We start from the raw sequence: 567,866 nt of genomic DNA on the forward strand, positions 1-567,866 counted from the left end.
TGGAAACAGAATACTGTATGGAGATCAAATGTTTAATCGATGAGAAAATTAGCAGAATGTCAGCCAAAATCCATCTCGATCCATCTTCTCCCACTGCCGGCCACTGGGCTTCATCTCATCACCATATTTGGTAGTGAGTGGAAACGCCAACCGGACGCTTCACATTTATACATCTGGTGAAATATCTGTCTCATTGTTCTATCTGTGCTATGGTCTTGCTCAAGCCTTATGTGGCCATGGAACTCCTTGGCAGAGAGATGAGAGAGAGAGAGCGCACTTGCGGCTGCCCTGATGAGTGTACCCACCTAAACAGACAAGGGAATATCCGCTGATGTTTGAGGGTGATCCCTCCATCCCTCTATCTCTCCATCGCGGAGGAGAAGAGAAGGATAGTCTGAGTCACTTCCGACTGGTCATTGCATCGTAGGAGGGTTTAGAAACATTAGTGTGGAAACAGGGAGAATCTCAATTGCTTACTCCTCGCGTCCTCTCTCCTCGCTTCCTTCTCAAAACCCATTGGATGAGAAACCCAGAGATCCCTCCCCTCTGTCCTTCTCCTCCAATGGGTTTTGAGAAAGAGGCAAGGAGAGAGGATGCGAGGAGTAAGCAATTGAGATTCTCCCTGTTTCCACACTAATGTTTCTACACCCTCCTACGATGTAATGACCGGTCGGAAGTGACTCACACTATTCTTCTCTCCTCCGTCTTTCTCTTTCTCTCTCTTTCAGGTTGGGGACACTCAGACTAAGTGGTGCAGTGTGGAAGTAATTTCTATAATGGAAAAGTAGAGGAAGCAAAGGTCCACTGTACTATTGAGCCATGTTTGAAATGGAAGAGCGTGTTAGTTGTTTTCACCTTAATTATTCCATGTCCAACGTACAGTACCACCTCTTAGCATTTCTACAAGACGCAGGTTTTTTTCCTTACTTTATTACCATAAAGCAACAGAGGAACAATTCCTAGGAAACATTGAACATTCACAGGAAAATTTTACATTCACAGAATAGAACATTGATTTCGACAGTGTGTTTGTACTTTGCACTGTATATATAATACCATTATGGTAAGAATATATTTTCACATGATATTGAAATAGCAAACTTCCATAGGGAAACAAAGTTCTTCTATTCTATGCTGTTAATTAATTCACTCTTAGTTATCAAACCATTGATCCTCTATACAACAACCCTTAACCAGTTAGAAGGAGAAAGGTAATATCAAATCAAATATGGAGAATTCATAGAATGGCAGTATATTTGTAGGCCTACTCTGTTTGAATGGTATATTATACCATTAATAGATACTTTACATAAAGAGATACTGAAGCTCCATTGTGAATAATAAAGTTGTTCTATACTGTGCTGTTACTATATTCACCATCAAACCAGTTATCACACCATCTATTCTTGGTTATCAAACCAGTTATCACACCATCTATTCTTGGTTATCAAACCCGTTATCAAATCATCTATTTATGGTTATCAAACCCGTTATCACACCATCTATTCTTGGTTATCAAACCAGTTATCACACCATCTATTCTTGGTTATCAAACCAGTTATCACACCATCTATTCTTGGTTATCAAACCAGTTATCAAATCATCTATTTATGGTTATCAAACCCGTTATCACACCATCTATTTATGGTTATCAAACCAGTTATCAAATCATCTATTTATGATTATCAAACCCATTATCACACCATCTATTCTTGGCTATCAAACCATCTATTGTCCCTGTGCTCTGTCATGTAAGACAGAGCTCAGGGACACCACAACATTAGGGAGTCCAGCAGTGAAAGGAAAGGAAAGGGGGATACCTAGTCAGTTGTTCAACTGAATGCATTCCACTGAAATGTGTCTTCCTCATTTAACCCAACTGATGGAGTGACAGTGAGTCCATTTATAGCCAGGAGGAAGGTGGAGGGATGGCTGGGTAGCACAGCAGGGTGATGGAGAAGGGACAGAGCATGATGCTTGATCACAGAGGAAGAAGCCAAGTGGGCGGGTCAGTGGGTGGACAGGTATCTGGATCTGGGGCTGGTTGGGTGGTATCTGGATCTGAAGCTGGTTGGGTGGTATCTGGATCTGGGGCTGGTTGGGTGGTATCTGGATCTGGGGCTGGTTGGGTGGTATCTGGATCTGGGGCTGGTTGGGTGGTATCTGGATCTGGGGCTGGTTGGGTGGGTGGTATCTGGATCTGGGGCTGGTTGGGTGGTATCTGGAGCTGGTTGGGTGGTATCTGGAGCTGGTTGGGTGGTATCTGGATCTGGGGCTGGTTGGGTGGTATCTGGATCTGGGGCTGGTTGGGTGGTATCTGGATCTGGGGCTGGTTGGGTGGTATCTGGATCTGGGGCTGGTATCTGGAGCTGGTTGGGTGGTATCTGGATCTGGAGCTGGTTGGGTGGTATCTGGATCTGGGGCTGGTTGGGTGGTATCTGGATCTGGGGCTGGTATCTGGAGCTGGTTGGGTGGTATCTGGATCTGGGGCTGGTTGGGTGGTATCTGGAGCTGGTTGGGTGCTATCTGGATGTGGGGCTGATTGGGTGGGTGGTATCTGGATCTGGGGCTGGTTGGGGGGTATCTGGATCTGGGGCTGGTTGGGTGGTATCTGGATCTGGGGCTGGTATCTGGAGCTGGTTGGGTGGTATCTGGATCTGGGGCTGGTTGGGTGGTATCTGGAGCTGGTTGGGTGCTATCTGGATGTGGGGCTGATTGGGTGGGTGGTATCTGGATCTGGGGCTAGTTGGGGGGTATCTGGATCTGGGGCTGGTTGGGTGGGCCCACACCACACTCTGTTTCTCTTATCTGCACACACACACACACACACACACACACACACACACACACACACACACACACACACACACAACAATTCCCATGAATCACAGATGTGTTTCTAGACATTTCTTTCTGTCTCGATTCCATCCATAACTCTACACCTCTCCTCCCTGATACGGTCTGTCTCAACCGTTCTAGCTCCATGACTTGCAGTGCTCTAGAAGGTCCATAGATGGCAACATACTCCAAGCGGCTCCCAATTTACAGTAACACTCTTGGTCAGCCACCAGTCGTGGAGAACTACAGGTTATGAGTGAGTATAAGGGCTGACTGTCACTGATAGAAAGATTAGATGACAGCCTAAGATTTCTATTTCAAACTAAACAGGAGTTTCAAACAGTTCTTGATGGGGTGTCTATGTTGCATCTACGGTAGGTTTGATATGACTTATTTGTCAGAGGTTCCCAAGCACAGCTTTGGTCTCCAACAAGAACTGGAGTAATCATCTTACTATTGAGAATATGATGTGTGGATTTTAATGTTTAGTGTAGCTCTGTCTGGCTGTTGACTGTCATCCGCAGTCATGCTCATAATTTTTAACACCTGCAATTAGAATGGTATTGAAGAGTTGATATTTGATATCAGTAATTTACCCAAACAAGAGAATAAGTATCCACACACAAATACGCACCTACACGCACTTACACTAAAAGAGAATGAAGGGACTAAACGTCTTGGACAAAGTTGTGGAAGGAGGAGATAGAGGGCTGTGAGACAGAGGTTTAATCCCTGATACATGAAAAGTGGGATGTATACGGAGGGTGCGGGGCAACAGAAGATGAACAGCAGAAGGACTAAGAATCTTAGCGATGGGGAAAAAGGGCCGATAAAATGGGGGGAAAGTTTGCGGGACTCCACCCGGAGGGGCAGATCCCGAGTGAACAGCCACACCCTCTGCCCGAGACGATACCGGGGAGCCGGGGTCTGGTGGAGGTCCGCCTGTCGTCAATACCTGGAGGTGGTCTTGAGAAGAGCAGACCAGGCTCTCTTCCAGGTACGACAACAGCGGCAGATGAACATCTGGGCCGAGGGTATGCTGCCCTCTTCCTCTTGCTCAGGGAAGAGTGGGGGCTGTTAACCCATTGAACACTCAAAAGGCGACAGACCAGTGGCTGAGCAGCGGAGGGTGTTGCGGGCGTATTCCACCCACACAAGTTGCTGGCTCCAGGTAGTGGGTTTGGCAGAGACGAGGCAGCGAAGGGTCGTCTCCAGGTCCTGATTAGCTCGCTCCAGCTGGCCGTTGGCCGGCTTTGGAAAACCAGCTGATTAGCCGGCTTTGGAAAACCTGTCCACCACCGTAAGGATAGTGGTGTTGCCATCAGACAGAGGGAGACCAATGACGATGGCCAGAGATATATGTGACCAGGGACGGTGAGGGACAGGAAGTGGTTGAAGGAGGCCAGCCGGAGCTTGTTGAGGAGTCTTATTCTGAGCACAGACAGTGCAGGCGGCGACGAACGCGGAGACGTCAGGGACCATGGTGGGCCACCAAAAGCGTTGTCGAACAAAGGCCAGGGTCCGATGGGAGCGAGGGTGACAGGCAAGCCTGGAGGAATGAGCACATTCCAGGACCGGGGAACGGGCAGCGTCTGGGACAAACATCCGGTTAGCCCCCCCCCCCCCACACACACACACACACATCGTAATTCCTCTCCGTGGCGTTAAGATGATGGGAGAAGAAGGTGCAGGGATGAAGCTTAAGGTCCAGGGCAGAATGCTGGGAAAGGACAGCCTCGACTCCGACATTCGAAGCGCCGACCTCCACCACAAACTGACGGGACGTGTCCGGATGGATTAGTATGGAAGCTGTGGTGAAGCATGGCTTAAGGTCCAGTAATGCCCGGTCAGAATCTGGGGACCACGCGAATGGGACCTTGGGAGAGATGAGTGCAGAAATGGGGGAAGCCAGGGTAGTGTAACCCAGGATAAAACTGCGATAGAAATTGGCAAATCCCAGGAAGCGTTGCAGCTGCACTCTGGACGTGAGTTGGGGCCAATCCACCACTGCTCTAACCTTTCTGTGATCCATCTGCACATTAGCAGCAGCGATGATGTTTCCAAGGAAGGAGATTGTGGAGCGATGGAATTCACATTTTCCTGCCTTCACAAAAAGCTGGTTCTCCAGGAGACGCTGGAGGACTTGTCAAACATAGAGAACGTGTTCTTGAGCAGAGCGGGAAAAGACGAGGATGTCGTCGAGGTAGCCGAACACAAATCGGTTCAACATGTCACGGAGAACATCGTTAACCAGGGCCTGGAACACAGCAGGAGCAGTGGTGGAAAAAGTAGTCAAAAGTCATACTGTAGTAAAAGTAAAGTAAACTTAATAGAAAATGACTCAAGTTCAAGTGAAAGTCACCCAGTAAAATATTACTTGAGTAAAAGTCTAAACATATTTGGTTTTAAATACACATAAGTATCAAAAGTAATTGGAATTGCTCAAATGTACGTAAACTAATCTTCCTGGGGTCCAACACCAATTAACAAGACATTACAAACAACCACAAATCTAGACTTCACAAACATTCAACAAGTAGACAATACAGGCAATTCAAATACCTGACAGGAAACACTTAACATTCAGTTGATGCTTTCTGTCCAGTCATATGGTCTTTCGCATTAGATGTTCTTTTATTTTTTTCTTGAAGGTGGATTTACTTTTTGCCTGAGAAATATGGATTGGTAAAGAGTTCCATTCAGCTATGCCTCTATATAAAACTGTAGATTTAAGGTGATTTGTCCTTGGCTTGGGTTGTTTTAGCTGCCCTGAATTTGCCTGTCTGGTTTGGTGGTTATGCATGTGGCTAGTATGTACTAACTGGCCTGAAAAAATACAGTGTTTTTTTAAAATATAACATTCCTCAAGAAATTCAGAAGACTGGATAGTAATTCGTTTTTAACGTGAAGCCATGAGAGATTCTGATGCATTTGGATAATATTCATTCAGTTAGAGCAATGAAGATATAATCTACCAGCCCTGTTTTGAGCCATTTTGAGCTTTTTTTAATCTTTCTTTGCTGCAGATGACCATATAATTGGACAGTACTCTAAGTGTGATAGGACCAGTTATTGAATCACCTGATTCAGTGTGCTAGATGTTACATACTCTGGACATGTTCTTGTAACAGTAATTCCCTCACCCATCTTAATAACAATATGATCTATGTGTTCTGACCATGATAAAGCTGCGTTCCACATGATGCCTAGTAGTTTGTTTTTTCACTTCCTCTACATATATTCTATTCATAAACACATTCAATTGGGGATCATCAGCAAGCATATATCTTCAACCAAATACAATACATTTAGTTTTAGAAATGTTCAACACCAATCTGTTCATGTCAACCCACTCAGACACCATTCTTAGTTCACAACTCATTACATTTGTCACGCCCTGACCTGAGAGAGTTGTTTTTTCTCTGTTTGGTTAGGTCAGGGTGTGACATGGGGTGGGAATTCTATGTGTTGTATGTCTATGTTGTTTTTTCTTTATTGGCCGAGTATGGTTTCCAATCAGAGGCAGCTGTTATTCGTTGTCACTGATTGGGAATCATACTTAGGCAGCCCTTTTTCCCACAGTCAGTTGTGGGATCTTGTCTTTGTGTTGCATGTGTTTGTACGCATAGCTTTTCGTTCGTTGTATTGTTTTTGCTGGTTCACATTTAAAATAAAGTAGGGGGGGGGGGCTGGAATTACTTGTGTCTGTCGCTCCTCCTAGGGTGAACAATCAGTTTGTCATACCTCAGATATACCTTACCTCGTTCTCTTGCAGTGTTCATAGCTGGTATTAGTTCCTTTCTTCATTGACGGACTGCATCTGAGAAATTCTCATTGATGAAGATGAAGGACCCTTTAAGGCGTTTGGCTTTTTCAAGGACTGCAAGCTTATCCTTGAACCTGAGGAATTTCACCACAATTGGCCTGGGTCTGGCTCCATTGGCACCACCAGTGGCACCACTAGTGCCCCCTGGTTTCCCAGACCGGTGAGCACGTTCCAGCTCAACCTGTTGATCCAATTGTAGCTCCTCAGAAAACAGCTTTCGAACGTTATCCTCTGATTCAGCCCATGTCTCACTTTGGCTCTCCTGGATACCATCTATTACAAGATTATTTCTCCTTGATTGTCCCTCCAGGTAATCAGCCTTCCCAGACATGTTCTGGAGGCCCTCCCTGACTGTGGTGATTTCATTCCACATAGAGGAACAGTTTATGGAAAGTGTATCCTGTGTGGTCTTCAATACATCCACATCCTTCTGTGTAAACTGAAGGCTTGTTTTAATGTCTTGTACATCTTTAGTCAGGTCGTCCAGCCGTTTGTTGGTAGACTCCAGTTATTTTCCTGCTGAAGTATAATGTCCTTATAGAAAACTTTCTGCTTCTCCAAGAGTTCACATACCTGCCCAGCAGAGATGTGATCCTCGTCTTTTTTCGGAGGCATGATAGTACTAATAGTAGGATGAGCCCGCTATTCACTCTGTGAAATGAGAGACGCCGACAGTAGAAAACTCTGGAAATCGGTAGTCCTAAAACCGAAACAGATAGAAGTGCAGCCCTAGCCACAAGGGCTAACCACTTAGCGTGCTTGGTATCCGGCAATAGTAGACCAGGTGGCCTAGCTTGATAGCTAGCAGCTAAGCTAGCTGCTTTGCCAGTGTAGTACCACTTTGTTTGAGCAAGAATCCCGGGACATATATCAGCGGTCCCAGCGTTAACACTAACTGCAACCCAGGATCCATATATGAATAGCAAAACTATTGTAAACTTTTATTAGCTAACTAGGTAGCTTGTTGTTAAAGTAAAACAAACTGAGTCTCTAGTCTTGTACTGCGTGTGTTGATGACTTATCAATGTCTTATCAATGTCTTCATGATGTCATTGAGGCCCTGTTGTCGATGCACGGGCACAGGTTTTTGCCCCTTTTCTCCACAAAGAGGAACCCTGTGCCGGCAGGGGAGGCAGAAGAACGGACACACCCTGCAGCCAGGGAGTCCTCGATGTATGTTTCCATAGCCTGGGTCTCCGGACCCGACAATGAATACAGCCATCCCCGTGGTGGTGTAGAGCCCAGGAGAAGGTCGAACACGCAGTCATAGGGTCGATGCGGAGGAAGCGGCCCGGGCCTTGCTGAAAACCTCCCGGAGGTACTGGTACTCCATGGGAACGACGGAGAGGTCCAAGGCTTATTCTGAGCCCACAGGAAGAAATCCCGGGGCAGGTTGCGCCGACTTCAGGCAATGAGCATGGCAAAATGGGCTCCAGCCCATGGTAGCACCAGCAGTCCAGTCGATGAGGGGATTGTGACGCTGGAGCCATGAAAACCCCAATACCACGGGTACCTGAGGAGACGTAATGAGCATGAACAGCATAGTCTCACTGTGGTTCCCTGACACTTGTAGTTTGATAGGAGTGGTATTGTGGGTGACTCTGCCTATAGAGCGCCCATCCAGCCCTCTAACGTCCATGGGAATGGAGAGGAGGAGATGAGTGGGGATGCCCAGCTCTGACACCAGGGTAGTGTCCATGAAACTCTCATCGGCCCCAGAGTCAATGAGTACCAGGAGAGATTTTGACTGGTAGCCCCACAGCAGGATGGCATGGAGAGGGGCACGAGTACGGGGAGAAGGAAAATTCTCTGTATGGCCCACCAGAGTAGTCGTACCTACTGATGAGCCTGGTCTTTTAATGGACAGGTAGACACGTAATGACCAGGAGTCCTGCAATACAGATAACTCTTGGTGTTAAGTCTGTTTATAGAGATCCTGGTTCGAGTTCAGGCTCTGTCGCAGGAAGGCCGCGACCGGGAGAACCATGGGGTGGCGCACAATTGGCCCAGCATTGTCTGGGTTAGGTGAGGGTTTGGCTGGCAGAGATGTCCTTGTCCCATCGCGCTCTATTAACTCCTGTGGTTGTCCGGGCGCATGCACACTGACACGGTTGCCAGGTGAACGGTGTTTCCTCTGACACACTAGTGTGGCTGGTTTCCGGGTTAAGTGGGCATTGTATCAAGAAGCAGTGCGGCTTGGTTGGGTCTTGTTTCGGAGGATGCACGGCTCTCGACCTTCGCCTCTCCCGAGTCTATATGGGAGTTGCAGCGATGAGACAAGACTGTAACTACCAATAGGATGCTACAAAATTGGGGAGAAAAAGGGGTAAAAATGTTTTAATAAAGTCAGCGTAAACGTTCGGCTGGAGACAACCTATCTTGCATCGGCTCTGGAAGAGGCGAGTCGGCAGACCTCGGAGACTCTCGGGGGAACTCAGGTAACCTCGGATTCTTTCAAAAACGTAGACGCCGGGGACTTCTGGGATTCCTTGGAGGCGAGGTAGGATCCTTGGGCGAGTGAGTGGAACCAGAATCAGACCTCCTTTCCCTGCTACGTTCCCGTAGCCGCCCATCGATCCAGATGCTCAAGGCGATGAGCGAGTCGAGATCCGTAGGCAGCTCCCAGGCTGCGAGCTCGTCTTTAACCTACTCCAATAATCCGTGGAGGAACGTGTCGAACAGGGATTACGGGTTCCAGGTACTCTAGGCAGCCAACATGCGGGAAATCAACAGCATAGTCTGCCACACAGCGGGAGACTTGACGAAGTTGGAGTAACTTCCGGGCAGCCTCTCCCAGACAACAGAGAATCGAAAAACGTTTTCACCTCAGCCACAAACTCATCCAGACTAAAGCACACAGCATATTGTTGTTCCCACACCACCATAGCCTAGGTGAGGGCACTCCCGGACATCAGCATTATAATGTATGCTATCTTCGAGCGGTCCGAGGGAAAGGACGAGAGCTGCAGCTCGAAGATGAGTGAACACTGGGAGAAAAACACCCGACAGGTTCCTGACTCTCCAGCGAAGTGTTCAGGAGGAGGTAAGCGGGGTTCTCGGGAAGCCGGCGTGGCCTGGAGAGACGCAATGCTGACAGCGGGGTTACTGAGGAGTTGGGAGGTTACTGTCGTGGCTGGCTGCCTAACAGACAATCTGCGGAATTGCTCCAGTAATGTATTCAAGGCACGGTCATGGCGTTCCACCAAGGTCTGGAATCCTTCCATAAGACCTTGAAGTAACTCCTCGTGTCTCCCAATGGTGGCTCTTTGGAAGGAGACAGCGTTGTGGAGCTGGTCTGAGTCTGCTGGGTCAGTCATGGCCAGTTCATACTATCAGACCTCAGGATAAGACGCAGATGCAGACAGTTCGAAATCACCGAAGTTTATTTATAGAACAGGGGGCAGGCAAACGACAGGTCAAGGGCAGGCAGAGGTCAGTAATCCAGGGCAGAGTCCGTAAGGTACAGAACGGCAGGCAGGACTAAAGAGAACAGGAGAACGGAAAAACACGCTGGTAGCCTTGACGAGACAAGGCGAACTGGCAACAGACAAACAGAAAACACAGGTATAAATGCACAGGGGATAATGGGGGGGGAAACACCTGGAGGGGGGTGGATACAAGCACGGGACAGGTGAAAAAGATCAGGGTATGACACATAGACAAGGTTGAAAATTGGGTGTTTTTGGTGGAGTCTGTCTAACTAACAATATCACATAGTTCAGACATAAAATAAATAGTTAGGTTCAGTTATGACAGTTCAGGGAGACTGTCTATTTCCATCTTAAAACAAACCAACCAGAACCATCCACCATTACCCAAACATTAGCTTTCTTCTTATCACATAAAGGCAGGAGAGGAGGAGGTGGTAGAGGGAGGGAACTTTAGAAGTCTCCCAGCAGACAGAAAACATTCTGTAGGATTGGCTCATGTCTGTCTGTGGCTGCAAAACGTACTGCGTGTGACACAACAATGGAAGTAGTCTATGGAGCTTGAACGGTGACGTCTGAGCTTGGACATTTGAGTCAGACTTTGCTAATGTTTTCATGCTCTTAAATGCATCAACTGTTCCTTCATTCCACATTGAAGTAGTTTAATTTAAAGAGTATAATCATTTTAGGAAATGCCAGTCTGCCTAGATTGAGGCACATGTGTGTTTGGCAGGATAGACAGCCACTTCCTGTCTGGGTCCACTCCTAACTATAGTCCATAGTGCTGCATCAGATGACCTGGGCTCCACAATCACCCGACCTCAACCCAATTGAGATGGTTTGGGATGAGTTGGACCACAGAGTGAAGGAAAAGCAGCCAACAAGTGTTCAGGATATGTGGGAACTCCTTCAAGACTGTTGGAAAAGCATTCCAGATGAAATTGGTTGAGAGAATGCCAAGAGTGTGCAAAGCTGTCACCAAGGCAAAGGGTGGCTACTTTGAAGAATCTAAAATATGAAATATATTTTGATTTGTTTAACACTTTTTTGGTTACTACATGATTCCATACATGTTATTTCATAGTTTTGGACACACCTACTCATTCCAGAAAAACCCTTGAATGAGCAGGTGTGTCCAACTGGTACTGTATATACTAGGCGGTGTCATAGGATGGCCCAAAGAATTGTCAAGGAATCCAGTCACCTAAGTCATAGACTGTTCTCTCTGCTACCGCACAGCAAGCGGTACCGGAGCTCCAAGTGTAGGTCTAAAAGGCTCTTTAACTGCTTCTACCCCCAAGCCGTAAGTCTGCTGAACAATTAAAGGCTCCTTAATAACAGTCCATCCACAATAACATGCTGACCCCTCTTGACTCCCAATGCTTTCAGCACTGTTGAAGCATTACTATCACCTCTGGTCATGGTTTTGGGCCGTGTGCAACACACACACACACACACACACACACACACACACACACACACACACACACACACACACACACACACACACACAGACACACTTCTGAGTGTCTTCTGCAGCAAAGTGATGGGTCATTAGAAAGCCTCCAAGCCAGAACCGGGGGCCGATGTGCGTCATTCTCACACTGCCACAGACAAACATAGACACAGGGAGACAATAATAAACACTTCATCCTCATATTGCCCTACATACAGAGATAGAGACACCGTCAGCCGAGCACCAAAACGTGTGTTTGGGAAGACTGGTGCACTTTGGTTTGGTGAGTCCCTAGGACTTCTACGTCATTGAATGTGCCGATTCAAAGCAGCTTCCGCTAAGCCGTGAGGATGGGGGCTCTTTCCCAAAACTCCCATGTTACAAACAATTCCAGAATATTCTATTTAAAAAGAGGTTAGCTAGTAGTTTTAATCGTCCATTAGTGACTTTGTCAACCGGTTTCGAATTAGATCAAACTTAATAGTAAACCTTTCAAGGAAAAGAGCGAGACCCATTTTGGAAGCCAATCATGGGTTTATTTTAGAAGGGTCAGGAACTTATTTTCTTACTGATTTAAATGTTTCTCATTCTAAATAGCATTTTCATGTTGGTACTAAAGGCCAAAGACAGGACATCAGGTCCTGTGGCTCTATACTAGAACATTAGCAGAGTCAGGTGTATTAGTACGTGTGCGTGCAGATGCATGCTCTTTGCATCAGACAGGACTCCTTTCTCACATTGTCTGCACGGATGGGACGGATGCATAGCAACGGCCAGTGATAGCAGTTAAGAACGGCTATTCTTGACTACCATCTGCTGCTATTCTGTTGATTTGGTGAAAGAGTGTGTGTGTGTGTGTGTGTGTGTGTGTGTGTGTGTGTGTGTGTGTGTGTGTGTGTGTGTGTGTGTGTGTGTGTGTGTGTATTTTTTTACCATTATTTAACTAGGCAAGTCAGTTAAGAACAAATTCTTACTTTACAATGACGGCCTACCCCGGCCAAACCCTCCCCTAACCCGGATGACGCTGTATCAATTGTGCGCCGCCCTATGGGACTCCTGATCACTGCCGGTTGTGATACAGCCCGGGATCGAACCAGGGTCTGTAGTGATGCCTCTAGTACTGAGATGCAGTGCCTTAGACCACTCGGGAGCCCTAAGGATGAGATTTAAGGATGAGATTTAAACACACTGCATTATATAAACAACACCCGCTCCTTAATCAGTGCCAAGTCTACCGTGTTTTCCCCTAAGCTTGTGCTGACAAATGCACACAGGTAAATATAGATTTATGATGTATAATGGTGAATACTGTACTTCTTATTCAGGGTCTTTTCAGTTCGCTGCAGCTAGCAACTGGAACGAGCTGCAACAAACACTCAAACTGGACAGTTTTATCTCCATCTCTTCATTCAAAGACTCAATCATGGACACTCTTACTGGCACTTGCTACCATGTTGTTGTTATGTTGTGTTGCTACCATGCTGTGTTGTCATGTGTTGCTGCCTTGCTATGTTGTTGTCTTAGGTCTCTCTTTATGTAGTGTTGTGTTGTCTCTCTTGTCTTGGTGTGTGTTTTGTCCTATATTTATATGTTATATATATATATATATATATATATATATAACTTTTGCCTTTTGGTAGGCCTTCATTGTAAATAATAATTTGTTCTTAACTGACTTGCTAGTTAAATAAAGGTTAAATAATTTTTTTAAATACATATGAGGACATCGAGGTCCGGACCTCTGTAGGTTTTTCGAATAAAAAATACATAAAAATAATAATAATACTTTTTTTGATGAACACAGTCGAGGTCTCAACTTGCTGTTGGGAGTTAGAATAATAAAATACACAAGGTGCAATTTCGAAACTTGGTTATGCATCAGCAGTTTTCCTTTGCTATTACCATGCATGGATTTGGTTAAACAATTCACCCTCATTGACAATACACACACTTGTATAACCGTTAGATAACAGCCAGTCGTTTGAGCCTCTATGGGCGATCCATTCACCCACAGTCTCTCGTAGTGCTTCGACCTCACTCCCTGCACGCTGGTTGTGGCCATGGGATTCCACGTGAAATCGTTACATAAAGAGACTGGCATCGTTTTTCACCAATGGTCGTACGTCTCGGGCTGTTTCCATATACTTGCCATGGAAACACAATTACCTGAGCCAATGAACGCAGGGTAGAGGGAGGAGGTAGGTCGTGCTAAGGGCGGAGCTCAAAATGAGGTCACTCTAAAGCGCTAGGGATACTATGACGAAACTAGGAACGCTAGGTGTAGAGTAGTGTGTCAAACCAACGCCAGAATTACCGGTAAGCAAAATAAAACGATTAGTTTTGCAAACCAACAGAAGTCGTTGAAATAACAGAAAAGAGACGAGAATCTACTTTAACTGGCAGGTTGGTGAATCTGTGATATATTTGTTGGCTATGGTTTGGTGTTTGTGGGTGATTTTCAACTGTGTCGCGAAAGCATACGTCTTCGAAACTCTGGGAGTGGTCGGAGCATATATACATCTTTATTATAACACGGTTTGGTGGGTTTTACAGACATTTGAAATTATTTAAAAGGAGTTTGAAAGTTGCGTTGCATGACTGTCAGTGTGCTGGTCATAGCGGGACAGTAAGCCCTGCCCACTGTGTTAGTAACGCTCCTTATATGTCTAAGGCTGGACAATACACAGCCTATACACAGCCTGTGCCATAGTCATAGAAACAAGACATAGAAACAATTATGCAAAACAACAAATGTTTGCCCTCTGTATGATCAAGCTTGAGTGAGGACGAGTGATCAGTCATCATTGCATGTGTCAGAGATCTTTCAAAAACATGCTTAGTGCATTGGAAGGGCAGTCTATTGCGGTGTTTTCTGGCAGTGAAACATTGGTACAGAACATTGTGAACTGATCAGGCGGCAGGTTTACTTGTTTCAAGCCAGACAGTGGCTGGGTGCCTTGCGGTGCTGTTTTATAACACATTCATTAGGCCTAAATGAAAAATCGCCACCGCATGGAGCCGGTGTTGTATCCGGTTTTTAGTCATCTTTAGCCGACTAAACAATAATCGCTCTGTGTGATTTTCCAATTTTATTCGATTTTTCTTTGCTAGAGAGACACAATCATAAGGTCAATGGTATGGAGAAGGATGATTTTTTGTTTTTTTTTCATCCGAAATTAGGCTTCAGTAATAATAGCCTACTTACTAAGATGTCTAACATTTACAAACAAGTTCGATTATTTGTACATTTTGAAATTAAAATGAAGTGTTTAAACGACATATGTAAATGCTGCAGTGTCCTCACCTCACCTACTTATTTATATTATTTATAATATTATGTATACACAATTTATAAAATGAAACTCCTTCTGATCCGAAATGCTTGTGAAAGGCATACAGTAAACCCTCATAGACCACAATAGGCCACACATGCTTAACGATACCCACTACTACATGAGTCGTCTCCATTACGTTTAAAAAATATATTTACAGTGGGAACACTTTACACCTATAATTTCTGTGTTACTACTACATGGTTATAGTACTTACCAGTGTTCTATTTTGTTTTACATGAATATACAAATGATGGGGTGCACCAGTGGAAAGTACTGCATAAGTAAATGTCTTAATTACTACAGTATAACAGGGTTATTACTTAATATAAAAGGTTATTGCTTCCTATAACGTGGTTATTGCTTTGACCTGTCCCCAAATTAATTTAGTTGATTCACAGTTGGTTTTGGTATTTCAACCTGCGTGTCCTGATCACGTCTGGTGGGGAGAGACGGTGTAGCCCTGGGGTTAGTAATTCAAGTAAAATAGATTGAGTTTAAGTTAAAATACAATATTCTTGGAAGCAGCATCACAAGACCAAGGTAGAGGTGATGTCACATCCGCAGGCTAATGCAGGCTACATACATTAATAGCAAGCCCTGTCAACTTTATTGATCCTCTAAAACACTCTCCAAACTTTCTTAAACTTCTTTTCATTGTTTTGGAGGGTTGCAGTTTTGTTAGGTGTTTTTAGAACTTGGAGAGTATGGCTCCATGCATGCTGCTGGTCTGGGCTTGGATGGGAGGGAGCAGAGAAGGTGGATGACGCACGAGAGGGAGAGAGACAATTTAAGTGCCTTTGAGGGGAAATCACTATGGAGATGTGAGGCCATTTTAAACAACAGAGAGAAGGGTTGTAGGCCACGCTCGGAACACACCTCTCCCTCTTATCTCCCTCCCTTCCTCTTTCCATTCAAGTTCAAGTTTTATTGTCACATGCACAAGTACAGGGAAATGCTTAAATTGCAAGCTCTAGCCAACAGTGCAGTAATCAATATAAAAATTGTACAACTAATAAATAAATAAAATATATAATAAAGAAAACATGAGAAATAAGAGAGGAAGCTATATACAGGGTCAGTGCCAATTCCACATGTACAATGTGCAGGTATACTGGAGTAATTTAGTTAGATATGTACATGTAGACAGGGATTAGGAGAAAGTGACTGGTAGCAGGATACATAATAGTAATAGTAAACAGTATGGCAGCAGCGTAAGTGGTGTGTGTGTGTATAGAACGTGTTAGTGTGTGGGTCTTAGTGTGTGGGTCTTAGTGTGTGTATGGAAAGTGTAAGTGTGTGGGTGTTACTGTGCAAGAGTGACAGTGTAGACGTGATAGGTAGATATACACTGAGTGTACAAAACATTAGGAACACCCCCAAGGTTTTGCACATTTTACATTTTTAGTCATTTAGCAGACGCTCTTATCCAGAGCGACTTACAGTAGTGAATGCATACATTTCATACATTCTTTTTTTGTATTGGCCCCGCGTGGGAATCGAACCCACAACCCTGGCGTTGCAAACACCATGCTCTACCAACTGAGCCACAGGGAAGACCAAGTACACTCAGTGCATATGTAAACAGGGCTTGAAAGTGACTGACTCGTAGCAGGAATATATAAATACCTATGGTAATATACAAGTGGTAATATATACATTAAACAAGAGTAACAGTGACCAGTAGCAAGATAAAATAGATGGGTACTAATGGTAATGGCAATTAATAATCAATGAACAGCAGCATAGTGGTAGTAATGAATCTAATCAATAATCAATGAGCAGCAGTGTAGTGGTAGTAATGAATCTAATCAATAAGCAGCAGCGTAGTGGTAGTAATCAATCAGCTGATGTCACAAAGTGCTGTACAGAAACCCAGCCTAAAACCCCAAACAGCAAGCAATGCAGGTGTAGAAGCACGGTGGCTAGAAAAAACTCCCTAGAAAGGCCGTAACCTAGGAAGAAACCTAGAGAGGAACCAGGCTATGAGGGGTGGCCAGTCCTCTTCTGGCTGTGCCGGGTGGAGATAACAGAACATGGCCAAGATGTTCAAATGTTCATAGATGACCAGCAGGGTCAAATAATAATTATCACAGTGGTTGTCGAGGGTGCAACAGGTCAGCACCTCAGGAGTAAATGTCAGTTGGCTTTTCATAGCCAATCATTCAGAGTATCTCTACCGCACCTGCTGTCTCTACAGAGTTGAAAACAGCTGTAACGACTGTCGTAGAGAGGGGACCAAAGCGCAGCGTGTTGAGTGCTCATGATTACTTTTTATTTTAACACAGAACACTAAAGAAAATAACAAAAGCGAAAAACGATCAGCTCACAGTTCTGTCAGGTACATGGACTAAACAGAATACAACTACCCACAAACACAGGTGGAAAAAAACCCTACTTAAGTATGATCTCCAATTAGAGACAACGAGGACCAGCTGCCTCTAATTGGAGATCATCCCCCCCAAAAAACATAGAAATACAAAACTAGAACTAAACATAGATATAGAAAAACACAAAAACACCCCCTGTCACGTCCTGACCTACTCTACCATAGAAAATAACATCTTACTATGGTCAGGACGTGACAACAGCAGGTCTGGGACAAGGTAGCACGTCCGGTGGACAGGTCAGGGTTCCATAGCTGCAGGCAGAATAGTTGAAACTGGAGCAGCAGCACGACCAGGTGGACTGGGGACAGCAAGGAGTCATCAGGCCAGGTTGTCCTGAGGCATGGTCCTAGGGCTCAGGTCCTCCGAGAGAAAGAGAGAGAAAAAGAGAGAGAGAGAATTAGAGAGAGCATACTTAAATTCACACAGGACACCGGATAAGACAGGAGAAATACTCCAGATATAACAAACTGACCCTAGCCCCCCGACACAAACTATTGCATCATAAATACTGCCGGCTGAGACAGGAGGGGTCGGGAGACACCGTGGCCCCATCCGACGATACCCCGTGACAGGGCCAAACAGGCAGGATATAACCCTACCCACTTTGCCAAACTACAGCCCCCACACCACTAGAGGGATGTCTTCAACCACCAACTTACTATCCTGAGACAAGGCCGAGTATAGCCCACGAAGATCTCCCCCACGGCACGAACAGGAGGGGGGGTGCCAACCCAGACAGGAAGATCATGTCAGTGACTCAACCCACTCAAGTGACGCACCCCTCCTAGGGACGGCATGGAAGAGCATCAGTAAGCCAGTGACTCAGCCCCTGTAATAGGGTTTGAGGCAGAGAATCCCAGTGGAGAGAGGGGAACCGGCCAGGCAGAGACAGCAAGGGCGGTTCGTCGCTCCAGTGCCTTTCCGTTCACCTTCACACTCCTGGGCCAGACTAGTCTTCAATAAAGACTTAAAGGTCGAGACCGAGTCTGCGTCTCTCACATGGATAGGCAGACCGTTCCATAAAAATGGAGCTCTATAGGAGAAAGCCCTGCCTCCAGCTGTTTGCTTAGAATTTCTAGGGACAATAAGGAGGCCTGCGTCTTGTGACCGTAGCGTACGTGTAGGTATGTACGGCAGGACCAAATCGGAAGGGTAGGAGCAAGCCCGTGTAATGCTTTGTAGGTTTGCAGTAAAACCTTGAAATCAGCCCTGGCCTTAACAGGAAGCCAGTGTAGAGAGGCTAGCACTGGAGTAATGTGATCAAATGTTTTGGTTCTAGTCAATATTCTAGCAGCCGTGTTTAGCACTAACTGAAGTTTATTTAGTGGTTTATCTGGGTGGCCGGAAAGTAGGGCATTGCAGTAGTCTAACCTAGAAGTGACGAAAGTATGGATTCATTTTTCCGCATCATTTTTGGACAGAAAGTTTCAGATTTTTACAATGTTACGTAGATGGAAAAAAGCTGTCCTTGAAACAGTCTTGGTATGTTCGTCAAAAGAGAGATCATGGTCCAGAGTAACGCCAAGGTCCTTCACAGTTTTATTTGAGACGATTGTACAACCCTCAAGATTAATTGTCAGCTCCAACAGAAGATCTCTTTGTTTCTTGGTGCCTAGAACTAGCATCTCTGTTATGTTTGAGTTTAAAAGTAGAACATTTGCCGCCATCCACTTCCTTATGTCTGAAACACAAGCTTCCAGTGAGGGCGATTTTGGGGCTTCACCATGTTTCATCAAAATGTACAGCTGTGTATCGTAGCAGTGAAAGTTAACATTATGTTTCCGAATAACATCACCAAGAGGTAAAATATATAGTGAAAACAATAGTGATCCTTAAACGGAGCCTTGAGGAACACCAAAATGTACAGTTGATTTGTCAGAGGACAAACCATCTACAGAGACTAACTGATAGTAATGAATCTAATCAATAATCAATGAGCAGCAGTGTAGTGGTAGTAAGGAATCTAATCAATAATCATTTTAGCAGCAGTGTAGTGGTAGTAATGAATCTAATCAATAATCATTTTAGCAGCAGTGTAGTGTTAGAAATGAATCTAATCAATAATCTATGAGCAGCAGCGTTAGTGTGAAAGTAGGTGGTGTAAGAACAAGTGTGTCAGGAAGTAATGTAATAAAGATATTGTGGAGGAAATGCATCAGTTGTCTGAGTGTTGCGTAGCTCAGTAAACGTACAACCTCGTTCAGTTACAATAGTCCCATGATGACATCACGTCTCCTTTTCAATCCAATAATGCTTTATGCTTTAAGTTACTTTATTGACTACTAATGCAACACCATAAAGTTATGCTGATTATGTTTATGACCTTATATTAACAGTGGTAGATTCAGCCAGAGGACAACAGTGGTAGGTTCAGCCAGAGGACCATGGCAGGCAGCCCAATGCGTTACATGACTGATTGGGGGCATTGTGTCGTTCATGACAGATTGGGGGCATTGTGTCGTTCATGACAGATTGGGGGCATTGTGTCGTTCATGACAGATTGGGGGCATTGTGTCGTTCATGACAGATTGGGGGCATTGTGTCGTTCATGACAGATTGGGGGCATTGTGTCGTTCATGACAGATTGGGGGCATTGTGTCGTTCATGACTGATTGGGGGCATTGTGTCGTTCATGACAGATTGGGGGCATTGTGTCGTTCATGACAGATTGGGGGCATTGTGTCGTTCATGACAGATTGGGGGCATTGTGTCGTTCATGACAGATTGGGGGCATTGTGTCGTTCATGACTGATTGGGGGCATTGTGTCGTTCATGACAGATTGGGGGCATTGTGTCGTTCATGACAGATTGGGGGCATTGTGTCGTTCATGACAGATTGGGGGCATTGTGTCGTTCATGACAGATTGGGGGCATTGTGTCGTTCATGGCTGATTGGGGGCATTGTGTCGTTCATGACTGATTGGGGGCATTGTGTCGTTCATATGATGCTTCTCAGGGCAAAGCGAGGAGAGTTATACATCACTAACGGGGGGGGTTGGCTTTAAGGGCCAGTTTCCTGGACACAGGTCAAGTCTAGTCTTGGACACTGTTGTATCCTGTGCATGTGGTGAATAAACATTGAAACTTAAAACTTGAAATATTACTAATAGCCGGCCAGTTATCTGCCACCTCTTCACACCTGTCAACGTGCCCATTACTCCACGGAGCAAAAAAAATACAAAAACAGGAGTTGCCACCTTGCCTGTTAGAACCAGTCTCTGTAATAACTGACAGACGGTCCATAGTGCATTTTACTTCTGCCTCATGCCAGTTTCTCTCTGGGTCACCAAGTTACTCTGGGAACACACACACACACACACACACACACACACACACACACACACACACACACACACACACACACACACACACACACACACACACAAAGCCGCAATTCAATTGGTCAATTACAGAGAGGACAGTGTGTTGCGTGAAGGCATGTGGACTTAGTGCAGAGGAGAGTTACTTTTCCACCGCAGCCTTGCCAACTGCTGTTTACAGGACACAATGGCTTGGTTTGGCACGTTTCATGTCTGTCAGGGACTGGGAGACCCTTTGAAAGGATAGTGGAGTAGACTCATACACTGAGCTGGCCTGACTCTAGCCATGCATAGACAAGTTACAGGTTCAACTGAGCTCCCCAGAGAGGGGAGAAAGGGCAGGGGGCTACCCCAATAAGGAGTACTGTCGGGTGGTTCCGCTTTGATGGACCATCCCCTGGCCTGGTCCTCACTTGGGTGGATCCCAGAGGTCTAGATAGAACTGATATAGGTATTGGGATAGCCAATGTCTAGCTAGCTCTGTTGTGTTACAGGGCAGAAGACAGGGGCAGCTGACACCTTTGGGGTCTTGTCTAGGTGTTTCTTGTCTGATAGCTTCAGAGGAATTCTACTGTATCAAATTATAGATTTGTTCCTGGGATTTATTTAATTGTGCATGGTGTGCTTAAATGGTTTTAACATTGTAAGAAATAGTCACAACTCTAGTGTAGCTAACTGACCCTCCTCTTTCTCTCTTCCAGAAAACTCTCTGCAGCTCATCCGTCCATTCTCTATGGCGTCTTGTGGACAATGGGGTGATTAAGTGTTGCCTCCTCCATCCTCTACTCAGCACTTCTCTGGTTTAAACCCTCAACACACCACACCTCCCTTCCTCTAATGTCGGATGATTCAGACCCAGGCTGCAGCTCCATGGCTAGGGGGGCCTCAGGGTGCAGCTCCATGGCTAGGGGGGCCTCAGGGTGCAGGTCCATGCCCAGGGGGGCCTCAGGGTGCAGCTCCATAGCCCAGCTTCGTTGTAGGAGCAGCTATAGCCAGGTTGGTCCAGGCCTGGGTCTAGCCTCAGAAAGCAGCAGCAGTTGCCAGGACCCCTGGGCCTCACCCCACAGTGGCCGTAGGAGCGCCTGCTCACGTTCCTTCCACGACGACGTGGACATGAAGAGCAGTGGATCCAGCTGGACCGAGTCACACGGCAACGAGAGCCACAGAAGCCATGGAAACGAGAGTCACGGCAACGAGTCGACGGGTAGCTCCAATGGCAACAGCAGAGACTCGGCTCTCCTGGAGTCGTCTGGGAGCAACAAGCGGTCAGTGTGCTTTAGTTGGTTTTTGGGAGGGGTTAGAATAGACCACATTTCTAGATGGGTACCTTTTTACCAGTCTTATTTTGCCGGCAGACCATCAGACTAGGAAGAGTTGACAGTATTAGTTGATCCAACACCACACATCATCAACATCCCATCTAAATCCAAGGCTTCATGATGATGCATGTCCTTTTTATCATCCTCTGTTGTTGTGTCTGTGTCCCCCTTTGACGTAGGTTGACATCAATATGACTCACTGGCAGCACATTCTGAAGCCGTTCGAGATGGTGGCTGTTTTTCATGTTGTATCAGGGTCCCTCCATCCCTCTATCTTCCTCTGTTGGCACATGCTGGTCCACATCTGACATGCCCTAGATACTGACAGCGGCACCCTGTCTCTCACTTCTCTCCCCATGGTGCCCATGCAGGCAGCTCCATAGACAGGAAATGATGGACCACATATTGGAAGTGGGACCCTCACAGAGAGAAGTGAAAACCCCATAGAAAGTAATGATGGACCCCATTGAGAACCTATGGAAGCTGACAATGGAGTGGTTGTAATTGGATGGCGGTGCCCACTTCACCACCCTAATGACACACTCTGCCCCCTCCTTATTCCTCAGCAGCTGGGCTGAAAACACCTCAAAACACTCTTTGAAGAGAAAGGCACTGGAGCACATCTTGATTGTGTGGAACTTCTCGTTAAAAGCAAAGAGTGATCGAGGTATTTTTGGGCTGAGAGGTCGCAGTACTTGTTGCGTCATATGGTGAAGTTGTCTTTCGCTTCCTGTCTCCACTCTGTGACAATACATTATGTGCCTGTCGGCTCCACTGCAACAGTGGGGAGACCTACAGCTGCTCTTACTATCATTATCTAATTAGCTTATTCTATTTACCTACCTCTATAATTAGTTGCAACCGTTTGCCAGACCACTCTGTTAATGCCAAAAGCAGATGCCGCTGATCCTTTAGGTGGCTCTCGTTTATATAATTACATCTCTAAATGCTTAGAGCGGCTATTTCTAAATGTGATTTCTATTCGGAGCTACTATTTAAATACACCTGAGTTATATTTCATGAGTTGGCTGTCTTCAGCAGCTGTTTATAGCTTTTGGATGTGTTAGCGCTCTTGCTAAGCCTTTAGGCTAATGCCTGTGACACAAAAACACACATTGGCTCATACTTACTACAGATTCTCTCACACACACACACACACACACACACACACACACACACACACACACACACACACACACACACACACACACAAAATTCAGTTTACTGGGCCAAAACCTGTGCCATGGTCCAGTCTTTGCTTCAAATAGACACAATAGAGTACCACAGAGTCATAATACCCATAAAACCTAGTGGTCAAACTGGAAAATGGTTCTAATCGTTTTTCCACCATTCATTTTTCCCATACTTTGATGCTAATTAGCATTTTTTCGAATCTGCGAGTAGATATATTGATATAAGTCACCTTGTCCGAGAGAGATTTACATGGTTATCAAAATGTCACGCCAGGGTAAGCCTACACGAAACACAAAAATGAATGGTGGAAAAACGATTGGAACCATTTCCCTGTTTGACCACTAGGTGATGTAATTATGCTCTTTCAAAGACAGAGGAAAGTCAGACTGACCTGAGATTAGACAGCATAGAATTCCCCAGGCATCCTCTGTGGAGTTAGCCTGGTTGCCAGTCTCTGTTCAGCTATTACATTCCACTCAAGGTACTCTGTGTCATTTGCCAAAGATGGCACATTTTACGGAGTACAAGGAGTGGAACGTTACAGAGGCAGGAACCCAGACTACTGCGGAGTAGATGGGGAAAACAAAAAGACAAATGTAATTTTTAAGAGCTGCTCCGGTATCCGTGTACCATTGTAGCATTGTACTCTCCTGAACACACTAAAAGTAGAGCAAACTCCAAGCCATTGTACCAGATGGGCAAAGAAATGAACCTACTCATTTCATGCAAAACTTAAGGACTTTGTTTTGCTATTTCATTTAAAATAATTTCTGTGAGATATTGTGGAAAATACCCTCTTCGTCATGAACATGAAATCCACTTATTGTCCACGATTGAGGAATTGAGTAATTCATTCATGGGTGCATACGTGTATATGGTAGTAGCTTTGGAGTCTATTTTTAGTGTAGCACTTTTACTTATAACAATTTAATTCTAGTGGTTTGAAACAATTCTCAATGAAAACATGTTACTTTGTCATTAATAATCTCTGTCTGTCTGTCTCCCCAGCTCTAACTCCAACAGCCCCTCTCCTCCCAGTAGTTCCAATTCTTTCAGCCTGCTGAGTTCTGAGCAGGACAACCCTTCCACCAGCGGCTGCAGTAGTGAGGAGTCAGCTAAGGCCAAGACCCAGAAGGAGCTTCTCAGGACCCTGAAGGAGCTCAAGCGCCACCTTCCTGCTGACAAGAGGAACAAGGGCAACAAGTCCAGCTCCCTCAACACTCTGAAATACGCCCTGCGCTGTGTCAAACAGGTGGAAGGTAAGAGAACTCAACCGCAAAGCATTCTGGGTAGTAAGCCTGAACATGTGATTTGATTATGTATTTAGCATCATTACATTATAGTTTGTTGTCTAATGTATCTTAAAAGGCCAATAGGAAACCAATGTGGGTTTGTGTTGCTGTGTTTCAGCCAATGAGGAGTACTACCAGCTGTTGATGACCAATAACAGTCAGCCATCCGGCCTGGATGTGTCCTCTTACACCATCAAGGAGATAGACAGCATCACCTCAGAGTACACCCTCAAAAACAATGTAAGTTACTAACACCCTATTTCCTCTGAATACACCTTCAAAGCATGAAAAAGAGACAATTTTACCTTAAATACATAAAGCAGTTGTAAACAGAACCCAACAATACCAAAGTACATTGATAGCGTGACTCATAGTCATACCCACACCTGTGTCCATTTCTGTCCTTATTTGACATACAGTGTCTGAACAACAACAGATCAGATATCCCAGCGATTAAGCATAATCCACGCTTGCAGCTGTGTGTGCACTGTATATGCATGTTTTTCTCATACGTGTTCCTGTGTGTCCCTCCAGGACAACTTTGCGGTAGCGATATCTCTGATCACGGGGAAGATCGTCTACATCTCAGACCAGGCTGCCTCTATCCTCAACTGTAAAAGGGGTGTCTTCAAGGACGCTAAGTTTGTGGAGTTCCTGACTCCCCAAGACGTCAGTGTTTTCTACAGCTTCACCACGCCCTACCGCCTGCAATCCTGGAGCATGTGCACAGGAGCAGGTAATGACCCCTCTACGAACGCTTATAACCATGGACAGTCGTTAAACACTTATAAGCATGCCCTACCGCCCTCTCTCCTGGAGCATGTGCACCAGAGCAGGTAGCTAACACCCTCTTTAACGTATAACCTCTTATAGACAGTCTGTAAACAGATACATCACAAGGTGTGCACAAAAAGAATAAGGTAGGATGGAAAAATAAAACATGCATGTTTACCCATTACAGCTGGCTTTAAGAGTGGTCCCCCATCCTAATGATAGTGAATCATTATTTTGAAATCTATAGCGCCCTTTTGAGACGCTCACAACTATTTACAGGCAAATCCCATGTAGTTATAATGATCGGAAAACAAATTCATTTAAAACAGCACACGCTAAACCGTTGCTAGGAAAACATGAAAACATTTACCTGGATTTGAGTCTAGTCGCACTACCCTAGTCAGCCATGCTAAACAATACAAATAAATGACGGAGTCCCTAAAGCCAGGATTAATAAGAGCTCGGGAAACATGCGTAGTGTAGGCATGGAAACATTGAGGCAAGGGTCGGCAGTAAGCCGATGAAGTAGAGACTTATTTTGAATAAAAAAATGTTCCCCTTCCCCTCTTCTCTTTTCAGAGTCCTCCCCGTCGGACTGCATGCAGGAGAAATCGTTCTTCTGTCGGATCTGGTGTGTGTAGGGCTATGACCGTGTGCCAGCTTCTCTCTGCGTTTCTATTCATTCCCTTTTTCAACTTTGGATAGATTTAAATTAGTTTGAGTCATCGGCTGCCCTCGTCTCGCTCTTCTCTCTGACACACATGTACACGTATTCATGCATGCACACACTCACTATTCATAGTTGTTGTTAAAGTAAAACTACGGCTCAACTCTGCTCCCAAGAGGCAGGTAAAAACCCAAGCAGCATAGTACAGGCGTGGCCAAATGTTTTGAGAATGACACAAATATTAATTTTCACAAAGTCTTCTGCCTCAGTGTCTTTAGATATTTTTGTCAGATGTTACTATGGAATACTGAAGTATAATTACAAGCATTTCATAAGTGTCAAAGGCTTTTATTGACAATTATATGAAGTTGATGCAAAGAGTCAATATTTGCAGTGTTGACCCTTCTTTTTCAAGACCTCTGCAATCCATCCTGGCATGCTATCAATTAACTTCTGGGCCACATCCTGACTGACGGCAGCCCATTCTTGCATAATCAATGCTTGGAGTTTGTCAAAATGTGTGGGTTTTTGTTTGTCCACCCGCTTCTTGAGGATTGACCACAAGTTCACAATGGGATTAAGGTCTGGGGAGTTTCCTGGCCATGGACCCAAAATATCGATGTTTTGTTCCTCGAGCCACTTAGTTATCACTTTTGCCTTATGGCAAGGTGCTCCATCATGCTGGAAAAGGCATTGTTCGTCACCAAACTGTTCCTGGATGGTTGGGAGAAGTTGCTCTCAGAGGATGTGTTGGTACCATTCTTTATTCATGGCTGTGTTCTTAGGCAAAATTGTGAGTGAGCCCACTCCCTTGGCTGAGAAGCAACCCCACACATGAATAGTCTCAGGATGCTTTACTGTTGGCATGACACAGGACTGATGGTACCGCTCACCTTGTCTTTTCCGGACAAGCTTTTTTACGGATGCCCCAAACAATCGGAAAGGGGATTCATCAGAGAAAATGACTTTACCCCAGTCCTCAGCAGTCCAATCCCTGTACCTTTTGCAGAATATCAGTCTGTCCCTAATGTTTTTCCTGGAGAGAAGTGGCTTCTTTGCTGCCCTTCTTGACACCATGCCATCCTCCAAAAGTCTTCGCCTCACTGTGCGTGCAGATCCACTCACACCTGCCTGCTGCCATTCCTGAGCAAGCTCTGTACTGGTGGTGCCCCGATCCCGCAGCTGAATCAACTTTAGGAGACGGTCCTGGCGCTTGCTGGACTTTCTTGGGCGCCCTGAAGCCTTCTTCACAACATTTGAACCGCTCTCCTTGAAGTTCTTGATGATCCGATAAATGGTTGATTTAGGTGCAATCTTATTGGCAGCAATATCCTTGCCTGTGAAGCCCTTTTTGTGCAAAGCAATGATGACGGCGCGTGTTTCCTTGCAGGTAACCATGTTTGACAGAGGAAGAACAATGATTCCAAGCACCACCCTCCTTTTAAAGCTTCCAGTCTGTTATTCAAACTCAATCAGCATGACAGAGTGATCTCCAGCCTTGTCCTCGTCAACACTCACACCTGTGTTAACGAGAGAATCACTGACATGATGTCAGCTGGCCCTTTTGTGGCAGGGCTGTAATGCAGTGGAAATGTTTTTGGGGGATTCAGTTCATTTGCATGGCAAAGAGGGACTTTGCAATTAATTGCAATTCATCTGATCACTCTTCATAACTTTCTGGAGTTTAAGCAAGTTGCCATCATACAAACTGAGGCAGCAGACTTTGTGAACATTTTTATTTGTCATTCTCAAAACTTTTGGCCACGACTGTAGAGCTGAACTCTGTGAAAAAGCTGCTGAAGAAGGGAAATCCACTGACACAAACGGTCAATCATTATCATACTATATGCTATATTTTCATGGTTTTATTGCTGCTTTAGTGACTTGCTGACTTTGTCCACTCTCTCCTGTGTTCTGTAGTGGGGGTAAGGAGTGTGAGGGGGACCTGCAGTACTACCCGTTCCGTATGACCCCCTTCCTGATCAAGGTGCAGGACAAGGTCCATTTTGAGGACCAGCTCTGCTGCCTCCTACTGGCTGAAAGGTTGCATTCCGGATACGAGGGTAAGGACCAATCATAATGCCATCACAACACCTGAGTTGTGCCTGTTTGAATACTTTTGAAACTGCATCTTTAATAGTGTATAATAGTGGATAGTATGCGATTAGTGTGTGGGAACAGTGGTGTTAACAGTGTTTTAATTTGCCTACAGCTCCCAGAATTCCTAGTGACAAGCGTGTCTTCACCACCACACACACTCCTAGCTGTGTGTTCCAGGATGTGGACGAGAGGCAAGACACCAAACATTTTTCTGATAATGTGTTTGTATTAGGATTATGATCTAGTAATCAGTGGAGGCTGCTGAGGGGAGGACGGCTCATAATAATGGCTGGAACAGAGAAAATTGAATGGCATCAAACACATGGAAACAATGTGTTTGATGTATTTCAAATCAAATCAAATGTTATTTGTCACAAGCGCCGAATACAACAGGTTTAGATCTTACCATGAAATGCTTACTTACAAGCCCTTAACCAACAATGCAGTTCAATAAATATTTGCTAAATTAACTAAAGTCTAATCTAATAACAAGTAACACAATAAGATGATATAACAATAACGAGGCTATATACAAGGGGCACAGGTACAGAGTCAATGTACGGGGGTACAGGTTAGTCGAGGTCATTTGTACATGTAGGTAGGGGTAAAGTGACTATTCATAGACAATTAACAGCGAGTAGCAGCAGTGTACGGGGGTCAATGTAAATTGTCCGGGTGGCCATTTTTGATTCATTGTTCAGCAGACTTATCCTGGCACCACACTGCCAGGTCTCTGACCTCCTCCCTATAGGCTGTCTCATCGTTGTCGGTGATCAGGCCTACCACTGTTGTGTCGTTTGCTAACTTATTGATGGTGTTGGAGTCGTGCTTGGTCATGCGTCGTGGGTGAACAGGCAGTATAGGAGGACACGCACCCCTGAGGGTCCCCGGTGTTGAGGATCAGCGTAGCAGATGTATTGTTGCCTACCCTTACCACCTGGTGACGGCCCGTCAGGAAGTCCAGGATCGAGAGTCAGGTGTTTAGTCCCAGGGTCCTTTTTTTAACCATTCCACTGATTGCGCTCCAGCCATTACCACGAGCCTGTCCTCCCCAATTAAGGTTCCACCAACCTCCTGGGGTAGTAATACTGTACGCTGATTGCTGACTCATGATGTCATTGTGTGTGTGTTCCAGGGCTGTTCCTCTTCTTGGTTACCTCCCCCAGGATCTGATTGGCACCCCAGTCCTTCTTCTCATGCACCCCAACGACAGGCAGATCATGTTGGCCATTCACAAGAAGAGTAAGTCAAACTAGAACAACACATGAACAATTATTACACTTTTAATTATTACATCACTGGGCTGCATACAAACAAATGGAATGTCCCTTTACAGCATATTTTTGTGACATTTATATTCCCTTTTCTCTCTCCTATCCATAGTCCTTCAGTATGCTGGCCAGCCGTTTGACCACTCCTCCATCAGGTTCTGCACGCGGAATGGAGAGTACGCCATCATCGACTCCAGCTGGTCCAGCTTTGTCAACCCCTGGAGCCGTAAGGTCTCTTTCATCATCGGGAGGCACACAGTCCGCATGTGAGTGTCTGCCTAGCACAATGTTTTCCTATCTTTGAACTTTTTTAGTATCTTGGCGCTTCTCCCTGCTCACCACTTTTTTGTGTTAGAGTATCTTGGCATCATTTTTTTTAAATGGCAAAAAAAGACTTTATGATGCTGTGTCTATTGTTCTAGAAATTACTGCTAATAATGATAATATGGTTGTTTCCACTGGAAGGGGCCCAGTGAATGAGGATGTGTTCGAGGCCCCGCTCCCTGCCCTCATGGAGACCAAGATCATGGACTCTGAAGTCCAGGAGATCACTGAGCAGATCCACAGACTGCTGCTACAGCCGGTTCACAGCACTAGCTCCAGTGGGTACGTGGGAAGCAACGACCACCTTGCAGCATCCCAGGGAATGACCAGCGAGAGCAACACGCGCTCATCCAGAGACATCAACATCAACAGCAATGGTAGCAGCCCAAGCAGGACACGCATCGAGGAGGAGGGGGAGAGCAGCTGGGCCAAACCTGTGAGTACCCTTCTACCTCTATTTTACCTGTCTATCTCTTTCTCTCTCACTTTTCCCAGTCTATTTTTCCCTCCCCTCTTTCTCTCTCTCTCTCTCTCTCTCTCTCTCTCTCTCTCTCTCTCTCTCTCTCTCTCTCTCTCTCTCTCTCTCTCTCCATGGTAGTGAGCATGTCTCTTCTCTCCTCCCCAGCAGAGGTCATTCCAGGGGATCTGTAAAGGTATCCACCTCCAGAACAGTCAGGAACAACAAATCTACAAAGCCTCTTCCTCAGCCAGGCCTGAGACCAAGAAGAACGCTGGCAGTAAGTCACACAAGAAAACTAAAACAGAAATATTTACAATCTGCAGGAAAAATACTTTTTGAGATATGCTTATGTGTGCATTTGATCATGTAAAGTGGGGAGTGGATGTGTGTGGATGTACAGATATGAATGCGTGTTTATGTGTTGAGTGAGATGTATATGTGTGTGTTTAATACATGGGTGTAGTTTATTGGTGTAGTCAGGTGTAAACAGAATGTTCATATTCATGCCCATTCCAGTCCTGACCGTTGCTCTCTCCCTAACAGAGTTCCTCCAGAAGAGTCCAGCTGTGGTGCGTCTCAAGGACACTGCAGCCCCCGTGGCACCTCTGAGCTGGAGGGAGAGTGGGGCCACCCCCCTGGAGAACTGCAGGCCTGCAGTACAGGAGGAGCAGCTGGCCTTCAACGACCAGGCGGTCTCCTCCTACCAACAGATCAGCTGTCTGGACAACGTCATCAGGTCAGCTTCTAACTAGTCACTTATTTATTAATCTTGCTAATCATTTATCTGTACATCACAGGAGGTTGGTGGCACCTTAATTTGACTGGCTCGTGGTAATGACTGGAGCGGAATCAGTGGAATGGTATCAAATACATCAAACACATGGTTTCCAGGTGTTTGATACCATTCCATTCGCTCTGTTCCTGACATTATTATTAGCCGTCCTCCCCTCACCAGCCTCCTGTGCTGAACATCTCTCTGGTCATCTAGGCAGTCATCTGTCTATTCATCTAGTTTGTCTTTTATGGGGCAAAATACTTATAGGTACTATTCCTGGGTAGCTATGTGGGAAGGAGAGTGGTAGGTACTACGTAGCTGCTATTTAAACTTACTGCTACCCAGTTACATGGTAGTTACATCATGGGCTATTGTTTTTGATGAAGATAGAAAGTAAAGCAGTCTCTCCTGTGTCTCTCTTGACAGATATCTGGAGGGCTGTAACGTTCCCATCGCTAGGAAGAGGAAGTGGCACTCTTCTGACAACACCACGTCCTCAGACGAGGACAAGCAGAAAGGAGGGGACAACCGCATGCAGATCTCTGAAGGTACCTTGTACCAACGTTCTACTAACGTTATCTAGCTTTACTCCATTACTTACAATAAAACACTCTTGACTACAGTATGGTTGGTATGATGTTGCATGAAGCCTATATGGCAAGTGACCTTTCCTACACCGCTATCCATTTCTACCAGTCATTGAATGCACCATGAATTGAATTGCCCGTCATCATTAAATCTCAGACTGAATACACAGTTTGAATTTCCTTAATTTCTTAATTGAAATTGAAGATACCTGTGGGATGAATTGAATTCAAACCAAATAATACTGCTAGATTAATAGGTACGGATACCTGTATTAGATATGGTGTGACAACGTTGATGATACATTGGTTGGAAAACATCACTGCAGATTCCATCTGGCTCCACCGATCGCCAGGGAATCAGAACAGATGAACACATACCGATTTATCAAAAGATCAATACTTATTATGTACAAATAAATAAAATATAATATTTATACCTCTTTATTTATGAAGAGGTCATCTTTTAGTTCATGCCAAATCTCTGTTGGACAGGTTAACCAACTGAATCAGACATAGCCAAATGTTCTCTCTATCTCTCTATCTCTCTATCTCTAATCCACAATTATGGGACTTTATATGTGACTCTCCTAGTCACCCTCTCTGTCTCTCCCTATCACCCTGGCAGACCCTGCGCTATTTAAGGCTCAGCCTGGTCTAACCCCTGTGGATGACATCATCGCATACAAAAAGACTGAGGCTACGACCACAGCCTCAGGGGTAGTGGGCTCCTCCTCCCTGGCGGCCCTCGCCGTGCCACCGTGCAGCAAAACCGAGAGTGTGGTGTCAATAACAAGCCAGTGTAGCTACAGTAGCACCATTGTGCATGTAGGAGACAAGAAACTGCAGCCCGAGTCAGGTATACACTACATGGACTCGTTCTCTGGTCTTTTGCTCTTTTTTGTGGTGGTGGTGGTGGTGGTGGTGGTGGTGGTGGTGGTGTGTGTGTGTGTGTGTGTGTGTGTGTGTGTGTGTGTGTGTGTGTGTGTGTGTGTGTGTGTGTGTGTGTGCCTACGTGGGTATAGATGTAGCTAGATGTTGTGTACTAAATGTTATCACACACCATTGGTGCAGTATCATGTCTGTACTCTGAGGTACAGACATGTGTGGCTCAGTTGGTAGAGCATGGTGTTTGCAACGCCAGGGTTGTGGGTTCGATTCCCACGGGGGACCAGTACGGAAAGAAATGTATGAAATGTATGCATTCACTACTGTAAGTCGCTCTGGATAAGAGCTTCTGCTAAAATTACTAAAATGTAAAAAAAATGTAAAAGGTCATGCATCTTCCAGAAGATGCATGTACCTTGAATCCCAGAGGTTCCACGAGACTATACCATGATGTATGATATACAGTAGATGACCCTAGCACACACTGGCGTCCTGCATGTATCTTCCTATCTGCTTCTTTGTAACGTATATATGTATATCAATGTTGCTGAGGGCTCATCTGCTCATCTCTTTATGTCCTGAACGGTTGGATGTTTTCTGTATATATTGTATCTAACTTGTACATCCATGGTGGTCTGCTGGAACTAATGTTCTCTATCTGTTTTTCTCCGTACAGAGATCATTGAGGATGTATCTGGTGGTGGGGAGACGGTGGAGCGGGTCAGCCAGACTCCTGGGCCTCCCCCTAGTGCTGTTTCACCTCCCAGCTTCCAGAGGGAGCCCTATAAGAAGCTGGGTCTGACCAAGCAGGTCCTAGCAACCCACACCCAGAGAGAGGAGCAGGCCTTCCTGTGTCGCTTCAGGGAGCTTCGGGGAGTCCAGGCCTTCCAGGCCAACTGTTCCCAATACCTGGAGCACCAGAAGGGAAAAGGTGCCACTGATGGTAGAGTACAGCAGCGAACGCGCTTTACACACAATACAGTACATTACATTACATTACAATACATTACAATACATTTCATTACAATACAATACAATACAATACAATACAGTACATTACATTACATTACAGTACAATACATTACAATACAACACAACACACTACAATACAATACAATACAATACAATACGAACTCAATATAGCTTGTAGACATAGGCTAGTACAATTCAACACAGACACACACAGTACCTTAATGCTCTCATACACTCAACTTCTCACAGTCAAAAACATAATGTAATCTAACCATCTTTTTCTCTCTTTTCCGCTCTTTCCCCCTCTCCAGCTGTGCCCACTGTGCGCCCATGCAGGCAGGCCGAGCCCGCCGCCCGTAGAAGCGGGCGCAACAAGAAGACCAAGTCCAAGCGGGTAAAACAGAACGAGTCGTCCGATAGTTCTTTGTCCCATAGGAAGAGACAGCAGCAGCCCCGACCTCACCTCCTCAATCAGGGCCTCAACCAGACCTCCTGGTCCCACTCCAACTCCTCCCAGTCCACCTTGCCGCCCCTGGCCTACCCCAACATAGTGCCAGCCTTCCCTCTCCAGGTCTACCCCGGGGTGGGCACCATGGCTGGCACCATGCCTACCAGCCCTGAGAATTCAATGCCAGGCTTCGGCGACAGCCAGTGCAACCAGGATCCCCAGTGCCCGCCGCCAAACATCCAGCCCTCCCCCTTCTCTACTCCCATGGTGAACCCCGTGGTGGCTCTGGTTCTCCCCAACTACATGTTCCCTCAAATGGGGAGCGGGGCTCCAGGACTGCAGCCTTTTTACCAGGTCAAGACGGCAGGCTACTCCTCCCAGCCACAGCCCTTCCTCCCACAGACATCCCTCACCTTCCCTGCCCAGGGTCCCTTCCTGGCACAGCCGCAGCCCTTCCCCCTACAGACATCTCTTCCCTTCCCACCACAGTCATCCTCCACCATCCAGACCCAGTTCCCGGACCAGGACCCCTTCGCCCCCCAGACAGGCTTCCCAATCCCCACCCAGCTTTTCTCTTCCATGGCCATGGAGCCCCCCAAGCCTTCTGGGGAAACCACCCAGTCTCGGGGCTCCACACCTGGGTCCATGGGCGGCAGGGACCATGTGCCCTCCCCTCCAGTGTTCCAGTCACGGTGCAGCTCTCCCCTGCAGCTCAACGTACTGCAGCTGGAGGAGACACCATGCTCCCTGGAGAGGCAGGACAGCATGGTGGTAGCGCCCTCCAGTGGTGATCCCCCGGGGAATAACGCCTTCCGCAATAAGGGAAGGAGTGTGGTCTGCCAAGCCATGGAGAAGATCACGCTTCAGCAGGTATGACATAACCCTGTTCGTTGTCTTTCCCCCTACTGTCTTTTCTTTCTTTAGCTTTTTTCCTCTCTCCCTCCCCTGTTTCCATTTTCTATCGTTTTATCCAACCACCTGTCCTACAATCTAAGCTAGATGCCCTCAATCTCACACAAGTTATCAAGGAACCCACCAGGTACAACCCTAAATCCGTAAACATGGTTACCCTCATAGATATTATCCTGACCAACTTGCCCTCCAAATACACCTCTGCTGTTTTCAATCAGGATCTCAGCGATCATTGCCTGCATCCGCTATGGGTCCGCGGTCAAACGACCACCCCTCATCACTGTCAAACGCTCCCTAAAACACTTCTGCGAGCAGGCCTTTCTAATCGACCTGGTCCGGGTATCCTGGAAGGATATTGACCTCATCCCGTCAGTAGAGGATGCCTGGTCGTTCTTTAAAAGTAATTTCCTCACCATCTTAAATAAGCATGCCCCTTTCAAAAAATGTAGAACTAAGAACAGATATAGCCCTTGGTTCACTCCAGACCTGACTGCCCGAGACCAGCACAAAAACATCCTGTGGCGGACTGCACTAGCATCGAATAGTCCCCGCGATATGCAACTTTTCAGGGTAGTCAGGAACCAATACACGCAGTCAGTTAGGAAAGCAAAGACTAGCAGCTTTTTCAAACAGAAATTTGCATCCTGTAGCTCTAACTCCAAAAAGTTTTGGGACACTGTAAAGTCCATGGAGAATAAGAGCACCTCCTCCCAGCTGCCCACTGCACTGAGGCTAAGAAACACTGTCACCACTGATAAAGCCACGATAATCGAGAATTTCAATCTCTACGGCTGGCCATGCTTTCCTGTTGGCCGGGGTTGTGGTAGCTTTCATGGCTACCACAACCCCGGCCAACAGCTCCGCACCCCCCGCAGCTACTTGCCCAAGCCTCCCCAGCTTCTCCTTCACCCAAATCCAGATAGCAGATGTTCTGAAAGATCTGCCAAACCTGGACCCGTACAAATCAGCTGGGCTAGACAATCTGGACCCTCTCTTTCTAAAATTATCCGCTGCCATTGTTGCAACCCCTATTACCAGTCTGTTCAACCTCTCTTTTGTATCGTCTGAGATCCCTAAAGATTGGAAAGCTGCCGCGGTCATCCCCCTCTTCAAAGGGGGTGACAATCTAAACCCAAACTGTTACAGACCTATATCCATCCTGCCCTGCCTTTCTAAAGTCTCCGAAAGCCAAGTTATTAAACAGATCACTGACCATTTCGAATCCCACCGTACCTTCTCCGCTGTGCAATCCGGTTTCCGAGCTGGTCACGGGTGCACCTCAGCTACGCTCAAGGTGCTAAACGATATCATAACCGCCATCGATAAAAGAAAGTACTGTGCAGCCATCTTCATCGACCTGGCTAAGGCTTTCGACTCTGTCAATCACCGTATTCATATCGGCAGACTCAACAGCCTTGGTTTCTCAAATGACTGTCTTGCCTGGTTCACCAACTACTTCTCAGATAGAGTTCAGTGTGTCAAATCGGAGGGCCTGTTGTCCGAACCTCTGAGGGTACCACAGGGTTCAATTCTCGGGCCGACTCTTTTTTCTGTATATATCAACGATGTCGCTCTACGCAGACGACACCATTCTGTATAAATCTGGCCCTTCTTTGGACACTGTGTTAACAAACCTCCAAACGAGCTTCAATGCCATACAACACTCCTTCCGTGGACTCCAACTGCTCTTAAACGATTCTGACTTAGAATATGTGGACAACTACAAATACCTAGGTGTTTGGCTAGACTGTAAACTCTCCTTCCAGACTCATATTAAACATCTCCAATACAAAATTAAATCTAGACTCGGCTTCCTATTTCGCAACAAAGCCTCCTTCACTCACACTGCCAAACATACCCTCGTAAAACTGACTATTCTACCGATCCTCGACTTCGGCGATGTCATTTACAAAATAGCCTCCAACACTCTACTCAGCAAACTGGATACAGTCTATCACAGTGCCATCCGTTTTGTCACCAAAGCCCCATATACCACCCACCGCTGCGACCTGTATGCTCTCGTCGGCTGGCCCTCGCTACATATCCTTCGCCAAACCCACTGGCTCCAGGTCATCTATACGTTTTTGCTAGGTAAAGCTCCGCCTTATCTCAGCTCACTACCTACCTCACCCCATATTGTTTTTATTTACTTTTTTGCTCTTTTGCACACCAGTATTTCTACTTGCACATCATAATCTGCACATCTATCACTCCAGTGTTAATTTGCTAAATTGTAATTACTTCGCTACTATGGCCTATTTATTGCCTTACCTCCTCACGCCATTTACACACACTGTATATAGACTTTTTCTATTGTGTTATTGACTGTATGTTTGTTTATTCCATGTGTAACTCTGTGTTGTTGTTTGTGTCGCACTGCTTTGCTTTATCTTGGCCAGGTTGCAGTTGTAAATGAGAACATGTTCTCAACTAGCCTACCTGGTTAAATAAAGGTTCAATTGAAAAAAAAAATACAGAAAAAAACTGAGTCGGTGTGAGGTTATGGTAGTAATGTTGAGATTCCCCAAAATCGCAGCAACACTACGAAAGTGTTGTTTTTAGACTGGAGGTGTTAGGCTAGGGTTAGGATGTATAAAAGGCTGCTTAATCCGTAAGGTATTCACAAATCAATCCCATATTGTCTTCAGCTGGCAGCCAAGTGGCGGTCCGGCACATAGGCTATAGATTCATTTGACATTTTCCTAAATATTTTAAGAATGCTTTTACTGTGATATGATGTTATAGTTTCACCAATTCCTCTGGTCTGAAAATGAGACAGGAGTACAACTTTAAAGGCACAAACTATAGTTTTTAAACATATTTTGACATCAAAATCAGTCAAAAAAGTGGAGACATGCCAAGGGTGTTCAAGGGATACTTCAGTATTTTTTGGCATTGAGGCCCTTTATTTACTTCACTAGAGTCGGATGAACTCATGGATACCATTTTTATGTCTCTATGTCCAGTATGAAGGAAGTTAGAAGTAGTTTTGCGAGCCAATGTTAACTAGCGTTAGCACAATGACTGGAAGTCTATGTTAACATAGGCTCGCAAAACTACCTCTATCTTCCTTCATACTGGACACAGAAACATAAAAATGGTATCAACAAGTTCATCTGACTCTGGGGAAGTAGATAAAGGGCCTCGTTGCCAAAATCCTGAAGTATCCCTTTAAATCCAAACTCTGTCTGCTCTGCAGGTTGGTGTTTATTGTCATGATTGTTGCCCTTGAGGCAGAACTGAGAAATGTCCGCAAGATGGGCCAGCTGCAAAGTCAAAATTGGCTATATCGTAAAAATTCATTCAAAAAAAGATGGCTTTTGGCATAGAGGTAAATCAAATTTTGCCAACATGTCAGGAGAAGTATGGCTGGATTGGTGTGGCTTCACTAAACTTCCAGTTCCTCCATTGTTAAAATGCACAAAAGGAAACTTACCTTAGTTACTGTAAAAAGGGTGTCTGTTGGATTAATATTTCAGGACAATATGGTTGAGGTGCCTCTCAGATCATGATAAGGAATTAAAGGAGCAAAGAAGCAAGAAAGGAAGGATGGGACTGATTAAAGAAAAAAGAGACCAATACGACTTGAGAGTGGAGCTTCTGTTTGCTGATCTTTCCTTTTACCTCTGTCTTGCAGGTGAGTTCGCCAGGCGACGGTAACCCTAGCAACATGCTTGACATCCTGCTCCATTCAGACTCTCACTCAGCCACCTCAGGGTCCATGGGTTCAAGGTCTAATGACTGTGGAACCTCAGCTAGAACGTCGAACAGTGGAAGGTCGGGCTGTAGAACGTCAGCTAGTGGAACGTCAACTAGTGGTGTATCTGGCAATGGCACAGGTCTGTACACACACCTACCCTAGACTTCTTGTACGTTTGTAAGACATTTGTTCCTATTCCAGTCACTTCCACTGTACCAAACGTATCTCCTGTAACCGTATTGAGGAGGATTTCCCATGTAAAACATATTATTAAGCATATTTTCTGAACAAGACTGGCAGGGACAATAACAAACACAGGACAGAAGGACATGGCAGCAAGACATTACATTCAACCATTTGTTGCTTCATGTACAAAGCACTTGAGACTACAACTCTGGTGATTCAGAAGTAAAATATCCTAACTCTGTTTTGTTATTCTCCCCCCAAGTATGCAGCAGCCACACCAGCAGAAAGATCAGAAACCACTTTGGCAGCGTGGACTCCTCCCAGAACAGTAGGCAGAAGGTCAAAGGGCACTCCACCGGCTGCGATAGTGGGAGCAGCCGTAGCGTCATGGATGTGCGGCCAATGGAGATGGAGCAGGGCCAACACGACAAGTATGTACTGCAGGACCCGCCGTGTTTGGTCACCCTCAATGCTGACAACAAGGTCATGTTGACCTATCAGGGTTCCCGAGTGGCGCAGCGGTCTGAGGCACTGCATCTCAGTACGAGAGGCATCACTACAGACCCTGGTTTGATTCCAGGCCGTATCACAACTGGCCGTGATTGGGAGTCACATAGGGCGGCGCACAATTGGCCCAGCATCGTCCGGGTTAGGGTTTGGCCGGGGTAGGCCGTCATTGTAAATAATAATTTGTTCTTAACTGAGTTGGCTAGTTAAATAAAGGTAAAATAAATAAATATTTAAAAAATCTGATGCCCTCGCGGTGAGTTGGAGGAGACAGGAGAGAGGCAGCACACAATGTGCCCTGGAGTAAGAGAAAGTTGTCTGTGGATGCAGGTCTGGTGTCAGTTTGGGATTTGGGATGGGGGAGGATAAACTGATCCTAGATCTGTGACTACAGGCAACTTCTACCCAGGGCATGATGAGTGGCTGTGAATGCTGGGGTTTTAAATATTGGTTGGGTATTTTTTGGTAGGCCATAAGAAAATTTTTAGATGGGACACAGCACTCTAGATCTTTGGGAAATACTTTCCTAGTACATTGCACTGTACACCCTTGTTGTTTCCCACTCCCTTCCCATATTCACCTGGCATGCTGAATTAGAATTGACCATTTGTGTTAAAAGCTTTGCTAATATTAAAGTTAAATTGCAGTTCTGACTTATGTCCACCAGATGGGGCTTTCACACAAAGACCGACAGTTGTTAGACAAGGTGAATTGAGAGGAAATGTGTGGTGTCTTAAATGCTAGTTTGACTACTCTCCAGGTACCAGACACCCAATCTAGGTAACCATGAAGATCAATTATATAAAATTGTCATCTGATACCCATGACTCCCTCATGCCAAATACACATTTTTTAACCACTAACCAGACATACCTTTCCCGACACCCTAATACCCAGTACCACTCTCTGTGTTACCTGCATGTCCAATAGTATTCTTACTGTTTGAGTATCTTTTCCCTGGTCACATAGGTCCCATGGTTCAGAATACTGAGTGTGTATGTCCCTTGGTCTACTCAGGGGCATCGAGAGGTTGCTCAGAGAGGACAGAGAGAGGCTGCGTGGGATGCAGAAGAGTCAGCCGTGCTTCACTGGGGAGCAGCAGAGGGAACTGGTAGAGGTCCACCCCTGGATGAGGAGTGGAGGGCTGCCCAAGGTCATGGACATCAAGGTAAGCTCTCTCTTTCTCTTTATGGCTGTCTCGCTCTATTGCTTTCTCTTTAACGCGCTCTCTTTTTCTTCCTCTTTCCTCCCTCTCTCTTTTTCACAATCACTCTCTCTCTCTTCCTTTCTTTTTCTCTTTCTCCTTCTTTCACTCTCTCTTACTCTCTCTCTCTTATACTATGGGCCGTCAATCACGTTTGTCAAAAGCAAGTCTAACATTAACTAACAGAAATGTGTGTGTGTGTGTGTGTTGTTTTGTTGTTTTGTTTAGGCCTGTGTGTGCTGTGAGGAGGGTGCTCCAAAGGCAGTGATGTCTGAGGAGCAGTCTGACCTAGACATGGGAGACACAGAGACTGAGACAGGGGAGGTCAGCCCCTCCAGGAAGCCCAGCGAGGAGCCCTTAAACACAGACACCTGCCCCTCTTCTGGCCTTGGATCATCATAGCCACATCCACACCCTGAATCCACCGCTGTTGATTGTAACATCAGCACTTCCGCCCGAGACTCGTTCTCAAGCGACATCAATTATTGACCGGGTCCCATCCTCAGACCAACAGCTGTCCCTGACCAGGGAATGATCATATTGGACTACCTAGTACTGCATGCGTCCTGCTAGCGGTACAGACCTTTTCTACAACCAGCTAAACCGTATGGAAACTCTGCTACAGCCTGAGAGACCAGCGGCCCACCTGTTCAATTCATTTTATGTGTGTGAATGTGTGAGAGAGAGAAAAAGAAGATGAGATTGAGGTTGGGCAGGTAGCCTAGCGGTGGGCAGGTAGCCTAGCGGTGGGCAGGTAGCCCAGCGGTGGGCAGGTAGCCTAGTGGTTAATAACGATCGGCCAGTAACCGAAGGCCGCTGGTTTGTATCAACGAGCCGACTAGGTGAAAAATCTATCGAGGTGCCTTTGAGCAAGGCACTTAACCCTAATTCCTTTTGTAAGTCACTCTGGATACGAGCGTCTGCTAAATTACTAAAATGTCAAATGAGTGAGTTCCAGTCTGTGCAAAACTCTGTTCTTTCAATTCCATCTCTTTTCCTGTGTTGTTTCACTGATTAAAATGAATGCTTTCACTGAAGAAGTTTAAGACTTATAGTCTTGTTTTTGTGTTGATGGTAGCCAAGAATATTTAGTGGACTTGCTGTTTTTCAACTGTCTCTCAATATGAGAAAAATATATATAATTTAAAGCACCTGTAAAATGGTTGGTGAAATGTTTTTTTTACCACCAATGGTTTCAAAGAGATACTCTATTTTTATACCAGAGAATAATATATGTACAGTATATGTGTTTCTTGGTTCTGAGTCTCACAATATAAATATAGGAAGAAACCAGCATAAGAGAACTAGGACCAATATACATGTGTTTACGGTGTGTTTACGGACATATTCAATCACTCCCTATCTCAGGCTGTTGTCCCGACATGCTTCAAGATGGCCACCAGTGTTCCTGTACCCAAGAAGGCAAAGATAACTGAACTAAATGACTACCGCCCCGTAGCACTCACTTCTGTCATCATGAAGTGCTTTGAAAGGCTAGTCAAGGATCATATCACCTCCACCTTACCTGCCACCCTCGACCCACTTCAGTTTGCATACCGCCCCAACAGGTCCACAGATGACGCAATCGCCATCACACTGCACACTGCCCTATCCCATCTGGACAAGAGGAATACCTATGTAAGAATGCTGTTCATTGACTACAGCTCAGCATTCAACACCATAGTACCCTCTAAGCTCATCATCAAGCTGGAGGACCTGGGCCTAAACCCGCCCTGTGCTACTGGGTCCTGGACTTTCTCACGGGCCGCCCCCAGGTGGTGAAGGTAGGAAACAACATCTCCACCTCGCTGACCCTTAACACTGGGGCCCCACAAGGGTGCATGCTCAGCCCCCTCCTGTTCACCCACGATTGCGTGGCCATGCATGCCTCCAACTCAATCATCAAGTTTGCAGACGACACAACAGTAGTGGGCTTGATTACCAACAACGACGAGACAGCCTACAGGGAGGAGGTGAGGGCACTCGGAGTGTGGTGTCATGAAAACAACCTCTCACTCAACGTCAACAAAACAAAGGAGATGATCGTGGACTTCAGGAAACAGCAGAGGGAGCACCCCCCTATCCACATCAAAGGGACAGCAGTGGAGAAGGTGGAAAGTTTTAAATTCCTCGGCTTACACATCAACGACAAACTGAAATGGTCCACCCACACAGACAGTGTGGTGAAGAAGGCACAACAGTGCCTCTTCAACCGCTTCAAACTAAGGAGGCCTAAGAAATTTGGCTTGTCACCCAAAACCCTGACTAACTTTTACAGATGCACAATCGAGAGCATCCTGTCGGGCTGTATCACAGCCTGGTACGGCAACTGCTCCTTCCTCAACCGCAAGGCTCTCCAGAGGGTGGTGTGGTCTGCACAACGCATCACCGGGGGGAAAACTACCTGCCCTCCAGGACACCTACAGCACCCGATGTCACAGGAAGGCCAAAAAGATCATCAAAGCAAACAACCACCCAAGCCACTGCCTGTTCACCCCGCTACCATCCAGAAGGCGAGGTCAGTACAGGTGCATTAAAGCTGGGACCAGGAGACTGAAGAACAGCTTCTATCTCAAGGCCATCAGACTGCTAAAGAGCCATCACTAACTCAGAGAGGCAGCTGCCTACATGGAGACCCAATCACCTGACTCTTTAATAAATGGATCACTCGTCACTTTAAACAATGCCACTTTAAATAATGCCACTTGAATAATGTTTACGTATCTTACATTACTCATATCACATGTATATACTGTATGTTATACCATCTATTGCACCTTGCCTATGCTGCTCTGGCCATCGCTCATCCATATATTTATATGTACATATTCTCATTCACCTCGTTAGATTTGTGTGTATTAGGTAGTTGGTGGAGAATTGTTAGATCACTTGTTAGATATTACTGCACTGTCGGAACCAGAAGCACAAGCATTTCGTTACACTCGCATTAACATCTGCTAACCATGTGTATATGACCAATAACATTTGATTTGATTTTTGATTTGATAATTGTGTTTGTTTTTGAAACGCTTCATAGTACAGCGTGTTGGCTGACTAAAGAGTACAGTTGGTAGGGGAGGCTTATAGAGAAGGTGCTTTTTGTTCACCATTTTCTTTCTAGCCTGTGATTGATGGTTTGACCAAGCTTTGAGGAAAGAATGTCCTATAGCACTGTTCTAGGATCAGCTTTCCCAAACACAAAGCATAAGCTATCAGGCTTGCTGGCCTTGGAACAGTGTTTAAGAGCACATGGTAGTGGCAACACTTTCTGCATTGTAATATGGCTGGGATAGTTATTGGGTCTAAGCATTTGTCAGGACTCCTCTGTCTATTTTTCAAATAATATATATCTTTTTTTAAACACTCGAAACACAAATTGTGTTCCTGCATTTTTCCTAAATGATTTCTTTACAGTTGGTCTTGTATGTCTCTGTATTTCTGTATTTCTTGTGTTGTTGGATAGTCACTTTGAAAAGTGTAAACACATTGGCTGTGTTAATGTGTTAATGTTACAAAATAAAAGTCAAACATTTTAACATTTAAATATATTTACGCTTCTAGCCTACTCTTTATGAAAACACAATAATCTGACATAAATGTAATAAAATCAAGTAGGTAACCTACATTTATTTCATGCCATATGTTAGGATACCTTTTTCTTATTTGTTTGTATTCAGGATAAGGCCATTGTGGAAATACTTTCAGTGGAAATACGATCAATATTGAAGGATATCCTAGCAAGTTTTCCTTCTGATGTCAACAGCTCCTAAAGCTTTAGACCAAAGAGCCAATTTCATGTTTTTCCCGAGATCAATTCATTGTAACTCAAGTGATTTCAGTTCTTAATTAATTAGGTTAATTTCGGTAGATGGTGTAATGGACCATTAATGGCACGTTCTTAATTTGGGAGGACCTGAATGTCTTGAGCAGTTACAGAAAATGGACCGTTGGTGGAATGATTGGCCATATGCTCACTTCACTAACTGTTCGAATTGAATGGCAGTGTGGCATTTCAAAATAGGCCTATCAGCCAAAATAGGGCTATTAACCACCGCATGTTAGTTATTCCACTTTTTCCTACAGTATAGAACATTTAATTCACATTTGCCAAAAAATGTCAGAGGAGAGGGTCAAATAAAATCCTAATGCTCGCGACCAAAAGCCCATGGCTAGATGTTATCAGTGGAAACTGGACAGGAAGGCAGACAGACAGTGGTAGTTGGAAATATTTTTCCACGGCTTTTAGTAGCTTGGATCAAAGCGGCCACGGTCATTCACATGCCTCGCTGTTCGCACCTCTCCCAATTTGATGATCAGGTGTGAATCTGGACAGTGTCCCTCCTGCGGTGATGGCCACCTCTGGGGTTCCGCTAATCTGGAGTCGTCTCCATCGTAAACTGACAACAGTCTGTGAATGTCTCCTAATAATGTGGATTTCAGGTAGAGAATTAATATACAATTCATCCAATCGTTATAGAGCCACCTTGGCTAGGCTATATGTTACAGAGAAGGCGTTGGGTTGTTGATGTGTGTTATTTAAACGCTAGCTAGGGGTACTCTTGCAAATTAGCCATATAACTCACTGAACGTTGCGTATAGGCTAATGAAATATCATTATAATTTATCTTTCGACTTTTTTTCACATCATGCATGAAAATGTATTCAATTATACAATGAGAAGAAGAATTATCATTGGAATAACGAAATAGTCTTTAGTAAAACATATTGTTTATCGTCTGTGGTTTGGAAGACTAAGAGAGGAATAACAGGGTCTTAACATGTTTATGTTGGTGGGAGTTGAGACGTTGCTAGTATATGGAGGTGTCAGAAGTGACACTTAGGGACATCAGAGAAACTTCCAAGGTGCCACTTGGTCGTCCACTGAACCCGAGGAGAAGCGCTTTCATATTCAGTGTAGGTATCTGTGGTGGGCTGTTGGGGGTCTGTGGGAATGTTGAGATCTTTCATGCTCAAATAGTATACTTCTTAAAAGATTACCACACATGTGCTAGTGCATTCTACTTTTGACTGAACGGGAAATACATGTTTTGAACAGAGTGCAATGTTCTTCTGGTGTCCATGTACCCGTTACGCAAGACGTATGATCTGAGGTAATATTATCAAAGATGGTGGATAAATAAAGATGTCTTACTTAGAGTCTCGGTCGTTTACCATTGGAAAAAAAAGGTCTACTTCAGGGTGGCTCTCCCATAAACACCAATGCTATAGCAGCTGTGTCTGGTCTGCTTAGTTCATTGTCTGGATATGAACCAGAAATAAATAGGGAGTGGGATGGCTCACTTTACATTTCTTATATTACCCCACACAACCTCGGTGGTGAACTAACATCTCATGATATTGACATCTGCTTGGCATATTTCAAGGAATCAAAGCTGTCAGAATATCAATGAAGGCCCAGCCATCAAATGAACAAGCTGTCAGATCTCACACGGCATTGTAGAGAAGCCCCAAGGCAGACATTCTCACCTCATAATAGCCCACTGGCCCATCTGTGCTAAAATAGGCCTAAATTAAAACTTCCAAGCCTACCTTCACACACAAATGGCATACAAATGTTCATGTATGATTCATATCTTAAAAACAATGGTACCAGTGTAAAGCTGAAATGTGTTTACTGTGGAATGACTGTTTGATGCCAGTTTAGCAGGCAATCATTTTTGCCATTTCTGGTCCCTGTTTTAGAAGTGAGCTATGCAGTAGACTTCCCTGAATGGATCGATTGTCCATTACTTTGTGTTCAATTCTTCACAGCTAAGTACACTGAACAAAAATATAAACGCAACATGTAGTGTTGGTCCCATATTTCATGAGCTGAAATAAAAAATCCCTTACAGTTTCCATAACCACAAAAAGCTTATTTCTCTAAAATGTTGTGCACAAATGTGTTTACATCCCTGTTAGTGAGCATTTCTCCTTTGCCAAGATAATCCATCCATCTGACAGGTGTGGCATATCAAGAAGCTGATTTAAAAAACATGATCATTACACAAGTGCACCTTGTGCTGGGGACAATAAAAGGCCACCTTAAAATGTGAAGTTTTGTCACACAACACAATGCCACAGATGTCTCAAGTTTTGAGGGAGCCCTTTTGTGGGGAAAAACTCATTCCGATTGGCTGGGCCTGGCTCCCCAGTGGGTGGGCCTATGCCCTCCAAGGCCAACCCATGGCTGCACCCCTGACCAGTCATGTGAAAAACATAGTTTAGGGTCTAATTTATTTATTTCAATTGACTGATTTCATTAAATGAACTGGAACTCAGTAAAATCTCTGAAATTGTTGCGTGTTGCGTTTATATTTTTGTTTAGTATAAATAGGATAAACTGAGTCCAATATGAAGAGAAAATGCGTTTAATAAAATTAACTAAGTCAGTGTATGACAATTTAAGTCTGAAATGAGATATGGACATGACATAATCAGGCACAAACGCTTACAAAACGGTGTTATTACAATGTTACAATATTTATTTTCCTCAACCTAAACATATAAAATAATTTACACTAAACTAATACTGTATTACTATGTGTGGTTTAATGGGACAGGTTATTTTCTATACAGCCATACTATTAACAATTACATATTTACATCTGCATTCAGGCCTACTGTACCCTCCCTTCACTGAAGGTAAATAAACCACCTATATCTGGCAAAAATACATCTTAGATCTATAACAATGTGGAATTATTCAAAGTTGAACTATTACATACAATTAATTCATTAAATAGCTTGAATACTTATTAGTTGTTCAAACGCATTATTAGAATGGTTCAAATACAAAAAAGAGCTTTTTAAAATGATGCCACCTCTAGCCTATTTGCAACAAAACTTTGCATTGCCAAGTGAAGTTACAGTGTCCCACTTCACATGCTAGTCCTACAAAATCTCTCATCCAACAGCCTAACAACATTCCAAGGAATTTGATCTTCAGCGTTACAGAATAAAACCCAATAAACAAGAACTATTGTAGGCTATTCCTCTAGTACAGGACAGTTGTAGGCCTCATTTGGGGCTCTACCAGGGTCTCCACATGGACTCGGAATAAGCCGCTGTGGGCATGTTCAGAACATCCTGGTTCTCAGCGTCCACAGAGATGTGGTTCTGCTCAGAGTCAGTCTCTTCCAGATCCGAGCACAGGTCATCACTGGAGGTAGTGGAGGGCGCCGGGGAGAGGGCTGAGGAACTGCCGCTGGAGATACTCTTTCCCCCCGGGGAGACCAGTGCTGCGTATATGCCCTCAGAACTGGGCCAAGTGCTGGTACTGTTAGTGGAGCAGTCTGTCATGATATTCTGGATCATCACCTGGAATTTGTCCTCGTCGTTTAGGGGCATACATTCCAGGAGGTGGTTCAAGAGCTCCGCCGCGACGGTCGCGTCAATTCCCGGGCAGTTGGACACGAAGGTGTGCACCTCATGCATGCACTGGATGTAACCCGCAGCAAACCTTTCGCTTGCCTCCCGGTTCACGATGTTGACCTCTGACAAAGCACAGACAGAGAGATACATTTATAAGAATCTTAATTTGATCACCCTGTTGCAGGAGAACATTCCTGCAATGCAAGAAATGTAAAACATGATGTGTATTTGAGGTTTAAAACGGCTTCTGAAGTTTGTTATTAACGCTTTGAAATTTCAGACTTCAATCAACCTCTACAAAAATGTCCATTCATTATAATCCACATAATAATTCACATTTCCTGTTGCTGCTGGATTATTTTCCTGCCGTAGCAAACTGTCTTAAATTAAGATCCTACATATGTTGGCCGACACACTACTTTCCACTAGTTGTATGAAATGTCCACGTGCATAATACCATCGCGTGCATAAACCTAGCCTATGGGCCTATCTTACCTTGTGCTCGGCTTTGAATGATACTCTCCACTCGTTTCACAGTCATTTCCAGCACTTCGGCGTTCTCCATCTTTAATTGTAACTGTGAATGTCAGATTGATAAAATGTACATAACTGGTTTACAATGTAACGACAATAGGCTACACAAAGAGAGGGAGAATGTCAGATAAAGTGACATAAAATGTGCAAAAACGTACATCTGTGTCTGCGAGCAGAACTCTGAGTTCTTGCAAACTTTCATTGATGCGAGCCCGTCTCTTTTTCTCAACCAACGGTTTTCTGGTCTGAAAAAAACCCAATTGACCGCACATTAATAGTTTATATTAAGTTACACTAAATAACACTCAATACACAACAATCAGCGACACATTGGCCTACCTTTCTGTCCACTTTAATGCCATAGAATTCACCCTCGTCTCTACTCAGTCCGTTTTTATTATTGGGAGTGGGGGCCATGTTGGAGAAGTTTAACCCAGACACTGCCAAAAACGGAGGGTTGATAAATCCACACGACCGTTACACACCGTGAATGGGACAGATGGCCTCCGGTCCCTGTTGCAAACAAAGCCGAACTGTACTTGTGCAGACGGGCACTTGATTTGTTATGCAGCCTCAAGCGCAACGATAGTGCCAGTAGTAGGTATTTATAACGCCTCACCCAATTTACATGTGAATAGAGGGGCTGACTACGCGAGCAGAAGATTGTTGAGCGCAATGCGAATCAGCCAATCGCTGGTCTAGCATTTTGTCCTCTGAGCGCTATGGCAGTTGTCGGCAGAGAGAGAGAGAGAGAGAGAGAGGAATTGGCTAGACCGTAAGAGGGCTATTCTTTGGTTTGTGTCCCGGCCCGAAATAGTTTATTCTTTCATAAACCACCATTCTAGTAGTGCTCCTGAGACCAATATGTTTTGAAAGAGATGGAATGAAATTATGATAATAAATAGCAAAGAGACAGTATTTTATCGTCAACTTTAAAAGCAGCATTATAGGCCTATAACTTTACTTAACACATAAAACCAATATTTATTGAAATAGCAAATATAAAACGCTAAGTAAACAATATGCCTAAAGGATCATTTTGAATGTGCCCTATAAATGTTTTATATTGTAGACCTACTCACCATACCTTACAACTCAAACACTTAGCCTAGGCACAACCAATTGCCAAATGCCATTAGCCTCTTGCAACATTCACAGACAATTGAAATGGTATGTCATTAGTCACCTTTATGTGTATTTCAAGATTAATTGTGGGCCATTGCATATGCTGTCTAAAGTTGAGGCCAATTCCAACCCAATCCAACACAATTAACAGAATGGGACATTAAATCAAATCAAATCAAAGTTTATTTGTCACGTGCGCCGAATACAACAGGTGTAGACCTTACTTACAGGCTCTAACCAATAGTGCAAAACAGGTATTAGGTGAACAATAGGTAGGTAAAGAAATAAAACAACATTGAAAAGACAGGCTATATACAGTAGGGAGGCTATAAAAAGTAGCGAGGCTACATACAGACACCGGTTAGTCAGGCTGATTGAGGTAGTATGTACATGTAGATATGGTTAAAGTGACTATGCATATATGATGAACAGAGAGTAGCAGTAGTGTAAAAGAGGGGTTGGCGGGTGGTGGGTGACGGGACACAATGCAGATAGCCCGGTTAGCCAATGTGCGGGAGCACTGGTTGGTCGGCCCAATTGAGGTAGTATGTACATGAATGTATAGTGAAAGTGACTATGCATATAAGATAAACAGCGAGTAGCAGCAGTGTAAAAAGAGGGGTTGGGGGGCGCACACAATGCAAATAGTCCGGGTAGCCATTTGATTACCTGGTCAGGAGTCTTATGGCTTGGGGATAAAAACTGTTGAGAAGCCTTTTTGTCCTAGACTTGGCACTCCGGTACCACTTGCCATGCGGTAGTAGAGAGAACAGTCTATGACTGGGGTGGCTGGGGTCTTTGACAATTTTTAGAGCCATCCTCTGATACCGCCCAGTGATGTACTGGGCCGTACGCACTACCCTCTGTAGTGTCTTGCGGTCAGAGGCCGAGCAATTGCCATACCAGGCAGTGATGCAACCAGTCAGGATGCTCTCGATGTTGCAGCTGTAGAACCTTTTGAGGATCTCAGGACCCATGCCAAATCTTTTTAGTTTCCTGAGGGGGAATAGGCTTTGTCGTACCCTCTTCACGACTGTCTTGGTGTGTTTGGACCATTCTAGTTTGTTGTAACTGCTTCCTGTGCTTGGCCCTCCTATGTTGAACATAATAAATGCCTCTCTATCCACCGGATGTGTACCAAACTCACTAAAAGTGGCAGTAATAAAGCCTCTCTTGAAAGCCAAACCTTGTCCCAGAAAATATAAAAAACTATTGGCCTATATCGAATCTTCCATTCCTCTCAACATTTAAAAAAAAAAAGCTGTTGCACAGCAACTCACTGCCCTCCTGAAGACAAACAATGTATACGAAATGCTTCAGTCTGGTTTTAGACCCCATCATAGCACTGAGACTGCACTTGTGAAGGTGGTAAATTACCTTTTAATGGCGCCAGACCGAGGCTCTGCATCTGTCCTCGTGCTCCAGATCTTAGTGCTGCTTTTGATACCATCGATCACCACATTCTTTTGGAGAGATTGTAAACCCAAATTGGTCTACACGGACAAGTGTTGGCCTGGTTTAGATCTTATCTGTCGGAAAGATAGGCCCATGTCTCTGTGAATGGTTTGTCCTCTGACCACTATTGTTTTCACTATATATTTTACCTCTTGGGGATGTCATTCGAAAACATAATGTTAACTTTCACTGCTATGCGGATGACACACAGCTGTACATTTCAATGAAACATGGTGAAGCCCCAGAATTGCCCTCGCTAGAAGCCTGTGTTTCAGACATAAGGGATGGCTGCAAACTTTCTACTTTTAAACTCGGACAAAACAGAGATGCTTGTTCTAGGTCCCAAGAAACAAAGAGATCTTTTGTTGAATCTGACAATTAATCTTGATGTTTGTACAGTTGTCTCAAATAAAACTGTGAAGGACCTCGGCGTTACTCTGGACCCTGATCTCTCTTTTGACGAACATATCAAGACTGTTTCAAGGACAGTTTTTTTCCCCATCTACGTAACATTGCAAAAATCAGAAACTTTCTGTCCAAAAATGATGCAGAAAAATGTATCCATGCTTTTGTTACTTCTAGGTTAGACTACTGCAATGCTCTACTTTCCGGATACCCGGATAAAGCACTAAATAAACTTCAGCTAGTGCTAAATATGGCTGCTAGAATCCTGACTGAACCAAAAAATGTGATCATATTACTCCAGTGCTAGCCTTCCTACACCGGCTTCCTGTTAAGGCAAGGGCTGATTTCAAGGTTTTACTGCTAACCCACAAAGCATTACATGGGCTTGCTCCTACCTATCTTTCCGATTTGGTCCTGCCGTACATACCTACACGTACGCTACGGTCACAAGACGCAGGCCTCCTAATTGTCCCTAGAATTTCTAAGCAAACAGCTGGAGGCAGGGCTTTCTCCTAAAGAGCTACATTTTTATGGAATGGTCTGCCTACCCATGTGAGAGATGCAGACTCGGTCTTAACCTTTAAGTCTTTATTGAAGACTCATCTCTTCAATAGGTCCTATGATTGAGTGTAGTCTGGCCCAGGAGTGTGAAGGTGAACGGAAAGGCACTGGAGCAACGAACCGCCCTTGCTGTCTCTGCCTGGCCGGTTCCCCTCTCTCCACTGGGATTCTCTGCCTCTAACCCCATTACAGGGGCTGAGTCACTGGCTTACTGGTGCTCTTCCATGCCGTCACTAGGAGGGGTGCGTCATTTGAGTGGGTTGAGTCACTGACGTGGTCTTCCTGTCTGGATTGGCGCCCCCCTTGGGTTGTGCCGTGGGGGAGATCTTTGTGGGCTATACTCGGCCTTGTCTCAGGATGGTAAGTTGGTGGTTGAAGATATCCCTCTAGTGGTGTGGGGGCTGTGCTTTGGCAAAGTGGGTGGGGTTATATCCTGCCTGTTTGGCCCTGTCCGGGGGTATCATCGGATGGGGCCACAGTGTCTCCTGACCCCTCCTGTCTCAGCCTCCAGTATTTATGCTGCAGTAGTTTATGTGTCGGGGGGCTAGGGTCAGTATGTTATCTGGAGTATTTCTCCTGTTTTATCCAGTGTCCTGTGTGAATTTAAGTATGCCCTCTCTAATTCTCTCTTTCTTTCTTTCTTTCTCTCTCTCTCAGAGGACCTGAGCCCTAGGACCATGCCTCAGGACTCCCTGGCATGATGACTCCTTCTTGTCCCCAGTCCAACTGGCCGTGCTGCTGCTCCAGTTTCAACTGTTCTGCCTGCGGCTATGGAACCCTGACCTGTTCACTGTGATTACTATTATTTGACCATTCTGGTCATTTATGAACATTTGAACATCTTGCTCATGTTCTGTTATAATCTCCACCCGGCACAGCCAGAAGAGGACTGGCCACCCCTCATAGCCTGGTTCCTCTCTAGGTTTCTTCCTAGGTTTTGTCCTTTCTAGGGAGTTTTTCTAGCCACCGTGCTTCTACATCTGCATTGCTTGCTGTTTAGGGTTTTAGGCTGGGTTTCTGTACAGCACTTTGATATATTAGCTGATGTAAGAAGGGCTATATATATACATTTGATTTGATGTGGACACCAAGGAACTTGAAGCTCTCAACCTGCTCCACTGCAGCCCCGTCGATGAGAATGGGGGCGTGCTTGGTCCTCCTTTTCCTGTAGTCCACAATCATCTCTGTAGTCTGGGTTACGTTGAGGGATAGGTTGTTATTCTGGCACAACCCGGCCAGGTCTCTGACCTCCTCCCTATAGGCTGTCTCGTCGTTGTCGGTGATCAGGCTTACCACTGTTGTGTCGTTTGCAAACTTAATGATGGTGTTGGATTTCTGCCTGGCCATGCAGTCGTGGGTGAACAGGGAGTACAGGAGGGGACTGAGCACGCACCCCTGGGGAGCTCTAGTGTTGAGCATCAGCGTGGCAGATGTGTTGCTACCTACACCTGCTTCTACACCTGCATTGCTTGCTATTTGGGGTTTTAGGCTGGGTTTCTGTACAGCACTTTGAGATATCATCTGATGTAAGAAGGGCTATATAAATACATTTGATTTGATTTGATTTACCCTCACCACCTGGGGGCGGCCCGTCAGGAAGTCCAGGATCCAGTTGCAGAGGCAGGTGTTTAGTCCCAGGATCCTTAGCTTAGTGATGAGCTTTGAGGCTACTATGGTGTTGAATGCTGAGCTGTAGTCAATGAATAGCATTCTCACATAAGTGTTCCTTTTGTCCAGGTGGGTAAGGGCAGTGTGGAGTGCAATAGAGATTGCATCATCTGTGGATCTGTTTGGGCGGTATGCAAATTGGAGTGGGTCTAGGGTTTCTGGGATAATGGTGTTGATGTGAGCCATTACCAACCTTTCAAAGCACTTCATGACTACAGACGTGAGTGCTACGGGTCTGTAGTCATTTAGGCCAAGTTTGAATTGGAAAATGTGCCACATTTCATTTCAGTCCTATTTCAGTCTTGAATAGGCTAAAGGAATGTCTTATCTACATTGTAGTCTACTGTAGGCTGTTCATCCTTGGGCACATGGGCTCCATCCATACTTCTGTTTATTGAGAGGTGTACAGTTCATTTGAGATAATATTGTTTTCTCTCCATTTGTGCTCCATTCCTCTCTACAGATCTGACAGACATACATACAGACATCTCATACACCGCTAGAGAGGTTGTTATTATCTCATATGAATAGTTGATTACTGCTCAGTAGGAAGATGCACATACGGTATGGCCTTTATAAGAATAAAACAACCCTTAAACAAAATAAAGTGTTAGCATGACTTTTTCCACAATGTGACCTCACACTGTATATAGCTTAGGTCAGTGGTTCCCAACCTTTATCAGTTACAATACCAACTGAATTTTGCTCTGCCCGGAGTTCCCCAAAAGTAACCCCTCATGTGTATTTTACCAGTAGCCCTATGGTCTCATTAGTCTTCTCAAGTACCCCTGTGGATGGGCAGAGTACCCCTGGTTGGGAACCCCTGATTATAAATGTGTGGTTAACATTCACATACTCTCACATATCCAATTTCACATCATTAAAGAGATAATTTGAGTATCACTCCTGTATATGCGTATCATTATAGACTTCCGGATTATCAGAGCCTATTGAGGCAAATCAGCTGAGAAAAAACGATAAAAATAAGATAAGGAAGTTATACCCATATCTGGTGCAAAACGTCAAGATAAAAGTCCCTGAACAAATCTCGCAAATAAACCCCTTATTCTGAATCGAATTCATGCAGTAAATTCAGGTGCAAAACTATTCTTAGTTCAGAAATATCGATTCAAACATTAATCAAATTATTATAAAACATAATAAAATCGACAACAGGTTAACAAAAGCAACATGTTGATCAAGCCATATGGATGTCGACTCTTACTTTGAAAAGCGATTGGGGTCTGATTTTTTTCCGAGTCCTACACAGGATTGTTCGTCACAGCTACGCTCTTCTGAGGTCAGAGAGGAGCCTGATACCACGGGGGCGAGAGAACAGAGCAACTATATAATCCACCAGTGTCGAATGAGGAAGTCAGTGTAGTGAAAAAGATAAAACATACAAAGATGGTGAAGATAACTTTCCAGCCGATCTCGGCGCAGAAACCAGAGAAGGAGCTCGATGGAGACAAAGCCGAGATTCTCATGCCCTATGAACACGTGAGTTCAGCGTCTCTTTTCTTTGTTCCATGATGTATTGACAGCGTTGGGGTAAAATAGGGATGTTTTGCTGACAATGCAATAGTTATATTATATCAGGGCCATGTTTTCTTAATTGCTTTATAGTTCAATCGTTCTCTATTTGTTCATGTAGCCTAATGATTGCGCTGATGTACATTTCAAAATATATTAAAAGTCCAATAGAGCACATAACATCAGTTGTAGACTAATTTGCATAGTAGGCTACCACGATATCATTTAGGCTACTGTTACAGTATCATGTGTTACTACTATTGTTACTAGAAATGATACACTGCTGACGTGAAAGCTCAGGAAACACGCATACAAAGTAGCCTAACCTTTTCAAATCGATACAAGCTAGCCAGCAAAGCCCGAGGATGTTGACATTACGTCACCTTGTGAGGCTAGCTGGGGACACTGCAGATACCTCAGTGTGCAGCAGACGTAACCACGAATCGTAGGCTGGCTATCCTAAACCATGCTACTCGAGCAATTACTATGTTTATCTAAAACTGCCAAGACAACACGTTTATAGGTTGATATTGGGAAGTTGAATCTTATCGACAGTCTGTAAATTGTGCAAACAATGGGGACGTTATCGCTGCGTTATGGTTACGTCACCGAGGTGTTTTTCCCCAGCAAATCCAGCAGGTAGCGCGTAAGGGGCACCTGCGCAGTTGGGCTGTTTTTTTTTTAAATAAGGGCGCATGCATTTCAATAGTGTATTGGGATTTGCTTTCCTTGTGTCATTACCCTCATCTATGCAGTCTGCACTGATCTAAAAATACTTCCCAGGTGCAATATGCTAGAAGAAAGTCATACTTTGGTTGGCTTTCATCTGTTCTCTTCTTTTAAATCAGATAAAGGAGAGGAGGAAAGGAAGTGACACTTGTTAAGAGAGTCATAAGAAATATGCATTTGGTTACAGCTGTCAGGGAGCTGCTAAAAGGGTGGCGGTACTGCATTTGCATAGAAAGCCTCACACACTGTTGTGTCTATATGAAGCTGCTCAATATGTTAGCACTGACATCACAGTTATAGGTCTGTCTGTCATTAGAGTGCACCTAGATGGTATATTGTCAGGCAGGCTAATACAATTAATAGTAAATCTGAAACTTATGCTGAACATTGTATTGTATTTCTGCAAGTGACAGAATACATGCATTTACAGTTTAGCAGTTGAAGTGTCAATCTGAGTGTCAAGCTGGATAACTCCACCCTCCATCAGATTCAGAAATAGTCTACATGGACCTGATTGTGTCCCCAATGGATGTGAGTTTCTAGGCTCTAGAAATTAGGCTGTATTTTGCTAGTCAGATTAGTTAGCTCAAGTAAGATCGAATCTAGATCTGACGTAGAACTACACTGAACAAAAATATAAACACAACGTGTAAAGTGTTGGTCCCATGTTTCATGAGCTGAAAGAAAAAAAAATCCCTTTAAGTTTCCATATGCACAACAAGTTTATTTCTCTAGAATGTTGTGCACAAGGTTTTTTTTATATCCCTGTTAGTGAGCATTTCTGCTTTGCCAAGATAATCCATCCACCTGACAGGTGTGGCATATCAAGAAGCTGATGAAACATCATGATCACTACACAGGTGCACCTTGTACTGGGGACAATAAAAGGTTACTTTAAAATGTGCAGTTCTGTCACACAACAGGGGGGGAGGGGGCTAGTATTTCTGTATGTAAAACTCATTCTGATTGGCTGGCCATGGCTCCCCATCCCAAGTTCCCTCCCAGGCCCACCCATGGCTGCACCCCTGCCTAGTCATGGGAAATCCATAGATTAGGGCCTAATGCATTTATTTCAATTGACTGATTTCTTTATATGAACTGTAACTCAGTCAAATCTTTGAAATTGTTGCATTTATATTTTTTGTTCAGTATACATCTGTGTTTGGCAAGTCCCAATCTGAAGGTGTGAGATCATGTACCTCAAATTATTGAGCATCTATAACTAGTAATGACATGGTTATGGTTTTGACGTCATGTAGGGAGGTGGGAGACAGGGGATGCTCGCAAAGGCGTCAAAGGAGACGTGTGGATACCAAATCTGTATGTGTGTGTATAAGGATTATTAATACCAAATCTGGCTTGAGATTCCACTTCCAGGCAATCACTGTGATCTCCCTCCCACTGGAGGTGTGTGTGATATAACGCTGTCACAGCTACAAGTAGGGCATGTGGAAGTCGAGTCCTAAGAATAGAACTCCCAGACAACCGTGACAGCCTCCCTCGCCATCACTCGGCAAACACAACGCAATCTGCCTCATCCCTTTTGATCCTCCATAGTCCCTAGCAACTGTGTGTGGGTACCGTTTCTAGGTGGCGTAGTGTATCACTAATAGCGAACAGATTGGCGGTAGGGCTGAGAGACTGGGGGTGGGCTGTTGGGATGACAAGGCATCTTCAGCATCTCTAGTCTTCAGCCTATATTATAAAACAGATTTATTTCTGCTATGATCAATGTGACTATCTGCTCAGCTATTACCACCAACATTGAGTGAAACGGAAACTGCTCTTTCATAGTGGGAGCATCTTGCTGATGAATCAAATCAAATTTTATTTGTCACAGGCGCTGACTACAACAGGTGTAGACCTTATTGTGAAATGCTTACTTACAAGCCCTTAACCAACAATGCAGTTCAAGAAATAGAGTTAAGAAAATATTTACTAAATAAAGTAAAAAATAAAATAAAAAGTAACACAATAAAATTGCATAACAAAAAAGTAACACAATAAAATTGCATAACAAAAACGAGGTAATATACAGGGGATACCAGTACTGAGTAAATGTTGCGGGGGTACAGGTTAGTTGATGTAATTTGTACATGTAGGTAGGGGTAAAGGTACTATGCATAGATAATAAACAGCAAGTAGTAGCAGTGTAAAAACAAAAAGGGGGGTCAATGTAAATAGTCTGGTTGGCTATTTGATGAATTAACTCTTAAGTTGAATAATTGTATCTGACATTGGCCTGTAGGTCTGACCTGTGTATTGTTTCTTTCCCCAGGAGGAGCTGGTTCTTCCTCTGAGGCCCAAGCAGTCTCATCTGAACGGGCTGTGTTGTCTCACCTTTGGCCTGGTGGTCTTCATGTCAGGACTGGTGCTGGCCTCCATATACGTCTACCGGTACTACTTCATACAACAGGTATACTACTATACTACAACTATACTGCACCACTCTACACTCCACTATACAACTACCACTAGTACCTCCTATTTTATACCACAGGTCAGATATTATACTACTTTTGCATACTACCTCACACACCTTACAACTATACTACTTTATACTACACTTTACTACTGTACAACTGCCAGTAGTAGCTACTATTACATCATACCTCACATATTCAATCATACAGACAGATTGGTTCTGATTGAAGCACTGATGCATGCTATAGATATACCACAGCTAGATATCCCCATGGCTATACTAACCCTGTTCTGCTCTGTTCTCCCTCTGTGTGTTCTAGATTCCTGAGGACAGCCTGTTCCACTGCAGGGTTCTGTACGAGGACTCTGTGTACGCCCCCCTGCACGGCAGACAGGAGCTGGAGGAGAACGTGGGCATCTACCTGGATGACAACTACGAGCAGATCAGCGTGCCCGTGCCCCACTTTGGAGGGAGCGACCCCGCAGACATCATCCATGACTTCCAGAGGGTAAGTCATCCCTATGCCTGTCCACACACTCATTGTGTTGTGTGATACAATGTGGCCATTTTGTGTCCAAATGCTCACCCATTGGTATACATAGGAGAATAGGATTCTGGAGGACATGGGGTCAGTGGTCTATAAGGCAATGAACGTTTCATGTGATCTTTTCTGTTAGTTAGCATACTGGAGTGAAAATAAAAATCTAATTGTATTTGTCACATGTGCCGAATACAACCCGTGTAGACCTTACCGTGAAATGCATACTTACAAGCCCTTAACCAACAATGCAGTTTTAAGAAAATAGAGTTAAGAAAATATTTACTAAATGAACAAAAGTTTAAAAAAAAAATATGATTCATGTTTTGTTGTCATTTTCAATTCCAGGGTCTGACTGTGTACCATGACATTGCCCTGGACAAGTGTTACGTGATTGAGCTCAACACCACCCTGGTCATGCCACCAAGGAACCTCTGGGAGCTGCTGGTCAACGTTAAGGTACGCTATTGTGTTATATGTGGGTTAGGTCTGTCAGAGGAAAACTGTTTGTGTGTGTGTGTGTGTGGCTGTCCATCCCAGGGACAGTCTGCCCATGTATATTTATTATACAAAAGGACATTGCGGTCATGTGTGTACCGTCTGTCCTGTGAAGGGCATTGTACTAAAGGAGGGTTTCCAACTGTCGGCCCACGGGTCGAACTTGGTATACAGTAAAACCTTTTTTTTTTTAAGTATATATATTTTTGGGGTGGAATTTTCATTGTTGGGCATAAAAGACAATTAAAAAAAAACAGGAAATCAGCTCCAAGAGATTTTAATTGAAGATGTCTGTTCCTAAGTAGTCCCATGCATAATAGAGAGATACGACGTGATCTCTACATATTATTTGTAATTATGTTCCGGCCCCCCCGACCATCCGCTCAATAAAGATCGGTTTGCGGCTGAATCTAGTTGATGATCCCTATACTAACGTATGTGTTTGTGTCTCTCCCTCTCCAACAGAAGGGGACGTATCTGCCCCAGACCTACATCATCCAGGAGGAGATGGTGGTGACGGGGAGGGTGAGGAACATGAGACCGCTGGGGCCCTTCATCCACCGGCTCTGCTACGGCAAAGACACCTACCGCCTCAAACGCCGACGCGACGCACGCCGACGTAAGTACAACACACACACACACCAACAACACATCATTTCTCCTTCTGTCTCACACATCCACATACACTTTCACACACACACATTTCACACACAGATGTCCTTGTCAACATGGGATGCATATAAGTACTAGGTCATCAGTTAGGCTCTTCCTGTCCTGTACAGAGGAGAGGAGAACGAAGAGTTGTGTGTTTCACAGTAGTCACTGAGTCAGTCTGAATCCATGGGTTGGCTGACTGTCTGGTGACACCCCTCATCACAGAGGAAACGGAGATGGCCAGGTCCGTATCGGCACTTCCTGTGCTGGCTCAGAGAGAGAGAGAGAGTGTGTGGGCTCTGCCAGGCGCTAGCCTCCCACAGTATGAGTTCTAAGTGACCTCCACACACAGATCCTTCTTGATTACCATGTCAGAGCCATCGTGTGTGTGCATGTGAGTCATTTTTCCAACACACCACGCAGGTCCAATGATCAGACAGCGTGCGTGGGGGAGGAAGTGATGCGTAGTAGTGATGTGCTCCATGAGCCTCTGTGATTGGCTAGTTGTAAAACCAGAGCATTGATGTAACGTGCTTCCCTCTGAGCACATATATGGGCTGACGAGAAACTCCATTGATCCAAGAGGAGGCTGGTACTGGTAGTCATGGTAACAGTGAGGTAGGCAGTGGGAGCCCCCTCAACTGTTTATATTGCTCAATATCTAATCTAGTCTTCAGAGGATGATACCATAATGGGTATTAGGCACCTAGTATGTTGACATATGAACACATATGGGGAGTTACCTCTGTACCCCAGCAAAGCAATAGCACCATAGATATCCCAAACCCTATGGATCATATCACATCATATATCATAAGTATAATGTCATTGAACATGACACATAAAACTGGATGTAAGCTTACCTCTCTTCTCTTCCGTTCTTCTCTTCCTCCAGGCATTGACAAGCGTGAGGCGAGGAACTGCCACAGCATCCGTCACTTTGAGAACACCTTTGTCGTTGAGACAGTGATCTGCGACAGGGTCTAAATACTGAGAAAGAAGATGGCAAGATGGCCGCCCTACACCACCAAGCCCACTCTGAAACCATACCTCGCGCATCCCTTAGGCTTTATATTGCACTTTAAAAAGCATGTGTTTGTCCAATAGTTATTGATTTGAATGTTGTTGTTTTTTTTATTCCTTTTTTGTCCCAAGTTGAATTGTTGTTTACTGCTCTGGTGTTGTTTCTATTATTTGTTTGTTTTTTGTATTCCAATGGTCTGTATATTTCGATAATGTCGGTAATGCGATGAATCTGTAGCTTTTTTGTTGTTTGGGATTTCATGTCATGTTGTTGCACTGATAGTTTTTTTATTTGTATCGATTTGAAGTCGACGCCAGCATAATCAGATGAGTTGTCTTAGGTTTTTATTTCAATCCATTCAGATTGAGTTAGTCCTTTCTGTATAGTACTTCTAACCCTGTGCAGTGAGTGTGCCAGTGAGGAGAATTGGGCGTTACGATGCTGCGCGCGTTGTGCACACACACGTGTTTCTATTTGTCTCTTGGTTCAACCAAAATGAACCCACGATGATATCTCGTCTTGGATGTCCAGAAAAACCGAAACATACCTCATATATTTTAGATATTTTTTTCGCCTGTAATTTAAATCATCAATTGTTTGTGTATGTATTCTGCATCGTTCCTATAAGCAATATATACTGTATATGGATTTTTCTTGGATTTCATATTCAAACGTGCATTGATTTTTATCTGAGCTTGTTTTGTGATTGAATGATAATTTCTCTATGGTTTGTCCCTCTTCTTTGTGGTATCTTCCACTGGTTGACTCTCTGGGTCTCACATGGCTTTAGACTGTATAAAGTAGCAGTGCTTTGGACGGGCCAACGGAACCAAATTTATTGTCACTAACGCTATGTTGAGTCGTGAGGGTGTTACTTAGGCATATATAGATTACCTACAGATGTAGCCTCTTAATTTGATCAACAAGAAGAACATTCCTGAAATGTAAAACTTGTAGTGTATTTGAGGTTTAAAAAAGGCTTTTGAAGTTTGTAATTTTCACTTTGAAATGTCACACTTGATTTTTCCTTACAAAAATGTATCAACACCTACAAAAATATATAATCCACATAATTTACATTTCCTGTTGCTGCAGGATTATTTTCCTTCTGTAGCAAACTGTCTCAAATTAAGATCCTACATCTGTACATTTGGATAGGTTTTAGAGTTGAACTCTTTCTTTCGGTGTGTCTTTGGCTACGTCCTGATTCTGAGAGGGTGCGCAAGTGCACACTTCAGGAGAAGGGTGGAGAATTGGATGCAGCTGCCCTCTTCCTCCTGTCTTAGTAGTGGGCTTGGCCTCTTGTCTGCAGTTGAGTCCTTGTAGCCAGTCTCCATCCCCATTATCCAGACTATCTCTCTATTGCATGCCTGTCTCTCTCTCTTAACCTTTTTTTTTTTTTACAATTGATCTACTGTATGATATAGAGGAATTCTGTTGCTGGTTTAAAGGGGAGCCACTGTATGATATAGGCTTTCATGATCTGTCCCCTTCTCTTCTGACTCACTATGCTGTACAGTCATTTAGCTTGTAATAGCTTATCTTACTACCTAATAAATAAACATGTAAAAAGTATACTCCTTTCTTTGCTTTATCATTGTCGTGTGTGTGTTTTAGACTAACGGAAATAAACTCAGGAGAATACAAAGGATATCACGGGTACCAAAATCTACAATGTTTCATATTTCTCTTAAATAAAAATATAACAATTTCCGTATAACACCATGAACCCAAGCACAGAAGTCAAACCAATGACCAATAATCATCGAAAATTACATTGCTACAGTTCAACGACATTTCCCTTCAGAGGAAGACATTCAAGAGCTTTATAAAAAAATGTTCTATAACATAAGCATGTATATAGACCGAAGCTGCAATGTAACTTGTAATAGACAACATTTGGTGCATGAATTATGTATCTAGGACACTTCGGGGATATTAGTGACATCTCTCTCTCCTGCCACACACTGCACACACTCTCAACACAAGTTACATTTTTTCCCCACATGACAGAAGGAAGTCAATTTCCCAAGGGAAGTGAGACTAAGCGACACAGTACATATGAGTGTGCTTCTTTTGTCAACACCCTAACCAAAGTAATTTCCTGACATTTGTCGTTTGACGTATCACACGCATACACAAATACAGCATGTGTAAGAACAACTTAGCATGCGCCATGTTAACACATTCATGACCGTCTACAGTATATTATATAATAATACAGTGCCTTCAGAAAGTTACCATTTTGTTGTGTTACAGCCTTAAAAACCTCTAAATTAAAAATGGATTAAATTGACTTTTGTACTCACCCTTCTACACATGATGCATCATAATAACAAAGATGCTTTTAGCACCATCTCTAGTGTCAGTGGCGTACTGCAGTTTCTGGGCCCCTGCAAGGTCTGAGCAAGGCTCTCCCCCCCAAACAATAATATTATTTGTATTCATTTTGGGGGATTTTTGTTGACTTCCTAGTATTCTACGTGTTTTGCCATGGGGCAAAGATTTTTATAGCTAACCTCATGTTATTCTGCACATTTTGCAATGGGCCAGAGAGAAAAATATGCAGTGCAGAGAGGGTACCTGTAGTGGGTGGTTTTGCATGTGATTTTGGACATCTGGGGGGCTGGGATGGACTGACTGACTGACCGATTAACTGACTGATTAACAGACTGACAGACGCTGAACTACTGCAGCTTTCAGAGCTGGAGGTTGAAAGATAAAGGCATTTCCTCTTTTAGCAGTTCTTGTTTATGCCAGCTTCAAAGTTGTACTCAAGCTGTGAAATTCTTGACAACTGTGAGACAGAAGTGACTGTAAATGTGGAACATTGTGCAAGAACTGAGGCATAGCTACCAGCCAGTGTCATGTTCAGTTTCTCATGAATCTTTTTCAAGGGGTGGATCAGCTTAATATTGCGGATAGATTGTCGCTTCCATCAATGTAATTTTCTGCATAATTTCTAATTCGCCATATATTTTTTGGGTAAATATATATATCTATATAAATACATACATACACATACCCGTATATATATATATGTATATATATATATGTATATATATACATATATATAAGTGTGTATATGTATTTATGTTTATATGTATATATATATATATATATATATGTATATATATGTGTATATATATGTGTATATATATACATATATATATATATGTATATATATACATATATATATGTATATATATGTATATATATATACATATATATACATATATATATATATGTATATATATATACATATATATATATATATATTCATAAATATACATATAAACATAAATACATATACACACTCTTTTTTAATATACTTTTACTATTCCCGCAAACCCTACCACCCCTCCAACAATTAATAACTAATAAACAATAACACTTAGGCTTCTACCTTCAGTTTATACATACTATACACATTTTACAGACACAATATATTTTACAATAGTTATATTTTGTTTGTTTTTAGTCCTTCCTCTATTTCTGATGTCCATCCAGTTTGATTTCTATTTATAACTGTGCTATTTCACAAAATGTCTAAACCTATATACATTTTACAGAACCCGTATGTTTTACATTGGTTATCTTGTTGTTATTAGTCCCACCCTTCAGCTCCATTCAACCCCTCCCACCTATCGCTTAACACCATCCATTTTTGGATATCATGAATCTTTAGAAGAACAGATATAAGTGCATTCATTTCAATCAATGCTTCAGCAAAGTTTTTCACAGTCTGTTAAACGCCCAAATCAATGATTAGGTCCAAAACATTTGTATGGGTAGAAATTTGCCTAAATTACTACCGACCTGTAGCACTCACATCTTTAGCCATGAAGTGCTTTGAAAGGCTGGTCATGGCTCACATCAACACCATTATCCCAGAAACCCTAGACCCACTACAACTTGCATACCGCACCAACAGATCCACAGATGATGCAATCTCTATTGCACTCCACACTGCCCTTTCACACCTGGACAAAAGGAACACCTATGTGAGAATGCTATTCATTGACTACAGCTCAGCGTTCAACACCATAGTGCCCTCAAAGCTCATCAATAAGCTAAGAACCCTGGGACTAAACACCTCCCTCTGCAACTGGATCCTGGACTTCCTGACGGGCCGACCCCAGGTGGTAAGGGTAGGTAACAACACATCCGATACGCTGATCCTCAACACAGGGGCCCCTTAGGGGTGCGTGCTCAGCCCCCTCCTGTACTGCCTGTTCACTTATGACTGCATGGCCAGGCACGACTCCAACACCATCATTAAGTTTGCTGATGACACAGCAGTGGTAAGCCTGATCACCGACAACGACGAGACAGCCTATAGGGAGGAGGTCAGACACCTGGCCGTGTGGTGCCAGGACAAAAACCTCTCCCTCAGCGTGGTCAAGACAAAGGAGATGAATGTGGACTACAGGAAAAAGAGGACCGAACACACCCCCATTCTCATCGACGGAGCTGCAGTGGAGCAGGTTGAGAGCTTAAAGTTCCTTGGTGTCCACATCACCAACAAACTATCATGGTCCAAGCACACCAAGACAGTTGTGAAGAGGGCACGACAAAACCTATTCCCCCTCAGGAGACTGAAAAGATTTGGCATGGGTCCTCAGATCCTCAAAAGTTTAACAGCTGCACCATCGAGAGCATCCTGACTGGTTGTATCCTTGCCTGGTATGGCAACTTTTTAAAAATAAAATTCAGTATATACATATGAGATGAGTAATGTTAGATATGTAAACCTTATTAAAGTGGCATTATTAAAGTGACTAGTGATCAATTTATTTTTGAGTCTGTATATAGGCAGCAGCCTCTCTGAGTTAGTGATTGCTGTTTAACAGTCTGATGGCCTTGAGATAGAAGCTGTTTTTCAGTCTCTCGGTCCCAGCTTTGATGCACCTGTACTGACTTCGCCTTCTGGATGGTAGCGGGGTGAACAGGCAGTGGCTCGGGTGGTAGTTGTCCTTGATGATCTTTTTGGCCTTCCTATGACATTGGGTGCTATAGGTATCCTGGAGGTCAGGTAGTTTCCCCCTGGTGATGCAGACCGCATCACCCTCTGGATAGCCTTGTGGTTGTGGGCGGTGCAGTTGCCGTACCAGGCGGTGATACAGCCCAACAGGATGCTCTCAATTGTGCATCTGTAAAAGTTTGTGAGGGTTTTAGGTGACAAGCCAAATTTCTTCAGCCTCCTTCACCACACTTATGGCTAGGATGTGGGGATTGAGCTCGGGCTGATTCCAGTGTGTGTTATCTGGTACAAATGTATTACTTGGGACTCTGGCCGATTGTGGTTACTCTCTGGCAGATGATTACATGGGCTGCTTTATATAATTAACATTTCAACATTTATTTATTTTTCCATATTTTCTCATTGTTTCTGTGATCAAAAAATTAAATTAACAGTTAAATTAAATTCTTTAAGAGTCCTGTTTAAGTAGTATTTTAGTATTTCTATACTTTGTGCAAGGCAATTGATAAGCGTTAAAACCTTTGTGGATGGGGCCTCCCGAGTGGAGCAACGGTCTAAGACTGCTTCGCAGTGCCAACTGCTGGTTCGATTCCCAGCCCAGCCGCGACCAAGAGACCCATGAGGCGACGCACAATTGGCTCAGCGTAGTCCGGGTTATGGAGGGTTTTGCCAGCTGGGATGTCCTTGTCCCATCATGCTGTAGTGACTCCTGTGGCGGGCCAGGTGCATGCACGCTGACACGGTCACCAGGTGTACGGTGTTTCCTCTGACACATTTGTGCGGCTGGCTTCCGGGTTAGATGTGCATTGTGTCAAGAAGCAGTGCGGCTTGGCAGGGTTGTGTTTCAGGGGACACACGGCTCTCGACCTTTGCCTCTCCCAAGGCCGTAAGGAGTTGCAACGATGACAAGACTATTGGATATGATATAAAGGGGGTAAAAAATAAATAGTTTAAAAAATGTGTGGATGGGTATAATTTGTGTGTATAAAATGTATAATAGTAATATTTAAATTACTAAATTAGGTAATTTTGTATACATTTATTTACATTTTCATCGGGCCGCTTCTGGGGGGATTCTGGTAAGATGCCGACAAAGTCCGCTGAATTCCGGTAGACGGAAACGGCCCGATGTACTTGGGCTGATTCTGGGCAGTCATTCATTTTGATTCCAGGCAATTCAATCAGTTCCGGCCCCCCGGAAGAGGGCCGATTCCTCCTTGCTAGCTGGGTGGGGACTGATTTAGACCTGGGACACCAGGTGGGTGCAATTAACTATCAGGTAGAACAGAAAACCATCAGTATTTCATACCTTGTAGGGGTAAGATTTGAATACACTTGGTGTAGACATTCATGCCCTGAAATTATGGATTCGGAAAATTCTGCTGCAATTGCAACTCCTGCCACAGGTTTGCATTGTAGTACCAAGATTGAGTAAACAGACAAATGCAGTGGGCAAAAAGTATCTAAATTATGAAATGATTTTCACAACAACCATCCACTCAGTTGAGAGACATTGCTCATCATTATCCGGGTACAGTTTGCTAAGAAACAACAACCCAACCTAAATGCTAGATGAGATGGGAATGCCTAAAGATTGTGGACCAGATTGGCTAGCTAAGCACTGCACCTGTGTGTACAAAATATAATTAATTAAACATTAAGGCCGAAAAAAATTACCCTTAAAAAAAGTGAAATATGCCTTTAAGAGAAAGAATAAGGCAGTTACAGATCTCGTACTCCAAAAAACAGGTGCACACTTTGCACCTGGTACAAACTGCTAACGCTTAGTACATCTGGTCATATGATCTTTGGCCTGATTTGAGACCTCTTCTTTATGTTCTACATGAGACCTATACAAAACCCCCATTCATACCTGATTCTAGCATGCGTCCTTTGTCCTGATCTTGTCCACATTCTGATTGTCCCCACATTTTTGCACAGGTGAAGATGATTCAAAGGCTCATTGTCATCTGATTGTGATCAGATCTTCCTGACCACCTCCAAAGGTAGTCAGACAAGCATTGTGTAGACTGATCTGGACAGTGAAACCATTTAAATAATAATTGTCCTGCCCTTTTAAATCATTGACAGGTAACACCATTGACTTATGGAATCAATATGTGTCTTCAAATAAATAAATAAAGAATATCTGTCAAATAATTTCCATACAGGGAGGGACAAGGATATGTGGTCACAATGCGAAAACAGTGGACAGATAAGAGACACATTTAACTACAAAATCAAATCAAATTTTATTTGTCACACAATAGAACACAATAGAACTGGTGTAGACTTTACCAAATCAAATTTTATTTGTCACACAATAGAACACAATAGAACTGGTGTAGACTTTACCGTGAAATGTTTGCTTAAGAGCCCTTCCCAACAATGCAGAGTTGAAAAATAAAAACAAAATAGTAGGACTTCAGGAATAAAATAGAATACACAAGAATGGTGCTCTATACAGGGAGTACCAGTACGATGAGGACCATGTGTAGATGCAATGGCTACAATGTGGGCACAATCAGAATGTGAATAAGATCAGGATGAAGGAGACATGTTAGCACCAGAGATAAACAAGGCTTGACTCTACGTGAAGTAACCCACAGGAAAGTGAGTGGTTGTAGAAGCTCGTCTGGCTTCAAAGGAAAATGGGTCAAGGGTTTGATCAAAAGGCTTTACCACTGTGTTCTATTTGCATTCTATGTTTTACACCATGAAGTTGAAAACTTATTTTCCATCAAAGTCAGACTAAATATGTGCATTTTTCTCTTGTAGGCTAGGTCCATGTATTAAACAATCCTTGCTTCCTGCCTGTGCTTGGTAAACTTAGTGTATGTAAACTTCTGACCCACTGGAATTGTGATACAGTGAATTATAAGTGAAATAATCTGTCTGTAAACAATTGTTGGAAAAATTATTGTGTCATGCACAAAGTAGATGTCCTAACCGATTTGCCAAAACTATAGTTTGTTTTAACAAGAAATTTGTGGAGTGGTTGAAAAACAAGTTTTAATGACCCCAACCTAAGTGTATGTAAACTTCCCACTTCAACTGTATGTGGATGACTCAACACTATACATGTCAGCTAATACAGAAACTGAAATGACTGCAACACTTAACAAATAGCTGCAGATAGTTTCAGAATGGATGGCAAGAATACGTTTGTCCTAAATATTTCAATTTTGAGGGGGGGGACAAATCATTCACTAAACCATAAACCTCAACTAAATCTTGTAATAAATAATGTGGAAATTGAACAAGTTGAGGTGACTAAACTGCTTGGAGTAACCCTGGATTGTAAACTGTCAAGGTCAAAACATATTGATACAACAGTAGCTAAGCTGGGGAGAAGTCTGTCCATAATAAAGCCTTCTTAACAGCACTATCAACAAGGCGGGCCCAGAGGCTGGGCTACTGTTCAGTTGTGTGGTCAGGTGCCACAATTGCAATTGGCTCAGAACAGGGCAGCACGGCTGGCCCTTGGATATACACAGAGAGCAAACATGAATAATATGCAATCTCTCCTGGCTCAAAGTAAAGGAGAGATTGACTTCATCACTACTTGTACTTGTGAGAGGTATTGACTTGTTGAAAGCACCGGTCTCTCTGTGTAAACGACTAGTACCCAGCTCAGACACCCATGCATACCCCACAAGACATGCCACCAGAGGTCTCTTTACAGTCCCCAAGTCCAGAACAGACTATGGGAGGCGCACAGTACTACATAGAGCCATGACTATATGAAACTCTATTCCACATCAGGTAACTGGCGCAAGCAGTAGAATCAGATTTAAAAAACAGATAAAAATACACCTTATAGAACAGCGGGGACTGTGAAGTAACACAAACATAGGCACAGACACATGCATACACACACATGATAACAAACACACTATACACAAACGTACACATGGATTTTGTGATGTAGATATGTGGTAGTGGAGCATGGGCCTGAGGGCACACACTTAGTGTGTTGTGAATTCTGTAATGAATGTATTGTAATGTTTTTAAAATTGTATAACCCCCTTAATTTTGCTGGACCCCAGGAAGAGTAGCTGCTGCCTAGGATGCATGTTAATTCTGAACAGACTCCCTTCTTTTAACTCTGTAATTTAATTTAGTATTGTGGAGTAACTGCAATGTTGTTGATCCATCTTCAGTTTTCTCCTATCACAGCCATTAACCTCTGTAACTGAGTTAGGAAGGACGCCTGTATCTTTGTAGTGACTGGGTGTATTTATACACCCTTCCAAGTAATTAATAACTTCACCATGCTCAAAGGGATATTCAATGTCTGCTTTTTTTTATTTTTACCATTCTACCAATAGGTGCTCTTCTTTGCGAGGCATTGGAAAACCTCCTTGGTCTTTGTGGTTGAATCTGTGCTAGAAATTCACTGCTCGACTGAGGGACCTTACAGATAATTGTATGTGTGTGGCACAGAGATGAGGTAGTCATGAAAAAAATCTGGTTAAACGCTATTATTGCACACAGAGTGAGTCCATTCAACTAATTATGTGACTTGTTAAGCACATTTTTATTCCTGAACTTATTTAGGCTTGCCACAACAAAAGGGTTGAATACTTATTGACTCAAGACATTTCAGCTTTACTGTTTTTATTAATTTGTAAAAATGTAAGTCCACTTTGACATTATGGGGTATTGTGTTTTTGTCAGTGTCACAAAAATCGCAATTTAATCCATTTTAAATGCAGTCTGTAACAGAACAACAGTTTGAAAAAGTCAAGGGGTATGAATACTTTCTGAAGGCATAGTTTGTATACATGTGTTTTATCGTAACCACAGTGACATTCAGCATACGCACAGACAAATTAGGTTTTCTCCGTATGCCGTCAGTTGAAACTAGTGGTGTGCTGTCTTAGCCCACATCACTCATCTGATGACAAAGTCTCATGAGTCCCTTGTCAGAACATACAGTACACATATAGATGGCATTGCACAAGGCACAAACAATTGTAATGAAATGGAACATTTCCAAGAAAATGTTTTGTTTGAATTGCTTCAGCTCTTTAAAAGTATTTTGTGGTAGTCAAAGAAGTTTAAAACGTTTTACTTAAGTGAAGCAGTGAAATATAGTGAAAGTGAAATATATTAAAATATCTGGTCTCATAGGGTTAACTCTTGTCCGAGGTAAGGCTGCCAAAGGTCAAAAGGAAAAATTGTGCCAAAATGCATAGGTCAATTATAAATACTCCTATTTCCTACTCAATGTCCCTTGTCCTCAAACAGTGGCAGAATTTTTCACACAGCTAGTAAGATTTCACACACACAGTAATTCCCAGTGGGCAAAACTGGTTGAAACATAATTTAAACCAGTTCTGCTCAGTGTTTGTCCCTCCATGGGTCTTGTCAGAGCTCTGAGGTGCTGGTGGTAGCTCTTCTCTGGCTGATGGACCTGGACCTCCTGAAGGTGAAGGTCTGCTTGGAGGTCCTCACTTCCCTGGTGATGAAGTAGTAACACAGAGCGTCCAGACAACACGTGATGTTGGCCAGACTCATGGCCACCTGCAGGAACAGGCTGATATTTGTCTTGGCCATGCAGTCCTGGATCACGTCTTGACGTACCTGGGAGGAGATAGAGGTATTCCTGTAAGGCTTCGAGTTTTTCCAGGTCAAGTCACATGGTCAGGAAAAAAAAGTTGTCCCCGACATATTAATGCACATAAGATAACCTCAAGAAAGTATTTACAGTGCCTTATACTAAAAGTGATTCAATTGTTTTGTCCCCTCATCAATCTACACACAATACCCCATAATGACAAAGCAAAAACAGGTTTAGAAAATGTTGCTAATTTTCTAAATATAAAAACTGAAATATCCCATTTACATAAGTATTCAGACCCTTTACTCAGTACTTTGTTGGAGCACCTTTGGCAGTGATTACAGCCTCGAGTCTTCTTGGGTATGACGCTACAAGCTTGGCACACCTGTATTTGGGGAGTTTCTTCCATTCTTCTATGCAGATCCTCTCAAGCTCTGTCAGGCTGGATGGATAGTGTCGCTGCACAGCTATGTTCAGGTCTCTCCAGAGGTGTTTGATCAGGTTCACCTTCGGGTTCTGGCTTGGCCACTCAAACTTCAGCTTTTTCAAATGCAAATTTCGTGATTTCTGCTTGTTTTCGGCAGTTATAACTTTTCAACATTGCCTGCTCCCGAGTGTTCTCATTACTTAGAAAAACATAAAATTGCAGGGCTTCCCTCATGCCCCTTTTCATGATGGTGCTAGCAGCCACGTGTGAGTGCTAGCTAGCTGCTGACCGGAACATTAAGCTAGCCAAAACCAACAACACAATCAAATGGACTATACAGCTACAAGTAGTGAGTGGAGTTACAAACGGACTATACTATTCCACACACATAGCTGCAAATAGCCTGAAGCCATAGGGCTTTTCTCCCAGGTTCTATTTGCCTACATGTGATCATTGCAAACCGTAGGTTGGGATTTCTACCTGGTTACATGTACATTGAACAACGCAGCAGCTTTTCTGCCGTTTTTGTTATTTCTGTATAACATACATGTTACAACGAAGTTAGCTATTTTACAATGGGGTCAATGGGAAATAATGTTTGTTTTCCACAATTTGTGGGCATGGTCGAGGGGAATTCCTTCTTATGACAAGAATACAGGCAATGACCAATGTAGCCTATTGATTGTGCTCTTGAAATTGGCTGTGAATCAAACGTTACACAAGAGATCGACATATCACGTTGGGGGTGAGGAAACAACGGAAGCATTTTCAATGAAGGAAGCGAAGTGGGCGAGGGGACCGTTGGGCGATGTGAGCATGGGTGAGGGACGTGAACAGGGTGGGACCAAATTTGGGAAAAAATGAAATCGTGTTGCTATTGACCAATCAAAGCGCACTATAGCTTCCAGACCTTAGTGGATTGGCTGCTGATACCGACACTACCTAGCCTGCGTGCTAGCTTGATATCCGAATTCACGGATAGAATCTCAGCCGTTATCCTTTCATCACGCTGACTGGCGGTAGCCTTTTGTCCATGGTCCTGAATCGATGCTCACAGTGAGTGCTGTTTTAATGAGCGCATCTTGGGCTACCAGTCTATCTGGGGCTTCTCTTAATCACAGTGTGTGCTGTTTTAATGAGCGCATCTTGGGCTACCAGTCTTTCTGGGGCTTCTCTAATCACAGTGTGTGCTGTTTTAATGAGCGCATCTTGGGCTATCAGTCTTTTTGGGGCTTCTCTTAATCTTAAGGATCGAACCCTTTTTTTTCAATTTTCACCTAAAATGACATACCCAAATCTAACTGCCTGTAGCTCAGGACCTGAAGCAAGGATATGCATATTCTTGATACCATTTGAAAGGAAACACTTTGAAATGTGAAATTAATGTAGGAGAATATAACACATTAGATCTGGTAAAAGATAATACAAACAAAAAACATGCGTATTTTATTTTTATTTTTCATCTTTGAAATGCAAGAGAAAGGCCATATTATAATATTGCAGTTTAGGCGCAATTTAGATTTTGGCCACTAGATGGCAGCAGTGTATGTGCAAAGTTTCAGACTGAACCAGTGAAGCATTGCAATACATCAGAAGATTTGTCTTGCATGGAGCTTCTATCAGACTGTTAAATAGGCATCACTAGCTGGCCTCCAGCCAGTAGTACCCTGTCATGAACTTACTCACTGTTGCTAGCCGGCTACCACACGTTTTTTCAACCCTGCACCTTAGAGGCTGCTGCCCTATGTACAGAGACATGAAACACTGGTCACTTTATCAGTGGTGGAAAAAGTACCCAATTGTCATACTTGAGTAAAAGTAAAGATACCTTAATAGAAAATGACTCAAGTAAAAGTAACCCAGTAAAATACTACTTGAGTAAAAGTCTAAAAGTATTTGGTTTTAAATATACATAAGTATCAAAAGTAAATGTGATTGCTAAAATATACTTAAGGATCAAAAGTAAAAGTATAAATCATTTCAAATTCCTTATATTAAGCAAACAAGATGGCACAATTTTCAATTTGTTATTTTTGTACAGATAGCCAGGGGCACACTCCAACACTCAGACATTATTTACATACAAAGCATTTGTGTTTAGTGAGCCTGCCAGATCAGAGACAGTAGAGATGACCAGGGATGTTCAATTGTTAAGTGCGTGAATTTGACTTATTTTCCTTTCCTGCTAAGCATTCAAAATGTAACGAGTCATTTTGAGTGTCAGGGAAATGTATGGAGTAAACAGTACATTATTTTCTTAAGGAATGTAGTGAAGTAAAAGTTGTCAAAAAATATATATTTGGTAAAGTACAGATATCCCAAAAAATTACTTAAGTAGTACATTAAAGTATTTTTACTTCAGTACTTTACACCACTGACTTTAATAATGGAACACTGGTCACTTTAATAATGTTTACATACTGTTTTACCCATTTCAAATGTATATACTGTTTTCTAGTCAATGCCATCCTATACAACTATTGCTGTACATATACTACTCTATCCTACGTTTTCCTCAGATATACTACATATTCTAGCCACATACTTTCCATAATGTCTATACATCCTATCACACACACATATATAAATTATATATTATATATTTATACTCTTGACTCCGACATTGCTTGTCCTAATATTTGTATATTTCTCAATTCCATTATTTTACTTTTTAGAGGTGTGTATTGTTAGATAATACTGTTGGAGCTAGGAACACAAGCATTTCGCTACCACCGCAATAACATCTGCTAAATATGTGTATGCAACAAATAACATTTGATTTGATTTGCTATAGCGTGTGTGTTTGTGTGTTTGTGTGTGTTGCTTTCGGAATGCCATTTACTCTTATTCACGGCAGATTCAAATTAGCTACTGTCATGTAGGACATTTCACATCAGCTATGACTATAGAATATGCACTTTGTTTTATTTAGTCAGCTTTTCTGAAACTCTCCAGAGAAGTAGCGGCTTGGTTACGCTCATTGCGTAGTGTACTGTCACAAATTCGACAGAAATGTAGCCTATAGTTGTAATTATTGAAGTTTAAGTTATGAAGCCTGTAAGAATCTTTGATAAGTTAGTGGTGCTCAGCCTGTTAAGCTGATCTGTGTGTGTTGGTAGACGCAAATTATGTGTAGCCTACTGGAGTTTGGCTGCATTTCGGATACACATGTTGTAGTGGGGCGAGTATCTTTCTTGTGCTATTATATAAAGCGATGGTTGTTGATGTGTACGGCTACATTTCAGATACATGTAAACAGTAGTAGGACCAATCTACCTTGTGGTATTAGGGTTCTAAAGCAATACTAGTTGTCCCCCCATGGATTAAAAATGCCCACTCAGGCATGTCATCCTGGAGTCGGGCCTGTTTATAATTAACTCACCAGGAACTGCAGCAGGATGCCCAGGTGGCTAGGCGTGAAGGGGACCAGGAAGGCACAGAGACTGCTGTAGATGATCCTCACACAGGCTCTGTTCTTATGGCTCTCTTTTCCGGACTGCCTCAGTGTCCGGATGCTCTGGGCCGAACACACCACCAGCACCAGGGCCGGCCCCACAAACCCAAAGCCCAAGAGGCAGCTGATCACATCTGGGCGCCAGCCTTTCTCCGAGAAGCCGTGGAAGCAGTGGAAGGACCCATTTCCGGCCGTGCGGAACGAGTAGATGGGTGAGGTGCCCCCCAGCACCACCACCCAGACCAGGATGCAAGTCCCCAGAGCGGCCCGGCGGGAGCGGAGCTGCTTGGCGCGGAAGGGGTGACATATGGCCACCCAGCGGTCCATGGCTATGCAGGCAATGGTGTAGATGCTGCCGTACATGCCCACAAAGTACAGGCTCTCCAGGAAGGAGCAGAGGAAGCGGTGTTGGGCCTCCCAGTGGTTGATGGTGGCGTGCATCTTGAAGGGGAGCAGGAGGAGGAGAAGGAGGTCCAGGAGGGCCAGGTTGGTCATGTAGATGGTGGACTCTGTCCACTTGCGGAGGAGGAAGCAGAAGACAACTAGGGCCAGGATGTTGAGGACAAGGCCGCACACAAAGATGGGCACATAGATGGCAAGTTCCAGTGATTTCATGAGGCGGTCTACCTCAGTGAAGGAGCAGTTGGTTTTCATGGTGCCGCTGAGGAGTAAATGGGAGACGTTGGGTAAGCCAATTCAAATAGACTTTGTCATTTATTTTCTAAAAGGAATGGTGTTTTGATTATAAATGAGTCTCACAAAATGTAGGATAAAAATTATGGCCATACTATCTACCTTTTTGATTTGTCTTTTTTCCTCACAATAATTTTTCCACTACTTTGATAATTACTTGTCCCCATATAACCCATGTATCATTTTACTGGCACTGAGATTGAAACACCCACACGCACGCATGCACACACACACACACACACACACGTGCCAATATGCAAAACCTCCTTTCCTTTCTCAGTCGTGTGGGTAGCCTACAGTAGCTGTACCCTCCTCACATATGAAAGCAGTGCCTGCCTGATTTAATGTGAGAACCCTTAAAGATGCAGTCCGGGGTCTTAAGCACAACAAATTCGTAACATATTGTACGAATTGGATTCCTAACATATTGTACGAATTGCACAAATAAATAAATATATTTGTTGTATTTTTTGCGGGACGTAACACATATCATGCGAAATGAATGATGTAATATACAATTGGGTGACCCATTTTAGCTCGTGAGCACCACTTTCCAAACCAATGGCTGAAATTATACTAACGTTCCGGAGCATCACTTTAACCACTTCACTACCAGTCTGCATGCTGTATGGCCAAATACTATTCTGAACCAAAATATTTTTGTGTCTGGGTCTCATGAAATACTGTAGAACTAAATGAAAGTAACCTGCTAAAATAACGGCTAGCTTAACACAAATCAAACCTATACATTTTTTATTAGTTAGTCTTTTTCTAAGTTTAAGATGACTTCGGATTATGTTTATTATGTTGTTGTAGATAAGGTAATCACCTATTATATTGGTTTGATTTGAATAATCACTCTTCTCTGAGTGTGTTTTCTGTTGTAATGATGTAACACCATCATTGGTGGAAAGTAATTAGGTAAAAATACTTAAGTAGTTTTGGGGGTATCTGTACTTTACTATTTATATTTTTGACTACTTTTACTTTTACTTCACTACATTCCTAAAGAAAATAATGTACTTTTCACTACATACATTTTCCCTGACACCCAAAAGTACTCGTTACATTTTAATTCCTTAGCAGGACAGGAAAATCTTCCAATTCATGCATCAAGAGAACATCCCAAGTCATCCTTACTGCCTCTGATGGAGCAGGCTCACTAAACACAAATGCTTTGTTTGTAAATAATGTCTGAGTGTGCCCCTGGCTATCCGTAAATAAAATAAAAACAAGAAAATGGTGCCGTCTGTATATTTAACACCAAATACTTTTACACATGTAGTATTTTACTGGGTGACTTTAACTTTTACTTGAGTCATTTTCTATTAAGGTATGTTTACTTTTACTCAAGTATGAAAATTGGGTACTTTTCCCACCACCATACAATATATACAGTAAGTGAAACCTTACCTTATAGATGCCAGCCTGATGGTGTGTCTGTCTGTCTGTCTGTGCCAGACAAATTAGTTCTGCTTTCAGTACCTTTGTTTTTTTTCATGACCACTTCCTATGTGAGAGATCTCCAATAGTCTGAATTGGTGCTCTCGACACCAGGTTACAGCCGCAGACAAGAGGTTATGTCTGGGACATAACTTAGAAATACAAACACAAATCAGAACAATCACATTTGTTTGAGAACATAGTGTCATTCTGCTACCACATATAATAACATATTATATACAGATTTAAAAAGTCAAAGGCCTAGATTCAATCAGATCAAGCGTCAACCGCATTAGAGCTGTCAAATTAGTGAGCTGCTGCTTCTTGACACAATGTTCGCCCCAACCCGGAAGTCAGCCACACCAATGTGTCAGAAGGAAACACCGTACAACTGGCGACCGAAGTCAGCAGACGTGCACCCGGCCCGCTACAAGGAGCGGACATCCTGGCCGGCCAAACCCTCCCCTAACCCGGACAACGCTGGCCCAATTGTGTGCCACCTCGTGAGTCTCCCAGTCACGACAGCTGGGATCGAACCCGGGTCTGTAGTGACGCCTCTAGCACCGTGATGCAGAGCCTTAGACCACTGCACCACTTGGGAGGCCATGAGCAGCTGCTCTCTTGAACATTGTCACGAAGCCACTCTCGTTGTCACGTCCTGACCAGGTAAAGGGGTCATTTGTAATTGTAGTATGGTCAGGGCGTGGCAGGGGATTGTTTGTTTTGGGTGTTTTGGTTTTTTTTGGTTCTAGGGGTTTTTGGTTCCAGTTTTCTATTTCTATGTTTCTTTTTCTATGTGTGGCCAAGTATGGCTTCCAATCAGAGGCAGGTGTCTTTCGTTGTCTCTGATTGGAAGCCATACTTAGGCAGCCTGTTTTTCCTGTGTCTTTGTGGGTGGTTATTTTCTGTATAGCCTGTGTGCTTTACGGAACTGTTTATTGTCGGTTTGTTATTTTGTTTAAGTGTTCACTTTATTTAAATAATAAAAGAAGATGAGCACTTTACCCGCTGCGTTTTGGTCCCCCTTCATCGACGCCTATGACACCCGTCCCACTCACATTAGGTCAGAACGAGAAAATGATCCTAACCCTATATAGAAATAATGACGCTCAAATTCTAAATCATTCAACTTAATAATGAGGATTTCTATCAGCCTAATCGAGGTGTAGATTACATCTCAAATTCAGTGTTCTAACTTGTAAACAAGGTTGCATGGGATTTCTCTTAATGCGACTCCGTGCAGCCAGTGGGAATGTCCACTTTGGGTATAATGCCAGGAGCCACTTATGGATTTGACAACTCAAACGCAGTTCCAACACCACCAAAACAACCGCTATACCTATGTGGATTAAAGCGGTTCTGATTGAATAGAGCCCAATGTCTGTCAGCAACATAGCCAGAAATAATTGGGGTTAGACAGTCACATCCCTTTGAACAATTGAGATGAGTTTAACAGTGAGGTACGCTTTTCACCAAGAGGTCCAAACGTTTTGCAATGTCATTGATGTTGTACATACACTATACAGCTGTCACTAGCTTTCCTTTTAATCATTTTACATGTATTCATTTTTGATGTAATTTGATTTATTTTATGGGATGTGTGTAAGTAACTAATTGTGATATTCTATTTTGCCAATGCATCTCTTGCAAGTACCAATGACACTCTTTGCCAATGCATCTCTTGCAAAAAAACACCCACAAACTATGAACCAGAAAAGTGAATCTACAGCTTTAATCCCAGTTACTGTAACCAAGGGCGTAGGAGCCAGGAGGGACAGTGGGGACATGCCCCCCCACCCCCCTATGTTAGAAGCAGGTAAAATGATCCCGCAAATAAAAATAACATATAAAACATTGCAAGACTTTTATTTAGAAAGGCCTCTGCTGCTGGAATGTGAGTCACTTCCCCTGCCCCATGACTACTTCCTTCTCACTCTTGGTTGTTACAAGTAGTGTGTTAGTGAGAGAAAAAGCACTGTGCAGCAGCACCACCAACATCACACACAACACTGGGAAAAGTAATTGTTGTTGGAAACAACAAAGAAAGTTTGAGTAAAAAATGTATGAATGTGAATAAACTTTGATATGTAGAACGAATGTGAGCAACTATACGCTTTCTCTTGTCTAGTAGCTAGTTAGCTTTACATTTACAATTTAGTCAATGTTTACTTGTCAGCTTTTAGCTAATGCTGGGTAGTTCTGGCTATGTGAAAAACTGATAGTGAATGTTTTGAAGCCAATAATAGTTGCTAGCTACACAATCACTGTCAGCCTTCAAGTTAGAAATGGATGTGTCACCAGTCAAAAAGAGAAACAAATAGGAAATACAATTTTTTTTCTCCAAATGAGTGCAATGGACTGTAAGTAAGGTTCTTGGCTGTGCGCACACCACCCCTGGCAAACTAGCTGGCAAATTTGATTGCTTTCAGTTTAGTTGTCTCTCACAGTGATTATGGGTCATGAAAGGGAAAAGGGGATACCTAGTCAGTTGCACAAATGCATTCAACCGAAGTGTGTCTTCTGCATTAATCCCAACACATCTGAAGGTGTGTTCCATGTGTTAAGACTTTGTTTGGTGCTGTCATGATCTGGCAGGAGAGTGACAGACAGAAATGGAAAGAGAGAAAGGCCACAAACCAACAGTAAGAAGTACCTCTCCAAGCCCATAGAGGTCATCGACTGAGGATCTTCCATAGTTGCCTGGCTACCCAAACTCCTTGCTCCAGCCAAACATTACGCCACACCCACGGATGTTAGTTTCTTCTCCGCAATGAATCTGGATCTGAGTACCTCCCAGATGATTTCTAGAACGCAAACACATTTAACCGTTCTGATTGGTCCCAGAAACCAATGGGTTGGGCTAGAGCCAGAACATACGTGGGTAAAGCGGCGTTTAGAAAATGTGTAATTGACTTTGATACTCTGATTACTTAGAGATGGTCCAATCACTGATGACTTTTAACTGTGTATATTGCTGGTTATTATTACAGTATAACAACTATATTATAAGTTGAAAATATTACGTTAAGTTTCCAACCATACAGTATGTAGAGCAGCAGTGGTAACAACCTGACATGGGAGAAGTGAGAAAAAGACTAGGAAGAATCATACAGTAGCAGAAAAAGAGTAGAATATATGCACATTAACAGTCACACTGGTATTGAGTACAGTATGAATGGCCATAGTCCTAAGACCGATTGGACTGTGCCAGAGTAAGTGCTCCTCTACAAGGCCTCCCTTAGCCTTGTAAAGTTGCCCATTTGTAAGTTAAGATTTGTTTGTTTAATTTTCATTAGAAATGAGTATTTTAAAAGAGTCTGGTTCTTGTGAAAGGGATCAGGGTTGTGTGACAGCAGTCTGTGCTTAGGCACATTTGACGTAATTGAGGGTTTCCTGGTTTCAGACCGGAGGCATTGAATTATTGTTGTCATCTGCCATCAAAGGGATTGGAGATGGATTAGCATTGTTGTAAATGTCATCATACTCTATAAACTTCATGATCAAATATTTATTGATGATATGAAGAAAAAAAAATCCGTAGAAGGAAAATCATTGACAGTCAAAGTAGATTGCCAGTCAAAATCTGCTAAATAGATTTTATTTTACAGCCCCGCCTAATGTAATGTTGTTTTGACACTTCAACTTTTGTCGGTTACGCAGACCATACTATGGGACAATCTCAATTGCATATTATTGCATCCTCCTTTCTTCTCACTCCTTGCCTCCTTCTCAAAACCCATTAGATGAGAAAGTCAAAGACAGAGGTCCCGCCACTCTAACCTTCTCCTCCAATGGGTTTTGAGAAGTAGGCGAGGTGAGGATAATGTAATTCAGATTCTCCCCATGTTGTTGTCGTTGGATGATCTTCCATGCCATTTAGTTTGTTTTACTTAGAGAAGCAGCCTTTTGCCTGGTGTGTCATTCTAACCTTCGACCCTGTCTGTGTCCTGGACCAGGTTTTTGCTCATTAGGGTACACAATGGAAAACGAAAACTTGCATTTCTTATTAGACAAATCCAGATTGTCCCTCCCCGTTTTAATCAGTTTTTTTTCCTTTCGGTGCCTATTGAACACAACCCGGATGACAGGGTCTGTTTCAAACCAGAACCCACAGAACCAGCTCTAGTTCTAATCTAGAACCACGATGGTATGTACAGTACTTGAATTGTGTGTTGCAATGACTCATTGTTCCCATTTCGCTGAGAGACAAACTGAACACCTACTGTATGTTGTCTAGCTAGCATATCCAGCATTGAGCACCTGTGAATGACTCACTCCCACTCTTCAGTGTGTACATCAGTCTAATATCAGATATCAGTTTAATTCAGTGTAATGAAACTACCTGTTTGTACTTTCATTTTCTATTCCTGACCTTACAAATAAAAAATACTGTACCCATATACATTTTAAGTCAATGTCAAGACGAACTAATATTATAACTACTATTTGGTTGTACAAAGGGATTTGTTTAATCTTTTATTTTAATTTTTTTTAACCAGACCGTTCAAACCAGTGATATTATTACCTTAAAGAATATTTGTTTCACAAAAGCATTAGGGCTCAATTAAACCAAACCCACATTGCAATATTTATGCAGTAGCTCTTTTTCCATCGTCAAATGAACACAGACTGGTCTTGGGTACTGTATAAAACCTGCAACTACACCAGGGCGATCCTCCTCAGGACTGCTTTCACTTTTCAGAATTAGAAGTGTGGGCACGGGATGAATACTGTAAATAAAGACACCTCGTAAACATTTCTACGGCGGGTTTTAATGAATCCCAGCCGTAGTTAGTCGTTTGGTAAAAGGCCACAGAGGAATACAGAAAATGGTCATACTGTGACATAACATATCAAAAAGTATCACACACATGCACTCATACACAAACACACTCACAACAGTTGTCATTCTGTCTTTTTAGACCAGAGGTTAAAATGTGCTTTGCAGGTAAAACAAACTAATTACCCTGTCTATGTTTATTTATTGAAGCATGTTCATCTTAAAATATTAGATTTTTGGGTCAATATGGGTCACTGTAAATAGGCAAACGTTCCGTTTTAACACCTATTTGCCAATAAACAGTAACACATTGCGGGCATTGGGGAAATAAATCTGGCATTTTGTATAGTAGCCTGCATTTGGTAAATTATTTCATTCTATTGTCAATAACACTTGCCTTTTAAGGCACTCAGTAATACTGTAACGTAATTAACATGGTGGAACAATCTTCACAAAGACACACTCGTCACACCCTTTCATCCACAAGACAAACAAAAACTGAGACAGGATACTCGAACCCACAACATAACCGCCAGAAAAAAAAAAGACTTCTACAAAAACAAATCACAATGCTCGACAAAACACTTTGGACACACAATTGTAAAGTACAGATCGTTAATAAAGTAAATAAGGTATATGTTTTATGTTTTGGCGGTGTCCGAGGTGGAACTGAGTTGGAGCCTTCAAATCCGTGAGCAGCTGCTCTTGCAAACATTGTCAGGAAGCCACATCTGCCCACTCGAGTTAGAAGTTCAGAACAAGAAAGTATAGGCTATATATAATTAAGCCCAAACGGAAAAATCATTCAACCAAATAATAAGGATTTCTAGCATCCTAATCTAGTTCACATTCAAGTGTTCAAATTTGTGAACAAGTCTGCATGGCAGCTGCATTCTGGGACAATAATTCGGCACAGGCATTTTATCCACACAAGCGCACACTGCACACTGCCAGCTCAATAAATCAGTTGTTTCATCTAACAGGTCAAAGCAGGAATGCATGATTCAATATATTTCGATGTGCAACCTATTCCAGTGGATTGTGGGTTGACAATTAGACTATAGTTGCTATTTTACTGTCAAAATACAGTAAAATAGGGGGGGGGGGGGCTCATAATAATACCTGGAATTGAATCACTGGAATGGTATCAAGCACTTGGAGACGTTTTTTTAATACCATTGCATTAACACCATTCCAGCCATTACTATGAGCCGAGTGCATGGGGGGGGGGATTGTGGTGAAGGTGACTGGCTCATCACAGCGTCAGGCCCCAGCCAGGGCAGAGGCATTGCTGACACTTTATTACAGGAATCATGAGGATAATGCACTTTTTGTTTGACCAAATCATGGCTTTAGCCGGCCAATAAATAGGATGTTTTGAGTGATGTGACAATGCAGAATGTGCTCTTTATATGTTTCAAGGCATCCCTTCCATTTTTTTTACATCCATTATCTTGGCTGTCTAACTGATGACAGATTTGGCACAGGTCTCTTTGCTGATGACGCGTTTGACTTTCAATGTGAGTTTGTGTGATCTCAGCTCAGCCTATCAGAAAACCGAGCTGGCCCATCTTGGTAAGGGGACCAGCCGTTGCCCACTGATCAGCCAAAGGCTCATTACAGATTAGTATAACAGATACATTTTTCAAAAATCTTTAAGAAATCTTGACATGGTCTATCGGCCATGTCACCCTTTTCATTGTTTTATTTTTTATATAAAACAAATATTTTTATCTGTGTCAATTCAGACCAGCTCACCTAACAAAAAAATGGTCTAGCCCATCTGGCATTTGCCAGAATTGCCAATCCACCCCTGCTGCATTGGATTTCTCTTAATGTGACCAAGGGAGATAGCTGCTTTAGGTGTAATGCCTGGAGCCACTAGATTTGGCAGCTCGAATGCAGTTCCACCTCTGACACTATCCGCTATGCGGATGTTGGCTAAAGCGAATCTGATTGAATCTAGCCCTTAAATATTAAAGCTACAAGTAACTGCCAAAATAAAGGAAACACCAACGTAAAGTGTCTTAATAGGGCGTCGGGCCACCATGCGCCAGAACAGCTTCAATGCACCAGATTCTACAAGTGTCTGGAACTCTATTGGAGGGATGCAACGCCATTCTTCCATTCGAAATTCCATAATTTGGTGTTTTGTTGATGGTGGTGGAAAATGCTGTCACAAGCACCACTCCAGAATATCCCATCTGGTGACTGAGACGGCCATGGCATTTGGTTTACATCGTTTGCTCATCAAACCATTCAGTGACCACTCGTGCCCTGTGGATGGGGGCATTGTCATCCTATGGGGGCATAGCTATGGTAGGCAAAATAATGGCCTGATCAGCATTTTTATACATGACCCTAAGCATGATGGGATGTTAATTGTTTAATTAACTCAGGAACCACACCTGTGTGGAAGCACCTGCTTTCAATATACTTTCTCTCTCTCATTTACTTAAGTGTTTCCATTATTTTGGCAGTTACCTGTATACACTGGAAGAACCTGCCAGTCTCTGTTGTAATCTTATTGGCAAATCCTAACTTCCATTTAAGTCAATTTTGAAGCTAGGATTGACCCTTTAGTAACAAGTGGAAATGTGTGCCAACATAAACAATATGATTATAGTAGCTAGAGTCTGAAGGAAATTCATTGTCGGTTGCGCTTCAAGGCCAAAGGGACCTGCCACATTATATTAGAGCGTCCAGGGGTTATAGAAGGGTTGTCACTTTCACAATATGTGTGGGTATAAGAGAAACTGAGCAAAAGTGAGAAGAGAGAGAATGGGCAAGAAAGATGAATGAGAGAACGAAGTGGAGGTAAGAAAAGTGTGAGAGATTGAAAGAGAGGAAGTTATGGCTCTAGGAAGCGGTGAACTTCCTGAGTGTGATGACAATGAGGGCGAGGAGGACTGAAGCCCCCAGGAAGACAGCGATGACAATAGCTGTGATGGCGCCCGGGCCCAGGACACCTGGACACACATAGTACATACAACAGGCAAAGGTTAGATCACCAACCTGACACTAGTGTATAAACCATGAATGTCAAGTCAAATTCAAAGTCAAATTGTATTCAAAGTGCATACAGCGTCTAAATACAATAGTATGGTTTATTACCAATTCATTAAATTTAAAGGGGTTGTGGTGTGGAACAACTAATAGACACAAATAACCCCACCACTGTGCTTTCACCAATGGCTCTTGCCATGCAAATATTGGCAGAATATATTATTTTCTTAATCCTCTGGGATCCTCAAAATTATTGATATTAATAAACTGGTGATGGGAAATGTTCTGAAAAAATGAATGACATGAAGCGTCTGTCTCACCTTCCTCCTCGTCCATGGCCTGTGAGTGGGTGGTGTCGTCATACTCTAAGGTTAACACTCTTTCCGTCATATCCTTGAAGGGATCTTTGGTGGTGACGTCATATGCCCCGCCACCGGACAGTGTGTCCTGGTTGTCCCCTTGTAAAGTTGGCGTGGGGTCTTCCACACTCTCTGCGAACAACAACCGTGTGTGTTCACAATTTGGGCATGTTTGTAGACGAGTCTAAAGTGCCTTCAGAAAGCATTCATACACCTTGCCTTATTCCACATTTTGTGTTAGAGCCTGAATTCAAAATCTATTAAATAAAATGTAAATCACCCATCTACACACAATACCCCATAATGACAAAGTGAAAACATGTTTTTAGAAATGTTAGCAAATTTATTGAAAATGAAATAAAGAAATACCAAATTTTACACCCTAGTTAATACATGTTACAATCACATTTGGCAGCGATTACAGCTGTGAGTCTTTCTGGGTAAGTCTAAGAGCTTTTCACACCTGGATTGTACAATATTTGCACATTATTATTTAAAAAAATCTTCAGGCTCTGTCAAATTGGTTGTTGATCATTGCTAGACAGGCGTTTTCAAGTCTTGTCATAGATCTTCAAGCAAATTTATGTCAAAACTAACTAGGCCACTCAGGAACATTCAATGTAGTCTTGGTAAGCAACTCCAGTGTCACCACCTTCCGGAGACACCTGAAACCCCACCTCTTTAAGGAATACCTGGGATAGGATAAAGTAATCCTTCTAACCCTCCCCCCCACCCCCCCCCCCCCCAAAAAAAGATATAGATGTACTATTGTAAAGTGGTTGTTCCACTGGATATCATAAGGTGAATGCACCAATTTGTAAGTCGCTCTGGATAAGAGCGTCTGCTAAATGACGTAAATGTAAATGTAAAATGTATATTTCAAATCAAATAACATTTTATTGGTCACATACACATGGTTAGCAGATGTTATTGCGAGTGTAGCGAAATGCTTATGCTTCTAGTTCTGACAGTACAGCAATATCTAACAAGTACTATAACAATTCTACAACAACTACCTAATACACACACCTAAGGGACGGAATAAGAGCATACGTACATATTTGGCCTTGTATTTAAGGTTAATGTCCTGCTGAAAGGTGAATTCCTCTCCCAGTGCCTGTTGGAAAGCAAACAACCAGGTTTTCCTCTAGGATTTTGTCTGTGCTTAGTTATATTCCGTTTCTTTTTACCCCCCCAAAAACTTTGCCGATGACATAACATAATGCAGCCCTCACCATGCTTGAAAATATGAAGAGTGGTACTCAGTGATGTGTTGGATTTGCCACAAACACAACCCCTTGTATTCAGAACATAGTTCATTTCTTTGTCCTTTTTGTTGTTGTTGCAGTATTACTTTATCGCCTTATAGCAAACAGGATGCATGTTTTGGAATATTTTTTATTTTGTACAGACTTCCTTCTTTTCACTCTGTTATTTACGTTAGTATTGTGGAGTAACTACATGTTTATAACCCTTGCTCAGTTTTCTCCTATCACAGCCATTAAACTAACTGTTTTAAAGTCACCATTGGCCCCATGGTGAAATCCCTGAGTGGTTTTCTTCCTCTCCGACAATTGAGTTAGGAATGACACCTGTATCTTTGTAGTGACTGGGTGTATTGATACATCATCCAAAGTGTAATTAACACCTCTTCGGGATCGGTGTCCCTTCCATGGGACGGTTGAGCTAACGTAGGCTAATGCAATTAGCATGAAGTTGTAAGTAACAAGAACATTTCCCAGGACATAGACATATCTGATATTGGCAGAAAGCTTAAATTCTTGTTAATCTAACTGCACTGTCCAATTTACAGTAGCTATTACAGTGAAAGAATATCATGCTATTGCTTGAGTGCATAATTTTTAACATGAAGTTATTAATAAACATATTAGGCACATTTGGGCAGTCTTGAAACATTTTTAACAGAAATACAATGGTTCATTGGATCAGTCTAAAACTTTGCACATACACTGCTGCCATCTAGTGGCCAACATCTAAATTGAGTCTGGGCTGGAATAATACATTATGGCCTTTCTCTTGCATTTCAAAGATGATGGTACAAAAACATACAAAAGAAAAGTTGTTTTTTTCTTTGTATTATCTTTTATCAAATGTATTCTGTTATATTCTCCTACATTCCTTTCACATTTCCACAAAGGTAAAAGTTTGTCCTTTCAAATGGTACCATGAATATGCATATCCTTGCTTCAGGGCCTGAGCTACAGGCAGTTAGATTTGGGTATGTCAATTTAGGTGGAAATTGAAAAAAAGGGGCATATCCTTAATAACTTCACCATGCTCAAAAGGATATTCAATATCTGCTTTTAAAAAAATTCCCTATCTACCAATAGGTGCTTTTCTTTGCAAGGCATTGGAAAACTTCCCTGGTCTTTGTGGTTGAATCTGTGTTTGATATTAATTGCTCGACTGAGGAACCTTACAGATAATTGTATGTGTGGGGTATAGATGAGGTAGTCATGAAAAAAATATGTTAAACACTATTTTTGCACACAGAGTGAGTCCATGCAACTTATTGTATGACTTGTTAAGCACATTTTTACTCCTGAACTTATTTAGGTTTGCCATAAAAAGTTAAAAAAAAGTAAAATTTAAAAAAAAGCTTGAATCAGTGCTTCATTTGTAAATCGGGAGGTGCCTGAACAAAAAGTGAGCGCGATAGGGCGGGACCCATGAGAAAAAAAGAAACACCTTTATAATAAAGCATTGCATGCATATAGCGTAATGGCATAAATATTACTTAAAGGCCTGTTTTGCCTGCATGCTGTTCTCTGACAGATTTGCCACACGTTCCCGACTGTCTTGTTATCGGGCTACACACAATCCACAGCTAGCCAATCTTTTAGAATAAGCTATTGATCCTCTGTGGCGAAATTGTAGGCCTTCTAATGGTTAAGTAGACTATTCTGAATAATTTCATTTATTTCTGAACAGACAGGAGTAGCCTAATTCTATAACTTTGGCAAATGTATTTCAATTTATCAGGGGTGCTGCAGCCCCTCCAAAACCCTTCTCGCGGCTATGGTTCTATAAGGAAATAAATGATCAAGTGCAACGCTGGAGAGATGCGTTGCGGAAAGAGATCATAAAGTGAATCTCATTCTAGTTATGTGAGAGATAAAGGCACACTTCTCACACAGCCACACAATGGTGGTCTCAAACATAGGTTACAAAGTTGCACAAACCATAAAGCCGAATAAACTCTTAAAATATCAGGCCCTGGCCTGAAAATCGACTTTTTCACAAATTAACAAAGAGTCAACTCGAATGAACTTTAAATCACTTTTATTATAATTTTTACATTGCAAAAAGTGAAAAAGATTTTTTCAGCCAGCAGATGTACTGTATCTGGCCAAACAGGTTCTGGTAAGAAACAGTCCAAAACGGAGAGGTGTCGGATCCTGTTCTGGCAGGATCCTGCTCATATTCAGCACTGTATTGAATATTCAAGACATTTCAGCCTATCATTTTTAATTTGTAAAAAATTTCCAAATATGTAATTCCACTGACATCCTGGTGTATTTAATGTTTTTTACCCCTTTTTCGTGATATCCAAATTGGTAGTTACAGTCTTGTCCCATCGCTGCAACTCCCATACAGACTTGGGAGACATTATGGGCTATTGTGTGTAGGCCAGTGACATCAATGTTATTCATTTTAAATTCGGGCTGTAACACAACAAAATGGGGGGAAAAAGTCAACGCGTGTAAATAATTTATGTAGGCACTGTATAAACTGTTCAAATGTAGCATTGTGTACATATTCGTAGTGCAAAACATAACTTGTACAGATCTCTTCAGGAAATAGATATTCTACCCTCAATGGGACTACCTGGTGAAACAACGATTAAATAAAAAATTTCCCTGAGGGTAAGTGAACAAGCTCAGTCAGACCTGCAACTCTCTAGACTTTAAGTTGCTATTCACATACTATCAGCTGGATAAAACCAACCCTGGAGAAAGAGTGTGAACTGAAAATATGACTCATGTTATATTACAGTAGATTTGCTGATGGCTGCTAATATATACAAATTTAGGAATGTAAGCTACTGTATGCTCTTCTAACAGAGAGCCAGAGCTGTGAATGTAAGATACTGAGTACAGAGCTATGTATTAGCCCCAGTCTTTGATGCTACAGTGGAAAGCTGCTAGCTTCTCTGCAAGCAGCCTCAGACCAGGGCCTGAAATGATGTCTTCATAGGGGGATCAACACTCTCTGTACACAGTACAGGTAGCCTCCACTATGTGCTCTCAACTCCTTCACACACCTCACTCTTCTCTCCAGCTCTCCTCATTCTAACGATTCTTTTTTACCAGGTAAGTTGACTGAGAACACATTCTTATTTACAGCAACGACCTGGGAAATAGTTACAGGGGAGAGGAGGGGGATGAATGAGCCAATTGTAAGCTGGGGATGATTAGGTGGCCATGATGGTATGAGAGCCAGATTGGGAATTTAGCCAGGACACCAGGGTTAACACCCCTACTCTTACGATAAGTGGAATGGGATCTTTTAGTGACCACAGAGAGTCAGGACACCCGTTTAACGTCCCATCCAAAAGACAACACCCTACACAGGGCAGTGTCCCCAATCACAGCCCTGGGGTATTGTTTAGACCCAGAGAAAAGAATGCCTCCTACTGGCCCTCCAACACAACTTCCAGCAGCATCTGGTCTCCCATCCAGAGACTGACCAGGACCAACCCTGCTTAGCTTCAGAAGCAAGCCAGCAGTGGGATGCAGGGTGGTATGCTGCTGGCTTCTTCTCTTCTCACTGTACACCTCTCCTCTCCCCCATCTCCTGCATCTCTCACCCACATTCCACAAGTCCTAGCATGGAAGTGCTACACGACTTTTCACACCTTCATTGCAGCCATGGAAACATGATCCAGATCTCTTAAACACCCTCCCTCTCTCTCTTACTACCCCAGTAGAGGAGAGTGAAGGGCCAAGAATAGTAGAAGTGGATTGTGGATAAGGCTAATTGAAGTTACTAAACTGCGACTTGATTTGCTTCAATGATCTGAGAAGGGGTTTTGTGTTAAGTGCACAGCTGATTGAGCTTGACTTTTTAATTGAAGGGAAAATTCGATCCCAATCTACAAAGAAAAAAACCGTCCACACACACAAGTGCACACTTTAGGAAGTTGGGGGCACCTTAATTGGGGAGAACAGGCTTGTGTTAATGACTGGAGTGGAATGGTATCAAATACATCAAACGCATGGTTTCCAGGTGTTTGACACCATTCCATTTGCTCCGTTCCAGCCATTATTATGAGCCGTCCTCCCCTCAGCAGCCTCCTGTGGTGCGTGTGCGTACACACACACACACAAGCCCACCTATCCACTCAGACTTCCAAATCCTACCCATGCTCACGCTACACATACCAACAAAACCATACACCAAACATATTTAAACTCAGACATAATTTACCGTTCAGTTATACAACCGCCCACTCTAAACCTTACTGAACTCTGACAATCTCACAACCAAGCATTCCCACCATAGCTGCGGGAAGTAGGGGTGCAAAAAAATTATAATTTAAAAAACAAACAACTTCCCACGGCTATGATTCCCACTCAACCTTGCCAATACGTTTTATTTGATAAATAATATAAATACACATAACCAAACGTATCACTTGAAAAGACTGTCTCTCACATAGCCACATTCAATTCCAACTATCAAAGATAAAAACAGAATAATGTGCAAAGACTTGTGGCCCATCACTATGATTCCAACATCACACACAAACTCCGATAGCTAACTTTGTTGGTGAGGGCCTGTGTACTGTGGATGAGCCGAGCAGAGGCCGGTCGGGGTGGGTATTTCTGATGCTGCTGTGTGTGTTGGTTGACTCTTATGTGTTAGCGTGTGGCTTCCTGTGCAGGGGCTGGCTGCAGGTACGGAGCCCTGGGCCCCTGGCCAGCCTTGCCATCAATGAGGCCTTCAGCCTGGGGCACAAAAGGCGCTTGTGCGGTCATGGAGGGCGGCTGCAGGTCTGCAGTAGAGGCAGGCTCCAATTGGTAACGGCCGGCCAGGCTCAAACCTAGAGTAGCCCCAGCCCCTAGACGTCAAACAAGCTTGTTTATCAAATTGTATGAGTGTGTGTGAAAAGGTTGTACCTCCTTAGATAGCTTGGTTTACTGAAGACAGAGAGAAAAAAGCGCTGCGATGTTTTTCCATTGGTGTTTGTTCACCTCATCAAGGAGGGCAGGAGTTTGCTTCTCCGTAAATTTCCAGTAATGGCTCCCATTTGTAACCGCAGCACTACCATTGGCCAGCTAAATAATCTCCATCTACTACAGATTGACACTGAGCTATATCTCATGACGCAGTTTCCAAAGGTGTTCTTGCTATCAGTTTCAGGTAATTCCAGTCTACAAAATCCTTCTATAGATGTAGGATGTTCATTTGATCACCCTGTCGCAGAATACCTTTTGTAAATTTCAGACTTGATTTTCCCTTACGAAAAATGTATCAACCCATAACATTTTTTCCATTAATTAGAATCTATTTAATTCACATTTCCAGGTGCTGCAGGATTATTTTCCTGCTGTAGCAAACTGGCTTAAATTAAGATCATATATCTGTACATGGGTCTGATATCGGTACACACGACCAGTCAGTCATAAGACATTAACATGGGTCTTACATCTATGAGGTAAGGAAACACATAGGCTCGCTGTCACTCATTGACATTATGTGGGCATTTCCAGTGTGGCAGTTAAAATGTCTGTGTTCAAAAAGGCACCCCAATTCGGATTGTTTTCCACTAAGTGGTCTTTTGACCAATCACATTAGATATTTTCACATCAGATATTTTTTATTTAGAAATGATGCGATTCGTCAAAAGACCAATTAGTGAAAAGAATATCAGAATTGGGCTACCTGTCTAAACCAGCCTCTATGGCATACCACCACGTCTCATTCACCCAGAGGAACAGATCCAAATGTCACTAACATACACAGCTAATCTGCTTCACATCCAAAGTCTAACTCACTGATGACGGAACATGTCATCTCAGTGGTCTCGTGCCTCTTGTCCACATCCGATACTGTACTACAGACGTTTGTAGCTTGGACCTCTCCAGTGAGGAATTCACATGGTCTGGAGAGATGACAAAGCTTTCATAACGGGTGTTTGTGAACGCCACCCTGCCCGGCACTAGCCCCCCCCCCCCCCTCCCCCACCAAAAAAGGGGCATCGCCCATGCCCTCACCCGCTTTGACTTCCTCATCCTCACAAAACAGGGTGTTAGTTACAAATATCCTGTGTGTTTCTGAGCTTCAGAATTTATAGCAGACCTCTCGTCACCACCTGTAAGCTGGCACAGGTCACAAGTCAGCCAGGAGGGCTCTGGTCTCGGGAGGGGGGGGGTGCACTTTAACCTCTATGTGTATTCCGACCTTGAAATTAAGCATGAGAATAGCATGCTATTCACCCGCTATTAGTTTGAATTAATGAAGGTGTGACAGAAGTACACTACCAGTCAAAAGTTTTAGAACACCTACTCATTCAAGGGTTTTTCTTTATTTTACTATTTTCTACATAGTAGGAAGGTGATTCAACTCAAGTTTAAAACAACTCACGAATGGAAATTATTACCTGGTGCTAAAACAAGAGTCAACTAAAAGGATCATTAGAGCCAAACAGACATGGTTATGGAAGACAGATCATCAGGAGTGACAATGTTTTCAATTAGCATGACTTACTGTATATCCACTCAATGCATTTTTTATGCCCCCCCCCCAGTTTTATTAAATGTTTTATTTATGTCACCTTTATTTAACCAGGTAGGCCAGTTGAGAACAAGTTCTCATTTACAACTGCGACCTGGCCAAGATAAAGCATAGCAATGCGACAAAAACAACAGTTACACAAACAAACGTACAGTCAATAACACAATAGAAAGATCTATGTACAGTGTGTGCAAACGTAGAAGAGTAGGGAGGTAGGCAATAAATAGGCCAACGAGGCGGAAATAATTACAATTTAGCATTAATACTGGAGTGATAGATGTGTGGATGATCAAATCAAATTTATTTGTCACATGGTTAGCAGGCGTTAATGCAAGTGTTACGAAATGCTTGTGCTTCTCGTTCCGACCATGCAGTAATATCTAACAAGTAATATAACTTAACAATTTCACAACAACTACCTTATACACACACAAGTGTAAAGGAGTGAATACGAATATGTACATAAAAATATATAAATGAGTGATGGCCGAACAGCATAGGCAAGATGCAGTAGAGGGCATAGGGTACAGTATATACATATGAGATGAGTAATGTAGGGTAAGCAAACATACATACATATAAAGTGGCTAGTGATAAATTGATTACATACATTTTTCCATTATTAAAGTGGCAGTAGTTGAGTCAGTATGTTGGCAGCAGCCACTCAGTGTTAGTGATGGCTGTTTAACAGTCTGATGGCCTTGAGATAGAAGCTGTTTTTCAGTCTCTCGGTCCCCGCTTTGATGCACCTGTACTGACCTCGCCTTCTGGATGATAGCGGGGTGAACAGGCAGTGGCTCAGGTGGTTGCTGTCCTTGATGATCTTTTTGGCCTTCCTGTGACATCGGGTGGTGTAGGTGTCCTGGAGGGCAGGTAGTTTTCCCCCCGGTGATGCGTTGTGCAGACCACACCACCCTCTGGAGAGTCCTGCGGTTGAGGAAGGAGAAGCTGCTGTACCAGGCTGTGATACAGCCCGACAGGATGCTCTCGATTGTACATCTGTAAAGGTTTGTGAGTGTTTTTGGTGACAAGCCGAATTTCTTCAGCCTCCTGAGGTTGAAGAGGCGCTGCTGCGCCTTCTTCATCACGCTGTCTGTGTGGGTGGACCATTTCAGTTTGTCCGTGATGTGTACGCCGAGAAACTTAAAACTCTCCACCCTCTCCACTACTGTCCCGTCAATGTAGATAGGGGGCTGCTCCCTCTGCTGTTTCCTGAAGTCCACGATCATCTCCTTTGTTTTGTTGACATTGAGTGTGAGGTCTATTTTCCTGACACCACACTCCAAGGGCCCTCACCTCCTCCCTGTAGGCCATCTCGTCGTTGTTGGTAATCAAGCCTACCACTGTAGTGTCGTCTGCAAACTTGATGATTGAGTTGGAGGCGTGCATTGGCCACGCAGTCGTGGGTGAACAGGGAGTACAGGAGAGGCTGAGAACACACCCTTGTGGGGACCCAGTGTTGAGGATCAGCGGGGTGGAGATGTTGTTACCTACCCTCACCACCTGGGGGCGGCCCGTCAGGAAGTCCAGGACCCAGTTGCACAGCTCAGCTGTGCCCAGTCCAGCCCAGTTGCACAGCCCAGGGTCTCAGACCCAGTTGCACAGACCCAGTTGCACAGCCCAGGGTCTCGAGCTTAATGACGAGTTGGGAGGGTACTATGGTGTTAAATGCTGAGCTGTAATCGATGAACAGCATTCTTACATAGGTATTCCTCTTGTTCAGATGGGTTAGGGCAGTGTGCAGTGTGATGATGTGCAAGGAGAGATACTGGGGTGCAAAAGAGCAAGAGGGTAAGTAATAATATGGGGATGAGGTAGTTGGGTGTGCTATTTACACATTGACTGTGTACAGGTAGAGTGATCGGTAAGCTGCTTTGACAGCTGATGCTTAAAGTTACAGAGGGAGATGTAAGACTCCAGCTTCAGAGATTTTTGCAATTCGTTCCAGTAATTGGCAGCAGAGAACTGGAAGGAAAGGCGGCCAAAGGAAGTGTTGGCTTTGGGGATGACCAGTGCAATATACCTGCTGGAGCATGTGTTACGGGTGGGTGTTGCTATAGTGACCAGTGAGCTGAGATAAGTCTTTGCTAGGATAAAGTCTTCGCTGCCTTATAGATGACCTGGAGCCAGTGGGTTTGGCGACGGATATGTAGTGAGGACCAGCCAATGAGAGCATACAGGTCGCAGTGGTGGGTAGTATATGGGGTTTTGGTGATAAAACGGATGGCACTGTGATAGACTACATCCAATTTGCTGAGTAGTGTTGGGGGCTATTTTGTAAATGACATTCGCCGTAGTCAAGGATCGGTAGGATAGTCAGTTTTACGAGGGTATGTTTGGCGGTATGAGTGAAGGAGGCTCTGTTGCAAAACAGGAAGCCGAATCTAGATTTCATTTTGGATTGGAGATGCTTAATGTGAGTCTGGAAGGAGAGTTTACAGTCTAACCAGACACCTAGCTATTTGTAGTTGTCCACATATTCTAGATCAGAACCGTCCAGAGTAGTGATGCTTGTCGGGCGGGAGGGTGCGGGCAGCAATGGGTTGAAGAGCATGCACTTAGTTTTACTAGCATTTAAAAGCAGTTGGAGGCCACAGAAGGAGTGTTGTATGGCATTGAAGCTCGTTTGGAGGTTTGTTAGCGCAGTGTCCAAAGAAGGGCCAGATGTATACAGAATGGTGTCGTCTGCGTAGAGGTGGATCAGAGAATCACCAGCAGCAAGAGCGACATCATCGATATATACAGAGAAAAGAGTCGGCCCGAGAATTGAGCCCTGTGGTACCCCCATAGAGACTGCCAGAGGTCCGGAAAACAGGCCCTCCGATTTGACACACTGAACTCTATCAGAGAAGTAGTTGGTGAACCAGGCGAGGCAGTCATTTGAGAAGCCAAGGCTATTGAGTCTGCCGATAAGAATGCGGTGATTGACAGAGTTGTTTGCCTTGGCCAGGTCGATGAAGACGGCTGCACAGTACTGTCTTTTATCAACGGCGGTTATGATATTGTTTAGGACCTTCAGCGTGGCTGAGGTGCACCCATGACCAGCTCGGAAACCAGATTGCATAGTGAAGGTGGGATTCGAAATGGTCAGTGATCTGTTTATTAACTTGGCTTTCGAAGATTTTAGAAAGGCAGGCCAGGATGAATATAGGTCTATAACAGTTTGGGTCTAAGGTGTCTAAGGTGACCGTGGCAGCTTTCCAATCTTTGGGGATCTCAGACGATACAAAAGAGGTTGAATAGGCTAGTAAATGGCGGTTGAAACAATTTTGGCAGATCATTTTTGAAAGAGAGGGTCCAGACTGTCTAGCCCAGCTGACTTCGTTATCGGCTTTTTTTGGTCCTCCAATAATCGGTATTAAAATCATAATCGGTCGACCTCTAGTTAACATGCATGAAACCAATGGTTTTACGGCAACAAATGAGAGCGCCTGGGGAATGGGAGTGATGCTGGGGGGCTGCAGGGCCTGGGTGACCCCAGGCCCCCTCGGACGGTTACGTTGGCAGACCAGTCATGATGGATCGGCAGGGCTCCGTTTCGGCAGCAAAGGGTCCAGGCCAATTGGCAAAAGAGGTATTGAAGCCAAGGGATTATCTGATGGATTTCATCAGCTAGCCAGGAGATGGGCCTAGATTCGAGGCTAGCTCTAGGCGAACTGGTGCTTGCTTCGGGACAGAGACGTTAGCCAGTAGTAGCCACTCGGATAGCAGCTAGCTAACTGCGATAAGCCGGAGTAAACGTTCAGAGCTTGCGGTAGGAATCTGGAGATATTGTGAAGAAAAGCATTCCGATATGTTCTGGGTTGATATCCCGCTGTGCAGGCTGGCAGGAGTTGACCGGGCTGAAGCTGGCAGAAGTCCCAGTTAATGGTGATGGCTAACTAGCAGTGGCTAACTGACTACTAGCTAGTAGCTAGTTAGCTGGCTAGCTACTGAAGGGGGTTAACAGTTCTAAAGTTAAAAAAAATAGCAGATCCATACCGAATTGGGTGAGGCGGGTTGCAGGAGAGTCTGTTCAGTCCGTAGATGGAAAAATGAGATAAAAATATATATTCGAAGAAAGAAACGATATATACAGTTGATGTCGGAAGTTTACATACACTTAGGTTGGAGTCATTAAAACTCGTTTTTCCACCAATTTCTTGTTAACAAACTATAGTTTTGGCAAGTCGGTTAGGACATCTACTTTGTGCATGACAAGTAATTTCTCCAACAATTGTTTACAGACAGATTTCATTTATAATTCACTGTATCACAATTCCAGTGGGTCAGAAGTTTACATACACTAAGTTGACTGTGCCTTTAAACAGCTTGGAAAATTCCAGAAAATGATGTCATGGCCTTAGAAGCTTCTGATAGGCTAATTAACATAATTTAAGTCAATTGGAGGTGTACCTGTGGATGTATTTCAAGGCCTACCTTCAAACTCACTGGCTCTTTGCTTGACATCATGGGAAAATCAAAAGAAATCAGCCAAGACCCCCACAAGTCTGGGTCAACCTTGGGGGCATTTCCAAATGCCTGAAGGTACCACGTTCATCTGTACAAACAATAGTATGCAAGTATAAACACCATGGGACCACGCAGCCGTCATACCGCTCAGGAAGGAGACGCGCTCTGTCTCCTAGAGATGAACGTACTTTGGTGCGAAAAGTGCAAATCAATCCCAGAACAACAGCAAAGGACCTTGTGAAGATGCTGGAGGAAACAGGTACAAAAGTATCTACATCCACAGTAAAACGAGTCCTATATCGACATAACCTGAAAGGCCGCTCAGCAAGGAAGAAGCCACTGCTCCCCCCAGCCAGACACGGCCCTGCACATGGGGACAAAGATCGTACTTTATGGAGAAATGTCCTCTGGTCTGATGAAACAAAAATAGAACTGTTTGGCCATAATGACCATTGTTATGTTTGGAGGAAAAAGGGGGACGCTTGCAAGCCGAAGAACACCATCCCAACAGTGAAGCACGGGGGTGGCAGCATCATGTTGTGGGGGTGCTTTGCTGCAGGAGGGACTGGTGCACTTCACAAAATAGATGGCATCACAAGGAAGGAAAATTATGTGGATATATTTTAGCAACATCTCAAGACATCAGTCAGGAAGTTAAAGCTTGGTCACAAATGGGTCTTCCAAATGGACAATGACCCCAAGCATACTTCCAAATTTCTGGCAAAACTTAAGGACAAAGTCAAGGTATTGGAGTGGCCATCACAAAGCCCTGACCTCAACCCTATAGAAAATTTGTGGGCAGAACTGAAGAGGCGTGTGCGAGCAAGGAGGCCTATAAACCTGATTCAGTTACACCAGCTCTGTCAGGAGGAATGGGCCAAAATTCACCCAACTTATTGTGGGAAGCTTGTGGAAGGCTACCCGGAGCGTTTGACCCAGGTTAATCAATTTAAAGGCAATGCTACCAAATACTAATTGAGAGTATGTAAACTTCTGACCCACTGGGAATGTGATGAAAGAAATAAAAGCTGAAATAAATCACTCTACTATTATTCTGACATTACACATTCTTAAAATAAAGTGGTGATCCTAACTGACCTAAGACAGGGCATTTTTACTAGGATTAAATGTCAGGAATTGTGAAAAACTGAGTTTAAATGTATTTGACTAAGGTGTATGTAAACTTCCGACTTCAACTGTACAAGGGACGGGACAAGACAATCAAAACATCCCGCTGCTACGCCACCTTGGATCAAGGTTGGAATGTTGTCATTGGAATGTGATACAAACAAGGCAACAGTGAGCTTTAAGACCATGCGGAAGCCTCCGACCTGTCGAGTAGGTTGATTGGGAGCGTTTCTGACTGGATAAAACATTGTAAAAAAAATTATGTTCCACCCCTGATAAGAGCTAGATAAGAGTAATCGGTTGTGATTAGGGATTTGTAAATATAGATTACACTTGTTTTAGATCTATTTTACCTTATGATCACTAGAGACAAATGTGAAACCAGTCATATGGCAGCAAACTGAAGCATATCAACTTTCCCACAAGTTTATTAAATGCTGTGCCATGATGCAGAATTTATATTGTATGGCCTTTTAACTTGCAGGGATGAGCACTCTCGAATGTCTTAATTATAGGCTACCCCGACTTTGTCTGTCACGACTTCCGCCGAAGTCGGTCCCTCTCCTTGTTCGTGCAGCGTTCGGCGTCACCGGCTTTCTAGCCATCGCCGATCCACCTTTCATTTTCCATTTGTTTTGTCTTGTCTTTCCACACACCTGGTTTCAACCCCATCATTACATGTGTATTTAACCCTCTGTCCCCCCATGTCCTTGTCCGGAATTGTTTATTGTAGTGCTTGTGCACGTTATGCTGGTGTGTAAAGGGTTTTGTTTACCCATTGATTTATTGTTCTGTTAACGGTGGTTTTATTTCTGTCTCACTGTTCAAATAAACCTACCATTAAAATTATAGACTGATCATTTCTTTGTCAGTGGGCAAACGTACATAATCAGCAGGGGATCAAATCTTTTTTGCCCTCACTGTATAACAAAAGACATAGGCTAATTAAATGTTTATGGAGCAGAGTGTGGACCAAGACCTAACAGTTTGAACCAGACGCATGGAGCAATACCTGGCCGTGTCATCACACAGTTCCGTAGTTAGTGCAGGCAATAGACAAGGCTACTATTGTAAACTATTCTCCCTATTATAATTCTATATATACACACACACTAATTTTCCAACATTAACATGAATTAAATAACTGAATGTGGCAATTTTCAGAATGAATCAAACCACCGCTTTCTTCCGTGCGTAAAGGCTCTCCAGATCAGAGTATTTTTAAATCTACCAATTGGAGCTGAAATGGAGCTGAATATGCATATTTTTAGAAGGCTTTGTTTCATTGATCCCTAATATTCTGAACCTGTTCTCTCTATATATTCTAGTGAGTCTGTCGACAAAATTCTAACTAAAAGGTACAACGTATTTTAAAGGGATGGCTTAAGATAAATGTACTGAAAACCCTATTGAATGAAAATCCAGGAGAAAATCTGTTGACCAGGAAGTGGGAGGGTTCTCAGCAGTTGAATGAAATGTATTCAGAGCGAACAAGGTAGCCACACCTGCAGAGCGCGTTATGCAACGGAAGAAGGTACACTACATGACCAAAAGTATGTGAACACCTGCTCATCGAACATCTCATTCCAAAATCATGGGCATTAAAATAGAGCTGGTCCCCCCTTTGCTGCTCTAACAGCCTCCACTCTTCTGGGAAGGCTTTCCACTAGATGTTGGAACATTGCTGTGGGTACTTGCTTCCATTCAGCCACAACAGCATTCGTGAGGTTGGACACTGATGTTGGGCGATTAGGCCTGGCTCGCAGCTGGCGTTCCAATTCATCCCAAAGGCGTTCGATGGGGTTGAAGTAAGGGCTCTGTGCAGGCCAGTCAAGTTCTTCCACAGCGATCTTGACAAATAATTTCTGTATGTACCTCGCTTTATACACGGGGGCATTGTCATGCTGAAACAGGAAAGGGCCTTCCCCAAACTGTTGCCACAAAGTTGGAAGCACAGAATTGTCTAGAATGTCTTTGTACGCTGTAGTGTTAAAATTTCCCTTCACTGGAACTAAGGGGCCTAGTCCGAACCATGAAAAACAGCCCCAGACCATTATTCCTGCTCCACTAACCTTTAGAGTTGGCACTATGCATTGGGGCAGGTAGCGTTCTCCTGGCATGCTCCATAGTTAGATTCATCCGTCAGACTGCCAGATGGTGAAGCGTGACTTGTTGTAAAGGTGGCATCCTATGACTTTCACGTTGAAAGTCACTGAGCTCTTCAGTAAGGCCACTCTACTGCCAATGTTTGTCTATGGATTGCATGGCTGTGTGCTCGATTTTATGCAACGGGTGTGGCTGAAATAGCCAAATCCACTAATTTGAAGGTGTCCACATACATTAGTATATACAAAAGTATGTCTGAATACCAAATACTGAGAAGTACGTAGGAAAAGTGTGCATAAGGCAAAGATTTCCTAAGTCTGAATCAGCCCCCAGGAGAACAGCCAGTACTATGGCTGGGTCCCAATTCTGTAAAACAGTTTAATTTCCTTGTCTACTTTCCTTTAGTGATCACAGAGATGAGGGCATGGGTCTCTGGGAGGTTAGTACAACGGAGGAGTATTATGGTTGGGTCCAAATAATTGTAAACTTTATTTATTTATTTACTTCCCTTCTCAAGAGATGAGGGCTTGGGTCTCTGGAACCTTTGCAAGTGGAGAACAAGAGTACTTTGGTTGGGTCCCAATACTGTTAAACCTGTTTTCTTTCCTACTTTACTTCGTGCCCACTAAGAGATGAATGAGCTGGATAGGTCAGAAGTTGTAGATTGAGGAAATGAAATGAGGAAAGAAAGATTTGGTGGCAACCATTTAGTAAGCAGTTTGTATTACGGTCAAGACAGCAGTCCTAGAGGAAATGAGTGGCACCATGACTGGTATCACTGGTCCAAAACAACATGTAGAGCAGAAGTCATTCATATGAGTCATCTTGGAGATTTACTTATCTTGTGGAATACGGAGGTGCCGACAGAATCTGACGCTTGTGAGACCATAGACATTCATCATAAAAGGAACTGCAAATCCCCAAAATAACAGATCATCATAAAAGGAAGTGCAGTTTTAAGAGACAATGCACAAAGTTCAATGTTAAACTGGGCATCATGATCATGCAAATGTAGATCAACAAAGAAACTGCGAGTTCAGTAACCAAATTGTCAACACTGTTCATTATCAAACCAACTACCTCATCCTAAAAATGCTTAGATGTTACTATCATTCTTGTGTTATATTTTCCTCACTGCATAGTGACAGTTGTGTATAGGTTCTTGTTTTGAGGAAAAAGTGCCATTTTCCTGGTGGCTTGCTGTGGCTCTAACCCTTGCCCTGACCCCTAGGGCCTTAATGCTGCTGTGCTGTGTTCCCAAGGCCCTCACAATACCGGGCTTGTGGACTCCCCTCTTTTCCCATGCCGCTCTTTAGGCTTATCACTCAGGTGTGAGAGTAGGAGAGACAGATATAGAAATGAAGGGAGAGAAAGAGAGGGAAATGGATAGAGGAAGAGAGAGGGAAACAGAGAACTAGAAAGAGGAAAGAAAGAAATGGAGGGATAAAGAACTAGAAGACAGTGAGAGAAATAGGGGGAGAGAGAACAAGAAAAACAAAACAAGAGGGTGAGATACCTCCAGCAAATCTGTTGACTCCGTATCTAGATCGGCAGTAAAACCCCACACAAAGATGGTACAAAAAGGTTCTTCTAACAAAGCCACTAACACTGATAATAAAAAATAATCAAATAAACCACTGCAAATTGCTAGTACTTGGCATCATTTTCAACCATTTTATCAGTGCATTCTTCTGAAGTAGTCACAACTCGCAAATACCAGTGGATTTGATATTCTCCTCTCATACCTAACAAATAAAATGTTCATAAACCCTTATGAATAAGCACATAGAAAGGCTGACAACTCTTGACTCTTGGCAGGGTGAAACCACTGGCAAAATTAGCCAATATTTCAGTTTCAGACAGCTTCTAAACGTGAGGCATTATGAAAGCAAGTGAGTCACCATGTTTGTCAAAGACTAGCTTTCAGTCTCCAAACTTCCATTCGCTCAAACAACTGCATCATTTAGGGTGAGGGCTCTCGCAACCGGGCCTCTAGGTCAATAGTGGGGGGAAATGACACGTATACACACCTTGAGTTCAGCTAAATATGACCATATTTATCCAAAGCCCACTCAATGAGCAACATTCAGAATAATCGATTTTTCTGATTATTTGTCCACAGAAACAACAATTCAAATATTGATTTGAATTCAATTTGAATGCCACTGAAATTGCAGATAATAATAGAAGACTAGTTGTTGATGTGCTTGTTGAAGTGGATGAAAAGCAGGCAGCATATTTTCTGCCTTCAACTTTGCAACAACTGACTTCAACAACCCTGCATTTCTGGTGGCAAATCTAGTGTTTTTCAACAAACATTGTCATTTCTCATCTACTTCTCTCTATAGAAGCCTCAACAACCAAACTATTGTGTTTTCCCCTTGCCCCAACAATCTTTCCAATCCCTTGACCTTTTGAGGTGAGGTCTGAGTAAGGCAATGTTACGAAACATTATAAACACACATAACGTAGTAGTAAATACATGTATCGTAGTGTGGACGGTTTTTAATGCATTCACACTTGGGATATTCAAAAACATGCAAAGACCAATAAATGCATGTATCATATATTACACTCCTTTCCATGACTAATACAAGGACAACCAGGAGATAACGTCCGGCAGGGAGCTTACCTGAGTGGATTGTGGCTACCCAGAGGCCTAGCAGGACCAGAAGGACGAGTCTGGATACACTGCTGCAGTTGGCCATGATGGTTCCTGTGTCGAGCTAGGACGACTGGACTGAGTCTCCAGAGCTCCTGAAGCATGTGCTAGTGAGGGCTGAATGGAAAAAAAGAGGGGAAGAGAGGTGGAAGAGGGACTGGGTATGGAGAGAGAAGCTTCTGGATGGGGTAGACTTTGCGAACACCTCTCATGAAGGCCCACCCACTTCATATTACTCAAACAAGGAGTTGCCTGTAGATGCTGATCCAAGCTCTGTTCCAACTCTTTTCCACCCGAACAGTTATAATTAGGACTGGGGCAGGGTACACTGATCCTAGATCTGCTGATGGGAAACTTCTAACTAGAGAGTGGAAGACTTTAGGACTGGCCATCGCAACGCATCCCCTCCCCAACAGTCAATCCATCGTCCTGTACCTTCCAGTTAGTAGACGTCACTGATACAGGCTCAGATATTTTCTCAAAGTTTAGGATTTGGGGTAGGCTCATCAGACCCTAGATCTGTGGTTAAGGGGTTATGGGCGTCAAGCTTGCCACTTGGATATATTTTGGGGTTTTGGAAGAAGCTGTGCGTTTCGATCTATCCCTATGTTACAAGTCGACACAGACGGATGTGGGTTATTTAAGCAATAAGACCCGAGGTGGTGTGGTATATGGCCAATATACCACGGCTAAGGGCTGCTCTTATGCACGATGCAATCCGGAGGTCTGATATACCACAGCTGTCAGCCAATCAGCATTCAGGCCTCGAACCACCCAGTTAATGGCCCTGAATGCTGATTGGCTGAAAGCAGTGTTATATCAGACCGTATACCACAGGTATGACAAAACATTTATTTTTACTGCTCTAATTACATTGGTAACCAGTTTATAATAGCAATAAGGCACTTCGGGGGTTTGTGATATATGGACAATATACCACGGCTAAGGGCTGTGTCCAGGCACTCCGTGTTGCGTCGTGTGTAAGAACAGCCCTTAGCCGTACCTCCTCGGGCCTAATTGCTTAAGTATTATTGGAAATCAGGGTAGGTATGCTCAGTAGGGTGAATTGTTTAGGATATAACCCAAAATTACATCAATGCAGGGAATGATAAACTCAGGAGGGAAAAATAATTTGGTTTGGTATTAGATCAATTATAGAATGATAGCTATCAATCTAAACCAGCAACTGGGAGGAGATAAATTCACAACTATTGCATTCAACTTTGGACTTACACACGATTTATGTTATTTTAGATTTTAGTCTCTACAGCAAATCAGCATTAAAAAGTGTTGAGTACAAACATGAGTAAAGTGTTGTGCGTGGAAGGAGATCATTCATTGATTCAAAGAGAGGTGTGAACAGCCCACACAAGAGACTGTTTTATTTCATACCGCAATAGAAAAGTATGACTCCAGTAGTTCATCATTTTCATATATTATAATACAGATGCAGAATTGAAAGGTTATTCTTTAAACGGCCTAGTATTTTACAAGAAATGAATAACTACTTGGAACTTTCGAACATGTCCTTAAAACAGGACATCAGTGGGCACACACATCCTTGGCTCCTACAATACCACCACCATCCACAAACAACCGGCAGAAAACACGAGTGAAGGGAGGAGGAGAAGAAAAGGGAGAAAAACATTCAATAAATAAAAATAACAAAACAGAAAAAAGTTCTCTATTCCCCCCCCCCCCAATGCGTTCAATTTCATGGGGAGAAGATTGCATCAGGTAACGTCTCTTTTGCATACTTTCAGACAAGATACTAGGAGGGGACTGAACAGCCGACCATAGACAGGGAGAGACATCCATGTCTTCCCCTCAGCTCTCTTCTTTGGGAGAAGTGAGATTTGGCCTTCGAATTGATTGATTTGTCGTTCGATTCATTGCTTGGTTGGTTTTTATGGTTCTGTTTGATTGTTTGGCTGCTTCGTTAGCCTTCTCCCTGTCTCACATAGGGCAAAATACACATTAGGGATGTTTTTTGAGGGGTCCTCTAGCACTGGAAAGCATTCCCAGCTTCCAATAACAAATGTTAAATTAAAGTACAAAACAGAACGGAAAGAGGATGCTGTTCACAAAAGGAAAGGGAGATTGGGGTGGGGAGGTGGTGGTTGTAGGGGGTACAATGGCAGCTGTTCAGAACGATATGGTCAGTTGGGTTGGCAGCAGAGCAGTCCCTTTAAAAGTCCTCCACCGTCTCGATCTCGCCCATGTTCAACCTCTCAGACGCCGCGTTCACAGAAAAACCTGGGAAGATGAGAACAGGGAAAGTGAATTTAGTATCAGAGGTATGCATGTGGTAATCCAACTAGCATTAGCCATAACGCCAATGAGAACAGTACATTCTGAGTCAAGGAGTGCACACCTTTAAGGACTGAATGGGAATCAATTGAGCGCTAGCTCAACAACCCAACACTAGCACGAATTACGTGAACAACACAAACATTACATATCTTTTCCGAGATCATCAACTTTTTTCCTTAACCTCTAGGGTAGGTGGGACGCAATCGTCCCACACTATTCAACAGCCAGTGAAAAATCTGAGCACCATATTCAAAACCAAAAAATGTCATAATTCAAAGTTCTCAAACATAGGACCATTTTATAGATACACTTCTCCTGAATCGAACCACGTTGTCCGATTTCAAAAAGGCTTTACAGCGAAAGCAAAACATTAGATTATGTTAGGAGAGTACATAGACACAAATAACCACACAGCCATTTCCAAGCAACTAGCATGCATTACAAATACCCAAAACACAGCTAAATGAAGCACTAACCTTTGACGATCATCAGATGACACTCCTAGGACATCATGTTACACAATACATGCATTTTTTGTTCGACCAAGTACATATTTATATCTAAAAACAGCATTTTACATTGTCGCGTGACGTTCAGAAAATATTTTGCCTCCGATACTGCCGGTGAATCAGCACTGCAATTTACAAAGATACTCGTCATAAACGTTGATAAAATATTAAACTGTCATTCAAAGAATTATAGATGAACATCTCCTTTATGCTAACGCTGTGAAAGACTTCAAAATAATTTTACTGGGAAAGCACACTGCAATAATCTGAGTACTGCCCTCAGAAAAATACACTAGGCAATACAGATACCCGCCATTTTGGAGTCATCTAAAATATTAAATAGCATTAGAAATATTCACTTACCTTTGATGATCTTCATCAGAAGGCACTTCCAGGAATTCCCAGGTCCACAATACATTTTGTTTTGTTCAATAAACTCCATAATTTATGTCCAAATAGCTCCTTGTTGTTCACACGTTCAGTTCAGCTACTCCAAATGTAGGAAGCGCGCCGAAAATGTCAGGAAGTAAAAAAATAAAATAAAAAATCTATTTACGTTCGTTCAAACATGTGAAACGTTGTAAAGCATCAATCTTTAGGGCCTTTAGAACGTGAAACTTCAGTAATATTCCAACCGGACGGTTCCAGTGTCTTGAAAAACATTTTGGAACACAGGTCCCTTCTCATGTGAATGCGCGCCAATGAACTGATGGGTCTACAACTTCCCAGCCTTCTTGTTCGGTCTCTGTTCATCATAGACGCCTCAAATTACTTTCTAAAGACTGTTGACATCTAGTGGAAGCCTTAGGAAGTGCAAAATTAACCCTAACTCACTGTGTTTTCGATTGGCAATGACTTGAAAGGACTACAAGCACCAGAATTCTCACTTCCTGGTTTTTGCCTGCCATATGAGTTCTGTTATACTCACAGACATCATTCAAACAGTTTTAGAAACTTCAGAGTGTTTTCTATCCAAATCTACTAATAATATGCATATTCTAGTTCCTGGGCCCGAGTAGTAGGCCGTTTAATTTGGGTCCGTTTTTCATCCGGCCGTGAAAATACTGCCCCCTACCCTAGAGAGGTTAATATCGCATAGCTTTGTAATCATGACATTACGTACTTTTAAGGAAAATAGTTTATTGACGAATACCCTTACTTTCTAGAGGGTTGTGGTTGACGAATGGCTTAGCATCCGCGTGACACAGCATTTCAACTTGAATGTGATTGGCCAAGAACCCCGTCTGTTCTCAGCCATATATACATTGGCTATTCAGATTTCTTGCTGTTAGGGCCTTTCACTAGAATGTCTTGGTGTAGCAATGTTTCTTTAAATACACTATTGGTGGATAGTTCATGCCCTGGGTTGCCAGCTAAGGCTATATCAAATATGAGAGGAGATTTAGGAAGTTAATAAAATAACAAATTGACAGGCCTCCCGAGTGGCGGAGCGGTCTAAGCCACTGCGGTCAAGGGACTGCATCACGGTCTAAGGCACTGCATCGCAATGGTTGAGGCATCACTACAGACCCGGGTTCAATCCCAGGCTGTGTCACAGCCGGCCGTGACTGGGAGACCCATGAGGCGGCGTACAATTGGCCCAGTGTCGTCCGGGTTAGGGGAGGGTTTGGCCCGGCTGAGATTTCCTTGTGGCGGGCTAGGCACCTGCAAGCTGACTTCTGTCGCCAGCTGGACGCGTTTCCTCCGACACATTGGTGCGGCTGGCTTCCGGGTTAAGCAAGCAATGTGTCAAGAAGCAGTGCTGCTTGGCAGGGTCGTGTTTCTGAGGACACATGGCTCTCGACCGTTGCCTCTTCCAAGTCCGTAGAGGAGTTGCAGCGATGGGACTAGACTGTAGCCACCAATTGGACATAACAAAATTGGGGAGAAAAAGGGGTAAAAGTACCACAAAAAAGTGCTTCAATAGTTTATTCCTCACCTAGCAGGCTGGGGTCTGCCCGGACCATCTTCTGCTTTTTCTTCTTCTTCCCTGAGGTGACGGTCTCGAAGCGAGCCTGCTGCTGGAGGCTGGTGTGGTTTGACTGGTACAGTGACGGAGAGCCTGTCACGCTCACACCCCACATTGAATCCTGGGAAATAGAGTCACAAAGCAAATGAGGGGTCAGATAACTACTAACATTGGTAGCAGGGTATTGATTAATGCATGTATGGATTTCTGAAATATTATGGTCCAGCATTTATCCCAGTTCTCTACAGGTCTCGCTCTCTCTCTACATGATGGTCCAAAGTAACATTTTGAAAACCAATGAACAGTGGTCACTGACCAACCTTGTTATGGGAGAACTTTTGATCCAGCTTAGAACCAACACACCTGACTCGACACACAAACTGCTCATCAAGACCCAGGGATGTGACCAGGACAACATGGGAAAGCAGGGAAATCTGTACAATTCTACTATCTTTCTGACTAGACTACAACATAACTCCGAAGCACTTCTCCAATGTTATTTCTTTTTGGGGGTTATTTTTGACTATTTAGACAGGGAGGAAATCAGAGAGGGTACAGGCAGGTGGGAGACAGATTGAAGGGTTGGAGGAGGGATTGAACCCCGGTCTCTGGAGGGGAGAGCCGGGAGTGTTACCACTAGACCAAAGGCACACCAATGACCTGTTCTGCTGCGTCTCGCTCACCTGCTGTTGCTGTTTGAGTGTTGGCTGTTGGTTCTGCGGGGTCGGGGGCGCTTTCTGTTGGTTGGCATTCTGCTTGGCACGGCGCTCCAGGAACTGTTTGGCAAACTCCTTGGCCTCGGACGTGTCCCCCAGGTAGGCGCGCACATAGTCGTGCACCTCGTACGGACTGTCCACCTCCTTCAGGAAGGATGCAAATGTCGGGACTGCAGCCAGAGGAGGAAGAGGGGCAGGTGACTTTTAAAGATGGGATCACACAGTGAAGGTTACTTTAGGTTCGAGTTACCTTTAGAATTGGAACACTATTCCCTATATAGTGCACTGTTTGACCAGGGTCCATAGGGAATAGGGTGCCATATCAGACACCTAGATTGTTGGTATGTATAGTACGTCATAGAGAGACTCACAGTCCAGGTTGTTGGCAGTGTTGAGGGTGTGTATATAGTCACTCACCGTCCAGGTTGTTGGCAGTGTTGAGGGTGTGTATATAGTCACTCACCGTCCAGGTTGTTGGCAGTGTTGAGGGTGTGTATATAGTCACTCACCATCCAGGTTGTTGGCAGTGTTGAGGGTGTGCAGGGTCTTCTCACACCACTGCATGAAGCCATCCTGCTGTCTCTTATTGACCCCCTGGAACAACTTCAGCAGCTTCTCCTCTTCCTCCACCTTCTTATTGGCCCGACTGCTGCTCACACAGTTTTAGATACACTGACTTCCTTTTTAACAACCAAGTGATCCATCGTATTGAATTATATCAGCCTAATTTGAACATACTTCCACTTCAGTGGAATTTTCACTTAGTGTGTTGACAACATATGACTAAGTGAAACGTAAACTTCAGTGGAATCTATGGGTCTGCCCTTAATAACTAAAACATAAATATTAGTGGTATAAAATTGTCCTTCCAACCACCTTCCTTGAGTCCAGCAGCCAAAATAGAAACTGTCAATCAGTTGAGAGCTGTAAAAGTGTCCTGAGGTTGTACCTGAGGTTGGCGTTGCCCTTGTTGTTCTTCTGCGCGTTGGGCTTCCTGGCGGGGGGTGGAGCCTGGGCCACCTCCTCGTCCCAGAAGCCCATGTTGGAGTTGGTGCTGTCACCCCAGATGCTGCTGTCACCGCCCCAGTTAGGAGCCCCGCCGCTGGTGGCCACCGAGCCCCACACCGAGGGGCTCAGAGCTGTGGTCTGGGGAAAGAGGGGTTAGAGAGAGAGAGATCCAACCTGGTCAGACCAGTGTCATTACGTCCAAGTAGTATTCAAACAGGGTTGTCTTTGATTAAGAGGAATGTTTCCCCAACCTCCCAAGCCTCTCCGTGTATTTGATCTACTCTACAGCTAGTACACCTGATTCAACATGTCAAATAACCATCAAGCTCTTGATTAGCTGAACTAGGTGAGCTAGTTCACAACTACATACACATTTTGAAACGTCCATGGGTCCCCAAGGAAAGGTTTGAGAAACATTTTTAGACAACAGTATCAGCACATGGCCAAATACATGATATGGAAGACTATGAATGAATGCAGACGAATGAGCGAGCGAATCAACTCACAGCTCTGTTCTGGGCACGGTTCTGCTGGGTGACAGTGGGGTGACTGGGCTGCTGGCCCCCGCCCCCCTGCTCCTTCCTCTGCTTCACCTGCTGGGCCTCTTCTCTCTGGATCTCCAGTAGGGACTTGGTGGTGGCCGGCTGCTTGGCCACGCTGCCCCAGCCAGAGAGCTTGGCCTGGGGATTCCGGGCCTCCTGCAGGGCCTGCTGCTGCAGGAGCTTCAGGTGCTCCGCCTGCTGGCGCCGCTGCTGCATGGGGGGTTGGAGAGGGGGGGGATTCATGAGTAAGGCTCTAGGATATAAATCATGATGGATTTGTAGAACAATTCTATTTCATGCTACCTTAGTGCTGAGTAAGTGGGAAAACTCATTATCATCCAGAAAATCGTATCAAAACAGGTGCAAGAAATTGGTAGCACAATAAAGTGCTTAAGGAGTGCCACCCATGTTAAATGTAATACTTTGACTGTAGCTGCGCTTACCTCCTCTCGTGCCTGTCGTTCTCTCTCCTCTTCCACTTTCTGGATCTCAGCGAGCGACAGCGCGTTCTGGGACTGAGAGATGGCTGCTGCCGTGACTGCTGACTGCTGGCCCCACTTAGAGGAAGACGGCAGCTATAGGACAGGACAAAGATTCGGTTAGTCAGTGATAGAATGGCAAGCAGGACAGTCAGGGCTTTATCCATGACAAAGAAATATTCACATACAGAAACTCATGGATGTGATTAGCACAAGACAGAAATACCAGACCAAAAGGCCAATAGTCCATTTTAATGTTCAATTAAAAGGTCAAATACAGTATTTATGTTCTGACCTCAATTATTGTTAGTACGATAGTGCATTGTTTATAGGCTATATTTTATTTAACCAGGAAGTCCCATTGAGGTCAAAAGATGTCTTTCCTAAGGCAGACTTTATATAATATAGTATTGTGTATAGGGCTGGGAATTGGCAGGGACCTCACGATAAGGTATTATCACGATTCTTTGGTGCCGACACAATATGCAATGCGAATCTATCAGTATTGCGATTCGACACTCATTTTATTGCGATTTGATGTTCCAAACATATTGTTCACCATATGTCTGCTGCAGAGGGACAAGACAGAGCCATGGCAAAACGAGTTTTAAATCAGTCATGGTAATAAGTGCTGAAAACAAATTGGCTCCCTACTTAAAAAGATGGAGAACAAGCTGTGCAGTTACAGCCAACTAGCGCAAAAATAAAATTGCAATATTGTCAAAGCGATACATAAAAAATAACATCCCGTTTGTAACAATCAATTCCCCCCCATCGGTAATCGTGCAGTAGATGGTACCTAGCTGTTGTGGTGTCTTAAGGTGTTGTCTTATACTGTTAGTTACCTTCATCTGGGCTAGCTGCTGTTGCTGCTGTAGTCGGCGGAGCGCCTCCTGCTGCTGCTGCCTCTGTCTGGCTAGCTCCTGCTGCCTCGCCGCCTCCTGCTCCCTCCTTTTCGCCTCCTCCTGCTGTTGCCGTACCAAAGCCACCGCAACCGCTGCCGCCTCCTCCTCCTCCTCATGCCTCCTCAGGGCCTCCAGCTCCTCCTGCTTTCGGCGCTCCTCCTCCTAAGGAGCAACGACAACACGTTTTTTTTTTTTTTTTTTAAATAGGGCCAACTTTATTGAGAAATGCTGATGTGCTTTCTGATTTAGATAAATTCACTGAAAACCCACACTAACACACACATTATCAGTATTGCATATCTCATGTAGCCTACTTTAGGTCAGGTAATAGGCTAACCACCAATCAAGCAACATTATGGACTAAATGTTAAAATCCTGTTGCGGCTGAATTATGTTGGTGTGACAATACAGATCAAATTAAGATCATACACCTGTATGTGGAAATTTGCATTTGGTATCACCTGTCCCACACAATAAGGGCAGGGTCGTATTCATTAGGCACACAGTATAAAAATATTGAGTAATTCTTATTCAAAACCAGGTTGTTCCTTCCCGTTGTACTAAATGTTGTTCTATTTGGTGCCTACTGAACACGACCCTGTACTGGTCTTTATTGTGAAACCCAGCACCTGTTTGCGGAGGAACTCTTCCCTTTGCTTCCTCTCCTCCTCCTCCTCCCTCCTCCTCCTCTCCTCCAGTCTGCGGAGGGCCTCCTCCTGCGCATGCCGTGCCTCTTCCTCCTCTTTCTGTTGGCGCTGCGCCTCCTCCTGCTGCTGCTTCCGCTGCCTCTTCAATGCCTCCTCCTGTGGATAGAGAAATCTATCAAATCAGTTGAATAAAACATACATTAAGGCCTCCTCTTAGGAATTTACAGGCTAATGGGTCAAACTTGCAACTCTAGGCAATCATATATTGAACATCAACAAAGCTGAAATGGTATCATGACTGGCGTATTTCAGCAGGCAACAGTCTAATGAACCCCCCCACCTGTTTATGACGTGCTAGCTGCTCCTCCTCCAGGCGTTTGTGTTCCTCCTCCTCCTCCCTCTTGGCACTCAGCTCTGCCTCACCCCGCTCCAGCTCCAGCTGATCAAAAACATTTACAGTTAATAAGTAAATCACAACCACATAAAAAACTAGTTTTGACACAACTCAGCGATGCACGAAGTAAACGGCAATGTCGGGCCGATTTCCACATACAACTGAGAGCGTTAAAGTACAAGGCAAAAATGCTCTGCTGTTTTGGTCCAGTAGCTACCACGTTGTAGCAGAGTGAAGCCAGCGGTGGAAAAAGTACCCAGTTGTCACACTTGAGTAAAGATACCTTAACAGAAAATGACTCAAAGTGAAAGTCATCCAGTAAAATACAAGTTAAATATACTTAATTATCAAAAGTTCAAGTATAAATCATTTCAAATTCCTTATATTAAGCAAACCAGACAGCACCATTTTATTTATGGATAGCCAGGGGCACACTCCAATACTCAGACATGGCGTGGTTACACATGGTCTGCAGTTGTGAGCCTGGTTGGATGTACTGCCATATTCTCAAATCAATGTTGGAGGCAACTTATGGTAGAGAAATGAACATTCAATTCTCTTGCAACAGTTCTGTTGGACATTCCTGGAGTCAGCAATTGCACACTCCCTCAAAACTTGAGACATCTGTGGCATTGTGTTGTGTGACAAAACTGCACATTTTAGAGAGGTCTTTTATTGTCCCCAGCACAAGGTACACCTGTGTAAAGATCATGCTGTTAAATCAACTTCTTAATATGCCATACCCGTCAGGTGGATGAATTATCTTGGCAAAGGAGAAATGCTCACTAATAGGGATGTAAACAAATTTGTGCACACAATTTGAGAGAAATAAGCTTTTTGTTCGTATGGAAAATTTTTGCTCATGAAAAACATTTAAAAATGTTGCGTTTATATTTTTGTCCAGTATAGTAAAGTACTTTACACCACTGAGTGAAGCACATGCGTGCACATGCACAGATACTCATGCACAGACTTGTTGCTGCTTGTGGCAGTTCATTACGCTAAACGTTTAAAGTGTTTAAAAACGGTCAAATTCCCCACATTGAGCCCTAGTCCCGGGCACTTCATAAAGATCTGAAACTTAGGATTGCATAAGTACAGAAAATATGGTACTCTTACCTTGGCAGCCTTATTCTTCTCCAGGTTTTGCATCTGTTCTATGGTGGGGGCCTGGGCCATGGAGTCTATGGGCAGATCCCACACACTGCTGCCCTCCCACGCTGCACAGGCACACAAAACAGTCTGTCAGCAAGGCTGGATGGTCATTATATATCATTGATCCCCATTCATTCCCTATAATTCATATGATTTTGAGCTTTCTCCACTTTTAGGTGAATTGAGGAGCACCGTATTTTGCTGTCTTCTAGGAGGTTCAGATACTCAAACTCTCAAAAGCTACATTGGTTATAAACAACAGCCCAAAACAAAACGAGTGCTTGTGTTTTCAGAGTGTGTTCTGCATTAAGTTTTACCACTGGGTGTGGGTTGCTGGATGTTTGATGTGCAGGAGGCCTGAGAGGTGTTGTGCATTTCCCACACAGAACCCTGGGAGTCTGGTACGGACATGGACCGAGTCACAGGAGGTAAGAGAGACTCAGATGTTCTACACAGGGAGACAAACATAGAAATGGCATAAATAACCAGAACACAGCAGCATGTTGACACGGCATTGTATAATGCCCACAGTGAAAGATGTTTGAGGAGAACCCGTGTCATATTGAGTGTGTCTTCATCATTCAGCGACTTAGTGCATTCATCTTAATATAGCTGGGTGGGACAACCACATATCACAGTCATAGTAAGCATATTTTTCCTCAAAGTAGCTATCAGCAAAGTCTGTGCTAGTAAGAGGGGTTGAGCCAAGTGCGAGTGTTTGAGGGCCTAGTAATGCTGAAGCTGTGTGTGTGCATCTCCAACCTCATCTTGAGGGCCTGGTATTGCAGCAGAGGTGTTTGTGTGGAGATATGCTTACGTGTTTTCTGCTGACCTCATCTTGAGGGCCTGGTATTGCTGGAGGAGCAGGTTGATCTGCTGCTGCTGTTGCTGCTGCTGCTGGTGTGGTGCTGAGCTGAGGGCCTGGGCTTTCTGCTGGGCCAGGGCCTGGGCGTACTGCTGCCTCAACAGGTACTGGTACTGCAGCTGCTGCAGCTGGTACAGGTTGAGGGCCGTCAGCTCCTGCTGCCGCTTTAGACGTTCCTGGTCCCCGGCATCACCCTGGGGAGACAGGCCGAGTAAGACATAGGATCGGCAAGGGGACAGAGAAGTAGAGCCACGACACAGGCAAAGGAACGACGACCTGGGCTGCATTCAGCATGACACAATGTTGCGGAACGTTCTATATGTTATGTAGAGTCAACAAGCCTCTGACTTAGAATAAGGAATGGCAACGTCACAACATTTGCCTTCTGAACGTGCCCTAGGCTAAACATAAACTTGCTTTGACCATGAGAAGGTGTGAGGTGCATCAGAATCATTTCGAATTGCCCATAGAATAATTAGGATTAATTTCAGGATAATACAAAGTAGTGAATTCTAGAATGCTGGATGGAGCTCAGGTGTGTGACGGTTACCAGTAGGGGTGGCGGTGCTGGGCCGGGGGCGAAGGGCACCCTGCCCCACATCTTGATGATCTCACCCAGGGGCTGGAAGACCTCGTCACAGCCTCTCTTCACCAGCAGGGTCATGGTGAAGTAGCCCGCCTGGAACCACTCTGTCATCTCCGGGTTACTGAACGGACCTGGAGAGGGGGAGACATGGAGGGGGACATTATTAGATTTGACAAAGTCACTGAAATTTCTCCATTTACTGGTTGCAGTGTATGCAGATTTTCATTCAGAGAATCCCCGTTCCCCTCACTCTGTCTCACCCTGAATCTCTCCCTGGGGGTCTTTATAAAACCACTTCAGAGCAGCCTCGTGTGTGAGCGGCAGGCCGGCTGGTTTGGTAGCTGAGCTCTTGGCAGCCAGCCGGTCATCACCGTCCTGTAGATACGCCACCATCTTCTCTGCCTCCTACAAAAGCGAGCGAGAGAGAGCGAGTGTTGAATTTTATTGTTCATTCAAGGAGTACGTGTAGAGCGCCATGACAGTATCCCAAAACAAACACCACTATCTCAGTTTACCGCAGGGAGAGAGATAGAAAAATTGCAATAATTTCATTATAATTCAATAAACATCCTCTCCATATCTTGACATGTTCCAAAAATGAACCCACACCGCACGTTTCATGTCCAGACATGCTCTAAATTCAGTAACACCAAAACCAGCTTGGTAACTTCCACTAACTTGCTCAACATGCAGCTCTGTAACCAACTAACTTCCAGAAACCGTAGTCATTGTCCACTAACCTGTTCAAAGTGCTTCAGTCCCTCATCTTCATCCATAGTGTGGTGTGGCGGCATGGCCATGGGCCTTCCGATGGGCGCCATGAGGCCCGTGCTGGTAGCCATATTGTTAGGGGCCATGATAGACGTGCTCTGGGGCATGAGGCTAGCACTGAAGGGCAGCGGGGCGGGCATGGCCACGGGAACCTCCAGGGGCTTCTGCTGCACCTGGATGGTGGGCGACGGGGCCGACACTGGACAGGACAGAGGCAAGAGGGTGTGGGGTTAGTCTCTCACAGACGGAGGGATCTCATAATTGACAATCTCAAACTACATGCAATCATGTGTGTATATTTTAAGCACAAGTTAACTGTGGAAAACAAAGGTGTCATTTACTCACAGGTGGAGGTGGTTTAAAGAAAGACGCAACAATATGTCACCAAACACAGCCTCAACAGGGCACAAGTGTGGGAGATTTGACTGCATTCCTCCACTGCTTGTATGTAAACCTACCTGTGAGTGTGTGTGCAACGGTGTGGGGGATGGGGAGGGAGTCCAGCATTGTGTTGGACATGGGGGTGTGCAGGGGGACTTTGTTGGCCTCTGGCCTGTGTTCCGGGGCAGGGGGTCGCTCAAGTGGCTTCTCCAACGGCCCCTCAGGGTCCTCCACTCTGTCGGGCTGGCTGGGGGGCAGGGGCTCAGGAGGAGAGGGAGCAGGGGGCGCCTCCTCTATCGCTCTCCCGACATCTAGAGACAAAAACAAGACACATGAATCAATGTTTAGTATTGGGAGCAAAAATACAGTATGCCGGACAGTTTCCACTCTTAACTCACCCTGTTTTCTGTCAGGCTCTCTCCTGGCCTCTCCGTCTGTATCTTTGGTCTCCCGGGGGTGTCCGTCCTCCTCCAGACCCTCGTCACATTCCTCCAGGGGTCTGAAGTCCAGCTCTGCCTCCTCCAGGATGGGCTCCTTGGGAGCTTTCTGTGGGGGAGATATATATATCCTTCTCATAGCAGCCTGACATTCACAGAGTTCCACATCTCACAGTGCTCCGATGCCATACTTGTACTTGCAGCAAACAAATTGCCCTTCGGGGAAAACAAATCATTGTATAACTACTCGGTAGACTTCAAATCATGTGTGCAGGTCCTACTAATTTCTTAAACATTTCTTTGGCCCAGCAACCATTAACAAGTGATGTTCGTTAGACTGACTAAACGGACTATTCACTCACTCGAACCTTGAGCGAAAGGAAGGCTCCGGAGGAGTCGAAGGTGCCCGTCTCCTCTTCAGCGTCCTCCAGACACCACTCCGGCAGGCTGCCCCCTCCATCCTCCTCCAGGCTGCCGCTGGCCGACGGGGGATGCCTGTAGCCGCGTTCGTCCTCCCTGGCATCGAAAGGCAGCCTGCGCTGCCGCGGCTGCTCCCCCGGATGAGCCTCCCGCCACCCTGCCGACCGCGGCCCGTCTGAGGAAAAGAGCTGTTTAAGGACCCCGTCACTCAGCTCTACACCAGCCACTCTCTCACATTGAAGACCACCACTTTATTTCGCTGTTTCTTAGATGCATGTGATGCTTTCTTTTGTGAAGCTACAGACAGATTGGAGTATTTCCTGTTGAAAACCTGTTCTCATTTGGTTGGCCATGAGGCCTGAACAAGAGAGGGATTTTAGTATGATTTGAGGTGTCCATTGTGATTTATGAGTTCAGGATAAGACCAGCTTTTTAAAAATCAACCTTTTAGAGTTGTATCGAGATTGGCCTGCAATTGAAACCATCACCCACACACACGACAGGATACATTGTGGTGGCAGCAGTGTGAGATGACTACAGGGCACACCTGGACTTGGGGGGCACCACCGGTCGCTGTCCCGTTGCAAGGCACATGCCAAGGCACCAGCCAGGCGCCAGCCCCCCACTTCACCATCCTCACCATTCACTTCATCCCGGGACGTGCGCCAGTTCTCACTCTCCGAACGCGTGAAGTCATGCTTCCTCACTGGCAGGCCCCCCACACCGGTCCCAACCTCCTCGTAGTTAGCACGGACTGGAGAGGAAAGGCTTGAATTACTTTATTTTATCAAAAGGAGAACATCAATCTTGACATTTTTATTAAAATCTATATATTTTTTTAAACTCAATACATACATATGTAGCAACGCCACAATTTCAAGCAATACATGAGATTCAACCCTTTAGCCTGAGGGTGTACTTGGTCACAGTAAATAAGTTGTGAGGTTGTCTAAGCATTTGCATAGCTGTATTGTTGTCTGATTAAGTAGTGTACAGCCTATTAAGGTACCACCAACCTCCTGTGATCTAAAGTAAATAGCAATAGCAAACTTGGCCAAATGTCTTTGTAGGCGTTGGCAGAATGTATTTTTTTTTGCAGTGACATTTGCTGTATCTGACAGTTTCTGAATTGTTGTGGACCTGTTAACAGATCGTATAAATTAAATTATGTTGCACTGCCCGCGATCTCTGAAACTTTGTCTATTCGGAAAGAAAATAATATTAAAGTAGGCTTACTTAGTGGTAGATCAAAAGATCAACTGTGTTCATCTGTTAAATTCTACTCTGTTATAAACCCCTTTCAGATGCATAGAGCAACATTTTTTATTTATTATAATAGCCTATCTAACAGGCCCAACTATATTAGAGATGTGCATGGTCATTTGTTGCATGGCTACTTTGGGAATATGAACTCATCATGGCCAGAAAATGTGAGGAATTTATTCTGCAATGGTGATGATATATGTATAATGTATTACGTTTATAAAATGAAATATTGTCAACTCGAGAAATTACAGTATTCAGACGTAGCCTACAAACTCCAATGGAAAAGATGAACCGTCTACCGTTAAACTTTGGATCGCATAGAGCAAAATACCTGAAATAGCTTATCTATTTCCTACTGTGAAGGAGGTCCAATTAAATGAGAGATGGGACGAATGGTAGCCTATCCTAAATTGTTGGAGGCCTATAGGTCATTTCGTGAGTATGAAGCCATCAGTCAGAAAAGGTGAGGAATTGATTCTTCAATGATCATGGAAATGAAATAAATAATAGATGCCAATTTCTAATTACTTTAGACTGCAAAGACAATCCATTTTTATTTTCTCTCCTCTCACTAATGGGAAATGACTGCATCTTATATTTAGCTACCTGTTTTTTTGTTATGAATAAGAGTATCATCATATAGTCCCCATTTGCAAATGGCTAATCCTGCCTTCTTGCAATGGAATACTTCAACCAGTAGAAACTGTGCGTATGCATGGTTTAAAGTTTGCGGGGAGGAAAGCACATTCTCACGTAAAGTTTTTATAAATTCCAACTTTTGCGTGAAAACTGGCACACTCACATTTTGGGGTCTATTTTTTACACACGGTTTACGAACGAGGACCCTGGAGGGCAAACTTACTATGATTCATCAGGAAGTGGGTAGGAGCAACTTCTGCCAAGTCAATGGAACAGAGGGAAAGAGAGAGAGCAAAGTGATTACATTACCTGTAAATGATTTAACCCGGCATTTTATGTATATCACATTCAAACAGCATTGATTATTTGATGAGCAAGTATTGGCACAAACCTGGCTCTTTTCGACCTGGCTTTTCAAACCTTCGGTCTCCCCTAGATGGGGAGAAAATAGACTCAGCATGACTTTGAAAAGGAGAAAAGACAAAAATAATGACTGAGCATGCAGATAGTCAAACACAGATGGATATAACCAAAAACATGACAATATGTCAACCCCATAAACCAGATGGGTTTTGATCATTCTTCTTCCACTAGCCTGGAACCCATCTTAAGATGCACCCACTTAACATGAAGATTTGCATAAATCACGCATTGAAGTCAAAGGTTAATGGGCGTGACAATTCCAGTTACACGCTCGTGCCTCCAGTAAGAATAACCCATTACCTCTCCTCCCAGCTCTGGGAGCGGTGCATCTCCCTGCCCCCGCGTCCAAAGCCTCCTTCCACGTCATCAAAACTTCTTTGGTAAAACCCGCTGTCTCCTCTACCCCGACCTGCCAGACACACATTTTAAATACCTTATTTGAATCCACAATTCATATTACTGTCGAAAAGGTTTCAAACATACACACCACACTTTAATGTTGGAGCTAGCTGGTGAAAATGAGTTCAACCAGCTGCGATAGCTTCTGCTAACAGGAGCATTATCAAGCCTATTAACAGAGTGCTATGGTTACATCCCTTCTGTGAAGCTGGCAGAGATTATTAAGATTCTTAGGGGTGGGTCTCAACCTATATATAAATCACTGGTCTCAACAGTCAATAGTCTAAAGTAGTTTCCTAGTCTCCTTTCCTTTATCGACATGAAAGAAATTAACAGTTCACCTAGTCTGGTTTTCTGATTAGTGCTGATGAAGAGGACACAAGCAGAGGAAGCCTCTTCAGACTGTTGAGATGGACACAGAGAGAATAGGGCTCTTTCCTCACCTCGACCCCGTGAGGTACTTCGACCCCTCGGCGCCCCTGGCCCAACCGGACCCCCTCCTCTCCCCATCAGCCTGAGCACAGCTGCACTGTTTACAGACATGGAAAAATTTCTCTGTGGGGGAGAGGGAGGGAGAAAGAGGATAAAGAAAGAGGGTGGGGCAGACCTGTCTATAACCAACAATTCTCTATATTTGGTTACGAACAAATAGGGTAAGGTGAAAGGTACAGTCTTAATTTAGCATATTCATTCTAACATGGATTCATATATGAACTGTGAAGGCACCAACCTGCTCTTCCTCTGTAAAAGCTACAAGTGCCAGTGGTGGCAGGGGCTCCTCTTGTAAAATGGGCAGAAAATCCTTATCGTGTAGGTCTACAGGGATCTGATAAGGAAGAAATTGTATGAGCAAGTATCCATTGCAATGTCAGGTTTAATACACATTTTACAGGAAGATTTTAAATTTTAAAGAAATCTCACTCCACAAAAGGATGAATTATAATTTTGTCTTGGGGCACTTTCAGAAGTCACTTTATTTGTATGCCAATCATGTATCTCTGTATGCTTTTAGAACACATCAGAATGCCTTTGCCTCACCTCCCTATCCTTAACATAAAGTGCTAGCATTTCTTCTCTCCCGTAGCGGTAGTCTGCAAGTTTATACTTTGGCATTGCAGGTGAGAGAGGTGGTGAGGTGGCAACGCTACTGCTGCTACCACCCCCATGGCCACCGCCAGACAGGGCCCGGAGCCTGGTGAAGAGGGACAGAAGGAGAAAAACAAAAGTGAAGTTTAGAGGACAACTGGCAGGCCTCAACATGTGAGGCACCACTGCACAAGGTGTCAAAAAACAAACCAGCCTAACAACTCAGAACACTGTTAATCAACTTGGTGGTTCTCTTAATTCAATACAACATTTCAGCTCAAGAAGATTTCATATTAACATGATGCTATACCAACCATTCTGGTCCGAAGTTGAGTGTCTGAGTTTCTGCCATTCTTCCTAGAACTTCTATTGGAAGGAAAGGGCCAAAATAATTAGCCTAATACAATGCAATATGTTTCTTGGAAAGGTATTCAAATCAAATTGGTCACATACACATATTCAGCAGATGTTACTGCGGGTATAGCAAAATGCAAGGACATCATTCAACATCCTTTGATCAACACACAAAAAGGGCAATTACTAATTCATCTGCTGATGGAATTAAAAATCTTCGATCCCATTTCTCTTTATGCCACAGATTACACACCCAAATTCTGATTTAAAAGTCAATTAGATGGTGACAAATATTGCATCACCCGATCCTCTGTCAGGTACATTATACCAATTTAGGTACCGTAATTTCCGGACTATTGAGCGCACCTGAATATAAGCCGCAGCCACTGAATTTGAAAAAAAAAATATTATTTTGAACATAAATAAGCCGCACATGTCTATAAGCCGCAGGTGCCTACCGGTACATTGAAACAAATGAACTTTACACAGGCTTTAACGAAACACGGCTTGTAACAAAAAATAAAAAATTAGCAGTAAGCTTTAGTTGTCTTTTTGCACTGAGTCAATTCCTCACGCTGCTGTTTCCAACGTCTTATCATCGACTCATTAAGACCAAGCTCCCGTGCAGCAGCTCTATTTCCTTTTCCAACAGCCAGATCAATCGCCTTCAACTCGAAAGCTGCATCATATACATTTCTCCGTGTCTTTGCCATAATGAGGGTGACAAAAGGACTACCGTAATCAGAATGATGGGAAGTTTGAGAGCGCTCGATTTAATCGAAACAGTAAATAAAAAAGTTTTTGACCTTAACCCGTTCGGCAATTTCATTGGTCTAATGAAAGCTTCATGCCGCCAAAAAACAGCGCACGTCACACACGTGTTTTTTTAAAAAGAAAAAAATTGAAAGCGGGAAAAATCCATATATTTGCCGCGTCATTGTTTAAGCCGCGAGGTTCAAAGCGTGGGAAAAAAGTTGCGGCTTATAGTCCGGAAATTACGGTAATTGCCAGAGTCATGTACTGTGTATGAAATAGATCTTTAAAGCTTTCTTCATTAAGGACTTGTTGACAGTTCATAATCGCACTGAAATGTACATTGCATTTGGAAAGTATTCTGACCCCTTGACTTTTTTTACAGCCTTGTTCTAAAATGAATTACATTTGTTTCCTCAATCTACACACAATACCCCATAATGACGAAGCGAAAAATGTTTAGAAATTATTGAAACATTTAAAAACAAAACAGAAATACCTTTTTACATTTTACATTGACACCGAATACTGTTTACATTGATCATCCTTAAGATGTTTCTAAAAACTTGGAGTCCACCTGTGGTAAATTAAATTGATTGGACATGATTTGGAAAGGCACACACCTGTCTATATAAGGTCCCACAGTTGACAGTGCATGTCAGAGCAAAAACCAAGCCATGAGGTCGACGGAATTGTCCATAGAGCTCCGAGACAGGATTGTGTCGAAGCACAGATCTGGGGAAGGGTACCAAAAAAAATGTCTGCAGCATCGAAGGTCCACAAGAACACAGTTACCTCCATCATTCTTAAATGGAAGAAGTTTGGAACCACCACCACTCTTCCTAGAGCTGGCCACCCAGCCAAACTGAGCAATCGGGGGAGAAGGGCCATGGTCAGAGAGGTGATCAAGAACCCGATAGTGACTCTGACAGAGTTCCTCTGTGGAGATGGGAGAACCTTCCAGAAGGACAACCATCTCTCTGCAACACTCCACCAATCAGGCCTTTATGGTAGAGTGGCCAGATGGAAGCCACTCCTCTGTAAAAGACACATGACAGCCTGCTTGGAGTTTGCCAAAAGGCATCCAAAGGACTCTCAGACCATGAGAAACAAGATTCTCTGGTCTGATGAAACCAAGATCGAACTCTCTGGCCTGAATGCCAAGCATCATGTCTGGAGGAAACCTGGCACAATCCCTACGGTGAAGCATGCTGGTGGGAGCATCATGCTGTGGAGATGTTTTTCTGCGGCAGGGACTGGGAGACTAGTCAGGATCGAGGGAAAGATAAATGGAGCACAGAGAGATCCTTGATGAAAACCTGCTCCAGAGCGCTCAGGACCTCAGACTGGAGTGAAGGTTCACCTTCCAACAGGACAACGACCCTAAGCACACAGGCAAGACAATGCAGGAGTGGCTTTGGGACAAGTCTCTGAACGTCCTTGAATGGCCCAACCAGAGCCCGGTCTTGAACCCGATCAAACATCTCTGGAGAGACCTGAAAATAGCTGTGCTACGATGCTCCCTATCCAACCTGACAGAGCTTGAGAGGATATGCAGAGAAAAATGGGAGAAACTCACCAAATACAGGTGTGCCAAGCTTGTAGCGTCATATCCAAGGAGACTGTAGTCGCTGAGTAAAGGGTCTGAATACTTATGCAAATGTGATAGTAAAAAAATAATTGCTTTGACATTATGGGGTATTGAGTGTAGATTGAGGGAAAAAAACGATTGAATCAATTTTAGAATAAGGCTGTAACGCAAAATGTGGAAAAAGTCAAGGGATTTGAATACTTTCCGAATGCACATTGTGACTCCAATTCAAATTCATGTATCAATTATTGTACAGTATAATCATTTGTTCTAGTAATGACTTTAATGCAAACAATACCAGCTGTTTTAGAAATAAAGATAGTCACACTTAAAACAATCAAGCCGAGTGATGTTTTTCTCTCATGTAACCTTTATTTAACTAGGCAAGTGAGTTAAGAACAAATTCTTATTTACAATGACGGCCTACCCCAGACGACGCTGGGCCAATTGTGCGCCGCTCGATGGGACTCCCAATCACGGTCGGATGTGATACAGCCTGGATTCGAACCAGGGACTGTATTGAATCCTCTTGCACTGAGATGCAGTGCCTTAGACCGACGCGTCCGTGTGTGTGCAACTATTTAACTGTACTAGAATGCTTAAAAGGCCGCAAAAATATTACATTGCGGTTATCTGTAGTTTTTTTTTGGCAAGGAAAATATCGGATATCGGTATCGGCCAAAAATGTAACATTAGTGCATCACTACTCTGTAGCGCCTTGCGGTTGGATACTGAGCAGTTGCCATACAAATAGGTGATGCAACCAGTAAAGGATGCGCTCAATGGTGCAGCTGTACAACTTTGAGGATGAGGTTCCATGCCAAATCTATTAAGCCTCCTGAGGGGGATTAGGCATTGTCGTGCCCGCTTCACGACTGCGTTGGTGTGTTTGGACCATGATAGGTTCTTAGTGATGTTGACACCAAGGAACTTGGAGGGCTCGAACCGCTCCACTACAGCCGTATGGATGTGAACAGGGCCGTGCTCAGCCCTCCTTTTCCTGTGGTCCACGATCAGCTCCAATGTCATGCTCACGTTGAGGGAGAGGTTCTTGTCCTGGTACCACACTGCCAGGTCTCTGACCTCCTCCCTATAGGCTGTCTCATCGTCGTCGGTGATTAGGTCTACCACCGCTGTCTCGTCGGCAAACTTAATGGTGTTGGAGTTGTGCGTGGCCAAATAGTCATGGGTGAAAAGGGAGTACAGGAGGGGACTAAGTACGCACCCATGAGGGGCCCCCGTGTTGAGGGTCAGCGTGGTGGATGTGGGGGGGGCGTCAGGAAGTCCAGGATCCAGTTGCAGAGGGAGGTGTTCAGTCCCAGGCTCCTTAGCTTATTGATGAGCTTTGAGGGTACTATGGTGTTGAACTCTGAGCTGTAGTCAATGAACAGCATTCTCACGTAGGTGTTCCTTTTGTCCTGGTGAGAAAGGGCAGTGTGGAGTGCAATAGAGATTGCATCATCTGTGGGTCTGTTGGGGTGGTATGCGAATTGGAGTGGGTCCAGGGTTTCTTGGATGATCGTGTTGTGATGATTCTGTTACCGGAGGTAAATCCACTTCACCTTCTGTAGTTCAATAACCAAAATAATTTTTTTCAAGGTGTCATATAGCTTGACACCCCATTCTTTCTGCAGATATTTTTTCATCTTAATTCAGAGTTGATATTTAGCAGGTTTTGGAAAACATGGTTGAATAAAAAAAACAGAAGGAGACTTTACCACAATTCTGTTACTAAACTTCGCATCTGCACAGTTCTTCCAGAAAATTTGCATTTATGAAATGTTCAAAGTAGGCTAGTCCTTGTGAGAGTAAGATTTGTTAATCTTGGAAATCAATGGTTTTTGTTTGGCATACATTTTAACCTTTTCATGTGTTAAGTGTGAAGGTTATACTGATTATGATGAGCTAATGCTAAGCAAACTGCCGGCTATGTGTCGCGCCATGTTTGTTGACATCATACAATGCATTCTGGTCTTCACGTAAACATCAGTCAGACCAAAGATGCTAAAACAAAGTGAAGTGATGGTTCCTTCATCTTTCGAGTAAACTTCAGGAAGTGAATTATGGTAGATGACATACCACCTTCAACATGCATACTGCAAACAGACAACTCATCGTGTAACCTCTTATCTTTGGTTGATGCAAAAAAACAAACAAGGCTGCGAGCACAAACTACTTTAGATTTTTAGAAAGTGTTTTACTCAATTATTTACATCACTGGTGAGCTCACTCGTGATGTAATGAATTGTAAATAGTAATTGCTATTAACTATTTCATATTATGGTTTCTGTCAGCCGAGTGTTAGCTAAATATGACCGTGTGTTAGGTCACTCTTTCCTCAGTTAGCGCTGCGACTAAAGTAGCCTACATTTTCCTGTTTGGATGAGAATTGTGTTATGCTGTCGCTACTTCTGTGAATGTCTGAAAATTGCATCTAAAAAGAAACTGCTCACATTGAGGACCAAACGTTGCAAAGACCTCTTGCAAAATGATTCTGTAAAAAAAAAAAAAAAAAAAAGAAAAAGCCGGGGCCAGCGCAAACGCGGACTGTTGCGTCAATTGTAACTGGACATTCTAAATAAGTGTTCTAATCACACCGGTTTGAGCGTACGCTGCAGGGACCACACTCGTGCTCGTACGTGTCAAAGGGTTAACCTGTTGGGTCTAGGGGGCAGCATTTGCACGTCTGGATAAAAAAAATGTACCCGATTTAATCTGGTTACTAATCCTACCCAGTAACTAGAATATGCATATACTTATTATATATGGATAGAAAACACTCTAAAGTTTCCAAAACTGTTTGAATGGTGTCTGTGAGTATAACAGAACTCATTTGGCAGGCAAAACCCTGAGACATTTTCTGACAGGAAGTGGATACCTGATGTGTTGTATTGACTTTAAACCTATCCCATTGAAAAACACAGGGGTTTAGGAATATTTTGGCACTTCCTATTGCTTCCACTAGATGTCACCAGCCTTTACAAAGTGTTTTGAGTCTTCTGGAGGGAGATCTGACCGAACAAGAGCCATGGAACGGTGATGTCCCATTAGACACCTGGCGCGCTACTTCATGTTGGGTACCCTCGTTCCAATACGTTATAAAAGAGAATGCATTCGTCCACCTTGAATATTATTCATGTTCTGGTTAAAAAAGGCCCTAATGATTTATGCTATACAACGTTTGACATGTTTGAACGAACGGAAATATATTTTTTCCCCTCGTTCATGACGAGAAGTCCGGCTGGCTTACATCATGTGCTAACGAGACGGAGATTTTTGGACATAAATGATGAGCTTTTTTGAACAAAACTACATTCGTTATGGACCTGTGATACCTGGAAGTGACATCTGATGAAGAGAATCAAAGGTAATGGATTATTTACATAGTATTTTCGATTTTAGATCTCCCCAACATGACGTCTAGTCTGTATCGCAACGCGTATTTTTCTGGGCACAGTGCTCAGATTATTGCAAAGTGTGATTTCCCAGTAAGGTTATTTTTAAATCTGGCAAGTTGATTGCGTTCAAAAGATGTAAATCTATAATTCTTTAAATGACAATATAATATTTTACCAATGTTTTCTAATTTTAATTATTTAATTTGTGACGCTGACTTGACTGCCGGTTATTGGAGGGAAACGATTTCCTCAACATCAATGCCATAGTAAAACGCTGTTTTTGGATATAAATATCAACTTGATAGAACTAAAAATGCATGCATTGTCTAACATAATGTCCTAGGAGTGTCATCTGATGGAGATTGTAAAAGGTTAGTGTATCATTTTAGCTGGTTTTATGGTTTTGGTGACCCTGTCTTTGACTTGACAAAACATTACACACAACTCTTGTAAATGTACTGTCCTAACATACTCTAAATTTATGCTTTCGCCGTAAAACCTTTTTGAAATCGTAAAACGTGGTTAGATTAAGGAGATGTTTATCTTTCAAATGGTGTAACATAGTTGTATTTTTGAAAAATTTGAATTTTGACATTTATTTGGATTCAAATTTGCCGCTCTTGAAATGCACCTGCTGTTGATGGAGTGCACCACGGGTGGCACGCTAGCGTCCCACCTAGCCCCAAGAGGTTAAAGTGAAAAATCTGAGTCAAAGCATAATTCTGTTAGCGTGGAATTGCCCATGTCTAGAATGAGCATTATGATGCAAATTACATGACACGTCAAAATTCAATTAACATTACATGGAGAATATTTAAATAATACTATATAACTGGATATCTAGTTACATAAAGTTGGCCCAACTCTCTAAATACATGGCTCTGTGTAATTGCTGTTTGAGATGGTATGACAATCTTAAAACAATTCCAAGGATCATTTAGCTATTTGAGTTGGAATTTTAAAGACCCTTGAGGTATTTTTTTTATATATATATATATATATATATATATATATATATATATATATATATATATATATATATATATATATATATATATATATATATATATATATATAAAAATACCTCAAGGGTCTTTAAAATTCCAACTCAAATAGCTAAATGATCCTTGGAATTGTTTTATATATATATACACACAACCATTCAAAAGTTTGCAGTTAATTAGAAATGTCCTTGTTTTTGAAAAGCAAAGCATTTTTTGTCCATTAAAATATCTAATTGATCAGAAATACAGTGGACATCGTTAACTTTGTAAATGACTATTGTAGCTGGAAAGGGCAGATTTTTTATGTAATATCTACATAGGCCCATTATCAGCAACCATCACTCCTGTGTTCCAATGGCACATTGTGTTAGCTAATCCAAGTTGATTGTTTTAAAAGGCTAATTGATCATTAGAAAACCCTTTTGCAATTATGTTAGCACAGCTGAAAACTGTTGTTCTGATTAAAGAAGCAATAAAACTGTCCTTCAGACTAGTTGAGTATCTGGAGCTGAAATGTCTTGAGTCAATAAGTACTCAACACCTTTGTTATGGCAAGCCTAAATACATTCTGAATTAAAAATGTGATTAACAAGTCACAAGTTCAATGGACTCAGTGTGCACAATAGTGTTAAACATGATTTTAGAATGACTAGCTCATCTTTGTACCCCACACATACAGATAATTGTAAGGTCCCTCTGTCGAGCAGTGAATTTCAAAACAGATTCAACTACAAAGACCAGGGAGGTTTTCCAATGTCTCGCAAAGGGCACCCATTGGTGGATGGGTAAAAATAAAAAAAGCAGACATTGAATATCCCTTTGAGCATGATGAAGTTAATCATTACACTTTGGATAGTGTATCAATACACACAGTACAAAGATAAAGGCATCCTTCCTAACTCAGTTGCCGGAGGAAGGAAACCATTCAGGGATTTCACCATATTTCACCATTAAGCCAATGGTGACTTTAAAACAGTTACAGAGTAATGGCTGTGATGAGGATGGAACAACAACTGTTACTCCACAATACTAACTAAATTGACAGAGTGAAAAGAAGGAAGCCTGTACAGAATAAAAACATTCAAAAAAAATGCATCCTGTTTGCAACGCGGCACTAAAGTAATACTGCAAAAAGGTGGCAAAGCAATTAACACTTTGTATTCAGGACAAAAACCTGTTTGAGGCAAATCCAGTATAACTCATTACAGAGTACCACTCTCCATATTCTCAAGCATCGTGGTGGCTGCATCATGTTATGGGTATGCTTGTAATCGTTAAGGACTAGGGAGCTTTTTAGGATAAAAAAATGTAACGGAATTGAGCTAAGCACAGGCAAAATCCTAGAGGAAAACCTGGTTCAGTCTGATTTCCACCAGACACTGGGAGTTGTACACACCTTCCAGCAGGACAAAAACCTAAAACACAAGGCCAAATCTACACTCAAATTGCTTACCAAGAAGACAGTGAATTTTCCTGAGTGGCAGAGTTTGGACTTATCTACTTGAAAATCCATGGCAAAACCTGAAATGGTTGTCTTGCAATGATATAGAACCATTTTGACAGAGCTTGAAGAATTTTGAAAAGAATAATGAGCAAATGTACAATTCAGGTGTGCAAAGCTTTTAGAGACTTACCCAAAACGACTCACAGCTGTAATCGCTGTCAAAGGTGCTTCTACAAAGTATAACTCAGGGGTGTGAATACTTATGTTAATAAGGTAGTGTGTGTAGATGGGTGAGAATTATTTTTAAAATTATATATAAAATGTTCAATTCAGGCTATAAAACAAAAACGTGTAATAAGTCAAGGGGTAGCTAAAGTTCACAGATCAGTTAGCTATAATGACCCTTAGTCAGCCTAAAGGTATGTTTAAACCACAATCTGTCTAGCCAGATAGCTATAGAATAAACTGAAAGCATGCGTTGTTGAACTTCCCACCTGTTGCAAGCCACATATGGGCTACAACCAATCAACATTAGAATTTTAATGTATTATTTATGGTGACAAAAAAACATCAAGCTGTCAACTTCTGTAAAGATCCTGCACCACAACAGCCCTAGTGAAGAACGGAGACTAGTCACAAATGATTGATTAGATGCAGTATTATGTCACTCTCAGTAGCCTGTGACTTAGGCTCCTGTAGTCCATTATTGGGCTAACGTTGCTCCTTATATTCCAAGAACCGTACATGTTCTGTTCAGAGGCGAATTGGCTCTAGCAGCCAAAACAGCCAAATACTTCATCTAAACATGAATAAATCCGCACTTGTGGTAAGGTTCTAGAAACATAAAGCCCTCTAGTTTCACATCAAAATTATTTCACAAACGCTAAATATACACTTACTGTACACTGTTTTAACCGGTTAACCAGCCTAGAGTATTTTTCAGTGACAACACGTTTATGGGGTCCATCTTCCGTTTACACACTGGTGTTCAAGACGCAGATAGCTAATTAGAACAGTTACGCCTCCGTCTTCTGTAAACAAGCGCTGTAACATGGAAATATGGCCGTGTGGGAACCCGAACGCTATAACGCTGTGTAGTCATAGAACCTTTTGTTTGTTGAGAATGATTTGTTGCTAATATAAAATATTTGATTTGGGTTTCCTAAACAGTAACGCAAGTGATGCGTTTTTAACGTTCTTTATGAGCGTCCGGACTCTTAACAAAAATCCTGACCAGAAGATACTAATATTATAGTCAATAGGGCTGAAGGTAGTTAGCGCCTATGAATGGTTTAGTTTGTGACTGATAGAAATGCAAGTTAAATATTCAAGTTTCAACCTACCTACGCGTTTCAAGTAGCTAATATTTGGACTGTTGGCTAGTTAGAATGGATTATAGAGACAATGTACTAGCTAGGTTTTGAAGTAGTCCAACTATCAATGTCAAGCTCAAATTATTTCTATATGCATGTTTATGTCTTATCAATATTGTATCACGTTATTATAAGATAAGGAACTTTACAAATTAGCTGTCTGGCAAACAAACTGTACTTCTTAAATAAGTTTAATAAATTGTATAAACGCTTTATATCTATTCCAAACAATGATTTATATACAGGTTTACCTCATTGATTCCAACACGAGCTACAGTAGCCAGCTAGTAGCTAACTAACGTTAGCTTCCCATATGGCTGGCCATAATTAGCTTGATAATCCGACTGACACACACATTCCCATACGTAACTTTAGCTACCTAGATGCTAGCTAGTGAGTTGGCAATACAAACTAGCTAACGTTAGCAAGCTAGCTTTGTTAACGTTATAATGACAAGACATTAACTATAAAATAAGTTAAACGTTAGATAGCTAACGTTAGCCAACTAAACAAATGTTGGCTAACCTTCTGACATTTAACATAGCCTAGCCACAATGTGCAACTGTGCTACCAAGCTGTTTGGCAAGCTAGCTAAGGAACTGCATGACAGCTAACTAGCTAGTTAATCAAGTTGATAGCATAATAGTTAACGTTGTAGCTATTGTATTTAACCATAAATAATGATACGCTGTTATATAGCTAGCTAGAACAGTAACATGTACTAACTGGTCGACATAACTAACTAGAGAACTTTGTTTTACAAAACTTTCAGTAACGATCGATCACTGATCAGTAATTTCAACGAAAATGCTATGCTTCTCAAAAAGGAAAACAAACAGAGTCATACTGTTACAAAATCGCACAGAAGTATTGTGAGCTGACACGAGTTCACACTTAACCCCCAAACCTCCGTGCGGCCTACGAGCCTTCCGCTACAAGAGGTTCTCGTTGCAAAACGTCCCATCTCGCTCCGAATCGAATGCGGTGCCACCACATACTAGAGGCCGAAGCCTCAAGGCCAAGCAAACATGCTGGTATAACAACACTCATAAACGCGTTTAATTCGCGGAAACTGGGATCTTTAGCATCGTGAATACTTATTTCGATACTTTAGCTTTATTTTATAGCAAAACTGTGCATTTAATCTTCGCTGTCTTACCTCTGCTTTTACTGACAGCACAGGGTTTATTTGTATTCGAGTTGTGTGTGGCTCTCTCTCCGTTTCCACAAGATGGCTGAGAATGGGTCACATGACCATACATATCCCGATAAAGACCCGTATGCCAAAGAAAGATTCGCTGACAGCATATTTTTCAAAGTACAAATCGTACTGAATGTATCTGTATGATTTCTGTACGTGTAGACTAAACTATGACTGAATAACATCTTATGTTAGTCTTATTCTGACCAAATATTGTATAAGTTACAGAATTACATCTGATTAAGTACATCATTGTAAACATCATGCATACATAAAATGATACAATCCATGCATTGGCCCTTTTTGCACAAACTATTTTGACTCATCACATACGCTGCTGCTACTGTTTATTATTTACCATGTACATATTTAGCTCAGTTACCTCGTACCCATGCACATATTTCTCTTTTTTTCCCTCTCTGCATTGTTGGGAAGGGCCCGTAAGTAAGCATTTCACTGTTAGTCTACACCTGTTGTTAACGAAGCATGTGACAAATACAATTTCATTTGATACACATCAGAGTTCCTCTCTTCGTCTCTGATTACATTTACAGATGAATTACCTGTTATAGTTTAACTTTACCGTGTCATGATATTGTGAACTAAAACTTAGTAAATTCAACGATAAATATGAATGATTGCTGATGGGCTACAATGCTAAAAATATATATAAACGTTCTTACATTATGGAATACTTGGCTGAGGCCAAATATACGTATCAAAGATAGTAACAAACGAGATACTATGTGTGGTGTCACAGAGACATCTAGTGGTCAATATTATAAACTAAAGCGCGATAACTGCTTAGCTCGCTAGCGCTCCATAATTTGACAGTTGAGATCGACACGAGAGCTGTTGTTAACATTGGGCGACGGTAAGGAATACAACAAGTAAACACAAATATTAAGTTGACAACAGTTAGCAGTAACTAACAACACATATACATATCACGACGTACCCCGTGTATGTCAACGTAATGAATAACAAGTGGGTCAATAGATAGCTTCCCATCGTTGAAACGCGTTCTAACAAGCTAACTTAACTAGCTAACGTTAGCTTGCTAGAGTTGCATGTGCTGTCAAAACGACATATACCCAATCAAAGCCTAGTATGCTAGCTACACATGATATATAGTGTAATAACAAATAGGGGAATACCTACTCAGTTGTACAACTGAATGCATTCAATTTAAAATGTGTCTTCCGCATTTAACCCAACCCCTCGGAATCAAATAGGCGCGGGGGCTGCCATAATCGACGTCTTCGGCTCCAGGGGAACAGTGGGTTAACTGCCTTACTCAGGGGCAGGACGGCAGATTTTTACCTTGTCAGCTCCGGGAATTGATACAGCAACCTTTCGGTTACTGGCCCAACGCTGAAAACTGAAGTCTAATTTACTTGGTTAAAAGTAAAGGTGCGTCTGATGATGCATTACTTAGTGGGCTGGGGTGTCCATTGCTGTTTAGCTAACAACGATTCCATGGTATGTTGATGTCTGTTCAGAAACATTGTTGATCACGTGCAATTCGGAATAATTATTGTTCTAATTTTACTGCACGATCATCCAGGCTGTATCACACCCTGCTGTGATTGTGATTGGAGTACCATAGGGTGGCGCGCAATTGGCCCAGCGTCATTGTAAAAACGAATGTGTTCTTAACTGCCTTGCCTAGTTAAATAAAGGTTAAATGAAAGAAAAAACACATTTGTTGTTTAGATAGCACTGACGTTACATATTTAACAGGGGCACATTATCGTCCAGGAATCTGAATTTTCAAAATAAAATCCATAAACTGTGTTTTAAACCATTTCAACTACAATACGTTTTATATAGAAAGTTAGCAGTGGGTTTTTGCGTCAATTGTGTGACAAGGGGCGTGCAACTAGTTTTTCTTCACACAAAATACATTAGTGCAACACTTTCGGCACAAAATATTTTTCATCAGAAGACAACAGAAGTCAAACGCCATTTGGCAAGCAGCCACACACATAGCTAAGTAAATTAGTTTACGATGAAAAAGCAATGTATTTTTGTTGTTGTTGTTGCAAAAACGATGCATGGCCATCATATTTATAATGTTTATCATAGAAATAATGTAGTCAGCTACATTTCCTAATATGTTGCTTGAAGTTAAAGTTGCATTTGAACTTGCTACGGAGGAAAAACTACACCGGAGGAAAGTAGCCTACGGATCAGAGCGCTGTATGGTTATCGATCCAAGAGCAAATATATTTCATCCTAGTGGAGAAGTGCACGAAATTAGTCCTTTTACATTCAAGATATAGAGCGAACCCTGACTGGGGCTCGTTACCTTCTCTGTTACTTCAGTTTTATGGTGAATATTTGTTCAGTAGCTATACTGAACACAAATCTAAACGCAACATGCAATAAATTCGCCGATTTTACTGAGTTACAGTTCATATAAGGAAATCATTCAATTTAAATAATTTCATTAGGCCCTAATCTATGCATTTCACATCACTGGGTGGAGCCATGCGTGGGCCAGGGAGAGCATAGGCCAACACTTGGGACTCAGGCCTACCCACTGAGGAGCCAGACCCAAGCCGATCAAAATTCGTTTTTCCCAGGAAAGGGTTTTATTACAGACGAATACTCCTCAGTTTCATCAGCTGTCAGAGTGACTGGTCTCAGACGATCCCGCAGGTGAAGAAGCTGGATGTGGAGGTCCTGAGCTGGTGTGGTTACACGTGGTACTGCCAAATTCGCTAAAACGACCTTAGTCGGCTTATAGTAAAGAAAATAACATGTAGTTGTCTGGCAACAGCACTGGGGGACATTCCTGCACATTTTAGAGTGGCCTTTTATTGTTTCCAGCACAAGGTGCACCTGTGTAATGATCATGCTGTTTAATGAGCTTCTTGATATGCCATACCTGTCAGGTGGATGGATTCTCTTGGCAAAGGAGAAATACTAACGGATGTGAAGAAAAAAAAATGTGCACCAGATGTGAGAGAAATAATAATTTTCTGCGCATTGAAAAATTCTGTGATCTTTTACTTCAGCTGGGACCAACACTTTAGATGTTGCGTAACCAACATAATTGGAGGCAGTTTGTTGTTAGACTACGAAGAAAATCACATAATTCCTGCAGCATTTATCGTGGCTCGTTGGTCTAGGGGTATGATTCTCGCTTAGGGTGCGAGAGGTCCCGGGTTCAAATCCCGGACGAGCCCTTAATTTTATACTTATCACTCTTTCTTTTATAATTTTAGCCAAAACATATAGCCTACATGTCATTTTATTTCAGACATAATATGGCAGAAATTATCAAACTAAATTGAGATTCAGATGGTTTTAGGACCTTGTAATTACATCGAGGTGATTACACACCAATTGCACACACAGGTGAAAGCAGAATACACAAACAAATGAGGTTGTTAAAAATGCAAATATGTTGTCCTAATTTGTTGTTCGCTTTCGTTTCTGTCAGTTTAGGGCAAAGGTTTAGAATAATTTACAATGAGATTATGTTAAACCAGGTAATTTCAATTAATATCATACTCTGATTCTAGTTTTGGTAAATAGTTTAGAGCAAATGTGGCAAGATTATTGTTTATTTCATTTTTATACAACGGGTTGGTCTAATCCTGAATGCTGATTGGTTAAAAGCACATTCCAGCCGGTCTCTATTCCACAAATTACCACCGGCTAAATCTATGATGTTAACATTCTTATTCACTCTGCTCTATCTGACTGCGCAACCTACTGTCTCATTCGCCCAGGCAGGGAAGTTATAAACTTCATCTCCACTATAAAAAGCATCTGGACATTATCTCACATTTCTGTTAGACTAACATTTAGTTTTCAACAGCAGAGATTTGTATAAACCTTGCAGTCTGTCTCTCTGACATTTGCAACATTGTTTCAATATTCAAATTCAATCTCCAACTGTCCCATAGTAATGGACGTGTAGGGGTCGGGAGTCCGGACGAGAGAGAGATGCAGGCAGCGTTTCTCAGCCAGTCGAAGTCATGTATCAGCTGGCATCATTTTTATGGATATATACAAAGAAACGTCAATTGAAAAAAAAGTCAAACGAAACGAAGTGCAGCTAGTTTGGAGTCTTTCCAGCTTCAGTTTTAAGTTATTGTGTTAGCATGTGGATAGATGAAATAGTATGAGTAAATTAATCAAAATAACATTTTTTGTGTAAATATGACAATCATTATTTGAATATGTTGAATTCCGTTGTAAAAAAAAGTTATAATGCCCGCAAAGCCGGTGTTTGGAGGATATATTGGCGCAGTTTGCCTGCCCGAGACAAACAACACCAGTGCCAATATCATGTAATCCGATGTAATTTCATTGATCACAGAGAGAAAAAGGTTTGACCCCGACGTGATTTGAACACGCAACCTTCTGATCTGGAGTCAGACGCGCTACCGTTGCGCCACGAGGTCTAAAACCACAGGGTGGATGTTCATGTATTTGACTGTGCTATGCATTTTTATGCCACGTCCAGTTTGCTATCACTGTACAGTGAATGGTGGCAGACTACAAACAAGAAGGAAAAATGCTGGGCTGTTTTGCTCCAGCAATATTCCATTATAGCTTACTTGGAGCAACTACAGTGTTCCACTCATTAAGGATCAAATAGTTGGCAATGAGAGAGGTTGCTGAATTTAATCCTCAACCATGTATATAAACCGTGCAGTGGGCAAACAAACTCACTAGGATTGTGTGTCCATAGCATAAAACTCTAAAATTAGCTATGACGTTGGAAATGTTCAAATCGATTACATTTTGAACTGAGCCGTATGGCCGGTTAGCTCAGTTGGTTAGAGCGTCGTGCTAATAACGCGAAGGTCGCGGGTTCGATACCCGTACTGGCCACTAACTTTTCCTTTCATGTATCACTAGTTGAGCCTTTAGTTTATTTGGTACTGTATGCGCTGTATGTGTCATTAAATGCTAAAAGCAACAAAGATTTACTCAAATCATGCCTTAAAATACATCCCACTAGGGCTTTGCTGATTATTGCATTTTGGGTAATGATTAATTGTCATGCAAATGGCCACAGTTATTGTCGTAATTGTAATTTTGGTTAAATAAATGTTTTGAGCTTGTAATGCATCATAATGCATCTTTGAAAATTCGCTACAACATACAGTGCCTTCAGAAGGTATTCACACCTCTTGACTTTTTCCATAGTTGGTTGTGTTACAGCATGAATTTAAAATTGATGAAATATAGATGTTTTTGTCGTTGCCCTACACACAATACCCCATAATGTCAAAGTGGAATTATGTTTTTCCAAATTAATTAAAAATGAAAAGCTGAAAACGCTTGAGTCAATAAGATTTCAACCCCTTTGTTATGGCAAGCCTAAATAAGTCAGGAGTAAACATTTGCTTAAAATTTGCTTCTTCAGGATCGGTGGGTCTCCCATGGGATGCTTGAACTAACGTAGGCTAATGCGATTAGCATGAGTTTGTAAGTAACAAGAACATTTCCTAGGACATAGACATATCTGATATTGGCAGAAAGCTTAAATTCTTGTTAATCTAACTGCACTGTCCAATTTACAGTAGCTATTACAGTGAAAGAATACCATGCTATTGTTTGAGGAGAGTGCACAGTTATGAACTTAAAAAGTTATTAATAAACCAATTAGGCACATTTGGGCAGTCTTGAAACAACATTTTGAACAGAAATGCAATGGTTCATTTGATCAGTCTAAAACTTTGCACATACACTGCTGCCATCTAGTGGCCAAAATCTAAATTGAGTCTGGGCTGGAATAATACATTATGGCCTTTCTCTTGCATTTCAAAGATGATGGTACAAAGAAAATACAAAAAAATGGTTGGTTTTTCTTTGTATTTTCTTATACCAGATCTTTTGTGATATATTCTCCTACATACAGTTCACATTTCACAAACTTCAAAGTGTTTCCTTTCAAATCGTATCAAGAATAAGCATATCCTTGCTTCAATACCTGAGCTACAGGCAGTTAGATTTGGGTATGCCATTTTAGGCGAAAATTGAAAAAAAGGGGCAGATCCTTAACAGGTTTTTATCTGTCTCCTAGAGATTAATGTACTTTGGTGCGAAAAGTGCAAATCAATCCCAGAACAACAGCAAAGGACCTTGTGAAGATGCTGGAGGAAACAGGTACAAAAGTATCTATATCCACAGTTAAATGAGTCCTATATCGATGTAACCTGAAAGGCCGCTCAGCAAGGAAGCAGCCACTGCTCCAAAACCACCACAAAAAGCCAGACTACGGTTTGCAACTGCACATGGGGACAAAGATCGTACTTTTTGGAGAAACATCCTCTGGTCTGATGAAACAAAAATAGACCTGGTTGGTCATAATGACCATCGTTATGTTTGGAGGAAAAAGTGGGACGCTTGCAAGCCGAAGAACACCATCCCAACCGTGAAACACGGGGGTTGCAGCATCATGTTGTGGGGGTGCTTTGCTGCAAGAGGGACTGGTGCACTTCACAAAACAGATGACATGAGGAAGGAAAACTATTTGGATATATTGAAGCAACATCTCAAGACATCAGTCAGGAAGTTAAAGCTTGGTCACAAATGGGTCTTCTAAATGGACATTGACCCCAAGCATACTTCCAAAGTTGTGGCAAAATGGCTTAAGGACAACAAAGTCAAGGTATTGGAGTGGCCATCACAAAGCCCTGACCTCAATCATATAGAACATTTGTGGGCAGAACTAAAAAAGTGTGTGCGAGCAAGGAGGCCTACAAACCTGACTCAGTTACACCAGCTCTGTCAGGAGGAATGGCCCAAAATTCACCCAACTTATTGTGGGAAGCTTGTGGAAGGCTACCCGAAACGTTTGACCCAAGTTAAACAATTTAAAGGCAATGCTACCAAGTACTAATTGAGTGTATGTGAAATTTCTGACCCACTGGGAATGTGATGAAAGAAATAAAAGCTGAAATAAATAATTCTCTCTACTATTATTCTGAGATTTGACATTCTTAAAATAAAGTGGTGATTCTAACTGACCTAAGACAGGGAATTGTTACTCAGATTAAATGTCAGGAATTGTGAAAAACTGAGTTTAAATGTATTTGGCTAAGGTGTATGTAAATTTCCGACTTCAACTGTAGGTGGACTGGAGACAGGGACAGGCAGGAGTTGTCAGGCCAGGTAGTCCTGAGGCATGGTCCTAGAGCTCATGCCCTGCATCCTTTATTTAACTTGAGTGTAGACTAAACCCTAGAGGTTTGTAACTTCACATGATTTAGCCTAGTTGTCAATCCAGATCTGAATATTTGATCTCCTTTTTACTACTGTTGATAGTCATTTTTCCCAAGCTAATCACTGAATGTCCTACTACAAGGATGTGGTCAGCTTGACACTTCTAAGTCATAATAACACACACACACTTAATTCATTTGTTGTATTGTATTTATTATGGATCCTCATTAGCTGCTGCCAAGACAGCAGTTACTCTTCCTCGGGTCCAGCAAAATGAAGGCAGTTATACAATTTAAAAAACATTGCAATACATTCACAACACATTAAGTATGTGCCCTCAGGCCACTACTCTACTACCACATATCTACAACACAAAATCCTTGTGTACGTGTATGTACATATGCATATGCATGTCTCTTCACAGTCCCCGCTGTTCCATAAGGTGTATTTTTATCTGTTTTTTTAAATCGAATTTTACTGCTTGCATGAGTTACTTGATGTGGAATAGAGTTCCATGTAGTCATGGCTCTATGTGCTACTGAGCATCTCCCATAGTTTGTTCTGTTTAGGTTAGTGTGTAGTCAAGGCTTTGTCATTAAAATGATATTGTGCCTATTTTTCAGATCTGCCAACCTGCTCGGTGGATGACAGGTCTTTCCACCAAGCTGTTCCAGGCCTGGAGTGGCATGCTGGAACTTCCAGAGGCTTGTAGACCTGAAGCAGTGTGGCGTTGTCCAGGTATTTATCAAACACACGTATACACACACACTCACTCAGTTTTGTTGTATAATTATTTTAACTTAAGAAAATTGTTCCTCTATCTTTTAGATCTGACACCCCTATTAGCTCAACCACAGTCTTCACAGCTGCAGTCATCTGCCCCTGCACCTGCTACACCGGCCACGACAGCTGATACAGGTAATTATCACATGCATGTATACACACATGCACACTCTCCCTCACTTGGGGCTCTATTCAATCACATCCGCTTTAGCCAACGTCCACATAGCGGTTGTTTTGGCGGTGTCTGAGGTGGAACTGTGTTAGAGCTGTCAAATTCACAAGCGGCTCCTGGCATTATACCTAAAGCGGACATTGACATTGGAAGAAACAGAGTTGCATTAACAGAAATCTCATGCAGCCCTGTTTACAAGTTAGAACACTGGAATTTGAGATGTAATCTACACCTCGATTAGGCTGATAGAAATCTTCATTATTTAGTTGAATGATTTTGAATTTGAGCGTCTTTATTTCTATATAACCTACACTTTCTCCTTCTGAACTTGTAACGCGAGTAAGACGGGTGTAGTTTTGTGACAATGATCAAGAGATGCTGCTTACTGATTTGACAGATCCAATGCAGTTATACCTCAGACACCACCAAAACATCAGCTATGTTGTCACGACTTCCGCCGAAGTCGATCCCTCTCCTTGTTCGGGCGGTGTTCGGCGGTCGACGTCACCGACCTTCTAGCCATCACTGATCCATTTTTCATTTTCCATTGGTTTTGTCTTGTCTTCCTTCACACCTGGTTCCAATCCCATCAATTACACGTTGTGTATTTAACCCTCTGTTTCCCCTCATGTCCTTGTCGGAGATTGTTTAATGTAAGTGTATGTGTATGTCTGTACTGGTGTGCGTCGGGTTATGTTTACCCATTGATTTTTATTATTATGTTTTCCGGTGGTTTTTTTGTAATAAACTGCGCTGTTGGAAACACAGTTATTTCTCTCCTGCGTCTGACTTCTCTGCCGCCAGCTAAACACCCCTTACAGAATCTCCAACCTTTCTATGGAGTCAGCAGGAGACGGTACCCCGGCCATAGGAGTGGAGGAGCGCGTCCAGGAGCATCCACCAATACTGCAGCAATACTACACCATCTTGGCACCACTATGGACTGCGTTGTCCAGACAATGGACCGCTGGGAGAGACAGGGGTTCTTCCAGCACCTCCACCAGCACAGCCGGGGTCTCCCCTGACCGCCCCTTTCCCGCCTGAACCCAGTGGGATTCGTCTCTCCTTGCCCCAGGAGTACGACGGGAGTGCTGCGAACTGCCAGGGGTTCTTGTTACAGTTAGACCTCTACCTAGCCACCGTCCACCCAGCTCCATCGGGTCATGAGAGGGTGTCCGCCCTCGTCTCGTGCCTCACCGGGAAAGCCCTGGAGTGGGCCAACGCCATGTGGAGAGAGGGAGATGTGGCGTTGGACCAGTTTGAGGAGTTCACTCGCCGTTTCCGGGCAGTCTTCGACCACCCGCCCGAGGGTAGAGCAGCGGGTGAGTGCCTCTTCCATCTGAGGCAAGAGACGAGGAGCGTCCAGGAGTTCGCCCTGGAGTTTAGGACCCTGGCTGCCGGCGCGGGATGGAACAACAGGGCCCTGATCGACCATTACCGTTGCAGTCTGCACGAGGACGTCCGTCGGGAGCTGGCCTGCAGAGACACCACCCTCACGTTCAACCAGCTGGTGGACCTATCCATCCGGCTGGACAACCTGCTGGCTACTCGTGGACGTCCAGATCAGGGTCTGGTGGTTCCATCCTCCCGCACCCCCTCTCCGATACCCATGGAACTGGGAGGGGTGGTGTGCAGGGAGACCGGAGGGGGTTCCCGCTCGTGCACCATCTGTGGCCGCAGAGGTCACACTGCCGGTCGGTGCCGGGTTGGTTCCTCTGGGAATCGAGGCAGCAGGCAGGGCGCTCTGGCGTTACCCCATGTGAGCCGGCACCATTCTCACCCAGAGCCCTCTGCCGCACATATGTTTGTGTCTGTCACTTTTCCTAAGTTTTCCCCACATTCCCAGCATAAGGCGCTCGTAGATTCAGGCGCGGCTGGGAATTTCATTGATAGAGCGTTAGCTCATAGTTTAGGGACCCCCATTGTTCCCGTGGATGTGCCCTTCCCCGTTCACGCCTTAGATAGTCGACCATTAGGGTCAGGGTTGATTAGGGAGGTCACCACGCCTTTGGGCATGGTGACGCAGGGGGGTCATACGGAGAGAATTAGTCTCTTCCTCATTGACTCTCCTGCGTTTCCCGTGGTGCTAGGCCTACCCTGGTTAGCTTGTCATAACCCCACTGTTTCTTGGCCACAGAGGGCTCTCATGGGGTGGTCGCGGGAGTGCTCAGGTAGGTGTTTAGGCTTTTCCGTTGGTGCTACAATGGTGGAAAGTCCAGACCAGGTCTCCACCGTGCGCATTCCCCCTGAATATGCCGATTTGGCTCTCGCCTTCTCCAAAAAGAAGGCGACTCAATTACCACCTCATCGACGGGGCGATTGTGGGATAGACCTCCTGGTAGACGCTGCACTTCCCAGGAGTCACGTGTATCCCCTCTCACAGGCGGAGATGGAGGCTGTGGAAACATATGTCTCCGAATCCCTGCGTCAGGGGTTCATTCGGTCCTCCACTTCACCCGCCTCCTCGAGTTTCTTTTTTATGAAGAAGAAGGAGGGGGGTCTACGCCCGTGTATTGACTATCGGGGTCTGAATCAGATCACTGTGAGGTATAGTTACCCGCTACCGCTCATAGCCACAGCGATAGAGTCAATGCACAGGGCGCGCTTCTTCACTAAACTAGATCTCAGGAGCGCTTACAACCTGGTGCGTATCCGAGAGGGAGACGAGTGGAAGATGGCTTTCAGTACCACCTCTGGGCACTATGAGTACCTCGTCATGCCGTACGGGTTGATGAAAGTCTTCCAAGCCTTTGTAGACAAGATTTTCAGGGACCTGAACGGGCAGGGTGTAGTGGTGTATATTGATGACATTCTGATATACTCCGCTACACGTGCAGAGCATGTGTCCCTGGTGCGCAGAGTGCTTGGTCGCCTGTTGGAGCATGACCTGTACGTCAAGGCTGAGAAATGCCTGTTCTTCCAACAGTCCATCTCCTTCCTAGGGTATCGCATTTCCACTTCAGGGGTGGAGATGGAGAGTGACCACATTGCAGCCGTGCGTAATTGGCCGACTCCCACCACGGTAAAGGAGGTGCAGCGGTTCTTAGGGTTTGCCAACTACTACTGGAGGTTTATCAGGGGCTTTGGTCAGGTGGCGGCCTTATACATTAAAAGAGTGTGTGTGACCAAGCAAATGTGGCTTAGCTGTCTGCAAACTGGTGAGATAGGCCCACACATTGAATAACCTAACCAAGGATGGCCCTCAACTAATTTTTAGGATCAACTTTTGTCAGACCTCATGTTATAGGGTTCAGACATATCTATTGGATGTTTACTTACAAGGGTTTTCTGCTTTGTGGTGGTGGAGGTCTAAATCAGGAAAGTTGCTGAGGTTTTGCTTATTAATCCATTATGATACAGCATAATTTACCATAGCATGTAATTGTCAAATGACTGTGTCCCTTGCTGACTTGTATTTGGAAATGTGTATCCTAGGACCTAATGTACTGTAAAATTGTTTAATCATTTAGATAATCAGAAATCTTAGTACAGCCATACACAATTGGCGGACTGCGGTCCACATCCGGACCCAGAGAGGGGTCAATACGGACCGCGGGAACTCAGTTGGGCTTTAAGCTTATTCTGGAAAGTTGTAATAGTAGAATGCACAGTTTCTAAATTTGGTAGTGCATCAGTAGTTTTCCTCTTGTTGTGTCAGTCATTGCAAACCATTTACGAGCCATTTACGACAGTTGGATCAACTGTCAGCTAATGTTTTTTAAGTCGGTGTTTTAGCCCATTGACTTTGTTGTAATGTTTGAGTCACTCAGATATGACATGAACACATGGCAAAATGTATAGAATTGCAGGAAATGAGCTTTAAATCTGCTAAATTCTCTCCACCAACAAGAGGGGTGTGAACAGTTTGTGTCATGAACAGTACTTGTGGCCATAGAAATAGATGTGGAGCATGTTGCTGAGGGGGTGGGGGTGGGGGGGGGGTCGCATGGGTTGCGAGGTGGGGGTTTGTTACTGCGCTGATAAATGACAATATCCATACTTTGTCACCTAGGAAATCTGTGTTACCGGACCTTCTCAAATAGTAATTTGACCAATCAGGAACGTCTTTTCAAACTCAGTGTTTTTACCTTTGATATATGCCTCCTTAGCGCAGTAGGTAGCGCGTCAGTCTCATAATCTGAAGGTCGTGAGTTCGATCCTCACAGGGGGCATTGGCTTTTTCATGTACCTCTTTTTAGCTTTTGCAAGATTGTATTACACATGCCCTATCCCAAAACAACTGCCATCCTGTACCTGTCCCGCAGGTGTGATGTTCGGATGTACCGATCCTGTGCAGGTGTTGTTACACGTGGTCTGCCACTGCGAGGACAATCAGCTGTCCGTCCTGTCTCCCTGTAGCGCTGTCTTAGGCGTCTCACGGTACGGACATTACAATTTATTTCCCTGGCCACATCTGCAGTCCTCATGCCTCCTTGCAGCATGCCTAACACGGAACCCAAACCGGCTGTGCGCGTGCGCCATCGTGCATACATTTATTTTGTCCCCCTACACCAAACGCGATCACGACACGCAGGTTAAAATATCAAAACAAACTCTGAACCAGTGACATTAATTTGGGGACAGGTCGAAAAGCATTAAACATTTATGGCAATTTAGCTTGCACTTGCTAGCTAATTTGTCCTATTTAGCTAGCTTGCTGTTGCTAGCTAATTTGTCCTGGGATATAAACATTAGGTTGTTATTTTACCTGAAATGCACAAGTTCCTCTACTCCAACAATTAATCTACACATAAAAACGGTAAACCGAATCGTTTCTAGTCATCTCTCCTCCTTCCAGGCCTTTTCATCGTTTAACTTATATGGTGATTGGCATCTAAACTTTCATCGTATTACCACGACATCCGGCAACAGTTCGTTTTTCAATCGCCCACATGGGTATAACCAATGAGGAGATCGCACGTGGGTACCTACTTCTATAAACCAATGAGGAGATGGGAGAGGCAGGACTTGCAGCGCGATCTGCGTCAGAAATAGGAATGACTTCTATTTTAGCCCTTGGCAACGCAGACGCTCGTTGACGCGTGCAAGCAGTGTGGGTGCAATAATTGAATAACATAGATTCCTAAATGTATTTTGCAACGCGAGCGGTGTAGTCAGGGTATAAGGCACGTTCACATATGTGAGCAGGAACCCTGGGCATATTTCTTTTGGTGTTTTTCAGAGTCAGTAGAAAGACCTCTTTAGTGTCCTAAGTTTTCATAACTGTGACCTTAATTGCCTACCGTCTGTAAGCTGTTAGTGTCTTAACGACCGCTCCACAGGTGCATGTTCATTAATTGTTTATGGTTCATTGAACAAGCATGGGAAACAGTGTTTTTACCTGAGTTAGTAGAATCCTGTTGGAAATGTATCATTTATATTCCTAAATCATTAGTTGAAATTGATACTGTTGCTGCTTCCTGTTGTCATGGATTGGAGAGCCATTTATGACAGTTGGATCAAGTAGCCCATGTCAGCTAATGTTTTTTAGGTAGGTGTTTTAGCCCATTGATTTTGTTGTAATGTTTGAGTCACTCGAGTATCACATGAACAAATGTGTAGAATTGCAGGAAATGAGCTTTAAATTTGCTAAATTCTCTCTGCCAACAAGAGGGGTGTGAACAGTTCGTGTCATGAACAGTACTTGTGGCCATAGAAATAGACGTGGCGCATGTTGCTTGGGTCACGAGGTGTTTTTTTTTTTTACTGCTCTGATAAATGACAATATCCATACAGCCCTTTGTCACCTAGGAAATCTGTGTTACCGGACCTTCTCAAACAGTATTTGAGTATTCTTGCCGTAGTCTAAACTATAATAGACATTTCATCACAAGGGGCAAATACGGAGATTGTCTGTACTGCCCAATCATATTACCTAATCATATTGATATGACCAAATTCACCAATCAGGAACGTCCTTTCAAACTCTGTGTTTTTAACTTTGATATAAGCCTCCTTAGCGCAGTAGGTAGCGCGTCAGTCTCATAATCTGAAGGTCGTGAGTTCGATCCTCACAGGGGGCATTGGCTTTTTCATGTACCTCTTTTTAGCTTTTGCAAGATTGTATTACACATGCCCTATCCCAAAACAACTCCCATCCCTTAGCCCTACGGCCTAGGCAATTCCGTAGGAGAGAACTGCATTAGTAAGCAGAATCTATTACCTTGATCCTCAGTCTGTGTGACCCATTGACATTTTCATAGTAAAGTACAGACATATGCAATGTCTGTTTTGATGACTGTTTTTGCCCACCAACTAGTTATATCTCATCGAGCCTGACCGATATGGCTTTTTCTTCATCTGATTACAATTTTTGGGGGGACAAAACTTACTGATACTGATATATGTGCGTTCCTGGTGTAACTCGGGCAGTTGTTGTTGCCATCCTGTACCTGTCCCGCAGGTGTGATGTTCGGATGTACCGATCCTGTGCAGGTGTTGTTACACGTGGTCTGCCACTGCGAGGACAATCAGCTGTCCGTCCTGTCTCCCTGTAGCGCTGTCTTAGGCGTCTCACGGTACGGACATTACAATTTATTTCCCTGGCCACATCTGCAGTCCTCATGCCTCCTTGCAGCATGCCTAACACGGAACCCAAACCGGCTGTGCGCGTGCGCCATCGTGCATACATTTATTTTGTCCCCCTACACCAAACGCGATCACGACACGCAGGTTAAAATATCAAAACAAACTCTGAACCAGTGACATTAATTTGGGGACAGGTCGAAAAGCATTAAACATTTATGGCAATTTAGCTTGCACTTGCTAGCTAATTTGTCCTATTTAGCTAGCTTGCTGTTGCTAGCTAATTTGTCCTGGGATATAAACATTAGGTTGTTATTTTACCTGAAATGCACAAGTTCCTCTACTCCAACAATTAATCTACACATAAAAACGGTAAACCGAATCGTTTCTAGTCATCTCTCCTCCTTCCAGGCCTTTTCATCGTTTAACTTATATGGTGATTGGCATCTAAACTTTCATCGTATTACCACGACATCCGGCAACAGTTCGTTTTTCAATCGCCCACATGGGTATAACCAATGAGGAGATCGCACGTGGGTACCTACTTCTATAAACCAATGAGGAGATGGGAGAGGCAGGACTTGCAGCGCGATCTGCGTCAGAAATAGGAATGACTTCTATTTTAGCCCTTGGCAACGCAGACGCTCGTTGACGCGTGCAAGCAGTGTGGGTGCAATAATTGAATAACATAGATTCCTAAATGTATTTTGCAACGCGAGCGGTGTAGTCAGGGTATAAGGCACGTTCACATATGTGAGCAGGAACCCTGGGCATATTTCTTTTGGTGTTTTTCAGAGTCAGTAGAAAGACCTCTTTAGTGTCCTAAGTTTTCATAACTGTGACCTTAATTGCCTACCGTCTGTAAGCTGTTAGTGTCTTAACGACCGCTCCACAGGTGCATGTTCATTAATTGTTTATGGTTCATTGAACAAGCATGGGAAACAGTGTTTTTACCTGAGTTAGTAGAATCCTGTTGGAAATGTATCATTTATATTCCTAAATCATTAGTTGAAATTGATACTGTTGCTGCTTCCTGTTGTCATGGATTGGAGAGCCATTTATGACAGTTGGATCAAGTAGCCCATGTCAGCTAATGTTTTTTAGGTAGGTGTTTTAGCCCATTGATTTTGTTGTAATGTTTGAGTCACTCGAGTATCACATGAACAAATGTGTAGAATTGCAGGAAATGAGCTTTAAATTTGCTAAATTCTCTCTGCCAACAAGAGGGGTGTGAACAGTTCGTGTCATGAACAGTACTTGTGGCCATAGAAATAGACGTGGCGCATGTTGCTTGGGTCACGAGGTGTTTTTTTTTTTTACTGCTCTGATAAATGACAATATCCATACAGCCCTTTGTCACCTAGGAAATCTGTGTTACCGGACCTTCTCAAACAGTATTTGAGTATTCTTGCCGTAGTCTAAACTATAATAGACATTTCATCACAAGGGGCAAATACGGAGATTGTCTGTACTGCCCAATCATATTACCTAATCATATTGATATGACCAAATTCACCAATCAGGAACGTCCTTTCAAACTCTGTGTTTTTAACTTTGATATAAGCCTCCTTAGCGCAGTAGGTAGCGCGTCAGTCTCATAATCTGAAGGTCGTGAGTTCGATCCTCACAGGGGGCATTGGCTTTTTCATGTACCTCTTTTTAGCTTTTGCAAGATTGTATTACACATGCCCTATCCCAAAACAACTCCCATCCCTTAGCCCTACGGCCTAGGCAATTCCGTAGGAGAGAACTGCATTAGTAAGCAGAATCTATTACCTTGATCCTCAGTCTGTGTGACCCATTGACATTTTCATAGTAAAGTACAGACATATGCAATGTCTGTTTTGATGACTGTTTTTGCCCACCAACTAGTTATATCTCATCGAGCCTGACCGATATGGCTTTTTCTTCATCTGATTACAATTTTTGGGGGGACAAAACTTACTGATACTGATATATGTGCGTTCCTGGTGTAACTCGGGCAGTTGTTGTTGCCATCCTGTACCTGTCCCGCAGGTGTGATGTTCGGATGTACCGATCCTGTGCAGGTGTTGTTACACGTGGTCTGCCACTGCGAGGACAATCAGCTGTCCGTCCTGTCTCCCTGTAGCGCTGTCTTAGGCGTCTCACGGTACGGACATTACAATTTATTTCCCTGGCCACATCTGCAGTCCTCATGCCTCCTTGCAGCATGCCTAACACGGAACCCAAACCGGCTGTGCGCGTGCGCCATCGTGCATACATTTATTTTGTCCCCCTACACCAAACGCGATCACGACACGCAGGTTAAAATATCAAAACAAACTCTGAACCAGTGACATTAATTTGGGGACAGGTCGAAAAGCATTAAACATTTATGGCAATTTAGCTTGCACTTGCTAGCTAATTTGTCCTATTTAGCTAGCTTGCTGTTGCTAGCTAATTTGTCCTGGGATATAAACATTAGGTTGTTATTTTACCTGAAATGCACAAGTTCCTCTACTCCAACAATTAATCTACACATAAAAACGGTAAACCGAATCGTTTCTAGTCATCTCTCCTCCTTCCAGGCCTTTTCATCGTTTAACTTATATGGTGATTGGCATCTAAACTTTCATCGTATTACCACGACATCCGGCAACAGTTCGTTTTTCAATCGCCCACATGGGTATAACCAATGAGGAGATCGCACGTGGGTACCTACTTCTATAAACCAATGAGGAGATGGGAGAGGCAGGACTTGCAGCGCGATCTGCGTCAGAAATAGGAATGACTTCTATTTTAGCCCTTGGCAACGCAGACGCTCGTTGACGCGTGCAAGCAGTGTGGGTGCAATAATTGAATAACATAGATTCCTAAATGTATTTTGCAACGCGAGCGGTGTAGTCAGGGTATAAGGCACGTTCACATATGTGAGCAGGAACCCTGGGCATATTTCTTTTGGTGTTTTTCAGAGTCAGTAGAAAGACCTCTTTAGTGTCCTAAGTTTTCATAACTGTGACCTTAATTGCCTACCGTCTGTAAGCTGTTAGTGTCTTAACGACCGCTCCACAGGTGCATGTTCATTAATTGTTTATGGTTCATTGAACAAGCATGGGAAACAGTGTTTTTACCTGAGTTAGTAGAATCCTGTTGGAAATGTATCATTTATATTCCTAAATCATTAGTTGAAATTGATACTGTTGCTGCTTCCTGTTGTCATGGATTGGAGAGCCATTTATGACAGTTGGATCAAGTAGCCCATGTCAGCTAATGTTTTTTAGGTAGGTGTTTTAGCCCATTGATTTTGTTGTAATGTTTGAGTCACTCGAGTATCACATGAACAAATGTGTAGAATTGCAGGAAATGAGCTTTAAATTTGCTAAATTCTCTCTGCCAACAAGAGGGGTGTGAACAGTTCGTGTCATGAACAGTACTTGTGGCCATAGAAATAGACGTGGCGCATGTTGCTTGGGTCACGAGGTGTTTGTTTTTTTTACTGCTCTGATAAATGACAATATCCATACAGCCCTTTGTCACCTAGGAAATCTGTGTTACCGGACCTTCTCAAACAGTATTTGAGTATTCTTGCCGTAGTCTAAACTATAATAGACATTTCATCACAAGGGGCAAATACGGAGATTGTCTGTACTGCCCAATCATATTACCTAATCATATTGATATGACCAAATTCACCAATCAGGAACGTCCTTTCAAACTCTGTGTTTTTAACTTTGATATAAGCCTCCTTAGCGCAGTAGGTAGCGCGTCAGTCTCATAATCTGAAGGTCGTGAGTTCGATCCTCACAGGGGGCATTGGCTTTTTCATGTACCTCTTTTTAGCTTTTGCAAGATTGTATTACACATGCCCTATCCCAAAACAACTCCCATCCCTTAGCCCTACGGCCTAGGCAATTCCGTAGGAGAGAACTGCATTAGTAAGCAGAATCTATTACCTTGATCCTCAGTCTGTGTGACCCATTGACATTTTCATAGTAAAGTACAGACATATGCAATGTCTGTTTTGATGACTGTTTTTGCCCACCAACTAGTTATATCTCATCGAGCCTGACCGATATGGCTTTTTCTTCATCTGATTACAATTTTTGGGGGGACAAAACTTACTGATACTGATATATGTGCGTTCCTGGTGTAACTCGGGCAGTTGTTGTTGCCATCCTGTACCTGTCCCGCAGGTGTGATGTTCGGATGTACCGATCCTGTGCAGGTGTTGTTACACGTGGTCTGCCACTGCGAGGACAATCAGCTGTCCGTCCTGTCTCCCTGTAGCGCTGTCTTAGGCGTCTCACGGTACGGACATTACAATTTATTTCCCTGGCCACATCTGCAGTCCTCATGCCTCCTTGCAGCATGCCTAACACGGAACCCAAACCGGCTGTGCGCGTGCGCCATCGTGCATACATTTATTTTGTCCCCCTACACCAAACGCGATCACGACACGCAGGTTAAAATATCAAAACAAACTCTGAACCAGTGACATTAATTTGGGGACAGGTCGAAAAGCATTAAACATTTATGGCAATTTAGCTTGCACTTGCTAGCTAATTTGTCCTATTTAGCTAGCTTGCTGTTGCTAGCTAATTTGTCCTGGGATATAAACATTAGGTTGTTATTTTACCTGAAATGCACAAGTTCCTCTACTCCAACAATTAATCTACACATAAAAACGGTAAACCGAATCGTTTCTAGTCATCTCTCCTCCTTCCAGGCCTTTTCATCGTTTAACTTATATGGTGATTGGCATCTAAACTTTCATCGTATTACCACGACATCCGGCAACAGTTCGTTTTTCAATCGCCCACATGGGTATAACCAATGAGGAGATCGCACGTGGGTACCTACTTCTATAAACCAATGAGGAGATGGGAGAGGCAGGACTTGCAGCGCGATCTGCGTCAGAAATAGGAATGACTTCTATTTTAGCCCTTGGCAACGCAGACGCTCGTTGACGCGTGCAAGCAGTGTGGGTGCAATAATTGAATAACATAGATTCCTAAATGTATTTTGCAACGCGAGCGGTGTAGTCAGGGTATAAGGCACGTTCACATATGTGAGCAGGAACCCTGGGCATATTTCTTTTGGTGTTTTTCAGAGTCAGTAGAAAGACCTCTTTAGTGTCCTAAGTTTTCATAACTGTGACCTTAATTGCCTACCGTCTGTAAGCTGTTAGTGTCTTAACGACCGCTCCACAGGTGCATGTTCATTAATTGTTTATGGTTCATTGAACAAGCATGGGAAACAGTGTTTTTACCTGAGTTAGTAGAATCCTGTTGGAAATGTATCATTTATATTCCTAAATCATTAGTTGAAATTGATACTGTTGCTGCTTCCTGTTGTCATGGATTGGAGAGCCATTTATGACAGTTGGATCAAGTAGCCCATGTCAGCTAATGTTTTTTAGGTAGGTGTTTTAGCCCATTGATTTTGTTGTAATGTTTGAGTCACTCGAGTATCACATGAACAAATGTGTAGAATTGCAGGAAATGAGCTTTAAATTTGCTAAATTCTCTCTGCCAACAAGAGGGGTGTGAACAGTTCGTGTCATGAACAGTACTTGTGGCCATAGAAATAGACGTGGCGCATGTTGCTTGGGTCACGAGGTGTTTGTTTTTTTTACTGCTCTGATAAATGACAATATCCATACAGCCCTTTGTCACCTAGGAAATCTGTGTTACCGGACCTTCTCAAACAGTATTTGAGTATTCTTGCCGTAGTCTAAACTATAATAGACATTTCATCACAAGGGGCAAATACGGAGATTGTCTGTACTGCCCAATCATATTACCTAATCATATTGATATGACCAAATTCACCAATCAGGAACGTCCTTTCAAACTCTGTGTTTTTAACTTTGATATAAGCCTCCTTAGCGCAGTAGGTAGCGCGTCAGTCTCATAATCTGAAGGTCGTGAGTTCGATCCTCACAGGGGGCATTGGCTTTTTCATGTACCTCTTTTTAGCTTTTGCAAGATTGTATTACACATGCCCTATCCCAAAACAACTCCCATCCCTTAGCCCTACGGCCTAGGCAATTCCGTAGGAGAGAACTGCATTAGTAAGCAGAATCTATTACCTTGATCCTCAGTCTGTGTGACCCATTGACATTTTCATAGTAAAGTACAGACATATGCAATGTCTGTTTTGATGACTGTTTTTGCCCACCAACTAGTTATATCTCATCGAGCCTGACCGATATGGCTTTTTCTTCATCTGATTACAATTTTTGGGGGGACAAAACTTACTGATACTGATATATGTGCGTTCCTGGTGTAACTCGGGCAGTTGTTGTTGCCATCCTGTACCTGTCCCGCAGGTGTGATGTTCGGATGTACCGATCCTGTGCAGGTGTTGTTACACGTGGTCTGCCACTGCGAGGACAATCAGCTGTCCGTCCTGTCTCCCTGTAGCGCTGTCTTAGGCGTCTCACGGTACGGACATTACAATTTATTTCCCTGGCCACATCTGCAGTCCTCATGCCTCCTTGCAGCATGCCTAACACGGAACCCAAACCGGCTGTGCGCGTGCGCCATCGTGCATACATTTATTTTGTCCCCCTACACCAAACGCGATCACGACACGCAGGTTAAAATATCAAAACAAACTCTGAACCAGTGACATTAATTTGGGGACAGGTCGAAAAGCATTAAACATTTATGGCAATTTAGCTTGCACTTGCTAGCTAATTTGTCCTATTTAGCTAGCTTGCTGTTGCTAGCTAATTTGTCCTGGGATATAAACATTAGGTTGTTATTTTACCTGAAATGCACAAGTTCCTCTACTCCAACAATTAATCTACACATAAAAACGGTAAACCGAATCGTTTCTAGTCATCTCTCCTCCTTCCAGGCCTTTTCATCGTTTAACTTATATGGTGATTGGCATCTAAACTTTCATCGTATTACCACGACATCCGGCAACAGTTCGTTTTTCAATCGCCCACATGGGTATAACCAATGAGGAGATCGCACGTGGGTACCTACTTCTATAAACCAATGAGGAGATGGGAGAGGCAGGACTTGCAGCGCGATCTGCGTCAGAAATAGGAATGACTTCTATTTTAGCCCTTGGCAACGCAGACGCTCGTTGACGCGTGCAAGCAGTGTGGGTGCAATAATTGAATAACATAGATTCCTAAATGTATTTTGCAACGCGAGCGGTGTAGTCAGGGTATAAGGCACGTTCACATATGTGAGCAGGAACCCTGGGCATATTTCTTTTGGTGTTTTTCAGAGTCAGTAGAAAGACCTCTTTAGTGTCCTAAGTTTTCATAACTGTGACCTTAATTGCCTACCGTCTGTAAGCTGTTAGTGTCTTAACGACCGCTCCACAGGTGCATGTTCATTAATTGTTTATGGTTCATTGAACAAGCATGGGAAACAGTGTTTTTACCTGAGTTAGTAGAATCCTGTTGGAAATGTATCATTTATATTCCTAAATCATTAGTTGAAATTGATACTGTTGCTGCTTCCTGTTGTCATGGATTGGAGAGCCATTTATGACAGTTGGATCAAGTAGCCCATGTCAGCTAATGTTTTTTAGGTAGGTGTTTTAGCCCATTGATTTTGTTGTAATGTTTGAGTCACTCGAGTATCACATGAACAAATGTGTAGAATTGCAGGAAATGAGCTTTAAATTTGCTAAATTCTCTCTGCCAACAAGAGGGGTGTGAACAGTTCGTGTCATGAACAGTACTTGTGGCCATAGAAATAGACGTGGCGCATGTTGCTTGGGTCACGAGGTGTTTGTTTTTTTTACTGCTCTGATAAATGACAATATCCATACAGCCCTTTGTCACCTAGGAAATCTGTGTTACCGGACCTTCTCAAACAGTATTTGAGTATTCTTGCCGTAGTCTAAACTATAATAGACATTTCATCACAAGGGGCAAATACGGAGATTGTCTGTACTGCCCAATCATATTACCTAATCATATTGATATGACCAAATTCACCAATCAGGAACGTCCTTTCAAACTCTGTGTTTTTAACTTTGATATAAGCCTCCTTAGCGCAGTAGGTAGCGCGTCAGTCTCATAATCTGAAGGTCGTGAGTTCGATCCTCACAGGGGGCATTGGCTTTTTCATGTACCTCTTTTTAGCTTTTGCAAGATTGTATTACACATGCCCTATCCCAAAACAACTCCCATCCCTTAGCCCTACGGCCTAGGCAATTCCGTAGGAGAGAACTGCATTAGTAAGCAGAATCTATTACCTTGATCCTCAGTCTGTGTGACCCATTGACATTTTCATAGTAAAGTACAGACATATGCAATGTCTGTTTTGATGACTGTTTTTGCCCACCAACTAGTTATATCTCATCGAGCATGACCGATATGGCTTTTTCTTCATCTGATTACAATTTTTGGGGGGACAAAACTTACTGATACTGATATATGTGCGTTCCTGGTGTAACTCGGGCAGTTGTTGTTGCCATCCTGTACCTGTCCCGCAGGTGTGATGTTCGGATGTACCGATCCTGTGCAGGTGTTGTTACACGTGGTCTGCCACTGCGAGGACAATCAGCTGTCCGTCCTGTCTCCCTGTAGCGCTGTCTTAGGCGTCTCACGGTACGGACATTACAATTTATTTCCCTGGCCACATCTGCAGTCCTCATGCCTCCTTGCAGCATGCCTAACACGGAACCCAAACCGGCTGTGCGCGTGCGCCATCGTGCATACATTTATTTTGTCCCCCTACACCAAACGCGATCACGACACGCAGGTTAAAATATCAAAACAAACTCTGAACCAGTGACATTAATTTGGGGACAGGTCGAAAAGCATTAAACATTTATGGCAATTTAGCTTGCACTTGCTAGCTAATTTGTCCTATTTAGCTAGCTTGCTGTTGCTAGCTAATTTGTCCTGGGATATAAACATTAGGTTGTTATTTTACCTGAAATGCACAAGTTCCTCTACTCCAACAATTAATCTACACATAAAAACGGTAAACCGAATCGTTTCTAGTCATCTCTCCTCCTTCCAGGCCTTTTCATCGTTTAACTTATATGGTGATTGGCATCTAAACTTTCATCGTATTACCACGACATCCGGCAACAGTTCGTTTTTCAATCGCCCACATGGGTATAACCAATGAGGAGATCGCACGTGGGTACCTACTTCTATAAACCAATGAGGAGATGGGAGAGGCAGGACTTGCAGCGCGATCTGCGTCAGAAATAGGAATGACTTCTATTTTAGCCCTTGGCAACGCAGACGCTCGTTGACGCGTGCAAGCAGTGTGGGTGCAATAATTGAATAACATAGATTCCTAAATGTATTTTGCAACGCGAGCGGTGTAGTCAGGGTATAAGGCACGTTCACATATGTGAGCAGGAACCCTGGGCATATTTCTTTTGGTGTTTTTCAGAGTCAGTAGAAAGACCTCTTTAGTGTCCTAAGTTTTCATAACTGTGACCTTAATTGCCTACCGTCTGTAAGCTGTTAGTGTCTTAACGACCGCTCCACAGGTGCATGTTCATTAATTGTTTATGGTTCATTGAACAAGCATGGGAAACAGTGTTTTTACCTGAGTTAGTAGAATCCTGTTGGAAATGTATCATTTATATTCCTAAATCATTAGTTGAAATTGATACTGTTGCTGCTTCCTGTTGTCATGGATTGGAGAGCCATTTATGACAGTTGGATCAAGTAGCCCATGTCAGCTAATGTTTTTTAGGTAGGTGTTTTAGCCCATTGATTTTGTTGTAATGTTTGAGTCACTCGAGTATCACATGAACAAATGTGTAGAATTGCAGGAAATGAGCTTTAAATTTGCTAAATTCTCTCTGCCAACAAGAGGGGTGTGAACAGTTCGTGTCATGAACAGTACTTGTGGCCATAGAAATAGACGTGGCGCATGTTGCTTGGGTCACGAGGTGTTTTTTTTTTTTACTGCTCTGATAAATGACAATATCCATACAGCCCTTTGTCACCTAGGAAATCTGTGTTACCGGACCTTCTCAAACAGTATTTGAGTATTCTTGCCGTAGTCTAAACTATAATAGACATTTCATCACAAGGGGCAAATACGGAGATTGTCTGTACTGCCCAATCATATTACCTAATCATATTGATATGACCAAATTCACCAATCAGGAACGTCCTTTCAAACTCTGTGTTTTTAACTTTGATATAAGCCTCCTTAGCGCAGTAGGTAGCGCGTCAGTCTCATAATCTGAAGGTCGTGAGTTCGATCCTCACAGGGGGCATTGGCTTTTTCATGTACCTCTTTTTAGCTTTTGCAAGATTGTATTACACATGCCCTATCCCAAAACAACTCCCATCCCTTAGCCCTACGGCCTAGGCAATTCCGTAGGAGAGAACTGCATTAGTAAGCAGAATCTATTACCTTGATCCTCAGTCTGTGTGACCCATTGACATTTTCATAGTAAAGTACAGACATATGCAATGTCTGTTTTGATGACTGTTTTTGCCCACCAACTAGTTATATCTCATCGAGCCTGACCGATATGGCTTTTTCTTCATCTGATTACAATTTTTGGGGGGACAAAACTTACTGATACTGATATATGTGCGTTCCTGGTGTAACTCGGGCAGTTGTTGTTGCCATCCTGTACCTGTCCCGCAGGTGTGATGTTCGGATGTACCGATCCTGTGCAGGTGTTGTTACACGTGGTCTGCCACTGCGAGGACAATCAGCTGTCCGTCCTGTCTCCCTGTAGCGCTGTCTTAGGCGTCTCACGGTACGGACATTACAATTTATTTCCCTGGCCACATCTGCAGTCCTCATGCCTCCTTGCAGCATGCCTAACACGGAACCCAAACCGGCTGTGCGCGTGCGCCATCGTGCATACATTTATTTTGTCCCCCTACACCAAACGCGATCACGACACGCAGGTTAAAATATCAAAACAAACTCTGAACCAGTGACATTAATTTGGGGACAGGTCGAAAAGCATTAAACATTTATGGCAATTTAGCTTGCACTTGCTAGCTAATTTGTCCTATTTAGCTAGCTTGCTGTTGCTAGCTAATTTGTCCTGGGATATAAACATTAGGTTGTTATTTTACCTGAAATGCACAAGTTCCTCTACTCCAACAATTAATCTACACATAAAAACGGTAAACCGAATCGTTTCTAGTCATCTCTCCTCCTTCCAGGCCTTTTCATCGTTTAACTTATATGGTGATTGGCATCTAAACTTTCATCGTATTACCACGACATCCGGCAACAGTTCGTTTTTCAATCGCCCACATGGGTATAACCAATGAGGAGATCGCACGTGGGTACCTACTTCTATAAACCAATGAGGAGATGGGAGAGGCAGGACTTGCAGCGCGATCTGCGTCAGAAATAGGAATGACTTCTATTTTAGCCCTTGGCAACGCAGACGCTCGTTGACGCGTGCAAGCAGTGTGGGTGCAATAATTGAATAACATAGATTCCTAAATGTATTTTGCAACGCGAGCGGTGTAGTCAGGGTATAAGGCACGTTCACATATGTGAGCAGGAACCCTGGGCATATTTCTTTTGGTGTTTTTCAGAGTCAGTAGAAAGACCTCTTTAGTGTCCTAAGTTTTCATAACTGTGACCTTAATTGCCTACCGTCTGTAAGCTGTTAGTGTCTTAACGACCGCTCCACAGGTGCATGTTCATTAATTGTTTATGGTTCATTGAACAAGCATGGGAAACAGTGTTTTTACCTGAGTTAGTAGAATCCTGTTGGAAATGTATCATTTATATTCCTAAATCATTAGTTGAAATTGATACTGTTGCTGCTTCCTGTTGTCATGGATTGGAGAGCCATTTATGACAGTTGGATCAAGTAGCCCATGTCAGCTAATGTTTTTTAGGTAGGTGTTTTAGCCCATTGATTTTGTTGTAATGTTTGAGTCACTCGAGTATCACATGAACAAATGTGTAGAATTGCAGGAAATGAGCTTTAAATTTGCTAAATTCTCTCTGCCAACAAGAGGGGTGTGAACAGTTCGTGTCATGAACAGTACTTGTGGCCATAGAAATAGACGTGGCGCATGTTGCTTGGGTCACGAGGTGTTTTTTTTTTTTACTGCTCTGATAAATGACAATATCCATACAGCCCTTTGTCACCTAGGAAATCTGTGTTACCGGACCTTCTCAAACAGTATTTGAGTATTCTTGCCGTAGTCTAAACTATAATAGACATTTCATCACAAGGGGCAAATACGGAGATTGTCTGTACTGCCCAATCATATTACCTAATCATATTGATATGACCAAATTCACCAATCAGGAACGTCCTTTCAAACTCTGTGTTTTTAACTTTGATATAAGCCTCCTTAGCGCAGTAGGTAGCGCGTCAGTCTCATAATCTGAAGGTCGTGAGTTCGATCCTCACAGGGGGCATTGGCTTTTTCATGTACCTCTTTTTAGCTTTTGCAAGGTTGTATTACACATTCCCTATCCCAAAACAACTCCCATCCTTTAGCCCAACTAGTCTGTACCCTGCACACTGATTCAGTACAGGTGCCCCCATATATAGCCTCGTTATTCTTATTGTTTTACTTTTAATTATTACTTTTTATTTTGGGTCATTTGATATAAGCCTCCTTAGCGCAGTAGGTAGCGCGTCAGTCTCATAATCTGAAGGTCGTGAGTTCGATCCTCACAGGGGGCAGATTTTTTGTAGAGGTTGCACCCAGAGGAGAGTGTTGGTATAATATAGTTTATAGTAGGCAAAACAACCTCATTTTCACAATTTCAGTTATATCATCAAAATCAGAGAACGTTTTTGGGCTCATTCAGAAGTTTTTACCTGATTTAGTAGAATCCTGTTGAAAATGTATGTTAAAAGTATCATTTCTATTCCTAAAAAATTGTTGAAAATGATACTGTTTCTGCTTCCTGTTGTCATGGATTTTTTAATTACAGCCGTGTCAAAACACCGGTTTTAAATTCATAATCAATATGCTGAAATAGGTTGTGATATTTTGAAGACCAAAACATAAAATAACTCTCTACACACTTGTGTTCAGATTACTTGTATTCAGCTAAAATCGTTACCTTCTAAACTGCACATGCATCAACATTTGACAAGCGTCCACTCTAAACTGTAATTGATTAGCTTATTCTACTGTAATCAGTAGCATGCGCAAATGAATCACTCACATCAACATTGTATTGAAATCAATGGATCTGGAGCAATAAGCTCGGTGACATGTTACGTTAGCACTGTTCTAAAAGACAAACCACAAAGAATTTAGGGATGTTAACAGGTTAGCCGATAATTGGTTAGCAGCCGAAAATACATTTGACCGGTCATGCTTATCGTTCTATAGGTTAATTTGCATAATTGGGTGCATACAGAGCTTAGTTTGAGGAACGGAGTATCCTATTACCTGTCAGGCAGCGCAAGAGTAGCTCCTCACTGGAGTGAAACGTGTTTTTGTAAACCCAGTCATTGCGCAACAAATAACAATTCTAAATGCAATCGCATGTTAACTTTGAAGGCCACGATTAAAGCCCAATGCGTTTTTGAGTATTTCAAGTAAATGTTAAATGTGTCAATTAAATGTGTTGAGGACAAAATTATGCATTTAATTAAGTATTTTTGTTGTTGTAGTGGGAACAGTGACATTCGAACATTCAAAAAATATATACTTTAAGGAATTGATTTTAATATATTTTTTCATTTTGTATTTTTATGTTTAGCTCACATAATATAATTTAAAAGTATGCATTAAGGTGTCTAATATAATAAATGTCGCAAAAAACAATGTAGACATTAATAAATGCATTTCTTTAGGTATCAAACACATCAAATATATAGAAATCAAATGTTTGACTTTAATCCATTTATTCAATTACAGCCATTACAATGAGCCCATCCTCCTATAGCTCCTACCACCAGCCTCCACTGTGGTGCCTCCATGCCACATGCTTGTTCATAGGCATAGTGGCAGTTGTTATCGGTCTATTAACTCATTTACCGCCTGGTGATGTCAGTGATGTGTTTTTTTTAGGGAATCCCATTATTGTTCTGCTAATGTAAAATGTAGGTTTTCTTTTACTTTCACTTTCAAACAAAGACTGCTCCAGAGCAGTCATTTGGTAAGCGTTGGTGGTATAGTGGTGAGCATAGCTGCCTTCCAAGCAGTTGACCCGGGTTCGATTCCCGGCCAACGCAACTGGGTGTTTTGTTTGAATCACCCTTTGAAATGAATCTTCTAAAAGTCCAGTGCAGCTGTTTTTTTTTAAATCTCAGTATCAAATAGGGCTGACACCATTTAGTCAACTGGTCCATAGGCTGTTGGTCAACTGAGAATGTTTTAGTCGAGCAGTTTCCCCAAAAAAAGGATTTATGGCACGACTTGATTGACGCATATCTCAGTGGACTGATCCATTGCTGAAGCCGCGGGGATGGAAACAAGTTCTGTTTTATTTCATTCCATTTCCGAGTTGTCCATTTATTCATTGTGTTTTGTTTGGAGTGCTCCTGTCAACAATGTTTAAGGACGCGCACCTGATTACCCATAGAAGTAGGCCTAGGCTACCTGGCCTGCGAGCAAATGTAGGCTTATAAATGTGCCCATTTGGGGATCTGACAGTATTTCTGATTATCTTTAATCACCACCACTTATGAGCTGTGGAGCTTCTCAAAGTACATTTTTCTTCACCTCATACAGCAAGGAAACAAAGTCTGTTATTACATCCATTGAGAATGTCAATAGTTGCTCAATGTAGCCTATTTGAAAAATATTTCCAGCTCTCTCCCTTTGGATAACCACTCAGCAAATCAAATAAAAAAATGTCATGCTCTGATCCGGTGGAAACGTTACAAAACAAGTCTACCTGATTACTTCTTGTGCTTGCGCAATTAGCCTGGTATAGAGCCTACAGCTGTGTCTGCCCAGAGGTCAATGGCAGGGGAAACTGAGGGTCCAAAATATTTTATACAATGTTGCAAGTTTGTTAGCTCAAGCATCTGGCTGGACCAAACTGTTGATAGTTGATACATTGTTTCAAGTTCATTGCAGAAAGGCCATGTGTAGCCAAAGGGATTTATTTTTTATCGGGATATTTTTTTCACCTTCAGACTGTAATGATTTTATTTGTTGGCTTTATGTAGGCCATTTTTACATAGTTGGCAATGGCAATAGAAGTTACTTTTAGATTTGGGTCATTTTCATTTCGGTTTAGATATCATTTTTATTCATCACTTGAAAATGATTTTGAGATACAAAGACTTTACATATGAAATAAATTCAACTGTTCTACGAAAATATGCATATGAAAACCATAACTGGCACGCAGATCGGTCAAAATGGTAAGATAAGTTGGCGGGCCTCCTGAGTGGTGCAGTGTTCTAAGGCATTGCAACGCATAGCTATCCCTGCCGCTAGAGATCCCGGTTCAAGTCTGTGTTCTCTGCTGCTGGTTGCTACCGGGAGACCCATGGGGCGGTGCACAATTGGCCCAGTGGCGTCTGGTTTAGTGGAGGGTTTGGCCGGCAGGGATGTTTTTGTCCCTTCGCGCACTAGCAATTCCTGTGGAGGGCCAGGTGCAATGCGCGCCGACACGGTCGCCAGGTGTACGGTGTTTCCTCCGACACATTGGTGCGGCTGGTTTCCAGGTTAAGTGAGCAGTGCAGCTTGGCTGGGTTGTGTTTCGGAGGACGCGTGGCTCTCAACCTTCACCTATCCTGAGTCTGTTGCGGAGATGAGACAAGACTGTAACTTCCAATTGGATATAATGACATTTGGGGGTAAAAAATTAATTCAAGGTTAATTGGCACTCTAAATGGAAACCGACCCCTGGTGTAGCCTAATACCGGGAGCGTAATGGTGCTAGCTCTGCCACTAGAGCATCAGCAGCGGGAGGAGGAGATTCGGGAACAGGTTTTTTTTTCTGGTTAGGTTATCTTGGTTTCTGACACCCTCTTGAGTAATTTGTATCTTTGTTATTTAATCACAGTGTGCTTAAAGCATCAGACAAGCTCAGTAGCCTACATATAGTTGATTTTATTCAAACACATAGGGTGTGTCTATATATGGAAAAATACACTTTTTAAAATTTGGACCAGTCGATTGGTCGAAAGAACAGACGGCTTTTGGTCGACGAAACGTTGTTTTTGTCGTGGACTGCCCTTATATCTAATCATTTCTGGGTAACAATGAAATACCTTAGTGTGATTGTTTTCAATTAAAATGAGCAAAATGAGCAAAAATGACTTGTTAGTAAAGAGCAATTTGTCAAGCAAGAATTTTGCTAGGAATGTCTGGCATTGTCTGAGTGGAAAGGGGGAAACCTGAAAACTAGCTGTTATTGGCAGAGCTGTTTGTAACTCTTTGTTATTGGTCTATTAAGTAATTTACCGCCTGGTGATGTCAGTGATGTGTTTTTTAGGGAATCCCATTATTATTCTGCTAATGTAAAATGTAGGTTTTCTTTTACTTTCACTTTCAAACAAAGACTGCTCCAGAGAGTTATTTGGTAAGCGTTGGTGGTATAGTGGTGAGCATAGCTGCCTTCCAAGCAGTTGACCCGGGTTCGATTCCCGGCCAACGCAACAGGGTGTTTTGTTTGAATCACCCTTTGAAATGAATCTTCTAAAAGTCCAGTGCAGCTGTTTTTTTTAAAATCTCAGTATCAAATAGGGCTGACACCATTTAGTCAACTGGTCCATAGGCTGTTGGTCAACTGAGAATGTTTTAGTCGAGCAGTTTCCCCAAAAAAAGGATTTATGGCACGACTTGATTGACGCATATCTCAGTGGACTGATCCATTGCTGAAGCCGCGGGGATGGAAACAAGTTCTGTTTTATTTCATTCCATTTCCGAGTTGTCCATTTATTCATTGTGTTTTGTTTGGAGTGCTCCTGTCAACAATGTTTAAGGACGCGCACCTGATTACCCATAGAAGTAGGCCTAGGCTACCTGGCCTGCGAGCAAATGTAGGCTTATAAATGTGCCCATTTGGGGATCTGACAGTATTTCTGATTATCTTTAATCACCACCACTTATGAGCTGTGGAGCTTCTCAAAGTACATTTTTCTTCACCTCATACAGCAAGGAAACAAAGTCTGTTATTACATCCATTGAGAATGTCAATAGTTGCTCAATGTAGCCTATTTGAAAAATATTTCCAGCTCTCTCCCTTTGGATAACCACTCAGCAAATCAAATAAAAAAATGTCATGCTCTGATCCGGTGGAAACGTTACAAAACAAGTCTACCTGATTACTTCTTGTGCTTGCGCAATTATCCTGGTATAGAGCCTACAGCTGTGTCTGCCCAGAGGTCAATGGCAGGGGAAACTGAGGGTCCAAAATATTTTATACAATGTTGCAAGTTTGTTAGCTCAAGCATCTGGCTGGACCAAACTGTTGATAGTTGATACATTGTTTCAAGTTCATTGCAGAAAGGCCATGTGTAGCCAAAGGGATTTATTTTTTATCGGGATATTTTTTTCACCTTCAGACTGTAATGATTTTATTTGTTGGCTTTATGTAGGCCATTTTTACATAGTTGGCAATGGCAATAGAAGTTACTTTTAGATTTGGGTCATTTTCATTTCGGTTTAGATATCATTTTTATTCATCACTTGAAAATGATTTTGAGATACAAAGACTTTACATATGAAATAAATTCAACTGTTCTACGAAAATATGCATATGAAAACCATAACTGGCACGCAGATCGGTCAAAATGGTAAGATAAGTTGGCGGGCCTCCTGAGTGGTGCAGTGTTCTAAGGCATTGCAACGCATAGCTATCCCTGCCGCTAGAGATCCCGGTTCAAGTCTGTGTTCTCTGCTGCTGGTTGCTACCGGGAGACCCATGGGGCGGTGCACAATTGGCCCAGTGGCGTCTGGTTTAGTGGAGGGTTTGGCCGGCAGGGATGTTTTTGTCCCTTCGCGCACTAGCAATTCTTGTGGAGGGCCAGGTGCAATGCGCGCCGACACGGTCGCCAGGTGTACGGTGTTTCCTCCGACACATTGGTGCGGCTGGTTTCCAGGTTAAGTGAGCAGTGCAGCTTGGCTGGGTTGTGTTTCGGAGGACGCGTGGCTCTCAACCTTCACCTATCCTGAGTCTGTTGCGGAGATGAGACAAGACTGTAACTTCCAATTGGATATAATGACATTTGGGGGTAAAAAATTAATTCAAGGTTAATTGGCACTCTAAATGGAAACCGACCCCCTGGTGTAGCCTAATACCGGGAGTGTAATGGTGCTAGCTCTGCCACTAGAGCATCAGCAGCGGGAGGAGGAGATTCGGGAACAGGTTTTTTTTTCTGGTTAGGTTATCTTGGTTTCTGACACCCTCTTGAGTAATTTGTATCTTTGTTATTTAATCACAGTGTGCTTAAAGCATCAGACAAGCTCAGTAGCCTACATATAGTTGATTTTATTCAAACACATAGGGTGTGTCTATATATGGAAAAATACACTTTTTAAAATTTGGACCAGTCGATTGGTCGAAAGAACAGACGGCTTTTGGTCGACGAAACGTTGTTTTTGTCGTGGACTGCCCTTATATCTAATCATTTCTGGGTAACAATGAAATACCTTAGTGTGATTGTTTTCAATTAAAATGAGCAAAATGAGCAAAAATGACTTGTTAGTAAAGAGCAATTTGTCAAGCAAGAATTTTGCTAGGAATGTCTGGCATTGTCTGAGTGGAAAGGGGGAAACCTGAAAACTAGCTGTTATTGGCAGAGCTGTTTGTAACTCTTTGTTATTGGTCTATTAAGTAATTTACCGCCTGGTGATGTCAGTGATGTGTTTTTTAGGGAATCCCATTATTATTCTGCTAATGTAAAATGTAGGTTTTCTTTTACTTTCACTTTCAAACAAAGACTGCTCCAGAGAGTTATTTGGTAAGCGTTGGTGGTATAGTGGTGAGCATAGCTGCCTTCCAAGCAGTTGACCCGGGTTCGATTCCCGGCCAACGCAACAGGGTGTTTTGTTTGAATCACCCTTTGAAATGAATCTTCTAAAAGTCCAGTGCAGCTGTTTTTTTAAAAATCTCAGTATCAAATAGGGCTGACACCATTTAGTCAACTGGTCCATAGGCTGTTGGTCAACTGAGAATGTTTTAGTCGAGCAGTTTCCCCAAAAAAAGGATTTATGGCACGACTTGATTGACGCATATCTCAGTGGACTGATCCATTGCTGAAGCCGCGGGGATGGAAACAAGTTCTGTTTTATTTCATTCCATTTCCGAGTTGTCCATTTATTCATTGTGTTTTGTTTGGAGTGCTCCTGTCAACAATGTTTAAGGACGCGCACCTGATTACCCATAGAAGTAGGCCTAGGCTACCTGGCCTGCGAGCAAATGTAGGCTTATAAATGTGCCCATTTGGGGATCTGACAGTATTTCTGATTATCTTTAATCACCACCACTTATGAGCTGTGGAGCTTCTCAAAGTACATTTTTCTTCACCTCATACAGCAAGGAAACAAAGTCTGTTATTACATCCATTGAGAATGTCAATAGTTGCTCAATGTAGCCTATTTGAAAAATATTTCCAGCTCTCTCCCTTTGGATAACCACTCAGCAAATCAAATAAAAAAATGTCATGCTCTGATCCGGTGGAAACGTTACAAAACAAGTCTACCTGATTACTTCTTGTGCTTGCGCAATTATCCTGGTATAGAGCCTACAGCTGTGTCTGCCCAGAGGTCAATGGCAGGGGAAACTGAGGGTCCAAAATATTTTATACAATGTTGCAAGTTTGTTAGCTCAAGCATCTGGCTGGACCAAACTGTTGATAGTTGATACATTGTTTCAAGTTCATTGCAGAAAGGCCATGTGTAGCCAAAGGGATTTATTTTTTATCGGGATATTTTTTTCACCTTCAGACTGTAATGATTTTATTTGTTGGCTTTATGTAGGCCATTTTTACATAGTTGGCAATGGCAATAGAAGTTACTTTTAGATTTGGGTCATTTTCATTTCGGTTTAGATATCATTTTTATTCATCACTTGAAAATGATTTTGAGATACAAAGACTTTACATATGAAATAAATTCAACTGTTCTACGAAAATATGCATATGAAAACCATAACTGGCACGCAGATCGGTCAAAATGGTAAGATAAGTTGGCGGGCCTCCTGAGTGGTGCAGTGTTCTAAGGCATTGCAACGCATAGCTATCCCTGCCGCTAGAGATCCCGGTTCAAGTCTGTGTTCTCTGCTGCTGGTTGCTACCGGGAGACCCATGGGGCGGTGCACAATTGGCCCAGTGGCGTCTGGTTTAGTGGAGGGTTTGGCCGGCAGGGATGTTTTTGTCCCTTCGCGCACTAGCAATTCTTGTGGAGGGCCAGGTGCAATGCGCGCCGACACGGTCGCCAGGTGTACGGTGTTTCCTCCGACACATTGGTGCGGCTGGTTTCCAGGTTAAGTGAGCAGTGCAGCTTGGCTGGGTTGTGTTTCGGAGGACGCGTGGCTCTCAACCTTCACCTATCCTGAGTCTGTTGCGGAGATGAGACAAGACTGTAACTTCCAATTGGATATAATGACATTTGGGGGTAAAAAATTAATTCAAGGTTAATTGGCACTCTAAATGGAAACCGACCCCTGGTGTAGCCTAATACCGGGAGCGTAATGGTGCTAGCTCTGCCACTAGAGCATCAGCAGCGGGAGGAGGAGATTCGGGAACAGGTTTTTTTTTCTGGTTAGGTTATCTTGGTTTCTGACACCCTCTTGAGTAATTTGTATCTTTGTTATTTAATCACAGTGTGCTTAAAGCATCAGACAAGCTCAGTAGCCTACATATAGTTGATTTTATTCAAACACATAGGGTGTGTCTATATATGGAAAAATACACTTTTTAAAATTTGGACCAGTCGATTGGTCGAAAGAACAGACGGCTTTTGGTCGACGAAACGTTGTTTTTGTCGTGGACTGCCCTTATATCTAATCATTTCTGGGTAACAATGAAATACCTTAGTGTGATTGTTTTCAATTAAAATGAGCAAAATGAGCAAAAATGACTTGTTAGTAAAGAGCAATTTGTCAAGCAAGAATTTTGCTAGGAATGTCTGGCATTGTCTGAGTGGAAAGGGGGAAACCTGAAAACTAGCTGTTATTGGCAGAGCTGTTTGTAACTCTTTGTTATTGGTCTATTAAGTAATTTACCGCCTGGTGATGTCAGTGATGTGTTTTTTAGGGAATCCCATTATTATTCTGCTAATGTAAAATGTAGGTTTTCTTTTACTTTCACTTTCAAACAAAGACTGCTCCAGAGAGTTATTTGGTAAGCGTTGGTGGTATAGTGGTGAGCATAGCTGCCTTCCAAGCAGTTGACCCGGGTTCGATTCCCGGCCAACGCAACAGGGTGTTTTGTTTGAATCACCCTTTGAAATGAATCTTCTAAAAGTCCAGTGCAGCTGTTTTAAAAAAAATCTCAGTATCAAATAGGGCTGACACCATTTAGTCAACTGGTCCATAGGCTGTTGGTCAACTGAGAATGTTTTAGTCGAGCAGTTTCCCCAAAAAAAGGATTTATGGCACGACTTGATTGACGCATATCTCAGTGGACTGATCCATTGCTGAAGCCGCGGGGATGGAAACAAGTTCTGTTTTATTTCATTCCATTTCCGAGTTGTCCATTTATTCATTGTGTTTTGTTTGGAGTGCTCCTGTCAACAATGTTTAAGGACGCGCACCTGATTACCCATAGAAGTAGGCCTAGGCTACCTGGCCTGCGAGCAAATGTAGGCTTATAAATGTGCCCATTTGGGGATCTGACAGTATTTCTGATTATCTTTAATCACCACCACTTATGAGCTGTGGAGCTTCTCAAAGTACATTTTTCTTCACCTCATACAGCAAGGAAACAAAGTCTGTTATTACATCCATTGAGAATGTCAATAGTTGCTCAATGTAGCCTATTTGAAAAATATTTCCAGCTCTCTCCCTTTGGATAACCACTCAGCAAATCAAATAAAAAAATGTCATGCTCTGATCCGGTGGAAACGTTACAAAACAAGTCTACCTGATTACTTCTTGTGCTTGCGCAATTAGCCTGGTATAGAGCCTACAGCTGTGTCTGCCCAGAGGTCAATGGCAGGGGAAACTGAGGGTCCAAAATATTTTATACAATGTTGCAAGTTTGTTAGCTCAAGCATCTGGCTGGACCAAACTGTTGATAGTTGATACATTGTTTCAAGTTCATTGCAGAAAGGCCATGTGTAGCCAAAGGGATTTATTTTTTATCGGGATATTTTTTTCACCTTCAGACTGTAATGATTTTATTTGTTGGCTTTATGTAGGCCATTTTTACATAGTTGGCAATGGCAATAGAAGTTACTTTTAGATTTGGGTCATTTTCATTTCGGTTTAGATATCATTTTTATTCATCACTTGAAAATGATTTTGAGATACAAAGACTTTACATATGAAATAAATTCAACTGTTCTACGAAAATATGCATATGAAAACCATAACTGGCACGCAGATCGGTCAAAATGGTAAGATAAGTTGGCGGGCCTCCTGAGTGGTGCAGTGTTCTAAGGCATTGCAACGCATAGCTATCCCTGCCGCTAGAGATCCCGGTTCAAGTCTGTGTTCTCTGCTGCTGGTTGCTACCGGGAGACCCATGGGGCGGTGCACAATTGGCCCAGTGGCGTCTGGTTTAGTGGAGGGTTTGGCCGGCAGGGATGTTTTTGTCCCTTCGCGCACTAGCAATTCCTGTGGAGGGCCAGGTGCAATGCGCGCCGACACGGTCGCCAGGTGTACGGTGTTTCCTCCGACACATTGGTGCGGCTGGTTTCCAGGTTAAGTGAGCAGTGCAGCTTGGCTGGGTTGTGTTTTGGAGGACGCGTGGCTCTCAACCTTCACCTATCCTGAGTCTGTTGCGGAGACAAGACTGTAACTTCCAATTGGATATAATGACATTTGGGGGTAAAAAATTAATTCAAGGTTAATTGGCACTCTAAATGGAAACCGACCCCCTGGTGTAGCCTAATACCGGGAGTGTAATGGTGCTAGCTCTGCCACTAGAGCATCAGCAGCGGGAGGAGGAGATTCGGGAACAGGTTTTTTTTTCTGGTTAGGTTATCTTGGTTTCTGACACCCTCTTGAGTAATTTGTGTCTTTGTTATTTAATCACAGTGTGCTTAAAGCATCAGACAAGCTCAGTAGCCTACATATAGTTGATTTTATTCAAACACATAGGGTGTGTCTATATATGGAAAAATACACTTTTTAAAATTTGGACCAGTCGATTGGTCGAAAGAACAGACGGCTTTTGGTCGACGAAACATTTTTTTTGTCGTGGACTGCCCTTATATCTAATCATTTCTGGGTAACAATGAAATACCTTAGTGTGATTGTTTTCAATTAAAATGATCAAAAATGATCAAAAATGACTTGTTAGTAAAGAGCAATTTGTCAAGCAAGAATTTTGCTAGGAATGTCTGGCATTGTCTGAGTGGAAAGGGGGAAACCTGAAAACTAGCTGTTATTGGCAGAGCTGTTTGTAACTCTTTGTTATTGGTCTATTAAGTAATTTACCGCCTGGTGATGTCAGTGATGTGTTTTTTAGGGAATCCCATTATTATTCTGCTAATGTAAAATGTAGGTTTACTTTTACTTTCACTTTCAAACAAAGACTGCTCCAGGCAGTTATTTGGTAAGCGTTGGTGGTATAGTGGTGAGCATAGCTGCCTTCCAAGCAGTTGACCCGGGTTCGATTCCCGGCCAACGCAACTGGGTGTTTTGTTTGAATCACCCTTTGAAATGAATCTTCTAAAAGTCCAGTGCAGCTGTTTTTTTTTAAATCTCAGTATCAAATAGGGCTGACACCATTTAGTCAACTGGTCCATAGGCTGTTGGTCAACTGAGAATGTTTTAGTCGAGCAGTTTCCCCAAAAAAAGGATTTATGGCACGACTTGATTGACGCATATCTCAGTGGACTGATCCATTGCTGAAGCCGCGGGGATGGAAACAAGTTCTGTTTTATTTCATTCCATTTCCGAGTTGTCCATTTATTCATTGTGTTTTGTTTGGAGTGCTCCTGTCAACAATGTTTAAGGACGCGCACCTGATTACCCATAGAAGTAGGCCTAGGCTACCTGGCCTGCGAGCAAATGTAGGCTTATAAATGTGCCCATTTGGGGATCTGACAGTATTTCTGATTATCTTTAATCACCACCACTTATGAGCTGTGGAGCTTCTCAAAGTACATTTTTCTTCACCTCATACAGCAAGGAAACAAAGTCTGTTATTACATCCATTGAGAATGTCAATAGTTGCTCAATGTAGCCTATTTGAAAAATATTTCCAGCTCTCTCCCTTTGGATAACCACTCAGCAAATCAAATAAAAAAATGTCATGCTCTGATCCGGTGGAAACGTTACAAAACAAGTCTACCTGATTACTTCTTGTGCTTGCGCAATTAGCCTGGTATAGAGCCTACAGCTGTGTCTGCCCAGAGGTCAATGGCAGGGGAAACTGAGGGTCCAAAATATTTTATACAATGTTGCAAGTTTGTTAGCTCAAGCATCTGGCTGGACCAAACTGTTGATAGTTGATACATTGTTTCAAGTTCATTGCAGAAAGGCCATGTGTAGCCAAAGGGATTTATTTTTTATCGGGATATTTTTTTCACCTTCAGACTGTAATGATTTTATTTGTTGGCTTTATGTAGGCCATTTTTACATAGTTGGCAATGGCAATAGAAGTTACTTTTAGATTTGGGTCATTTTCATTTCGGTTTAGATATCATTTTTATTCATCACTTGAAAATGATTTTGAGATACAAAGACTTTACATATGAAATAAATTCAACTGTTCTACGAAAATATGCATATGAAAACCATAACTGGCACGCAGATCGGTCAAAATGGTAAGATAAGTTGGCGGGCCTCCTGAGTGGTGCAGTGTTCTAAGGCATTGCAACGCATAGCTATCCCTGCTGCTAGAGATCCCGGTTCAAGTCTGTGTTCTCTGCTGCTGGTTGCTACCGGGAGACCCATGGGGCGGTGCACAATTGGCCCAGTGGCGTCTGGTTTAGTGGAGGGTTTGGCCGGCAGGGATGTTTTTGTCCCTTCGCGCACTAGCAATTCCTGTGGAGGGCCAGGTGCAATGCGCGCCGACACGGTCGCCAGGTGTACGGTGTTTCCTCCGACACATTGGTGCGGCTGGTTTCCAGGTTAAGTGAGCAGTGCAGCTTGGCTGGGTTGTGTTTCGGAGGACGCGTGGCTCTCAACCTTCACCTATCCTGAGTCTGTTGCGGAGACAAGACTGTAACTTCCAATTGGATATAATGACATTTGGGGGTAAAAAATTAATTCAAGGTTAATTGGCACTCTAAATGGAAACCGACCCCCTGGTGTAGCCTAATACCGGGAGTGTAATGGTGCTAGCTCTGCCACTAGAGCATCAGCAGCGGGAGGAGGAGATTCGGGAACAGGTTTTTTTTTCTGGTTAGGTTATCTTGGTTTCTGACACCCTCTTGAGTAATTTGTGTCTTTGTTATTTAATCACAGTGTGCTTAAAGCATCAGACAAGCTCAGTAGCCTACATATAGTTGATTTTATTCAAACACATAGGGTGTGTCTATATATGGAAAAATACACTTTTTAAAATTTGGACCAGTCGATTGGTCGAAAGAACAGACGGCTTTTGGTCGACGAAACATTTTTTTTGTCGTGGACTGCCCTTATATCTAATCATTTCTGGGTAACAATGAAATACCTTAGTGTGATTGTTTTCAATTAAAATGATCAAAAATGATCAAAAATGACTTGTTAGTAAAGAGCAATTTGTCAAGCAAGAATTTTGCTAGGAATGTCTGGCATTGTCTGAGTGGAAAGGGGGAAACCTGAAAACTAGCTGTTATTGGCAGAGCTGTTTGTAACTCTTTGTTATTGGTCTATTAAGTAATTTACCGCCTGGTGATGTCAGTGATGTGTTTTTTAGGGAATCCCATTATTATTCTGCTAATGTAAAATGTAGGTTTTCTTTTACTTTCACTTTCAAACAAAGACTGCTCCAGGCAGTTATTTGGTAAGCGTTGGTGGTATAGTGGTGAGCATAGCTGCCTTCCAAGCAGTTGACCCGGGTTCGATTCCCGGCCAACGCAACTGGGTGTTTTGTTTGAATCACCCTTTGAAATGAATCTTCTAAAAGTCCAGTGCAGCTGTTTTTTTTTAAATCTCAGTATCAAATAGGGCTGACACCATTTAGTCAACTGGTCCATAGGCTGTTGGTCAACTGAGAATGTTTTAGTCGAGCAGTTTCCCCAAAAAAAGGATTTATGGCACGACTTGATTGACGCATATCTCAGTGGACTGATCCATTGCTGAAGCCGCGGGGATGGAAACAAGTTCTGTTTTATTTCATTCCATTTCCGAGTTGTCCATTTATTCATTGTGTTTTGTTTGGAGTGCTCCTGTCAACAATGTTTAAGGACGCGCACCTGATTACCCATAGAAGTAGGCCTAGGCTACCTGGCCTGCGAGCAAATGTAGGCTTATAAATGTGCCCATTTGGGGATCTGACAGTATTTCTGATTATCTTTAATCACCACCACTTATGAGCTGTGGAGCTTCTCAAAGTACATTTTTCTTCACCTCATACAGCAAGGAAACAAAGTCTGTTATTACATCCATTGAGAATGTCAATAGTTGCTCAATGTAGCCTATTTGAAAAATATTTCCAGCTCTCTCCCTTTGGATAACCACTCAGCAAATCAAATAAAAAAATGTCATGCTCTGATCCGGTGGAAACGTTACAAAACAAGTCTACCTGATTACTTCTTGTGCTTGCGCAATTAGCCTGGTATAGAGCCTACAGCTGTGTCTGCCCAGAGGTCAATGGCAGGGGAAACTGAGGGTCCAAAATATTTTATACAATGTTGCAAGTTTGTTAGCTCAAGCATCTGGCTGGACCAAACTGTTGATAGTTGATACATTGTTTCAAGTTCATTGCAGAAAGGCCATGTGTAGCCAAAGGGATTTATTTTTTATCGGGATATTTTTTTCACCTTCAGACTGTAATGATTTTATTTGTTGGCTTTATGTAGGCCATTTTTACATAGTTGGCAATGGCAATAGAAGTTACTTTTAGATTTGGGTCATTTTCATTTCGGTTTAGATATCATTTTTATTCATCACTTGAAAATGATTTTGAGATACAAAGACTTTACATATGAAATAAATTCAACTGTTCTACGAAAATATGCATATGAAAACCATAACTGGCACGCAGATCGGTCAAAATGGTAAGATAAGTTGGCGGGCCTCCTGAGTGGTGCAGTGTTCTAAGGCATTGCAACGCATAGCTATCCCTGCTGCTAGAGATCCCGGTTCAATTCTGTGTTCTCTGCTGCTGGTTGCTACCGGGAGACCCATGGGGCGGTGCACAATTGGCCCAGTGGCGTCTGGTTTAGTGGAGGGTTTGGCCGGCAGGGATGTTTTTGTCCCTTCGCGCACTAGCAATTCCTGTGGAGGGCCAGGTGCAATGCGCGCCGACACGGTCGCCAGGTGTACGGTGTTTCCTCCGACACATTGGTGCGGCTGGTTTCCAGGTTAAGTGAGCAGTGCAGCTTGGCTGGGTTGTGTTTCGGAGGACGCGTGGCTCTCAACCTTCACCTATCCTGAGTCTGTTGCGGAGATGAGACAAGACTGTAACTTCCAATTGGATATAATGACATTTGGGGGTAAAAAATTAATTCAAGGTTAATTGGCACTCTAAATGGAAACCGACCCCTGGTGTAGCCTAATACCGGGAGCGTAATGGTGCTAGCTCTGCCACTAGAGCATCAGCAGCGGGAGGAGGAGATTCGGGAACAGGTTTTTTTTTCTGGTTAGGTTATCTTGGTTTCTGACACCCTCTTGAGTAATTTGTATCTTTGTTATTTAATCACAGTGTGCTTAAAGCATCAGACAAGCTCAGTAGCCTACATATAGTTGATTTTATTCAAACACATAGGGTGTGTCTATATATGGAAAAATACACTTTTTAAAATTTGGACCAGTCGATTGGTCGAAAGAACAGACGGCTTTTGGTCGACGAAACGTTTTTTTTGTCGTGGACTGCCCTTATATCTAATCATTTCTGGGTAACAATGAAATACCTTAGTGTGATTGTTTTCAATTAAAATGAGCAAAATGAGCAAAAATGACTTGTTAGTAAAGAGCAATTTGTCAAGCAAGAATTTTGCTAGGAATGTCTGGCATTGTCTGAGTGGAAAGGGGGAAACCTGAAAACTAGCTGTTATTGGCAGAGCTGTTTGTAACTCTTTGTTATTGGTCTATTAAGTAATTTACCGCCTGGTGATGTCAGTGATGTGTTTTTTAGGGAATCCCATTATTATTCTGCTAATGTAAAATGTAGGTTTTCTTTTACTTTCACTTTCAAACAAAGACTGCTCCAGGCAGTTATTTGGTAAGCGTTGGTGGTATAGTGGTGAGCATAGCTGCCTTCCAAGCAGTTGACCCGGGTTCGATTCCCGGCCAACGCAACTGGGTGTTTTGTTTGAATCACCCTTTGAAATGAATCTTCTAAAAGTCCAGTGCAGCTGTTTTTTTTTAAATCTCAGTATCAAATAGGGCTGACACCATTTAGTCAACTGGTCCATAGGCTGTTGGTCAACTGAGAATGTTTTAGTCGAGCAGTTTCCCCAAAAAAAGGATTTATGGCACGACTTGATTGACGCATATCTCAGTGGACTGATCCATTGCTGAAGCCGCGGGGATGGAAACAAGTTCTGTTTTATTTCATTCCATTTCCGAGTTGTCCATTTATTCATTGTGTTTTGTTTGGAGTGCTCCTGTCAACAATGTTTAAGGACGCGCACCTGATTACCCATAGAAGTAGGCCTAGGCTACCTGGCCTGCGAGCAAATGTAGGCTTATAAATGTGCCCATTTGGGGATCTGACAGTATTTCTGATTATCTTTAATCACCACCACTTATGAGCTGTGGAGCTTCTCAAAGTACATTTTTCTTCACCTCATACAGCAAGGAAACAAAGTCTGTTATTACATCCATTGAGAATGTCAATAGTTGCTCAATGTAGCCTATTTGAAAAATATTTCCAGCTCTCTCCCTTTGGATAACCACTCAGCAAATCAAATAAAAAAATGTCATGCTCTGATCCGGTGGAAACGTTACAAAACAAGTCTACCTGATTACTTCTTGTGCTTGCGCAATTAGCCTGGTATAGAGCCTACAGCTGTGTCTGCCCAGAGGTCAATGGCAGGGGAAACTGAGGGTCCAAAATATTTTATACAATGTTGCAAGTTTGTTAGCTCAAGCATCTGGCTGGACCAAACTGTTGATAGTTGATACATTGTTTCAAGTTCATTGCAGAAAGGCCATGTGTAGCCAAAGGGATTTATTTTTTATCGGGATATTTTTTTCACCTTCAGACTGTAATGATTTTATTTGTTGGCTTTATGTAGGCCATTTTTACATAGTTGGCAATGGCAATAGAAGTTACTTTTAGATTTGGGTCATTTTCATTTCGGTTTAGATATCATTTTTATTCATCACTTGAAAATGATTTTGAGATACAAAGACTTTACATATGAAATAAATTCAACTGTTCTACGAAAATATGCATATGAAAACCATAACTGGCACGCAGATCGGTCAAAATGGTAAGATAAGTTGGCGGGCCTCCTGAGTGGTGCAGTGTTCTAAGGCATTGCAACGCATAGCTATCCCTGCTGCTAGAGATCCCGGTTCAATTCTGTGTTCTCTGCTGCTGGTTGCTACCGGGAGACCCATGGGGCGGTGCACAATTGGCCCAGTGGCGTCTGGTTTAGTGGAGGGTTTGGCCGGCAGGGATGTTTTTGTCCCTTCGCGCACTAGCAATTCCTGTGGAGGGCCAGGTGCAATGCGCGCCGACACGGTCGCCAGGTGTACGGTGTTTCCTCCGACACATTGGTGCGGCTGGTTTCCAGGTTAAGTGAGCAGTGCAGCTTGGCTGGGTTGTGTTTCGGAGGACGCGTGGCTCTCAACCTTCACCTATCCTGAGTCTGTTGCGGAGATGAGACAAGACTGTAACTTCCAATTGGATATAATGACATTTGGGGGTAAAAAATTAATTCAAGGTTAATTGGCACTCTAAATGGAAACCGACCCCTGGTGTAGCCTAATACCGGGAGCGTAATGGTGCTAGCTCTGCCACTAGAGCATCAGCAGCGGGAGGAGGAGATTCGGGAACAGGTTTTTTTTTCTGGTTAGGTTATCTTGGTTTCTGACACCCTCTTGAGTAATTTGTATCTTTGTTATTTAATCACAGTGTGCTTAAAGCATCAGACAAGCTCAGTAGCCTACATATAGTTGATTTTATTCAAACACATAGGGTGTGTCTATATATGGAAAAATACACTTTTTAAAATTTGGACCAGTCGATTGGTCGAAAGAACAGACGGCTTTTGGTCGACGAAACGTTTTTTTTGTCGTGGACTGCCCTTATATCTAATCATTTCTGGGTAACAATGAAATACCTTAGTGTGATTGTTTTCAATTAAAATGAGCAAAATGAGCAAAAATGACTTGTTAGTAAAGAGCAATTTGTCAAGCAAGAATTTTGCTAGGAATGTCTGGCATTGTCTGAGTGGAAAGGGGGAAACCTGAAAACTAGCTGTTATTGGCAGAGCTGTTTGTAACTCTTTGTTATTGGTCTATTAAGTAATTTACCGCCTGGTGATGTCAGTGATGTGTTTTTTAGGGAATCCCATTATTATTCTGCTAATGTAAAATGTAGGTTTTCTTTTACTTTCACTTTCAAACAAAGACTGCTCCAGAGAGTTATTTGGTAAGCGTTGGTGGTATAGTGGTGAGCATAGCTGCCTTCCAAGCAGTTGACCCGGGTTCGATTCCCGGCCAACGCAACTGGGTGTTTTGTTTGAATCACCCTTTGAAATGAATCTTCTAAAAGTCCAGTGCAGCTGTTTTTTTTTAAATCTCAGTATCAAATAGGGCTGACACCATTTAGTCAACTGGTCCATAGGCTGTTGGTCAACTGAGAATGTTTTAGTCGAGCAGTTTCCCCAAAAAAAGGATTTATGGCACGACTTGATTGACGCATATCTCAGTGGACTGATCCATTGCTGAAGCCGCGGGGATGGAAACAAGTTCTGTTTTATTTCATTCCATTTCCGAGTTGTCCATTTATTCATTGTGTTTTGTTTGGAGTGCTCCTGTCAACAATGTTTAAGGACGCGCACCTGATTACCCATAGAAGTAGGCCTAGGCTACCTGGCCTGCGAGCAAATGTAGGCTTATAAATGTGCCCATTTGGGGATCTGACAGTATTTCTGATTATCTTTAATCACCACCACTTATGAGCTGTGGAGCTTCTCAAAGTACATTTTTCTTCACCTCATACAGCAAGGAAACAAAGTCTGTTATTACATCCATTGAGAATGTCAATAGTTGCTCAATGTAGCCTATTTGAAAAATATTTCCAGCTCTCTCCCTTTGGATAACCACTCAGCAAATCAAATAAAAAAATGTCATGCTCTGATCCGGTGGAAACGTTACAAAACAAGTCTACCTGATTACTTCTTGTGCTTGCGCAATTAGCCTGGTATAGAGCCTACAGCTGTGTCTGCCCAGAGGTCAATGGCAGGGGAAACTGAGGGTCCAAAATATTTTATACAATGTTGCAAGTTTGTTAGCTCAAGCATCTGGCTGGACCAAACTGTTGATAGTTGATACATTGTTTCAAGTTCATTGCAGAAAGGCCATGTGTAGCCAAAGGGATTTATTTTTTATCGGGATATTTTTTTCACCTTCAGACTGTAATGATTTTATTTGTTGGCTTTATGTAGGCCATTTTTACATAGTTGGCAATGGCAATAGAAGTTACTTTTAGATTTGGGTCATTTTCATTTCGGTTTAGATATCATTTTTATTCATCACTTGAAAATGATTTTGAGATACAAAGACTTTACATATGAAATAAATTCAACTGTTCTACGAAAATATGCATATGAAAACCATAACTGGCACGCAGATCGGTCAAAATGGTAAGATAAGTTGGCGGGCCTCCTGAGTGGTGCAGTGTTCTAAGGCATTGCAACGCATAGCTATCCCTGCCGCTAGAGATCCCGGTTCAAGTCTGTGTTCTCTGCTGCTGGTTGCTACCGGGAGACCCATGGGGCGGTGCACAATTGGCCCAGTGGCGTCTGGTTTAGTGGAGGGTTTGGCCGGCAGGGATGTTTTTGTCCCTTCGCGCACTAGCAATTCTTGTGGAGGGCCAGGTGCAATGCGCGCCGACACGGTCGCCAGGTGTACGGTGTTTCCTCCGACACATTGGTGCGGCTGGTTTCCAGGTTAAGTGAGCAGTGCAGCTTGGCTGGGTTGTGTTTCGGAGGACGCGTGGCTCTCAACCTTCACCTATCCTGAGTCTGTTGCGGAGATGAGACAAGACTGTAACTTCCAATTGGATATAATGACATTTGGGGGTAAAAAATTAATTCAAGGTTAATTGGCACTCTAAATGGAAACCGACCCCTGGTGTAGCCTAATACCGGGAGCGTAATGGTGCTAGCTCTGCCACTAGAGCATCAGCAGCGGGAGGAGGAGATTCGGGAACAGGTTTTTTTTTCTGGTTAGGTTATCTTGGTTTCTGACACCCTCTTGAGTAATTTGTATCTTTGTTATTTAATCACAGTGTGCTTAAAGCATCAGACAAGCTCAGTAGCCTACATATAGTTGATTTTATTCAAACACATAGGGTGTGTCTATATATGGAAAAATACACTTTTTAAAATTTGGACCAGTCGATTGGTCGAAAGAACAGACGGCTTTTGGTCGACGAAACGTTTTTTTTGTCGTGGACTGCCCTTATATCTAATCATTTCTGGGTAACAATGAAATACCTTAGTGTGATTGTTTTCAATTAAAATGAGCAAAATGAGCAAAAATGACTTGTTAGTAAAGAGCAATTTGTCAAGCAAGAATTTTGCTAGGAATGTCTGGCATTGTCTGAGTGGAAAGGGGGAAACCTGAAAACTAGCTGTTATTGGCAGAGCTGTTTGTAACTCTTTGTTATTGGTCTATTAAGTAATTTACCGCCTGGTGATGTCAGTGATGTGTTTTTTAGGGAATCCCATTATTATTCTGCTAATGTAAAATGTAGGTTTTCTTTTACTTTCACTTTCAAACAAAGACTGCTCCAGAGAGTTATTTGGTAAGCGTTGGTGGTATAGTGGTGAGCATAGCTGCCTTCCAAGCAGTTGACCCGGGTTCGATTCCCGGCCAACGCAACTGGGTGTTTTGTTTGAATCACCCTTTGAAATGAATCTTCTAAAAGTCCAGTGCAGCTGTTTTTTTTTAAATCTCAGTATCAAATAGGGCTGACACCATTTAGTCAACTGGTCCATAGGCTGTTGGTCAACTGAGAATGTTTTAGTCGAGCAGTTTCCCCAAAAAAAGGATTTATGGCACGACTTGATTGACGCATATCTCAGTGGACTGATCCATTGCTGAAGCCGCGGGGATGGAAACAAGTTCTGTTTTATTTCATTCCATTTCCGAGTTGTCCATTTATTCATTGTGTTTTGTTTGGAGTGCTCCTGTCAACAATGTTTAAGGACGCGCACCTGATTACCCATAGAAGTAGGCCTAGGCTACCTGGCCTGCGAGCAAATGTAGGCTTATAAATGTGCCCATTTGGGGATCTGACAGTATTTCTGATTATCTTTAATCACCACCACTTATGAGCTGTGGAGCTTCTCAAAGTACATTTTTCTTCACCTCATACAGCAAGGAAACAAAGTCTGTTATTACATCCATTGAGAATGTCAATAGTTGCTCAATGTAGCCTATTTGAAAAATATTTCCAGCTCTCTCCCTTTGGATAACCACTCAGCAAATCAAATAAAAAAATGTCATGCTCTGATCCGGTGGAAACGTTACAAAACAAGTCTACCTGATTACTTCTTGTGCTTGCGCAATTAGCCTGGTATAGAGCCTACAGCTGTGTCTGCCCAGAGGTCAATGGCAGGGGAAACTGAGGGTCCAAAATATTTTATACAATGTTGCAAGTTTGTTAGCTCAAGCATCTGGCTGGACCAAACTGTTGATAGTTGATACATTGTTTCAAGTTCATTGCAGAAAGGCCATGTGTAGCCAAAGGGATTTATTTTTTATCGGGATATTTTTTTCACCTTCAGACTGTAATGATTTTATTTGTTGGCTTTATGTAGGCCATTTTTACATAGTTGGCAATGGCAATAGAAGTTACTTTTAGATTTGGGTCATTTTCATTTCGGTTTAGATATCATTTTTATTCATCACTTGAAAATGATTTTGAGATACAAAGACTTTACATATGAAATAAATTCAACTGTTCTACGAAAATATGCATATGAAAACCATAACTGGCACGCAGATCGGTCAAAATGGTAAGATAAGTTGGCGGGCCTCCTGAGTGGTGCAGTGTTCTAAGGCATTGCAACGCATAGCTATCCCTGCCGCTAGAGATCCCGGTTCAAGTCTGTGTTCTCTGCTGCTGGTTGCTACCGGGAGACCCATGGGGCGGTGCACAATTGGCCCAGTGGCGTCTGGTTTAGTGGAGGGTTTGGCCGGCAGGGATGTTTTTGTCCCTTCGCGCACTAGCAATTCCTGTGGAGGGCCAGGTGCAATGCGCGCCGACACGGTCGCCAGGTGTACGGTGTTTCCTCCGACACATTGGTGCGGCTGGTTTCCAGGTTAAGTGAGCAGTGCAGCTTGGCTGGGTTGTGTTTCGGAGGACGCGTGGCTCTCAACCTTCACCTATCCTGAGTCTGTTGCGGAGACAAGACTGTAACTTCCAATTGGATATAATGACATTTGGGGGTAAAAAATTAATTCAAGGTTAATTGGCACTCTAAATGGAAACCGACCCCCTGGTGTAGCCTAATACCGGGAGCGTAATGGTGCTAGCTCTGCCACTAGAGCATCAGCAGCGGGAGGAGGAGATTCGGGAACAGGTTTTTTTTTCTGGTTAGGTTATCTTGGTTTCTGACACCCTCTTGAGTAATTTGTGTCTTTGTTATTTAATCACAGTGTGCTTAAAGCATCAGACAAGCTCAGTAGCCTACATATAGTTGATTTTATTCAAACACATAGGGTGTGTCTATATATGGAAAAATACACTTTTTAAAATTTGGACCAGTCGATTGGTCGAAAGAACAGACGGCTTTTGGTCGACGAAACATTTTTTTTGTCGTGGACTGCCCTTATATCTAATCATTTCTGGGTAACAATGAAATACCTTAGTGTGATTGTTTTCAATTAAAATGATCAAAAATGATCAAAAATGACTTGTTAGTAAAGAGCAATTTGTCAAGCAAGAATTTTGCTAGGAATGTCTGGCATTGTCTGAGTGGAAAGGGGGAAACCTGAAAACTAGCTGTTATTGGCAGAGCTGTTTGTAACTCTTTGTTATTGGTCTATTAAGTAATTTACCGCCTGGTGATGTCAGTGATGTGTTTTTTAGGGAATCCCATTATTATTCTGCTAATGTAAAATGTAGGTTTTCTTTTACTTTCACTTTCAAACAAAGACTGCTCCAGGCAGTTATTTGGTAAGCGTTGGTGGTATAGTGGTGAGCATAGCTGCCTTCCAAGCAGTTGACCCGGGTTCGATTCCCGGCCAACGCAACTGGGTGTTTTGTTTGAATCACCCTTTGAAATGAATCTTCTAAAAGTCCAGTGCAGCTGTTTTTTTTTAAATCTCAGTATCAAATAGGGCTGACACCATTTAGTCAACTGGTCCATAGGCTGTTGGTCAACTGAGAATGTTTTAGTCGAGCAGTTTCCCCAAAAAAAGGATTTATGGCACGACTTGATTGACGCATATCTCAGTGGACTGATCCATTGCTGAAGCCGCGGGGATGGAAACAAGTTCTGTTTTATTTCATTCCATTTCCGAGTTGTCCATTTATTCATTGTGTTTTGTTTGGAGTGCTCCTGTCAACAATGTTTAAGGACGCGCACCTGATTACCCATAGAAGTAGGCCTAGGCTACCTGGCCTGCGAGCAAATGTAGGCTTATAAATGTGCCCATTTGGGGATCTGACAGTATTTCTGATTATCTTTAATCACCACCACTTATGAGCTGTGGAGCTTCTCAAAGTACATTTTTCTTCACCTCATACAGCAAGGAAACAAAGTCTGTTATTACATCCATTGAGAATGTCAATAGTTGCTCAATGTAGCCTATTTGAAAAATATTTCCAGCTCTCTCCCTTTGGATAACCACTCAGCAAATCAAATAAAAAAATGTCATGCTCTGATCCGGTGGAAACGTTACAAAACAAGTCTACCTGATTACTTCTTGTGCTTGCGCAATTAGCCTGGTATAGAGCCTACAGCTGTGTCTGCCCAGAGGTCAATTGCAGGGGAAACTGAGGGTCCAAAATATTTTATACAATGTTGCAAGTTTGTTAGCTCAAGCATCTGGCTGGACCAAACTGTTGATAGTTGATACATTGTTTCAAGTTCATTGCAGAAAGGCCATGTGTAGCCAAAGGGATTTATTTTTTATCGGGATATTTTTTTCACCTTCAGACTGTAATGATTTTATTTGTTGGCTTTATGTAGGCCATTTTTACATAGTTGGCAATGGCAATAGAAGTTACTTTTAGATTTGGGTCATTTTCATTTCGGTTTAGATATCATTTTTATTCATCACTTGAAAATGATTTTGAGATACAAAGACTTTACATATGAAATAAATTCAACTGTTCTACGAAAATATGCATATGAAAACCATAACTGGCACGCAGATCGGTCAAAATGGTAAGATAAGTTGGCGGGCCTCCTGAGTGGTGCAGTGTTCTAAGGCATTGCAACGCATAGCTATCCCTGCTGCTAGAGATCCCGGTTCAATTCTGTGTTCTCTGCTGCTGGTTGCTACCGGGAGACCCATGGGGCGGTGCACAATTGGCCCAGTGGCGTCTGGTTTAGTGGAGGGTTTGGCCGGCAGGGATGTTTTTGTCCCTTCGCGCACTAGCAATTCCTGTGGAGGGCCAGGTGCAATGCGCGCCGACACGGTCGCCAGGTGTACGGTGTTTCCTCCGACACATTGGTGCGGCTGGTTTCCAGGTTAAGTGAGCAGTGCAGCTTGGCTGGGTTGTGTTTCGGAGGACGCGTGGCTCTCAACCTTCACCTATCCTGAGTCTGTTGCGGAGATGAGACAAGACTGTAACTTCCAATTGGATATAATGACATTTGGGGGTAAAAAATTAATTCAAGGTTAATTGGCACTCTAAATGGAAACCGACCCCTGGTGTAGCCTAATACCGGGAGCGTAATGGTGCTAGCTCTGCCACTAGAGCATCAGCAGCGGGAGGAGGAGATTCGGGAACAGGTTTTTTTTTCTGGTTAGGTTATCTTGGTTTCTGACACCCTCTTGAGTAATTTGTATCTTTGTTATTTAATCACAGTGTGCTTAAAGCATCAGACAAGCTCAGTAGCCTACATATAGTTGATTTTATTCAAACACATAGGGTGTGTCTATATATGGAAAAATACACTTTTTAAAATTTGGACCAGTCGATTGGTCGAAAGAACAGACGGCTTTTGGTCGACGAAACGTTGTTTTTGTCGTGGACTGCCCTTATATCTAATCATTTCTGGGTAACAATGAAATACCTTAGTGTGATTGTTTTCAATTAAAATGAGCAAAATGAGCAAAAATGACTTGTTAGTAAAGAGCAATTTGTCAAGCAAGAATTTTGCTAGGAATGTCTGGCATTGTCTGAGTGGAAAGGGGGAAACCTGAAAACTAGCTGTTATTGGCAGAGCTGTTTGTAACTCTTTGTTATTGGTCTATTAAGTAATTTACCGCCTGGTGATGTCAGTGATGTGTTTTTTAGGGAATCCCATTATTATTCTGCTAATGTAAAATGTAGGTTTTCTTTTACTTTCACTTTCAAACAAAGACTGCTCCAGAGAGTTATTTGGTAAGCGTTGGTGGTATAGTGGTGAGCATAGCTGCCTTCCAAGCAGTTGACCCGGGTTCGATTCCCGGCCAACGCAACTGGGTGTTTTGTTTGAATCACCCTTTGAAATGAATCTTCTAAAAGTCCAGTGCAGCTGTTTTTTTTAAAATCTCAGTATCAAATAGGGCTGACACCATTTAGTCAACTGGTCCATAGGCTGTTGGTCAACTGAGAATGTTTTAGTCGAGCAGTTTCCCCAAAAAAAGGATTTATGGCACGACTTGATTGACGCATATCTCAGTGGACTGATCCATTGCTGAAGCCGCGGGGATGGAAACAAGTTCTGTTTTATTTCATTCCATTTCCGAGTTGTCCATTTATTCATTGTGTTTTGTTTGGAGTGCTCCTGTCAACAATGTTTAAGGACGCGCACCTGATTACCCATAGAAGTAGGCCTAGGCTACCTGGCCTGCGAGCAAATGTAGGCTTATAAATGTGCCCATTTGGGGATCTGACAGTATTTCTGATTATCTTTAATCACCACCACTTATGAGCTGTGGAGCTTCTCAAAGTACATTTTTCTTCACCTCATACAGCAAGGAAACAAAGTCTGTTATTACATCCATTGAGAATGTCAATAGTTGCTCAATGTAGCCTATTTGAAAAATATTTCCAGCTCTCTCCCTTTGGATAACCACTCAGCAAATCAAATAAAAAAATGTCATGCTCTGATCCGGTGGAAACGTTACAAAACAAGTCTACCTGATTACTTCTTGTGCTTGCGCAATTAGCCTGGTATAGAGCCTACAGCTGTGTCTGCCCAGAGGTCAATGGCAGGGGAAACTGAGGGTCCAAAATATTTTATACAATGTTGCAAGTTTGTTAGCTCAAGCATCTGGCTGGACCAAACTGTTGATAGTTGATACATTGTTTCAAGTTCATTGCAGAAAGGCCATGTGTAGCCAAAGGGATTTATTTTTTATCGGGATATTTTTTTCACCTTCAGACTGTAATGATTTTATTTGTTGGCTTTATGTAGGCCATTTTTACATAGTTGGCAATGGCAATAGAAGTTACTTTTAGATTTGGGTCATTTTCATTTCGGTTTAGATATCATTTTTATTCATCACTTGAAAATGATTTTGAGATACAAAGACTTTACATATGAAATAAATTCAACTGTTCTACGAAAATATGCATATGAAAACCATAACTGGCACGCAGATCGGTCAAAATGGTAAGATAAGTTGGCGGGCCTCCTGAGTGGTGCAGTGTTCTAAGGCATTGCAACGCATAGCTATCCCTGCCGCTAGAGATCCCGGTTCAAGTCTGTGTTCTCTGCTGCTGGTTGCTACCGGGAGACCCATGGGGCGGTGCACAATTGGCCCAGTGGCGTCTGGTTTAGTGGAGGGTTTGGCCGGCAGGGATGTTTTTGTCCCTTCGCGCACTAGCAATTCCTGTGGAGGGCCAGGTGCAATGCGCGCCGACACGGTCGCCAGGTGTACGGTGTTTCCTCCGACACATTGGTGCGGCTGGTTTCCAGGTTAAGTGAGCAGTGCAGCTTGGCTGGGTTGTGTTTCGGAGGACGCGTGGCTCTCAACCTTCACCTATCCTGAGTCTGTTGCGGAGACAAGACTGTAACTTCCAATTGGATATAATGACATTTGGGGGTAAAAAATTAATTCAAGGTTAATTGGCACTCTAAATGGAAACCGACCCCCTGGTGTAGCCTAATACCGGGAGTGTAATGGTGCTAGCTCTGCCACTAGAGCATCAGCAGCGGGAGGAGGAGATTCGGGAACAGGTTTTTTTTTCTGGTTAGGTTATCTTGGTTTCTGACACCCTCTTGAGTAATTTGTGTCTTTGTTATTTAATCACAGTGTGCTTAAAGCATCAGACAAGCTCAGTAGCCTACATATAGTTGATTTTATTCAAACACATAGGGTGTGTCTATATATGGAAAAATACACTTTTTAAAATTTGGACCAGTCGATTGGTCGAAAGAACAGACGGCTTTTGGTCGACGAAACATTTTTTTTGTCGTGGACTGCCCTTATATCTAATCATTTCTGGGTAACAATGAAATACCTTAGTGTGATTGTTTTCAATTAAAATGATCAAAAATGATCAAAAATGACTTGTTAGTAAAGAGCAATTTGTCAAGCAAGAATTTTGCTAGGAATGTCTGGCATTGTCTGAGTGGAAAGGGGGAAACCTGAAAACTAGCTGTTATTGGCAGAGCTGTTTGTAACTCTTTGTTATTGGTCTATTAAGTAATTTACCGCCTGGTGATGTCAGTGATGTGTTTTTTAGGGAATCCCATTATTATTCTGCTAATGTAAAATGTAGGTTTACTTTTACTTTCACTTTCAAACAAAGACTGCTCCAGGCAGTTATTTGGTAAGCGTTGGTGGTATAGTGGTGAGCATAGCTGCCTTCCAAGCAGTTGACCCGGGTTCGATTCCCGGCCAACGCAACTGGGTGTTTTGTTTGAATCACCCTTTGAAATGAATCTTCTAAAAGTCCAGTGCAGCTGTTTTTTTTTAAATCTCAGTATCAAATAGGGCTGACACCATTTAGTCAACTGGTCCATAGGCTGTTGGTCAACTGAGAATGTTTTAGTCGAGCAGTTTCCCCAAAAAAAGGATTTATGGCACGACTTGATTGACGCATATCTCAGTGGACTGATCCATTGCTGAAGCCGCGGGGATGGAAACAAGTTCTGTTTTATTTCATTCCATTTCCGAGTTGTCCATTTATTCATTGTGTTTTGTTTGGAGTGCTCCTGTCAACAATGTTTAAGGACGCGCACCTGATTACCCATAGAAGTAGGCCTAGGCTACCTGGCCTGCGAGCAAATGTAGGCTTATAAATGTGCCCATTTGGGGATCTGACAGTATTTCTGATTATCTTTAATCACCACCACTTATGAGCTGTGGAGCTTCTCAAAGTACATTTTTCTTCACCTCATACAGCAAGGAAACAAAGTCTGTTATTACATCCATTGAGAATGTCAATAGTTGCTCAATGTAGCCTATTTGAAAAATATTTCCAGCTCTCTCCCTTTGGATAACCACTCAGCAAATCAAATAAAAAAATGTCATGCTCTGATCCGGTGGAAACGTTACAAAACAAGTCTACCTGATTACTTCTTGTGCTTGCGCAATTAGCCTGGTATAGAGCCTACAGCTGTGTCTGCCCAGAGGTCAATGGCAGGGGAAACTGAGGGTCCAAAATATTTTATACAATGTTGCAAGTTTGTTAGCTCAAGCATCTGGCTGGACCAAACTGTTGATAGTTGATACATTGTTTCAAGTTCATTGCAGAAAGGCCATGTGTAGCCAAAGGGATTTATTTTTTATCGGGATATTTTTTTCACCTTCAGACTGTAATGATTTTATTTGTTGGCTTTATGTAGGCCATTTTTACATAGTTGGCAATGGCAATAGAAGTTACTTTTAGATTTGGGTCATTTTCATTTCGGTTTAGATATCATTTTTATTCATCACTTGAAAATGATTTTGAGATACAAAGACTTTACATATGAAATAAATTCAACTGTTCTACGAAAATATGCATATGAAAACCATAACTGGCACGCAGATCGGTCAAAATGGTAAGATAAGTTGGCGGGCCTCCTGAGTGGTGCAGTGTTCTAAGGCATTGAAACGCATAGCTATCCCTGCCGCTAGAGATCCCGGTTCAAGTCTGTGTTCTCTGCTGCTGGTTGCTACCGGGAGACCCATGGGGCGGTGCACAATTGGCCCAGTGGCGTCTGGTTTAGTGGAGGGTTTGGCCGGCAGGGATGTTTTTGTCCCTTCGCGCACTAGCAATTCCTGTGGAGGGCCAGGTGCAATGCGCGCCGACACGGTCGCCAGGTGTACGGTGTTTCCTCCGACACATTGGTGCGGCTGGTTTCCAGGTTAAGTGAGCAGTGCAGCTTGGCTGGGTTGTGTTTTGGAGGACGCGTGGCTCTCAACCTTCACCTATCCTGAGTCTGTTGCGGAGACAAGACTGTAACTTCCAATTGGATATAATGACATTTGGGGGTAAAAAATTAATTCAAGGTTAATTGGCACTCTAAATGGAAACCGACCCCCTGGTGTAGCCTAATACCGGGAGTGTAATGGTGCTAGCTCTGCCACTAGAGCATCAGCAGCGGGAGGAGGAGATTCGGGAACAGGTTTTTTTTTCTGGTTAGGTTATCTTGGTTTCTGACACCCTCTTGAGTAATTTGTGTCTTTGTTATTTAATCACAGTGTGCTTAAAGCATCAGACAAGCTCAGTAGCCTACATATAGTTGATTTTATTCAAACACATAGGGTGTGTCTATATATGGAAAAATACACTTTTTAAAATTTGGACCAGTCGATTGGTCGAAAGAACAGACGGCTTTTGGTCGACGAAACATTTTTTTTGTCGTGGACTGCCCTTATATCTAATCATTTCTGGGTAACAATGAAATACCTTAGTGTGATTGTTTTCAATTAAAATGATCAAAAATGATCAAAAATGACTTGTTAGTAAAGAGCAATTTGTCAAGCAAGAATTTTGCTAGGAATGTCTGGCATTGTCTGAGTGGAAAGGGGGAAACCTGAAAACTAGCTGTTATTGGCAGAGCTGTTTGTAACTCTTTGTTATTGGTCTATTAAGTAATTTACCGCCTGGTGATGTCAGTGATGTGTTTTTTAGGGAATCCCATTATTATTCTGCTAATGTAAAATGTAGGTTTACTTTTACTTTCACTTTCAAACAAAGACTGCTCCAGGCAGTTATTTGGTAAGCGTTGGTGGTATAGTGGTGAGCATAGCTGCCTTCCAAGCAGTTGACCCGGGTTCGATTCCCGGCCAACGCAACTGGGTGTTTTGTTTGAATCACCCTTTGAAATGAATCTTCTAAAAGTCCAGTGCAGCTGTTTTTTTTTAAATCTCAGTATCAAATAGGGCTGACACCATTTAGTCAACTGGTCCATAGGCTGTTGGTCAACTGAGAATGTTTTAGTCGAGCAGTTTCCCCAAAAAAAGGATTTATGGCACGACTTGATTGACGCATATCTCAGTGGACTGATCCATTGCTGAAGCCGCGGGGATGGAAACAAGTTCTGTTTTATTTCATTCCATTTCCGAGTTGTCCATTTATTCATTGTGTTTTGTTTGGAGTGCTCCTGTCAACAATGTTTAAGGACGCGCACCTGATTACCCATAGAAGTAGGCCTAGGCTACCTGGCCTGCGAGCAAATGTAGGCTTATAAATGTGCCCATTTGGGGATCTGACAGTATTTCTGATTATCTTTAATCACCACCACTTATGAGCTGTGGAGCTTCTCAAAGTACATTTTTCTTCACCTCATACAGCAAGGAAACAAAGTCTGTTATTACATCCATTGAGAATGTCAATAGTTGCTCAATGTAGCCTATTTGAAAAATATTTCCAGCTCTCTCCCTTTGGATAACCACTCAGCAAATCAAATAAAAAAATGTCATGCTCTGATCCGGTGGAAACGTTACAAAACAAGTCTACCTGATTACTTCTTGTGCTTGCGCAATTAGCCTGGTATAGAGCCTACAGCTGTGTCTGCCCAGAGGTCAATGGCAGGGGAAACTGAGGGTCCAAAATATTTTATACAATGTTGCAAGTTTGTTAGCTCAAGCATCTGGCTGGACCAAACTGTTGATAGTTGATACATTGTTTCAAGTTCATTGCAGAAAGGCCATGTGTAGCCAAAGGGATTTATTTTTTATCGGGATATTTTTTTCACCTTCAGACTGTAATGATTTTATTTGTTGGCTTTATGTAGGCCATTTTTACATAGTTGGCAATGGCAATAGAAGTTACTTTTAGATTTGGGTCATTTTCATTTCGGTTTAGATATCATTTTTATTCATCACTTGAAAATGATTTTGAGATACAAAGACTTTACATATGAAATAAATTCAACTGTTCTACGAAAATATGCATATGAAAACCATAACTGGCACGCAGATCGGTCAAAATGGTAAGATAAGTTGGCGGGCCTCCTGAGTGGTGCAGTGTTCTAAGGCATTGAAACGCATAGCTATCCCTGCCGCTAGAGATCCCGGTTCAAGTCTGTGTTCTCTGCTGCTGGTTGCTACCGGGAGACCCATGGGGCGGTGCACAATTGGCCCAGTGGCGTCTGGTTTAGTGGAGGGTTTGGCCGGCAGGGATGTCTTTGTCCCTTCGCGCACTAGCAATTCCTGTGGAGGGCCAGGTGCAATGCGCGCCGACACGGTCGCCAGGTGTACGGTGTTTCCTCCGACACATTGGTGCGGCTGGTTTCCAGGTTAAGTGAGCAGTGCAGCTTGGCTGGGTTGTGTTTTGGAGGACGCGTGGCTCTCAACCTTCACCTATCCTGAGTCTGTTGCGGAGACAAGACTGTAACTTCCAATTGGATATAATGACATTTGGGGGTAAAAAATTAATTCAAGGTTAATTGGCACTCTAAATGGAAACCGACCCCCTGGTGTAGCCTAATACCGGGAGTGTAATGGTGCTAGCTCTGCCACTAGAGCATCAGCAGCGGGAGGAGGAGATTCGGGAACAGGTTTTTTTTTCTGGTTAGGTTATCTTGGTTTCTGACACCCTCTTGAGTAATTTGTGTCTTTGTTATTTAATCACAGTGTGCTTAAAGCATCAGACAAGCTCAGTAGCCTACATATAGTTGATTTTATTCAAACACATAGGGTGTGTCTATATATGGAAAAATACACTTTTTAAAATTTGGACCAGTCGATTGGTCGAAAGAACAGACGGCTTTTGGTCGACGAAACATTTTTTTTGTCGTGGACTGCCCTTATATCTAATCATTTCTGGGTAACAATGAAATACCTTAGTGTGATTGTTTTCAATTAAAATGATCAAAAATGATCAAAAATGACTTGTTAGTAAAGAGCAATTTGTCAAGCAAGAATTTTGCTAGGAATGTCTGGCATTGTCTGAGTGGAAAGGGGGAAACCTGAAAACTAGCTGTTATTGGCAGAGCTGTTTGTAACTCTTTGTTATTGGTCTATTAAGTAATTTACCGCCTGGTGATGTCAGTGATGTGTTTTTTAGGGAATCCCATTATTATTCTGCTAATGTAAAATGTAGGTTTACTTTTACTTTCACTTTCAAACAAAGACTGCTCCAGGCAGTTATTTGGTAAGCGTTGGTGGTATAGTGGTGAGCATAGCTGCCTTCCAAGCAGTTGACCCGGGTTCGATTCCCGGCCAACGCAACTGGGTGTTTTGTTTGAATCACCCTTTGAAATGAATCTTCTAAAAGTCCAGTGCAGCTGTTTTTTTTTAAATCTCAGTATCAAATAGGGCTGACACCATTTAGTCAACTGGTCCATAGGCTGTTGGTCAACTGAGAATGTTTTAGTCGAGCAGTTTCCCCAAAAAAAGGATTTATGGCACGACTTGATTGACGCATATCTCAGTGGACTGATCCATTGCTGAAGCCGCGGGGATGGAAACAAGTTCTGTTTTATTTCATTCCATTTCCGAGTTGTCCATTTATTCATTGTGTTTTGTTTGGAGTGCTCCTGTCAACAATGTTTAAGGACGCGCACCTGATTACCCATAGAAGTAGGCCTAGGCTACCTGGCCTGCGAGCAAATGTAGGCTTATAAATGTGCCCATTTGGGGATCTGACAGTATTTCTGATTATCTTTAATCACCACCACTTATGAGCTGTGGAGCTTCTCAAAGTACATTTTTCTTCACCTCATACAGCAAGGAAACAAAGTCTGTTATTACATCCATTGAGAATGTCAATAGTTGCTCAATGTAGCCTATTTGAAAAATATTTCCAGCTCTCTCCCTTTGGATAACCACTCAGCAAATCAAATAAAAAAATGTCATGCTCTGATCCGGTGGAAACGTTACAAAACAAGTCTACCTGATTACTTCTTGTGCTTGCGCAATTAGCCTGGTATAGAGCCTACAGCTGTGTCTGCCCAGAGGTCAATGGCAGGGGAAACTGAGGGTCCAAAATATTTTATACAATGTTGCAAGTTTGTTAGCTCAAGCATCTGGCTGGACCAAACTGTTGATAGTTGATACATTGTTTCAAGTTCATTGCAGAAAGGCCATGTGTAGCCAAAGGGATTTATTTTTTATCGGGATATTTTTTTCACCTTCAGACTGTAATGATTTTATTTGTTGGCTTTATGTAGGCCATTTTTACATAGTTGGCAATGGCAATAGAAGTTACTTTTAGATTTGGGTCATTTTCATTTCGGTTTAGATATCATTTTTATTCATCACTTGAAAATGATTTTGAGATACAAAGACTTTACATATGAAATAAATTCAACTGTTCTACGAAAATATGCATATGAAAACCATAACTGGCACGCAGATCGGTCAAAATGGTAAGATAAGTTGGCGGGCCTCCTGAGTGGTGCAGTGTTCTAAGGCATTGAAACGCATAGCTATCCCTGCCGCTAGAGATCCCGGTTCAAGTCTGTGTTCTCTGCTGCTGGTTGCTACCGGGAGACCCATGGGGCGGTGCACAATTGGCCCAGTGGCGTCTGGTTTAGTGGAGGGTTTGGCCGGCAGGGATGTCTTTGTCCCTTCGCGCACTAGCAATTCCTGTGGAGGGCCAGGTGCAATGCGCGCCGACACGGTCGCCAGGTGTACGGTGTTTCCTCCGACACATTGGTGCGGCTGGTTTCCAGGTTAAGTGAGCAGTGCAGCTTGGCTGGGTTGTGTTTTGGAGGACGCGTGGCTCTCAACCTTCACCTATCCTGAGTCTGTTGCGGAGACAAGACTGTAACTTCCAATTGGATATAATGACATTTGGGGGTAAAAAATTAATTCAAGGTTAATTGGCACTCTAAATGGAAACCGACCCCCTGGTGTAGCCTAATACCGGGAGTGTAATGGTGCTAGCTCTGCCACTAGAGCATCAGCAGCGGGAGGAGGAGATTCGGGAACAGGTTTTTTTTTCTGGTTAGGTTATCTTGGTTTCTGACACCCTCTTGAGTAATTTGTGTCTTTGTTATTTAATCACAGTGTGCTTAAAGCATCAGACAAGCTCAGTAGCCTACATATAGTTGATTTTATTCAAACACATAGGGTGTGTCTATATATGGAAAAATACACTTTTTAAAATTTGGACCAGTCGATTGGTCGAAAGAACAGACGGCTTTTGGTCGACGAAACATTTTTTTTGTCGTGGACTGCCCTTATATCTAATCATTTCTGGGTAACAATGAAATACCTTAGTGTGATTGTTTTCAATTAAAATGATCAAAAATGATCAAAAATGACTTGTTAGTAAAGAGCAATTTGTCAAGCAAGAATTTTGCTAGGAATGTCTGGCATTGTCTGAGTGGAAAGGGGGAAACCTGAAAACTAGCTGTTATTGGCAGAGCTGTTTGTAACTCTTTGTTATTGGTCTATTAAGTAATTTACCGCCTGGTGATGTCAGTGATGTGTTTTTTAGGGAATCCCATTATTATTCTGCTAATGTAAAATGTAGGTTTACTTTTACTTTCACTTTCAAACAAAGACTGCTCCAGGCAGTTATTTGGTAAGCGTTGGTGGTATAGTGGTGAGCATAGCTGCCTTCCAAGCAGTTGACCCGGGTTCGATTCCCGGCCAACGCAACTGGGTGTTTTGTTTGAATCACCCTTTGAAATGAATCTTCTAAAAGTCCAGTGCAGCTGTTTTTTTTTAAATCTCAGTATCAAATAGGGCTGACACCATTTAGTCAACTGGTCCATAGGCTGTTGGTCAACTGAGAATGTTTTAGTCGAGCAGTTTCCCCAAAAAAAGGATTTATGGCACGACTTGATTGACGCATATCTCAGTGGACTGATCCATTGCTGAAGCCGCGGGGATGGAAACAAGTTCTGTTTTATTTCATTCCATTTCCGAGTTGTCCATTTATTCATTGTGTTTTGTTTGGAGTGCTCCTGTCAACAATGTTTAAGGACGCGCACCTGATTACCCATAGAAGTAGGCCTAGGCTACCTGGCCTGCGAGCAAATGTAGGCTTATAAATGTGCCCATTTGGGGATCTGACAGTATTTCTGATTATCTTTAATCACCACCACTTATGAGCTGTGGAGCTTCTCAAAGTACATTTTTCTTCACCTCATACAGCAAGGAAACAAAGTCTGTTATTACATCCATTGAGAATGTCAATAGTTGCTCAATGTAGCCTATTTGAAAAATATTTCCAGCTCTCTCCCTTTGGATAACCACTCAGCAAATCAAATAAAAAAATGTCATGCTCTGATCCGGTGGAAACGTTACAAAACAAGTCTACCTGATTACTTCTTGTGCTTGCGCAATTAGCCTGGTATAGAGCCTACAGCTGTGTCTGCCCAGAGGTCAATGGCAGGGGAAACTGAGGGTCCAAAATATTTTATACAATGTTGCAAGTTTGTTAGCTCAAGCATCTGGCTGGACCAAACTGTTGATAGTTGATACATTGTTTCAAGTTCATTGCAGAAAGGCCATGTGTAGCCAAAGGGATTTATTTTTTATCGGGATATTTTTTTCACCTTCAGACTGTAATGATTTTATTTGTTGGCTTTATGTAGGCCATTTTTACATAGTTGGCAATGGCAATAGAAGTTACTTTTAGATTTGGGTCATTTTCATTTCGGTTTAGATATCATTTTTATTCATCACTTGAAAATGATTTTGAGATACAAAGACTTTACATATGAAATAAATTCAACTGTTCTACGAAAATATGCATATGAAAACCATAACTGGCACGCAGATCGGTCAAAATGGTAAGATAAGTTGGCGGGCCTCCTGAGTGGTGCAGTGTTCTAAGGCATTGCAACGCATAGCTATCCCTGCTGCTAGAGATCCCGGTTCAAGTCTGTGTTCTCTGCTGCTGGTTGCTACCGGGAGACCCATGGGGCGGTGCACAATTGGCCCAGTGGCGTCTGGTTTAGTGGAGGGTTTGGCCGGCAGGGATGTTTTTGTCCCTTCGCGCACTAGCAATTCCTGTGGAGGGCCAGGTGCAATGCGCGCCGACACGGTCGCCAGGTGTACGGTGTTTCCTCCGACACATTGGTGCGGCTGGTTTCCAGGTTAAGTTAGCAGTGCAGCTTGGCTGGGTTGTGTTTCGGAGGACGCGTGGCTCTCAACCTTCACCTATCCTGAGTCTGTTGCGGAGACAAGACTGTAACTTCCAATTGGATATAATGACATTTGGGGGTAAAAAATTAATTCAAGGTTAATTGGCACTCTAAATGGAAACCGACCCCCTGGTGTAGCCTAATACCGGGAGTGTAATGGTGCTAGCTCTGCCACTAGAGCATCAGCAGCGGGAGGAGGAGATTCGGGAACAGGTTTTTTTTTCTGGTTAGGTTATCTTGGTTTCTGACACCCTCTTGAGTAATTTGTGTCTTTGTTATTTAATCACAGTGTGCTTAAAGCATCAGACAAGCTCAGTAGCCTACATATAGTTGATTTTATTCAAACACATAGGGTGTGTCTATATATGGAAAAATACACTTTTTAAAATTTGGACCAGTCGATTGGTCGAAAGAACAGACGGCTTTTGGTCGACGAAACATTTTTTTTGTCGTGGACTGCCCTTATATCTAATTATTTCTGGGTAACAATGAAATACCTTAGTGTGATTGTTTTCAATTAAAATGATCAAAAATGATCAAAAATGACTTGTTAGTAAAGAGCAATTTGTCAAGCAAGAATTTTGCTAGGAATGTCTGGCATTGTCTGAGTGGAAAGGGGGAAACCTGAAAACTAGCTGTTATTGGCAGAGCTGTTTGTAACTCTTTGTTATTGGTCTATTAAGTAATTTACCGCCTGGTGATGTCAGTGATGTGTTTTTTAGGGAATCCCATTATTATTCTGCTAATGTAAAATGTAGGTTTTCTTTTACTTTCACTTTCAAACAAAGACTGCTCCAGGCAGTTATTTGGTAAGCGTTGGTGGTATAGTGGTGAGCATAGCTGCCTTCCAAGCAGTTGACCCTTTTTCGATTCCCGGCCAACGCAACTGGGTGTTTTGTTTGAATCACCCTTTGAAATGAATCTGCTAAAAGTCCAGTGCAGCTGGGTTTTTTTTAATCTCAGTATCAAATAGGGCTGACACCATTTAGTCAACTGGTCCATAGGCTGTTGGTCAACTGGGAATGTTTTAGTCGAGCAGTTTCCCCAAAAAAAGGATTTATGGCACGACTTGATTGACGCATATCTCAGTGGACTGATCCATTGCTGAAGCCGCGGGGATGGAAACAAGTTCTGTTTTATTTCATTCCATTTCCGAGTTGTCCATTTATTCATTGTGTTTTGTTTGGAGTGCTCCTGTCAACAATGTTTAAGGACGCGCACCTGATTACCCATAGAAGTAGGCCTAGGCTACCTGGCCTGCGAGCAAATGTAGGCTTATAAATGTGCCCATTTGGGGATCTGACAGTATTTCTGATTATCTTTAATCACCACCACTTATGAGCTGTGGAGCTTCTCAAAGTACATTTTTCTTCACCTCATACAGCAAGGAAACAAAGTCTGTTATTACATCCATTGAGAATGTCAATAGTTGCTCAATGTAGCCTATTTGAAAAATATTTCCAGCTCTCTCCCTTTGGATAACCACTCAGCAAATCAAATAAAAAAATGTCATGCTCTGATCCGGTGGAAACGTTACAAAACAAGTCTACCTGATTACTTCTTGTGCTTGCGCAATTAGCCTGGTATAGAGCCTACAGCTGTGTCTGCCCAGAGGTCTATGGCAGGGGAAACTGAGGGTCCAAAATATTTTATACAATGTTGCAAGTTTGTTAGCTCAAGCATCTGGCTGGACCAAACTGTTGATAGTTGATACATTGTTTCAAGTTCATTGCAGAAAGGCCATGTGTAGCCAAAGGGATTTATTTTTTATCGGGATATTTTTTTCACCTTCAGACTCTAATGATTTTATTTGTTGGCTTTATGTAGGCCATTTTTACATAGTTGGCAATGGCAATAGAAGTTACTTTTAGATTTGGGTCATTTTCATTTCGGTTTAGATATCATTTTTATTCATCACTTGAAAATGATTTTGAGATACAAAGACTTTACATATGAAATAAATTCAACTGTTCTACGAAAATATGCATATGAAAACCATAACTGGCACGCAGATCGGTCAAAATGGTAAGATAAGTTGGCGGGCCTCCTGAGTGGTGCAGTGTTCTAAGGCATTGCAACGCATAGCTATCCCTGCCGCTAGAGATCCCTGTTCAAGTCTGTGTTCTCTGCTGCTGGTTGCTACCGGGAGACCCATGGGGCGGTGCACAATTGGCCCAGTGGCGTCTGGTTTAGTGGAGGGTTTGGCCGGCAGGGATATTTTTGTCCCTTCGCGCACTAGCAATTCCTGTGGAGGGCCAGGTGCAATGCGCGCCGACACGGTCGCCAGGTGTACGGTGTTTCCTCCGACACATTGGTGCGGCTGGTTTCCAGGTTAAGTGAGCAGTGCAGCTTGGCTGGGTTGTGTTTCGGAGGACGCGTGGCTCTCAACCTTCACCTATCCTGAGTCTGTTGCGGAGACAAGACTGTAACTTCCAATTGGATATAATGACATTTGGGGGTAAAAAATTAATTCAAGGTTAATTGGCACTCTAAATGGAAACCGACCCCCTGGTGTAGCCTAATACCGGGAGTGTAATGGTGCTAGCTCTGCCACTAGAGCATCAGCAGCGGGAGGAGGAGATTCGGGAACAGGTTTTTTTTTCTGGTTAGGTTATCTTGGTTTCTGACACCCTCTTGAGTAATTTGTGTCTTTGTTATTTAATCACAGTGTGCTTAAAGCATCAGACAAGCTCAGTAGCCTACATATAGTTGATTTTATTCAAACACATAGGGTGTGTCTATATATGGAAAAATACACTTTTTAAAATTTGGACCAGTCGATTGGTCGAAAGAACAGACGGCTTTTGGTCGACGAAACATTTTTTTTGTCGTGGACTGCCCTTATATCTAATCATTTCTGGGTGACAATGAAATACCTTAGTGTGATTGTTTTCAATTAAAATGATCAAAAATGATCAAAAATGACTTGTTAGTAAAGAGCAATTTGTCAAGCAAGAATTTTGCTAGGACTGTCTGGCATTGTCTGAGTGGAAAGGGGGAAACCTGAAAACTAACTGTTATTGGCAGAGCTGTTTGTAACTCTTTGTTATTGGTCTATTAAGTAATTTACCGCCTGGTGATGTCAGTGATGTGTTTTTTAGGGAATCCCATTATTATTCTGCTAATGTAAAATGTAGGTTTTCTTTTACTTTCACTTTCAAACAAAGACTGCTCCAGACAGTTATTTGGTAAGCGTTGGTGGTATAGTGGTGAGCATAGCTGCCTTCCAAGCAGTTGACCCGGGTTCGATTCCCGGCCAACGCAACTGGGTGTTTTGTTTGAATCACCCTTTGAAATGAATCTTCTAAAAGTCCAGTGCAGCTGTTTTTTTTTAAATCTCAGTATCAAATAGGGCTGACACCATTTAGTCAACTGGTCCATAGGCTGTTGGTCAACTGAGAATGTTTTAGTCGAGCAGTTTCCCCAAAAAAAGGATTTATGGCACGACTTGATTGACGCATATCTCAGTGGACTGATCCATTGCTGAAGCCGCGGGGATGGAAACAAGTTCTGTTTTATTTCATTCCATTTCCGAGTTGTCCATTTATTCATTGTGTTTTGTTTGGAGTGCTCCTGTCAACAATGTTTAAGGACGCGCACCTGATTACCCATAGAAGTAGGCCTAGGCTACCTGGCCTGCGAGCAAATGTAGGCTTATAAATGTGCCCATTTGGGGATCTGACAGTATTTCTGATTATCTTTAATCACCACCACTTATGAGCTGTGGAGCTTCTCAAAGTACATTTTTCTTCACCTCATACAGCAAGGAAACAAAGTCTGTTATTACATCCATTGAGAATGTCAATAGTTGCTCAATGTAGCCTATTTGAAAAATATTTCCAGCTCTCTCCCTTTGGATAACCACTCAGCAAATCAAATAAAAAAATGTCATGCTCTGATCCGGTGGAAACGTTACAAAACAAGTCTACCTGATTACTTCTTGTGCTTGCGCAATTAGCCTGGTATAGAGCCTACAGCTGTGTCTGCCCAGAGGTCAATGGCAGGGGAAACTGAGGGTCCAAAATATTTTATACAATGTTGCAAGTTTGTTAGCTCAAGCATCTGGCTGGACCAAACTGTTGATAGTTGATACATTGTTTCAAGTTCATTGCAGAAAGGCCATGTGTAGCCAAAGGGATTTATTTTTTATCGGGATATTTTTTTCACCTTCAGACTGTAATGATTTTATTTGTTGGCTTTATGTAGGCCATTTTTACATAGTTGGCAATGGCAATAGAAGTTACTTTTAGATTTGGGTCATTTTCATTTCGGTTTAGATATCATTTTTATTCATCACTTGAAAATGATTTTGAGATACAAAGACTTTACATATGAAATAAATTCAACTGTTCTACGAAAATATGCATATGAAAACCATAACTGGCACGCAGATCGGTCAAAATGGTAAGATAAGTTGGCGGGCCTCCTGAGTGGTGCAGTGTTCTAAGGCATTGCAACGCATAGCTATCCCTGCCGCTAGAGATCCCGGTTCAAGTCTGTGTTCTCTGCTGCTGGTTGCTACCGGGAGACCCATGGGGCGGTGCACAATTGGCCCAGTGGCGTCTGGTTTAGTGGAGGGTTTGGCAGGCAGGGATGTTTTTGTCCCTTCGCGCACTAGCAATTCCTGTGGAGGGCCAGGTGCAATGCGCGCCGACACGGTCGCCAGGTGTACGGTGTTTCCTCCGACACATTGGTGCGGCTGGTTTCCAGGTTAAGTGAGCAGTGCAGCTTGGCTGGGTTGTGTTTCGGAGGACGCGTGGCTCTCAACCTTCACCTATCCTGAGTCTGTTGCGGAGACAAGACTGTAACTTCCAATTGGATATAATGACATTTGGGGGTAAAAAATTAATTCAAGGTTAATTGGCACTCTAAATGGAAACCGACCCCTGGTGTAGCCTAATACCGGGAGCGTAATGGTGCTAGCTCTGCCACTAGAGCATCAGCAGCGGGAGGAGGAGATTCGGGAACAGGTTTTTTTTTCTGGTTAGGTTATCTTGGTTTCTGACACCCTCTTGAGTAATTTGTGTCTTTGTTATTTAATCACAGTGTGCTTAAAGCATCAGACAAGCTCAGTAGCCTACATATAGTTGATTTTATTCAAACACATAGGGTGTGTCTATATATGGAAAAATACACTTTTTAAAATTTGGACCAGTCGATTGGTCGAAAGAACAGACGGCTTTTGGTCGACGAAACATTTTTTTTGTCGTGGACTGCCCTTATATCTAATCATTTCTGGGTGACAATGAAATACCTTATTGTGATTGTTTTCAATTAAAATGAGCAAAAATGAGCAAAAATGACTTGTTAGTAAAGAGCAATTTGTCAAGCAAGAATTTTGCTAGGACTGTCTGGCATTGTCTGAGTGGAAAGGGGGAAACCTGAAAACTAACTGTTATTGGCAGAGCTGTTTGTAACTCTTTGTTATTGGTCTATTAAGTAATTTACCGCCTGGTGATGTCAGTGATGTGTTTTTTAGGGAATCCCATTATTATTCTGCTAATGTAAAATGTAGGTTTTCTTTTACTTTCACTTTCAAACAAAGACTGCTCCAGAGAGTTATTTGGTAAGCGTTGGTGGTATAGTGGTGAGCATAGCTGCCTTCCAAGCAGTTGACCCGGGTTCGATTCCCGGCCAACGCAACTGGGTGTTTTGTTTGAATCACCCTTTGAAATGAATCTTCTAAAAGTCCAGTGCAGCTGTTTTTTTTTAAATCTCAGTATCAAATAGGGCTGACACCATTTAGTCAACTGGTCCATAGGCTGTTGGTCAACTGAGAATGTTTTAGTCGAGCAGTTTCCCCCAAAAAAGGATTTATGGCACGACTTGATTGACGCATATCTCAGTGGACTGATCCATTGCTGAAGCCGCGGGGATGGAAACAAGTTCTGTTTTATTTCATTCCATTTCCGAGTTGTCCATTTATTCATTGTGTTTTGTTTGGAGTGCTCCTGTCAACAATGTTTAAGGACGCGCACCTGATTACCCATAGAAGTAGGCCTAGGCTACCTGGCCTGCGAGCAAATGTAGGCTTATAAATGTGCCCATTTGGGGATCTGACAGTATTTCTGATTATCTTTAATCACCACCACTTATGAGCTGTGGAGCTTCTCAAAGTACATTTTTCTTCACCTCATACAGCAAGGAAAAAAAGTCTGTTATTACATCCATTGAGAATGTCAATAGTTGCTCAATGTAGCCTATTTGAAAAATATTTCCAGCTCTCTCCCTTTGGATAACCACTCAGCAAATCAAATAAAAAAATGTCATGCTCTGATCCGGTGGAAACGTTACAAAACAAGTCTACCTGATTACTTCTTGTGCTTGCGCAATTAGCCTGGTATAGAGCCTACAGCTGTGTCTGCCCACAGGTCACTGGCAGGGGAAACTGAGGGTCCAAAATATTTTATACAATGTTGCAAGTTTGTTAGCTCAAGCATCTGGCTGGACCAAGTGGATCTTAGTTGATACATTGTTTCAAGTTCGTTGCAGAAAGGCCATGTGTAGCCAAAGGGATTTATTTTTTATCGGGATATTTTTGTTCACCTTCAGACTGTAAGGATTTTATTTGTTGGCTTTATGTAGGCCATTTTTACATAGTTGGCAATGGCAATAGAAGTTACTTTTAGATTTGGGTCATTTTCATTTCGGTTTAGATATCATTTTTATTCATCACTTGAAAATGATTTTGAGATACAAAGACTTTACATATGAAATAAATTCAACTGTTCTATGAAAATATGCATATGAAAACCATAACTGGCACGCAGATCGGTCAAAATGGTAAGATAAGTTGGCGGGCCTCCTGAGTGGCGCAGTGTTCTAAGGCATTGCAACGCATAGCTATCCCTGCCGCTAGAGATCCTGGTTCAAGTCTGTGTTCTCTGCTGCTGGTTGCTACCGGGAGACCCATGGGGCGGTGCACAATTGGCCCAGTGGCGTCTGGTTTAGTGGAGGGTTTGGCCGGCAGGGATGTTTTTGTCCCTTCGCGCACTAGCAATTCCTGTGGAGGGCCAGGTGCAATGCGCGCCGACACGGTCGCCAGGTGTACGGTGTTTCCTCCGACACATTGGTGCGGCTGGTTTCCAGGTTAAGTGAGCAGTGCAGCTTGGCTGGGTTGTGTTTCGGAGGACGCGTGGCTCTCAACCTTCACCTATCCTGAGTCTGTTGCGGAGACAAGACTGTAACTTCCAATTGGATATAATGACATTTGGGGGTAAAAAATTAATTCAAGGTTAATTGGCACTCTAAATGGAAACCGACCCCCTGGTGTAGCCTAATACCGGGAGCGTAATGGTGCTAGCTCTGCCACTAGAGCATCAGCAGCGGGAGGAGGAGATTCGGGAACATGTTTTTTTTTCTGGTTAGGTTATCTTGGTTTCTGACACCCTCTTGAGTAATTTGTATCTTTGTTATTTAATCACAGTGTGCTTAAAGCATCAGACAAGCTCAGTAGCCTACATATAGTTGATTTTATTCAAACACATAGGGTGTGTCTATATATGGAAAAATACACTTTTTAAAATTTGGACCAGTCGATTGGTCGAAAGAACAGACGGCTTTTGGTCGACGAAACGTTTTTTTTGTCGTGGACTGCCCTTATATCTAATCATTTCTGGGTAACAATGAAATACCTTAGTGTGATTGTTTTCAATTAAAATGAGCAAAATGAGCAAAAATGACTTGTTAGTAAAGAGCAATTTGTCAAGCAAGAATTTTGCTAGGAATGTCTGGCATTGTCTGAGTGGAAAGGGGGAAACCTGAAAACTAGCTGTTATTGGCAGAGCTGTTTGTAACTCTTTGTTATTGGTCTATTAAGTAATTTACCGCCTGGTGATGTCAGTGATGTGTTTTTTAGGGAATCCCATTATTATTCTGCTAATGTAAAATGTAGGTTTTCTTTTACTTTCACTTTCAAACAAAGACTGCTCCAGAGAGTTATTTGGTAAGCGTTGGTGGTATAGTGGTGAGCATAGCTGCCTTCCAAGCAGTTGACCCGGGTTCGATTCCCGGCCAACGCAACTGGGTGTTTTGTTTGAATCACCCTTTGAAATGAATCTGCTAAAAGTCCAGTGCAGCTGGGTTTTTTTAAATCTCAGTATCAAATAGGGCTGACACCATTTAGTCAACTGGTCCATAGGCTGTTGGTCAACTGAGAATGTTTTAGTCGAGCAGTTTCCCCAAAAAAAGGATTTATGGCACGACTTGATTGACGCATATCTCATCTGGCTGGACCAAGTGGATCTTAGTTGATACATTGTTTCAAGTTCGTTGCAGAAAGGCCATGTGTAGGCAAAGGGATTTATTTTTTATCGGGATATTTTTTTCACCTTCAGACTGTAATGATTTTATTTGTTGGCTTTATGTAGGCCATTTTTACATAGTTGGCAATGGCAATAGAAGTTACTTTTAGATTTGGGTCATTTTCATTTCGGTTTAGATATCATTTTTATTCATCACTTGAAAATGATTTTGAGATACAAAGACTTTACATATGAAATAAATTCAACTGTTCTACGAAAATATGCATATGAAAACCATAACTGGCACGCAGATCGGTCGAAATGGTAAGATAAGTTGGCGGGCCTCCTGAGTGGCGCAGTGTTCTAAGGCATTGCAACGCATAGCTATCCTTGCCGCTAGAGATCCCGGTTCAAGTCTGTGTCCTCTGCTGCTGCGCTTGCTACCGGGAGACCCATGGGGCGGTGCACAATTGGCCCAGTGTAGTCTTGGTTAGTGGAGGGTTTGGCCGGCAGAGATGTTTTTGTCCCTTTGCGCACTAGCAATTCCTGTGGAGGGCCAGGTGCAATGCGCGCCGACACGGTCGCCAGGTGTACGGTGTTTCCTCCGACACATTGGTGCGGCTGGTTTCCAGGTTAAGTGAGCAGTGCAGCTTGGCTGGGTTGTGTTTCGGAGGACGCGTGGCTCTCAACCTTCACCTATCCTGAGTCTGTTGCGGAGACAAGACTGTAACTTCCAATTGGATATAATGACATTTGGGGGTAAAAAATTAATTCAAGGTTAATTGGCACTCTAAATGGAAACCGACCCCCTGGTGTAGCCTAATACCGGGAGTGTAATGGTGCTAGCTCTGCCACTAGAGCATCAGCAGCGGGAGGAGGAGATTCGGGAACAGGTTTTTTTTTCTGGTTAGGTTATCTTGGTTTCTGACACCCTCTTGAGTAATTTGTGTCTTTGTTATTTAATCACAGTGTGCTTAAAGCATCAGACAAGCTCAGTAGCCTACATATAGTTGATTTTATTCAAACACATAGGGTGTGTCTATATATGGAAAAATACACTTTTTAAAATTTGGACCAGTCGATTGGTCGAAAGAACAGACGGCTTTTGGTCGACGAAACATTTTTTTTGTCGTGGACTGCCCTTATATCTAATCATTTCTGGGTGACAATGAAATACCTTAGTGTGATTGTTTTCAATTAAAATGATCAAAAATGAGCAAAAATGACTTGTTAGTAAAGAGCAATTTGTCAAGCAAGAATTTTGCTAGGACTGTCTGGCATTGTCTGAGTGGAAAGGGGGAAACCTGAAAACTAGCTGTTATTGGCAGAGCTGTTTGTAACTCTTTGTTATTGGTCTATTAAGTAATTTACCGCCTGGTGATGTCAGTGATGTGTTTTTTAGGGAATCCCATTATTATTCTGCTAATGTAAAATGTAGGTTTTCTTTTACTTTCACTTTCAAACAAAGACTGCTCCAGAGAGTTATTTGGTAAGCGTTGGTGGTATAGTGGTGAGCATAGCTGCCTTCCAAGCAGTTGACCCGGGTTCGATTCCTGGCCAACGCAACTGGGTGTTTTGTTTGAATCACCCTTTGAAATGAATCTTCTAAAAGTCCAGTGCAGCTGTTTTTTTTTAAATCTCAGTATCAAATAGGGCTGACACCATTTAGTCAACTGGTCCATAGGCTGTTGGTCAACTGAGAATGTTTTAGTCGAGCAGTTTCCCCAAAAAAAGAATTTATGGCACGACTTGATTGACGCATATCTCAGTGGACTGATCCATTGCTGAAGCCGCGGGGATGGAAACAAGTTCTGTTTTATTTCATTCCATTTCCGAGTTGTCCATTTATTCATTGTGTTTTGTTTGGAGTGCTCCTGTCAACAATGTTTAAGGACGCGCACCTGATTACCCATAGAAGTAGGCCTAGGCTACCTGGCCTGCGAGCAAATGTAGGCTTATAAATGTGCCCATTTGGGGATCTGACAGTATTTCTGATTATCTTTAATCACCACCACTTATGAGCTGTGGAGCTTCTCAAAGTACATTTTTCTTCACCTCATACAGCAAGGAAAAAAAGTCTGTTATTACATCCATTGAGAATGTCAATAGTTGCTCAATGTAGCCTATTTGAAAAATATTTCCAGCTCTCTCCCTTTGGATAACCACTCAGCAAATCAAATAAAAAAATGTCATGCTCTGATCCGGTGGAAACGTTACAAAACAAGTCTACCTGATTACTTCTTGTGCTTGCGCAATTAGCCTGGTATAGAGCCTACAGCTGTGTCTGCCCACAGGTCACTGGCAGGGGAAACTGAGGGTCCAAAATATTTTATACAATGTTGCAAGTTTGTTAGCTCAAGCATCTGGCTGGACCAAGTGGATCTTAGTTGATACATTGTTTCAAGTGCGTTGCAGAAAGGCCATGTGTAGCCAAAGGGATTTATTTTTTATCGGGATATTTTTTTCACCTTCAGACTGTAATGATTTTATTTGTTGGCTTTATGTAGGCCATTTTTACATAGTTGGCAATGGCAATAGAAGTTACTTTTAGATTTGGGTCATTTTCATTTCGGTTTAGATATCATTTTTATTCATCACTTGAAAATGATTTTGAGATACAAAGACTTTACATATGAAATAAATTCAACTGTTCTACGAAAATATACATATGAAAACCATAACTGGCACGCAGATCGGTCGAAATGGTAAGATAAGTTGTCGGGCCTCCTGAGTGGCGAAGTGTTCTTAGGCATTGCAACGCTTAGCTATCCCTGCCGCTAGAGATCCCGGTTCAAGTCTGTGTTCTCTGCTGCTGGTTGCTTCCGGGAGACCCATGGGGCGGTGCACAATTGGCCCAGTGGCGTCTGGTTTAGTGGAGGGTTTGGCCGGCAGGGATGTTTTTGTCCCTTCGCGCACTAGCAATTCCTGTGGAGGGCCAGGTGCAATGCGCGCCGACACGGTCGCCAGGTGTACGGTGTTTCCTCCGACACATTGGTGCGGCTGGTTTCCAGGTTAAGTGAGCAGTGCAGCTTGGCTGGGTTGTGTTTCGGAGGACGCGTGGCTCTCAACCTTCACCTATCCTGAGTCTGTTGCGGAGATGAGACAAGACTGTAACTTCCAATTGGATATAATGACATTTGGGGGTAAAAAATTAATTCAAGATTAATTGGCACTCTAAATGGAAACCGACCCCCTGGTGTAGCCTAATACCGGGAGCGTAATGGTGCTAGCTCTGCCACTAGAGCATCAGCAGCGGGAGGAGGAGATTCGGGAACAGGTTTTTTTTTCTGGTTAGGTTATCTTGGTTTCTGACACCCTCTTGAGTAATTTGTATCTTTGTTATTTAATCACAGTGTGCTTAAAGCATCAGACAAGCTCAGTAGCCTACATATAGTTGATTTTATTCAAACACATAGGGTGTGTCTATATATGGAAAAATACACTTTTTAAAATTTGGACCAGTCGATTGGTCGAAAGAACAGACGGCTTTTGGTCGACGAAACGTTTTTTTTGTCGTGGACTGCCCTTATATCTAATCATTTCTGGGTAACAATGAAATACCTTAGTGTGATTGTTTTCAATTAAAATGAGCAAAATGAGCAAAAATGACTTGTTAGTAAAGAGCAATTTGTCAAGCAAGAATTTTGCTAGGAATGTCTGGCATTGTCTGAGTGGAAAGGGGGAAACCTGAAAACTAGCTGTTATTGGCAGAGCTGTTTGTAACTCTTTGTTATTGGTCTATTAAGTAATTTACCGCCTGGTGATGTCAGTGATGTGTTTTTTAGGGAATCCCATTATTATTCTGCTAATATAAAATGTAGGTTTTCTTTTACTTTCACTTTCAAACAAAGACTGCTCCAGAGAGTTATTCGGTAAGCGTTGGTGTTATAGTGGTGAGCATAGCTGCCTTCCAAGCAGTTGACCCGGGTTCGATCCCCGGCCAACGCAACTGGGTGTTTTGTTTGAATCACCCTTTGAAATGAATCTGCTAAAAGTCCAGTGCAGCTGGGTTTTTTTAAATCTCAGTATCAAATAGGGCTGACACCATTTAGTCAACTGGTCCATAGGCTGTTGGTCAACTGAGAATGTTTTAGTCGAGCAGTTTCCCCAAAAAAAGGATTTATGGCACGACTTGATTGACGCATATCTCATCTGGCTGGACCAAGTGGATCTTAGTTGATACATTGTTTCAAGTTCGTTGCAGAAAGGCCATGTGTAGCCAAAGGGATTTATTTTTTATCGGGATATTTTTTTCACCTTCAGACTGTAATGATTTTATTTGTTGGCTTTATGTAGGCCATTTTTACATAGTTGGCAATGGCAATAGAAGTTACTTTTAGATTTGGGTCATTTTCATTTCGGTTTAGATATCATTTTTATTCATCACTTGAAAATGATTTTGAGATACAAAGACTTTACATATGAAATAAATTCAACTGTTCTACGAAAATATGCATATGAAAACCATAACTGGCACGCAGATCGGTCGAAATGGTAAGATAAGTTGGCGGGCCTCCTGAGTGGCGCAGTGTTCTAAGGCATTGCAACGCATAGCTATCCTTGCCGCTAGAGATCCCGGTTCAAGTCTGTGTCCTCTGCTGCTGCCGCTTGCTACCGGGAGACCCATGGGGCGGTGCACAATTGGCCCAGTGTAGTCTTGGTTAGTGGAGGGTTTGGCCGGCAGAGATGTTTTTGTCCCTTTGCGCACTAGCAATTCCTGTGGAGGGCCAGGTGCAATGCGCGCCGACACGGTCGCCAGGTGTACTGTGTTTCCTCCGACACATTGGTGCGGCTGGTTTCCAGGTTAAGTGAGCAGTGCAGCTTGGCTGGGTTGTGTTTCGGAGGACGCGTGGCTCTCAACCTTCACCTATCCTGAGTCTGTTGCGGAGATGAGACAAGACTGTAACTTCCAATTGGATATCATGACATTTGGGGGTAAAAAATTAATTCAAGGTTAATTGGCTCTCTAAATGGAAACCGACCCCCTGGTGTAGCCTAATACCGGGAGCGTAATGGTGCTAGCTCTGCCACTAGAGCATCAGCAGCGGGAGGAGGAGATTCGGGAAGAGGTTTTTTTTTCTGGTTAGGTTATCTTGGTTTCTGACACCCTCTTGAGTAATTTGTGTCTTTGTTATTTAATCACAGTGTGCTTAAAGCATCAGGCAAGCTCAGTAGCCTACATATAGTTGATTTTATTCAAACACATAGGGTGTGTCTATATATGGAAAAATACACTTTTTAAAATTTGGACCAGTCGATTGGTCGAAAGAACAGACGGCTTTTGGTCGACGAAACATTTTTTTTGTCGTGGACTGCCCTTATATCTAATCATTTCTGGGTGACAATGAAATACCTTAGTGTGATTGTTTTCAATTAAAATGATCAAAAATGATCAAAAATGACTTGTTAGTAAAGAGCAATTTGTCAAGCAAGAATTTTGCTAGGAATGTCTGGCATTGTCTGAGTGGAAAGGGGGAAACCTGAAAACTAGCTCTTATTGGCAGAGCTGTTTGTAACTCTTTGTTATTGGTCTATTAAGTAATTTACCGCCTGGTGATGTCAGTGATGTGTTTTTTAGGGAATCCCATTATTATTCTGCTAATGTAAAATGTAGGTTTTCTTTTACTTTAACTTTCAAACAAAGACTGCTCCAGAGAGTTATTTGTTAAGCGTTGGTGGTATTGTGGTGAGCATAGCTGCCTTCCAAGCAGTTGACCCGGGTTCGATTCCCGGCCAACGCAACTGGGTGTTTAGTTTGAATCACCCTTTGAAATGAATCTTCTGAAAGTCCAGTGCAGCTGTTTTTTTTAAAATCTCAGTATCAAATAGGGCTGACACCATTTAGTCAACTGGTCCATAGGCTGTTGGTGAACTGAGAATGTTTTAGTTGAGCAGTTTCCCCCAAAAAAGGATTTATGGCACGACTTGATTGACGCATATCTCAGTGGACTGATCCATTGCTGAAGCCGCGGGGATGGAAACAAGTTCTGTTTTATTTCATTCCATTTCCGAGTTGTCCATTTATTCATTGTGTTTTGTTTGGAGTGCTCCTGTCAATAATGTTTAAGGACGCGCACCTGATTACCCATAGAAGTAGGCCTAGGCTACCTGGCCTGCGAGCAAATGTAGGCTTATAAATGTGCCCATTTGGGGATCTGACAGTATTTCTGATTATCTTTAATCACCACCAGTTATGAGCTGTGGAGCTTCTCAAAGTACATTTTTCTTCACCTCATACAGCAAGGAAACAAAGTCTGTTATTACATCCATTGAGAATGTCAATAGTTGCTCAATGTAGCCTATTTGAAAAATATTTCCAGCTCTCTCCCTTTGGATAACCACTCAGCAAATCAAATAAAAAGATGTCATGCTCTGATCCGGTGGAAACGTTACAAAACAAGTCTACCTGATTACTTCTTGTGCTTGCACAAATAGCCTGGTATAGAGCCTACAGCTGTGTCTGCCCAGAGGTCAATGGCAGGGGAAACTGAGGGTCCAAAATATTTTATACAATGTTGCAAGTTTGTTAGCTCAAGCATCTGGCTGGACCAAGTGGATCTTAGTTGATACATTCTTTCAAGTTCGTTGCAGAAAGGCCATGTGTAGCCAAAGGGATTTATTTTTTATCGGGATATTTTTTTCACCTTCAGACTGTAATGATTTTATTTGTTGGCTTTATGTAGGCCATTTTTACATAGTTGGCAATGGCAATAGAAGTTACTTTTAGATTTGGGTCATTTTCATTTCGGTTTAGATATCATTTTTATTCATCACTTGAAAATGATTTTGAGATACAAAGACTTTACATATGAAATAAATTCAACTGTTCTACGAAAATATGCATATGAAAACCATAACTGGCACGCAGATCGGTCGAAATGGTAAGATAAGTTGTCGGGCCTCCTGAGTGGCGCAGTGTTCTTAGGCATTGCAACGCATAGCTATCCCTGCCGCTAGAGATCCCGGTTCAAGTCTGTGTTCTCTGCTGCTGGTTGCTACCGGGAGACCCATGGGGCGGTGCACAATTGTCCCAGTGGCGTCTGGTTTAGTGGAGGGTTTGGCCGGCAGGGATGTTTTTGTCCCTTCGCGCACTAGCAATTCCTGTGGAGGGCCAGGTGCAATGCGCGCCGACACGGTCGCCAGGTGTACGGTGTTTCCTCCGACACATTGGTGCGGCTGGTTTCCAGGTTAAGTGAGCAGTGCAGCTTGGCTGGGTTGTGTTTCGGAGGACGCGTGGCTCTCAACCTTCACCTATCCTGAGTCTGTTGCGGAGATGAGACAAGACTGTAACTTCCAATTGGATATAATGACATTTGGGGGTAAAAAATTAATTCAAGGTTAATTGGCACTCTAAATGGAAACCGACCCCCTGGTGTAGCCTAATACCGGGAGCGTAATGGTGCTAGCTCTGCCACTAGAGCATCAGCAGCGGGAGGAGGAGATTCGGGAACAGGTTTTTTTTTCTGGTTAGGTTATCTTGGTTTCTGACACCCTCTTGAGTAATTTGTATCTTTGTTATTTAATCACAGTGTGCTTAAAGCATCAGACAAGCTCAGTAGCCTACATATAGTTGATTTTATTCAAACACATAGGGTGTGTCTATATATGGAAAAATACACTTTTTAAAATTTGGACCAGTCGATTGGTCGAAAGAACAGACGGCTTTTGGTCGACGAAACATTTTTTTTGTCGTGGACTGCCCTTATATCTAATCATTTCTGGGTAACAATGAAATACCTTAGTGTGATTGTTTTCAATTAAAATGATCAAAATGAGCAAAAATGACTTGTTAGTAAAGAGCAATTTGTCAAGCAAGAATTTTGCTAGGAATGTCTGGCATTGTCTGAGTGGAAAGGGGGAAACCTGAAAACTAGCTGTTATTGGCTGAGCTGTTTGTAACTCTTTGTTATTGGTCTATTAAGTAATTTACCGCCTGGTGATGTCAGTGATGTGTTTTTTAGGGAATCCCATTATTATTCTGCTAATGTAAAATGTAGGTTTTCTTTTACTTTCACTTTCAAACAAAGACTGCTCCAGAGAGTTATTTGGTAAGCGTTGGTGGTATAGTGGTGAGCATAGCTGCCTTCCAAGCAGTTGACCCGGGTTCGATTCCCGGCCAACGCAACTGGGTGTTTTGTTTGAATCACCCTTTGAAATGAATCTGCTAAAAGTCCAGTGCAGCTGGGTTTTTTAAAATCTCAGTATCAAATAGGGCTGACACCATTTAGTCAACTGGTCCATAGGCTGTTGGTCAACTGAGAATGTTTTAGTCGAGCAGTTTCCCCAAAAAAAGGATTTATGGCACGACTTGATTGACGCATATCTCATCTGGCTGGACCAAGTGGATCTTAGTTGATACATTGTTTCAAGTTCGTTGCAGAAAGGCCATGTGTAGCCAAAGGGATTTATTTTTTATCGGGATATTTTTTTCACCTTCAGACTGTAATGATTTTATTTGTTGGCTTTATGTAGGCCATTTTTACATAGTTGGCAATGGCAATAGAAGTTACTTTTAGATTTGGGTCATTTTCATTTCGGTTTAGATATCATTTTTATTCATCACTTGAAAATGATTTTGAGATACAAAGACTTTACATATGAAATAAATTCAACTGTTCTACGAAAATATGCATATGAAAACCATAACTGGCACGCAGATCGGTCGAAATGGTAAGATAAGTTGGCGGGCCTCCTGAGTGGCGCAGTGTTCTAAGGCATTGCAACGCATAGCTAGCCCTACCGCTAGAGATCCCGGTTCAAGTCTGTGTCCTCTGCTGCTGCCGCTTGTTACCGGGAGACCCATGGGGCGGTGCCCATTGTCGTCTGGTTTAGTGGAGGGTTTGGCCGGCAGAGATGTTTTTGTCCCTTCGCGCACTTGCAATTCCTGTGGAGGGCCAGGTGCAATGCGCGCCGACACGGTCGCCAGGTGTACGGTGTTTCCTCCGACACATTGGTGCGGCTGGTTTCCAGGTTAAGTGAGCAGTGCAGCTTGGCTGGGTTGTGTTTCGGAGGACGCGTGGCTCTCAACCTTCACCTATCCTGAGTCTGTTGCGGAGATGAGACAAGACTGTAACTTCCAATTGAATATCATGAAATTTGGGGGTAAAAAATGAATTCAAGGTTAATTGGCTCTCTAAATGGAAACCGACCCCCTGGTGTAGCCTAATACCGGGAGCGTAATGGTGCTAGCTCTGCCACTAGAGCATCAGCAGCGGGAGGAGGAGATTCGGGAAGAGGTTTTTTTTTCTGGTTAGGTTATCTTGGTTTCTGACACCCTCTTGAGTAATTTGTGTCTTTTTTATTTAATCACAGTGTGCTTAAAGCATCAGACAAGCTCAGTAGCCTACATATAGTTGATTTTATTCAAACACATAGGGTGTGTCTATATATGGAAAAATACACTTTTTAAAATTTGGACCAGTCGATTGGTCGAAAGAACAGACGGCTTTTGGTCGACGAAACATTTTTTTTGTCGTGGACTGCCCTTATATCTAATCATTTCTGGGTAACAATGAAATACCTTAGTGTGATTGTTTTCAATTAAAATGAGCAAAAATGAGCAAAAATGACTTGTTAGTAAAGAGCAATTTGTCAAGCAAGAATTTTGCTAGGACTGTCTGGCATTGTCTGAGTGGAAAGGGGGAAACCTGAAAACTAGCTGTTATTGGCAGAGCTGTTTGTAACTCTTTGTTATTGGTCTATTAAGTAATTTACCGCCTGGTGATGTCAGTGATGTGTTTTTTAGGGAATCCCATTATTATTCTGCTAATGTAAAATGTAGGTTTTCTTTTACTTTCACTTTCAAACAAAGACTGCTCCAGAGAGTTATTTGGTAAGCGTTGGTGGTATAGTGGTGAGCATAGCTGCCTTCCAAGCAGTTGACCCGGGTTCGATTCCCGGCCAACGCAACTGGGTGTTTTGTTTGAATCACCCTTTGAAATGAATCTTCTAAAAGTCCAGTGCAGCTGTTTTTTTTTAAATCTCAGTATCAAATAGGGCTGACACCATTTAGTCAACTGGTCCATAGGCTGTTGGTCAACTGAGAATGTTTTAGTCGAGCAGTTTCCCCAAAAAAAGGATTTATGGCACGACTTGATTGACGCATATCTCAGTGGACTGATCCATTGCTGAAGCCGCGGGGATGGAAACAAGTTCTGTTTTATTTCATTCCATTTCCGAGTTGTCCATTTATTCATTGTGTTTTGTTTGGAGTGCTCCTGTCAACAATGTTTAAGGACGCGCACCTGATTACCCATAGAAGTAGGCCTAGGCTACCTGGCCTGCGAGCAAATGTAGGCTTATAAATGTGCCCATTTGGGGATCTGACAGTATTTCTGATTATCTTTAATCACCACCACTTATGAGCTGTGGAGCTTCTCAAAGTACATTTTTCTTCACCTCATACAGCAAGGAAACAAAGTCTGTTATTACATCCATTGAGAATGTCAATAGTTGCTCAATGTAGCCTATTTGAAAAATATTTCCAGCTCTCTCCCTTTGGATAACCACTCAGCAAATCAAATAAAAAAATGTCATGCTCTGATCCGGTGGAAACGTTACAAAACAAGTCTACCTGATTACTTCTTGTGCTTGCGCAATTAGCCTGGTATAGAGCCTACAGCTGTGTCTGCCCAGAGGTCAATGGCAGGGGAAACTGAGGGTCCAAAATATTTTATACAATGTTGCAAGTTTGTTAGCTCAAGCATCTGGCTGGACCAAACTGTTGATAGTTGATACATTGTTTCAAGTTCATTGCAGAAAGGCCATGTGTAGCCAAAGGGATTTATTTTTTATCGGGATATTTTTTTCACCTTCAGACTGTAATGATTTTATTTGTTGGCTTTATGTAGGCCATTTTTACATAGTTGGCAATGGCAATAGAAGTTACTTTTAGATTTGGGTCATTTTCATTTCGGTTTAGATATCATTTTTATTCATCACTTGAAAATGATTTTGAGATACAAAGACTTTACATATGAAATAAATTCAACTGTTCTACGAAAATATGCATATGAAAACCATAACTGGCACGCAGATCGGTCAAAATGGTAAGATAAGTTGGCGGGCCTCCTGAGTGGTGCAGTGTTCTAAGGCATTGCAACGCATAGCTATCCCTGCCGCTAGAGATCCCGGTTCAAGTCTGTGTTCTCTGCTGCTGGTTGCTACCGGGAGACCCATGGGGCGGTGCACAATTGGCCCAGTGGCGTCTGGTTTAGTGGAGGGTTTGGCCGGCAGGGATGTTTTTGTCCCTTCGCGCACTAGCAATTCCTGTGGAGGGCCAGGTGCAATGCGCGCCGACACGGTCGCCAGGTGTACGGTGTTTCCTCCGACACATTGGTGCGGCTGGTTTCCAGGTTAAGTGAGCAGTGCAGCTTGGCTGGGTTGTGTTTCGGAGGACGCGTGGCTCTCAACCTTCACCTATCCTGAGTCTGTTGCGGAGACAAGACTGTAACTTCCAATTGGATATAATGACATTTGGGGGTAAAAAATTAATTCAAGGTTAATTGGCACTCTAAATGGAAACCGACCCCCTGGTGTAGCCTAATACCGGGAGTGTAATGGTGCTAGCTCTGCCACTAGAGCATCAGCAGCGGGAGGAGGAGATTCGGGAACAGGTTTTTTTTTCTGGTTAGGTTATCTTGGTTTCTGACACCCTCTTGAGTAATTTGTGTCTTTGTTATTTAATCACAGTGTGCTTAAAGCATCAGACAAGCTCAGTAGCCTACATATAGTTGATTTTATTCAAACACATAGGGTGTGTCTATATATGGAAAAATACACTTTTTAAAATTTGGACCAGTCGATTGGTCGAAAGAACAGACGGCTTTTGGTCGACGAAACATTTTTTTTGTCGTGGACTGCCCTTATATCTAATCATTTCTGGGTGACAATGAAATACCTTAGTGTGATTGTTTTCAATTAAAATGATCAAAAATGAGCAAAAATGACTTGTTAGTAAAGAGCAATTTGTCAAGCAAGAATTTTGCTAGGACTGTCTGGCATTGTCTGAGTGGAAAGGGGGAAACCTGAAAACTAACTGTTATTGGCAGAGCTGTTTGTAACTCTTTGTTATTGGTCTATTAAGTAATTTACCGCCTGGTGATGTCAGTGATGTGTTTTTTAGGGAATCCCATTATTATTCTGCCAAAGTAAAATGTAGGTTTTCTTTTACTTTAACTTTCAAACAAAGACTGCTCCAGAGAGTTATTTGTTAAGCGTTGGTGGTATTGTGGTGAGCATAGCTGCCTTCCAAGCAGTTGACCCGGGTTCGATTCCCGGCCAACGCAACTGGGTGTTTAGTTTGAATCACCCTTTGAAATGAATCTTCTGAAAGTCCAGTGCAGCTGTTTTTTTTTAAATCTCAGTATCAAATAGGGCTGACACCATTTAGTCAACTGGTCCATAGGCTGTTGGTGAACTGAGAATGTTTTAGTTGAGCAGTTTCCCCCAAAAAAGGATTTATGGCACGACTTGATTGACGCATATCTCAGTGGACTGATCCATTGCTGAAGCCGCGGGGATGGAAACAAGTTCTGTTTTATTTCATTCCATTTCCGAGTTGTCCATTTATTCATTGTGTTTTGTTTGGAGTGCTCCTGTCAATAATGTTTAAGGACGCGCACCTGATTACCCATAGAAGTAGGCCTAGGCTACCTGGCCTGCGAGCAAATGTAGGCTTATAAATGTGCCCATTTGGGGATCTGACAGTATTTCTGATTATCTTTAATCACCACCACTTATGAGCTGTGGAGCTTCTCAAAGTACATTTTTCTTCACCTCATACAGCAAGGAAACAAAGTCTGTTATTACATCCATTGAGAATGTCAATAGTTGCTCAATGTAGCCTATTTGAAAAATATTTCCAGCTCTCTCCCTTTGGATAACCACTCAGCAAATCAAATAAAAAGATGTCATGCTCTGATCCGGTGGAAACGTTACAAAACAAGTCTACCTGATTACTTCTTGTGCTTGCACAAATAGCCTGGTATAGAGCCTACAGCTGTGTCTGCCCAGAGGTCAATGGCAGGGGAAACTGAGGGTCCAAAATATTTTATACAATGTTGCAAGTTTGTTAGCTCAAGCATCTGGCTGGACCAAGTGGATCTTAGTTGATACATTGTTTCAAGTTCGTTGCAGAAAGGCCATGTGTAGCCAAAGGGATTTATTTTTTATCGGGATATTTTTTTCACCTTCAGACTGTAATGATTTTATTTGTTGGCTTTATGTAGGCCATTTTTACATAGTTGGCAATGGCAATAGAAGTTACTTTTAGATTTGGGTCATTTTCATTTCGGTTTAGATATCATTTTTATTCATCACTTGAAAATGATTTTGAGATACAAAGACTTTACATATGAAATAAATTCAACTGTTCTACGAAAATATGCATATGAAAACCATAACTGGCACGCAGATCGGTCGAAATGGTAAGATAAGTTGTCGGGCCTCCTGAGTGGCGCAGTGTTCTTAGGCATTGCAACGCATAGCTATCCCTGCCGCTAGAGATCCCGGTTCAAGTCTGTGTTCTCTGCTGCTGGTTGCTACCGGGAGACCCATGGGGCGGTGCACAATTGTCCCAGTGGCGTCTGGTTTAGTGGAGGGTTTGGCCGGCAGGGATGTTTTTGTCCCTTCGCGCACTAGCAATTCCTGTGGAGGGCCAGGTGCAATGCGCGCCGACACGGTCGCCAGGTGTACGGTGTTTCCTCCGACACATTGGTGCGGCTGGTTTCCAGGTTAAGTGAGCAGTGCAGCTTGGCTGGGTTGTGTTTCGGAGGACGCGTGGCTCTCAACCTTCACCTATCCTGAGTCTGTTGCGGAGATGAGACAAGACTGTAACTTCCAATTGGATATAATGACATTTGGGGGTAAAAAATTAATTCAAGGTTAATTGGCACTCTAAATGGAAACCGACCCCCTGGTGTAGCCTAATACCGGGAGCGTAATGGTGCTAGCTCTGCCACTAGAGCATCAGCAGCGGGAGGAGGAGATTCGGGAAGAGGTTTTTTTTTCTGGTTAGGTTATCTTGGTTTCTGACACCCTCTTGAGTAATTTGTATCTTTGTTATTTAATCACAGTGTGCTTAAAGCATCAGACAAGCTCAGTAGCCTACATATAGTTGATTTTATTCAAACACATAGGGTGTGTCTATATATGGAAAAATACACTTTTTAAAATTTGGACCAGTCGATTGGTCGAAAGAACAGACGGCTTTTGGTCGACGAAACATTTTTTTTGTCGTGGACTGCCCTTATATCTAATCATTTCTGGGTGACAATGAAATACCTTAGTGTGATTGTTTTCAATTAAAATGATCAAAAATGAGCAAAAATGACTTGTTAGTAAAGAGCAATTTGTCAAGCAAGAATTTTGCTAGGACTGTCTGGCATTGTCTGAGTGGAAAGGGGGAAACCTGAAAACTAACTGTTATTGGCAGAGCTGTTTGTAACTCTTTGTTATTGGTCTATTAAGTAATTTACCGCCTGGTGATGTCAGTGATGTGTTTTTTAGGGAATCCCATTATTATTCTGCCAAAGTAAAATGTAGGTTTTCTTTTACTTTAACTTTCAAACAAAGACTGCTCCAGAGAGTTATTTGTTAAGCGTTGGTGGTATTGTGGTGAGCATAGCTGCCTTCCAAGCAGTTGACCCGGGTTCGATTCCCGGCCAACGCAACTGGGTGTTTAGTTTGAATCACCCTTTGAAATGAATCTTCTGAAAGTCCAGTGCAGCTGTTTTTTTTAAAATCTCAGTATCAAATAGGGCTGACACCATTTAGTCAACTGGTCCATAGGCTGTTGGTGAACTGAGAATGTTTTAGTTGAGCAGTTTCCCCCAAAAAAGGATTTATGGCACGACTTGATTGACGCATATCTCAGTGGACTGATCCATTGCTGAAGCCGCGGGGATGGAAACAAGTTCTGTTTTATTTCATTCCATTTCCGAGTTGTCCATTTATTCATTGTGTTTTGTTTGGAGTGCTCCTGTCAATAATGTTTAAGGACGCGCACCTGATTACCCATAGAAGTAGGCCTAGGCTACCTGGCCTGCGAGCAAATGTAGGCTTATAAATGTGCCCATTTGGGGATCTGACAGTATTTCTGATTATCTTTAATCACCACCACTTATGAGCTGTGGAGCTTCTCAAAGTACATTTTTCTTCACCTCATACAGCAAGGAAACAAAGTCTGTTATTACATCCATTGAGAATGTCAATAGTTGCTCAATGTAGCCTATTTGAAAAATATTTCCAGCTCTCTCCCTTTGGATAACCACTCAGCAAATCAAATAAAAAGATGTCATGCTCTGATCCGGTGGAAACGTTACAAAACAAGTCTACCTGATTACTTCTTGTGCTTGCACAAATAGCCTGGTATAGAGCCTACAGCTGTGTCTGCCCAGAGGTCAATGGCAGGGGAAACTGAGGGTCCAAAATATTTTATACAATGTTGCAAGTTTGTTAGCTCAAGCATCTGGCTGGACCAAGTGGATCTTAGTTGATACATTGTTTCAAGTTCGTTGCAGAAAGGCCATGTGTAGCCAAAGGGATTTATTTTTTATCGGGATATTTTTTTCACCTTCAGACTGTAATGATTTTATTTGTTGGCTTTATGTAGGCCATTTTTACATAGTTGGCAATGGCAATAGAAGTTACTTTTAGATTTGGGTCATTTTCATTTCGGTTTAGATATCATTTTTATTCATCACTTGAAAATGATTTTGAGATACAAAGACTTTACATATGAAATAAATTCAACTGTTCTACGAAAATATGCATATGAAAACCATAACTGGCACGCAGATCGGTCGAAATGGTAAGATAAGTTGTCGGGCCTCCTGAGTGGCGCAGTGTTCTTAGGCATTGCAACGCATAGCTATCCCTGCCGCTAGAGATCCCGGTTCAAGTCTGTGTTCTCTGCTGCTGGTTGCTACCGGGAGACCCATGGGGCGGTGCACAATTGTCCCAGTGGCGTCTGGTTTAGTGGAGGGTTTGGCCGGCAGGGATGTTTTTGTCCCTTCGCGCACTAGCAATTCCTGTGGAGGGCCAGGTGCAATGCGCGCCGACACGGTCGCCAGGTGTACGGTGTTTCCTCCGACACATTGGTGCGGCTGGTTTCCAGGTTAAGTGAGCAGTGCAGCTTGGCTGGGTTGTGTTTCGGAGGACGCGTGGCTCTCAACCTTCACCTATCCTGAGTCTGTTGCGGAGATGAGACAAGACTGTAACTTCCAATTGGATATAATGACATTTGGGGGTAAAAAATTAATTCAAGGTTAATTGGCACTCTAAATGGAAACCGACCCCCTGGTGTAGCCTAATACCGGGAGCGTAATGGTGCTAGCTCTGCCACTAGAGCATCAGCAGCGGGAGGAGGAGATTCGGGAACAGGTTTTTTTTTCTGGTTAGGTTATCTTGGTTTCTGACACCCTCTTGAGTAATTTGTATCTTTGTTATTTAATCACAGTGTGCTTAAAGCATCAGACAAGCTCAGTAGCCTACATATAGTTGATTTTATTCAAACACATAGGGTGTGTCTATATATGGAAAAATACACTTTTTAAAATTTGGACCAGTCGATTGGTCGAAAGAACAGACGGCTTTTGGTCGACGAAACATTTTTTTTGTCGTGGACTGCCCTTATATCTAATCATTTCTGGGTGACAATGAAATACCTTAGTGTGATTGTTTTCAATTAAAATGATCAAAAATGAGCAAAAATGACTTGTTAGTAAAGAGCAATTTGTCAAGCAAGAATTTTGCTAGGACTGTCTGGCATTGTCTGAGTGGAAAGGGGGAAACCTGAAAACTAACTGTTATTGGCAGAGCTGTTTGTAACTCTTTGTTATTGGTCTATTAAGTAATTTACCGCCTGGTGATGTCAGTGATGTGTTTTTTAGGGAATCCCATTATTATTCTGCTAATGTAAAATGTAGGTTTTCTTTTACTTTCACTTTCAAACAAAGACTGCTCCAGAGAGTTATTTGGTAAGCGTTGGTGGTATAGTGGTGAGCATAGCTGCCTTCCAAGCAGTTGACCCGGGTTCGATTCCCGGCCAACGCAACTGGGTGTTTTGTTTGAATCACCCTTTGAAATGAATCTTCTAAAAGTCCAGTGCAGCTGTTTTTTTTTAAATCTCAGTATCAAATAGGGCTGACACCATTTAGTCAACTGGTCCATAGGCTGTTGGTCAACTGAGAATGTTTTAGTCGAGCAGTTTCCCCAAAAAAAGGATTTATGGCACGACTTGATTGACGCATATCTCAGTGGACTGATCCATTGCTGAAGCCGCGGGGATGGAAACAAGTTCTGTTTTATTTCATTCCATTTCCGAGTTGTCCATTTATTCATTGTGTTTTGTTTGGAGTGCTCCTGTCAACAATGTTTAAGGACGCGCACCTGATTACCCATAGAAGTAGGCCTAGGCTACCTGGCCTGCGAGCAAATGTAGGCTTATAAATGTGCCCATTTGGGGATCTGACAGTATTTCTGATTATCTTTAATCACCACCACTTATGAGCTGTGGAGCTTCTCAAAGTACATTTTTCTTCACCTCATACAGCAAGGAAACAAAGTCTGTTATTACATCCATTGAGAATGTCAATAGTTGCTCAATGTAGCCTATTTGAAAAATATTTCCAGCTCTCTCCCTTTGGATAACCACTCAGCAAATCAAATAAAAAAATGTCATGCTCTGATCCGGTGGAAACGTTACAAAACAAGTCTACCTGATTACTTCTTGTGCTTGCGCAATTAGCCTGGTATAGAGCCTACAGCTGTGTCTGCCCACAGGTCACTGGCAGGGGAAACTGAGGGTCCAAAATATTTTATACAATGTTGCAAGTTTGTTAGCTCAAGCATCTGGCTGGACCAAGTGGATCTTAGTTGATACATTGTTTCAAGTTCGTTGCAGAAAGGCCATGTGTAGCCAAAGGGATTTATTTTTTATCGGGATATTTTTGTTCACCTTCAGACTGTAATGATTTTATTTGTTGGCTTTATGTAGGCCATTTTTACATAGTTGGCAATGGCAATAGAAGTTACTTTTAGATTTGGGTCATTTTCATTTCGGTTTAGATATCATTTTTATTCATCACTTGAAAATGATTTTGAGATACAAAGACTTTACATATGAAATAAATTCAACTGTTCTACGAAAATATGCATATGAAAACCATAACTGGCACGCAGATCGGTCAAAATGGTAAGATAAGTTGGCAGGCCTCCTGAGTGGCGCAGTGTTCTAAGGCATTGCAACGCATAGCTATCCCTGCCGCTAGAGATCCCGGTTCAAGTCTGTGTTCTCTGCTGCTGGTTGCTACCGGGAGACCCATGGGGCGGTGCACAATTGGCCCAGTGGCGTCTGGTTTAGTGGAGGGTTTGGCCGGCAGGGATGTTTTTGTCCCTTCGCGCACTAGCAATTCCTGTGGAGGGCCAGGTGCAATGCGCGCCGACACGGTCGCCAGGTGTACGGTGTTTCCTCCGACACATTGGTGCGGCTGGTTTCCAGGTTAAGTGAGCAGTGCAGCATGGCTGGGTTGTGTTTCGGAGGACGCGTGGCTCTCAACCTTCACCTATCCTGAGTCTGTTGCGGAGATGAGAAAAGACTGTAACTTCCAATTGGATATAATGACATTTGGGGGTAAAAAATTAATTCAAGGTTAATTGGCACTCTAAATGGAAACCGACCCCCTGGTGTAGCCTATTACCGGGAGTGTAATGGTGCTAGCTCTGCCACTAGAGCATCAGCAGCGGGAGGAGGAGATTCGGGAACAGGTTTTTTTTTCTGGTTAGGTTATCTTGGTTTCTGACACCCTCTTGATTAATTTGTGTCTTTGTTATTTAATCACAGTGTGCTTAAAGCATCAGACAAGCTCAGTAGCCTACATATAGTTGATTTTATTCAAACACATAGGGTGTGTCTATATATGGAAAAATACACTTTTTAAAATTTGGACCAGTCGATTGGTCGAAAGAACAGACGGCTTTTGGTCGACGAAACATTTTTTTTGTCGTGGACTGCCCTTATATCTAATCATTTCTGGGTGACAATGAAATACCTTAGTGTGATTGTTTTCAATTAAAATGATCAAAAATGAGCAAAAATGACTTGTTAGTAAAGAGCAATTTGTCAAGCAAGAATTTTGCTAGGACTGTCTGGCATTGTCTGAGTGGAAAGGGGGAAACCTGAAAACTAACTGTTATTGGCAGAGCTGTTTGTAACTCTTTGTTATTGGTCTATTAAGTAATTTACCGCCTGGTGATGTCAGTGATGTGTTTTTTAGGGAATCCCATTATTATTCTGCCAAAGTAAAATGTAGGTTTTCTTTTACTTTAACTTTCAAACAAAGACTGCTCCAGAGAGTTATTTGTTAAGCGTTGGTGGTATTGTGGTGAGCATAGCTGCCTTCCAAGCAGTTGACCCGGGTTCGATTCCCGGCCAACGCAACTGGGTGTTTAGTTTGAATCACCCTTTGAAATGAATCTTCTGAAAGTCCAGTGCAGCTGTTTTTTTTAAAATCTCAGTATCAAATAGGGCTGACACCATTTAGTCAACTGGTCCATAGGCTGTTGGTGAACTGAGAATGTTTTAGTTGAGCAGTTTCCCCAAAAAAAGGATTTATGGCACGACTTGATTGACGCATATCTCAGTGGACTGATCCATTGCTGAAGCCGCGGGGATGGAAACAAGTTCTGTTTTATTTCATTCCATTTCCGAGTTGTCCATTTATTCATTGTGTTTTGTTTGGAGTGCTCCTGTCAATAATGTTTAAGGACGCGCACCTGATTACCCATAGAAGTAGGCCTAGGCTACCTGGCCTGCGAGCAAATGTAGGCTTATAAATGTGCCCATTTGGGGATCTGACAGTATTTCTGATTATCTTTAATCACCACCACTTATGAGCTGTGGAGCTTCTCAAAGTACATTTTTCTTCACCTCATACAGCAAGGAAACAAAGTCTGTTATTACATCCATTGAGAATGTCAATAGTTGCTCAATGTAGCCTATTTGAAAAATATTTCCAGCTCTCTCCCTTTGGATAACCACTCAGCAAATCAAATAAAAAGATGTCATGCTCTGATCCGGTGGAAACGTTACAAAACAAGTCTACCTGATTACTTCTTGTGCTTGCACAAATAGCCTGGTATAGAGCCTACAGCTGTGTCTGCCCAGAGGTCAATGGCAGGGGAAACTGAGGGTCCAAAATATTTTATACAATGTTGCAAGTTTGTTAGCTCAAGCATCTGGCTGGACCAAGTGGATCTTAGTTGATACATTGTTTCAAGTTCGTTGCAGAAAGGCCATGTGTAGCCAAAGGGATTTATTTTTTATCGGGATATTTTTGTTCACCTTCAGACTGTAATGATTTTATTTGTTGGCTTTATGTAGGCCATTTTTACATAGTTGGCAATGGCAATAGAAGTTACTTTTAGATTTGGGTCATTTTCATTTCGGTTTAGATATCATTTTTATTCATCACTTGAAAATGATTTTGAGATACAAAGACTTTACATATGAAATAAATTCAACTGTTCTACGAAAATATGCATATGAAAACCATAACTGGCACGCAGATCGGTCGAAATGGTAAGATAAGTTGTCGGGCCTCCTGAGTGGCGCAGTGTTCTTAGGCATTGCAACGCATAGCTATCCCTGCCGCTAGAGATCCCGGTTCAAGTCTGTGTTCTCTGCTGCTGGTTGCTACCGGGAGACCCATGGGGCGGTGCACAATTGTCCCAGTGGCGTCTGGTTTAGTGGAGGGTTTGGCCGGCAGGGATGTTTTTGTCCCTTCGCGCACTAGCAATTCCTGTGGAGGGCCAGGTGCAATGCGCGCCGACACGGTCGCCAGGTGTACGGTGTTTCCTCCGACACATTGGTGCGGCTGGTTTCCAGGTTAAGTGAGCAGTGCAGCATGGCTGGGTTGTGTTTCGGAGGACGCGTGGCTCTCAACCTTCACCTATCCTGAGTCTGTTGCGGAGATGAGAAAAGACTGTAACTTCCAATTGGATATAATGACATTTGGGGGTAAAAAAATAATTCAAGGTTAATTGGCACTCTAAATGGAAACCGACCCCCTGGTGTAGCCTATTACCGGGAGCGTAATGGTGCTAGCTCTGCCACTAGAGCATCAGCAGCGGGAGGAGGAGATTCGGGAACAGGTTTTTTTTTCTGGTTAGGTTATCTTGGTTTCTGACACCCTCTTGAGTAATTTGTGTCTTTGTTATTTAATCACAGTGTGCTTAAAGCATCAGACAAGCTCAGTAGCCTACATATAGTTGATTTTATTCAAACACATAGGGTGTGTCTATATATGGAAAAATACACTTTTTAAAATTTGGACCAGTCGATTGGTCGAAAGAACAGACGGCTTTTGGTCGACGAAACATTTTTTTTGTCGTGGACTGCCCTTATATCTAATCATTTCTGGGTGACAATGAAATACCTTAGTGTGATTGTTTTCAATTAAAATGATCAAAAATGAGCAAAAATGACTTGTTAGTAAAGAGCAATTTGTCAAGCAAGAATTTTGCTAGGACTGTCTGGCATTGTCTGAGTGGAAAGGGGGAAACCTGAAAACTAACTGTTATTGGCAGAGCTGTTTGTAACTCTTTGTTATTGGTCTATTAAGTAATTTACCGCCTGGTGATGTCAGTGATGTGTTTTTTAGGGAATCCCATTATTATTCTGCTAATGTAAAATGTAGGTTTTCTTTTACTTTCACTTTCAAACAAAGACTGCTCCAGAGAGTTATTTGGTAAGCGTTGGTGGTATAGTGGTGAGCATAGCTGCCTTCCAAGCAGTTGACCCGGGTTCGATTCCCGGCCAACGCAACTGGGTGTTTTGTTTGAATCACCCTTTGAAATGAATCTTCTAAAAGTCCAGTGCAGCTGGTTTTTTTTTAAATCTCAGTATCAAATAGGGCTGACACCATTTAGTCAACTGGTCCATAGGCTGTTGGTCAACTGAGAATGTTTTAGTCGAGCAGTTTCCCCAAAAAAAGGATTTATGGCACGACTTGATTGACGCATATCTCAGTGGACTGATCCATTGCTGAAGCCGCGGGGATGGAAACAAGTTCTGTTTTATTTCATTCCATTTCCGAGTTGTCCATTTATTCATTCTGTTTTGTTTGGAGTGCTCCTGTCAACAATGTTTAAGGACGCGCACCTGATTACCCATAGAAGTAGGCCTAGGCTACCTGGCCTGCGAGCAAATGTAGGCTTATAAATGTGCCCCTTTGGGGATCTGACAGTATTTCTGATTATCTTTAATCACCACCACTTATGAGCTGTGGAGCTTCTCAAAGTACATTTTTCTTCACCTCATACAGCAAGGAAACAAAGTCTGTTATTACATCCATTGAGAATGTCAATAGTTGCTCAATGTAGCCTATTTGAAAAATATTTCCAGCTCTCTCCCTTTGGATAACCACTCAGCAAATCAAATAAAAAAATGTCATGCTCTGATCCGGTGGAAACGTTACAAAACAAGTCTACCTGATTACTTCTTGTGCTTGCGCAATTAGCCTGGTATAGAGCCTACAGCTGTGTCTGCCCACAGGTCACTGGCAGGGGAAACTGAGGGTCCAAAATATTTTATACAATGTTGCAAGTTTGTTAGCTCAAGCATCTGGCTGGACCAAGTGGATCTTAGTTGATACATTGTTTCAAGTTCGTTGCAGAAAGGCCATGTGTAGCCAAAGGGATTTATTTTTTATCGGGATATTTTTGTTCACCTTCAGACTGTAATGATTTTATTTGTTGGCTTTATGTAGGCCATTTTTACATAGTTGGCAATGGCAATAGAAGTTACTTTTAGATTTGGGTCATTTTCATTTCGGTTTAGATATCATTTTTATTCATCACTTGAAAATGATTTTGAGATACAAAGACTTTACATATGAAATAAATTCAACTGTTCTACGAAAATATGCATATGAAAACCATAACTGGCACGCAGATCGGTCAAAATGGTAAGATAAGTTGGCAGGCCTCCTGAGTGGCGCAGTGTTCTAAGGCATTGCAACGCATAGCTATCCCTGCCGCTAGAGATCCCGGTTCAAGTCTGTGTTCTCTGCTGCTGGTTGCTACCGGGAGACCCATGGGGCGGTGCACAATTGGCCCAGTGGCGTCTGGTTTAGTGGAGGGTTTGGCCGGCAGGGATGTTTTTGTCCCTTCGCGCACTAGCAATTCCTGTGGAGGGCCAGGTGCAATGCGCGCCGACACGGTCGCCAGGTGTACGGTGTTTCCTCCGACACATTGGTGCGGCTGGTTTCCAGGTTAAGTGAGCAGTGCAGCATGGCTGGGTTGTGTTTCGGAGGACGCGTGGCTCTCAACCTTCACCTATCCTGAGTCTGTTGCGGAGATGAGAAAAGACTGTAACTTCCAATTGGATATAATGACATTTGGGGGTAAAAAATTAATTCAAGGTTAATTGGCACTCTAAATGGAAACCGACCCCCTGGTGTAGCCTATTACCGGGAGTGTAATGGTGCTAGCTCTGCCACTAGAGCATCAGCAGCGGGAGGAGGAGATTCGGGAACAGGTTTTTTTTTCTGGTTAGGTTATCTTGGTTTCTGACACCCTCTTGATTAATTTGTGTCTTTGTTATTTAATCACAGTGTGCTTAAAGCATCAGACAAGCTCAGTAGCCTACATATAGTTGATTTTATTCAAACACATAGGGTGTGTCTATATATGGAAAAATACACTTTTTAAAATTTGGACCAGTCGATTGGTCGAAAGAACAGACGGCTTTTGGTCGACGAAACATTTTTTTTGTCGTGGACTGCCCTTATATCTAATCATTTCTGGGTAACAATGAAATACCTTAGTGTGATTGTTTTCAATTAAAATGATCAAAATGAGCAAAAATGACTTGTTAGTAAAGAGCAATTTGTCAAGCAAGAATTTTGCTAGGACTGTCTGGCATTGTCTGAGTGGAAAGGGGGAAACCTGAAAACTATCTGTTATTGGCAGAGCTGTTTGTAACTCTTTGTTATTGGTCTATTAAGTAATTTACCGCCTGGTGATGTCAGTGATGTGTTTTTTAGGGAATCCCATTATTATTCTGCTAATGTAAAATGTAGGTTTTCTTTTACTTTCACTTTCAAACAAAGACTGCTCCAGAGAGTTATTTGGTAAGCGTTGGTGGTATAGTGGTGAGCATAGCTGCCTTCCAAGCAGTTGACCCGGGTTCGATTCCCGGCCGACGCAACTGGGTGTTTTTTTTTAATCACCCTTTGAAATGAATCTGCTAAAAGTCCAGTGCAGCTGGTTTTTTTTTAATCTCAGTATCAAATAGGGCTGACACCATTTAGTCAACTGGTCCATAGGCTGTTGGTCAACTGAGAATGTTTTAGTCGAGCAGTTTCCCCAAAAAAAGGATTTATGGCACGACTTGATTGACGCATATCTCAGTAGACTGATCCATTGCTGAAGCCGCGGGGATGGAAACAAGTTCTGTTTTATTTCATTCCATTTCCGAGTTGTCCATTTATTCATTCTGTTTTGTTTGGAGTGCTCCTGTCAACAATGTTTAAGGACGCGCACCTGATTACCCATAGAAGTATGCCTAGGCTACCTGGCCTGCGAGCAAATGTAGGCTTATAAATGTGCCCCTTTGGGGATCTGACAGTATTTCTGATTATCTTTAATCACCACCACTTATGAGCTGTGGAGCTTCTCAAAGTACATTTTTCTTCACCTCATACAGCAAGGAAACAAAGTCTGTTATTACATCCATTGAGAATGTCAATAGTTGCTCAATGTAGCCTATTTGAAAAATATTTCCAGCTCTCTCCCTTTGGATAACCACTCAGCAAATCAAATAAAAAAATGTCATGCTCTGATCCGGTGGAAACGTTACAAAACAAGTCTACCTGATTACTTCTTGTGCTTGCGCAATTAGCCTGGTATAGAGCCTACAGCTGTGTCTGCCCAGAGGTCAATGGCAGGGGAAACTGAGGGTCCAAAATATTTTATACAATGTTGCAAGTTTGTTAGCTCAAGCATCTGGCTGGACCAAGTGGATCTTAGTTGATACATTGTTTCAAGTTCGTTGCAGAAAGGCCATGTGTAGCCAAAGGGATTTATTTTTTATCGGGATATTTTTTCCACCTTCAGACTGTAATGATTTTATTTGTTGGCTTTATGTAGGCCATTTTTACATAGTTGGCAATGGCAATAGAAGTTACTTTTAGATTTGGGTCATTTTCATTTCGGTTTAGATATCATTTTTATTCATCACTTGAAAATGATTTTGAGATACAAAGACTTTACATATGAAATAAATTCAACTGTTCTACGAAAATATGCATATGAAAACCATAACTGGCACGCAGATCGGTCAAAATGGTAAGATAAGTTGGCGGGCCTCCTGAGTGGCGCAGTGTTCTAAGGCATTGCAACGCATAGCTATCCCTCCCGCTAGAGATCCCGGTTCAAGTCTGTGTTCTCTGCTGCTGGTTGCTACCGGGAGACCCATGGGGTGGTGCACAATTGGCCCAGTGGCGTCTGGTTTAGTGGAGGGTTTGGCCGGCAGGGATGTTTTTGTCCCTTCGCGCACTAGCAATTCCTGTGGAGGGCCAGGTGCAATGCGCGCCGACACGGTCGCCAGGTGTACGGTGTTTCCTCCGACACATTGGTGCGGCTGGTTTCCAGGTTAAGTGAGCAGTGCAGCATGGCTGGGTTGTGTTTCGGAGGACGCGTGGCTCTCAACCTTCACCTATCCTGAGTCTGTTGCGGAGATGAGAAAAGACTGTAACTTCCAATTGGATATAATGACATTTGGGGGTAAAAAATTAATTCAAGGTTAATTGGCACTCTAAATGGAAACCGACCCCCTGGTGTAGCCTAATACCGGGAGTGTAATGGTGCTAGCTCTGCCACTAGAGCATCAGCAGCGGGAGGAGGAGATTCGGGAACAGGTTTTTTTTTCTGGTTAGGTTATCTTGGTTTCTGACACCCTCTTGAGTAATTTGTGTCTTTGTTATTTAATCACAGTGTGCTTAAAGCATCAGACAAGCTCAGTAGCCTACATATAGTTGATTTTATTCAAACACATAGGGTGTGTCTATATATGGAAAAATACACTTTTTTAAATTTGGACCAGTCGATTGGTCGAAAGAACAGACGGCTTTTGGTCGACGAAACATTTTTTTTGTCGTGGACTGCCCTTATATCTAATCATTTCTGGGTAACAATGAAATACCTTAGTGTGATTGTTTTCAATTAAAATGAGCAAAAATGAGCAAAAATGACTTGTTAGTAAAGAGCAATTTGTCAAACAAGAATTTTGCTAGGACTGTCTGGCATTGTCTGAGTGGAAAGGGGGAAACCTGAAAACTAGCTGTTATTGGCAGAGCTGTTTGTAACTCTTTGTTATTGGTCTATTAAGTAATTTACCGCCTGGTGATGTCAGTGATGTGTTTTTTAGGGAATCCCATTATTATTCTGCTAATGTAAAATGTAGGTTTTCTTTTACTTTCACTTTCAAACAAAGACTGCTCCAGAGAGTTATTTGGTAAGCGTTGGTGGTATAGTGGTGAGCATAGCTGCCTTCCAAGCAGTTGACCCGGGTTCGATTCCCGGCCAACGCAACTGGGTGTTTTGTTTGAATCACCCTTTGAAATGAATCTTCTAAAAGTCCAGTGCAGCTGTTTTTTTTTAAAATCTCAGTATCAAATAGGGCTGACACCATTTAGTCAACTGGTCCATAGGCTGTTGGTCAACTGAGAATGTTTTAGTCGAGCAGTTTCCCCAAAAAAAGGATTTATGGAAACCATAACTGGCATGCAGATCGGTCGATGTTTTTGTCCCACCGCGCACTAGCAATTCCTGTGGAGGGCCAGGTGCAATGCGTGCCGACAAGGTCGCCAGGTGTACGGTGTTTCCTCCGACACATTGGTGCGGCTGGTTTCCAGGTTAAGTGAGCAGTGCAGCTTGGCTGGGTTGTGTTTCGGAGGACTCGTGGCTCTCAACCTTCACCTATCCTGAGTCTGTTGCGCTACACTTTTCCTCAATAAAGCAGTTATCAGCGCTAGAAAAGTAACTTTTTAGCAGAGACATTTCTTAAGCAATAATTTTGCTAGGACTGTCTGGGAGTGGTCTGAGGGGGAAGAGGAAAACTGTAAACCAGCTGTTATTGGCAGAACGCTTTCTTATTGGTCTATTAACATTTTTATTTATTTATTTTTATTTCACCTTTATTTAACCAGGTAGGCCAGTTGAGAACAAGTTCTCATTTACAACTGCGACCTGGCGTAAATAAAACAAAGCAGTGCGACACAAACAACAACACAGTTACACATGGAATAAACAAATGTACAGTCAATAACACAATAGAAAAAATCTATATACAGTGTGTTCAAATTAGGTAAAATTAGGGAGGTAAGTCGATAAATTGATATGGCCTGGACCCTTTTTACTGCTGACACGGAACCCCGCCGATTCCACCACGACTGGTCTACCAACGTAATCCGCACCAACCAGGCAGGCCAAAACTCCCTCCCACCAAAACAGTCTCAAATTGCAGGCGATATTTTCAAACGGCTCTTACACTAAAATGGCATTATCATCATGTTGACAATTTTACAGTAGTTTTCCAACCTTATAGTGTGGAAATCTATATAAACACAGGATAATCACCTTTATCCCAGAAACCCTAGACCCATTCCAATTTGCATAACGCCCCAACAGATCCACAGATGACACAATGTCTATTGCACTCCTCACTGCCCTTTCCCACCTGGACAAAAGGTGTGAGAATGCAAATCACTGACTACAGTTCAACGTTCAACACCATAGTTCCTTCAAAGCTCATCGCTAAGCTAAGGACCCTGGGACTAAACATCTCCCTCTGCAACTAGATCCTGGACTTCCTGATGAGCCGCCCTCACCAACTGGGTAACAACACATCTGCCACACTGATCCTCAACACGGGGGCCCCTCCTGTACCCTCCTGTACTCCCTGTTCACCCATGACTGCATGGCCAAGCACGACTCCAACACCATCATTAACAGGGATGCAAACTAGTCACCTTTCCGATGTGAATTTTGTGTGATATCTGTGTGAAATGTTAAGTAGCTAATGAACTAACTACTATCTGTGAACTAATGTTTTCCCTCTACAGTATGTGGTTCATTTATCAAAATTTGAGAATTAGGTGAAAATTAGGCATTGCTTGGTAAACAAGTGGATTCAGGATTCAAGTGTTGCTGGAGCTGGGCCTGGCTTATGCTGGATGCCAATAGAGGTGAAAGAAACTCCACACCCTTTCCTGCTTTCAATACAGTTGATAAAAAGGGGTATGCCAGGTGTACTCTCTGCCTGAAAGAGATCAATTATGCCAACAAAGGGTATCATGCTCTGCTGGAACATTGTAGAACAGATGTCCACAGGCAGAAAGTGTACAATATAATAACATGCAGTGGAGCCCAAAGATATTGCTTTTATTGTGTTGAACTTGACAGTAACACTTTTGTGTGAGTGAGGGGGGATTATTACATTTTTTACTCTGTGAATGTTATTTTTGCCCACATGTAGCCTTGTGCACTTGATCAATGTCTACTATAGTGGCCACTATAATAGAGCAAAAATAGAATGCCTGTTTGTTTCATTCTATTTCTACTTTAAGATGTGTGTGGTCACAAGCATTCTATTATAAAGGTTGTCATGGCTAACTGCAATATTAGTGTATTGTTTTTTCTCAGACTTGAGTGTCATTTGCAGTAAAGTCTAGGCAACAAATAACATTGGATTGCTTTCTTAAATTTTTTTAGCTGTGAGTTAGGTTCACATTAAACCCTTTTCCCCCGCAAAAAGTTTCACCTTTTTGGGCCCTCACCAGTTTGCATCCCTGCATTAAGTTTGCCGACGACATAACAGTGGTAGGCCTGATCACTGACAACGATGAGACACCCTATTGGGAAGAGGTCAGAGACCTGGCAGTGTGGTGCCAGGATAACAACCTCTTCCTCAACGTGATCAAGACAAAGAAGATGATTGTGGACTACAGGAAAAGGAGGGCCGAGCACACCCCCATTCTCATCGACGGAGCTGTAGTGGAGCATGTTGAGAGCGTCAAGTTACTTGGTGTCCGCATCACCAACAAATCATGGGCCAAATACACCAAGACAATTGTGAAGAGGGCACGACAATGCCTATTCCCCCTCAGGAAACTGAAAAGATTTGGCATGGATCTTCAGATCCTCAAAAAGTTATACAGCTGCATCATCGAGAGCATCTTGACAAGCTTCCTGCCATCTAGGACCTCTATACCAGGCGGTGTCAGAGGAAGGCTCTAAAAATTGTCAAAGACTCCAGCCACCTTAGTCATAGACTGTTCTCTCTGCTACAGCACGGCAATCAGTACCGGAGCGACAAGTCTGGGTCCAAAAGGCTTCTTAACAGCTTCTACCCCCAAGCCTTAAGACTCCTGAACGGCTAATCAAATGGGTACCCGGACTATTTGCATTGACCCCCTCACCCCCATTTTACACTCCTGCTACTCTCTGTTTATTATCTATGCATAGTCACTTTACCTACATGTACATATTACCTCAATTACCTCGACTAGCCTGTGCCCCCGCACATTGACTCTGTACCAGTAGCCCCTGTATATAGCCTCGTTATTTTATTGTTGCTCTTTAATTATTTTTAATTTTCTGCTCTTTTATTTTTATTTTTGATACATTTATTTTTACTTCAGTTTATTTTAATAAATATTTTCTTAACACGTATTTTTCTTAAAACATAATTGTTGACTAAGGGCTTGTAAGTAAGCATTTCACTGTAAGGTCTACACCTGTTGTATTCGGCGCATGTGATAAATACAATTGGATTTGATTTGCTGTTGGACTGCACTGGGCCTTCAATATAAAATGTCATTAATTTCTTTCATTTCCACTTTCAAAAACAGATCACTCAAAGAAAGGTTTCAGACAGGCGTTGGTGGTATAGTGGTGAGCATAGCTGCCTTCCAAGCAGTTGACCCGGGTTCGATTCCCGGCCAACGCAGTTATTTTGTTTTGGGGGGTGGTTTCTGTTTTTTCTTTCTCTAGTCCTCAATTCTATTTCATTCACAAGGCATGTGGTGCATTCCTCTGACAAAGAGCGGGGAGGGGTGACCTAAAACTGCTCCGCCATGCGTTCTCTCGATGAGTCAGGCTGCAGCACTTTTTTCTTTCAGTAAAAATACTTTATTTTAGCCTAGGACAAATAAATCTTTACCACCGACCCGCACATATTCTATGAAGGTAATAATATTTAATATATGCTTCATAACCAAACTCTCCTTCCTGTTATGTCATGTGCCTCCTTAGCGCAGTAGGTAGCGCGTCAGTCTCATAATCTGAAGGTCGTGAGTTCGATCCTCACAGGGGGCAGAGTTTTTTGCGCCATCTTGATTTTTAGTATTTTGCAGGTTTTCTTATATTTCACACATGTTATATTTTGGAATGCCCAAAAATTGTCAAAGACTCCATTCAGCCAAGTCATAGACAATTCTCTCTACTACCGCACAGCAAGTGGTACTGGAGAGCCAAGTCTAGTCCAGTCCAGGTTTCAGTTTTTCACAGGTTTTTCAGGTTTTCTCTCTGAAAAGCACACCTTTTTAATAGAAAAACAACACAATTGGATGTTCTAAATCCACAACAATGCTTAAACCAACCAAATTTTTGAGGTCTTGAAAAAATCTGAGAACTTTGGTTGTAGTTGCCCTTTAATTCAAGTGCACACCTAGCAAGATGCTGTTGTTTAGCTGTGTTTTTGTGGCGCACATGTGATGGTAGAGTTTGCAAAACAAATACCCACTGGATGGGTTAAAATAATTATGATATCATATAGGCCTAGACTTTGTAGTTAACATTTAACTGTTTCAAGTTCCTTGGCGTATACATGATTGATGATCTGAAATGGTCCACTCACACAAACAGTGTGGTGAAGAAGGCACAACAGGAGGCTGAAGAAATTTGGCTTGTCACCTAAAATCCTCACAAACTTTTACAGATGCACAACTGAGAGCCTCCTGTCCGCCTGTATCACCGCCTGGTACGGCAACTGCACCGCCCGCAACCGCAGGGCTCTCCAGAGGGTGGTGCGGTCTGCCCAACACATCAGTGGGGGCAAACTACCTGCCCTCCAGGACACCTACAGCACCCGATGTCACATGAAGGCCAAAAAGAAACATCAAGGACAACAACCAACCCGAGCCATTGCCTGTTGATTGATTGGTTTAATTTATTTGACAATTTGTAAAATATATACATAAGGGCGCTCCAGCCGGTGATGCCTCCACATACACCCCACTATCATCCAGAAGGCGAGGTCAGTACAGGTGCATCAAAGCTGGGACCGAGAGACTGAAACACAGCTTCTATCTCAAGGCCATCAGACTGTTAAATAGCCATCACTAGGCAGCTTCCACCCGGTTATGTAAACCTGCACCTGAGAGGCTGCTGCCCTATATACAGACTTGAAATCACTGCCCACTTTAATAATGGAACACTAGTCACTTTAATAATGTTTACATATTCTTGCTTTACTCATCTCATATGTATATACTGCATTCTATTCTACTGTATTTTAGTCTATGCCACTCCGACATTGCTCATCCTAATATTTATATAGTTCTTAATTCCATTCTTTTACTTTTAGATTTGTGTTTATTGTGTGTATTATTGTGAATTGTTACATATTACTGCACTATTGGAGCTAGGAACACAAGCATTTCGCTACACCCGCAATAACATCTGCTAACATGTGTATGTGACCAATAACATTTTATTTTGATTTGATTTGAGAAAGCATGAGCTCCTGAGTTGGGAAAATCTTGTGCTATACACCGACGCTTGTCTTGTATTCAATATCCTAAATGGCCTGGCTCCCCCTCCACCTAGTACTTTTGTTTAACAGAAAACCCAAACCCATGACTGCAGATCCACAAGGTCTGCCATGAGAGGTGACTGTATAGTTCCCTTAAGGAAAAGCACCTTTAGTCAATCTGCTTTCTCTGTGAGAGCTTCCCATGTCTGGAACACACTGACATCAGACACACATAACTGCACCACCTATCACATCTTCACAAAAAACATGGCTAAAGACATGGCTAAAGGCCAATCAGACGCGAAAAGAATCCCTAGCTGTGTATTGCCGCTTTCCATGTTGTCTGTAGCTTGTGAGGTGTGGAAAAACTGTTGCTTTTATGTATTTTGTTTTGTTGCTTTTTGTGATATTGCTCTGTCTGCGTGCTACGTGTTGCTTGTTCTATGTTGCTCTGCATGTGCTCACTGCTCATTGTTTGTCTGTATTGTTATTGTTTTTAATAACCTGCATAGGGACTGCGGTTGAAAATTAGCCGGCTGGCTAAAACCGGCGCTTTTACTGAAACGTTGATTAATGTGGACTGTCCCAGTTAAAATAAAAATAAACTCAAACTCAAAACAAAAAGGTGTCGTATTCTTCCTGGGGGTGTATATGAACAGATTTGAATAAGATTTCATGTTGGTAAGATGCTGTCAATTACACTTTAAAGTGGACATTTTATTAGGTACACCAGTCTAGTACCCGGTTGGACCCCCCTTTGCCTCCAGAACAGCCAGAATTCTTTGGGGCATGGCATTCAATCGTTGCTCAATTGGTATCAAGGGACCTAACGTGTGCCAGGAAAACATTCCCCACACCAGTACACAGCCAACACCAGCCTGTACCATTGACACCAGGCAGGATGGTGCCATGGACTGATGCTGCTTACGCCAAAACCTGACTCTGTCATCAGCATGACGCAACAGGAACTGGGATTCGTCTTACCAGTCGACTCCTCAATTGTCCAGTGTTGGTGATCGCATGCCCGCTGGAGCTGCTTCTTCTTGTTTTTAGTTGATAGGAGTGCAACCCGGTGTGGTCGTCTGCTGCAATAGTCCATCCTTGACAAGGCTCAAGTTGTGAGTTCCGAGATGCTGTTCCGCACACTACTGTTGTACTGCCTGGTTATTTGTCTGTTTGTGGCCCTCCTGTTAGCTTGCACAATTTTTGCCATTCTCCTATGCCCTCATCAACGAGCTGTATTTGTCCACTGACTGGATTTTATTGTTTGCCGCACCATTCTCTGTAAACCATAGACTCTGTTTTGCGTGAAAAGCCCAGGAGACCGGCCGTTTATGAGATACTGTATTTTTATTTTATTTATATCACCTTTACTTAACCAGGTAGGCTAGTTGAGACCAAGTTCTCATTTGCAACTGCGACCTGGCCAAGATAAAGCATAGCAATTCGACACATACAACAACACAGAGTTACACATGGAATAAACAAAACATACAGTCGACAATACAGTAGAAAAAAAGAAAACAAAAAGTCTATATACAGTGAGTGCAAATGAGGTAAGATAAGGGAGTTAAGGCAATAAATAGGCCATGGTGGCGAAGTAATTACAATATGGCAATTAAACACTGGAATGGTAAATGTGCAGAAGATGAATGTGCAAGTAGAGATACTGGGGTGCAAAGGAGCAAGATAAATAAATAAATACAGTATGGGGATGAGGTAGATAGATGGGCTGTTTACAGATGGGCTACGTACAGGTGCAGTGATCTGCTCTGACAGCTGGTGCTTAAAGCTAGTGAGGGAGATGGGAATCTCCAGCTTCAGTGATTTTAGCAGTTTGTTCCAGTCATTGGCAGCAGAGAACTGGAAGGAAAGGCGACCAAAGGAGGAATTGGCTTTGGGGGTGACCAGTGAGATATACCTGCTGGTGAGCGGGCTACGAGTGGGTGCTGCTATGGTGACCAGTGAGCTGAGATAAGGCGGGGCTTTACCTAGCAGAGACTTGTAGATAACCTGTAGCCAGTGGGTTTGGCGACAAGTATGAAGCGAGGGCCAACCAACGAGAGCATACAGGTTGCAGTGGTGGGTAGTATATGGGGCTTTGGTGACAAAACGGATGGCACTGGGATAGACTGCATCCAATTTGTTGAGTATAGTGTTGGAGGCTATTTTATAGATGACATCGCTGAAGTCGAGGATCGGTAGAATGGTCAGTTTTATGAGGGTATGTTTGGCAGCATGAGTGAAGGATGCTTTGTGTAACGGCTGTCGTCAGATATAGACCAAAATGCAGCGGGGAAATGTGCACTCATCTTCTTTATTATAATCGGACAAGAAGGAGAACCAAAATAAACACGTACACAAAGAAAACACAACGACTATTCACAGGCTGGTAAGGCACAAGGCTATACACAGAACAATCTCCCACAAAGCACTCAACAAACACATACATATATATAGGACTCTCAATCAGAGGCAACTAGAAAACACCTGCCTCCAATTGAGAGTCCAACCCCAATTAACAAAACATAGAAATACAAAAGACTAGACAGAACATAGAATTACACTAACATAGAACAGTGCCCAAAACCCCCCGGAATACATAAATCAAATACCCTACTAAACAAACCACCACCCCAAACCACATAAAACAAATACCCTCTGCCACGTCCTGACCAAACTACAATAACAAATAACTCCTATTACTGGTCAGGACGTGACACTTTGTTGCGATATAGGAAGCCGATTCTAGATTTAATTTTGGATTGGAGATGCTTAATGTGAGTCTGGAAGGAGAGTTTACAGTCTAAACAGACACCTAGGTATTTGTAGTTGTCCACATATTCTAAGTCAGAGCCATCCAGACGGGCGGGCAGGTGAGGGCAGTGATCGATTTAATAGCATGCATTTAGTTTTACTTGCATTTAAGAGCAGTTGGAGGCCATGGAATGAGAGTTGTATGGCATTGAAGCTCGTCTGGAGGTTAGTTAACACAGTGTCCAAAGAGGGGCCAGAAGTATACAGAATGGTGTCGTCTGCGTAGAGGTGGATCAGAGAATCACCAGCAGCAAGAGCGACTATAACAACTGCCTCTAGCAAGAGGGGGGTGGGTGTGGAATCAGGAGCAGGAGAGGCAGACGGGTTCCAGGCAATCAAATGTTTATTACAGGCGGTCCCAAAGGCACAGCACAACCACAAAGGGAAACCGCACAAATGTAGCATCCACTGACAGGGAAGGAACTTAGTACACACAGAGGAGAAACCTCGACTCTGCTAACGATCGAGCAAAAATGTCCACGGTAAACACATACCGCACAAAAAGAAACAAAACCCGTGGTGCAGGCACGCACCCCTTTACAGTACTAATCAGCAACAATCCCACACACAGCCTAACCTGCAGCGGGGAAATATAAACTCACCGAAATCAGTACAACAAGACACAGGTGTGTAAAACCAGACAGTACTAAACGAAAAAGGGAAATGGGATCGGTGGCGGCTAATAGGCCGGCGACGACGACCGCCGAGCACCGCCCGAACAGGGAGAGGAGTCACCTTCGGTGGAAGTCGTGACAGCGACATCATTGATGTATACAGGGAAGAGAGTCGGCCCAAGAATTGAACCCTGTGGCACCCCCATAAAGACTGCCAGAGGTCCGGACAACAGGCCCTCCGATTTGACACACTGAACTCTATCAGAGAAGTAGTTGGTAAACCAGGCGAGGCAATCATTTGAGAAACCAAGGCTGTCGAGTCTACCAATAAGAATGTGGTGATTGACAGAGTCGAAAGCCTTGGCCAGGGCGATGAATACGGCTGCACAGTAATGTCTCTTATCGATGGCGGTTATGATATCGTTTAGGACCTTGAGCGTGGCTGAGGTGCACCCATGACCAGCTCTGAAACCAGATTGCATAGCGGAGAAGGTACGGTGGGATTCTTTCAGAACATCAGCTATCTGGATTTGGGTGAAGGAGAAATGGTGGGGGCTTTGGTGGGTTGCTGTGGAGGGTGCCGGGCAGTTGACCGGGGTTCCAGTACGGAAAAAAAATGTATGAAATGTATGCATTCACTACTGTAAGTCGCTCTGGATAATAGCGTCTGCTAAATGACTAAAATGTAAATGTAGGGGTAGCCAGGTGGAAAGCATGGCCAGCCGTAGAGAAATGCTTATTGAAATTCTCAATTATAGTGGATTTATCGATGGTAACAGTGTTTCCTAGCCTCAGAGCAGTGGGCAGCTGGGAGGAGGTGCTCTTATTCTCCATGGTCTTTACAGTGTCCCAGAACTTTTTTGAGTTTGTACTACAGGATGCAAATTTCTGTTTGAAAAAGCTAGCCTTAGCTTTCCTAACTTTCCTAACTGCCTGTGTATATTTGTTCCTAACTTCCCTGAAAAGTTGCATATCACGGGGGCTATTCGATACTAATGCAGAATGCCATAGGATGTTTTTGTGCTGGTCAAGGGCAGACAGGTCTGAAGTGAACCAAGGACTATATCTATTCCTAGTTAAAAGAAATTCCGGCGCGCCTGGCACCAACGATCATACCACAATCAAAGTCGCTTAGGTCACACGCTTTGCCCATTCTAATGTTCAATCGAACAGTAACTGAATGACCTGATACCTGTCTGCCTGCTTTATATAGCAAGCCATGGCCATGTGACTCACTGTTTGTAGGAGCAAACCATTTTTGTGAATGGGGTGGTGTACCTAATAGATTTTGAATCAACCATTCCCTTTATTGGGTTAAATAGGATGTCAGTAACTGGTCCCCCGGTGGTGGGTGTTACACATCTGAAGAGAAGCCTATGGATTTTCCAGGTTTAATGAATTAATACAACTTCATAATGACCTAAAAGGAATCACCAGTGACCCACCAATGAGTCTAGACCATTTGGGAACATTGGGTATAGTGATATATCAATGCGCAATCCATATGTACCTCACCATGAAGCTGTTATAGCTTTATTATTACAGTAAATTAAATACCCAAAGCTGAAAATGTGATATTATTTATTCATATCTGACACCCCTTCTTTGAACAGAGAGGGTGGGGGACAAGCGAGAGGAGGAGACTGAAAGCAGGCATGGTTTGGGCCAAAAGGAAGCATGCATACATGCAGTAATTCCTTACATTGAAAGCAATCTTTATCTTTTGTGTTTCTTTACGTAACCACTATCATAACCACTAATTTAAGCATTTTATAACCAGGAAACAGTAGAATGTAGCAAATAAGGTATTTTGTAATTTGTGTGAATTATCCTTATTCGTAACATACAGTACCAATGTATCGTGTCCAGTGTGCCTTTGCGATTTCACCGGAAGAGGGCAGTAAAGTACACTAAACAATCCTGTATTTGCTTCAGCATGGAGATAGAAAGTTCGATTTTTATTTCGCAACAGGCAAAATAGACATTTTCAGTTGTGTGTTTGGGTAGGTTTTTCAGCGTCTATCCAACAAAATATTTTTCAGTCATCTGGAATTTAATTCCTAAGACCATATAGTCCTATTTGCTAATTATTAAATACATCTGAATATTTGTTGTTTTATAAAGAGCATGATTTGTCAATCAACTCAAGTGCCATTTGGAATTCTAGTTGTACACGCAGTGGCCAGTTTATTAGGTACAACCAGTACCGGGTCGGACCCCCTCCAGAACAGCCTGAAAATATGATATTATTAATTCATATCTGACTCCCCTTATTTGAACAGAGAGGGTGGGGGTCGAGCGAGAGGGGAGAGTGAAAGCGCACATGGCTGGAGGGAGAGAAGGAAGCATGCACGCAGTCGAACAGCGCCTGTGTTGAGTGTGGTACATCTACAAATCTTAGTCCACAATACCGTCTCATATAAACTCAGTGTGGGATTGCCTTTATGCACAAAACCAATAATGTGAGAACCCGATGCAGACGTCGTATCATGGACGTTTAATAGTATCAACTGCTACTTTTTATTTGTGTCATACATTTTTTAACAGGCCGTGAAATCATCGATTTACACTAAACCCACGGATACCTGGATTGAGATGCAGCAATGTCCCGAAGAATATGCCCACGCGTAAATTTCTATTGGATTTTTTCAGTTCTGTTTCTGGTGAAAGTAGTGGATGTTGGGGCATACAGCTGTCATGAGGTAAAGACCGCTTTCCAGGTGCGCCAGATCGGCCCACTGAAGTGGGTACCGGAGACTCCTGGGACAGGTGAGTGTGTGCATTTCCGCGGTCAGCAGTGACAGTTGACATTTACATTTAAGTAATTTACGCTTTGCAATTTGTATCGAGATCATCCCGACTGTTGATCATTTTGAACTCAAATAGAATAGCTTTTCTATTGCATTGCTTTCCAGGAGTTGGTTAAACTGTATCCACCTCTCTATTAAACTTTTGTCGCTCTTGTAAATTTTGTTTATTGAAATTAGAATTATGTAAATGAGAAGTGTTAGAAATATTAGAAGGACATCACAGCTACCTTGTCGACACTTTGATCAACACAATTTACGTATCTGGAAAAGAGGCTTGTGAAATGTAGATTCACAGTCAGAATTGTCATTCCTCTGGCACGCTCCTATCAGGAGGGCACGTGGTTCTCTCTACACACTCTTTCTGAGAGCCGGTGTAAATACAATACCGACAGAACCAGTTAAAATGAGTTTCAGATGGGATTTTCGGTGAATATTCGTTTTTTTTGCTCAACGATAGCTTTTCAACCAAGCATGACTATTAAAATGGTATATTCTGTATCAGGAGAAGATGGACAAAAATCCACTGCTTATCGGGGGTTATTTGTTCTGCCAGATTTCAATCTTCAATAGCTCTTAGCATGCCATGACCATGAAAGTAATATATTCTGAATTGGGGAGGATGGACAAAAATCCATTATTTATTTATTTATTTGCTTTTAATCATTCAATATCTACAAGACAAGCCATGACAATGAAATATTCTGAATCAGGGGAGGATGCACAAAAATCCATGTTATATATATATATATTTGTCATGGCTTTTGACTTATATATACAGTGCCAGTCAAAAGTTTGGAAACACCTACTCATTCCAGGGTTTCTCTTTATTTGTACTATTTTCTACATTGTAGAATAATAGTGAAGACATCAAAACTATGAAATAACACATATGGAATCATGTAGTAACATTTTTTTATTTAAACAAATCAAATATATTTTATTGATGACAGCTTTGCACACTCTTGGCATTCTCTCAACCAGCTTCATGAGGTAGTCACCTGGTATGGATTTCAATTAACAGGCGTGCCTTGTTTAAAGTTAATTTGTGGAATTTCTTTCATTCTTAATGTGTTTGAGACAATCAGTTGTGTTGTGACAAGGTAGGGTTAGTATACAGAAGATAGTCCTATTTGGTTAAAGACCAAGTCCATATTATGGCAAGAACAGCTCAAATAAGCAAAGAGAAACGACAGTCCATCAATACTTTAAGACATGAAGGTCAGTCAATCCGGAAGATTTTAAGAACTTTGAATGTTTCTTACATTTACATTTACGTCATTTAGCAGACGCTCTTATCCAGAGCGACTTACAAATTGGTGCATTCACCTTATGATATCCAGTTAGTACAGCTATCTCTTTTGGGGGGGGGGGGGGGGGGGGTTCACAGAAAAGGAAGCCCCAGAGTTGTACTTTTTATGACCCTTATTTAACTAGGCAAGTCAGTTAAGAACACATTTTTATTTACAATGATAGCCTTCTGGGGAACAGTGGGTTAACTGCCTTGTTCAGGGGCAGAACGACAGATTCTACCTCATCAGCTTGGGGATTCGATCCAGCAACCTTTCAGTTACTTGCCCAACGCTCTAACCACTAGGACACCAATAATAAGAAGAGATTTGCTTGTGCAGAGAAACAACCACCTTGTCTTTGTGAGACATAGAGTAGGTGAACGGATGATCTCCCCATGTGTGGTTCCCACTGTGAAGCATGGAGGAAGAGGTGTGATGCAAACAAGTGCTCAGCATATGTTGGAACTCCTTCAAGACTGTTGGAAAAGCATTCCAGGTGAAGCTGGTTGAGAGATTGCGAAGCGTGTGCAAAGCTGTCATCAAGGCAAAGGGTGGCTACTTTGAAGAATCTAAAGTCAAAAATACATTTTGATTTGCTTAACACTTTTTGGGTTACCACATGATTCCATATGTGTTATTTCATAGTTTTGATGTCTTCACTATTATTCTACAATGTTGAAAATAGTAAAAATAAAGAAAAACCCTTGAATGAGTACGTGTGTCCCAACTTTGGACTGGTACTGTTTATGTAAAAATCAACAACAATATTTTTCCCCCACACAGTTTGTCTAAATCAAATCAAATGTATTTATATAGCCCTTCTTACATCAGCTGATATCTCAAAGTGCTGTACAGAAACCCAGCCTAAAACCCCAAACAGCAAGCAATACAGGTGTAGAAGCACGGTGGCTAGGAAAAACTCCCTAGAAAGGCCAAAACCTAGGAAGAAATCTAGAGAGGAACCAGGCTATGAGGGGTGGCCAGTCCTCTTCTGGCTGTGCTGGGTGGAGATTATAACAGAACATGGCCAAGATGTTCAAATGTTCATAAATGACCAGCAAGGTCAAATAATAATAATCACAGTGGTTGTCGAGGGTGCAACAGGTCAGCACCTCAGGAGTAAATGTCAGTTGGCTTTGCATTGTTTGCTGTTTGGGGTTTTAGGCTGGGTTTCTGTACAGCACTTTGTAACATCATCTGATGTAAGAAGGGCTTTATAAATACATTTGATTGATTGATTGATTGATTGATTGATCATGTTGTTGGGAGCTTTGCTGCAGGAGGGACTGGTGCACTTCACAAAATAGATGGCATCACGAGGGAGGGAAAAGTATGTGGATATATTGAAGCAACATCAGTCAGGAAGATAAAGCTTGGTTGCAAATGACTCTTCCAAATGGACAATGACCAAACATACTTCCAAAGTTGTGGAAAAATGGCTTAAGGACAACAAAGTCGAGGTATTGGAGTGGCCATCACAAAGCCTCATCCTCAACCTCAACCCTATAGAACATTTGTGGGCAGAACTGAAAAAGTGTGCCAAAATTCACACAACTTATTGTGGGAAGCTTGTGGAAGGCTACCCAAAACGTTTGACTCAAGTTAAACAATTTAAAGGCAATGCTACCAAATACTAATTGAGTGTATGTAAACTTCTGACCCACTGGGAATGTGATGAAATAAATAAATCAATCATTCTCTCTACTATTATTCTGACATTTCACATTCTTAAAATAAAGTGGTGATCCTAACTGACCTAAGACAGGGAATATTTACTAGAATTAAATGTCAGGAATTGTGAAAAACTGAGTTTAATTGTATTTGGCTAAGGTGTATGTAAACTTCCGACTTCAACTGTATATAAACTCAGCTAAAAAGAAACATCCTCTCACTGTCATCTGCGTTTATTTTCAGCAAACTTAACATGTGTAAATATTTGTATGAACATAACAAGATTCAACAACTGAGACATAAACTGAACAAGTACCACAGACATGTGACTAACGGAAATGGAATAATGTGTCCCAAAAGTAACAGTCAGTATCTGGTGTGGCCACCAGCTGCATTAAGTACTGCAGTGCATCTCCTCCTCATGGACTGCACCAGATTTGCCAGTTCTTGCTGTGAGATGTTACCCCACTCTTCCACCAAGGCACCTGCAAGTTCCCGGACATTTCTGGGGGGAATGGCCCTAGCCCTCACCCTCCGATCCAACAGGTCCCAGACGTGCTCAATGGGATTGAGATCCGGGCTCTTTGCTGGCCATGGCAGAACACTGACATTCCTGTCTTGCTGGAAATCACGCACAGAACGACCAGTATGGCTGGTGGCATTGTCATGCTGGAGGGTCATGTCAGGATGAACCTGCAGGAAGGGTACCACATGAGGTAGGAGGATGTCTTCCCTGTAACGCACAGCGTTGAGATTGCCTGCAATGACAACAAGCTCAGTCCGATGATGCTGTGACACACCGCCCCAGACCATGACGGATCCTCCACCTCCAAATCGATCCCACTCCAGAGTACAGGCCTTGGTGTAACACTCATTTCTTCGACGATAAACACGAATTCGACCATCACCCCTGGTGAGACAAAACCGCGACTCGTCAGTGAAGAGCACTTCTTGCCAGTCCTGTCTGCCTAATGACGGTGGGTTTATGCCCAAAGGCGACGTTGTTGCCGGTGATGTCTGGTGAGGACCTGCCTTACAACAGGCCTACAAGCCTTCAGTCCAGCCTCTCTCAGCCTATTGCCGACAGTCTGAACACTGATGGAGGGATTGTGGGTTCCTGGTGTAACTCGGGCAGTTGTTGTTGCCATCCTGTACCGATCCTGTGCAGGTGTTGTTACACGTGGTCTGCCACTGCGAGGACGATCAGCTGTCCGTCCTGTCTCCCTGTCTTAGGCGTCTCACAGTACGGACATTGCAATTTATTGCCCTGTCCACATCTGCAGTCCTCATGCCTCCTTGCAGCATGCCTAAGGCACGTTCACGCAGATGAGCAGGGACCCTGGGCATCTTTCTTTTGGTCTTTTTCAGAGTCAGTAGAAAGGCCTCTTTAGTGTCTGAAGTTTTCATAACTGTGACCTTAATTGCCTACTGTCTGTAAGCTGTTAGTGTCTTAACGACCGTTCCACAGGTGCATGTTCATTAATTGTTTATGGTTCATTGAACAAGCATGGGAAACAGTGTTTACAATGAAGATCTGTGAAGTTATTTGGATTTTGACGAATTATCTTTGAAAGACAAGGTCCTGAAAAAGGGACGTTTCTTTTTTTGCTGAGTTTAGTCTGCTAGAAATGCTTTTTAAACAACATTTGTTAAATGTATTAATCACAATTCAATATGGCTTACTAGGCCGTCATTGTAAAATAATTTGTTCTTATGGAAAATATAATGTGGGTTTGTGGAGGAGCAAGGAAAGAGGAAGGGGACTAATTAAAAGAATCTCACAGCCAAGCATCCCTTTATCAATCAATACATCACTAGAATCTTAACATATTTGCTATTTCACAGGGCCAACCAGCTGCTTACTAAGCAAACATTCTGCCTTGAGAAATGAATTCATAATTTTGTTAAATAGCTTGGCAGATTGCTCAACAGAGAGACATGGCTTCTGAAGCCCATGCTCCGAGCCGGTAAAAACAGAATGAGGGAGAGTCTCTCATAAACTAGAATTTATGTAGAGACATAGTGTTACTGAGGTTTTCCTCAGTTTCAATACTGTAAGTCAGATTTCTTAGTAATTCCACACCTGCATATGATGCTGAGATCTGATACTTTTGGACATCGTCTGTCTAAGAGCATGTCTCCATATCTGCATGGAACATTAGGCAGACAGTAGCATTAGTCTTATGGAAGTTTGGTTACACCACAGGTTCATGGTCAGTTTTGTTGGTTAGCATATAATGACTGAGATTAGGAAAACTGATCCTAGATATGTTTTGGGAGGCATACACTATCTGGAGCAAGCAGGGAAGACTGTGGTTTGGGCTTCTATCCAGCTATGTTGATTTGATTCAAAACTCATTCCCTGGGGAGAGCTGGTGTGGAGAGAAACAAGGCACTTATCATCACCAAGGCTAACTACACTCCTGTCTCTCTTCTCTTCTCTGTGGTTCTGTTTCTCTTTGGGATGTGTGTGTGGTAAACATTTTCTTCCTCTTTCCTTCTCACGGCCTTCACGTGAAAATAACAGGAAGGAATGTTTAGAAGAAAAGGCAGTCATCATCACCAAGTCCAACCGAGCCTCTCCTTTCAATTCTGCTCTTATTATTCCATCTTTCAAATATTTGCGGTAACGTCTTCATTTCTCTAAGGCCTTTGGAAAGTTTGGGAAACAGAAATAATGTTAGGCTTCTTAAAAAATCCTGACAGTATTTCTGGGTTTCTATGCCCGGATTGAGCCTGTTTTAAATTTAATAAGAACTTGGTGGACGTAAAAAAGCGTTTTGATCCCGGGCCTTCCCTCTCCGAGAAACCATTGTGTGTCCTTTGAATCGGAGCAGAGGGCTAACTGCTTCCAGAGATGACTCATGTGACATCTAATACCTACGTGGACACAAACCACAGCCACTGGCAGGCCACGTATATCTCTGTGCCACATCTAGGGGTAGAGGCCACCACTGTATCACTGCGTCTGACTCTGCATGCCGTCACAGGGAGAAGAGCAACAGATAGGCGCCCGTTCGACATACCTAGAGGGGCATCCAAACCACTCAATATATTTGTTTTGGTGGCGGTGGCGTCATCCCGGGCATCGGACAGGGCATGTCTGTTCCAGGCAGAGCAGTAGCTGGAGTAAGCCCCTTGCGAGACAACGCAGGGGAACAGGGCCTTGTGAAGATGTCACCAGTCTGAATGGAAGCATTTGAGCCGCTGCATGACAAGCGTTTACAGCATGCAGCCGGCATGGTATATGACAGCAGCTGACTGGCCTAGAGGATAGAATGAGATTTGGACTGTTATGTGTGTTTTTAATTGGGGACAAAGTGAGAGCAGAGGCATAAGGTTGGAATGAGTGGCATGCGTTGCCGTGTTTCCATGCATACTGTACTGTACTATAGAGAAGGAAAGTCTACTGGCCTGACTTTCCACCTAAATTCATTGCTCTACCTCTCTTTGTCTCACTTTCTTCTGTATTTTTTCCATCTAATTGCTCACCGCCCTCTTTCTCTATCTTTCTCTCACTCAGTTCCTTTATCTCTACCTCAACACCCTACCCCCAACTAATTCAACATAACCACATTCGCTCTAAACTCTTGTTTGTTGCTTTTTATTTGGAGTGGTCCAGAAGAGCTTGCTTTGGGTCAGGCCCATTCCCTCTTCAAAGTGCTGACCAGGGGATGGGGGATGAGAATACGAGGGGGTGTGTGTGTACAACTCCGACTACGAGTTGTACAATCGCCAAACATAGCAACGCTTGATATTTGAAGTGGCGAAGCCTCAGCTCAATTTCATACTTCTCTGTGTTTACTTTAGGGATTCAGTGCTGTGTTTCATTCATGTGTGGTGAACTGATTTCTCAGCAAGCGCCTTCAGTGTGGCTGCGCCATCAGAGCCAGCCGATCTGATTCTTGGATCTGGAAATGAAAGAAGGGGATTTTTATTGCATGCATCCTAATTCAGTTGATCTTTACTTTGTATTTATTACTACAAAATGATATCATGATGGTGATATGTATCCTACTTTCTGGTAATCCAAAGAAACTTAAATGTAGTCATTCAGTTATTATGTTACTACCATTTGAAATATGAATGAATAAGACAACATAAGATAAATAGCTGATTGTAGAACAAAGCTTAACTGAAGGCCTAATGTTTTTCTGGTGGTCCAGTCTTTGGTAGTAAACCTGACCTATTACAAGTGTTCATACAGCTGCATTACATTGAATACATTAGCTTTTAATGCCATACTTAAATGTGTGAAAGTTATATGCATAACATTCTTTTAACAAGCCACAGGCCTAACTGCTTGTGTATTTACTGATTTAAAGCCCTCGTTTCTGCCATATGACAGGAAATCCATGGAAAAGTAAATGGCTATTAGTACTTGCAGGAATGCAGTGTTTTATGAGATCCTCTTACGCCTCGATCACACCGACAGCTTCATTGCGTCTTGGTACACCAGAAGTACATTCCTTTCCAACGGAATGCTGCGTTTGCCTTGCAGTATTGCGTTGCAGAGGCAGTTGCAGTGCGTACTGTGTGGTGCATACGTTGGATTTATCAAAAGTATGCATCAAATTGTATGCCTAGACGGCTTGACAGAAATGGTAGCAGAAGGTGAATGTTGAAGTTTTGTTCCACACATATCCAGATGATGCTGCGAACCATTTTGCGCAATGATGCTGTAGGTGTGTTCGAGACGTTAAACGTACCTAGGATATGTTATTTGAGGAAACAGACTTCAATTATACCAGCTCCAAATGCTCACTCTCCAGACACTTAATAACCACTCTCTGGCCCATCAATTAATAAATAGTGTCTCTCCGCCGCTGTGATGTGCTCGCCAACAATCCATATCGAGATTACAAGGGCGTTCTGATCTAGCGCTTTGGAGATCAATTAGAGGTCAGGCGTGGAGACGCTCCATTCATAAACACCCACGCGCTACGGTTGGCCGCCACCTCCGCCGTCCCATGGCCCGACTAGATATGGTCACCTCATCTCTGTGTGGCTCAGATAATTCCATTCTATGATCTACCAAGGCTGCTCAGATCACTGTCTGTACGCAACACACAGACAGTCTGGCATCCTGTTGACTTTTCATTATCAGTTATGATAATGTAATATGAGAATGCAACTGGCCGTTTACTCACACATTCAGTACATGTGACACCATTTGTGACTCTGTTGCTGTCGGCACCCGTGTTCCTGTCAACCGAGCCATCAGAGGTCTTTGGCTGTGTCTGAATACCCATACTAGCGTACTTCATAAACTGCGTTCGATCTAGTAGAATTCACTCGTCTTTTCTGACACGTGTTTGACACAGCTGATAATCAGATAGATTGGCACGCTGAATGGCGGGAGACAACGCAGTTGCACATTAGATGTACTATTTTCGAAATTACACATACTGTACTATAAAAAAAATAAAAAATCCTGCATACTATTTAGTATGCTATTATGGGTATTCGGACACGGCCACCGTTTTCGTCTTTGAGTTTGGCTTAGCTCCAACACAAAGACAGGGTTCACATCATGTGTTTATGTTAAGGGAATGGGAACGCAGGATGTTATCACGCTGCCACATCCTTGCCTGGTTAAAGCATCAAAGTGTCTGGCAGCAACTCTAAGCTAATGATGCCCTTTGATTCGTTGCACTTATTTTAGGCTCCTTCAAACAGGGCCTTCTCACATGGGAAGCATACACATGGTGCACCCCCCCCCCCCCCCTCCCCCTACAACCCAACCTCCTCTATAGTCAATATAAAGCCTCAGAGTCTTTGGTAGGCTTGTCTGTACCCCAGCTTCACAACCCTACCTGCTTAATAATGATCCCAGAAATCCCTCAACAGCTTTATCTTTCATAAAAGAGGACTTGTGTGGCTGGAAAAAAACCACAACAAACAAACTGCCAAGAGATGGAGTTGAAGGTACAGAAAATACTAAACATTTTCAATGAAAGTATCTCCAATGCCACTCATTACCATCCCACATAGATACAACTTTACAGCGTACTTTGGTTAAATGCAATATTGTCCTTTCACTGTCTGTAGCCTTGACAAAGTAAGTTTGGCATGTCCTCAGCAGGTAACCAGCTCTGTTACAGAACTTCCCCACAACCTCTCTAATGTTCTCAGTCCAATCCCTGTCCCATCAGTGACATCCCAGTCTGAATCTGCTTAATGTGTCTGAGACGGGCTAGACTCAGGATCTCTTATTGGATTTCAGTCTAAGTCACTGGTCTGGTGGGTGTTTATTGTATACCACCCATGCCACTACCTTATTGAGTTTCTCTTCTGCACCGTAAACTGGCCAATTCTTCCTGCGTAAAACTTGTTTCATAACACCAAACAGGCAACGACTACCAGGGAGATTGGCTTTTGCGTCATTGTCATAACTGCCTTAAAAATGCTGGAGTTGATGATGGAAAGGCCAGGGTTGTGTATGCTCCTCCGCTCCCCAGGGATGTTAGTATAGAATGAAGGCATCAGCAGCAGAGGCTAGCAGGTATTCTGGGAGAGTAAGCTCAGTAGTAAGGACCTCAGGGTCAGACAGCTGTCTGGACAGACAGTCAGAGTGCTGTGGATAGGGGGCCTGTGGCTGAAGCTGAACCTTCTTAACTGTTTTAAAGCACCCTCTTTGCAAACCTCTCTACCTCCACATCCAAAAGCCCCCAGTGCCCACCAACCCTGTCATCATCAAATAGTCTGCCAGTCCCCTATCCCATGTTTCCACCCAACCTTCAACTCTTCTGACCCACATCCAATATTCCCTAGTGTCCTCTGACTCTGTCCTCAAACCCTCTACCCCCCACATCCAAAATACCACCAGTCCCCTAAGCCTAAAGTGACCCGTCTACTTCAACCCCTCAGCCCCCTCCTCCGCAATCCTCTGACCCACATCCAACTGCTCCCAGTGCCCCCCGGACCCTGCCCTCAATCTCTTTGCCCCCACATCCAATAACCCACTAGACCCCTAGCGCCCAAAATCCAACAATCTAACAGTCTACCAAGCTCCAAGTGCCCCCCAGCCCCAACCCTCTCCTCAACATGTCTGACCCACATCCAAGCCGCCTGGCCCCTTGGCCTCTGGCTCTGGACCCCAACACTGCCAGCTTGATGCTTGAAAAAGCTAGACATTCCTGGCACGATTCAGGGCCGTCCAAAAATGCAGGTATGTGGCAGAGCCCCTTTTGAGCCATGTTTTCTTTCAACACGGACCCGCCCAAGCACAGCAAATCAATACAAAGTAAATATCCTTCAAGTTCACTGGATGAGACGACTAAAAAAGGAACGCAGCGCTTCCTGAGGTGGAAGAGTCCAGTAGAGAGCGAGGAAGCAATATCTGAGGAGGACCAAACTCCTGCATTAATTAGCTGCTTTTCCACAAAGTTCTTCCTGTTCTCTGAAAAACATATCCAAACAGCAGCGTCAGGAAATCACCGGCCCTGTCAACAACCTATCCAAATCAAAACTACATTTCCACTCCTTATTGACCAGATGTGGGCCGTCATTGTAAATAAGATTTTGTTCTTAATTGACTTGCCTAGTTAAATTAAGGTTAAATAATTGTTTTTAAATGTATTTGTGATGCAAGCAAATTGGGTCCGGGGATGTTTTGTAAGGACGGCTCACTGGTTACCAAGGGCACTTTGCTACCATTAAGACTGTCTCCTGTTTTTAACCGCAGAAGTTTTGACTTGTGCACTCAGGGGTACTGAGTCGTGGCGGAAGTAATTGTGACCAACAATTTGAGGCTTGGTGAGTAGAGCGGTGGCTTAATACGGCCAATTAGTCAGGAGGTATTTGTCACCGATTAGAGAATTAAAAGGCTGAGTTGAGATCATTCTGACTCTGCACTCTGTGTGTGTGAATGTCTGGCCAGGCAGAACAAGCGGAGCGGTGCACACACTGATCGCTAATTAACCACCAGGACCTGTAGAGCTGGGCCTTGCCTTGCCCCACCAGCTCTCTTGGGTCTGTATCAAATCACATTAGTGCTAAGAGACTGGAGGTATGTGCTGCAAGAGACTCAAACATTGTTCTATAGGGGGCAGGAGGTTTGCCCTATAAGGGACTTAAGCCATGTTGGGACCATGAGCTACAATGGCTGTTGAAAATAAGATTTTGTCTAGAGGACATTGTCATAGTAACTGACTATATCTTAGACTCAACATCCTAAACTTTAATTCCAGGAAGGTTACTGTGTTTTCAAGCTTTTGTTTGGCTTACAAGTATGTCTAAGATATTACGTTTACACAAAGCTAGGATTAGCAAAGGTAACTTCAATAGGTTGTGAAACACTTGCTATTGTTCAGTTCACTTTGACATTGGACTATTTATTTGCAAACACCCAATAATAGGACATGCAACAATCTGTTTGTAACTTCATCCCACAACCATGAAACCACTGGTTCTTCTCATCAGCGTTCAATGAAGTACATAACAGCAATCTACCCACACTGTGGAAAACATGCATTAGACCTTGGTTCTAATCAATGTTCTGGAATATTCCTGACACCGTCGATCTGCCCTGATAACGGTGGTTGGTGGTTGTAGCTCCCAAAGTCTTTGTGGGAATCACATTCTCCCCTGTCGCTAGACGTTAGTTTCATATTGGAGATAACACACAGCGTGGCGAGCCAGCCAGGAGAGAAAAGGTCAGGGACATAGAGAGAGAAGGATTCTGGGAAAGAGACAAAGAGAGGTGGGGTCAGGAACAGAGAGAGTGAGAGGTCTGGAATAGAGAGAGTGTGAGACGAGGTCAGCATAGTGTTTGGCGCCAAGAACAATGGCTTTGAGACAGACAGACAGACAGACAGACAGACAGACAGACAGACAGACAGACAGACAGACAGACAGACAGACAGACAGACAGACAGACAGACAGACAGACAGACAGACAGACAGACAGACAGACAGACAGACAGACAGACAGAGAGAGACAGATAAAGGGAGAGAGGTGGAGTCTGGGAAAGAACAAGAGAAATGAGACAGATAGAGACAGAGAAAAGGAGGAAATAAAGAACCAGACAGAAGAAGGAAGGGAGTTGGGGGACAGAAAAAAGGAGGGAGACAGACAGACAGAGGGAGAGTGGAGAAATGTGTGGAGGTCAAGCCAGTCGTGACTCCACTCTTCAGAGATTGGAACAGATGGGGGCTCAGTGGACTCTCTCTGGGTAATTAAGTTATAGCCATGTGTGGCAAGGGACATGCCAAACAAATGAGAGGGAGAGCGAGAACGAGAGAGAGAGAGAATGAACCAAGTGCGACCCTATTGTGTTTCAGGGGTGGATTTGGACTAGGGAAGCACTAGTCACTAGCCCCGGCATATAGGCCCATGCTTTCGGGGTCCGGTTACACCACCACCTACGCCCCACTCCCTCGCCTTTCCACCCAACCCCCAAAATGAGTTATGATATCAGGCCACAGCCTTATGAGTAACCGGCTGGAGGGGACGGGGGGGTGGGGACAGCAAGGGGGACAAGGGGATTGGGGACAGCAAGGGGGACAAGGGGATTGGGGACAGCAAGGGGGGTGAGGGTGGAGAGGGACAGCTAGGGGGACGGGGTGGTGGGGGACAGCAAGGGGGGCGAGGGTAGTGGGGGACAGCTGGAGGACAAGGGTGGTGGGGAACAGCTAGGGGGACGAGGGGGATGGGGGTCACCAAGGGGGACAAGGGGGATGGGGGACAGCTAGGGGGACGGGGTGGTGGGGGACAGCAAGGGGGACGAGGGTGGTGGGGGACAGCAAGGGGAACAAGGGTGTTGGGGACAGCAAGGGGGACGGGGTGGTGGGGGACAGCTAGGGGGACGGGGTGGTGGGGGACAGCAAGGGGGACGAGGGTGGTGGGGAACAGCAAGGGGGACAAGGGTGTTGGGGACAGCAAGGGGAACAAGGGTGTTGGGGACAGCAAGGGGGACAAGGGTGTTGGGGACAGCAAGGGGGACAAGGGTGTTGGGGACAGCAAGGGGGACAAGGGTGTTGGGGACAGCAAGGGGGACAAGGGTGTTGGGGACAGCAAGGGGGACAAGGGTGTTGGGGACAGCAAGGGGGACAAGGGTGTTGGGGACAGCAAGGGGGACAAGGGTGTTGGGGACAGCAAGGGGGACAAGGGTGTTGGGGACAGCAAGGGGGACAAGGGTGTTGGGGACAGCAAGGGGGACAAGGGTGTTGGGGACAGCAAGGGGAACAAGGGTGTTGTGGACAGCAAGGGGGACAAGGGTGTTGGGGACAGCAAGGGGGAACAGGTGGAGGGTGAGAGTTTTAATATCACATTCTCTGCTCTGCTAATTGTGGCCAGCCTCTGTGATGTCATGGCCTTGTTTATATATGTAACTGACAGTATGAAAGGGGCCGAGGAGGGTGTCAGGCAGCGTGTCACGACAGGGTGGATTGACTCTAGTGTGGGAACTGTGTTGATGTCATGGTGCCTGATTGAGCCTCACTTAGGATCATATTAGATCGTATTAGATCATTGCCTTTCATAGGGTTTATTATGACCCAAGATATCATGGCCAGTGCTAGTCCAGTTTATAGAGGGATGTAAATGTTGTGACTTAAGTGTGTGTGTGTGTGTGTGTGTGTGTGTGTGTGTGTGTGTGTGTGTGTGTGTGTGTGTGTGTGTGTGTGTGTGTGTGTGTGTGTGTGTGTGTGTGTGTGTGTGTGTGTGTGTTAGCATAGGCTATAGGCCTATGTGCAAGCACATTCACCAATACTATTTATACTCCAGGCAGAGCTTGTATTTTTAGCAGTAAGCTAAGCATGTACAGTATGACATCTTATATGATTGTATGTACTTTGTCTTGTTTTCTCCTCTTTTTAAATAATAATATAATCTGTTTCTGAACACTTCTACGTGAATATTTACAGATAGTCATGAATGAATGGTGAATAATGATGAGTGAAAAAGTTACAGATGCAAAAAGATGCCTCCAAAGCATGCTAACCTTTCACCATTGTGGGTAACTGGGAAAGTTAGCATTTTTGTGTGGGTACAATATTTATGCCTCTGTAACATTTTCACAATTAATTCATGATTATCTGCAATCATGGTCGCACCCACATTAATGTAAAAGTGTTCAGAAACATATTCTATTGTTATTTACAATAAAAGTGACTCCAAAATGACACAATACATTATTTACCATTAATTTCTATTTGGAAAGAGAAAAGGGATACCTAGTCAGTTGCACAACTGGATGCATTCAACCGAAATGTGTCTCCCGCATTTATCCCAACCCCTCTGAATCACAGAAATGTGTCTCCCGCATTTATCCCAACCCCTCTGAGTCACAGGAATGTGTCTCCCGCATTTATCCCAACCCCTCTGAATCACAGAAATGTGTCTCCCGCATTTATCCCAACCCCTCTGAATCACAGAAATGTGTCTCCCGCATTTATCCCAACCCCTTTGAATCACAGAAATGTGTCTCCCGCATTTATCCCAACCCCTCTGAATCACAGAAATGCGGTTAAATGCAGACATAATTGTGCACAACACTATCCGAAACACAACCAAAACAACCTGCAAATGCATCCAACGACTTTGTAGAGTCAAAAGCGTGATGTATTTATTTATATTTTTTTATTATACCTTTATTTAACTAGGCAAGTCAGTGTAGTCATTGCGTGCTGGGAATATGGGACCAAATACTTTACTTTTTCTTAAATATAATACACTATAAATGAATTTGTCCTTATACTTATGACACCTTCAAATGGGGGAACTAGATACATAAAGTGCATTCATTTCTAAACGGTAAAACAGATACAGTGCCTTCGGAAAGTATTCAGATACCTTGACTTTTTCCACATTTTGTTACGGCTTTATTCTAAAATCGATTACATTGTTTTTTCCCCTCATCAATCTACACACAATACCCCATAATGTCAAAGCGAAAACAGGTTTTTGGAAATATTATATTTACATAAGTATTCAGACCCTTTACTCAATACTTTGTTGAAGCACCTTTGGCAGTGATTACAGCCCAGAGTCTTCTTGGGTATAACGCTACAAGCTTGGCACACCTGTATTTGGGGAGTTTCTCCCATTCTTCTCTGCAGATCCTCTCAAGCTCTGTCAGGTTGGATGGGGAGCGTTGCTGCACAGCTATTTCCAGGTCTCACCTGAGATGTTAGATTAGATTCAAGTCCGGGCTCTGGCTGGGCCACTCAAGGACATTCAAAAACGTGTCCCGAAGCCACACCTGTATTGTCTTGGCTGTGTGCTTAGGGTCGTTGTTCTGTTGGAAGGTGAACCTTCGCCCCAGTCTGAGGTCCTGAGCGCTCTGGAGCAGGTTTTCATCAAGGACCTCTCTGTACTTTGCGCTGTTCGTCTTTCCCTCGATCCTGACTAGTCTCCCAGTCCCTGCTGCTGAAAGACATCCCCACAGCATGATGCTGCCACCACCATGCTTCACCGTAGGGATGTAGCCAGGTTTCCCCTAGACGTAACGCTTGGCATTCAGGCCAAAGAGTTCAATCTTGGTCAGACCAGAGAATCTTGTTTATCATGGTCTGAGAGTGTTTAGGTGCCTTTTGGCAAACTCAAAGCGGGCTGTCTTGTGCCTTTTACTGAGTGAATTCCATCTGGCCACTCTACCATAAAGGCCTGATCGATGGAGTGCTGCAGAGATGGTTGTCCTTCTGGAAGGTTCTCCCATCTCCACAGAGGAACTCTGGAGCTCTGTCAGATTGACCATCGGGTTCTTTGTCACCTCCCTGACCAAGGCCCTTCTCCCCCGATTACTCAGTTTGGCCGGTCGGCCAGCTCTAGGAAGTCACGGTTGTTCCAAACTTCATCCATTTAAGAATGATGGAGACAACTGTGTTCTTGGGGACCTTCAATGCTGCAGAAATGTTTTGGTACCCTTCCCCAGATCTGTGCCTCGACACAATCCTGTCTCGGAGTTCTACGGACAATTCCTTTGACCTCATGTCTTGGTTTTTGCTCTGACCTGTGCTGTCAACTGTGGGACCTTATATAAACAGGTGTGTGCCTTTCCAAATTATGTCCAACCAATTGAATTTACCACAGGTGGACTCTAATCAAGTTGTAGAAACATCTCAAGGATGATCAATGGAAACAGGATGCACCTGAGCTCAATTTCAAGTCTCATAGCAATTTCTTTTTTCTAAAACATAAATTAGCAACGACTTCTAAAAACCTGTTTTTGCTTTGTCATTATGGGGTATTGTATGTAGATTGATGAGGGAAAAATGTAATTGAATAAATTGTAGAATAAGTTTGTAACGTAACAAAATGTGGAAAAAGTCAAGGGGTCTGAATACTTTCCAAAGGCACTGTATATATAGCCCCTACGTACATATATATATTTGTGTTTTGTCTACATGTACTTAAAGAAATTGTTTCTTATAAGCCCATACAGTTTGGGCACCAATTGGTGTAAGACACTGAAATAAAATAAATAAATGAATCAAATATACGCCTAATCCTGTTCTGTCTTCTTCTCCCTCTGTCCCATCAGATGTGGAGCTGTTGGTGTGTAAGCACCAGGGCCCGTCCTGCTGCACCCGCAAGATGGAGGAGAGCTATCAGGTGGCGGTGAGACGAGAGACCCTCCAGAATGTCCGCTCCTACAGCTTCGAGCTGAAGTACCTAATCTCCGGCCACGCTACCGCCTTCCAGGGTAAGAAGAGGGCCAGGGGAGAGGTGTGATGGGATGGGAAGGGCTTGTGTGAATAGTGATAGTAGGACAGGTATGGGATTTCAACCAAAAACATGGAGATAAAGGAAGTCTTTCTGTTTTGAAAACTGGTACTTTTGTGCCAATGTCCTGATCCACAAGAAAGGGAATGGAACATACGAGAGGAAGCCACTTCATAGTACTTGAGTGAGGCCTGTGAACGTAGATCTTTACTGACATACATTTGAACTTGTCCTTATTTACCACCAACTAAAACAGTGGAAAACCAAACACATTTATTTGTTTTGCTAGTTATTTGGAAGGAAAAAAAAGTATAGGAATTCGTCAACTTGTTTTTATTCCAATCCTCTGGCTCTATCGCTAGTTCACGACTCTTCCTCTAATAGTTTTTTATTGGTCACGAGGGCACAGCTATCTTCTGTTCCCCTCAGTGGTTTTGGCAGTAGCTGGGTTGTGGAGAGGGTAGACTAGGGAGGGTAGGTAGGGAGGGTTAGCAGTAGCTGGGTTGTGGAGAGGGTAGACTAGGGAGGGTAGGTAGGGAGGGTTGGCAGTAGCTGGGTTGTGGAGAGGGTAGACTAGGGAGGGTAGGTAGGGAGGGTTGGCAGTAGCTGGGTTGTGGAGAGGGTAGACTAGGGAGGGTAGGTAGAGAGGGTCGGCAGTAGCTGGGTTGTGGTGAGGGTAGACTAGGGAGGGTAGGTAGGGAGAATTGGCAGTAGCTGTGTTGTGGAGAGGGTAGACTAAGGAGGGTAGGTAAGGAGGGTTAGCAGTAGCTGGGTTGTGGAGAGGGTAGACTACGGAGGGTAGGTAGAGAGGGTCGGCAGTAGCTGGGTTGTGGTGAGGGTAGACTAGGGAGGGTAGGTAGGGAGAATTGGCAGTAGCTGTGTTGTGGAGAGGGTAGACTAAGGAGGGTAGGTAAGGAGGGTTGGCAGTAGCTGGGTTGTTGAGTGGGTATGGAGGGTAGAGAGTAGCTCTGGAATGGGTGGGGGGGTATGTATTGTTGGCAGTTAGCTGTATTGTGGAGAGGCAGAGGGAGCATGAAGACTAGCGAGGGCATAGACTGCACTGCACACAGGCCCCACTCGGAGCCTCTGGCCTGCTATAGTTTATGGGCGGAAGTCTGTCCACTGTGCCACTTTCTGCCTGCTTGGCTCTTTCTATCTGAGGGCAGCAGTGGATGGATGGTTGGCAGGTCTGACTGGTCCAGCTCCGGCTGGTTCGGCTGCCAGAGGGGCTTTTACTGGGCCAAGCGAGGCCAGGCACCGGCCCAGCACCCCCTGCCTTGTCTTCTTCGATCAGGGTGACTGGTAATTGCAATGTCATTTAAATTCCCACATTTTCTAAACAGACAGATTTTTTCTCCCAACCTCCAACGCTATCCCTCAGAGTCTGCTGGTGAGAGGTCCGGAATCTTTCTGCTGTTGAAGGAATTTGTGAACCATGCAATTTGTTTTATACGACAATGTACTGTGTGCTTAGGCATTATGCTGGACAGTTTTGTTTTATGATTGTTGTTTGGATACAAATGGTCGTTGGACTGCAATATGGAAATGTGCATTCATGATATAAACTGGATTTCTCCTCAATTCCAGCCATGGATATGAATAGTTTGTCACAGTGAGAATAAAGGTCTCAGTACAGTGTCTAGCGCAGGTATTCCCAAATAAAAATGTGATTCACATTTAAAATACATTTTTTTTAAACATTTTTTTTTCTTCACATTTTCAAACAGTCCATTTATATTTTCCAACGGGGCTATACATTTAGGTGAGGTTTTTTTCTCGCCTGAGTAGCCTCGTTTCACTGCCAAAAATATAATTAAACCATCTAGTGTTCAGCGAAATAACAACACGATGTCAAATACAGGTAGCCTAGTCAAATAATTAACATCCAATTACATTAACCGTTACTCTCTCGCTGGAATTCCACTAACGGTCCGTATGTAGGCAAACGTAGCTGCTGCTCATGTTGGTATCTGTACTGATGCCGCAAAATCTATGACAGACAGACATGGTGGAGTGGTAACGCGCGTGCAAGCAGTTGCTCCCGACGCCACTTGGGTACACTGCAGCATCCACCGAGAGGCTCTTGCTGCCAAGGGAATGTCTGACAGCTTGAAAGACGTTTTGGACACTACAGTGAAAATGGTTAACTTTGTTAAAGCAAGGCCCCTGAACTTTCGTGTATTTTCTGCACTAATAATCAATCAATCAATCAAATTTATTTATAAAGTCCTTTTTACATCAGCCGATGTCACAAAGTGCTGTACAGAAACCCAGCCTATAACCCCAAACAGCAAGCAATGCAGATGTAGAAGCACAGTGGCTAGGAAAAACTCCCTAGAAAGGCCAGAACCTAGGAAGAAACCTAGAGAGGAACCAGGCTCTGAGGGGTGGCCAGTCCTCTTCTGGCTGTGCCAGGTGGAGATTACAACAGAACATGGCCAAGATGTTCAAACATTCATAGATGACCAGCAGGGTCAGATAATAATAATCACAGTGGTTGTAGAGGGTGCAACAGGTCAGCACCTCAGGAGTAAATGTCAGTTGGCTTTTCATAGCCGATCATTCAGAGTTAGAGACAGCAGGTGCGGTAGAGAGAGATTCCTAAACAGCAGGTCTGGGACAAGGTAGCATGTCTAGTGAACAGGTCAGGGTTCCATAGCCGCAGGCAGAACAATTAAAACTGGAGCAGCAGCATGACCAGGTGATCATCAGGCCAGGTAGTCCTGAGGCATGGTCCGAGGGCTCAGGTCCTCTGAGAGAGAGAAAGACAGAGAGAAAGAGAAAGAGAAAAAAAGAGATAGAATTAGAGGGAGCATACTTAAATTCACACAGGACACCGGATAAGACAGGAGAAATACTTCAGATATAACAGACTGAGATATTCCATAAAAAAGCAGCCCTTTCCAGCTACAATAGTAATTTCCAACATTAACAATGTCTACACTGTATTTCTGATCAATTTGATGTTATTTTAATGGACAAAAATTTGTTTTTCTTTCAAAAACAAGGACATTTCTAAGTGACCCCAAACTTTTGAACAGTAGTGTAAACTACACAATGATATGGGCAGCGAGTATGTTACGCTTTTACAACATACAGAAGTGCGCTGGTTATCAAAGGGCAAAGTATTGACACGTTATTTTGGAATTGAGAGATGAGCTTAAAGTTTTCTTTATTGACCATAATTTTCACTTGTCTGACCTCTTCCATGATGACGAGTTTCTCACACGACTGGCCTATCTGGGTGATGTTTTCTCTCGCCTGAATGATCTGAATCTAGGATTACAGGGACTCTCCGCAACTATTGTCAATGTGCGGGACAAAATTGAGGCTATGATTAAGAAGTTGGAGCTCTTCTCTGTCTGTATTAACACAGACAACACACAGGTCTTTCCATCATTGTATGATTTTTTTGGATGCAAATTAGCTCAAGCTTACAGACAATGCCAAATGTGAAATAACAAAGCACCTGAGTTTACTGCAATTACGCAGGTACTTTCCAGAAACGGATGACACAAACAACTGGATTCATTATCCCTTTCATGCTCTGCCTCCAGTCCACTTACCGATATCTGAACAAGAGAACGTCATCGAAATTGCAACTAGCGGTTCTGTGAAAATTGAATTTAATCAGAAGCCACTGCCAGATTTCTGGATTGGGCTGCGCTCAGAGTATCCTGCCTTGGCAAATCGCGCTGTTAAGACACTGATGCCCTTTGCAACCATGTAAGAGTGGATTCTCGGCCCTCACTAGCATGAAAACTAAATACAGGCACAGACTGTGTGTGGAAAATTATTTAAGACAGACTCTCTCCAAAACAACCCAACATTGCGAGTTATGTGCATCCTTTCAAGCACACCCTTCTCATTAACCTGTGGTGAGTTATTCAACATTTTCGATGAACAAATAAGGTTTTATATGTAAGATGGTTAAATAAAGAGCAAAATTATGAATTATTATTATATTACTATTTGTGCCCTGGTCCTATAAGAGCTCTTTGTCACTTCCCACGAGCCGGGGAGTGACAAAAACTCACACTCAATCTTATGTTTAATCAATCAATCAATCAATCAATCAATCAAATGTATTTATATAGCCCTTCTTACATCAGCCGATGTCACAAAGTGCTGCACAAAAACCCAGCCTAAAACCCCAAACAGCAAGCAATGCAGATGAAGAAGCATGGTTCTGTGAAAAAATGTATCGTATAGTGTGTGGCAGGCTTACAATGATGGCAAAGAACAATAGTTGAGAGTGCTCTGACCCTGGTGCTAGAGGGGGTACGCAGCTGGAGGTCGAATGTCTGAAGGTGTACGGGACTATAAAAAGTTTGGGAACCACTGGTCTAGCTAGCGGATGGATTCATTTGTCATTATGAACATAACTTCCTGCTTACCTCATGTCTGGAGTCTTCTGAAGTTAGGTCAGGTGCTCAACTGCTCATGTCTCCACAGAAATAGACTTAATCAACTATGGAACAACTAAAGAAGCCATGATGATGAAGGGGATGGTGATGATGTCAGTTGACTTGGTTCCCAGGGCCATCTAAGGACAACTAGTCCCGTTGGCATGCTGTTTGAAGATTTGATGTGCGTTGCTGTGGAGAAAGTCAAGTAGGGGAGCAACTGCTAGCGAGGTGTTTAAATATCAGATGAAGTCACTTATGTCATAACGGTGGAGCGGAGACATGCTTGGGATGGTGAGATTGGTCCCTTTCTAAGTGCCCACTGGGCACAGACGTCAATTCAACGTCTATTCCACATTGGTTCAACATAATTTTGTGGAAATGACGTGGAAACAATGTTGATTCAACCAGTGTGTGCCCAGTGGGTGGTGTGTGTGTGTGTGTTTCAGACTGATTGAAGAGACTTGTGTGTTGTGTACCTATGACCCTCCTGTATCAGAATAGATTACAACATTAATAATAATGTTTCACCTCACCTCTGTTTCTGAGAAGGTATGTTGTGCATTTAGAGATGAGAGGCATCATCTCATCCAGTTCCAGATCTTGAAGGTTTCCTACCCCCCCCCCCTCCCCCCCCACACACACACACACACACACACACACACACCCTCCCTCAGTGACAGAGCATCTCCCCAGCCTGCCTGCCTCAGCCTCAGTGGGGTATCCTACTCTGCTGGAGTGTTCATTTGATCACCACATTCCTCCAGGCCTCCAGGGTGTGGCCTCTGTTTATGTTCCCTTTCTTCTTCTCACTCACATGTCCTTCCCTTGGTACTGTACTGTAGCCAGGACCAGGCTAATCACTGAGGGAGCTGGCTTTTGGATGCTGCTCTCTGTCTGTCTTATTCTCGCAGTCTCTCTCCCTCCCTCTCTTTCTTTGTCGCTCGCACTCTCTCTCTCTCCCTGTCTCTCTCACTCACTCTCTCTCCCTCTTTGTCGCTCGCATTTTCTCTCTCTCTCTCTCCCTCACTCTTTCTCATTCTCCCTTGACTCATTGTTCATGTCACACTCACTAACGAGCGAGGCTCAGCCAAAGATTTGACAGGCCCACACATAAGCAAGCAGATGTGAGTGTGTGAGAGTTTTGGTTGGCGGGTGTGTGTTTTGTTAGCCCAAACAGCCTACTGTGCCATGTCATGTTCGGGTGGGGACTTGTCACGAATGTGACCCCATGACAACTAATGCAGGGTCACATCCTGTAGAACAGAACAAAACTTTGTAAAATAGAGGAACTTTCACTGCTTCACAACGTTTTCTCCTGTTTATGGCTAGTGAACAGAACACGCTTCTACCCTCCTCTTCTGTAGGTTGAACATCAACGAGGTTATTCTCGCTTCTGACACCACCTTCCTCTTTAACATCAGACTGCTAAACCAAAGATGGTTTAGTATGAAGATGCCTAGAAATGACTTCTCCAATAGGAATCCCCAATCACGCTTGTAGCCGATGTCATGGCGACGTGGGCTAGGAAAGCTCATGTGCAGAAACACATCGTTGGGTCTAACGGTCGCAAAAAACTGTGCATGTGCAGGCCGTCAAATCGAAGGCACTCCTTCGATATAAAGTTGTTTTTGACTAAAATGAAAACGTGTCAGTTTGTCACTTTCATGAGGTTGGAGTAATAACATGTTCAACTACTTAAGACATTGGCTCGAATCTAGGTTATGCCTTTAGAAATTGCGAAAATTAACAACTAAGGAAGAATTTTTCACTTCTCACATTGACTTCCCAAACCCCGGTCTGGTCTGTCGAATCTGCTTCGTCAAGCGTTTTCGGAAAGTATCGTGATGTTGGGCCTCTAGGTTTAGAATCTCTGTGGCTAAACCTCTCTCTGCTGGGCCAAGGCAGTCTGAATGTTCTGGTCAGATGAGGCGGGCTGATCAGGCCAACTTAATTAAAACCCCTTAGTGAAGTTGTTTCTCTGTGTATGGCTAGTGAACACACTGCTGGGCTCCACTGACTAGGTTGAACATCACTGAGGTTATTCTCCCTTCTGACATCATCTTCACCTTTAGCGTCAGACAGACAGCTCAAATACATTTCACAGAGACGGGTCACACTAACTAGGGGTCAATGTTTAGGAGGCTAGGGGTCAGATACTTACACACACAGAGAAAGGTCGCACTAAGACCAGGGGGGTCAGGAGCGGTCAGCATTCCTACGTAACAGCCTAATTGATAGTGAGTGTTGGGACTAGAGGGAACGGGGTTTCGCTCCAATCTAGTCTGAGTCTGAGCCGGACCAGATTAGACCAGAAGGGGCTTTGGTAGACAGAGGACCAGCCAGACTTGTCAGAGTGCTCCATTCAATCAGATCTGGACTAATCTCAAGCCTTTCATTGGCTGAGCCAGGCTGGAGCAGATGGACCAGACAATCATAGAACAGGCCTACGTGTGTATCTATGTAAGAGTGTGCACTGGTTTCAGGAGGGTCAAGGAGTTTCAGCCACCATTCCAGACAGAGGAGGAAAACCACTGTGAGTCCATCAGTGATTACTGTCCAGTCCAGACACACTAACCACTTGTTTATTCTACATCAACTCTGGTAGGGTTGGCAAGACTGTGTGTGTGCGTGTGTGTGTGTTTGCGCGCGTGTGTGACTGACTGTGTCTGTGATGATTGAGTGTGAGTGATCAGATTACCCTAGCCCAGACCCTAACCTTATCCATAGAGTTGATGCAACATAGCTGACCCTGTATCAGTGGCCAGGGGCATGGAGACTGGACACTCAGCTAAATTCCATAGCTGTGTCGCAAAGGGCACCCTATTCCCTATATTATGCACTACCTCTGACCAGGGCCCTGGACAAAAGTAGTGCACTATATAGGGAAAAGGGTGCCATTTGGGACGCAACTCATGTCAACCAATGAGTTGTTGAGTTGAGGAGTGTGTGTGTTGTTTACACACTCCATCATCACCATGGATACATCTAACACACAGGTGAAATGATCATTAGCTGAAGTGTATTGGCATGACATTTTCAGGTGTTGATTGATTCGTCTGTTTATTCAAGTTATTTATGTTCTGTGTGTGTGTGTGCGTGTGTCAGTGTTTCCGTGGGACCGGACATTTGACTGGCAGCATTTTCATTTGCCGGACATTTGAAAAACTTTACCGGATCCATATGCATTGGGTGCGTAACCTGATTAGGTTGTCTACCCACGGTGCTCAGAATGACACAAATCATATTTAGATGATGATAGTTCATATTAATAGAACATACAAGTCAAGGATGCAACGATGTGCTGTCCTTCATACTGAGTTCTGATGCCCACTTTGAACATGTTAGAATAACTGTCCACATTTGCTTTTCCTCAGCCAACAAGATGACTAACGAACATCAAAATTACTATCCTATGTCAATCTACTATCCCTCATAGTAGAAAAGTTGACCTATTCTATTGGTCAGCTTGTTGAGAAAGAAATAGCCTATTCCAAACAGACTCTGGGACAGGTGTGGGACGATAGATCCCAAGTTCATACAACCAGTGGGCCTATGTTACATAAAAAAGTTCAAAAGCAATGAGTCTTTAGCATAAAATGTTGATTAACTATTATTTTTTCACATTATAAGCACAGCAATGCGCCAAGGCAGTAGGCTACCACAAATGTTCGTTCCATAATGCAATTAGCGGGACAACACCATTGTCAAAAGCGCACAGCACAAGCAAGCAGTTTCATGTGACAGAGATGAAAATATCCATTAGAAATGTATAAAGAGGGGAGATCTAATATGCAACAACTACCATGGGTTTCTAAATGACTAGGATTGTTCCTTTGCCTACTGGACAATGAAAGAAAGTTGATAAAAAATAATTGCCTCCACAGACATGGTCTGATGTTGGCTAAGCTACTTTGAAGCAAGGTAAGACATTTTTATTGAACCTTTAGTTAATTAGGCAAGTCATTTAAGAACAAATTCTTATTTTACAATGACGGCCTACCCCGGCCAAACCCTCCCCTAACCCGGACAACGCTGGGCCAGTTGTGCACAGCCTATGGGACTCCTGATCACAGCCGGTTGTGATACAGCCTAGGATCGAACCAGGGCCTGTAATGACACCCCTAGCATTGAGATGCAGTGCCTTAGACTGCTGTGCCACTCGGGAGACATACCTCATAATATGTAATAAAACGTTCAGGTTTCAAACAATTACGTTTACGTTTTCAAAATGCATACTGCCTCCAGCTCATTGCAAAGTGGTGTGTGATGCGCTGATGAAGCCTGCCTTCCATTGCCTGTGCATTTGCTGTTTGAGATGCTGTAGCAGCAGCTCTCGCGCTGTCTGACAGATCTGCATACTGTACATGTGCAAATTAACTTAGAGACCGATAAGCACGACCATTCAAATGTATTTACATCGACTGTTACAGTGGCATGCGAAAGTTTTCACCCCCCTGGCATTTTTCCTATTTTGTTGCCTTACAACCTGGAATTAAAGTCCCTGCCGATGAAAAACATCCCCACAGCATCTGACCAGAGTACCTTCTTCCATATGTTCGGGGAGTCTCCCACATGCCTTTTGGCGAACACCAAACATGTTTGCTTATTTTTTTCTGGCCACTCTTTCATAAACACCAGCTCTGTGGAGTGTACGGCTTAAAGTGGACAGATACTCCAATCTCCGCTGTGGAGCTTAGCAGCTCTTTCAGGGTTCTCTTTGGTCTCTTTGTTGCCTCTCTGATCAATGCCCTCCTTGCCTGGTCCGTGAGTTTTGGTGGGCGGCCCTCTCTTGGCAGGTTTGTTGTGGTGCCATATTTTTTAATAATAGATTTAATGGTGCTCCGTGGGATGTTCAAAGTTTTGGATATTTTTTTATAACCCAACCCTGAACTGTACTTCTCCACAACTTTGTCCCTGACCTGTTTGGGGAGCTCCTTGGTCTTCATAGTGCCCCTTGCTTGGTGGTGTTGCAGACTCTGGGGCATTTCAGAACAGGTGTATATATACTGAGATCATGTGACAGATCATGTGACACTTAGATTGCACACAGGTGGACTTTATTTAACTAATTATGTGACTTCTGAAGGTAATTGGTTGCACAAGATCAAATTTAGGGGCTTCATAGCAAAGGGGGTGAATACATATGCATGGCACCACTTTTCCATTATTTATTTTTGAGTATTGTTTTTCATTTCACTTTTGGACACAATTTGGACTATTTTGTGTATGTCCATTACATGAAATACAAATACAAATACATTTACATTACAGGTTGTAATGCAACAAAATAGGAAAAACGCCAAGGGGGGTGAATACTTTTGCAAGGCACTGTATTTCCATAAATGAATAGGCTAAAATGCATTATTCGTAATGGGATTTTTCCTCTCCTGGAAAACTGGCCTGCAGCTATTTTATTTATTTATCAGCTTTTTATCGGCCAAAAGCCGGCTATTACCGGCTAACGGAAACCCTGGTGTGTGTGTGTACCCTGCACCCTACATATGGCACCATTAATCCCTCCAGTATGAGTATGATATTTCCTTGTACAGGAAAAGTGATTTGATTATAATTGAATGCACAGGGAAGTCCTATTGGTTTAACATGAAGAATGAATGATTATATTGAAGATAGAAGCCACCACTTAATGAGTTCTGAGAGCCGATCCGTTACCCAACAAAATAACATCAATTTATTTAGCCTAACTGTTTTTATCACCACAGACAGTTGGCTATTATTCCTCTTTTCTTGCATTCATTCATTTGTCTGCATGTCTATTCAACATTTGGCTAAAAATAAACTATGCCATGAATTAAGAACATACAGTTGAAGTCGGAAGTTTACATACACCTTAGGAAAATACATTTAAACTCAGTTTTTCACAATTCCTGGCATTTAATCCTTGTAAAAATTCCCTGTCTTAGGTCAGTTAGGGTCACCACTTTATTTTAAGAATGTGAAATGTCAGAATAATAGTAGAGAGAATGATTTATTTCAGCTTTTATTTATTTCATCACATTCCCAGTGAGTCAGAAGTTTACATACTCTCAATTAGTATTTGGTAGCATTGCCTTTAAATTGTTTAACTTGGGTCAAATGTTTCGGGTAGCCTTCCACAAGCTTCCCACAATAAGTTGGGTGAATTTTGGCCCATTCCTCCTGACAGAGCTGGTGTAACTGAGTCAGGTTTTTAGGCCTCCTTGCTCACACACACTTTTTCAGTTCTGCCCACAAATGTTCTATAGGATTGAGATCAGGGCTTTGTGATGGCCACTCCAATACCTTGACTTTATTGTCCTTAAGTCATTTAGCCAGAACTTTGGAAGTATGCTTTGGGTCATTGTCCATTTGGAAGACCCATTTGCGACCAAGCTTTAACGTCCTGACTGATGTCTTGAGATGTTGCTTCAATATATCCACATAATTTTTCATCCCTCATGATGCCATCTATTTTGTGAAGTGCACCAGTCCCTCTTGCAGCAAAGCACCCCCACAACATGATGCTGCCACTCCCGTGCATCATGGTTGTGATGGTGTTCTTCAGCTTGCAAGCCTCCCCCTTTTTCCTCCAAACATAACAATGGTCATTATGGCCAAACAGTTCTATTTTTGTTTCATCAGACCAGAGGACATTTCTCCATGAAGTACGATCTTTGTCCCCTTGTGCAGTTGCAAACCATAGTCTGGCTTTTTTATGGCGGTTTTGGAGCAGTGGCTTCTTCCTTGCTGAGCGGACTTTCAGGTTATGTCGATATAGGACTAATTTTACTGTGGATATAGATACTTTATACCTGCTTCCTCCAGCATCTTCACAAGGTCCTTTGCTGTTGTTCTGGGATTGATTTGCACTTTTCGCACCAAGGTACGTTCATCTCTAGGAGATGAAAAAAATCCCCCAGTTTGTGCCACAGTTTAGACTACCGATAGATGCTGTGGTCAGTCAGAGTTGAGTCCTATTGTAAGGTGTAGCCTAATGGCCAAAAAAAGGCAAAGTTGCAATGTATTGCTTAAGTACTCAAACGTTTTACATGTCTAATTCAATATTATAGACCAGATTTGCCCTAATGACAAATGCATCAACCCCTACTAATACAGTGCCTTCAGAAAGTATTCAGACCCCTTGACTTTTTCCACATTTTGTAACGTTACAGCCTTATTCTAAAATGTATTAAATATTTTTTACCCCTCAGCAATCTACACACAATACCCCATAATGACAAAGCAAAAACAGGTTTTTAGAAGTTTTTGCAAATTAATAACAAATATAAAACAGAAATACCTTATTTACGTAAGTATTCAGACAGTTTGCAATGAGATTCGAAATTGAGCTCAGGTGCATCCTGTTTCCATTGATCATCCTTGAGATGTTTCTAGAACTTGATTGGAGTCCACCTGTGGTAAATTCAATTGATTGGACATGATTTGGAAAGGCACACACCTTTCTATATAAGGTCCCCACAGTTGACAGTGCATGTCAGAGCAAAAACCAAGCCGTGAGGTCAAAGGAATTGTCCGTAGAGCTCCGAGACAGGATTGTGTAGAGGCACAGATCTGGGGAAGAGTACCAAAACATTTCTGCAGCATTTAAGGTACCCAATAACACAGTGGCCCCGTCTTCTTAATTGGAAGAAGTTTGGAACCAACAAGACTCTTCCTAGAGTTGGCCGCCCGGCCAAACTGAGCAATCGGGGGAGAATGGTCAGGGAGGTGACAAAGAACCCAATGGTCACTCTGACATAGATCTAGTTCCTCTGTGGAGATGGGAGAACCTTCCAAAAGGACAACCATCTCTACTGCACTCCACCAATCAGGCCTTTATGGCAGAGTGGCCAGATGGAAGCCACTCCTCAGTTAAAGGCATATGACAGCCCGCTTGAGTTTGCCAAAAGGCACCGTAACACTCTCAGACTATTAGAAACAAGATTCTCTGGTCTGATTAAAACTTAGTTTGGGCTCCTGAGTGGTGCAGAGGTCTTAGGCACTGCATCTGAGTGCTAGAGGCGTCACTACAGACACCCTGGTTCAAATCCAGGCTGTGTCATAACCGGCTGTGATTAGGAGTCCCATAGAATGACGCACAATTGCCCCAGTGTAGGCCGTCATTGTAAATAAGAATTCGTTTTTAACTGACTTGCCTAGTTAAATGTAAAAATATATATTTTTTTATTTATGTTTTGACTGAATATACACAAGTGCTAAATTGCTAAATTGATGGTGAAGCCATTAAGCCGCTACTTCAGGAAACAGCAGAGAGAGCACACCCCTATCCACATCGACGGTACCGCAGTAGAGAAGGTGAAAAGCTTAAAGTTTCTCGACTGAAAAACAGCTTCTATCTCAAAGCCATCAGACTGTTAAATAGCCATCACTAGCCGGCTACCACCCGGTTACTCAACCCTGCACCTTAGAGGCTGCTGCCCTATATACATAGATTTGGAATCACTGGCCACTTTAATAATGGAACAGGAATCAAAAATCCAAATAGTCTGGGTAGCCATTTGATTAGCTGTTCAGGAGTCTTATGGCTTGGGGGTAGAAGCTATTTCGGAGCCTCTTGGACCTAAACTTGGCACTCTTAACCTGCTCCACTACAGCCCCGTCGATGAGAATGGGGGTGTGCTTGGTCTTCCTTTTCCTGTCATCATCACAATCATCTCCTTTGTCTTGATCACATTGTGGGAGAGTTTGTTATTCTGGCACCACACGGTCAGGTCTCTGACCTCCTCCCTATAGGCTATCTCATCGTTGTCGGTGATCAGGCCTACCACTGTTGTGTCATCAGCAAACTTAATGATGGTGTTGGAATCGTGCCTGGCCGTGCAGTCAGGAGTGAACAGGGAGTACAGGAGGGGGATGAGCACGCACCCCTGAGGGGCCATAGCACGCACCCCTGAGGGGCGCCAGTGTTGAGCATCAGCGTGGCAGATGTGTTGTTACCTACCCTTACCACCTGGGGGCGGCCTGTTAGGAAGTCCAGGATCCAGTTTCAGAGGGAGGGGTTTAGTCCCAGTGTCCTTAGCTTAGTGATGAGCTTTGAGCTGTAGTCAATGAATAGCATTCTGACATAGGTTTTCCTTTTGTCCAGGTGTGAAAGGGCAGTGTGGACTGCAATAGAGATTGCATCATCTGTGGATCTGTTGGTGCGGTATGCAAATTGCAGTGGGTCTAGGGTTTCTGGGATAATGATGTTGATGTGAGCCATGACCAGCCTTTCAAAGCATTTCCTGCTTATAGACGTGAGTGCTACAGGTCGGTAGTCATTTAGGAAGGTTACCTTAGTGTTCTTGGGCAGAGGGACTATGGTGGTGTTGGTACCATGTAATACCATGTTGGTATTACAGACTCAGACAGGGAGAGGTTGAAAATGTCAGTGAAGACACTTGCCAGTTGGTCAGCGCATGCTCGGAGTACACGTCCTGGTGATCCGTCTGGCCCTGCAGCACTTGTGAAGGTTGACCTATTTGAAGGTCTTACTCACATCAGCTGCGGAGAGCCTGATCACACAGTTGTCCAGAACAGCTCTCATGCATGTTTCAGTGTTACTTGCCTCGAGGCGAGCATAGAAGTTATTTAGCTCGTGTTGTAGGCTCGTGTCACTGGGCAGCTATAGACTGTGTTTCCCTTTGTAGTCTGTAATAGACTTTGTTGTCTGTAAAAGTCCTGCCACATCCGACGAGCATCGGAGCCAGGGTAGTACAATTCGATCTTAGTCCTGTATTGACGCTTTGCCTGTTGGATGGTTCGTCGGAGGACATAGCGGGATTTCTTGTAAGCTTCCGGGTTAGAGTCCTGCTCCTTGAAAGCGGCAGCTCTAGCCTTTAGCTCAGTGCGAATGTTGCCTGTAATCCATGGCTTCTGGTTGGGGGATGTACGTACAGTCACTGTGGAAACGACATCTTCTGCATTTATTGATAAAGCCAGTGACTGATGTGGTGTACTCCTCAATGATATCAGAAGAATCCCGGAACATATTCCAGTCTGTGCTAGCAAAACAGTCCTGTAGTTTAGCATCTGCTTCATCTGACCACTTTTTTATAGACCGAGTCCCTGGTGCTTCCTGCCTTAATTTTTGCTTGTAAGCAGGAATCAGAAGGATATAATTATGGTCAGGTTTGCCAAATGGAGGGTGAGGGAGAACTTTGTACGCGTCTCTATGTGTGGAGTAAAGGTGGTCTAGAATTTTTTTGTCCCTCTGGTTGCAAATTTAACATGCTGATAGAAATTAGGTAAATCTGATTTAAGTTTCCCTGCATTAAAGTCCCCGGCCCCTAGGAGTGCTGCCTCTGGATGAGCGTTTTCCTGTTTGCTTATGGCGGTGTACAGCTCATTGAACGCGGTTTTAGTGCCAGCATCGGTTTGTGGTGGTATGTAGACAGCTACGAAAAATACAGATGAAAACTCTCTTGGTAAATAGTGTGGTATACAGCTTATCATTAGATACTCTTCCTCAGGTGAGCAAAACCTTGAGACTTCCTAAGGTATCGTGTACCTGCTGTTGTTCATATATATGCATAGTTCACCGCCCCGTGTCTTACCAGAGGCTGCTGTTCTGTCCTGCAGATGGAGTGTATAACCCACCAGCTGTATGTTCTTAATGTTGTCGTTCAGCCACGACTCGGTGAAACATAAGATATTACAGTTTTTAATGTCAAGTTGGTAGGATAAACGTGCTTTCAGATCGTCTCAGCTAGCAGGACGGATGGCAAGGGCAAATTAGCCACCTGTCGCCTGATCCTCACAAGGCACCCTGATCTCTTTCCGCAAAATCTCAGTTTCCTTCTCCAGTGGATAACGGGGATCTGGGCCTGGTCGGGTGTATATCCTTCCCATCCGACTTGTTGAAGAAGAACTCTTCGTCCAGTTTGCAGTTCTGATGTCCAGAACCTCTTTTCGGTCATTAGAGACGGTAGCAGCAACATTATGTACAAAACAAGTTACGAACAATGCAAAAAAACAAACAAAATATCATGGTTGGTTAAGAGCCAATAAGACGGCAGCCCTCCCCTCTGGCGCCATCATAACAATCATTTTAATAATGTTTACATACTGTTTTACTCACTTCATATGTATTTACTGTGTTCTATTCTACTGTATTTTAGTCAATGCCATTCCGACATTGCTCGTCCTAATGTTTATATATTTCTTAACTCCATTCTTTTACTTTAGATTTGTGTGTATTGTTGTGAATTGTTAAATATTACTGCACTGTTGGAGCTAGGATGTCACGACTTCTCCGAAGTCGATGCCCCTCCTTGCACGGATGGTGCTCGGCGGTCGACGTCACCGGTCTTCTAGCCATCATTTATCAGTTTTTCATTTTCCATTGGTTTTGTCTTGTCTTCCATCACACCTGTTTCCAATCCCATTAATTACTTGTGTATTTAACCCTCTGTTTCCCCTCATGTCCTTGTCGGTGATTGTTTGTATGTTATGTTACGTGGGTTTGTGTATCGGTGTGCGACGGGTATCCTTTACCCATTTTATTTTGTACTTTGGTTTTGGAGTTTGTTTTTCATTAAATACTCCATATTAACAAACTTGGTTTCTCCTGCGCCTGACTTCCCTGCCACCTACATACACGAATATGACATAGGAACACAAGTTTTTCGCTACACCTGCAATAACATCTGCTAAATATGTGTATGTGACCAATAACATTTTATTTGATTAAGCAACAACAAAAAAGGGGTTCACATATTTTCAAGACCTGAGCTATTTAATGTAGGTGTTTTATTTATTACATTTACTTGAGGAATGTTACCGAATAGATAACAATATAAAAGATATCTGGTGGCATTGGTAGAGAGTCAGGCAGAGAATGGAGTGAAAGTGCTGTGGGCCAGGTGTAAATGGTTTTGCAGCCTTTCCAATCAATTGGAATACAAAAGAAGCCATCGAATCAAACCCACAACCCTGGCGTTGCACACACCATGCTGGTGTTGCAAACACCATGCTCTACCAACTGAGCCACAGGGAAGACGATGGATGGATCCATAACGAATTACTATGGGCTATTAGCAGGACAATAGACTATTGCCGAGTTTAGGGGCTTTAAATGTATTAATGGATGTTTGCGAGGTATGTCACTTCACCCATCTCTTTGCATAGCCCACCACATGCACTGTTTTCTAACCACATCTGGATTTACATTTTAGTCATTTAGCAGACGCTCTTATCCAGAGTGACTTACAGTAGTGAATGGATACATTTCATTTCATGCATTTTCTTATTTTTTTTTGTACTGGCCCCCCGTGCGAATCAAACCCACAACCCTGGCGTTGCACACACCATGCTGGCGTTGCAAACACCATGCTCTACCAACTGAGCCACAGGGAAGACGATGGATGGATCCATAACAAATTACTATGGGAATAAATATCACTGAATGACATAAATATTGTAATAAAGTAGGCTAATGCAATTGAAGGCAACAAATGGTTGCTTACTGAAACACCCAAAGTCATCCAATTGTTATAACAGGATTTGAAGCAATAGCCTACCCGTGTGTGGTCAACTATTTCAGCACCACTTTGCCCTGCTCTGAGACAAGCATGGGGACTAGTCTTGATTTTTATAACCTTTATTTAACTAGGCTAGTCAGTTTATAACAAATTCTTATTGACAATGACGGCCTAGGAACGGTGGGTAAATTGCCTTGTTCAGGGGCAGAACGACAGATTTTTACCTTGTCTGCTCGGGGATTCAATCTAGCAACCTTTCGGTTACTGGCACAACGCTCTAATCATTAGGCTACCTGCCGCCCCAAATGGTATTGTCCGAACATGGATTAATAAATCAATCAGATTTTTATTTTCACTGAATCTCCATTTGGGTATTGGTTAGCCTACAATTAGGGTGTGGAAATGTTAGGATTATTTTGCTCTTCACTCGCAGTCGTTTAGTAGCCTAGGCCTACACCCGACCGGTAATGTTGTACAGTGCCATATTTTCCTAACGAAAACACTGAGGCCTACATAGGCTACTGTAAAATGCATTTGAGTTTTTCTTGGAATAGAAACACCATAATATTAATTTATTTAATCAAGCTAAATTTCTAACAGTATGACCAACACAACAAATACAAAAATAATTTACAAACTAATTTAAATCAATCTCATATAGACTGTTCTAACAAAAAAAGGTTTGAAAGTCTAGTACAGCCAATATTAAAAGCAGGAATGCATTTGTGAATTCAAGCGGTTTAGCCGACAGGTTGTGGTTTATTCATTATTTAGTTATTCAAGGCTCTAAAATGCTTGACTGTATTTGAAGTTATGGATGACTTATGGATGTATTTGAAGTTATGATGACATGCACAAATGAATGAATGATTGATTGATGTACTGTATAATGAAGTAGGCCTTTATGCCAATAAGTAAGTTAGGCTTAAACAGCTACAGTAAACAGGACTCTTATGCCTACAGCTCCATGTCATTTCAATAACTTAACTTCTCAAAGATGCCCTCTGGTGATCCAACTAGCATTAATGGTAACAATGGCTGACAGCAAAGTACTATGACGTCGTGCACTCCAACGTAACATACCATTTCGCAGCACCCCGCAAGCTGTGGTGCAGTATGACTTAACTTATAAAGGAAGAACCACTGTAGGCCTTCCTCCTGTGAACGCCTGTCTTCCTGGACTCCTACGCAGGGGGGTTCAGTCACTGTTCATTTCAACTCCAGTGTCTGTCTGTCATTCCCTCAGGAGGTTTCTGTTTGTCTGTCTTTGTTTCGCACTCTGTCTCTCTATGAGGAGCATGTGTGTCTGTATCCTCAATGGAGGTTGTAACGCTGTGGTACCTCTCTCTCTCTCGCTCTCTGTCTCTCTCTCTTTCTCACGCCCTCTCTTTTCCATCGTCTTTCCTAGGCACTAGTCTGCAGAGACAGGCAGACAGGCAGAGACAAAAGCTCTCCCCATTCAAAGCTCTCCTCAATCTCCTGTTTAGGAACCTTCCTTCCCCATCCAGTATTAAGCCCAGGGGAAATTCCATTAGTATTGTTTTATGTGTGTTTGTGAGCGTGTGTGCGCTTGGGGGTGAGTGTGCTGGTGTATGTGCTTCTATATTTCCCACAGGCCCAATTATGATCTACCTCGTTGGCTCTCAGTGGCATAGGAACAAACATCTTTTATGACTTGGAGTTGATAATAGAAGTTTGACTATTATATTGTAAACAATGGCGAAAGTGTGTGTGTCTTCATAGGCTCTTTGTTCTGTCTTTCTGAGCCAACCATCTCATAAAATAATTGTTATCTTGACGGCAATCTCTCTTTCTCTTACTTTTCCTTCTATTTGATCTCTCTCTCTTCCTCCCCCTTTCTCTCCCTCTCTCTCTCTCCTCTCAATTCAATTCAATTCAATTTAAGGGCTTTTTGGGAAAGCCAAAGCAAGTGAAATAGATAATAAACAAAAGTGAAATAAACAATAAAAAATGTACAGTAAACATTACAATCACAAGTTTAAAAGGAATAGACACATTTAAAATGTCATATTATCACTTTGTAGTGTTATAATGATGTGCAAATAGTTAAAGTACAAAAGGGAAAATAAATAAACATAAATATGGGTTGTTTTTACAGTTATGTTTGTTCTTCACTGGTTGCCCTTTTCTTGTAGCAACAGGTCACAAATCTTGCTGCTGTGATGGCACACTGTGGTATTTCACCCAAAAGATATGGGAGTTTATCAAAATTGGATTTGTTTTGGAATTCTTTGTGGGTCTGTGTAATCTGAGGGAAATATGTGGCTCTAAAATGGTCATAAATTTGTCAGGAGGTTAGTAAGTGCAGCTCAGTTCCCACCACATTTTGTGGGCAGTGTGCACATAGCCTGTTTTCTCTTGAGATACAGGTCTGCTTATGGCGGCCTCTCTCAGTAGAAAAGCCATGCTCACTGAGTCTGTACATAGGCAAAGCGTTCCTTAATTTTGGGTCAGTCACAGTGCTTAGGTATTCTGCAACTGTGTACTCTTTTTAGGGCCAAATAGCATTCTGGTTCGCTCAAATTTTTGGTGAATACTTCCCAATGTGTCAAGTAATTATCTTTTGTTTTCTCATTATTTGGTTGGGTCTAATTGTCTTGGGTTTTTGTGGGGTCTGTTTGTGTTTGTGAACAGAGCCCCAAGACCAGCTTGCTTAGGGGACTCTTCTCCAGGTTCATCTCTCTGTAGGTGACGGCTTTGCTATGGAAGGTTTGGGAATCACTTCCATTTAGGTGGTTGTAGAATTTAACATCTCTTTTCTGGATATTGATAAATAACGGGTGTTGGCCTAATTCTGCTCTGCATGCATTATTTGGTGTTTTATGTTGTACACTGAGGATATTTTTGCAGAATTCTGCATTCAGAGTCTCAATTTGGTGTTTGTGTAATGCCCTGGCCATAGAGAGGGGTTTTTGTTCTTTATTTTGGTTAGGCCAGGGTGTTACATTGGGTGGGCGTTCTATTTTAATTTTTCTATGTTTTTGTATTTCTTTGTTTTGGGCCGTGTGTGGCTCCCAATCAGGCACAGCTGTAGTTCGTTGTTGCTGATTGGGAGTCACACATAAGTAGCCTGTTTTTCCTTTGGGTTTTTGTGGGTGATTGTATTCTGTTAGTGTGTTTTCCTGACAGGACTGTTTTGCTGTGGTCTTTGGTTTATTTTTGTCAAGTGTTCTCTTTTTCAATTAAAATTCTAATGATGAACACATCCTCCGCTGCACCTTGGTCTAATCCTGACGACGGCCATTACAGTTTGTTCCATTTTGTGAATTCTTGGTTTGTGAGCGGACCCCAGACCTCACAACCATAAAGGTTCTTGGGTTCTATAACTGAGTATTTTCAGCCAGCTCCTCCCGAGTAGCGCAGTGGTCTAAGGAACTGCATCGCAGTGCTTGAGGCGTCACTACAGCCCCGGGTTAGATCCCAAGCTGTCACAGCCAGCCGTGACCGGGAGACCCAGGCAGTTGGTGGCCAGTTGGACGGTGTTTCCTCTGATAAATTGGTGCGGCTGGCTTCTGGGTTAAGCGAGCAGTGTGTCAAGAAGCAGTAGGGCTAGTTTTATTTTTTTTGACAGATTCTAATTGGGATGTCGAATTTTATGTTCCTTTTGACCGCGTAGAAGGCCCTTCTTGCCTCTCATCTCGTTTACAGCTTTGTGGAAGTTACTCTCTCTCTCTCTCGCTCTCTCTCTCGCTCTCTTTATTTCTGTCTGTCTGTGTGCAGATGTTTTGAGTGGTCGTAGTTATGACTCCAGAGGACACTATGAAGACATTTGTTCTAGTCTACACCATGAGGTCATGTTATGTTTAAATTAGGAAGGATTTCCATCTCCAATCCATCATGTCCCATTCAATCATATTGGAGGACGTGTGGGAGACAGTGTTTGTGTGTCTCTGTGTGTGTGTGTGCGTGTGGGTGCGTGTGTGTGTATGAGTGGAGGGGGGGAGTGGTGTCTGACGTGTTTCCCCCCCAGGAAGGATGCCTTCCCCAAAGAGAGAGGGAAGACTTAGTCCCCCTAGAGAATATAGTGAAAGAACAAAGGGAGTGAAAGAGAGAAAAAGCTCAAAGCCTCTCCCAGTCATAAAATCACAGTAAAGCCCTTCGCAATTACAGTATCTGTCCTTTTCATCCCCCTCTCTCACCACACTGAGAATGTGTGAAAACTCAGCAAATAAGGAAGTTACGGCTTCTATGGAAGGGAGAAAGAGAGAGGGAGCGAGAGAATGAAAGAGGGGGAGGGTGCTTATTGTAGATTATGGGGACGAGTTAGGTAGTGAGAGAGGGAGTGGTGATGTGGGTGAAGGTGAGTGCATCATTGTTTGTCTGTGTGTGTGTGTGTGTGTGTGTGTGTGTGTGTGTGTGTGTGTGTGTGTGTGTGTGTGTGTGTGTGTGTGTGCGTGTGTGTGTGTGCATTGTAATGTACTGTTGCTGATGTCAGTGCTGTGTGGTAACCCCCCCTCCCATTAGAGACACACCCTCTGCCCCCCACACACTCTCTCTTAGAAAAAAAGGTGCTATCTAGAACCTGAAAGAGTCCTTCGGCTGTCCCCATAGGTGAACCCTTTGAAGAACCCTTTTTGGTTCCATGTAGAATTCTTTCCTCAGAGGGTTTTACTTTAAACCCAAAAGGGTTCTACCTGGATTCAAAATGGTTTCTGCTATGGGGACAGCCTTTTGAAACCCTTTTTTCTAAGTGTGTACCCCCTCTTTAGTCAGAATCCTCACTTCCAATTTCACAATTACAAGGATCTAATAAACAGATAATGATCATAAGGAATTTCCTGATGAATCAGCAAAAAGTAACATCACTGTCTGATCCTCCCAGTCCCCTCCACTCATCCCCCACTTTTCCACCTCCTCTCATCCCTCCATCCTCTCCTCTCATCTGGTGTCCAAACCTTTCTGTCTTTTCTTGAAGCACAATCTGTCCGTCCCTTTGATGAGAGTCATCCTGTTGTTAATTGGCCTGGCCAGGCCTCTTCCTGGACCCTGGTCCCAGATCTATGTTCTTGTCAACTCCTATGGTCAATGTCACGCCTATGGCAAGACAGCACAAACAGATCTGGGACCAGTTCTCTACCTGTGTCCAGAAGGACAGGACTGTGGTGCCATCATTTATTCCCAGTTATTGCCACTAGTCCCTATGTGTTTCCTGTCCTGTCTATCAGGAGCCAGGGAGAGGAGAGGAGAGGGGAGGAGAGGAGAGGAGAGGAGATGGGAGGGGAGTAGAGGACAGGAGAGGGGAGGAGAAGAGGAGAGAGGAGGGGAGGGGAGTAGAGGACAGGAGAGGGGAGGAGAAGAGAGGAGAGGGGAGGAGAGTAGAGTAGAGGACAGGAGAGGGGAGGAGAAGAGATGAGAGGGGAGGGGAGTAGAGGACAGGAGAGGGGAGGAGGGGAGGGGAGTGGAGGAGAGGACAGGAGAGGAGAAACGGGTCACAAAGACATTTGTGTGTGTGTGAGTCGGGGCTTATAAAGAATGGTCAGGGAGAGGTGTCATCTGGACGTGTGTGTGTTTGTGTGTGTTGTAGTTGAGTCAGGGGTCACACGCAACTCAGTCCCAGAGATGATCAATCTAGACTGATGTTCGGGCCCAGAGACAATTATCATCACATTAAATGTACCCAATTCTCTCAGTTAAGACTGTGAACCTGGAAAGACTTACATGGAAAGAACAACTTAGGTCTCCCATAGAAGCTGTGTGATGTTTGCAATAAGTTATTTGCTCATTAACAGCACCATATACAGAGACTGGTAGAAACACTATACTTGTAACACTGATAGAGAGAGAAAGTGAGATCGAGAAAGAGAGAGAATTGAAGCAAAAGAGGCAGAGATGGCGAGCTGAATGTTCAGAGAGCGAAAGAGGACAGAGAGAGAGAAAGGGTAGAGAATTGGAGTGAAATAGGGAGAGATGGAGAGCTGGCCATACAGAAACGGAGAGGAAGGAGAGAAAAAAAAGATTGAGAGAGATCGTCAGAGAGGGAGTTTGAGAGGGACAGAGGTAGCTGGCCAACAGCGGAAGTCAGTAAAGAATGAAAGAAAGAGAAAATAAGAGAATGATGGAGAGATGGCTGGCCAGTAGTGGATGTCAGTGGAGAGAGTTATTCAGAGGCAGTTCTCTAGAAGGTGAGAGGAAGTGCCTCTGTCTCTCGAGTCTTGTTCAAGTGACTTTCACCCGGTCCATTCTCACGGTGTGTGTGCCCTTACAAAAAAAAAATAACAATAATAAAAAGATTCACATGTGAAATCGCATTCTGGAAGTAGCTGTTTTCAAATGTTGAGCTTAAATTTCACATTTAATTTGCAGTTTCATATGTGAAAAAACGTTTTAACATATAAAACTGCACATTTGACTTTTTGATTGTTTTTCACAATTCCAAATGTGAAAGGGAAAATCTAATTTGCAGTTTCACATGTAAAAAAACTCCACATTTACTCCAAAGCCTTAATTGCTCCTGTAAGTCGCTCTGGATAAGTGTGTCTGCTAAAAGTTTGGCTACATTTTCTGGCATCTCCCTCATGTCAGAATCGGTTTGGACACGAGGCTGTAGCCAATATGCACATGTAGGCTTTTTTATTTATGTACAGGAAAAATATATTTTTAATATTATTCCAATTTTGGCCTCTTGGATCCAATTTTTTTTTACTTGTCCATTTGGACAACTTACATATATATTCTTCTTGTTCGACAATTTATTTTACTTGTCCTGGACAAGAGGACAAGCGTTAATGTCGAGCCCTGATAATGATCTCTCTCTCTCTCTCTCTCTCTCTCTCTCTTGTCTCTGTCTCTGTCTCTCTCTCTCTCTCTCTCTCTCTCTTCCCACTCATACTCCCTCTCTGCTCTGGTCATTTGAGCAGGCGGACAGATAAATTCAACTTAACCCCGTAGTGACTTTGGAGAGTGTAGATTTTGTATGGAGCATACTGTCCTGAACTGAAAGTTTGTTTCATATATAGCAGCCTAATCAACATCATTGCGTTGAATAAAGGGAAACACCTTTGGCGTCATGGTCGTAATGAAAAATGTAAAAATATGAAAGGGAGACATACCTGTATGAAAGAGTGGAAAGGCTTCATCACTTTCCTTTCATCATAAATAAGTAACGGACTTTCCCTACTTCAAACCCCTCCGTTGGACTGGTTCTGCTCTGTGTTACTGATCCTGCTGGGTCATTGGACCATTCTGCACAGCTCTGTAGTGTTTAAAGGTGATTTTTCTCGCTCTCTCCTCCTTTTTTTTCTCGCTCGCTCTCTCAAACACACACACACACACACACACACACACACACACACACACACACACACACACACACACACACACACACACACACACACACACACACACACACACACACACACACACACACACACACACACACACTTTGATGCTGGCACTCCCTGGATTAGCAGTTTCCACTCCTTGCTAATGTCATACAGAGCCAGACAGGCTGCTAGCTAGCTATCTTACACTTAGGACATGAATGAGACCAGGCTGTTTGTCACAAAGTGTTCCATCCTACAGCGACAGAGTTATGACGTAGCTCTTACAGTCTTCATCAAATATAGTTACAGTATTGTGCTACCTTACATTCTTCAATGAGTTCTTAATGGCTAGATTTCTAGAGGTATTTCTTTTCACTGATATACAGTATAGAGAGTTTGTCCACGTTGCCTGAAGTTGTTTCTTGCTAGTCTGCTTCTAGTTCAGATCCTACCCTGTGAGCAGAGTGACACCTCCCTACCAGAGATGGACTAGGATCCATCTTAAGCCAATAAAGGGAACAGTAATGGAGGCCACGTTGACCTTGTGATACCAATCATGCCATGAGGCCGACGCCATGACCCTGACGGTGGTCCCTGTCATCTTGTCATACGTCACAGACGGCCCTCACAGTGGTCTCTCCCTCAGGGGAATGCCCGATTCACCCCCCTTATCTTCCCCATCCATTCCCATGTCCCTCCCCCTTATAACCTCTAGCCCTTCGATCATGTTTCTACCCTCCTCTCACCCCAGGCCAGCGCACCACTCCCCCCCCCCCCGCCCCACCCGGCATCTGGAATTGTTTTTGTTGGAGAGGTTTGATCTAGCTGGGCTGCCATCTTAATTACTGGGCATGCTGATGGAAGGGTAGAGAACACATCTACCCCTCCTCCATCTCATCGTTCCCTCCCCCATTCTCCCACCTGTTAGCCCCCTGACAGGAGGGGGTGTTGGAGGAGGATGTGTGGTGTGTGTGTGTGCGCGTGTGTGTGTTCGTTTAAAAACAAATCATCATCATGTTGTTTTGTTATCTCCCTAACTGTGTTATCTCCCTAACTATAGCCACTACCTTTAAACACTTCACTAGAAGGTCAGTGGGGGTGGTATTGACAGGCGTGCTCCAGTTACCATGCTTTTAAAGGGGAGGTGAAGGGTGGTAGACATATGTATTTTTTCACTAATTTAAATAGGATATTTAATCCACACATATGTCCCACTAGCATATCTGTCTGGTGAACTGTATGAAACCCTAGCCTTAGTCGGGATTAAAATGCTTTTGCTGTAGGTTGTGGGATGTCAGGACAGGCTACCAGATAGACATGGGCTGAGTACCAAATCGAACCCTATTCCCTATTTAGTGCACTTCTATTGGCCAGGGCCCGTAGGGTGGTGGACAATATAGGGAATAGGGTACCATTGAGGATGCACACCTAGATAGACTGAGTGCTGGGAATGGGAATGGACCACAGACTAGTGTCTCCTTCCTCATTATCACATTATTACAACCCCCGACTCACACACACACACTCAGGCATGCAGGCTTACATGTACTGGCACGTGCACACATGGATAGAGCATGCAGGCACACATACACACACCACACTGCTTTGCATACAGCGACGGGAAGAGAAGCTACCCCTAAACACACATCCATCCACTCATGAGCCCCCCTTTGCCACCCACACACAGCTACCCACACCCATAGATCTCGCCCCCTGTGGTACCACGTGTCTGGGCTGAGGGTTGGGCTAGCACCCATATCATGTAGGTTTGGCCCTGGATCTCCCCCCTCTCTCATCTCCCTGTCCTCCAGAGAGGCCTGCTCCCGTTGGGGAAGTGGCTAGGAGCTCTATGCCACACTGGGGGAGGGACGCCATAGTTGTGGTCAAAACCCATAGAACTCACTGCCACTGACTGTGGTTATTTTTACCCATTTGTTATTGTGGCAAAACTGTACTAGCCACGACACTTTAGACGTAATTACCTCAGAAAAAACCCTGGGTCACCGGGCAGAATAGAAAGTAGGAAATAGCTCTAGCAGTGATTAAAATGAAGTTGTTTCTAAGAGGCTTGGCAAGGCCAGAGCTGGTGTAAGAGGCCGTATAATGTGTCATTACAACTTCGTAAATATGAACTCTGTTTGGGCTACGGTGGTGATGGTGGTGGCAGTCTCCTCCATTATTTACTCAACGTGGAACCACCCCTTTAACTCACTGTCAAACTGCCCCTTTAAATGGGGCTAAACTACCCCTTTAACGCTTGTTTAATATCGTGTTTATGCCACGTTTTGGATCCAGCCCTTTTACTGTAAACTGTAGAGCTCTGTAAAAAATGCATCTGCTTGAGTTCTGTGGTTCACAGCAGCAGAAAACATAGGCCCAGTTCAGTTCAATTTTGTTCAATGTGTCCAAGAATCTCCAAGACTTCTTGAAAAGTCACTGATTATGTCTAATCATGAACTCACATAAAAACCCATAATATCCAAGGAGTGCTTTGCGGTGACAGACAGTGACGGCATAACGATCGCCACCCAGGGAGGGACGTTTGTGTGCAAGAACGGCAGACACAGCCGTCAGACAGAGCAGTCAACACATGAGTTGACCATGATGGGATCGTGGTGACCACTTGGTGGAGATCCCACTGGCATTGGGTTTTATCGTTTGTCAAATCATGTTGCCCTGCTCCAGAAGATGGAGGAAACATCCTTAAGGATCAAAGTTTTAACACAAAGACAAAAGACAAGTCCATTAAAAGAGAGAAAGAGACAGGGAGGAAGTAAGTCGAAACAGAGAGCGTAAGACAGACAGACAGGGAGATAAAGAGATACAGAAAGATAGAGAACGACCGATAATCATCTGAGCCGATATATCGGGCCTATATTGGCCTTGTCTAGGCTATCGGCCCTTCTCTAGTGGCTTTGCAGATAGTCCCTCTACATAGCAAAACTGCTGCTATGCCAGCCACAACTCACCGCCTGAGCCACTGAGCACTGCACAATGCTGAGGAATGTCTTGCTGGAAAATCAGTAGCAGCAGCAGCAGCAGCAAGGTAGCTCATTCTCCAAAAGAAAGGTGCAGTATTGACAGATGGAGGAATTGACATAGTTACCAAAATCAGGGATGCAAAATGGTGAGGGCCCAAAAAGGTGACACATGCAAAAAATCCCTGCCAGGGGGAAATGCAGGTTTTAACTAATTAAACAACAAAGACTATGATCTACATGATCAGTCTCTGTGTGTAAAATAAAAAGTGGTTACTGTGAACCTAACTCACAGCTAAAACATGTAAAGAAAGCAATCCAATGTTATTTGTTGCCTAGACCTTACTGCAAATGACACTCTTGAGAAAAAACAATACACTAATATTGCAGTTAGCCATGACAGCCTGTATAATATAACGCTTGTGACCACACACATCTAAATATTGCACTTGGGAAGAAAACGTCTTAAAGTAGAAATAGAATGAAACAATAAGGCATTCTATTTTTGCTCTATTTGTAAGGTTTTGCTTTTCTTTTCTTAGTCAACCTTGTGTTCTTTTAATTTGTGTTCTTGAACGTAGCCCTGTTTCGTTGTGTTCTTGAACATAGCCCTGTCTTTCATTTTTGTTCATTGATTTCACCTATGTTGGTTTCTCACCTGGTCTCATCAGCTCCCTATTTATTTCTGGTTGTCAGTTATTTCTGGTTGTGAGGTATTGTTTGTTTTGACTGCCTACCTGTGTTTGACCATTGCCTGTGACTTAGATTCCTGCCTTCTGCGAAGGCTTAATAAACCTCTGCCGAGCTCTGCGTGTGAATCTTCACCTTGTTCTCCGAGTATTCATTACAGAATATCTCACCTAAAAACGGAATGGATTCAGCAGAGCTACAGTGGCGCCAAACCCAGCAAGAGGAACCTATGGAGGAAATTTGCCATCTTCTCCGCCAGCCTATCTCCACTCCTCCAATGCCAGGTATCATAACCCATAGCCCTTCTTCGTTCATACCCATGCCTGGAAAATATGATGGTTCTCCTGGGAAATGTCAGTAATTTCTGATGCAATGCAGCAAATACATTGAGCACAACCCCACTAACTTCGCCACCGACAACAGCAGGGTGGATTTTGTTGTCTCACAGGCAAAGCCCTGGATTGGGCCACCGCCATATGGACCGCCAACAGCACAGAACTCGGATCCGAGACCCATTTCCACACCCTCTTCAAAGAGGTATTTGATCACTCTCTCTCCGGAGAACGTAGAACTTCAACAAGGATGTAATTCAGCTGCCGAGTATGCCCTCGTTCCGCACCATGGCTGCAGGGAGTGGATGGAATGAGGCTGCTCTACTTACTGTCTACCGTGTATCGGACGTCAAAAGGGCTCTGCCTATACTGTGGAAGGAAAGATCATCTACTCAGCTATTGCCCTGATCGCCCCCCACGGAGAGATGAGAAGGGTCCCCCGCTGCCATGCAGGTAGGCGTGTCCTTATTTCTAAATATCTCCAAGAAGCAATTCTCTGTCCCAGTATTGATAACCGTGAAGGGGGTTACCAAGTGTGTAGAAGGCTTGATAGATTCGGGAGTAGCAGGTAATTTTATCGCTCACCAGTTAGTACAAGAGCTTGACATTGATCTAACATCTGTCATCCCTCCCTTAAGGATTAAAACACTGGACAGGCAGCCATTGATCACGGGATTCATCATGCACCTGACAGTGTCACCCTCCAGATTGGCGTGTTAAACACCAAAACCATTCAACTCACGGAACTCTCATCCCCCAAACAGCCACTCCTCCTCGGACACCCCTGGCTTTGTCGTCACGACCCTGCCATCTCGTAGCAAAAAGGTGATCTACTGTCCTGGTCTTCTACCCGCTTTTCCAGTTGTCTCAGCCTACCCTGCAGAGCCACCACCATTGAGGACTCTGCCTCAGCAGTGCCACCCAACATAGCATCTGAATACACCCAGTACAGCAAAATCAAGGCTTCCACTCTGCCACCACATTGCCCAGGAGACTGTGCGATTAACTTACTCCCTGGAGTGTCCCCACCGACGGGCCGTGTTTACCCCCTATCTATCCTGGAAAATGAGGCAATGGAGAACTACATTGATGAATCACTCAAACGGTTTCATTCGTCCTTCTTCTTCCCCGGCTGCGTCCAGCTTCTTCTTCGTTGGAAAAAAGGACGGTGGTCTCCGTCCATGTATTGATTATCGTTCCCTGAATAACATCACGGTCAAGAACCTCTTCCTCTGATCCCAGCGACCCTTGAACAAGTGGACCGCTGCAACATCTATACTAAATGTGACGTGCATATAACCTTGTCCGTATACGTGAAGGCGATGAATGGAAGACGGCCTTTATCACCGCTTGAGGGCATTACGAATACCTGGTCATGCCTTACGAACGCCCCCGCCGCCTTCCAATCCTTTATAAATGAGGTTTTCCAGGATATGATCAACGATGACATCCTGATTTACTCCTACTCCCTGAAGGAACACATACAGGATGTGCAAAAGGTTCTTCAACAGCTCCTTGACATAACCTTTATGTTAAGACTGAAAAGAGCATCTTTCATGTAGCCTCGGTAGAGTTCCTGTTTCGTACTGACACCTGGAGGGGTCAGCATGGATGAGAACAAAGTCACCGCCGTCAGTAACTGGCCCAAACCCACCACCGTTAAGGAACTCCAACGTTTCATTGGGTTCTCCAACTTCTATTGCCGGTTCATTCGGAACTTCAGTTCTACTGCTGCTCCCCTAACTGCCCTTACCAGCCAGAAGACCCGGACCCTTCAATGGACTGATACTGCCCTGACTGCGTTCAACAACTTGAAATGCCTCATTACCTCAGCTCCTGTCCTTTGCCAACCTGATCCGACCCCTCCTTTCACCCTGGAGGTGGATGCCTCCGAAGTAGGAGCCATATTCTCTCAGCGGGTGGGAACACCTCCCAAATCACATCCTTGTGTGTTCTTCTCCAGGAAGTTATCCCCTGCTGAGAGGAACTACGATGTGGTGAACAGAACTCCTCGCCATCAAGCTGGCCCTCGAGGAGTGGCACCACTGGTTGGAGGGCGCACAACATCCCTTTCTCGTCCTACCAGATCATCGTAATCTGGAATATATCAGAGTGGCCAAGAGGTTAAACTCCAGACAAGCCTGCTGGGCTCTCCACATGCTTCCATTTTCATGTTACTAACATCCCCGGAAAGAAAAACATAAAAGCTGACGCTCTCTCCAGTTTGACCTTCTGACTAGTAACTCAGACTTTACACCCATTCTTCCTTCCTCTTGCATTATGGGACTGGTACAGTGGGAGGTTCACTCTGCCATACAAGAAGCCCTAACCTCTGACCCGGCTCCTCCTGAGACACCAGCTGGGAAAGTTATGTACCAGCAGCTGTTAGACCCCAACTGATGCAATGCTGTCACATGTCCTTGGGGTCAGGACATCCGGGCATTACACACAAACCACAGAACTTCTAGCCCGGAAGTTCTGGTGGGCCTCACTGTCATCTGACGTAAGGGATTACGTATTCTCCTGTGCAGTCTGCGCCCAAACAAAAAGCCCTTGTCATCTCCCTTCCGGGAAGCTTCAACCTTTGCCAATCCCTCACAGACCCTGGTCCCACATAGCTGTTGACTTCATCACAGACCTTCCTGAATCCTCTAACACCAACATCCTTGTCATAGTAGACCGTTTTTCAAAAATGTATGTTTCCTCATCTACCTAATGCCATGGACTTGGCGGAGTGTATGTTCCAGCAGGTGTTCCTTCTGTGTGGGATTCCGGAGGACATCGTCTCTGACCGCGGGCCCCAGTTTGTCTCCCGGGTGTTGCGAGCCTTCTGTGACTGACTGGGGGGTCAGCCTCTCTTCCGTGTACCACTCACGGGCAGACGGAATGCCTGAACCAAGAAATGGGGAAGTACCTCTGCCAACAATGTTCTGCCTCTCCACACGATTAGTCGGTATATGGCCTGGGCCGAAGACGCTCAGAACTCACTCATGCATTCATCCCTCCGCCTTACTCCGTTTCAGCGTGTCCTTGTTTACCACCCCCCTCCCCCCATGTTAACCTGGGAGTGGATATGGGAGACCGCATCTGCAGGAAGCCTGTAATACCAGAAACGCTTTGCCGACCTACGCCACTCCTTCGCCTCGGGCAGCGTGTGTGGCTCTCTATATCTCTCTCTCCCCACCTCTTTAAGGAATACCTAGGATAGGATAAAGTAATCCTTCTAACCCCCCCCCCCCCCCCTTAAAAGATTTAGATGCACTATTGTAAAGTGGTTGTTCCACTGGATATCATAAGGTGAATGCACCATTTTGTAAGTCGCTCTGGATAAGAGCGTCTGCTAAATGACTTAAATGTAAATGTAAATGTATACCAGAGACATAAGGCTCCGCTTCCCCTGCAGAAAGTTCTGTTCTCGCTTCATTGGTCCCTTCAAGATAACCCTGTCACGTACCGCCTCCAGTTATCCCCGTCAGTATAAGATCTCCTCGTCCTTCCATGTGTCTTAAAACCGGTCACCTACAGTCGTCTTCATCCTCCGGTCTCTACCCGCAGTGCGCCCCCACCGTTGGACGTCGGAGGGGAACCTGCCTACGCCATATGGGCCATCCTTGATTCCAAGAGGTCTCATCCACTACCTAGTGGACTGGGACGGTCATGGGCCTAAAGACCGGTCCTGGGTCCCCGACCAAGACATCCATGACCCAGAGATGATACAGGCATTTCACCATAACCGTCCGGATCATTCCGCTCCCCGACCTCTGGGTCGACCCCTGAACAGACCCATTGGACATCAGCCTTGACGCAGAATGTACTGTAAGGTTCTGCTTTTCTTTTCTTAGTCAACCTTGTGTTTTTCTTTGTTCTGGAACGTAGCCATGTCTTTCATTTTTGTTTATTGATTTCACCTGTTTGTTTCTCACCTGGTCTCATCAGCTCTCTATTTAGATCATTTCTTTCTGTTTTGTATGGTTGTGAGGTATTGTTTGACCATTGCCTGCCTGTGACCTCGATTCCTAATAAACATCTGCCGCGCTCTGCACATGAATCTACACCTTGTTCTCGCTGAGTATGTAATCCCCCCCCCCCCCATTCACACACAAGTGACACTGTCAAGTTCAACACAACAAAAGCAATATCTTTGGGCTACACATTATTACATTGAACACTTTCTGCCTGTGGACATCTGTTCTACAATGTGAATGCAGAGCATGATGCCCTTTGTTTGCATAATTGATCTCTTTTAGGCAGAGTACACCTGGCATACCCCATTTTTATCCACTGTATTGGGAAAGTGTGGTGTTCCTTTCACCTCTATAGTGGCATCCAGCTTAAGCCAGGCCTAGCTACACTTCATCCCTGAATCCAATTGTTTAACAAGCAATAACGCATCACTTTCACCTAATTCTTTCATTTTGAAAATGAACCACATACTTTAGAGGGAAAACATCAGTTCACAGCTAGTAGTTAGTTCATTAGCTAGTTAACATTTCACACAGATTGCCAAGGTCCAGTAAGCAACTAACGAGTTCTAACTTGAGGAACAGCAAAGAGTCGTATACCAGTTAATACTAAAGCGAATTGGTTAGGTTACTAACGTTAGCTCATCTGATTTTGTCACATTAGCTGTCTGACTTTATTAGCCAGCTAATTTTCACACCATAAACTCAATTGATCAGGTAAGTTAGCTAATGTTGCTCAACATTTCTCTGGCTGTAGTAGAAATGGAGAATTCAATCCAGCTAGCAAGATGCTTAACAATAGTAGTTCCACCACACTTTCTCCCTTACCTCAAACTTTCCAAATACCAGTTGTTTTTCGGTTACAGCTCATGAAGTACGCTTCTTGCCCCTGTCTCTGTGGTCAGGCTTCTCACCTACCTCTTCGTTATCGTTAAGGGGACGCCCTGCTGTAACTGGCAAACTGCCTTTCCACTCTCCCGCTGTCTTTCCAGAGCACGCGCTGATGCTGTAACTAGCAACTTGGTTGTCTCTTCTCTCTTCAGTTGCGTGCTGCATTCTGTTATGTGAACGATTGGCTGAGCTTTGGATACAGCCAGTATTGCTCCAAACACGCATCACTCGTTCTCTTACAGCCAGTAGTGATCCAAAGCCCCTCCCCCCCACTCCCAAACTTTTCTCATCGAATCTACACAAATCACGTAGGTCACCTATATTGGATTCAAAACGGCGGATTTTGCCGAAAGGTGAATAGTTTGCATCCCTGGAAAATATTGGTTTAGTTAATTCACAAATTTCAACGTGCCCGAACATGCATGCAATAAGCAAGCTAGCTACAGTAGCTAAGTAGATAGCTATGCGACCTGTTATGAAAGATTACCATAACTAACCCTTTCATCTGTGGTGTTACCTAGCTAGCTATATTCGTTACTGTGCTAGCTAGCTGTCTAGATAAACATGGTGCTGAGATAGCTAGCTATGTGGGTTATTAGCTCCTAAGGTTAGCTGGTTATCATTTTGAACATGCACCATTTTCGGCAATGAGACATCTGACTTGCGGTGTAACATTAGCTATTTACTGGTGTGCTGATCTGATCAGCCGCAATCATATCCGTAAATTGACAGTTGATAGATTAGATGATTGTCCTAATAGGGAAAGAAGGAAGTGTTTTAAAATGCCTAAATAAAGGTTGGCAATAGGTTTAGCTACCTAAGAATCTTCCTGCTTGTTTTTGGAAGCTGTAGATCAGCACGCGTGTGTGCGACCTTACTTCTCCAACTATTTGAGTCATTTAGACAGAACGTGCTCATCGTTTCACCTTTTTCCTACCCTTGCTATTCTTAGATATTATGCACATTTATGCCTTGGTAGCAAAGGTCATCGCCATTGAGCTAGTTCTCATAGTAGCAGTAAACAGCAGCAAGTGATATGAGCGATTTAGAGAGGTGTGAAAAGGAGCGGAGTTACGAACTCGCTCTATCCAATCGTAGCAGTAGGATCAAGTTACAACCCGTCCATTTCTTGACAGGTAGCTGAACTAGACGATTTAGTTGTTTCAAATTTGGTCCATGCAGTTGAGTTGTTTTCTAGATGCGTCCTGACTGCTGAAAAAAATAATAATAATCCAGATCACGGAAAATGATAAAAAATACTAGTTCCATAAGCATCCGTGAACACAAATCACGACGTTACGTTGGACCCATTTGCATTGAATAGATGTTATTTTATATTCTCAAACTAACAGCAGTGCCTATTGGATGTCCTTCCATACAGGCGTGACATGCTGGAGTGATGCTTCTATGCAAATGTTGTTGATCAGTAGGTCCCAAATGGAAGGCAAAAAGATTGTTTGACATCTGTAGCAACATTAATCAGCTATAACAAGCTCAATAACTCAATACAGGCACACACTCCTATTGGATATGCATTCACCTGTATTGTGAGTATACCTATGCCATCTTAATTTACTCAGTTAAGGAAGAGATTTACCATTCAAATAAAATGATTACCATTATGTTGTTATGTAGTTAGATTGGTAAAAACAAAGTCATATTTATTGTTTGTTTTTCAAATGGATGCATTTATGCATACATGGCTGTCTCTGGGAATAGTTGTCATCAAAAGAGTGAACCAAATCAAGTAGAGAGAGAGTAGGCCTAGTATGTGTCTGGAGTTCATCAGAGTAGTACTGAGAGGTTGACAGTTGTCCCAGAGCAGTGTTTGAGAGGGAAGTGTTTAGTCTAACAGCTTTGGAGACACAGAGAGCGGTTCAGGACCCGGGGGCCTATTGAAGCCAGATGTAGCGCTAGCCCTGTAGTTGTTCCTGTCTCTGGTCTGTCTAGTCTTGTCCAACTGGGCAAAAACTGGTTGAATCAATGTTGTTTCCATGCCATTTAAAAAATATAAATCAATGTAATGTCTTTGAATCAATGTGGAAAACTGTGCAATATATGCAAAAAGCCATCAACGGATTTCGTCTTTCTTTCACCCAACTTTTACCCCAAATCAGAATATTTTTGTTGTTGTTGATTTCATATTGAATTCACTTTAGATGACAACTCAACCAAATGTAAATCAAAATGATGATGTTGAACTGATGTCTGTGCCCAGAGTGGTGGCACTCCCCTGGAGGTGGATAGAGTGAAAACAATCAGCACTAATCTAATAGAACACAAGATGTCATCACAAAGTGTAGGTAGGCCTAACAATGAAAGGGGAGGAGATCCGTTTGCTGACTGTTCGTATCACTGGAGAGTGATCGTAATTTCACTTTTTTCTACTTTCTAGTGATCTGCTAGTGATAGATAGGTCAGTTCTTACCAGGTCATGTTGCTAGAACTTTGACCTGTTTGCCATGTCATGGTGCTCGCAGGGTGCAGGCTTTCAGTTTAACCCAGCACTAACACTCTCAATTGAACTAAACATCAAGACCTTGATTAGCTGAGTCAAGGGTATTAATGCTGGGCTACAACAAAAGCTTGCACATCATGGCTTTGTGAGCTAACATGTTCCTATTTTTCCTGCAGGTAAGTGTTTTCGTCATGAATCTTGTTCTGCATACAGCCCTGGTCATTAGCTGCCACAGCCACAAAGTCATAAAATCTGATTTTATGCCTAACCCTAACATTAACCCCACACTGCTAAATTTAATGCCTAACTGTAATCTTAAATTAAGACCAAAAAGCACATTTTTGTTTTCATACATTTTTATAATATAGCCAATTTTGACTTTGCAGCTGGCCTATCCTCTCTTAAATGAGGAACCCAACAACATATTGTTTGACTATTGTTTGACTACTCTTGGCAATGCTACTTATTGTTTTTAGTGTAGTTTCTAAAGGACATTTAGGCCTAAACTGCATTTCACCAATCTATTATCAGTATTTTTTTTTTTTTTACCTTTGACTAACTTTATTAATCTTTATGATCAATACAGACACAGCCCTGTCTGTCTGTCTGTCACATTCACATGACCTCATCTCTCTATCTGATCACCTCACTGTGGCTGTGAAACCAGAGACAGAATATGACTCATTGGGCGCTGGGTGTGGGACACACACACACATGCATAGATATACACAAACAAAGCATGTACATGTACACGTATGCATGCACACATACACACACACACTCACACAGCCATGCATGCATAGTTCAATAAAGGTTAAATAAAACATGTATTCAGTTGCATATACATGCACACACACACACACATACACACACACACACACACACACACACACACACACACACACACACACACACACACACACACACACACACACACACACACACACACACACACACACACACACACACACACACTCCTAGACACACACATACACACACCAACTCCTTTGGTTGTGTGTGTGTGTGTGTGTGCATGTATATGTGACTGTATGCATGGCTACGTGTATGTGTGATTTCAGGAGCTGCTGTGGTGATTATGCGTTGTGGTGGAACATTACAAACTACACCTGGTGGCAAGGTTCGCACAAGGTGCTTGAGGTGCTTAAAGTACTTGAATTTGGCACTCTGAAATTCAAGTACTGGAATACCTTGAAAATCAGACATTTTCTCAAGTTGGTACTTGAAAAGTACTTTAATTAAAAAGAGAGAACAAAAAATGATCAAATATGTTCATATGAAAATACTTTGAAAAATGTATTGGTAATATCAAGGCAGACTACCGAGTTTTCGCACTCTTTTTGGCAGGCAAGCTCCCTCATTCCACCCACACTGCCTCTCAGCCAGGCAAGCTCCCTCATTCCACCCACACTGCCTCTCAGCCAGGCAAGCTCCCTCATTCCACCCACACTGCCTCTCAGCCAGGCAAGTCCCGAGCTGACTGATTAGGCGCTGCCAAACGTCACATCGATAGCCAAAATGCCAGGCAAATGTAGATTCAAACCTGCCTAGCAGGATATTGATGTTTATGAATGGGTTTTGCCATACCCAACCAGGGATTTAGTGGAGGGTAAACACACTTAAACGCTGTTTATGCACCTTTTTATTTGTGAAATAACGGTTACTCACATTTGTATTCGGTTAATTATCGTTTACGAGCTTATTATTGTGCTCCCAGAATTGATAAACGCTCAGAAGGCTTCTTGATCTGAGTTCTAATCTGAGCCATGTCAACAGACATTCCCCTAACACTCTTACTGACAGTTGTGCCTGCTTCGCGTGATGTAATGTTGTCTTTACCTTCTTGCCCTTTGTGCTGTTGTCTGAACCCAATAATATTTGTACCATGTTTTGTGCTGCTACCATCTTGTGCTGCTGCCATGTTGTGTTGCTACAATGTTGTTGTCATGTTGTGTTGCTACCATGCTGTGTTGTCATGTTTTGCTGCCATGCTACGTTGTTGTCTTAGGTCTCTCTTTATGTAGTATGGTGGTGTTTCTCTTGTTGTGATGTGTGTTTTGTCCTAATATATATATATATATATATATATATATATATATATATATATTATATATTTTTTTTATTTCACCTATATTTAACCAGGTAGGCTAGTTGAGAACAAGTTCTCATTTGCAACTGCGACCTGGCCAAGATAAAGCATAGCAATTCGACACATACAACAACACAGAGTTACACATGGAATAAACAAAACATACAGTCAATAATACAGTACAACAAAAGAAAACAAAAAGTCTATATACTGTCAGTGCAAATGAGGTAAGTTAAGGCAATAAATAGGCCATGGTGGCGAAGTAATTAGAATATAGCAATTAAACACTGGAATGGTAGATGTGCAGAAGATGAATGTGCAAGTAGAGATACTGGGGTGCAAAGGAGCAAGATAAATAAATACAGTATGGGGATGAGGTAGGTAGATAGATGGCCTGTTTACAGATTGGCTATGTACAGGTGCAGTGATCTGTGAGCTGCTCTGACAACTGGTGCTTAAAGCTAGTGAGGGAGATATGAGTCTCCAGCTTCAGAGATTTTTGCAGTTCGTTCCAGTCATTGGCAGCAGAGAACTGGAAGGAAAGGCGACCAAAGGAGGAATTGGCTTTGGGGGTGACCAGTGAGATATACCTGCTGGAGCGCGTGCTACGAGTGGGTGCTGCTATGGTGACCAGTGAGCTGAGATAAGGCGGGGCTTTACCTAGCAAAGACTTGTAGATAACCTGTAGCCAGTGGGTTTGGCGACGAGTATGAAGCGAGGGCCAACCAATGAGAGCATACAGATCGCAACGGTGGGTAGTTTATGGGGCTTTGGTGACAAAACGGATGGCACTGTGATAGACTGCATCCAGTTTGTTGAGTAGAGTGTTGCAGGCTATTTTATAGATGACATAACTGAAGTCGAGGATCGGTACGATGGTCAGTTTTACGAGGGTATGTTTGGCAGCATGAGTGAAGGATGCTTTGCTATATAGGAAGCCGATTCTAGATTTAATTTTGGATTGGAGATGCTTAATGTGAGTCTGGAAGGAGAGTTTACAGTCTAACCAGACACCCAGGTATTTGTAGTTGTCCACGTATTCTAAGTCAGAGCCGTCCAGAGTAGTGATGCTGGACAGGCGGGCAGGTGCGGCAGTGATCGATTGAATAGCATGCATTTAGTTTTACTTGTGTTTAAGAGCAGTTGGAGGCCACGGAAGGAGAGTTGTATGGCATTGAAGCTCGTCTGGAGGTTAGTTAACACAGTGTCCAAAGTGGGGCCAGAAGTATACAGAATGGTGTCGTCTGCGTAGAGGTGGATCAGAGAATCACCAGCAGCAAGAGCAACATCATTGATGTATACAGAGAAGAGAGTCGGCCCGAGAATTGAACCCTGTGGCACCCCCATAGAGACTGCCAGAAGTCCGGACAACAGGCCCTCCGATTTGACACACTGAACTCTATCAGAGAAGTAGTTGGTAAATCAGGCGAGGCAATCATTTGAGAAACTAAGGCTGTCGAGTCTGCCAATAAGAATGTGGTGATTGACAGAGTCGAAAGCGTTGGCCAGGTCGATGAATACGGCTGCACAGTAATGTCTCTTATCGATGGCGGTTATGATGTCGTTTAGGACCTTGAGCGTGGCTGAGGTGCACCCATGACCAGCTCTGAAACCAGATTGCATAGCGGAGAAGGTAGGGTGGGATTCGAAATGGTCGGTAATCTGTTTATTAACTTGGCTTTCGAAAACCTTAGAAAGACAGAGTAGGATAGATATAGGTCTGTAGCAGTTTGGGTCTAGAGTGTCACCCCCTTTGAAGAGGGTGATGACCGCGGCAGCTTTCCAATCTTTGGGAATCTCAGACGATACGAAAGAGAGGTTGAACAGGCTAGTAATAGGGGTTGCAACAATTTCGGCAGATAATTTTAGAAAGAGAGGGTCCAGATTGTCTAGCCCGGCTGATTTGTAGGGGTCCAGATTTTGCAGCTCTTTTAGAACATCAGCTATCTGGATTTGGGTGAAGGAGAAATGGTGGGGGCTTTGGCAGGTTGCTGTGGAGGGTGCCGGGAAGTTGACCGGGGTAGGGGAAGCCAGGTGGAAAGCATGGCCAGCCATAGAGAGATGCTTATTGAAGTTCTCAATTAGAGTGGATTTATCGGTGGTAATAGTGTTTCCTAGCCTCAGAGCAGTGGGCAGCTGGGAGGAGGTGCTCTTATTCTCCATGGACTTTGCACTGTCCCAGAACTTTTTCGAGTCTGTACTACAGGATGCAACTTTCTGTTTGAAAAAGCTTGCCTTAGCTTTTCTAACTGCCTGAGTATATTTGTTCCTAACTTCCCTGAAAAGTTGCATACCACGGGGGCTATTCGATGCTAATGCAGAACGCCACAGTTTTTGTGCTGGTCAAGGGCAGACAGGTGTCGTGTCTTTGGCTATGCCAGATTAAGTGATATTTCATGCTATTCTATAAAATCCTTTCTCTGTAATTAATATTACCTGATTAAGCTAATCATGTAAATGTAATTAACTAGAAAGTCAGGGCACCACGGAAGAACGTTTATAGAGCCGTTATCTCCCGAATAAACTCTTAAAATACTTAGTAATCTTTTACATCGATAGCCGTCATCTTAATCATCTTATTTTCAGTCTCATAATGAAAGTTGTAAATTCTTGGTTATCTTCACGAACCTTGGCTAACAAGTTGAATCAGCAATACAAAATTGGGTTTAATTATTTATTTACTAAATACCTAAACCAATCACACAGAATTACAAATACACAGAATACAAATGATGTCATACAGAAAACATCCCTGGTGGACGGAACCTGTATGAAAGCTGGTTACACAAAGGAAAGGGGGTTGGGCTTGAATGAAAGAGTGGGAAGACTTAGGAACAAAGAAACAGCAGCTATGCTATCGTAAATACATTATCTTATACATTCTAAATTACCGCCCATTTGGAAAAGGAAAATGCAATAAATGTTTACTCTGAGCTGCGCTTCGTTAGGTTGGTCGTAGATGCTGGCCGGGTTGACCAACAGATCTTCCGGTCCTCGGAAGAATGTCTCTGGTGGTAAATTGGATACGTGGTGGTATCTTCGTCTGTTCGTTGTTAGACTGGATCCGTCGTCCGTCCTTTCCTAGCCCACGTCTACAGCGGCCGCTGCTAACTCAACGGCTAGGAAGTATCACTTCTGTAGTGAATAAGCTCAAAGTTCATACCATTCACCATCAAAGCTCACGCCGAGGTTGGCTTAGTTCTGTACTTGACCTGTGTGTCCTTCTAACGTAGAGGCTGCAGACCTCACGTACTGGAACATGTGGTTATCTTTTCGTCAAAGGCTTATATAGTGGAGAGGGGGAAGGATGTGTTTCATCGTTTATAACCCTTGTCTCTTCACAGGGGTGGGCCACTGATCAAGCAGGGCACTTTCCTTATGAAAACCCAATTCTCTCATTTGGAAGCTAAAATTACATTTAATCTCCTAACAAACAATTTCAATATCAAACATTTCAATTGCATAACAATTCCATGTTACTCTGATAACTAGAGGGTGTATACTTTCTCAGGTACAGTTTATGTCGTCCTGTCATCAGTCATAATGTCTCAGATAACAACCGAACTGACATCCATACTCATTACGTTCCCAAGCATATTTCCAACTGGTTTTATTACCAAAATATGGTTCCTTTTCCCCATTTGTTTGATGTTCCCAGACTCTCTATATTTAACACAGGCTATTCAAGTCCTTCAGTAGGGTCAGAAAGAGAGGGGAAGGGAGAAAGGTATTTATGGGGGGGTCATAAACCTTACCCACAGGCCAACGTCATGACACAGGTCTGGAGTGAACCAAGGACTATATCTATTCCTAGTTCAAAATTTGGGGCATGCTTATTTAAGATGGTGAGGAAGGCACTTTTAAAGAATAGCCAGGCATCATCTACTGACGGGTTGAGGTCAATGTCATTCCAGGATACCCTGGCCAGGTCGATTAGAAAGGCCTGCTCGCAGAAGTGTTTTAGGGAGCATTTGACAGTAATGAGGGGTGGTCGTTTGGTCGCAGACCCATTTACGGATGCAGGCAATGTTGCAGTGATCGCTGAGATCTTGATTGAAAACAGCAGAGGTGTATTTGGAGGGCGAGTTAGTTAGGATGACATCTATGAGGGTGCCCGTGTTTACGGATTTGGGGTTGTACCTGGTAGGTTCATTGATCATTTGTGTGAGATTGAGGGCATCAAGCTTAGATTGTAGGATGGCCAGGGTGTTAAGCGTGTCCCAGTTTAGGTCACCTAGTAGCACGAGCTCAGAAGATAGATGGGGGGCAATCAATTCACATATGGTATCGAGGGCACAGCTGGGGGCAGAGAGAGGTCTATAGCAAGCGGCAACAGTGAGAGACTTGTTTCTGGAACGGTGAATTTTTAGAAGTAGAAGCTCGAATTGTTTGGGTACAGACTTGGATAGTAATACAGAACTTTGCAGGCTATCTTTGGAGTAGATTGCAACACCGCCCCCTTTGGCAGTTCTATCTTGGCGGAAAATGTTGTAGTTAGCGATGGAGATTTTAGGGTTTTTGATGGTTTTCCTAAGCCAGAATTCAGACACGGCTAGGACATCCGGGTTGGCAGAGCGTGCTAAAGCAGTGAGTAAAACAAAAAAAAAGGCTTCTAATGTTAACATGCATGAAACCAAGGCTTTTACGGTTACAGAAGTCAACAAATGAGAGCACCTGGGGAGTAAAATTTCCATAATATCTATCCAATGTGTAATCAAAGGTGTGCTCAATGAAGACATCCTCTACAATTATTAATGCAAAAAAACATACATTTTTCAGGTATAATTCCAATAGAGTTGTACTGTCTGTAATCAAACGTAAGAAGTTAAATGAAACAAATTAACTGAATGAAAATCAAACATAACGTTTAGCACGCATTCATTTGAATCAAGTCTGTCTTGAGCATCTGGCCATACATTCTAATCTACATCACAGGGAATGACCTCATTGTTTATGCGCCGTGTGAAAAACCTTTTGACATGGCGAATCCAAGCTTGACATTGGTCTGCATTGAACCTGTGGAACCTGACATTGTCCCACACAATGACATAGGTGACCCCTTCACCTTGACAGGCCTGCTCAATTTCATTGAGAAACACAATCAGGTGTGCAGCGTTGTAGGATCCAAGTAATGGCCTACGTCCTACCACACCATTTTTAGAGATAGCTGCGCCCATGGAGATGTTTCCCCCATGTTTTCCAGGCACTTGGACAGTCGCCGTTGAACGATGAGGTTTCACCCACGGAGCCAAGTTTTGGCCAGTTTGAAGCCCGCTTCATCAACAAAGATATACTTGTGATGGTTCACAGCAGCGTCAATCACCATCACCATCTAAAAATATATTTTGGTTAGTTATTTTTCAATTATAGTTCCAATATGATATTGTGAAGTAGCATGTGCATCAAATAGTAACAGTAATACATTATATAGTTCTGTACCTGAACATACTCAGCCAGCTGTTATTTCACCCGGTCGTTGTGTCTCTCAAAAGGAACCAGGTAAATGTGTTTCATAGATACCTGGTGCCTCTTCAAAAGGCGGGAGATTGTTGGTAGACTTATGGATGCCACATTGTCAAAGGTGTCATCGTTCTCCTTAATGGCCTGCTTTATTTCAGACAGCCGTATGTCATTCCTGGCCCTCACCTTTTCCATCACTGCCCACTCCTGCTAGTTGGACAGAACACAGCCATGGCCATTCTGAGGGTAGAACCGAGCATACTGTCTGTAGATCCTACTGTAAGAATACTGTAACCCCCTTTTATATGGTGACCAATTGTGGTAACCACTAAGTGAAATCAATTAGTAATAATGAATATTCATTATGTATGGTTATCATGTATCATACATGTAATTTAGATATTTCTACTTTAAAAACACTTTTTATTTCTGTTATTTCTGTAGTTCTCAAAATTCATGTATAGTATACAAACCAGTTTAAAATCTACAGGTCTACCAAACGGTTAAGTGATTAACCATTACGCTAAATTGGATGAAGTGATGGTGAAATGTATTTAAACAAATGAGAAAATAATAATATCAAAAGTATTGTGAGCATTGCATTGTGAATTACTTTATATGAAAGGTACTTCTAGATGACACACTGATTAGGTTTGGTGATTGTGTGTGTTGTACTTAGTCAATAGAAAATGTGCTTAAAGTTTTGAAAAAACAGCCTTTTGGATGATCTGTTTTGAGTTTTGTACTAAGAGTTGTGAAAGTGTACCACATACTTGTGAAAATAGTACAGAAGTGATAATAAAAGTACCATCCACCAGAATACTGTGTGTGTTATAAGATATTGAGTTGTCAGAGTACGCCCACGATACTGTGTGTGTTATAAGATATTGAGTTGTCAGAGTACGCCCACGATACTGTGTGTGTTATAAGATATTGAGTTGTCAGAGTACGCCCACGATACTGTGTGTGTTATAAGATATTGAGTTGTCAGAGTATGCCCATGATACTGTGTGTGTGTTATAAGATATTGAGTTGTCAGAGTACGCCCACGATACTGTGTGTGTGTTATAAGTATGAATCCAGTAACTCCACATGATCTATTCTAGAATATTATTATGTGTCCTTGTGTGTTTAGCATCCATATGTGATATTTTGCGAGTTTGTGTGTGTGTGTTTGTGGTTTTACTATCGTTTTGGGGACCAGAAGTCCTCACAAGGATAGTAAAACAAGGAACATTTGGGATGGCACCGTGTCTCCTGTCTCAGTTGTTCTACAGTTGCTGCTGCTCTTCCATCTGCTGGCATGCCATAGGGGTGACATCAGAACCCAGAGAGAGACCTGGAGAGATGGGGGGAGGAGGATAGAGAGAGAGGAGAGGGAGAGAGTGAGAGAGAGAGAGAGAGAGAGAGGAGAGAAAGAAGCAGTAGAGCTGAGGAGAGCACTGTTTCCCTACCCAGGGAAAGAGGAAAGGATGAGGGAGTGAGGGAAGAGAAGTGAGGGGGAGAGAGGAGTGAGGGGCACTGCCAACTGAGCTGACTAGACAGGCTGTTGGTATGGTATGGCACCTCTGATGTCGGAGCATGTGCAAACCACAATGTCATGACAGGCCACACTGTTTCCCTCTGTTCTTGTTCATCTAGGATCTTTGATATGGTGTGGCTGACTCAATTTCAATGACTAACTGTGACTCACCTGGTGTATCAAGAGTCTAAAGTAGCATCCTCTCCTCGTGTATGTCAGAGCATGGTATGCTGTGTGCCAGACAGCTATGATAGAATTTAGCTCTATTTTTAATTTTTACCATCATGCCATAGCTGACTGACTGCAGTGACTTCATGTCAGGGTGCAGTTTTTAGTACCCAGCCAAGACCAAGCTCAGCTACTGTCTCCTCAAAACACACACACACACACACACACACACACACACACACACACACACACACACACACACACACACACACACACACACACACACACACACACACACACACACACACACACACACACACACACACACACACACACACACACAGATATCCAGCCACTTTACTGTACACCTTCTCCCCCTTCCACCCAAAGCTAAGTGACTGATACCCACTAGCCAAGCTCAGATAGGAAGGAGATTGGGAGGGTGAGAGGATGTCCTCTCTGACCTCTCTTCTGCAGGAATCAGGACGTGTGTTACTGTTAGATTGTTTAAATTAAAGTAGTACAAAGAGATGCTCATGGTGCATTTAAGCAAGGAGGTGTGGTATATGGCCAATATACCACGGCCAAGGGCTGTTCTTATCACGACGCAACACGGAGTGCCTGGATACAGCCCTTAGCCGTGGTATATTGGCCATATATCACAAACCCCCGAGGTGCCTTATTGCTATTATAAACTGGTTACCAATGTAATTAAAGCAGTAAAAAGAAATGTTTTGTCATACCTGTGGTATACGGTCTGATATTCCACGGCTGTCAGTCAATTAGCATTCAGGGCTCGAACCACCCAGTTTATAATTGAGTATATACCAGTTGTCGAAAAGTACCCAATTGTCATACTAAATGTAAAGATACCTTAATAGAAAATGACTAAATTAAAAGTGAAAGTCACCCAGTAAAATACTGCTGGAGTGAAAGTCTAAAAGTTTGGTTATAAATGTACTTAAGTATCAAAAGTAAAAGTATGAATCATTTCTAATGACTTATTTTAAGCAAACCAGTAGGCACAATTTTCATGTTTATTTAAATTATGGATAGCCAGGGGCACACTCCAACACTCAGACATCATTTACAAACGAAGCATTTGTGTTTTGTGAGTCCGCCAGATCAGAGGCAGTAGGGATGACCTCTTGATAAGTGTGTGAATTGGACCATTTTCTGTCCTACTAAGCATTCAAAATGTAACGAGTACTTTTGGGTGCCAGGGAAAATGTATGGAGTAAAAAGTACATTATTTTCTTTAGGAATGTAGTGAAGTAAAAGTAGTCAAAAATATTAATAATAATTGTAAAGTACAGATACCCCAAAAATACTTAAGTAGTATTTTTACTGAAGTACTTTACACCACTGGTATATACTATACTGCATAAATACTGTATATAGCTGTTTTGTCATTAGGTTGCATTATTTTATTAATCTAAAAGTAACCACGCCCTGTCTTCTTTCTCTCTACCCCTATCTCTCCTACCCCCTCTCCCCTACCCTCCCTCCAGACACCTTCCAGTATCTGCTCTCCTTCTCCCAGGGCCACCTCTCATCCCTGCTAGAGGACACCTACTCGCCCCTCTCCCGCGAGGCCCTCCCTCATGTCAACGCCCTCTTCTCTTCCCTCTCCCTCTACATCCGCGGACACAACCTCTCCCTCGAGGCCGCCATCACACGTTTCTACGACAACCTCTTCCCACTCGTCTATGTACGGTTGGTCAACCCCGGCATGGGCGCGGCGGGCAAGAGGGGTGAGTGTCTCCGCGCGACCCGGCAAGACATCAACCCGTTCGGCCATCACCCCGATACGCTCGCCCAAGAACTCAGGCACGCCCTGGGCGCCGGGCGAGCCCTAACCCTCGCCCTCGCCGAAGGCACCGAGGTCATGAATGCCACAGAACACGTTTCCCTCACCAAAGAGTGTTTACGTGGCTTGACCAAGATGCAGTACTGCTCGCACTGTCGCGGGCTGACACTGATCAAGCCGTGCATGGGCTACTGCTTGAACGTGATGCGCGGTTGCTTGGCGAGCGTGGCCGAGCTGGATGGGCCGTGGCGGAGGTATGTGGCGGCACTGGAGGAGCTGACCCACACTGTGGCTGGACAACACAGCCTGGAGCTGGCCCTGCTGGGGGTCAGGGGGCACGTGAACGAGGCTATACTCCATGCACAGCTCCACGGGCCAACACTGACCGCTACGGTGAGGAGAAAGAGTAGATAGACACACACACACACATGCATACACACACACACACACACACACACACACACACACACACACACACACACACACACACACACACACACACACACACACACACACACACTCTCTGTTGTGTTAGCTGAGTGGTTTTAGGATAGCATCATTGTTGAGGGTGGGATGGAAGCCAAGCCCTTTAGTCTTTCTCTCTCGCTCTCTCTCTCAATTCAATTTAAAGGGCTTTATTGGCATGGGAAACATATGTTTATATTGCCAAAGCAAGTGAAATAGATAATAAACTAAAGTGAAATTAACAATAAAAAATTAACAGTAAACATTACACTCAAGTTTCAAAGGAATAGTCACATTTCAAATGTCATATTATGGCTATGTACTGTGTTATAATGATGTGCAAATAGTTAAAGTACAAAAGAGAAAATAAATAAAAGTAAATATGGATTGTATTTACAATGGTGTTTGTTCTTCACTGGTTGCCCTTTTCTTGTGGCAACAGGTCACAAATCTTGCTGCTGTGATGGCACGCTGATATTTCACCTAATAGATATGGGAGTTCATCAAAATTGGGTTTATTTTCAAATTCTTTGTGGGTCTGTATAATCTGAGAGAAATATGTGTCTTTAATACGGTCATAAATTTGTCAGGCGGTTAGGAAGTGCAGCTCAGCCAGGTCTGTCTACGGCGGCCTTTTTCAATAGCAAGGCTATGCTCACTGAGTCTGTACATAGTCAAAGCTTTCCTTAATTTTGGGTCAGTCACAGTGGTCAGGTATTCTGCCACTGTGTACTCTCTGTTCAGGGCCAAATAGAATTACAGTTTGCTCTTGTTTTTTTGTTAATTCTTTCCATTGTGTCAAGCAATTATCTTTTTATTTACTCATGATTTGGTTGGGTCTAATTGGGTTGCTGTCCTGGGGCTTTGTGGGGTCTGTTTGTGTTTGTGAACAGAGCCCCAGGACCAGCTTGCTTAGGGGACTCTTCTCCATTTTCATCTCTCTGTAGGTGATGGCTTTGTTATGGAAGGTTTGGGAATCACTTCCTTGTCGGTGGTTGTTGAATTTAACAGCTCTTTTCTAGATTTTGATGATTAGCGGGTATCGACCTAATTCTGCTTTGCATGCATTATTTGGTGTTTTACGTTGTACACTGAGGATATTTTTGCAGAATTCTGCATGCAGAGTCTCAATTTGGTGTTTGTCCCATTTTGTGAATTCTTGGTTGGTGAGCGGACCCCAGACCCCACCACCATAAAGGGCAATGGGTTCTATGATTCTAGTATTTTCAGCCAGATCCTAATTGGTATGTCAGATTTGATGTTCTTTTGATGGCATAGAAGGCCCTTCTTGCCTTGTCTTTCAGCTTGTTCACAGCTTTGTGGAAGTTACCTGTGGCGCTGATGTTTAGGCTGCGGTCAAATCAAATCAAATGTTATTTGTCACATGCGCCGAATACAACAGGTACAAGCCCTTAACCAACAATGCAGTTTTAAGAAAATACCAAAAAATATATACAAAATAAAAGTAAGAGATAAGAATAACAAATAATTCAAGAGCAGCAGTAAATAACAATAGCGGGGCTATATACAGGGGGTACCGGTACAGAGTCAATGTGCGGGGGCACCGGTGTCGGCAATAACAGAGAGTAGCAGCAGCATAGAAGAGGGGGGGCAATGCAAATAGTCTGGGTAGCTATTTGATTAGCTGTTCAGGAGTATTATGGCTTGGGGGTAGAAGCTTTTTAGAAGCCTCTTGGACCTAGACTTGGCGCTCCGGTACCGCTTGCCGTGTGGTAGCAGAGAGAACAGTCAATGACTAGGGTGGCTGGAGTCTTTGACAATTTTTTGGGCCTTCCTCTGACACCGCCTGGTATAGAGGTCCTGGATGGCAGGAAGCTTGGCCCCGGTGATGTACTGGGCCGTACGCACTACCCTCTGTAGTGACTTGCGGTCGAAGGCTGAGCAGTTGCCATACCACGCAGTGATGCAACCCGTCAGGATGCTGTCGATGGTGCAGCTGTAAAACCTTTTGAGGATCTGAGGACCCATGCCAAATCTTTTCAGTCTCCTGAGGGGGAATAGGTTTTGTTGTGCCCTCTTCACGACTGTCTTGGTGTGCTTGGACCATGTTAGTTTGTTGGTGATGTGGACGCGAAGGAACTTGAAGCTCTCAACCTGCTCCACGACAGCCCTGTCGTCTTTGAGATTAGAGGTTGTTGTCCTAGCACCATACTTAAATATGATCTCCAATCAGAGGCAACGAGGATCAGCTGCCTTCAATTGGAGATCAACCCAAACAACCCCAACATAGAAATAGAAAACATAGAACAATCCAAAACACCCCCTGTCACGCCCTAACCTACTCTACTATAGAAAATTACATCTTACTAGGGTCAGGACGTGATAGTATCCCCCCCCCAAAGGTGCAGACTCCGAATGCAACATAATCAAGACCCAACAAAACAACCACAAAACACAAAGGGAGGTTAGGGAGGGTGACAAAAGTCTATGGCGGCTCAAATGCAGTCCACATAACCTTAACCTCCAGCATAGGAGGCGGCTCCAGTTCTGGGCGTACTCCCCGCTTCACCCGCTGATCCTTCTGCTTTATTACGGAGGTTCCGGGCTGCGGGCCGCCGCTGGAGGTTCCGGGCTGCGGGCCGCCGCTGGAGTTTCCGGGCTGCGGGCCGCCGCTGGAGGTACCGGGCTGCGGGCCGCCGCTGGAGGCTCCGGGCTACGGACCGCCGCTTGAGGCTCCGGGCTGGGGAACGTCGCAGGAGGCTCCGGACTGGGGAGCGTCGCCGGAGGCTCCGGACTGGGGAGCGTCGCCGGAGGCTCCGGACTGAATAGCGTCGCCGGAGGCTCCGGACTGAATAGCGTCGCCGGAGGCTCCGGACTGAAGAGCGTCGCCGGAGGCTCCGGACTGAAGAGCGTCGCCGGAGGCTCCGGGCTGAAGAGTGTCGCCGGAGGCTCCGGATGGAAAAGCGTTGCCGGAGGCTCTGGACTGGGAGGCGTCATAATAGGTTCCGGACTAGTGACCGTTGTTGCTGGCTCCATGACATGGATCATCTCTACAGGTTCCGCGACAAGGATCATCACTGGAGGCTTCTTACCATGGATTATCTCTACAGATGCCGGCCCATAGATTATTCCTACAGGCTTCGTGCCATGGTTTATCCCTACAGGCTCCGGAGCATTTATAATCCCTCCAGGCTTCTTGCCAAGGATTATTTCTTCAGGTTCTGGGCCATGGATTACCTCTTCAGGCTTCGTGCCATGGAGTATCCCTACAGGCTCCGGGCCATGGATCATCACTGGAGGCTTTGTACGTGGAGCAGGAACCGGTCTCACCGGACTGGGGAAACGCACTGAGGACCGAGTGCTCAAAGCAGGTACCGGCCGTACTGGGTTATGGATGCACACTGGAGGGGGAGTGCAAAGAACAGGCACAGGATGTACTGGATTCTGGAGACACACTGGAGGGAGAGCTGCCTCTCGTTCTTCCCAGGTAGGCTCCGATATCGCTCCATTACCTGGCCCCAAGTCCAGTCTCTCCTCTCAATCCACTCCTGATGTGACCAGGTGTCCATTTCTGCCCGGCCACGCCGCTTGATCCAATCATGGTGGGTAGTTCTGTAACGTGGGTCGTATAAAGGGGACCAAGGCGCAGCGTGTAGAGTGCTCATATTTACTTTTAATGAATATACTTAAACAAAACAACAAAACGACCGACAACAGTTCCGTCAGGTGACATACACCAAACAGAAAACAACTACCCACAAAACCCAGGAAGAAAAACCCCTACTTAAATATGATCTCCAATCAGAGGCAACGAGGATCAGCTGACTCCAATTCGAGATCAACCCAAACCACCCCAACTTAGAAATAGAAAAACTAGAGCTTAAACATAGAAATAGAAAACATAGAACAACCCAAAACACCCCCTGTCACGCCCTGACCTACTCTACTATAGAAAATTACATCTTACTAGGGTCAGGACGTGACAAGAAGTGGTTAGAGTCTATGGATTCTTCAATTACATTGAGCTGATTTCTGACGTGCTGTTCCTTCTTTTTCTGTAGTGTATTTCTGTATTGTTTTAGTGATTCACTATAGTGAAGGCGTAGACTCAGGTTTTCTGGGTCTGTATGTTTTTGGTTGGATAGGTTTCTCAATATCTTTGTTAGGTTTTTGCATTCTTTATAAAACCATTTGTCATTGTTGTTCATTTTCTTCAGTTTTCTGCTTGATATGTTTAGATTTGATAGGGAAGCTGAGAGTTCAAATATACTGTTTAGGTTTTTTACTGCCAACTTTACCCCTTCCCCATTACAGTGAAACGTTTTGTCCAGGAAGTTGTTTAAAAGGGATTGAATTTGTTGTTGCCTAATTGTTTTTTGGTAGGTTTCCACACTACTTTACTTCCATTTATTGCATTTCTTAATATTATGCAGGTCCTTTGGCTTTGATGCCTCATGGTTGAGTATTGCTCTGTTCATGTAGACTGTGATTTTGCTGTGATCTGATAGTGGTGTCAGTGGGCTGACTGTGAACGCTCTGAGAGACTCTGGGTTGAGGTCAGTGATAAAGTAGTCTACAGTACTACTGCCAAGAGATGAGCTATAGGTGTGGTCCTGTGTGGCTCAGTTGGTAGAGCATGGTGTTTGCAACACCAGGGTTGTGGGTTCAATTACCACGGGGGACCAGTACGAGGGGGGAAAAAAAATGTATGAAATGTATGCATTCACTACTGTAAGTTGCTCTGGATAAGAGTATCTGCTAAAAGACTAAAATGTAAAAAAACTAAAATGTACCTACGATAGGAGTCCCCTTGAAGCCTACCATTGACTATGTACATACCCAGTGTCCGACAGAGCTGCAGGTGTTGTGACCTGTTTATGTAGTTGTGCCTAGGGTGGTGTATGGGGAGGGAATGCTGTTACCTACAGGCAGGTGTTTCTCCCCCTGTGTGCTGAGGGTGTCAGGTTCTTGTACAGTCCTGGCATTTTGGTCACCACAGACTAGTACCTGGGCCTGGAAATGATTGATTTCCTGCTCCAGGATGGAGAAGCTCAATTCATTAAAGTATGGGGATTCTCGTGGGCGTATAGTGTGATAAAGGAGATGATTGTGGACTACAGGAGAAAGAGGACCGAGCACGCCCCCATTCTCATCGACGGGGCTGCAGTGGAGCAGGTTGAGAGCTTCAAGTTCCTTGGTGTCCACATCATCAACAAACTAACATTGTCCAAGCACACCAAGACAGTCGTGAAGAGGGCACGACAAAACCTATTCCCCCTCAGGAGACTGAAAAGATTTGGCATGGGTCCTCAGATCCTCAAAAGGTTCTACAGCTGCACCATCGAGGTTTCATCACTGCCTGGTATGGTAACTGCTCGGCCTCCGACCGCAAAGCACTACAGAGGGTAGTGCGAATGGCCCAGTACATCACTGGGGCCAAGCTTCCTGCCATCCAGGACCTCTATACCAGGTGGTGTCAGAGGAAGGCCCTAAACATTGTCAAAGACTCCAGCCACCCTAGTCATAGACTGTTCTCTCTGCTACCGCACGGCAAGCGGTACCGGAGCGCCAAGTCTAGGTCCAAGAGGCTTCTAAACAGCTTCTACCCCAAAGCCATAAGACTCCTGAACAGCTAATCAAATAGCTACCCAGACTATTTGCATTGCCCCCCTCCCCCTTTTACACCGCTGCTGCTTTCTGTTGTTATCATCTATGCATGTACATATTACCTCAACTAACCAAGCGAGGGACTGAGCGAGAGGGGAGGGGCACAGCATAGCATAGGCAGGTCGACCCACAAGCAGACAGAGTCAGAACCATGCACTAGGACTATCTATCTATCGCAATGGAATGCTGTATCTCACAATTGCCCCCGCACATTGACTCTGTACCGTTATCCCCCTGTATATAGTCTCGCTATTGTTATTTTACTGCTGCTCTTTAATTACTTGTTACTTTTATTAATTATTCTTATCTGTATTTCTTTTGTTTAACTGCATTGTTGGTTAGGGGCATTTCACTGTAAGGTCTACAGCTGTTGTATTCAGCCCATGTGACTAATACATGTTGATTTGATTTGTGGGGATTATTATCTCTCTCCCACATCACTCTCTCCCTCCCACTTACGCTAATTGTATAGATATTGCTTTCTGTCTCATGCCAGTCTTTCACTACTCTACAATGAGTCTGTTCTCTTTAGGACCATTCGTATGTCCAGTCTGTCTCTGGCGGCACCCTCAGGGCTAGAACTAATAGGACTACCTGGATAACACACTGCTCCAACAACCTTTACTGGGAACCTTTACTGGCTGATGCTACTGGATTTACTGGGCCTGTATAACTAATGTAACTCCCAATAGCCTCTCCTTCTCTCTTTTACTCTTTCTTTCTTTCTCTCTCTCTCTCCCTCTCTCCGTCTGAGTTTGTATGGAGGCTGTTAGCCAATAGCCATAGTCTGATGTGATGTGGGGTATTGGGAGTCTGGGGTTGCAGTAGAAATAGAATATGATCCATGTCTGGTTCTGAACATGAACTAGAGATATCTTCACTGAACTGGCAGAGAGAAAGGAAACTGGCAGGGACAATGGACTAGTGGGCTGGATCCTGAGTGGGTTAGTCTTCCATGCTGGGTTGCCTCTGTCTTAATTGGCCCAGAGTGGAGTGGGTGAGTTGCCAGGTTTGGAGGCCGAGTCGGTCCAAGTATGCAGACTCAAAGCCCGGGGTCTGGCTGCCTGGTTGGTATTCATGAGGCAGTACACACACAGCTAAGGAACAATTGGACCAGGTCTGAATGATCTCCAGCCAGCCATACAAACTGGACCTGTCAGGTGGAAACATGGCGCCCCCAATTGGACAAACTGGACCTGTCAGGTGGAAACGTGGCGACCCCCAATTGGACAAACTGGACCTGTCAGGTGGAAACGTGGCGACCCCCAATTGGACAAACTGGACCTGTCAGGTGGAAACGTGGCGACCCCCAATTGGACAAACTGGACCTGTCAGGTGGAAACGTGGCGACCCCCAATTGGATAAACTGGACCTGTCAGGTGGAAACGTGGCGACCCCCAATTGGACAAACTGGACCTGTCAGGTGGAAACGTGGCGACACCCAATGGGACAATGACATTGGGACGTTGGGTCCTCTATGCACACGCACAAGATACACACACACAGAGACGTACACACATACTGTATATGAACGTGTAAGGTTCACTCTTGGTTTCTGTAAGGTTCACTCTTGGTTTCTGTAAGGTTCACTCTTGGTTTCTGTAAGGTTCACTCTTGGTTGCTGTAAGGTTCTCGGGCGACAGGTAGCCTAGTGGTTAGATCATTGGGCCAGTAACCATAAGATTGCTAGATCAAATCCCGGAGCTGACAAGGTAAAAATCTGTTTTTCTGCCCCTGAACAAGGCAAGTTAACCCACTGTTCCTAGGCTGTCATTGTAAATAATAATTTGTTCTTAATTGAACTGCCTAGTTAAATAAAGGTAAAATAAATAAATAAATAAATAAAAGGTGTCTGTAAAGTTTACTCTTGGTTTCTGTAAGGTTTACTCTTGGTTTCTGTAAGGTTTACTCTTGGTTTCTGTAAGGTTCACTCTTGGTTTCTGTAAGGTTTACTCTTGGTTTCTGTAAGGTTCACTCTTGGTTTCTGTAAGGTTCACTCTTGGTTTCTGTAAGGTTCACTCTTGGTTTCTGTAAGGTTTACTCTTGGTTTCTGTAAGGTTCACTCTTGGTTTCTGTAAGGTTCACTCTTGGTTTCTGTAAGGTTCACTCTTGGTTTCTGTAAGGTTTACTCTTGGTTTCTGTAAGGTTCACTCTTGGTTTCTGTAAGGTTCACTCTTGGTTTCTGTAAGGTTTACTCTTGGTTTCTGTAAGGTTTACTCTTGGTTTCTGTAAGGTTTACTCTTGGTTTCTGTAAGGTTCACGCTTGGTTTCTGTAAGGTTCACTCTTGGTTTCTGTAAGGTTCAGTCTGGGTTTCTGTAAGATTTACCCTTAGTTTTCTTTTCCCTCACATATTTTTTTCTTGATTCATACTGTACTGTAGACGTACCAGTAGCTATGATTTCTGCCGACTCGTGTGCTATGTAGGTATTATTGTGTTGCTGTGGTTTTACACTGGGACGTTATCCCTAGCGATTTAGTGGTTGGCACACACACCAGGGCTCTCTCCCTCCCTCCCTCCCTCTCTCTCAGTGGGCTTCAGTCTCTACACAGAGTCTGCATTGTATGCTGCCGCACGCTATAGCATCAAGGTTACCTCACACACACTAGAGATGTAACAAATTAAAACAAATGTTTAACATTTAAACAATAAGAAAAATTCATAACATTCCACGTGAATTCACAATGCAACAGTTTAGGTCTCACAGTGCGTTCGTTTCAGATGGTTCAGCATTGCACCTGTACTACCATTACTGTATCTCAATTCCACCTCGCAAAGGTTACATTTCCTTCTCATTTAACTTCTGAAAGTATTTTCATACAGGACTTTGCTGCTTTCTTTAGCATTTTTCCAACTGTTAGAAGCGATGACAGTGGAGGGTCGACTCCAAAATAATGGATTCCTCGAACTTCCGAGAACACAAAAACTTGCATCTTTCATAGTGAGCTAGCGAGGGACTGAGCGAGAGGGGAGGGGCACAGCACAGGCAGGTCGGCCCACAGGCAGACAGAGTCAGAACCATTCACTAGGACTATCTATCTATCTATCGCAATGGAATGCTGTATCTCACAATTTCTTGGCTTGCAATGTCTTACAACTTAAACAGTAAAGCAGGGCCTATCCTAGGCTAGGATATTCTACACGCAACAGACCAAAGACCAGTGGTTTGCGAAATACCCAATTGTTCAATTTGTAAGTCGCTCTGGATAAGAGCGTCTGCTAAATGACATAAATGTAAATGTCATACTTGAGTAAAAGTAAAGATACCTTAACAGAAAATGACTCAAGTAAATGTGAAAGTCACCCAGTAATAAAATACTACTTGATTAAAAGTCTAAAAGTATTTGCTTTTAAATATACTTATGTATCAAAAGTAAATGTAATTGCTAAATATACTTAAGTATCAAAAGTAAACGTAAAAGTAATTAAAAATTCCATATATATAGCAAACCAGACAGCCTCGTTTTATTTTTATTTTTTTATTTACAGATAGCCAGGGGCACGCTCCAAAACTAAGATATAGTTTACAAATGAAGCATGTGCTTAGTGAGTTCGCCAGATCAGATGACTAGGGATGTTCTTGTAACAGTCTTCGTCGTCTGAAGAAGATGAATCATTGGACCAAAACGCAGCGTGGTAAGTGTTCATGATTATTTTAATAACTGAACACTAAAACAAAAATAACAAAGAGAATACTGAAACAGTTCCGTAAGGTGCAAACACTAAACAGAAATTAACTACCCACAAAAACACTGTGGGAAAAGGCTACCTAAGTATGGTTCCCAATCAGAGACAACGATAGACAGCTGTCCCTGATTGAGAACCATACCCGGCCAAAACAAAGAAATACACAAAACATAGAAAAGGGCACATAAAATGCCCACCCTAGTCACACCCTGGCCTAACCAAAATAGAGAACAGAAACCTCTCTATGGCCAGGGCGTGACAGTTCTCTTGATAAGTGTGTGAATTAGACCATTTTCCTGTCCTTCTAAGTATTCAAAATGCAACAAGTATTTTTGGGTGTCAGGGAGTAAAAAGTACCACTTTTTGTTTAGGAATGTAGTGAAGTAAAAGTAAAAGTAGTCAAAAATATAAATAGTAAAGTAAAGTACAGATACCCCATAAAACTACTTAAGTAGTACTTTCAAGTATTTTTACTTAAGTATTTTACACCACTGCCGAAGACTGAACCCACTCGCATCATTAGCGAAGAGAAAGAGCAATGGTGTAATCATTAGTCCAAACAGTTTGCAACTAAATAGAGTTTCAATTGGACAGATTCAGGTAGGTTATTCCCAGTTTCGTTCCGTTTGCTTCCATTCCGAAAGTTTTGCAACCAAATCGCCTTAATGAATATGCCCAGGTGAGCCAGTGTGAGGGAGAGAGAGGAGGGTGCAGGCAGAAAGAACCGTGGTGCACATACACTACCGTTCAAAAGTTTGGGGTCACTTAGAAATGTCCTTGTTTTTTAAAGAAAAGGCCAGCATCCCAGAGTCGCCTCTTCACTGTTGACGTTGAGACTGGTGTTTTGAGGGTACTATTTAATGAAGGTGCCAGTTGAGTACTTGTGAGGTGTCTGTTTCTCAAATTAGACACTCTAATGTACTTGTCCTCTTGCTCAGTTGTGCACCGGGGCCTCCTACTCCTCTTTCTATTCTGGTTAGAGCCAGTTTGCGCTGTTCTATGAAGGGAGTAGTACACAGCATTGTACGAGATCTTCAGTTCCGTGCCAATTTCTCGTATGGAATAGCCTTCATTTCTCAGAACAAGAATAGACTGATGAGTTTCAGAAGAAAGTTATTTGTTTCTGCCCATTTTGAGCCTGTAATCGAACCCACAAATGCTGATGCTCCAGATATTCAACTAGTCTAAAGAAGGCCAGTTTTATTGCTTCTTTAATCAGAAAAACAGTTTTCAGCTGTCCTAACATAATTGCAAAAGGGTTTTCTAATGATCAATTAGCCTTTTAAAATGATAAACTTGGATTAGCTAACACAATGTGCTATTGGAACACAGGAGTGATGGTTACTGATAATGGGCCTCTGTACGTCTATGTAGATATTCCATAAGAAATCAGCCGTTTCCAGCTACAATAGCCATTTACAACATTAACAATGTCTACACTGTATTTCTGATCAATCTGATGTTATTTTAATGGACAAAAAACAAGGACATTTCTAAGTGACCCCAAACTTTTGAACGGTAGTGTAAGTCTTGGTAGGAGTCCGGTAAGGTGCTTATAAGGTTTTAGGAGTCCAGTAAAGGGTATGTGCGGCTCACCCTGTAACATTACATGACGTGTGTGTGAGTGAGTGAGGCTGAAAAGCAGCCATTGACGGTTGTATGGGTCATCAGGATGGATTAAGTTTTAACATGTTCCCGATCTCATTAAGACTGGGGACATGAGGATGTGTTTGTGTCATGTATCCGTTCAACACCTAGCCTCCACACACACACACACACACACACACACACACACACACAATGTTCCCCAACAATTCTCACGTCAGAATTAGATGTTCATCCTTGTTTCTCAACAGTCAAATTTCGAAGTTGTTCCAAACGTCAAATTTCAAAGTGTTTACGGTTAAGTTTAGGCATTAACTCCACACTTTTAAGGTTTGGAAAAATATGTGAAAAATGTTCAGTCGCTGGGATTCGAACATGCAACCTTTTGAACCAGATGCTGACACCCATCCGCCATCCACATCCACAACACCGTAGTAAAACAGAAACCTCCTTGGAGGTAACAGCGCTCACTGTTGCCCCTAGTGGCCAGTTTCCACGTCATCTCCCGACATCCTCAGACATGGATGGACGTCGATTACTGACTTGTATCACTGGTGACCACACACACACACACACACATTATTTGAGGCAGGTCTAAAAAAAACGAGATGAAGAAAATGTAGCCAATTTCAGAAGAACAGAATTGCATATTCTGAGTCGTCCTTATGTTAGGCACTTGTCTGGCTATGCCATATGGCTGTGGGCTACGCTAGTTAATTTAGCAGACAAGATTTGCCTATAATTCATGTGGCATTATTTTATACTGAATAAAAATATGAACGCAACATGTAAAGTGTTGGTCCCATGTTTCATGAGCTGAAATAAAGTATCCCAGAAAATGTCCATAGGCACAAATAAACAGCAAAAAAAGAAACATCCCTTTTTCAGGACCCTGTCTTTCAAAGATAATTCGCAAAAATACAAATAACTTCACAGATCTTCATTGTAAAGGGTTTAAACACTGTTTCCTATGCTTATTCAATGAACCATAAACAATTAATGAACATGCACCTGTGGAACGGTCGTTAAGACACTAACAGCTTACAGACGGTAGGCAATTAAGGTCACAGTTATGAAAACTTAGGACATTAAAGAGGCCTTACTGAGTCTGAAAAACACCAAAAGAAAGATGCCCAGGGTCCCTTTTCATCTGCCTGAACGTGCCTTAGGCATGCTGCAAGGAGGCATGAGGACTGCAGATGTGGCCAGGGCAATAAATTGCAATGTCCGTACTGTGAGACGCCTAAGACAGCACTACAGGGAGACAGGACGGACAGCTGATCGTCCTCGCAGTGGCAGACCACGTGTAACAACACCTGCACAGGATCGGTACATCCGAACATCACACCTGCAGGACAGGTACAGGATGGCAACAACAACTGCCTGAGTTACACCGGGAACGCACAATCCCTCCATCAGTGCTCAGACTGTCCGCAATAGGCTGAGAGAGGCTGGACTGAGGGCTTGTAGGCCTGTTGTAAGGCAGGTCCTCACCAGACATCACCGGCAACAACGTTGCCTATGGGCACAAACTCACCGTCACTGGACTAGACTGGACTGGCAAAAAGTGCCCTTCACTGTGGAGTCACGGTTTTAACTCACCAGGGGTGATGGTCGGATTTGCGTTTATCATCGAAGGAAGGAGTGTTACACTGAGGCCTGTACTCTGGAGCGGGATCAATTTGGAGGTGGAAGGTCGGTTATGGTCTGGGGCGGTGTGCCACAGCATCATCAGACTGAGCTTGTTGTCATTGCAGGCAATCTCAATGCTATGCGTTACAGGGAAGACATCCTCCTCCCTCATGCCGTACCCTTCCTGCAGGCTCATCCTGACATGACCCTCCAGCATGACAATGCCACCAGCCATACTGCTCATTCTGTTCGTAATTTCCTGCAAGACAAGAATGTCAGTGTTCTGCCATGGCCAACAAAGAGCCCGGATCTCAATCCCATTGAGCACGTCTGAGACCTGTTGGATCGGAGGGTGAGGGCTAGGGCCATTCCCCCCAGAAATGTCCGGGAACTTGCAGGTGCCTTGGTGGAAGAGTGAGGTAATATCTCACAGCAAGAACTGGCAAATCTGGTGCAGTCCATGAGGAGGAGATGCATTGCAGTGCTTAATGTAGCTGGTGGCCACACCAGATACTGACTGGTACTTTTGATTTTGACCCCCCCTTTGTTCAGGGACACATTATTCAATTTCTGTTAGTCACATGTCTGTGGAACTTGTTCAGTTTATGTCTCAGTTGTTGAATCTTGTTATGTTCATACAAATATTTACACATGTTAAGTTTGCTGAAAATAAACGCAGATGACAGTGAGAGGACATTTATTTTTCTGCTAAGTTTAGCTTATTTCTCTGGAACAATTGTTTACATTCCTGTTAGTGAACATTTCTCCTTTGCCAAGATAATCCATCCACCTGACAGGTGTGGCATATCAAGAAGCTGATTAAACAGCATGATCATTAAACAGCATGATTGGGTGCACCTTGTCCTGGGGACAATAAAAGGCCACTCTAAAATGTGCAGTTTTGAAACACAACAATGCCACAGATGTCTCAAGTTTTGAGGGAGTGTGCAATTGACATGTTGTCTGCAGGAATGTCACCCAGAGCTGTTTCTCTACCATAAGCCACCACAACATAGTTTTAGAGAATCTGGCAGTATGTCCAACTGGCCTCACAACCGCAGACTGTATTGTGCCGTGTGGGCTAGTTGTTTGCTGAAGTCAACGTTGTGAACACAGTGACCCATGGTGACGGTGGAATTATGGTATGGGCAGGCATAAGCTACGGACAACGAACACAATTGCATTTTATCAATGGCAATTTGAATGCACATAGATACCGTGACAAGATCCTAAGGCCCATTGTCGTGCCATACATCCACCTTCATCACCTCATGTTTCAGCATGATAATGCACAGCCCCATGTCGCAAGGATCTGTACACAATTCCTGGAAGCTGATAACATCCCAGTTCTTCCATGGCCTGCATACTCACCAGACAAGTCACCCATTGAGCATGTTTGGGATGCTCTGGATCGACGTGTACAACAGCGTATTTCAGTTTCTGCCAATATCCAACAACTTTGCACAGCCATTGAAGAGGAGTGGGACAACACTCCACAGGCCCCAATCAACAGTCTGATCAACTCTATGTGAAGAAGATGTGTCGCGCTGCATGAGGCAAATGGTGGTCACATCAGATACTGACTGGTTTTCTGATCCACGCCCCTTCCTTTTTTAAGGTTTCTGTGACCAACAGATGAATATCTGTATTCCCAGTCATGTGAAATCCATAGATTAAGGCTTAATTCATTTATTTCAATTGACTGATTTCCTTATAAATCAAATAAAATGTTATTGGTCACATACACATATTTAGCAGATGTTATTGCGGGTAGTAGTGAAATGTAGTGAAATGCTTGTGCAGTAGTAACAGTGCAGTAGTATCAAACAATTCAGAACTGTAACTCAGTAAAATCTTAGAAATTGTTGCATGTTGCGTTTATATTTTTGTTCAGTATGTATTATTTTATAGTAAGAACAATACAATTGGACATAGCTGAATAAAATATAAAGGATATTTTTCCTAAATGACTTCTGAGGGAGTGCGCACATATTCTGTGTTGAGCAGTTAACAAAGAAACGGGTCCTCATCTATGCTTAATTTAGAGTTATTTATGTAACTTTAGTTGTGATACAAACGTTAGGCTATATATTTTGATTTTTAATACATTCTGCACCCACTTCATCAGTCTCTCATTCACAATTTGACAAGCACTTGATACTTTTCTCACCCGTCAGACTATTCTCAATGTAATCTGGTCTTTACATATATCCTGCTAATATATGTGTGGAATTATGTTTATTTAGAATAGCCCACAAAAAACATAAGTATGTCATCCATAGCCTGCACTCGAATAGCGAATGGAGGTTACATGCGTTTACGTTTTTAATATTCCAGGTAGGCTACACCATTTGTAAAGCGGATTAATGTGCTTAATTGTTTAATAATTTAGCAATAAATGTAGCAGCACGAGAAAGCTGGGATCCTTTTTAAAATAGTTTTGCGCAATGACTGGGCTTATAAGAATATGTTTCACTAGGCTCTGTAGGCTTTGGGATCTCCTGTTTTCCAGGGGTCGTAGGCCAGGGGTCGTAGGCTTAGAGATATTTATTTGTGATACAAACCTTATCAAAACATGCTTAAAGTTGAGAAATAAATATAGTAGACCTAGCCTATAGTAATATGATGGGATCCTCCTCTTTTTAATAGAGACCACCAAAACTCTTGTTATTTTTTGCAATTGGATAGCATAGCTTCTAGAAATGCTGCACAACATGGGCTTTTAGGAACACCTCTGCTAATTCCATGCATCAACCAGGTATGAGGAGCTGGCTCTCACTACCCAACAGGTGAGCCTATTCCTCTCAAACCCTGAATGCCAGGGCTCTCATGAAGTTGTCGTGTCTTTGGCATCATTAAATTGAAGAGTGTTCTTTTATCAAATCAATTCTCTGTCATTTTTATTACGTTATTAAACTAATCATGTAAATGTAACTAACTAGGAAGTCGGGGCACCAACGAAAATCTTCAGATTACAAAGTTATAATTTTCCTAATATAACTTTTCAGATATTTAAATATCTGATCAATTAGTCTTCTAATTAATCAATTATTCTTTACCTCACGTTAGTCTCATTCCAAACGTTGTAAATTGTTGGTTATCTGCACGAACCCAGCCTTCCCTGTGAATCATCCATACCTCATTTGTCTTAATCATTTATTTACTAACTAACTAAATAATCACAGAAATGCATAACAAACAAACTGTAGATATGGTTACAAGGAAGTGATAGGGGATGTGCCCTAGTGGGCTAAACCGATATGGCGGGTTGTTAGAGAAAGAGACTGAGAAGGGCACGAAAGACAAAAGACACTACACAGTTGATAATTATATTGATAGAAATACTAAGCCTTGGCACATGAACGCTCACTCATTCGGGAATAATTGCAATCAATATATATATTTACGCTCAGTGTGTCGTCGTGATCTCTGTTGGAATCGTTAGCGACTGGCCATTACCAAGTTTGGTAGGTTACTAATGACCACCAGCGGCATTAGGGTGCAGTTTTGGAGAAGCCTAGTTACTGTGACTCAACGGTCATGACTCAGGACTCATGACTGCCGGTGTGGCGGTAATTCGGTCACCTTAAAAGCCCTACCCTAGTCCCACTGGCCAGAGTTTCCATTATCTCCAGTCCCAGCCTGCAATTAGCCTTCCTCCATACGGCAGTAATGGCAAGACAGGCAATCACATGGGGGCAGAAGGCAGGCTAAAACCATGGGGGGAGAAGGTACAGTAGACAGTGTAATGTGGCTGTCTACCTTCTCCCGTCATGGTTTTAGCCTGTCTTCTCCCCCCATGGTTGTAGCCTGTCTTCTCCCCCCATGGTTGTAGCCTGTCTTCTCCCCCCATGGTTTTAGCCTGTCTTCTCCCCCCATGGTTGTAGCCTGTCTTGCATGGAAACAGTGTGATTGTCAACCATCATTCTTATGATTGATCCCAGTGCAATTAAATGGAAATGTGAACATAGATGCACTATTACTGTGGATATTGTTCTTTATATGATCCATGACTGGGATCACAGGAATCATATACTTTCACAGTTCATTCATTTTCGAGAGCTTCAAGTTCCCTTGTTGTCCACATCACTAAGGACCTATCATGGTCCAAACACACCAACACAGTCTTGAAGAGGGCACGACAATGCCTCTTCCCCTCAGGAGGCTGAAAACATTTGGCATGGGCCCTCAGACCCTCAAAAGGTTCTACAGCTGCACCATTGAGAGCATCTTGACTGGCTGCATCACTGCTTGGTATGGCAACTACTTGGCATCCGACTGCAAGGCGCTACAGAGGGTAGTGTGTACGGCCCAGTACATCACTGGGGCCGAGCTCCCTGCCATCCAGGACATCTATACCAGGCGGTGTAAGAGGAAGGCCCTAATAATGGTCAAAGGCTCCAGCCATCCAAGTCATAGACTGTTCTCTCTGCTGCTGCCGGAGCGCCAATTCTGGGACCAAAAGGCTCCTGAACAGCTTCTACCCCCAAGCCATAATACTGCTGAACAGTTAATCACATGGCTGCCCAGACTATTAGCATTGACCCCCTTTTTTTTGCACTGACTGTCTTGCACCGGCTCTATGCACACTCACTGGACTACCCACACACACACTCACACATACTATACTGACACTCCAACACACACTGCACTGACACTCCAACACACACAAACACACACACACACACTCACACACTACATACGCTCACACACACAAAACACACATATGCATGCATATTGACGCTACACACACACACACTCACACAGACACTTTCACACTCTTTCATACTCTTCACATACGCTGCTGCTACTCTGTTTATTATCTATCCTGATTGCCTAGTCACTTCTACCCCTACCTACATTTACATATTAACTCAATCACCTCCACTACCTCGTACCCCGCACATTGACTCGGTACCGGTACTCATTGTATATCGTCTCGTTATTGTTATTTTGTTACTATTTACTTTTTTTATTATTTGCATTTTTCTTACTTTTTAACTCTGCATTGTTGGGAAAGGGCTATATAAATATGGTGAGGAGAGGAAGCCCAGTGGCTGGCAGTGGAAAAGTATGGAGCGAGATGGAATTGGGCCGACATTTTGCTTCATTTCTCATAGAAGAGAAGCTCGATCTCAATACTTTTTCTGTTCCCAAAACTAGAATCTGTTACCAACAGAGTGCACTAAGTTTTGTAGATGTGACCCTTTGCCAAATGTTCAAAACATTGCGTTGTTTACAAGGACTGCAGGGGCGAATTGAGTTATTGCACGCGCACACTTCACAGAGAAGGCGTTCCCTAGCGGAAATATGCAAATACTTGCTAGAACACGCCAATAGGATCTCTCTAGCTCATGCTTGGTTCTGCCCACCTCCTTACTTGTTCTGCCCACTATGCTTCATTTGTTTGCATTGAAAAGGACACAGATGAACAGTCTTGGGATCAGGGCCGTTGCTACATATGAGGACACCGATGTCTGGACCTCTGCAAATGTTTTTATAAAGAAAAATAAATCCGTACAGTATATTTATTTTGGGGAGGAACTCAGTTGGGGTCTTATTGTAGAATACACAAGGTAACATTTTGAAACTTGGTTGCAGCAGTTTTTCTCTTGTTATATGTCACTCAATAGCTGACAGTCACTCAGTAGCCCATGTCAGTTAACCTGTTTAGGATAGGGGGCAGTATTTTCACGGCCGGATAAAAAACGTACCCGATTTAATCTGGTTATTACTCCTGCCCAGAAACTAGAATATGCATATAATTGTTTGATTTGGATAGAAAACACCCTAAAGTTTCTAAAACTGTTTGAATGCTGTCTGTGAGTATAACAGAACTCATATGGCAGGCCAAAACCTGAGAAGATTCCATACAGGAAGTGCCCTCTCTGACCATTTCTTGGCCTTCTATAGCCTCTTTATCGAAAACAGAGGATCTCTGCTGTAACGTGACATTTTCTAAGGCTCCCATAGGCTCTCAGAAGGCGCCAGAATGGGGAATGATGACTCTGCAGTCCCTGGGCAAAAAACAGTAGGGCTTTTGGAAAGTGGTCGTTCTAAGAACAATGACACGGGCGTGCGCGTGCATGTGAAGACTCCATTTTCTATTTTCAGTGTTTGAACGAAAACAAGGTCTCCCGGTCGGAATATTATCGCTATTTTACGAGAAAAATCGCATACAAATTGATTTTAAACAGCGTTTGACATGCTTCGAAGTACGGTAATGGAATATTTTGAATTTTTTTGTCACGATATGTGCCGGCGCGTCACCCTTCGGATAGTGTCTTGAAGCAAGAACAAAACGCAGCTATTTGAATATAACTATGGATTATTTGGAACCAAAACAACATTGGGTGTTGAAGTAGAATTCCTGGGAGTGCATTCTGACAAAGAACAGCAAAGGTAATCCAATTTTTCTTATAGTAAATCTGAGTTTGGTGAGTGCCAAACTTGGTGGGTGTCAAAATAGCTAGCCATTCTACTCAGAATATTGCAAAATGTGCTTTCACCGAAAAGCTATTTTAAAATCGGACACCGCGATTGCATAAAGGAGTTCTGTATCTATAATTCTTAAAATAATTGTTATGTTTTTTGTGAACGTTTATCGTGAGTAATTTAGTAAATTCACCGGAAGTTTTCGGTGGGTATGCTAGTTCTGAACGTCACATGCTAATGTAAAAAGTTGTTTTTTGATATAAATATGAACTTGATTGAACAAAACATGCATGTATTGTATAACATAATGTCCTAGGAGAGTCATCTGATGAAGATCATCAAAGGTTAGTGCTGCATTTAGCTGTGGTTTTGGTTTTTGTGACATTATATGCTAGCTTGAAAAATGGGTGTGTGATTATTTCTGGCTGGGTACTCTCCTGACATAATCTAATGTTTTGCTATCGTTGTAAAGCCTTTTTGAAATCGGACAATGTGGTTAGATAAAGGAGAGTCTTGTCTTTAAAATGGTGTAAAATAGTCATATGTTTGAAAAATGGAAGTTTGGGGATTTTTGAGGAGTTTGTAATTCGCGCCACGCTCTATCATTGGATATTGGCGAGGCGTTCCGCTAGCGGCACATCTAGATGTAAGTTAAACAATTTTAGATTGGTAAATTAGTTTAGTTAGTCTAGCCAGCTATCTAAACTTGTAGTAATCATGGCTGAATTACCGACCGTGCACGCAGGGCACGTGCCCCGGGGCCCTGACCTGCAGGAAATTAGCCAACACACAATGTCCACAACAAGGGACCAGCTAAACGACCCTTAGGATCCTAATGTTGTTTTAATTTTCTTGGGGGATTATGATGTAGTAGGCCTATACTTCACTTAAATGGAACTTGGTGCATTAGCAGTGAATCAAATTTGATTGGTGGGCACGGGTGACTGTTCACTTCCTCTTTATGGTTGTGTGTTTGTTTGTCTCCAGATTCTGGATCACTCACACAGCGGCATTATGGACTCAATTGACCCCTCTCTTTCTGGTCTTTTCCCACTCTCTCTGTCTCTCTCTCTCGCTCTCTCTCTCTCTCTCTCTCTCTCTCTCTCTCTCTCTCTCTGTCATTAAGTTCATCCTATCCTCTGAGAACCTCTGCCACATTTAGGGTTTAGGCCTAACTCTCCAAATGTGTTTACAACGATGGGATTGGAGGGTTTTCCATGTCAACAAACTCCAAAGGAACATCTGTATTTTTAATTGTTTTTTTTTTAAATGCAATTTATTTTTTATTTTTTTTAAAATCATATGTGAGTGATTTAATGATGGTAAACAAGGATTAGAGTGAAGAAAAACAGTGTTCCTTAACCTTGCGACCAAGTTGGAGCCTGAAGGACAGTTCACTGTGATATATGAGGGTCTCAGTCTGTCTCAGTCTCTGTCTCTTTTTGGTTCTGTCTCTTGTCTCTCTCTGTTTAATTAGCACTGACTGACTTAACTTGGAGGAAAGAGAGAGGGACGTATATAGGAGAGAGAGCGATAGGAGTGGAGAGCGACAGGAGGAAGTAGGGATGAAGACAAGGACAGATAAAGACAACGTTATTTGTAACTTATTTTTTTACTTATTTTGTATATAATGTTGCTGCTATGATCTCTTATGACCAAAAATAACTTCTGGACATCAGAACAGCGATTACTCACCACGAACTGGCAGAAGCTTTTTTTCCCTTTAACCAGTCCGACGAGCCCGACGTGAACAACATAATGCTTTCCCAGGAACAGGCCCAAATCCCCGTCATTTGCGCCAATTCCCCAAAGCCATAAGACTCCTGAACATCTGATCAAATGGCTACCCAGACTATTTGTATTGCCCCCCATGCTGCTGCTACTCTCTGTTATTATCTATGCATAGTCACTTTAATAACTCTACCTACATGTACATATTACCTCAACTAGCCCGACTAACCGGTGCCCCCGCACATTGACTCTGTACCGATACCCCCGTATATAGTCTCGTTATTGTTATTTTACTGCTGCTCTTTAACTACTTGTTACTTGTATTTCTTATTCTTGTATTCATTTTTTAAACTGCATTGTTGGTTAGGGGCTTGTAAGTAAGCATTTCCCTGTAAAGTCTACACCTGTTTTATTCGGCGCATGTGACTAATAAAATTCGATTTGATTTGATTTGAAGAGCGGAGGAAGAGGAGAGGCAGAGAAGTCAAGGGTGATAATCGTGGAGAGAAAGAGAGAGAGAGAGAGAGAGAGAGAGAGAGAGAGAGAGAGGAAAGCGACCGAGAGAGTAAATCTGCCCTGATCTGACAAGGTTAGTGGTTTAGACAGAACTTATAGCTGTCTAATAGGAGTGTGGGGAGACATCCAGACCACAGGCCAAATGGAGGAATCCCGAGGGGTCATTAGGGGTCGCAGGGTGTGGCCTAAATGTACCTCCCTTTTCCAACATGTCTTGTGCGTCGCACCAATAAATCACAGTTGGGAGAATATCAGACCCATCAATCTTTTTCAATTATTTCCCTCCCCTCTCCTCACCCCACTTCCCTGTCTTCTATCCAGCAACATGTTAGACACTTCAGTCTTATCTATTTACCGTATGTCAATAACAATTTCCATGTCATGTTGTTCTTTTTCACAGATACATTTAGATTTGTTGGACACAAGAGACAGGCAGTAATTCTTTGTGATTTAATCCCAGCTAAATGAACATAAAGAGAATATATTTCTCGTTGATTGGTCAACTCTGTTATGACACTGGGCTGTATGGTTGCCACTTACCGGAATGTATGCATTTTTTTAAATTATATTTGTGCTAAAAAGACGTGCGTGTGTGTGATGGATGTAGCCCTTAATGCTCTCTCCCTGTGGCCCCTAGAGAGGCTGGTGGGAAATGCACGGAGACACACACACACACACCATATGTCTGTGTTATTGCTCTGTGAAAGCACAGTGGATAGATGCTTATAGAAAGACGGTAGGAGTTCTGTGTAAATAAAAATGTTTTTGTGCCCCGTTCCTGCATAATTTTTTTAATGTAGCTATGACGAATTGTGAATTGAGTATACCACAGTTGTTTGGCATGTATGTTAGTCATTGTTCCAGTGTGTTTTGTTTTTCTGTGCCTGAGAGACTATTGTTAAAAAGGTCATTTAGCCATTGTGACCTTATATGACAGAATCAACTCCCAACTCCCTGACATGCTTGAACATGTCCCCTTCTTGTAGCCAGATTTGAACCAGCAACCCCAACAGTCCTCCACTCTACTAACTGAGCTAGCAAAGGGTTGCAGGTGAGAAACAAAGTCCACTGATAATGTAGACCTAGAAGCTCAGTGGTGTATGTGAAAGAGTATGTTCCTGGGTGCAAATCAAAAGTGAATGGCTGCGAGTCCTGCGTCTGGGTCCAACATGCAACAAAAGCCTTTTTCAATTAATTTCGATTACTGGCCCCTACCATGTTGCCTTGAAAACATCTTTGAAAAGCTTGAGAAGCCAGATTTGAACCAGCGAACTAAGGATCTGTTTCTACACACATGAGTGTTATCTTTGTCCAGAATGAAACTCGACTGTAGACAGTAGAGGGCCAAACTGGCCTGAGAGCAGTGCGTTTGGGGTTGACAGGATACTCTACAGTGAATACAGCCATGAGACGATGGCTGGAATCCAAAACTAAGTGGAAAAGTTTCCCTACTTTGAGCAGGATTTGAACCAATGACTTAAGTATCTCTGCTATTCAACCTACAGTCCTCCACTCTATCAAAGAGATGATAGTGTGTGCAGCCAGAAATATTTTCTGTGAGCTGTGAGTGGGAAATAAGGGGCCAATCAAATCAAATCGTATTGGTCACATAAACGTGTTTAGCAGATGTTATTGCGGGTGTAGCGAAATGCTTGTGCTTCTAGTTCCGACAGTGCAGCAGTATCTAACCAGTAATATCTAATAATTTCACAACATATACCCAATACACACAGATCTAGGGAAAGGAAAGAGGGATAAGTATTCAGTTGTCCAACTGAATGTGATTCAACTGAAATGTGTCTTCCGCATTTAACCCAACCCCTCTGAATCAGAGGTGCGGGGGCTGCCTTAATCGACATCAACGTCTTTGGCGCCCGGGGAACAGTGGGTTAAATGCCTTGCTCAGGGGCAGAACGACAGATTTTTACCTTGCCAGCTCTGGGATTCGATTACTGGCCCAACACTCTAATATAAGTAAGGAATGAAATTAAGAATGCATAAATATATGGATGAACAATGTCAGAGCAGCTTAGACTAAGATACAGTAGAATAGAATAGAATACAGTATATACATATAAGATGAGTAACTTAAGATATGTAAACATTAATTAAAGTTACATTATTAAAGTGACTAGTGTTCCATTTATTGAAGTGGCCAATGATTTCAAGTCTGAGTATATAGGCAGCAGCCTCTCTGTGCTAGTGGTGGCTATTTAACAGTCTGATGACCCTGAGATAGAAGCTGTTTTTCAGTCTCTCGGTCCCAGCTTTGATGCACCTGTACTGACCTCGTCTTCTGGATGATGACAGGATGAACAGGCAGTGACTCAGGTGGTTGTTGTCCTTGATGATCTTTTTGACCTTCCTGTGACATCAGGTGCTGTAGGTGTCCTGGAGGGCAAGTAGTTTGCCGCTGGTGATGTGTTGTGCGGACCTCACCACCCTCTGGAGAGCCCTGCGGTTGTGGGTGGTGTAGTTGCCATACCAGGCGGTGATACAGCCCGACAGGATGCTCTCAATTGCGCATCTGTAAACGTTTGTGAGGGTTTTAGGTGACAAGACAAATTCCTTCAGCCTCCTGAGGTTGAAGAGGCACTGTTGCGCCTTCTTCACCACACTGTCTGTGTGGGTGGACATTTCAGTTTGTCAGTAATGTGTACGCCAAGGAACTTAAGACTTTCCACCTTCTCCACTGCTGTCCCGTCAATGTGGATAGGGGGGTGCTCCCTCTGCTGTTTCCTGAAGTCCACGATCATCTCTGTTGTTTTGGTGACATTGAGTGAGAGGTTGTTTTCCAGGCACCACACTCCCAGAGCCCTCACCTCCTCCCTGTAGGCTGTCTCGTCGTTGTTGGTAATCAAGCCTACTACTGTTGTGTCGTCTGCAAACTCGATGATTGAGTTGGAGGCGTGTGACCACGCAGTCATGGATGAACAGGGAGTACAGGAGAGGGCTGAGCATGCACCCTTGTGGGGCCCCAGTGTTGAGGATCAGCGAAGTGGAGGTGTTGTTTCCTACCTTCCCCCCCTGGGGGCGGACCGTCAGGAAGTCTAGGACCCAATTGCAAAGGGTCGGTTCAGACCCAGGGCTTCCATCTTGTTGATGAGCTTGGAGGGTACTATGGTGTTGAATGCTGAGCTATAGTCAATGAACAGCATTATTACATAGGTATTCCTCTTGTCCAGATGGGATAGGGTAGTGTGCAGTGTGGGCGATTGCATCTTCTGTGGGCCTATTATGGTAGTAAGCAAATTGAAGTGGGTCTAGGGTAACAGGTAGGGTGGAGGTGATATGATCCTTGACTTGTCTCTCAAAGCACTTCATGATGACATAAGTAAGTGCTACGGGGCGATAGTCATTTAGTTCAGTTACCTTTGCATTCTTGGGTACAGGAACAATGGTGGCCATCTTGAAGCATGTGGGCACAGCAGACTGGGATTGGGAGAGATTGAATATGTCCGTAAACACACCAGCCAGCTGGTCTGCGCTTGCTCTGAGGACGCGGCTAGGGATGCCGTCTGGGCCGGCAGCCTTGCGAGGGTTAACGTGTTTAAATGTCTTACTTACGTCGGCCACGGAGAAGGAGAGCCCACAGTCCTTGGTAGCGGGCCACGTCGGTGGCACTGTGTTATCCTCAAAGCGGGCAAAGAACGTGTTTAGCTTGCCCGGAAGCAAGACGTCGGTGTCCGCGATGTGGCTGGTTTTCCATTGTAGTCCATGATTATCATAATACTGAAATTAGAATACTGCACTGTTGGGTAGGACTTGCAAATGAAGCATTTCATTGTACTTGTGCATGTGACAAGTAAAACCCGAAATGTGAAACAATCAGTAAAGAACAACAGGGCCAAACTGACCAGACAACATCCCTATCCCTCCCAAAACTGAACCACGGATTACCTTCTGTTCCATAGACTTCTTTCAGGATAAGGAACCATCTAACATCAAGTTGTAAAACACTGTACTTCCCCTTTAATGGTCGGGCTCTGGTCTGGTCTTGCTAGAATTTTCCGGCCCGATCAAAACTTTACATATAATTCAAACTAATTAGACAAAGGATCCAGAAAAAGTTTTCTCTTTCGAGACAGATTTGAACTAGCAACTTAAGAATCTCTGCTTTTATACCTACAGTCCTCTGCACTACCAACTGAGCTATCGAAGGGGTGATTGTGAGGGAGTCAACAGAAAGAATCAATAGTCAACAATATTATGTGTGAGCTGGGAGTGAACAATTGTCAGGAGACAATAAGGGGCCAAACACCCCCCCCCCCCCCCATGCATCACCCCTTCCCTGAATGTAGTGTGATTAGGTGGAAGGGAGGCTGGAGTTTAGATTTTCGTCCGGTACCCTACGGGTCCTCTCTCCCCGACAGGACTTAACATTCTTGGACTATGGTCGGGTAAGTCTTGAGTTTTCAGGCTCAATCAAAACTACACATTATCCAAAAACGAGCCATTGGATGCAGGAAAATGTATCCTCCTTGTCCTCTTCAGGCTCAGAGGTAGTTCTGACAGACTCAGGCCTTTTCTCATTTGGGCAATCCGTGACTCGAGGAGATGTCAATTGCGAACGGAAGAGTGTCCTCCCCCTCTCAATATCCACCTTTCATCAAGGATAGTCATGTGTAGCCTAGTCCTTCACGGAAGAGTTTTGAAGTCTGCCACACCCCCTTTGAATCAACTTTTGTTTTGTCAGAGGAGAAAAGCATGCACAGGTAAAAAATAAACAATATGCTAATTATCGTTTTATCTATAAAATGTCTTGCACACATAACTTAATTTGTTTTTATCACCTTTTTTTTATCACTTTTTTTTTAGGATCCACCCTGTCAACATAATTTGTCTGATGACGCATGAGTGGAGAAGGAGAGTCTCATTTCATACAAGTGCATTTTTGTCCACGTTCCCTCTCCTCGCCGCCTCTCCTCGATTACCTTTGACCTTTTTCAAAAGGAGCCGAGCGAGGACGGAGGAGAGAGTATACAGGAATTTAGAAAATCACACTGACAAAAGGCCTATGTTCCTGTGTGTCCAATTCCGAAATGGCTGGTTATAAAGCCATGGAAAGACTTTTCTACTCAGAGCATGATTCAAACCAGCAACCTAAGGAGCTCTGTTATTTCACCTTCAGTCCTACACTCTAACTGAGCTATCGAAGATGTATTTATTTGTAGTAACTGTGTGCTTAGAGTCATCAGGTTTGCATGTACTCTATTTTAGCGCTTTGTGAGCTGAGTGGCCTCTATGTCCAGAATGCAGAGGGCCTAACTGGTCAGAGAACAACCCCCACTCCCCACCCAAGTGCTATTAGTGTTGAGAGGGGGCTGCATATGATCCACATGATTCTGGATGCAGAAAAATATCTCCTCTTTGAGGCTCAGAGGTGCTGCTGAAAGATGTTCCTCTTGACCAAAATGTCTGGCTGTGATACCTGCCGTGAGGCCATGGAAACATTTCTGGCAGGTTTTGAACCAGTGACCTAAAGACCTCTGCTACTACACCTATAGTCATCCGCTCTACCAACTGAGCTATGAAAAGGGTATTAGTTAACGACTGTCCAGAATTGACAATAAGGGGCCAAACTTGCTGGACAACCCCCACCCACCTTACCACCCCTACCCAGAATGCAATGCGAAAGGGGGCCTGAGAAAGTTCCCCTGGTGTTCCCTGGCTGATCCCTAGATAAACAACCCTAGAAGACAGCCTGGGACCAACACTGCTATCTGTAAGACAATACTTCCCTAGAGCCTGGATGGGCTGGGGTGGGTCGGACACTCTCTGGCTCATTCCCTCGCCCTCTGCTCCTTTCCTCTCCACTCTCTGGCCTCGGGGTAGACCAGGGATATACACAGATACATATGAGATGGGGATGATACATAGACACATGTGTGGGGGATTAGAGACATAGATACATTCACGCAAACAGTCACACACACGCAGCAAAGATGCATACACACATGCAGGCAGGCTTACAAATGCGAACACACACGTACAGAAGCATACACAAACACACATGCAAACACATAATTTAGAATAACACACACATATTCTTGCCTCAGGCAGGAGAAATCCAATTTCATCGGCCTTCTCCAATGTACAGAGAATGTTTGTCTTTGCTTTCCCAATATGCCGAACAGCAAAGTGCATCAGACCATGGCATCCTATACCATCATTCTCCAGGCAATCACTAGAGGAATGTCTGAAATGGAGTAGCTGAGATTTTAAAGATATAATAAACAGGTGGTCAAACACAGATGCACACACACACACACACACACACACACACACACACACACACACACTCACACACACACAATCTTCCTAGCTATTTGTCTCAACTTACCCCACTGTCCCCTATTGCTGTTGGACTGGACCATTTAGCTCAATATTGTGTGTTTATGCGTGTATGTGGATGCGCTTGGGTGCATATGTGTGTGTCTGAAACATCCAATTGTTTTTTTTGTGTGTGTGTGTGTGTGTGTGTGTGTGTGTGTGTGTGTGTGTGTGTGTGTGTGTGTGTGTGTGTGTGTGTGTGTGTGTGTGTGTGTGTTTGTGTGGGCGTCGGGGGGATGGAGTCCTGTAATAGCTGTGGTTATTCAGAATGCTGCCCTACCCCTCCACACACCTTCCCAGTCTTCCATGCAGGCCCACCCTACACACACACACACACACACACACACACACACACACACACACACACACACACACACACACACACACACACACACACACACACACACACACACACACACACACACACATTGACACACACTCACTCCCAAACACTGCCCTCACATCCAGCCCAACAGGAGTGTGTTGTTTCGGAAAGGCCCAACAGAGCCTGTACTGTCTGGGAAAGGCCCAACAGGGCCCTGTGCTGTCTGGGTAACGCCCAACAGGGCCTGTACTGTCTGGGTAACGCCCAACAGGAGTGTGTTGTCTGGGAAAGGCCCAACAGAGCCCTGTACTGTCTGGGTAACGCTCAACAGGGCCCTGTACTGTCTGGGTAACGCCCAACAGGGCCTGTACTGTCTGGGTAACGCCCAACAGAGCCCTGTACTGTCTGGGTAACGCCCAACAGAGCCCTGTACTGTCTGGGTGACGCCCAACAGAGCCCTGTACTGTCTGGGTAATGCCCAACAGAGCCCTGTACTGTCTGGGTAACGCCCAACAGGGCCCTGTACTGTCTGGGTAACGCCCAACAGGGCCTGTACTGTCTGGGTAACGCCCAACAGAGCCCTGTACTGTCTGGGTAACGCCCAACAGAGCCCTGTACTGTCTGGGTAACGCCCAACAGGGCCTGTACGGTCTGGGTAACGCCCAACAGGGCCTGTACTGTCTGGGAAAGGCCCAACAGGGCCTTTACTGTCTGGGTAAGGCCCAACAGAGCCCTGTACTGTCTGGGTAACGCCCAACAGGACCCTGTACTGTCTGGGTAACGCCCAACAGGGCCTGTACTGTCTGGGTAACGCCCAACAGAGCCCTGTACTGTCTGGGTAATGCCCAACAGAGCCCTGTACTGTCTGGGTAACGCCCAACAGGGCCTGTACGGTCTGGGTAACGCCCAACAGGGTCTGTACGGTCTGGGTAACGCCCAACAGGGCCTGTACTGTCTGGGAAAGGCCCAACAGGGCCCTGTACTGTCTGGGTAACGCCCAACAGGGCCTGTACTGTCTGGGTAACGCCCAACAGGAGTGTGTTGTCTGGGAAAGGCCCAACAGAGCCCTGTACTGTCTGGGTAACGCTCAACAGGGCCCTGTACTGTCTGGGTAACGCCCAACAGGGCCTGTACTGTCTGGGTAATGCCCAACAGAGCCCTGTACTGTCTGGGTAACGCCCAACAGAGCCCTGTACTGTCTGGGTGACGCCCAACAGAGCCCTGTACTGTCTGGGTAACGCCCAACAGAGCCCTGTACTGTCTGGGTAACGCCCAACAGGGCCCTGTACTGTCTGGGTAATGCCCAACAGGGCCTGTACTGTCTGGGTAACGCCCAACAGAGCCCTGTACTGTCTGGGTAACGCCCAACAGAGCCCTGTACTGTCTGGGTAACGCCCAACAGGGCCCTGTACTGTCTGGGTAACGCCCAACAGGGCCTGTACTGTCTGGGTAACGCCCAACAGAGCCCTGTAATGTCTGGGTAACGCCCAACAGGGCCCTGTGCTGTCTGGGTAACGCCCAACAGAGCCCTGTACTGTCTGGGTAACGCCCAACAGAGCCCTGTACTGTCTGGGTAACGCCCAACAGGGCCCTGTACTGTCTGGGTAACGCCCAACAGGGCCTGTACAGTCTGGGTAACGTCCAACAGGGCCTGTACTGTCTGGGTAACGCCCAACAGGGCCTGTACTGTCTGGGTAATGCCCAAAAGGGCCTGTACTCACCCCGGGTAACGCTCAACAGAGCCCTGTACTGTCTGGGTAAGGCCCAACAGAGCCCTGTACTGTCTGGGTAACGCCCAACAGGGCCTGTACTGTCTGGGAAAGGCCCAACAGGGCCTTTACTGTCTGGGTAAGGCCCAACAGAGCCCTGTACTGTCTGGGTAATGCCCAACAGGGCCTGTACGGTCTGGGTAACGCCCAACAGGGCCTGTACTGTCTGGGTAACGCCCAACAGGGCCTGTACTGTCTGGGTAAGGCCCAACAGAGCCCTGTACTGTCTGGGTAACGCCCAACAGGGCCTTTACTGTCTGGGTAAGGCCCAACAGAGCCCTGTACTGTCTGGGTAACGCCCAACAGGGCCTGTACGGTCTGGGTGACGCCCAACAGGGCCTGTACTGTCTGGGTGACGCCCAACAGGGCCTGTACTGTCTGGGTAACGCCCAACAGAGCCCTGTACTGTCTGGGTAACGCCCAACAGAGCCCTGTACTGTCTGGGTAACTCCCAACAGGGCCTGTACTGTCTGGGTAATGCCCAACAGAGCCCTGTACTGTCTGGGTAACTCCCAACAGGGCCTGTACTGTCTGGGTAACGCCCAACAGGGGCTGTACTGTCTGGGTAACTCCCAACAGGGCCTGTACGGTCTGGGTAACGCCCAACAGGGCCTTTACTGTCTGGGTAACGCCCAACAGGGTCTGTACGGTCTGGGTAACGCCCAACAGGGCATGTACTGTCTGGGAAAGGCCCAACAGGGCCTTTACTGTCTGGGTTATGTCCAACAGGGCCTGTACGGTCTGGGTAACGCCCAACAGGGCCTGTACTGTCTGGGTGACGCCCAACAGGGCCTGTACTGTCTGGGTAAGGCCCAACAGAGCCCTGTACTGTCTGGGTGACGCCCAACAGGGCCTGTACTGTCTGGGTAAGGCCCAACAGAGCCCTGTACTGTCTGGGTAAGGCCCAACAGGGCCCTATGTTGTCCGAATACCACCCAAGCTGGTCTATAGGGAATACAACCCAAACTGGCCTATAGGGAATACAACCCAAACTGGTCTATAGGTAATACAATAACACAACCATGTGTGTGCGCGTGTGTGTGCAAGTGTGCGTGGGCGAGAGAGAGAGCGAGCGAGAAAGAGAGATGAGAGATATATAGAAATGGAGGCTGAGAGAGAGAGAGATTCAGGGAAACAGAGATAAAGAGACAGAGAGAGAGAGAGAAAGGGGACAGACAAAAAGAGAGAAGAGTTGCGGAGAGGTTGGCAGTGTGGCGGCACGGTCCTCCCTATAGGCTAACCAACTATAGCATCTGTAGAATATCTAACTCAGTCTCTCAGTGACTCCACCTCCAGGACATGGACTGTGTCATTCAGCAGGTCTCTGGTAGAAGGCTGCATGAGTCGGGAATAGTCCTTCTGTTATGAGGAAACCTCCATTTAAAATGCCTTTATAGGGCACGTGATGACTGATCCTCCTAACACACACACACACACACACACACACACACACACACACACACACACACACACACACACACACACACACACACACACACACACACACACACACACACACACACACACACACATCCTTCTAGCCCCAGAGGCTTACCATATTTATAGGCCGCCCCATTGGCACATGACGACCTGCGGTTTTGTAATTGTCACGCATATTTCTACTGCTTTGGTGGTTACTCACCCCTCCATCACCCCCTCTCAACCCCTGAATATATCCTCCTTTCCTCTCTCTGTTTGGTATGGAAGAAAGTGCATGTTTATGTTTCGTGCATTCCATTGTTTAGTGTACCCATAGGCGCACAGTATTTGGGAGGTCTGTGCTAGGTGGTGTGTGTGTGTGTGTGTGTGTGTGTGTGTGTGTGTGTGTGTGTGTGTGTGTGTGTGTGTGTGTGTGTTCACTAGCTCTCCTAAACAGGTCCCCTTCTGTGGGTGTGAAGCAATGCTTAAATACTGCAGTGCTGTCTTTGATGTTCCCACATCTAATGCCTACTTCAAAAGAAAGGTCAAAGTAAACTCGAGACTTCATTAAACATATTATGCTCAAAGAGCAAATTTCTTCTTATGTGTCAAAGAGGCAAGGTATTCATATAAGCAAGCAGGGGTCAGGGGTCAGTCTTTCTACATCATTTGTAAAGGACATGTAGCCTTGTCATAATGCTGTTGAAGTGTGAGATCTAACTCAGTGATTATGATAAGGTGCTTTCAGCTCACCGTTGTACTATCCATCTGCCCAAAAGAGGAGCACTTAATAACACCAGGCTTTTAAGCCAATGAGACAGCATTGGTATGGGTTGTGGGGCGGTCGTTGCCTGACCTGTCTGTTTCCTCATAGAGGCTATCAGGGCTTTAATGGCCCAGTGGAGATTAAACCATGTCATTAATCACATGACACTCGACAGACCGACGCATGCACGCGTACGCGTCAGTCTTGGCAATAGCTCTCTCATCCCGTCCTTGTCTCCCTCCAGTCTACATACTGTACATCCACGATCCATTTCCCATTCTCTCCATGTGTCCCCATCTCTCTTTCTCCATCTTCTAAGTCTGTCATCCTGTGTGTTGTAGACATCATGCCATGTGTCATTATCATCCTGTGTGTTGTAGACGTCATGACATGTGTCATTATCATCCTGTGTGTTGTAGACGTCATGCCATGTGTCATTATCATCCTGTGTGTTGTAGACATTATGCCATGTGTCATTATCATCCTGTGTGTTGTAGACATTATGCCATGTGTCATTATCATCCTGTGTGTTGTAGACGTCATGCCATGTGTCATTATCATCCTGTGTGTTGTAGACATCATGCCATGTGTCATTATCATCCTGTGTGTTGTAGACATCATGCCATGTGTCATTATCATCCTGTGTGTTGTAGACATCATGCCATGTGTCATTATCATCCTGTGTGTTGTAGACGTCATGCCATGTGTCATTATCATCCTGTGTGTTGTAGACATTATGCCATGTGTCATTATCATCCTGTGTGTTGTAGACATCATGCCATGTGTCATTATCATCCTGTGTGTTGTAGACATCATGCCATGTGTCATTATCATCCTGTGTGTTGTAGACATCATGCCATGTGTCATTATCATCCTGTGTGTTGTAGACATCATGCCATGTGTCATTATCATCCTGTGTGTTGTAGACGTCATGCCATGTGTCATCCTGCTGTGTGTTTCTCTCTCCCTGCAGGTGAATAAAGTGTGTGGTCTGTCTGGTAAGGAGCCCACCACCAGCGTCCACACTGACCCCACCCCAGAGGTCATGACCCCCACGGTGACATCATCAACCGCCCCTCCCTCTGTCGTCCCCTCCATTCCCCCACAGGAACAGCTGATGGGAAACCTGGCCCACCTGAGGAGGTTGGGACAGACAATCTTTTTAGATAAGCAAAACGTGAAATTAGAAGTCAGATTTCCAATTGTTCTGCTTACATTAGCCTTACATTAACCTTAGGTGTGGTGAGCCGTGGGTGTTAGCGGAGCTTGCACTTTTGGGACTATTCTATTTGATCCATTCTGCTGTACACGCTCAATCAAGCACATCTAATGTATTTATACAGATACGTATTTGATCCAGGTCTGGTGACAGCTGACCATCACATGACCATCACATGACCATCACAAATAAACGTAAATAAACATATATTATGTGACAGGGATAATCATTGGTCATACCAAGAGAATTATGCTTTCATAATCTTGGCTGTGTGTCAAAAGACACCCTATTCCCCAATATTGTACATACAGTATAGTGTTCCTGTCTTTGTGAAATGTACAGACTTTTTGGGAAGTAAAACACACACACACATACACACACACTCATACAGACATACAGTGTGTCACACACTCCTCCCACACAGCCTAGATGGGATGTTGTGTTTGGCAGTGTCCGATTCCACCTTGTCCTCTGAGGCACCCTGTACCCACTGCCCACAGGAGCTGGCAGGGCAATGCCCACAGGGATGGGGGAAGATTAATACGGACGGACCGCTTCCTGTTTAACCAGACTATCATAGCCCCAGCTCAGATCAGCTGCCCACTTCAGTTCTATCATCACATAGGCACACACAGAGTCCCACAGTCACATATTAGGAATGCAGACATGCACACCAAGTTCAACACACACACCCACGTCTGCCCCTAGGACCTTGGACCATAGACCCAGATCCATGAATCACTGTGCTGGTGCCAGTTTAGCTGCCACTCCTGCCCTGGCGCTGCCATCTTGCTCTATGCCAACAGTACCCAGCCCTCTGCCAGCCTACCCAAAGCCCAGTGTGCAGCAGCCACATCACATACATGGCAGTTTACACTGGGGCAGAGGCACAAGGCCAGTAGACACTGAATGGAATATGATAGAGTAGAATAACAAGGGAAATTGACATTTACATAATTCATTTTGTGTTTCCAGTAAAATGTAATACATGTGTTTGTCCAATGGGATAGTTACTTCTGATGGGAATGAAATGAAATGTTTTTATTGTTCCCAGATACTAATATTTGGTGAAAAACACACGAGAAAGGAGTGAGCACACATATACAATTGTATTGTTTTCTCAGATGTGCATTTCATTTCTCACTTGTATGACTTCAACGATTGTTTTAACACTGTGTCATGTGTTGATTGTGTTGATGACAAACTGCTGTGTGTCCCACCCTGGGGTGTGTGTGGGGGGGGCTCACTCTGACCTATGTATGTGCATGAATGACCCTTGACCCATCAACTGACTATTTCTTAGTGCTGAGCGATTAACTGAAATATCTGTGATTTTTGGGGTTTTTAAACACCTAATTGACAGATGTCAGTTCAATTATGTGAATTCTATTTTGTTCGTTTTTTTCTTCTTCTGTGAGATCAATGCGCACGTTGTACAGTTTCTCTAGAGATAAATCAGATGAAGCCCTAATTGTGCGATGTAGTAGGTTGTTATAGTTTCCAACAGGCCAGAAAATGTGGTAATTAACTACAATGACCATAATCCTACTTGTCTGGTCTGTTTTTTTTAATGCGTGCTCTGTTAGATTAGTGTGGGGCAGACATGGAGGGAGAGAAGTGACAGAAGAATGTGCTATTGAGAGAGATAGAGCAGTTGCTTCATGAAGTATCTCTACCTGAAAATACATGACGATTGATAGTTGGTATTCAGCAGTCATAAAAGTATGTCTTATTTACTTTGAAGAACTACTAAAATATTGACTTTATCAGACAGTATAGGTAGCAGCTCTGTAGAGGTGAGATGATGACTTGGAATGAAATAATAAAGTCATCGAATAAACAAATGTAATATACACAACAACTGAAATATTTATATTTTTGTTTTATTTAACTAGACAAGTCAGTTAAGAACAAATTCTTATTTACAATGACGGCCTACCTCGGCCAAACCCGGACGAGGCTGGGCCAATTGTGCGCTGGCTTATGGGACTCCCAATCATGGCCGGTTGTGATACAGCCTGGAATCAAACCAGGGTCTGTAGTGATGCCTCTAGCACTGAGATGCAGTACCTTAGACCGCCACTCAGGAGCAGCGGTCAAAGTAAAGTAATGTGAATAAATGATGGTTAATAAGGGATAAGCAGACACTAACAGTCACTAACAATCACTAACATGGGCAGTCACTAACAGTCACTAACATGGGCAGTCACTAACAGTCATTAACATGGGCAGTCACTAACAGTCACTAACAGTCACTAACATGGGCAGTCACTAACAGTCACTAACAGTCATTAACATGGGCAGTCACTAACAGTCACTAACAGTCACTAACAGTCACTAACAGTCACTAACATGGGCAGTCACTAAAAGTCACTAACAGTCACTAACAGTCACTAACATGGGCAGTCACTAACAGTCACTAACAGTCACTAACATGGGCAGTCACTAACAGTCACTAACATGGGCAGTCACTAACAGTCACTAACAGTCACTAACATGGGCAGTCACAAACAGTCACTAACAGTCACTAAGAGTCACTAACATGGGCATTCACTAACAGTCACTAACAGTCACTAACAGTCACTAACATGGGCAGTCACTAACAGTCACTAACAGTCACTAACATGGGCAGTCACAAACAGTCACTAACAGTCACTAACTGTCACTAACATGGGCATTCACTAACAGTCACTAACAGTCACTAACAGTCACTAACATGGGCAGTCACTAACAGTCACTAACAGTCACTAACATGGGCAGTCACAAACAGTCACTAACAGTCACTAACTGTCACTAACATGGGCAGTCACTAACAGTCACTAACATGGGCAGTCACTAACATCATGGGACTTTTTTAATGGTTTTATTCTGTGTTGTTACAGCATTCAACCCACACAACGTGTGCATTTAAGTGCATTTAATGTTTTAAAAAATTATCAAACCAAAACCGAAGCACTAATTGCGCAACACGACTATTTCTTCCTCTCCCTCCCTCCCCTCCTTGTTTTGTTTTGTCCTCCTTTTGTTCCTCCACTTATTTTCTCTCCCTGCATCCTTCCTGCTTGCGTCATTCTTCCATCCTCAGTTCATTCGCCCTGAAACACTCCAGGAATGATAAACCTAGAATTCTGAAAAAGATCTCTAGGTAAGCATGACGGACCCACCAGCACAATGACAAGTACCTGTCTCTGTCTTCTCAGTCTCACATATTGCTGTCTGTCTGTCTGTCTGTCTGTCTGTCTGTCTGTCTGTCTGTCTGTCTGTCTGTCTGTCTGTCTGTCTGTCTGTCTGTCTGTCTGTCTGTCTGTCTGTCTGTCTGTCTGTCTGTCGGTCATCCGTCCGTCCGTCCGTCCGTCTGTCTCTAAACTCTGTTTGTATCTGTGTGTCTGCCTCTGTTTCTAAATCTATCTCTCTGTTTTCTAACTCTATCTCTCTGTTTCAATCATTAGCTCTCTGTTTCTAACTCTCTCTGTTTCTATCGCTATCTCTCTGTTTATATCTCTCTGTTTTCTAACCCTATCTCTTTGTTTCTAAGTCTTTCTCTCTGTTTCTATCTCTATCTCTCTGTTTATATCTCTATCTCTCTGTTTCTAACTCTATCTCTCTGTTTCTAACTCTATCTCTCTGTTTTCTAACTCTATCTCTCTGTTTCAATCATTAGCTCTCTGTTTCTAACTCTATCTCTCTGTTTCTATCGCTATCTCTCTGTTTCTATCGCTATCTCTCTGTTTCTAACTCTATCTCTCTGTTTCTATTCTCTGTTTTCGAACTCTCTCTCTGTTTCTATCTCTATCTCTCTGTTTCATTCATTAGCTCTCTGTTTCTAATTCTATCTCTGTTTCTATCTCTATCTCTCTGTTTTCTAAATCTCTCTGTTTCTAACTCTATCTCTCTGTTTTCTAACTCTGTCTCTCTGTTTCTAACTCTTTCTCTCTGTTTCTATCTCTATCTCTCTGTTTATATCTCTATCTCTCTGTTTCTAACTCTATCTCTCTGTTTCAATCATTAGCTCTCTGTTTCTAACTCTATCTCTCTGTTTCTATCGCTATCTCTCTGTTTCTATCGCTATCTCTCTGTTTCTAACTCTATCTCTCTGTTTTCTAACTCTATCTCTCTGTTTCTATTCTCTGTTTTCGAACTCTCTCTCTGTTTCTATCTCTATCTCTCTGTTTCATTCATTAGCTCTCTGTTTCTAATTCTATCTCTGTTTCTATCTCTATCTCTCTGTTTTCTAAATCTCTCTCTGTTTCTAACTCTATCTCCCTGTTTTCTGACTTCATCTCTCTGTTTCTATCTCTATCGCTCTGTTTCTATCATCAGATCTCTGTTTGTAACTCTATCTATCTCTCTGTTTTCTAACTCTATCTCTCTGTTTCTAACTATCTCTCTGTTTTCTAACACTATCTCTCAGTGTCTATCTCTATCTCTCTGTTTTCTAACTCTATCTCTCTGTTTCTAACTCTATCTCTCTGTTTCTAACTCTATCGCTCTGTTTCTAACTCTATCGCTCTGTTTTCTAACACTTATCTCTGTTTCTATGTCTATCTCTTTTTTCTAACTCTCTGTTTTCTAACTCTATCTCTCTGTTTTCTAAATCTCTCTCTGTTTCTAACTCTATCTCCCTGTTTTCTGACTTCATCTCTCTGTTTCTATCTCTATCGCTCTGTTTCTATCATCAGATCTCTGTTTGTAACTCTATCTCTATCTCTCTGTTTTCTAACTCTATCTCTCTGTTTCTAACTATCTCTCTGTTTTCTAACACTATCTCTCTGTTTCTAACTCTATATCTCTGTTTTCTAACTCTATCTCTCTGTTTCTAACTCTATCTCTCTGTTTCTATCTCTATCTCTGTTTTCTAACTCTATCTCTCTGTTTCTATCTCTATCTCTCTGTTTCTATCATTAGCTCTCTGTTTCTAACTCTATCTCTCTGTTTCTATCTCTATCTCTCTGTTTCTATCAATAGCTCTCTGTTTCTAATTATATCTCTGTTTCTATCTCTATCTCTGTTTCTAACTCTATCTCTCTGTTTCTATCTCTATCTCTCTGTTTCTATCTCTCTATTTTTATCATTAGCTCTCTGTTTCTAACTCTATCTTTCTGTTTCTATCTCTATCTCTCTGTTTTCTATCTCTATCTCTCTGTTTTCTAACTCCATCTCTCTGTTTCTAAGTCTATCTCTCTGTTTTCTAACTCTATCTCTCTGTTTCTATCTCTATTACTCTGTTTCTATCTCTATCTCTCTGTTTCTCTCTCTCTCTGTTTCTATCATTAGATCTCTGTTTTCTAACTCTATCTCTATGTTTCTATCTCTCTGTTTCTATCATTAGGCATTCTGTTTCTAACTCTATCTCTCTGTTTCTAACTCTATCACTCTGTTTTCTAAATCTATATCTCTGTTTCTATCTCTATCTCTCTGTTTCTATCATTAGCTCTCTGTTTCTAACTCTCTCTCTGTTTCTATCTCTCTGTTTTCTCTCTATCTCTCTGTTTCTATCTCTATCTCTCTGTTTCTATCATTAGCTCTCTGTTTCTAACTCTATCTCTCTATTTCTATCTCTATCTCTCTGTTTTCTAACTCTATCTCTCTGTTTTCTAACTCGATCTCTCTGTTTCTATCTCTATCTCTCTGTTTCTATCATTAGCTCTCTGTGTCTATCTCTATCTCTCTGTTTCTATCTCTATCTCTGTTTCTAACTGTATCTCTCTGTTTTTAACTCGATCTCTCTGTTTCTAACTCTATCTCTCTGTTTTCTAACTCTATCTTTCTGTTTCTATCTCTATCTCTCTGTTTCTATCATTAGCTCTCTGTTTTTATCTCTATCTCCCTGTTTTATCTCTATCTCTCTGTTTTCTAACTCTATCTCTGTTTCTAACTCTAATTCTCTGTTTTCTAACTATCTCTCTGTTTCTAACTCTCTCTCTGTTTTCTAACTCTATCGCTCTGTTTTCTAACTCTATCTCTCTGTTTCTAACTCTCTCTCTGTTTTCTAACTCTATCGCTCTGTTTTCTAACTCTATCTCTCTGTTTCTATCTCTATCTCTCTGTTTTCTAACTCTATCTCTCTGTTTCTATCTTTATCTCTCTGTTTCTATCATTAGCTCTGTTTCTAAACTCTATCTCCCTGTTTCGATCTCTATCTCTCTGTTTCTATCTCTATTTCTCTGTTTTTAACTCTATCTCTCTGTTTCTAACGCTATCTCTCTGTTTCTATCATTAGCTCTCTGTTTCTAACGCTATCTCTCTGTTTTCTAACTCTATCTCTCTGTTTCTAACCCTCTCTCTGTTTCTAACTCTATCTCTCTGTTTCTATCTCTATCTCTCTGTTTCTATCATTAGCTCTCTGTTTCTAACTCTATCTCTCTGTTTCTATCTCTATCTCTCTGTTTCTATCATTAGCTCTCTGTTTCTAACTCTATCTCTCTGTTTTCTAACTCTATCTCTCTGTTTCTAACTCTATCTCTCTGTTTTCTAACTCTGTCTCTCTGTTTCTAACTCTATCTCTCTGTTTCTATCTCTCTGTTTTCTCTCTATCTCTCTGTTTCTATCTCTATCTCTCTGTTTCTATCATTAGCTCTCTGTTTCTAACTCTATCTCTCTATTTCTATCTCTATCTCTCTGTTTTCTAACTCTATCTCTCTGTTTTCTAACTCGATCTCTCTGTTTCTATCTCTATCTCTCTGTTTCTATCATTAGCTCTCTGTGTCTATCTCTATCTCTCTGTTTCTATCTCTATCTCTGTTTCTAACTGTATCTCTCTGTTTTTAACTCGATCTCTCTGTTTCTAACTCTATCTCTCTGTTTTCTAACTCTATCTTTCTGTTTCTATCTCTATCTCTCTGTTTCTATCATTAGCTCTCTGTTTTTATCTCTATCTCCCTGTTTTATCTCTATCTCTCTGTTTTCTAACTCTATCTCTGTTTCTAACTCTAATTCTCTGTTTTCTAACTATCTCTCTGTTTCTAACTCTCTCTCTGTTTTCTAACTCTATCGCTCTGTTTTCTAACTCTATCTCTCTGTTTCTAACTCTCTCTCTGTTTTCTAACTCTATCGCTCTGTTTTCTAACTCTATCTCTCTGTTTCTATCTCTATCTCTCTGTTTTCTAACTCTATCTCTCTGTTTCTATCTTTATCTCTCTGTTTCTATCATTAGCTCTGTTTCTAAACTCTATCTCCCTGTTTCGATCTCTATCTCTCTGTTTCTATCTCTATTTCTCTGTTTTTAACTCTATCTCTCTGTTTCTAACGCTATCTCTCTGTTTCTATCATTAGCTCTCTGTTTCTAACGCTATCTCTCTGTTTTCTAACTCTATCTCTCTGTTTCTAACCCTCTCTCTGTTTCTAACTCTATCTCTCTGTTTCTATCTCTATCTCTCTGTTTCTATCATTAGCTCTCTGTTTCTAACTCTATCTCTCTGTTTCTATCTCTATCTCTCTGTTTCTATCATTAGCTCTCTGTTTCTAACTCTATCTCTCTGTTTTCTAACTCTATCTCTCTGTTTCTAACTCTATCTCTCTGTTTTCTAACTCTGTCTCTCTGTTTCTAACTCTATCTCTCTGTTTCTATCTCTCTGTGTCTATCTCTATCTCTCTGTTTCTATCTCTATCTCTCTATTTCTAACTCTATCTCTGTTTCTATCTCTATGTTTTCTATCTCTATCTCTCTGTTTCTAACTCTATCTCTAACGCTCTGTCGGTCTCTCTCTCCCTCTCTCTGTTTCTCTTTCACTCTCTCTCTCACCCTATGACAGCTGATGCTATCATCAGTATTGGATCAGGCTATGATATCTTTCAACGCATGTGTGTGTGTTTCTGTGTGTGTGTGTCAGTCTGGCGAGTGTCATGTGATTAATAATATGATTTAACCCCTCGTAAGTCCCTCGTCATTTGCCCACCCGCGGTCCACCCCTGACGGGGGGCTCTGATAATGTCATCATGGCAGCCAAGACTGATTGGGTCCTATCTCAACATATGACCTCACATGACCCCTGTTATTGGAGTTGGGTGGCAGAACATGTGCCAGATCAGAATGATCCTAATGTTTGGCCAGGATGTCACTAACCACTACAGTATTTTTATTGTTATCAGTGATGTGTTTACATGTGCTCTGTGTGTCTGTCTCTGTGTGTCTGTCTGGATATAATTCAAATCGTTCCCTGTGGGTTATGCACCTGTCATTTTATTAGTGAATGAGTAGCATGATTACATACCATATTATCTGTTTAGTTTCTATATTTAGAACACAGTCCAAGGGTTTCACTGTTCTCATATCAACTCCAGCTGACAGACATACAGATGTACTGTTGGCAGTGTAGTTGTTACGTTATGGTGTGTTGAATATCAACACAGCTTCTGTGTTTCTTTTAACATACAGTTTATCTGTCTGTGGCCTACCTCTCACCCCTTTGTCCTCTTTCCCTCCTCTCTCTCCATCTCTCTCCATTCTGTCGCCCTCCTGTTCTCTGTTCTCTCCATCTGTCCATCCTCTCTCTCCATCTCTCCATCCTCTCTCTCCATCTCTCCATCCTCTCTCTCATCTCTCCATCCTCTCTCTCCATCTCTCCATCCTCTCTCTCCATCTCTCCATCCTCTCTCCATTCTGTCGCCCTCCGTCCTTTCTGTTCTCTCCATCTCTCCATCCCAGGGAGTTTCTGAGCTACGTCCAGCGCTACAAGTTGTTCTTCGCGGTGCTGCCGGAGATGCTGTGTGAAGGAGAGACAGTGGTGGAGGACTTCACCTGCTGGAGCGGAGATGGCGTGGTGGAGAGGTAAGACTGGAGAAGAAGGAGAGAGGGATGGGGGGATGAGGTGAAAGAGAGAGGGAGGGTAGAGTAGTCAAGATGCTGTGTGAGGAAGAGATTGTGGTGGAGGACTTTTCCTGCTGGTGTGGAGACAACGTCGTGGAGAGGTAAGACTGGATTGAGGGAGAGAAGGGAGGGGAAGCGATGGGGGGATGAGGGAGAGAAGGGAGGGGATGGGGGAGAGAAGGGAGGGGATGGGATGGGATGGGGGGATGAGGGAGAGAAGGGAGGGGATGGGATGAAGGGATGAGGTAGAGAAGGGAGGGAATGGGATGGGGGGATGAGGGAGAGAAGGGAGGGGATGGGATGAAGGGATGAGGTAGAGATTGGAGGGAATGGTATGGGGGGATGATGGAGAGAAGGGAGGGTATGGTATGAAGGGATGAGGTAGAGAAGGGAGGGGATGGGATGGGGGATGAGGGAGAGAAGGGAGGGGATGGGATGAAGGGATGAGGTAGAGAAGGGAGGGGATGGTATGGGGGGATGAGGGAGAGAAGGGAGGGAATGGTATGGGGGGATGAGGGAGAGAAGGGAGGGGATGATATGGGGGGATGAGGGAGAGAAGGGAGGGGATGGTATGGGGGGATGAGGGAGAGAAGGGAGGGGATGGGATGGGGGGATGAGGGAGAGAAGGGAGGGGATGATATGGGGGGATGAGGGAGAGAAGGGAGGGGATGGTATGGGGGGGATGAGGGAGAGAAGGGAGGGGAGGGTATGGGGGGATGAGGGAGAGAAGGGAGGGAATGGGATGAAGGGATGAGGTAGAGATTGGAGGGAATGGTATGGGGGGATGATGGAGAGAAGGGAGGGGAGGGTATGAAGGGATGAGGTAGAGAAGGGAGGGGATGGGATGGGGGATGAGGGAGAGAAGGGAGGGAATGGTATGGGGGGATGAGGGAGAGAAGGGAGGGGATGGGATGAAGGGATGAGGTAGAGATTGGAGGGAATGGTATGGGGGGATGAGGGAGAGAAGGGAGGGGATGGTATGAAGGGATGAGGTAGAGAAGGGAGGGGATGGTATGGGGGGATGAGGGAGAGAAGGGAGGGGATGGTATGGGGGGGATGAGGGAGAGAAGGGAGGGGATGGTATGGGGGGATGAGGGAGAGAAGGGAGGGGATGGTATGGGGGGATGAGGGAGAGAAGGGAGGGGATGGTATGGGGGATGAGGGAGAGAAGGGAGGGGATGGTATGGGGGGATGAGGGAAAGAAGGGAGGGAATGGTATGGGGGGATGAGGGAGAGAAGGGAGGGGATGGGATGAAGGGATGAGGTAGAGAAGGGAGGGGATGGTATGGGGGGATGAGGGAGAGAAGGGAGGGGATGGTATGGGGGATGAGGGAGAGAAGGGAGGGGATGGTATGGGGGATGAGGGAGAGAAGGGAGGGGATGGGATGAAGGGATGAGGTAGAGATTGGAGGGAATGGTATGGGGGGATGAGGGAGAGAAGGGAGGGGATGGTATGAAGGGATGAGGTAGAGAAGGGAGGGGATGGTATGGGGGGATGAGGGAGAGAAGGGAGGGGATGGTATGGGGGGATGAGGGAGAGAAGGGAGGGAATGGTATGGGGGGATGAGGGAGAGAAGGGAGGGGATGGTATGGGGGGATGAGGGAGAGAAGGGAGGGGATGGTATGGGGGATGAGGGAGAGAAGGGAGGGGATGGTATGGGGGGATGAGGGAGAGAAGGGAGGGGATGGTATGGGGGGATGAGGTAGAGATTGGAGGGAATGGTATGGGGGATGAGGGAGAGAAGGGAGGGGATGGTATGGGGGGATGAGGGAGAGAAGGGAGGGGATGGTATGGGGGGATGAGGGAGAGAAGGGAGGGGATGATATGAAGGGATGAGGGAGAGAAGGCAGGGGATGGGATGAAGGGATGAAGGGATGAGGTAGAGAAGGGAGGGAATGGTATGAAGGGATGAGGTAGAGAGAGAGGAAGTGGAAAAGAGATGACCACTCACAGTTTTGCTGGGTTTCTACTCCATGGCTTTAGAAGCTGATATTCTCTGTCCTACTTATCTACTAGGTCTACTAGGAGAGAGTGAGTGTGTGTGAGAGAGTGTGCGTTTGTGTGTTTGTGTGTGTGGGTGTGAGAGTAAGTGAGTGTGCGTGTGTGTGTGAGAGTGTGGGTGTGTGAGTTTGTGTTTGTGTTTGTGTGTGTGAGAGTTAGTGAGTGTGTGTGTGTGTGTGTGTGTGTGTGTGTGTGTGTGTGTGTGTGTGTGTGTGTGTGTGTGTGTGTATGTGTGTGTGTGTGTGTGTGTGTGTGTGTGTGTGTGTGTGTGTGTGTAATAAGCCTGTGTGTGGTTTTATGAAGCTGTTGTTAATAAGCGAGGAAATGCGGAGACTCTTCATTCCCCGTTGGATGAAGGATAGCACTGGCTTGTTTTTTGAACGCCCCCTCTCTCCCTCTCTCTCTCTCTCTCTCTCTCTCTCTCTCTCTCTTTTATTTATGAGCTGTTGGTTTGGTGCTGATTTGGGGGCGTGGCTCTGGATCCTCCTCACTGTATGTGTGTGTGTGTTTGTGTGGGTCTGTGTGTGTGTTCAGGCACCACAGAGTTTAGGCAGGTCACAGAGTAATTCTGATCTGTAACTTATTCCCTCTCTGGAAGGGCTTCATAAGCTCTTCTAGAATGTTCTCTTCCCTCAGCAATTATGACAACACTGGGGCCTTCGGTGGCCCCTGCCTGGCTCCAGTTACCATAGCTACCCCAAATCTTGGCAGGACACGGTTTATTTTGACTGTTAGAAGAGTGAAGAAAGAAATAAAAGATGGAGAGAAATCTTCAATTCCCAACAGAGTAATTGTTAAAGTAATTGCAAGCAATTGTTTGTCAGATATTCTGGCCATCGTTCATCACCCTGGATTATGCTATACATTACATTGAGGTTTACATGTGTAATATACTGTACATGTCAGACACATGACAAGACGCCTATGACCAGTGACCTCATTTCTATCCGGCACTGGGCAAATTTCAGGTCTGCTGAACACAAAGGTTGACATTGTGAAAATGATGTGCAACTTCAAGCGTGTGTTTACTGTGAACACTGAGGCTGAACCCACTTTAAGTTACAGTTTCAGACAGTGGTCAAGTAGGCTAGCGTGGCTATTTGATCATAACGTATGGCTACCAGAGTGGCCTACCATCAAAAACATTAGAGAAAATGTATCTCATAAAACGTTAACATGGAAATGTGTGGTGTTGAATGTAGGCCTACATTCCATGAGACTTTTGAGAGAAAAACCATGCAGGGCTTGACATTAACCTGTTTATCCACTTGTCCTTCAGACAAGGAGGTGACTGAACATGTTGTGTTGTTTGATGCAAGAAACAACTTTACAAAATAAAATGCAGCATTATTCCATTATTACAGAGAATCAGACCCTCTGCCTATTGGTGATGTAGCTTCTTCAACCTGTTTTAAAATACAATACACAAAAAACTGTTAACCGACTTGCTTTTCAAAGATGTCTAGAAATGTACATGTTTTGTGCTCTTGTAAGAAGCAACCACTCCCCCGCTGCTGACTACAAATGATCTATAACTGGGCTAATAACTCACTAACTAGTAAATTATATTAACAAATGTGCCCACGTCGCTACATGCAGCTCTCGCTTTCAAAACAAGCGCATCTACTTAGACCCGCTCATGCTGTAAACACAGTCCAGTTCAATGTTAATGGCACAAATCCATATATGCCAATGGTCTATTTGCATATTGGCCTACTGCAGCTCTGATTGGTTATGCCATACCAGGCAGTGTAGAGTATGGGCTGAGTCGTGCGTCATTGCGTCAAAGCAATAGAATTGTACTTTGATGCGTTCTGCCTACAACAAAATCTCTTGCATTGTTAGTTTTGCATACTAAGTCTTGCAGAGTTCATTTTCTTTTGGTATGTTGCACTAAAAGTGGCTAATATTGCGTTGATTCGATCACAATTCCCACAGTAAAAGGAAACATTGATAGTGTTAACTAACGGGGAAAACTCTAGAAAGTTGAGTGAATTTCAATCTCCTGCTTCTCTGTGCAGGCTGATATTTCCGTGGGGTATGGCCCTGTCGTCCATACCCCACGGGGGTCCTAACTGGCCTACTGGGAATGTGGGAGTTGAGGGCACAGTGCCTCTGATGGAGAGAACTCTTCTCTCTTTACTCTTCTCTGCAACTGACAGAGAGAGAGAGAGAGAGAGAGAGAGAGAGAGGGAGAGGGAGAGGAGAGAGAGAGAGAGAGAGAGAGAGAGAGAGAGAGAGAGAGAGAGAGGAGTTCCCTCCATCAGAAGCACTGTGCCCTCAACTCCCACATTCCCAGTAGGCCAGTTAGGACCCCCGTGGGGTATGGACGACAGGTCCAAACTTAAACAAGAGGAGGAGAGAAGGAGAAGAGAGGGGTAGAGAGGAGGGGTAGAGAGGGGTAGAGAGGAGGAGAAGAGGGGTAGAGAGGAGGAGAAGAGGGGTAGAGAGGAGAAGAAGAGAGGGGTAGAGAGGAGGAGAAGAGATGGGTAGAGAGAAGGAGAAGAGAGGGTTAGAGAAGAGGAGAAGAGAGGGGTAGAGAGGAGGGGTAGAGAGGGGTAGAGAGGAGGAGAAGAGGGGTAGAGAGGAGAAGAAGAGAGGGGTAGAGAGGAGGAGAAGAGATGGGTAGAGAGAAGGAGAAGAGATGGGTAGAGAGGAGGAGAAGAGAGGGTTAGAGAAGAGGAGAAGAGAGGGGTAGAGAGGAGGGGTAGAGAGGAGAAGAAGAGAGGGGTAGAGAGGAGCAGAAGAGAGGGGTAGAGAGGAGGAGAAGAGAGGGGTAGAGAGGAGGAGAAGAGAGGGTTAGAGAAGAGGAGAAGAGAGGGGTAGAGAGGAGAAGAGAGGGGCAGAGAGGGGTAGAGAGGAGGGGTAGAGAGGGGTAGAGAGGAGGAGAAGAGAGGGGTAGAGAGGAGGGGTAGAGAGGAGAAGAAGAGAGGGATAGAGAAGAGGTGAACAGAGGGGTAGAGCGGAGGGGTAGAGAGGAAAAGAAGAGAGGGGTAGAGAGGAGGAGAAGAAGAGAGGGGTAGAGACGAGGAGAAGAGAGGGGTAGAGAGGAGGAGAAGAGAGGGGCAGAGAGGGGTAGAGAGGAGGAGAAGAGAGGGTTAGAGAAGAGGAGAAGAGAGGGGTAGAGAGGAGGGATAGAGAGGAAAAGAAGAGAGGAGGAGAAGAGAGGGGTAGAGAGGAGGAGAAAAGAGGGGTAGAGAGGAGAAGAAAAGAGGGGTAGAGAGGAGAAGAAAAGAGGGGTAGAGAGGAGAAGAAGAGGCCAGTGGTGCTCTTCAGTAGTGTGTGTGTGTGTGTGAGAAAGAGAGTAACAGAGTAACAGAGAGAAACAGAAAGAGAGTCTTTGTGAGATTACAGACTTATCCATTGGTTCAGTGAGCCACTATATTCATTGTGAAATGAAGAGTGCACTGTTATCCAACCACTGCACAGTCAGGAACGTGTGTGTGTGTGTGTGTGTGTGTGTGTGTGTGTGTGTGTGTGTGTGTGTGTGTGTGTGTGTGTGTGTGTGTGTGTGTGTGTGTGTGTGTGTGTGTGTGTGTGTGTGTGTGTGGGTCCATTTACAAGTGTGTGTGTGTGTGTGTGTGTGTGTGTGTGTGTGTGTGTGGTGTGTGTTTGTGTGTGTGAGAGAGAGAGAGAGGGGACAGGGCATAAAGGGGGTTGCCCCGGGCAGCACTGTGCCCCCCTCTCTCTCCTGTGGCCCTGGTTGGGGTCGCTGTATGGAGGTAGGTGTGGGCAGGGGGGCCTTGGCAGGATAAAGGCCCATTGTGGGGAGAGAGGAGTGGGGCACAGCACAGCCGTGGGGACCCCCAAAGCCTGGAGGGTAGAAACAAAGACCCTCCTATGAGGTTGTATGGGAAAGACTGGAGCCCTGAGAGGAGAGGAGAGGAGAGGAGAGGAGAGGATAGAGGAGGGGAGAAGAGGAGACCATAGTTGAGAAAAGAGGAGAGGAGGGTGTTACATGTATGAATGTTACGGTGTCCCACTAGTATAATTGTTGGTATGTGGGGTTACAGTGAAAAGGAGAGGAAAACAGAGGCTCTGTGGGTATGCTGGACCGCACTTCCCAGAAAGCAGCTGGAAAATAACACACACGGTCTCATATCACTCAATTTTCTCCTTATGTTACATAACAGCTGGACTACCTACTCATTCACATACAGTATCTAAACACACCTGCACATACACACGCACGCAGAAATACACACTACTACTGTAAACACACGTGTGTGTGCACACAAACACACACACACAGCAGGAACACTTCAAAGCACATGAAAGGTATTGGGGATAGCCAAGCAGCCAAGTAGCCAAGAAACCAAGTAGACAAGTTGCCAAGTAGACAAGAAGCCAAGTAGGTAAATAGTCAAGTAGCCAAGAAACCAAGTAGCCAAGCGGTCAAAATGTTGATTGGATAGCTTGTTATGGGAAGATATTGGAGATTTGTACACCTACACTACATTGTCTCTGCACCACATGCATGTCTGGCGTGTGTGTGCATGTGTGTGTACCTGCATGGGTGGTGTGTGTTTGTGTGTGTCGGAAACAGTATGGACAGCTAGAGGTGAGGTGTGATATCTTACAGCTGATTGTTGAGCCATGCATTCCTCTATGGATGACAACAATATAGGTCTGTAGTGCTCCTGAGTGCCTCACATGACAATCCGTTTGTTTATCGTTCTGACATCTGGAATACATTGCGGGGAGAGGCAAGCAGGGGAGGGCTGCACTCTGTACTGGGCAAAGGCCTACCCCTATTCCTCTAATTCACGCTATCACTCTCTTGCTCTCTCTCTCTCTCTTTCTCTGACACCAGCACTGCTTCAAAAGAAAGAATTCCAATAAACAAAATCATGAACCAATCAAAGGACTCATATTTACAACATTGGAAAAACGAAACAAAATCCCAAAGCCGACTAAATTGCTATCTGACCCTAAACAGAGAATATGAATTGGCTGATTATCTCTACTCTGTCAGAGATACGAAGCAGAGACAGATCCTTACCAAGTAAAGGCTGAGTGACCACCGATTGGCAATAGAAACCGTCCGACATAAAAAGACATGGCTACCCAAAGAGGAGCGTGTATGTGGTCACTGCACGACAGGGGAGGTAGAGACAGAGATGCACTTTCTCCTTTACTGTGATAAATATTCCTCACTAAGAGATTCAATATTCACAGAAATGACTACAATTATTCCACATTTGAACTTATTAAACCCAGAAGAAAAACTAAAAATACTCATAGGCGAAGGAGCAATGGCTCCTCTTGCAGCCAAATATGTATTTGTCTATCATAGCCTGAGGGACACTGAATAATAACATCTGCATAGTAAGCAGTAACTTACTTAGTATTACTATTATTGTTATTACTCTTATTGTTATTACTATTATTGTTATTACTATTATTGTTAATTCTATTATTATTGTTGTTTATCATTCCAAATAGTAGTGGTATGGGTGGTAATGGTAATGATAGCAGTTTAGTGATGGTGATGGTAGTAGTAGTAGTAATGATGATGGTAGCTGTAGTACTGATGTAATGGTGAAGATGACCGTTATTTAGTTATAAGTTAGTTATAGTTTAGTTTTCCATGTTTAGCTTTTCATATTTATTACATTTCTACTATATTGTTGTTATTTTTGTATTTCATTTTGTATTATTATTTACTACCATTTTATATTATTGTTTGTTATTGTTTATAATTTTATTACAATGTATATTCTATACATTGTTGTTTCGGCAATATTGACAATGTTTTTCATGCCAATAAAGCAGCTTGAATTTGAATTTGAATTTGAGAGACAGGGTGATAGAAAGAGAGAGAGAGAGAGAGAGAGAGAGAGAGACAGGGGTGATAGAGAGAGAGAGAGAGAGAGAGAGAGAGAGAGAGAGAGAGAGTGATAGAGAGAGAGAGAGAGAGGGAGGGTGATAGAGAGAGAGAGAGACAGGGGGATAGAGAGAGAGAGAGAGAGAGAGAGAGAGAGAGAGAGAGAGAGAGAGAGAGAGAGAGAGAGAGAGAGGGTGATAGAGAGTGATAGAGAGAGAGAGATGGAGGGTGATAGAGAGATAGAGAGAGAGGGAGGGTGATAGAGAGAGAGGGTGATAGAGAGAGACAGGGGGATAGAGAGAGACAGAGAGAGAGAGAGAGAGAGAGAGAGAGAGAGAGAGAGATAAAGGGTGATAGAGAGAGAGAGAGAGAGAGAGAGAGATAGAGGGTGATAGAGAGAGAGAGATAGAGGGTGATAGAGAGAGAGAGATAGAGGGTGATAGAGAGAGAGAGAGGGAGGGTGATAGAGAGAGAGGGTGATAGAGAGAGAGAGAGACAGGGGGATAGAGACAGGGTGATAGAGAGAGACAGAGAGAGAGAGACAGGGTGATAGAGAGAGAGAGAGAGAGAGACAGGGTGATAGAGAGAGAGAGAGAGTGATAGAGAGAGAGGGTGATAGAGAGAGAGGGAGGGTGATAGAGAGAGAGAGGGTGATAGAGAGAGAGAGAGAGAGACAGGGGATAGAGAGAGAGCGAGAGAGACAGGGTGATAGAGAGAGAGAGAGAGAGAGAGAGGGTGATAGAGAGAGAGAGAGAGCGAGAGAGAGAGACAGGGGGATAGAGAGAGAGCGAGAGAGAGAGACAGGGTGATAGAGAGAGAGAGACAGGGTGATAGAGAGAGACAGTGGGGGAGGTTGTTTTGACAACTCAGGGATTGACAGTGAGATATATCAGGGGGGACCTCACCAGAGTGTGAGTGGCTGAGGCTTGCATCGTGGCAGTGGAGTTCTCTACATACCAGTACTCACCAGAAACCTGTTCTGAGACCAGCTGCCATGTCTGTCTGTCCACACAGAGACACAGTCTGCCTGTCTGCAGTGTGTGATTTTTGGGGCTGCCTCATAGTGAAGTCTCTCCTCCCCCTTCATCTTTTTCCTCCACCTCTCACCTCCTCTCTCCTCCCCCTGCTTTTACCACCCCCCTCTCCCTCCCTCTCCCCATGTGTGGTTGTGTTATCTCACTACCTTAAGATGAATGCACTGTCAGTCGCTCTGGATAAGAGAGTCTGCTAAATGACTAATGTACATGTAAATGTAGTATCTTGTCCACAGCTGGATCAGTAGTAAGGAGAGTAATACTCATGGTAATCATTACGTTAGGACACCAGTCAATCAGTAGAGAGCTCCACAAACATCCCTGTCTCAGACAAAAGTCTAGGACATACACTCCCACCACACCCCTCCAACACTCCACACTTCCTAGTTCTCACCCTTCCTAACCTCGCCCCTCACCCCTCACCTTTCACCCTTGTGGCACCCCTCATCCCAACCTTATCAACCTCGCACTAACTTAACAACACTTCCCTCTCTCCTCTCCCTCTCCTTCCATCCCTCTCTCCTCTCCTTCCATCCCTCTCTCCTCTCCTTCCATCCCTCTCTCCTCTCCCTCTCCTTCCATCCCTCTCTCCTCTCCTTCCATCCCTCTCTCCTCTCCTTCCATCCCTCTCTCCTCTCCTTCCATCCCTCTATCCTCTCCCTCTCCTTCCATCCCTCTCTCCTCTCCTTCCATCCCTCTCTCCTCTCCCTCTCCTTCCATCCCTCTCTCCTCTCCTTCCATCCCTCTCTCCTCTCCCTCTCCTTCCATCCCTCTCTCCTCTCCTTCCATCCCTCTCTCCTCTCCCTCTCCCTCTCCTTCCATCCCTCTCTCCTCTCCTTCCATCCCTCTCTCCTCTCCCTCTCCTTCCATCCCTCTCTCCTCTCCTTCCATCCCTCTCTCCTCTCCCTCTCCTTCCATCCCTCTCTCCTCTCCTTCCATTCCTCTCTCCTCTCCTTCCATCCCTCTCTCCTCTCCTTCCATCCCTCTCGCCTCTACCTCTCCTTCCTTCCATCTCTCTCTCCTCTCCTTCCATCCCTCTCTCCTCTCCCTCTCCTTCCATCCCTCTCTCCTCTCCTTCCTTCCATCCCTCTCTCCTCTCCCTCTCCTTCCATCCCTCTCTCCTCTCCTTCCTTCCATCCCTCTCTCCTCTCCCTCTCCTTCCATCCCTCTCTCCTCTTCAGTTATCATAAGAGTCAATGGCCCATCCCTTTCCCCATACACTGCTCACTGACAACACTCTCTCTGTGTGTGTGCGCAGGTGTATCAGGTCAGCAGAGTGCACTGTCGTGGCTGTGGGCGAAAGTGAGTGAATGTATGCACAGAGTGTGTATGTGTGTGTGTGTGTGTGTGTTTATACACAGTACATGCACATGTGTGTATGGGGAGGTTTATGTGTTAGTAATTGTGTCAGTGTGCATGTGTTATTTTGGTTTTGCGTACAGTTTTGGTGTTTTGTTTGTGGGTTTCCATAGTGTTTATGTGTGTTTGTCAGTCTGCAAGTTTGACTATGTTCAGTATGTGTGTATTGACTACATTCATCTGTGTGAGCTTGTTCACTCTTGCTAATACATTTACAAACGTTATATTTAAATCCAAATGGTTCTCTAGCAAATTAGTAAGAATGTCTCACCCCATGTTCAAGAAAGGCCCTTTTCCCTTTATTCAGATTACAACCTCTCACTTTTGGTTATTTGAAAATGAAATAATCTCCAAAATTTGGCTATTTTTAAAACAAGCCATAGAAAGTTGGTTGCAATTTCAGTTTAATCCACCAGAAAAGACAGAACAAATAATACAACAAATATTGTGTGTCACGCCTGCTCCTTCTCTTCCCCTCTGGTGATCGAGGGCGCCAGGCTGCCCTGCATTACACATTACTGCCACCGTCATTACGCATACCTGCCTTCCCTCGTCACGCGCATCAGCGCCAGGACTCAATCACCTGTTTATTACCTCCCTTATATGTGTCAGTACCCCAGCTCTGTTCCCCGCTGCTGCATTGATTGTCGTCTGTCTTTGTGTTTCCCAGTTCTGACGCTGTTCCTGTCCTGTTGCATGTTCGTTCCATATTAAATGTCAACTCCCTGTACCTGCTTCTCTTCTGCAGCGTCGTTCCTTACAATTGTGGTTAAACTCAAATATACTAATTGATTTAAAAAAAAGGTAAAATCTTTGTCAATTATATCATAAATAGGACTGGTGGAGTTATGTCACACATGCAGCTAACAAATATATATGGAAATGTCTGCTCTACCCAAAATTACAACCAACTAATTGCAGCATTACCGCAAAAATGTAAGAGGCAAGTGGAACGGGGAGAAAGTAAGAACTTGACTGTCGGCCCTGCATTAATGACCAAAACTGGTTAAAGAAAATTTTGATAAATAAAAAAGTATACCAGTTTCATTTAAGGACCAAAACATTGACAGCTGTGCCATATAGATTGCAAAATAGTTGGGAAGAGATTTTCGATGTACCGATTCCATGGCACATGGTTTATGAACTGGTACGCAAAACAACGCCGCATTCAAACTTTGAATTTTTAAATTTAAATTATTAAACAAAATTATTGCAACCAATAACATATTTCTTTATATATATATATATATATATATATATATATATATATATATATATATATATGTTTTATATATATATATATATGAGTTTGTTCGTTCCTGGTAATAAATGTACAAAAGTTATATTTAAATCCGAACTGGTTATCTACAACCTTCCGAGCTCTGCAGATTTTGCTGTGTCCGTAAAATGTATATCGTATGTATAAGCTGGAAGTAGAAGCGGGAGGGGTGGTAGGGTTGGTGGAAAATAACAAAGGAAAATATATTTTAATAAGATATGGAGATTCACTCAAGCTCTGTCAGGTTGGATGGGGAGCGTCACTGCACAGCTATTTTCAGGTCTCTCCAGAGATGTTCAATCGTGATCAACTCCGGGCTCTGGCTGGGCCACTCAAGGACATTCAGAGACTTGTCCCAAAGCCACTCCTGCGTTGTCTTGGCTGTGTGCTTAGGGTCGTTGTCCTGTTGGAAGGTGAACCTTAGCCCCAGTCTGAGGTCCTGAGCACTCTGGAGCAGGTTTTCATCAAGGATCTCTCTGTACTTTGCTCCGATCATATTTCCCTCTAGCCTGACTAGTCTCCCAGTTCTTGCCGCTGAAAAACAACCCCACAGCATGATGCTGCAACCACCATGCTTCACCATAGGGATGGTGCCAGGTTTCCTCCAGACATGACGCTTGGCATTCAGGCCAAAGAGTTCAATCTTGGTTCCATCAGACCAGAGAATCTTGTTTTGAGAGTCTTTAGGTGCCTTTTGGCAATCTCCAAGTGGGCTGTCATGTGGCTTTTACTGAGGAGTGGCTTTCGTCTGGTCACTCTACCATAAAGGCCTGATTGGTGGAGTGCTGCAGAGATGGTTGTCCTTCTGGATGGTCCTCCCATCTCCCAGAGGAAATCTATAGCTTTGTCAGAGTGACCATTGGGTTCTTGGTCACCTCCCTGACCAAGGCCCTTCTCCCCCGATTGCTCAGTTTGGCCGAGCTGCCAGCTCCAGGAAGAGTCTTGGTGGTTCCAAACTTCTTCCATTTAAGAATGATGGAGGCCACTGTGTTCTTGGGGACCGTCGATGCTGTAGACATTTTTTGGTACCCTTTCCCAGATCTATGCCTCGACAGAATCCTGTCTCGGAGCTTTACTGACAATTCCTTCGACCTCATGGCTTGGTTTTTCCACTAACATGCACTGGCAACTGTGGGACCTTATATAGGCAGGTGTGTGCCTTTACAAATCATGTCCAATCAATTGAATTTACCACAGGTGGACTCTAATCAAGTTGTAGAAACATCAAGGATGATCAATGGAAACATGATGCACCTGAGCTCAACTTTGAGTCTCATAGCAAAGGGTCTGAAAACTTATGTAAATTATCTATTTATGTTTTTTATTTTTAATAAATTTGCCCCAAAAGTGTTTTGCTTTGTTATTATGGGGTGTTGTCTGTAGATTTCTGAGGATTTCTTTTTTTAATCCATTTTAAAATAAGGCTGTAACGTAACAAACTGTGGAAACAGTCAAAGGTTTGGACACACTTACTCAATTACCACGGTTTTTCTTTATTTTTACTTTTTTCTACATTGTAGAATAATAGTGAAGACATCAAAACTATGAAATGACACATGGAATCACATAGTAACCAAAAAATATATTTTACATTTGAGATTCTTCAAAGTAGACACCCTTTGCCTTGATGACAGCTTTGCACACTTTTGGCATTCTCTCAACCAGCTTTTTGAGGTAGTCACCTGGAATGCATTTCAATTAACAGGTGTCTTGTTAAAAGTTAATTTGTCTAATTTCTTTCCTTCTTAATGCGTTTGAGCCAATCAGTTGTGTTGTAACAAGGTAGTGTTTTATTTGATTGTTGTTTCCTTAGGTTACCACTGGAGGGGATCCTTACCCTGTTTTCTAGTTTCCACGTTACCCTGATTATTTCTTATTGGATTCAACTGTGTTTAATTACCTTCTCTGTTCACCTGGTTGCCTTGTTATTTAGGTTCCTCAGTTGGCCTGTATCCTTGCTTAGGTCTCACATTTTATTTAGTGTGCTCTTGTGCAGTTGCCTTGTTTCTGTTTAGACTCTAAGTAAAAGTTCTGGATTTACCCTTACTTCTGCTTCCTGTGTTTCTCTGCGCCTGGGTTCGAGTTCGTACTAGAATTATTGTAACAGGTAGGGGTGTTATACAGAAGATTGCCCTATTTGGTGAAAGACCAAGTCCATATTATGGCAAGCACAGCTCAAATTAGCAAAGAGAAACGACAGTCCATCATTACTTTAAGATATGAAAGACATCTCAACAGCAACTGTTCAGAGGAGACTGCATGAATCAGGCCTTCATGGTCGAATTGCTGCAAAGAAACCACTACTAAAGGACACCAATAAGAAGAAGAGACTTGCTTGGGCCAAGAAACATGAGCAATGGACATTCGAATGGTGGAAATCTGTCCTTTGGTCTGATGAGTCCAAATTTGAAATATTTGGTTCCAACCACTGTCTTTGTGAGATGCAAAGTAGGTGAATGGATGATCTCCGCAGGTGTGGTTACAACTGTGAAGCATGGAGGAGGAGGTGTGATGGTGTGGGGGTGCTACGCTGGTGACACTATTAGTGATTTATTTAGAATTCGAGGCACACTCAACTAACATGGCTACCACAGAATTCTGCAGCGATACGCCATCCCATCTGGTTTGCGCTTAGTGGGACTATCATTTGTTTTTCAACAGGACAATGACCCAACACACCTCCAGGCTGTGTAAGGGCTATTTGACCAAGAAGGAAAGTGGAGTGCTGCATCGGATGACCTGGCCTTCACAATCACCCGACCTCAATCCATTATTCTCATTTACCCCTTTAGATTTGTGTGGATTTGGTAGTTGTTGGGGAATTGTTAGATTACTTGTTAGATATTACTGCACTGTCGGAACTAGAAGCACAATCATTTTGCTACACTTGCATTAACATCTGCTAACCATGTGTATGTGATCAATAAAATTTGATTTGATCTGAATTGAGATGGTTTGGGATAAGTTGGACCGCAGAGTGAAGGAAAAGCAGCCAACAAGTGCTAAGCATATGTGGGAACTCCTTCAGGACTGTCGGAAAATAATTCCAGGTGAAGCTGGTTGAGAGAATGCCAAGAGTGTGCAAAGCTGTCATCAAGGCAAAGGGTGGCTACTTTAAAGAATCTCAAATAAAAAATATAAAATATACACTTTTTTGGTTACTACATGATTCCATATGTGTTATTTCATACTTTAGATATCTTCACTATTATTCTACAATGTAGAAAATAGTAAAAATAAAGACAAACCCTTGAATGAGTAGGTGTGTCCAAACTTTTGACTGGTAATGTATATATACAGTATTTACAAAAACATATATGGGGGATAGGAAATTATGTAGACAATTACATTAATGGAAGAAGCTACAATCTAAAGTATCTACAATAGTTAAGCTGATCAACCCCCCCAAAAATACAAAATAAAATAAAAAAATATTCAGCAAGCTTGTATAATGTCATGACTTGTATCTCCCTATATATAACTTGTATTGAGAATGGTTTTGCATTCCTTTGAGCAGTATGCAAAGAAAGTTGGATGTGCTCAGGAAATGCAGTAAACGGTATTTAATGGACCATAAGTTATATATTACTAGAATGGTTTACATTGGACTGACATGCATTGACAATGTTTCACAATGTTCTTATTGACAAGGCTTAAAACTAGTGAGGAGTGGAGAGAGGGCGGGAAGGAATAACAGAGGGAGGGAGTGAGAGATGGATGGAGGGGTAAAGAGAGGAACAGGGAGGGAAGGATAGAGGGGGGAAAAGATGGAGGGATGGGTAGAAAATAGATGAAGGGAGAGAGATGTAAGGAAGGAGAAAAAGGGAGGGAGGAATGAGAGTGATGTATGGATGGAGGGAGAGGGGAGTTTGTAACAGTAGCTATACTGGAGGGCTGGCTGTGTCTTTGTGTCTTTGTGGTTTAATTTCCTCTATGAAGTTGTTTGAAAAGCCTCTCTTTGAGACCGCCGACTCCAAGCTGCCAGCATGCCCGGGGTGCCAGCCAATACCATTGTGTGTGTGTGTGTGTGTGTGTGTGTGTGTGTGTGTGTGTGTGTGTGTGTGTGTGTGTGTGTGTGTGTGTGTGTGTACATGCGTGTGCGAGTCTGTGTGTGTGCATGGCATACACACAAAGTGATTGTGTGTGTGCATGCGTGCACACGTGATGTGTGTTTGACCGTGTTTGTGTGTGTGTGTGTGTGTGTCTGTGTATATGTGTGTGTGCACGCATTTCACTCTTTGTGCTATCATCTTTGACTCCCGATACACATTTTGGCTACTGGAGACTGGAGTGGGGACAAACCCCCAAATATGGCCCTTTAATAATGAATCTGAATGTGAATATGATGGGACACGAAAGGACAGAAGGAAACAAAAAACTACACCATCATATGCTGTGTTAAAACACACACAAATGCGCACGCATGCAAATCAAATAAATTGTATTGGTCGTGTACAAATATTTTGCAGATGTTATCTCAGGTGTAGTGAAATGCTGGTGTTTCTAGCTACAACAATGCAGTACTACCTAACAATACACTCAAATCCCCAACATGTAAAGAAATATTAGAATGGGCAATGTAAGACTACCGGGTGGTAGTTGGCTAGTAACAGTGACTAAAGTTAAGGAGCGGCTGGCTAGTGGTAACTATTTAACAGTCTGATGACCTGGAGATAGAAGCTGTTTTTCAGTGTCTTTGTCCCATATTTGATGCACCTGTACTGTCTCCGCCTTCTATATGGTAGCGGGTGAACAGGCCATGGCTCGGGTGGCTGTTCACTGTTCCTAGCTCCTCCACACACACACACACACACACACACACACACCACACACACACACACACACACACACACACACACACACACACACACACACACACACACACACACACACACACACACACACACACACAAAGATGATAGTCTGCACAGATGAAAGCCCCTTAGCTTTGGATCAGTTTTATCTTCTATCAAAACAATATATTGGAACTGAAGATGCTCCAGTGGAATGAAGCACTGGTTGTTATACTTTACAGTCCAGAGTGTTTGATCTCAATCTAGTGTGTGTGTGTGTGTGTGCGTGTGCGTGTGCGTGCGTGTGTGCGTGCGTGTGTGTGTGTGTGTGGTTCACTAGCAAAGACAATGAAACAGGGATTTTAATGATTTACTGCTGAAGCCATAGGTGGTTTTGTGGGTGGGGGACAGACCTGGGTCAAATATATGTTAAATACTTTCAAATACTTGAGCTAATGCGCTTGATTTAGTTTGCCCGGTACAATGGAACCACAGGAATGTCCCCAAAGTGCAAATTCCAAGCTAAATCAAGCGCATCTCAGAGACAAGTATTGTATTTATTACGTGGGTTATTTGACCAAGGTCTTGTGGGGTATATCATTCTTTGACATGACCCATTATACATTCACGATTACACATCATCGGGTTAGGGCCAGGATTGTTTCTGGGTCAGAGCTCCCTATGTCTCATCACGATTTAGAAACCAATGATGAGACTCACTGGTCTAGGTCCAGGGTTAGGGAGGCTGATCTGTTCAAACAGGCCCAGTCAGGGCAGCCTAACCCTGTGGTGAGAGGATTGGAACTGGGTCTAGAACTGGGCTTGAGCGCATCTTTTCCATAGAACCAAATACATGACTCACAATACATGATGAAATCACTTTTTTATGACTATTTTATTTGTCTCTTCTCTTCATTGGTTGGACATTGGGGCTTCTCTTCTCTTCATTGGTTAGACATTGGGGCTTCTCTTCTCTTCATTGGTAAGACACTGGGGCTTCTCTTCTCTTCATTGGTTAGACATTGGGGCTTCTCTTCATTGGTTTGACATTGGGGCTTCTCTTCTCTTCATTGGTTTGACATTGGGGCTTCTCTTCTCTTCATTGGTTTGACATTGGGGCTTCTCTTCTCTTCATTGGTTTGAAATTGGGGCTTCTCTTCTCTTCATTGGTTTGACATTGGGGCTTCTCTTCTCTTCATTGGTTAGACATTGAGGCTTCTCTTCTCTTCATTGGTTAGACGTTGGGGCTTCTCTTCTCTTCATTGGTTCGACACTGGGGCTTCTCTTCTCTTCATTGGTTAGACACTGGGGCTTCTCTTCTCTTCATTGGTTAGACACTAGGGCTTCTCTTCATTGGTTAGACATTGGGGCTTCTCTTCTCTTCATTGGTTAAACATTGGGGCTTCTCTTTTCTTCATTGTTTAGACATTGGGGCTTCTCTTCTCTTCATTGGTTAGACATTGGGGCTTCTCTTCTCTTCATTGGTAAGACACTGGGGCTTCTCTTCTCTTCATTGGTAAGACATTGGGGCTTCTCTTCATTGGTTTGACATTGGGGCTTCTCTTCTCTTCATTGGTTAGACATTGGGGCTTCTCTTTTCTTCATTGGTTTGATATTGGGGCTTCTCTTCTCTTCATTGGTTAGACACTGGGGCTTCTCTTCTCTTCATTGGTTAGACATTGGGGCTTCTCTTCTCTTCATTGGTTAGACACTGTGGCTTCTCGTCTCTTCATTGGTTAGACATTGGGGCTTCTCGTCTCTTCATTAGTTAGACATTGGGGCTTCTCTTTTCTTCATTGGTTTGACATTGGGGCTTCTCTTCTCTTCATTGGTTAGACACTGGGGCTTCTCTTCTCTTCATTGGTTACACACTGGGGCTTCTCTTCTCTTCATTGGTTAGACATTTGGGCTTCTCGTCTCTTCATTGGTTAGACACTGGGGCTTCTCTTCATTGGTTTGACATTGGGGCTTCTCTTCTCTTCATTGGTTTGACATTGGGCCTTCTCTTCTCTACATTGGTTTGACATTGGGGCTTCTCTTCTCTTCATTGGTTTGACATTGGGGCTTCTCTTCATTGGTTTGACATTGGGGCTTCTCTTCTCTTCATTGGTTTGACATTGGGCCTTCTCTTCTCTACATTGGTTTGACATTGGGGCTTCTCTTCTCTTCATTGGTTTGACATTGGGGCTTCTCTTCTCTTCATTGGTTTGACATTGGGGCTTCTCTTCTCTTCATTGGTTAGACATTGAGGCTTCTCTTCTCTTCATTGGTTAGACGTTGGGGCTTCTCTTCTCTTCATTGGTTAGACACTGGGGCTTCTCTTCTCTTCATTGGTTAGACACTGGGACTTCTCTTCTCTTCATTGGTTAGACACTGGGGCTTCTCTTCATTGGTTAGACATTGGGGCTTCTCTTCTCTTCATTGGTTAGACATTGGGGCTTCTCTTCATTGGTTAGACATTGGGGCTTCTCTTCATTGGTTAGACATTGGGGCTTCTCTTCTCTTCATTGGTAAGGCATTGGGGCTTCTCTTCTCTCCATTGGTTAGACATTGGGGCTTCTCTTCTCTTCATTGGTTAGACATTGGGGCTTCTCTTCTCTTCATTGGTTTGATATTGGGGCTTCTCTTCTCTTCATTGGTTAGACACTGGGGCTTCTCTTCTCTTCATTGGTTAGACATTGGGGCTTCTCTTCTCTTCATTGGTTAGACACTGTGGCTTCTCATCTCTTCATTGGTTAGACATTGGGGCTTCTCGTCTCTTCATTGGTTAGACATTGGGGCTTCTCTTTTCTTCATTGGTTTGACATTGGGGCTTCTCTTCTCTTCATTGGTTAGACACTGGGGCTTCTCTTCTCTTCATTGGTTACACACTGGGGCTTCTCTTCTCTTCATTGGTTAGACATTTGGGCTTCTCGTCTCTTCATTGGTTAGACATTGGGGTTTCTCTTCATTGGTTAGACATTGGGGCTTCTCTTCTCTTCATTGGTTAGACATTGGGGCTTCTCTTCTCTTCATTGGTAAGACACTGGGGCTTCTCTTCTCTTCATTGGTTAGACATTGGGGCTTCTCTTCATTGGTTTGACATTGGGGCTTCTCTTCTCTTCATTGGTTTGACATTGGGCCTTCTCTTCTCTTCATTGGTTTGACATTGGGGCTTCTCTTATCTTCATTGGTTTGACATTGGGGCTTCTCTTCTCTTCATTGGTTTGACATTGGGGCTTCTCTTCTCTTTATTGGTTAGACATTGAGGCTTCTCTTCTCTTCATTGGTTAGACGTTGGGGCTTCTCTTCTCTTCATTGGTTAGACGTTGGGGCTTCTCTTCTCTTCATTGGTTAGACACTGGGGCTTCTCTTCTCTTCATTGGTTAGACACTCGGGCTTCTCTTCATTGGTTAGACACTGGGGCTTCTCTTCATTGGTTAGACATTGGGGCTTCTCTTCTCTTCATTGGTTAAACATTGGGGCTTCTCTTTTCTTCATTGTTTAGACATTGGTGCTTCTCTTCATTGGTTTGACATTGGGGCTTCTCTTCTCTTCATTGGTAAGACACTGGGGCTTCTCTTCTCTTCATTGGTAAGACATTGGGGCTTCTCTTCTCTTCATTGGTAAGGCATTGGGGCTTCTCTTCTCTCCATTGTTAGACATTGGGGCTTCTCTTCTCTTCATTGGTTAGACATTGGGGCTTCTCTTCATTGGTTAGACATTGGTGCTTCTCTTTTCTTCATTGGTTTGATATTGGGGCTTCTCTTCTCTTCATTGGTTAGACATTGGGGCTTCTCTTCTCTTCATTGGTTAGACACTGTGGCTTCTCGTCTCTTCATTGGTTAGACATTGGGGCTTCTCTTCATTGGTTTGACATTGGGGCTTCTCTTCTCTTCATTGGTAAGACACTGGGGCTTCTCTTCTCTTCATTTGTTACACACTGGGGCTTCTCTTCTCTTCATTGGTTAGACATTGGGGTTTCTCTTCATTGGTTAGACATTTGGGCTTCTCGTCTCTTCATTGGTTAGACATTGGGGTTTCTCTTCATTGGTTAGACATTGGGGTTTCTCTTCTCTTCATTGGTTAGACATTGGGGCTTCTCTTCTCTTCATTGGTAAGACACTGGGGCTTCTCTTCTCTTCATTGGTTAGACATTGGGGCTTCTCTTCATTGGTTTGACATTGGGGCTTCTCTTCATTGGTTTGACATTGGGGCTTCTCTTCTCTTCATTGGTTTGACATTGGGCCTTCTCTTCTCTTCATTGGTTAGACATTGGGGCTTCTCTTCTCTTCATTGGTTTGATATTGGGGCTTCTCTTCTCTTCATTGGTTAGACACTGGGGCTTCTCTTCTCTTCATTGGTTAGACATTGGGGCTTCTCTTCTCTTCATTGGTTAGACACTGTGGCTTCCCATCTCTTCATTGGTTAGACATTGGGGCTTCTCGTCTCTTCATTGGTTAGACATTGGGGCTTCTCTTTTCTTCATTGGTTTGACATTGGGGCTTCTCTTCTCTTCATTGGTTAGACACTGGGGCTTCTCTTCTCTTCATTGGTTACACACTGGGGCTTCTCTTCTCTTCATTGGTTAGACATTTGGGCTTCTCGTCTCTTCATTGGTTAGACATTGGGGTTTCTCTTCATTGGTTAGACATTGGGGCTTCTCTTCTCTTCATTGGTTAGACATTGGGGCTTCTCTTCTCTTCATTGGTAAGACACTGGGGCTTCTCTTCTCTTCATTGGTTAGACATTGGGGCTTCTCTTCATTGGTTTGACATTGGGGCTTCTCTTCTCTTCATTGGTTTGACATTGGGCCTTCTCTTCTCTTCATTGGTTTGACATTGGGGCTTCTCTTATCTTCATTGGTTTGACATTGGGGCTTCTCTTCTCTTCATTGGTTTGACATTGGGGCTTCTCTTCTCTTTTTTGGTTAGACATTGAGGCTTCTCTTCTCTTCATTGGTTAGACGTTGGGGCTTCTCTTCTCTTCATTGGTTAGACGTTGGGGCTTCTCTTCTCTTCATTGGTTAGACACTGGGGCTTCTCTTCTCTTCATTGGTTAGACACTCGGGCTTCTCTTCATTGGTTAGACACTGGGGCTTCTCTTCATTGGTTAGACATTGGGGCTTCTCTTCTCTTCATTGGTTAAACATTGGGGCTTCTCTTTTCTTCATTGTTTAGACATTGGGGCTTCTCTTCATTGGTTTGACATTGGGGCTTCTCTTCTCTTCATTGGTAAGACACTGGGGCTTCTCTTCTCTTCATTGGTAAGACATTGGGGCTTCTCTTCATTGGTTTGACATTGGGGCTTCTCTTCTCTTCATTGGTTAGACATTGGGGCTTCTCTTCTCTTCATTGTTAAGGCATTGGGGCTTCTCTTCTCTCCATTGTTAGACATTGGGGCTTCTCTTCTCTTCATTGGTTAGACATTGGGGCTTCTCTTCTCTTCATTGGTTAGACATTGGTGCTTCTCTTTTCTTCATTGGTTTGATATTGGGGCTTCTCTTCTCTTCATTGGTTAGACACTGGGGCTTCTCTTCTCTTCATTGGTTAGACATTGGGGCTTCTCTTCTCTTCATTGGTTAGACACTGTGGCTTCTCGTCTCTTCATTGGTTAGACATTGGGGCTTCTCTTCATTGGTTAGACATTGGGGCTTCTCTTCTCTTCATTGGTAAGACACTGGGGCTTCTCTTCTCTTCATTTGTTACACACTGGGGCTTCTCTTCTCTTCATTGGTTAGACATTTGGGCTTCTCGTCTCTTCATTGGTTAGACATTGGGGTTTCTTTTCATTTGTTAGACATTGGGGCTTCTCTTCTCTTCATTGGTTAGACATTGGGGCTTCTCTTCTCTTCATTGGTAAGACACTGGGGCTTCTCTTCTCTTCATTGGTTAGACATTGGGGCTTCTCTTCATTGGTTTGACATTGGGGCTTCTCTTCATTGGTTTGACATTGGGGCTTCTCTTCTCTTCATTGGTTTGACATTGGGCCTTCTCTTCTCTTCATTGGTTTGACATTGGGGCTTCTCTTCTCTTCATTGGTTTGACATTGGGGCTTCTCTTCTCTTCATTGGTTTGACATTGGGGCTTCTCTTCTCTTCATTGGTTAGACATTGAGGCTTCTCTTCTCTTCATTGGTTAGACGTTGGGGCTTCTCTTCTCTTCATTGGTTAGACATTGGGGCTTCTCTTCTCTTCATTGGTTAGACATTGGGGCTTCTCTTTTCTTCATTGGTTTGATATTGGGGCTTCTCTTCTCTTCATTGGTTAGACACTGGGGCTTCTCTTCTCTTCATTGGTTAGACATTGGGGCTTCTCTTCTCTTCATTGGTTAGACACTGTGGCTTCTCGTCTCTTCATTGGTTAGACATTGGGGCTTCTCGTCTCTTCATTGGTTAGACATTGGGGCTTCTCTTTTCTTCATTGGTTTGACATTGGGGCTTCTCTTCTCTTCATTGGTTAGACACTGGGGCTTCTCTTCTCTTCATTGGTTAGACATTGGGGCTTCTCTTCTCTTCATTGGTAAGACACTGGGGCTTCTCTTCTCTTCATTGGTAAGACATTGGGGCTTCTCTTCATTGGTTAGACATTGGGGCTTCTCTTCTCTTCATTGGTTAGACATTGGGGCTTCTCTTCTCTTCATTGGTAAGACACTGGGGCTTCTCTTCTCTTCATTGGTTAGACATTGGGGCTTCTCTTCATTGGTTTGACATTGGGGCTTCTCTTCTCTTCATTGGTTTGACATCGGGCCTTCTCTTCTCTTCATTGGTTTGACATTGGGGCTTCTCTTCTCTTCATTGGTTTGACATTGGGGCTTCTCTTCTCTTCATTGGTTTGACATTGGGGCTTCTCTTCTCTTCATTGGTTAGACATTGAGGCTTCTCTTCTCTTCATTGGTTAGACGTTGGGGCTTCTCTTCTCTTCATTGGTTAGACACTGGGGCTTCTCTTCTCTTCATTGGTTAGACACTCGGGCTTCTCTTCTCTTCATTGGTTAGACACTGGGGCTTCTCTTCATTGGTTAGACATTGGGGCTTCTCTTCTCTTCATTGGTTAAACATTGGGGCTTCTCTTTTCTTCATTGTTTAGACATTGGGGCTTCTCTTCTCTTCATTGGTTAGACATTGGGGCTTCTCTTCTCTTCATTGGTAAGACACTGGGGCTTCTCTTCTCTTCATTGGTTAGAAATTGGGGCTTCTTTTCATTGGTATGACATTGGGCCTTCTCTTCTCTTCATTGGTTAGACATTGGGGCTTCTCTTCTCTTCATTGGTAAGGCATTGGGGCTTCTCTTCTCTCCATTGGTTAGACATTGGGGCTTCTCTTCTCTTCATTGGTTAGACATTGGGGCTTCTCTTCTCTCCATTGGTTAGACATTGGGGCTTCTCTTCTCTTCATTGGTTTGATATTGGGGCTTCTCTTCTCTTCATTGGTTAGACACTGGGCCTTCTCTTCTCTTCATTGGTTAGACACTGTAGCTTCTCGTCTCTTCATTGGTTAGACATTGGGGCTTCTCGTCTCTTCATTGGTTAGACATTGGGGCTTCTCTTTTCTTCATTGGTTTGACATTGGGGCTTCTCTTCTCTTCATTGGTTAGACACTGGGCTTCTCTTCTCTTCATTGGTTACACACTGGGGCTTCTCTTCTCTTCATTGGTTAGACATTTGGGCTTCTCGTCTCTTCATTGGTTAGATATTGGGGTTTCTCTTCATTGGTTAGACATTGGGGCTTCTTGTCTCTTCATTGGTTAGACTTTTGGGCTTCTCGTCTCTTCATTGGTTAGACATTGGGGCTTTTCTTTTCTTCATTGGTTTGATATTGGGGCTTCTCTTCTCTTCATTGGTTAGACACTGGGGCTTCTCTTCTCTTCATTGGTTAGACATTGGGGCTTCTCTTCTCTTCATTGGATAGACACTGTGGCTTCTCGTCTCTTCATTGGTTAGACATTGGGGCTTCTCGTCTCTTCATTGGTTAGACATTGGGGCTTCTTGTCTCTTCATTGGTTAGACATTGGGGCTTCTCGTCTCTTCATTGGTTAGACATTGGGGCTTCTGGAGCGTGCGTGTGTGCGTGAGTGTGTGTGTGTGTGTGTTAGGGGGATGTGACTCACCTATTATTCCGGAGCCTCTTCCCTGCACAGCCTACATTCCCACAGAGACCCGCAGGCTCCTCCCAAACAGGCCTGGAATCCTAGGAACGCTTTCCCTATGTGCTCAGGTTACTACACACACACACCCCACCACTACTTCCTCTGTCCCTAACACGATAGCAGTGGCTAGTGAATAGTTGTCAGACAGAACTATGTCATAAAGGTGTGTGCGTGCGCGCTCTTATGCATTTTGCCTGTGCGTGCAAGCCAGTAGCCCAGAAATAGTCTATAGCCATCTATAGGGCCATAATCCCATGTTCACCCAGCTACACAAACACACTCCGTGTTTGGATCAAAGCAGCGGTTTGGGAGAGGATTTGCCCAGCCCTTTGAACTGCATTAGAATACACACAGAGGGGGTTGGAGATGTAGAGATGTAGTGAAGTGGTATTGGCCAGGGTCATATTCGGTTGGTTACGAAATGGAAGAAAACAGACTGAAACAGGAAGGAATCTACCTGAAGTTGTCCAATAAGAAACACTCGTTTTCCTTTTCCGTTGCAAAAATGTTTGCTAAGTTTTGAAATGTGTGCACTAATGAATACAAACCAGTCCTCTCATACCAGTGACTATTATCCACGTCTCTGTCTGTTCACCTCTTACCTTTGGTTCTCTAACAAAGAGGTACTGAAGACGTCAGCTGTTATCTTTAGCCAGGGGTAAAGTTATCTAGCCTGAGTGCATGTCTGTTTGTGCTATCATGCCAACTCAATCATGTCACTGAAACAAGTTTGGCTTGATAATGACATCAATGGCAGGAACACAGACAGATCTGGATCCAGGCTATAGGCAATCCTGATCAACTCAAAAACCTCAAGTATTTGACTGTGACACTCCAGGACCAGAGTTAACTGGTCGTGTCATGCTATACATGCACAAGAAGAAACATAACTTCCCAGTTGAACTAATATTGACAGAACGACTCCATTCTCCTAGTCTGATAAGGCCAGTAGGACAGACCAACCTGTATATTGGCTCTATTTACAACAGTCATTACCTACAGTTGCTCCTTTAACAACATACTGTCAGTGGAGTCTTTTGGCCAAGTGTCACCTGCTTGTATTTTACTGGGTGACTTTCACTTTTACTTGAGTCATTTTCTATTAAGGTATCTTTACTTTTACTTTAGTATGACAATTGGGTACTTTTTCCACCACTGGTGCTTGGCTATGGTGGGGTGAGCAACAGTAGAGCTGTGCTCCCCTCTGCCTTTACAGCAGCTGAGAGTGTGAACCCTGACCCCCTTCGCTCAACACCCTCATAACCCCCAAAGCCCACTCTGCACTGCATGTGTATGTGTGTGTGTGTGCGTGCATGCTAAAGCCAAGGATTGAGTGTCTGAGTTGACTTCTCCCTTTGTTTTCGGCAATGTATACATTGTGTAATTGGGTATGTCGCTTTCTCCCTCTCTCTCTCTCTCGCTCTCTCTCTCTCTCTGTCACGCCCTGACCATAGAGAGCCTTTTTATTCTCTATTTTGGTTAGGTCGGGGTGTGACTAGGGTGGGTGATCTAGTGTGTTTATTTCTATGTTGGCCTGGTATGGTTCCCAATCTGAGGCAGCTGTTTATCGTTGTCTTTGATTGGGGATCATATTTAGGCAGCCATTTCCCTACTGTGTTTTGTGGGATCTTGTTTTGAGTTAGTGCATGTAGCACCTCTGTAGTCACGGTTCGTTGTTTCTTTATTTGTTTTGTTCAAAGTTTCACTTAATAAATATGTGGAACTCAGAGCACGCTGCGCCTTGGTCTGTCTCTCCACACAGCCGTGACACTCTCTACAGTGAGGGAAAAAAGTATCTGATCCCCTGCTGATTTGTACGTTTGCCCACTGACAAAGAAATGATCAGCCTATAATTTTAATGGTAGGTTTATTTGAACAGTGAGATACAGAATAACAACAAAATAATCCAGAAAAACGCATGTAAAAAATTTTATAAATTGATTTGCATTTTAATAAGGGAAATAAGTATTTGACCCCCTCTCAATCAGAAAGATTTCTGGCTTCCAGGTGTCTTTTATACAGGTAACAAGCTGAGATTAGGAGCACACTCTTAAAGGGAGTGCTCCTAATCTCAGTTTGTTACCTGTATAAAAGACACCTGTCCACAGAAGCAATCAATCAATCAGATTCCAAACTCCCCACCATGGCCAAGACCAAAGAGCTCTCCAAGGATGTCAGGGACAAGATTGTAGACCTATACAAGGCTGGAATGGGCAGCTTGGTGAGAAGGTGACAACAGTTGGTGTGATTATTCGCAAATGGAAGAAACACAAAAGAACTGTCAATCTCCCTCGGCCTGGGGCTCCATGCAAGATCTCATCTCGTGGAGTTGCAATGATCATGAGAACGATGAGGAATTAGCCCAGAACTACATGGGAGGATCTTGTCAATGATCTCAAGGCAGCTGGGACCATAGTCACCAAGAAAACAATTGGTAACACACTATGCCGTGAAGGACTGAAATCCTGCAGCCCCGCAAGGTCCCCCTGCTCAAGAAAGCACATATACATGCCCGTCTGAAGTTTGCCAATGAACATCTGAATAATTCAGAGGACAACTGGGTGAAAGTGTTGTGGTCAGATGAGACCAAAATGGAGCTCTTTGGCATCAACTCAACTCGCCGTGTTTGGAGGAGGAGGAATGCTGCCTATGACCCCAAGAATACCATCCCCACCGTCAAACATGGAGGTGGAAACATTATGCTTTGTGGGTGTTTTTCTGCTAAGGGGACAGGACAACTTCACCGCATCAAAGGGACGATGGACGGGGCCATGTACCGTCAAATCTTGGGTGAAAACCTTCTTCCCTCAGCCAGGGCATTGAAAATGGGTTGTGGATGGGTATTCCAGCATGACAATGACCCAAAACACACGGCCAAGGCAACAAAGGAGTGGCTCAAGAAGAAGCACATTAAGGTCCTGGAGTGGCCTAGCCAGTCTCCAGACCGTAATCCCATAGAAAATCTGTGGAGGGAGCTGAAGGTTCGAGTTGCCAAACGTCAGCCTCGAAACCTTAACTTCTATGGGCTAGGTGGGACACCTGCGGGACCCAGCCAGTGAAATATCATGGCGGAAAATTAAAAAATAACAAAATGTCATAATTCAACTTTCTCAAACATACAACTATTTTACACCATTTTAAAGATGAACTTCTCGTTAATCTAACCCCATTGTCCGATTTCAAAAAGGCTTTACAGTGTAAGCAAAACATTAGATTATGTTAGGAGAGTACATAGACAAAAATAATCACACAGCCATTTTCCAAGCAAGGACGTGTCAATAAAACCCAAAACACAGCTAAATGAAGCACTAACCTTTGACTCATCAGATGACACTCCTAGGACATTATGTTACACAATACATGTCTGTTTTGTTCGATAAAGTTCATATTTATATCCAAAAACAGCATTTTACATTGGCGCGTGATGTTCAGAAAATGTATTCCCACCAAAACGGCCGGTGAATGTGCACATCAATTTACAAAAATACTCATCATAAACGTTGACAAAATATATAACAATTATTTTAAGAATTATAGATAGACTACCCCTGGATGCAACCGCTGTGTCAGATTTTAAAATAGCTTTACGGAGAAAGCACATTTTTCAATATTCTGAGTGCATAGCTCAGCCATTACGGTGAGCTATTCAGACACCCGCCAAGTTCGGGGCAACCTAAACTCAGAATTAGTATTAGAAATATTCTCTTACCTTTGCTGATCTTCGTCAGAATGCACTCCCAGGACTGCTACTTCCACAAGAAATTTTGTTTTTGTTTGAAATAATCCATATTTATGTACAAATACCTCCGTTTTGTTCGTGCGTACAGATCACTTATCCAAAGGCATAACGCGCGAGCGCGGAACGAGAGACGAAAAGTCTAAATGTTCCATTACCGTACTTAGAAGCATGTCAAACGCTGTTTAAAATCAATCTTTATGGTATTTTTAACGTAAAATTGCGATAATATTCCAACCGGACAATAGCATATTCATTCAAGAAGAAAAAGAAGGAGGGGCTCGCTCGCGGGACCGAGCATATCCAATCCCTTTGTTGCCAGGCAGACCACTCAGAAACTGAGCTCCTATTATCTGCCCAGTGACAGGAGAATGCTCAAACCACTTTCTGAAGGCTTTAGACAGCCAATGGAAGCCTTAGGAAGTGCAACGTCCCCCACAGACACTGTAGTTTTGATAGAGAATCAAAAGAAGAACTACAATTCTCAGACTTTCCACTTCTTGCTTGGAATTTTCTCAGTTTTTTGCCTGCCATATGAGTTCTGTTATACTCACAGACACCATTCAAACAGTTTTAGAAACGTCAGAGTGTTTTCTATCCAAATCTACTAATATGCATATTCTAGTTTCTGGGCCAGAGTAGTAACCTGTTTAAATTGGGTACGTTTTTCATCCGGCCGTGAAAATACTGCCTCCTAGCCCAGACAGGTTAATGACTTGGAGAAGATCTGCAAAGAGGAGTGGGACAAAATCCCTCCTGAGATGTGTGCAAACCTGGTGGCCAACTACAAGAAACGTCTCACCTCTGTGATTGCCAACAAGGGTTTCGTCACCAAGTACTAAGTCATGTTTTGCAGAGGGGTCAAATACTTATTTCCCTCATTAAAATGCAAATCAATTTATAACATTTTTGACATGGGTTTTTCTGGATTTTGTTGTTGTTATTCTGTCTCTCACTGTTCAAATAAACCTACCATTAAAATTATAGACTGATCATTTCTTTGTCAGTGGGCAAACGTACAAAATCAGCAGGGGATCAAATACTTTTTTCCCTCACTGTATCTCTCTCTCTCTTTATCTCTCTCTCTCAATTCAAACAGCTTTACTGGCATGGGAAACGTATGTATACATTGCCAAAGCAAGTTAAATAGATAATAAACTAAAGTGAAATAAACAATCAGAAATTAACAGTAACCATTACACTCACACAATATTATGCCTATGTACAGTGTTGTAACAATGTGCAAATAGTTAAACTACAAAAGGGAAAATAAATAAACATAAATATGGGTTGTATTTACTATGGTGTTTGTTCTTCACTGCGGTCCCTTTTCTTGTGGCAACAGGTCACACATCTTGCTGCTGTGATGGCACACTGTGGTATTTCACCCAAAATATATGGGAGTTTATCAAAATTGGATTTGTTTTCAAATTCTTTGTTGGTCTGTGTAATCTGAGGGAAATATGTGTCTCTGATATGGTCATACATTTGGCAGGAGGTTAGGAAGTGCAGCTCAGTTTCCACCTCATTTTGTGGGCAGTGTGCACATAGCCTGTCTTCTCTTGAGAGCCAGGTCTGACTTCGGCGGCCTCTCTCAATAGCAAGGCTATGCTCACTGAGTCTGTACATAGTCAAGGCTTTCCTTAATTTTGGGTCAGTCACAGTGGTCAGGTATTCTGCCAATGCATTCCAGTTTGCTCAGTTTTTTTATCTTTTGGTTTTTGTCATGATTTGGTTGGGTCTAATTGTGTTGGTGTACTGGGGCTCTGTGGGCTCTATTTCTCTCTCTCTCTCTCTCTGAGACGTGTGAGTGGTGAGTGTGTGCGGGGTTGTATGGAGTTTATTATGGTGATGGTATACATTTGAGTACATCTGTTTTTCTCTCTGTATGTGTGTTTAACTAACTGCTGTTTACATGGGGAGTGTAAGTTCTGGACACACTCACACACACACGCACGCACAGACATACACAAACATACTTGGACACACACACACAGGTCTGGCAGGGTTCTACAGTACAACCATTTTACCATTTTACTTGCATCAGTGCGCATAGAAAAGTTATGAACAAATTCTTATTTACAATGACAGCCTACTTGTAAAGCCCCCCACGTCCAAACCCTCCCGGTTATGGCAAATTGATACTGGGCCAATTGTGCACCGCCTTATGGGACTCCCGATTATGACCAGTTGTGATACAGCCCAGGATCGAACCCGGGTCTGTCGTGACGCCTACTAGCACTGCAGTGTCCCAGACCGCTGCGCCACTCGGGAGCCCTAAAATTATTATTACCTCAAATATTTTTAATTGTGCTCCTAAATGTATTTTTGTGTGCCTACATTTTGTAAAAAAGGTCACCTTAGAGCCCTGGGGGCAGACAGTTAGACAGGTGGTCCAACCGCAGCAGGTATTAACTGACACCCCCACGCTCTCCCCTATCCCCACCCACACATGCCCCCTCTTGCCCCCCCTAACCTCAGCTATCTGGGGCCTCCTTGGCATGTGGGTGTGAGAGGCATGGGGGCTGATGGGGGGTAGGAGGGTCTGCTTTAGTCCCTTTACTCCTTCTCCCCCCCTACACACACACACACACACACACACACACGAGGAGGCTGGTGGGATGGATGGGTTCATTGTAATGACTGGAATGGAATAATTGGAACGGAGTAAAACATGTGGTTTCCATATGTATGATGTGTTTGATATCGTTCCATTGATGCCATTCCAGTCTTTACAATGAGCCTGTCCTCCTATAGCTTCTCCCACCAGCCTCATCTGGCGCACACACACACACACACACACACACACACACACACACACACACACACACACACACACACACACACACACACACACACACACACACACACACACACACACACACACACACACACACACGCCAATACCTTTGACCTGTTGTATACATCACGCTACTGCTGCCACCTGCTGGTAAGTCAGTAGAAAAGCAGTGTCAGGTAAAGTTGCACCTAGACGCTGATAATGGGTCAGTTTTGAATTGTTTGTGTATGTGTGTGAGCGTGCATTCGGGCGCGTTCATGCATGTACTGTGCATTCGGAAAGTTATATTATTATTATTATTATTCTAAAATGTATTTAATTGTTTTTCCTCATCAATCTACACACAATACCCCATAATGACAAATCAAAAACTGTTGTTTGCAAATTTGCTAAAAATAACAAAAAAAACTGAAATATCACATTTACATAAGTATTCAGACCCTTTACTCAGTACTTTGTTGAAGCACTTCGGCAGCGATTACAGCCTCTAGTCTTCTTGGGTATAACGCTACAAGCTTGGCATACGTGTATTTGGGTAGTTTCTCCCATTCTTCTCTGCAGATCCTCTCAAGCTCTGTCAGGTTGGATGGGGGGCGTCGCTGCACAGCTATTTCCAGGTCTCTCCAGAGATGTTCAATCGGGTTCAAGTCCGGGCTCTGGCTGGGCCACTCAAGGACATTCAAAATCTTTTCCCAAAGCCACTCCTGCATTGTCTTGGCTGTGTGTTTAGGGTTGTTGTCCTGTTGGAAGGTGAACCTTAGCCCCAGTCTGAGGTCCTGAGTGCTCTGGAGTAGGTTTTCATCAGCAGGTTTTCAGGTTTTCATCAAATCTCTGTACTTTGCTCCGTTCATCTTTCCCTCGATTCTGTCTAGTCTCCCAGTCCCTGCCACTGAAAAACATCCCCACAGCATGATGCTGCCACCACCATGCTTCACCGTAGGGATGGTATCAGGTTTCCTCCAGATGTGACGCTTGGCATTCAGGCCAAAGAGTTCAATCTTGGTTTCATCAGACCAGAGAATCTTGTTTCTCATGGTCTGAGAGTCTTTAGGTGCTTTTTTGGCAAACTCCAAGTGGGCTGTCAGGCTACATTGGAGTCTGGCCACTCTACCATAAAGGCTTGGTTGGTGGAGTGCTGCAGAAATGGTTGTCTTTCTGGAAGGTTCTCCCATATCCACAGAGGAACTCTGGAGTTCTGTCAGAGTGACCATCAGGTTCTTGTTCACTTCCCTGATCAAGGCGCTTCTCCCCTGATTCCTCAGTTTGGCCAGCCTTTATGGTAGAGTGGCCAGCTCTAGGAAGATTCTTGGTGGTTCCAAACTTCTTCCATTTAAGAATGATGGAGGCATTGTGTGCTTGGGGACCTTCAATGCTGCAGATATGTTTTGGGACCCTTCCCAAGATCTGTGCCTGAACACAATCCTGTCTCGGAGCTCTACGGACAATTCTTTCAACTTTCTGGCTTGGTTTTTGCTCTGACATGTATGGTCAACTGTGGGACCTTATATAGACAGGTGTGTGCCTTTCCAAATCATGTCCAATCAATTGAATTTACCACAGGTAAACGTCTCAAAGATGATCAATGGAAACAGGATGCACCTGAGCTCAATTTCGAGTCTCATAGCAAAGGGTCTGAATACTTATGTTAATAAGGTATGTTGGATGTATTGTTTTTATACATTTTAAAAAATGTCTAAAAACTTGTTTTCGCTTTTTCATTGTGGGGTATTGTGTGTAATTTATTGAGGGAAAACATATATTTATACGTAACAAATGTGTATACGTAACAAATGTGGAATAAGGGAAGGGGTCTGTATTCTTTCCGAATGCACTCTGTCTTTGTGTGTTTGTAAATGTGTGTCTGCATGCGTACGTGTGTTTAGAGTGTTTATGCTGTATGTGTGTATATGTTTCCCTGCACAGCATGTGGTCGTGTGTGTGTGTGTGTGTGTTTATGAACATATGGGATGTGGGTGAGTAGAAGGAGGAGGGTGAGAAAGCTATAATGAGAACAAAGGAGGGGTGAGCAGAGGGTGAGGATGTGGTTTTGGGGACATCGTCATCTTTCCCTACATGGCTTTTCCCAGCAGTGTGTGTGGTCTGTCTGCTGTTGGCTCATACTCCACTGGTTTGGTGATGCAGCTGGTCCCGTTCACAGTGAGTTGACGGTACAGACCTAGACCCCTACATACTTCCACACCCAGCCACTGGTACACGCAACACGTTGAAATAATACCTGTGTTATATCTATTCACCACCAGAGGGCATCAGTGTTCCTGAATTACACCACCCAGAATTACACCACGTACTAGACCAGTGTTCCCCAGCTCCAGTTCTCCAGGACCCTGTACATCACAGATTATTGTTGTTTCCTCGGACAAACTCAACTGATGTAACTCATTGAGGACTTGATGATTAGTTGACAAGTTGAATCAGGTGTGCTTGTCCGGGGCTACAACACAAATGTGTCCTGCTGGGAAACACTACACTAGACGACAGTCTTCTATTTACTGCACAGGTATCAAACTCATTCCACGGAGGGCCGGGTTCGCTCCTCCTTTGTACTTGATTGATTAATTAAGGTCACTAATTACTAAGGGACTCCCCACACCTGTTTGTCGAGGGCTTCATTGAAAGGGAAAAACAAAAAACCTGCCGGCCCTCCATGGAATGATTTTGGAACCCCTGATCTACTGTGTCTTGATGCTGGCTTCATTCTCTCCCCTCTAAGAGGTATGCTCTTAAAGCAGGTGTGATAGAAGGATCTATACTCGGGCTGTTTAGGGATGTTATTGTCCTTTAGCCCTGTCAGTACATGTGGTACTCTGCAACCTTTGAGGGGCCAAATATGAGGACATGACCTCTACCGCTCTCCTCTCCTCTAACAAGAGAGGGATTTATTCAACCATGTTAACGAGCTAGACATATATAGGTATATATGTGTATATATGTATATATGTATGTATGTGCAGCCAATTAATAGAGAGAGAGAAAGTAAGCAATTGAAAGAGAGGTGAAATCTGTCTCCATACCTGCTGTTCTGTTCTGCTCTGTACTGGGCTGAGGGAAGGAGGAAAGAGTTCCTGCCTCTGGCTGCCTGGAGGATGTCAACATTACCAGACCAGGGTTACCTACAGTTACCAGAGTGAACCATTGCCAAAGATGAGCATTCATATTCCCGCTGCGTTTTGGTCCTGTGTTCACGACGACCGTTACAGGGATGTACACAGCCGTGGCGATAATCCCTGAGAAGCCACGTATACCAAGCTGCTGCTAAAAACTCTGGTTCTAAAATAGTGCATTTTACTCATTTCTTGGATTTGATAAATAAGTGTAACCTACTAACACTAGACATCTCAGTGATCCTTCTCTTTTAACAGTGGCCATCAGAACTGCTTTCAAATGTGTGCTTTCCAGCGACTGCATTAAGAATGTTGTAGCCTACAATTACTGGTTATGCATATTTCTTTCCCTTGCAATTTGAACGGGATATTATTTTCTCGCATAGAATGCGAAAGCCGCACAATTGAATCGGTGATCTATTCTACTTTTGAGGTTGTCTGATTTTGCTGTTGCTTATTCGTGTTGTCGGCTGTGGAATATTAAATGTGGACCAAAAAAAATCATTCGATAATTCAAATAAAGAAAGGTACCGGGTCTCAGCTCAGCCTGGATCTCATTTGGATCATAGGTACGTCTCGCACCCCGGCGGGACCCGGCCCAATTGAAACCCTGCGTGCGTTAGTGCTTCTGTGTGTTCGTTCATTGTCCTGAGCTATAAAAGGATCCTCATTTCTGTCCCGCCACCCCGGCATCTCATCACTCATTATTATGACAGACGTGGGGTGTTAGGCGAGCCTGGGGCAACACACACACGCATGCACACACACAAACATGCACACACACACACACACTGACCACTCATTCCTCCCTAGGGGACCTTTTCTAAGCCTTGTATGAGACCACACATGGCAATGACTCAGATAGTTAACTTCTAACCCTCTATCTGTAGAACAAGAGATAGGCCCTGCAGCCACTAATCACTGAATTGGAGTTTAAAGCACAGTAAAGGCATTAGAGCATAGAAATATAAACTATAATTAGAATGCCTGGTTATAGTAATTCTATATCTATGGCATTAGGGTCCCTGGTTAACATCCCACAGACTCATAAGCTCACAGCATAGTGGCTTTTGAAAGAGACCATCATACTAGCCTTTCCTGTGTATGTCTCCAGTAGGAGATTGTATTACCCTGTTATAACCACAAGAGGCATTGTGGGAGCAGACTATCTCCTATACCCCTCGGTGGGACCAATCGTATGTCACAAGCACGCACACTCGCACACACAGACACTTCTTACCCTACAAACCTGTTCATTAGCCTGAAGTGGTGGGGAAATGAAACATAGCCAGTGTAGCTCCCTTTGTGTTGAGAGAGAGAGAGAGAGAGAGAGAGAGAGAGAGAGAGAGAGAGAGAGAGAGAGAGAGAGAGAGAGAGAGAGAGAGAGAAGCACATAGAGGGGGTGCTAATTGGCATTAATGATGAGAGCTGAGCAATAGCAGACACATCTAGCTTGCGGAGAACGAGGTAGGGAGGGAAAAATAGAGGTATATAATAGGACTAATTACAGGTTATCAAACTTGATATAGCCGCAAGGTAATTACAGCGTCAGAAAAAGGTGTGTGTTTACATAATTATGCATAATTATTTGTGATTAATCAGTCATTCATCTGTCTGTCTGTCTGTTTGTCTGTATGTATTTTTATATCTATTTTTTGGCTGGTTCTTTTCTCTCTTCATCTCTCTCGCTCTCTCTCTCTCTACATCTCTTCATCTCTCTCGCTCTCTCTCTCTCTACATCTCTCTCTCTCTCACTACATCTCTCTCTCTCACTCTAGATCTCTCTCTCTCTCTACATCTCTCTCTCTCTCTACATCTCTCTCGCTCTCTCTCTCTACATCTCTCTCTCTCTCTCTCTCTCTACATCTCTCTCTACCTCTCTACATCTCTCTCTCTCTACATCTCTCTCTACATCTCTCTCTCTCTCTCTACATCTCTCTCCACATCTCTCTCTCTACATCTCTCTCTCTCTCTAAATCTCTCTCTAATTCTTCATCTCTCTCTCTCTCTCTCTCTACATCTCTCTCTACCTCTCTCTACCTACATCTCTCTCTCTACATCTCTCTACATCTCTCTCTACATCTCTCTCTCTCTCTCTACATCTCTCTCTACATCTCTCTCTCTCTACATCTCTCTCTCTACATCTCTCTCTCTCTCTCTACATCTCTCTCCACATCTCTCTCTCTCTCTCTACATCTCTCTCTACATCTCTCTCTCTCTACATCTCTCTCTACATATCTCTCTCTCTACATCTCTCTCTACCTCTCTCTACCTACATCTCTCTCTCTACATCTCTCTACATCTCTCTCTCTACATCTCTCTCTCTCTCTCTACATCTCTCTCTACATCTCTCTCTCTCTACATCTCTCTCTCTACATCTCTCTCTCTCTCTCTACATCTCTCTCTACATCTCTCTCTCTCTCTACATCTCTCTCTACATCTCTCTCTCTCTCTACATCTCTCTCTACATATCTCTCTCTCTACATCTCTCTCTACATCTCTCTCTACATCTCTCTCTACAGCTCTCTCTCTTTCTCTATACATCTCTCTCAACATCTCTCTCTACATCTCTCTCTACATCTCTCTCTCTCTCTCTCTACATCTCTCTCTACATCTCTCTCTACATCTCTCTACTTCTCTCTCTCACTCTCTAATTATTCATCTCTCTATCTCTCTCCTCTCTCTCTCTACTTCAAATTCAAATTCAAGCTGCTTTATTGGCATGAAAAACATTGTGTCAATATTGCCAAAGCAACAATGTATACAATATACATTGTAATACAATTATAAACAATAACTAATAATAATATAAAATGGCTAGAAAATCACTCTCTCTCTACATCTCTCTCTCTCTCTCTCTCTACATCTCTCTCTACCTCTCTACATCTCTCTCTACATCTCTCTCTACCTCTCTACATCTCTCTCTCTCTACATCTCTCTCTCTCTACATCTCTCTCTCTACATCTCTCTCTACATCTCTCTCTCTCTACACTCTCTCTCTCTCTCTACATCTCTCTCTACCTCTCTACATCTCTCTCTCTACATCTCTCTCTCTGCATCTCTCTCTCTCTACATCTTTCTCTCTCTCTACACTCTCTCTCTCTACATCTCTCTCCACATCTCTTGCTCTACATCTCTCTCTCGCTCTCTACATCTCTCTCTCTCTACATCTTTCTCTCTCTCTACATCTCTCTCTCTACATCTCTCTCTCTCTACATCTCTCTCTACATCTCTCTCTACATCTCTCTCTCTCTACATCTCTCTCTCTCGCTCTCTACATCTCTCTCTCTCTCTCTACATCTTTCTCTCTCTCTACATCTCTCTCTCTCTCTCTACATCTCTCTCTCTCTCTACATCTCTCTCTCTCTACATCTTTCTCTCTCTCTACATCTCTCTCTCTCTCTACATCTCTCTCTCTCTACATCTCTCTCTACATCTCTCTCTCTCTACATCTCTCTCTCTCTCTACATCTCTCTCTCTCTACATCTCTCTCTCTCTACATCTCTCTCTCTACATCTCTCTCTCTACATCTCTCTCTCTACATCTCTCTCTACATCTCTCTCTCTCTCTCTACATCTCTCTCTACATCTCTCTCTCTCTACATCTCTCTCTCTACATCGCTCTCTCTCTCTCTACATCTCTCTCTCTCACTACATCTCTCTCTCTCTCACTCTAGATCTCTCTCTCTCTCTACATCTCTCTCTCTCTCTACATCTCTCTCGCTCTCTCTCTCTACATCTCTCTCTCTCTCTCTCTCTCTACATCTCTCTCTACCTCTCTACATCTCTCTCTCTCTACATCTCTCTCTACATCTCTCTCTCTCTCTACATCTCTCTCCACATCTCTCTCTCTACATCTCTCTCTCTCTCTAAATCTCTCTCTAATTCTTCATCTCTCTCTCTCTCTCTACATCTCTCTCTACCTCTCTCTACCTACATCTCTCTCTACATCTCTCTACATCTCTCTCTCTACATCTCTCTCTCTCTCTCTACATCTCTCTCTACATCTCTCTCTCTCTACATCTCTCTCTCTACATCTCTCTCTCTCTCTCTACATCTCTCTCCACATCTCTCTCTCTCTCTCTACATCTCTCTCTATATCTCTCTCTCTCTACATCTCTCTCTACATATCTCTCTCTCTACATCTCTCTCTACCTCTCTCTACCTACATCTCTCTCTCTACATCTCTCTACATCTCTCTCTCTACATCTCTCTCTCTCTCTCTACATCTCTCTCTACATCTCTCTCTCTCTACATCTCTCTCTCTACATCTCTCTCTCTCTCTCTACATCTCTCTCTACATCTCTCTCTCTCTCTACATCTCTCTCTACATCTCTCTCTCTCTCTACATCTCTCTCTACATATCTCTCTCTCTACATCTCTCTCTCTCTCTCTCTCTCTACATCTCTCTCTACCTCTCTACATCTCTCTCTACATCTCTCTCTACCTCTCTACATCTCTCTCTCTCTACATCTCTCTCTCTCTACATCTCTCTCTCTACATCTCTCTCTACATCTCTCTCTCTCTACATCTCTCTCTCTCTCTACATCTCTCTCTACCTCTCTACATCTCTCTCTCTACATCTCTCTCTCTGCATCTCTCTCTCTCTACATCTTTCTCTCTCTCTACATCTCTCTCTCTCTACATCTCTCTCCACATCTCTTGCTCTACATCTCTCTCTCGCTCTCTACATCTCTCTCTCTCTACATCTTTCTCTCTCTCTACATCTCTCTCTCTCTACATCTCTCTCTCTCTACATCTCTCTCTACATCTCTCTCTACATCTCTCTCTCTCTACATCTCTCTCTCTCGCTCTCTACATCTCTCTCTCTCTCTCTACATCTTTCTCTCTCTCTACATCTCTCTCTCTCTCTCTACATCTCTCTCTCTCTCTACATCTCTCTCTCTACATCTTTCTCTCTCTCTACATCTCTCTCTCTCTCTACATCTCTCTCTCTCTACATCTCTCTCTACATCTCTCTCTCTCTACATCTCTCTCTCTCTACATCTCTCTCTCTCTACATCTCTCTCTCTACATCTCTCTCTCTACATCTCTCTCTCTACATCTCTCTCTACATCTCTCTCTCTCTCTCTACATCTCTCTCTACATCTCTCTCTCTCTACATCTCTCTCTCTACATCGCTCTCTCTCTCTCTACATCTCTCTCTACATCTCTCTCTCTCTCTACATCTCTCTCTACATCTCTCTCTCTCTCTACATCGCTCTCTACATCTCTCTCTCTCTCTACATCGCTCTCTCTCTCTCTACATCTCTCTCTACATCTCTCTCTCTCTCTACATCTCTCTCTCTCTACATCTCTCTCTACATCTCTCTCTACATCTCTCTCTCTCTCTACATCTCTCTCTACATCTCTCTCTACATCTCTCTCTACATCTCTCTCTACATCTCTCTCTCTCTACATCTCTCTCTCTCTACATCTCTCTCTACATCTCTCTCTACATCTCTCTCTCTCTACATCTCTCTCTCTCTCTACATCTCTCTCTACATCTCTCTCTCTACATCTCTCTCTAATTCTTCATCTCTCTCTCTACCTCTCTCTCTCTCTACATCAAATTCAAATTCAAATTCAAGCTGCTTTATTGGCATGAAAAACATCGTGTCAATATTGCCAAAGCAACAATGTATACAATATACATTGTAATACAATTATAAACAATAACAAATAATAATATAAAATGGCTAGAAAATCACTCTCTCTCTACATCTCTCCTCTCTCTCTCTCTCTACATCTCTCTCTACCTCTCTACATCTCTCTCTCTCTCTACATCTCTCTCTACATCTCTCTCTACATCTCTCTCTCTCTCTACATCTCTCTCTCTCTCTACATCTCTCTCTACATCTCTCTCTCTACATCTCTCTCTACATCTCTCTCTCTACATCTCTCTCTACATATCTCTCTCTCTCTCTCTCTACATCTCGCTCTCTCTCTATACATCTCTCTCAACATCTCTCTCTCTACATCTCTCTCTCTCTCTCTCTACATCTCTCTCTACATCTCTCTCTCTACATCTCTCTCTAATTCTTCATCTCTCTCTCTACATCTCTCTCTCTACTTCTCTCTCTCTCTCTACATCTCTCTCTACATCAAATTCAAATTCAAATTCAAGCTGCTTTATTGGCATGAAAAACATTGTGTCAATATTGCCAAAGCAACAATGTATACAATATACATTGTAATACAATTATAAACAATAACAAATAATAATATAAAATGGCTAGAAAATCGCTCTCTCTCTACATCTCTCTCTCTCTCTCTACATCTCTCTCTACCTCTCTATATCTCTCTCTCTACATCTCTCTCTCTCTACATCTCTCTCTCTCTCTCTACATCTCTCTCTACCTCTCTATATCTCTCTCTCTACATCTCTCTCTCTCTACATCTCTCTCTACATCTCTCTCTCTCTACATCTCTCTCCACATCTCTCTCTCTACATCTCTCTCTCTCTCTAAATCTCTCTCTAATTCTTCATCTCTCTCTCTCTCTCTACATCTCTCACTCTCTCTCTCTACATCTCTCTCTCTCTCTACATCTCTCTCTACCTCTCTCTACATCTCTCTCTCTCTCTACATCTCTCTCTCTACATCTCTCTCTACATCTCTCTCTCTTCTCCACATCTCTCTCTCTACCTCTCTCTCTCTCTCTACATCAAATTCAAATTCAAATTCAAGCTGCTTTATTGGCATGAAAAACATTGTGTCAATATTGCCAAAGCAACAATGTATTCAATATACATTGTAATACAATTATAAACAATAACAAATAATAATATAAAATGGCAGTAAATAATAATACAAAATTAAATATAAAAATAATAACAATACAATAGTAGTAAAATAATAGTAAAATAGTAGAATGTAATAAATATAAAAATCTAAATATGGAAAATGAATCTATAACTAACTTATAACTAAATAACGGTCATCTTCACCATTACATCAGTACTACAACTACTATCGTCATTACTACTTCTACTACCACCACCATCACTAAACTGCTATCATTACCATTACCACCCATACCACTACTATTTGGAATGATAAACAACAATAATAATAGTAATAACAATAATAGTAATAATAAGTAAGTTACTGCTTACTATGCAGATGTTATTATTCAGTGACCCTCAGGCTATGGCAGGCAAATACATATTTGGCTGCAAGAGGAGCCATTGCTCCTTCGCCTATGAGTATTTTTAGTTTTTCTTCTGGGTTTAAAAGTTCAAATTTGGAATAAATGTAGTCATTTCTGTGAATATTGAATCTCTTAGTGAGGAATATTTATCACAGTAAAGGAGAAAGTGCATCTCTGTCTCTACCTCCCCTGTCGTGCAGTGACCACATACACGCTCCTCTTTGGGTAGCCATGTCTTTTTATGTCTGCCGGTTTCTATTGCCAATCGGTGGTCACTCAGCCTGTACTTGGTAAGGATCTGTCTCTGCTTCGTATCTCTGACAGAGTAGAGATAATCAGCCAATTCATATTCTCTGTTTAGGGTCAGATAGCAATTTAGTCGGCTTTGGGATTTTGTTTCGTTTTTCCAATGTTGTAAATATGAGTTATTTGATTGGTTCATGATTTTGTTTATTTGAATTCTTTCTTTTGAAGCAGTGCTGGTGTCAGCTTGGTTGGTGAGGTCCAACACCAGCTGACTGAGAGGGCTCGTTTCTGGGCTCAGCTCTTGGGTTTGAAGTGCTTTAAATTGCAGACTTGAATTTGGACTTGAATTTAGATGTAGTCAAAATTTTAATGATCTTTTCTGTATTTTCATTATTACTGGAAAGCGGCCCAAATCTGCCCTACATGCATTAGTTGGTGTATTTCTCTGGACTTGTAGGATTTTCTGACAGAATTCGGCATGTAGGGTTTCAATTGGATGTTTGTCCCACATTTTAAAGTCCAGTTTATTGAGTGGCCCCCAAACCTCCCTTCCGTAAAGAGCTATTGGTAAGATTACACTGTCAAATATTTTGGTCCAAATTCTAATTGGGATGTTGATTTTGATTAATTTCATTTTTATTGCATACAATGCTCTGCGGGCTTTTTCTTTGAGTGCATTCACTGCCATATTACATTTCCCGATGCAGATATGGTCAGACCAAGGTGGGTGTAATTTTTAGTGTTTTCAATGATGGTGTTGTTCATGGTGAATTTATATTTGTATTTCTGACATCTGTTTTTTGGGGGGAAAATCATGATTTTCGTTTTTTGGAAATTTACTGCCAGGGCCCAATTATGGCAATATTGTCCCACATTTTAATATTGGCAATATTGTCCCACAAGAGTTAATGATCTAATTTATAATAAGTGATATTCACTGGTTTGGGTAAAGTACATTGAAAAAAACAAAATAATAATAACATACATACATACATACATACATACATACATACATACATACATACATACATACATACATACATACAGTGGATATAAAAAGTCTACACACCCCTGTTAAAATGCCAGGTTTTTGTGATGTAAAAGAATGAGACAAAGATAAATCATGTCAGAACTTTTTCTACTGTTAATGTGTCCTATATGTGAACAATTCAATTGAAAAACAAACTGAAATCTTCGAGGGGAAAAATGAAAAATAAAAACCTTACAATAACCTGGTTGCATAAGTATAACTGGGGATATGGCTGTGTTCAGAATTAACCAATCACATTCAAACTCATGTTAAATAGAAGTCATTACACACCTGCCATCATTTAAAGTGACTCTGATTAATCACAAATAAAGTTCAGCTGTTCTAGTAGGATTTTCCTGACATTTTCTTAGTTGCATCTCAGAGCAAAAGCCATGGTCCGCAGAGAGCTTCCAAAGCATCAGAGGGATCTCATTGTTGAAAGATATCAGTCAGGAGTAGGGTATAAAATAATTTCCAAAGCATTACATATACCATGGAACACAGTGAAGACAGTCATCATCAAGTGGAGAAAATATGGCACTGCAGAGACATTACCAAGAACTGGACGTCCCTCCAAAATTTATGAAAAGACGAGAAGAAAACTGGTCAGGGAGGCTTCCAAGAGGCCTACAGCAACATTAAAGGCACTGCAGGAATTGCTGGCAAGTACTGGCTGTGTGCTACATGTGACAACAATCTCCCGTATTCTTCATATGAATGGGCTATGGGGTAGAGTGGCAAGACGGAAGCCTTTTCTTACAATGAAAAACATCCAAGCCCGGCTGAAGTTTGCAAAAACAAACATCAAGTCCCCCAAAAGCACGTGGGAAAATGTGTTATGGTCTGATGAAACCAAGGTTGAACCTTTTGGCCATAATTCCAAAAGGTATGTTTGGCGCAAAAACAACACTGCACATCACCCAAAGATAACAATACCCACAGTGAAGCATGGTGGTGGCAGCATCATGCTTTGGGGCTGTTTTTCTTCAGCTGGAACTGGGGCCTTAGTCAGGGTGGAGGGAATTATGAACAGTTCTAAATACCAGGCAATTTTGGCACAAAACCTTCAGGCGTCCGTTAGAAAGCTGAAGATGAAGAGGAAGTTCACCTTTCAGCACGACAACGACCCAAAGCACACATCCAAATCCACGAAAGCATGGCTTCACCAGAAGAAGATTAACGTTTTGGAATGGCCCAGCCAGAGCCCAGACCTGAATCCAATTGAACATCTGTGGGGTGATCTGAAGAGGGCTGTGCACAGGAGATGTCCTCGCAGTCTGACAGATTTGGAGCGCTTTTGCAAAGAAGAGTGGGCAAATATTGCCACATCAAGATGTGCCATGCTAATAGACTCCTACCCCAAAAGACTGAGTGCTGTAATAAAATCAAAAGGTGCTTCAACAAAGTATTAGTTTAAAGGTGTGCACACTTATGCAACCAGGTTATTGTGAGTTTTTTATTTTAAATTTTTGCCCCTCAAAGATTTCAGTTTGTTTTTCAATTAAATTGTTCACGTTATAGGTCACATTAAAGGTGGAAAAAGTTCTGACATGATTTATCTTTGTCTCATTATTTTACATCACAAAAACCTGGCATTTTAACAGGGGTGTGTAGACTTTTTATATCCACTGTACATACATACTTACATACATACATTACTATAATACCGGTGCCAATAAAATTAAGAATAGTTGTAAACAAATGATTAAGAATGGAATAAGATTGCACAAAAAATAAGTACAATGCAATCTGCAACCGGTGTGTGTGTGTGTGTGTGTGTGTGTGTGTGTGTGTGTGTGTGTGTGTGTCTCTCTCTCTCTACATCTCTCTCTCACTCTCTAATTCTTCATCTCTCTCACTCTCTAATTCATCTCTCTCTCACTCTCTAATTCTTCATCTCTCTCACTCTCTAATTCTTCATCTCTCTCTCTCTTTATCTCTCCCTCCCTCTTCCCTCATCACACAGCTCATCACACCAGTAGCCCCAGTAATTCCTCCCTGTCCCAGCAGCCTTTGGGGCATGTAGACTTGACATGCCATCCTTCTTCTACCCATGGGTCCACACCCTTCATCCCTCCTCACGCCCCACCGTCTCACCCCGTCTTCCTTTCGTCTCCACCCTGTTTCCTAGTACTGTCTTCCTTTGTCTCTCCTCATCTCTCCCTGTCTTTCCTCGTCCCATCCCATTTAGCTCAACCCTACCCCTCCCTGCTTAAATTGGGGATATCCATTAGGCTTTAGGAAGCAAAAAGCTATGGGAGAGCTGCAACGATGTGTGTTGGGAAATGTTGAATCTGGTTCAACAATTGTCTCACCTAACCTACCCCTCTGTGCTTCCTCATTGGTCTATTGTGGATATCCAATTAGCATTATAGAGAAACTTCTCAGTTGCTGTCTAAATATCTCCCTCTCTTTCCCTCTCTCTCTTTCCCTCTCTCCATTTCCCTCCCTTCTCTCTCTCTCTGAGTTCATGCAAACAGTTGTGTTTTGCTCCCAGCATCTGAGGGTTGAGTAATGGCCATGCCCCTGTCTTGTGATGTACTATGCTGGCTTCTTGCCCAAAGTAAAGTTGGCAATGTTCCTCTCCTGTACTCTTTAGTACTCCTGTGGGGTAGAAGTCAAGTCCATCTGCCCGGTGACTCATGAGTCAGAGATAGAGACAGTCCGGGACACAGCAGACATGTCATGTTATCACCCCAAACAAGAACAGACTGACTGAACAGAATGACGCTCCTAATACTATAATCCTCAGGAGAATTATGTGATAGCTCCTAATCCTAATGTCAGATATCATCTGAATGTTACCCTGTTTGGGATAGGGGGCGGTATTTTCACATCCGGATGAAAAGCGTGCCCAAAGTAAACTGCCTGCTACTCAGGCCCAGAGGCTAGGATATGCATATCATTGGTAGATTTGGATAGAAAACACTCTAAAGTTTCTAAAACTGTTAAAATGATGTTGGTGAGTATAACAGAACTTATTTGGCAGGCGAAACCCCGAGGACAAACCATCCAGGAATAGATTTTTTTGAGGTGACAGTGTTTTCAATTGGGTTTCTATGTGGAACTACATTTCTAAGTGTAACGGCTGTCGTAGAGAGGGGACCAAAGCGCAGCGTGTTGATTGCTCATGATGAATATTTATTATAACTCAAAACACTAAAGGAAAAATAACAAAGAGAAAAACGAAAGCGCACAGTTCTGTCAGGTACATAAACTAAACAGAAGACAACTACCCACAAACACAGGTGGAAAAAAACCCTACTTAAGTATGATCTCCAATTAGAGACAACGATGACCAGCTGCCTCTAATTGGAGATCATCCCAAAAAACAACAACATAGAAATAGAAAACTAGATCCTAAACATAGATATACAAAACATAGAAAAACACAAAACACCCCCTGTCACACCCTGACCTACTCTACCATAGAAAATAACATCTTACTTTGGTCAGGACGTGACACTAAGGCACTTGCTTGCAGTTCCTATCGCTTCCACTGGATGTTAACAGTCTTTAGAAATTGGTTGATGTTTTTCTTTTGAGTAATGAAGAAGTATTGCTGTTCAGAACGAGGGTCGAGTCTAGTGTACTGTTGTGGTTGGGGCGCGCGACCTGAAAGCTCGCTCCACTTTGTTTTCGTCCTGTATTGAACACAGTTTATCCCGTCTTAAATTTTATCGATTATTTACGTAAAAAAATACCTAAAGTTGTATTAGGAAAGTTGTTTGAAATGTTTGGATCAAGATTACAGGTAACTTATTAGATATTTTGTAGTCATGTTGCGCGAGTTGGAACCAGTGTTTTTCTGAATAAAATGCGCCAAATAAATGGACATTTTGGAGATATAACGACGGAATTTATCGAACAAAAGGACCATTTATGATGTTTATGGGACATATTGGAGTGCCAACAGAAGAAGATCTTCAAAGGTAAGGTATGAATTATATCGTTATTTCTGAGTTTTGTGTTGCGCCTGGCGGGTTGAATTATGAATGTCATGTGTTTGTTTGTTTGGGGTGCTATCCTCAGATAATAGCATGGTTTGCTTTCGCCGTAAAGTCTTTTTGAAATCTGACATGGTGGCTAGATTAACAAGAAGTTTGGCTTTAATTTGGTGTATTGCACTTGTATGAAAGTTAAATATTTGTAATAATTTTGGGGGAATTTCGCGCTCTGCAGTTTCACCGGATGTTGTCGAAACGTTCCGCTAACAGAACCCCTATCCCAAACAAGTTACCTAACATTGTAGGAACGTTCACTGTTTGCTGGGATAGATGTTGCTAGCCTGCTAATGTCACCTCTCTCAGCTGGGAGACAAAATATCTGCTTTGAGTTATTCAAACAATTGTATTTTATTGTTCTGTGTTATCACCCATGATCAACAATTTCAGCAGTCTTTGGTGATTTAGAACAGGGACCAACACATTTCATACAGTTTTGTGATCGTTTTGCGTTGCCAGACATCCAAAGTGTATTCACCTTTAGAGGAGTTGTTTAAACAGATGGGGGAGAGGCCAGTTCTTGTTGATGATTGGAGGGTATAGGTTAAAACGATAGGGCTGGAATGTTTCAGGTCAACCTATCTTCCACCCCCTCGACCCCCTCCCCACACACACACACACACACACACACACACACACACACACACACACACACACACACACACACACACACACACACACTGTACAGTGCCTTCAGAAAGTATTCAGACTCCTTGACTTTTTCAACATTTTGTTACGTTACAGCCTTATTCTAAAATGGATTCAATAAAATAAAAAATCTGAAAACAGTTTTTTAGAAATGTTTGCAAATTTGTTAACATTTTTTAATCTGAAATACCTTATTTACATAACTATTCAGACCCTTTGCCATGAGACTTGAAATTGAGCTCAGTTGCATCCTGTTTCCATTGATCATCCTTGATATGTTTCTACAACTTGATTGGAGTCAACCTGTGGTGAATTCAATTGATTGGACCTGATTTGAAAAGGCACACACCTCTCTGTATTAGGTCCCTCAGTTGACAGTGTATGTCAGAGCAAAAACCAAGCCAGATGTCGAAGGAATTGTCCGTAGAGCTCCGAGACAGGTTTGTGCGAAGGCACAGATCTGGGGAAGGGTCCCAAAAAATGTCTGCACTATTGAAGGTCCCCAAGAACACAATGCGTCCATCATTCTTCAATGGAAGAAGTTTGGAACCACCATGACTCTGGCCATGAGCTAGCAGCAGGGCCAAACTGAGCAATCAGGGGAGAAGGGCCTTGGTCAGGGAGGTGACCAAGAACCCCATGGTCACTCTGACAGAGCTCTAGAGTTCCTCTGTGGAGATAGGAGAACCTTCCAGAAGGACAACCATCTCTGCGGCACTCAGGCCTTTATGGTAGAATGGCCAGACGGAAGCCACTCCTCAGTAAAAAGCACATGACAGCCTGCTTGGAGTATGCCAAAAGGCACCTAAAGACTCTCAGACCATGAGAAACAAGATTCTCTGGTCTGATGAAACCAAGATTGAACTCTTTGGCCTGAATGCCAAATGTCACGTCTGGAGGAAACCTGGCACCATCCGTACGGTGAAGCATGGTGGTGGCAGCATCATGCTGTTGGGATGTTTTTCAGCGGCAGGGACTGGGAGACTAGTCATGATTGAGGCAAAGATGGACAGAGATGAAAACCTGCTCCAGACTGCTCAGGACCTCAGACTGGGGCAAAAGTTCACCATCCAACAGGACAACAACCCTAAGCACACAGCCAAGACAACGCAGCAGTGGCTTCGGGACAAGTCTCTGAATGTTGAGTGGCCCAACCAGAGCCCGGACTTGAACCTGATCAAACATCAATTTTTCTTTTTTTATAGTTAACCTTTATTTAACTAGGCAAGTCAGTTAAGAACACATTCTTATTTACAGTGACAGCCTACCGAGGAACAGTGGGTTAACTGCCTTTCAGTTAACCCCAGAAATACAGGTGTGCCAAGCTTGTGGCGTCATACCTAAGAAGACTCGATGCTGTAATCACTGCCAAAGGTGCTTCAACCAAGTACTGAGTAAAGGGTCTGAATACCTATGTAAATGTGATATTTACCCCAAAATTAAAAGATTAATTAGCAAACATTTATAAAAAAATATTTTTGCTTTGTCATTATGGAGTATTGTGTGTAGATTGATGAGGAAACGATTTAATCAATTGCAGAATGAGGCTGTAACGTAACAAAATGTGGGAAAAGTCAAGGGGTTTGAATACTTTCCAAAGGCAATGTATATCCCCAAGTACTGTACTGTATATTCCTTTGTCCCACAGCTTTTCTCTAACAACACTTCAGCAGGGCCGGTTCTATCCTTTTGAGGGTCCTAAGCAAGATTTAGTTGGGGTCCCCCCCCCCACCTTGCAGCAAAACCTTTTAGTGGCCCTTAATGGTGTAGAGTAAAATTGAAGTTTTATTTCCTGCAATTAAAACAAATTGGTCATTGGGCGGAGATAAAATGTAGCAATTTTAAAGCAACTTTCATGCAATTCTATTGATTTTGCCATGGGGCAGAGATAATATTTTTGCAGTTTTACTGCAAATTTCCTGCAATCCTATGCATTTTTGCCATGGGGTGGAGAGACATTTTTGCACTTTTAAGCAAATTTCCTGCAATTCTACACATTTTGCCATGACTTATGCCAATGTTAATATGATACACTACACAACAAAAAGTATGTGGACACCTGCTCGTCGAAAATCTCATTCCAAAATCATGGACATTAATATCAAGTTGGTCCCCCCTTTGCTGCAATAACAGCCTCCACTCTTCTGGAATGTCTTTCCGCTAGATGTTGGAACATTGCTGCGGGGACTTGAATCCATTCAACCACAAGAGCATTAGTGAGGTCGGGCACTGATGTGGGGATATTAGGCCCGCAGTCGGCATTCCAATTCATCACAAAGGTGTTTGATGGGGTTTAGGTCAGGACTCTGTGCAGGAAAGGACCTTCCCCACATAATCTCCTATAATGTCAATGAATGCTGTAGCATTAAGATTTCCCTTCACTGGAACTAGCCCGAACCATGAAAAAAAGCCCCAGACAATTATTCCTCTTCCACCAAACTTTACAGTTGGCACTATGCATTCGGGCAGGTAGCGTCTCCTGGCATCTGCCAAAAACAGATTCGTCCATTGGACTGCCATACCATGAAGTGTGACTCATCACTCCATAGAAAGTGTTTCCACTGCTCCAGACTCCAATGGCGGTGAGCTTTATACTACTCCAGCCAACTTGGTGATCTTAGGCTTGTCTGCGGCTGCTCGTCCATGGAAACCCATTTCACGAAGCTCCCGATGAACAGTTTTTGTGCTGACGTTGCTTCCAGAGGCAGTTTGGAACTCGGTAGTGCGTGTTGCAAACGAGGACAGATCATTTTTTTGCGCTTCAGCACTCGGCGCTCCCATTCTGTGAGCTTGTGTAACTTACCACTTTGCGGCTGAGCCGTTGTTGCTCATAGACGTTTCCACTTCACAATAACAGCACTGATAGTTGACCAGGGTAACTTTAGCAAGGCAGAAAGTTGATGGACTGACATTTTGGAAAGGTGGCATCCTATGACGGTGCCACATTGAAAGTCACTGAGCTCTTCAGTAAAGCCATTCTACTGCCATTGTTTGTCTATGGAGATTGCATGGCTGTGTGCTCAATTTTATACACCTGTCAGGAATGGGTGTGGCTGAAATAGCCAAATCCACTAATTTGAAGAGGTGTCCACATACTTTTGTATATATAGTGTATCTGAATGAGAATGTCTAACAAAATCAATGGGTGAGAGGGCCCTGGAAGTCAGGGCACTGGACACGTGCTGGGGCCCTAAGCGACCACTTAAATCGCTTATGCCTGGAGCCAGCCCTGGACTGCAGCTTCTGTCTCTGTGTGGGCTATGTGTTTCACCTGGGGCTAGGCACCTGTGCTGGCTTGGTTCTGTACTGTATATCTTCCCATAGGGAGTATGGGTCCTCTTCCAGGTGAAATAGAACTGGAATGCAGTTTATGGCTGTGTGGTTGGTTTGGAATTACACCCCGGTGAATTGGTCTGAATTGTCTCAGCCACACCTAAGAGGTAATAGAATGGGGATGATGGGGTGATGCTAGGGTGACCCTGTCTAGTTGAGTGAGTAGCAACACTAGGCTAGCTAGAGGCTACATGCTAGGCTAGCTATTACCTGGGGTTGGTTTACAGTAAGCTTACGTCATCGTTGGCCATTTTTCTTTAAAATACTAATTTTCTGTTAATTTTAGGTTCCATATTTAGTGACATCCATCCATCACTCTATCTCTCCGTTCCCTTGTCATCCCTCTAGCCCAGTCATTGCCATAATACACTACTAAAATGGAAGCTAAAGGTGAGAGGAATAACTAGCCAGAGTTCTTTTCTCTTATCTTTTGAATTCATCCCACTCACTGTATAAAATCACTTGGGAATTGTATTTGTTGTTGTTTTGTCTCTGTACTCTAGACTTTGGATTTGAAATGATACAATGACAGGTTAAAGTGTGGGTATTTTCATCCATATCGTGTGAACCATTTAGAACCATTTAGTACAGCACTTTTTGTACATAGTCTCCCCATTTTAGGTGACCAAAAGTATTGGGATAAATTAATTTACTATTAAAGTAGTAAAACGTTTTTGGTCCCATATTCATAGCATGCAATGACTACGTCAAGCTTGTGACTTTACACATTTGTTGGATGCATTTGCAGTTTGTTTTGGTTGTATTTCAGATTATTTTGTGCCTAATAGAAATGAATGATAAATAATGCATTGTGTCATTTTGGAGTCACTTTTATTGTAAATAAGAAGAGAATATGTTTCTAAACAATTCTACATTAATGTGGATGCTACCATGATTACGGATAATTTTGAATGAGTCGTGAATAATGATAAGTGAGAAAGTTACAGACGCACAAATATCAAATCAAATCAAACCCCCCAAAAATGCCAATCTCCGTGTTATTGTACAGTGCCTTCGGAAAGTTTTTGGTCACTGGCCTACACACAATACCCCATAATGTCAAAGTGGAATTATGTTTAAAAAATTGTTTAACAAATTAATAAAAATGAAAAGCTGAAATGTCTTGAGTCAATAAGTATTCAACCCCTTTGTTATGGCAAGTCTTAATAAGTTCAGGAATAAAAATGTGCTTAACAAGTCACATAAAAAGTTGCATGGACTCACTCTGTGTGCAATAATAGTGTTAAATATGATTTTTGAATGACTACCTCTCTGTACCCCACACATACAGTTATCTGTAAGGTCCCTCAGTTGAGCAGTGAATTTCAAACACAGATTCAAACACAAAGACCAGGGAGGGCATCTAGTGGTAGATGGGTGAAAATTAAAAAGCAGATATTGATTATCCCTTTGAGCATAATTAAGTTATTCATTACACTTTGGAGGGTGTATCAATACACCCAGTCACTACAAAGATACAGGCGTCCCTCCTAATTCAGTTGCCAGAGAGGAAGGAAACTGTTCAGGGATTTCATCATGAGGCCAATGGTGACTTTAAAACAGTTACAGAGTTTAATAGCTGTGATAGGAGAAAACTGAAGATGGATCAACAACCTAGTAGTTACTCCAAAATACTAACCTAATTGACAGAGTGAAAAGAAGGAAGCCTGTACAGAATCAAAATATTCCAAAACATGCATCCGTTTGCAACAAGGCACTAAAGTAATACTGCAAAAAAAATGTGGCAAAACAATTACGTTTTTGTCCTGAATACAAAGTGTGATGTTTCCTATAAAACACATTACTGTAAGGACAGACACTGGGAGACGAGAACCAAGTACAGGGAGTGAACATTTGATAAATAACGGAAATGAAACAGAACACAGACAGCGTCTGGACAGGGCAAACAAAACAACATTAATGCTGACACGGGGAACTGTCACACCCTGATCTGTTTCAGCAGTCCTTGTGCTTGTCTCCACCCCCTCCAGGTATTGCCCATCTTTCCCATTATCCCCTGTGTATTTATACCTGTGTTTTCTGTGTGTTGCCAGTTCGTCTTGTGTGTTCAAGCCTACCAGTGTTTTGTCTCAGCTCCTGGTTTTCCCTAGTCTCTCTTTTTCCTCATCCTCCTGGTTTTTGACCTTTGCCTGTACTGACCCTGTACGTGCCCGCCTGACCACTGCCTGTCTCTGACCCTGATCCTACCTTCCGTCCTGTACCTTTGCTCCACCTCTGGATTACCGACTTCTGCCTGACCTGACCCTGAGCCTACCTGCCGTCCTGTACCTTGGCCTCTGCTCTGGATTATCGACCATTGACCTGTCGTTTGCCTGCCCCTGTGGTTACCATAAATATTGTTACTTCACAGAAATCAGACCCACGTCTGCACTTGGGTCTTACCTTGATTCCTGATAGGAACAAACTGAGGAGCAGACAGATATAGAGGGGGCAATCAACAAAGTGAAGGAGTCCAGGTGAGTCCAATGAAGCGCTGATGCGCGTAATGATGGTGACAGGTATTCGTAATGATGGGCAGCCTGGCGCCCTTGAGAGCTAGAGAGGGGGAGCGAGAGCAGGCGTGACTATTACTGAGTCCCACTCTCCATTTTTTCAAGCATAGTGGTGGCTGCATCATGTTATGGGTATGCTTATAATTGTTATGGACTGGGGAGTTTTTCAGGATAAAAAAGAAACGGAATGGAGCTAAGCACAGGCAAAATCCTAGAGGAAAACCTGGTTCAGTCTGCTTTCCACCAGACACTGGGAGAGGAATTCACCTTTTAGCAGGACAATAACCTGAAACACAAGGCCAAATCTACACTGGAGTTGCTTACCAAGAACACTACATTTTTCTGAGTGGCCGAGTTACAGTTTTGACTTAAATCTATTTGAACATCTATGGCAATATCGAAAATGTCCATCTAGCAATGATCAACAACCAATTTGACAGAGCTTGAAGAATCTTTTAAGGAATAATGGGCAAATGTTGCACAATCCAGGTGTGGAAAGCTCTTAGAGATTTACCCAGAAAGACTCACAGCTGTAATCGCTGCCAAAGGTACTTCTACAAAGTATTGACTCAGGGGTGTGAATACTTATGTAAATTTGCTATTTCTGAATTTCATTTTCAATAAAGTAGCTGCAAAAAAAGTTAACAGGTTTTCACTTTGTCATTATGGGGTATTGTTTATATGGGTGAGAATGTTTTTTTTAATCAATTTTGAATTCAGGCTGTAACACAACAAAATGTGGAATAAATCAAGGGGTGTGAATACATTTCGAAGGCAGTATAATTATGAAAGGTTAGCATGTCTTGGGGGTATGATACAGTATTTGTGCATCTGTAACTTTCTCACTCATCATTATTCACGATTCATTCAGGATTATCTGCAATCATGGTAGCATCCACATTAATGTAGAAGTGTTTAGAAACATTTTCTATTCTTATTGACAATACAAGTGACTCCAAAATGACACAATACATGATTTACCATTCATTTCTATTTGGCACAACATAATCTGAATCTATCACGTCTGCTCCTGTTTATTCATAAAATATTCACTCCCTGTACTTATTTCTCGTCTCCCAGCGTCTGTCCTTACTTAATCACAACCAAAACAAACAGGAAATGCATTCAACAAATTTGTAGTCACAAGCTTGATGTATATGAATATGGGACAAAATACTTAACTTTTTACTACTTCAATACACATATACTGTAAGTGAATTTGTCCTGATACTTTTGGTCCTCTGAAATGGGGGGACTATGTACAAAATGTCCTATAATTTCTTAACGGTTCACCCAATATTGATTAAAATATCCTCAAATTAAAGCAGGAAGTCTGCACTTTAACCTCATAGTCATTGTATCATTTCAAATCCAAAGTGCTGGTGTACAGAGCCAAAATAACAAATATGTGACTGTCCCTATACTTTTGGAGCTCACTGTAGATTGCTAACCTAGATCACTATTGGAGCATTAAGTTATGTGGTGCCGTGGAAACAGCCCAAATGTTTGTTTGTTTGTCTGTTCATATAATGATGGATGTGGTGGTCATGCTAGCTGTTGGCTGACTGGAGCGTATCTGATTGGCTGATGGAAACAGATGAAAGCTGAACTCAGCCCACTCTCGGCCAATAGACCATGGTCTAGCTGAACTCTCGGGCCAATAGACCGCGGTCTAGCGGAGATCGGCGCCAGTGCCCACAGCACGCCGGAACTCTTCAAAATGTTAATCCCCCATTTTATCCAGTCTCAAGTGTTTGTTTGTTTCTAGCTGGCGAGCTAGAGTCATTGAGTGGAATTTGGCTTTGCTTGCGCATTGTTGTCAATTGGCCTTCTGCTGCTGCTACTATCACATAATCTGTACTGTATAGCAGCCCAAAACCTAGTAGGGGATGTGGTGTGAGATTCTTTGAACCCAACCCCAGTCCAGCCACAACCCAGCTTTGGTATGGCGCTCTATGAACCTCTGGGTTCAGCCAAAGATTTGACCCATGTTAGGATGCTGTGGGTCCATCCCAGCCCTTCTTCGGTATGCTTTAGGCCTTTTTGATGAGAGATGAGAGAGAGAGATGAGAGAGAGAGAGAGAGAGAGAGTTCAGGCTCCTACTCATGACCACTGGTTCCTGTCTCTCTCTCCTCCCTCTCCTCTCTTCTCCCTCTCCTCTCTCTCCCCCACTCTCTTCTCCCTCTCCTCTCTTGCCCCTCCCCCATTGCTCTCTCTCTCTCTCTCCCCACTCCCTTCCCTCTCTCTCTTCAAATAAATGCTATTAAATCTCAGAGAACACAGACTAGAACAGTGTGTTATTTGAAATACTCACATTCGAAGCTGTGTTTACATTTTAAGTGCATCTATTTGTGTGTGACATGTGCAAATGTGTTTATATTTGACTGAGTGCATCTGAGAGTGTGTGTGTGTGGGTCTGATTGCTTTTGAGTGTGTGTGGCGTCAACAATGTGTGTGTGTGTTTACTGTCTCATAGTGCAGGCCTGTTGCAGCATTTCTGTTTAATACATATTTGAGTGTCTCTTCAGCATTAGTAACTAGCTTCATGTGTTTAACCCCAGTCAGTCGAGGGATGAAAAATAATGTTTGGCCTTGCTGGGGGGCATTCTACTAAGCTATATGGAATTGTTTTAAGAAGGCCATATCAAGGATCATTTAGCTATTAGATTTTTACATTTGAAGACCCCTTGAAGTACGTATAAAAAAATATTTTTGCCCTTACTGCTATTAGCCCAACAGATAGTCCCCCCAAAAAATTCTAATGGAAGTTTGTTCTGAAATATCTGTGAGATATCAAATCAAATGTATTTATATAGCCCTTCTTACATCAGGTGATATCTCAAAGTGCTGTACAGAAACCTAGCCTAAAACCCCAAACAGCAAGCAATGCAGGTGTAGAAGCACGGTGGCTAGGAAAAACTCCCTAGAAAGACCAGAACCTAGGAAGAAACCTAGAGAGGAACCAGGCTATGAGGGGTGGCCAGTCCTCTTCTGACTGTGCCGGGTGGAGATTATAACAGAACATGGCCAAGATGTTGAAATGTTCATAAATGACCAGCATGGTCAAATAATAATAATCACAGTGGTTGTCGAGGGTGCAACAGGTCAGCACCGCAGGAGTAAATGTCAGTTGGCTTTTCATAGCCGATCATTGAGAGTATCTCTACCGCTCCTGCTGTCTCTAGAGAGTTGAAAACAGCAGGTCTGGGACAGGTAGCACATCCGGTGAACAGGTCAGGGTTCCATAACCGCAGGCAGAACAGTTGAAACTGGAGCAGCAAGGAGTCACCATGCCAGGTAGTCCTGAGGCATGGTCCTAGGGCTCAGGTCCTCCAAGAGAGAGAAAGAAAGAAAGAGAGAATTAGAGAGAGCATACTTAAATTCACACAGGACACCGGATAAGGCAGGAGAAATACTCCAGATATAACAGACTGACCCTAGCCCCCGACACAAACTACTGCTGCATAAATACTGGAGGCTGTGACAGGAGGGGTCAGGAGACACTGTGGCCCCATCCGATGATACCCCCGGACAGGGCCAAACAGGCAAGATATAACACCACCCACTTTTCCAAAGCACAGCCCCCACACCACTAGATATAAAAGAGATAAGGAAACATTTGTTATGTTTTTTTTTTAGACATGTATTTAATCCCTTACTTTTAGCACTAAACTGTCTCCATATAGAGTACCAGTCAAAAGTTTGGACACATCTACTCATTCCTGGATTTTTCTTCTTTTTTTTTTAACTATTTTTTCTATTTTACTATTTTTTTTACTATTCTTTTTTTACTATTTTCTATTTTACTGTTGTAGAATAATAGTGAAGACATCAAAACTATGAAATAACACATATTGAATCATGTAGTAGGTGAACGGATGATATCCGCATGTGTGGTTCCCACCGTGAAGCATGGATTAGGAGGTGTGATGATGGGGGGGGTACTTTGCTGGTGACACTGTATGTGATTTATTTAGAATTCAAGGCACACTTAACCAGCATGGCTACCACAGCATTCCGCAGCAATACGCCATCCCATCTGGTTTACACTTAGTGGGACTATCATTTGTTTTCAACAAGACAATGACCCAAAACATACCTCCAGACTTTGTAATTGCTATTAGCCCAAGAATGAGAGTGATGGTGCTGCATCAGATGACCTGGCATACCCAAACTCAACCCAATTGAGATGGTTTAGGAAAAGCAGCTAACAAGTGCTCAGCATAGGTGAGAACTCCTTCAAGACTGTTGAAAAAGCATTCCAGGTGAAGCTGGTTGAGAGAATGTCAAGAATGTGCGAAACTGTCATCAAGGCAAAGTGTGGCTACTTTGAAGAATCTGAAATATAAAATATAAAGAAATATATGAAATATATTTTGATTAGTTTAACACTTTTTTCATTACTACATGATTCCATATGTCATTTCATAGTTTTGATGCCTTCACTATTATTCTACAATGTAGAAAATAGTAAAAATAAAGAAAAACCCTTGAATGGGTAGGTGTGTCCAAACTTTTGACTGGTACTGTATACTTCCATGCATTTCTTCAACCGGGAATGGTGGAAATCTTCAGATGAGTCTTGTGAGTCCTATATCCTATAGCAAAACAACCGACATGTTCGTGAGAGTCACCTTTCCACAGAGGGGTCACATTAGTGTGTAGACCAAATTGTTCGGACGCTATAGCCGATTTTGTAAGAAGGCCGATTTTTAGGATGTCTCATGGTCTGACAAACACTGCTCTAGCTCTGTCACCTTTCACCCCAGATGCGGAAGTGCGACACAAGCGGGTGTGGTGGATTGCGACGCAGCCAATGCAAAAAAACAACAGCTATCTCTAGCTTAAACTGATTGATGTTTAAGGGGATTTTTGTATTGTGCTAATTCGATTTTTGTGGGGGTGCTGACATCGTTCTTAGGGGGTTAATGTTACTGGAACTTACTGTGAATGTTGTTCAGCTGTCAGTGTGAGAGAACAGCTTGGCCTTTCCTGAACAAAGACTTCATTTCAGACCAGAGTATTTCAACATGTTCAAGACCTGCTCATAAACCAAGAACTATGCCCCTTCTCAGTCTCTCTCTCTCTCAGGACTTGGAAACACATCTATTCCTCTGGGCTGAAATGAAACTCTAATAGTCATATATCATAGTGACCAGAGTTTAGTGCTATGGCGAGAGCTAAAGGAGAATGGGAAGTGTGTGTGTGTGTGTGTGTGTGTGTGTGTGTGTGTGTGTGTGTGTGTGTGTGTGTGTGTGTGTGCGTATGTGCTTGTGTCTATGTCTGTTTAAAGGGGACACTTGTTTTCAACAACCCTCCACACTCGCTGCCAAGGTGACAGCAAGAGTAGAAAAGTGCCAACAACACTAAAGGAACCCTCCATTTCAAAACCTGAGTGACCGGGAGAAAAAACAAATGCTTTATATTCATTGATGGAAATATCAGTGGATGTAAATACATTTGCCCGTCATGCTAATCGGTCTATAGGTTGATTTTCTAAACGTAGTGGAGTTGAATTGGGGCAGGTGTATTTTCGTTAGTCATCGTGTATCTTATTTATCACACGTGGACAGCGTACATAGCCTATTTTGAGCGGAGTATCACTTGTCAGATAGCGCTAGAGCTGCTGCTACAGCTCCTCAAACAGATTGCTCATTGCTGATGGAGTGAAACATCAGCTTGTAAAGGTCCAATCATTGTGCTAAATTATTCTAAATACAATCCAATTTGCCATTCAAGTGCATAGGCAACGGTAGGCAGCCTTCAGCGCATCACACACCACTTTGCAATGTGAGTTGGAGGTAGTATGCATTTTGAAAACATACACTTAATTGTTTGTAACCTGAACATTTTACTTCATATTATGAGTCATGTCTTACCTGGCTTCGAAGTAGCCTAGGCAAAATCTGACCATAGAAACGTGGAGGCGATTATTTTCGAAAGACTTCCTCATGAAATTGAAACCAGCATTTTTCTCCTGTTCTATTCGTCCAGAAGCCAAAGGCACTATCCTAGTCATATTAGCAACCCATCCTAGTTGGTGCATCTTTAGATCTCCCCTCTTTCTAAGTTTCTAATGGAGGTTTTCATCTCTGTCACATATGGAACCGCTCGCATCAGGTGTGCTGTTTTAAATGGTGTTTTCCTGCGAAAATCAAGTTTTATTGTCTGATTCATTACAGGAGTTGCATGTTCTGTTAAGATGCATTATCATCATCTAAGTGTGATTTCTGTCATTGTGAGCACTGTGGGTGGACGCCCTAATAAAGGTGAAATAAATAAATAAAAAATGGGTTACGCACCCAATGCATATGGGTCCGGTAAATTTCTCAAATGCCCGATAAATTAAAATCTTCTCGATCACGTTGTCCAGCGCCACAAACCGAAACCCTGATGTGTGTGTGTCTGTGTCTGCCAGGTTCATCAAAGCCACATTTCACTCTTTCCTCCAGCCATGGCCACTGGGTCTCCCTGTTGGCTTACAGGCTTTCCAGCAGCACCATCATTAGTTAAGTGTGAGTGGAGGGGAGAGGGGGGGGGGGGTTCTGTATACGTGTGCGTGTGCGCGTATGTGTATATGTGTGGAGGGGGAGCTAATGGCCTGAACTGTCTGACCTCACAAACATGCACACAAGATATGCACACACACACACACACACACACTGATCCTCCAACCCAATTGCCCATTCACGCTCTTAAACACATAGAGGCATTGGCATTGCACTGCTGTTATGAACTCAATCACAGAGCTCTCTCCCTCTCTTCGCTGGTATTTCAATACTCAGTTATATAAACTGAAGCTGTCAGATACTGAGATGAATCTGATTGACTGGCCATGTAGAATACTGTATAAGATCAGACAAGGTAACATAGTCCTTTATCTTAAACAGTATTCTAAATGGTACTTTAGTGTTCTATATTAGGGCTGTGAATTGCCACGGATCTCAAGATACATTCCAAACATATTTCTCTCCATACGGTGCCTTGCAAAAGTATTCATCCCCCTTGCCGTTTTTTCCTTTTTTGTTGCATTACAACCTGTAATTTAAATTGATATTTATTTTTATTTCATGTAATGGACATACACAAAATAGTCCAAATTGGTGAAGTGAAATGAAAAAGATTACTTATAAAATTATAAACAGAAAAGTGGTGGGTGCATATGTATTCACCCCCTTTGCTATGAAGCACCTAAATACGATCTTGTGCAACCAATTACCTTCAGAAGTCACATAATTAGTTAAATAAAGTCCACCTGTGTGCAATCTAAGTGTCACATGATCTGTCACATGATCTCAGTATATATGCACCTGTTCTGAAAGTCCCCAGAGTCTGCAACACCACTAAGCAAGGGGCACCACCAAGCAAGCGGCACCATGAAGACCAAGGTGCTCTCCAAACAGGTCTGGGACAAAGTTGTGGAGAAGTACAGATCAGAGTTGGGTTATAAAAAAATATCAGAAACTTTGAACATCCCACGGAGCACCATTAAATCCATTATTAAAAAATGGAAAGAATATGGCACCACAACAAACCTGCCAAGAGAGGGCCGCCCACCAAAACTCATGGACCAGGCAATGAGGGGATTAATCAGAGAGGCAACAAAGAGACCAAAGAGAACCCTGAAGGAGCTGCAAAGCTCCACAGCGGAGATTGGAGTATCTGTCCATAGGACCACTTTAAGCCATACACTCCACGGAGCTGGGCTTTATGGAAGAGTGGCCAGAAAAAAGCCATTGCTTGAAGAAAAAAATAATCAAACACGTTTAGTGTTTGCCAAAAGGCATGTGGGAGACTCCCCAAACATATGGAAGAAGGTACTCTGGTCAGATGAGACTAAAATTGAGTTTTTTGGCCATCAAGGAAAACACTATGTCTGGCGCAAACCCAACACCTCTCATCACCCCGAGAACGCTATCATGCTGTGGGGCTGTTTTTCATCGGCAGGGACTAGGAAACTGGTCAGAATTGAAGGAATGATGGATTGCGCTAAATACAGGGAAATTCTTGAGGGAAACCTGTTTCAGTCTTCCAGAGATTTGAGACTGGGACGGAGGTTCACCTTCCAGCAGGACAATGACCCTAAGCATACTGCTAAAGCAACACTCGAGTGGTTTAAGGGAAACATGTAAATGTCTTGGAATGGCCTAGTCAAAGCCCAGACCTCAATCCAATTGAGAATCTGTGGTATGACTTAAAGATTCCTGTACACCAGCGGAACCCATCCAACTTGAAGGAGCTGGAGCAGTTTTGCCTTGAGGAATGGGCAAAATACCAGTGGCTAGGTGTGCCAAGCTTATAGAGACATACCCCAAGAGACTTGCAGCTGTAATTGCTGCAAAAGGTGGCTCTACAATGTATTGACTTGGGGGGGTGAGTAGTTATGCACTTTCAAGTTTTCTGTTTTTTGTCTTATTTCTTGTTTGTTTCATTAAAAAAATATTTTGCATCTTCAAAGTGGTAGGCATGTTGTGTAAATCAAATAATACAAACCCCCCCAAAATCCATCTTAATTTCAGGTTGTAAGGCAACAAAATAAAAAATGCTAAGAGGGTGAATACTTTCGCAAGCCACTGTATGTCTGCTGCAGAGGCACAAGAAAGAGCCATGACAAACGTGTTTTCATCAGTTATGGAAATAAAATAAAAGTGCTGAAAATAAATTAGCTCCCTATTTAAAAAAATACAATGGAGGGAAAATACAGGTACAGTCGACTAGCACAAAAATAATATTGCGATATTGTCCAAAGTAATATTGCGATATATGGTCAAAAACCGCACCTTCCTCCACCTTTACTTCCGGCTCATGTTCCCTAATCTTTTTTGAATGGGCTTGACGATTATATCATCAAATATGTGGAAACACTATCATTTAAGATATATTTGTGGATGAATTTACTGAATTTACTGCCAAATACCTTTAATTACGTTTTTGCCCAACGTTTTTGCTCATCGAAGACTTTTCCAAAGCCTACAAAAGTTCAAAAACGACAAGGGTGAGGGGTAGGCACTTCCTGGTAACTTTCATAGCGTATTACAATCTCTCAGATCCGCTCACTAACACCCTGCACCACCTTTTTCATATGCAGTTTCAAGCCCTGCAAAAGAGCATAGAATTACAGAACATGCAATTTTCTAGGATCTCTACAGGTGTATACCAAAGAGACTGTGCTTTATCTCATCTATGTGTAGAATTCAGTTGAGCTCATCAGTATTGACAATCTTCTATGCAACAGCTCCCGACAGACCTCACGTTTGAAGTTCTGGTGAGTCAAGACACTGGAGGTGAAGGTCACTGCTAATCCCTGTTCCAGGGTCAGATTAATGTTTGGTCTCAGGGAGGGAACTGTAGGACAGGAGCAGTCATTGCTAATCCCTGAGCAGTTATTTTCACCTTGGAGTGACTCAGTACTTAGAGGAGTGAGTCAGAGTGTCTGGATTCACACAGAGCAGCAGTGACTGAGTGAGAGCATACACACACACACACCACACACACACACACACACACACACACACACACACACACACACACACACACACACACACAGAACCTCCCCCAAACCCTCATTAATGCCCAACTTTACACTCTTTAATATTCTTGTTTAATTAGCTTTTTCTATCTGATGACTACCACGTGAATACATCCACTACCAGCCAAGCCATTAACCCAACCCCCAGCCAAGCCATTAACCCAACCCCCAGCTAAGCCAATAACCCAACCCCCAGCCAAGCCAATAACCCAACCCCCAGCCAAGCCAATAACCCAACCCCCAGCCAAGCCAATAACCCAACCCCCAGCCAAGCCAATAACCCAACCCCTAGCCAAGCCAATAACCCAACCCCTAGCCAAGCCAATAACCCCACCCTCAGCTAAGCCATTAGCCCAACCCCCAGCTAAGACATTATCCCAATCCGCTCCCCCAGTCAGGTCAAAGCACAGCAGGACGCTCTTACCTTTCAACACAAGAAAAGGAAGCCATTTGACTTTTCAATTAATCATTGATTTCGGGGGAGTTGGGTATGAGTCCAATAGGTATTGATTGTTTCCCCTTGATAAGGCAGGCTTTAAGACCTGCAGGTGCAATTAGGGGCCTTCGTTTGTTGTCAAGACAGAGATGGAGAGAGAGGGGGAAGGAGAGAGAGGGAGAGCATTAGCAATGCCAGCCACTCTGAGGAGAGAGAGGGAGAGAAGTGAGGAGAGAGCGAGAGGAGAGAGGTGAAGCTAGAGTTGAAGCTAGGGGAGGTTTAAGACTTCTATTGCAACTCTGTGAAGTGCTGTTCCAGCCAGATGAAGAGATACAGATACACCTTATCAACACATCACTACTTAGATCACAAGCCAGTGATACTTCAGTTCACCTTGCTTATAGGCTTTTACGTTGGAATATATCTTAGGTATTTTGTATTTGTATTTATTATGGATCCCCATTAGCTGCTGCTAAGGCAGAAGAGAGAATGACATGCATATCAATAATGTTAGCTGTCTGTTTACATCCAAGGGCCAGCTGTGTTCCCTGTTCTGAGCCAATTGCAATTTTCCTAAGTCCCTCTTTGTGGCACCTGACCACACGACTGAACAGTAGTCAAGGTGCGACAAAACTAGGGCCTGTAGCACCTGCCTTGTTGATAGTGCTGTTAAGAAGGCAGAGCAGCATTTTATTATAGACCGACTTCTCCCCATCCTAGCTACTGTTGTATCAATATGTTTTGACATTTACATTTTAGTCATTTAGCAGACGCTCTCATCCAGAGCGACTTACAGTAGAGTGCATACATTTTAAATACTGGTCCCCCGTGGGAATCGAACCTACAACTCTGGCGCTGCAAGCGCCATGCGCAACCAACTGAGCTACAGTGGGACTGACAGTTTACAATCCAGGGTTACTCCAAGCAGTTGAGTCTCTTCAACTTAAACTATTTCCACACTATTCATTACAAGATTTAGTTGAGGTTTAGGGTTTAGTGAATGATTTGTCCCAGATACAATACTTTTCATTTTTGAAATATTTAGGACTTGCCCATTCTGAAACTAACTGGAGCTCTTTGTTAATAAGTGTTTCTGTCATGTCAGTCGCTGTGGTAGCTGACATGTATAGTGTTGAGTCATCCGCATTCGTGGACACACTGACTTTACTCAAAGCCAATGACATGTTGTTAGTAAAGATTGAAAAAGTAAGGGGCCTAGACAGCTGCCCAGGGGAATTCCTGATTCTACCTGGATTTTGTTGGAGAGGCTTCCATTAAAGAACTCCCTTTGTGTTCTGTTATACAGGTAACTCTTTGTCCACAATATAGCAGGGGGTGTAAAGCCATAAAACATATGTTTTTTCCAGTAACAGACTATGATCTATAATGTCAAAAGCCGCACTAAAGTCTAACAAAACAGCCCCCACAATCTTTTTATCATCAATTTCTTTCAGCCAATCACCAGTCATTTGTGTAAGTGCTGTGCTTGTTGAATGTCCTTTCCTATAAGCGTGCTGAAAGTCTGTTTGTTTACTGTAAAATAGCATTGTATCTGGTCAAACAACATTTTTCCAAAAGTTTACTAAGCATTGATAACAGGCTGATTGGTCGGCTTTTGAGCCAGTTAAGGGGGCTTTACTATTCTTAGGTAGGGGAATAACTTTTGCTTCTCTCCAGGCCTGAGAGCACACATGTTTTAGTAGGCTTAAGTTTAAGATATGGCAAATAGGAGTGGCAACATCGTCTGCTATTGTCCTCAGTAACTTTCCATCCAAGTTGTCAGACACTGGTGGCTTGTCATTGTTGATAGACAACAATAATGTTTTCACCTCTTCTACACTTACTTTATGGAATTACAATGCTTGTCTTTCATAATTTGAATGTGTAGTGTCAGCATTTGTTGCTGACATGTCATGCCTAAGTTTGCTAATCTTGCCAATGACAATGTCATTAAAGTTGTTGCCAATATTAGTGGGTTTTGTGATGAATGAGCCATCTGATTCAATGAATGATGGAGCGGAGTTTTACTTTTTGGCCAAAATTTCATTTAACCTGTTTGGGATAGGGGGCAGTATTTTCACGGCCGGATAAAAAACGTACCCGATTTAATCTGGTGACTACTCCTGCCCAGAAACTAGAATATTCATATAATAAGTAGATTTGGATAGAACACTCTAAAGTTTCTAAAACTGTTTGAATGGTGTCTGTGAGTATAACAGAACTCATATGGCAGGCCAAAACCTGAGAAGATTCTATACAGGAAGTGCCCTGTCTGACAATTTGTTCTCCTTCTAGGGCATCTCTATCAAAAATACAGCATCTCTGCTGTAACGTGACATTTTCTAAGGCTTCCATTGGCTCTAGGAAGGCGCCAGAAAGTGTAATGAGAGCTCTCCAGTCTCTGGGCGAAAAACAGCAGGGGTTTTTGTGAGTGGTCCTGCTGAGAACAATGACACTGAGGCGCGGGTGCACGAGACGACTCCATGTTTTTCTTTCAGTGTTTGAATGAACACAACGTCGCCCGATTGGAATATTATAGCTATTTTACGAGAAAAATAGCATAAACATTTATTTTAAACAGCGTTTGACATGCTTCGAAGTACGGTAATGGAATATTTTGAAATTCTTTGTCACGAAATGCGCCGGCGCGTCACCCTTCGGATAGTGACTTGAACGCACGAACAAAATGGAGCTATTTGGATATAACTATGGATTATTTCGAACCAAAACAACATTTGTTGTTGAAGTAGAAGTCCTGGGAGTGCATTCTGACGAAGAACAGCAAAGGTAATCCAATTTTTCTTATAGTAAATCTGAGTTTGGTGAGGGCCAAACTTGGTGGGTGTCAAATTAGCTAGCCGTGATGGCCGGCTATGTACTCAGAATATTGCAAAATGTGCTTTCACCGAAAAGCTATTTTAAAATCTGTCACCGCGATTGCATAAAGGAGTTCTGTATCTATAATTCTTAAAATAATTGTTATGTTTTTTGTGAACGTTTATCATGAGTAATTTAGTAAATTCACCGGAAGTTTGCGGTGGGTATGCTAGTTCTGAACATCACATGCTAATGTAAAAAGCTGGTTTTTGATATAAATATGAACTTGATTGAACAAAACTTGTATAACTTGTATTGTATAACATAATGTCCTAGGAGTGTCATCTGATGAAGATCATCAAAGGTTAGTGCTGCATTTAGCTGTGGTTTTGGTTTTTGTGACATATATGCTTGCTTTGAAAATGGCTGTGTGATTATTTTTGGAAGGGTACTCTCCTGACATAATCTAATGTTTTGCTTTCGCTGTAAAGCCTTTTTGAAATCGGACAGTGTGGTTAGATTAACGAGAGTCTTATCTTTAAAATGGTGTAAAATAGTCATATGTTTGAGAAATTGAAGTTATAGCATTTTTGAGGTGTTTGTATTTCACGCCACGCTATACCATTGGATATTGGTGAGGCGTTCCGCTAGCGGAACGTCTGTCCCTAACAGGTTTTAAGGTGCTCCAAAGCTTTTTACTATCATTTTTTTTATGTCATTTCTCTTTGTTTCATAATATAGTTTAAAATATATATATTCAGTTTAATCACATGATTTTTACATTTGCAGTCCGTTTGCGAATCGGTTGCACAGCCAGACCTATTTGCCATCTCTTTTGCCTCATCCCTCTCAACCATACCATTTTTTCAATTCCTCATCAATCCACAGGGATTTAACAATTTTTACATTCATTTTCTTAGTGGGTGCATGCTTATTAGTAACTGGGATAAGTAATTTCATAAATGTGTCAAGTGCTGCGTCTTGTTGCTCGTCATTACACACCACAGACCAACAAATATTCTTCACGTCAACAACATAGGAATCACCACGAAACGTCTTGTATGACCTCTTATACACAATATTAGGCCAAGCCTTTGGAACTTTGGTTTTCCTAGAAATGGCTACTATATTGTGATCACTACATCCGATGGATTTCAATACTGCTTTCAAACAAATTTCTGCAGCATTAGTAAAGATATGATCAATACATGTTGATGATTTCATTCCTGTGCTGTTTGTAACTACCCTGGTAAGTTGTTTGATAACCTGAACCAGGTTGCAGGCACTAGTTACAGTTTGAAGCTTTCGCTTGAGTGGGCAGCTTGATGAAATCCAGTCAATATTTAAATCACGCAGAAAGTATACCTCTCTATTGATATCACATACGGTACCAGACAAAAGTTTGGACACCTACTCATTCAAGGGTTTTTCTATACATTGAAGAATAATAGTGAAGACATCAAAACTATGGTATAACACATATGGAATCATGTAGTAACCAAAAAAGTGTTAAACAAATGTAGATTCTTCAAAGTAGCCACCCTTTGCCTTGATGACAGCTTTGCACACTTGGCATTCTCTCAACCAACTTCATATGGAATGCTTTTCCAACAGTCTTGAAGGAGTTCCCATATATGCTGAGCACTTGTTGGCTGCTTTTCTTTCACTCTTTCCAAACCATCTCAATTGGTTTGAGGTTGGGTGATTGTGGAGGCCAGGTCATCTGATGCAGCACTCCATCACTCTCCTTCTTGGTCAAATAGCCCTTACACAGCCTGGAGATGTGTTGGGTCATTGTTCTGTTGAAAGACAATGATAGTCCCACTAAGGGAAAACCAGATGGGTTGGCGTATCGCTGCAGAATGCTGTGGTAGCCATGCTGGATAAGTGTGCCTTGAATTCTAAATAAATCACAGACAGTGTCACCAGCAAATTACCCCCACACCATCACACCTCCTTCTCCATGCTTCATGGTGCGAAATACACATGCAGAGATCATCCGTTCAACTACTCTGCGTCTCTCAAAGACACTGCGGTTGGAACCAAAAATCTCATATTTGGAATAATCAGACCAAAGGACATATTTCCACCTTTCTAATGTCCATTGCTCGTGTTTCTTGGCCCAAGCAAGTCACTTCTTCTTATTGGTGTCCTTTAGTAGTGGTTTCTTTACAGCAATTCGACCATGAAGGACTGATTCATGCAGTCTCCTCTGAACAGTTGATGTTGAGATATGTCTGTTACTTGAACTCTGTGAAGCATTTATTTGGGCTGCAATTTCTGAGGCTGGTAACTCTAATGAACTTATCCTCTGCAGCAGAGGTAACTCTGGGTCTTCCTTTCCTGTGGCAGTCCTCATGAGAGCCAGTTTCATCATAGCGCTTGATGGTTTTTGCAACTGCACTTGAAGAAACATTCAAAGTTCTTGAAATTTTCCGGATTGACTGACCTGTCTTAAAGTAATAATGTACTGTCGTTTCTCTTTGCTAATTTGAGCTTTTCTTGCTATAATATGGACTTGGACGTTTACCAAATAGGACTATCTTCTGTATACCACCCCTACCTTATCACAACACAACTGATTGGCTGGAACACATTAAGAAGGAAAGAAATTCCACAAATTAACTTTTAACAAGGCGTACCTGTTAAATGAAATGCATTCCAGGTGACTATCTCATTAAGCTGGCTGAGACAATGCCAAGAATGTGAAAAGCTGTCATCAAGGCAAAGGGTGGCTACTTTGAAGAATCTGAAATATAAAATACGTCTATTTTCATTTGCTAAACACTTTTTTGGTTACTTCATGATTTCATATGTATTATTTCATAGTGTTGATGTCTTCAGTATTATTCTACAATGTAGAATAATAGTGCCTCCGAGAAAATGTTGTGCTGCTGACAACGTGCTGGACTAACTATCCTCATCACTCTGAGTGGATCCAAAGTGCTTTTGTTCTACTTTGAATTTGAAACCGACAGAGGGTGGACTTGAATTTTAGCTGGCACGTTGTCATTTTCACTACTCCGTTATACACTTTGAGGGTTTGATACATATTGAATGAGGGTTTTGATTCATATTGAAGGAGGGTTTTGATACATATTGAATTAGAGTTTGATACATATTGAATGTTTAGGGTTTGATACATATTGAATGTTTGGGTTTTGATACATATTGAATTAGGTTTTCCTGTGGCTCAGTTGGTAGAGCATGGTGTTTGCAACGCCAGGGTTGTGGGTTCGTATTCCCACGGGGGGCCAGTACGAAAAAGAAATGTATGCATTCACTACTGTAAGTCGCTCTGGATAAGAGCGTCTGCTAAATTACTAAAAATGTAAATGTAAAATGGTTTGATACATATTGAATGTTTAGGTTTTGATACATTTTGAATGTTTAGGTTTTGATACATATTGAATGTTTAGGTTTTGATACATATTGAATTAGGGTTTAATACATATTGAAGGAGGGTTTAATACATATTGAAGGAGGGTTTGATACGTATTGAAGGAGGGTTTGATACGTATTGAAGGGAGGGTTTTGATACATATTGAAGGAGGGCTTTTGATACATATTGAAGGAGGGGTTTTGATACATATTGAAGGAGGGTTTTGATACATATTGAAGGAGGGTTTTGATACATATTGAAGGAGGGATTTGACTAGGTATTGAATGAAGGTTTTGATACATATTGAAGGAGGGTTTTGATACATAATGAAGGAGGGTTTTGATACATAATGAAGGAGGGTTTTGATACATACTGAAGGAGGGTTTTGATACCTATTGAAGCAGGGTTTTGATACATATTAAATAAGGGTTTTGATACATATTGAATGAGTGTTGGTTGTTTGAAATATAATCCAGATTGTGATGTGATGTGATGCAATGTCGCTGTTTATATTGCCTACGTTCAACAAGTCAATGATCAATTCAACCTCTCTCTCTCCCCATCCATCTTTCTCTATCTCTCTCTCTAGTTATAAAGGCAAAGTGGTGGGGAACGGTCTCCAGGCCCAGAAGCAGAACCCAGAGGTCAAAGTTCGCAGCCCTAACCCCGAACTGGCCGAGGTCAAGGATAGGCTGGAGCGCTTCAACCAGGTAGGCCATCCCTCCAGCCTCATGCCGTTACCATGGTTGCACTAACACAAAGTTGTATCGCTACCGAGTTGGCTATAGGCGTATACAGCACAAACAGGTGAGACCAGACAAGGTGAAGGCAGTTGACTGACAGGTTTATACTATTATCATTCAGTTTGCATGTGAAAGGATGGGTTTTAGAATTACACGTGTAAAGAAACATATTCTTGTTGTGTGTTCGTGTGTCTAGTTAGGAAGGTCGTACTAGTATATGTGCAGACAGTGTACGCTGTCTAAAGGTACAGTGCATAACTAGTCATCTAGAGATTCCAGACCTACAAAGAAAACCTATATTCTGTGGAAGTGGGACGAGAGCCTAAAGCAGTGGATGTGGATCCATGTCTCTTTCAACACAATGAGAACAGAGCAGATTCCTACTGTACCATACTGTATTCTAGCTGTTCAGGAGAAGAGGAATGTATGAAACTTGATACAGATGCTACAATCTACTGTTTTCTATATGCTTTATTATCCTATCTTACATACTGGATTACTGTATATTGGACAGTTCTGATCTTGTTTATTATAGGTAAAACTGGAGAAAACGGTTTGGTGTTATTGGATTGGTTCTGGCTTTACTGTACCTAGTCCGTGTCACTACGTTTGATCCTGTTACTTGAATATTGAACACACCATAACATGACATCTGAGGCATAGTTGTATTTCGTTAGCTGACCTCTGCTTTCCTGTGTTTCTCTCTTATACCAAGATTGTTGTAAGAGCAAACGATAGATGAGAGAGAGGGAAAGAGAGACAGAGAGAGAGAGAGAAAATGAGAGACAGACAGAGAGATCGAGAGGCAGTGAGAGAGACAGAGAGAGAATGCCAGACATCGGGAGAGAGCGACACACAGAGCAAAAGGCCAGCAGTGAGTGACGGACAGACGGAGATGACACAGTGCAGCTTCAAAGTGACACCGTTGTTATGTAGATGAGGATTAGGTCCTGAAAGGGCCCGGGTATAAAAGCCTATTGCCCAGAGGTCCCTAGGGGCCATTTGAGGGGACAGATTCTGTTTCACTGATGCCTTTTGTGGCCCTGCATATTATACCCTCAGATATTACTCACACTGGCCATCTCTTTTTATCTCTTTCTCCCTCCCTCACTTTGTCCCCTCCTTTCTCATTCTCTTTCTGACGCTCTCTTTCTCTCTCCTCGTCTGTGTTACACCCATCTCTATCTTTTCTCTCACTCTCTGTGTTCCTTTTCCTTACCATCCATCATCTCTCCCTCTCTTCCCTTCTCTCATTCTTTCTCTCTCTTGTTCTTCCTTTCTGTCTCTCTACTTGCCTGTCCATCCTCCTGTTGCTGAGAGATCACTGATGTCTCCTCTGATTGACAATGGTGACTTCCTCCTGCAATGCATTCTGGGGTGGTGAGAGGTTGTTGCCATGGCAACCCATAATGGAGACGTGATGCTTTTGACATTTAAAGATATTCAATTATACCTTGATAGTGAGAGAAAAAGAGAGAGAGAGAGAGAGGTGCTGGGCTTCAGTGTTTACTTCAGATAAGAGCAGAGACAGGGTCACCCAGAGTGGCAAACTGTTTAATCTGCCCATAGCCGCTTTCCAGGATTCACTGGATAAACACACAGAAGATGGAGGAACAGACACACGTGCGTCTGCACACAACACACACACACGCAAGCACATACACACACTCATGCTGGAGCGGGAAACACACAAATTAGGGAATGGAACACACATGTTTTCACACAGCCCCACACACACACACACACACACACACACACACACTGACTTTTACAAGCCTGTACATATCTGAGATGTGCGAGTAATTATCATAAGACCCCAAGGGGTCTGTTGTCCTGTGTGTGTGTGTGTGTGTGTGTGTGTGTGTGTGTGTGTGTGTGTGTGTGTGTGTGTGTGTGTGTGTGTGTGTGTGTGTGTGTGTGTGTGTGTGTGTGCGCCTGCGTACGTGTTTGTGTGCGTGTTAAGAAGATTGTACAGCGTGGTGCTGTGAAGTGACAGTGTCTTTAACCTCCATACAGCCACATGACATTCTCCTAGTAGAGCCCACAGAGTTGGTATGACAGGGGGCACTGCTGGCACCAGGGTACTGATACATACATTGACATACTCCATACAAGAGTTTAGTGTTACACTGGCATTGTCATGACCCGGGGAAGGGAGGGGGGGTAGAAGTTGTAAGGTACTATGGGGTGTGTAGGAACGCACACGCACGTACACACACCATCATACACTATTACACACTATCACACACACACTGTGCCATTCACTCTCTTTTACACACACCACACGTTCTCTCGGAGGAGCGTCCGCGGCGGCAGAGACGAGCTCTAAGCCTTCTAATCTCCTGACCCCACATAAAAAGGTCCATGAAAAGCCTCGCTGACTCCAGCCCTCCCCCTCTCTCTCTGAGGATCATCTCCCCTTCTCTTCCCTCTCACTTCTCATCCCTCTCTCCTCCCCTCTGCTCTGACAGTAAATACAGCCCATGTCTACTGGAAGGAGCTCTGAGAGGGCGAGTTCTGATTGCAGATCACCAGCCCAGATGTTTTCGGGTGGAGATGCATTCACAATGCTCTGTCTGTCCCGCTATTGCAGCATTACAATGTGAATGTGTCTCCCTTCCTGCACACACAGACACACAGACACACAGACACACAGACAGTGAAGAGATGAGATGAGTGAGGTTGATGAAAGCAGTGCTTAGTGAGATGGACTGGAATGTAACGATGGGATAGGTCAGTGTATTGGCTCCAAGGTTCTGACACGATAGGGAGAGATCTGTTAGCTCTATGATTGATTACTAGACTACTAGCCTGGCCTACTCTCTATTGGATCTGTACTCACTGTAACATATCACAGATATTTTGTCATGTAGTTGTACAGTTGATTGGAACATGGTGCTTGCAATACCACCATCGTTTTGCCTTTAATTGCTGCATGGCCCACATGCTGTACATGTATAAGCTAAACATAGTTAACCCTGACTGACTGAATAAAAGCATCTGCTACAGTAAATGACTGTATTGTTATTAAACATTTTATTACAGTAAACATAGTTAACCCTGACTGAACAAAAGCATCTGATACAGTAAATGACTGTATTATTAAACATTTTATTACAGTAAACATTTTTAACCTGACTGACTGAACAAAGCATCTGCTACAGTAAATTACTGTATTATTATTAAACATTTTATTACAGTAAACATTTTTAACCCAGACTGACTGAACAAAAGCATTTGCTACAGTAAATGGCTGTATTGTTATTAAACATGTTATTACAGTAAACATAGTTAACCCAGACTGACAGAACAACAGCATCTGCTACAGTAAATTACTGTATTATTATTATTATTAAACATTTTATTACAGTAAACATAGTTAACCCTGACTGAACAAAAGCATCTGCTACAGTAAATAACTGTGTTGCTATTAAACATTTTATTACAGTAAACCCAAACGCCCTGAGGCCCGAGATGAGACAAATAGACCGTAGTTGTGCTGTCAGCCAGTCAAAAGGGGGGACAGATTCTTTCCTCTTGATGATTGAGCTATCCTTTACTGTAAATCTGGTGCTTCTGAAACACTGCAGCCCCACAGGGGATCATATGAGACTTTCACTGACTCCTTTTACAACTGGAGAGGTACTGGGAGTTAAAAGGTCTCTGAAAAATATCTGCATCTCGGATGTACCCCCCCGCTGTGGGTTATTGGAGACGCGGAACTGGACAATGTTTCACTCCCTGTGTTTTAATAAACCACAGTTGGAGTATATTAGGGTCCTCCTTTGTTTCTTTGTATTTATTTTGTCTGTTCCAACACCTTAACATTTGGGATGTGCGTATATTTAATTTTCATTCAGTTTATATTCTGTTGCTCAGAGCAGCAGGTAGGTGGTGGTACAGTGTGTATTGAGAGAGGCTTGGGTGGGTTTTTGATTCATGAATAGGCAAATAGCAGTGAGGGCATCAGCACTCCATATCAAAATATATCAAAATATATCCAGATTTCACTGGTCTGTGTCTGATATTTAGAATCATTAAAATCTCAGTTATATAAGCGGTTTGGTCTAGTGTGAGGTTTGCCATCTGTGGTTATTTAATGCTACTTAGACATAGAAAGGCATAGAGCGATTGGGAGAGAGGGATTGATGGATAGGCATAGAGCGATTGGGAGAGAGGGATTGATGGAAAGGCATAGAGCGATTGGGAGAGAGGGATTGATGGAAAGGCATAGAGCGATTGGGAGAGAGGGATTGATGGAAAGGCATAGAGCGATTGGGAGAGAGGGATTGATGGATAGGCATAGAGCGATTGGGAGAGAGGGATTGATGGAAAGGCATAGAGCGATTGGGAGAGAGGGATTGATGGATAGGCATAGAGCGATTGGGAGAGAGGGATTGATGGATAGGCATAGAGCGATTGGGAGAGAGGGATTGATGGATAGGCATAGAGCGATTGGGAGAGAGGGATTGATGGAAAGGCATAGAGCGATTGGGAGAGAGGGATTGATGGAAAGGCATAGAACGATTGGGAGAGAGGGATTGATGGAAAGGTATAGAGCGATTGGGAGAGAGGGATTGATGGAAAGGCATAGAACGATTGGGAGAGAGGGATTGATGGAAAGGTATAGAGCGATTAGGAGAGAGGGATTGATGGAAGCGGATAAAGAGGGAGATACACATAAACATACACTTGTTTGACTGACCCCAGGTCACCTGCGCAAATCTTCAGGTGTCAGGAAAGTTTGCTCATCACGCGAGCTAGCAAAGTTCACACACACAGACACACACACATACATACAGACACACACACACAGACACTCACACACACACAGATACAGACACACACACACACGTTTAGCCCCCCCACCCCCACACAGAGCAATATATCAAGTCACACTTCTAAAAGGCATAGAGATAAAAGCAAAGGGCCAGATCCTCTTGGTATTCCCAGCCTTCCTATGGTCTGAATAGGAGACACCCAGAGGGGCGACCATAACCCCACTGTCCCCCCATCCCTCCCCACCTCACCCCCTCAGTGACCGCCCGGCGGTATTCCATGTCAAGGGCCCCTTGGAATCCCGGCCTCAGGGAATACCGACGCTCTGTTTGAAGTCAGGTCTGAAATCTAAAGCCTGCTGAGGACAGCAGAGAGCAGAGCATGTGTTATCATACACACACACACACACACACACACACACACACACACACACACACACACACACACACACACACACACACACACACACACACACACACACAGTCACATACACACACACACACACACACACACACACACACACACACACACACACACACACACACACACACACACACGGACACACACACACGCGCACACACACACGCAGTCACACACTCACACTCACACACACATACGCACACACACACTAGCAAGCACACAAATGTCTACACGGACTATCTGAGCTGACCCTTGTATTTATATGCACGCTCACAGGACTCTACACACTAACGCACACTGGCACTTCAACACACACACACACACACACACACACACACACACACACACACACACACACACACACACACACACACACACACACACATAACATGCACCACACACATTTATACTGACTCTGCATACACACTCACATACAATCATCATATACTGTACGCTGCTGCTACTATGTTTATTGAATATTCTGATGCCTAGTCACCTTACCCCTATACATATCTCTTTCACTCCAGTATCCCTGCACATTGTAAATATGGTATTGGAACTAACTGACCCTGTATATACATAGCTTATTTGTTTATTTATTTTTTCTACAACATTGATATTGGGGCGGCAGTGTATTCTAGTGGTTAGAGCGTTGGACTAGTAACCGAAATGTTGCAAGTGTCACGTCCTGACCAGTGAAAAGGGTAATTTGCCATAGTAGAATGGTCAGGGTGTGGCAGGGGGGTTGTTTTGTGTGTTTTAGGTTTTTTTGGTTCTAGGGGAATTTGTTCTAGTTTTCTATTTCTATGTTTCGTTTTCCATGTTTGGCCTAGTATGGTTTCCAATCAGAGGCAGGTGTCTTTTGTTGTCTCTGATTGGAAGCCATACTTAGACAGCCTGTTTTCCTTTGGGTTTTGTGGGTGGTTGTTTTCTGTTTAGTATGTTAGGATACCTGACAGAACTGTTTGGCTGTCGTTTGTTTTTTCTTTGTGAAGTGCTTTTTCATTCAAAAATAAAAGATGAGCACTCAACACGCTGCGCCTTGGTCTGTTCACTATGACGCCTGTGACAGAACCACCCACCACAAGAAGATCAAGCAGCGTGGGAGGAGGTACTTGGAGTCATGGACCTGGGAGGAGATCCTAGATGGGGCAGGACCGTGGACAAGGCCGGGAGAGTATCGCCGCCCGCCAGAGGAGATAGAGGCAGCGAAGGCGGAACGGCAATACTGGGAGGAACGGCTGGGACGGCAAGAGGAGGCTGAGAGGCAGCCCCAAAAACATTTTTTTGGGGGGGGCATACGGGTAGTTTGGCTAGGTCAGGAGGGAGCCCTGACCTAACTTCCCGGGCATATAGGGGAGAGCCGTGGAGCAAACCTGAGCCAGTTAAGGAGTCAAGCGCGGAGTTCAACGCGAGATTCCGGAGAGTGGTACTGGCGGAAAGGGCACTGCAGAGCGGGCGTGCAGAGGGGTGAGAAATGCATTACGGGGTGATGCGCACTCTCTCGCCCATCCGCACGCACAGTCCGGTGCGGTCGGTACGGGCTCCGCAGCGTTGCCAGATGAGAGTTGGCCGGCAGCCAGGAAGAAGTGCGCCGGCTCAACGCATCTGGTCTCCAGTGCGTCTCCTCGGCCCAGTTTATCCTGCACCTGCTCTACGCACGGCAGCCCTCATTCCCCAGCACAGCCCAGTTCGCCCTGTGCCAGCGCTCCTTCCGTGCCGGGCTACAGTGACCATCCAGCCAGGTGTGGGTGTGCCAGCCCTGAGCTCCAGACCTCCGGTGCGCCTCCACGGCCCAGTGTGCCCTGTGCCTGCTCTGCGCACCCAGTCTCCTGTGCGTCTCCCCAGTCTGGTGAGACCGGTTCCAGCTCCCCGTAGGAAGCCTCCAGTAATGATCAATGGTCCGAAGCCTCCAGCGATAATCCATGGCATGAAGCCTCCAGTGATGATCCATGGCCCGGAGCCTGTAGGGTTAATCCATGGCACGAAGCCTCCAGTGATGATCCATGGCCCGGAGCCTGTAGGGATGATCCATGGCACGAAGCCTCCAGTGATGATCCATGGCCCGGAGCCTGTAGGGATGATCCATGGCACAAAGCCTCCAGTGATGTTCCATGGCCAGGAGCCTGTAAGGATGATCCATGGCATGACGCCTCCAGTGATGATCCATGGCACAAAGCCTCCAGTGATGATCCATGGCGCGGAACCAGTAGTGACGATCCATGGCACGGAGCATGCAGAAAAGGTCCTCAGTCCGGAGCCTCCAGTGACGCTCCTCAGCCCGGGGCCTCCAGCGACGCCTCTCAGCCCGGGGCAACCAGCGACGCCTCTCAGCCCGGGGCCTCCAGCGACGCCTCTCAGCCCGGGGCCTCCAGCGACGGTCTGCAGCCCAGAGTCTTCAGCGACGGTCTGCAGCCCAGAGCCTTTGGTAGCGGTCTGCAGCCCAGAGCCTCCGGCGGTGGTCGGCAGCGCAGAACGGGGGCTACGCTCGGAGCCAGAGCCACCTCCATAGTTGGAGGATTGGCGGAAGGGTTTGGGTGAAGCACAGGAACCGTCGTAGACGGTGGCCACCCTCCCTTCCCTCCCTTTAGGTTTGGGGTTGTTTTTGTGGGGGGGGGTACTGTCACATCCTGACCAGTGAAAAGGGTAATTTGCCATAGTAGAATGGTTAGGGTGTGGCAGGGGGGTTGTTTGTGTGTTTTGGGGTTTTTTGGTTCTAGGGGAATTTGTTCTAGTTTTCTATTTCTATGTTTCGTTTTCCATGTTTGGCCGAGTATGGTTTCCAATCAGAGGCAGGTGTCTTTTGTTGTCTCTGATTGGAAGCCATACTTAGACAGCCTGTTTTCCTTTGGGCTTTGTGGGTGGTTGTTTTCTGTTTAGTATGTTAGGATACCTGACAGAACTGTTTGGCTGTCGTTTGTTTTTTCTTTGTGAAGTGCTTTTTCCATTAAAAAATAAAAGATGAGCACTCAACACGCTGCGCCTTAGTCTGTTCACTATGACGCCTGTGACAGCAAGATTGAATCCCCGAGCTGACAATGTAAAAATCTGTTGTTCTGCCCCTGAACAAGGCAGTTAACCCACTGATCCTAGACCGTCATTGAAAATAAGAATTTGTTCTTAACTGGCTTGCCTAGTTAAATAAAGGTAAAATAAAAAATTATTGAGTTTAGAGCAAGCAAGAAAGGCATTTCACTGTATGTGACATTAAAACTTGAAACATACACACACACTTAGAGGCACAGCCACCAAATCTCCACTGTGACAGTCAACGACATGTCCCAACCATTGAGAAGGTCTGAGGTGACATCCTCCCTGAAGTGCTTATGACATATGACTCACAGGCATGGCCCAATGTGATGTCATGGCCTTTAAACAGTCTTTAGCGTTCAGGACACTACTGGGACTGGTTTAGACCAGATGATTCAAGTGGAGCAGCTCTCCATTGCTCTTCAAAGAGATGGAGTAGGACTGCAGTCCTGGTGCCAGGGGAGACTCATGATCTGGGTAATCTTTACAAACAGATGCCATCCCCACCACTGGGTTGCCTCTGAAGCTAAGCAGAGTTGTGCCTGGGCAGAGCCTGGATGGGAGATCACTCAGACCAGATGCAGCTGGAAGTGGTATTGGAGGGAGGGAGGGTTTGTAGGAGGAACTGTTCACTCTGGTCTAAGGAGACCCCAATGCCCCAGGAAAATGATGGGAACGGGGACACTGCCCTACTTCAGATGGGACATTAAACCTTCAAATGGAAATCTTTAAAGGGGTGCTTTCTCACACACATTAATCTTAGTCCTGGGCTGAAAAGCATGTTCATTGGAGAATTTCAGCTTAATCCATGTCTGGGAAACAGGCCCTAAATGTCTTCATTTTCTGTGGTTACTAAAGATCCTATGAAACCTGTCCCAAGAGTAGGGGTGTCCCCGGTGTCCTGGTAAAATGTCCTATCTGGGCCCTCATACTACTGTGGGTACATAAATCATCCGTAGCTTCCCTCTTCTATCCTCTGGGGCCGAATGTATCAAACATCTGAGTAGGAGTGCTGATTTAAGGACCATTTTTGGCCTTTGAGATTACAATAAATAAAAACACATGGACTGATCCTAGATCAGCACTCCTGCTCTGAGACCCTTCATACACACTGCCCCTGCTCCAAGTCTTTCTACTGTAGCGGTGTTAAATTGTCCCTGGTGGCTCTCTGGCCATATTACAGTGTATTACACATAATTAATCCACTGAGCCAAACCAGAAATCTAATCACACGCTCTCTCTCTCTCTCTCTCTCTCTCACACACACACACGGAAAATATGATTCTATTTGGCCTGCTGTCTCTGGTCAGGTTTCGAGACACAGACAGAGACGCTGTGGCCACTTTCCATACACACACAGACACATACGCACACATTTTCTTTTTTGTCCTGGTTACAGTGGCGTCAGAAAAATAGAATCTGTCACTGAGAAAATTGAGAGAACGTGAAAATAGATGAGGGACGAGAGGAAGCAAGGGAAGAAATGACTTCTGCAGACTTTTTCAGGGTCTATTACTGTCACGTTAGTTTCCGCTCTCCTCTCTTTCTCCCACCTGTTTCTTTGACGGACCCTGCCCTGATGAGGTGAGGATGCTTAAGTTGTCAAGGCGGTTCTGTCGCACACACACACACACACACACACACACACACACACACACACACACACACACACACACACACACACACACACACACACACACACACACACACACACACACACACACACACACACACACACACACTCATTCTGTGGGCAGATCACTCACACACTGTTAAAATACCAGTCATGACTACAGGATATCTGTACAACTACTGGCTGGCTCCCTGCTCTGCCATTGACCCTGTGATGGGGGTGGGTAACCCCTCCCAGTGCTGCTCTCTATCCCCTTTCTGTGAAATAGTACCACACTGCCCTGTTTTGCCCTCCTACCCGCTGAGCCTGGTCACAATATCAATATTCTCATATAAGACTGGAATGTGTGTCTTTATCCCCCTGCTGGGGTGCTTTGGAGTGGTTTACACACACACATGCACACACACACACGCACGCACACAATCACACACAGAGACACGCGCACACAGACACACAGTGAGTCAGCATCTTTCTCTGTCAGCATCTCTCCCCCTCACTATTTAGGGGATTGGTAACTCCTGGAAACGCTGTCTTCAGTGTGAGTAGGATAAACACACACACACTCCTCCGGAATGTTCCTGGAGAAAACAGGGATTGAAATTGAGAGAGAGGGATTGAGGGGGGAGGGGGGGGGGGGGGTCATGGTAGCCATGGTGGAGTGCAGAGCAACAAGGCTGTGTCTCAATAGTTTAAAATGGCTTCCTATCCTTTAGCTTGTGGACCATATGGGATGAGCCCCTCGGCTTGCACTGATAGCCGAGAGTCGAGACAGAAGATTGCCACGTGTCAGTAATGCGTTTAACCTTTATGTAACATTCATTCAACCAGGTTGTGAACCAATGAAAACATCACCAAGAGTCAAACCCACAGCCAAGATCTAAACGGTACAAACGCATCATAACAAGTGAGTCACTTGGATCAGACAGATGAACACAGCCACTGCTCTGACTGTACAGTATCTCTCCCCAACTCACAACATCCTCATAACTGATTAATTCATAACATTCTCGTAATATTGCTCTGTCCTATGCCCTACATGGGCTGTATCCTTAATAGCACCCTATTCCCTGTGTAGGTCACTACTTTTGACCACAGCCCTATGGGCCCTGGTCGAGTAGGGAAAAGGGTGTCATTTGGGACTCAGAGATTGAGAAGGCTGCATACATAACAGCAAGAAAGGTAAAGCGCGGACGGTAAAGTGCGTCCACAGCCAACTTGAACCAAGATCAGAACTACTGGAGCATTGTCTGAAATGCCAAGGACAGGAGCAGGGAGAAACATGTTGGAACAGAGCAGAACAGAGCCCATGTTGGAGATCCTGCCGCCGTTTGGCATGTGATCTAAGCGTCTAAAGCTAAGCATGAGGATCTCTGTGTGTGTGTGTGTGATCTCATGCTCGCCATGTGGTGTACAGTCCTTTCCCAGGGTGCATTTCTCCGTCTGGCCCCACTTGACCAATCAGACAATTGCGCTTTGATTCCTCTGACGCCTATTGGTGCTCTACCTAGGTGCTCCTTACATCATGACCAATCTGGAAATTTGTATTTGTGGTATAGTACTTTTCAACTTATTGTTGATGACATCAGACAGGAAGTAAGCCCTCTATTTCCTATCCGTCCTTAACAGTGGCGTTGAATCTAATCACCTTTATTGATCAATCGCCAGAGTGGAAATTGTTTCCTGTCGTTTGGAACGTAGCACCACAACGCCTAGCACCAGTTCTTGTTTTGCCTAGCACCAGTTCTTGTTTTGCCTAGCACAAGTTCTTGTTTTGCCTAGCACCAGTTCTTGTTTTGCCTAGCACCAGTTCTTGTTTTGCCTAGCACAAGTTCTTGTTTTGCCTAGCACCAGTTCTTGTTTTGCCTAGCACCAGTTCTTGTTTTGCCTAGCACCAGTTCTTGTTTTGCCTAGCACCAGTTCTTGTTTTGCATAGCACCAGTTCTTGTTTTATTCCAACTATAATAGCTACACAGGGAACCCAGACATGAAGTGGAATTATTCCCACATGAGAAGGGACTGGAGTTTGCCCAGTCAGATCACGTGGTCAGGTAAAACTCCTGGCCCTATAAAGTCTGAGGAAGTCTGGGGACTAGTTGGCATCAAACTGGGCATTGTGGGCAGCAAACTGATGTCATGGGCATCAACTTCTACCTTCTAGTACATACACAGTCCCTCCTCAGAACAGGCCAGATAGGCAGGCGGAGGGAAGCCTATCCAGTCAATACTATAATATAAAAAGGCCACTATAGAATCCCATTATTGAAATAGTTTACTAGAGTATTTCTCACACACACAGTCAGCCCGGCCTTGCCTCCACATAGCTGCTACATCACAATAAACGTTACAGCAATTTGCTTTTCAAACCACTACTGCTCCATTGAGATTGTAAAGGTAATAAACAACCAGGCATACAATAACAATGAACAAACACACACAAACCGCTTAGGAAAGCCTCCAGTTAACGAGTCGTTGCCACAGCGATGGCGTTTAATTAATTTAATCAATTTTCTTGTTAATTAAAGGGGCTTTAACAAGAAGTTTATCTTTAATCATATGTATAACACTTGTATCTTATATCAATGTTTATGATGGGATTAACGAGAAGTTTATCTTTAAAATGGTGTATAATACTTGTATGTTTGAGGAATTTTAATTATGAGATTTCTGTTGTTTGAATTTGGCGCCCTGCAATTTCACTGGCTGTAGGCCAGGTGTTCCGTTAGCGGAACCCCCTTCCCAGAAAGGTTAAAGACGACTGGGCCGCACAGTGTTATAACACACACACACTCAAACACACTTTAGGCTGAACAGTGTTGTGCACAGGCTGGAATATGTTCCCGGGATTCATCCGATAACAATGAGGAGTTTACCACATCAGTCACCAGCTTCATTAATAAGTGCATCGACGACGTCCTCCCCACAGTGACCATACGTACATATCCCAACCAGAAGGCAGGCAACATCCACACTATAGTATAAGGCTAGAGCTGCCTCTTTCAAGGAGCAGGACGCTAATCCGGACGCTTATAAGAAATCCTGCTCCGACGAGCCAACAAACATGCAAAGCGTCAATACAGGACTAAGATTGAATCCTACTATGTGGGCTCTGACACTCGTCGGATGTGGCAGGGCTTGTAAACTATCACCGATTACGAAGGGAATTCCAGCAGCGAGCTGCTTAGTGACACGATCCTACCAGCTAAATACCTTCTATGCTCACATCGAGGCAAGCAGCACAGAGCCAAGCATGAGAGCACCAGCTATTCCCGGATGACTGTGTGATCTCGCTCTCCATGCACGATGTGAGGAAGAGTTTTAACCTCTCTGGGCTAGGCGGGACGAAATCGTCCTACCTACGCAACAGCCAGTGTAATCCCGTGGCGCAATTTTAAAATACCTTAGAAATGCTATTACTTCAATTTCTCAAACATATGACTATTTTACACCATTTTAAAGACAAGACTCTCGTTAATCTAACCACACTGTCCGATTTCAAAAAGGCTTTACAACGAAAGCAAAACATTAGATTATGTCAGCAGAGTACCCAGCCAGAAATAATCAGACACCCATTTTTCAAGCTAGCATATAATGTCACAAAAACCCAGAAGACAGCTAAATGCAGCACTAACCTTTGATGATCTTCATCAGATGACACACCTAGGACATTATGTTATACAATACATGCATGTTTTGTTCAATCAAGTTCATATTTATATCAAAAACCAGCTTTTTACATTAGCATGTGACTTTCAGAACTAGCATACCCCCCGCAAACCTCCGGTGAATTTACTAAATTACTCACGATAAACGTTCACAAAAAACATAACAACTATTTTAAGAATTATCGATACAGAACTCCTTTGGGCAATCGAGGTGTCCGATTTTAAAATAGCTTTTTGGTGAAAGCACATTTTGCAATATTCTGAGTACATAGCCCAGCCATCACGGCTAGCTATTTAGACACCCACCAAGTTTAGCCCTGACCAAACTCCGATTTACTATTACAAAAGTTTGATTACCTTTGATGTTCTTCGTCAGAATGCACTCCCAGGACTGCTACTTCAATAACAAATGTTGGTTTGGTCCAAAATAATCCATCGTTATATCCAAATAGCGGCGTTTTGTTTGTGCGTTCAAGACACTATCCGAAGTGTAAATAAGGGTCACGAGCATGGCGCAATTCGTGACAAAAAAAATCTAAATATTCCGTTACCGTACTTCGAAGCATGTCAAACGCTGTTTAAAATCCATTTTTATGCCATTTTTCTCGTAAAAAAAGCGATAATATTCAGACCGGGAATCTGCGTTTAGGTAAACAGACAAAAGAAAACAAAGCATTCTGTCGACGCGGGCACGCGCCTGAGTCTCACAGTACTGTAACCAGCCACTACCCAAATGCGCTACTTTTTTTCAACCAGAGCCTGCAAAGCCACGATTCAGCTTTTTGCCGCCTTCTGAGAGCCCATGGGAGCCGTAGGAAGTGTCACGTAACAGCAGAGATCCTCTGTAATGGATAGAGATAATCAAGAAGGGCAAGAAATTGTCAGACAGGCCACTTCCTGCATGGATTCTTCTCAGGTTTTGGCCTGCCATATGAGTTCTGTTATACTCACAGACACCATTCAAACAGTTTTAGAAACTTTAGGGTGTTTTCTATCCAAAGCCAATAATTATATGCATATTCTAGTTACTGGGCAGGAGTAGTAACCAGAATTAATCGGGTACGTTTTTTATCCAGCCGTGTCAATAGTGCCCCCTAGCCCTAACAGGCTAAACAGGTTAACATTCACAAGGCTGCAGGGCCCGACGGATTACCAGGATGTGTACTCCGAGCATGCGCTGACCAACTGGCAAGTGTCTTCACTAACATTTTCAATCTCGCTGTCTGAGTCTGTAATACCAACATGTTTCAAGCAGACCACCATAGTCCCTGTGCCCAAGAACACTAAGTTAACCTGCCTAAATGACTACCAACCCGTAGCACTCATGCCTGTAGCCATGCAGTGCTTTGAAAGGCTGGTCATAGCTCACATCAGCACGATCATGCCAGACACCCTGGACCCACTCCAATTTGCATAACGCCCCAATAGATCCACAGATGACGCTATCTCTATTGCACTCCACACCTGGATCAGAGGAAAACCTATGTGAGAATGCTGTTCGTTGACTACAGCTCAGCGTTCAAAACCATAGTGCCCTCCACGCTCATTACTAAGCTCAGGACCCAAAGACTAAACACCTCCCTCTGCAACTGGATCCTGGACTTCCTAACGGGCCGGCCCCAGGTGCTGAGGATAGGCAACAACACATCATCCATGCTGACCCTCAACATGGGGGCCCCTCAGGGTGCGTGCTCAGTCCCCTCCTGTACTCCCTGTTCACCCACAACTACGTGGCCGCGCACGACTCCAACACCATCATTAAGTTTGCTGATGACACAACTGTGGTAGGCCTGATCACCGATGACAATGAGATAGCCTATAGGAAGGAGGTAAGTGACCTGGCACTGTCTAAAAGAAGGAACGACAACGCCTCTTCCCCCTCAGGAGATTGAAAAGATTTGTCATGGGCCCTCAGTTCCTCAAAGTTCTACAACTGCACCATTGAGAGCATCTGTCTGTATCGCCGCTTGGTATGGCAACTGCTTGGCATCCGACCACAAGGCGCTACAGAGGGTGGTGCGGATGGCCCAGTACATCACTGGGGCCAAGCTTCCTGCCATCCAGGACCTATATAATAGGCGGTGTCAGAGGAAAGACCATAAAATTGTCAGAGACTCCCGTCACCCTAGTCATAGACTCTTTTCTGTGCTACCGCACGGCAAGCGGTACCGGAGAGCCAAGTCTAGGACCAAAAGGCTCCTTAACAGCTTCTAGCACCAAGCCATAAGACAGCTGAACAATTCATCAAATGGCCTCCGGACTATTACATTGACCCCCCCCCCCCCCTCCCTTTTGTACACTGCTGCTACTCGCTGTTTATTATCTATGTATAGTCACTTCACCCCTACCCACATGTACAAATTACCTCATCTAACCTGTACCCCCGCTCACTGACTCGGTACCAGTACCCCCTGTATATAGCCTCATTATTGTTATATTATTGTGTTATTTTATTTTTTACTTTTGTTTATTTGGTAAATATTTTCTTAACTCTTCTTGAACTGCACTGTCGGTTAAGGGCTTGTAAGTAAGCATTTTCACGGTAAGGTCTACACTTGTTGTATTCGGCGCATGTGACAAATACATTTTTATTTTATTAGATTTTCTCGTCTTCAGCCTACTTCTCTTTTTATAACCCCCTCCCCACACACACACACACACACACGCCAATCGTTGTGCTTCACCTCACCACCATCATCTGCCATGATGTGTCAGGGAAATGAACCTAAGGGTCACACACACACGGTCAATTTGAAGACCCTCTGCGTCCTCCAGAGCAGAGGGCTGTCGCTAGCAGCACCTTGGCCCGCTGACGCTGTCACACACTGGGGAGTGAAGGGTTACACTATGGGGGCGAAATGAACCAGAGCTAATATGATATCGCTCTAATGCTTCTGACTGATTTACTCCCATTGGGTTATGATGTGGCTGTTCACTCATGACTGCACGGCCAGGCACGACTCCAACACCATCATTAAGTATGCTGATGACACAACAGTGGTAGGCCTGATCACCGACAATGATGAGACAGCCTATCGGGAGGAGGTCAGAGACCTGACCGTGTGGTCCAAGGACAACAACCTCTCCCTCAACGTGATCAAGACAAAGTAGATGATCGTGGACTACAGGAAAGGAGTACCGAGCATGCCCCAATTCTCATAGACGGGGCTGTAGTGGAGCAGTTTGAGAGCTTCAAGTTCCTTTGCGTCCACATCCTCAACAAACTAACATGGTCCAAGCACACCAAGACAGTCGTGAAGAGGGCACGACAAAACCTATTCCCCCTCAGGAGACTGAAAAGATTTGGCATGGGTCCTTAGATCCTCAAAAGGTTCTACAGCTGCACCATCGAGAGCATCCTGACGGTTGCATCACTGCCTGGTATGCAACTGTTCTTTCTCCGACCGCAAGTCACTACAGAGGGTAGTGCGTACGGCCCAGTACATCACCGGGGCCAAGCTTCCTGCCATCCAGGACCTCTATACCAGGCGGTGTCAGAGGAAGGCCCTAAAAATTGACTCCAGCCACCCTAGTCATTGACTGCTACCGCACGGCAAGCGGTACCGGAGCGCCAAGCAATAAGACTCCTGAACAGCTAATCAAATGGCAACCCAAACTATTTGCATTGCAATAATTGGGTGTTTATTCATCATAACTCTATCTATGTTATCTGTCTCTCTCCACCAGGAGATCCAGGACATGCTGCCGGGGCTGGGCCAGAGAGAGTCCTGGGGGGAGCTGGGTAGCGGAGACACAGAGGACGGTAGTGGAGACTGCGACGATGAGGATGGGTGTCAAGGGTCTGGAACGGGGGCAGTCAAGACCTGTGAGTGACAAAGACGCACTTACACACACACACAACCAGGTGTGCACGCACACGTAAGCACGTGTCACGCACATACACACGCGCACCTCTCTAATTCAGTGTTTACATCTGAACAACCAAGTATATCAAGCCTCTAGTGTAGATGGCCTGGCAGGACTGACTGTGTGTCTGGGTGAGTTATAGTACCTTCTGGCTGAAGAAGCCAGCAGCTGTCTGCAAATACTAACAGGGCTAGGCAACACTCTGGAGACCTGGACTGACATCATATGCTGGGAGGAAGGGAGGGAGGGCTAACAAAAGGCTTGGGCCTCCTGTATTTGGAAAACATCTGAGAAATAGAATATTGCATCTGCTTCACTGGGCAACCATGCCAGGTCGTGTTCTTGGTTTATCTCTTTTTCTGTCTTGCCTTCTCTCCCTTTATCCCTCTCCCAAATGTTTACATTGCCAAAGCAGGTGAAATAGATAAACAAAAGTGAAATAGACAATATAAAATGAACAGTAAACATTGCACTCACAAAAGCTCCAAAGAAATAGAGACATTTTAAATATAATATTATGGCTATTTGTGTGTGTCTCTCTCTCTCTCTGTCTCTCTCACCCTCTCTGTCTCTATCTCTCTCTGTCTCTCTCTCTCACTCGCTCTTGTTCTCTCTCTATTAATTCAATTTAAGGGCTTTATTGGCATGGGAAACATATGTTAACATTGCCAAAGCAAGTGAAATAGACAATAAACAAAAGTGAAATTAACAACAAAAATGAACAGTAAACATTATACTCACAGAAGTTCCAAAATAATAAAGACATTTTAAATGTCATATTATGACTATATACAGTGTTGTAACAAATGTGCAAATAGTTAAAGTACAAAAAGGAAAATAGATAAACATAAATACAGGTTGTATTTACATTGGTGTTTCTTCTTCACTGGTTGCCCTTTTCTTGTGGCAACAGTGTGGTATCACATCTTGCTGCTGTGATAGCACACTGTGGTATTTCACCCAGTAGATATGGGAGTTTATCAAAATTGTGTTTGTTTTCGAATTCTTTGTGGATTTCTGTAATCTGAGGGAAATATGTGTCTCTAATACAGTCATAAATTTGGCAGGAGGTTAGGAAGTGCAGCTCAGTTTCCACCTCATTTTGTGGGCAGTGTGCACGTAGTCTGTCTTCTCTTGAGAGCCAGGTCTGCCTACAGCGGCCTTTCTCAATAGCAAGGCTATGCTCACTGAGTCTGTACATAGTCAAAGCTTTAGTAGTTGATTGTAAGATTTGTATTTGATCATGTATATGTTTTTGCTGTTTGTTCTTTGTTATAGGGCCAAAAAGATTGAAGAAGTGGTTTATCCATAAATCTCCGTTTTGGATAGGTAACTCTTCGTGTTGTTTGTTTAGTGTTTTCCAATTATCCCAGAAGTGGTTAGAGTCTATGGATTCTTAAATTACATTGAGCTGATTTCTGACGTGCTGTTCCTTTTTCCGTGGTGTATTTCTGTATTGTTTTATTGATTCACCATAGTGTAGGCGTAGACTCAGGTTGTCTGGGTGTCTTTGTTTTTGGTTGGATAGGTTTCTTAATTAGTTTTTTTAGGTTTTTGCATTCTTCATCAAACCATTTGTCATTGTTGTTAATTTTCTTCTGTTTTCTGTAAAAAAAAGAAAATGATTTGATAGGGAAGCTGAGAGGTCAAATACGCTGTTTAGGTTTTCTACTGCCAAGTTTACACCTTCACTATTACAGTGAAACGTTTTGTCCAACAAGTTGTCTAAAACAGATTTAATTTGTTGTTGCCTAATTGTTTTTGGTAGGTTTCCACACTACTTTCCTTCCATCTATAGCATTTCTTAATATTATTCACTTCCTTCGGCTTTGATGCCTCACGGCTGAGTATTGCTCTGTTCATGTAGACTGTGATTTTTCTGTGATCTGATAGTGGTGTCAGTGGGCTGACTGTGAACGCTCTGAGAGACTCTAGGTTGAGGTCAGTGATAAAGTAGTTTACAGTACTACTGCCAAGAGATGAGCTATATGTGTACCTACCATAGGAGTCCCCTCGAAGCCTACCATTGACTATGTACATACCCAGCGTCCAACAGAGCTGCAGGAGTTGTGACTTGTTTTTGTTGGTTATGTTGTCGTAGATGGACCTAGGGGGTCATATGGGGGAGGGAATGCTGTCACATGCAGGTCGGTGTTTGTCCCTCTTTGAGCTGAGGGTGTCAGATTCTTGTCCAGTTCTGGCATTTTGGTCACCACAGACAAGTACATGTCCCTGGGCCTGGAAATGATTGATTTCCCCCTCCAGGATGGAGAAGCTGTCTTCATTAAGGTATGTGGATTCTAGTGGGGTGATATAGGTAGCACACAGGAGGACATTTTTCTCTGTTAAGTTAACTGTCAAATGTCAAATGTGCCTGTTTTGATAAATTTAATAGAGTAAGTTAGGTTTGCTCTATACCAAATTAGCATACCCCCTGAGTCCCTTCCATGTTTCACAACTGGTAGTTTGGTGGATGGGACTACTAGCTCTCTGTAACCTAGAGGGCAACCAGTGGGTCTGTCTCCTCTATACCATGTTTCCTGTAGGATGACAATGGCTGTAGGTTCCTGCTCTTTAGGCCAAAAGCAGATGACCTCAGGCCTTGGATATTCCAGGATGAGATAGTGAAGGCTTTGTGTTCCATAAAGTGTTCAATGTTGTTGGTCGTGTGGTTTTGCCTCAGGCCAGTAAGTGTGAGTAGAGCCTGCTGAGCATCTGGCACATGCCATTGGCTTGGGCTAGTGTAAGAGTTGGGGATGGGCCTGTTTTCCTGCTCAAGGCCTTGGCATATGTGTGACTTCCATGTTGAGGCCCTCTTTGCAAGAGTGGGGGGCATGGGGTGGGCAGCAGGGGCATAGGTCTGATCTGAGGGGGCCTAAATGGGGTGTGGGCATGGTTGACTTGGAGCGGGGTGTTGATTGGTTGGGGTGTGGATGTGGATGGTGGTGCTGTGGTCTGGATGTAGGTACCATTACTGTTCCAGATTTTTACAAGTTCACATTGGCTAACTCAGTCCTCATTGTCTAATATCCTGAGTTTCCACCCATCGGTAACACCCCCCCCCCAGAGGGGTAGTGTGTTAATATAGCTCTGCACCATGCCAGGAGACGGTCTGTGTAGAAGATTAAGTTGCTTATGTTCCCATTTTTATAATAGTCAGCAAAAAGTATTTCTTGATTTTCCATAAGGAGCTTCGTTTTGTACTCTTTTCGTGCCTTATAATTTTTGACGTACACAGGGTACTGTATTGTAATCTCTGAACAGCGGGAGGGGTCTTCAAAGGCCTCTGAATTTGAGTGGGGTAGGCTGTGCGACTCTCCTGCCATTGTTTGGCTCAAGGGCCTTGACACCTCTCACTTCACACTTCAGTGGTAATTGAAGTTGTATCTATTCTGTCCTAGCAAGCTTGGTAGCCTTAACTTAGCATTCAGTCCTTATATAGTAAAATATATCATTGTAATGTATTTTTCTTCTTGGCTTTTGAAAATATAAAATTGCTTCCAACTAAACATTACTCACTCAGTTCCGGGTTGGATGGTGTTTTCAGGTTTCTGATGTTTGTTTGCCAGAGCATTTGCTGTATAGCTTGGAAATAATAATCCTAGTAGGTAGTAGGAAGCCTTCCAGGTAATTCCGTCCAAAATCAGGTTGTTGGTTTGGAGTTTTGATTTGGAGTGAAGGTTATGTTGTGTAGGGAAGCATCCTGTATATGTCCCTGCCAAAAAATCCAAGTTTATCTAACTCTAAATCGTATCTTTTTGTAAAAACATGCTGAAAAATGTGGGCGCTCACATGCAGCTGTGTCTCTCTCTATCTGTGTCTCTCTTGCTCTCTCTCTCTCTCTCAGCCTTGACTTCAGTGGTCCTTTCCCTGCTGAGTTTTTACTTTGTAGGGTGCGGTCGTGTGTGTGTGTTTGTTTGTCAAGTGTGTGTATGCAGAAATGTATTGATGGGACAGTGTGTTGACAAGGCCACTGGACCTGCCTCTGGGGTGCTGTTGATTTACAGGGATAACCAGTAGTGTAAAGTACTTAAGGAAAAATACTTTAAAGTACTACTTAAGTTGTTTTTTGGGGTATCTGTAGTTTAATATTTATATTTTTGCCAACTGTTACTTCACTACATTCCTAAAGAAAAGTATGTACTTTTTACACCATACATTTCCCCTGACACCCAAAAGTCCCCGTTACATTTTGACAGGAAAGTTGTTCAATTTACACACTTATCAAAAAAACATCCCTCGTGATCCGTACTGCCTCTGATCTGGCGGACTCACTGCTTAATATAAGGAATTTGAAATGGTTTATAATTGTACTTTTACTTTTTATACTTAAGTACATTTGAGCAATTCCATTTAATTTTGATACATAAGCATATTTAAAACCAAATACTTTTAGACTTTTACTCAAGTAGTATTTTACTGGGGGACTTCCACTTTTAGTTGGGTCATTTTCTATTAAGGTATCTTTACTTTTACTCAAGTATGACAATTGAATACTTTTTCCACCACTCTTTTTCCACGTCTAACCCAGGAACTGTTAACTATTTTACAGATTTATTCCAGTTACACACACATCCCAACCCAAACACACACTCACAAATGTGTACGCACACATGCACACACACAGTCAATACATGTATATACACTCTGTCTCACACACACATATACACACATTAACCCTTACACACCCCATCCCACACAACACACAGCTATGCGGTGGGACCAGAGTGTGATTATGAGGTTGAACCTCTCTACTGCACTGTTCTGCTAATCTTAAAGACAATGAGAGTCCAGTTCTCTCTCACTCTCTCTCTCTCTCTCTCTCTCTCACTCACTCACTCACTCACTCACTCACTCACTCACTCACTCACTCACTCACTCACTCACTCACTCACTCACTCACTCACTCACTCACTCACTCACTCACTCACTCACTCACTCACTCACTCACTCACTCACACACACAGCCAACTACTTAGTAATGGCAATGTTGATTGGCCAGATCAATCCCTATTTGCCTTAAAGCAAGGCTGTCTATGTAATAGCCAATACGTCCTTGGCGTTTAGGACCTAACTGTGTTTTCATATTACTTAATGCCATTAAAGTAACTTCAGTCATTAGTTACTGCCATTGGCATAGACGGGACAGTCTCTTTCCATCCAGTCTGAAGTAGAGGGTTCTCACATAGTATTGATGTGATGGTGGTTGTTTTTCCACACCATGTGACCTGACCTGGAAATGCTTTGGGCCCTAGTTAGTGGTTATACTTGAGGTCATGAGTTTTTCCTGGTCAGCTAAGGAAAAACTCCTGGACTTAGAGATACAGTATGTTGCAATACTACATGTTTGGGCATTACACTGCTTGCCTTGGCAGTGGGTTTTGGTATAGATAGACTAGATCATCTATACCCAATAGTTCTTCCCGGCTGTATGTGGTCAGACTGGTCAGACTTAGAAGGCGAGCACGCCATCCACCACTTCCGAACATATTTCTCGCCAATGTCCAATCTCTAGACAACAAGGTGGATGAAATTAGGGCACAAGTTGCTTTCCATTGAGACATCAGAGATTGTAACATTCTCTGTTTCACAGAAACATGGCTCACTGTGGATATGTTGTCAGAGTCGGTACAGCCACCCGGTTTCTTCATGCATTGCGCCGACAAACAAACATCTCTCTAGTAAGAAGAAGGATGGGGGTGTATACCTTATGATTAACGACTTATGGTGTAATCATAACAACATACATGAACTCAAGTCCTTTTGTTCACCTGACCTAGAATTCCTTACAATCAAATACCGACCGCATTATCTCCCAAGAGAATTCTCTTTGATTATAGTCACAGCCGTGTATATGCCCCCAAGCAGATACCTCGACACCCCTGAAAGAACTTCACTGGACTCTATGTAAACTGGAAACCATATATCCTGAGGCTGCATAATCTGAGAACAAGGCTTCCTAAATTCTATCAGCATATTGAATGCGTGACACGAGCTGGTAGCATTCTGGACCATTGCTACTCTAACTTCTGCGATGCATACAAATCCCTCCCCCGCCCGCCCTTCGGGAAATCTGACCATGACTCCATTTTGTTGCTTCCATCAAATAGGCAGAAACTAAAACAGGAAACACACATGCTCAGGTCTATCCAACGCTGGTCTGACCAATCGGATTCCACGCTTCAAGATTGCTTCGATCACGTGGACTGGGATATGTTCCGGGTAGCCTCAGACAATAACATTGATGTATACGCTGACTCGATGAGCGAGTTTATTAGCAAGTGCATCGGAGATGTCGTACCCACTGTGACTATTAAAACCTTCCCTCACCAGAAACGTGGATTGGTGACAGCATTCACTCAAAACTGAAAGCATGAACCACCACTTTTAATCATGGCAAGGCGACTTGAAACATTACCGAATACAAACAGTGTAGTTATTCCCTCTGCAAGGCAATCAAACAAGCAAAGTGTCAATATAGAGACAAAGTAGAGTAGCAATTCAACGGCTCAAACACGAGACGTATGTGGCAGGGTCTACAGTCAATCAGGGATTACCAAAAGAAAACCAGCCCCATTGCAGACATAGATGTCTTGCTCCCAGACAAATTAAACAACTTCTTTGCTCGCTTTGAGGACAATACAGTGCCACTGACACGGCCCGCGACCAAACCCTTTGGGCTCTCCTTCTCCATGACCAATGTGAGTAAAACATTTAAACGTGTTAACCCTCGCAAGGCTGCCAGCCCAGACGGCATCCCTAGCCGCGTCCTCGGAGCATGCACAGACCAGCTATCAATTCCTACCCAAGTCTGCTGTCCCCACATGCTTCAAGATGGCAACCATTGTTCATGTTCCCAAGAAAGCTAAGGTAACTGAACTAAATTATAGCACTCACTAAATTATAGCACTCACTTCTGTCATTATGAAGTGCTTTGAAAGACTAGTCAAGGATCATATCACCTCCATCCTATCTGATACCCCAGACTCACTTCAATTCGCTTATCGCCCCAATAGGTCCACAGACGATGCAATTGCCATCACACTGCACACTGCCCTATACCATATGGACAAGAGGAATACCTATGTAAGAATGCTGTTCATTGACTACAGCTCAGCATTTAACACCATAGTACCCTCCAAACTCGTCATTACGCTCGAGACCCTGGATCTCGACCCCGCCCTGTGCAACTGGGTCCTGGACTTTCTGACGGGCCGCCCCCAGGTGGTGAAGGTAGGAAACATCTCCACCCGCTGATCCTCAACACTGGGGCCCTACAATGGTGCGTTCTCAGCCCTCTCCTGTACTCCCTGTTCACCCATGACCACATGGCCATGCACATTTCCAACTCAATCATCAAGTTTGCAGACGACAGTGGTAGGCTTGATTACCAACAATGGCGAGATGGCCTACAGGGAGGAGGTGCGGGCCCTCGTAGTGTGGTGTCAGGAAAACAACCTCTCACTCAACATCAACAAAACAAAGGAGATGATCGTGGACTTCAGGAAACAGCAGAGGGAGCACCCCCCTATCCACATCGATGGGACATGAGTGGAGAAAGTGGGACATTTTTAAGTTCATTGGCGTACACATCACGGACAAACTGAAATGGTTCATCCACACAGACACCTCATGAGGCTGAAGAAATTTGGCTTGTCACCTTAAACAGTCACAAACTTTTACAGATGCACAATTGTAAGCATCCTGTCGGGCTGTATCACTGCCTGGTACAGCACCTGCTCCGCCCTCAACCGCAAGGCTCTTCAGAGGGTGGTGCGGTCTGCACAACGCATCACAGGGGTAAACTATCTGCCCTCCAGGACACCTACAGCACCCGATGTCACAGAAAGGTCAAAAACATCATCAAGGACAATAACCACCCGAGCCACTGCCTGTTCACCCCGCTATCATCCAGAAGACAAGGTCAATACAGGTGCAAAGCTGGGAATGAGAGACTGAAAAACAGCTTCTATCTCAAGGCCATCAGACTGTTAAACACCCATCACTAACATAGAGGCTGCTGCCAACATACAGACTCAAATCTCTGGCCACTTTAATAAATGGATTTAATAAAGGTATCAATAGTCACTTTAAATAACGCCACTTTAATAATGTTTACATATCCTACATTACTCATCTCATATGTATATACTATATTCTATACCATTTACATTTACGTTTACATTTAAGTCATTTAGCAGACGCTCTTATCCAGAGCGACTTACAAATTGGTCCATTCACCTTATGATATCCAGTGGAACAACCACTTTACAATAATACATCTATATAAAAGAAAATGTTAGAAGGATTACTTTATCCTATTCCAGGTATTCCTTAAAGCGGTGGGGTTTCAGGTGTCTCCGGAAGCTGGTGATTGACTCCGCTGTCCTGGCGTCGTGAGGGAGCTTGTTCCACCATTGGGGTGCCAGAGCAGCGAACAGTTTGGACTGGGCTGAGTGGGAACTGTGCTTCCGCAGAGGTAGGGGGGCCAGCAGGCCAGAGGTGGATGAACGCAGTGCCCTTGTTTGGGTGTAGGGACTGATCAGAGCCCGAAGGTACGGAGGTGCCGTTCCCCTCACAGCTCCGTAGGCAAGCACCATGGTCTTGTAGCAGATGCGAGCTTCAACTGGAAGCCAGTGGAGTGTGCGGAGAAGCGGGGTGACGTGAGAGAACTTGGGAAGGTTGAACACCAGACGGGCTGCGGCGTTCTGGATGAGTTGTAGGGGTTTAATGGCACAGGCAGGGAGCCCAGCCAACAGCGTGTTGCAGTAATCCAGACGGGAGATGACAAGTGCCTGGATTAGGACCTGTGCCACTTCCTGTGTAAGGCAGGGTCGTACTCTGCGAATGTTGTAGAGCATGAACCTACAGGATCGGGTCACCGCCTTGATGTTAGCGGAGAACGACAGGGTGTTGTCCAGGGTCACGCCAAGGCTCTTAGCACTCTGGGAGGAGGACACAATGGAGTTGTCAAACGTGATGGCGAGATCGTGGAACGGGCAGTCCTTCCTCGGGAGGAAGAGCAGCTCCGTCTTGCCGAGGTTCAACTTGAGGTGGTGATCCGTCATCCACACTGATATGTCTGCCAGACATGCAGAGATGCGATTCGCCACCTGGTTATCAGAAGGGGGAAAGGAGAAGATTAATTGTGTGTCGTCTGCGTAGCAATGATAGGAGAGACCATGTGAGGATATGACAGAGCCAAGTGACTTGGTGTATAGAGAGAATAGGAGAGGGCCTAGAACTGAGCCCTGAGAGCACGTGGTGCGGAGACTGATTCTCGCCACGCCACCTGCTAGGAGCGACCTGTCAGGTCGGACGCAATCCAAGAGTGAGCCACGCCGGAGATGCCCAACTCGGAGAGGGTGGAGAGGAGGATCTGATGGTTCACAGTATCAAAGGCAGCAGATAGGTCTAGAAGGTTGAGAGCAGAGGAGAGAGAGTTAGCTTTAGCAGTGCGGAGACACAGAGAAGAGCAGTCTCAGTTGAATGACCAGTCTTGAAACCTGGCTGATTTGGATCAAGAAGGTCATTCTGAGGGAGATAGCAAGAGAGCTGGCCAAGGACGGCACGCTCAAGAGTTTTGGAGAGAAAAGAAAGAAGGGATACTGGTCTGTAGTTGTTGACATCGGAGGGATCGAGTGTAGGTTTTTTGAGAAGGGGTGCAACTCTTGCTCTCTTGAAGACGGAAGGGACGTATCCAGCGGTCAAGGATGAGTTGATGAGCGAGGTGAGGTAAGGGAGAAGGTCTCCGGAAATGGTCTGGAGAAGAGAGGAGGGGATAGGGTCAAGCAGGCAGGTTGTTGGGTGGCCGGCCGTCACAAGTCGCAAGATTTCATCTGGAGAGAGAGGGGAGAAAGAGGTCAAAGCATAGGGTAGGGCAATGTGAGCAGGACCAGCGGTGTCGTGGACCTTCTTTTCAAAATGGTTGACGAAGTCATCCGCAGAGAGGGAGGAGGGGGGAGGGGGAGGAGGATTCAGGAGGGAGGAGAAGGTGGCAAAGAGCTTCCTAGGGTTAGAGGCAGATGCTTGGAATTTAGAGTGGTAGAAAGTGGCTAAAGCAGCAGAAACAGAGGAAGAAAATGTAGCGAGGAGGGAGTGAAAAGATGCCAGGTCCGCAGGGAGGCTAGTTTTCCTCCATTTCCGCTCGGCTGCCCGGAGCCCTGTTCTGTGAGCTCGCAATGAGTCGTCAAGCCATGGAGCAGGAGGGGAGGACCGAGCCGGCCGGGAGGATAGGGGACATAGAGAGTCAAAGGATGCAGAAACGGAGGAGGGTTGAGGAGGCAGAATCGGGAGATTGGTTGGAGAAGGATTGAGCAGAGGGAAGAGATGATAGGATGGAAGAGGAGAGAGTAGAAGGAGAGAGAGAGCCAAGGTTGCGACGGCGCAATACCATCTGAGTAGGGGCAGAGTGAGTAGTGTTGGAGGAGAGCGAGAGGGAAAAGAATACAAGGTAGTGGTCGGAGACTTGGAGGGGAGTTGCAGTGAGATTAGTAGAAGAACAGCATCTAGTAAAGATGAGGTCAAGTGTATTGCCTGCCTTGTGAGTAGGGGGGGACGGTGAGAGGGTGAGGTCAAAAGAGGAGAGGAGTGGAAAGAAGGAGGCAGAGAGAAATGAGTCAAAGGTAGACGTAGGGAGGTTAAAGTCACCCAGAACTGTGAGGGGTGAGCCATACTCATGAAAGGAACTTATCAAGGCATCAAGCTCATTGATGAACTCTCCAAGGGAACCTGGAGGGCGATAAATTATAAGGATATTAAGCTTGAATGGGCTAGTGACTGTGACAGCATGGAATTCAAAGGAGGAGATAGACAGATGGGTCAGGGGAGAAAGAGAGAATGTCCACTTGGGAGAGATGAGGATTCCAGTGCCACCACCCCGCTGACCAGATGCTCTCGGGGTATGCGAGAACACGTGGTCAGACGAGGAGAGAGCAGTAGGAGTAGCAGTGTTTTCTGTGGTAATCCATGTTTCCATCAGCGCCAAGAAGTCGAGGGACTGGAGGGTAGCATAGGCTGAGATGAACTCTGCCTTGTTGGCCGCAGGCCGGCAGTTCCAGAGGCTGCCGGAGACCTGGAACTCCACGTGGGTCGTGCGCGCTGGGACCACCAGGTTAGAGTGGCAGCGGTCACACGGCGTGAAGCGTTTGTATGGCCTGTGCAGACAGGAGAGAACAGGGATAGACAGACACATAGTTGACAGGCTATAGGAGAGGCTACGCTAATGCAAAGGAGATTGGAATGAAAATTAACTAAACAACTGGGGAAGCGAGAGAGCAGGGCATCTTGCCTATGCCGCATGGCCATCGCTCATCCATATATTTATATGTATGTATTCATATTCATCCCTTTACATTTGTGTGTATAAGGTAGTCATTGTGAATTTGTTTGTTTACTTTTTAGATATTACTGCACTGTCGGAACTAGAAGCATAAGCATTTCGCTACACTCGCATTAACATCTACTAACCATGTGTATGTGACCAATAAAATTTGATTTGATCTTTGTCTTCTCTTTGCAGAGCCAAAAGGAGAGAGAGAGAGGCCAATTCACACAGCTACTTCATTACAACCCACCTGTGTCCTTTTAGTCTGAAACTCATCCTAAAGGGTTAATATACAGAACCAGAGGGAGAAGGTAACTCGTGCTAAAGGGGTAATATACAGAACCAAAGGGAGAAGGTAACTCACCCTAAAGGGGTATCATAGAGCACCAAAGAGGGAGAAGGTAACTCACGCTAAAGGGGTATCATAGAGCACCAAAGAGGGAGAAGGTAACTCACGCTAAAGGGGTAATATACAGCCCAAGATGGAGAAGGTAACTCGCGCAGAAAGGGGTAATATACAGCACAAGAGGGAGAAGGTAACTTGCGCTAAAGGGGTAATATACAGCACAAGAGGGAGAAGGTAACTCGCGCTAAAGTGGTAATATACAGCACAAGAGGGAGAAGGTAACTCACCCTACAGGGGTATCATACAGCACCAAAGAGGGAGAAGGTAACTCACCCTACAGCGGTAATATACAGCACCAAAGAGGGAGAGGGTGACCTGTTTGCCCCTCACCCCATTCTGAAAAACATACCGTTCCTGTCACCCACTCTCCTTCCGCCTTCCTTCACCCTAGCCTCCCCCTTTTCGGAGAAACAGCCTCTCTCAGCACTCTTTGACCCTCGTTCGCAGGCAACCTGAGTGGGAAGAATCTGTGCAGGGATCAGGGGTCTCCCTCTGGAAATGCCAGGGGTATGGAAGCAGGGGAATACAGAAAGGCAATCAGGAGGCACAACCTACCATGCTTTAGAGAGGGTCACCTAGCAACAGGTGCTAAATGGCATGGCAGGGTTAAGGAATCGGGGGGAGCGAGGGTGAGGATAAGGTTGTGTGCTTTACTGGGGTATGGTTATGGGGTATGGGGTACAGCTCAGAGCGGTACAGTTTGAGTAAATGGGCTTAAAAGGACAATGTCACCCACTAGTTGGCCAGTTGATGTGACAAGGCCCCAAGATGGAGGAGATTCCTGAAGAGGAGAGTTGGGTCTTCGGGAGAGGAGAGGGGGCCCTGTACTGAACACACACTCTAACACTAACACTTAAAACTACCTGTGTACTGTAACTTTAGTGAACTTCTTTAACAACCTTGTGTGGGTCATCACCCAAACTCACACACGCTCATACACACTCCAGGTGCCCCTCAATATGGGCAGGTGTGTGTGATGAAGTGGAGGACACCCGGCTGAATCCATTCCTACATAGCTAGTATCTATCAACGTCAGTTCCAGGCACCCAGGGAGCAGGCACATATCAGATTAAATAGAGGTGTAGAACAAATACCACTGCAGTGAGTGTGTGTGTTTCCTGACTGAAGTCTCACATCTAACACACACACACTCACCTGCGGTGGTATTTGTTCTACACATTGTCTGCAGCCCAGGCGAGCGATAGAGACACCTCATGGTGGAGCTAAGAGCTTTCACCCGCTTTTCACTGACACCTGCTCTGTAACCTGTCAACTGGTAGAGAGAGAAAGATCTGAGTGTCTGGAGCTAATACACACACACTCTATTCTTTAGACACTGCTTAAGGAAGCCATTCTCTGGCAGCACATCTCTATTCAACAACCCACTCTCTATTTAATATGTAGTCTTAAGGCCTTGGTAGAGAAGGAGAGATAGAGGGGAGGAAGAGAAAAGGGGAGAGGGCTGTCACAGCTGAATAATAGAGGAGAGCGTTTTATGTGAGTAAAAACTGTTATTAGCCTGTCAATGTCTGAGTAGGGCCGGATGCAGGGGATGACTGCTGCATTTGCTTGTTGTTGAAGCTAACACTGTGTGGTACAAGGCTTATAATGCTTCAATGTCCACATATTTACATGTATACAAAAAATCCATGAACAAATCTGTCCTCTAGCGCAGAGTGGATTTACACTTGACTAGGAGGCTATGTCAATAGTCTTAAATGTAAAGTACCCATATTTGGGGACCCTATTTGATTTTTTAATATTCAATTCAGTCTAGTATGAGAACGGTAGCCCCTATCTGCAAAAGCAGGGTGTCTGCGGAAAGCTGAGTATCTTGGCTGTTGATCGGTGCCTTCAAATCTTTGGTGTGACTTACTACCATAAATGGGCATACACATATATAAACGCAGGCCGAGCCGATGATCTCGTTTCAAGATGGCTGCCACCTACATTTCGGTTAGCGTTGTGAAGCATAAACAAAATTAACACGGAATACGTTGATACACACAAAAAGCCAGGACTCCACAGATCATGAGGATATCTTATTTGTCTGTCTATGTCCTACCTTTATTGATCACCAGCCCCAAGAGTCAAAATGTTTATTTTACACGTTTTAACCAAACATCTTACAAGGTAAGCTTCAATTTGGTCTGTTTGAGCTATAGCTACATGGGGCTATCAAATTAATCATTAGGTTGGTAGGAACACATCTGGCTTATTGCCAATGTTATCTGATGTGTGACTTAATGGCAACATCGAATGTCCACGGGGGACGTCTTTGCGCATTAAAGAAATGTTGTTACCTGCGCTGTAGGCATCCATTACACAGGGGATTGGCTACTATGGCACCTTGACAGTCTTGTAGCCAATGAGAAGATTTTCAGGTATATGCAGTGGGTGTGAAAAAGCAAGGCCTAGAACCTTTTATGCGTAATGCAAACTATTGCTACCTGGCTCAGGCGAGACACACCGAGCACACTACATTACATTGTAAACCGATTGAATTGCTTTAGCATTAAGGCTGGCTTCTCAAGGGGGTAAAAACTACGAATATCGAACAGGAACCTAAAAAGGAGGCAGCTATGAATAAGTATACCGACATAGAAGCTTTGAATAAAATAGTCGGACTCGAATCAGGGGAGCAATTTGGACAAGGATTTCGATTCAGCTGATGAAGATTGCTTTCTAGAAGGATTGGATCCACTTTTAGATCTGTAAGTACATTATTTTCATGCCTTTATCTTGCTAATTTTATATATGTATTTTGTTTTTTATAAGTTGTCTGCTTTTTGTACTTTTAGTTTACATTAGGCCTATGTAACAAGTAATTTCAATGTTAAATAATTCCAACGTAGTTGTTTGTTTCATATTAGTTCACTGTTCTAAGTTTCATCCTTGTAACTTTGGAGAGGCCATTAAACTCTCATGGCCACTGTTTATTTGTGGTTCTCACCTCTGCCTTTGTCTCCAAAGTGTTACTGTTTGCATTGTGTGTGTGCTTCACACCTTCTGTGTGAGTCACTGTACAGATATAGTTTAGGCTTGGTGTTTTTACTTTACAGTAATGTCGTTTTGTAAAATTAGGCAACTGTAATTCTGTTTCTAATAACAATATATCGCTTTATTTTATTCACCACAGAGTGGAGGATGTAGAGGATTTGAATGATGACGTTTGGGAGCCAGCCCTCCCCAGCAACCACCCCCACTGCAGGTCCTGGCACCACTACCCTCTCTACAAGTTCATCTGGAGGTGTGGGCCCCAGGGAGGAGATCTAGGCCTCAACGGGGAGAGGGAGAGGCAGAGGAAGCAGCACAACAGAGGGAGATGAAACGGAGTCAGGTGGCATACGGTCCTTGAAGATGATGAGGAGCCAGAACAATTTTAAGTTGAAACCCAAACGACCTGAAGGCCCACAGTTGGTTAGTGATGAAACATTCACCCCCTTACAGCTGTTTCAGCTCTACTTTACCACCTCTGTACTGGAAACGCTAATTAGTAATACCAACAAGTATGGGGACAAGAAGCAGCAGGGGGGAAGGAAGATGTCCTGGAAACCATGGGTGACATGCTCAACTACATTTCCTTGGTGATTTACATGGGACTGGTAAAGGTATCAAGGCTAGTTGACAACTGGAGCAAATCCCCACTCTATCGGTTCGAGTTCCCCACCATCATGAGTGAAAACCAATTCTTGGCCATCAACTGTACTCTTCACATGAGTGACCCACAAAAGGATCGGGTGAAGGGGGCTGCAGGGTATGATCGTCTTGCAAGAGTCAAGCCCCTTTATTATGACATGGACTAACACGCTGCAAGGAGGGTGAAAAATGCCAATGGGGCATGGGTGAGGAAGAATGGCCCAGTTTCTGTGAAGGACTACAATGCCAGCATGGGGGTTGTCAACCTATTTGATGCTCTGATAGGCTACTACCAGGTCCTCCACCAGACCAGGAGATTGTATAAGACTTTTTTTTTTACCACTTTGTGGACATTGCAACAGTAAATGCTTTCATTCTCCACAAGCAGATGCACAAAGCAAAAGGTCAAAACCCTCTCTCCCAGATGGCGTATCGCTGCAGAATATTTTGGTAGCCATGCTGGTTAAGTGTGCCTTGAATTCTAAATAAATCACAGACAGTGCCACCAGCAAAGCATCCCCACACAACCTCCTCCATGCTTCACGGCGGGAACCACACATGTGGAGATCATCCGTTCACCTACTCTGCATCTCACAAAGACACTGCGGTTGGAACCAAAATCTCAAATTTGGAGTCATCAGACCAAAGGACAGATTTCCACTGGTCTAACGTCCATTGCTCGTGTTTCTTGCCCCAAGTATGTCTCTTCTTCAAGTATGTCTCTTTCAACCATGAAGGCCTGATTCATGCAGTCTCCTCTGAACTGTTGATGTCTGTTACTTGAACTCTGTCAATCATTTATTTGGGCTGCAATTTCTGAGGCTGGTAACTCCAATGAACTTATCCTCTGCAGCAGAGGATTAGGTTTTCCTTTCCCGTGGCAGTCCTCATGAGAGCCAGTTTCATCATAGCGCTTGATGGTTTTTGTGACTGCACTTGAAGAAACTTTAAAAGTTCTTAGTTTTATGGATTGACTGACCTTCATGTCTAAAAATAACGATGGACTGTCATTTCACTTTGCTTATTTTTTGTAATATGTATTTTTTTCTCCCCAATTTCATGGTCTCCAATTGGTAGTTAGTCTTGTCTCATTGCTGCAATTCCCATACGGACTCGGGAGAGGCAAAGGTCGAGAGCCATGCGTCCTCCAAAACACAACCCAGCCGCACTGTTTCTTGACACAATGCCCACTTAACCCGGAAGCCAGCCGCACCACTCCTTGCAGGAGTGTTGAAGACTAGCAGAAACAGTTTATATCTCAGCCGGGACTTTGTTCCACTCTACCACTGGTGTATATAAAAACGTGTTCTGCCCAGTACCGCTTTTGAATTGTCATGGCACAAAATCTGTGCCACTGCCTATTGTGGTGTAGGAATGAGAGTAACTAACATGTGTCTTTGATCTGACCTTCATTGTTTTATGTTGATTAAATAACTTTCTCTTTTCCTTGTGCAATAAATTATAGAGTGGTCGCTCAAACCACTAGCCTCGTACGAACCATCCTGATCTCACATTTTGTTTTGCTACACAGATAGCGAAACAGAATGTGAGCTCGCGAGATCAGGATGGTTTGCACGAGGCTATCATACCACAACCCACTCTGGGATATCATAGACCTGTCAGAAACCAAAATTAGATCAATAACGGTTTGACTAGACGGCAGACACGTGTGGGTTCCTTAATCAGCCGAAACAGATCAAATGAATGACAGAAACTGGTGAATGCTTTGAGCACAGCGTGATCCTTGATAGAAACATCAGTGTTAAAATCACCAGTCATTATAACCTCAGAGCTGTCAACCTGGACATTTGGAACATGTTATCCATTAGGTCATAAAAGTTGTGTTGGTCAGGGGCCTATTACAAGCACCAACTAAGACTGGTTTGCTCTTGGGTAGGAGGATGTCCTCCCAAACAGCCTCAAGTTCATGTTTCAGATCAATTCTCTGGTTAAAACAAATGTCTGCTCTTATGTGCATACAGACTCCTCCCCCGTTGCAATTGTGGTCTTTCCTCAAAACCATGTAGTTCTCAATTTCCGAATCACAAATAGAACAGTCAAGCCATGACTCCGTAAAGCAAATAACCACAGCATTGCTACTGCCAGTAAACATACGAATCTCGTCGATGTTTGGTAGAAGGCTACGGACATTCAGAGCCATGAAATGTAAACCTTTAGCACAAGTCCATGGTACGATCCATGTTGTTGTTACTTGCTGGCGGTGGGAGATCTCCTCATATCTTTTCCTCTAGAGTGGTAGTGTTTAATTTTCTGTCTGAAAGTGTTGGCAGGATGTTATACAAGATCAGAAGCTAGCTACCAGTCAGTCAGCCTGAGAGGTCTTGTACGTGTACCAGAGAGGAAGAAAGAGAGAGAAAGTGAATGAGAGCTCTAGTGTAACTGTAGTATCACTGGTCCCAGATCAACTCACCTGAACCACAGAGCAGTAAAGAGATCATCTCTCCTCTCAGCTGCAGGGACAGCACTCTGTTCCAGGGCCAGACTTAATTGGCACATAAATTATGTATCAGAGAAAATCGCTTTGTCCCCCTCACCATCCGCCAGACCTGTCGCTCAATAGGTGTGTGTGCTGGGGGTGGATATACCTTTTTATTAAGTGGCTAGTGCACTCGGCCAGTCCCTGTGGATTCCCCCTGGCTCCGGTCGATACACTGATCTTGCCCTATCTCTCTCTTACCTGGACGCGCACACAACGGCCTACTAATAATGCATTTAGACAACGTTGTGTGGGTGTGTTGGATATGTTTGAGATATTTTTAATTTGTTTAAATGAAAATACATTTTCATGTGTGTTAGGGGTGTATCTCATTGGTGGATTATGTAGTAGGAGACCATTTTTTCCTAAGTTGTTAATTTGCAATCAATTGGCTCACTATAAGTCGTTTTGAAAACGTTTGTTTCTGATCAGCTTGATTGTGTGTTATGGAAGCATCTCTTTAGCCTGCATGATAGAATGCATTAGAGAGAGAGAGAGAGATGATGGACAGACGGTCATGGTAGGGCATTCATGTGTGTGTTTTCATGTGTGCGTGCTTGTGTCTGTGTTTGCGTGTACTTGTCTATAGCCCCGTTTATACCCTGTTCTAACATGCGTCCTTTGTCCTGATCTTGTCCACATTCTGATTGTGCCCACATTTTCAGTCAGGTATAGACTATTAGAAGATGCATTGTCAACCGATTGTGATCAGATCTTCCTGAACACCTCCAGAGGTAGTCAGGGACCCATTGTGTCTGGATATCTTACAAGGTATAAACAAGGCATATCCGTGACTGCGTGTCTGCCACAGTGGAAAAACCCCAGCTCATCTCTCCACACTCCATCTTCCCCCCTCCTTCTCATCAGTACATAATTTCCCCCAGTACATTCCAGTGTGGATTGGGAGACAGAGCGGCAGAATCCCATTGTTATCCCTCTACTATATTCCTCAATTAACCCAGGAATGTCCCAGCTTTATTTGCCCAGTGCCCAGTTACATCAGGAATGCCTGTCTCTGTCTGGGTCCCAAATGGCTCCCTATTGTACTGTATATAATACAGTTATCTGACCGGCCCTGGTCCAAAGTTGTGTACTATATAGGGAATAGGGTGCCATTTGAAACACAAACCTATGTTATGTGTTAGCATGCATGGCATGGCTCTAGAGATCCAGTGGGGTAGGGAGTAGCTCATCTGTCTCTCTCACCTACATAGGGCAGCCCGAGCTGGGGAAGTGATGAAGCGGAGCTCCCTGGCCCATCTAAATTAACCTGGTCCATTTTCAGGGTCACTCACACCACTGGTAGCCCTGTCGATAATGCTAATCTAATTAGGTGTGTGTGTGTGTGTCCACCAACAAAATATTTCCTGTTGAATTCCCTGAATGCCAAGGACACCTCACTCTGTTGCACAATTGAGTGTGTGTGTGTGTTGATGCACGTGTGTGTGTGTCTCAGGAGACCAATAAGACGAATGCAGCAACAGTACCTCCAATTATGGGTAAATAAACACTAAAACCAACATTTTCTTCTCATTACTTTCAAAGCAGCGACTCTAATGTTTTCTGTACAGGTAAAAACAAGGACTTGCAAAGCTCCTCTGGGACCTGTTTTCATGTCCAGGAATGGTTGAACAGCATCTTGTACATTTCCTGCCAAATGCAGGGCATCCAGCCTTTATTGGTCTAAGGTGTTTGATTTAGGCTCTAGTCTCTGTGGAGGCATGGGTTAGAATCAATGTTCTTGTTTGTTCAAGTCTTCAATGCCTGCGTCTCTTCAGTCACTCTACCATTCTGCAGCATTTCTATTTGGGCGGCAGGTAGCCTTGCCAGTAAGAGCATTAGGCCAGTAACCTAAAGGTTGCAGGTTTGAATCCCTTAGCCGACTGGGTGAAAAGTCTGCCGATGTGCCCTTATTGTTCCTGTAAGTCGCTCTGGATAAGAGTATCTGCTAAATTACTCCATGCCAATACTGAACTTTAAAACGAATCTAAACTTTGACATAGGACTTTTTATTCAAATGAATCTCTAGGCTGTATGCAGTTATTACAGTACAGTAGGTGATATATTCTGACTATATAAGCTTTTTTTAAATGCTCAGCTAGCTAACCTCTGTATCTCGCCAGCTAGTGTCTGCTAGCATCCCAGAGGTGTACAGTACTAGTGCATGGCTGCATCTCAAACAGCACCCTATTCCCTACATAGTGCACTACTTTTAGCCAAAGACCTATGGGCCTTGGTCAATAGTAGTGCTCTATTTAGGGACTAGGGTGCCATTTGGGATGCATTCCGTCTCTCCTATAAAAGTATATATCTGCTGTAGGAAGGAGCTGCTTATGGAGGAAATTATGTCTAATGAAAACCATTTCCTGGCCTGATGGCCTCATGCTCTGTCCAGGGACTCCTTAATTAATATCCTCTAACAGACTCATAAACTCCTCAAGGGAGGACCATGCCAACATAGACAGAAACTACCCAGGCCGAGTGACTGTAGGAGGCTGGGCTGGGGTTGGGATACAGTGGGACTGGTGCTGGTGTGAGGGAGTGGAAGAATGTGTATTAGTAATGCTGATGTGAATGATACTGTGATGTGTCTGTATGTTGGTTGTGGGGATTGTTTGAGAGAATGGATGAGTTTGACAGTGTTGGGAGAATGCTATTCCTCCAGTGGACAGACAGTGGATACACATGGTACATGCTTATATAGGAATTACTTGCATCAAGTCCAACTGACCCAAAAAGTGGACTTTATGAAACACTGTTTTCTGATGGCGAAGTTCTTGCTCATGCCACATCAGGGCCCCACCCCACCCAGCCCAACCAAAACCCCTCCGAAAGCCTCTTCGATCGCCTTGTCCAGTCCCCACCCTACCTCTGTGATCCCTCCATCCCCACCTTGCCCTGCCTTGCGGCATTCTGCTGAGCCCTGGATGAATGACCAGGGGAAATGAGTTCTGCTGTAATATCCTCCACCCTGGGACCAGACATCTGCTACCCAGACACAAGCATACAGGGTCCGACAGGGCCAGAGCTGAGCCCCTAGGAATGACGATGGCACACCCTCTTCTCCACACTCATACCTCACCTTTCCTCTCCACCCTTGTGCCTCTTCGCCTCACCTTTCCTCTCCAACCTCGTGCCTCTTCGCCTCACCTTTCCTCTCCAACCTCGCCTTTCTTTCACCTCAGTCATACCCCTCCACTCATGCCTCCACCCTCTGAACCGTCACCCATGTACCACTTTATCCACATGATCCCCCATTCGCCACTCCATGTGCCTCTCTGACCATATTCACTACTCACTTGATAGGGAGGTGTGTTGTTGAATGAAAAGCAGATGCATGATTGGGCGCAGGGCAGACCTGTTCTCACAGAAGATCCTATATAATCCCTGTAACACCGAAGTAGGTCCGCCATATCCTGCGCAGGCTGGCGCGTGCGTCAGGAATATGCTCCCCCTGCCAGGGGAAACAGCTGTCACGCACCTTTAGGGCTCATAGGCTTTAAAGAGAAGTCTCTCCCCCCCCATGTGCCTGTCTGACGGCCTCTCATAAACAACCATGGAGGACAGACACACTGCTCCTCCTCTGACGTCTCTGACAGGCTTCTAATTGGTTTCTGTGTGTCTGAAGTTTGTCCGTTTCTTGAAGACTGAGACGGATCCACACCAAAGCTCTGAGCTCAGAGAGAAAAGGCTTGAGGTCTTTTAGTTTGTCACTGAGATGTCTTGCTTTGCCCTTTCTGTCTCTTTGTTCTACTCTCCCATATGGTCCAGTTCTTCAGACCCACGTTCCACAATGGTCAGAGTTAGCTACTCCATCCAGACCAAACACAGAGATCCAGGTCAAACACATTCCCTCTCTACCAGATTATGTTTACAATCCGTAATCTGTGTGATTGAAGGATTAATGCAGGAGATCCATCATCTGTGATCCATAATCTGGGTGTAATGCATCTAAGGCTGACTGAACACTAGTCCTTATCTATCTCTGGGGTGGGTACTGTAGGTGGGGGTGGTTGGCTAACTCTGGGGTACTCTAGGTGGGGGTGGTTGGCTAGCTCTGGGGTGCTGTAGGTGGGGGTGGTTGGCTAACTCTGGGGTGCTGTAGGTGGTGGTGGTTGGCTAGCTCTGGGGTGGGTGCTGTAGGTGGGGGTGGTTGGCTAGCTCTGGGGCGGTGCTGTAGGTGGGGGTGGTTGGCTAGCTCTGGGGCGGGTGCTGTAGGTGGGGGTGGTTGGCTAGCTCTGGGGTGGGTGCTGTAGGTGGGGGTGGTTGTCTTCAGGGATGATCATACGAAGAGCCCGCACATACACATGATACCGGCAATGGCATATAGACACCATTACAGATATGAATAAATCTGTGTCTGTGTCCCTTGTGACCCCATCCTCACACTCACACTTCTTTGTAGTTGATGCTCCTGCATCACGCTCGACCGAACCGCCAGTTGTTTCCATGATAAGACATGAGGATATATCAATCTGTCCTTCACTCATACTGTCTGAATAAGAGGGAGAAACACACACAGTGCTAGTAGCAGGGTGGTTGAATTGAATACTGTCAGTGATGTACAATATCTAGTTATCTATCTGCTATCCAATCATCTTCTCCATAACAGTACTATAGGTACTAATACATCCATAACAGTATAGTCTTCTCCATCCATAACAGTGTAGTCTTCTCCATCCATAACAGTGTAGTCTTCTCCATCCGTAACAATGTAGCCTTCTCCATCCGTAACAGTGTAGTCTTCTCCATCCGTAACAGTGTAGTCTTCTCCATCCGTAACAGTGTAGCCTTCTCCATCCGTAACAGTGTAGCCTTCTCCATCCGTAACAGTGTAGTCTTCTCCATCCGTAACAGTGTAGCCTTCTCCATCCGTAACAGTGTAGTCTTCTCCATCCGTAACAGTGTAGCCTTCTCCATCCGTAACAGTGTAGCCTTCTCCATCCGTAACAGTGTAGCCTTCTCCATCCGTAACAGTGTAGCCTTCTCCATCCGTAACAGTGTAGTCTTCTCCATCCGTAACAGTGTAGTCTTCACCATCCGTAACAGTGTAGTCTTCTCCATCCGTAACAGTGTAGTCTTCTCCATCCGTAACAGTGTAGTCTTCTCCATCCGTAACAGTGTAGTCTTCTCCATCCGTAACAGTGTAGTCTTCTCCATCCGTAACAGTGTAGTCTTCTCCATCCGTAACAGTTTAGTCTTCCCCCTCCGTAACAGTGTAGTCTTCCCCCTCCGTAACAGTGTAGTCTTCCCCCTCCGTAACAGTGTAGTCTTCCCCCTCCGTAACAGTGTAGTCTTCCCCCTCCGTAACAGTGTAGTCTTCCCCCTCCGTAACAGTGTAGTCTTCCCCCTCCGTAACAGTGTAGTCTTCCCCCTCCGTAACAGTGTAGTCTTCTCCCTCCGTAACAGTACTGTAGGTACTAATACATCCATAACAGTATAGTCTTCTCCATCCGTAACAGTATAGTGTAATAGATCAAGCTATTTATACATACCGGCAGATAGACAGACTACATAATTCCATCTATCTGTGTATTGATATTTCTATAGGTCTACAACTATCTGTCCTGTACTGGTTTAGGGTTAGGGTTCATCTGTAGTTGAGGTTGACAGTGCAGAACTGTCATTATCTACACTGTCAAGCAAACAGACAGGGAGTGACAACCTAACAGCAGCTGACCTGGGGGATTCTGAGGCTCCTATATACGCACGCACGCACGCGCGCACACACAGAGAGAGTCTTGTACAGCTAACCTTGTGGGGACACACAATTCAGTCCCATTTATAATCCTATTTTTCCTAACCCTTACTGTTACCCTTACCTTAGCCCAAACCTTAACCCAAAAACCTAACCTTAAACCTAACCCTAGTTCCTAACCCATATCGTAATTCTAACCTTAACCCTAAACCCCCTAGAAATAGCATTTGACCTCGTGGGGACTAACAAAATGTCCCCCAGTTGGTCAAATTTTTGTTTGTTTACTGTTATTGCGGGGACTTCTGGTCCCCAGAAGAATAGTGAACATGTCCACACATACATACACACTGAGGGTTACATACACACTGAGTCTCTCACAGTGCTCACACACACACACACACACACACACACACACACACACACACACACACACACACACACACACACACACACACACACACACACACACTGAGTTCTGCCACTATTCCTGACAGATGGTGTTTGCTAGAACAGGAGAATTTTACTTTCACGGCTGCACGCATCACTTTTTCTCACATGCCCCTTCTGCCCCGATCGAAGGAAGCAGATTATTCATGAATTTCCTTCTCTGCCGACACACAGATGGATAACCGGACTTCTTCTCCTCTCGCATCCTTCTCCTCCTTCTCATCCTTTTGTTTTGATGACTTCTACTGAACTCAGTCGGTAGTCATAGAAACTCTACTGCATGACAAACAAATAACACAGCTTTCAACAGCCATAGAAACAAGGCAATCAAAGTTTGTATCGCCTACATTCCAACTCTACCTTCCCCGAAGGTATTCCAGTCTGCATTTCATTAGAACAATTCAAGATGTATTGCTCTCGCAAATGTATTACATGTCCAGGAAAGGCTGTCTTTGAAGGTTTCCACAGAAACAACAAAAAACCTCATCTCTGCTTCTCTAATCCTCAAGAAAGACAGAGGCACACATAAATATTGGTAGAGATTGGGCTTGGGGCAGGCATAGAGCGCTAGCACACACACACATAGAAAAATGAGAGTGTCTGTCTTTCTGTTCTTTCTGTTCCTGGTGGATACATTAGGCCTAATGTGACACTGAGGGTCCTTCAGAGGCTAACAGGCTAATTAGCTAGCCAAATGAATAGCCCCTTCAGAGGACTAGCCATACAGCAGTCCAGTCCCTCCCCGGTTATTAGAGTTAATAACGATACGCTGCACGCCACGTAATGGGACAGACGCGCTAGCCTCCGAGGGTAAGGGAGAGAGGGCTCATTAAAGAATTACTGATCTGTTTTGCTGTGTGTCATTGTGTCGTCATGGCTATTGTTGGTTGAGGTCCATGCAAACAGAGTGAGAGAGCGCGAGACTCACACACACACACAAAACATGTGACTTAGCTTGGTTGTGGTCCATGCAAAAAAAACAGTAACACACAGACACACACATCAAATCATACGTGACTAGGCCTGGTTGCAGTGGCATGTACTGTACCTTCTATAGCCTGAAGAAGGGCCTAATAAATGATGACATCAACATAAGATGTTATATTACACAATACATCGTCCCCATAACAATACAATAGGCAAATGGAACCTGCCTTTCTTGCGGAATCAACATTGCTATTCTTGCAATGTAACCAGTTTAATATGTACACTCAGTGTAACTCCCATGTCAAACAGATTATCAAAGCAAATGATCTTCACAGCACTTTCCCTCTCCTTTGGGAAGAGTGGATTGATTACTTCAGGCACCTTCTATATGGTCTGCAATGCGTTCTGCCATGACAGCCCAATGTATCATTGCCATTATTTCTCTCCGATGTGACATGGGTAATGTAGTGATCATGAGAATAACATCGGGCCATTATAGACGCTGTGTGACTCACAATGCCACTACTGATCTAGTTCATGAAACGAACTGCATCATCTAATCGACTACACACACACACACGCCCAGGGCCATACATACAGTAACTAGGTCCCCAAGTGTTTCCTGGTCAGGTTATACGGTCAGGAAAAACTCCTGGTCCTATGATTTTGATTGGATATGCCCCATGGCTGTTCATCAGAAAACTCTGAGAAGCATTCTACATACATTGCGTTTCATGCATTTGAAACAAGCCTAGTTAGCTATACTGTGAGTACTGTGTGTGTGTGGTATAATACAGTGGAACAGTATATAGTATACTGTAACCCAGGGAGTGGTTGTGATGAGCAGATTGCAATGAGAATAAGAACCTGACGCTGCAAATACTGAGGAGCGAAAGGCGAGATGGAGGCGAGAGGAAGGAGAGATGGAGGAGAGAAGAATGAGAAAGAGGAGAGTGGAGATGGATGAGAGAAAGGGAGGAGGAGAGTAGTAGAGAAGAGGGTAGAGCTGAGTAGATTAGTAGAGAGAGGAGTCCTTACCTTTCTCTCTCTAGCCTACATCGCTCCTTCTTTCTCCATCTGTTGCCTGAATTACTGTAATGTCTGTATTACTGTAATATCTGTATTACTGTAGTACAGCTGTATGTAGTATTATCATTTCCCAGTATAATCCCTAATGTGATACGCAGAGCAGTGTGTGTGTGTGTGTGTGTGTGTGTGTGTGTGTGTGTGTGTGTGTGTGTGTGTGTGTGTGTGTGTGTGTGTGTGTGTGTGTGTGTGTGTGTGTGTGTTTGAGAGCCTTTGCACATATATATATGTGAATGCATACGTCCATCCGTTTGTGTGCATTCATCCTTGAAACCCCTACACCCGTATATGTGTGTGTGTAATCCTTAGATAGGGTAATCCTGTCTGCTATGACATCACAGGGCTCAGGGTTCACTGGATGTTGATTAGGCCTGTAATGAAGTCCGTACTGTACAGGAGCAGGGGAGGGTCAGGAACTACCAGCACTGCCAACCCAAACCACACACACACACACACACACACACACAGATGGACACATGCATTCACATACATACGTGCACACACACACTTCTCGATGGCTGCAGCACTTCTCAAACAACACACTGCAGAACACAGAGAGAAAACTGCCAGGAAATCAACCTGACGCATCACATAAGGGCTGAAGTACTGGTAGAGGAAGAGACAAAACAACTGTCTTCTTACACAAACTTTATCAATGTGCAATCTGTTGAACAGAACATTCATGCAACTTGGGAAAAATGCTTGTTTTTTGCCTTCTTATAGATTGTGAAGCAGCGCTTGAGTTGTGATATGCGCTCCCCTGTCTGTGCAGGCAGCCCACAGCAAGGCAGGCAGGTGTAGCCACCGAGGTGTGTGTGTGTGTGATAGTTTGCCCCGACCAGGGCAGAGGAGGCATGTAACAGGGAATGTAATAGCTATTGATTGGTGTATTAGCAGCGTGGCGCTGTGATAGGCTTTCTGCTGCCAGGGACAAAACTGGATCAGTTTCTCACCTCTCTGACAGTACACTGAGAGACACACACACACACACACACACACACACACACACACACACACACACACACACACACACACACACACACACACACACATCCCTCACAGTAGACTGCATGGTATCCCAAACCGGTGTGTGCTCCTGTGCCCCTGTTTGTGTGCTTGCATGTGTATGTGACCGGGAAGATTTACATTTACTGGCCATTTGAGAAATTTACCAGACCCACCCACGTTGGTCAGAATGAAACTCATGTAATGATGCAGCCAATAAAATGTTTTCAAACATTTGCCAAAATGTAATTCCCGGGGAAACACCATTCTAAACAGTGCACCTGGAAAAACACAATTTTAAACAATATGCGTGGGAGCGGTCCCATACGTGTCAGAGATGAAAACCTCCATTAGAAACTTAGAGGGGGAATCTAAAGATTCACCAACTAGGATGGGTTGCTAATATGACTAGGATAGTGCCTTTGGCTTCTGGACAACGAAGGAAAGTTGATGTAAAACCAATAGAACAGGAGAAATAGCATAGCGGTGGGTCCAATAGGAAAGCAATTGGAAATACATTTTCCAATTCTATACAAAATCATTCAAAGTACTTCACCAGAAAGCATAACTTAGCCACAGAGGAATCGAGGATCATTAGCTTCTAAAAAATTCATAGCAGTGGATTGTTTCAAATCACAAGCTCGTACACTCTAAGAATTAGGGCTTCAAGGGTTCTTCGAAGATCCTCATATCTTCGAAGAACCTTAGTGTTCTTGGCACTGAACATTGCCCCTAAAAGGTTCTTCCAAGAACCCTATAGAAGGTGGGGATCATCAAGGAACCTCCTTAATTCGTAGTGGTTCTTGCAGGAGCCCAACTGAAGCATTTGAATTTGAAAGGACAGCAGGTGCAGGCACTTAACTGAAAAATGTAAAGATCTACTCTAAGTTAAGGTTTGTCCCTTGTATGATCTAAATTGATATGGTTTTATGATGATACCCTCTATCTTTCCATATTTGTGCAAATTCAATGGATATAAATCAAATCAAAGTGTACTTGTCACGTACGCCGAATACAACAGGTGTAGACCTTACAGTGAAATGCTTACTTACAGGCTCTAACCAATAGTGCGAAGAAAAAAAAGGTGTGTGTGTGTGTGTGTGTGTGTGTGTAGGTAAGTACAGAAATAAAACAACAGTAAAAAGACATTTGAAAAATAAGAGTAGCAAGGCTGTATACAGACACCGGTTAGTCAGGCTGATTGAGGTAGTATGTACATGTAGGTATGGTTAAAGTGACTATGCATATATGACGAACAGAGAGTAGCAGTAGCGTAAAAAGAGGGGTTGGCAGGTTGTGGGACACAATGCAGATAGCCCGGTTAGCCAATGTGTGGGAGCACTGGTTGGTCGGGCCAATTGAAGTAGTATGTACATGAATGTATAGTTGGTGACTATGCATATAAGATAAACAGAGAGTAGCAGCAGCGTAAAAGAGGGGTTGGGGGGAGGGGGGGGCACACAATGCAAATAGTCCAGGTAACCATTTGGTTACCTGTTCAGGAGTCTTATGGCTTGGGGGTAAAAACTGTTGAGAAGCCTTTTTGTCCTAGACTTGGCACTCCGGTACCGCTTGCCATGCGGTAGTAGAGAGAACAATCTATGACTGGGGTGGCTGGGGTCTTTGACAATTTTCAGGGCCTTCCTCTAACACCGCCTGGTGTAGAGGTCCTGGATTGGCAAGTAGCTTTGCCCCAGTGATGTACTGGGCCGTACGCAGTACCTTCTGAAGTGCCTTGCGGTCGGAGGCCGAGCAATTGCCGTACCAGGCAGTGATGCAACCAGTCAGGATGCTCTCGATGTTGCAGCTCTAGAACCTTTTGAGGATCTCAGGACCCATGCCAAATCTTTTTAGTTTCCTGAGGGGGAATAGGCTTTGTCGTGCCCTCTTCACGACTGTCTTGTTGTATTTGGACCATTCTAATTTGTTGTTGATGTGAACACCAAGGAATTTGAAGCTCTCAACATGCTCCACTACAGCCCCGTCGATGAGAATGGGGACGTGCTCGGTGCTCCTTTTCCTGTAGTCCACAATCATCTCCTTAGTCTTGGTTACGTTGAGGGATAGGTTGTTATTCTGGCACCACCTGGCCAGGTCTCTAACCTCCTCCCTATAGGCTGTCTTGTCGTTGTCGGTGATCAGGCCTACCACTGTTGTGTCGTCAGCAAACTTAATGATGGTGTTGGAGTCGTGCCTGGCCATGCAGTAGTGGGTGAACAGGGAGTACAGGAGGGGACTGAGCATGCACCCCTGGGGAGCTCCACTGTTGAGGATCAGCGTGGCAGATGTGTTGCTACCTACCCTCACCACCTGGGGGCGGCCCGTAAGGAAGTCCAGGATCCAGTTGCAGAGGGAGGTGTTTAGTCTCAGGTTCCTTAGCTTAGTGATGAGCTTTGAGGGTACTATGGTGTTGAATGCTGCGCTGTAGTCAATGAATAGCATTCTCACATAGGTGTTCCTTTTGGCCAGGTGGGAAAGGGCAGTGTGGAGTGCAATAGAGATTGCATCATCTGTGGATCTGTTTGGGCGGTATGCAAATTGGAGTGGGTCTAGGGTTTCTGGGATAATGGTGTTGATGTGAGCCATTACCAGCCTTTCAAAGCACTTCATGGCTAAGGACGTGAGTGCTATGGTTCTGTAGTCATTTAGCCAGGTTGCCTTTGTGTTCTTGGCACAGGGACTATGGTGGTCCGCTTGAAGCATGTTGGTATTACAGACTCAATCAGGGACATGTTGAAAATGTCAGTGAAGACACCTGCCAGTTGGTCAGAACATGCCCGGAGCACACGTCCTGGTAATCCATCTGGCCCCGCAGCCTTGTGAATGTTGACCTGTTTAAAGGTCTTACTCATGTCGGCTATGGGGAGCGTGATCACACGGTCGTCCGGAACAGCTGATGCTCTCATGCATGCCTCAGTGTTGCTTGCCTCGAAGCGAGCAAAGAAGTGATTTAGCTCGTCTGGTATGCTAGTGTCACTGGGCACCTCGCGGCTGTGCTTCCCTTTGTAGTCTGTAATAGTTTGCGAGCCCTGCCACATCCGACGAGCGTCGGAGCCGGTGTAGTATGATTCAATCTTAGCCCTGTATTGACGCTTTGCCTGTTTGATGGTTCGTCGCAGGGCATAGCGGGATTTCTTGTAAGCGGCAGCTCTACCCTTTAACTCAGTGCGAATGTTGCCTGTAATCCACGGCTTCTGGATGGGGTATGTATGTACAGTCACTGTGGGGACGACGTCCTCAATGCATTTATTGATAAAGCCAGTGACTGATGTGGTGTATTCCTCAATGCCATCTGAAGAATCCCGGAACATGTTCCAGTCTGTGATAGCAAAACAGTCCTGTAGTTTAGCATCTGCTTCATCTGACCATTTTGTTATAGACCGAGTCGCTGTTGCTTCCTGCTTTAATTTTTGCTTGTAAGCAGGAATCAGGAGGATAGAGTTTATGCTATAAGAGTATGTTGAAGGCTAGCTGTACTGTGTGCAGATGACTGAACTGCTCACTTTTGTGTCTGCAGGTATACAGACGAGAAGGCATGCAAAGTTATGTAAATTGGTATGTTATGCAGATGACATGTACCATCCTCCTCCCTTACCTCTTCAGTGAAAATATTAAACGATAGATGGTATCATCATCAAACAATATAAACTTATATCATACAAGGGACAAACCTTATCTTAAATTGAGTAGGTCTTTACATTTTTCAGTTAAGTGCCTGGACCTGCACCAGCTGTGCTTTGAAATTCAAATGTTTCAATTGGGCAGTTAGGTTCCTGCAAGAACCACCACCAATTAAGGAGGTTCCTTGATGAACCCCACCTCCTATGGGGTTCTTGGAAGAACCTTTTGTGGGCAATGTTCAGTGCCAAGAACACTAAGGTTCTTCGAAGATATTTGAGGATTTTAGAAGAACCCTTGTTGAAGCCCTAATTTTTAGAGTGATTGGAAGTACTTGGCCTGCTACTCGGAAATGTAGCAAAGTGTTTTCTTTCTTTACATCCGTTGCGAATGATAACATATTCAAACTTTAGTTCCTCACAGTAAGCTACAGTATTTTAAAAGTCTTTTCAACAATCGGCCCCTCGATAATCACCAATCCTTGGTGTGAAAGAGCAATGGAAGTTATGGTCTTACTGCTGCATTGGCCTATGGGTTATAAGTTCCATGCGCTCATTTCTTTAGCCGCCAATGGATCACGGTGTATCAGTGTCCATGTGGCGCATTTACATTTTAATTAAGATTTTTATGATTAATCACGTGAAAATGATTTTGAGAAACGAAACCGTTATTATTGAAATGAAACTGTTCCATGACAATTTGCATATGAAAGTGATGACTTGCATGCAGAACGGTAGAAATGATTGGATAAATTGTAAGCTTCCACAAACTTGACACTCCTGTGCTGCCTATGAATTCTTTATAATAAAATAATTGTTTCCATGGTCGGATTTTACCTATAGGCTACTTTGAAGCAAGGTACGACATGCCTCAATATGAAATAAAACATTAGTATTTCAACCAATGAAGTATGTTTTCAAAATGCATCAAGCCCCTGGCTCACTTTGTAAAGTGGTGGGTGATGCGCTGATAGCCTGTTGCCTGCACTTGAATTATGAATGGGAGGTGCGCTTCAGTTACCAGTTGAGAAAATACACACAGGCCAATTTAATTCCTTTGAATTATGCAAATTAACCTATAGACTGATAAGCATGACGGTCAAATGTATTTGCATCGATTTGGTGTTTCAATCAATTATTTAACAATGAAATCGTTTTTCTCCTGGTCGTTTTGGCGGCAACAGGCCCAATTGCCTGCTTACAGAAACCCTGGTGTGTGTGAAGCCTGTTTGTGTGTGTCTAAGTATACACAACACATAATCAGTGTGTGCATTGGTGTTATGCGCTTAACGGCACATACCTTAATATATGTAATGCGCCAGAGAGTGTGTGTGTGTGTGTTCTCTGACTATGTGTGTGTCTAAGTAAACATATGGAGGTGTGCTGGCTGAGCTGAGCAGAAAGCGCCGATTCAGCACAGCTCCTCCGTCTTGCAGCAGCAGCCTGGCGGGTGGTGTTCTCAGAGACACTCTCATCATGGAGCTTGTCAACCACTGTTTGCCTGCCTGCCTCCACGTCTCCCTAGATGTACCTGCGCTTATTTTGTTAAAGCCCTTTTATCGCTGGCCTGCCTTGTAGTAATCCTTAATCCTGCACCATCATTACACCTGCTGCTGATGGTGTGTGTGTGTGTGTGTGTGTGTGTGTGTGTGTGTGTGTGTGTGTGTGTGTGTGTGTGTGTGTGTGTGTGTGTGTGTGTGTGTGTGTGTGTGTGTGTGTGTGTGTGTGTGTGCGCTGAGACTCCTCTACACAGCCTGGGGATAACACACTATGTATGTATCATCCAGTGTTTTTCTGCCAGTGTGTCTGTCAGCATGTCTGTAGAAGCAGCAACGTGATAATTCTAGTTTATTATGAAACAGGGAGGGCTGGGAACGATCAAACAGTTTCTATCAACAACAGCTATCAGCTGTAACACCTCCCTGAACTACAGTACAGTACTGTCGTCCTCTAGGACTGGAACTACAGTACTGTCGTCCTCTAGGACTGGAACTACAGTACTGTCGTCCTCTAGGACTGGAACTACAGTACTGTCGTCCTCTAGGACTGGAACTACAGTACTGTCGTCCTCTAGGACTGGAACTACAGTACAGTACTGTCGTCCTCTAGGACTGGAACTACAGTACAGTACTGTCGTCCTCTAGGACTGGAACTACAGTGCAGTACTGTCGTCCTCTAGGACTGGAACTACAGTGCAGTACTGTCGTCCTCTAGGACTGGAACTACAGTACTGTCGTCCTCTAGGACTGGAACTACAGTACTGTCGTCCTCTAGGACTGGAACTACAGTGGAACTACAGTACTGTCGTCCTCTAGGACTGGAACTACAGTACAGTACTGTCGTCCTCTCGGACTAGAACTACAGTGGAACTACAGTACTGTCGTCCTCTAGGACTGGAACTACAGTACAGTACTGTCGTCCTCTAGGACTGGAACTACAGTACAGTACTGTCTTCCTCTAGGACTGGAACTACAGTACAGTACTGTCGTCCTCTAGGACTGGAACTACAGTACAGTACTGTCGTCCTCTAGGACTGGAACTACAGTGCAGTACTGTCGTCCTCTAGAACTGGAACTACAGTGCAGTACTGTCGTCCTCTAGAACTGGAACTACAGTGCAGTACTGTCGTCCTCTAGGACTGGAACTACAGTGTTTCATCTGGGCTCTTTATATTGAAGATTTAGGATCTTTGCAATAACGTGACACTTCCTACGGCTCCCATAGGCTCTCAGAGCCCGGGAAAAAGCTGAAGGATATCGAGGCAGGCTCTGGCTGAAACACATTATCGCGTTTGGCAAGTGGCCGCTCAGAGTACTGTGGGCTTAGGCGCGTGTCCGAGTCGACCGAATGCTTTATTTTCTTTCCTCTGTTTACCTAAATGCAGATTCCCGGTCGGAATATTATCGCTTTTTTACGAGAAAAATGGCATAAAAATGGATTTTAAACAGCGGTTGACATGCTTCGAAGTACGGTAATGGAATATTTAGAATTTTTTTGTCACGAATTGCGCCATGCTCGTCACCCTTATTTACCCTTTCGGATAGTGTCTTGAACGCACGAACAAAACGCCTCTGTTTGGATATAACTATGGATTATTTTGAACCAAACCAACATTTGTTATTGAAGTAGAAGTCCTGGGAGTGCATTCTGACGAAGACAGCAAAGGTAATAACATTTTTCTTATAGTAAATGTGACTTTTCTGAGTGCTAAACTTGCTGGGTGTCTAAATAGCTAGCCCTGTGATGCCGGGCTATCTACTGAGAATATTGCAAAATGTGCTTTCACCGAAAAGCTATTTTAAAATCGGACATATCGAGTGCATAGAGGAGTTCTGTATCTATAATTCTTAAAATAATTGTTATGCTTTTTGTGAACGCTTATCGTGAGTAATTTAGTAAATTCACCGGAAGTGTTCGGTGGGAATGCTAGTCACATGCTAGTCACATGCTAATGTAAAAAGCTGGTTTTTGATATAAATATGAACTTGATTGAACAAAACATGCATGTATTGTATAACATAATGTCCTAGGGTTGTCATCTGATGAAGATCATCAAAGGTTAGTGCTGCATTTAGCTGTGGTTTGGGTTTATGTGACATTATATGCTAGCTTGAAAAATGGGTGTCTGATTATTTCTGGCTGGGTACTCTGCTGACATAATCTAATGTTTTTCTTTTGTTGTAAAGCCTTTTTGAAATCGGACAGTGTGGTTAGATTAACGAGAGTCTTGTCTTTAAAATGGTGTAAAATAGTCATATGTTTGAAAAATTGAAGTTTTTGCATTTCTAAGGTTTTTGAATAACGCGCCACGGGATTACACTGGCTGTTACGTAGGTGGGACGATTTGGTGCCACCTATCCTAGAGAGGTTAAGTAACACTGACAGTAAGGCTGTGTTTATACAGCCACCTGAAGAACGCAAATCAGATTTTCTTTCTATATCCAATCTTTTTTTTCTGACTGTCAGTCAATGACTCAATCAAATGTATTTATAAATCCCTTTTTCCAACAGCAGTTGTCACAAAGTGCTTATACAGAAACTGATCCTAAAACCCCAGAGAGCAAGCAATGCAGATGTAGAAAGGCAGGAACCTAGGAAGAAACCTAGAGGAACCTGGCTCTGGGGGTGGCCAGTCCTCTTCTGGCTGTGCCGGGTGGAGATTATAAGAATGCATGACCTTTAAGGCCAGATTGCTCTGCAAGATGTTCAAATGTTCATAAATAATAATAATCAGTGGTTGTAGATTGTGCAAGCGGTCAGCACCTTGGGAGTTAATGTCAGTTGGCTTTTCATAGCTGAACATTTAGAGGTCAAGACAGCAGGGTGGTCTGGTGAACAGGTAAGGCTTCCATAGCCCCATGCAGAAACTGTCCGCTGCATGACCAGTTGGACTAGGGACGGGGACAGTCAGGAGTCGTCAGGCCAGGTACTCCTGAGGCGAGAGAGAGAGAGTGTGGCCCTGTCCAAAGTTACCCCCGGACAGGGACAACCAGGCAGGATACAACACCACCCACTTTGGCAAAGCACAGCCCCCACACCCCTAAAAGGATATCAACAGGCCACTAACTTACTACCCTGAGACAAGACCGAGTATAGCCCACAAAGATCTCCCCACCACACGAGCCCGAGGACAGGAAGGATGGAAGAGCGCGAGCAAGCCAGTGACTTAGCCCCGTAATAGGGTCAGAAGCAAGGAATCCCACTGGAGATAGGGGAGCCGGTCAAGCAGAGACAGCAAGGGTGGTTCGTCACTCCAGTGCCTTGCCATTCTCCTTCGCACCCCTAGGCCAGAAGGATGGAAGAGCGAGTGCTAGCAAGCCAGTGACTCAGCCCCTGTAATAGGGTCAGAGGCAGAGAATCCCAGTTAAGGTCAATCATAGGACTTACTGAAGAGATGAGTCTTCAGTAAAGACCTAAAGGTTGAGACCGAGTCTGTGTCTCACATGTATCAGCAGACCATTCCACAAAAATGTAGCTCTATAGGAGAAGGCCTTGCCTCCAGCTGTTTGCTCAGAAATTCTAGGGGAAAAAAGGAGGCCTGGGTCTTGTGACCATAGCGTACGTGTAGGTATGTACAGCAGAACCAAATTGACGAGATGGGTAGGAGCAAGTCCATGTACTGCTTTGTAGGTTAGCAGTAAAACCTCAGTCCTAGCCTTAACAGGAAGCCAGTGTAGGGAGGCTAGCACTGGGGTAATATGATACTTTTTGGGGATTCTAGTCAAGATTCTAGCAGCAGTATTTGGCACTAGCTGAAGTTTATTTAGTCCCTTATCCGCGTATCCGGAGAGTAGAGCATTGCAGTAGTCCAATCTTGAAGTGACAAAAGCATGGATTAGCTTTTCTGCATCAAATTTGGACAACAAGTTTAAGATTTTTGCAATGTAACAAAGATGAATAAAGTCTCCTTTTGAAATATTTTTTATATGGTCGTCGAAGGAGTAACACCGAGGTCCTTCACAATTTTACTTCTGACGACTGTACAACCATCAAGATTCATTGTCAGATCTGACATCTTTGTGTCTTGGGACCTAGAACTAGCGTCTGTTTTGTCTGAGTTTAAAAGTTAAACAAATTATGGCATCCACTTCCTTATGTCTGAAACACAGGCTTCCAGGGTAGGCACTTTTGGGGCTTCACCATGTTTCATTAATGTATAGCTGTGTATCGTCTGCATAGCAGTAAAAGTTGACATTGTGTTTCCAAATGACATTACTAAGAGGTAGAATATACAGCGAAAACAATAGTACTCCTAGAATGGAACCTTGAGGTACACCAAAATGTACCATTGATTTGTCAGATGACAAACCATCCACAGAGACTAACTGATTCCTTTGCAACAGATAAGATCTAAACCAGGCAAAAACCGATTACGGTTTCCAATCTTTCCAAAATAATGTGGTGACCGATAGTGTTGAAAGCGGCACTAAGGTCTAGTAGCATGAGAATAGACGCAGAGCCTTGGTCTGAAGCCATTAAAGGTCATTTACTGTCTTCACAAGTGCGGTTTCAGTACTATGATGCGGTTTAAAACCAGACTTTCGAGCAACAGGTTTTTCAAAAAAGATTGAGAGGAATGGGAGATTTGATATAGGACGATTTTCCGGGCCACTTTAAGTGAGTTTGGTACACATCTGGGAGTAGTTTTATTATGTTCAACATAGCAGGGCCAAGCTCTTTCAATAGTTTAGTTGGAGACGGCTTGAAGGTTTAGAGGCCATTACAGTTTCCATTAATATTTTGAGGGATACATTATTAAAAAACTTGTTTACATTTATGCGAGATCCTGGCAGTTCTGTGCAGACTTAGGACAACTGCGTTTTGGAGAAATAGCCATATTCAAGGAGGAGTCTGTAATTTGTTTTCTAATGATCATGATCTTTTCGTCAAAGAAGTTCATGAATTAATCACTGCTGAAGTGAAAGCCGACCTCATTTGGGGAATGCTTGTTTTTATTCACCTCAATCAGGATGAAAAAAATAGGCTGATTGGGCAGAAGTGAGGGATTTTCGACATTGCACGGTACTGTATTTCAACGCTAGTTGGAAGACTTCCAATTTGGTGGAGAGCCATTTCCGTTCAAAATTTCTGGAAACTTTCTTCAGGGCTCTGGTATTTTCTATATACCAGGAAGTTTGTTTCTTGTGGCACATTTTTGTTTTTAGCGGTGCGACTGCATCTAGGGTATTACGCAAGTTAAGTTTAGATCCTCGGTTAACCAATTTTTATACATGGACGTCCTTCGGTAGGTGGAGGGATTCTGGAAGGGCATCAAGGAATCTTTGGGTTGTTTGAGGATTTATAACGCTTTTTGATAATCCTTGGTTGGGGTCTAAGTAAATTATTTGTTGCGATTGCAAAAGTAATAAGATGGTGGTCCGATAGTCCAAAAACTAAATCCAGGTTATGATTGTGGCAATGCGTAGGTCCCAAGACATGTTGGAAAAAACTCCAAAAGCCTTTTGGAATGGGTCTTTTTCACTTCTCCATGTGAATATTGAGGTCACCAAAATGTGAATATTATCTGCCATGACTATAAGATCCGATTGGGAATTCAGGGAACGCTGTATATGAACAAGGAGGCCTGTAAACAGTAGCTATAAAAAAAGTTATTGGGTAGGCTACGTGACTAGAGCCTCAAAAGACAAAAAACTGTTTTTCATAAATTGACATTTGTTATCAAATAAATGTGCAACACCTCTGAATTTGCAGGATGCGCAGGTGATATGGTCACTAATGTAACCAGGAGGAGAGGCCTCATTTAACGCCATGTTTCACTCAGGACAATCACATCAAGTTTATGATCAGTGGTTAGTTCATTGACTATGACTGCCTTGGAAGTGAGGGATCAAACATTAAGTAGTCCTATTCTGTGTTTTGAGGTATTATCACGGTCTCTTTTAAAAATGACAGGGATGGAGGTCGTCTTTGTTCCAGTGAGATTGCTAAGGCGAACACCGCCATTTTTAGATTTTCCCGACCTAGATCAAGGCACAGACACGGTCTCAATGGGGAAAACTAAGCTGACTACACTGACTGTGCTATTGGCAGACTCCACTAAGCTGGCAAACTGGCTAACAGCCTGCTGCCTGACCTGCAACATATCTCATTGTGGAGCTAGAGGAGTTAGACAGGGATCTATGTTGATAGATAAGATAAGCACACCCCTCCAGCAAGGATGCAGTCCGTCACTCCTCAGCAGGCCAGGCTTGGTCCTGTTTGTGTGTGAGTCCCAGAAAGAGGGCCAACTATCTACAAAATCAATCTTTTGGGAGGGGCAGAAAACACTTTTCAACTCTGCTGTAGAGCTCATCACTCCCCCTAACTGGGAGAGGGCCAGAGACAATTACTCGATGCCAACACATCTTTCTGGCTAATTTACACGCTGAAGCTGTTGCGCTTGGTGACCTCTGACTGTTTCATCCTAACATCGTTGGTGCTGTCGTGTCTTTGGCTATGCCAGATTAAGTGATAGGACATGCTATTCTATAAAATCATTTCTCTGTAATTAATATTACCTGATTAAGCTAATCATGTAAATGTAATTAACTAGAAAGTCGGGGCACCACGGAAGAACGTTTATAGAGCCGTTATCTTCCGAATAAACTCTTAAAATACTTAGTAATATTTTACATCGATAGCCGTCATCTTAATCATCTTATTTTCAGTCTCATAATGAAAGTTGTAAATTCTTGGTTATCTTCACGAACCCTGGCTAACAAGTTGAATCAGCAATACAAAATTGGGTTTAATTATTTATTTACTTAATACCTAAACTAATCACACAGAATTACATATACACAAAAGACATTTTATGTCATACAGAAAACGTCCCTGGTGGACGGAGCCGACATTTGTTACACAAAGGAAGGGGGTTGGCTTAAATGAAAGAGCGGGAAGACTTAGGAACAAAGAAACAGCAGCTATGCTATCATAAATACATTATCTTATGCATTCTAAATTACCGCCCATTTGGAAAAGGAAAATACAATAAATATTTACTCTGAGCTGCGCTTCTGTAGATTGGTCGTAGATGCTGGCCGGGTTGGCCAACAGATCTTCCTGTCCTCGGAAGAATGTCAATGGTGGTAAAGTGGATACGTGGTGGTATCTTCGTCTGTGGTTGTTAGACTGGATCCGTCGTCCGTCCTTTCCTAGCCCACGTCTACAGTGGCCGCTGCTAACTCAACGGCTAGGAAGTATCACTTCTGTAGTGAATAAGCTCAAAGTTCATACCATTCGCCACCAAAGCTCACGCCGAGGTTGGCTTAGTTCTGTACTTGACATGTGTGTCCTTCTAATGTAGAGGCTGCAGACCTCACGTACTGGAACATGTGGTTATCTTTTCGTCAAAGGCTTATATAGTGGAGAGGGGGAAGGATGTGTTTCATCGTTTATAACCCCTGTCTCTTCACAGGGGCGGGCCACTGATCAAGCAGGGCACTTTCCTTATGAAAACCCAATTCTCTCATTTGGAAGCTAAAATTGCATTTAATCTCCTAACAAACAATTTCAATATCAAACATTCCAATTGCATAACAATTCCATGTGACTCTGATAACTAGAGGGTGTATACTTTCCCAGGTACAGTTTATGTTGTCCAGTCATCAGTCATAATGTCTCAGATGACAACCGAACTGACATCCATACTCATTACGTTCCAAAGCATATTTCCAACTGGTTTTATTACCAAAATATGGTTCCTTTTCCCCATTTGTTTGATGTTCCCAGACTCTCTATATTTAACACAGGCTATTCAACAGTACTTCAATAGGGACAGAAAGAGAGGGGAAGGGAGAAAGGTATTTATGGGGGGGTCATAAACCTTACCCACAGGCCAACGTCATGACAGTGCCGATGTACATAACAATATCCCTATACTCTCTACACTCGGCAGTTTTAGCTTCACCCAGCACCATCTTCAGATCAGCCTTTACGTCGGTAGCTCTGCACCCTGGTAAACAGCGTATGATCGCTGGATGATTATTTTTTTAAAGTCTAATATTGCGGGTAATGGAGTCGCCAATGACTAGGGTTTTCAATTTGTCAGAGCTAATGGTGGGAAGCTTCAGACCCTGTAATGGGCTCAGACCCTGTAACGGGTGGAGGAGAGACCTGAGAAGGCTCCACCTCTGGCTCCAACTCATTGGTTAGTAGGGAAAACCGGTTGAAAGTTTCTGTCGGCTGAATGACACTGGTTGAGCATGCCAACAGCATTTCTTTCCAGAAGCCTTGAGAAAATTGTCTGGCTGCATGGACTGTGCGTGGGGGATTAATAGTACTATCTGTACTTACTGGTGGCAGAGACACTGAATCATCCTTTCCTACACTTAAATTGCCCTTGCATAACGATTGCGTCTAAAGTTAGGCTTGCAACTCGGCTATCCTCACCATAAGGCGATAGTTCTCCTGTATATTATGAGTACAGCGACTGCAATTAGATGGCATAATGTTACTACTTAGCTTTTTTGGTTGGTAGAGGTCCCATAGAACCATGTCCAGATATAGTGTCTGGGGTGAAATAGTTGAATGACAGAAGTTGAGAAAGGACAAAACTAAGACCTTGGTAAATTTTGATTAAACGTTTGATTAAACGGTTATTAAAAGTCAAAAGCGCAAAGTCTGGCATGTAGCCAAGTTGCAACAATCAGCTCAGCAGCACGGAGACAACATGGAATTGAAGTTCGTCACACTCAGTTTTACATGTGAACCAGATCAGGTTTGCGCTGTCACACTGATGTAGCCTCTGAAGTACAGTAGCACACAGATGCAATGCTCATTTCCTGTCACTGTTCCTTTAGATTTTGGGTGGTTGTCATGGTAACAGCAGGTCATGTGCATAAAAAACACTTGGAGGATCGGGTTTGTATCAGGATTCAGATCCACATGGAGGTGGTATTAACTGGAAATTCCAGGTGTTTTTTTGCTGTAAATGTTTTGGGAAAAGCTCAGATAGGTATCAGATATGCAAATAATTGGCAAAAGATCTGAATTGGACTGCCTGTGTAAACGTAGCCTAACAATGTCTCAGTCGTCTTAGGCTGCGTTTACACAGGCAGCCCAATTTTGATATTTTTTTCACAAATTGGTCTTTTGGCCAATCAGATCTGCTCTGAAAAAGATATGATGTGAAAAGATATGTGATTGGTCAAAATCCAAATTAGTGGAAAAAGATCAGAATTGAGCTGCCTGTGTAAACAAAGCCATTATGGTATCGGTTGGTGGTTGTTGTTTGTGATGATGCATTTATTCAGCCCCCTGCTGAAACGCCAGATTGAATCTTAGCAAGGTGTTCTGCTCTCCATTCCTTCTCTCAAACCACCCCTCTCTTCCGCTATCTCTCTCTTCCTCCCTCTCTCCATCCTCATTAGAAGGATTTTAGAGCGAGACAGATGAGCCAGCTGAGTCCTGCCCTATCTGTTAGCCTCTTAAGATAACCATTATTATCTCTCTCTTTCAATTACATTTAATTTAAAATGCTTTATTGCCATAACAAAGATACTTGTGTTGCCAAAGCAATCATTTCACACGATATGTGTGTTGCCAAAGCAACAAGGTTATACAATTCAACATAAAATACATTTCAGTCTTGGTTTCTTTCTCTCTCTTCCATTTTAGTCATTTAGCAAGACACTCTTATCCAGAGCGATTTAGTGAGTGCATACATTTTTGGATTTTTCCATGCTGGTCCCCTGTGGGAATCGAACCAACAACCCTGTTGCAAGCATCATGCTCTGCCAACTGAGCCACACACTACCTCTAACTATCTCGACCTCGATCTCTCTTTCTCCCTCTCTCCATAGCATTAATATTGTCTGTCTTGTTTTCACTGCGCTTTCACCTGACATGTTCATCCCTGGAGTTACAATAACACATTCATGATTACCTCTTATACCTCAAAGTTTTTATAGTTTACTTTTCTCCTTTTGATATTAATGTGTTGTATCTCTCATTCTACACATGTTCTCCTGAAGCGACGTTTGGCAACTCAAATCAAACATCCACTACTTCAAGAGGAATTCACAATTTCCTCCCTCAGACGTTCTCAGACAGAAGCCCCCTAAGAGGCTTTAGTTGTGGAGCTCAGCTGAAGGAGAGAATTAACAGAAAAGAGAGAGGGAGAGTGGTAGAAGTGGAGAAAGAGAGAAGGGTGACTGAATGAAAGAGAGGAAGAGGGAAAAGAAGAGAGGGAGCAAAAGAGGAAGGGAGAAAGAGAGGAGTGAAGGTCTGTCTGTTTTCAGCACCAGACCAGACTTTAACCTTTTAGACTGCTTCTTTGTGCACTGGGGTCATGGCTATGCCCTCACTTGTATGACTTGACTGGGAAGGCAACGTGTGTGTGTGTGTGTGTGTTCGTGCGTGCATGTGTTTGTTTGAATTGTACGTGTGTGTGTGTGGGCCATCACGTTTGCACATGAGTGTGTGAAATAGCAATGCTCTGCAGGTATAAATCTGCCCTTGCAGTGACCTGAGCATGTTTCATGTACAGGGATGAAATGATGAATGCTCTGAAAGAGGAAAGGGAGAGGAGAGAAACAGTTCTTTCCACTGTGAGGGTAATGGGAAAAGTTTGCACACAGAATACACAGTAGTACAGCTAACTCTATTCTTCTGGTTGGATGTTGCACACACACGTATGCACACACAAACACACACACACTAAATGTGTATGCTAAACCATAACCTTGTACCTCAAATTGATTTCCCAGTGGAATGCGGTTACTCGCTGGTGGACTTACCATTAGGTAGAAGAGGCAATTGCCTCAGGCCTTACATCATCAAGGGGCCTCATGAGCTGGGCATTAAAAAAAATATATATAAAAAAATGTCTGCTTGAGGCCTCCCCATGCTCCACTCAAGGCATAATAAATAATACAAAAATCCCCATCAAAATGTGTCAGTTTAAGCTAGAGATATGTTTTTTTGCATGGGCTGCATCTCAATCCACCACATTCGCCAATGTCGGATTTCCTCATCTACGGTGGAAGGTGGCCGATCAGGAGACATCCCAAAAATGTCACGGGACTCATCTGAAGGTTACCTGGTACTGGGCCAAAACATGTATGGAAGTGAATAGATAATTTCCAAGTATGGGTAATTCCACAGGAAAAAAGAACACTCAGAGTCCAACATTTTCTCAAAAGGAAGTATATCTGTTTTTCCATGTAGTGAATCTGTTATTCAATGCGTTTCTATGGGCTAATGGCAGTAATGCCAAATTCAATGTTTCATCAAATACATTTTGTATGTTTTTTGTAATACCTAGAGGGGTCCTAAAATTCTAAAACAACTGGCTAAATGATGCTTGAAATGACCATCTTAAAAATCCATATGTTTGCTTAGTAGAAACACTTCCCTGGCTCTTAGACTCTAGAGGAAGACAATGCACATTTCTTTAGTAAAAACACAGGTGCGTTGATTATACTGACATAGTCTTTGAGGCAGAGGACATGTATGTGTAGCCAATGTATCTGATGCTGTCTGGCCAAAAAGATGATGGCATGTCATACTCTTTTTGGCCAGACAGCATCAGATACATGGGCTACATACAGTAAGAAAGAGTGGCGCTGTTTCGCTCGCTTGTATGCTTTCTCTGGTGATAACCTAGTTTTTAAAGTGATTTGTTTGACAATCAGATTAAAACCACATGACTCCTTGTGTTCATGGCATAATAACTCATTTTTCAACAGGAAAATGACCCAACACACCTCCAGGCTGTGTAAGGGCTATTTGACCAAAAAGGAGAGTGATGGAGTGCTACATCAGATCACCTGGCCTCTACAATCACCGGACTTCAACCCAATTGAGATGGTTTGGGATGAGTTGGACTGCATAGTGAAGGAAAAGTAGCCAAAAAGTGCTCAGTATATGTGGGAACTCCTACAAGACTGTTGAAAAGCATTCCAGGTGAAGCTGGTTGAGAGAATGCCAGGAGTGTGCAAAGGGTAGCTACTTTGAAGAAGCTAATATATATTTTGAGTTGTTTAACAATTTTTTGGTTACTACATGATTCCATTTGTGTTATTTCATAGTTTTGATGTCTTCACTAGTCAAAATAAAGAAAAACCCTTGAATGAGTAGGCGTGTCCAAACTTTTGATTGATCCTATTCGTGTGCGTGTACAGTAACAATGTGTAGACTACGTTATCAATACAAAATGGGTCACCCTCAGTAGGTACAAAATTGAAGAAAAATATTTTCTAACGTTTTATACAGTATTTGATCTACTATAATAAGGACGCTTGTCCAACGTGTCTTCTAAGAGCTTGTCATCACTAGTTTTGCACTGCTTGTTAGCACTTTTCTCTCATCCGTTCACATCACTTACTGTATACTGATGGATATTGGTTATTGATGTTATGACTGTTCTGGAGGATTCCCAGTTTGTTGACTATCAGACGACCAAAGACAGGAGAAAAACGCTTAATATATCTACAAAATAAAAATGTTCAGTGTGTAGAAAAACAATACTGTATATCAAAACTCTTGACATAGCATCCAGGGCTAAGGAAGTGCTTCTTTTGGGAAAGATAAACCCACGTCTTACAGAGGTGATCTAAGAGAGGTAGATGATACTGTAGTAGAGACCGGGGAGAGAGAGAGAGAACGATAGAGGACAGAGAGGGTTAGGGAGAAAGAGAGAGCGTGGTGAGAGAGGAGGAGCGGAAGAGAGAGGAAGGAAAATTAGAAAAAAGAAAGATGGAATATTGTGAAAAACATTACTGTGTCTTTGTAGTTAGCTTTATGTGTAGTGCCTTAAGATGCTCAGGCCTATGGCTGATATTGAAGTGTCTTCTCTTTCAGCCTCCTAACCAGATGCATCCCATTCATTCTAGTAGAAACAACGACAGCAGTCTGATTGGGGATAAGTGATGCTATGTCGATCTTTGTCTATTGTGTTCAAAGGGAACAATAACCATTGGCACTTAAGCTTAATTTCCCTCCTCTCTCCAACCCTCAGCTTCTGTGACAAACATACAAATGCTAAGGTTTAAAAAAACTCAGATGCTAAGGTTTTAAATAACTCACAGATGCTAAGGTTTTAAATAACTCACAGATGCTAAGGTTTTAAATAACTCACAGATGCTAAGGTTTAAATAACTCACAGATGTTAAGGTTTAAATAACCCACAGATGCTAAGGTTTAAATAACCCACAGATGCTAAGGTTTAAATAACCCACAGATGCTAAGGTTTAAATAACCCAGAGATGCTAAGGTTTAAATAGCCTACTGATACTAAACAAATGCTTACTTATGGGCCCTTCCCAAAAACGCAGAGAGAAATAAAAATAGAGAAATAATAGAAAAGTAAAACGCGTACTAATAAAAGTAAGAATAAATACACAATGAGTAACGATAACTTGGCTATATACACGGTGTACCAGTACCGAGATAATATGCAGGGTTACGAGGTAATTGAGGTAGATATGTAGATTTAATTAGAAATAAAGTGACTGATAATGAACAGTAGTAGCAGCGTGTGTGATGAGACCAACAAGTTAGTACAAAAAAGTTCAATGCAGAGAGTCTGGGTAGCTATTTGGTTAACTATTTAACTAACTATTTAGCAGTCTTTTGGCTTTGGAGTAAAAGCTGTTCAGGGTCCAGTTGGTTCCAGACTTGGTGCATCAGTACCGTTACCGTGCGGTAGCAGAGAGAACAGTCTATGACTTGGGTGGTTGGAGTCTGACAATTTTTAGGGCTGGAGTCTTTGAACATTTTTAGGGCCTTCTGTCACCGCTTGGTCCCAGTGATGTACTGGGCTGTACACTCTACCCTCTGTAGCGCCTTCCGATCGGATGCCAGGCAGTTGCCAAACCAAGCGCTGATGCAGCCAGTCAAGATGCTCTTAATGGTGTAGCTGTAGAACTTTTTGAGGATCTAAGGACCCATGATAAATCTTTTCAGCCTCCTGAGGGGGAAGAGGAATTGTCGTGCCCTCTTCACGATTGGGTTTGTGTGAGTGGGCCATGATAGATCCTTAGTGATGAGGACACAGAGGAACTTGAAGCTCTCGACCCGCTCCACTACAGCTCTGTCAATGTGAATGGGGGCTTGCTTGGCCCTCCGTTTCCTGTAGTCCACGATCAGCTCCTTTGTCTTGCTGACGTTGAGGGTTAGTTTGTTGTTCTGGCACCACACTGACAGGACTCTGACCTCCTCCCTATAGGCTGTCTAATCGTCATCGGTGTTCAGGCCTACCACCGTTGTGTCGTCGGCAAACTTAATGATGGTGGAGTTGTGCGCGGCCACGCGGTTGTGGTTGAACAAGAAGTACAGGAGGGGATTAGGCACACACCCCTGAGGGGCCCACATGTTGAGGGTCAGTGTGGCGGATGTATTGTTGCCTATCCTCACCACCCGGGGCAGCCTGTCAGGAAGTCCAGAATCCAGTTGCAGAGGGAGGGTCCCAGGGTTGTTAGCTTAGTGATGAGCTTGGATGGCACTATGGTGTTGAACGCTGAGCTGTACTCAATAAACAGCATTTGCACATAGGTGTTCCTCTTGTCCAGGTGTTAAAAGGGCAGTGTGGAGTGCATTAGAGATTGCGTCATCTGTGGATCTGTTGGGGCGGTATGCGAATTGGGGTAGGTCCAGGGTGTGTGGGATGATGGTGTTGATGTGAGAGATGACCATCCTTTCAAAGCATTTCATGGATAAAGATGTGAGTGTTACGAGGCGATAGTCATTTAGACAGTCTACCTTGGCGTTCTTGAGACTATGGTGGTCTGCTTGAAACATGTAGGTATTACAGACTGGGTCAGGGAGAGGTTGAAAATGTCAGTGAAGACACTTGTCAGCTGGTCAGCGCTTGTTCTGAGTATGCATCCTGGTAATCCGTTTGACCCTGCGGCCTTGTGAATGTTAACCTGAACCTCTTCAGCGTCTCATTCCGTCAGCGGGATCAAAACCCAGCGAAAAATCATATCGCCATTAGCATAACAAAATTTAATAATTTGAAAAAAATATATATTTTTTTTATTCGTTTTATAGATACACCTCTCCTGAATCGACCCACGTCGTCCGATTTCAAAAAGGTTTAACAGGAAAAGCAAATCATTAGATTATGTTAGAGGAGTCCATCGTAAAAAGCAGCAACATAGCCATTTTCCGACCAAACACATGCATCACAAATAACCAAAAAACAGCTAAATGCAGCACTAACCTTTTACAAACTTCATCAGATGACTCCTCCCTTTGAGCTTACCTGACGCTGCCGTTCTTTCCTGCCGATGCATAGAAAAACCAGCTAGATGTACAGTATGTTATACATGTCCTTGTTCATCCGCGAGTCTGTGAAACAGAACAGTTCTTCAGGTTCCGTTGATAGGATATTCACAAACGGAGCTCGTCCAGTTTTGTTCTCCAGTGATTCTACGTTTGCCGATAGAACGGAGGGTAGAGGCGGTTTATGTACTCGCCGACGTAGTTTCATCAGGGTTCAGGCACATCCGTCTCTCATACGCCGCCGCCGCCTTTTCTGTGTCTCGAGGATAGAAAGGAGCGATCAAGAGAGGGATGTAAAGACATGAGATGGAGAGGGAATAAAAGGGAAAGGTGAAAGGTGCGAGACGTTGAGAAAGGACAAACTTTGAGAGAGAGAGGAAGAGGGGAAGTGTTACAGAAAGGAAAATAAAGGAAGTGAGGGATTAGGGCAGTTGAGAGAGAACTCTTCATTCAGACAGCTTTGGCTCACAATGAGCTGATGTCAGCAGGAAAGTGGAACCTGTGTGTGTGTGTGTGACCAGGATGGACTAGGTGGCTGGTGCCCATTCTGAGGGCTGTCCATCATTAGGTGCTGGAGATTAGACAGCTAGTCACCCCTCAATCAGTGTGTGTGGTGGAGTTGGGGGGAGGGATGGGGTTATGTACAGTATGTTTGTATAGGTGTGTGGGGTTGTGTGGTTGCATAGAGGCCTACAGTACATTTCAATTAATCATTACACTTCCATTCAACTAAGGTTAGGAATGAGCGCTGGTGATTGACAAAGTTAAAAACGACTGTGAATGTCTTACCTTGACTTATCTTGTTCTCTCTCTGTCTCTCTCTCTCTTCCTCTCCCTTTCCCTCCCTCTCTCCTCCAGTCACTGATGGTCGACCAGGGGGGTCCAACAATGATAAGCCTATAGGCAGTAACCCAGGAGGTCGTGCTCCCCCGGTGGTGAGGGTGAGGGGTGCAGGGTGCCCCCCTGCCTGCCTGTCTCTACCCATGGCCCTCACCTTGCTCCTGGCCATTCTGGCTCTACAGTGGAGCCTGCTCTGAAAACACAGCATAATGCCCCTACTGGCCTGGCCCCCTACTGGCTGGGGGGGGGGGGGGGGGGGGCGCAGCAGTGTGGATAAGGACATTTGTAGGGGCGGAAAGGGATTGTGTTTCCTCATAGAGACGTGACACACACACTCATACACAGGCAGATTGTGCCGGTACTCTGCCTGCTGCTTCCTGTGTGTGTATGCTGTGGACTGGAGTGTGTGTGTCCAGGCACTAGCCTCCCTCCACAGCTCTATTGCTCTCTGCTTTAAGAATGCACTCATATCTCTATCAGAGGATGGACTACCACGCAGGACTTCTGGGCCTCAATATACAACACACTCATGCGCATGCTTGCACACACAAACACTAACACAGGCAAGCATGTATACACACACACACACACACACACACACACACACACACACACACACACACACACACACACACAAAAGACACGCTGGCACCCTTTAACACACACACAACTTTAACCTTTCTGCTGCTGGTTTCTATGTGGTCAGCTACAGAACTTGCCTCTGTAGACACTTTGCCTCTTTAGCCAATCTTGTCCTGGGTTTTAAAGTCATTAGGCAGAGTTCACTTAATTTTAAAACTCTCAACTGTTTATTTTAATACATTTAAGGAATGCATGTTAGTTTATTTTAATACATTTAAGGAATGCATGCTGGATTAATAAAACAATCACCTTTTACCAGGCCAGCATATCTGATTGGATACGCTCTAATGATCATACAAGTGCCTTCAGAAAATATTCACACCCCTTTACTTTTTACACATGTTGTGTTACAACCTGAATTTGAAGTTGATTAAATTGAGATTTTGTGTCACTGGCCTACGCACAATACCCTATAATGTCAAAGTGGAATGATGTTTTTAGACATTTTTACAAATTCATAAAAAATGAAAAGCTGAAATGTCTTGAGTCAATAAGTATTCAAACCCTTTTGTTATGCAAGTCTAAATAAGTTCAGGAGTAAACATTTTCTTAACAAGTCATATAAGTTGCATGGACACTAATAGCGTTTAACATGATTTTGTAATGACTACCTCATATCTGTACCCCACGCATACAATTATCTGTAAGGTCCCTCAGTCGAGCAGTGAATTTCAAATACAGATTCAACCACAAATACCAGGGAGGTTTTCCAATGCCTCACAATGAAGGGTAGATCGCAAAAAAAGCAGACATTGAATATCACTTTGAGAAAACTGAGGAAGGATTAACAACATTGTAGTTACTCCACAATACTAATCTAAATAACAGAGTGAAAAAGAAGGAAGCCTGTACAGAATAAAATTTTTCCAAAACATACATCATGTTTTCAATAAGGTACTAAAGTAAAACTTTAGTCCTGAATACAAAGTGTTGGGTTTAGGGCAAATCCGACACCACACATCACTGAGTACCACTCTTCATATTTTCAATCATGGTGGTGGCTGCATCATGTTATGGGTGTGCTTGTCATCGGCAAGGACAAGGGATTAAAAAAAAGAAAGAAACGGAATAGAGCTAAGCACAGGCATAATCCTAGAGGAAAACCTAGTTCAGTCTGATTTCCAACAGACACTCTAAGACAAATTCACCTTTCAGCAGGACAATAACCTAACACACAAGGCCAAATATACACTGGAGTTGCTTACCAAGACACCGTTGAATGTTGCTGAGTGTCCTAGTTACAGTTTTGACTTAAATCGTCTTGAAAACCTTTGACAACACTTGTACAATCCAGATGTGCAAAGCTCTTAGAGACTTACCCAGAAAGACACACAGCTGTGAACGTTGCCAAAGTTGATTCTAACATGTATTGACTCGGGTGTGAATACTTATGTAAATTATATATTTCTGTATTTCATTTTCAATGTATGTGCAAAAATATCTAAAAACATGTTTTCACTTTGTCATTACGGGGTATTGTGTGTAGATGGGTGAGAAAAAAGTATAATTTAATCAATTTTGAATTCGGGTTGTAACAACAAAATGTGGAATAAGTCAAGGGGTATGAATACTTTCTGATCGCACTGTATGTCTATGCAACCCTAGAATGTATGGATTTCTTAGGTAGAGAAGGACACACAAACACACACGTTCATCAAACGAGGTGTGTGTGGTATGTACTGTATATAGATTGACTGATTTGAGTATATTTAGATATCGTTATATTAAACTCTCCCAACAGAAGCCCTTTATCGATAGAGTTGAATGGATGAACTGTGCTTGTCACCCTATTGTATGAAAAGCAATGCAATAATATCAGAGATGTATTTTGTATAACGACTATAGCAGGAATGTACGAGCATCTTTTTATAATGCTTGCTATATGAAGTGTTAACTTTTTTTCACCAGAAATCATTGGTCAAAGCCTGTTTGTACGTTGTTGATTTACTATTGTTTATCATTTTGTCCAGTTTTGTGTGATTTGCTCGTTTGAATTGCGCATTTGCATGCATAGCCATGATAGTCATCGTTGTTTTGTTACGTTAATAACTTGAGAATGTATTATTATACTGTATTACATTGCGACATTCTGTTACATCTTAATGCTTTTACCCTGAATCTCTCTTTCTCTCTTGCTCTCTCGCTTGGTCTATCGCTCTCTTTTCTATAACCCAATCAATCACTTTATTCCTGTTTTGACAATGTGATCAAAGGATGTTCTAGACTAGAATTCTGGGCCTAAACATGAGCAACCAACAGCACAGCTAACTATCTGAATAAAAAGCAACAACGATGTAATCAGCTTATTCTACAGTTACCATATTAACCCATATTAAGCATAATAACTGTTTAGCTCTACATTATATCACTAATTAAGAAATATACACAATATGGTTACATACATGGCAGTGCATTTCTCTCAGTTCTTCAAAACATAGCTATTTTTGTGATGGCCTATGTTGTGTGTGTGTGTGTATATCTGTGTAAGATAGATGTATTTTTGGTTTGTAGAACAGAATGTTTCTTTGGTTTGTACGGTAGAGGTGTGTACAGTTGTAGTAAGTTAAATGAGGAGAATGAATGTATAAAAACACATGTATACTGCAGAAGATGCTGGTGGGAGAAGCTATAGGAGGACAGGCTAATTGTAAAGACTAATGGAATAAATTAAATGGAGTCAAACGTGGTTTCCATATGTATGATGGGTTCCATACCATTCCATTTATTCCATTCGTCTTTACAATTAGCCTGTCCTCCTATAGCTCATCCCACCAGCCTCCTCTGGTAAACTGTTTATGCCTATAGGCCCAGGAGTATTTCCTGGTCACAGGATCTGACCAGGAACAAGTAGGGCCTGAAGTATTCTGGGTAATACGATGTAACTAAGGTCCAGAGTTTTTACTGGTCACGAAACATGGTAAGAAAAAACTCCTGGCCAATTATGCTTACACACAACTCCCTCTTTCTGCTGAAAAGGACTTTTCCTACATGGGGCGATACACTAGAAGACCATAATCACCATCACCTGCACAGACTGGGAAGGCACAACTAGTCTACAAGGGTCATACTAACTACCAGTTGTCTTCTCTCCATGGCACTTGATCAACTAGTCTTAGACTATAGTCCATTGACCTAAATGGCTTTTGGATACATGAAGTGGCCTTTGACCTAATTCAGGAAGTGAAATGCGATAAAGCTTGCATTTGCTGTGGCTCTGGACTTGGATATGCCCACCGGAGTTGTTCAATGGTTCCACAGTTTCTGTATTGAACTGAGTTGGCCTACTATAGAGTTGAACTCCAGACATGTTGTTCTCTGACCACGTTAAGAACTGTACTGTCTACGTCGCCTGGCCACTGTCCTCCCTCTTGCCTTTCTCATGTATCAAGTTCTGTGTATAAATGTACATATTTTAAGTCACTCTCTGTTTTAGTGTTTTATTTCCTTTATTTTTTATTGGAAACATCACAGTGCAGGTAATGTGATGTAGTAAAGGTATATTAGTATTCTCCTATAATCCTGTACTGAAAATTGGCCCTATCAGAAAGATTAGTGTCATAATAACCTTTTGATTCTCCACGCCTCATTCTCAGAACGTTTTAGAGAAGAAGGCCAGAGAGGGGCGTTGGACCTTCTCTTCCAATACGGTTGAGAAGAAGGTGAGGAATCACGGAAAGACTAATTCAAATAAAGCCATTGTTTTCATCCAATATGGCTTCCTCCCTATAAAAAGGCTCCCACATTGTCCAAGCTTCAAAGTCAAGTGTCACCTGTAAAATATCATGTACACCAGGAGTCATTTCCAGGTGTGTGTGTACATCTGCGTGCGTGTGTGTGTGTGTGTGTCTACATGGTCTGAAAATGTAAGCATGCATACAACTATTCCCCCATAACCGATGCAGGTTTTTAATTGTAAATGAATGAAATTAGGCCAGGGTAGGCGGTGTGTCACCCATGGCAGCTGGGGCGTGTTGAGACTTGTTGGATTGTGTGTTAGTAAGGACTCTCTCCTCATCACTCACGCACGCATGGTTATGCACACACACACACACACACACACACACACAGAACATCCTCACACTGTTTACCTTCCCTCTGCCAGCACACAGCATGATGGGAAATAGAACTGACAAGTGAGATATTTTAGCCAATCAGTGAAGTGAAAAGAAAGGGAAGATGTCAGAAAAGGAGGAGAGTTTCCTCTGAGACTGTTTCAATGACAAACTGTCACAATATTATGTAGGCATTTCCAGACATAATGAGACTTAGTGAAGCTTTCTGTCTGAGATTAGTATGATTTGCCATTTTTGCATAATTCCCATTGCACAGAGGATGCAGATACACTGTACAGGGAAGCACAGAAACCTAAGAGACATTCAGGTCAGGAGAGTTGTGGATGTGTGTGGGGACCCTGTAAAGGAAACACCATTGCTGGCAATGCCCTTGCACCCATCTGGGGTTTCTTCAGACAACGTTAGGTTGGTTATCCCCCCGGGTAACTCTCAGATAGGGTTATACTATCTGAGACTGTCTTTTTCCACTGCTGTGGACCTGAGCCCCCCGCTTCCTCTCTGAAGAGTCTACCAAGAAGAGGACTGCTTGAGTCCACTGACTTGTTGACCTGATCTTATGTCACAGACATTTCCAGTTCTTCCAGTCTCTTGATCCCCCTTTCTCTTTCTCTACAACCCCTTTCCCCATCCGTTTGGTAGTGGAAGAGTACAGTCTTTCATTATGCGTGTATACTTTGCGTGTGTGTAACCAGGCCACAGGCTAATATAGCTGGTGCCATTGAAGCGCTGCTGTGGGCTGGAGTTTAAATAATGTCTTTAATTTCATTATACTTTGATCATCTCACAGACTAACTGAACTGTTTATGTACACACACTGCATTCACTTGCGTCAGTATCAAGCTCAACCCTCATAGAAAGCCAGTCTCTAGTCTCTCAATCCTGTCAGAGACCAGTCTGAGTACTCATCCAGATATCTAATACTCATCCTTACAGATCATCATCCTTGTGCATCAGTGTGGCACTCTGGACTAATTAAATCTGTTCTCATCCTTTTTTCAATCTCCCTATCTCCCCCCTCTCTCTCTCGTTCTCTCTCTCCTTCACTCTCCCTCTCTTTCTCCAGAGATGAGTATTCATGCGCGCACACACACAAATCAGCTATTCGTGCGTCAGTGCGTCAGTGCGTTAGTGTAGCTGATATGACAGATGTCTGTGCAGGCTCAATTCCCGACGTCTGTGCAGGCTCAATTCCCGACGTCTGTGCAGGCTCAATTCCCAACGTCTGTGCAGGCTCAATTCCCAACATCTGTGCAGGCTCAATTCCCGACGTCTGTGCAGGCTCAATTCCCGACGTCTGTGCAGGCTCAATTCCCAACGTCTGTGCAGGCTCAATTCCCAACGTCTGTGCAGGCTCAATTCCCAACGTCTGTGCAGGCTCAATTCCCAACGTCTGTGCAGGCTCAATTCCCAATGTCTGTGCAGGCTCAATTCCCAACGTCTGTGCAGGCTCAATTCCCAATGTCTGTGCAGGCTCAATTCCCAACATCTGTGCAGGCTCAATTCCCAATGTCTGTGCAGGCTCAATTCCAAACGTCTGTGCAGGCGCAATTCCCAACATCTGTGCAGGCTCAATTCCCAATGTCTGTGCAGGCTCAATTCCCAATGTCTGTGCAGGCTCAATTCCCAACATCTGTGCAGGCTCAATTCCCAATGTCTGTGCAGGCTCAATTCCCAACGTCTGTGCAGGCTCAATTCCCAACGTCTGTGCAGGCTCAATTCCCAATGTCTGTGCAGGCTCAATTCCCAATGTCTGTGCAGGCTCAATTCCCAACATCTGTGCAGGCTCAATTCCCAATGTCTGTGCAGGCTCAATTCCCAATGTCTGTGCAGGCTCAATTCCCAACATCTGTGCAGGCTCAATTCCCAATGTCTGTGCAGGCTCAATTCCCAACGTCTGTGCAGGCTCAATTCCCAACGTCTGTGCAGGCTCAATTCCCAATGTCTGTGCAGATGTTCCCAGACACAATGTAGTCCAATGAATGTTGAGGCAGAGAAGTGTCAGAACGTGGCCTTGGGCTGTAGACTACTCTCTCTCTCCTCTCTTCATTCCTAGCCAGACACTGACTCACTGTCTCTCAGTAAGAACCGTGAAATAGAGGCCAGGGCTGAAATAGAGTTGGTGTGTGTGTGCGTCTGTGAGTGTCTAGTCTCAGTGCAGGCCAGAAAACTACCATTAGGGATCTTTTCCCACCCTGATGGTTTTAACAGTGGGACGTGTGGTCAGAGTAGTGTTGCTGGACCATCTAAATGCTTTCACAGTTACAGTGGAACGTTGATGATGATGATCACTGACATTACCACTTTCTTTGTTTCATTCAAAGGTAGTTATGTACAGTGCATTTGTAAAGTATTCAGACCCCTTGGCCTTTTCCACATTTGTTACATTACAGCTTTATTCTAAAATGGATGAAATAAAACATGTTCTCCATCAATCTACACACAATATCCCATAATGACAAGCGAAATAACACAACTTATTTACAGACTCTTTGCTATGAGACTCGAAATTGAGCTCAGGTGCATCCTGTTTCCATTGATCATCCCTTGAGATGTTTCTACAATGTGATTGGCGTCCACCTGTGGTAAATTCAATTAATTGGCCATGATTTGGAAAGGCACACATCTGTCCATATAAGGTCCCACAGTTGACCGTGCATGTCAGAGCAAAAACCAAACCATTAGGTCGAAGGAATTGTCTGTAGACCTCCTAGACAGGAATGTGTCGAGCCACAGATCTGGGGAAGGGTATCAAAACATTTATGCAGCATTGAAGGTCCCCAAGAACACAGTGGCCTCCATCATTCTTAAATGGAAGAAATTTGGAACCACCAAGACTCTTCCTAGAGCTCGCCACCTGGCCAAACTGAGCAATCTACTGCAGAGATAGTCTGCAGAGTTCTGTCCTACTATCCAGGTCTGTACCCAAACAATTTGAACTTCTACTTTTAAAAATGCATCCCTCTAAAAAAAAGTCTCTCGCCGTTGCCGTTTGCTATAGACCACCCTCTGCCCCCAGCTGTGCTCTGGACACCATATGTGAACTGATTGCCCCCCATCTATCTTCAGAGCTCGTGCTGCTAGGTGACCTAAACTGGGACATGCTTAACACCCCGGCCATCCTACAATCTAAGCTTGATGCCCTCAATCTCACACAAATTATCAATGACCCTACCAGGTACAACCCCAAAGCCGTAAACACGGGTACCCTCATAGATATCATCCTAACCAACTTGCCCTCTAAATACACCTCTGCTGTTTTCAACCAAGATCTCAGCGATCACTGCCTCATTGTCTGCATCCGTAATGGGTCAGCGGTCAAACGACCTCCACTCATCACTGTCAAACGCTCCCTGAAACACTTCAGCGAGCAGGCCTTTCTAATCAACCTGGCCCGAGTATCCTGGAAGGATATTGACCTCATCCCGTCAGTAGAGGATGCCTGGTTATTTTTTTTAAATGCCTTCCTCGCCATCTTAAATAAGCGTGCCCCATTCAAGAAATTTAGAACCAGGAACAGATATTGCTCTTGGTTCTCTCCAGACCTGACTGCCCTTAACCAACACAAAAGCATCCTGTGGCGTTCTGCATTAGCATCAAACAGCCCCCGTGATATGCAACTTTTCAGGGAAGTTAGAAACCAATATACACATGCAGTTAAAAAAGCCAAGGCTAGCTTTTTCAAGCAGAAATTTGCTTCCTGCAACACAAACTCAAAAATGTTCTGGGACACTAAAGTTCATGGAGAATAAGAGCACCTCCTCCCAGCTGCCCACTGCACTGAGGATAGGAAACTCTGTCACCACCGATAAATCCACTATAATTGAGAATTTCAATAAGCATTTTTCTACGGCTGGCCATGCTTTCCACCTGGCTACCCCTACCCCGGTCAACAGAACTGCACCCCCCACAGCAACCTGCCCAAGCCTTCCCCATTTCTCCTTCTCCCAAATCCAGTCAGCTGATGTTCTGAAAGAGCTGCAAAATCTGGACCCCTACAAATCAGCCGGGCTAGACAATCTGGACCCTTTCTTTCTAAAATTATCTGCCGAAATTGTAGCAACCCCTATTACTAGCCTGTTCAACCTCTCTTTCGTGTCGTCTGAGATTCCCAAAGATTGGAAAGCAGCTGCGGTCATCCCCCTCTTCAAAGGGGGGGGACACTCTTGACCCAAACTGCTACAGATCTATATCTATCCTACCCTGCCTTTCTAAGGTCTTCGAAAGCCAAGTTAACAAACAGATTACCGACCATTTCGAATCCCACCATACCTTCTCCACTATGCAATCTGGTTTCAGAGCTGGTCATGGGTGCGCCTCAGCCACGCTCAAGGTCCTAAACAATATCTTAACCGCCATCGATAAGAAACAATACTGTGCAGCCGTATTCATTGACCTGGCCAAGGCTTTCGACTCTGTCAATCACCACATCCTCATCGGCACACTCAACAGCCTTGGTTTCTCAAATGATTGCCTCGCCTGGTTCACCAACTACTTCTCTGATAGAGTTCAGTGTGTCAAATCGGAGGGCCTGTTGTCCGGGCCTCTGGCAGTCTCTATGGGGGTGCCACAGGGTTCAATTCTTGGGCCGACTTTCTTCTCTGTATACATCAATGATGTCGCTCTTGCTGCTGGTGAGTCTCTGATCCACCTCTACGCAGACGACACCATTATGTATACTTCTGGCCCTTCTTTGGACACTGTGTTAACAACCCTCCAGACGAGCTTCAATGCCATACAACTCTCCTTCCGTGGCCTCCAACTGCTCTTAAATACAAGTAAAACTAAATGCATGCACTTCAACCGATCGCTGCCTGCACCTGCTCGCCCGTCCAGCATCACTACTCTGGACGGTTCTGACTTAGAATATGTGGACAACTACAAATACTTAGGTGTCTGGTTAGACTGTAAACTCTCCTTCCAGACTCATATCAAACATCTCCAATCCAAAGTTAAATCTAGAATTGGCTTCCTATTTCGCAACAAAGCATCCTTCACTCATGCTGCCAAACATACCCTCGTAAAACTGACCATCCTACCTATCCTCGACTTCGGCGATGTCATTTACAAAATAGCCTCCAATACCCTACTCAATAAATTGGATGCAGTCTATCACAGTGCCATCTGTTTTTACCTGTACGCTCTCATTGGCTGGCCCTCGCTTCATACTCGTCGCCAAACCCACTGGCTCCAGGTCATCTACAAGACCCTGCTAGGTAAAGTCCCACCTTATCTCAGCTCGCTGGTCACCATAGCAGCACCCACCTGTAGCACGCGCTCCAGCAGGTATATCTCACTGGTCACCCCCAAAGCTAATTCCTCCTTCGGCCACCTCTCCTTCCGGTTCTCTGCTGCCAATGACTGGAACGAACTATAGAAATCTCAAACTGGAAACACTTATCTCCCTCACTAGCTTTAAGCACCAGCTGTCAGAGCAGCTCACAGATCACTGCACCTGTACATAGCCCATCTTTAAATAGCCCAAACAACTACCTCTTCCCCTACTGTATTTATTCATTTTTCTCCTTTGCACCCCAGTATTTCTACTTTGCACATTCATCTAGTGCAAATCTACCATTCCAGTGTTTTACTTGCTATATTGTATTTACTTTGCCACCATGGCCTATTTATTGCCTTTACCTCCCTTATCTCACCTCATTTGCTCACATTGTATATAGACTTATTTTTGTACTGTATTATTGACTGTATGTTTGTTTTACTCCATGTGTAACTCTGTGTTGTTGTATGTGTCGAACTGCTTTGCTTTGTCTTGGCCAGGTCACAGTTGTAAATGAGAACTTGTTCTCAACTTGCCTACCTGGTTAAATAAAGGTGAAATAAAAACAAAGAAATAAAAATTGGGGGAGAAGGGCCTTGGTCAGGGAGGTGACCAAGAACCTGATGGTCAATCTGATAGAGCTCCAGAGTTCCTCTGTGGAGATGGGAGAACCTTCCAGAAGTACAACCATCTCTTTGCCAAAAGGCACCTAATGGACTCTCAGACCATGAGAAACAAGATTGTCTGGTCTGATGAAACCAAGATTGAACTCTTTGGCCTGAATGCCAAGCGTCACATCTGGAGGAAACCTTGCACCAACCCTACGGTGAAGCATGGTGGTAGCAGCATCATGGTGTGGGGATGTTTTTCAGTGGCAGGGAATGTGAGACTAGTCAGGATCGAGGGAAAGATGAACGGAGCAAAGTACAAAGAGATCCTTGATGAAAACCTGCTCCAGAGAGCTGAGGACCTCAGACTGGGGCGAAGGTTTACCTTCCAACATGATAACGACCCTAAGCACACAGCCAAGACAACGCAGGAGTGGCATCGGGACAAGTCTCTGTATGTCCTTGAGTGGCCCAAACAGAGCCCAGACTTGAACCCGATTGATCATCTGCGGAGAGACCTGAAAATAGCTGTGCAGTGACACTCCCCATCCAACCTGACAGAGCTTGAGAGGGTCTGCAGAGAAAAAAGGGAGAAACTCCCAAATACAGGTGTGCCAAGCTTGTAGCGTCATACCCAAGAAGACACGAGGCTGTAATTGCTGCCAAAGGTGCTCCAACATAGTACTGAGTAAAGGGTCTGAATACTTATGTAAATGTGCTATTTCTGTTGTTTTTTTATAAATGTTGAAATATTTCTAAAAACCTGTTTGTCATTAAGATTGATGAGGGAAATAAACTGTTTAATCCATTGTAGAATAAGGCTGTAATTTGACAAACTGTGGAAAAAGTCAAGGGGTCTGAATACTTTCTGTATGCACAGGATGTAACTAGAGGTGTGGGATCTTAATTTGATCACCCTGTTGCAGGAGAACTTTCGTTAATTGCAGGAAATGTAAAACTTGGAGTGTATTGAGGTTTAAAAAGGCTTTGAATTTCGACTTTGAAATTTCAGACTTGATTTTCCCTTAGGAAATTGCATCAACCACTACACAAATGTTGATTCCTTATAATCCACATAATCATTCAAATTTCCTGTTGCAGAAGGATTATTGTGTGGTTGCGTGTAAAGCGAACACTACTGGCTAATTCTGGGCAATTATCTTCCATAAATAGCTACATTTCCTCCATCCGAACTTCCAGTCAGCCAACCAGTCAGTCAGTCACCCTAGAGTCATACAGTCTGAACCAGTCAGCCAGTCAGCCACACATCAGTTGAGAGAGCTACTGTAGCTGTCACCATCGAAGCCACAACTACTAAGTTGTGAATGTCCTTCCAGCAGTAGCAGTGACTGTCCCAGCCAGCAGTGTCTCTAAACTATTCCTGGTGCTGTTGACAAAAGTGGCATTCTGCTCTGTTGTCACACAGATAAGTTTAACCAGAGGCTCCCTGGATGCAAATAGAGAGAAGGTCAGACTCTACAACTCTGCCCTTCTCCAAAGTCCTCTTAGTGTCATAACCTTCGTCGTCTGAAGAGGAGAAATCATTGGACCAATATGCAGCAGTTATATTGCTCATCTTCTTTTTATTAGAAGGAAAAAAACAACTCATACAAAAACAAACGACGAAAACAGTCCTGTAAGGTGCTCAGACTATACACGGAAACAACCACCCACAAACACAAGAGAAAACTAACCCACTTAAATATGGCCTCCAATTAGAGGCAACAACAACAAGCTTTCTCTAATTGGAGGACGTTCCAAAACCCCAACATAGAAATAGAAAAACTAGATAAACACATAGAAATAGAAAATATAGAACATAAACCAAAAACCCTGAAACACACAAAACAAACACCCCCTGCCACGCCCTGACCAAACTACAATAACAAACAACCCCTTTTACTGGTCAGGACGTGACACTTAGGTCACCCTTAGATGGAGGAAACAGGACTGGGACTTGAGCATTGAGAGTTACTGCTACACTATCTAGGACATAAAAGGATTCTCCAGCTGTCCCCGTGGGAGAACCCTTGTTGGTTCCAGGTAGAACCCTTTTGGTTACAAGTAGAACTGTTTTGGGTTCCATGTAGAATCCTTTCGACAGAGGGTTCTACATGGAACCAAAAAGGGTTTTACTTGGAACCAAAAAGGGTTCTCTTATGGGGCAGCCAAATAACCTTTTTGGAATCCTTACTGCTCAAGACCAAACAACCAATTTCCTCAAACTAGCGTACTGTGACATTCTCCAAACATTCCCTTTTCTCAGTATATAAAGAAAAAGATCATACATATGTATTAAGAACGCTACGTTGAATTCATGGGCTTTGTAGTCAAAGGTAGCATTGCCAAAAGGAGATGGGAACAGGAAAGAGAACAGGTCACCTTGTATATGTGCCTTTCTTTCTTGAGGCACACACAGAAACACACACACACAGGCCATTTTTAATACCACAGAATCCAAAAGGCACCTTGGTCCAATACCCAGCAGAGCCCTTTGGCTAGTCATTGGAATGCATGTTCAGGAGGACAAACAGAGATGAATATGAACACAAAAAGGCAGAGCTACACACACACACTTAGGCATGCACACACAGACACACTCCGCTCCACAATAAAGCAAGATCCCATAGGAATCCACAGTTATACTGTAGGTTATTAAAGAAAAATAGAGAGGCACAAGCAGCTCTGAAACCAAAAGGCTAGAGTTAGTGGACAGGTGACTGACAGACCGAGGCAAGGACTGAGAGCGAACAGAGTGGTGAGGAGGTCCCCACTTCAGGGCCTACGGGTGGGTCAAGGCAAGGGGACAGAGGGGCATAAGAGTAGAGGGGGAGGTTGGGGCATCAGGTAGCCTAGCGGTTAAGAGCATTGGACCAGTAACCAAAAGGTTGCTGGTTCAAGTCCCTGAGCCAACTAGGTGAAGAATCTGTTGATGTGCCCTTGAGCAATGCACTTAACCCTAATTTCTCCTGTAAGTCACTCTGGATAAGAGTTTAACAATGACTCAAATTCAACATAAGGTTTAAATCACTTGCCATTAATTGTGTGTGCATGCATGTACGTACACACACACCCCAACCCACCTCATGCACACACATTACATCCCAATGCTCCTCTCCTAGTAGAGTGTAGAGTGTAAAGTGAGCTAGTTGTCATTAGAATCTATTGTGTCTTAATAAGGTGGAGAGCAGTAGGGCCAGGGGTATTACTCACAGTGAAAGGCTGGAAGACCCGTTAGGGAAACAGATTAGTCGTATTCCCCCGATGACAACTGCCCTACCGCAGAGATACGTGGCCCTGCAAGGCGTGCTTACCCATTCCAATTAAACAGTAGACTACATTAGTTAAAGGTCCAATGCAGACATTTTTATCTCAATATCAAATAATTTCTGGGTAAACAATTATTTATTATTAACAGCCTTATATTCAATTAAAATGGTTAAAAAAAAAATTAAATAGCTTTTTATCAAAGAGCAATTTCTCAAGCAAGAATTTTGCTAGGACTGCCTGGAAGAGGTCTGAGTGGGGAGGGGAAAACTAAAAAGTAGTTGTTGGCAGAGAGATTTGAAACTCTTTCTTATTGGTTTAATAGCTAATTTACCCCCTGGGGATGTCACCAGGGTGGCCAGAAGTCCATCCCACCAAAACAGGCTGAAATTCCAGGCAGTCTTTTTAAACCAGCTCTGACACTGAAAGGCCAGTATTATTATTTTCACAATTTCACATTATTATTCCAATTTCATAGTGTTGAAATATATATAAAGCACAGGATAATCATGTTTTGACTGCACTGGGCCTTTAAAGGAGGGTGGTGGTGTGTGTGTGTGTGTGTGTGTGTGTGTGTGTGTGTGTGTGTGTGTGTGTGTGTGTGTGTGTGTGTGTGTGTGTGTGTGTGTGTGTGTGTGTGTGAGGATGGGGGATGGGGGGGTCTGCTGGGGTCTTGCATCGAGTATTACTCAAGCCCACCATCCCCATCGTGAGCTGAATCACTGAGGAAATGGTCCAAGGTTATTTTTCAGTGTCTCTTCATTAAAACGTCTCATCTCGTGAGACACCATGTTTTAAGTCAAGGAAACATTTAGTTGCATAGTTGTAAATGAAGAACTTGTTGTTTATACATATGAGACTCCTGTTGGTACTCATTTCTGAACCAACCAGCGCAAGTAATCCACAAAATATGCAGGCATTAGGCTGTATGCAGCACAAGGGAAGGAACAGTACACGGTCGCCAAAATAGGGCAAGTAAGTTCTTCTTGTCACTAAATCACCAGCCTTAGCGGTGTTGGCAGAAAACGGACGTTTCTGATTCTCGGCGATAGACTTTTCAACCTAACTTCAGTTTCCCATGAAAAACGGAAGTGGGGACTCCGCTCAGGCGTCTTTCTTACGCCTGCTACATTAGGTTAATAAATCACAAAGGATACTACTGGTCCATACAAAGACCAACAAAACAACAACCAGTAGATCGGCCGTACAGATGAAGTGATGGAAACCTACAGTATGAGGTTGTTTCTCATCTTCTATCCATCCTCTCTCAGACAGAACAGACATGCTCTGTTTGGCATTCTGCCCGTCCTTCCTCCTCCATGTCCAAAGTCGATGGATGCTCCTGTGAATGTTCCTCCCTCGCTCCTTCCTTGCTCCTTTGGGTGCTATTCCTTCACCTAGACCACTCTTTCTGTCTCTTCCACCTTTTATTAGGGTGTATTCTATCTATTCTGTCTATCAGGTTGTATAGTTGTGTGGTCTCCCCCTCATTCTGTTAGGTGTATCAACACATTTCCCCAGTATAAAAACAGTTAATACATTTACATGAGTGTCCAGCCCCATTGGCACCATTTTGCGTCTCTCTACCTTTCACTCCATCTTTCCCACTCTCACCCTCGTCCTCTCTCTCTCTCACCCTCGTCCTCTCTCTCTCTCTCTCTCTCTCACTCACCCTCATCCTCTCTCTCTCACCCTCGTCCTCTCTCTCCCTCACCCTTGTCCCCTCTCTCTCTCTTACCCTCGTCCTCTCTCTCTCGCTCTCACCCTCATCCTCATCCTCTCTCTCACCCTAATCCTCTCTCTCCCTCACCCTTGTCCCCTCTCTCTCTCTTACCCTCATCCTCTCTCTCTCCCTCACCCTTGTCCTCGCTTACCCTCGTCCTCTCTCTCTCTCACACATACACACCTTCTCTCCCTCTCCTCACCCCCTCCCTCTTTTTTCTCTCTTGACTCTCATCTCAAAGGGTAGAGATCAAAGGGGTGTGTCAGAACCTTGATAGATGTGTTTGTGTGGACGTGTGTATTTGTATATGTGTGTGTGTGTGTGTGTGTGTGCAGTGTGTGGGGGGTCATTGATCCAGTGTGTGACCGTCCCATGCTGCATGACCAGTGAGGAGATTGATGCTGCTGTGGCTCTCACCTCTGACTCATAGCAAGGGCCAGGAGCTTTATCCTGATTACTTGACATGATCTGGAAAAACTCTGGGCCCTATAGGTAAAGCATCAATAGCCATAGTAGGACAAGGATAAAGAGGGGAATATGGATTGACGTGCTAAGCCACAGCCGAGATTTGGGCAGTGGTCAGTTTTAGATCTGTCTACATAAAGTCTCTCCAATGCCCATGCAGAACATCTACAGAAAAAAAAACATGTATTGCTGGTATGAAGAATAACTCAGTGTTATAGACATCCAGGTTCCATGAAATTGCCCATAGCTGCATTACTAAATATAGCTCCAGTCAAGTGTTCCCTCTTGTAAAGTTATTTGTTTATTTTTTAACATGTCGAGTACCAAAACATTGATACACTGATAGACAAGGACAGTCACACAAATTTAAAACACAACAATATACAAACAATGCATCAACAAAATTATACAAACAAAAGAAAAAATGATGTGTGTGTGTTAGAGTGGTTATCACAAAGTCTACTACTGGTCCATACAAAGATACATCTGTATCCAGTCCTCGCCTGCCTGCAGGAAATGTACCCATGAATTACAGCTTCATTCGAAACTCCACCAAAAGACAGACTGTTTTCCCTCTAGACAGCTTTACAAGATAGATTTGTTTTACAATGAAGTTTACAACACCATTTGAGGAGTGTGCTAAAACGACCGTTAATCCAAATGCCAATTCACCATTAGCCAGGCCCTGCTGTGATCACAGAGGAGGCTGGTGGCAGAGTTGACTGTATGCCAGGCCCCATGCCCGGCCCCATGCCCAGATTACTGACACCACTGGAACTAAGAAGGGGGAGGAGGCTCAAATTAAGAGAGAGGACTAAAAGACAGCAAGTCAGAGAGAGACATGTCCATTTGTTAAATGAAGAGAGAGAGAGAGATGAAAGAGACACTACCCCTACCACTAACAGGGGAGGGAGGGAGAAAGAGACACTACCCCTACCACTAACAGAGGAGGTAGGGAGAAAGATACACTACCCCTACCACTAACAGGGGAGGTAGGGAGAAAGAGACACTACCCCTACCACTAACAGAGGAGGTAGGGAGAAAGATACACTACCCCTACCACTAACAGAGGAGGTAGGGAGAAAGATACACTACCCCTACCACTAACAGAGGTAGGGAGAAAGAGACACTACCCCTACCACTAACAGGGGAGGGAGGGAGAAAGAGACACTACCCCTACCACTAACAGAGGAGGTAGGGAGAAAGATACACTACCCCTACCACTAACAGAGGAGGTAGGGAGAAAGAGACACTACCCCTACCACTAACAGAGGAGGTAGGGAGAAAGATACACTACCCCTACCACTAACAGAGGAGGTAGGGAGAAATATATACTACCCCTACCACTAACAGAGGAGGTAGGGAGAAAGAGACACTACCCCTACCACTAACAGGGGAGGTAGGGAGAAAGAGACACTACCCCTACCACGAACAGGGGAGGTAGGGAGAAAGATACACTACCCCTACCACTAACAGGGGAGGTAGGGAGAAAGAGACACTACCCCTACCACTAACAGAGGAGGTAGGGAGAAAGAGACACTACCCCTACCACTAACAGGGGAGGTAGGGAGAAAGATACACTACCCCTACCACTAACAGGGGAGGTAGGGAGAAAGATACACTACCCCTACCACTAACAGGGGAGGTAGGGAGAAAGATACACTACCCCTACCACTAACAGGGGAGGTAGGGAGAAAGATACACTACCCCTACCACTAACAGGGGAGGTAGGGAGAAAGATACACTACCCCTACCACTAACAGGGGAGGTAGGGAGAAAGATACACTACCCCTACCACTAACAGAGGAGGTAGGGAGAAAGATACACTACCCCTACCACTAACAGAGGAGGTAGGGAGAAAGAGACACTACCCCTACCACTAACAGAGGAGGTAGGGAGAAAGATACACTACCCCTACCACTAACAGAGGAGGTAGGGAGAAAGATACACTACCCCTACCACTAACAGGGGAGGTAGGGAGAAAGATACACTACCCCTACCACTAACAGAGGAGGTAGGGAGAAAGATACACTACCCCTACCACTAACAGGGGAGGTAGGGAGAAAGATACACTACCCCTACCACTAACAGGGGAGGTAGGGAGAAAGAGACACTACCCCTACCACTAACAGAGGAGGTAGGGAGAAAGATACACTACCCCTACCACTAACAGAGGAGGTAGGGAGAAAGATACACTACCCCTACCACTAACAGGGGAGGTAGGGAGAAAGAGACACTACCCCTACCACTAACAGAGGAGGTAGGGAGAAAGATACACTACCCCTACCACTAACAGAGGAGGTAGGGAGAAAGATACACTACCCCTACCACTAACAGAGGTAGGGAGAAAGATACACTACCCCTACCACTAACAGAGGTAGGGAGAAAGATACACTACCCCTACCACTAACAGAGGAGGTAGGGAGAAAGAGACACTACCCCTACCACTAACAGGGGAGGTAGGGAGAAAGAGACACTACCCCTACCACTAACAGAGGAGGTAGGGAGAAAGATACACTACCCCTACCACTAACAGAGGAGGTAGGGAGAAAGAGACACTACCCCTACCACTAACAGAGGAGGTAGGGAGAAAGATACACTACCCCTACCACTAACAGAGGAGGTAGGGAGAAAGAGACACTACCCCTACCACTAACAGGGGAGGTAGGGAGAAAGAGACACTACCCCTACCACTAACAGGGGAGGTAGGGAGAAAGATACACTACCCCTACCAATAACAGAGGAGGTAGGGAGAAAGAGACACTACCCCTACCACTAACAGAGGAGGTAGGGAGAAAGATACACTACCCCTACCACTAACAGAGGAGGTAGGGAGAAAGAGACACTACCCCTACCACTAACAGAGGAGGTAGGGAGAAAGATACACTACCCCTACCACTAACAGAGGAGGTAGGGAGAAAGATACACTACCCCTACCACTAACAGGGGAGGTAGGGAGAAAGATACACTACCCCTACCACTAACAGGGGAGGTAGGGAGAAAGAGACACTACCCCTACCACTAACAGAGGAGGTAGGGAGAAAGATACACTACCCCTACCACTAACAGAGGAGGTAGGGAGAAAGATACACTACCCCTACCACTAACAGAGGTAGGGAGAAAGATACACTACCCCTACCACTAACAGAGGTAGGGAGAAAGATACACTACCCCTACCACTAACAGAGGAGGTAGGGAGAAAGAGACACTACCCCTACCACTAACAGGGGAGGTAGGGAGAAAGAGACACTACCCCTACCACTAACAGAGGAGGTAGGGAGAAAGATACACTACCCCTACCACTAACAGAGGAGGTAGGGAGAAAGAGACACTACCCCTACCACTAACAGAGGAGGTAGGGAGAAAGATACACTACCCCTACCACTAACAGAGGAGGTAGGGAGAAAGAGACACTACCCCTACCACTAACAGGGGAGGTAGGGAGAAAGAGACACTACCCCTACCACTAACAGGGGAGGTAGGGAGAAAGATACACTACCCCTACCAATAACAGAGGAGGTAGGGAGAAAGAGACACTACCCCTACCACTAACAGAGGAGGTAGGGAGAAAGATACACTACCCCTACCACTAACAGAGGAGGTAGGGAGAAAGAGACACTACCCCTACCACTAACAGAGGAGGTAGGGAGAAAGATACACTACCCCTACCACTAACAGAGGAGGTAGGGAGAAAGATACACTACCCCTACCACTAACAGGGGAGGTAGGGAGAAAGAGACACTACCCCTACCACTAACAGGGGAGGTAGGGAGAAAGATACACTACCCCTACCACTAACAGAGGAGGTAGGGAGAAAGATACACTACCCCTACCACTAACAGGGGAGGTAGGGAGAAAGAGACACTACCCCTACCACTAACAGGGGAGGTAGGGAGAAAGATACACTACCCCTACCACTAACAGAGGAGGTAGGGAGAAAGATACACTACCCCTACCACTAACAGAGGAGGTAGGGAGAAAGAGACACTACCCCTACCACTAACAGAGGTAGGGAGAAAGATACACTACCCCTACCACTAACAGGGGAGGTAGGGAGAAAGAGACACTACCCCTACCACTAACAGAGGAGGTAGGGAGAAAGATACACTACCCCTACCACTAACAGAGGAGGTAGGGAGAAAGATACACTACCCCTACCACTAACAGGGGAGGTAGGGAGAAAGAGACACTACCCCTACCACTAACAGAGGAGGTAGGGAGAAAGATACACTACCCCTACCACTAACAGAGGAGGTAGGGAGAAAGATACACTACCCCTACCACTAACAGAGGAGGTAGGGAGAAAGAGACACTACCCCTACCACTAACAGAGGAGGTAGGGAGAAAGATACACTACCCCTACCACTAACAGAGGAGGTAGGGAGAAAGATACACTACCCCTACCACTAACAGGGGAGGTAGGGAGAAAGATACACTACCCCTACCACTAACAGAGGAGGTAGGGAGAAAGATACACTACCCCTACCACTAACAGGGGAGGTAGGGAGAAAGAGACACTACCCCTACCACTAACAGGGGAGGTAGGGAGAAAGATACACTACCCCTACCACTAACAGAGGAGGTAGGGAGAAAGATACACTACCCCTACCACTAACAGAGGAGGTAGGGAGAAAGATACACTACCCCTACCACTAACAGAGGAGGTAGGGAGAAAGAGACACTACCCCTACCACTAACAGAGGAGGTAGGGAGAAAGATACACTACCCCTACCACTAACAGAGGAGGTAGGGAGAAAGATACACTACCCCTACCACTAACAGAGGAGGTAGGGAGAAAGATACACTACCCCTACCACTAACAGAGGAGGTAGGGAGAAAGAGACACTACCCCTACCACTAACAGGGGAGGTAGGGAGAAAGATACACTACCCCTACCACTAACAGAGGAGGTAGGGAGAAAGAGACACTACCCCTACCACTAACAGAGGAGATAGGGAGAAAGATACACTACCCCTACCACTAACAGAGGAGGTAGGGAGAAAGAGACACTACCCCTACCACTAACAGGGGAGGTAGGGAGAAAGAGACACTACCCCTACCACTAACAGGGGAGGTAGGGAGAAAGATACACTACCCCTACCACTAACAGAGGAGGTAGGGAGAAAGAGACACTACCCCTACCACTAACAGAGGAGGTAGGGAGAAAGATACACTACCCCTACCACTAACAGAGGAGGTAGGGAGAAAGAGACACTACCCCTACCACTAACAGAGGAGGTAGGGAGAAAGATACACTACCCCTACCACTAACAGAGGAGGTAGGGAGAAAGATACACTACCCCTACCACTAACAGGGGAGGTAGGGAGAAAGAGACACTACCCCTACCACTAACAGGGGAGGTAGGGAGAAAGATACACTACCCCTACCACTAACAGAGGAGGTAGGGAGAAAGATACACTACCCCTACCACTAACAGAGGAGGTAGGGAGAAAGAGACACTACCCCTACCACTAACAGAGGTAGGGAGAAAGATACACTACCCCTACCACTAACAGGGGAGGTAGGGAGAAAGAGACACTACCCCTACCACTAACAGAGGAGGTAGGGAGAAAGATACACTACCCCTACCACTAACAGAGGAGGTAGGGAGAAAGATACACTACCCCTACCACTAACAGGGGAGGTAGGGAGAAAGAGACACTACCCCTACCACTAACAGAGGAGGTAGGGAGAAAGATACACTACCCCTACCACTAACAGAGGAGGTAGGGAGAAAGATACACTACCCCTACCACTAACAGAGGAGGTAGGGAGAAAGAGACACTACCCCTACCACTAACAGAGGAGGTAGGGAGAAAGATACACTACCCCTACCACTAACAGAGGAGGTAGGGAGAAAGATACACTACCCCTACCACTAACAGGGGAGGTAGGGAGAAAGATACACTACCCCTACCACTAACAGAGGAGGTAGGGAGAAAGATACACTACCCCTACCACTAACAGGGGAGGTAGGGAGAAAGAGACACTACCCCTACCACTAACAGGGGAGGTAGGGAGAAAGATACACTACCCCTACCACTAACAGGGGAGGTAGGGAGAAAGATACACTACCCCTACCACTAACAGAGGAGGTAGGGAGAAAGATACACTACCCCTACCACTAACAGAGGAGGTAGGGAGAAAGAGACACTACCCCTACCACTAACAGAGGAGGTAGGGAGAAAGATACACTACCCCTACCACTAACAGAGGAGGTAGGGAGAAAGATACACTACCCCTACCACTAACAGAGGAGGTAGGGAGAAAGATACACTACCCCTACCACTAACAGAGGAGGTAGGGAGAAAGAGACACTACCCCTACCACTAACAGGGGAGGTAGGGAGAAAGATACACTACCCCTACCACTAACAGAGGAGGTAGGGAGAAAGAGACACTACCCCTACCACTAACAGAGGAGGTAGGGAGAAAGATACACTACCCCTACCACTAACAGAGGAGGTAGGGAGAAAGAGACACTACCCCTACCACTAACAGGGGAGGTAGGGAGAAAGAGACACTACCCCTACCACTAACAGGGGAGGTAGGGAGAAAGATACACTACCCCTACCACTAACAGAGGAGGTAGGGAGAAAGAGACACTACCCCTACCACTAACAGAGGAGGTAGGGAGAAAGATACACTACCCCTACCACTAACAGAGGAGGTAGGGAGAAAGAGACACTACCCCTACCACTAACAGAGGAGGTAGGGAGAAAGATACACTACCCCTACCACTAACAGAGGAGGTAGGGAGAAAGATACACTACCCCTACCACTAACAGGGAGGTAGGGAGAAAGAGACACTACCCCTACCACTAACAGGGGAGGTAGGGAGAAAGATACACTACCCCTACCACTAACAGAGGAGGTAGGGAGAAAGATACACTACCCCTACCACTAACAGAGGAGGTAGGGAGAAAGAGACACTACCCCTACCACTAACAGGGGAGGTAGGGAGAAAGATACACTACCCCTACCACTAACAGAGGAGGTAGGGAGAAAGATACACTACCCCTACCACTAACAGAGGAGGTAGGGAGAAAGAGACACTACCCCTACCACTAACAGAGGTAGGGAGAAAGATACACTACCCCTACCACTAACAGGGGAGGTAGGGAGAAAGAGACACTACCCCTACCACTAACAGAGGAGGTAGGGAGAAAGATACACTACCCCTACCACTAACAGAGGAGGTAGGGAGAAAGATACACTACCCCTACCACTAACAGAGGAGGTAGGGAGAAAGAGACACTACCCCTACCACTAACAGAGGAGGTAGGGAGAAAGATACACTACCCCTACCACTAACAGAGGAGGTAGGGAGAAAGATACACTACCCCTACCACTAACAGAGGAGGTAGGGAGAAAGATACACTACCCCTACCACTAACAGAGGAGGTAGGGAGAAAGAGACACTACCCCTACCACTAACAGAGGAGGTAGGGAGAAAGAGACACTACCCCTACCACTAACAGAGGAGGTAGGGAGAAAGATACACTACCCCTACCACTAACAGGGGAGGTAGGGAGAAAGATACACTACCCCTACCACTAACAGAGGAGGTAGGGAGAAAGAGACACTACCCCTACCACTAACAGAGGAGGTAGGGAGAAAGATACACTACCCCTACCACTAACAGAGGAGGTAGGGAGAAAGATACACTACCCCTACCACTAACAGAGGAGGTAGGGAGAAAGAGACACTACCCCTACCACTAACAGAGGAGGTAGGGAGAAAGATACACTACCCCTACCACTAACAGAGGAGGTAGGGAGAAAGATACACTACCCCTACCACTAACAGGGGAGGTAGGGAGAAAGATACACTACCCCTACCACTAACAGAGGAGGTAGGGAGAAAGATACACTACCCCTACCACTAACAGAGGAGGTAGGGAGAAAGAGACACTACCCCTACCACTAACAGAGGAGGTAGGGAGAAAGATACACTACCCCTACCACTAACAGAGGAGGTAGGGAGAAAGATACACTACCCCTACCACTAACAGAGGAGGTAGGGAGAAAGAGACACTACCCCTACCACTAACAGAGGTAGGGAGAAAGAGACACTACCCCTACCACTAACAGAGGTAGGGAGAAAGATACACTACCCCTACCACTAACAGAGGAGGTAGGGAGAAAGATACACTACCCCTACCACTAACAGAGGAGGTAGGGAGAAAGAGACACTACCCCTACCACTAACAGAGGAGGTAGGGAGAAAGATACACTACCCCTACCACTAACAGAGGAGGTAGGGAGAAAGATACACTACCCCTACCACTAACAGAGGAGGTAGGGAGAAAGAGACACTACCCCTACCACTAACAGAGGAGGTAGGGAGAAAGATACACTACCCCTACCACTAACAGAGGAGGTAGGGAGAAAGATATACTACCCCTACCACTAACAGAGGAGGTAGGGAGAAAGAGACACTACCCCTACCACTAACAGAGGTAGGGAGAAAGAGACACTAACCCCTACCACTAACAGAGGAGGTAGGGAGAAAGATACACTACCCCTACCACTAACAGAGGAGGTAGGGAGAAAGATACACTACCCCTACCACTAACAGAGGAGGTAGGGAGAAAGAGACACTACCCCTACCACTAACAGGGGAGGTAGGGAGAAAGATACACTACCCCTACCACTAACAGAGGAGGTAGGGAGAAAGATACACTACCCCTACCACTAACAGGGGAGGTAGGGAGAAAGAGACACTACCCCTACCACTAACAGGGGAGGTAGGGAGAAAGATACACTACCCCTACCACTAACAGGGGAGGTAGGGAGAAAGATACACTACCCCTACCACTAACAGAGGAGGTAGGGAGAAAGATACACTACCCCTACCACTAACAGAGGAGGTAGGGAGAAAGAGACACTACCCCTACCACTAACAGAGGAGGTAGGGAGAAAGATACACTACCCCTACCACTAACAGAGGAGGTAGGGAGAAAGATACACTACCCCTACCACTAACAGAGGAGGTAGGGAGAAAGATACACTACCCCTACCACTAACAGAGGAGGTAGGGAGAAAGAGACACTACCCCTACCACTAACAGGGGAGGTAGGGAGAAAGATACACTACCCCTACCACTAACAGAGGAGGTAGGGAGAAAGAGACACTACCCCTACCACTAACAGAGGAGATAGGGAGAAAGATACACTACCCCTACCACTAACAGAGGAGGTAGGGAGAAAGAGACACTACCCCTACCACTAACAGGGGAGGTAGGGAGAAAGAGACACTACCCCTACCACTAACAGGGGAGGTAGGGAGAAAGATACACTACCCCTACCACTAACAGAGGAGGTAGGGAGAAAGAGACACTACCCCTACCACTAACAGAGGAGGTAGGGAGAAAGATACACTACCCCTACCACTAACAGAGGAGGTAGGGAGAAAGAGACACTACCCCTACCACTAACAGAGGAGGTAGGGAGAAAGATACACTACCCCTACCACTAACAGAGGAGGTAGGGAGAAAGATACACTACCCCTACCACTAACAGGGGAGGTAGGGAGAAAGAGACACTACCCCTACCACTAACAGGGGAGGTAGGGAGAAAGATACACTACCCCTACCACTAACAGAGGAGGTAGGGAGAAAGATACACTACCCCTACCACTAACAGGGGAGGTAGGGAGAAAGAGACACTACCCCTACCACTAACAGGGGAGGTAGGGAGAAAGATACACTACCCCTACCACTAACAGAGGAGGTAGGGAGAAAGATACACTACCCCTACCACTAACAGAGGAGGTAGGGAGAAAGAGACACTACCCCTACCACTAACAGAGGTAGGGAGAAAGATACACTACCCCTACCACTAACAGGGGAGGTAGGGAGAAAGAGACACTACCCCTACCACTAACAGAGGAGGTAGGGAGAAAGATACACTACCCCTACCACTAACAGAGGAGGTAGGGAGAAAGATACACTACCCCTACCACTAACAGGGGAGGTAGGGAGAAAGAGACACTACCCCTACCACTAACAGAGGAGGTAGGGAGAAAGATACACTACCCCTACCACTAACAGAGGAGGTAGGGAGAAAGATACACTACCCCTACCACTAACAGAGGAGGTAGGGAGAAAGAGACACTACCCCTACCACTAACAGAGGAGGTAGGGAGAAAGATACACTACCCCTACCACTAACAGAGGAGGTAGGGAGAAAGAGACACTACCCCTACCACTAACAGGGAGGTAGGGAGAAAGATACACTACCCCTACCACTAACAGAGGAGGTAGGGAGAAAGATACACTACCCCTACCACTAACAGAGGAGGTAGGGAGAAAGAGACACTACCCCTACCACTAACAGAGGAGGTAGGGAGAAAGATACACTACCCCTACCACTAACAGAGGAGGTAGGGAGAAAGATACACTACCCCTACCACTAACAGAGGAGGTAGGGAGAAAGAGACACTACCCCTACCACTAACAGAGGAGGTAGGGAGAAAGAGACACTACCCCTACCACTAACAGAGGAGGTAGGGAGAAAGATACACTACCCCTACCACTAACAGAGGAGGTAGGGAGAAAGAGACACTACCCCTACCACTAACAGAGGTAGGGAGAAAGATACACTACCCCTACCACTAACAGAGGAGGTAGGGAGAAAGATACACTACCCCTACCACTAACAGAGGAGGTAGGGAGAAAGAGACACTACCCCTACCACTAACAGAGGAGGTAGGGAGAAAGATACACTACCCCTACCACTAACAGAGGAGGTAGGGAGAAAGATACACTACCCCTACCACTAACAGAGGAGGTAGGGAGAAAGAGACACTACCCCTACCACTAACAGAGGTAGGGAGAAAGAGACACTACCCCTACCACTAACAGAGGTAGGGAGAAAGATACACTACCCCTACCACTAACAGAGGAGGTAGGGAGAAAGATACACTACCCCTACCACTAACAGAGGAGGTAGGGAGAAAGAGACACTACCCCTACCACTAACAGAGGAGGTAGGGAGAAAGATACACTACCCCTACCACTAACAGAGGAGGTAGGGAGAAAGATACACTACCCCTACCACTAACAGAGGAGGTAGGGAGAAAGAGACACTACCCCTACCACTAACAGAGGAGGTAGGGAGAAAGATACACTACCCCTACCACTAACAGAGGAGGTAGGGAGAAAGATATACTACCCCTACCACTAACAGAGGAGGTAGGGAGAAAGAGACACTACCCCTACCACTAACAGAGGTAGGGAGAAAGAGACACTACCCCTACCACTAACAGAGGAGGTAGGGAGAAAGATACACTACCCCTACCACTAACAGAGGAGGTAGGGAGAAAGAGACACTACCCCTACCACTAACAGGGGAGGTAGGGAGAAAGATACACTACCCCTACCACTAACAGGGGAGGTAGGGAGAAAGATACACTACCCCTACCACTAACAGAGGAGGTAGGGAGAAAGATACACTACCCCTACCACTAACAGAGAAGGTAGGGAGAAAGATACACTACCCCTACCACTAACAGAGGTAGGGAGAAAGAGACACTACCCCTACCACTAACAGGGGAGGTAGGGAGAAAGATACACTACCCCTACCACTAACAGAGGAGGTAGGGAGAAAGATACACTACCCCTACCACTAACAGGGGAGGTAGGGAGAAAGATACACTACCCCTACCACTAACAGAGGAGGTAGGGAGAAAGATACACTACCCCTACCACTAACAGAGGAGGTAGGGAGAAAGATACACTACCCCTACCACTAACAGAGGAGGTAGGGAGAAAGAGACACTACCCCTACCACTAACAGGGGAGGTAGGGAGAAAGATACACTACCCCTACCACTAACAGAGGAGGTAGGGAGAAAGAGACACTACCCCTACCACTAACAGAGGAGGTAGGGAGAAAGATACACTACCCCTACCACTAACAGGGGAGGTAGGGAGAAAGATACACTACCCCTACCACTAACAGAGGAGGTAGGGAGAAAGATACACTACCCCTACCACTAACAGGGGAGGTAGGGAGAAAGATACACTACCCCTACCACTAACAGAGGAGGTAGGGAGAAAGAGACACTACCCCTACCACTAACAGAGGAGGTAGGGAGAAAGAGACACTACCCCTACCACTAACAGAGGTAGGGAGAAAGAGACACTACCCCTACCACTAACAGGGGAGGTAGGGAGAAAGATACACTACCCCTACCACTAACAGAGGTAGGGAGAAAGAGACACTACCCCTACCACTAACAGGGGAGGTAGGGAGAAAGATACACTACCCCTACCACTAACAGAGGAGGTAGGGAGAAAGATACACTACCCCTACCACTAACAGAGGAGGTAGGGAGAAAGAGACACTACCCCTACCACTAACAGGGGAGGTAGGGAGAAAGATACACTACCCCTACCACTAACAGAGGAGGTAGGGAGAAAGAGACACTACCCCTACCACTAACAGAGGAGGTAGGGAGAAAGATACACTACCCCTACCACTAACAGAGGAGGTAGGGAGAAAGAGACACTACCCCTACCACTAACAGAGGAGGTAGGGAGAAAGAGACACTACCCCTACCACTAACAGAGGAGGTAGGGAGAAAGATACACTACCCCTACCACTAACAGAGGAGGTAGGGAGAAAGATACACTACCCCTACCACTAACAGAGGAGGTAGGGAGAAAGAGACACTACCCCTACCACTAACAGGGGAGGTAGGGAGAAAGATACACTACCCCTACCACTAACAGAGGAGGTAGGGAGAAAGAGACACTACCCCTACCACTAACAGAGGAGGTAGGGAGAAAGATACACTACCCCTACCACTAACAGAGGAGGTAGGGAGAAAGAGACACTACCCCTACCACTAACAGAGGATGTAGGGAGAAAGAGACACTACCCCTACCACTAACAGAGGAGGTAGGGAGAAAGATACACTACCCCTACCACTAACAGAGGAGGTAGGGAGAAAGAGACACTACCCCTACCACTAACAGAGGAGGTAGGGAGAAAGATACACTACCCCTACCACTAACAGAGGTAGGGAGAAAGATACACTACCCCTACCACTAACAGAGGAGGTAGGGAGAAAGAGACACTACCCCTACCACTAACAGAGGAGGTAGGGAGAAATATACACTACCCCTACCACTAACAGGGGAGGTAGGGAGAAATATACACTACCCCTACCACTAACAGAGGAGGTAGGGAGAAAGAGACACTACCCCTACCACTAACAGAGGAGGTAGGGAGAAAGATACACTACCCCTACCACTAACAGAGGTAGGGAGAAACAGACACTACCCCTACCACTAACAGAGGAGGTAGGGAGAAAGATACACTACCCCTACCACTAACAGAGGAGGTAGGGAGAAAGATACACTACCCCTACCACTAACAGAGGAGGTAGGGAGAAAGATACACTACCCCTACCGCTAACAGAGGAGGTAGGGAGAAAGAGACACTAGCCCTACCACTAACAGAGGAGGTAGGGAGAAAGAGACACTACCCCTACCACTAACAGAGGAGGTAGGGAGAAAGAGACACTACCCCTACCACTAACAGAGGAGGTAGGTAGAAAGATACACTACCCCTACCACTAACAGGGGAGGTAGGGAGAAAGATACACTACCCCTACCACTAACAGAGGTAGGGAGAAAGATACACTACCCCTACCACTAACAGAGGAGGTAGGGAGAAAGATACACTACCCCTACCACTAACAGAGGTAGGGAGAAAGAGACACTACCCCTACCACTAACAGGGGAGGTAGGGAGAAATATACACTACCCCTACCACTAACAGGGGAGGTAGGGAGAAAGATACACTACCCCTACCACTAACAGAGGAGGTAGGGAGAAAGATACAATACCCCTACCACTAACAGAGGAGGTAGGGAGAAAGAGACACTACCCCTACCACTAACAGAGGAGGTAGGGAGAAAGATACACTACCCCTACCACTAACAGAGGAGGTAGGGAGAAAGATACACTACCCCTACCACTAACAGAGGAGGTAGGGAGAAAGAGACACTACCCCTACCACTAACAGAGGAGGTAGGGAGAAAGAGATACTACCCCTACCACTAACAGAGGAGGTAGGGAGAAAGAGACACTACCCCTACCACTAACAGAGGAGGTAGGGAGAAAGATACACTACCCCTACCACTAACAGAGGAGGTAGGGAGAAAGATAAACTACCCCTACCACTAACAGAGGAGGTAGGGAGAAAGAGACACTACCCCTACCACTAACAGAGGAGGTAGGGAGAAAGAGACACTACCCCTACCACTAACAGAGGAGGTAGGGAGAAAGAGACACTACCCCTACCACTAACAGAGGAGGTAGGGAGAAAGAGACACTACCCCTACCACTAACAGAGGTAGGGAGAAAGATACACTACCCCTACCACTAACAGAGGAGGTAGGGAGAAAGATACACTAGCCCTACCACTAACAGAGGAGGTAGGGAGAAAGAGACACTACCCCTACCACTAACAGAGGAGGTAGGGAGAAAGAGACACTACCCCTACCACTAACAGAGGAGGTAGGGAGAAAGATACACTACCCCTACCACTAACAGAGGAGGTAGGGAGAAAGATACACTACCCCTACCACTAACAGAGGTAGGGAGAAAGATACACTACCCCTACCACTAACAGAGGAGGTAGGGAGAAAGAGACACTACCCCTACCACTAACAGAGGAGGTAGGGAGAAATATACACTACCCCTACCACTAACAGGGGAGGTAGGGAGAAATATACACTACCCCTACCACTAACAGAGGAGGTAGGGAGAAAGAGACACTACCCCTACCACTAACAGAGGAGGTAGGGAGAAAGATACACTACCCCTACCACTAACAGAGGTAGGGAGAAAGAGACACTACCCCTACCACTAACAGAGGAGGTAGGGAGAAAGATACACTACCCCTACCACTAACAGAGGAGGTAGGGAGAAAGATACACTACCCCTACCACTAACAGAGGAGGTAGGGAGAAAGATACACTACCCCTACCGCTAACAGAGGAGGTAGGGAGAAAGAGACACTAGCCCTACCACTAACAGAGGAGGTAGGGAGAAAGAGACACTACCCCTACCACTAACAGAGGAGGTAGGGAGAAAGAGACACTACCCCTACCACTAACAGAGGAGGTAGGTAGAAAGATACACTACCCCTACCACTAACAGGGGAGGTAGGGAGAAAGATACACTACCCCTACCACTAACAGAGGTAGGGAGAAAGATACACTACCCCTACCACTAACAGAGGAGGTAGGGAGAAAGATACACTACCCCTACCACTAACAGAGGTAGGGAGAAAGAGACACTACCCCTACCACTAACAGGGGAGGTAGGGAGAAATATACACTACCCCTACCACTAACAGGGGAGGTAGGGAGAAAGATACACTACCCCTACCACTAACAGAGGAGGTAGGGAGAAAGATACAATACCCCTACCACTAACAGAGGAGGTAGGGAGAAAGAGACACTACCCCTACCACTAACAGAGGAGGTAGGGAGAAAGATACACTACCCCTACCACTAACAGAGGAGGTAGGGAGAAAGATACACTACCCCTACCACTAACAGAGGAGGTAGGGAGAAAGAGACACTACCCCTACCACTAACAGAGGAGGTAGGGAGAAAGAGATACTACCCCTACCACTAACAGAGGAGGTAGGGAGAAAGAGACACTACCCCTACCACTAACAGAGGAGGTAGGGAGAAAGATACACTACCCCTACCACTAACAGAGGAGGTAGGGAGAAAGATACACTACCCCTACCACTAACAGAGGAGGTACGGAGAAAGAGACACTACCCCTACCACTAACAGAGGAGGTAGGGAGAAAGAGACACTACCCCTACCACTAACAGAGGAGGTAGGGAGAAAGAGACACTACCCCTACCACTAACAGAGGAGGTAGGGAGAAAGAGACACTACCCCTACCACTAACAGAGGTAGGGAGAAAGATACACTACCCCTACCACTAACAGAGGAGGTAGGGAGAAAGATACACTAGCCCTACCACTAACAGAGGAGGTAGGGAGAAAGAGACACTACCCCTACCACTAACAGAGGAGGTAGGGAGAAAGAGACACTACCCCTACCACTAACAGAGGAGGTAGGGAGAAAGATACACTACCCCTACCACTAACAGAGGAGGTAGGGAGAAAGAGACACTACCCCTACCACTAACAGAGGAGGTAGGGAGAAAGATACACTACCCCTACCACTAACAGAGGAGGTAGGGAGAAAGATACACTACCCCTACCACTAACAGAGGAGGTAGGGAGAAAGATACACTACCCCTACCACTAACAGAGGAGGTAGGGAGAAAGATACACTACCCCTACCACTAACAGAGGAGGTAGGGAGAAAGAGACACTACCCCTACCACTAACAGAGGAGGTAGGGAGAAAGAGACACTACCCCTACCACTAACAGAGGAGGTAGGTAGAAAGATACACTACCCCTACCACTAACAGGGGAGGTAGGGAGAAAGATACACTACCCCTACCACTAACAGGGGAGGTAGGGAGAAAGAGACACTACCCCTACCACTAACAGAGGTAGGGAGAAAGATACACTACCCCTACCACTAACAGAGGAGGTAGGGAGAAAGATACACTACCCCTACCACTAACAGAGGAGGTAGGGAGAAAGAGACACTACCCCTACCACTAACAGAGGAGGTAGGGAGAAAGACACACTACCCCTACCACTAACAGAGGAGGTAGGGAGAAAGATACACTACCCCTACCACTAACAGGGGAGGTAGGGAGAAAGATACACTACCCCTACCACTAACAGAGGAGGTAGGGAGAAAGATACACTACCCCTACCACTAACAGAGGAGGTAGGGAGAAAGATACACTACCCCTACCACTAATAGAGGAGGTAGGGAGAAAGAGACACTACCCCTACCACTAACAGAGGAGGTAGGGAGAAAGATACACTACCCCTACCACTAACAGAGGTAGGGAGAAAGAGACACTACCCCTACCACTAACAGAGGAGGTAGGTAGAAAGATACACTACCCCTACCACTAACAGAGGAGGTAGGGAGAAAGATACACTACCCCTACCACTAACAGAGGTAGGGAGAAAGAGACACTACCCCTACCACTAACAGAGGAGGTAGGGAGAAAGAGACACTACCCCTACCACTAACAGGGGAGGTAGGGAGAAAGATACACTACCCCTACCACTAACAGAGGAGGTAGGGAGAAAGAGACACTACCCCTACCACTAACAGAGGAGGTAGGGAGAAAGATACACTACCCCTACCACTAACAGAGGAGGTAGGGAGAAAGATACACTACCCCTACCACTAACAGAGGAGGTAGGGAGAAAGATACACTACCCCTACCACTAACAGAGGAGGTAGGGAGAAAGATACACTACCCCTACCACTAATAGAGGAGGTAGGGAGAAAGAGACACTACCCCTACCACTAACAGAGGAGGTAGGGAGAAAGATACACTACCCCTACCACTAACAGAGGTAGGGAGAAAGAGACACTACCCCTACCACTAACAGAGGAGGTAGGTAGAAAGATACACTACCCCTACCACTAACAGAGGAGGTAGGGAGAAAGATACACTACCCCTACCACTAACAGAGGTAGGGAGAAAGAGACACTACCCCTACCACTAACAGAGGTAGGGAGAAAGAGACACTACCCCTACCACTAACAGAGGAGGTAGGGAGAAAGATACACTACCCCTACCACTAACAGAGGAGGTAGGGAGAAAGATACACTACCCCTACCACTAACAGAGGTAGGGAGAAAGATACACTACCCCTACCACTAACAGAGGTAGGGAGAAAGAGACACTACCCCTACCACTAACAGAGGTAGGGAGAAAGAGACACTACCCCTACCACTAACAGAGGAGGTAGGGAGAAAGAGACACTACCCCTACCACTAACAGAGGAGGTAGGGAGAAAGATACACTACCCCTACCACTAACAGAGGAGGTAGGGAGAAAGAGACACTACCCCTACCACTAACAGAGGAGGTAGGGAGAAAGATACACTACCCCTACCACTAACAGAGGAGGTAGGGAGAAAGAGACACTACCCCTACCACTAACAGAGGAGGTAGGGAGAAAGATACACTACCCCTACCACTAACAGAGGTAGGGAGAAAGAGACACTACCCCTACCACTAACAGAGGAGGTAGGGAGAAAGATACACTACCCCTACCACTAACAGAGGAGGTAGGGAGAAAGATACACTACCCCTACCACTAACAGAGGTAGGGAGAAAGAGACACTACCCCTACCACTAACAGAGGTAGGGAGAAAGATACACTACCCCTACCACTAACAGGGGAGGTAGGGAGAAAGATACACTACCCCTACCACTAACAGAGGAGGTAGGGAGAAAGAGACACTACCCCTACCACTAACAGAGGAGGTAGGGAGAAAGATACACTACCCCTACCACTAACAGAGGAGGTAGGGAGAAAGAGACACTACCCCTACCACTAACAGAGGAGGTAGGGAGAAAGATACACTACCCCTACCACTAACAGAGGAGGTAGGAGAAAGAGACACTACCCCTACCACTAACAGAGGAGGTAGGGAGAAAGAGACACTACCCCTACCACTAACAGAGGAGGTAGGTAGAAAGATACACTACCCCTACCACTAACAGGGGAGGTAGGGAGAAAGATACACTACCCCTACCACTAACAGGGGAGGTAGGGAGAAAGAGACACTACCCCTACCACTAACAGAGGTAGGGAGAAAGATACACTACCCCTACCACTAACAGAGGAGGTAGGGAGAAAGATACACTACCCCTACCACTAACAGAGGAGGTAGGGAGAAAGAGACACTACCCCTACCACTAACAGAGGAGGTAGGGAGAAAGACACACTACCCCTACCACTAACAGAGGAGGTAGGGAGAAAGATACACTACCCCTACCACTAACAGGGGAGGTAGGGAGAAAGATACACTACCCCTACCACTAACAGAGGAGGTAGGGAGAAAGATACACTACCCCTACCACTAACAGAGGAGGTAGGGAGAAAGATACACTACCCCTACCACTAATAGAGGAGGTAGGGAGAAAGAGACACTACCCCTACCACTAACAGAGGAGGTAGGGAGAAAGATACACTACCCCTACCACTAACAGAGGTAGGGAGAAAGAGACACTACCCCTACCACTAACAGAGGAGGTAGGTAGAAAGATACACTACCCCTACCACTAACAGAGGAGGTAGGGAGAAAGATACACTACCCCTACCACTAACAGAGGTAGGGAGAAAGAGACACTACCCCTACCACTAACAGAGGAGGTAGGGAGAAAGAGACACTACCCCTACCACTAACAGGGGAGGTAGGGAGAAAGATACACTACCCCTACCACTAACAGAGGAGGTAGGGAGAAAGAGACACTACCCCTACCACTAACAGAGGAGGTAGGGAGAAAGATACACTACCCCTACCACTAACAGAGGAGGTAGGGAGAAAGATACACTACCCCTACCACTAACAGAGGAGGTAGGGAGAAAGATACACTACCCCTACCACTAACAGAGGAGGTAGGGAGAAAGATACACTACCCCTACCACTAATAGAGGAGGTAGGGAGAAAGAGACACTACCCCTACCACTAACAGAGGAGGTAGGGAGAAAGATACACTACCCCTACCACTAACAGAGGTAGGGAGAAAGAGACACTACCCCTACCACTAACAGAGGAGGTAGGTAGAAAGATACACTACCCCTACCACTAACAGAGGAGGTAGGGAGAAAGATACACTACCCCTACCACTAACAGAGGTAGGGAGAAAGAGACACTACCCCTACCACTAACAGAGGTAGGGAGAAAGAGACACTACCCCTACCACTAACAGAGGAGGTAGGGAGAAAGATACACTACCCCTACCACTAACAGAGGTAGGGAGAAAGAGACACTACCCCTACCACTAACAGAGGAGGTAGGGAGAAAGATACACTACCCCTACCACTAACAGAGGAGGTAGGGAGAAAGATACACTACCCCTACCACTAACAGAGGAGGTAGGGAGAAAGATACACTACCCCTACCACTAACAGAGGTAGGGAGAAAGATACACTACCCCTACCACTAACAGAGGTAGGGAGAAAGAGACACTACCCCTACCACTAACAGAGGTAGGGAGAAAGAGACACTACCCCCACCACTAACAGAGGAGGTAGGGAGAAAGATACACTACCCCTACCACTAACAGAGGAGGTAGGGAGAAAGATACACTACCCCTACCACTAACAGGGGAGGTAGGGAGAAAGAGACACTACCCCTACCACTAACAGAGGAGGTAGGGAGAAAGAGACACTACCCCTACCACTAACAGAGGAGGTAGGGAGAAAGATACACTACCCCTACCACTAACAGAGGAGGTAGGGAGAAAGAGACACTACCCCTACCACTAACAGAGGAGGTAGGGAGAAAGATACACTACCCCTACCACTAACAGAGGAGGTAGGGAGAAAGATACACTACCCCTACCACTAACAGGGGAGGTAGGGAGAAAGAGACACTACCCCTACCACTAACAGAGGAGGTAGGGAGAAAGATACACTACCCCTACCACTAACAGAGGAGGTAGGGAGAAAGAGACACTACCCCTACCACTAACAGAGGAGGTAGGGAGAAAGATACACTACCCCTACCACTAACAGAGGTAGGGAGAAAGAGACACTACCCCTACCACTAACAGAGGAGGTAGGTAGAAAGATACACTACCCCTACCACTAACAGAGGAGGTAGGGAGAAAGATACACTACCCCTACCACTAACAGAGGTAGGGAGAAAGAGACACTACCCCTACCACTAACAGAGGTAGGGAGAAAGATACACTACCCCTACCACTAACAGGGGAGGTAGGGAGAAAGATACACTACCCCTACCACTAACAGAGGAGGTAGGGAGAAAGAGACACTACCCCTACCACTAACAGAGGAGGTAGGGAGAAAGATACACTACCCCTACCACTAACAGAGGTAGGGAGAAAGAGACACTACCCCTACCACTAACAGAGGAGGTAGGGAGAAAGATACACTACCCCTACCACTAACAGAGGAGGTAGGGAGAAAGATACACTACCCCTACCACTAACAGAGGAGGTAGGGAGAAAGATACACTACCCCTACCACTAACAGAGGTAGGGAGAAAGATACACTACCCCTACCACTAACAGAGGTAGGGAGAAAGAGACACTACCCCTACCACTAACAGAGGTAGGGAGAAAGAGACACTACCCCCACCACTAACAGAGGAGGTAGGGAGAAAGATACACTACCCCTACCACTAACAGAGGAGGTAGGGAGAAAGATACACTACCCCTACCACTAACAGGGGAGGTAGGGAGAAAGAGACACTACCCCTACCACTAACAGAGGAGGTAGGGAGAAAGAGACACTACCCCTACCACTAACAGAGGAGGTAGGGAGAAAGATACACTACCCCTACCACTAACAGAGGAGGTAGGGAGAAAGAGACACTACCCCTACCACTAACAGAGGAGGTAGGGAGAAAGATACACTACCCCTACCACTAACAGAGGAGGTAGGGAGAAAGATACACTACCCCTACCACTAACAGGGGAGGTAGGGAGAAAGATACACTACCCCTACCACTAACAGAGGAGGTAGGGAGAAAGATACACTAGCCCTACCACTAACAGGGGAGGTAGGGAGAAAGAGACACTACCCCTACCACTAACAGAGGAGGTAGGGAGAAAGAGACACTACCCCTACCACTAACAGAGGAGGTAGGGAGAAAGAGACACTACCCCTACCACTAACAGAGGAGGTAGGGAGAAAGAGACACTACCCCTACCACTAACAGAGGAGGTAGGGAGAAAGATACACTACCCCTACCACTAACAGAGGAGGTAGGGAGAAAGATACACTACCCCTACCACTAACAGAGGAGGTAGGGAGAAAGAGACACTACCCCTACCACTAACAGGGGAGGTAGGGAGAAAGATACACTACCCCTACCACTAACAGAGGAGGTAGGGAGAAAGATACACTACCCCTACCACTAACAGGGGGCTAAAATGAAGACGATCTCTCCTAGATGGTAAATTCATCATGAAAACAAAGCGACAGAGACAGAGGAGAGGAAGAGCAATTTGGTAAATGTTTTTCTATGAAGAGTAAGGGAATTTAGTAGAACTGTTCTGGCGTTCCTTGGAGTCTGCGGGAACATAGTTAGGAGTTCCACACAGGGGTCTGAGAAGCTCCCATTGATGTGAACCCCCCACAGTGTCCAGAACTCGGTTAGATGGTGCCAATCTAACCCATTAGTTTAGGATTGAGGACTGGAGGTTACTCCTAATATTTATAGCTGAACACAACAGATGGCATGGGATATGGACCTGGAGCATGACTTTACATCTCTTTGGAGGTATGGAAATGTATGAGAAGGTTTGATTTTAGGGTGAAATACCCCGCTAACCTATCTCTATAGTGAAGACATGCAGGCACAGAACCTTTGTAATGGCAATAGGTTATTACACATTAACAAGCACTTAATTGCAGCTTCTTAAGCTCTGCATTAACGTTCATAAACGCTCCTGTCAACAAGGCAGGATGGCAAAACTGTGTCATTACCCACCTTACATCAACCTGCAGTTTTTCTCGTCAGCATTCATTGTAATCTTGTTGTTCCTATTCATGTTGTATGTTGTCCCAAAGCTGTTGTTACCAACAGGTTACAAGAAGCTTGTAATGAGAAGACCCAGAGGGTGGTATATTTCCCATGACTCCCCAGCCTGCTGTACCCTCCACACTACCTTCCCAGGATTTTATGAGTTCTCAGTAATTATCACGACTCTGAGGCAGCTAACAAGAGAGGTTAATTTATCCACTAAGACACATGACAAATGGAGGAGCCGAAATATTTAAATGGGAACAGCATGGAAGCCAATGAAAAGACTAATTGGATGAAGGTGTCGGAGAAGAGAAGTGTAGAGCCAGATAGTGTCTGTATGTTATTGTATAAGGAAAGACAAAGGAAGAGAGAGAGTGGGGTATACTATCAATGGGAGATAGACGCCAGTGCTTTACAGGGCATTGTATTTCCTGTACTAGTCCATCACCTCTCTCTAACCAAACAGCTTACCTCCATACATTCTCACCCATTCCTAACCTCTTTCATTCCATCCCTCCTCTCTGTCTCTCAGCAACCTCTCTCCATCCATTACTTTAGTCTTTTTCACAGTACTGTTCCTTACTTGCATTCATTTCTCCGCTCTTTGTCTCATAGACTCTAGCTTCCAACACAGGAAGACCCAGTAGAGCTGATGATGTGAATGATTGAAATATTTATAGCCTGGAAGCCGGTGTAATGGGATGTGTGGAGTGTGTTCAGATTGGTATTTGCCTATAGGAGACGTGGTGGTGCCAGACTACCAGGCTACCCACAGGGATAGGTAATGGTAAACTGGTAAACAGACCCCCCCCCCCCTCTCCTACTCCTCTCCTTTCCCTCTTCTCTCCTCCCTCTGTTTTTTTCTCCCTCTTCTGTCTCTCTTTCTTCTTTCTCACCCTCTCTGTCATACCTCTTTCTCTCCTTTTCTCTGCCTTCTATTTCTCCTCCCTCCTCTTTCCTCGAGATTTCGCCCTTTCTCCCCCTTCGCCTCTTTCTGTCTCTCTCAGGACTCTGTGTGGAGGATAATTCAGACGTGGTATTAGTGTAGACGCTGTATTTGCACAGACAGACACTGTGCAAATGGTATCAGCAAGTGATATAGCGAGAGAGGGAGAGAGAGCGAGAGAGAGGTTGAGAGAGAGAGTTAGAGAGAGAGAGTTCTCTTTAGGGTGAAAGTCCCAGTCATTAGGCACCTGTCAGCCTTTGTCTCTGGGGTATGTGGAGCTAAGCCATTGCTTCACTGAAGGAGAGAGTGACTCTATCTCTCACTCTGCTGCACACACACACACACAGAGCAGCAGGTATGGCCAACTGACAGCGCCTACCACAGTGCCTCAGTGGGGTTTCTATGTAAATACCTGTGTGCTGCCTTAACAGATCCAAACAGCCTTAGTACAGAGTGAAAACTGTGTGTGTGTGTGTGTGTGTGTGTGTGTGTGTGTGTGTGTGTGTGTGTGTGTGTGTGTGTGTGTGTGTGTGTGTGTGTGTGTGTGTGTGTGTGTGTGTGTGTGTGTGTGTGTGTGTGTGTGCGCACTCATCTGTGTGCATGTGTGTCTGACTAACTCTATGATTTGAGTTCAATAGAACAGTATCATTTCCCTATTCACAGCAGTATCACGCCCTGAAAATGCCTGTCATGTAATAGCAGTATGGTGTGGAAGATGAGTTCCCTCTCACCCTCTCACCCCCTCAGCTTCTCTCTCCTCCCCCTCTTCCCCCTCACCTCACCTCTCCCTCAAACCAAACACACACACATACACACACACACACACACACTCACATACTTCCTGCAGCCTGCTACTCGTTAGGAAAGCTTTCATGGTCAGGCCCAATAAAACTTAAATGGCGGAGCCTGCAGACAAAATGGCGGCGTTGTGGCTTTAGCCCGCGTTAATTGCATAATCTCCATACCAGACACCGGAGAGCTTGCCCATCAGGCTACCCTTATATACCACAACCAAGGGCCAACATAGAGCCACATGTGTTTAAATATACACAGACACTCACACACATGCATGCAAGGATGTACAAAAGTGAGGGAAAGGGAAAAAAGAAAGAATTTCACATTTTTCTCTGTCTACTGCATGTGGTAGGAGGAGGAGTCTGTAAGGCAGTGCCCTTGTGACACAGAACATCTTACTGCGCTACTAAAGTATAACAATACAATTAGCCGCAAGAATGCAGAACAGTTAATAGTACAGTACTGTAGCAATGTTGTAAAATATCCACTATTCATTTCTTCTCAGAATAACTATTATGTGTGATAAGAGAGGGTGTGAGCGGGTGGGTGTGTCTATATAGTTGAGGGTGTACTGTGTGATACGTGAGAGGACAGTAGCTAATGTTAGGAATGATCTAGTCACATGGATCAGCTAATACGAATAGAGTGACAGTAGCTAATGCATTCATGAACAATATTGTGTGATTACAAATAGATGCATGAAGCAGGATGATATGACCATTTATGGCGTATAGCACACTTTTTCTTTCTCTCTTGTTCTTTTTCTCTCTTTCTCTACCTCACTCACCCTCTCTCAATCTTTCCGTCCTTCCCTTAGTCTCCATCTTTCTCGTCCCTCCCTCCCTCCCTCCCTCCCTCCCTCCCTCCCTCCCTCCCTCCCTCCCTCCCTCCCTCCCTCCCTCCCTCCCTCCCTCCCTCCCTCCCTCCCTCCCTCCCTCCCTCCCTCCCTCCCTCCCTCGTTTGTCCCTACTCCTCTTTATCTGGCCCCCCTTCCTCTGTCTCTTGTCCCATGCTCTCCCTCTCTCTCTCTCTCTCTCTCTCTCTCCCTCCCTCTCTCTCTGAGCGAGGGCCAGTTTTCGGAATAGAAAACTTCAATGACACATCTCCATCAGGAATTCTGAGATCAAACAAGGAAAAGCATCTTCACGTTCACTGATAGACATACACATCACTATACAGTATGCGTCACATTACGGTTTTGTGCCAGTAAGTCAGTAGAGGTGCATTTTGTATGTAGTCCTGCACTGACATTGAGTTTGTTAAAAAAGATAAAACCCAGAAAGAGATGTAGGGTTGCTTGAGTACAGACAGGCTTTAGAGAGGAAGGTGTGAGAGGAACGAAGGACAGTTAAAGAACTGAAGTGTGTGAATACACAGCGGGCTGGTGAGAAAACCAGTGGGACGCTCTGTCACTGACGCATTCGCTCAAATGCGTAGGAAACCATAGCCCATAAAATACAAGGACCCCACACTTACAGTACGAGAGAGAGAGAGAGAGAGAGAGAATTGGAAACAAGTACAAATCTGTGAAACCCAAATGCACAAGACTCTTCTGTCAGGTGAGTATACACAACTGGCAATGTTCCAATGTTTCCCCCCACCCCAAGACACACACAGCAAAGACAAGGGAGACAGTCAGAAGGGTACAGAACAGATAGACAGTGTTTGGGCAGGTAGCAGCATGCTCCCAGTCTGTAATTGCACCTTGAGGAGTGATGACACAGATAGGCGCATGCACACGGACGCTGATGATTGGTGGACTGGTACCTGAGGGCAGCTGCTGATCCACCTGTGACACCTGAGGACTTCAAGCTGTCAAGACACATTGTACACATTCCTTTAGAAATAAGTATGGATAAGTCTACATGTGCACGGTAGCCTTAAGGTATTGTCAATGATGCATTAAATCATTCAAAAGATCATATACTGTGTAAACATCTCTAAAAACAAACGTTATATATCTAATTAACCAAATTAGACTAGACAGGTGAGTAAGATTAGTGTCCCAAGGAACAGCTATATTCTCTCTCTCATCTTTCTCTTTCTCTGCCCATTTGTTCTTGTCTCTTACATTCTGTCCACCCCCTTCTCTCTCTCTGGCTCTCTCTCTCTCCGCCTCCTCCTCATTCGACCGAGTAGCAGCGCTGGGAGAGCATCATTACCTTTACCGCCGTTTTACCGCTCACTCATTTGCTGACAGCTGCCATCTCCGGTAATACCATACAGAGACGTTCTTTTTCATTAATGTTCACCTGTTAATTTTCTGGAATTTTGTAGATTCATGATTTTTCTGCTAAATATGTTTATATTGCCTTTCCTCAGGTGACTGCACAGTGTTTACCGACTTGTCTTCCCAGAGGTGCAGATAAATTGTGTAAAATTTATACAGTGGTTGATGTATCTACATTGAAACCAAAAAGCCCCTCGAGGTGCCCTGAGAAGAAACCGGACTGCTCTCCCCCTCCACACACACGCTTCCCGTGCAGCACTGCGCAGAAACGGGGCGCAGCGAACCAACAGGAGAGCGACAGTAGCGAAGCCCAACGTAACAGAGGAGTTTGGACAAACGGCTGGCAATAGATGAATCCCGTTCTTTAGGACTTAGCTCAATCACACTACACCCCTCTTTCGGATTTGCACTTGGCCGTGTGACGGTAATAGAGTAGGATGGATTTCCCCGTGTTTATGGCTCTGTTGATTTGCGCGCTGACGGTCCCGGGATTCGGGGATATGGGGAGCGGAAAAGCTCAGAGTTGTTCGGATATCCGACAGTTCTACAATGGCAAGGGATTCAGTCTGAACGGAGTGCCTCAATCAGAAATATCAGGTAGGGTACTGTGTCTATCACTATAATGCTGCTTTGTGCATCCAATTGACTTTGCGTTCACGGAGATCATAACTTTATTTGTGTATGAAATAAATTGTTACTGTAACACCTGAGTCCTTGATAATAGGCTAAGCAACTGTAGATTGTTTACAGTTCTGAGAATAAGATAGGTTGGCTTGTAAATAGTCTACCTATCAGATTAAAAGTATGTTCCAATAACATGTTCTTTGCAGCACGAACTCTGCTTCCCTTGCAAATAGACTAGACTACTTAGGTTTTCAGGTTCAACTGATATATATATATATATTGTGCTTCAGCATTACTTGGCATCCCCTCAGAAACTAGGCTATATTAAACATGCCATATCTGATCCTTTACAATTTGTAGTGAAACAGAACATCTCACTTTTAAGTGGAACCTTGGATTTCAAAAACACTAAGTCAAAATAACCCATTATTGACTTCTTATTGTAATCTGCTTCATCAGCGTGTAGGCTACTTCTAGCCAGTAGTGATCATGCATATCCTTCGTGTCTGAGTGTCCCACGCTGCTCTGCCTTTCCACCAGTCTAATAATTATCCTTGCAGTGAAACCTCAGACCGCCTCTCTCTCTCTCTCTCTCTCTATCTCCCTCTCTCTCTCTCTCTCTCTCTCTCTCTCTCTCTCTCTCTCTCTCTCTCTCTCTCTCTCTCTTCTCTCTTCCATTCTCTTTCATTCTCTCTCTCTCTCTCTCTCTCTCTCACTCATTCTCTCCCTGGTCATTCGCTAGAAACTCCTGCGAGCCAGACGATCACTTTACCAGCATAACCATGCAAAGGTGATACTGCACACAGGCGCGTACACTCACACATTATCCCCCCACCCCAAGCACTCACACACACTGACTGTGTTCTTCCAGCTCTTTTCATAGAACCGGTTACAAATCAGAATTCAGCATGCCCAGAATACAGCACAGTAGAGCACAGCTGATTATATGTATGCCTTCCCAGGAATTCACCATGCTGGTCAAAAGTAGTGTACTATATAGGGAATAAGGTGCCATTGGGTATGTAACCGTGGTGGTTAGTTCAGCTTTAACAAGCCTTGAGACTACATGATGATTGTTGATAGAAAATTGGCGTGTTGTTTTAATAATTTTGTTGTAGCCCTTTACTGCAGTCAAATGACCAAATCGCCCTCTAGTGGCCTCTTGGGTGGAATGTTATTAATATTATTCAGCATTTTTTAATGAATAAACATAGATTTTTTTTTATGGTTTTGTTATATTTCAGTCTTCTGTGATGTATATAGTGTAATATTGGGATGCAAACTCAAAATTGAATACATTTCAACTCTATATATGACATGGTACAGGTGTCTTCGTGTGTTAGGTATATACTTTTGTTTCAAAGTAGATTTGTTTAAGACTACCAAGAAACACTCTGTGTGACCCTGATTTAGCCCACTGTAGTAAGACTAAGCCTTCCCAAAACCGTAGCCCTAACCTTAACCACTCAGAATTAATGCCTAAACTTAACCCTTTGAGTTGTTTCTGTTTTAACCCTGTAACCACGCAGAAATTGAGGTTCATCCATAATACATCAAATTTTGAAGGGAAACTATGAGATCTTGTTACCACACTATGCTGGTTCCCAGTCTACACTCCAGCACAGTGAGAAAGCAATCACATAGTTGCAGTATATAGGCCAGCCAGGTCCCGAAGACATCGAGAGATGTCTTCAAAACCCTCCTGTAGGGGCAACAGTGAGCACTATTACCATCAAGTAGGCTGCGGTAAGCAATGAGCTCTGTCTCCGAGGGTTGCGGGTTTACTCCCAGTGCTAGATATTTGTTTTTTATTTTAACCCTATCCCAAACCATGACCCTTAACTTAATGCCTAAACTTAATTTAAACATATCCCAAACTTTAACCCTTAACTTAATGCCTAAACTTAATTTAAACCTATCCGAAACCTTAACCCTTAACTTAATGCCTAAATTTAATTTAATCTTATCCCAAACCTTAACCCTTAACTTAACCATTCGTAATTAAAGCCTACATTTAACCAGCCGTGAGGCGCCTTGCCAGGAGGCTAAACCCTGGCAACTCAGGGTGTCAAAAACAACTTCGAAATTTGACATTTGGAGTAACTTCGAAATGTGACTTTAGGAGAAATGTGGATAAATGTCAGAATCTGAAGTCAAATTTCTCCAACCGTCAGCAAAAAAGGAAACGTCCTTTTTCCGGAGCCTGTATTTCAAAGATAATTCGTAAAAATCCAAATAACTTCACAGATCTTCATTGTAAAGGGTTTAACACTCTTTCCCATGCTTGTTCAATGAACCGTAAACAATTAATGAACATGCATCTGTGGAACGGTCATTAAGACACTAACAGCTTACAGACGGTAGGCAATTAAGGTCACAGTTATGAAAACTTAGGACACTAGAGAGGCATTTCTACTGACTCTGAAAAACACCAAAAGAAAGATGCCCAGGGACCCTGTTCATCTGTGTGCTGCAAGGAGGCATGAGGACTGCAGATGTGGCCAGGGTAATAAATTGCAATGTTCGTACTGTGAGCCATCTAAGACAGCGCTACAGGGAGACAGGACAGACAGCTGATCATCCTCGCAGTGGCAGATCACGTGTAACAACACCTGCACAGGATCGGTACATCTGAACATCACACCTGCGGGACAGGTACAGGATGGCAACAACAACTGCCCGAGTTACACCAGGAACGCACAATCCCTCCATCAGTGCTCAGACTGTCCGCAATAGGCTGGACTGAGGGCTTGTAGGCCTGTTGTAACGCAGGTCCTCACCAGACATCACCGGCAACAACGTCGCCTATGGGCACAAACCCACCGTCACTGAACCAGACAGGACTGGCAAAAAGTGCTCTTCACTGACGAGTCTTGATTTTGTCTCACCAGGGGTGATGGTCAGATTTGCGTTTATCGTTGAAGGAATGAGCGTTACACTGAGGCCTGTACTCTGGAGCAGGATTGATTTGGAGGTGGAGGGTCCGTCATGGTCTGGGGCGGTGTGTCACAGCATCATCGGACTGAGCTTGTTGTCTTTGCAGGAAATCTCAACGCTGTGCATTACAGGGAAGACATCCTCCTCCCCCATGTGGTACCCTTCCTGCTGGCTCATCCTGACATGACCCTCCAGCATGACAATGCCACCAGCCATACTGCTCGTTCTGTGCGTAATTTCCTGCAAGACAGGAATGTCAGTGTTCTGACATGGCCAGCGAAGAGCCCGGATCTCAATCCCATTGAGCTCGACTGGGACCTGTTGGATCGGAGGGTGAGGGCTAGGGCCATTCCCCCCCAGAAATGTCCGGGAACTTGCAGGTGCCTTGGTGGAAGAATGGAGTAACATCTCACAGCAAGAACTGGCAAATCTGGTGCAGTCCATGAGGAGGAGATGCACTGCAGTACTTAATGCAGCTAGTGGCCACACCAGATACTGACTGCTACTTTTGATTTTGACCCCCCTTTGTTCAGGCACACATTATTCCATTTCTGTTAGTCACATGTCTGTGGAACTTGTTCAGTTTATGTCTCAGTTGTTGAATCTTGTTATGTTCATACAAATATTTACACATGTTAAGTTTGCTGAAAATAAACGCAGTTGACAGTGAGAGGACATTTCTTTTTTTGCTGAGTTTACTATAGTCAGCTCCCGGAGGGAGCAATACATCCGTTTTATGTACAGACCTACTATTTACTACTATTGGGGGCTCCCGAGTGGCGCAGCGGTCTAAGGCACTGAATCTCAGTGCTAGAGGCGTCACTATAGGCACCCTGGTTTGAATCCAAGCTGTATCACAGCCGGCCGTGATTTGGAGTCCAATAGGGCGGTGCACAATTGGCCCAGCGTCATCCGGGTTTGGCCGGGGTAGGCCGTCATTGTAAGTAAGAATTTGTTCTTAACTGACTTGCCTCGTTAAATAAATGTTAAATAAATAAAATACTAATTTACAATGATATAAGGGCAGAAGAATGGCCATGCAAGATGGCACTTTACATCAGTAAGGTGCAGGAGACTTGAGTGACTCACTGTTCTGTTAACTGTGTTTAAATGCAACACTGTTCAAGCTACTACAGATACAGTACTGTATATTCAAGAGACAATGTGGTGTAATGCAGGACAATTGCAATAATAATGTAGGCTATTGGCACATACAGTATACAATATACACTGATACCCATAGTTTACAGTAGTATTAGTATTATAGAAGTAATAGTACAGTATGTACTTTCTTCCCATACTACTATGTGTTCAAGCACTTCTTTTCCCAAAGACGTCTTTACCACTATGCTTAATCCATAGCCTAATGCTGAAGTGAATCACTATGTGATTGTGATTGCTAAAATGAGTCATGATGTGATTACAAAAACAAGTCATGTGACTGCTAAAATGTGACAGACAACCTCGATTCGGTCTTGTGTTTTTTACATTGGATAAAAGTAGAGCTACAAAATTGTATTTCATACACTGCAGTTGAGGAACCATGGGAAAGTAATTCTGCTTTGAAAGTAATTCTGCTTGTAACTCCACTTTTGAGATCTTCTATGTCTACACCTATTCAGCATCATTCACACCCTCTTAAAATACATGTGACTTAGTCCTTGGCTGATTTCCTAATCCAGGGTTCCCAAATTGATGGCCCACAGGCCGAATTTGGCCCATGGGTGGTTTTATTTACCTCCCAAGTTTTCTGAGCCCTCCCACATTTTTTTTTCATTTTTTAAAATATTTTTTATTGTTGGACACATTTGACTAAAAAGACCAGGAAATCAGCTCCAAGTGATTTTAATTTAAGGAATCTCTTCCCAAATATTCCCATGCATAAGCATGGTTTGAAATTATTATGTTTTAGTCAAACATTATATCTGCAGTCTACAAATGTGTAACAGCTGTCTTCAGAAATGGACCAAGGCGCAGCGGGAATGTGGATACTCATAGTTTTTTTAATAAACACAAGTAAAGCATCCACAGGGAAAACAATAGACGATACTCACGAAGACAGGAACAGTTTTGCAGGCACACAACACGCAGTGCAAAAACAACTACCCACAACCCCAAAGAAAAACACACACTCCTATATAGGACTCCCAATCAAAGGCAACTCAACCCACCTGCCTTCAATTGGGAGTCCTAATCACCAACACAAAACTTAACACACAAAAAACCTGCCACGTCCTGACCAAAACTAATACAATACCTCCCTCTGCTGGTCAGGACGTGACAGTACCCCCCCCCCCTCAAGGTGCAGACCCCGGAATGCACCCAAAAAACGAAAACGCACACAAAAAAAATCCCCAATACCCCAACAAAACCAATAAACACTAACCCCTAAACAATAAGGGAGGGAAGGGAGGGTGGCTGCCGTCAACGACGGCACTGTGCTACACCCTCCCTCCCCCAACCCACCTATCCTGGAGGTGGCTCAGGTGCGGGACGTAGACCTCGCTCCACCTTCGGCGTCGCCCACTTCGGTGGCGCCGATAGCTGCGCCGGGCAGACGGGCCACTCGGGCTGACCCTGGCAGACGGACCACTCTGGCTGGACCGGAGGACAGGCGGGCCACTCGGGCTGGGCCGGAGTACAGGCGGGCCACTCGGGCTGGGCCGGAGGACAGGCGGGCCACTCGGGCTGGGCCGGAGGACAGGCGGGCCACTCGGGCTGGGCCGGAGGACAGGCGGGCCACTCGGGCTGGGCCGGAGGACAGACGGGGCACCCTGGCAGATCCGGACAGGCGGGGCACCCTGGCAGATCCGGGCAGTCGGGCCACTCTGGCAGCTCCGGGCAGTCGGGCCACTCTGGCAGCTCCGGGCAGTCGGGCCACTCTGGCAGCTCCGGGCAGTCGGGCCACTCTGGCAGCTCCGGGCAGTCGGGCGGCTCTGGCGACTCATGACTGGCGGGCGGCTCTGGCGACTCATGACTGGCGGGCGGCTCTGGCGACTCATGACTGGCGGGTGGCTCTGGCGACTCATGACTGGCGGGCGGCTCTGGCGACTCATGACTGGCGGGCGGCTCTGGCGACTCATGACTGGCGGGCAGCTCTGGCGACTCATGACTGGCGGGCCGGAGGACAGACGGGGCACCCTGGCAGATCCGGACAGGCGGGGCACCCTGGCAGATCCGGGCAGTCGGGCCACTCTGGCAGCTCCGGGCAGTCGGGCCACTCTGGCAGCTCCGGGCAGTCGGGCCACTCTGGCAGCTCCGGGCAGTCGGGCCACTCTGGCGACTCATGACTGGCGGGCGGCTCTGGCGACTCATGACTGGCGGGCGGCTCTGGCGACTCATGACTGGCGGGTGGCTCTGGCGACTCATGACTGGCGGGCGGCTCTGGCGACTCATGACTGGCGGGCGGCTCTGGCGACTCATGACTGGCGGGCGGCTCTGGCGACTCATGACTGGCGGGCGGCTCTGGCGACTCATGACTGGCGGGCGGCTCTGGCGACTCATGACTGGCGGGCGGCTCTGGCGACTCTTGACTGGCGGGCGGCTCTGGCGACTCATGACTGGCGGGCGGCTCTGGCGACTCATGACTGGCGGGCGGCTCTGGCGACTCATGACTGGCGGGCGGCTCTGGCGACTCATGACTGGCGGGCGGCTCTGGCGACTCTTGACTGGCGGGCGGCTCTGGCGACTCTTGACTGGCGGGCGGCTCTGGCGACTCTTGACTGGCGGGCGGCTCTGGCGACTCTTGACTGGCGGGTGGCTCTGGCGACTCTTGACTGGCGGGCGGCTCTGGTGACTCTTGACTGGCGAGGCTGGGCTGATGCACTAGATGCCTGATGCGTGGGGCTGGTACCGGACGTGCCAGCCTGGAGACACGCACCTCCATGCTAGTGCGTATAGCGGGAAACATCGGACCGTAGAGGCGCACTGGCGGTCTTGAGCGCAGGGTTGGCATCACCCCTTCCGGCTTGATGCTCACCTCGCCCTGGCACATGCGGGGCGCTGGTACAGGGCGGACTGGCCTGTGCATACGTATAGGCGAGATGGTGCGTACCTCAGCGTAACATGGCACCCTCCACCTCATACGCGCCTCCCTGTAATCACGGGTAGCTGGCTTACGGCTCTTCCTTGGCCTGGCCAAACTACCCGTGTGCCCCCCAACATTTTTTTATTGGGGGTGCCTCTCCGGCTTCCTCGCCAGCCATGTTCCAGCATAACGTTCGCTCCTTTCTCCTGCTGCCTCTGTTCTTCTCAGTGCCTCCACCTGTTCCCATGGGAGGCAATCCCTTCCGGCCAGGATCTCTTCCCAGGTGTAGGATCCCTTGCCATCCAGGATGTCCTCCCATGTCCATTCCTCCACCCGATGCTCCTTCCTCTTCCGCTGCTTGGTCCTTTGGTGGTGGGTAGTTCTGTAACAGCTGTCTTCAGAATGGACCAAGGCGCAGCGGGAATGTGGATACTCATAGTTTTTTTTAATAAACACAAGTAAAGCATCCACAGGGAAAACAATAGACGATACTCACGAAGACAGGAACAGTTTTGCAGGCACACAACACGCAGTGCAAAAACAACTACCCACAACCCCAAAGAAAAACACACACTCCTATATAGGACTCCCAATCAAAGGCAACTCAACCCACCTGCCTTCAATTGGGAGTCCTAATCACCAACACAACACTTAACACACAAAAAACCTGCCACGTCCTGACCAAAACTAATACAATACCTCCCTCTGCTGGTCAGGACGTGACAAAATGATTGGTAATTATATTCCTGCCCCCGACCATCCACTTAAGAAAAAATCGGCCCGCGTCTGAATCTAGTTGATGATCCTTGTCCTAATCTGACTTTGGTGCAGGTCATGTTGTTCTTCACGTTCCTGTCTCTGGTAAACACAAATTATTTAAAATAAAATCTAAGTTTATTGTCACATGCACAGGACACAGGATGTGTAAACGGTACAGTGAAATTGTTATTTGCACATTTGCATAGTAGCAATTTAAAAAATTGAAAGTGTCCAAAAAAATGATATTTTATATATATGTTATAATTATTAGATGATGCTTACCCAGACACACTTGTCTAAATTGAATGGTCACGTGAACGAAATGCTATAACCACCCCCCAGCCACATCTAGCTAAGTGGATGGTTCACTATTGTCTAGACATGTACACATGTTCATGAAATATAATAGATGGCTGTAATCACCCCCAGACACATCTAGCTAAGTAGATGGTTCACTATTGTCTAGACATGTACACATGTTCATGAAATACAATAGATGGCTGTAATCACCCCCAGACACATCTAGCTAAGTGGATGGGTCACTATTGTCTAGACATGTACATATGTTCATGAAATACAATAGATGGCTGTAATCACCCCCAGACACATCTGGCTAAGTGGATGGGTCACTATTGTCTAGACATGTACACATGTTCATGAAATACAATAGATGGCTGTAATCACCCCCAGCCACATCTAGCTAAGTGGATGGGTCACTATTGTCTAGACATGTACACATGTTCATGAAATACAATAGATGGCTGTAATCACCCCCAGCCACATCTAGCTAAGTGGATGGGTCACTATTGTCGAGACATGTACACATGTTCATGAAATACAATAGATGGCTGTAATCACCCCCAGACACATCTGGCTAAGTGGATGGGTCACTATTGTCTAGACATGTACACATGTTCATGAAATACAATAGATGGCTGTAATCACCCCCAGACACATCTAGCTAAGTAGATGGTTCACTATTGTCTAGACATGTACACATGTTCATGAAATACAATAGATGGCTGTAATCACCCCCAGACACACCTGGCTTGCTTAATGGGTCATGTAATCATCTGGTGAAGTGAAGTCTTTTGTTTAGACATGTAGCTAGATTGCTAGCTAAACAATGAACCATAATCCCAACCCATACAGTATTAATACAAACGGATTGTCATAGCTAGCCACCATGCATTAAATTCTGTAGTATGAATCTGCAGGTAGCTAAAACTAACCAAATAAGTTCAATGTTAGCTAGCTAGCTAACATTAGGTTATAACTAGCAATGCACATGTATCTCTGAGATATGAATAATATTACTACACAGACCATACATGTAACTTTAGCTAGCGAGCCAGCAAGCTAATGTTCGCAAGCTAGCTAACAGTACGTTTTCACTTGCAATGAAAACGACTTTCTGACAATATTAGAAACTTATAATATCTGAAAATGTAGCTAGACTCTTAACCATATACATGGATGAACACTTCATGGCAGACTAGAACCCCTTCAGCTAACTAAGTAAGACGTCCTGTGTCATTTCCATTTTGTTTGTACAGCTTGTTTGGCCCGTGTTGTGTCAGGTCACTCCGGTTCACACTGACCGTGTGTAGAAAGTAGTCCACAACTTTTTCCCACTGATCTTTGTCGATAGCGCCTGCTATATTCAGGGCAGCAATGTTGTTGAGAGCTGTAGCAACACTTTTGCAATTCTCCATGGCTAACATTATATCTTTCAAATATCTTTGGATTATCTACACCTACTGGACAGCTCATGTCATAGACAGACGCATGCTACATGGCAGACAAATCCAAACTCATCTCTCGGCATGTCCAGCCGATCTATTATCTCAGCCAATCATCGCTAGCGGGAAGGTTCCTTACTTTTTCCGTGGCTAAACCACCTAGGCTTGTAATTTAACAATTTTATTCGTATTTACAGATGGCATAGAAGTTTGTTATTAAGGCACATTTCTAACAACAACAAACATTTTGATTAAAAAAACAGTACATTCAAATGCCTCTCCTGCGAAGTAGTGATGTGCGACATACGCCTAGCTTCCTGAAACAGGTCACAAATGTGATTGTGAAGTGATTGAAAAGTACCTGTATTAACATGAGTAGAAGGGGATGTAAATGTGATGAAAGTGTCAGGGTCACTAAGCCATACATCATAAACTTGGGAGGTCCCTGTGCTAATGGGACAGTCCTAATCAAATTGATTATCCTGCTGTGGACCTTAGAAATGTGCAGGGCTCATTTCTAAAAGAGACAGTCTCAATATGACTTCCCTGTTGAAATAAAGGTAAATAAATAATAACGGAGAGAGAGAGAGAGAGAGAGAGAGAGAGAGAGAGAGAGAGAGAGATCATATCAGTCATATCTCTGTACCCTCTATGCTAACATAAATAACATCTTGGTCCGGCATATTAAACAGCTCAGTAATGTAGCCACCATTTAGATTTACAGTATGTCTCCCAATTATGAGACAGCTGAATGTTGCATCTGACCTGTGACATTTCTTCACGATCATTCTTTCTTCCCCTGGAGGGACTTTAAGGACTGTGGGCTTGATCAGACTAATGTATTGGCTAAGACTGGCTCAAGGTCTTATGGCCAGTCCATCATTGTGATTCACTCTGGGAGAGAGAGAGGAGAGTTGGAAGAGTGGTTAGATGAGCTGGTGGCTGCATCTCAATACTGTTAATGGGCGCCTTTGCTTTCATAATATTTTTGTTTGTCATCATCAGGGCCTTGTGTTTTTCCTAGTCAGGTCAGGGTGTGGGGACAGGGAACACAGCCACGCGCTTCTTAGTTTTGATTGGAAGGGGCATCGTCAGAAGATAGGATAGGCAGATTAGTCATTAGCAGCGGGCTAGCAGAGCTCTTATGGATTTCACTTTCCATTACATACCTAGTAAAAACACATATCAATAAATCATACTTAAGTGGGTATTTCCAGTGTTACTAGCCTACTGTGTAAGATTTATGTAATGTAAAGTGCACCTTGTCATGCCTGATAATCATCACACATTTCCACTGTGTTTACTGTGAGTGGAGGAAATGATTTTGTTTGCATCATTCCACGTCACATGCGCCCGCCTGCTTGCACGCACACACACACACACACACACACACACACACACACACACACACACACACACACACACACACACACACACACACACACACACACACACACACACACACACACACACACACACACACACACACACACACACACACACACAGTGCCTCTTCAACCTCAGGAGGCTGAAGAAATTTGGCTTGTCACCAAAATCAACTTTTACAGATGCACAATCGAGAGCATCCTGTCAGGCTGTATCGCCGCCTGGTACGGCAACTGCTCCGCCCATAACCGTAAGGCTCTCCAGAGGGTGGTGAGGTCTGCACAACACATCACCGGGGGCAAACTACCTGCCCTCCAGGACACCTACAGCACCCGATGTCACAGGAAGGCCAAAAAGATCAAGGACAACAACCACCCGAGCCACTGCCTGTTCACCCCGCTATCATCCAGAAGGCGAGGTCAGTACAGGTGGATCAAAGCTGGGACCGAGAGATTGAAAAACAGCTTCTATTTCAAAGCTAAACAGCAATCACTAACTCAGAGAGGCTGCTGCTTACATAGAGATTCAAATCACTGGCCACTTTAATAAATGGATCACTAGTCACTTTAAACAAATCTACTTTAGTAATTTTAACATATCTTACATTACTCATCTCATATGTAGATACTATACCTTATACTTTACCTTGTAGGCTACGTGTGCCTTTTTAAAAATGTATGTAGTTCTGTTCTTGTCTAATGATGTTCTGTATTATGTCATTCTGTATTATGTAAAACATTTTGTGTGGACCCCAGGAAGAGTAGCTGCTGCTTTTGCAACAGCTAATGGGGATCCTAATAAAATACCAAAATACCAAATACCAAATACCATCTATTGCACCTTGCCTATGCTGCTCGGCCATCGCTCAGCCATATATTTATATGTCCATATTCTTATTCCACCCCTTTAGATTAGTGTGTATTACGGAGTTGTTGGGGAATTGTTAGATTACTTGTTAGATATTACTGCACTGTTAGAACCAGAAGCACAAGCATTTCGCTACACTTGCATTAACATCTGCTAATCATGTGTATGCGACCAATCAAATGTGATTTGATCTAATTTGAACTACATACACTCTCAGTGGCTGAATGTCACCTCTTACTGGGGCTAATGACATGCTAATAGTGACTGTGTATATGCTGCCCTACACACTGCTCTCAGCCCAGAGGTTAAATGCAGACAGATACTTTGTCCCTCCATTGGAACACTGGCACAACACTGTGGACCAGCTGACAACTCAGAGGTAGTCAACTACCACGTGCTTTGAGGCTAAGCTATATGAAATTGTTTGTAGAAAGTCATACCAAGGATCATTTAGCCGTTTGATTTAAAATGTTGAGACCCATATAAGTATCCTCAAATAACATTTATTAGCACATACAAACGCAATTGAACAAAATATACACTGCTCAAAAAAATAAAGGGAACACTTAAACAACACAATGTAACTCCAAGTCAATCACACTTCTGTGAAATCAAACTGTCCACTTAGGAAGCAATTTCACATGCTGTTGTGCAAATGGAATAGACAACAGGTGGAAATTATAGGCAATTAGCAAGACACCCCCAATAAAGGAGTGGTGACCACAGACCACTTCTCAGTTCTTATGCTTCCTGGCTGATGTTTTGGTCACTTTTGAATGCTGGCAGTGCTTTCACTCTAGTGGTAGCATGAGACGGAGTCTACAACCCACACAAGTGGCTCAGGTAGTGCAGCTCATCCAGGATGGCACATCAGTGAGAGCTGTGGCAAGAAGGTTTGCTGTGTCTGTCAGCGTAGGGTCCAGAGCATGGAGGCGCTACCAGGAGACAGGCCAGTACATCAGGAGACGTGGAGGAGGCCGTAGGGGGGCAACAACCCAGCAGCAGGACCGCTACCTCCGCCTTTGTGCAAGGAGGAGCAGGAGGAGCACTGCCAGAGCCCTGCAAAATGACCTCCAACAGGCCACAAATGTGCATGTGTCTGCTCAAACAGTCAGAAACAGACTCCATGAGGGTGGTATGAGGGCCCGACGTCCACAGGTGGGGGTTGTGCTTACAGCCCAACATCGTGCAGGACGTTTGGCATTTGCCAGAGAACACCAAGATTGGCAAATTCGCCACTGGCGCCCTGTGCTCTTCACAGATGAAGCAGGTTCACACTGAGCACATGTGACAGACGTGACAGAGTCTGGAGACGCCGTGGATAACGTTCTGCTGCCTGCAACATCCTCCAGCATGACCGGTTTGGCGGTGGGTCAGTCATGGTGTGGGGTTGCATTTCTTTGGGGGGCCGCACAGCCCTCCATGTGCTCGCCAGAGGTAGCCTGACTGCCATTAGGTACCGAGATGAGATCCTCAGACCCCTTGTGAGACCATATGCTGGTGCGGTTGGCCCTGGGTTCCTCCTAATGCAAGACAATGCTAGACCTCATGTGGCCGGAGTGTGTCAGCAGTTCCTGCAAGAGGAAGGCATTGATGCTATGGACTGGCCCACCCGTTCCCCAGACATGAATCCAATTGAGCACATCTGAGACGTCATGTCTTGCTCCATCCACCAATGCCACGTTGCACCACAGACTGTCCAGGAGTTGGCGGATGCTTTAGTCCAGGTCTGGGAGGAGATCCCTCAGGAGACCATCCGCCACCTCATCAGGAGCATGCCCAGGTGTTGTAGGGAGGTCATACAGGCACGTGGAGGCCACACACACTACTGAGCCTCATTTTCACTTGTTTTAAGGACATTACATCAAAGTTGGATCAGCCTGTAGAGTGGTTTTCCACTTTAATTTTGAGTGTGACTCCAAATACAGACCTCCATGGGTTGATAAATTGGATTTCCATTGATTATTTTTGTGTGATTTTGTTGTCAGCACATTCAACTATGTAAAGAAAAAAGTATTTCATAAGATTATTTCATTCATTCAGATCTAGGATGTGTTATTTTAGTGTTCCCTTTATTTTTTTGAGCAGTATATTATAAGAAAGATCAGGAAATGTTTTTAGATATTGTTTTTATACACATTTAACCCCTTGTTTTTGGAACTAAACAGTCTCCATATACAGTGCCTTCGGGAAATTATTCAGACCCCTTGACTTTCACACTTTGTTACATTACAGCCTTATTTTAAAATGTATTCAATTGTTTTTTCCCCTCATCAATCTACACACAATGCCTCATAATGTCAAAGCAAATAGAGTATTCAGACTCTTTACTCAGTACTTTGTTGACGCACGTTTGGCAGTGATTACAGAATCGAGTGTTCTTGGGTATGACGCTACAAGCTTGGCGTACCTGTATTTGGGGAGTTTCTCCCATTCTTCTCTGCAGATCCTCTCAAGCTCTGTCAGGTTGGATGGGGAGTGTTGCTGCACAGCTATTTTCAGGTCTCTCCAGACATGTTAGATTGGGTTCAAGTCCGGGCTCTGGCTGGGCCACTCAAGGACATTCAGAGACTTGTCCCAAAGCCACTCCTGCGTTGTCTTGGCTGTGTGCTTAGGGTCTTGTCTTATTGGAAGGTGAACGTTGGCCCCAGTCTGAGGTCCTGAGTGCTCTGGATCAGGTTTAAATCAAGGATCTCTCTGTACTTTGCTCCATTCATCTTTGCCTTGATCCTGATTAGTCTCCCAGTCCCTGCCGCTGAAAAACATCTCCACAGCATGATGCTGTCACCATGTTTCACCGTAGGGATGGTGCCCGGTTTCCTCTAGACGTGACGCTTGGCATTCAGGCCAGAGAGTTCAATCTTGGTTTCATCAGACCAGAGAATCTTGTTTCTCATGGTCTGAGAGGCTTTAGGTGACTTTTGGCAAACTCCAAGCGGACTGTCATGTGCCTTTTACTGAGGAGTGTCTTCCGTCGGGCCGCTCTACCATAAAGGCCTGATTGGTGGAGTGCTGCAGAGATGGTTGACGTTGTCTGCCAGATCAGAGGCAGTAGGGATGACCAGGGATGTTTTCTTGATAAGTGTGTGAATTGGAGAATTTTCCTGTCAAAATGTAATGAATACTTTTGCCTGTCAGGGAAAATGTATGGTGTAAAAAGTACATTATTTTCTTTAGGAATGTAGTGAAGTAAAAGTAAAAGTTGGCAAAAATATAAATAGTGAAGTAAAGTACAGATACCCCAAAAAATGACTTAAGTAGTACTTTAAAGTATTTTTGCTTAAGTACTTTACACCACTGGACAATGCCCCCGTGCACATAGCAAGGTCCATACAGAAATGGTTTGTCGAGATCTGTGTGGAAGAACTTGACTGGCCTGCACAAGCCCTGACCTCAACTCCATCAAACACCTTTGGGATGAATTGGAACGCCAACTGCGAGCCAGGCCTAATCGCCCAACAGCATTGCCCAACCTCATTAATGCTCTTTTGGCTGAATGGAAGCAAATCCCCACTACAATGTTCCAACATCTAATGGAAAACCTTCCCAGAAGAGTTGAGGCTGTTAAAGCAGCAAAGGGGGGACCAACTCCATATGAATATCACATTTCGAGAATGAGCTCTCTGGAACTTTTAGTGATATGTGATATGACCCATTTTATACGTAGAAATTGACTTTCTAGGTCTTCATAGCCCTCCTTTAGGATTGCACAGTCAGCAAATCACCAGCAGAGGGAGTTTCCTTAGAATCAATTTCCTCTTCACTGTATTGATTGATGGTGCTCATAAAATGTATCATATCTTCATTTCTAGTAGAGAGCCAACTCTGGAAATGTGATGTACTTGTATAGTGTATTGTTCAAAACATGTCTTAAAATAAACAAAACCAAAAAGGGTCGTTTTGGTTGCTAAAATTCTAATAGTTCACCTAATTTCAGTTTATGTGACAAAACAAGCAAGTATAGTGTAGATAATCATTGTACCATCTAAACTGCTGTGAAATATACACTGCTCAAAAAAATAAAGGGAACACTTAAACAACACAATGTAACTCCAAGTCAATCACACTTGGTGAAATCAAACTGTCCACTTAGGAAGCAACACTGATTGACAATACATTTCACATGCTGTTGTGCAAATGGAATAGACAACAGGTGGAAATTATAGGCAATTAGCAAGACACCCCCAATAAAGGAGTGGTTCGGCAGGTGGTGACCACAGACCACTTCTCAGTTCTTATGCTTCCTGGCTGATGTTTTGGTCACTTTTGAATGCTGGCAGTGCTTTCACTCTAGTGGTAGCATGAGACGGAGTCTACAACCCACACAAGTGGCTCAGGTAGTGCAGCTCATCCAGGATGGCACATCAATGCGAGCTGTGGCAAGAAGGTTTGCTGTGTCTGTCAGCGTAGTGTCCAGAGCATGGAGGCGCTACCAGGAGACAGGCCAGTACATCAGGAGACGTGGAGGAGGCCGTAGGAAGGCAACAACCCAGCAGCAGGACCACTACCTCCGTCTTTGTGCAAGGAGGAGCAGGAGGAGCACTGCCAGAGCCCTGCAAAATGACCTCCAGCAGGCCACAAATGTGCATGTGTCTGCTCAAACAGTCAGAAACAGACTCCATGAGGGTGGTATGAGGGCCCGACGTCCACAGGTGGGGGTTGTGCTTACAGCCCAACAAGGTGCAGGACGTTTGGCATTTGCCAGAGAACACCAAGATTGGCAAATTCGCCACTGGCGCCCTGTGCTCTTCACAGATGAAAGCAGGTTCACACTGAGCACGTGACAGACGTGACAGAGTCTGGAGGCGCCGTGGAGAACGTTCTGCTGCCTGCAACATCCTCCAGCATGACCGGTTTGGCGGTGGGTCAGTCATGGTGTGGGGTGGCATTTCTTTGGGGGGCCGCACAGCCCTCCATGTGCTCGCCAGAGGTAGCCTGACTGCCATTAGGTACCGAGATGAGATCCTCAGACCCCTTGTGAGACCATATGCTGGTGCGGTTGGCCCTGGGTTCCTCCTAATGCAAACAATGCTAGACCTCAAGTGGCTGTAGTGTGTCAGCAGTTCCTGCAAGAGGAAGGCATTGATGCTATGGACTGGCCTGCCCGTTCCCCAGACCTGAATCCAATTGAGCACATCTGGGACATCATGTCTCGCTCCATCCACCAACGCCACGTTGCACCACAGACTGTCCAGGAGTTGGCGGATGCTTTAGTCCAGGTCTGGGAGGAGATGCCTCAGGAGACCATCCGCCACCTCATCAGGAGCATGCCCAGGCATTGTAGGGAGGTCATACAGGCACGTGGAGGCCACACACACTACTGAGCCTCATTTTGACTTGTTTTAAGGACATTACATCAAAGTTGGATCAGCCTGTAGTGTGGTTTTCCACTTTAATTTTGAGTGTCACTCCAAATCCAGACCTCCATGGGTTGATAAATTGGATTTCCATTGATTATTTTTGTGTGATTTTGTTGTCAGCACATTCAACTATGTAAAGACAAAAGTATTTAATAAGATTATTTCATTCATTCAGATCTAGGATGTGCTATTTTAGTGTTCCCTTTATTTTTTTTAGCAGTATATTTTCCATAACCAAAAAGATTGTATTTTCTGCTGTTTGAAGCTGGTGTACAAAACCGAAAGACGCAAAAACGAAACTTAAGAATAGGACGCATAGAAATATTGCACATAGAACAGATCTATCGCTTCTTAGACTTGCTTTCAACGAGAAAACAGATCTATAACACACATTTCTATGTGAATTTTGTTGTGTCACCCAACAGGTTAAATATTGCAGCTTTAATATCTTTAATGTTGAATAGATTAATGTGGCTTTTTTTTCTCCTCAGAATCTGGACATACTCCATATTTTAGTGCACAAAATAGAGAGTATAAAGACACCAAGATGTCTGTATAGTGTACGGTTCACAGATCATAGGGTCTTACATGTATTGTTATAAAAAGGGCCTAAAGTGGCCACTTTCATCATGATTTTCCCCCTCAAAAATGTGATGCATATGTAAAAGCATGTTAAACATCCTTCCCCCCAATGAAGTTCCTAAGTGAGAATTGCCACATAAATCTGAGAAACAGCTGGAGGGGAATCGCCCTGGCAGTTGAAAGTCTGTGAGCTGTGCATTGATGTGTGTGTGTGTGTGTGTGTATATGTGTATATGTGTGTATGTATGTGTGTGTGTGTGTGTGTGTGTGTGTGTGTGTGTGTGTGTGTGTGTGTGTGTGTGTGTGTGTGTGTGTGTGTGTGTGTGTGTGTGTGTGTGTTTGTTTGTTTGTTTGTTTGTTTGTTTGTTTGTTTGTTTGTTTGTTTGTTTGTTTGTTTGTTTGTGTGTCTGTGTGTGTGTTGGCCTACACAAGTGGACATGTTTAACTATACTTTTGGGGATCACAAGTCCCCACAAGGATATTAAACTAACAAAAATTTGACCAACTCGGGATTAGTTTGGGGTTAAAGTTAGAATTAGTGTTAGGGTTCGAATTAGGGTTCGAATTAGGGTTAGGGGTTAAAGGGTTAGGTTAGGAGATAGATAGTGTAGGGTTGGGTTAGGCTTTAGGTTAGATTTTAAAGTTAAGGTTAGAGTTAGGGTTAGGGGTTAGGTAAAATAGGATTTTGAATGGGAATCAATTGTGTGTCCCCACATGATTAGTTAAAACATACTGTGTGTATGTGTGTATGTGCGAGTGTGTGGGTGTTTGTCTTTTCTAGGGAGTTTTTCCTAGCCACCGTGCTTCTTCATCTGCATTGCTTGCTGTTTGGGGTTTTAGGCTGGGTTTCTGTACAGCACTTTGTGACATCAACTGATGGAAGAAGGGCTTTATAAATACATTTGATTGATTGATTGATTGTCTGTCTCATAATTAATCCTCAGCAGTTGAAAGTCAGCGTGCTGCTGTGAATTGGTTTGTGTTTATGTGGTGGATGTGCAGGCGTTGTTATAATGCTGATGTCAGTCTGTTGAAGCATTAAACTGTGATGGTGTCCTGGGAGCATGAAACAGACCACTGTGTGTTTGGTCTTCTCCAGAGGGGAACAGAGGAGGCAGGGAGCTGTGCTCGGCCCTGCAGGTTGGGCAGGCTCTGGCCTGCATATTGAGGAAGAAAAGACAGGAGGAAGAGAGGATGAAGGGGGGATGGAGGAGGGTGAAGGATGGAGGAGGAGGAGGACGATCCTTGATTGTTCCTGCTCTATGTTCCACATTGGGAAAGAGAGACGATAGGGGGATAGATAAAGTCGAGGGGGAAAGAAATGCTGTTTGCCGTTATTCTCAGCCAGGTCACCCGAGTGCTGTTACGTACCGTTAATGTCTAAACTTAATTCTAAACTTAAAAATTCTGAGATAATGCCTAAACTTAACCTTAAACACTTCAAAATGTTGACGTTTGCAGCAACTTTGAAATTTGTTGTTTGAGAATCATGGATGAACGTCTAATTCTGATGTGAGAGTGTGAGACTGGTTACTTTGTTGGTTCTTTGACAAAAAGAGAGAAGGTATGGAGGTGGTCAACTGACAGACACTGAATGAAGTGCTTTGTAACACTAAAACTAGTGGAATCTGAGCTGCCACCAACTTTAAGGAGACCAAACCTTGACTATGCTGTTCCGTGCCGGGTAACTGTACCAGGCGGGTAACTGTGTATTTTCTGACGACTGTCAATTCCTACTCACCCTATTTATTTTGTCCTCTTTTTCCTTCATTGTTGCTCTTCAGATGTGAGAGTGGCAGTTCACAGATTCGGTTATCCCCCCTGCAGATGCAGATACAGACACACACACACACACACACACACACACACACACACACACACACACACACACACACACACACACACACACACACACACACACACACACACACACACACACACACACACACACACAGCAGCATTGCAGTGACATTGACCATGGTGACCCAGCACAGATCAGCCTCCTGGAGGGCCACAGCAGTTCAGAGGAGAGCTGCCCAGCATGGTTCACTTTGTGTGTGGGTGTCAGTGTGTGTGTGTGTATGTGTGTCTGTGTGACTGTGACTGTGTGTGTGTGTCTGCAGGGGTGGCAATGTGTCTCAGTTTTTGTTTTCAGAGGAATGGATTCTGTCAAATGCAGAATTGCACACTCAGAGTGTGTGTGTGTGTGTGTGTGTGTGTGTGTGTGTGTGTGTGTGTGTGTGTGTGTGTGTGTGTGTGTGTGTGTGTGTGTGTGTGTGTGTGTGTGTGTGTGTGTGTGTGCGTGCGTGTGCGCTTGCGTGTGTGACTGTAAGCCAGCCTAGGCAATCTTTTTTGGATCATGTCCTTGCTAGCAATATTCTCAGTAGAATAGCTGGAAATCTAAAGTGACAAGAAGTACTATTACTTTTCTTTATGACAGAATTACTTTTCTCTATGACAGAATTACTTTTCTCTATGACAGAATTACTTTTCTTTATGACAGAATTACTTTTCTCTATGACAGAATTACTTTTATTTTACTAGTCTGGCATGTGCTCCAGTCCATGAACGTCATTCACTTCTAAACCCTACCTGATCAACCTTCACCTAGTTACTGCTTCCCCCATGTCTAAACTACATGGCAGCAAGTCTTTCCATGGAAAATGTCAGCCCTGAAGGTTGCCTTGGAGCACGTGGTGCCCCGCCTTAAACAGTGCTCTAGGGGAAACACTGAGAGCAAAGTAGGTCCACTGAGAAGGTGTGTAATTTATGCTCCACACACACACACACACACACAAACACGCACACACACACGACACACACACACACACACACACACACACACACACACACACACACACACACAGCAGCAGTGTAGTGACATTGACCATGGTGAACCAGCATGGCTCAACCCCTCACATGTGTGATGTTTGACGGATCTCCTCCGGATTGTGACAGCCTTCAGGCCCTAAGTTTCACTGGAGATAGAGAGGGAGGGAGGGAGAGGGAGAGAGAGGGGTTGAAAGAGAGAGAGAGAGGGAGAATGAGGTTAGAAATAGAGAGAGAGGGAGAAAGAGGGTGGAGATACAGTAAGAGAGATACAGAGAGAGAGAGAGGGGAGAAAGAGGGTGGAGATAAGCACCCTGGGACTAAACACCTCCCCCTGCAACTGGATCCTGGACTTCCTGACGGGCCGCCCCCAGGTGGTAAGGGTAGGTAACAACACATCTGCCACGCTGATCCTCAACACGGGGGCCCCTCAGGGCTGCGTGCTCAGTCCCCTCCTGTACTCCCTGTTCACCTATGACTGCATGGCCAAGCACGACTCCAACACCATCATTAAGTTTGCCGACGACACAACAGTGATAGGCCTGATCCCAATGAGGCAGCCTATAGGGAGGAGTTAAAAAGACCTGGCAGTGTGGTGCTAGGAAAACAACCTATCCCTCAACGTGATCAAGACAAAAGAGATGATTGTGGACTACAGGAAAAGGAGGACCGAGCACGTCCCCATTCTCATCGACGGGGCTGTAGTGGATCAGGTTGAGAGCTTCAAGTTCCTTGGTGTCCACATCGCCAACAAACTAACATGGTGCAAACACACCAAGACAGTCATGAAGAGGGCACAACAATGCCTATTCCCCCTCAGAAGATTTGGCATGGGTCCTCAGACCCTCAAAAAGCTCTACAGCTGCACCATCGAGAGCATCCTGACTGGTTGCATCACCGCCTAGGAATGGTAACTGCTCGGCCTCCGACCGCAAGGCACTACAGATGGTAGTGCGTACGGCCCAGTACATCACTAGGGCCAAGCTTCCTGACATCCAGGACCTCAATACCAGGCGGTGTCAAAGGAAGGCCCTAAAAATTGCCAAAGACTCCAGCCACCCTAGTCATAGACTGTTCTCTCTGCTACCGAACGGCAAGTGGTACCAAAGCGCCAAGTCTAGGTCCAAAAGGAATCTTCACAGCTTCTTCCCCCAAGCCATAAGACTCCTAAACAGCTAATCAAATGGCTACCTGGACTATTTGCTGCTGCTACTCTCTGTTTATTATCTATGCGTAGTCACTTTACCTACATGTACATATTACCTCAATTACCTCGACTAACCTCTGCCCCCGCACATTGACTCTGTACCAGTACCCCCTGTATATAGCCTCCACATTGACCCTGTACCAGTACCCCCTGTATATAGCCTCCACATTGACTCTGTACCAGTACCCCCTGTATATAGCCTCCACATTGACTCTGTACCAGTACCCCATGTATATAGCCTCGCTACTGTTATTTTATTGTTGCTCTATTTTTCTTCTTTATTTACATTTTTGCTTCAGTTTATTTTAGTAAATACTTTCTTAAAACATATTTTTCTTAAAACTGCATTGTTAGTTAAGGGCTTGTAAGTAAGCGCTTCATGTGTATTCGGCGCGTGTGACAAATAACATTTGATTTCATTTCATTTCATACAGAGAGAGAGATACAGAGAGAATGGGAGAAAGAGGGTGGAGATACAGAAAGAGAGATACAGACAGAGAGAGAGCGAGAGGGTGGAGATACAGAAAGAGAGATACAGAGGGAGAGAGAGAGAGAGGGTGGAGATACAGAGAGAGAGAGAGATAAAGAGGGTGGAGAAACAGAGAGAGAGAGATAAAGAGGGGGGAGATACAGAGAGAGAGATACAGAGAGAGAGAGATACAGAGAGAGAGAGAGCACACAAAAAACTATACATACATACATCCACAGCTGTGAACGATTTGAGAGGCGAGGCAAGAAGGGCATTCTATGCCATCAAAAGGAACATACAATTTGACATACCAATTAGGATCTGGTGAAAAATACTTGAATCAGTTATAGAAGCCATTGCTCCCAGGACAGCAACACAATTAGACCCAACCAAATCATGAGAAAGCAAAAATATAATTACTTGACACATTGGAAAGAATTTACCAAAAAATAGAATACCTGACCACTGTGATTTACCAAACATTAAGGAAATCTTTGACTATTTACAGACTCAGTGAATATAGCCTTGCTATTGAGAAAGGCTGCCATAGGCAGACCTGGCTCTCAAGAGAAGACAGGCTATGTGCACACTGCCCACAAAATGAGGTGGAAACGGAGCTGCACTTCCTAACCTCCTGCCAAATGTATGACCATATTAGAGACTCATATTTCCCTCACATTACACAGACCCACAAAGAATTCAAAAACAAATCCAATTTTGATGAACTCCCATATCTATTGGGTGAAATACCACAGTGTGCCATCACAGCAGCAAGATTTGGGACCTGTTGCCACAAGAAAAGGGCAACCAGTGAAGAACAAACACCACTGTAAATACAACCTATATTTATGTTTATTTATTTTCCCTTTTGTACTTTAACTATTTGCACATCATTGTATATATACATTATATGACATTTGAAATGTCTTTATTCTTTTGAAACTTTTGTAAGTGTAATGTTTACTGTTTTTATTGTTTATTTCACTTTTGTTTATTATCTGTTTCACTTGCTTTGGCAATGTAAACATATGTTTCCCATACCAATAAAGCCCCTTAAATTGAAATCAAATTGAATTGAGCGAGAGGGAGAAAGAGGGTGGAGATACAAAAAGAGAGATTCTGTACAGAGCGAGATACTGTACAGAGAGAGAGAGAGAGAGAGAGAGAGGGTGTAAGGAGAATGAGATGGAGAGAAAAAGCAAATGAGAGATAAAATACAGGGTGGGAAAGAGAATAGAAACAGAATGATGGAGAGACAAAGGTAGAGAGAGTGGGAGATAGAAGAAGAAGGAAAAATAAACAATGGCAGATAGCTAGAGGTGGAGACCTGTACATCAGACTGCATGGTGTCTGTGGTTGTATTAGGGTTTGGTCTGTGCTATGTGATCTGATTTGCTAACTGACAGGATGACTGAGTGTGTCGGCCAAATCCCCCCTACGCACTCCTGCTTAGCCCTACAGACCTCCTTTAGGTCTCTCTCTCTCTCTCTCTCTCTCTCTCTCTGTCTCTCTCTCTCTCTCTCTCTGTCTCTCTCTCTCTCTCTCTCTCTCTCTCTCTCTTTCTGTCTCTCTCTCACTCTCTGTCTCTGTCTCTCTCTCTCTCTCTCTCTCTCTGTCTCTCGCTCTCTCGCTGTCTCTCTCACTCTCTGTCTCTCTGTCTCTCTCTCTCTGTCTCTCTCTCTCTCTCTCTCTCTCTCTCTCTCTGTCTCTCTCTCTCGCTCTCTCTCTGTCTCTCTCTCTCTCGCTCTCTCTCTGTCTCTTTCTCTGTCTCTCTCTCTCGCTCTCTGTCTCTCTCTCTGTCTCTCTGTCTGTCTCTCTCTCTCTCTCTGTCTCTCTCTCTGTCTGTCTCTCTCTCCCTCTCTCTCTCTCTATTTGCATTGCCCTAGATCTCCTTAGCTCACTCTCACTGACTCTCCACTTTCCCTTCTCCTTCACTATCCCCCTGCTCTCTCTCTCTCTCTCCATCCCGCTCTCTCTCCCCTCCTCTCTCTGTCCCTCTTCAGTGCAGACTGATTAAATTGAATCAGATTCTAGTTCATTGTTCTGAGGACAATAATGATGCCTGTGTGAATGATGATCTAATGTATCCCCTCTCTTCTTATTTTGTTCTACCTGTATTGAACACCTTAGGTTGTAGCTACATGAATGAAAACAGGGACTGGAGTGTTTGATGGCCTACTACATTTAATGTGTAGACTACTCGCCAGAGTAAAAGTGCTGATCAAGGATCACTTCAGATAATAATATATGGACAGGGGGAACCTGATCAGCACTCCTAATTTACTTTACCCAACCCCTGATCCCATAGTCTAGAGGTGAATATTTTACCAAGTAAGTTGACTGAGAACACATTCTCATTTACCACAATGACCTGGGGAATAGTTAGTGATGAATGCTGAGGTGACCCTGATGTATGAGGGCCAGATTGGAAATTTAGCCAGGATACCGGGGTTAACACCCCTACTCTAACGATACGTGCCATGGGGTCTTTAGTGACCTCAGAGAGTCAGGACACCCATTTATCATCCCATCTGAAAGACAGCGCCCTACACAGGGAATTGTCCCCAATCATGGCCCTGGGATATTTTTTTAGACCAGAGGAAAGGGTGCCTCCTACTGGCCCTCCAACACCACTGGCCCTCCAACACCAAAAGAGGAGGGAAAACAAACTCAATCTACTTTAAAATTACTAAAGCCAAATGGAAACTGTGTAGGAATGTTAATGGACTTATATTCATACAGTTTCAGCTCGCTAACAATCACTAGTATCGAAAATTCCAAAAAACGGATCTTGTTGAAGACTGAATGCGCCACCGGGGCAAAATTAATTTGACACCCCTGGTCTAGACAGAGCATGTATACTGTTCAATATATAGCCAAGACCCTGTTTCCACAGATTACATCACACACACATGCACACACACACACACACACACACACACACACACACACACACACACACACACACACACACACACACACACACACACAACACACACACACACACACACACACCATCTCTTCTTTCCTCTAATGGTTTCACAAACACTCTTAATTAGGCCTCTTCAGACATGCAGATGTTCTCCCTCTGTCGTTAGGGAGACACTGGGGAACGTGTGTGTGTGTGTGTGTGTGTGTGTGTGTGTGTGTGTGTGTGTGTGTGTGTGTGTGTGTGTGTGTGTGTGTGTGTGTGTGTTGTGTGTGTGTGTGTGTGTGTGTGTGTGTGTGTGTGTGTGTGTGTGTGTGTGTGTGTGTGTGTGTGTGTGTGTGTGTGTGTGTGTGTGTTGCGACGGCTGACGAGGCACCTACAGTACCAGTTGTCTCAAGGGGAGCTCAGTATGAGGAGGCAGTATGAAACAACAAGGTGTTTAACCCCACCTTTATAGAGAAGCAAACCTTTCTGGGTCACAGTAGCCTACTGGGTCATAGCACTTGAATTCTTAGTCACAAGGGTTACATAAGGCTACAAATGGCTAATACTGTTATAATAGTGATACAATTGGTGAATATGTAATGAACGTTTCCTCACACACACACACACGCATGCATGTACACGCGCACACACACACACTTCTTTATGTTTACCAGTAAGGCCCTGGCTTCGTTTCCTTCTCAACTCCTCATTTCTACCATCTATATGTAACCTAATGAAGTGAACACTACAGCAGAGCTACAGTACCTCAGGCTGTAGGGGCTGTCCCTGGCCTGGAGGGGTTGTACTGTATGGCTGAGATGGGAATGTGTTGAAGGTTTGGAAGTGTCAGTTTGTAGTTTGTTTTCAACGACCAGTACCCCCTCTATAACCTTGGGAGACTGGTACGCACACACTCTCATTCATTCACATACACACAAATGCATGCAATTGCACACACATACACGCACACACTATCATTACAGGAGTAAGTACATAGTTTCTAAGTTCCTAACTAGTACTCCCTCCCCTCTAGGAAGACCAAGGTCACCCCCCAGTCTGAGTCTCCTCACTTCGTTTAGTGAGGTTGTGTATGCCATACCAACCAGCTCTACTCATTTGATTGAGTGCAGTCAATGTGATCTACTCTCCCACTTTACCTCTCTCTCCATCTCTCTCTCTCGCTCTCTCTCGTTCTCTCAATTCCCACCTTCCCCTCGTGGCCGAGATCAATATAATCAAACACGTTCACTGTGCATTAAGGCGAGGATGAGTTTTGTAGTGGTGTGTTCAATTGAGTGCGTCAATTTAATTACTAGGTGGGTATTGTAGACGAGAATAATTGGAAATGATTTACCTGGCCAAATCAAGGTGTAAATAAAGAAATACAGAGTACTGCTGCTTGTGTTCCTGTAGGGTGATGGATGAGAGGAACGGGTTCAGACAAGCCTTCTGGCACAGAAACATACAGACACACAGAACTAGTGAATTCAGACCTGTCTGAATGGCCGCAATTGACGTCTTCAGGGAAGTTGAAAACAATGTAGGTAAATTGAAAGTAATTTTCTTTCATGTGTCAATCTCCTTTTCTTTACCTGACGTCTATCTCTTTTTCTATTCCCCTTTCAATGTGTCACTCTATTTTCTGTTTTCCTCTCTCTCTCTCTCTCTCTCTCTCTCTCTCTCTCTCTCTCTCTCTCTCTCTCTCTCTCTCTCTCTCTCTTTCACCTTCACTTGCTCTTAGGCTCTCTCTCTCTGTCTCTCTCTCTCTCTGTCTCTCTCTCTCTCTCTCTGTCGCTCTCTCTCTCTGTCTCTCTGTCTCTCTCTCTGTCTCTCTCTATCTCTCTCTGTCTCTCTCTATCTCTCTCTCTCTCTGTCTCTCTGTCTCTCTCTCTCTCTGTCTCTCTCTCTCTCTCTGTCTCTCTCTCTCTCTCTGTCTCTCTCTCTCTCTCTCTCTCTCTGTCTCTCTCTCTGTCGCTCTGTCTCTCTCTCTGTCGCTCTGTCTCTCTCTCTCTCTCTCTCTCTCTCTCCTGTCTCTCTCTCTCTCAGATATGGGAGTTTATCAACGTTTGATTTATTTTCAAATTCTTTGTGGCTCTGTGTAATCTGAGGGAAATATGTGTCTCTAATATGGTCATACATTTGGCAGGAGGTTAGGAAGTGCAGCTCAGTTTCCACCTCATTTTGTGGGCAGTGTGCACATAGCCTGTCTTCTCTTGAGAGCCAGGTTTGCCTATGGCGGCCTCTCAATAGAAGGCTATGCTCACTGAGTCTGTACACAGTCAAGGATTTTCTTAATCCCCTCCCTCCTTCCCCATCTCTATTTTCATCTCCTCTTCCCTCTCCTGCAGAGTTGTCTCTTATACATATTTTACATATCTAAAATAAACATACTCAACTCAAGCTTTGTGCACAGCTGGATGGCCCGTGTGATTTTGGTATCACTGTGTGCGTGCGTGTGTGCGTTCGATGTGAATGTGTTGATTTCTACTTCATTTATTTGTATGCCTGTGGGTGCATGTAGTTTGTGTTTGCCCTGTATGTATCTATGTGCCACTTCACATTTGTGTATGCAGTGTGTATGCTATAGGAGTAGTGGTAGAGCATCCAGGGAATGTGTGCGTGCGTTTGTGTGCATGTGAGCGCGCATGTATAGTATACTGTATGTGTGTCCATGTGTGTGCAATCATGTGACCCTCACCTCTCTCAGTTCATGAGTATCTCCTAACCAGTGACTAGGTCTTTATTTAGGGGGGGGGGGGGGGAGGGGGGGTTCCAGCGGTGTGTTATCAAGAGTATAGCACTCTGTCTCTCAGCCAGCCCTGCCCTTTGTGTGTGTCAGTGTATTAGAGGCCTTAATTCATAAAAACCTGTCTCTGTAAATCTCTCATGCTCTCGCTGCCTCCCTCCTGAGACACATGGAGCGAGGGAGGGATGGAGGCAGAGAGAGATAGAGAGAGTGTTGCAGCTTGCGTTCCTAAGCTTTCTCTCTTTCATGCTCTCGAACTTTCCCTATTTTTTTCCCCTATTTTTTTCTTTCTTTGCCTCTCCCTCTACCCCTCTCCCTCTACCCCTCTCCCTCTACCCCTCCCTCTCTAACACTTTCTCTCTACCGCTCTCTCTCTACCCCTATCCATCTACCCCTCTCCCTCTACCACTCTCTCTCGACCCCTCTCCCTCTACCCCTCTCTCTACCCCTCTCTCTCTACCCCTCTCTCTCTGTCGGTCTCATTTTCTCATTCTCCACTCACTCTTGTCTTTCACATATTCCTACCATTTCTCTTTCTTTCTTTCCCTTGTTTTTGTCTGTCACATTCTGTTCATTCTTCCTCTCACAACCCCTCCTCAACCTAGAGCATGGGTGTCAAACTAATTCTGCCACAGGGGCTGCATCCGGTCATCAATGAGGTCCAGAGGGCTGCACTGAAAATGTGTTATATTTCCTCACATTCAAAATGTGCAAAAGATACTCCTCCATCCATCGTTTTTTGGATTCTCCTGGACTGTCTGGCTTTCATTTTGGTGATTATTATCATTTCTACAGGGTTTCGTTTAGTGTATTGAAGTATATTAAAATATATATATATATTTTTTGTTTATCTGTCGGACCTAGCCCCGAACTCAGGCCCTGTGTGTAGTTAACCGACCCTCTCTGCCCATTCATCGCCATTTTACCTGTTGTTGTTGTCTTAGCTGATTAGCTGTTGCTGTCTTACCCGTTGTTGTCTTAGCTAGCTCTCCCAATCAACACCTGTGATTGCTTTATGCCTCGCTTTATGTCTCTCTCAAATGTCAATATGCCTTGTATACTGTTGTTTAGGATAGTTATCATTGTTTTAGTTTACAGTGGAGCCCCTAGTCCCACTCTACATGCCTGATTCCTCCTTTGTCCCACCCCCCACACATGCGGTGACCTCATCCAGTATAACCAGCACGTCCATAGATACAACCTCTAATATCATCACTCAGTGCCTGGGCTTACCTCCACTGTACCCGCACCCCACCATACCCCTGTCTGTACATTATGCCCTGAATCTATTCTATCGCGCCCAGAAATCTGCTCCTTTTATTCTCTGTCCCCAACGCACTAGACGACCAGTTTTGATAGCCTTTAGCCGTACCCTCATCCTACTCCTCCTCTGTTCCTAGGGTGATGTGGAGGTAAACCCAGGGCCTGCGTGTCCCCAGGCACCCTCATTTGATGACTTCTGTAATCAAAAAGCCTTGGTTTCTTGCATGTCAACATCAGAAGCCTCCTCCCTAAGTTTGTTTTACTCACTGCTTTAGCACACTCAGCCAACACTGATGTCCTTGCCGTGTCTGAATCCTGGCTTAGGAAGGCCACCAAAAATTCTGAGATTTCCATGCCCAACTACAACATTTTACGTCAAGATAAAACTGCCAAAGGGGGAAGAGGTTGCAGAGATAGCCTGCAAAGTTCTGTCATACTTTCCAGGTCTATGCCCAAAGAGTTCAAACTCCTAATTTTAAAAATGGTTCTCTCCAGAAATAAGTCTCTCACTGTTGCCGCCTGTTATAGACCCCCCTCAGCTCCCAGCTGTGCCCTGGACACCATATGTGTATTGACTGCCCCTCATCTATCTTCAGAGTACGTTCTTTTAGGTGACCTAAACTGGGATATGCTTAACATGCCGGCAGTCCTACAATCTAAGCTAGATGCCCTCAATCTCACACAAATCATCAAGGAACCCACCAGGTACAACCCTAAATCCGTAAACATGGGCAACCTCATAGCTATTATCCTGACCAACTTACCCTCCAAATACACCTCTGCTGTTTTCAATCAGCATCTCAGCGATCACTGCCTCATTGCCTGCATCCGCTATGGGTCTGCGGTCAAATGACCACCCCTCATCACTGTCAAACGCTCCCTAAAACACTTCTGCGAACAGGCCTTTCTAATCGACCTGGCCCAGGTATCCTGGAAGGATATTGACCTCATCCCGTCAGTCGAGGATGCCTGGTCGTTCTTTAAAAGTAATTTCCTCACCATCTTAAATAAGCATGCCTCTTTCAAATAATGTAGCACTAAGAACAGATATAGCCCTTGGTTCACTCCAGACCTGACTGCCCTTGACCAGCACAAAAACATCCTGTGGCAGACTGCAATAGCATCGAATAGTCCCCGCGATATGCAACTGTTCAGGGAAGTCAGGAACCAATACACGCAGTCAGTCAGGAAAGCAAAGGCTAGCTTTTTCAAACAGAAGTTTGCATCCTGTAGCTCTAACTCCAAAATGTTTTGGGACACTGTAAAGTCCATGGAGAACAAGAACACCCCCTCCCAGCTGCCCACTGCTCTGAGGCTAGATTACACAGTCACCACCGATGAATCCATGATAATTGAACATTTCAATAAGCATTTCTCTATGGCTGGCCATGCTTTCCTCCTGGCTACTTCAACCCCGGCCAACAGCTTCTCCCCCCCCCCCCCCCCGCAGCTACTTGCCCAAGCCTCCCCAGCTTCTCCTTCACCCTGATGTTCTGAAAGAGCTGCAAAACCTGGACAAATCAGCTGGGCTAGACAATCTAGACCCTCTCTTTCTAAAACTATCCGCCTCCATTGTTGCAACCCCTATTACCAGTCTGTTCAACCTCTCTTTCGTATCGTCCGAGATCCCTAAATATTGGCAAGCTGCCGCGGTCATCCCCCTCTTCAAAGGGGGTGACACTCTAGACCCAAACTGTTATAGACCTATTTCCATCCTGCCCTGCTTCTCTAAAGTCTTTGAAAGCCAAGTTAATAAACAGATCACTGACCATTTTGAATCCCACCGTACCTTCTCTGCTGTGCAATCCAGTTTCCGAGCTGGTCACGGGTGCACCTCAGCCACGCTCAAGGTACTAAACGATATCATAACCGCCATCGACAAAAAACAGTACTGTGCAGCCATCTTCATCGACCTGGCCAAGGCTTTCGACTCTGTCAATCACCGTATTCTTATCGGCAGACTCAATAGCCTTGGTTTCTCAAATGACTGGAACGAATTGCAAAAATCGCTGAAGCTAGAGACATATTTCCCTCACTAACTTTAAACATCAGCTATCTGGGCAGCTAACTGATCGCTGCAGCTGTACACAGCCCATCTGTAAAAAGCCCACCCAATCTACCTATCTCATCCCCATATTGTTTTTATTTACATTCTGCTCTTTTGCACACCTGTATCTCTACTTGCACATCATCATCATCTGCTCATTTATCACTCCAGTGTTAATCTGCTAAATTGTAATTACTTCGCTACTATGGCCTATTTATTGCCCACCTCCTCACGCCATTTGCACACACTGTATATAGACTTTCTTTTTTTCTATTGTGTTATTGACTGTATGCTTGTTTATTCCATGTGTAACTATGTGTTGTTGTTTGTGTCGCACTGCTTTATCTTGGTCAGGTCGCAGTTGTAAATGAGAACTTGTTCTCAACTAGCTTACCTGTTTAAATAAAGGTGAAATAAATAAAAAAGAATAAATCAAATAAATTGAGTATATTACTCAGGTTCTTTTTTTTATTTCACTTCACCAATTTGTACTGTTTTGTGTATGTCCATTGCATGAAATCCAAATAAAAATCAATTTAAATTACAGGTTGTAATGCAACAAAATAGGACAAATGCCAAGGGGGATGAATACTTTTGCAAGGCTCTGTATGTGTGTTTGTCTACCTCGTGTGTGCGTTTGTGCATTTGTAGCGAGTGTGTATAGATCTCCCCTCCTCCTCTTCCTCTGACTATAAACCAGTGCTGTCCCACAACCCAACCCAGCAGCCCAACACCACAACCCAACCCAGCAGTCCAACCCAACAACCCAGGCCTGATGACATCACTCAGATAATTGATTCTGGTCTCACTGTCTGACGGATGGCTGGGTCTGGAAGATCATCTCCTTGTCTTTTTTACTTCCTCCCACCCTGTTCTTATCAACAGTTTGAAGAGGGTTCTCTCCACCAATGGCTGATATCTCATCAAGAAGAGAAGCCTTCAAACTTTTTTATCCTCTCTCTATCCTTCTCCCTCTCTCTCACCCCCTTCCATCTCTCACTCTCTATTGTTCTCTATCTCTCTCTCTCACTTTCTTTCCCTCTATATCTCTCTCGCGTGCGCACGCAAACTCTCTCTACTGTTCTCTCTCTCTCTCTCTCTCTCTCTCTCTCTCTCTCTCTCTCTCTCTCTCTCTCTCTCTCTCGCTCTCTCTCTTGGTCTCTCCCTCTCTTGGCTTTGTTCACTTGATTAAGCCCAGCTGTCACACTCATCCCGACCCATTCTTGTTGCATTCTTACATAAATAGTCTGTGGTTCTTATGCTCCTAGAACTTGATTTGGCCTGATATCACTCTCTTTTTTATGCATTGGACACACAGCTCATTTCCTCTCCAATGACCGCACCGCAGGGCCAGCCAATGTGTGTGTGTTTATGTGTGTGTGTGTGTGTGTGTGTGTGTGTGTGTGGTGTGTGTGTGTGTGTGTGTGTGTGTGTGTGTGTGTGTGTGTGTGTGTGTGTGTGTGTGTGTGTGTGTGTGTGTGTGTGTGTGTGTGTGTGTGTGTGTGTGTGTGTGTGTGTGTGTGTGTGAGAGTATGTGTTGGGTACTCCAGCTGTTAAACTCAAATCAAGCACATCCTCTTTTTTCAAACACATCTCCTCCCTACATTGCTTCTCCCTGAGTTGATTATTATCTTTCAGATTTTGGCAGTCCAGTAAAATCAAACACTTATTAAAGGATTGGTATGGGTGGCGCTTCTGCTGCTAGCGCAGTGTTCTGCCTGTCTCAGATCTTTTAGGCAGTTAGATGTGTGTGTGTCTGTGTTTGTGTGTGTGCAATATCCTGTCTCTCCCTCTTCTCTCTCTCCACTTTCCCACCTCTACAGAGGATATTGAAGCATAGATATGCATCAATGGTGTTGGCATATACAGTGCATTCAGAAAGTATTCAGACACTTTCACTTTTTCCACATCTTGTTACGTTACAGCCTTATTCTAAAATGGATTACATTTATTTTTAAACTCATCAATCTACACACAATACCTCATAATGACAAAGGGAAAACAGGTTTTTAGAAATGTTTGCATCCTTGAGATGTTTCTACAACTTGATTGGAGTTCAACTGAGGTAAATTCAATTGATTGGACATGATTTAGAAAGGCAAACACCTGTCTATATTAGGTCCCACAGATGACAGTGCATGTCAGAGTAAAAACCAAGCCATGAGGTCGAAGGAATTGTCTGTAGCGCTCCGAGACAGGATTGTGTTGAGGCACAGATCTGAGGAAGGGTACCAAAAAATGTCTGCAGCATTGAAAGTCCCTAGGAAACACAGTGGCCTCCATCATTCTTAAATGGAAGAAGTTTGGAACCACCAAGACTCTTCCTAGAGCCGGCCGCCCGGCCAAACTGAGCAATTGGGGAAGAAGGGCTTTGGTCAGGGAGGTGACTAAGAACCCGATGGTCAATCTGACAGAGCTCCAGAGTTCCTCTGTGGAGATGGGAGAAGCTTCCAGAAGGACAACCATCTCTGTAGCACTCCACCAATCAGGTCTTTATGGTATATTGGCCAGACGGAAGCCACTCCTCAGTAAAAGGCCCAAGACAGCCTGCTTGGAGTTTGCCAAAAGGCACCTAAAGGACTCTCAGACCATGAAAAACAAGATTCTCTGGTCTGATGAAACCAAGATCTTTGGCCTGAATGCCAAGCGTTACGTCTAGAGGAAACCAGGCACTGCTCATCCATCCCTACGGTGAAGCATGGGTGTGGCAGCAACATGCTGTGAGGATGTCTTTCAGCGGCAAGGACTGGGAGACAAGTCAGGATTGAGGGAAAAATGAACGAAGCAAATTACAGAGAGATCCTTGATGAAAACCTGCTCCAGAGCACTCAGGACTTCAGACTGGGGCGAAGGTTCACCTTCCAACAGGAAAACAACCCTAAGCACACAGCCAAGACAACGCAGGAGTGGCTTTGGGACAAGTCCCTGAATGTCCTTGAGTGGCCCAGCCAGAGCCCGGACTTGAACCCGATCAAACACCTCTGGAGAGACCTGAAAATAGCTGTGCAGCGATGCTCCCCATCCAACCTGACAGAGCTTGAGAGGATCTGCAGAGAAGAATGGGAGAAACTCCCCAAATTCAGGTGTGCCAAGGTTGTAGCGTCATACCCAAGAAGACTCGAGGTTGTAATTACTCGAGGTTGTAAAGGTGCTTCAACAAAGTACTGAGTAAAGGGTCTGAATACTTATGTAAATGTTATATTTCCATTTATAATTTTTTTAATTTGCAAACATTCAAAAAAATGGATTAAATTGTTTTTTTCCCCTCATCAATCTACACACAATACCCCATAATGACAAAGCAAAAAAACTATTGAATCCATTTTAGAATAAGGCTGTAATGAAACAAAATGTGGAAAAGTGAAGGGGTCTGAATACTTTCCGAATGCACTGTAAGTCAATACATCGCATTCATGGAAAAATAGTTGGTGATAGAGCTGCAATGGGTAAATTGGTGAAAACTCAGACAGACAGACAGACAGACAGACAGACAGACAGACAGACAGACAGACAGACAGACAGACAGACAGGCAGACAGGCAGACAGGCAGGCAGGCAGGCAGGCAGGCAGGCAGGCAGGCAGGCAGGCTAAACTCTAAACCTAAGCCTAACCCTAGCTTCATGTCCACATCCTGGCTCAACCCTAACGCTAGCCATTATTCTAACCCTAGCCCTCCATATCTTCGCTCAGCTCTTGGAGTTAGGGTTGAGCTGGGGGATGTGGGCAAGAAGTTAGGGTTTATGCAAGATGTAGAGATGAAGCGAGGGTTAGGGTTGAGCCGGGAGTTGATATGAAGCTAGGTTTAGGATTGAGGCTTGGTTTAGGGTTGAGCTGGAATGTGGACATGAAGCTAGGGTTGGGTTTGAGGCTAGGTTTAGGGTTGAGCTGGAATGTGGACATGAAGCTAGGGTTGGGATTGAGGCTAGGTTTAGGGTTGAGCTGGAATGTGGACATGAAGCTAGGTTTAGGATTGAGGCTTGGTTTAGGGTTGAGCTGGAATGTGGACATGAAGCTAGGGTTGGGTTTGAGGCTAGGTTTAGGGTTGAGCTGGAATGTGGACATGAAGCTAGGGTTGAGATTGAGGCTAGGTTTAGGGTTGAGCTGGAATGTGGACATGAAGCAAGGGTTGGGATTGAGGATAGGTTTAGGGTTGAGCTGGAATGTGGACATGAAGCTAGGGTTGGGATTGAGGCTAGGTTTAGGGTTGAGCTGGAATGTGGACATGAAGCTAGGGTTGGGATTGAGGCTAGGTTTAGGGTTGAGCTGGAATGTGGACATGAAGCTAGGGTTGGGATTGAGGCTAGGTTTAGGGTTGAGCTGGAATGTGGACATGAAGCTAGGGTTGGGATTGAGGCTAGGTTTAGGGTTGAGCTGGAATGTGGATATGAAGCTAGGGTTGGGATTGAGGCTAGGTTTAGGGTTGAGCTGGGAGGAGACATGAAGCTAGGTTTAGGGGTAGAGCCTCAAACCTAGACATAAGCCTAACCTTAATCCAATGAACAATTCATAAATGTGCCCCTCCTCCCACTACATGTCTGTCTGTCTGTCTGTCTGTCTGTCTGTCTGTCTGTCTGTCTGTCTGTCTGTCTGTCTGTCTGTCTGTCTGTCTGTCTGTCTGTCTGTCTGTCTGTCTGTCTGTCTGTCTGTCTGTCTGTCTGTCTGTCTGTCTGTCTGTCTGTCTGTCTGTCTGTCTGTCTGTCTGTCTGTCTGTCTGTCTGTTGGCTTGTTGGTGGGAGAGAGGAGGGAGAGAAAGGGAGGTTGAGAGGAGGGAGAGAGAGGGAGAGAGAGAGATGTGAGGAGGGGGGGCAAGGAAAGAAGGAGAGAGAGAATGGAGGGAGAGTAGGGAGAGAGAACGGAGAGAGTGAGGGAAGAGGAGAGAGGGAGAGGGAGAGGTTGAAGGAGGGATGGGGAGAGAGGAGGCAGAGAGAGATGAGAGGAGGTGGAGGGAGGGAAAGAAGGAGAGAATGGCGGGGACAGATGGAGAGAGAGAGAAGGGGGATAGTGAGGGAGGGAGGGGAGGAGGGGGGAGAGAGAGCTAGTGAAAGAGGGGAACGAGGGTGGAGGGGGTGAAAAAAGGGGGAGGGAGAGAGAGAAAGAGATAGATGTGATAAAGGAGAAAAACATCAACCCTGTGACTGTGAACAGTCCATAGAGCCTGAACCTAAACCATTGGCTGCTGTCTTTACCATTTACAATACAGTGATTGGTGATGATTACTGTTTGCTGCTTTATCCCATAGTGACTGCTTCTCATTGAGTCTCTGGGTGGGTGTGATCAGCATACGAATGCCGCAGTGTTGTAGACTAGAGCGTGAGGCTGATAACTCAAAGAGAGCCCTTCAATAAGTAGGACACTGCTGTAAAGTGATGCCAAACCAAACCACTCCAGACATCTACTGAAGGTACTTTCAACGATGAACAAGAAAACCTCTTTTACCTCTCTCTCTCTCTCTCCCTACGTCTTTTCACCACTCTGTCCACTCTGGTTTCTTAACCGTTTTTCAACAGACACAAGTGCTTATTCTATATGATGGCCTCAGAGTCTCTGTCGACTGCGTCTGACAAAAGACACGCCACATCCGCTGTTAGGAGCAAGAGTGTTGAACGCCACCCTGGTGCTGCCTCTTCTCACTGTAGGCTTCAATGTGAAGAGACGTCTCGTGGGAACACAGAGCCTAATGCATTATTATAGAACTATAAATATAGATACAGCCCCTAGACGACGCTTAGACACTCTCCGCTGTATGCGGCTGCCTGTAGATAATGATTATTTCACAGCCCAGACCGATGTTCAATGCTCTTCAGTGCTGTCATGGGCCCACTTTGGCTACTTCCCTCTGTCTGTCTGTCTGTCTGTCTGTCTGTCTGTCTGTCTGTCTGTCTGTCTGTCTGTCTGTCTGTCTGTCTGTCTGTCTGTCTGTCTGTCTGTCTGTCGGTGTGTGTGTGTGTGTGTGTGTGTGTGTGTGTGTGTGTGTGTGTGTGTGTGTGTGTGTGTGTGTGTGTGTGTGTGTGTGTGTGTGTGTGTGTGTGTGTGTATGTGTGTGTGTGTGTGTGTGTGCGCGTGTGTGTGTGTGTGTGTGTGTGTGTGTGTGTGTGTGTGTGTGTGTGTGTGTGTGGTGTGTGTGTGTGAGAGAGAGAGAGAGAGAGAGAGCGATAAAGGGAGAGAGAAAGAGGGAGAGAGAGAGAGAGAGAGGGAGAGTCTGATTATTCTCAAAGTTGGATGGGAATTGAAATTGGTTAGTGTTTTTGTTAACTGCCCCAAGGGGATGTATAAAGTAGTATACAGTAGTACTATACACTGAGTATACAAAACATTAAGGACAACTGCTATTTCCATGACAGAGACGGACCAGGTGAATCCAGGTGAAAGCTACAGTATGATGCTTATTGATGTCACTTGTTAAAACCATTTCAATCAGTGTAGATGGAAGGGAGGAGACAGATTAAAACCTCTTAAGGATCGGACCCTTTTTTCAATATCCGCTTAAAATAACATACCCAAATCTAACTGCCTCTAGCTCAGGACCTGAAGCAAGGATATGCATATTCTTGATACCATTTGAATGGAAACACTGAAATTTATGGAAACTTTGAAGTGTTTTGTACACTCAGTGTATAATGAATGTGGTTATATGTGATTTGAGTTATGTTGTTGTAGTACATATTTGACAGGAAGTAAAGGGTCCTCAGGGTCATTCCCATCCCAGTAGCTAATTCTACTTAAGGAGAGGAAACAAGGAAAGAAAACACACACACACACATAAACAAACACACAGTGGGTCAGTGAAACAGCCAGTCAGTCCATCCAGTGTTTACCAACGGATTAGACGCTCCATTTCCTAATTGAATTTTCCTGGGAACGCCACGGCTATTATCTGTCTCTAAACACAAACTATACCCCCCGTAGACAGACAGACAGATGTGAATACACACACACATGCACACACACACCCTAACACACACACACACACTATCCCACTCCCCACGCCGGTCTTCCTACCTCATCAAGTGGGAAGCGGCAACATTCATTTAGATGGCTAAGTGTCCTTTTATTGGGGCTTGTGGACACAAATTGATGGCTTGTTGGGTTGTAATGAGGTTTTAATGAGACAATCCTGTTTGTTTGTGTGTGTATGTGTTTGTTTATGTATGTGTGTGGATGGGTTCGGGGGTCAAGAGTGACTCATCCTCTCTGTGCTCCTAGAGGTCCTGAGGTAGAGATGAGCTGTCGTGTCACATGGTTGTATAGCAAACAGACCCTGTCATGTTTTAAAACCTTTTTATCCATCCATCCATCCATCCATCCATCCATCCATCCATCCATCCATCCATCCATCGCTCTCTCTTTCTCTCTCTATGTTTCTCTCTCTCTATGGATCCTGCGCGCGCGTGACTGTGTGTGCATGCGTATCCGTGTGTGTATTGTAAGCACATACTGTGCTCTCCCTTCTTTGACTCCTCCCTCCTACTGAGTACATCATGTCTACTCTCTAATGAAATGTGTCCTTTCTGTAAAGAGACAGTCAGTGCTGCTGTAAAGGAACTGTGCCTCCTCCATAGGAGGAGCCAAGCCATCTGTCTTGGCTTGGATGGTGTAGTAGTTAAAGGACTAGTGCTGTTACAGTGATACAGTGGTGTAGAGCTGCTGGGGAAAAAAGGAACAAGTCCCTGTGATGGCTGTACTGTTAATGAGACTGTCCATGGGTTCTGAAAGTTAAAGGAAGCTGTGTTCTTTTTAGTGAGGGAGTCTGTGAAGATCTTTCTCTCTGTCCTTTTTGTCTCTCTCTTTCCCCCCTCCCCCCCATCCTGTCTCCGCTCTCCCTCTCTCAGTCTGATCTCCAGCCCTTCTCTCAGCGCCTCTGCTTCACCACTGTGAAAAAAAACCCTCTTTATTTTATAAGCTTACTGCAGGTGGGAACAGATCTGCTCTTTATTGCTGGCCTTCTTGTCATACGAGCACTGCTCACTGCTGTGTTATGGTGCTCTTGGTGGTACTTTGTGCCCCCAGTGAGTTTTGTACCCTCATTATTTCTGGGCTGCTGGAGAAAAATATACATAATACTCTGTAGTAGTTATGATTTTGCTAAAACTTTTCAGTGAAAACATCTGTTGTAACGCAAGAGGGAAAAGTCATGCAAAGCCAATTTGTCTTTATTACAACTTATCTCTTCTCGCATGACTCAAATACTGTTAAGTTCAACACCTAGGCTGCCTTACAAGGAGACACATTTGAACCAACACAAATTCTCATGTGTTAGTCTTTGTTAAAACTCATGTGTTAGTCTTTGTTATAACTCATGTGTTAGTCTTTGTTATAACTCATGTGTTAGTCTTTGTTATAACTCATGTGTTAGTCTTTGCTTGACACATGGCCAGACCTTCCTACTGAATGAATTGAATTGAATGAATAAATGTAAATACCCAGAATCCTCTCTGTGTTGTTGTGGATGACTGTGGTGGGCAATGTCCAGGACCTGTAATTGGTGTGTGTGCAGACATGCAGGTGTGTCTGTTTCTCAGTTGAAACACAACTGATCTTTCCTCACTTCAAATGATCTGCATTTAGTTATTTGATGTAGCCTACCGTAAAGATGTGGATGGCATTGATAAAAAGTCTGGCTAGTTAGCAACAAAACATCATTGAAGTCAGGGTTATGCAATCCAGTTTGGACATGTAGAGAGAGGCTGCAGTTTGAAAAGATGATCATTACTGTAGACACGTACAGAATCATTACTACAAAGAGAAACAGATAAACACACACACACACATCACACACACACACACACACACACACACACACACACACACACACACACACACACACACACACACACACACACACACACACACACAAAACACAAACACATACGCAGACACACACACACACACACACACTCACACACACACACACACACACACACAAAAACACAAACACATACGCAGACACACACACACACACACACACACACTCACACACACACACACACACACACACAAAAACACAAACACATACGCAGACACACACACACACACACACACACACACACACTCACACACGCACACACACACACACACACACACACACAAAAACACAAACACATACGCAGACACACACACACACACACACACACACACACACACACACACACACACACACACACACACACACACACACACACACACACACACACACACACACACACACACACACATCCTTGTGGATTTCCTGCTTGACTTTCGAATCACCATCCTATCCTGCTCTCCCATAGACTCCCAAAGAAAAAATACCCTTTAAAGATCAAATGTTGCATGCCCTGCCATGCTCCCTCTGGCATGGTTCGGTTGTGTCTGACAGATTAGGAGTTCATTAAAAGTGCTCTTTTGTCCATTCAATGGCATTCACTGATGCCAGTGTGGCATGATCGCAGGGAGCGACTGGTGAGCCACAGGAGCAGAGCTTGACACATAATGGACGGCTTTGTGGCATCCTGTGAGACAGATGAAAGGGTGCGATGATGTCAGAGGGAAATTGGCTACTGTGCAGCTACACGCAACGACTCTCACGCCCACTCACACACACTCAGACACACACACCCAGACACACACACTCTGCCTCTCAGGGTGGGGAGGATGATGATGACAAGGATTAACAAGAGAAAGAGTAGAATACTAATGATGATGATGATGAGTATGAGAATGATGGTGCTGGTGCTATCACTTTGACAAGGATTAAGAAGAGTAGATGTTGTTGATGATGATGATGATGACCAGGAAAATAGAATAATGACCATGCTTACAATAATAGTAAGCTTACAGTAGTGATGCAAATGTTTTTGATGATGAAGATACCATAGACTACCACTACTACTGTTGCCTCTACTATTTCCCCTGATGCTGCTGACCCCTCTAATGCACTCCGGTCCTCTGTGATCTGACCCTGACTGGCGTCAGGTCTGGAGATAAGACCCTGAGTCACA

General features: G+C 43.9%; 8 protein-coding genes and 44 non-coding genes across 68 annotated transcripts in view; 47 read left to right on the top strand and 5 right to left on the bottom strand.

Moving 5' to 3' along the window:
• The first annotated feature begins 13,767 nt into the window (after positions 1-13,767).
• LOC106599551 (period circadian protein homolog 2) lies at positions 13,768-43,715 on the top strand. 5 transcript variants are annotated; one of them, XM_014190840.3, is made up of 21 exons: positions 13,768-13,864; positions 21,292-21,855; positions 24,112-24,362; positions 24,514-24,635; positions 24,930-25,131; positions 25,749-25,800; positions 27,757-27,899; positions 28,049-28,127; positions 29,072-29,178; positions 29,320-29,473; positions 29,673-29,967; positions 30,157-30,268; positions 30,535-30,727; positions 31,193-31,314; positions 31,979-32,209; positions 32,915-33,181; positions 33,522-34,528; positions 38,208-38,409; positions 38,719-38,887; positions 39,981-40,131; positions 40,396-43,715. In XM_014190840.3, the coding sequence occupies exons 2-21, from the start codon at positions 21,428-21,430 to the stop codon at positions 40,567-40,569; spliced, it is 4,461 nt and encodes a 1,486-aa protein (XP_014046315.2). In that variant the 5' UTR covers positions 13,768-13,864; positions 21,292-21,427; the 3' UTR covers positions 40,570-43,715. The 5 variants fall into 5 exon arrangements, with proteins under 5 accessions (XP_014046315.2, XP_082829468.1, XP_014046313.2 ...); XM_014190838.3 differs by having other exon boundaries at positions 13,771-13,951; XM_014190842.3 differs by having other exon boundaries at positions 13,771-13,951; positions 30,160-30,268.
• A 2,807-nt stretch (positions 43,716-46,522) lies between these two features.
• LOC106599548 (transcription cofactor HES-6) lies at positions 46,523-48,790 on the bottom strand. Its single transcript, XM_014190835.3, has 4 exons — positions 48,415-48,790; positions 48,234-48,320; positions 48,037-48,118; positions 46,523-47,663 (listed from the first exon to the last, which is right to left on the bottom strand). The coding sequence occupies exons 1-4, from the start codon at positions 48,490-48,492 to the stop codon at positions 47,200-47,202; spliced, it is 711 nt and encodes a 236-aa protein (XP_014046310.1). The 5' UTR covers positions 48,493-48,790; the 3' UTR covers positions 46,523-47,199.
• A 5,766-nt stretch (positions 48,791-54,556) lies between these two features.
• Positions 54,557-62,265, top strand: LOC106599547 (integral membrane protein 2C). The gene is made up of 6 exons (XM_014190834.3): positions 54,557-54,789; positions 57,830-57,967; positions 58,296-58,484; positions 58,863-58,973; positions 59,478-59,631; positions 60,562-62,265. Exons 1-6 carry the CDS (start codon positions 54,697-54,699, stop codon positions 60,651-60,653), a joined length of 777 nt encoding a protein of 258 aa, XP_014046309.1. The 5' UTR covers positions 54,557-54,696; the 3' UTR covers positions 60,654-62,265.
• Positions 62,266-67,907: 5,642 nt separating this feature from the next.
• Positions 67,908-77,365, bottom strand: LOC106599544 (G-protein coupled receptor 55). Its single transcript, XM_014190832.3, has 3 exons — positions 77,228-77,365; positions 75,050-75,782; positions 67,908-71,263 (listed from the first exon to the last, which is right to left on the bottom strand). Exons 2-3 carry the CDS (start codon positions 75,773-75,775, stop codon positions 71,048-71,050), a joined length of 942 nt encoding a protein of 313 aa, XP_014046307.1. The 5' UTR covers positions 75,776-75,782; positions 77,228-77,365; the 3' UTR covers positions 67,908-71,047.
• Positions 77,366-82,009: 4,644 nt separating this feature from the next.
• On the bottom strand, positions 82,010-104,733 carry LOC106599541 (protein SNORC). The gene is made up of 3 exons (XM_014190830.3): positions 103,482-104,733; positions 85,364-85,534; positions 82,010-85,006 (listed from the first exon to the last, which is right to left on the bottom strand). The coding sequence occupies exons 1-3, from the start codon at positions 103,555-103,557 to the stop codon at positions 84,897-84,899; spliced, it is 357 nt and encodes a 118-aa protein (XP_014046305.3). The 5' UTR covers positions 103,558-104,733; the 3' UTR covers positions 82,010-84,896.
• A 128-nt stretch (positions 104,734-104,861) lies between these two features.
• Positions 104,862-132,582, bottom strand: LOC106599535 (GRB10-interacting GYF protein 2). Of its 12 annotated transcripts, none has more exons than XM_045714625.2 (28): positions 132,498-132,582; positions 121,736-121,787; positions 121,374-121,527; positions 121,066-121,161; positions 120,779-120,890; positions 120,237-120,345; positions 119,905-119,945; positions 119,737-119,769; positions 118,156-118,362; positions 117,557-117,783; positions 117,150-117,297; positions 116,829-117,062; positions 116,340-116,569; positions 115,860-116,004; positions 115,564-115,730; positions 114,981-115,207; positions 114,466-114,596; positions 114,113-114,213; positions 112,940-113,038; positions 112,582-112,755; positions 111,893-112,114; positions 111,012-111,143; positions 110,533-110,778; positions 109,968-110,164; positions 109,528-109,667; positions 108,986-109,188; positions 108,273-108,423; positions 104,862-105,767 (listed from the first exon to the last, which is right to left on the bottom strand). In XM_045714625.2, the coding sequence occupies exons 2-28, from the start codon at positions 121,771-121,773 to the stop codon at positions 105,700-105,702; spliced, it is 4,032 nt and encodes a 1,343-aa protein (XP_045570581.2). In that variant the 5' UTR covers positions 121,774-121,787; positions 132,498-132,582; the 3' UTR covers positions 104,862-105,699. The 12 variants fall into 12 exon arrangements, 11 of the variants coding, with proteins under 11 accessions (XP_045570581.2, XP_045570580.2, XP_045570579.2 ...); XM_045714624.2 differs by having other exon boundaries at positions 117,551-117,783; XM_045714623.2 differs by having other exon boundaries at positions 114,966-115,207; positions 117,551-117,783.
• Positions 132,583-135,661: 3,079 nt separating this feature from the next.
• trnap-agg (transfer RNA proline (anticodon AGG)) lies at positions 135,662-135,733 on the top strand. Its single transcript has one exon. It is a non-coding gene; the product is annotated as a tRNA-Pro (tRNA).
• Positions 135,734-136,888: 1,155 nt separating this feature from the next.
• On the bottom strand, positions 136,889-136,960 carry trnaw-cca (transfer RNA tryptophan (anticodon CCA)). The gene has a single exon. It is a non-coding gene; the product is annotated as a tRNA-Trp (tRNA).
• Positions 136,961-137,319: 359 nt separating this feature from the next.
• Positions 137,320-137,393, top strand: trnai-aau (transfer RNA isoleucine (anticodon AAU)). The gene has a single exon. It is a non-coding gene; the product is annotated as a tRNA-Ile (tRNA).
• Positions 137,394-144,787: 7,394 nt separating this feature from the next.
• Positions 144,788-144,860, top strand: trnam-cau (transfer RNA methionine (anticodon CAU)). Its single transcript has one exon. It is a non-coding gene; the product is annotated as a tRNA-Met (tRNA).
• A 1,778-nt stretch (positions 144,861-146,638) lies between these two features.
• trnam-cau (transfer RNA methionine (anticodon CAU)) lies at positions 146,639-146,711 on the top strand. Its single transcript has one exon. It is a non-coding gene; the product is annotated as a tRNA-Met (tRNA).
• A 2,065-nt stretch (positions 146,712-148,776) lies between these two features.
• On the top strand, positions 148,777-148,849 carry trnam-cau (transfer RNA methionine (anticodon CAU)). Its single transcript has one exon. It is a non-coding gene; the product is annotated as a tRNA-Met (tRNA).
• Positions 148,850-150,914: 2,065 nt separating this feature from the next.
• On the top strand, positions 150,915-150,987 carry trnam-cau (transfer RNA methionine (anticodon CAU)). The gene has a single exon. It is a non-coding gene; the product is annotated as a tRNA-Met (tRNA).
• Positions 150,988-153,052: 2,065 nt separating this feature from the next.
• On the top strand, positions 153,053-153,125 carry trnam-cau (transfer RNA methionine (anticodon CAU)). The gene has a single exon. It is a non-coding gene; the product is annotated as a tRNA-Met (tRNA).
• A 2,065-nt stretch (positions 153,126-155,190) lies between these two features.
• On the top strand, positions 155,191-155,263 carry trnam-cau (transfer RNA methionine (anticodon CAU)). Its single transcript has one exon. It is a non-coding gene; the product is annotated as a tRNA-Met (tRNA).
• Positions 155,264-157,328: 2,065 nt separating this feature from the next.
• On the top strand, positions 157,329-157,401 carry trnam-cau (transfer RNA methionine (anticodon CAU)). The gene has a single exon. It is a non-coding gene; the product is annotated as a tRNA-Met (tRNA).
• Positions 157,402-159,466: 2,065 nt separating this feature from the next.
• On the top strand, positions 159,467-159,539 carry trnam-cau (transfer RNA methionine (anticodon CAU)). Its single transcript has one exon. It is a non-coding gene; the product is annotated as a tRNA-Met (tRNA).
• A 198-nt stretch (positions 159,540-159,737) lies between these two features.
• Positions 159,738-159,810, top strand: trnam-cau (transfer RNA methionine (anticodon CAU)). Its single transcript has one exon. It is a non-coding gene; the product is annotated as a tRNA-Met (tRNA).
• Positions 159,811-161,247: 1,437 nt separating this feature from the next.
• On the top strand, positions 161,248-161,319 carry trnag-ucc (transfer RNA glycine (anticodon UCC)). Its single transcript has one exon. It is a non-coding gene; the product is annotated as a tRNA-Gly (tRNA).
• A 2,310-nt stretch (positions 161,320-163,629) lies between these two features.
• trnag-ucc (transfer RNA glycine (anticodon UCC)) lies at positions 163,630-163,701 on the top strand. The gene has a single exon. It is a non-coding gene; the product is annotated as a tRNA-Gly (tRNA).
• A 2,311-nt stretch (positions 163,702-166,012) lies between these two features.
• trnag-ucc (transfer RNA glycine (anticodon UCC)) lies at positions 166,013-166,084 on the top strand. Its single transcript has one exon. It is a non-coding gene; the product is annotated as a tRNA-Gly (tRNA).
• A 2,310-nt stretch (positions 166,085-168,394) lies between these two features.
• Positions 168,395-168,466, top strand: trnag-ucc (transfer RNA glycine (anticodon UCC)). The gene has a single exon. It is a non-coding gene; the product is annotated as a tRNA-Gly (tRNA).
• A 2,307-nt stretch (positions 168,467-170,773) lies between these two features.
• On the top strand, positions 170,774-170,845 carry trnag-ucc (transfer RNA glycine (anticodon UCC)). The gene has a single exon. It is a non-coding gene; the product is annotated as a tRNA-Gly (tRNA).
• A 2,307-nt stretch (positions 170,846-173,152) lies between these two features.
• trnag-ucc (transfer RNA glycine (anticodon UCC)) lies at positions 173,153-173,224 on the top strand. The gene has a single exon. It is a non-coding gene; the product is annotated as a tRNA-Gly (tRNA).
• Positions 173,225-175,534: 2,310 nt separating this feature from the next.
• Positions 175,535-175,606, top strand: trnag-ucc (transfer RNA glycine (anticodon UCC)). Its single transcript has one exon. It is a non-coding gene; the product is annotated as a tRNA-Gly (tRNA).
• Positions 175,607-177,916: 2,310 nt separating this feature from the next.
• trnag-ucc (transfer RNA glycine (anticodon UCC)) lies at positions 177,917-177,988 on the top strand. The gene has a single exon. It is a non-coding gene; the product is annotated as a tRNA-Gly (tRNA).
• Positions 177,989-180,298: 2,310 nt separating this feature from the next.
• Positions 180,299-180,370, top strand: trnag-ucc (transfer RNA glycine (anticodon UCC)). The gene has a single exon. It is a non-coding gene; the product is annotated as a tRNA-Gly (tRNA).
• A 2,307-nt stretch (positions 180,371-182,677) lies between these two features.
• On the top strand, positions 182,678-182,749 carry trnag-ucc (transfer RNA glycine (anticodon UCC)). Its single transcript has one exon. It is a non-coding gene; the product is annotated as a tRNA-Gly (tRNA).
• A 2,310-nt stretch (positions 182,750-185,059) lies between these two features.
• trnag-ucc (transfer RNA glycine (anticodon UCC)) lies at positions 185,060-185,131 on the top strand. The gene has a single exon. It is a non-coding gene; the product is annotated as a tRNA-Gly (tRNA).
• A 2,307-nt stretch (positions 185,132-187,438) lies between these two features.
• Positions 187,439-187,510, top strand: trnag-ucc (transfer RNA glycine (anticodon UCC)). The gene has a single exon. It is a non-coding gene; the product is annotated as a tRNA-Gly (tRNA).
• Positions 187,511-189,817: 2,307 nt separating this feature from the next.
• On the top strand, positions 189,818-189,889 carry trnag-ucc (transfer RNA glycine (anticodon UCC)). Its single transcript has one exon. It is a non-coding gene; the product is annotated as a tRNA-Gly (tRNA).
• Positions 189,890-192,196: 2,307 nt separating this feature from the next.
• trnag-ucc (transfer RNA glycine (anticodon UCC)) lies at positions 192,197-192,268 on the top strand. The gene has a single exon. It is a non-coding gene; the product is annotated as a tRNA-Gly (tRNA).
• A 2,307-nt stretch (positions 192,269-194,575) lies between these two features.
• trnag-ucc (transfer RNA glycine (anticodon UCC)) lies at positions 194,576-194,647 on the top strand. Its single transcript has one exon. It is a non-coding gene; the product is annotated as a tRNA-Gly (tRNA).
• A 4,686-nt stretch (positions 194,648-199,333) lies between these two features.
• trnag-ucc (transfer RNA glycine (anticodon UCC)) lies at positions 199,334-199,405 on the top strand. Its single transcript has one exon. It is a non-coding gene; the product is annotated as a tRNA-Gly (tRNA).
• A 2,306-nt stretch (positions 199,406-201,711) lies between these two features.
• On the top strand, positions 201,712-201,783 carry trnag-ucc (transfer RNA glycine (anticodon UCC)). The gene has a single exon. It is a non-coding gene; the product is annotated as a tRNA-Gly (tRNA).
• Positions 201,784-204,090: 2,307 nt separating this feature from the next.
• On the top strand, positions 204,091-204,162 carry trnag-ccc (transfer RNA glycine (anticodon CCC)). The gene has a single exon. It is a non-coding gene; the product is annotated as a tRNA-Gly (tRNA).
• A 1,715-nt stretch (positions 204,163-205,877) lies between these two features.
• Positions 205,878-205,949, top strand: trnag-ucc (transfer RNA glycine (anticodon UCC)). The gene has a single exon. It is a non-coding gene; the product is annotated as a tRNA-Gly (tRNA).
• A 2,311-nt stretch (positions 205,950-208,260) lies between these two features.
• On the top strand, positions 208,261-208,332 carry trnag-ucc (transfer RNA glycine (anticodon UCC)). Its single transcript has one exon. It is a non-coding gene; the product is annotated as a tRNA-Gly (tRNA).
• Positions 208,333-210,053: 1,721 nt separating this feature from the next.
• Positions 210,054-210,125, top strand: trnag-ucc (transfer RNA glycine (anticodon UCC)). Its single transcript has one exon. It is a non-coding gene; the product is annotated as a tRNA-Gly (tRNA).
• A 2,311-nt stretch (positions 210,126-212,436) lies between these two features.
• On the top strand, positions 212,437-212,508 carry trnag-ucc (transfer RNA glycine (anticodon UCC)). The gene has a single exon. It is a non-coding gene; the product is annotated as a tRNA-Gly (tRNA).
• A 1,712-nt stretch (positions 212,509-214,220) lies between these two features.
• Positions 214,221-214,292, top strand: trnag-ucc (transfer RNA glycine (anticodon UCC)). Its single transcript has one exon. It is a non-coding gene; the product is annotated as a tRNA-Gly (tRNA).
• Positions 214,293-216,599: 2,307 nt separating this feature from the next.
• On the top strand, positions 216,600-216,671 carry trnag-ucc (transfer RNA glycine (anticodon UCC)). Its single transcript has one exon. It is a non-coding gene; the product is annotated as a tRNA-Gly (tRNA).
• Positions 216,672-218,983: 2,312 nt separating this feature from the next.
• trnag-ucc (transfer RNA glycine (anticodon UCC)) lies at positions 218,984-219,055 on the top strand. The gene has a single exon. It is a non-coding gene; the product is annotated as a tRNA-Gly (tRNA).
• Positions 219,056-221,367: 2,312 nt separating this feature from the next.
• On the top strand, positions 221,368-221,439 carry trnag-ucc (transfer RNA glycine (anticodon UCC)). Its single transcript has one exon. It is a non-coding gene; the product is annotated as a tRNA-Gly (tRNA).
• A 2,313-nt stretch (positions 221,440-223,752) lies between these two features.
• Positions 223,753-223,824, top strand: trnag-ucc (transfer RNA glycine (anticodon UCC)). The gene has a single exon. It is a non-coding gene; the product is annotated as a tRNA-Gly (tRNA).
• A 2,313-nt stretch (positions 223,825-226,137) lies between these two features.
• Positions 226,138-226,209, top strand: trnag-ucc (transfer RNA glycine (anticodon UCC)). Its single transcript has one exon. It is a non-coding gene; the product is annotated as a tRNA-Gly (tRNA).
• Positions 226,210-228,522: 2,313 nt separating this feature from the next.
• trnag-ucc (transfer RNA glycine (anticodon UCC)) lies at positions 228,523-228,594 on the top strand. Its single transcript has one exon. It is a non-coding gene; the product is annotated as a tRNA-Gly (tRNA).
• Positions 228,595-230,906: 2,312 nt separating this feature from the next.
• Positions 230,907-230,978, top strand: trnag-ucc (transfer RNA glycine (anticodon UCC)). Its single transcript has one exon. It is a non-coding gene; the product is annotated as a tRNA-Gly (tRNA).
• A 3,347-nt stretch (positions 230,979-234,325) lies between these two features.
• On the top strand, positions 234,326-234,397 carry trnag-ucc (transfer RNA glycine (anticodon UCC)). Its single transcript has one exon. It is a non-coding gene; the product is annotated as a tRNA-Gly (tRNA).
• A 295-nt stretch (positions 234,398-234,692) lies between these two features.
• Positions 234,693-234,765, top strand: trnam-cau (transfer RNA methionine (anticodon CAU)). Its single transcript has one exon. It is a non-coding gene; the product is annotated as a tRNA-Met (tRNA).
• A 7,203-nt stretch (positions 234,766-241,968) lies between these two features.
• Positions 241,969-483,690, top strand: LOC106599532 (glypican-5). Of its 2 annotated transcripts, XM_014190814.3 has the most exons (9): positions 241,969-242,403; positions 258,892-259,053; positions 305,303-305,994; positions 338,885-339,054; positions 342,216-342,275; positions 347,775-347,897; positions 417,692-417,812; positions 435,057-435,195; positions 483,471-483,690. In XM_014190814.3, exons 1-9 carry the CDS (start codon positions 242,238-242,240, stop codon positions 483,647-483,649), a joined length of 1,812 nt encoding a protein of 603 aa, XP_014046289.3. In that variant the 5' UTR covers positions 241,969-242,237; the 3' UTR covers positions 483,650-483,690. The 2 variants fall into 2 exon arrangements, with proteins under 2 accessions (XP_014046289.3, XP_014046290.3); XM_014190815.3 differs by lacking the exon at positions 342,216-342,275.
• A 42,339-nt stretch (positions 483,691-526,029) lies between these two features.
• LOC106599530 (glypican-1) overlaps positions 526,030-567,866 on the top strand; it is a 135,264-nt gene continuing 93,427 nt past the window's right edge. The window contains exons 1-2 of the mRNA XM_014190813.3: positions 526,030-526,112; positions 526,223-526,727. Coding sequence (XP_014046288.1) covers positions 526,568-526,727 — 160 coding nt within the window. The 5' untranslated portion in view covers positions 526,030-526,112; positions 526,223-526,567. The remainder of the gene's footprint in view (positions 526,113-526,222; positions 526,728-567,866) is intronic.

The sequence above is a fragment of the Salmo salar genome, chromosome 03, assembly GCF_965601325.2.
Source record: "Salmo salar chromosome 03, fSalSal1, whole genome shotgun sequence".
Lineage (NCBI taxonomy): Eukaryota > Metazoa > Chordata > Actinopteri > Salmoniformes > Salmonidae > Salmo > Salmo salar.

Excerpts from the sequence above, each read along its gene's own strand:
- LOC106599551 (XM_014190840.3), top strand. The coding sequence starts at position 21,428 with ATGTCGGATGATTCAGACCCAGGCTGCAGCTCCATGGCTAGGGGGGCC. Across the intron at positions 25,801-27,756 it reads TCGTTCTTCTGTCGGATCTG|TGGGGGTAAGGAGTGTGAGG; the intron begins GTGTGTGTAGGG and ends TGTGTTCTGTAG. Across the intron at positions 33,182-33,521 it reads GGGAAAAGGTGCCACTGATG|CTGTGCCCACTGTGCGCCCA; the intron begins GTAGAGTACAGC and ends CCCCCTCTCCAG.
- LOC106599548 (XM_014190835.3), bottom strand. The coding sequence starts at position 48,492 with ATGGCCCCCACTCCCAATAATAAAAACGGACTGAGTAGAGACGAGGGT. Across the intron at positions 48,321-48,414 it reads GCATTAAAGTGGACAGAAAG|ACCAGAAAACCGTTGGTTGA; the intron begins GTAGGCCAATGT and ends GGTTTTTTTCAG. Across the intron at positions 47,664-48,036 it reads CATTCAAAGCCGAGCACAAG|AGGTCAACATCGTGAACCGG; the intron begins GTAAGATAGGCC and ends GTGCTTTGTCAG.
- LOC106599547 (XM_014190834.3), top strand. The coding sequence starts at position 54,697 with ATGGTGAAGATAACTTTCCAGCCGATCTCGGCGCAGAAACCAGAGAAG. Across the intron at positions 58,485-58,862 it reads TCATCCATGACTTCCAGAGG|GGTCTGACTGTGTACCATGA; the intron begins GTAAGTCATCCC and ends TTTCAATTCCAG. Across the intron at positions 58,974-59,477 it reads AGCTGCTGGTCAACGTTAAG|AAGGGGACGTATCTGCCCCA; the intron begins GTACGCTATTGT and ends CCTCTCCAACAG.
- LOC106599544 (XM_014190832.3), bottom strand. The coding sequence starts at position 75,775 with ATGAAAACCAACTGCTCCTTCACTGAGGTAGACCGCCTCATGAAATCA. Across the intron at positions 71,264-75,049 it reads GCATCCTGCTGCAGTTCCTG|GTACGTCAAGACGTGATCCA; the intron begins GTGAGTTAATTA and ends ATCTCCTCCCAG.
- LOC106599541 (XM_014190830.3), bottom strand. The coding sequence starts at position 103,557 with ATGGCCAACTGCAGCAGTGTATCCAGACTCGTCCTTCTGGTCCTGCTA. Across the intron at positions 85,535-103,481 it reads GGTAGCCACAATCCACTCAG|AGAGTGTGGAAGACCCCACG; the intron begins GTAAGCTCCCTG and ends TGTTGTTCGCAG. Across the intron at positions 85,007-85,363 it reads GGCCATGGACGAGGAGGAAG|GTGTCCTGGGCCCGGGCGCC; the intron begins GTGAGACAGACG and ends ATGTGTGTCCAG.
- LOC106599535 (XM_045714613.2), bottom strand. The coding sequence starts at position 121,773 with ATGGCAGAAACTCAGACACTCAACTTCGGACCAGAATG. Across the intron at positions 119,976-120,236 it reads TCCCAGAGCTGGGAGGAGAG|TCATGCTGAGTCTATTTTCT; the intron begins GTAATGGGTTAT and ends TCCTTTTCAAAG. Across the intron at positions 108,424-108,985 it reads CACTCAAACAGCAACAGCAG|GATTCAATGTGGGGTGTGAG; the intron begins GTGAGCGAGACG and ends TCTATTTCCCAG.
- LOC106599532 (XM_014190814.3), top strand. The coding sequence starts at position 242,238 with ATGTCCCGAAGAATATGCCCACGCGTAAATTTCTATTGGATTTTTTCA. Across the intron at positions 242,404-258,891 it reads ACCGGAGACTCCTGGGACAG|ATGTGGAGCTGTTGGTGTGT; the intron begins GTGAGTGTGTGC and ends CTGTCCCATCAG. Across the intron at positions 259,054-305,302 it reads CCACGCTACCGCCTTCCAGG|ACACCTTCCAGTATCTGCTC; the intron begins GTAAGAAGAGGG and ends CCCTCCCTCCAG.